The sequence below is a fragment of the Aphelocoma coerulescens genome, chromosome 13, assembly GCF_041296385.1.
Source record: "Aphelocoma coerulescens isolate FSJ_1873_10779 chromosome 13, UR_Acoe_1.0, whole genome shotgun sequence".
NCBI lineage: Eukaryota > Metazoa > Chordata > Aves > Passeriformes > Corvidae > Aphelocoma > Aphelocoma coerulescens.
Window position 1 is genome coordinate 3,945,550 of NC_091027.1, and position 576,716 is coordinate 4,522,265.

The 576,716-nt window shown below is 43.0% G+C and overlaps 8 protein-coding genes and 5 long non-coding RNA genes across 29 annotated transcripts; 9 read left to right on the forward strand and 4 right to left on the reverse strand.

Moving 5' to 3' along the window:
- Window positions 1-419: 419 nt before the first annotated feature.
- LOC138117978 (ovoinhibitor-like) lies at window positions 420-11,253 on the forward strand. Its single transcript, XM_069028681.1, has 16 exons — window positions 420-537; window positions 1,317-1,336; window positions 2,147-2,283; window positions 2,466-2,526; window positions 3,011-3,144; window positions 3,587-3,644; window positions 4,630-4,766; window positions 5,162-5,222; window positions 5,985-6,121; window positions 6,569-6,629; window positions 8,006-8,139; window positions 8,231-8,291; window positions 9,588-9,724; window positions 10,067-10,127; window positions 10,493-10,608; window positions 11,067-11,253. Exons 1-16 carry the CDS (start codon window positions 483-485, stop codon window positions 11,110-11,112), a joined length of 1,416 nt encoding a protein of 471 aa, XP_068884782.1. The 5' UTR covers window positions 420-482; the 3' UTR covers window positions 11,113-11,253.
- Window positions 11,254-18,738: 7,485 nt separating this feature from the next.
- Window positions 18,739-28,665, forward strand: LOC138118137 (ovomucoid-like). 2 transcript variants are annotated; one of them, XM_069028972.1, is made up of 10 exons: window positions 22,176-22,564; window positions 22,739-22,828; window positions 23,276-23,400; window positions 24,386-24,405; window positions 25,195-25,331; window positions 25,841-25,898; window positions 26,161-26,297; window positions 26,840-26,900; window positions 27,896-28,005; window positions 28,495-28,665. In XM_069028972.1, the coding sequence occupies exons 3-10, from the start codon at window positions 23,346-23,348 to the stop codon at window positions 28,538-28,540; spliced, it is 624 nt and encodes a 207-aa protein (XP_068885073.1). In that variant the 5' UTR covers window positions 22,176-22,564; window positions 22,739-22,828; window positions 23,276-23,345; the 3' UTR covers window positions 28,541-28,665. The 2 variants fall into 2 exon arrangements, with proteins under 2 accessions (XP_068885072.1, XP_068885073.1); XM_069028971.1 differs by lacking the exons at window positions 22,176-22,564; window positions 22,739-22,828 and adding an exon at window positions 18,739-18,820.
- A 1,673-nt stretch (window positions 28,666-30,338) lies between these two features.
- On the forward strand, window positions 30,339-32,440 carry LOC138118294 (ovomucoid-like). The gene is made up of 4 exons (XM_069029192.1): window positions 30,339-30,440; window positions 31,259-31,281; window positions 31,705-31,829; window positions 32,263-32,440. Exons 1-4 carry the CDS (start codon window positions 30,386-30,388, stop codon window positions 32,306-32,308), a joined length of 249 nt encoding a protein of 82 aa, XP_068885293.1. The 5' UTR covers window positions 30,339-30,385; the 3' UTR covers window positions 32,309-32,440.
- Window positions 32,441-34,072: 1,632 nt separating this feature from the next.
- On the forward strand, window positions 34,073-42,269 carry LOC138118246 (ovomucoid-like). The gene is made up of 9 exons (XM_069029128.1): window positions 34,073-34,239; window positions 37,940-38,140; window positions 38,630-38,652; window positions 39,178-39,305; window positions 39,561-39,606; window positions 40,501-40,628; window positions 40,762-40,810; window positions 41,416-41,537; window positions 42,021-42,269. The coding sequence occupies exons 1-9, from the start codon at window positions 34,077-34,079 to the stop codon at window positions 42,064-42,066; spliced, it is 906 nt and encodes a 301-aa protein (XP_068885229.1). The 5' UTR covers window positions 34,073-34,076; the 3' UTR covers window positions 42,067-42,269.
- A 348-nt stretch (window positions 42,270-42,617) lies between these two features.
- On the forward strand, window positions 42,618-49,575 carry LOC138118287 (serine protease inhibitor Kazal-type 6-like). Of its 6 annotated transcripts, none has more exons than XM_069029171.1 (6): window positions 42,618-43,020; window positions 45,184-45,467; window positions 47,548-47,579; window positions 48,558-48,670; window positions 49,230-49,335; window positions 49,426-49,575. In XM_069029171.1, exons 2-5 carry the CDS (start codon window positions 45,410-45,412, stop codon window positions 49,333-49,335), a joined length of 309 nt encoding a protein of 102 aa, XP_068885272.1. In that variant the 5' UTR covers window positions 42,618-43,020; window positions 45,184-45,409; the 3' UTR covers window positions 49,426-49,575. The 6 variants fall into 6 exon arrangements, with proteins under 6 accessions (XP_068885272.1, XP_068885271.1, XP_068885275.1 ...); XM_069029170.1 differs by having other exon boundaries at window positions 42,618-42,819; window positions 42,921-43,020; window positions 49,230-49,575; XM_069029172.1 differs by having other exon boundaries at window positions 42,628-42,657; window positions 42,921-43,020; window positions 49,230-49,575.
- A 3,713-nt stretch (window positions 49,576-53,288) lies between these two features.
- On the forward strand, window positions 53,289-56,123 carry LOC138117912 (uncharacterized). Its single transcript, XR_011154914.1, has 3 exons — window positions 53,289-53,372; window positions 54,520-54,584; window positions 55,547-56,123. It is a non-coding gene; the product is annotated as an uncharacterized lncRNA (long non-coding RNA).
- A 6,542-nt stretch (window positions 56,124-62,665) lies between these two features.
- On the reverse strand, window positions 62,666-75,618 carry UBLCP1 (ubiquitin like domain containing CTD phosphatase 1). Of its 5 annotated transcripts, none has more exons than XM_069028568.1 (12): window positions 75,512-75,608; window positions 74,675-74,757; window positions 73,016-73,209; window positions 72,070-72,161; window positions 71,573-71,658; window positions 71,369-71,484; window positions 70,200-70,298; window positions 69,196-69,233; window positions 67,010-67,108; window positions 66,443-66,559; window positions 64,961-65,088; window positions 62,666-63,686 (listed from the first exon to the last, which is right to left on the reverse strand). In XM_069028568.1, exons 3-12 carry the CDS (start codon window positions 73,167-73,169, stop codon window positions 63,659-63,661), a joined length of 957 nt encoding a protein of 318 aa, XP_068884669.1. In that variant the 5' UTR covers window positions 73,170-73,209; window positions 74,675-74,757; window positions 75,512-75,608; the 3' UTR covers window positions 62,666-63,658. The 5 variants fall into 5 exon arrangements, with proteins under 5 accessions (XP_068884669.1, XP_068884666.1, XP_068884671.1 ...); XM_069028565.1 differs by having other exon boundaries at window positions 74,675-74,842; XM_069028570.1 differs by lacking the exon at window positions 74,675-74,757 and having other exon boundaries at window positions 75,571-75,618.
- Window positions 75,619-82,775: 7,157 nt separating this feature from the next.
- On the forward strand, window positions 82,776-129,416 carry RNF145 (ring finger protein 145). Of its 3 annotated transcripts, none has more exons than XM_069028825.1 (11): window positions 82,776-83,014; window positions 92,152-92,365; window positions 101,028-101,136; window positions 110,189-110,280; window positions 115,131-115,366; window positions 118,376-118,551; window positions 122,105-122,245; window positions 123,320-123,502; window positions 125,120-125,267; window positions 125,938-126,294; window positions 127,797-129,416. In XM_069028825.1, the coding sequence occupies exons 2-11, from the start codon at window positions 92,182-92,184 to the stop codon at window positions 128,223-128,225; spliced, it is 2,055 nt and encodes a 684-aa protein (XP_068884926.1). In that variant the 5' UTR covers window positions 82,776-83,014; window positions 92,152-92,181; the 3' UTR covers window positions 128,226-129,416. The 3 variants fall into 3 exon arrangements, with proteins under 3 accessions (XP_068884926.1, XP_068884927.1, XP_068884928.1); XM_069028826.1 differs by lacking the exon at window positions 82,776-83,014 and adding an exon at window positions 83,278-83,295; XM_069028827.1 differs by lacking the exon at window positions 82,776-83,014 and adding an exon at window positions 83,700-83,717.
- A 6,617-nt stretch (window positions 129,417-136,033) lies between these two features.
- LOC138118286 (uncharacterized) lies at window positions 136,034-139,672 on the forward strand. Its single transcript, XR_011155080.1, has 3 exons — window positions 136,034-136,231; window positions 137,888-137,994; window positions 138,813-139,672. It is a non-coding gene; the product is annotated as an uncharacterized lncRNA (long non-coding RNA).
- Window positions 139,673-145,035: 5,363 nt separating this feature from the next.
- On the forward strand, window positions 145,036-413,106 carry EBF1 (EBF transcription factor 1). 5 transcript variants are annotated; one of them, XM_069028724.1, is made up of 17 exons: window positions 145,036-145,932; window positions 147,280-147,436; window positions 147,753-147,816; window positions 148,045-148,100; window positions 157,120-157,193; window positions 163,990-164,058; window positions 316,213-316,294; window positions 324,119-324,236; window positions 346,353-346,486; window positions 354,166-354,292; window positions 384,899-384,987; window positions 403,507-403,572; window positions 404,153-404,330; window positions 405,782-405,961; window positions 408,108-408,302; window positions 408,667-408,735; window positions 409,431-412,085. In XM_069028724.1, exons 1-16 carry the CDS (start codon window positions 145,799-145,801, stop codon window positions 408,732-408,734), a joined length of 1,791 nt encoding a protein of 596 aa, XP_068884825.1. In that variant the 5' UTR covers window positions 145,036-145,798; the 3' UTR covers window position 408,735; window positions 409,431-412,085. The 5 variants fall into 5 exon arrangements, with proteins under 5 accessions (XP_068884825.1, XP_068884826.1, XP_068884827.1 ...); XM_069028725.1 differs by lacking the exons at window positions 408,667-408,735; window positions 409,431-412,085 and adding an exon at window positions 412,805-413,106 and having other exon boundaries at window positions 324,119-324,260; XM_069028726.1 differs by lacking the exons at window positions 408,667-408,735; window positions 409,431-412,085 and adding an exon at window positions 412,805-413,106 and having other exon boundaries at window positions 324,119-324,260; window positions 346,356-346,486.
- Window positions 413,107-421,925: 8,819 nt separating this feature from the next.
- On the reverse strand, window positions 421,926-510,794 carry LOC138118158 (uncharacterized). The gene is made up of 4 exons (XR_011155014.1): window positions 510,668-510,794; window positions 509,623-509,726; window positions 423,807-423,866; window positions 421,926-422,489 (listed from the first exon to the last, which is right to left on the reverse strand). It is a non-coding gene; the product is annotated as an uncharacterized lncRNA (long non-coding RNA).
- A 2,080-nt stretch (window positions 510,795-512,874) lies between these two features.
- LOC138118269 (uncharacterized) lies at window positions 512,875-517,085 on the reverse strand. Its single transcript, XR_011155071.1, has 3 exons — window positions 516,797-517,085; window positions 515,404-515,505; window positions 512,875-513,047 (listed from the first exon to the last, which is right to left on the reverse strand). It is a non-coding gene; the product is annotated as an uncharacterized lncRNA (long non-coding RNA).
- Window positions 517,086-535,670: 18,585 nt separating this feature from the next.
- On the reverse strand, window positions 535,671-539,638 carry LOC138118135 (uncharacterized). Its single transcript, XR_011155007.1, has 4 exons — window positions 539,595-539,638; window positions 537,272-537,364; window positions 536,720-537,113; window positions 535,671-535,749 (listed from the first exon to the last, which is right to left on the reverse strand). It is a non-coding gene; the product is annotated as an uncharacterized lncRNA (long non-coding RNA).
- Window positions 539,639-576,716: the final 37,078 nt, after the last annotated feature.

The following is a 576,716-nucleotide window of genomic DNA, read 5'->3' on the forward strand; positions in this document are numbered from 1 at the left end:
GCTCAAACTGGGCTGAAATACAGCACTGAGGAGTACAAAATCACGCTCTGAGGTTAAATAATGGGGGATTTGGATATCAGTTGACAGCTCAGTCGAAAATTATAGGTGAGGAGAAAGTCCTAATTGCACTTTGGTAGGCACAGGGGAGATGTGAGCCTACAATGTGCTGCAGCCATGCGAGGGGCAGCCCAGGGCTGGGCAGAGTGTGCGGGAGGAGAGGGGTCCTGGCACAGTCCCCACTCACCTCGAGCCACCTGAAATCCCCTTCCTGGCACACACACTTGTATCAATCATTAGCCAGACATCCAGAGCCGGGTAAACACGTTTTTGGCTTTGAATGGTGATGACAGGCTGGGAGCATTACCTAATGAGGTGGGACCACTTGATAGCGTGGTGCGCTATATATTCCTGCTCCTCCCTGCAATCTTCCTCTCCCGCACAGAGAGCAGGCAGGCTGCATTGGAGGGGTGTTCCTGGCTGCCATGAAGGTGACAGGAGGTTTTGTGAAGGCAGCTCTTGCCCTTTGCTGCTGCTTGGGTGAGTATTTCCTGGGGTACTGCAAAGATCGATCTGGCTGAATCAGAGTTGAGTTTTCATTTCGGTAAAAGCCTTTGGGTCTTGCAACATGGAGGAGAATCTTGTTCCATGAAGAAATAGCCTTCCTGAGAGAGCACAGCAAAGAAATTAGGTTTCAAGATTGAGGTTTCAGCAAACATCATGCAACTGCTACCTTCTTGGTTTGTAGGAGCAGTTCTAGGGTAGGGTAGGGGCTGGCACATGGTAATCCTGTGTACAAAGGCAAAGCAAAACTGTAAGAAATGGCATCATTACCCATGGGAGCAAGATAAATGCAAACTTTAACCTCTACGATTGCACTGGGAGTTTACTGTGCTCTCCTGGTAGCTGAGAATGATGTACTTGGAGATGGACAGTGCTGGTGGCGATAATTATCTTGAACATGCATGTCCAAACTTTTGAAAGTCAAATATAAAAGTCTCTTAGAAGAGGTTAAAATCCAAGACTATGGAATTGAAAGTATCTGTATCGCTTACCTGTAACATTTTAGAGGTGGATAGACATATATGCTCTCACATGTTTTATCTCCCCTCAGAAATGCAATAAAACTTTATTTAGTAACTTTTAGTACATCCTATGGCCATTTACTGGAATAATGTAAAACTCCATATTTTCCAAAACAAAATGAATTGATGTTGACTAATTACCGAATTTAACTCATTCCATGAAAATATTTACGTATGTGTTCTCTGCATGTCAGTAATTAATTTTTTTTTCCTGTCACAATTGTTTTCTTTCAGGTACTGCCTTTGGAGTTCAGGTGAGCTAAAGATCTATTTATTATGTTCTATTCAGGCTTCTGGCAAGGGAGAAACAGCATGTAGCTACTTGAGAACCACATGGGTTAAATCTAGTGAAATCTTTGCTGTTAAAATAATATTTGCCAGTGCATGGTTGAATGATGTCACCAATTTCACAAGAAAAGTAAAAGATCCCCATTTTTTGCAATATTTTTGGTTCATTAAATGAAATGAAAAAGCAAGAAGTAATTGTACACTCTTATTATATTAACTCTTAGACATAATTTAGTTACTCCCAGCCAAAGGCAGCAGTTTGCCTCCTCTTGAGGAAAACTGTCTTAGGACGACACGCTCAAAAGCATCAAACACTGTGACTCTGATAATTGCTTCCATACAGCAAGACCCAGAGAACTGTGTTCCTTGCATAAATTTCTACACCTATATCACAGAGAGAAAACCAGCAGGGCCTGAGCCGTGGATTTGTCTGCAGGTTCCTCCCACGCAGCTCCGAGCCTCCCGTAACTCACCAGAGTGCAGCACGATCTGCAAGGATCCGCTGCGGAGCCGAGGGGCTCCCAATTACTGCCGCCTTCATTAGGCACTGTCTCACCCACAGCCATCCTGCCTCCCTGGACCCCGGCAGGAGTGCATAATCAGAAACTTCTGTAGGGAAGATTCCCTCCTCCTGACTGCCTGAGCAGATTCCCAATAATGCCTCTAATTTGTCTCCCAGCAGGAGCTGCAGGCACGGAGGTGGTGGGAGGATGCTGGGGGGGGTTTCATTCAGTGAGGGAGCCAAAATCTGGGCTGATTCTGGGCTGCCTTCACAGCTTGATTGCAGCCAGTACTCCAGTGGCATTACCAAGGATGGGAGGTCTTGGGTAGCTTGCCCAAGGAACTTGCAACCTGTCTGTGGCACCGATGGCAACACGTACAGCAACGACTGTGGGATCTGCCTCCACAACGTGTGAGTATTGCTGGGAACCCCGCAGAGGCCTCAGGGCATGGGGTGCCAGGCAGGGGTGGCAGCTTTGTTCCCCAAGGATGGCCTGGGCAGAGGAGCATGTGCCTTTGCAGCTGGGTGCCAGCACCACCAGCCTTGAGGTGATGCTGTTCCATGATCCCTGACTGAGGTCTGCTTTCTTCCAGGGAGCACAGCGCCAGCGTGGAGAAGGAACACGATGGAGAATGTGACCCGAAACCTGTTGTGGTAAGACAAAGTCTGCAATGGGGACAGTTCAAACACTGTGCAGAAAGAGGACAGAATGTGCACAGCTGGTCTGCACAGCCCAAAAGCAAATAAAATCTGATGATAACCAAAGCTAGGAGGATTTTTATGGGTTATCTCATGCCATGTCTGTTATTTTCTACCTCAGACTTCTAGCCTCTCTAATTTGGAATAAAACACAAATAATACATTGGCTGAAGGTTGGATCTCACCACCTGGATAGCTCCAGCAGGGTTCTATGAAGGACCTCACAAAACCCAAATCACAGTCCTTCTTAATATACCATTTTTTTCCATTGGGAGAGAATTCCTACATAATTTCTGATTTCTACTTTTGATAGTGAAATTAATTTGATGCTGGATTTGTCCCCAAAGTCTGAGGGACTATGTAACAGTGTTATAACTTTATATCAAAAATGTGGTTTTTTTTTTTTTTTTTTTTTTCTCTATTCCTGCTATTTTTACAGGTTGATTGCAGTAATTACCAAAGAACTGTAACAGACGATCACGTCGTAGTAGCCTGCCCAAGGATATTTAAACCAGTCTGTGGCTCAGATAGCTTCACTTATAACAACGACTGTGGGATCTGTGCCTACAATGCGTAAGTCTTGTGCATGGAATGTCCTTCTGGACAGTCAGCAAGTTGAGGCTCCCAGAAGTGCTTCTGTAAAATACCAGTTTTAAGGCGGGTGTCCCTGTAGGTCTCCTTGCTGCTGGCTGCTTGTGGTTCTTCAGCCAACTTGAGTTCTCTTCCCCATTTTTTTGTCTGTGCTCGTGAAGGGAATCACAAAAAGAACCAGAGCAGAACCTGGAACAGATCAAAGTATTGCTTGTAACACCTAATTACTCCTGTCACTTAATTCCCACGGGAGATGGGAATAGTGTGCCTTAGCAGCTGCCATCTGCAGGGCACATTCAGAGAATTCAAGCAGTTGTAATGTCCCACAGGGAGGGTGGGACCCTGCTTTGCTGTCCCAGTACCTGCAGTGTCACGGGGGAAGTTATTCTCAATGCTCCCTAACCAAAGCTTTTGTTTCTTTCAGAGAACATGACACCAATGTTACCAAAATACATGAGGGGCCCTGCAAGGAATCTGTCGCTGTAAGTGCAATAGAAGTCAAAAATCCACCTCTTAGGGCTGCTAATAAAATCCTGAGGACCTCGCAGACTCCTCTAGGAAGCTGCAAGAGGTCCATAGGACAAGGTGTATGAGGGTCCCAGTCCATTATTTGCTTTTCTGCATGGTGGGGGTGGATTTGGCCTCCTCCCTGCTCCAGAGAGAAGGTCACCCCATGCTTACCACACCAAACTGAGGAAAAAGGAAGGAGATGGATATGGGATGAGAAGCTGACTTGTGTCCCCAGGAGAAGGTGGAGGGGCACAAGATTTCTCTTGCCGACATGCTGTGCAGGTCGGCAGTTTTCCCTCTGGGGACCACAAACGTTTCCACCCTCAGCAGCAGGGATTCAAAACTCCCATGCTGGTTGTGTTCACAGATGTAGTGAGACTCGTAAGAGCACTAACCATAAATATTTATAGAGCATAGTTTATTGTATCTTTGTCTGAGGCCAACAGTCTGATGCCTCAGAAGGAGAAGCTTCTGTATTTCAGCACTAAAATTCTGGATGCAGGAAGTCCTTTCTCCACCTGATAGGTAACAATTCTTTCCTATCCTTTCAAATCCTGTGATGAACTACAGGGAATCTGAAGTAAGAAGTAATCACAGAGCTGGTAAAGTTTGGAGAAAACCAACACAAACCAATATTATTCAGATTTACAGCTTTTGAAAAATGTTTCTTACCAAATTCAAGATTTTTTTTTTTTTTAATGAGACTAGGCCCAAAATTTTGTGCATGTTTTTCTGACTGAAGGTTCCCTTCTCCTAAATAGTTCTTTTCCTCGACTCCTGGAGAAGTAGGAAAATATTCAGTAATTTCATTTCTGATTGGAAATTTAGCTTCAGTGTATCAGGCCTTTGTCCTGTTGCAAAAACATTGGAGGCTGAGGCACAGAACAAAAATGCTTTGAATCAACTCTTCTTGCATAGCAAGGGCTCCACCAGAGCTATTTGTCCTTATTTTGCCAGGTTGACTGCACCAGGTACCGAACACAAACCACTAAAGATGGCAAAACATTGGTAGCCTGTCCAAGGGACCTGAATCCAGTTTGTGGCACAGATGGCAACACATACGACAACGAGTGCGCGATCTGTGCCCACAACGTGTGAGTGCCATACCCAGAGAGCTCCTTCTGAGTGCCCAGCCATGCTGGGCACTCCTGAGAACTGTCCTGCTGCATTTCTGCTCCTGCCTGTTTCTTCAAGTCTCTTAGAAATGGGATGGTTTTGGATTTACCTTGAGTTTCTTTCTGGTGCCTTCTGTGTGCTCATGAAGAGTCATAAGGCACCTCCTTGGATGAGTCTGTGGGCTGGGCAGAGGGAGGAGCAATTCAGAATATTGCTTTAAATTGCATGTTATGAGAAGATGGGATGAGCTTTTTAATGAGTAAAGTAGCCAATCTGAACACTTTTTATAGAGTCTGAAGCCATGGTTTGCTTCATTTTGCACATGACTGTGACCAAGAGGTTAAGCATTTATTTTATTGTTTCCCTCTTCCAGGGAACAAAGGACCCATGTTGGCAAAAGGCACAGTGGACAGTGCAGACAGAAGACTGCCGAGGTAAGCGTTCAACATAAGGCTTACTCCTCGTAGCTGCATCTACTGAAGGGTTCCCTGAGGTGACATCTACTCTGAAAGTGAGCTGGCCTCAAGCCTGGCTTTCTCCACATGTCTTTAAGTCCTGTCAGCTCCTTGTGCTGAGGATGCCTACAAATCCCACCTCTCCCGAGGCTGGTGTCCTCTGGGCCCTCCCTGCCCAAGAGCCCTGGCAAATGGGTTGGATGAGAGCTATGCACAGAGCTCTCATGATGCATTCACACCTACGGCAGTCTTTGGGGTGGGGACATATTCTGAAATGTGGAGCACACCTGAAATTTTGATCAGAGTGTGTCAGCTGAGAAGTCCCAGAGCTGCTGTGTAGGACATGCTAACACACAAATGTGGAAGTTGTTCAGTTTGGGCTTTGATCTTCCTTTGATGATGCCCTTCAAATGCAAAGTCCAAGTCCTTTCACTGCACAATTAAAAAGGGGCTATGTTTTAAATTTTTCTTCTTTTCTGACATATCTTGTAGTTGGGATTGACCAAGGTGCTTAATCCAGGGATTTGGCGCCTCACACACTGTGTAGTGCTGTGCAGCTCCCCCTGTATGTGAGAGGGTTCAGGCAGAGCTGACTCAGCCTGGTTTTGCAAGAGCTGAGTCCTAGCACTGGTATTGTCTCAGCATCCCAGCATTAGAGACATGGCAGGAGGTTATGATGGAATTTTTTTTTTGTTGGAGAACAAGATCTTCCTCGGGTTTGACGCTGCTGCTTTTTTGTAGCTCGATTGCAGTAAATTCCCGGCCAGAAAGGTGAAGGGTGGCAAAGACCTGGTCCGCTGCCCCAGGATCCTGCTCCCAGTGTGTGGCACAGATGGGTTCACTTATGACAACGACTGCAGCATCTGTGCCCACAACGTGTAAGTATTGTACACAGGACTCTCTTCTGGAGTGGCAAGCCAGGGGTAATGCTCCAGATGGCTTTTCTTTTGGTACTAACAAATCTGTGTTCCTCTTTCAACCTCCTGAAGCCCTTGTCACCTGGATTTTGTTCCCTGATGCTCTTTTTGCTCCTTGGGGGAGCTGTGGGAGAGCCAGTTCTCAGTCTGAGCACTCTGTGAGAGCTGTGATATTTGGGCAGGGGAAAGAGTGGATGGAGCTGTTATATAGCACACAGTGGGGAGACCTGATGGGTCTGTTACCACTTAGAATTCCATTTTCTAATGATGGGGAGGAGCTGGTTCATCAGGCAATCAGGTGCCTCCTTTATCATATATATTGGCTGTGGGTTTGGTTTGCTTTCTGTTGCATCTGGGAGTGCCAGGGCTCAGGTGGTGAACATGCTAACCCCAACCTCTCCCTTTCAGACAACATGGGACTGATGTTAAGAAAAGCCATGATGGAAGATGCAAGGCAGAAAGTACTCCTGTAAGTGTTCTTTTTGCTCTAAAATAAGCACCATCTACTTTCTCTGCAACCTCCAGGAAGACTCTGGCTGAGCTCAGTGCACCCAGGCATGGGGGAGAGTGATGCACAGGGCTCGTGCCGATGCTTTGCTTCTCCTCAGCTGCTCACAGCTGCCAATGTGCTGTACAGGAGGGCAAGAGAGGATGGGGACAGGCTGGGCCTTGAGAAACAAAATGTCCCAGTACTGCCAATCTCTGAAGAGAAATCATCAGAGGCAGCCCAAGAACCATGCAGCCCATTTTAGCACAGTAGGAGAGGAGGCAGAAGGCTGTGTCAGATATCTGTGTATTTATTCAGTGCTAAGATTTCCATTGCACTGGACAGGCAGGTTAAAAAAGTCCTTGTACTCTGGTCAGCCAGGACAAATCTGCTCTCAGGTACGTGTACAGAAATAGCTTTATTATCCTCTACAGTAACAATATGTGCTGATAATATCTCAACACATTTATTCTGCTTATGCAGAGCAGCTCTGAAGCACCAAAAATAATTTCATGCATCCTGAGGGACTGCAATATATTTTTTGTAGAAAAGGCACGTTGTTAAAATGTGGTCTTTGCTTTAATTTGTTCTTGGACCACGTGGGAAATATGGATAATAAGAGACACTGCACTGGGGAGACCGCAAAATGACAGTGAAGTGTCAGTGATGCTTGGCTAATGTAGACTGATTTCCAATAGGTGTTTGTCTATTGATCCTCAAATATTTAAACTATTAGATTCTATATATTGTAAATATTTTTGCAACAGAAGCTGGTGAAACAGTTCTTGCTGCTCTTGGAAATGCTGAAACAAAGTCTCGGATATAGTAAACTATCTCAAGCTGCACCTAATGTCAAACACTTTCAATCAGATTCCTCAGGCTGAGTTAGGGGATGTTTAGTTTAGACATTAGGAAAAAAATCTTCTGTGAAAGTCTTGTCAGTAGTTGGAATAGTCTGACCAGAGAATTGGCGGAATCAGTATTCCTTGGAAGTGCTCAAAAGGCACGTGGATGTGGCCCTTGGGGACATGGTTTGGTGGCGAACACGGTGGTTCTGGGTTAACGGTTGGACTCGATGATTTTAGAGGTCTTTTCCAATCTTTATGATTTTATGAATGCCTGATTTAAAACTTGTATATGTTCTACTCTAGGAAAATAATATTTTTTGCCAGTTGTTCCTTTCTTCCCTCTGCTAGCAGAAAATACCAAACTACAATTACATAATTAATTTCTAATGCAAGTCTAAACTTTAAAAACCCTCTGATTTTCCCCTGCCAAAGGCCTTTAAAATCTAGAGGATCAGAGTGGGCAGCCTGTAGATGGGACACTGACCCAGCATTGCTGTTTTGTCTCCCCAGGTTGACTGCAGCACGTACCTGAGCGGTACCAAAGCCGGCGAGGCCATCGGAGCCTGTCCCTTCATCCTGCGCGAGATCTGCGGGACAGACGGTGTCACCTACAGCAACGACTGTGCCCTGTGTGCCCATAACATGTGAGCCCTGCAGGTCACCCCCCCCCCCCCCCCCCCCGAGAGCCCCCCAGAGTTATTTGTTGAGCATTTTTAACTCTGCTTTCTCTTCCAGGGAATACGGAACCCAGGTTGCCAAGAAGCACGATGGAAGGTGCATAGAAGAAGCTCCCCAAGTAAGTGAAACCTGAAGGAAAAGAAGAGTTTGAGGAGGTGCCAACTGCACAACCTGAGCAAATGCTGGGTGGTTTGGGTGGTGCAGCCTCCACGGGGGTCACGCTTGTGCTGCCCTTCCTTCTGTGGGTGAATGCCACCCTCCCATCAGCAGGAACATTGTGCACTTCCTGCATGCAATCAGGAAAAGAAAGAGGAGAGGACAGGTGAGGATTGAGTTACGAGACAGGCAGAATAAAAGGTTTAAGGCTTTGCACAGAGAATCCTTTTCCCACAGCACTCTGCAGGAACTTAGCAGAATGTTTTGGCAATATGGGCAGGGGATGCAGAGGGCCCAGGGAACCCTGTGCCTTCTCAATGCCTGTGTTTTACAAGAGGATGTTCTGCAAAGATTAGAAAGTTGCCTGTGTTTTGAATGCTGATACCTAAGGTATCAGGGGATTCAAACCCACCTCTGGTTTTGGTTTTGTGGTTTTTTTTTTTTTTGTAAATGCAATGTAATCTAATATATACCAACATGAATCTTGTAAAAATACCAGATTAACTATATTTGGCCAGCTCTAAACCATTTTCTCTCGCTGGGGAATAGAAGAACAAAGCCACCTCATTAGCATGTGTTTGAAAGAGTCAACATCCCGAGTCAGATATTTCATTTCTATACAAACAAACTATGAAATGTCATTCCTTTGTTTCCTGAGTACGCTCTGTGCTCAGGCTGGGTGAGATACATAAATCAGGAAAGAAGAGTTCACACTGGAGAAACTGGGAGTGCTAAAACACAAGGCCAGCTCCTCAGCTGACGTAAATCAGCTTCCACTGCTGTCAGTCCTGCTGGCAGGTTTCAGCACTCGGAACCGTCCCATTGCAACAAAAGACCTGTCAGCACATCTCCCCTCCATTCTTGTGGGCCATGAAAAACACCTTGGTCACAGTCAGCCCCCTTGGAGGGAGTGCATAAATTGTGCCATTTTGATTTACAGATTATTTCTGAGCTGCCTTTTGTAATATCCTGGTGGGTTCAGTAAGGTATAGGGGCAGCGTGATAAATGCAGAGCTCAATGAGTAATGTCTACCTTCCAGCCTTGATTCAGTCTTCTCCAGGGAAGGCTGTGAAAGGAAATTGCTAGTTTTCCATGAAGAACGACTTAATATATAACCGTAATTTGTCATCTGGCAGATCCTTTTAGGGTCTGGTGTAGGCAGATTTAGGCAGTGGCATAAGCAGGGGGGTTGTGTTGGGGCTCCCTTGCACAGAGTAGAGCCTATGGCACAGCTTTTGCTGTCCTTGATTTCCCCAGCTGAACTGCAGCCAGTACCCCAGGTCCACGCTGAAGGATGGCAGCGAGCTGATGGCCTGCACCATGATCTACGACCCCGTGTGCGGCACCGACGGTGTCACCTACGCCAGCGAGTGCACCCTGTGTGCCCACAACATGTAAGTGCTCGTCTTCCTCCCTGGGGGATTCAGAGTTTGGCTCTGTGGGAGCCAAGTAATCTGCAAGGGCTCTCTCTGAAACCTTGCACTGAAGGGGTTTTGTCTGTCTGCCCCCGTTTTCCTGCTCGCCTTGGTTGGTGTTTGACACGGGCGTTCAACCCCACAGAGGAGATGCATCAACTGGGCACAGTGTCTGGTCTGTAAGGGCATGTTTGTGTCAGTGCTGGGCAGGTGGTGCTGAGCTGGGTGATCTGGAAATCTCTGTGACTCCGTGGGAGGGAGGTCTGTTCTGAGGCTGCAACAGGGAAGGTTGTGGTTAATAACAATCTCTCCTCCCTCCAGGGAGCATCGGACCAACCTTGGCAAGAGAAAGAATGGACTCTGTGAAGAGGATATTACAAGAGTGAGTGGGAAGGGATGGGAATAAAGAGTGAAGTTCAGTGTCTGTTACGCACATGGGGGGACTGTCTTCTGCTCTGGGCTACAAACTGGGGAATGGTGGTGTTCACACCTGAGGAGATCCCTTGGGAATTTCACACTGCTCATAAAACAGCCAACATGCCTCCCACTGCTCTGTAATAACACAGGAAAAGACAGTGGCAGTGAGCAGGAACAGTACAAGATCACATCTGCCATCAGGAGGACACTTGGGGTTGGTTATGATGATGTTACAGCCAGTTTCATTTCTCAGTGGTGTATCTTTCCTTGTGCTGGGGGGTCACAGTTTGCTCTCTGCCTGAGAGATTCGTATCTATTTCCTGTGTGCAGGCCCTTTGCAAGGATTTCAAAGAAGTCTCTCCTATCTGCACCATGGAATATATGCCCCACTGTGGCTCTGATGGCAAAACCTACAGCAACAGATGTGCTTTCTGCAACGCCTACCTGTACGTATAGGAGTGAAACTTTTCCTTTCCTGAACAATTCCTGTGCCTGCTGTGAATGCAGGGCTCTCTCATAATTCCTTTTTGTCTAACTGCTTGTGGCACATACTGGACATTTCTAGATTTTTTGCATTGTAAGGGAAAATGAGAAGTGCCCATTTCTGTGATCTGTACTTGGCCTCCTGTTTGTGAACTTTAGAAGTACTTTATTGATTTTTACCAGCACTCAATCTGTTCCACAAGCTCACAAGGGCGTGTGGAAATTACTTCACTGAACCAACTGGATTGTAGCAAATGAATGAAAACATTCATCTTTCCTTAAATGAGGGTAATGAAAGGGGGTATTTGGGTTTTTGAGACTGTTCTTTATCTCCAGTCAACCCTAAGCCAACGCTTGGGCCAGTGAAATGAGGAAAGGGGCGTCAGCCACGTCTAATTCTCCTCTCTCCTTTTCTCACCAGGGAAAGCAGGACTACTCTCAACATCATGAGCTTGACTGAATGCTAAGTCTGTTCTGGACTCCACCCCAGGAAGACAAACACCCTTCCATGTGACTTCCCATGGGCTGACCTTCCTTGTAACATCCCTTCAGTCTGCCTTGTTTCCTTAGCTCCTGAAACACTTGTTCAATAAACTGACTTGGCAACATTTCTCTGTCCCAATGCCACATCTCTTCCCTTTTGCCCCATCTCCTCCCTGTCATGGTACTTCAAGTGGTGGATGTCTGTTTTTCTATTGATGTTCTCCACTACCCCATAATGCGGATAAAATTTTCCTGCCATGTGTCACTGCCATCCCTGCACTGATGAGGGCCTGGGCTCCCCTTGGAGCTCTCAGCTCCTTTCCTTAGCCCTCAGTCTTCTTATCAGTGTTAATCTTATCAAAGCATGATATCTCTGTATGACCTGATCACAGACTCCCTCTTTACAGTCAGTGCAAGGAGACATTTACCTCCAGAGCATGGCCCACCTCCTCCACAGGGAAATGCCAAGGATGTAGGTGGTGATTTCCTCCCAAGGAGAGCACTTTTTTGTTTGGGTTAGAAAGGGAAATTGGCTGTCTGGGCAAGACATTCCCACTGCCTGTGGCAGAGACAGCAGCTGCTGCCAGGAAAGGGGATCCCAGCCTGCCTTCACTGAATTTGTCCCCAATGTCAAGTACTGTTTTATGGTGTAATCTACAGGAGGGGAATCTTGAGCTCCATTCAGCCATTCAGGGTCACAGACAGCAGAAGTGTCCACTCATGAAATATCTTAATTTATTAATGCAACAGAATATCTCAGGACTGGTGAGCAGCGATCACCCCTGAGGTGGGAGCAGCCCTGGTGCATCACTGAGCTGCTTTCTAAAGTCATTCAGGAAGGAAAAAGATGCAGGGGTTCACTTGTGACCAGTTTTAACCAAATATATAACAAGCCATAGGAAAACAATTCTGCCTGAGAGTTATTTTGCCTACTTTTTTGAGGCCAAAGAATCAGGACCTGGTGATATAATTATTGTCATTTTGGTGGTCTGTATGGATGGCAGGGAGGCAGGGGGACCTCGGGGCTGCCCTTCATGTGTCGGCTGTACCTCTGCCACTACCTCCACACGAGGTCACCAAAGCTATTGCAAGTCTAGTATTTCAGGGATTCTTCTGGACTACAGTTAGTGCCTCCCTGATTCAATGTCCCATTGTAGTTCACCAGAGAATAACACAATTATTTGGATCAGTTTGGAAAGTCACTCTTTGAATTGTCAGGCTAGAAGAATAGGCTGAAGGCAAATGTTCCTGACTTGGAGATATTGGGGGTATTGTACCAGGGAATGAGGCCATAGTACCTCTGTGCCATTAGGGTCCATTTTCAAGATGATTTGTAACTAACAATGGCTTATTGTGCTTTTCTTGGGTCTGTGTCCTAAAGTAAACGTCCTTTTGGTTTATATAACCTTTTTGCCACTTTCTGCTCAGGTGTTTTTGCAGAACATGCTGTTTTACTCTTGTTTAAGTGTTAACTTGGTTATCCTCAGGGATAAGACCTGAATAATTTTTTTTTCTTGTGGACTTTGGCAGCCTTTCACTTGGGCTGTGCTCTGACTGCTGGCTTTTGCAAGCCTTTGCAGTAAAGCTGTCAAGAGCCAACTCAATGGCATTATCTTGGCACAGCCAAAGCCTCCTGTGTGGAGCTCATTGTCTGATGACACCAAAGGCAAACAAGAATTCAAGGAAGCACGAAGCTGAGATTAAGTCAGAGCCATCCAGGGAAGCAGCCAAAGGGGTTAGAGGACAGAGGTTTCCATGCAGCACTCACCAGTAGGTTTCATGCAGAAGTACATAATGGAATAAATCACTAAAACTGGGCCAGGAAATGGGAAAATCCTGACATTGGAGTTTAAATATCCCCCAGGCTCAGAGGGTGTTTTATGAAGCAATATAACTATAAAAATAGGGCAGTCTTCTCAGGGACAGTGTGGTTTTCTGTCTCTTGGAGTTGTTTTTCAGCTGTTCCGTGGTACTCACTGAGTGTGTGTTACTTAGATGATTTCTTTCTGCTTTGTGTTGGAAATGGCCTCAAGTTGCATCAAGGGAGTTTTAGATCAGATATTAGGAAAAATTTATTCATGGAAAGGGTTGTCAAGCACTGGAGGAGGCTGCTCATGGAAGTGGTTGAGTCACTGACCCTAGAGGGATTTAAAAGATGTGTAGATGTGGTGCTTCAGGACATGGTTCAGTGGTGGCCTTGGCAGTGGTAATGTTTGGACTTGATCTTAAAGGTCTTCTCCAAACGAAACCATTCTGTGATGGGGAGGCAATGATCAGGCAAAGACAAGCAGATTCAAGAGGGAAGATTGAATTTTCGTGGCTTAGGAGAGAGGTAGAACAATACCAGGTTTCAAGTGCCACTAAGAGGCTTGAAAGGTGGTTCCAAGGCACAGTGGACTGAGCTGGGTGACTGCTTGGGCATAAATAGAGGAATGGCTGGAGACATGGATGGATAGAGGTTTCTGTGGTGGGAAACAGTGAGAGATCACAGAATAGTTAAAGCTGGAAGGGACCACTGAAGGTCATCTAGTCCAACCTCCCCAATCACCTTATGAGGTCAGTGCTTGCCAAACTGCAAATATCCTCAGTAGCCATCTCTGCATAGGCGACAGATGCTTTGGTGCTGCTCAGCCTGCTGCTCCATTCCTGCTCAGGTGCGTGATGCTGCAGAGCCCTGGGGCTTTCTTACTCACCTTGAGCTGCCTGAGCAGCTACAAAATCATCAAGTTTGCCTCAAAAACCATTCTGCAGTCATGCTATGAAAGCTTGGTTCTTAACCTGGAAAGAGGCACTGGAAGGATCAGATGCAAGCACGGGCTTAGTCCTGCTTCAATGGACTCTTATTTCTGCACTCTTGCCATGAACAGAAGAGGCCTTATATCCTCAGTCAAGGATGCAGCCAAGGGAGAAATGACTTTGCAGTGCCTGCTGTGGCTGCAACACGAGGCATCTCAAATGTAGTGCTGAAATGCAGCTGGTGCCACTCCAGATGCTGCCTCACAGCTCAGCCCTCGGCTCCGAGGAGCGGGGCCGGAGCTGCCAAGGCTGGACCGACTTTGATGTGTTTCACACTGATGACGATCCAGCCTCAGGATCTGTGACCTGTAAATGTACCAGAACATATCACAGAGGCAGTGTTTTAAAAATATAAATGTCCTCTCTCTTTCCTTGTTTGTCTGACTTATCTTTATAGCGTTATCAATGTTTTCTGAGTCTACAGTCATTTTTCTTGCAACACAAAGAGGGGGAAGAATGAGGCGAATCATTTAAATTTTGATTGAGAAGTGGAATGTAGAAAACAATACTTACTCTTTTCATATTGAGCTGGGAATTTTTTTTTTTCACCTTTTATCAGCACTCACCCATCTGCAACACGAAAAAAAAACCCCCACAACTTTTCCTTGAGCGTGGCTCTACCTAAACTTCATTCAAACACTATCAAAAAAATCAGTGCCTTTCAAAATTATGCCTGCTGATAATTCTCCTTGGTTTTGCTATTTTTTCATGTACTGGATTTGTTAGTGAGGCATGTGGATGGGCTCAGACACTCTGTCACTCTCTTGAAGGATGCTGGAGAGTGACAAGGCTCATCCCACTGATTTTTAAATATTCATTTCAGAAGAATATTTAAATGATTTTAAAAGCATTTTTATAACCATATGTTCCTCAAAAAAAAAAATCCAGAAATAATTATTCAAACTTATTGTATCAGTTGCACCATCCTATTTAACTGACAGTCGGCAAAGAAAATAGTTTGGGAACTTAAAAAATTTCCTTGGGCCTCTGTGTTTAAAGAAATATATAGCCCTGGTATGCACCCATTTGATCCATCAATATGTTCACACTCCGACATGTTCATTCTCTTGCTGTAATTTAATGTTTGATACAGTTTTATTTGATTCTTTGCCATGCCCTGGGCTCTGGTTGCGTGCTCTCCGCGGATCAACGAGTAGAGAGGCAAAAAGCAGAGAGCAGCAGTGGAAGGAGCCTGTCTCCAGCTGGCAGACATCCACACAGCCCAGGAGGGGTTTCCAGATTTTCACCAGCTGAGGTGAGGCCCCATGATTTTAAACATAACGTGAAACTGCAAAGAATGAGTGTTCATACAGTGTGCTGCTTCCTGCCTATTTTTCATGCGTAGAAGTAAAACATTAATTTTGTTCAAGCCCCCTGAAGGATGAGGAATGTTTGGATGTAGTGCTTTGAGCTCTTTCTCCCTGTTCCCCTTAAAGCTGGGCTGCAGCCCGTGCCCCAGGGCCATTGCTGAGGATGGCCAGTCAGGGCCCCCTGACCAAGTGCTGGAGCAGATCTGTGGCACAGATGGTTCCACTTACACCAGTGAATGTGGGATCTGTGCCTATAAAGTGTCATTCCGATGGAAAGAACATGCTTTCTGAGTGACAGTTCCCTAGCCCCTGGCCTCTCCCTGTGCTTTTCCAATTTATCCTCCTTTTCTCCCTCTCCACTTGCTATTTGTGCTTGCGGGTAAATCATGAAGATTTAGCAGAGAAAAGAAAATAGCTGAAGAAAGTATCTGGAGTGGAAATTCAAATGATGCAGCACATTCAGATGGCAGAGGTTTGTTGACTGATAGGTTTATAATAGTCAGAGACAGTAAAACCACTTCATTGTTGGTGGTTAACTCAGATGAACTCTCCTTCACTTGCATCAGTTGGGATTTTTATGTACATTTCCAGCACTTGTGCCCCTTTGGGAAAATGGTCACACTGAGTCCCTAATGGCAAACTTTCCCTTGCTCAGAGAACATGGGGCACTCAGGGCCTTGGGAACAGCAGCCACCCCAGTGACTAAGAAGGAAGGCAAATGAAGAAGCATCCTGAACTCCCATTGCTGTCTGTGGCAGCATCCCAAACAGTGTCAGCCGGATGCTGAGCAGGCAGTGCACGATTGGACGTAAGTGATGCATATACCTTCTGTTGATATTTTATTTGGCAGGGATTTAACACAGGCTTTCTAATATTGCTGTTCTCCACAGGCTGCATTCCAAAGTAGGAAGAGAAGGATGGCAAAATGATGCAAAATATGAGACAAGTAGCAGAAATATTTCTTTGCTATGGAAGCATTCACAAACAACCTCCCCTGACAGCAGCAGGAAAGTGCAGAATAACCCATTTCAAGACCAGAAGAGGCGGCAGGAGGCACACAAAACCTTTTCAGAGATCAGTGCATTCAGCTCTTCTGAGATAAGAATGTTTTGTCAGGTTGCAAATGGGACAGTGCCCAAACCAGGGGACGTAGGGGTCCTGTGATCATGTATAATATAGCAGTTGTCATGCATGTGTAACATAATAAATAAATAACTGGGTTACTTTGCTACTGCAATAGTTCAAAGATGGTAGAATTCCTGCTGCCTACCTCACTTTTACTGTAAAACGGTAAAATCCTGTAATTTGGCATCATGTTCCTTTCTGTCAGCACCAACTGTGCTTCACCCATGCCCAGATGCAAAGAATCAGCCAGTGGTCTCATTAAAGCTCAGCTCTGCAGAATAAATGAAATTGTTGCCCTTTCTTTTGATGTTAATAATGAAGATGTGTTCAGTGGTTATGATGCTAATAATCCCTCAGCTATAGAAATTCTTCCCATCCAGTCCATCCTCTCTCAGCCAAGTGTTCAAGCTATAGCACCATGATATATCCTGCCTCTCCCCCTCTCCTCCCTGCTGTTCCCACCAGGAAGAGCAGGGAATTCTCATTCTTAGCCTATTGCACCTCTCTCTTGTTGCTGTTTTATTTACAAAATCATTCTTAAAAACCCAACCCTCATTCATCCCATATCCCAGGGGTTCCTGGTTTTATTCCCATACAGGAAAGCACACACCTTCACTTGCCTTTTCCAAACATTGCTCTTCGTGTGCATTTTTGCTGGTTTGTTCGTTGATAAGGTGAGACCTGGGAGCATGTTCTGTTTGGTGCTCTGCTTGCTTCTGCTCTGCATCACCTTATCTTGTGGTGTCACATGGAAAAAAAGGTTTGCATGGGGATGTGATACCCCGATCTTCCTTGGGGCAGGGTGATGCCTGCAGGTTATGGTGGCACTCCTGGTTGCTTCCTCCAATATGGGATTTGTGCAGGGGCACATACTTCTGACATGTTTATCTAACTTAAACCCCCCTTTACAGCAATTCCTCTGCTACATGTCACTATCTGTGTATAAACTTCTTCACCCCTGGTTCCCCCAAGTTGGCAGAGCCTCAGCTTGCATGAAGCAAATCCCAGATCCAGACCCAGAGGGCTGTGGAGTTACAGACTTATGGATGATTGCAGAGCTGGTGCTGGTCCAAAAGCCCTGAGTCCAAGGCTTTGGCCATTTACCCAAGGAAATTTTTCCTTGGTTACCTACTGCTCCATGTAGAGCTCAGAAAAGTCCACTCCTTCTGGGCTCTGATCAAGACCATGAAAGGAAACTAACTAATTTGCAGCCAGACCAGCCCGAATCCCCAAATTGTGTGTTACTTACCAAGAGGAAGGAGATGTAAACATTGAAGGTTAATTACCCTCTTGTCAAGAACACTTTGTGATCTATAGACATATCTGTCAATCTTACAAAACAGAACCGAGGGGAGTGAGCACTGGAGGCATGTCCCGATGATAAATTAATGAGACTTGGCAGCTCACTGTGAAGAGATGATCCCTGTGCTTCATGTGAGACGATAACCTGGCTCCCCAGCCAGCCTGGCCACAGATTTTGTGCTGCAGTCGCAGCCGGGATGGTTTTGCCTCTGTACACAAACTCTGCAATGCAGCTGTCCAAGGATCAAACGATCTTCCTTGAGGCCTTCACTTTCCTCTGTGCTGCTCAACATGCAGCAAGTGCTCATCCCAGCTACACCAGATCACTTTTCCCAGCCCTGCCTGTCAGTCAGTTAAAATATCTTACTTCTGCCTCTCAGCCTCTCTCGGCAGTGCCACTCCTTGGTGGGTCATGGAGCTGCCTGAAATCCGAGGGACACAGCCACAGTCCCCCTGCTGTGTGCTATTCTGGTGATGTGAGTGCTGCTACATAGTTTGAGAATGTGTTCAGCTATTCCCCTGGTTTATATAACCTCAAAGCAATTTGCTTTCATAGCTGAACATGCTTATTCGTTCTATTTTAACTGTGCGTTGAACTATAAATAATGCCTCATTGCAGATAAAAATCTATTGAATTTTATCTTTTTTCTTTCTACCTTTGGAAGATTTCTCCTGAGCTCAGCTCCTGAAGGAGACTTTCCCAGCCCTAGCAGTGAAGTTGTCTGACTTTGTCCTGCCAGGCAGCCATGAATGGTGTCAATCCTGGGTCAGCTGCCACTTCCCGGCAGCCACCTCCTTGTCGTTCCTGCCTGGGCTGTGGCAAAGATGAGACGAGTGCTCAGTGATGCAGAGCTGAGATCACTGAAGTGTTAGGGAAACTGATTAAACCAATGATTTCCTGTTCCTCTGATCAGCTGCAGGTTAATACCCCTGTGTTACCTCCAGCTCACCTTCCCTGCAGTACGTTCACTTCAAAGAGCAATAACCGGGGTCAGTGTCCAGCCAAATTGTGTTGTTTGCTGCCTCCTTTTTCTGATGTTCATTGTAGCATTTTCCTGCTTTCTCATGAGTAACTCCTGCCTTCTGCAATGGAGCCCAGACCTGCTGTCCTTATCATCCAGAAACTTCTCAGAGCTGGAGCACAGCACGAGCCGGGGAGGTGAGGAATGGAGGGGTGTCCTCAGAGCTGCTGCTGCTGCTGAGACCCACGTCTGGTCCAGGCTGCAGCACAGCTGGGAAGTGGATGATGTTTTGGCAGCTGATTTTCTGTGGTGCAGATAACTTTTCTGGAGATTCGAATGCTGATGCTCCTCTAGGGAAGGGTTGTGGTGGCAAAGTGCTGGGCTCCTGCAGAAGTGAGGAGACTTTAATATCATTGAGAGCTAATAATGTCCTACAACTTGGATGGTTTAGCATGTGGGTTTGTTTTAACAATAACTACAATCCACTCTTTCTGTTGTGCATAGTACTGGTCATCCCTTGTAAAAACATTCTGGGAGCTCTTTGTAAAGCTTACCTGTGACCCTTTAGTATAAAGGCTGTAAGAAAATTCTGAGAAGACTCTCCTGGGCCATAGAGAAATATTGTGGTCTTTTTATTAGTAACAACTACTTATAGGAGAGAGAATTATATAAGTACAAGTAAAATAACTCAGGTTGTAAGAGCTCTCCAGAGGTCTCTGGCTCAAATCTTGCTCAAAGGAAGGCCAAAGTGAAAGGCAAGTCAGAGTGCCCACGGCCTTTCTTTCTCAGCTGGGTTTTCAATAGCACTGAGGAAGGACATGCATGACCTCTCTGCTTTCTGTGCTTGATCATCATCATGGCAAGGAACAATTCCTCACATTCGTACAGAATTTAATCCTTTTGCCCTACAACTTAGAGAAGCCTCTGGCTCCCCCTTATCTCTAACCCCATCAGGAGCTGCAGATAGCAGTGTGATCCCAGCAGCCATCTATTCTCCAGGGTGAAGAAGCCCAGCTCCTCTAGGTTTCCTGGAATGCCCTGTGGCCCTGTCCCTGGGCAGCCTGCCTGCCTCTGCTGGACTCGCTCCCGTGTGTCAACATTTGCCCTTGTAGTGGGGCCAACACATTTAATTCATTGCATAAGTAATGTGAAACCATGTTAGCCTTCACCTGCAGGGTACAAAGTTCTGCACACGGTCTTATTAGTTCAGGAAAGCACTGGCATTACCTGGATCAAGTTCTATTCAATAAGTTCATAAACACATGGATACATTTTGATACTGAGATGTTTTAATCATATCAGTGGCTTTGTTTGCTTTATTGCTCAGTTCAAATGAGGCCTTCGGGCACCGGGTAAGAGGCAGAGCTTCCATTTGTGCTGCATTGGTTTCTCCAGGCATGTGGCTCAGTGCAAATAATTATTGGCCACACTGTGGCCAAAAGAAAGCCAGAGATGAAAACGGCAGCCTGAATTGTGTCTAGCAGGCACTTTGGAGTGATTAGAGGCATTTCATGAAAGAGCTAAAACTAATCGTTATTTCCCACTTTAACAGCAGTTATTTGTTAATTAAATAATGTGACAAACCCCAGGAGTGTTTAGAAAAGTGTATTAAATGATTTGCCATTCATTTATCAATGTGTTATTTATGCTGAGAAGTAGCATATCTGCTAAGAAAATTTTCCAGCCTCAGTTTTGATTCTTCCAGAGAATATGGAATCGATACTGAGAAAAACCAGTAATGGGAAATGTAAAACAAGAAATTACACAAGTAAGTGAGAGAGGATGTTGTATAATGGCCAAATCCTGCCCTGGTGCCAGCACACAGACCTTATGGTGCTCAGGACTGTAACAGGCAGCACCCTGAGATGTGGCACTGCCTTTGCTTATGTGCAATTACAAAATCATAGAATTTTTGGAGTTGGAAGAGACCTTAAAAATCATTTTGGTCCAACTCCTCTGCCACAGGCAGAGACATCTTCCCCTATGGCTCCAGGCACTGTCCAGCTGGGCCTTGGACACTTCCAGGGATGGAGCAGCCACAGCTTCTCCGGGAAACTTGTGCCAGGACCTCACACTAAAAAATTTCTCCTTAATGTTTAATCTAAACCTACCCTCCTTCTGCTTTAAGCCTTTCCATCCCCCCTTGTCCTATCATTCCATGCTCTTGTCCAAAGTCCATCTCCAGCTCTGTTGTAGGATCTCTGCCCTGCTGCTGCACACAGAGGATTTTCCTTTAGCCAAATGGCTGTTAGCCATATGCTGCATCCGAGTTTGCAGATTAAAAGACCATAATGAAGTGGATTACAGCAGATCAGTGGCAGGATTGCAGACCAAATCCTCTTTCTAACTGTTCTTCCAGAAGTAGTTAAGGACTGAGCAACCTGTCCCACAGCATGATCTTAGCCAGCTGTGGGATTTTTCCATGCTGTTATCAGAGGCAGGATAATCTGGAGCTGTAACGCTGGGTGGGGAGGCTGTGGATGCTGAATGGCTGGAGGCTGTGCAAGTGTCTGAAACCTGGGGATTTCTGGGTGTCACTTTTGTGGCTTGCCTGGGGGGTACCTGAGTGGCTCAGGTGTTCCCCAGTCACCATTTAATTGTTGCAGAATTGAGTCTCCCTGAAGTGTCTGTAGGTGAGAGAGAGAAGGAATGGATCTGCTGGACATCAGACAGGCATTGTGGTGGTCAGAGAAAATCTGGGCTGCTGGGGGCCAGTGCCAGACCCAGTGCTGAACCCAGCAGTTGAAGTGGAAAATTTTTCTCTGGTGTAACGCATGCCAGACTTTGGTGGGAAGGTGCTTTCCACTCATCAGAAGAGGTTGGTCCTGCCCAAAGAACAGCACTGTCTGGGGCAGGGAGCAGCATGTGGGCACCAGGCAGGAGGAAACCTGTCAAAAGATGCCAGGATGGGGCTGGGAAGGCTGGTGAGGATGGTCTGGAGAGGTCTTGGCTGGAGGAGGCAGTGGCAAAGTTCATATTTAACCCAGAAAGGTGCAGCCCCCTCCAACTCTGCAGAGCCTGCACAGGCAAAAGCAGCAACTGTGACATGTGGGGAGCAGCTTCAGTAACACCTGCACATGCTCAGGGAAAAGTGTCTGGCTTCCAGAAATGCTGTTCAGAAGACACATCAGGACAATATATCCTGAAGATGTGCCAGATCTGTCTGAAATATTCATGCATGCTCCCTGTAATTTATAGAAACAATCACAGCAGCATAATTATTTCGATGCTTTTCCCTGTGAAGAATCTCATCTCTTGTAGGTAAAAATGTGACCTGCATAACCACACAGCCATGCTGTGGCCTTCTGGAGGTGCCAGGAGAAGCGAGTCCATGCACTATGCAATATATCCATTCAAGGATCAAAATATACCCTTTAGACTACCGTGGTGGATCAGACAACAACACATTTGCTCGGGGTGAATTTTGATGATTTCAGGTGAATTTCGATGATTTCTGATGAATTTCATTTGTCTAATGGGTGGTGCCTTTTTTGTTAAAGGCAGCACCTGTAAAGCAGCACCTTTTGCTCTGCAGCTCCCACAGTTCTGAAGTCTTCCCTAAGGAGAATGCTTAGCTCCCACGACCCCCAAAAATCCCCCAAGTATTCTTGCCCTTTTGAACCTGTGAAAGGGACGAGAAACAGGTTTCAGGCAGAACCCACTCCTGCAAAATTACAGCTACTAAAAGAGTAGAGGAGCAGACCTGCTCCTAGGCAGGAGCAATTTAGGGATGGCACAAAGGCTGGTGGTGTGAGACAGAGAAATGGGGACAGATTCTATATTTTGCGTATCATTTTCTAAAATATCTGCGAGAGGAAAGGACCTACTGTACTTTCAGGCATAGCTGGTGCAATGTAAATAGGTTCCCAAACCTTCAGTGTCTTTTGTTCTTCAGACGGCTTGGCGGAACACTCTGAATCCGTGTGTTTAACTGGGACTGGGTCTGTAAATAAGTGCTCCCTGTTGCTAAGGTTCAAGTGACATTTTTAGTGGCATTTGACAGATTTTTAACCTGCTTTCAAGTCTTATACTGAGCCCTTCTATACCCAGGCAGTGAAACTGTCAGGAAGCCTTGGCTTTAATCAAACTGGTGCTAAATACTTTTGGATTCACAGGTTAGACACAGTCTTGCCAGACTTTCCTGACAAAGCTTAACTGGTGCTGCTGGTGGCAAAGCCACACCTGACCTGTGTTTGTACCAGGAGGTGATTATCTGGGAATTTGGGGAGAAAACCCACCCAAAACCAGAAAGGAAAGCAGAGACTCAGCCTGGTCTGCAGACAGGATGGTTCTGCATCGTGCCTAAGCTGCTCCATTATGGGGAATGTTGCTCTGCAACAGACAAATGAAGAATCAGCTGTTTACACCCATCAGTATTTTGTGCTCCTTACATTTCCACTAGAATCCCAAAGAGGTTTCTTTTGTCCAAAAGGCTGTTTGTTTGCTTTTGACCACTCAGAACTTGTGATACTTGTCTTGATCTATTAGCCAGGTGTCCAGCCAAAATCAATTGCCTAGCAGACGCAGACCATTACCTGAAAAGTCAAGACCTCCATAAATATTATCGGCCTCATTGTGCTGGTGACAGATTCTGCAGGTTGTTTTATGTTACAGTTGAACAGTTTAGACATTGCATTTGTATATATTTGCAGCCAGCCCTGCAGGGACCATCTCGTGAGCAGTGTGGGAGCAGGCAGCCTGCAGACTCCAGACACCTCCACCATGACCACAGCAGGGCTTTTGGTGCTCCTCTCCTCCGCTCTTTGCTGCATCCCAGGTGAGTGACTCTCCAGGTGCCCACAGAGGCTCCGTCTCTGAGTCCTGGCTGTCTTTAAAAGGATAAGACAGAGGCTTCAAAGAGAGAAAATCTCCTTCAGAGGGCTCTGCTGCCTCGGTTGGCATTGTGCAGGTTGCAGGAGTGTATTCCAGGACAGTCCTCAATGGCTTCGCTGCTGTAGCTGATTGTTTGTCATAAATATAAGTGACAGCAAGTGGAGTTCTGTGCTGGCAACTCGTGCTGTTACACTTTGTACGCTGATGTTCTAACACCATTACACTGCTTAGACTTGTACCATTACAGCAAATGGATGAACACTTGAAATAAGGCCATAAGAAGGGGGTCAGACCTCCTGTTAACTAGTAAGGAAAATATTGTAAGTGCACAAGCAAATTCTTTGCAAGACCCTGGCAAATTTCCTGCAATGCTCTTTCTACTAATGGAACAGCAAGAGATGAAAACAAGCCAGAGTCTGATGTTCTCACCACATATTCGCAACTGATGAAATTACAAAGCCAAAGACATTTTTTTCACACTCGGCTTCTTTAAAATGCATATTTCTGACAACAGATGCTGTATGTATTTGCTTATCCTGTAGGCGACTATTTGCATTTGTCTCTGTTGATTCAGGTGTATTTTCAGATTTGTAACAGCAGTGCTTTAGGGTCAAAACGGATATGTAAGGAGATAAGGAAGAAAAAGCTCTTTTGTTTTCAATTAATAAGCCTACCTATCTCAGAAAATAAAAATAACAGAGCTATTCAAAAAGGTGTTTCATCACAGCCAGCAATAAGCAATGCTGATATACTTATCAACACAGAGAAAAAAAAACCCCTTACACAGTTTATTTAGTTCAAAAAACAATCACTGGAAATCATTCATCTTGGTCCTGCGCACAGGAATTTTACATCCATATTTCTAGCTTTAATTGAGGTCTTGTTATATTGGCTTTGGCTCATACTTTCTGCTCTCTTTTCTTTTCCAGATACTGCCTTTGGGATTGAGGTGAGTGGAAGATTTCTTTCTGTCACTTTTCTCAAGTATGTGGCCTGGTAAAGACATAACCAAAGGAATAGGAAAAACCTCCAGCCTGTAGATGCTCAGCTGTTTTTCACCTAAGTGTGACACTCATGTAATTGTAATCAGATTCTACAGTGTAAACCACTAAATTATACTGCTCTTGGCTCTACATCTATGCTGTATGTTAATAATGTTTTAGCAGTAGCGATACAAAGTTTTTGGATTAATTAATTTTTTGGCAACTTTAATTGGTCTAAGCTTTAAGCTGGAAATATATAACTGGTTCTAAACTATAGCAATAGGCTGTGGTATCAGAGCCTACCTAAGGGCAACTGACTGAAAGACTAAAATACCATGAGCTGCTCCAGCTTCCACACACTGGGTGGTTAGTCTTGGTCCTCTGAAAAAAACATGATCAGTGTATCAAAAATGAAAAAGTAAAACCAGAAGTGCACTGGAGGGGCCACAAGAATAGAAGAACTAGGGACCAATGGAGAGTCTTTATAAAATGATGCCAAGAGAGCACGAGAGAGCCCCACTGAATTACCCCGTCTGAGGGGCTGTGTGGTTAAGGCTCTCCCCACCTCCTCCTCCTCCTCTTCTGCTGTGTGTGGACATCTCTGGAGGAAGGATTCACCAGTTACCAGATGGACCCACAGCAGAAGCCTGTGCTGTGGCAGTGAGAACTGGTTGTACCTGGCCAGTGTCCCACACAAAATGAGAGTTGTGAGCATAACAGGTCTTCTCACGCTGTTGGTGTGATTCCTGTGGCAGGTGGACTGCAGTTCATATCCCAACATCACAAATGAGGAGGGCAAAGAGGTGCTGGTCTGCAGCGAGGCCGTCAGCCCCATCTGTGGTTCTGATGGAGTCACCTACAGCAACGAGTGCCTGCTCTGTGCCTACAACGTGTAAGTGCTGCATGGGGACTGCATGGGGACCTCGGGCAGCACAGCTCAGAGCTCCTGGCAGCACCACTGCTCCCAATCAGTGATCTGTCACATGTCACCTGTGTCAATTCCTTCAAAATGAGCTTGGGTATCACAGCACAGCATTCAGGCAGTGCTTTAGACACAGTGTCTTTCTTTTGCTTGTGTAATTTATTCAGCTTTTCTTTCAAGGATCAGCCTCCTTTCTGCTTAAGGATCAGCCAGGTGATGGCTCTGAGAGCACATCTCATCACAGCAAAAGGATGGAGATGCTCTGCTCAGAGCTGCGCAAAATGGTTCTAAAGCTTACCAGGGTTTTACATCCCTCCAGCCACTCAGCTGGTTGGAGAGGGTGGCACTACCTTCTCAAATATATGTATAAAAAAGCTTGACTGAGAAAGAGCCAGTTTTCCCTTGTATTGATTCTAGCACCATTTGATGTAGCAAAGTATCTTTGCTGAACTTCGTAACATTTGTCTTTGCCTCTGCAGAGAATATGGAACCAATGTCAGCAAAGACCACGATGGAGAATGCAAGGAAGCTGCCCCTGTAAGTTAAACCAAGGGCAAAACAAGGGGTGTGTCCTGCTTCTGAGTGGCCAAAGGTGCTTATTGAAATAATTCAAACCCTAAACAAGAGTACAGATGAGCTGTACAGGTCATCTCCAAGTGAGCTGTCATCACAGTTACTCACAGAAAAGCTTTTTTCCTGCTGTGGTGGTGTCCTGCGTGGCCAGGCAGACACACTCACCAGATCTACTCGTGTGCTGTAAGCAAGGCCTTCACCAGTGCTTTGTTTGTTCCTTCACCAGGTGGACTGCAGCAGGTACCCCAACACAACCAGTGAGGATGGCAAAGTGGTGCTGCTCTGCAACAAAGACCTCAGCCCCGTCTGTGGGACCGACTGGGTCACCTACGACAACGAGTGCCGGCTCTGTGCCCGGAACATGTGAGTACTGAGCACCAGGGGTGGGGTCAGTGCTCCTGGAACTGCTCTTTTGAGTAGCAGGACTTCTACCAAGGCCTTGTCTGTGAGGTGCTTGGACTTTGACCCTCCACTTTTCCTCCTGACTAAACCTTGTTTTCCTCTGTGATTAGAAGGAAAGCCGTGCCTTTGATCTAGACAGAGAAGTAGAGGGCTGGGTGGGGATCTCACACAGGATGCTTCTCTCAGCTGAGTTAAAAGGGTCTGTGTGGCAGATGCTGCCATGCAGAGGACAACAGCTAACCTAAGGGACACTGACATTGTCACACAGCTTGTCTCCTCATCCACCCTGACCCTGTCCCTCACATCTTGCTATAAACCAGCACTCTGGCAGGCAGTGACACCACCTGAGCTGGTGCCTGGAGCCATGTGGATACAACCTAAGCTGAATGTCTCCTGTATCCCATACAGGGATGCTGAGGGATGCTCAGCATTCCTGGGTGATGGGGTTCCAGCAGAACAGGTTGCTCGTAGAGCTCCCTAATGCAGGTCTCTTCCCTTCCCAGAGAGGCTGGAAGCAGTGTTGGCAAGAAGACTGATGGTGAATGTAAGAAGGAAATTGTTACAGTAAGTGAATTGGGTGATCAGGGGCTGGGTTTTGGTCCTGCTGCTGTCAGGGGAAGCACTGCCAGTGTCTGCAGCAGCCCCCAGACCAGCAGCATCCTGCAGAAGTGAAACAGCTGCTGAGCTGCAGCACAGGGCGGATTTTGCTTTCTCTACACGTAATAAATGTTACTCATGTGAATGCCAGGAAAGGAGCAGGTGCCTGCTCAGGAAAGGCTCAGTAAAAGAGTAGCAGAAATAATCTACCAGGGCACAAGTATGAATAAGAGCAGAGAATGGCTTTTGGGGTAAGGCCAATGGTCCATCAAGCCCGTGACAACTTGGTGCAGAGCCTGCTGTTGGCAGGGGCTGTGAGCATTGTGTAGGAGAGGGTGAGAGTAGAGAATGTAGAGAAGAGTGATTTCTACTCTTCCAGCCTCCAGCTGTTTTCAGGTGGAGTACCTCAGCTAGGTGTGATTTCTGTGTAGTCAGTAAGCCTTGAAATTGCTCAGCCTCTTCTGGCACCCAGACACATTTTTTGCCCTACAATGCTCCTCCGCAAGCACAGCACCAATGCTCCAGAAAACAGAATCTAACTCTTGCAGTATCTAGCTACACACTGATCTTCCAGTTTTAAGACTCCAGGAGGGATACTGGACCCTTATAGAGGATCAGCACTACATTTCTCCAGACACCAGTGTTTTCCCATTTAATTTCCTGGCCAGCTTGGGAACACAGAGCACGGCACCTTCACCGAGTGAACTGCTGCTGCTTGGAAATGCTGTGACTGGGTTATGATATACATCTCTTCAAACAGGAAATTATGATCTATTTTAATATTATTAAATTCTCCTGGCATAGGAGAAACTGGCACCTCAGTTTATATCAGATGTGCAAGGAAGTTAATTACTTTCAGTAAGATTGGTATCATTAGCACTGCAGCTCTAGCTCAGGGTTCAAGCCCTTGTGCTACTGACTCCTTCCCATCAGACTCTTTTATTTTTGTTTACTCTTTGCAGGTTGACTGCAGTGACTACCCCAAACCTGTCTGCACACTTGACTACATGCCTCTCTGTGGCTCTGACAACACAACATACAGCAATAAGTGTAACTTCTGCAACGCAGTTGTGTATGTACAAACTTGGGTGACATTTGTGTTATCATTTGCCTCCTGTGGGCACAAGTTTGCACAGTTGCTGCTTTTTTGTTTGCTGGACACTGTTGTTTAGGGATTTGTGTTTTAGGAGGGAATGCCAGCCACTGTGCCAAGCATTCATTTATATTTTTAATTAGATCTTAAAAAGATCTATGGCTGCTTTGTTAGTGTGAATGGTTCAAAGATCATTTAACCTTAATGGAGTTTTTCTTGCATGTTGCAAAGGAAATGACTTTTGAAAGTCCGCTATAGTTTCGCCACAGATATTTTCAGTCTTAAGAATGGGTTAAATTGTTTCATTCATCTCTTAATAATCAAAGAGAAAATGGCATTATGAGTCTGCAAGTTCCTTGGCTCTGGGGCAGGATCCCATCTGACACCATCTCTAGGAGCCATCAAAAAGACAGATGATAGCAGGCAGAACTCTGAGTTTAATTCATTCTTTCCTCTCCTTGCTTTCAGGGACAGCAATGGGACTATCACTTTAAGACGTTTTGGAAAATGCTGAGTATCAGTGCCGAGAGAATTCACCACAGTGTCCCCACTGGCAAATCCCAGCTAAAGATCTCACCTCAGTTCATCTCACCCTCTGGGGAACTCAGCTCACTCCTGATTTTCTTTCTCAATAAACTAAATCAGCAACATTTCCCTGTCTTCTTTCATGTGTTGTCTCATGAAACATTTTCTTGTGATTTGTTGAATGATGATGCCAGGCAGAATAGGTTACGTGCCCAAAGCTCTGGGATAGAACAAGAACAACGTCTTGCTCCCCTCCCTCTCAAAAGGCAGAAAAATTAAATACAGATGCTCAAACCCCAGAGCTGTGTGTCTTTGCACATAAATGACAGTGGCCCTGCACTAGTGCTCAGACCCTTCAGACATTTGACATGGTAGAGGCCAGAACTGGTGACACAGGAGGGTCTCTCCTAAGGTATTCCTGGTGCATTTTCCTTGTCAGCAAGACCTGGTCACACCTTGGTGTCGGTGCCCAGAGCTGATGCCTGGCTCTGTCCTCACCTGAAGTGTTGCTCTCTCAAGGGCACTCAGCTGGCAAACCCCATATTTCTCAAACATGTGCATTGTCCCTGTCTATTTGTCTAAGTCCTCCAACTGACTTATTACCAGATTTTTCTCATCTTGGAGTCGTCCTTTAACACCCTTCAAGTGTTTTAAGATAAATGCCTTCCTAGGTGTGGTGCCTACTCCTGCCTACTTGTGTTCTCTCAGTCTTCAGTTACACAATGCTCTTTGCCAGCCCAAGGAGTATTTCAGCAGTGTTTCAAAATCCAAGGACAAAGCATCCTTCTGTTTCTTGAGAGTGTGACCTGTCATTGGCGTATTGTACATGAAATTTATTTTGCTTTTGTCTTCTGTTTGAGTATTGAATTGGTTTTTTTTTTCATCTACACAAGAGAAGCATAAATAAATTGGGCTTATCCCTTCTAAAATGTAATATCTCCCACATGCATTTCTTCTGGGAATCAAAGGGAGAGGGGTGCTCATTCTCCTTGATGGAGGTTGTCCCAAAAAGCAATGCTTTGGTGGTAAAACAAAGAATTGATGTAGAGATGGGCAGATGGATGAAGCAGTGATTTCCAGATTGGGTTCAACTTTTCTAGGATCCACACTAGGGTCTCAAATCATTCTGTCATCATCATACTAAAAGTCTATTACTGCAAAGCTAATGGCTTTTAGGGGAAATAAAAATTGTAAATTTTCTTTGCATAATCCCATAAAAGATTCTCCATCCCTTGTCATTTCCAAGGACTCTTTTCAGTGTCTGGGATGCCCTCTTGCTTGCCTTCCTGGTTCATCGCTTTCCTGCTTTCACTACAACTTAGTGATATTTTACTTGGGTGAAGCACAAAAATAAAAGGAGGGCCTTTCTGCTACGGAAGCATTTCATTCAAAGTTTTTCTCGTGAAAAAGCACTGCACAAAAATAGGCACTGATAGGTGCACACAGAGAAAACCTGACAGCAGTTTGTGCAGTCGCTCTTTTGCCTGCAGGAATTTTCTGTGGTCCTTCAGAAGGAAACTGTCACATATTTCACTTAAAATAACGACGCAGAGGGTGTATCTAACACATCTAAACTTCTTGTGACTCCCGTTGATGAAGAAACATCCTTCTTGGCTTACAGCACAGCTTACCTCTATTGAGATTGCCACGGAGACAAAAGGCTGGAAATGTTGCTGCAGGATAAGGGTGGATAAGGCAAATATGAACATGCACAAACACACCCTCCCTGCGGAGCGGGCGTACATATAAATGTGGTTGTCACCTGAGGACAGAGTACAGGTTGTGTTTCCTGAGCAAAAGGCAAGCTCTGCTGCTCACAGCTGCTCCAGCCGCCATGAAGACCACGGGGGTGTTGCTGCTGCTCTCTCTGGCCCTTTTCTGCATCTCAGGTGAGTGACTCCACTGCCTCCTGCTCTGCCTCGGAGTAAGCGCTGGCTGTCTTCAGAACCACAAAAAAACATCCTCAGACTGGAAAGAGCTTCATTCTGCAAGGACTTATTTACTCCTAGAAAGATAGTGTTGAAAAGACTTGACATCAGAGACTATCACTTATGGGGTAATATTTTAGCAACAGAACTGAGTGGGTAAGAGCAACTGTGGGAACAGCTCTACTCTCAGCTCTAGTTTATGCATAATGAAAGAAGTGACATGTACGTGGTGTAACCCGGAGACAACCACTATTTAACCTCTGAAATGTTGCAGAAACACAAATAATTTTACTGAATGAAAACGAACATTTCTTGTAGTCATCCCGAACCGAGGTGCAGTTTGAGAGCCTGAACTGCTGTAGAAGCTTTATAAATTCACCTCTCACTAAATACTTTTTGTATTTAAGAATAATAGTGGCAATGCATGTAAGATGCTGCCTCTGTGTACTTGTCAGCTTTATGTCCCTGTTTACCTCAATAATCCAGTTCGCTTTGAGTACACGTCCTGCTCCATCTTTTGAACCATGGAAAAGGCTTTTCTCTTCTTCGTTTTGCACACCTTTTTCCATTTTGACTGAAACCCTCATTAAAAAAAAATGCCACAGAATCAGCACACAGTATGGAACAACATTTTTCCTGAAATTCCTTTTGTCTAAGAATAATTTGCTAACACACAGGGAGTCGGAAGTTATGTATTCAGGGCTTGCATTCACAGATTTTAACAGAATCCATGAATTGCATTTGTAACGTATTTCCTTTTTTCTTCTTCTTTTTTTTAGTTCCAGCTGCTGATGCGCTGCAGGTAAGGGAGAGATTTTTCTATTCTCCCTCCTTTCTTTCCTTAAAGCAGTTTCTGTATAAATCTTTACTAATCACATTGTGATCGAGCCTTTCGAAATCCTGAGACACCCAGCTGCCTGAGCAATATTTGCCGCAGATATTATCGGGTGAAATTGCCATTTTCATCTGGTGATACTTTCAACAAGTAGGGCAGTATTCAGTTCATGTCCAAGTTGTTGTCAAAGTTCCTGCAGCATCATTTACAGTGGTTACACAGGCTCTGCTTGGCTGGAGGCAATGCTCCACTGCATCCTGCCCTGTCCCTGGGCTTTTCCTCAGCATCTGCTTGTGGACAGTAAGGGGGGAGATCAAGGGGGGTGTGGGACCTCCTAATGTCACCTTTCTCACCCAGCTTTGGTTGAGAGCTCTTTTTTTTTGAGTACAGGCTGCATCCATCTACTGCAGGAACCAGAAGACATTCAACAATATGTGTACCATGGAGTATGTCCCACACTGTGGGTCTGATGGTGTCACTTACCCCAACAAATGCATGTTCTGCAATGCATTCCTGTACGTATCGAATAAATCTCTTCACCTACTACATGGTGAATTAACTTAGCTTAAACTGGCTAATCAGTCTTGGAGACTGGTTGGAGAAGTAAAGTTCTTGTATTTTGTTTAATTGTTCTCTCACTGGGGAGGGTAATTTTTTTTATTGGGGGAGTTTTTTGGGAACTTTTTTCTTTCAGATATAATGAGAGAACATAGCATTCTCCATTTCCCTCTTAAGTGATTTGAAGAAGAGCTTTCTCCCAGCAAACAAAGTCTGTTTCCTACAGACTATTTGGTCTTTAAAATTAAGAATTTTTCTTGTCTTCGTATGTCAATAATAAAAGGAAATATGTGGAATAGAGTTTAGAAGTCCCTCCCTGGTGTAGAGGGACAGACCAACAGTAAAAGCCCAGATGTTCTATCTCTGACATACTGATTTCTTTCTCCGCAGGAGAAGCCGTGGAGGTCTTAGCTTGAGGTCCATTAGTGCATGTTAAGTTCTCGGCAGGATTCAGCTGAGAAAGAAGATCCCTCCCTGGCAATGCTCTCCGTGGCAGATGACTTCCTAAACCCTTGGCCTGACCCTTAAAAACTTGTCAATCCTGAAACCTCTGCTTAATAAAAAAAAGTCCCAGCATTTATGTCTTGCTTTAGTCTCATTCTGGTTTTACCTAATATGTTGGATGATTATATCACTGCAACAATCCTGGGGTGTGGGAATTAATGGGCAAATTGCAGGGAGAGGGAGAACAGTGCTCTGATCTACAAAAATATCAACCCCAGCCACAAAGGCAATGGGCAGCTTTTGTGGGCATCTGTCTTCATCCAGCTTTCCAAAAGGGAACCAGGGCTGGAGGTGCATCCAGGTGCCCCTGTCCATGTACTGCTCTGAGGGTATCTCAGACAGGCACTCTCTGCCTGGGTGAGAGAAACTGCCTCCCTCCCCAGCTGCTGCTGTCAAACACCTGCAGCCTCACCCAGAGTTACTCTTTGTAGCACAAAGAGACCCAGGACAAACCTCGACATTCCCATAATTAGAGACAGTCCCAAGATTGTTGTAATTGGGGTGTTCTAGGCGCTGTTCTGCTGCACAGAAGGGGTCTTGCTGGCACCATGAGCTGCTCATCCCTGTTTCAGTCTCCAGGGTTATCCCCAATTTCTTACACCTACAAGAGAATATGTGAAGAAGGTCACATTCCAAGCTGCCTCTGCTTCGCAAGCAGCGTTGAAAACCAACCTCTAGATCAGAGAAGGACTTTTGCAATCTGCTTTGCTCCCCAAAGAAATGACACATGATGTTTTCTCTGGGCAGGCAGATCCCTGTCTGCCCACGTTGGTTCATTGCTGAGGGACATTGCAGAAAACCAGTGGGCAGCCAGTGCTAACAGAGCTGATGTCCAGGTCATGCTTGCAATCACTGCCACAGCCTGTCTGGGCACCTCACCCATCACTTAGCTGCTGGTTGAAGGTAATTACGTCAACTGTCGCTTGTAGAGGATCCTTTGAGATTCTCCGGCCTCTGGAAATCTCGGCTGATGAAAGGAAGGGCTCAGAGTCATAGTGTTAATTTATAATTCATTAACAGCGAGGCGCTGCCAGTGCCGCGTGCTGTGGAGGCAGCAGTCTCACAGTCAAATAGTTAATGATCTTAAGTGACAATGTGTCACTTCCCAGAGACTGGAGAGAGCAGCTCTCTAAAAGGAGACAATTTATTTCCAAAAGACATGACTCTCTGCAACCATTTAGTGCCAAGTCCCTTCCTGGGGCTGGAACGTCCCTCCTGTGAGAGGGAGGTCTGTGTGCAGGAAGGCTTTTTGGTATCAGATGTGATTTCTGAGGACCAGGATAAATTGAGGCTCTGCAAGTCGGTGCTGGGGGTGTGGGACACATTCAGGCTCCTTCTTCTCCCCCTCTGCTGAGTGTGGGAGTCGGGATAAGTGAATGCCAGATCCAGCAGTTATTTTTTTTTTCCTGGGCATCAGTAGAGAGGATGAGGACGGCCCTCAGGAACCACGATGCCTTGGAGACAGGCAGAGCTCCCAGCTGTGCTGGAGATCCCTGTGATCCTCAGGGAGCCTCTTCCAGGGGCATGTCTGCTAAACAGGAAAATCCTGCAGGCAATTAGGGGGAAACTGTGAGTAGAAATGATAAATCCTCTGTGATGCAGAGTGAGCAGGATTGCTCAGGAGTGACCAAGGGCAGAGCAGGACCCCAGCGGAACCCCTGGTCTCCCACCCCAGCAGCTCATCCTGGATGCTCCTTAGGATGGAGAGGAGGAGAGTTCTCCTTTATGAGCACCTTGTTGGAAATAATTTTTTTTATTGCTTCTCAATAGAATCCTGCCACAACAGCACAAATCCTCTCACCATTACTAATCTAACTCTCCCTCCAGGAAATTCAAGGCAGGAAACGTTGTCTGCATGCCAAGGTATTTTATGGTACAATTCTTTAAGCAGTACCTCGGCACTTTATGTCATTATCTGATGTTTTGGATTTAGGAAATGCCATTCAATTACCCCACAACCTGATTACCACATTGCATACACTTATTTTGTTCTGCTTTATTTTATATCATTCCTTCTATTTTTGTGCATTGTTCTACTTGTTGCTGGCCAAAATATACCTCAGGCCAGTCTAGACCTTTCTGTTAATGCAGTTTCTCTCTCTGGCTTCGTTCAGCATAAACGGTTTGTTACTGCAGTCTTTCTTGATGTGGAGAAAAATAAAATTATATCTGAAAAGTGAATTAATTGCAGGTGTTTTGGGGGGCTGGCTATGTCACAGCTACTGCAGTGAGGCAGAGCTGAGATTCAGTGAGGGATTGGGATCCTCAGCCTTATGCTGTTAGCATGCAGCTCCCAGACAGTCAAATTATTCCAGACACCCTTGCCCGCGATATCATCTATGCTTAAAAGACTGGAGCTATGCAGGCAGCAATCAGATAGCTGAACTACAAGGAGAAATAATAGGAGAGTGGGGCTTAGAGCAGGGGCTTTGCCGGCTGTAAATTGAATTTCTGTTCTCATAGAAGATCCAGCTCTGCCCCCGTGTGCAGAGGTCTGGGAACAGCAGCTTGGCTGGAAGCTCCTGCAGTTGTTCCACATCCCCAGAGGACCGCAGAGAAACGCGGTTTGCGTCGGTTCCTCCTCCAGCACGGAACCCCTTTGTTCTCCATCACCCTGTGACAGCAGCAGACCTGAGCAAGGACAGTGACACCGCTGCTGGCATGACAACACGTCTTGCATGCGCACATCCACCTTCTTATTTAATAATAATATGATAATAAAAGAGCATCGTTGCTCTTTGTAGCCAGATGAAGCCTGTGGCAAGTTTTAAACCAATGCAGGGAGCATCAATGAAGAATTTTTTAGGTTGTGGTAGGCTGTGGACTTACTTGAGATGGGGAGTCTCAAGAGCAGAGGAAAAGCTTCCCAGGAAATTATCACTTCTATGGGAAGAAATACTGCTGGATTAGAAACTGTCTAGAATTTCCAGAGTTATTGGAAATTTACCTTAATACAAGAGGAGCCATCATATGACAACCAACATTTATCCCATTCATGTGGCCACAACCTTCCTGAATGTTTGCCCTCTAAGCACCTGAAATAGAAGGAAGCATTTTATTTAGGAGTTTTATTTAATCTTTTGTATGGATCTCATATCTGTAGAAACATTTAAATAATCCCAAAGTCAATTTACTGAGCCCTCCATCATGACACTCCTGAATCTCAGAATCACGGGATAGTTTGGGTTGGAAGTGATCTGTGGAGATCACCCAGTCCAACCCCCGTGCCAAGGCAGGGACACCGGGAGCAGGTGACACAGGGACATGGCCAGGTGGGTTTGGAATGACTCCAGACAGGGAGACTCCATGACCTCCCTGGGCAGCTGTTCCAGTTCTCTGCAACTCTCAGTGGAAAGAAGTTTCTCCTCACGTTGAGGTGGAACTTGTGTTTTAGTTTATGGCCACTGCTCCTTGTGCTGTCACTGGGCACCACTGAGAAGAGTCTGGCACCATCACACTCATCACAGAGGGGTTTGGGCAGGTGGGTTCACTTTGCCCTTCCCGTTCACAACAGGTGTATGACATTTCCCAAGGCTCACTGTCGTGGGAACTGTTGTTTTTCACTGCTCCTAATGCCTGTTTTCAGTCCATCTGCTTCCCTGTGATTACTCCTGTCCCATTCCCTCTGTTTCCTATTAATGGGGCTCCTTGTGCAATCCCCTGTCACACCTGTCCCAGCAGCTCTCGTGCCCTGCCCTGGATACTGCTCTTTGTCTCCCATCCCTTCTCCCAGACCCTGCAGTGAGGGTCCTTCTCTGTATCTCTTTTTCTCCCTGCTGCCCCATGAAGTGGCAGGGGCTGCTGGGGGAGAAGAGCTGCTTTTGGAGCAGTTCTGGATGGCCACCAAGACCCTCAGGGGCAGCATGTGGGGCAGAGGGGATCTCCCAGTGGATCTACCTAATGACAGGGCAGGTGTTGGCCCAACATGAGAGCGATGCCGCTCCCTGGCAGACACCTGCCAGCCACAACAGCTCCTGGAGGCTTCAGCCTGGCAGGAAACGCAACAGGAGAAGCAGCACGGTTTCTGCTAATGGGGATCTCAGATCTGGAGGTGGGTTTGGAGGAGTTTGGGTCGCAGGGCTGAAGAGGAGACAGACTCTGCTCCTGGAGCCCCCCCAGCCACACAGCTGGCCAGCACCACCTCCACCAGTGGCTGGTGCGAGTTCTGAGGAAACTTTGTTTTCAGACTTTGGCATTCCTGCCCCTGGAGATTAATCAATATTAATGTTTCCATGACTACAGCTTCCTTTCCAAATATGCTCACAATCAGTTCAAGGAATCTGAAAGTCAACTCACTCAGGATGCTAAGAATGTGACAGAAACAACTTTCAAAGGAACCCTTCAACTTGTGATATTTGTGAAAGAGATCCAAATAGCATTATTCATTTATTTTTCAGGAAAATGATTTCATTGATACAAACAGGCCAAATCCCACAAGCTCCATTCTGTGACTACAGTTCCCTTACACTTTCAGCTACATTTTTGTGATTTATCTGCTCGTGCCAAGTGTTGAACATCTCCCAGGATAATAAGAAAACCAATTCTGATTTTCTATTTAAAACTCAGGCTGCCTTTAAGCCCCATGTATGAATCAAGCTTCTTCTGAAGCACAAACAAGTTCCATCCGTCACTTCCTTCCGTGACTACCTTAAATAAAAAATTTATTATTTTATGCAATATCCCTTATTTGTTTTTCCGTACACCTGCGATAGAGTTGAGCCACTTAGCAGAGCCTAGCACATTATTTATCACTTATCTTCCCTAAAACACGACTTTCAGCTGACACTCTAAATTTAATGCCATATAATTGAGGGAGAAGGGGGAAGCCTAACAGCTCCCCTTCTGTTTGCAGTTACTGGAATTTTTTCTGGAATGCCTTTGGTATTAACAAGCCCATTTCACCTGCACAGAATACCAGTTGCTTGCCACTTATAGGAAACATTATCCCAGTACAGATTTAAGGCTACTTATTCTCCTAAGTTCTTAATCAGACTCCTGCTCATTGCCAACAGATGAATAACTCTTGCTCCTACACAGAAATGTCTTATAAACTTCTGGGTTTTTTTGTAATGCTTTTCTCCTGAGATGACTTTCTGTTGGTGAGAAATCCAGTGTACCAGGAAATTAAAAGGAAGAGTGTGGAGAGATTCACTGAGGCTTCAGCATCTTTAAAGTACACTGATGCCTGCCAGACCCCATATCTGATGTCAGTAAAAGCTTAGATTGTCCCATGCTGCTGTCCCCCAACTCTGCTGTACCATGAAATTCTCCTGGAGCCCAGTTTCTGTCTAGCCCAGTTCCTCTCTAGATATGGTGAGCACAAGTCAAACACTTCCAACAAACGGGCTCTTTTTTCCCTTCCCCAACTTCCATATGCCATTTCACAACATCCACTATTGAGACAGTGCTCCTGTTTGGAAAGTACAAATCACTCATTGTACAGCAAGGCGCCTTTGTTAACAAGCTGGGTGTAGCTCACATTTTTGTTTAATTCTTCTGGGCATCTCTCTAACAAACAAGTACTCTTTGGAGCTCAACTCAGTAATCGATACAATTTTATTAGTTTACAGAGCAAATAATTACCTCCTGGTGATGACTTCACAAGGTCGAGGAGATGCATATATATACTGGGGAGGGAGAAGGCTGAGAACCATCCACCCTCCGGCAACCGACCCACACGGAGCAGCCGCTACCACCACCGCCGACATGAAGATGGCCAACTGTGCTGCCCTTCTGGGGCTGGTCCTTCTCGGCTGCCTTTCTGGTAAGGCATTTTTGGGCATTTTTGTTACATTCTATGCTGGTCTAGACCTCCTGGTCCTTTGCCTGCCTCTGGGCATCCTGAAGGAGAGTGCAGCCTGCTGGGGATGTGATGGTTTAGGAATACGCGGGCTCTCTTTTCAGTGAGCTTCACCCGTGTGCAGATAAACACATGGGATCTGTGCTTTAAGTTTTTGAGCCTTAGTGGGGATTATAGTGCTAAAAAAGGATAAAATTTTGGGTCCTATTCCTTGCTTAGTGAGTCAAAATTTCTGGTTTCACAAATAAGTGGTTTTTTTTAATCTTGGTTTATCACTTCACATTTACTTGGAGTACATGAAACATTTGGGAGGATAATCGCTTCTCAGTAATGAGAAGGTGTATTTGGTCACTCTGTAGGGAAATTTATGATTCCAAAGGAATTTCAGTGAAGGACATCACACAATTTTATATTTTTATAATTATAATTGTATAATTTCTGTTTTTATTGTAGATCTTGCTGTTGCTCAAAGACGGGTGAGTAGTAGATCTTCTTTGTCATTTAGTCTTGATTTCTAAGTCTAGATGAATAATTCATACTCATGTTCCAAGGAAGGCTTGAGGGGGGAAAAAAAAAGGTTGAATAACAAAGAAGTGCCCCTAAGTGCACCTCTTTTCCCCAACATAAGAAAATACCTTTGTCAGAGAGAGATAATTTAGCATGGTGATGATTAAAAAGACAGGATTAATAATGTAGAGTGCGAGTCAGCACGGCACAGAGTGCCAGCAGAAAATCTATATGACTTTTGAATATCTGCCTAAATATCTTCCCTGTCATGATTCCCCAAGGAATGATCATTTTTGCCTGTAATTCTTGCCAAAAGTACTTTAAGCCTTAACAGCAGAGAGGTGCTTTCGTATGCTGTAAGAAACACATGTTTTTTCTCCACCATGGAAGAGCCATAGAGATTCCTCAGAGCAGCCTCCCAGTGCAGCAAAAACATGATTAGGGCAAGAACACCCTTCTCTCTGTTTGGAGACATTCCGAGTCCTCTTTCCCAGGCCTCCTGTGGCACATACCTGCTGTCTGGAAAAACCACGAGCATCGCCTGTCCCCGCAACTACGACCCGGTCTGTGGCACCAATGGCCGCACCTACCCCAACGAGTGCTCCCTCTGCAAGGACTTCCTGTGAGTAGAAGGTCCCCTGATCACCACAGTGCCAGTTCAAGCAGCAGGCAGAAGCCCTTGGGGTTGTGACTAATCATGGGGCGGACTAGATTTTTCTTAAGTTTCTGTCTTCCCTAATGCGCGGGATTTTCCGTGTCAAAGCTCCAGAATCTGATTAATTACTGGGGTTTTACGGGTGGAGAGACTTAATGATTGAGATGACTACCTGGTATGAAAAGATTAATCCTTGCTTTCCTTCTCCCTCTCTCCCTCTAGCCGCAACCGTGCTCTTGACAAGAAACACGATGGAAGATGCGTTAGGGTACGGTCAGAGATCGGTTCCTTCTGCTGGTCTGAGCAGTGGTGGGGGATAGCCAGACACAAACCTTGCCTAGGATTCGCTCTGTACTGAACCCACATAATTGCTAACTCTCAGAAGTGGAGTGAAAATGAAGAACTTCAGATTTGCAGGAATTTAATTTGCATTTTGTTTGAACTGCTAAAATCAGCGAGTTTTAAAATGCAAAATATCTTCTGTATAACACCAGGCTTTAGAATGGAAACTTTTGATTTCAAGAGTGTTTCGTTCAGTGTTATGAAAACACTTCTCTTTAGATTTAGACTTAGAGGCTTGTTGTAGCTAAGAAATTCCCAGAAGAAGTTTGGATTTCAACAAAATATAATTTTGTAACAGAAAACAGTGATTCTATCAGAATGCTCATCATAAAGTTAAGTTAAAGTTAGTATCAATATATGGAGCTACCATGAAGTGGCAAATAATGTCTATTTTTAGTTTAGAGTAAAGAAACACTCAGGCTGTGTGATTTTACATAATACAACGACTTCCATTTCAATACACTCAGAGTAATTGCAGGAGCAGCGAGCCGAGTGTGAACTCCATTTTTGAAAGGAGCTGGCACCTCACAGCAGAAGTTGCTGCTGCATAAGGTGTTTTAGGCAAAGATCCTTCATGGTGGCGTTCAGGGGGAAAATCCCCAAGATGACAGTGATGAAGCCCACCTCAGGAGAGATGTTGATGCTGTACCCACAGGCAGGATTTATCTGTTCTCCCCCAAACCCACCACGCTGTGGCTGGAAGCCCCTTTCATCTTGCAGCTCTGGGAAGAGGGGGAGATGTCTCTAGCACCACACTCCATTACATAGGGCTGATGCAAAGGGGAGCAGAGATTCAAAGGCTGCTCTGTGGCTGTTTCAGGTCGACTGTACCGGTTTCGTGAAGCCTGGCCGTGGTTACAATATCCCCTGCACCACGGAGTACTCCCCCATCTGCGGCACCAACGGCATCACCTACAGGAACAAGTGCCGCTTCTGTAATGCTGTGGCGTAAGTGAAGGGCCTGGGTCAGGGGAGGCTTTCTGGATCAGTATTGCTCTTTTTGGTATTTGGAGCATAACGGGGCAGTTTGGCTCACGAAACAGCTGCACTCTGCTCATTCATTCTCATTTTCCCCCCAAAGGAGCGGCCTGGAAGTGGACCTGCAGAACTACGGACAGTGCTACACGCAGGTAAAGCCAGAGATCTGCACTCTTAACTGCTGTTACATTTTGCAACACAAATTCATGACTAAATAATAGAAATGCCTGTGCTGTCCTGGTGCATTTGGCCTGGAAATAGGACTTGAGGAAAATAGTTATGCCAGGGTCAACGGGTATGGAACCAAATCCATGGCTCATGTATCTGGTCCCCTCTCTGACCTGGGAACAGCAGGCAGAGGGTGCTGAGACCTTCATTTGCTGTGAAGCTGAATGAGCAATGGATGCAGCATCATTGATGCAGGAGCACTATTAGCAGCAGTGATTCCCTGGGTGGGAGAACTTAGTGCACTGGGGCTTGTGACCACCCCCTTTCTGTCCACTTGCCTTTGCTTGCATGGCAATTTCACTACTTATAATAAAATGTATCAGATTTTTTTTGCCTCTGCCATCTCCCTACTTCAGGCTGTTCCAGGCAAGCACATTCTCTGAGTCTGCAGAATTGCTGGAACAACAGCGCCCTGCTCCTGAAAAGTGTTTTTGTGCTTTGCTGTATCACAAATATTAACCAAACATAAAGCACTTACATAGGAAACTACAGGGAAGAAAAGCTTTAAACCCTGTTTTTGCTCCGTTAGCAAACGATTGACTGCAACCAGCAGAAGGGCAGCAACCTCATCTGCACCTCCGAGTACAACCCCATCTGCGGCTCCGACGGCAGAACTTACGGAAACAAGTGCCAGTTCTGCAACGCTGTCTCGTAAGTACAGAGCTCACTGTGTGGCCATGAGACCAGAGGAGCTGGAGCTCACATGCAGCTGTGGCAGCTGGTGTGGAAGCCCCAGAGCTCCTGTTAGCTCCCATCCCTACCCCATGCTCCTCTCCCAAAGCTCACTCCTCTGCCACCCCCCAGGCGCTGCAGATCTTAAGCCTGAGTGAGTCTTCTCCTCCTCCCCTTGCAATTAAAAGCAGATCCCCGCTTGCAGGCTCATAGCATTGCTGACTGCCTCCCTGTCAGGGTGATTGAAAGTGTGACCGTAGGAGGTGTCCAAAATTATGGGGTTTGTCCCAAATCTCTTCAATGTATGAAAGCGTGTAACTCGGGGAATCTGAAAAGAGGTGGAACATTAAGTGGAGTACTTTATGGCTTGGAGAGCACAAGGGCATTTGGCTTATTTGGGTGAAGTTAGGCTATAAAAATGAGATCCATGTCTCTAATTTTGGTCTCCCTCTCTCTCTTCAGACGCAGCGCTGGAGCTCTTTTCTTCAGGAGCCTGGGTGAATGCTAAGGGCTGGAGCTGGACCCTTCAACATGACATTTCCCTCACAAATTCTTCAATCAAACATGCTCTTCCTTGCTCCCTCAACTGTTATGCATCAGTCTCTGCTTTGATTGATCAATAAATTAAATGCAGCCACAATCTTTGTCATGGAATGGTTTTTCATTTTGGTTTTGTTTTCCGGGCAGGGGTAATGGTTTTCAGGCTTTTGGGTACTTATCTGTCAGGCAGGAGAAGTGGTGAAATAAACCACAATGAAGAGAAAAACACCAGCCCAAGCCCTCACGAGAGAATGTCATTCTGTAGCAAACCATCAGAAAATGCTATAAAATAGTGCAACTTTCCAAATTTTGAAGTCTTGCAGAGTGTAAATGGATTTGTCTTTGTCACAGCACTGGAACTTGGAGGAACTGAACCTTTTAGGGGCCTTGGTCTTGGGGGATGGTCCTGGGGAAGTGTGAAAGGTGGCTCTGATAATCTCTACCTGGTCACACCTGGGCAAGGGGAAGGTCTGGTGGTGCGTTATAAAAAGGAGGCTTATGGCAAAGGGAGGAGGTATCTCATAGGGAAGAAAATTAGGAACTGCTGCTTCCTTGAAGGGTGTGTCCATCGAGACTGTGCCCATCAGCAGAAAATTGCAGCAAGCTCTGCAAGGCTGTAATGAGCCTAATGAGAACCTGAGGAGAAATTAGACTGGGCTCAGGCTTTCAGCTTCTTGGAGAAGAGATCTGAAAAGCTGTACTGGGGGTATTTGAGGCAGAAGTAAGGCAGAAGACCCTTCAGGAAAAGGCCTTGGGTTTTCTAACTCCAGGAAAGAAGGGCCAGAAGATATTCTGGCAGCTCAAACATGCTTCCTATCTTAGGAAAAAAGGTGTGAAGATAACATCTTTGTGGGAGCCTGAAGCGTGCACTGCAGGAGCAATGACATATATGACTGCTCATGATGATGTGCCATCTTTTTGGGTGAGTCAAGGAGTTAATATGCAAACAGCACAAGCAAAAAAAGTCCTAAGTGCCATGGCTCACACACTCCCTTCCTCATCCTTTCTCCACCTCCCATTCTCTTGTTATGTAAAAGAACACCTGCTGCTAAGGCTGATATTTAGGACAAAATCTGTGACTTTCAAGACATTTCTTTTGGTCTTGTTTCCTGAAGTAGATAATTTCTTGACCAAGGATTTTGTAGGTGCTTTCCACCAGAAGATAAGAGGCTTGTCTTTCCCCAGCACAGAGAGAGGTGCTTTGTCATAGGAAGAGGGATGAAAATCCTTATTTTCAAGGTTTTTTTTTTGGTGCTAGTACAGGTAATATAAATCACATCATACCTTTGTGCCTGCTCCTAAGAAAAGACAAATTGGAGTGTCATGAGAGTCCTCACTAGTTACCTGCTTGTGTGACTGAAAAAATAGTTATGGAACAGTAAAAGTAGCCAGTGAATGTGTTTGGCTATAATTTCTTGTTGGACAAGAGTTTTATAGAGTGGCCACAAACTAGTGGAGTTCTGGCCATAGCAGAAAATTGTCTTTGATGGCAAGGTCTTCTGGTGAGCCTCCTCTGCAGTGGTAGTTCATGCCTGAGGAGCTCAGAAGGCTTTGGAAAAGCCCAAAGAAGAGCTGCTCACCTGCAGCAAAATGGGGGGCAAATGGTGAATATGTGGCTGTGTCCCAGCTGCCTCATAAGTCTCTAGCAAGGACTCTTAGAAGATGGAAAGGCTTGAAGCATTTAAGTCTAAAGATGCCCCAGCACAGGTTAAGACTCTGCCCAGCCTGGGCAGGCTGCACAACAAGGTCCAGGTGCCCTTCTTCTATCGGGGGGATGGAATTCTCCCACCTTTGCCACCAAGTCGACTGTTCAGGCGTCATAAAGAAGTGCAAATGGACAATAACAATGATCACCTGGTTGGTAATTTAGCCTTGCCCTCTGCTCAGCCCATAAGGGGTTGCTCCCTGCCGGGTGTTTGCTGAGGCTGGAGCCAGCCAGTTGAGCTGCAGGAACCAAAACATCGGGGCAGATAAGGGACTGAGGCATCGAGGCTGTGGTCGTGAGCGGTGACGTCTGCAACCAGAAAAGGCAAACAGGGAGTGCTGCGAGTGGCAGAACTGAGCGTGGCTGGGAACAGCGCTGTGGCTGACGGGTTTGATAACTAAATTACATGAGAGGCTGCGTCGTGAGATCACCCTTAATAGACAGCCCAGGATTCGCCTGTCAGTCACGGTTTCTCTGCCACTGTGTGGATTTTAAGATGTCTGGCAAGCTGCAAACTGAAATGCTTCCCCAGATGTAGAGCACCCGTAGCATTGCTCTTCTGCAGGAGCTCTCTCCCTTGTTGGCTGGGGATGCTGGTAGAATCTTTTCTCAGTTGCTAGAAAAATGTATAAAAATGTGATCGTTATTTTAATTTTTTTTTTTTTCACTCCTGTGTAAAATTTGGCTGGAACTAGTTGTGTATTCCAAATTCACTGGGAGAACTAAAACCGAGATATATCTACACACATTCCTCTCCTAAGCCTTGTCTCCTTCGGAAAACATACTAAAATTCAAGCTTATTCTTGTCTGGAGAGGTGTTTGGCGAATGGTGCAGCTGAACACAAATCCTTGCACAGCCTCAGCTGGAAATAGAGCTTGGATCTGCCAATTTCCCATCAAATTCCCTTCACTGCCACTTGCGGCGGGAGCAGAGCCCTAACATATGTTTGTGAATGTGGAGAACTGGGAAAACATTGACAGCTAGAGTTTAAATAGTTCAGGGAGGAGACTCAGCAGTCCTATCTGGGACTGTGCACACAGCGGGGAGAGCATGTCACAGCCCAGCGCTTCTCCACCCCAACTCCACAAATTTAGAACCATCCTCAAAAATAGCCAGGGAACAACGTATAATTGGTTTCACAGACAACACATTCTCATGCTGGGATTTATTTCGTAACGTCTAGTGAGTGTCATCACGCTGCACTCAGAGCCTCGGTGCTGGCATTCAGAGAGGACCCAGAGAATGAAAATTACCAGCTTCCCTGATGAATCACTGCTTTGAAAATTCAGCCTTGTGAGAATCCTGTGACTATTTAAAAAAAAAAAAAAATTAATTATATTACAAGCATGTCTATCACTCATATAATTATCCCTTTCTAGGTTTGATGTGGACAGGGCAGCATTCCTTAAAGCACCATAAACCGGCCAAGACCAATAATGGCTTTAGAAATCAAGTGGAGAAGTTCTCACAATTAAGGTGGGGAATGAGGACAGCTACGGCCAGGCACATAAATACACAGAAGGGCAGCTCTGTGTGCACTCTGTGGGCTCTGGGACTGAGACAACACCTCCTGCTCCGACCTTGGACTAAAGAGCTCCTTGCAGCATGAGGGCTACGGGTGCCTTAGTGCTTCTCAGCCTGCTGCTGCTCTCTTTCTTCTTGGGTAAGTGATCTTTTCCCTAGCCTAGAAAAGAAAAACAAACACCAAAACCTCTCCTGACAACAGATTTTGGAGAGTCTTGATCACCGGCTGACAGGCTTGAAGATAAAGCTGAGCAGGTAGAAAATATCTGCAGGACTTGCTCACTCATGTGACATATTTCCGCTCCTCGTGTGCCTCTGCAGTGGATAAAGCAGTGGAGGTGTCACTGGGAGACAGAGTGAGCAAATTTTGAGCATTTCTTCAGCAAATATACAAAAGCAGAGTGTAATTACGAATTTTTGGTACAAATGTTCACTGGAGAGTTGTGCTGAACCAGTTAGAGAAGAAACTCGCTCACCTCCGGGTCATCTGCTCTTGTTTTGATCCTAAGCATCTTGGTATTTGGTGTTTTCCTTGGAGATGTGGAGACATAATTAGATGAAAGTTTCAGCTTTCGTTGATGTTGCAGAGAAAAGCTTGAAAATTAAATTCAAATGTCCTCAAGGAGTCAGAACAAAGAGGGCAAATTAAAAGGATCCAGCAACTATTTATCTGGAGATTTACACATCTCTGTGATGAAGTGGGGAAGCTGAGTGATGATTTTTGAACCTATAAACCATGTCAGTGTTATCACTTGCTTGAGTCCAGCTGACCCAGCTCTGCAAGGTCTGTGGCGACAATTATTGAAGAATATGTGGAACAAGAATTATTTATACTTGTTTTTCTGTGAATAATTTGAATAAAGAAGTCACTTGAGAAAATGGCAAGCTGTGCACGGAGAAGAGGTGAATTGCTTTGTACACATTATTCATTATGAAATATTCATCTGTCTCTAATTGAGTCTTAATTGGGACTGGGTTCCATCAGAAGGCTGATGCTTCCTTCCAAGGCCGGGCAGAATAGCAGCAAACTCTGTGATCTCCTTCAAAATAAACAGTTGTCAAGAGGCGTCATCACAAATTCTCTGTAGCTGCATGTAATATTTATAAAAAATATTTAATGAGCTGTTTTGTAAATAATATGCAGATAGCCATACCAGTACCTTCATCATCAAGGCAGCCTAGCCAAACCTGAGGACAGGGTAAATGTGCCAGCACCAGGAAAACACACCAAAGGACAACAGAAATAGCAAAAGAAGTAGGAAGGGTTGATGGATGAGGATTGAGCTGACTGAGGGTTGGGTGGGATTTCCACTGGGGAGGGATGAGGGTAGGACAAGGTCCTTCCACCCCCTGCCCAGAGCCACCTGAGCAGAACCACGGCTGGCAGTGACCCTGCTGACCAGCAGGTGCAGCCTCACGAGTGCTGCGTGTTTGTCCCACGCTGCTGTGACCCAGATTCTGCAAATCTGCATTCAACCCACCCTGGAGTGCCAGGCTCCCCCTTAGAGACGTGGCAGGGTCGCCCCATTTCACAGCTCTGACTCAACCTACACGCCTGCCTGCTGGCTTTGCCGGGAAGAAACACAAAGAGCACGGACTGGTTAGCTCCAAGCCCAGAGCCTGTGGCTACAGAGGGGATTTTTGTGCTGGTTCTGACTGGCGCTGTCTGTTCTGCTCTCTATCACCCCATGACGTCTCTTTGTATCTCACCCGGGCTGAGCCTGTCCTGGGTGGGTCTCTGGGCTGTGCTGAGCATGGCTGTGAACCCAAGCATGGGATTTCCTTCTCTGTGTTCCACTCCTGTCAGCAGCACCAGCCACTTCCATTGTTCAGAGGTGCAGGAGCCTAAAAGCCTTAAAAGCCAATATAGGTTTAAAATCTCTGGGAGCACGGTTCCACATCTGATATGGCAGCTTTCTTCCCCGGGAGTGGCTGCCTTCCAGGAGATTGGGTTATGTGTCTGAGGTGTAGTTAGCAGCTGAATGAATGATTACATGGTATTTTAGTAGCATTTTTCAAAATAGGAAAATACTGAAAAGCAATTCAGATAAAGTATTTCCTGCCCCCTCTTCCCCTGCGAGGGGTGACGGAGTAGGAAAAATTTGGAGTGTGTTTCAGTGTGGTTTGCATAAAGGGTTTGTGAATTTAGCTCGGACTTTATCAGAAAGTAATGCTGACGTGTAAAATCTGTCTGGTTTTTATTTCGTTTTTTGTTTTAGTTCCAGATGTAGCAGGTCAAGAGATCGAAGAGGTTAGTGCTGCTGTTTCTGCTTGCTGAATCTGCATTTAATAGAATCACGGAACCATTACTGTTGGAAAAGACCTCCAAGATCATCAAGTCCAACCTTTGACTGATCACCACCTTGTCAACTAAACCATAGCACTGAGTGCCACATCCAGTCATGGCACTTCACTTTGGAGGAATGTTTTTATAACCAAAATCTTGGTGCTGGGTAAAGAGTTTTTAATGTCTGCTGGGAGCAGACAAGGATGGGTCCTTCCAAGGATTCCCAGTGCTGGGGAGTTCACTGCTACCTGGGGGTTGTTATGTGTGGCCATGTTAACAGGTAGAGCAGGGAAACAGATTTTTGGTTAAGCAAATGCTTCCCGTGGTTAGGTCTGGGGTGCTTGCACAGGGGGTGTTTATGTACTGCACCACTTTTGACTTGGCTTCACTTGTCCAATCTTCTCATAAAGCAAATGGGTTATTGAGTGTTCTATTCCCCCAAATTTAGTTCATCACTGGGACTTGTAGAGCGACAAAATACCTGTACACTTCCTGGGCATCATTTTTCATTCTCCAGGGAATTCCCCTATGGTTTTCCCCTCCTTCCTCTGGGAAAGCTGGAGCTCAGCAAGCACCACGCTGAGTGCAGGGTTTCGCAACACGCTTGAAGTCATGCAGCAGGGAGGTAGCTCAGCTCCAAGTGCCTGACAGAGCATCAGTGCTGACTCTTCTCGTGCATGCCCAGGCTAATCCACTCCTGTTGTTGGGAGATCAGGACTTCTCCCAGGTGACTACAATTTCCCTCCTCAAACACGGGGCCAAAATTCCCCTGAAACGCTGCTTCTGCTCATTTTTGAGAGGGCTTTTTCTGTCAGAAAATAGGCAGTGTCAGCACCTGTTGGAAGAAGCATTACATTAATGACCTTGTGTCCAATCTGGAAAGCGAAACAAAGAATATGGGGATCCTGAAAAGTTGTTTTTTTTTTATTATTCCTCGTGCAGATTTGTAGAGAGTTCGTAAACAGAAGCGTGTACTGCACGAGGGAGTCCAACCCTCACTGCGGCACGGATGGCGTCACGTACGGGAACAAGTGTGCTTTCTGCAAGGCAGTGCTGTAAGTGACACAGGGGATTGAAATAGCGAGGTTTGCCTTCATTTTCATGGATCTAATGATGTTCTTCATGGAGGGGAGGCCCTGTATCCAGGGCTGTTTGGGCCAGCCTCTGAACTGTGCCAAGTGGAATGTTCCCTCCTTGGGGCAGAGCTGTGTGACTAGGAGTTAATTTTAATTTGTTTCTGGGCGTTGCAGGCTGCTGGTTGCCATGCTGAGAGGCAGCACAGGGCCTGGGAGGCAAGTGCATCCTGTCTGTACCTTCCTCACACACTAAATTGATGCACAATTCCCACTGTATGCCACAGGCTGCAGCTCTCACTGCCCACACTCCTGGGTACTGAGAAGTGCCTGGAGGAATGTGGGAGCTGAGCCATGCCAAGTTATTCCTGAAAAGTCTGAATGAGCTTTGTGGAACAAGACACAAGATCTCAGAGGAAGAACAGGATGTCTCTCCTTTCGCTGAGCTCTGTCACCTTTTAAAGGAGATGCAATAGGAGCCATCCCTGATGGGTGGAATGAGCTTGCAAAACGTTTTTGCCTTAGCAATCCTTACATTTAGTGTGCAGCCAAGGCTGCCTTATCCTAGGGAGAATCAGAGAAGAATGAGGAGAAGAGAAAATGGCTGGAGGTTCCATGTGAGGTACCAGGGACGTACACCGGCATGAGTAAGGCCTGTTGGGATGGATGGGCTCTGTCCCACACTGCTGTGTCTGTCATTTGCTGCTTGGTCTAAGTCTGTCTCCCTCCTCTTACAGGAGAAGTGGAGGGAAAATAAGATTGAAGCACCTGGGGAAATGCTGAGTCCTCCCTGTGACCGAGCAGCAGGAGCTGAGCCGCCGTCGGCAGCGGCCACGGACACGGGAACAGCCCGTCCTCCCTCTGCTGTCTCTGCTCAATAAAATAAAACTCAGCACGATTCCTTGGCTGGATTCTTTTTTCTGTAATACCCAGAAAAACGCTTTGATCCAGCCGTGCTGGAGTCTGATGCATGGCTTTGCTCTCCTGTGCTGTTGCATCACCCTCCTCCTGGGAAGAAAGGTGATTCCCACGGCTCCTGTGGGCTGTGTCCTCCCGTCCCTACCAGTCACAGCTCCTCTGCCCCATCCTGCCTGGCAAACTGGCACATGCTGGGCAGCCAAAAACTGCTCCTGCTCGTGGGCTCCTGCCCAACTCTGCCCATCCCAGGGGGTGGGTGACAGCGGGAGCCTCGGTTCCCTTCCCAGCCTCCATAGCCGTGTTCCTTCTCTCTCAGGGGTTATTGTGGGAGGGTGACGGGAGAGCTGATGAACAGCGTGACTGCAGATGCCTCATCTCCTTTGGAAAGCAGAGACAAGCAAGCTGAGGGTAGGGAATATTGCTCCATTTAAGCCTGCACCCAGAAGATGGCACGCAGGTGGAGGCTGGTTTTAGGCAGAAGCTGCAAGGCTCTTCTTCCCAAATCAGTCTTTTTCCTTCTTCTCTCTAAGAGAACGCTTTGTCTTGAAAACTGCGAACTCACCAGCGCTGGTTTCCTGCTGCCAAGTGGCTTCTCATGCTAATAAAATTATATTTAGAAGAGTGCCAGATTGTATAAATTGTCAATAATTTAAAAAAAATTCCCGGGAGCAGAAGAGCTGTGGGTTTACTCTCCCCTTCTCTAGGATAAATTCTCTCTGAATCATACACAGACCTCGATTTCCCAGGCACACGTTTGCATTTATTTACAATTTTTAATACACATAGGCTTTATTCCTTTCTTCACTTTTCACACTGCTGCCCTCTCTCTTCTTCACTCTGGCTGACAAATCCATCTTTGTGCAAACACAAGAAAAGTAATGTTACAGTCTCTCCACTTTCACAGTGCAAAACTGTCACAAGGAAATACTTGTGGCATCCTCTTGTTAAAACATTGGCGGTAGAGCAATGGGACAGCAGCTCCTTCATGTTAAACACTTAACTTTAAAAGGGAGCTTTAGATTTTATCACGAGCCTCAGGGGTCAACATCTTTTGCAAGCACCTAAGTGCTGAGCACCTAAACCTCTGGACCTTGTTTGGACAGAGTTTGAGTGTTTGCCTCTCCTGCCACAATCCCTGCTTTGAACTCAGCTGGGGCACAATGCCTAAAAAGAGAGGCCTCAGCACACCTAATACCATCTTCTCCTCTGGTAATCCACATAACCCAATTCTGGCAAATCCTTTGTCATTTGGTAACTTCCCAGGCAGGCAGCCAGTGGTTGAGCTGCACAGGCAAAGCTTTGTGTTGGAGCTGGTTTGGAGCTTCTCTCGGACCAGCTGCCTTTGATCCTGACGTTTTTCCCATCCCAGCCTACAGGATTCTTGCAAAATCTGCCACCTCTTATTCGAAGCAGGCCAAGCCTCTCTGTGGCCCTTGGTTGGTTTTAAATTCAGGTGTTATGTTACTAAACTCTACAGCAGGGCTCCCAGAGCACGGGTGGGATTGAAGGGAGCAAGATGCACAAGTGGTCATGAAGAACACCTTGGGACAGTGCCTTTCCTCATCAATCCTCCAGCTTGGAGCAGGATGACCTCCACGACTTCTCCTACCTTAGTTGTCCTGTGATAATCCTGTTACATTGTGTGGCTCTGGACCAGAACCATGTTCAGAGGACAGGAGCAAAAGGATGCCATTTTTAAGATGGAAAACAACATTTTAATGAGAAAAGGGCAATGGGGCATCTTTAAGCCTGAGATGGCCCTCAGTGACTCCAAAATTCTCACAGCATATTGCCATGTCTAATCCTTTTTAATCTGGAGGCTGAGATAACAAGGACAGATCACAAGAGAACAGAACTTGCAGAAGTTCACTGTTTAATAACCATCCTGTATTTTGCTTTTCAGAGAAAATAGCAAATAAAACCACTCCATACCTCACAGACCTGACTACTATCTCCTCCACCTGTGCCAGGGAAGTGGAGAGTGGGAGTAATATGCTTTGAGGAAATTATTTCCCTCACTTGGGGAAACTTCCCAAAATGTTGTCCCCAGGAGAGGCCAAGAGAGGCAGCACTCCAGCAAAAGCCACTTTTGTGATCCGTCCTTCCAGCTGAGCAGGCACATGGCTCCAGCTAACTGGGATGAAAGGGATGCTTTGCTGGTGCCAGGTCTGTTCACTCTTGGTTTTGGAATGCTGGATTCACCTTCCCAGTGGGGCTGATGGATCCCTGGGACAGGGCAGCAGTGGCCACAGGCTGTCCGGCCTGAGCTCCCATCTGTGTCTGGCTGCCTCTCCAGAAACACACACCAAAACAGAAATCAAACCTTCAACCACTGTTTTTGCTTTATTTTCTTCCTAAACCTTTTAAGTTGTGTTGGGTTTGGGTTGTTTTGCTGAGTTTTTGGTTTTTTTTTGACAACTTTGAAAGGTGAGTGAGTCATGATACATCTGAGATCTCAGATAACAGGAGCATCTTCACAGCTCTTTCTCTCCCTGGGGAGGAAGGGGCAGAGGCTGGGGTGGGAGCTGCCCCTTGCAGTGGAATGAGGGCCAAGTGCTCCCCACATCTCACTCAGTCCCACACCAGTTAAAAAACAATGTGGATTAAATCTGTGCATGGTCTGACTGCAAGGAAGCAATTGCTCACAGCTGAGCACCCGCCTGTGACCAAGCCATGCCCATGGCAAGGGAAGGATGTTATTTCCCTCTCACAGCTTCACTCTGTGGGTGATGCAGCTGATCCTTTACTGTGTCCAGGCTCTTGGCCCATTTAACTTGTGGGCTCAACTGCTTCCTCCTCCTCCCCCAGCACAGGCACGTGTCACTGTTGAAACTCACTTGAATCCTTTGCCCTACTTTTTTCCCTTGACATTTGCAGCATTTGACAGGGCTTTTCAAGCTGCCATGGGATGATCCAAGGGTGGTGGTGCTGACTGCAGGGTTCCCACAACCCTGCTGGGGAGGAAGCTCCGGACTTGGTTATCATTCCGGTTCACCCTCTTTTCCCCAAGGGAAGCAGGCTGGATCAGCTTGGAAGGGACTTTGGTCCAACCTCTTGCTCATGGCAGGGTTAGTGTTGAGATCTTATCAGCTTGCTCAGGGCTTTACCCAATTTAGCACTGAAAGCCCACAAAGGTGGATGTGCAACCTCCTTGGGCTATCTGTCCCAGGGTTTGGCTGTCACTCTGGTAAAGAAATTTTCCCTTGTATCCAATTTCAATGTCTTTTCTTTCAACTGTCTCATCTCTAAACCGTGTACCACCATGAGGAGTTTGAATCCATCTGCTTAGGAGCTGCTTTTTAACTGGTCATTGCTCTTATGTCCCCCTGAAATCTTCTTCTCACCAGGCTCTGCCTCCTCTCACTTAGCAAATGCTCCAGCCCCCAACTCTCTTGGTGGTTTATCACTTCAGTTTTCCAATGCCTTTCTTATTTTGGGGCAGGGCCCAAAATTTAAGTGGAGGGGATTCTGAGCCATGGGGACAGGGAGAAGGATTGTTCAGGGAGCAGGGGGCAGAGCTGTAGGAGTGTTTCAGGGCACTGAAAAGATGTAGATGGTGACATTTGCAGGGAGCAGCAGGAGGATGTCAGAGTGTATTGGGTCCCTGATGGATTAGAGAACAGCTGAGCCTGCCCTGGGGTGAAAGGGCTCCCAGATGTTGGGAATCAGCCAACAGTTCCCTCCATCCCTATCACAGCTGAAGGGCTTAAATAGGAGCCCAGGGGAAAGATGTGTCAATTTTCATGGACTACAGAGCAAAGACAAGGTGAGGAGTTTGCTTAGTGGTGTGAGTGTTGGTGTTTGTTTTTTTGGGAGTTGGTGGGGGTTTTGTTGGTTTATTGCTTGCTTTTGTGGGTGGGTTGTTTGTTTTTTTCCCCTGAAATAAACAGTGTAGTTTAGGAGCTTCTCACAGGAGCAGCTGCAGTAATTGTGCCTGGTGTATGTGTCTTATAAGAAACTCTAAAAATGATGGGAAAGGCTTAGAAAATGTGGAAGACAAGGATTGCCCCAATACAGAAAGGAAGATGGGGGAGGAATAAGATTTACCCCTACAGAAATGCAGGTGTCACAGGAAGAGCTGCTTGTTTCAAATCTCCAAATGAGGTGGTGCTTCAAGGCACCTCTTTGCCTTTGTCACTCACGGGGCAATGAGGGACAAGGACTTCAAGAAGGTCAGCTCCTCAGGATTCTGGAGACAGCAGGGCTTTGACACAGCTTCTATCAGGAGCTGAAGGATAAGGTCAAAACCGAGCTTCTGCCAGGCCACAGGGATGCCCTTCCCCTTTTGAAGCAAAAATTGCTCAGTTAATTGAGAGTGAACAGAAATGTTGTAGTCGTGGCAGGGGCTGGCCTTCCCAAGGAATGAGGTGCCTTTCTTTGGCAGGGTGATTTTGGGGAGTCACCTGTGATAAAGTCATTACTGCCCGGGAGCTGATGTAAAGGCATCCTCCGTTTCTAGACATGCCCTAAATCCTAATGCACAGCTACACCAGGCCAGCGGGGGCTCCGATTTTGTCTGATTGTGGCGATGACCCATTAGAAAGGAGGCAGGAGAGGGTGCAGAAGGGCACCTGCGCCCTTGCCCTGTCCCCGCCGGGCCGTCCCTGCCCGGAGGATGCGCCGTTCCCGGGCACTGGGCTCCCTCTGGTGACCGGGACCGGGCTCTGGTCCTGCTGGATTGGCTCGTTTTGGAGAGGAGCCCTAAAGCCGTCTCTTTGTGCCACCCTTTGGGAGAAAGTCAGCCCTGCGAAAATGAGCAAAATGCAATTTTAGTGTTCCTAGGGCTCTTCTCGGGCAGGATCCATCACCTGCCATCAAAAAGCTCAGGCACAGGGCGCAGCCTCCTTCATATAACGGGTAAAAGGTGATGACTTTCTTGGCTTGAGAGAGCTCAGTCCCTTCTCTTCCCACAGGGCATTGCTCATCTCTCCTGCAGACCCTGGAGGAAGAAGTATGGGGCCAGAGAAATGCAGCTGGGGTGAGTTGGCTTTGTATCTCTGTGATTTGGGGAATGCTTTTTGGTTACTCTGCCAGGTGCAAATACTGAGATTTAACATCAGTGCTGGGACTCAGAGCATGACGCATTTGCTGCACTTGTCACTGAACTCATCTGAGGCTTGGACTCTGCCTCTGTGAAAGATTCCCCCCCCGAGAAAGGAGACACAGCCAGCGGCTGCTCCCGTATCCGAAAGCTGCAGGACGGCGCAGCCGCAGCATCCATGCAACCCCTGCACCCCAACAGGGTCTCAGAGGACCTTCTGCTACGGAGGGTGTGCTGCTGTTTGTGCTGTGCCTCGCCGGCATTTCCAGGTCCTGCACAATCCCTTGGAATGGTCCTGGCCTTGGCGTGGGCAGGGTGCAGTACTGCCGATGGACACTGGATGCTGCCACAGACCGGGAGCTTTTATCGCCTCTCTTCAGTGTAGTTCTGGCACCAGGCTGTGATCCGTGAAATGTTGGGTTGGTTGTTTTTGGTGTTTTTTTTTTTTTTTTTTTTTTTTTTTTTTTTTTTTTTTTTTTTTTGTTTTTTGTTTTTTGTTTTTTTTTCTCGTAAAGCCGCAGCTCCTGGGCTGCGGTCATTAGGTGAGACCTAAAATTCTACCTCCCGAAATAGATGTATATATTTGTATATGCGTTTATGTAGTTTAAGCCGTTCTAATATGAGGTCAAATCATGATTCAAGAAGAAGGCTGAGAAAACTTGGGGACAGAAAAGCAAACTTGTTTGAAAAATCCGCATAATGTTGTATGGTAGGGGGCAAACAATTCCAGTGGACTAAACCCCAGGCCCTGTTTTGTTTGCATCTCTGATTAGTCCTGGGACAAGTCCCGCAAATGTTGCTCTGGTAGCTCCAGGAGTCTGGCAGATGTCGGATATTGAGACAGCTGTATGATCCTCCTTGCCAAGCTCTGATCACATCCCTTACTCCTGCTTTCACAGGGCTCTTCTCCTCCAGCTACTCCAGTTGTGCCAAGGTGTGCTGGTCAAACACTCAGCTTTGCCCAGTCAAACCTCACCTCCCCTGGAAAGCAGCTCCATGCTGTGGAGACAGGAGGAGGACAAGGTGTAATTAGAGCTGAGCCTTAACCCCTGCCCTTAGCAAATGGATCGGCCTTGGCTGATGGTGCTTTGTTCATGAAAATGAAGTGAAAAGCACCTGAGCTTCCCTGCTGTGCCATGGCTTTGTTGCTGCGTGGATGCTGGCAAGGTGATGGAAATATGAGAACCACACTTTCCCTGTAGGGATTAATGTTTTGAATGAGAGAATGTTCGGGGTTGGGGACTGGTACGGGATCAACGGGAGGGTGTCTGGGGTAAAGGAGCAGCCTCATGGTAGAGCTGTGCCAGCAAGCAGGAAAACTGGGCTCTTGGGGCAGTGGGAGGTTCTTTCTGCCCTCGTGGGCAGTGCTGGCCCCAAAGGGGTTTCTTGAATTTTCTGTGTCATGGGTAGGCCAAGCTGAGTGCACTCAGCACTGAGCCTGGGAATCAAAACGAGCAAAAACTTTCCCTAAGATCAGCCTGAGTGGTTCTGTGGCCGTGGCTTTTCTCCAGCAATAGAAGGTCTCTGACACGAGGTGTGGGGATGAAAGCAGAGAGAGGGTGGCTGTGGGGGGAATGGGGTGTCCAGGGTACTCTGCTTTGGGACACAGTGTGGGTATGGAGCTCTCAGCCCAGGGGCTGGGGGGATGCAGGAGGGCAGCACCTGCAGATTCCCTGCCAGCCTTGCCCTGTTGATGTTGAGGCACACCTGTGCTGTCTTGAGAAAATCCTGTTGTACCTGTGTTCCATTGTGATTTAGGAACAGGGAAGCAGCACTGATCCAGGGATTAGGAATGGTTTCGGTGAGCACACCTGCTGCTGGGTCCTTGTAGGGCTGGGGAGTGTTTGACACTGGCTGCAGGACACCCTGCCCGTGCTGTCCCTGCCAAGTGAGATCAGGTCACTCCGTGCTGTCTCCTGCCCCTGTAAAGCTGCTGCAATCCAGCCATCGCCTCCTAATTGGCTCTGGCAGGAGCTTTAGCTGAAAAGCTCCTGTCTGGTTGCCTTCCAGACCTTAGAACAGTGCTTGTCCCATGCCTGTCCCAAGGCTTCTGCTCACCTTTCTGGAAAGGCAATGCAGGTGGGGGTTTAAAATTCATCTGATTCTTGTGAAAGATGGACCAGTGCTGGAAACTGTGCCCTTGAGTCTCCATTTGCCCTGCTTACTGCCTGAATAGTCTGACAGCTTAGTAATGCTGCTGCTCTCTGGCTTGATTCAAGTTTCTTTGGAGAAAATACTGTGACTTCCTTTCCTTCCCCAGTTTCTGGAATTGTGCCCTGTATTTGACTGAGTCAGGCACAGTGGAGCTGTAATTACCTGTGGTGCCTACATTTCCATTAAGGGATTTTATATGTTAATCTCACAAGATTTAGTGCCCATTTTGGGGTTTTCATCTTGCCGGCTGCCCATAACCTCTTAGTGTGAAGTGCTGGGTTAACTGCAGGGCCAGCAGAGATGCAGGCAGGCATTTCTCCCTAATTCACCCTTATCCCTGATCCCAGCACCCAGCTGAGGCTCCTGGACCTGCAGGGAGCTGCGGGGCTCTTGGCACGTGCACTTCAACACCCCTTTCCAAGCATCAGAGGGTGATGAATAGCTCTGCATCAGTGATCCAAGTTTAAACAGACACCGATTTTGTAGCATCTCTCAGTTTAAAACCAGACAAACTGTCATAAACTTGGTCAGGGATTGCTGGGCTGAGTGAAGGAAAAGCCATGAACTCATTTGTCAGTGACAACAGTGTCATCTCAGCTCCATAAAACTGAATGTTATATGATTGACTAGTTGCAGAACTAAATCTACCTAAATTGACTCAGCTGTGGTCTATCTAAAGTAATCGTTTTATCAATGGGTTGTTTGATTTTTAATTTTTTTTTTTAGTGAACCAACCAAACCAATCGTATTAAGGAAAAAAAATCACTGCTGCTTACTTAAATTCTTAAAATTTAGGACTACTTGAAAGTGGAAATGCACATACAAAACACAATATTTTGATTCTGTTTAAAGAAGTCAGAAATTTCAATTATTTGCCTGCTTTCTTCTAGCTGCAGCTATTCACTAAATCCAAACCAAAGTAGCTTAACAGCTTCTGAATGTGTTTATCTCAACTAATTTACTATTTGTGGGAGTGGGGATATTGCCTAGGTGTAATTACAAACCCTCTGTATCTGAAGCTCAGAATTTCCTTCAAGTGTTAGACACCAATTATTTTGATTTTAATTTAGTACCATTTGTTATAGGAAAAGATTTTGCGACATACCTGTTCTGTCTGGTCACATCTGTAAGGGATTAATCAGATTTTAAAAAATCCCACATCACTTTATCAATTTCATCTCTGAGGCAGTTTAATACACTTAAATTTTCCTAAAATGTGCTCATTTTGGTCCTGATTCAAGAAATATCCATCATTAGGACAGCAGAGGGACCCAAAAGTGCATCAGTTGCAGTTTAAGTGTCTGCTTGAAATTCTGCTCATGTTCCCCCACTAAACTGAGGCAGCTCTCACTGCTCACAAATGTCACACACACCCCTGTATGTCATGAAATGTGAACTGAATGTAGAAAATTGGATAAACAATCGTAAGTTTTGCAAAATACAAATCTAGAGCCACCTGATCTTGCCCCAGGAACCAGAGTGTCTTAGGAAGTTTTACTAGAATTTGTTAAATTTACAATATTCTTACTGTGCCACCATTTGTTTTTTCCAGTATGACCCAAACTTGGGGGGAAAACATCTGAGGGATAAAGTTGGGTGTTCACCAGTGGAGGTCTTGGCTTGTAGCTCATCAATCATGTACAAAGCTCCTCCAGCCCCTGAGTCATTCCCATGCCACAGCACAGTGCCTGCCATGGAGCAGAAACAGAGATTGAAAGATACAACACAGCCACACCAAGAAAGTTTTAAGAAGTCAGGGAAAAAAAATCATAGAGCATTGAAAAAACAAAGCTGGGAAGGAGGTTTTTACCCACAGTAAAACTTTGAGAACATGCTCAGAAGCAGAACTCTTGAACGAGCTCAGCTTTGACACCCATTTTTTTATTCATCTGTGGATGTTTGAAACAATTTAAACAAGTTTATTGACCAGCCTGTGAACCCTCACTCATGCCCAGCTGTCTGGCCCTGGGGTCTGTGCTCCAGAAGGGGCATGACAGATCCAACTCAGAATCCAGGGGTTGATCTTGCAGCAAGTAGAACAGGCTGGAGATGAAAAGCCCAATCGTATCTGAAGGCTGAGAAGTTTGACTCAGGAATTTATAGTGAACTATGACTTCTTTGATGCCCTGGTCCTGAGTTTGACTTGCTTTGCTCTCAAGAGCAGCACAAATGGTGAAGAACAAGGCTCCCACTGTTGAATACCAAATGCTTTAACACCACAGATATTTTGTACTAAAAATCTGATGCAATCTCAGTGTTTCAAAACACCAAGGTCAAAGTCTTGTGGGGTGTTGCAGGGGGAGGAGGGGACATCACTCAGCAGCAGTGACTGTGCAGGCTCTGCTCCAGGTCACCCAGTCCCCTTCCACGCAGGAGCTGCAGCCAAACCTGGCCCCTGCTGTGATAAATGATAAAAGCTGCTCTTTTCTGATATATAAACACCTTGACAAATGGTGGGGTGTGAGCAGAGTGGGTGTGCAATTCCAACGAGGCAGTTTTAAGAAGAAAATAAAAAACAACAAAAACTTTCAAGGGGTGCTAATGATGCACTTTTTGCTGTGCCCAGCACCCTGGCCATAGTGCTCTGAGCATTATGCAATCTGAGAACAAGCTCCCTTTGACTTGTACCCATTCTTAACAGAAAATGAATTGGTGGGAAAACTATTTGCTAGGAGAGACATAGAAATTAATGGCATGGCATTGTATGTGACTGTGTGTGGCAAGGACACAGGCCAAGCTCGGCACGGACTCCTGAGAGCTAAATGAGCAACCAAGTGCTCAAAGCAGCATCAAAGGATCTCCAGAAATGAGCAAACTTCCTAAATAAGCATAAATAATGAAGCTCGGGGCTGTATGAGAAAGCTCATCAGTATATAAATAGTTCATTTTGAAGTTCTCTGTTATAAAACACCATCAGAAAAGGGCTGATGTGTGAATAGAGGTTGAGGCCTTGTGTGATTATCAGTGATCTAAAGGAAAATGGGGGATGATGGAGATGGGCTGGGAGATACAGGTCTAAAGTGGTGTGGTGCAGCAGATAAAGCCAGGAGAGTCAAACTTGGCACTGTGAGCCCTCAGAGCCATTTTTCACTATTTTTAGGAAAACCCATCCAGAGCTGTTCACCTCCCATCACGAGGCTGTTCTTGTTGAATCTTTGAGGCTGCTTGTATCTAAATCACATCCTCGCTCGTGCAGAGCCCATTCAAAGCACAGATGTCAGCACCAGTCCCTGGTAACAAGATATTGCCAATATTGCTCACACAAGAAACTTGTAACGTCTGCAAGATGTCCCTTGTCTTCTCCAGGATAGAGCAGTATTTTTATCTTCTAGTCCTGTGATTCTCTTTGTCAACATTTTCTTTTCACTGAAATTTTTCTCTGTCAATCCCCCAGCCAAAGCACCTCATCAGGCACCCTCCATTGGGTGCAGCAATTGCTAATATCCACTAGGACCTGCCACAGCTGCTGCAGTGACAACAGTGAAATGTCCAAGGATTCTGCCTCTTCACCCAGCATTTCTTGTTTTAAGCAGCTTTAATGAATCGGGAACATGTGTACTTCTCTTTACCCTCTGAAATACAGGTTTTTGCCTTTGTCTTATTGGGAGCAAGTATTCAGCACTTCCCACATCAGTCTTAAATACATCCTGAACAGACAGAGTGGAAAATTGTCTTAAACCCTTTGGCATCCACTTGCTGTCAGTTGAATGTCAAGTCAGGAATAAAAATTGGCAACTAGCTGTAGATTTCACAGTCATGCAGCAGGATTTGTGGAGCTGAATTTGCAGTTCAGTTCCTGGCTTCAGCTGTCACTCCATGTACCTCCAGTGATGAGCATTCATGCCACAGCGAGCCATTGGAGTTGTCAGATATCCAGGGCTTACTGAAATAACTTCATTTGGAAATGGACTGTCTCTTCTGGTCTGAATAATCAGACAGAACAACATACAAAATGTTTGACGTGTACTGGGAGCCTGGGACAGTCTCTGACACATGAAAATATTTGGAATATCTCAGACTCCATTTAATGCTTCTCCAGAGTTTTGTGGAACGGTAAATTATGAGCTCTGTAATTAAGCTGTACACTCCCTCTCTTTAATTAGGCTTTAATACCATCTCTTTTAATAGAAATAATGAAAGCCATTGATCAAATACTTCTTAGGCACCTCAATATAATCTAAAAGGAAAGTAAATGTTAGCAGGGAACAAACCTTAAAGCTTCATGTCCATAGTTTTTCTCCAGGCTTAACTATATTTTGGAAATACAAGTAGGTCAAAACTGCCTTCCCTACTGAAGAGGAGAAATGAAAATCAGCACAGGTGTTTTTCTCTGCATTTATGAGCAATAAATAGGTTGTTTTGGGGCTAAGCAGAAACTACCCATTTATCCTTGCAGTTACTCTGGTAGTTTGGCACAGCCACATTGTAGGTATAGCCCAGAGCAGTCCTGTAGTACAGTGAGGAGCTGCTCCGTGTGACCCACTCCCATCTTCCTGAGCACCTCCATTTCTTCTATTACAGGTTATTAGACCTTCCCATTCCCTTTAGAATCCTATTCCCTTTAGCTCCTGCCTGTGGGCTTTTCCATGAAGATGCTGAACTCTTTTCTGAACCTGCTGATGCCACTTGCCTCCACAACAAACCATGGCAACAGAATCCAGATTTCTTCCTGCTGCTTTTACCATTTTTAACCCACTCTCCTATCAGTAACCCCTGATTCTTGTGCTGTGTCATCTGAACATCAGGCTGGTGCTTGCCTTATCCACAGCTTCATGACTTTAAAAATCTCAGCCATGTCTCAGCCAAATAAATCCCAGCAGCATTTTTAGAAGATAACCAAATCAAACTGCAAGACTAGTCTTCAAATAGAAAATATGGTAAGGGAAATGATATTAGTCATGAAAGACATAACAACTTGTCAGCAACAGCTCTGTGTTACCATCACATTGAGATTGCACTCAAATGTTCCAGCTCAGCTTATAAAATACTTGAGAGTGCACATCTCCTTCAGATCAGTGAGTACTCTCAAATTCTGAGACACACAAAATCCCTGTGTCACTGAAATAAAATCAAGATTGATTTTTTAAAATGTTCCTTGTATAAAGCAAAAGAATTGCTCATTCACTGTAACCTTCTGTTTGTAGGCCAACTTTGAACAACAAAATACAGGCAGATGTTTAAATTCATTCCCTTGGTTTGGTTTTCTCTCTGCCCAGCACAAACTCCACAGCTGATTTAACTGCAATGCCTTGACTTTGTTCCACTGTCCAAAGTCAAAGGAATTCCAGTGCACCATACACCAGCCCTACATTCCATGATTGCTGCTGCAGCTTTTCCAGGAAAGGATCACTGCTCTAAGCTCAGGGATTGTCCCTGTGCTGTCTGTACAGGGGTTAGGCAGCTCCTCGATCAGAAATCAGCTCTAGGAGACAAAACTGCAGATCTTCACACTCCATACTTACCTAAACCACCACTTTTGTACATCAGTTTTCTGATTTGCTCATTTCAAAGGAAGCTGGGGCTGGCACTAAAGCACACAGAGCCCTGGACAAGGACCTGGATATTTTCTGACAGGTCACTGAGCCAGAGCCTCACGTGCTTGTCCCAGCAGCTCATTTGTGCCTGCTGTCCTGACAGCCTGACATGTGCTGTCAAGGCTCCTTTCCTGGCCAGTCTGGTGCTGCACCACTTCCCTAATCCACAGAGACACATAACCAGACTCTGACATGAGCCACAGTCAACTCCTGATGCTAACCCGGTGTCTCTGGAATCCAAACAAATCCTCCAAAAACCCCTTAAATTAATATTATCAATGGTTCCTCTGTTATGCAAGCTAAATATTGAAGGCAGCACAGGACACAAAGTATGAAAAAAGTATTTATTATTTACACAACTGCTATAGTTCCTTAAGAACAATATATACCATTTTTTATTTGAAAGGGTCAGCCTTCTTTCAAATCCATGAACTGCATAATGCACGAGTGTTGGAAATGCCAAACAGCAGTCACATCACACTTCTATAGTGCAGGCATAAGCAGCGCAAGTAAATGATATTTTAAGAACAGTATGGCTGAATATTGTATTTAAACACAGTGTTTGCACTTTGACAAGATTTAGCTAGAAGAGAACAAGGGTTTTGTTCATGCTTTGTTAGGAATGTGACTTTCCCATCTGAGGTTAAACCCTTTATCTGACATATGGGGATTTTTCAGGCAGGCTGCTTTTCACTGACCAAGTAACAGTGGGTTTCTCTCCCTCCAACTTCAATCTCTTGTTTTCCAGTAAACACTGCTTTATAGTACAAGTTCACACACTGGGGTAAACTGGCCACAGAGGTGGTACTTTCCCATCTTACTGTCTTGCACAGAGAAACACTGACATACTAATACATACCAAACTTAGACAACTTGTAATTTATAGACTTAAATAGTGGAATAGGAGAGGGAGACTGTTTCTAAAGATGGAGGGAATAGAGGACTTACACAACTCATACACTGCCAAGGTTGGCTTTTTAATCAACTTTTTTGGTCTAAATATTTTTTTTTTCTAGTCTCAGAATGGTTTTGGTCTTTGATGGTTATGGTTGTACTTCAGCAGCAAAGGAGAGGGAAGTATTTTGAGAAGTAACACCAGAACTGAATGCAAGAAAAAGCAACTGACTTGTTTCTCCCACTTTGAGCTTATTGCTGTGATCTTTTAAAAAACCCACAACCAACCAACTGGAAGACCAAGTTTAGCAGTCGTTCTGGCATTGGGTCCAGTGTCCAGCACTATTATACTCTAGCACAAAAGCAAGGAAAAGTCCAATGATCTTAGTGATGTTCCCTTCAATTCAGTGCCACACAGTTTTATTAGTGTTATTGTCCTTGCTTCTTTGAAAGATACCTGAAAGAAACAAAAGTACAGTTTTTCACCAAGTAAGAGGTGGGCACAAATATACCTGGGAGCTTAAGACCAAAGTGTGACTCTGCTTTCTTTTCTCACCAACAATCCTCCTACTGATAACCAACAATTGGAAATGCAATCAATACCACTTATGATTTTTATTTGATTTCACCATCTTTCAATTCCACGATAGGTTATCTTGTGATAATTCAAAGTCATGTTTTAGTTAGACTCTATCAGGCTTTTTAAACAAAAGGCAGGAAGGAAATGGAAACCTGTCTCATTCTAAGAGGATGGAAAATTACATCAGCTGGAAAAGTGGCTTTTATATCCTTTAAGATAAAAAGGTCCATTAGTAATGGCACTCCTTCAAATAAATTCAGGGCTTTAATGAACTGATCCAGCATAACCTGAAAAGAACAGCCCTGCAGCAGCTTCTCTGGAGAATGTGAGTGACTCTGAACTGCTTGTATTCTGATCTCAGCTCTCTCAGCAACAGAGCTGGAGCAATCTGGCTACGTGGTGTGACAGTGAAGGCTTTGCAAATACTCTAGGAGAAAGAATCCAACCAATTTCACTGATGGTGTGAAATATCCAGTGAATCTCACTGCTTTTAAGGTTTAACATTTCACTTTCTGTTCTAATAAGAAAAATGAAATTGTATCAAGCCTGTAAGGCTTCTTTTTTAAGCACCAAAGGAGTGGCTTTCCCACAGCTTTTCTTCACATGCATCAAAGCTTCAGGCTGTTGCATAAAACCATTAAGAAGGATTTTGCTTGAGCAGTTGGAAAATTCTTGTTCATAAGACAGTAACTTGCAGCTGATGAATCCTGCAATACCACCCAACCTGGATGGTGCCTGAGAACCACACTAACACCAGCCTGAAGGAACTACCAGAAAAGCTGCTTCGTAACAAAGGAGTTGGGATGTGAAGCCACAGCCTAACTTTGCAGGGGTGGAAAGAGAGAGATTTCCAGGGACCAGGTCCCTTCAAAATTCTTTTCCTTTTAGGAGGCACAATTACATAATGTGCAATGCTGAATATTGGAGAAGCATGAAAACACAGACACGTTCTGCCAAAATCTTATCATTTTAGGGAAGCTGCCCCAACACTACAACCCTATTAAAATTCTCCTCAAACTAGAGGACCTTTATAACTGTAAGTGATGCCAGAGTTAATCAGTTCCATTGTTTCTGGTGTTTGTAGAGACAACCTTAAACAAAATACAGGAGTCAGGGATAGAAAGAAGCAAGAATTTTGACTTTGTTCTTACCTTTCCCAATGTTTGTGATTCAGCTCCAAAAAGTCATCTAACTTTGCTATTTCTTTGAGGTATTGGGTGAGCTTTAGAAGCTCCTTGTCTTTATCCCGATTTAAATGTGCTTTCATAAAAGGCCTTATCTATACAAAATAAATAAACTGGGTATAACCATTTGCTCACAGAAAGAAAAAATGCTTTAGATTCTCTATCATTTACCACCTGACTGAAATATATTTTCAGTACTATGACAAGTTATAACTTTTCACAGGTAAGAGGAAGAAAAGCCTTTCCCAGCAGTGGTCAGATCCAATCTGTCCTGTTCATGCAAACTGGACTGAGAGGTTTTTGCCTTGCACCAAGTTTCTTTTCTCTTGTACTTCAGACAGAAGTTCTTCTTCCCCTCCCCTATCAGACAGACTGATAAAATGATCTGGAATGGACTGCCACATTTTCTAATATGGTTTCAGAGAGATTTTTGCAGGAGGGGTTTTCAGCTCAGCATTCTGAGTTGTGTGGCATTGTTGGAACCAGATGCTTTCTTTCAACAAAAAGCCCTTGACTGCAACCAGAGCTGTTGTGAAAAGAGATGTTAGAAGCAAAGCTTATCTGACAACTGCTTTAAGCTTGGAATACATTATACCTGGGCCTTGTTTTAGTGATTCAATGCTCTTGTCTTGCAGTTGTTAACAACACTTTGACAAACACCTTTCCAATCTGAGCTAGAGGGACCTCTCTGGATAATCCCCTCCCAGTAAGATCTTTGCTATTCCTGATTCTCCCTCCAATTAAGATCATCTAGTTAGATCAATTGCTATCCTCTTCACACCATGGATACTTTCAAAGAGATACCATCTTGGATTTCTGCATTTGAAAACATATTTTTCTTTTTTAGAGAGATTTGTGTAAGTTCTTTTAGTACCACACAGCTCTACCATCATATATATGTAGAAATTTATGTTGCATTCTTCTTACCCAGAACCAGCAGTAATTTTTTAACAGAGCACATGATGGTTGACAGTTGTATAAAATGAAATATTTGCTGGTGTGCATTCAAAATGGCTCAAGTGACTAATTACTTCTCACAACAGAATATTTGTGATTATCCTGTCATACTATCATGAAGTACAGCCACTTGTTATTTGACTTATTTTTGAATATGACCACTCTGGAGATTGAACATCACATATTTCAATGGTGCCTGTCAGCAATGCCCAGCTTGATTACAGCTTGCAGGTATAACTTAAGCAGAAATAACAAATTCATTGATTTTGGTAATCTCTTAAATGCTCACTTAATAGTGACACAAGGTTTATTTAATACAACTATTAAGGAAATACTAAGCCAGACAAATGGCACTGTAAATTAAAAAATGTAATAAAATATGCATCTTTGCTAGTTAAGAATAGTCTTTCTTTATGCTACAGCAAAGAAGTAGGAGAAAGTACTACTTGAAGTATCAAGAAAAAGTAGTGATAAATGAAAATTCCAGTTTACCTTGAGTCCATTCTGTGGGTTCATCAGGAAGTTTCGGCCAATATCATCAAACATAATAGTATTTTTTTTGCTGTAATACTCTGAAAACTTTCCCCAGATAACACCAAGAGGCTTCACCTGCAAATACAACACAATACAAGGTATCTGAGGTAAATCAGATCATATGCAGAAGATGAAAATATCATCTATAGGAACCTAAGTCCGAACTTGAATGGACACTTATATTCTTTTGCTTTACCATTAGCAGGTAGTTTGGCTTTAACAAAGGAAGAGATGTGAAATAATGTAACAGAAATACCCCCCACACTAAGGAAAACCTTTCTGTTGGTACCAAGTTTTCTTGCAACTGTTACCTACAGTTTGAATTGAAAGCTGTGACATCTAAATAAACCACTCAAAACACTAATAGAGACTTTCAGTAGGAAAAAAAAAAATCTCTGGTTCCAAGATTCTTGCAGTTTTCTTGCATGAAAACTCCAGAACAACTTCTTTTGTTGAATATTTTAAAGTTGTGTGATAAAATGCCAGCTGAATGTAGAAAAAGATAGGAGAAAACCAGGTACTTACATCTATTAGTCCTCTCCGAGGAGTGTGCACTGTTATCATGGCAGCACTGTCCAGCATGAAAGTTATCTTGTAGTTTGCATTGGTACTCACCCCAAGCTCCTGCATCACAAAGATTTATTATTACAGCTTCTAATAATGACAGTTTTACTGCTGAACAACTGGAGCCACCATTACAGTACATTGTTTGTCACGAGATGAGCTGTGGAGGTTTACCAGAGACACGCTAAAAATAGATACCTGGGGAAATTTAGATTTGTTACACAATGAGGATCATAAAAGTGCACCCAGGGATTTATTTTTAGTGTTTAGTATCAGGAACTTAACAGCTGATGCCAGCAGAAAATCAAAACAACTTTGCAGAGAAGGCAAAATACAGAGGGGTTTTGCTCATACCTTTGTGCACAACAAGTTCTACACACTCAACCTTACAGCAATTGTGTACTGGCTGCTTTTTGTTCCTCACAGTGATGTGCACAAATCACAGCCCAACCCAAGATGGAACATCCAGGAACAGCTCACTGTCACTGTTCCCTCCTGCACATGCCCAAGACAGCAAACATTAGAGTCAATTTGGACCTTTAAGATTTGGTAACTCCTGAAATACTCTAGGGAAAACAACCTTTTTAGAAATAAAAACTTTGTCTAGATAAGAGAGCATCATTTCCATTTCAAATCCTTTCCAAAGCTGAAAAGTACCAGTAAAATCTGCTGACATGGTACAACACAGATACTGCTGACAATTCCTGGTGTGTGAAACAGCAGCAATATGCAAAGCTACGTAACAGGGAGAAAATACTTGCAGCAGCTCTCTTGCAACTATCCAGCCATATTTAACTGATTTGCTTTTATATAAAAAAGGGGATCTTGCAAATGAAATGCTCTACCTACCTGGGTCAGTATCCTGTTACACTGACAGAACCAGCTGTTCTAGATTGTTTGAATCCCAGGCATAAAGAGGGTGGTAAACGAGAGATTAAATTTGTTTGTCTGATACTCCCTTTTTTTTAATCCTGTTCCTGCTTTGTAGTTTAAAACAGAAACTTTAATGCCAACTACAGCTGGAATCACTGCTCCCTGACCAAAAGTGAAACTCTTGGAGGGAAGCACCCCTGGTGCCATCAGTTTAAGGAGAAACAGAAAGTGGCATCTAGTGGCAGGAATCTCAATGGATCAGGATCCAGGAGGAGGGCTGGAAAAGTAACCTAGAAATGCAGAAAGGTGACCAGCACAGGGGAAAGAGCCCATTTTGAACAATGGTTTTCCACAAGATTGAGTCCTAACACTTACTCTGACAACATAATATAAACATGGGACACTGCCACAAGAATGCAATGTTTGCAAGGCTCAACGCTCGACTTTACTTCCACTAACTTCATTTCATAGTTCTGATTAAAGGCTCTCATTTCTGAGAGGTATTTTTGTTTAGAAAAAGTTGTAGCAATTAATTATTTTGAGGAAGAGAACACTGGAAAAATGTGCTTTGCTCTGTGAAAACCTGAAAAAACTGTGCATAATAAAAGCTTAAATTTGGAAAGGTTTTTCCTGGAATGGAAATAATCTTTGATTTATGAACATAAAGAACCCCCAAGCCACCAACCAAACACACAGCAATTCTTAGTAAGCTCATTAGATTTACAGCTAAGCCTGACTGTAAATATGTTTACCACGAGGTCAGCTGTTCAAAACTGGCTTCCTGCCTGATTCCAGTAGGGAAGAAACCAGAAAGTGAAAGAGCTCTTGTGGGATGTTTAATAAGGCAGAGGAAGCAACAGAATCCCCTAGCTGCAAGAAGTAAAGATAAATATGAAAAGAGTTTCCTCTTGATAACCTACTCTGTCTGTTCCTTTAAAAAAAATCACATTTAAAGAGTAAAGCTCTATAATTAGAGGGTAAGATGAAAGCAACTGTGCAGGGCTGCGTGATGAATCCAAGTTCCAGCAGGTACTGACTTGTGTTTAGTTCTGCTAAATTTAGCACCTACTGCTGATAGTTTGTGTGGAATTCTAAAATTAGATTTAATCTTTTTTTGTGATAATTTAAAGTGACTATGGAAATTGAAACAACTCAGGTTATGATTCATACAACCTCCTCAGTTTCTAACCTGCTCTACTATGCTGAGCATGAGCCCAACTGCACGAAGAGTCACCCAGACCAGAAACAAATTACATGTTTTCAGAGCAACTTACTTTCATTTTGGCTTCAATCCACTTCATATTAGTAGCAGCTGAAACAAAAGGGAGAAAACAGAAAGAATACTTTATCAAAATAAGTCATTGGCAGGCAAAAAAAAAAAAAAAAAGAAATAACCCAAGAACTTGTTCACTTAATATGTAAAATTTTTACACAAAATTTAATTTCAGAAAGATCCACCCTTGTTGCAGCTTTTAGGGCCACTGCCTTAAGGAAAGTCTTCCTTCATGGAAGACTATTTTTGTTTGGAAAAGCTTACTTTTCAAATGAACAACTAGATGAAGCCCTGCAAATAGTTAAACCATTTTCTAGATCAGCTGTTACTGAAGTACAGCCTGCAGGACCATAAGAGTGGGATACACCTGGCTTGAGGAACCACACTGCCTGTGCAGGATTTCCTCCTGGAAGCAATGACAGGAATACATAAAATCTGGAAAGGATGAAGTGGCAACATTGTCTACTGATCTAAGAATATGCAGACACATTGGCTACAAAAATGACATTTGGTAATACAATTTTAATAGGGTTTGAACCCTGCACTGGCTAAAGTCTGTTCTCCAGCTGTTGGACAGGAATTGAACTATAAGGCAAAGGACCAACTACCCCTGCAGACAGGAGAGTTTGGTTCATTTGGCAGTTCACTATGCATTGTCTGGACTGACATTATTTGTAAAAATCACTATGAAACATTGTTCTAATGTTGATTATACAGCTCTGTTCCTTCAAGCACTTCTTTGTACAAAGTAACAGTAAAGTGATGCTGAGCTTCATCCTGTGACTAGACACATTCTTGTGAGCAGTATGTGGTGCTTTTTCACATAAGAATCAGTATTTTTCCAAAATATCTCTTAATAATTGTCTGAATTACAGCCAAACAGTTCTGTATTGTTTTAGATCTTGTGATTCACACTAAAAAAGCAATATAAAAACCTCCCACCAGGAGTCTCTGTTCTGGATGACAATTTACAATAAACTCTTAGGTACTGAGTACAATACTTACACCAAATTACAATATCATAGTCCTCATATGCAGAAGTCAGGAATTCATGGAGGTATGGCCTCATCAGCTCTACCCCAGTTTCAGCACATGACCTGTGGTCTTTAAAAGAATATGAGAGAAGCAATTCAGTATTAAAGTATTAGCTATTAAAGTCCAGTCTGATTTTCCTTTCTATCCAAAGACCCAAGGAGTTTAATGAGGGAGGAGGCATTTTAGGATAATGAATGAATTGATATCAAGCTCCTGTTCTCATTTTAAAGGGGGAAAGACAAAGCAGAGGGAATATTTATCTGTTGGTCTTTACATGTACTTGAGGGGTTAGCAATAATTAAATCAGAGATCTCTGGGTATCAGTATCTTTGAAGAGTCAAGACAAATAGGTCATCTGTGCACTTAGCTAATTTGTAATTGGTCAGATATGAAACAGATTCCTTCAAACCCAGTCCAGTTAACTGTGTGAACACATACTAAGATCATTTCAGGGATGCACACATTCCCTGTTCCAATTCCAAAACTGCTGCCAAAATCTGCCAGCAGAAGACCTCTCCATAAAAATTTTAAACTCAGAAATAGGCTGAACTTTGGTGTCAGATTGGAAACAAATCTCATTGAAAAGGAAAGCTAAGGGAAAGGTGTAAGGGAAGCTATTATTTACTGCTGACAGTCACGCTGTCATGACACACCTACAAGCCAGAAAGGTAAGTCAGAAGGAAAATCCTGGCTTTCAGAAAAAAACAGCTTGACAGAATTTTCAAGTAAAACATGTTTTTGTGAATGTTTAGTAATGATATGTAACTAAAATTTGAAGCTGTTCTCCCACGCCTCCCAAAAGTAGAGTCAATCAGGTATAGAACTGGATCATTATTTTACAGTATCTTGCCCTGCCACTGTGATGGCCAAGATACAAGCTGTCAAGGGAAAGACTATCAGGACAGAAGACTAAATTGCTGATTTTTTATGTCTTTTTGCAGCAATTAAACAGTTGCTGCACTAAAATCAACAACACGCAATATTTTAAAATGCTTTTTAAAATGTGAGCTGAAGACAAAAAATCATATAAAGCAGAAGTTATGTTGTACAACACAGCAAAGCAAAAATCAAGAAACCTGATCTGGCAAATAAATTGAGCTCTTACACAAACAAAAACCATAAGTTGAATAAAAACTCACCAAATAATGTGTAATCAACATCTAGCACCAGCAGCTTTTTCCCTTCTCTAGGAGGATTCAGAATCTCCACTTTGTATTCTTTAACTCTACGGGAAATTTTTAGTAGGTTTTCTTCCCTGATGTAAAAATGCAAAAAGTTTAAGTTAATTAAAATGTACACTCTGCAGTCAATAACAAACTGTTTTAATGACTTGAACTCCTAACCTATTTTCTACTTCCACAACTTCCTCTTCAATATCAAAGTCATTGACCACATCATCATTATCTGGAGGTGGCCCAAGGACATCTTCCTAGAAGAATAAAAATAATGAAAGATAATAAGGATCACAGAAGGAAAATAACAATGGATATCAAGTTTCTGTTACTGCACATTACAGGGCAGGAATACTATTTAACCAAAATTACTTCACTTTACTAGTGGAAAGAATTACTAAAGTATACTGATGATTGTTCAGATTTGAGAAGTCAGTATCACAATAATAGGTTTGTACTTCAAGTGCAGAACAAGACAGGAATTTCATGAATACATTGCTCTCAGTTCTGCAGGAAAGCTTACTCTACATAGAAAAATAAATGCAAACAGAAATCTATTGTACTATCATTTTCCAAATGATGAGTGGAATATTCAAAATTCAAAATCACAATTAGAAGACACGAAGTATTTTTTCCTGTTTAAGCTAACAAACAAGAAAATTATTTACCAAACTCTCCTCACGAGTGCCCATCATCATAATCTTAGTATTTGGTTTCAACTTGAGGGCTCCAAGCTTAACATCATCATCTGCAGGTTTGCCTATAATGAAAGCAATTTTATTTTTATTGGGCTAGAGAGATTTTAGAAAAATGTCAATACATTCCATACTTAATTGAAATAAGCTCCTTGTAAAACACCAGACACCCCAAGCTGTGTTATCACCATCTTCCATATACAGTGTCTCGGTTTTGGCTGGGATTGAGTTAATTTTATTCCTAGTAGCTGGTGCAGTGCTGTGGTTTGGATTTAGTACGAGAATAACGTTGGTGGCACACCAATGGTTTAGCTGGTGCCAAGCAGTGCTTACTCTAAATCAAGGACTTCTCAGTTTCCTGTGCTCTGACGGTGAGCAGGTGCACAAGGAGCTGGGGGAGCTGGGCAAAGGGATGTTCCATGCCACAGAACCTCATGGCCAGTGTGGAAACGGGGGGGAATTGGCTGGGAAACACCGACTGCTGCTCAGGGACTGGATGGGCATCGGTGAGTGGGTGGTGAGCAACTGCATTGTGGCACTGGTTTCTCCTGGGTTTTATGTCTCTCTCTCCTCTTTTCATTATTATTATTATTAGTAGTAGTAGTAGTATTATATTGTATTTTATTATCTTTCAACCACTGAACTCTTCTTATCTCAACCCATGAGGTTTACTTTTTTCCCCCCAGTTCTCCTCCCCACCAGGACTGGGCAGTGTAAACCACTAAAAAATGACCAGGTAGATATATTAATAATAAACAATATCCAGTGATGTATGAAGTGTCTGTATTCACATTCACTCCAGAGCTAGAACTGGGAGGTGGATGCCCTGTTAGTGCACACACCCTGCCTAGGATTAGGGGGTATTTGCCCTTAAATATCTCAGGCACATCCCCAGCAAACAGCAAGTAAGGACAGTTACCCTTCATTTTAAGCCCAAGCAGTTTTTGACGCTCTGGTAACACTCCAGTAAGGCCTTTCAGAGACTGTTTCAGGTCCAACACTGTGTCTTCTTCTGACAGCGAGGTTATTGTGTACTCCTGTCCACCCCATTTTATTATGAGAGAGAGAGACATCCTTGAAGCATATGTTCAGTATGGCTGGATGAAAAATATGCTGCAGGAGGCAAACACAAAGATCATGTAAGGACAAAAGAGGAGAACTGCTCTTTTCAGAAGACAAACCGCAACATCTACTTAAAGCATTCTTGATTTTTTATTATATTGGACATCAAAGAGCTGTTTGTTTCCCCTGAGCAGATGAGAAATGTGTTGAGAAGGTGCTGAAACAAAGGGAGAAAGAACAGTGTTAAAACTGGGGCTCTGAGTTCCACTTTGATGTTTTTAGCAATGTCACATTCACATCTGCTGTGTGTTCTGGGCAGGTACAGCCTGTGCACTGCACACTCGAGCAGAGCACTGCAGCACCACAAAAGCCATTGCAAAGCTCAGAAATGTCCTCTGCAATACTTATGCAACCAAACCAGCCATGGGTGCCTTTACAGATGTAATAACAAAACAGCAAATATGAAATCCCTAACATATAGAAGGCCGTAAAAATAGTTCTGAGCCCAGGAGTCCATTTTTGGCAGTGGATTTCTCAAATCCCTTCCACTGTGCAATACCTGCAGTAATACATACCCCCAGCCACATCTCACTGTAGCAATATCAAAGCAGGAATTTGAAAACAAAGCCAAAACACACACCCACGCAATGAAATTACACCCTAAGAAATGCACTTTCATTGCATTGCTGACAAAATAACCATAATTATACTATCTTTAATTTACACAGCATCATTTATACAAATTGTATTTAACAGTTTAGTCCTACATTGAACACAGCAGAAAACCAAGATTTTTAGCTTAATGCAAAAGGAAAAACATGGTTTTTGTCTGCTAGGGCTTGGAAACAGAATCAAGGAAATAGGTATGACAAGGCTGCTACAGACTGTCAGGAGATGCAGAGAAGGCCTCTGCACCACTGATGGTGAAACTGTCCTCAAAAGACTGACATTCAAAGAGAGAGCAGATCTGTGAAAAGTCTAGGGTTATCAACCTTCAAGGAATGCAGGTCTGGCAATTTTAAAAAATCTCAGAAGGCAAAACTCTGATTCTTCTTCCTTTCTACCTTTGTGTTCTCATAGGTTACCCACACTCAGACAAAATACTTTCTCTTTTACACGGTAAAGGCTCTTGGGAACAAACCTGTAATTGCTCAGGCAATAGCCACTAAGCTCAGAGCAGATGAGAATTAGTCTAGATACAACCTCCTTGCTGAGGACACTACAAGCCTCACCCTCCACACTATTGCCTAGGAGCCCTGAAAACAAACTGAAAACTGGTATTACTGGGAAACAATTTTTTTTCCCCCCAAATATTGTCAAATCAGTTAGGGACCTTGTATGACATGGTGAAAAAGACTCATGAAAAAGGGGTCTTAGAAGCACTAAGAAATTCTGCTGAGGCTAAGGCTGCATGGTGTGGAGCACTATTGATACATAGTGTCGTTATCATAAATTATTCCTGTCCATAATTCTTCAGAGTAAGTTAGAAAGAAGAGTTTATTGCCTGTTTCCTTACCTGTACTATACACCTCAAATCGTTCTGCAAGGACATGCACACAGCAAGAACTGTAAGAAAACTTCTCCAGTCTCTGTCCAGTGCTAAATGGAAAAGATCATCCCTCCAAAGCTGAGCATTGGACCAACCCTCAGTCCTTAGAGATCTACAGCCCTGTCATGACAAATGCTATTGGAAACAAGACACTTTTATTCCATGCGAAAACGCTGCAGGGTCCGAATCAAGAAAAATGGGAAAATGGTTTAGGAGCAGAAAAAGACACAGGGATTTCCAAGGGTTCTACCATCGAGGCCGGGTGCTGTGCAGAACTGAAGCTCATACAGCTTCCTTTGGTTAATTACATCTTCAGAGCCTTTACAAGACCCTTGGGCCACCAAGACCCAACGGGTTGGAAGGCCACGAGTCAGAGAAAGCATTCAAGTTGTGCTGTTAAAATGCAGCATTACATCATTTTCCTTGGACGATTCAGAAGAGAAGCACCCACACCTCTAAGTTCCACTAAGCAACATAAACATAAACCCCCCCTTAAAACGCCCGAAGTGCCCGATGAGCGCACGGGGCCGCACTTTCCACAGCACCGTAACAGGTGTGGGACGGGGTTTGGGGCCGGCAGCCGCTCGGTGTCAGCACGGCGGTGTGGGACGGGGGTTCTCCCCCGCCGAGGCTGCCCCGGCAGCGGCACGGCCCGACCGGGAGCGCCCGCTCGGTGCTGCGGCGGCCGCGGGGCTGCGGAGCCGCTCCCGCCCGCCCCGCGGGGACACCGGCCCGGCCGCGACACCCGCCCGCCCCCGGCGCCCAGCCCGGCCCGGCCTCCCCCCCGGCCCCCGGCGCACCCACCGGGCTGTGCGGGGCCGCCGATCCGCCCCCCGCCCTGGCAGCGCGGAGCGGGCGCTCACCCCGGCAGCGGGACCGGCTCCGTCCCGGCTCCGCCGCGCAGGAAACGGAACTGGCGCGCGGCGGAAGCGGGAGGCGCCCGGATGTGCGCGGGGCCGGGCCCCGAGGGAACCGGCGGCTCCGAGCGGGGCCCGGGCAGCGCGGAGCCAGGGCGGGGGCATGCTGCGGGCCGTGCCCCGGGAGGGCGGAACGGGAGCTCCGCGGGGCTGCTCCCGGCGGGGTCACGCAGGAAACCGGGAGGGAACTCCACGGCACCGCGGAGCTCGCGGCCCCTCAGCGCCGGCCTGAGGCCGAGCTGCGCCGCGGCCCCGGGGAGGCCGGAAAGGCGATTTGCACGGGCAGGTGCTGCCATGAGTGTCTCGTTTCCGCTGTCAGCTGTGAAAGGAGGTTGTTCTGTACCCAAGGGTCCCGCCTGAGGCCCCGCCTGCAGAGCTGCTTCCAGCCCTGGGGTTCCAGCACAGGAAGGACGTGGAACTGCTGGAGTGAGTCCAGAGGAGGCACCAAGATGATCAGAGGGATGGAGCAGCTCTGCTGTGAGGAAAGGCGGGGAGAATTGGGATTGTTCAGCCTGGAGAAGGGAAGGTGTCAGGGTCACCTAATTGCAGCCTTCAGTACCTGAAGGGAGACCACAAGAGGGCTGGAGAGACACTCTGTTCATTGGCCTAGAGTGACAGGACAAGGGGGATTGCCTTCAAGCTGAAAGAGAGTAGGTTTAGATGGGATATTAGGAAGAAATTTCCCTGTGAGGGTGGTGAGGTCCTGGAACAGGTTTCCCAGAGAAGCTGTGGCTGCCCCGTCCCTGGAAGTGTTCAAGGCCAGGTTGAATGGAACTCTGAGCAGCCTGGTCCAGGGGAAGGTGTCTTCCCACATCTGGGGGTTTGGAAGGAAATTACCCTTAACGGGACTTACAACCCAGACCATTCTGTGATTCTATGACTCAAAACTCTCTTTGCTCCTAAAGCTGACTCTTTCCAGGCACATTGTTGTGTCTGTTGACACTTCTCGACTGCTGTTGTCATTCTTGGGAACTGCCTTCAGCTGCAGTGGTTCTGTGCTTGGGCAACAGATGTAGAAGGAAAAAATAGACTTTGCCACAAAATGGCCTTATTTACTCAGTGGTTCTGCTTTGCAGAAATAGTTTAAAGGGAAGAACATTATTCTGTGATAAAGTGTGGTTTCTTACATGAAATCACGTGGAGGTGACAGAGACTATGGTTGTGCTTGGTATCAGTAGAGATGGTATTAAATTTGAGGAAGGAAGTGAAGGTTTCAGTCCTCCATTACCTTAAGTCTTGCAGTGTTGAGAGGTTAGGTAATTTTTCCCTGTTTAATTTGGTAATAAGTAGGGAAGGGAACAAAAGAGCAGAGAGCAGAGGTAAACAACTATGCACCGAGTAAAAGTGTCTTCAGAATGGCTGCTGGATCTTGCAGGAGACATTCCAACTCTAAGGGAATCTCAGTGGAGAAGGGCAGTATAAGCAAAAACTGTAGAAGCCTGATCTCTTTCCTGCAAGGATATTAAGTTAATGTATTTCCTGCCTGGATATGTACTTTCAGTTTGTTCTGTATTCAAGTTTTAGTGTAAAAACACCACTTGGGTTTCTAGAAGAGTGGTACAAATGGGAAACCAGTGTAACGACTGTTCTTGTCAAGTTTAGTTTCTGACTGCACCTAAATCCACGTAAAACCAGTCACTCTGCTTGTACTCCAGTCACCAAGGGTTTGCTTTTTGCTTGAATGACACACAGTTGTCCTCTGCACAGAGGCAGCATGTGACACTAGTGCTGGAAAGCTTCCAAAGCTGCAACTGGTAATTAAAGTCACGTCCTGTCATGAAAATATGCACCCTCCAGACCTGCTTAAAATTCAGGCAACAAAAATGACATCTAGTGTGGTCACCTCTGTAGCTGCAATTTTGTTAAAAGTACTTTTTGTTCTTTTCTGGTTGGCCTATAAAAAGCTCTCTTGAAAAGGAGGCCAGTAGGGTTTTGGGTTTTGTTGGTTTTATTTCTGTTTGAGGAGTAATATGAAAAAGTATAAGTTTGCATATAATTTCTGGCCTGATGCTGGTGTTTTGGTATCCTTGAAAGATGCTCTGACAACATTCATGTGGTGCAGATAAATACATCATTTTACTTAGCTGTGAAACACATGGTGGTGCTCAATCCTAATGTTACTAAATGCAAAGTGGCAAACGAATTTGGCTAAAACCATATAATTACAATTCAAAGTCCAAACAGCACAGTCTTTGTACTGAGGAAAGTGTTTCGTGGTGGGACTCTGGGTTTGCACTGTGGTAAATTAGCAGGGCAAGGAGGAAGGAAGAGCAGTGGGGAAATTTGAAAGCAAATGCACATTCCCTTTCACCTTGATATGCACTGCTACATCCTGGGATGCTCCAGGGTGAAATAAAGGAAGTGGCTGCATGTCAGATTGATGCCTGCTGGCTCCCTTCCCGTGCCTCATGTTCACATCACGCATTTCTGAGCCTTTTGTGCAATATGCTCCTGTGCATAAGCACTGAAACCCAGGAGCTCATCTCCTACGTTGCTGTTCATGCTGCATATAAGAGAGCAAAATTCCCTCTAGCAGCTCTGGGAGATGCTGGGTAAGAGTCCTTTGAAATCATCATTTAAAGTCGAAAACCCTGTGGAAAGCTCAAAAGGTTGCTTTGAGAATTAAGAGATTAGATGACATCTCTGTGATAGAAGGAGTTGGAAAGCAAAAGGCAATGATACTGCAGGGCTGAGAGATGCTAAATATTTGTTTATTCAGTGACTTTAATGGGGGAGAGTCAGTGCAGATGTCAATGTGTTGCAGACTATGAAGGGGCCAACAGCACAGATTTCAAGGTCTTAAATGTTTGTTTTGGGTTTTTTTGTTTTCAAATTGCTTTTTGATTCAGAAAACTCACTTGATAATGCACCAGCCTTTCTACCCCACTTCTAAACTGAATCCACATTCGGAAAAAATCCAGAACAGAGCCCATATTCTCCACTAAAAATAGAAGAATCCTTAAAATACATTTTTGTACCAGTGTATTTTACTATTAGTCTGTTTGATGCTTTTTCCTTTCCCCTCACGCCTCTTTTTACAATTTCCTACAATACTTTATTGCTTTTTCCCAGCCCCTTTTTCTCTGTTTTACAATTTGTTCTAAGCAGGTAGTAGAAGCAGTGATGTCTGAGGATGTCAAACTCTGCAGGTCCGATACCATCCAAGTATTTGCAGCCTGATACAGCCCTGTGTTCAGCCTCTTGCCCTGCTCATCACCAGTGACTGCAGCAGAGCAGCCAGCGGGGTGTGCTGGACACTGCCATCCCTGTGCCCCAGAAATGCAGCATTTGAGTGCTCCCTGTGATTCTGAGTCACTGTGACTCCGGGCACAACTCCGAGCGCCGCATTCCCAGAGTTCAGTAATCCTTTAGGAGCTGCCAGCTTGGCTGGAGACATGGAAATGTCTCCTGGTTGAAGCTCATTTTCAGGTTATCACTAATACAGTCTCTGTCTCAGCTGCTTTATCAGTAAAGGGGAGGTTAGAATATTATTTGTGTAGTTTCCTTACAGGAGTTTTTTCAGGATTATTTAGTGAATGTTGGCACTGCAAGATGCTATAAATACCAGAGGCTTGTTCCTGTGTACCATATGATCTTCCACCTCCTGAATGCAACTGTTAATTCTTCTGTCACTATTCAGCCCAATGATTTTTATTTTATTTACTTCGATTCTTTGTATTCTAGATTATGCCCCACTGGCAAGGGATCTTGGGAAAGAACTGTGATGCTTTTGTTCACTGAACAAAACCTGATTCATCCCTTTCCTTACATCACCACGCAGCTCTCCAGCTTCCCAACACAGAGATTGCTCTGGCTTTCCTTTAGGTACGTTGAAAATCACAGCAGCTGTTAAGAGAGCACATAATACTCTCCAGCATTATGAGAGGGGAAAGATATATGTAATCATATGAGAGATTTAATTATCAGTGGTACTACAGGAGTGGTTTTCTGAAGAGAGTGAAAACAAATAGGAAATTGAGAAACCGTCTGAATTCTAGAAAGAGCTCTGAAAAGCAGCAAGAATGAGAGGAAAAATGAGGAGATGATGAGAAGCTAAGTGATGGGGAGAAATTTAGGAAATAGGGTCACAGATAGTGAAAACCAGGAATTTTTGAGATGGGACTATGGAGTGAGAGTAGTTAAATCGGAGATAAATGCACTTAGTGTTGCCACTGCCCAGTAATGCTCCCAATTTCTGTTTCTGGGTATGGGTTTCTGCAGGAATTTAACTAAAGTTTATTTGTTCCTTTGTTTAGTGAATGAGATAAAATTGCAAGAAGGGAACACAAAGGCTTTTGGGGGCTGGCTGCCACTAGTATTAAACACATGAGGTACCAAATTAGGTTTCACAGGCAATCTTGATTTTTGCATTATTTAACTTTTGTCTGACTTGATGCAATATACCCTACTCATTAAGATATTCCTTTGCTTTTACATATGTATGTATGTATGTATGAATATTTTTTGAAACTGTCGTTTATAAAAAGCTTCAAATAAAACTGCCCATGTTATTGTCCACCTTATGCATGCAGTGTCCTTCCACGTCAGCATATTTTGCTGCTCTTTGAGTGTTCTTATGAGGGATTTTCTTTGTAAGCAGTTTGGGGTGCTGGCATGTGTCCATCTGCATGGACAAATCAAGCTTCCACATTATCTGAACTCTGAGAAGGTCTTTTCAAAGTTTTAATGAGATGTCACCATAGCAGTGCCCTTCAGTCCTCAGTTGCTGATCACTGAAATTCTGGAATCCAAAGGCTTTTGTTGATAATGAGAGATGAATAATCACTGAGTTCAGAATTCTCAGCCACGCAGTGTCAGATGCAGGAGAGGCTTTCAAGATTCTGGAGAAATGAAGCGGAAAGTTGAGGTGCTATTAAAAAGCCGTGCCTGACAAGACAGTGGTAATGCCACATACCTGATCTGCTCATTAGAAAACCTTTTCTTTTGTGAAGTAACACATTTTCAGAGTTAAATGCTGAGAGAGGATAGAATGAAATAAATGTGGGGTTCAGTTCCTACTGTTTGCTTGCAAACTGAAGCGAGAACTTTACAATACTTTCACAATATAATTACTTCTAAAATAATAATGGATATTTCCATTCCAGCTCTTACAAATACATGTTGCTCTCTACAGCTGTGAATACGTATTTGTCTCTCACTGCTGCTTGCTGTCTTTTCTCTCCCAAGCAGCACTGCAGAGGTAGGACTTAGAGATCACCCCAACCTCAGTCAGCACTGAACCAATCCCACAAAGAAAAGGAAAGAAGTGACTCATGATATTTTTTTCCCATGTATGGCATGAGTAGACAAGCAGCCCCTAGAAATGGAGCTGAAATTCTTACGCCTGATATGACAGCTGGTTTATATTCCCTGTGATAAGAAGTGGGGTACTGGCAAGTGTGGAACAGGGATGCAGTTGTGAGTGGGCTGAGCCAGAAAAATGGGGTGGCTGGAGACTGGTGAAGCTGTTTTCCCATATTCTCTGCAGTTTGGAGCAGTGTTTACCCCAGGTACAACAAAAGGATTAGGTGATAGTGGCATGATTAATAAACAGATACGTAACACAAGAGCTGCAAACACTTGCGATGCAGGGACTTGTTAAATGACAAAAAGAGGAAAGCAACTGCTAAGAGGAGACACTGAGCAGGTCAGAGAAGCTCTGTGCAGAAGGGGCTCTGTGAACCTCCTCAGCCTGACCAGAGCATGGAGTGCTTATGAGTAATAATCACATGGGGATGTCCTTTGCTTGGCTGGGCCTGCAGGTTTGTTCTTTCTAGAGAGAAGAGTTACTGAACATAGGAATCCTTGCATGAACTGATGGCTTCAAACTAAATATTCTTCAATTAAAAAGTCTGTTATTTTTATTTAAATTGTATTAAAATCTGAAGCTTATGAAAAATGGTGCTGGGCCGCTCCATGGTACCTGAAAAAGTTTGAGAGACTCCTGTCAGTTGTGCCATTCGATCTCCTTCCTGCTGCATTCTGGAGTGACTGGAGTTGAGAAGACTGGCCCAGTGTGAACACCAAATGCACCACCTGAGGATGAACATGTTCAAACTACCTTTTTTCTTCTGGTGTTTTGAACACCTTCAGGTACTCAAAGTAATTTTGCAAAGCACAATGCAGACAGATGCCGAAACCCCTTATTTTAGTATCTCTGCTTCACAGAGTTAAAGACTCTATGTTGAGGTATTGTTAATACCTATGTCTGTGAATGCTCCAGTTCTCATTAGAGATGGAAGGAAAAACGCAATTATTAAGTTGGCCAGCTCAACCCCTGTGAACTACAGGATTTTCCAGTTCAGTGTATTCCCTCATTCCTCACCGCAGCAAAGGTTTTTTTTCATGTTCCAGACAATGTGGCTTTGTACTTTTTTTAAAATACTACGGTAAAAAACATTGCTTCCTTTGTGTCATAATTTTTCCGTAGCACTTAGGAATGTGTTCTAGGGCTTGGCCATGCAACCCTTAAGAGGATGAGTAAATATTGGTGAGACTTTTCATGCAAGGGCTGTGAGCTAAAAAGTGTGAAACTATACTGTGCTGGGCTGTGCTGTGAGGGAGCAGCCCCTAGGTCAGGTCTCCAGCTGAAAAATGACAATGCAGTAATACAGAATATCTGGTGATGGTCTGGTTGAACTCACAACGAAGGTGACTGGAAGTTCTGCAGTACAACACTGGAAAAAACAGCGTCAGCCTTAGTATTCGAAAGTAATACAGCACTTCGTGTTCCACAAGGCCAGGAAGGAGTATTATTAAAATAGCAGGGCTGCCTTTTAAACATCTGCTCAGACACTACCTCAAATTTTGCTGACCGACTTTTCTGAGTCATCTTCCCGACCCGCAGCTGCCCTGGCAAGTCCGCACGTCCCGAGAGGACCCAAACCCCCGCGCTGCCATCGGAATTTAAACCTCAACCTCTGCCTTTTCGGGGCTGTGGGCGGGCGAAAGGGTCCCGGCGTTACGGACAGAGCCCGCTCCCGCCGGGGAGCGCTCTCCAGCCCAATTCCCGGCGCTTTCCACCCAAAACGCTGCCCCACCGCCTCCACCCCCGCCCCGAACCTGCCCGGGGGGGGGGCGGAGGAGCCGCTCCGCGGGCGGGGCGGTGCCGCGGGCGGGGCGCGCGCATGCGCGGAGCGGGGCGGCGCGCGCGCGCAGGCAGCGGGGCCATGGCCGCCCGTCCGCGGGGCCGCGGGGTGTCGGCGGCGCCCTGAGGCGGCGCGGCGCGGCCATGGTGCCTCGAGGAGCCGCTCTGCCGCCGGGCATCGAACCGCCGCCGCCGTCGGTGTGAGAAGCGCGGAGCCTCCGCCGCGCCACCGGGCAGCGAGAGGAGGAGAAGAAGGAGGAGGAGGAGGAGGAGGAGGCGGCGGCGGCGACCCCGCGGGTTCAGGTGATTCCCGCACGCGCCACCTGAGGCACACGCGCGCGTCCCCGCGGCGCCCCCCGCCCGCCGCTCCCGCGCCCCTCCGCGCCCCCGCCGCTCCAGCGCGTATCCGCGCCGGTGCCGGGGCTCCCCGGCCTTCCCTGCGCGCAGCCCCCGCGCCGCTCCTCCCCGCCCTCCGCCCCCCTTCCCCTCCCCGCTCCCCTCCTCCGCCGGCGCCGGGAGCCGCCGGGGTTACTGGAGTTCAGCGGGGCTGGGCAGGATGCGCGGGGCGGTCCGCGGCGCCGGCGGTGAGCGCGGGAGTTGCGCTGGGCAGGGAATAAGTGTCCTGTTGGGGAGTGGGGTAGCGGGGGGTCGCGGTGCGCACGGCCGGCGCCTGCCCGTGCTGGCCCCGGGGGTGAGCTGCGGGTTGCTGCAGCCCTGACAGAGCCGCTCTCTTGGCCGGGGGGCTGCGGGGCTGCCCGTCCTGCCCGGGGTCGGGCTGTGCCCTCCGGTGCCCGCAGCCGGCTGTGCATCCCCCGGCCCGGTGCCGTCACGGCTGAGACACGGAGCGGAGCCGGGCACCTCTCCTGGAGACGGGCCCTGGAGCATATGGTCATGCTTATGTAAGGAGCAGCCTGCCCGTGGCGTGGAGAACAGGGCTCTTGCCATCTTCCCTACTTATGTCATGTCAGTCGGTTTTATGAGACCTTCTGTAGCCTTTTAAAATAAGGTTTGTGATGAGAATTTTCATTTTTCTTCTGTGCTCGGGAGTAGTTCTGTGTACCAAGTACACTTGTGACAGATGGAGCTCTTAGAGGGATTCTTACCTTCTGGTTGTGCTGCCTTTTTGGGGGGGGGGTGTGTGTGTGGGACCTGGTGCATAATTAATGTGATTGGGGGAATAAAGTGAAAAAAACGTGAATTTTTTTTGTGTGCAATGCACGCAAGTATCAGCAAATGAAGGAGAATATTAGAAACTATGGGCAAAATATACCAAAGAAAAACGAGATTTGTGTAATATGTTTGCCTCATAAATATTAGCCATTTGTGATCTCATTCAGAATACTTTTTTTTTTTTAAATCTGTAGGTGTTGCGGTATTCATTTCTTATGCAGTTTTTAATACAAGAGTTTCTGTTAACTTGTGTTTCAGTCTTGGATACTTTTATATATATTTCGGTTAGGGTTTGTAATGTGTCCGTAGAGATAAAACTTGGGAGGAGAGGAAGGAAATAATTACTAATTACTTTTTGATCAATCTTGTAGGTTAATGAAGATAGATTTAAATATGGAAAAAATTGTTTTGTTTAGGTGGGCGCTCTAAGCTATTTCACCCGTGACTTTGGTTTATCTGTAACCTTGGCTTTTTTTTTTGCCGGTTATCTTAAATAGGAAGGGGAAATGTGCATGAGAAACTGTATCTTTTTTGTTTCTAGTTATCTTTAATAACTCTGGTAATCCGCTCTGGTTTTCGAGTCATAGTATCACTAAAGGATTTAATTAATAGCTAAACTCATTAGCATTAGGAAATGGTTGTCTTTGCGACCACCATTACATGGAACGATAATCAAAAATCTTGCAGGGTAATATAAAACTACTGCTCATCAAAAACAAGGATCCACTTTCTTTAAATCAGTCTTGAGGGGCTACTGATGTTAGAGCCACTGGATTCTGACGGAGACATGAACTGAGCATACTGGGGAATTCCTTCCTTTGGGAGAGGATGGGAAGAGATCGGTATCTCCGTCCGGTCCGGCAGCTGGAGCCCTTGGTGCAGATGCAGAAAGGCGCATCATGCCAGGGAGCTCTGAGCGAATGGGTGTGTCCTGGCATGCTCCGAGCCTGCTTGGTGTTCGGTGTTGCACTCGCACAAACCTTCTCCGAGCTGCTTGCTAAACTTGGGTCGGTTTCCTCCTCTTCAAACAGTGCAGATGGTTCCTCTTCCCCTCTTCTGGAACCCATGTGGTGATTTACTCTTCTGAATCCGTTTTTAGCTCCAAATACACCTGGCAGTGTTTGATGTGGTTAGAGTGGACAGTTCACCATCATTTTGCTTTTTAAGTGTATATTCAAGTCCAGTCCTCGGTGTGATTCAGGCATTAGTGCCCATTTCCCTGCCCTCATTTCAGAGAGGCCCTGCTGCTCTGTAATTAGTCTCGTATTTGGGAGGAACACTCAGAAGTGGGTACTTCATCTTGAGGAGTTTTTCTGGAAGAATTCTTTGGTTGCATATCTTGCGTTTGAGCATGTTTTAAAGGGAACTTTTTTGGGTATTTCCACCATGCGTTTGATATTTCTGTCAGGCAAGTCTGGTGCTGCAGGAAGCCGAGCTGCCTATTTCACAGGCCTGGAGCTTTATTTACACGATTCAGAAAACAGATAAGGCAGCAGCAGCGATGGAAACTTTATCAGTGCTGACCTAGAGAAATCTTGAAAGTCTTATTTTCTATTTTAACTTCTTACCAGTCTGGTAACTAGTTATTGGCATTGCCGGTTCTAAACATAGGCTGTGTCTGAAATGGCTAAAAACTGTCTGAGCAACTGTGAAGGATGAGATACATTTCATTCCGTCGTGTGGCTTCATCCTGGTAACACATTTTGGTCGCAGGGGTTTTTTTTGTGAGGTTGATGGGGCATGGCAGCTTTGCCTGTGTGCCTGGTGTTCCTGTGATCCTGCTCTCTGGGGTGGGATGTCACTGCATCATCTCAGGCTCTCATTAATGCTCGGTGTGCAGGTCCTCTGGGTATTCTCTCCTCTGCAGAGGCGCTTTGGGATTGCTGCCCAGATTTTCTCAGAATGTGCTGATACAAATGTGCTTAGGCAGGCTTGTAGGTGTGGGCTTGCAAACACGGCTGTGATGGCAAAAAAAAAGTGCTGAATAACTGGTTAATAAACCAAACCTGTCGAGAAACAGGGGAGCCAGAAAGGACCTCGGAGCAGTTTAGTTTGTTGAGTCAGTCTAGATTTTCTTCTGAAGATTTTAATTAAAGATATTATTAATTATATTTTAATTTTAATGAATTAGCTTACTGTCTTTCAGCTGCAATCTCAAAACCAAGCAGCCCTTCTTAGTGTGACTGGATTAGAACCGATTGTGTGCAGGCAGAGCATGGATCCCATAGGAATCCACAGAAGGAAGCATTTTGCTGCATACCTGGTGGATTTGTTAACCTTTGTTAACATGTGTTAGTCCCTGAGTTCAGTTCCTTTGTCTTACCTGTTCATTATGAAAAATAAAAGCCACAGGATGTTTTACAGGCTGCCTATAAATAATATAATGCACTTGCTATATAATTGAGAGTGGGCTGAAACTGTTCATAGTGTATAAATGTACTAGAGGAACAAATCTTTAAAGAAAACTTAATCTTCACAGCTCTGTGATACGTATCTTCATTTCTTGGATTGGTTTTCTTTCCCCTCATATAAAACTTGCTAGAATTAATGAAAGTTGGAAACGTAGGTTTGTTTTTTTTTTGTTCTCTGCAACTAATCTTCCATCATTGCTTTTGTCCATTTTAAATATGCCTTTAATGTGAATTCATGTTCACTGAAGTCCCTGTGAACAGAGAAGAGTTTGACCTAATTTATTTTGCAGTAACATTTGCTTTTGCAAAATACGTGCTGTATTTGTTTGGAATGGTTAACCTTAGCTGTGCCACAGTTCACAACTGAATGAGTCTTGGATGAGTAGGAATGTAGGAATTACTCTGTTTTCTAGGCAGAAATACCGGTTCTCCAGGCACACCACTGCAGCAGCTGTATAGCAGTCCATACTGTTAGACCAGATGGGAAAAAGGGAAAAAAAATAAGGAGAAAAAAGATGTTGTTTGTTCTTGTTAACTGCTTACACAGCAAGATCGAGCTGTCTGTTTGCTGACTGACTCTCTGAACCTTTAAATTGAAGGCTAAATACTCTCTAGTTATCATTTGAAATTTCTGAACTGCTCCAGTGATCTAGAAGCACTGAGCATTACTGGGAGCAGTGACTGGCTGCCAGTGATGGTGTTGCTGTGCACGTCTGCAGTGTTCCAGGGCTTTATTCCTGCTCTTGGTATCTCGCTGGATCTGGCCTTCTCAGCAGAAATCTTTGATTGCTGTCCTTGTTAGCCAGTTTAAATTGTATGGGAGCAAGACAGTCTTTTCCTTTCCTTGTCACTGTCTGCCAGGGAAAGAGCCCTTTTGATGGATTGGTGACTCACGTACTCTGAGTTCTGGGTTTGTTTTTGTTTTTTTTTCCTACAGAAATCACACAGGGAGATTCTTTTCTCAGTGCATATTTGATAAACCTTTTCGTCCTGTTCCTTCCCTTTGCTTCTCTTTGTTCTCTCCCTCCCAAACTGATGATATAAAGATCTGAGTCTTTGAAGAATGGGATTCTTCTGTAATTAAAATTCTTTTTGCTCCCCAAATCAGGACAAGTATAAAAAAGGGAGTGAGTTGGTATAACCCAGCTGATGGGTCTAATTTTAGTTGTTGAACTGTGACACTGAACTTTTCTATAGCTACACATAGGAGTTGTATATTTTGTATTTTGTTTGGGTTTATGTTTTAAATTTTTTTTCCTCCTCTAAGTCTGTCTAGCAGAGTTTCCCTCGCAGAAAAACAAAAGGTTTTCCTGGTGATATTTTTAGTTTCAGAATGTATTACTGAAAAATAATTTAATGTAGAAACTAAACTGCAGGCCAGAATGTGCTTGTTAACAGATGTATCCAGAGTAACTAGAATTTCATAGATGTGAGGAGCAGAAGTTGAAACTGTCTCTTTTGGATTTTAGTCAATCTTGCCAAGTATTTTAGGTTGTGATGCTGTAGCAGAATGAGCATCTTGTTCACAGATGTGAGACTGAATGATGCAGGATCAAGTCTGGTTCTAAGGTTCTGATCTTGCCTGGAATTACTTTCTATAGTGAATTTTGGTGGCAGTAATCTTGGAATAATTTATATTTGCAAATACTCCAGTTTATTTCTGTAAGTATTAAGTAATTTTATTATTAATGCTTCCCTAAATGTACAAACTCTTCTCTGTTAGTGTAATTTTGTACCTGTTTGGATAAATGGATGTAGATTTTTGTGGCCTCTTGTACTGCTTCACCAGGGCATATTTGCTGCCTGTGATGTGATAGAGTTATATTTATGTTGGTGCAGAAGCAACAGTTACACAGGTTTAAGTGGCAGAATTCACAGCTTCAGCTGAAATGGCAAAATTTTATGTTGTGGCAAAACTTCAGAAAGAAAATTCTGTGAAAGGGAAAATGTGTGTTATCTGAGAGAGGTTATGTGCTAAGCGATCACACTCAAGATGGTCTGTTCTGCTGATGGAATGAGCTGGGACAAGCTTGAAGGAGTCTTTTTGTCTCTCTTTTTTTTTTTTTTAATTGATTTTTGCCAACACTGCTGTCGTCTTTAGGGCTAACCAAGAATACGCTTTTGACAAAATGGGTGTGCCAGGTGAAGGAGGGGTTTTTGAGATATAATTGTTATGGATTGTTCATTTTTGTTTTATGTTCCATGAACAATCAGTTATAATGGGAATTTTTTAAAAGGTTGTTTTGGCCAAATAGCACAGCTTAAGATGTGAAATCTGAAGTTCTTGGTCTTGGCTTTTGCTGGGATTGAGTTAATTTTATTCCTAGTAGCTGGTGCAGTGCTGTGGTTTGGATTTAGTACGAGAATAACATTGGTGGCACACCAATGGTTTAGCTGGTGCCAAGCAGTGCTTACTCTAAATCAAGGACTTTTCAGTTTCCTGTGCTCTGACGGTGAGCAGGTGCACAAGGAGCTGGGGGAGCTGGGCAAAGGGATGTTCCATGCCACAGAACCTCATGGCCAGTGTGGAAACGGGGGGGAATTGGCTGGGAAACACCGACTGCTGCTCAGGGACTGGATGGGCATCAGTGAGTGGGTGGTGAGCAACTGCATTGTGGCACTGGTTTCTCCTGGGTTTTAGTCCTCTCTTTGCCTGTTTTTTTTTTCTTGTTGTTATCTGCCTTTCACCACTGTTATTATCATTATCAGTAGTCTGTCCTATTTTATTTATTAAAGTGCTCTTATTTCAACCAAAGGTTTTTACCTTTTTTTCAGTTTTCTTCTCCATGCTACTGGGAGGGGTGATGGTGAGCGAGTGGCTGTGTGATATTAACTCCCAGCTGGGGTTAAACCATGACAATCTTCCTGAGACTGTTCCTTTTCTTACTCTAATTTGGAACACTGAGATGTTTGAAATCATGGGAAAAAAATTTTGAAACGCAAACAAATGGCTCCCCAGTCCGTTTTTTGGCTTTGTACAACAAATGACCTATTTTTTTTTTTTTTTTTTCTAATGCCTGAGCATGCAGCAACTCTTGTCATCATCATTTATCTAAACGTTTTAATGTTGTGGTTGTTTTTTTGTTTGTTTTTACACCAATCAAAATAATGTATTGTGAGAGCTCTTTACAATATAATGAGCTTAGAGCAGTGGACTTTGCCTGCCTCTATTTCGTTCTGTCAGAACTTGGCAGCCATTACAACTGAGGCTTTATTTAACACATCCGCATTTCTAGTGGAGTTAATTTTAAAGGGTTTCTTATTAGTATTGGGTGTTTTTGTCAGTCAGGGACAGAAGATGCTGTGGAGTTGCTGTGGCTGCTCCTCACAGGACTTCTGTTGCGACACGATGTGGTTTTCAAAGTTAGTTTTGCTTTTGTTTTAGCAGCATTTGAAATTTAATTGTTCTCTTAGATAATCTAAATGCTGCACTTTTTAGTTTGCTGTGTCTCAAGTATGTGTGCGTGAGTTTGGGAGGTAGAATTTTTCAGCTTAATTTGGATGTGCTGACTCTCAAGTTTCAGTATTAAGAGAAGTTGTCCGTGGAATTCTGTTTTTGGAGTAATTAAGGAAAGCGAAAGTTCAAGTGAAAGTTACCTTCTTGTCATACATGTTTGGCTGTTGTTGATGACTGAAAAAGGTTTGACAGTTTTGAGAATGTAATTTGGTATCAGGCACTTGTTGTCACTTTGCATGGCTATTTTTATGACAGAATGAAAACCTGTCAGTCCCTGCTCATCCCTATCCCCACATCCTGATCTACTTGGAGAAGGAACGTAGTGAAAAACCAGGAGGCAGCCTAACTTCAGAGTTCTAATTAAATTTATGAACTTGACAAACCCATAGATTTTTGAAAATTCTGGGACATTTAAAATATTTTGAAATGAATTGTTTAAGCTGCTATTTTTTGTAACTCTGAATACAATCCGTGCAACTCCTGACTTCTGTTTGTACAATACCATCCCTTTAAACTCCGTCTTTTTTTCACACAAAATGTTGAATGCTCTGATTCTGTAGTAGCTGCTTGGGTGGTAGTTTTGGTTGTTCATTCTAAATATTTGTAGTCTTCTGGCCGACCTTTTAATTTGGTTTGGGCAGCTCTGTGAAATGCTGGTGTTGTGTGGGGTGCCCGATGTGGTTGGAAGGTGCTTCCTGTGTGAGGGGAAGGATGTGCTCCCCTTGGGGTTTGTAGAGCAGTTGCAAGAGCTCTGTAAAAAATGCCAGCATATACAAAACTTGAACAATCAGACTGTGGGCTAGACAATGGCAAGCAACAGCCTTGCAACCTGTGGTTTATTGAGCCACATCTCAGTTTTGATGTGTCCTGACTTCTTGAGCTGAATTAATTTTATGTCGTCATGCCTTGAGAAGTGTGAGCGTGGCTGAAGGTGTGACATGAAGAGTTTGCAGTGTCATCTAGGCCATGGCAACACAAATAAAACCTCACACAAGGCTTTTGTGCAGGTGAGAGGTCTTGGGTTTTTTTGGTTATTTGGGTTGGTTTTTTTTTCTTAATATATATTTGCATGGTTTCACTTCATGCTGGACTTCTGTGTTGGCTTGAGGTATAAAACTTGCACAGCTGCAAAAACTTCTATAACTTACACAAGGACAATATGAATAAAGTCCTGTAAAACTTTATAAAATAAAGTTTTTATTTTAAGATTTAAATAAATTTTAAAATTTTAAAATAAAGTGCAGTTCAAGTGCAGGTTTTTCCATTTTTTTGCTTAGGGTGCAGTTCTTTTCAATTGTCCCCCTAATAATTGGGATTGGGAGCCTTTTCTTAAATCTGACCTCATTGGGGGGCTGATTGTGCTGCAGGTGATTTTACTTTGAGTGGCTTCTTGTGGATAAAAACTTGCTGGATCATCCCCATCTTCAAGTGCAGTTCTCTAATGCAGCCTACAGTGAATCACGTTCAAGGGATGGGCAGGTGGTGAATGGTAAAACCAGCACATTTTATTTAGGAACAACTGTCAGTCTTAGCTGACAGGATGTCAAACTGATCCTTTTGCTCTTTAAAATGGTTCTGTTGATGACTTTTGAGATGCTGTTGTGGACCAGCTGTTTTTTAAAAAAAAGGCTCTTCATTGTTATGCATCATCCATCTTATCTGATGGCAAACTCCAAAATTGAATTACCTTCTAGTATTCAGGAGTGAGGATATGGTCTTTTGTTTGAATGATTCCTTGTGAATTACATGGAAATGAGTAGAATGGTTGTATTATTGGTCCTAATCTTCAAAACACACAGCCCTCAAATTCCATAAATAGATAAATTTGTAGGGGTTAATGAAGGCTGTAAATGATTTTTTTAAAGCTTAGGTATTTGAAAATTATTTATTGCAATTTGCATTGAGGAAGTGAATCCCAAATATTTAAAGAACTGTCTTAATTGGTGATTATTTAATTTGAGAGGTGTAGAAATAGTGCTAAGCTAAATGGATGTAGTGTCTGAATTTTGTTGGTGTTTGGTTTCTAAAGCTTACAGAGTATTTGCATTCTAATGCAGATCATGTAAATGTTTGTGTAGTACCTACTACACTGGGGTCTTTCGGCTGAGATCTTGGATGCTAAATGAGTGTAAATAAGAACGGTGCACACCCTTGGACCATTTTCATGTCATTAACCTGCCCTCCCCCCATTTTACAGTGTCACCATGGAAAAACTGCTAGCAAATTGACCTTTATATAGCCAAAATAGAAGCTGTCCTGTCTGGATTTGAGTTTAACTCAGTTGATTCATTCAGTCGTTTGTGGCCACACAGGAAGCCCCATTCATATGATCACAAAGCCTAATGGCTGTTTGTACAGTGGGATTGATCTGATTACTCTTCTCTCTCTTGTGCTATTTACAGTCTGCTGCCAATTCACAGAAAGGGAAGAGAATGGCTGCAAAGGAGAAGTTGGAGGCAGTATTAAACGTGGCCCTAAGGGTCCCCAGCATCATGCTGTTGGATGTCTTGTACAGATGGGATGTCAGCTCATTCTTCCAGCAGATCCAAAGAAGTAGCCTGCACAACAACCCTCTCTTCCAGTACAAGTACTTGGCCCTTAATATGCATTATGTGGGTAAGTATGGATCTCTTCAAGAGAAAACACTACTCGACTAAATGCCCTTTGGCTTGCTAAAAGAATTTTAGGAATTTGGTAATGGCATGTTAATATAATGATTACAAAGAATAACACAATAATGCATTCATTACAGCTCTGCCTAAGGGACAGTTTATGTTAACAGCGAAGAAATCCTACCCAGGGTTTTTACTGATTGTTGTTATTCAGCCTTTACAAGTAAACCTGGTGTTTGGAAACACAATTGATGTCCTGAAGGAGGAACACAGTGACTTTGGCCCGTGTCTGACTGATGATGAAGCAGCTGTGAAATGTGGTGCAGACAAGAAGTATAGAAACTTAACATTAAACAAGAGACTAGGGAAAAGGTGGCTGGGTTTGGACTAACCATAGCACCAGAAGTTTAGTTTTCATTGCTGCACAGATTTGGCCCTTCAGTTTACACCCTTATGAACCATCTCTGTGCTGTGAGTGGATTCGAGCAAGTAACCAGTCCTTGTGTTGCAGATAAATGGACAAAATTACTAACTCAGCTCAGGCAGCTGAGGTGTGAACCTTGGCCTGCAAGTCTAGCTCTGGAATGCTAGATGTCTGTTTTTAGGAGATGAAAGGCTTGGTGTTCTGGGACCTGCTCTCCAGGTGAGAATGTGATTCATCTGCACATGGGGTAAATTAGGGATTGGATTCGGGCTGTTGAGGTTGATCTCTTGCAAGCATCTGCCTGAGCACTGCCTAGCTTGGAGAGAAAGGGCTAGCATCTAATTTTCCCACTCTGTAGCATTTCTTCCTTGTAGATGCTTTTGGAAGATAAAGATGCACTGCAGTCAGCTAAAGGAAACACACTTTACTTAAGTAGTTAGAAAACTGTGGGCTTTTGATGGAGCATGTCCTGACTTTAATCCTGACTGCATAAATGTTGGCATAAGGCTTCCCTTTTTTAAATGTATCACATGTCTGTTGTCTGGAAATCATTTACTGCACTAAAAATGCATGCAGCTTTCTTTGTTACAGCTCCACAATACTTGTGCTGGGATGACAATGTACTTGCAGTACAAAACATTGGTGTCACAGTTCCCCTTTCCTTTGTCTGTGGGAGAGGACATGTTTGCTGCTGGTGAATGTGACTCAGGACGGTGGTGGCCAGTACCTGCAGCTGGCCTTCTCATGCATTTGTGTGCACACACAAAGCTTTTAGGAATAACTTGATCAGATCAGGTTCTAATGCAGAGCTAACAGTTGTGGAGTCTGTTTTCGAGATGGCAGTGGGTAATTTCCAGATGTGGCAAAGCCCCTCTTTATAGGCATTTGATGATCTTGTCCCTGCTGAAGTGTGTTGGGATACACCAATAAAAAGTGCTACGGAGAGGGTGGGTATTGTTACCAAAGAATTTCCCACCTGGATGCTATTTTGGTACTAAACCAGTGGAATCTGACTTTGTGCTCCTTGTACAAGGGGTGCTTTTGTGCTGGTGCACAATCACTCAGCAGTTCTTTTACTTCTTGCTTTTATGACATTGACTGTATGCCCTTTTATTTCTCCAACTCGTAGTTGCTGAGCAAGAAGAGCTTCTAAATTGTCAAACAAGTTGGTCGTTTTAAAAGATTTTCAGGCAATTTTTAGTGAGAAAACATTGCTAGTACTTTGCAAATAAAGTTGCTGTGTTTCATTTCCTTGGTTGTTGAGGGTTTTTTAAGTTGTGTCAGGGTAAAGCTGGGCTAAATCAATTTACATGCCTCCATGACATTTTATATAGATTTAGTTGCATCACTTTACAGTATAACATTAATTAAGATGATGTATAAAAATATATAAATTGGATTTGTAAGGAAAACAAAATCCTTTTCCACCAGTCTGGGGAATTAAGCTTCTTTGAAGACATATAGGGGGAAATTAACTGCCAGCATATAATTTAACAATTCACTGGGGATGTGTTTCAACATACTAATCTGCTTTATTTAGGAAAAAAATCCTCTGTCATATTTGCAGTTAGGAAACACTATCAGCAAATTCAGTGGCAGCTTTGCAATATCAATCAATCACTGAATTTCTTCTACAAGACAGTATCTTGTGGTGCTATATATAGTGCTATATAAGTGCTTCCAGCAGCTGAGGAAATTGGGTGCATCTATCTTGGGCAGATGCTCAAGGAACAATTTGATTAGAGAGCCCTAAAAATTAATAAACTCTAGCAGTCTTTATATTGTGAACTGTTTCCTGGAACTAAAGAGACAGTGTTGGAAATTTGCTCAGAACTGGGAGTTACCAGGAGTGTCTTTTCTGTTTAAATGTACAAGTGAAATGATGTGTGTTCCAGTGTGACTCCCATTCCAGTTAGCAGTACTGAGAGTGTAATAAAAGCTTCTGAAATGCAATTTGTTCTTTGAAACAACTTTTCCTTTTCGTATCTTTCCATGAAACAGCCCTTATCTGCTTGAGCAAAGGAAAATATTCAATCCTGATAACCACTCAACCACAAGTTCACCTGCATGAAATTTAACTAAATATGCACAGAGCAATGCAAACAGCAGAGATAAATTTCTGGTTAGAATTGGTGAAACCTCTGTGTAGGGTAGATTAGCACTTACTGCCAGACTTCTCTGTTTTCTTCTGCACTGTAGAGGAGCTCTGAGAAAGCAGACGCTTCTTTTTGTGTTCTTTTGATGAAGAAGGTGGAAAACAGTTGAAACCACATAATTTCCTCCTGTGAAGAAGGGCAAAACAATGCTGTTTGTGCTAACTGGTAAATACTCTGAGCTGGATGGAAAGAGTCATGAGCTTAGTCTATAATCAGAGTCAGGCTTGGAATTTAAGTCACTGTCATGGATGAGGCACAGAATTGCACTAAACACAGGGTTTTCTTACTCAGAAGTAAAAATAGAGCAGTTTTCTATCTTAAACTATATTCTTTGTCATTACAAAAGATAGAAATTTTCAGGGGGGGAAAAGTATTTAAATATTTGGAATAGGTGAAAGGTGTGTCATCTTTCACAACCCTGTTTGTAATGACAGTTTCTTGAACTGTGTGGTTAATATTTTAATCTCTTGGTCACATCAGTTCCTAGGTGTGAGCTGCTTGTTACGAATGCTGCTTTTATGAGGGGGGCTTGAGGGAGGAGAAACCTGCTGGACTTCCTGCCCTTGTGTGCTGATTGCATGCTTTGGTCTGCCCACATTTCTTTAAGCTCTTGTGCTTTACGTAGAAGATCTTTTATTTAGATTTCTTTTTTTTGTGTTGCCTTTTAAGAGGAAGGATACTGTACTCTGGTACAAACACAGTAAGAAATGCCAAGTGAAGCTTCAGTGTGAGAAGAAACGAGTTGGTTCGTTACAGAAACAAATTTCCTAAAATTTTGAGAAAAAGATGCATGATTTAAATGTGTAAATACAGTTAATGCATATAAAAATGAGGTCCTGCTTAGATTCAGCATCTCTGGCTCTGCAGCCCCATGTCTTCTGTCTCTCTCCTGAGAGCAGCACTTAGATAAATGGGTAGTAGAACTATTTTCTGAGTGTTACTATTTAATTTTAAACTGTAGCTATTTTTAATCAAGTGCAATTTGATGACATGGACTTGGTCTGTATTCCTTAAAATAATTATTTGTAACGTCTTCTCATTCTCTTTTTGGATAAAATGCAGTGTATGCTGCAGTTGGTAGGACACAGGAGGAGGTAGAGTGAGTGCCATGCTCAAAATCCAGCACACCCTTTTTTCATTTTCTGACACAAGACTACTGCTCCCTTCATGTTGTAGGCTTTTACTAAGCAGCTTTCTCAGCATATGGATACTTTCAGGTAACTTTTCTGTATAAAGCTGGTATCTGTTTTTGGAAACCCACATCACCACTTTTTTTTTTAAATAAAAGGAACCACTAGCTGCCTTTTTGAAAGGAGGTGCTTAAAATTTTTAATTCTGAGTACTACTCTCTTGACAGAATGGCAGCTTGTCTTGATGATTTAGAAAGAGCCTCTGAATCATATGGCAGAACTAGAATCAAAAGTCCATTTTATTTGTTCAGATAATACTGCAAATCTCCGTAAAGAACTCAGTTTCTTGGATTATTTATACTTAGAGTGCCCAATCTGTTATGCATTTAAAAATTCAAGAAACAGCTGTTGATGGCAGTACCCCAGTAATGAATAAATTGTTTTGTTGGCATTATTTTCACAGAGATGTGCAGATGTTGATAACAGGATTTCTGGTCTCTGTTCACAGTTGTCTTGTGCAATGACTAAATAAATACCACTTTCCTTATATGAAAGTATGTTTAGATGTGTGCTTTCTCAGTTTTGAACTAATTTTCCAGCATTTTCTGGAGGGCAGGTATATAAAAGTATATTTTTTAAAAACTATCCACTCTTGAGATAGATGATTTAGACTGACAATTTATGAAATCTCTAAGAAAATTGCAGTGTGACCAGTCTGGTGATTGCTTACCCTGAGAATTAGACACACTGAAAATAAAGGTGCCAGTTGTTTCTGTAATACTTCTGCCATCTCAAATGCAGGCTTTCAGAAGTGTGTCCTGTTTTATTGATACTTGCATGTTGTGGCCAGATATTTGTCTGAATAAACTGAAATGAGGACAGTCAAGGATTTGGCTGGAATGACTAACTCGGAGTGCACTGATCCCTCTTTGAGGCAGGAGAGTTGGGTGTTGGGATGGAGTCTGTGGCTCATGACTTGCTGCTTCCCAGCAAGTTGCTTTGCAAGTCATGGACCCTTTACCCTTACAGGATATGGGAAAATGGAAAAGTAGGGCTCCCTAAGTTAATTTCCTGGTAGAAGCCAAGCAATTGTGCTCTTACTTTCTGGCACTCCAAGAGTTGGTGTGGCCTTATTAAGAAATGTTACGAACTCTTTGATGTGCGGAGTTCTCAGTTTTAGAGTAAACATGCAGGAAACTGTGAGTAATAATATGAAATGGACACAAGGGATCTGTAATCATGCAAATGAGCACTAAAGTGCTCCATAAAGAGGACGAGTTGTGACTTTGATCGTGTTCCAGAAGCCTCCATTGTGTGCAGTCAATAAACCTCAGACACCTGAGTCGGCAAAGAGGTAATTCTGGTGTGAGAAGCTGGGAACACCTTGGTGGTGCACAAATGGAGAGATTGCTGAAAGGCAGTCTGTGAGCTGCTGCTCTCTGAACAATGAGCATTGCACAGCCAGAGGTTTTCATCAAGCTGAATCAACAGGTTGTAAATGAGGTCATGAACTGGTTAATATGTGTGTTCTTGTCTAGCAGCGTTCAACTTTGCTTTTCTGCTCAGTATGATTTTCACAGTTTCTTTTCTCCAGTGGGGCCTAAATCTGCACCATCTTGCCTGAGAGGCAGTAGAAGTTCTCTGTTTCCTTGTGCTCCTGAATAGGAGCTGAGTGGGGGATTAGTGTATTTTTAAGGTTGGCAGAATGAGTCTTCTGTAATGCTCCTTACAGCTGGGAGCATAAAGGTGCAAGTCTCTTTCTTGGTGTTGCAGCACTAGGGCACAGTGACTGTATTCAGGCAAGATTATTCTGTCTTTTCTTTATCTTTTTTGTTTGTTTATTTGTTTTTAACATACGTTAGAGCCATTCCTTTACTGGGCCAGGAATTGGCCTTTCCTGAGCCTGCTGCTTGCTTTATACAGAAATGCACGTGGTGAGTCAAAAGGGACAATGCACCAAGTCCCAAGAGCAAAAATAGCATGGCCTAAATCGAGGGAGGGGAGTGCTCACTGCTGACACAGAGCTCAGAAACTCCATTTGGATGGAAGTGAGTGTTAGTTATTGTTAACCCCTGCTCAAAGGTTACCCAGTAAGATGACTTTCTCAAACTGTAAGTTCTTGTGTGTGGGGACTCTCCAAAGGGATGTATGTTCTCAGCATCATGTTTTCTTCTGGCAGAGGAGGTGCAAATGAAAACAGAATGTAATGATTTAGATGAGAAAGCTGCTGTGAGAAATTTCATTTCCTGGTCTTTTTTTATTTTTTTTTTTGAAGTGGAATCTTATTTATACCATACACTAATGACATCATTTGTCTGCATGAGAACAAAGGGAATAGAATATTACTGCAAATATGTCTTAATTTGAGCTTATCTTCCTTTTTTTCTGCAATCAGATGGGTTGGTAAAGAATTTTTTGGCTTTTTTTTTTTTTTAATTTGGCAGAGGCTTTGTTGATAAAAATGAGGTTGGTACCACTTTGGGAATAGGGCCTCTGCAGCAAAAATGCAAATATTGCAGTATGAAGTGTGTTGAAATCTCCCTCTTACCAAGTCACAAGAGGAAATTGTAAATAAGAGTGAATGGGAACTACTTTAAATGTCTGTTGCTCTCCCCCTCTTCAAAGTATAACAATTAAACCAAATGGCTACTTCAAAGTGAACATTTACATTCCAGCCCAAACTCCTGAGCAGTGGAGTGTTCATTGCTGAAGCTTCTGCAGTAACCTTGGCTGTCTTGTGCTGCTTCCCTGCAGTTCTGAGCATCTGTGCAGTGTGAAGGCCTGCTGGCTGGTAAGAAGGCACAGTGACAGTACTTTCTAAATCTTTTAATTTAGCCTTTTATTTTTTTTCCACTCCTTCATTGTATCCTGAAGGATCCTAAGTATTTTGATTGAAGTTGTGATCCTGTAGAGAAGAAGAATGAATTTCAGTGATATCTAAAATCCTTCCATCATCTTTTTTAGAGGGTAGTTACTGGCCTCTAAAATATGTTACTTTTACAGAAATGATCCTACCATTGCTCAGGTACATCATCACGTGGCCAAGGAGCAGACTTTCTTGTGATAAAGATGACAGAGCTTAAATACAGATGCAGTGAACAGGTATTCTAAGACTATTTATAGGGTAATAGAGGAATAAAAGACTGCATAATAAACTCCATTTAGTTCTCTACCTGAAGGTGAGTCACAGGCTAGTGAGAAGGAAAGGTTTGGAAAGATTTGACTCACGTGCTGGAATGATAAATGGTTGTGGGTTGTTCCTCAGGGAGAATTGTCCCTCATGAAGGAATCCAGGGAAAGGGGTGAAGGCAGCAGAGATGAGATGTAAGAATGTCTGCAGAGGGTTTGAGAGCTCGAGCTGGCTCATGAGGCTGTGGTGTGGTGCAAGGTAATTAAATGTCTTCATAGAGACTGCTGAGGAGTTCCTGCCCTTGTCATTTGTGTGTTTGGTAGAAGGAAGGTGGTGAACAGAGAAGAGGAATTCCATAAAATACAGGTGTTTGTGAAGAAAACTGATGGTGTAGAACATCTGATGTGCTGTGCAAGTCATTCTGTGTAAAACAGTTGCTAGAAGGAAACTGATGGAGTGCTGTATTTCAGACCCCTTTAAAAAAGCTCACAATAAAAATGATTCTGTTCTCCAGGCTGAACAGCCCCAACTCCCCCAGCCTGTCCTCCCAGGGGAGGTGCTCCAGCCCTCTGGTCAAAGTGATACTGTCCAGAATTACTGACTTGTCTGACACTTGATTTCTAGTAAAAGAAACTATTGGTTATTTTTAGCCTTTTAAAAAGCACATCCTGAGACAAATGTGCAACTTGTCACATCTGCTTCATAAAGATAATTGAAACATTATCTTTAATGCTAAATACATAAATGATATACTGGTATTTTAAAAAGGTAAGCAAATAGGCTTTGTCTGTCTGTCATTGATCCTATCATCTGTCTTATCTGCATTGATCTCTCTCTGCTTGGCATCCTGTGGGTCTGGTGCCTTTTCTAGGAGGATATTGCAAGATACCTTTTTGAAGACCAAACTCTTGGTAGAATTTTACAGAGGTGGCTTATTGAACATGGCAGATATTAAGCAGCCATTAAATACTTCTACACAAATACTGACTCTGAAATAGTATCTTTTTCAAATATTGGAACATGCTGTGTTCCCGAGCTGTTCTATAGTACCTGGTTGTGCCACTGCTTATGAGTGCTTAATCTAGAGTTGCATTATTAAATATATTTAAAAAGCTCAAAATATAAATTAACTCAGCTAAAAAGACTGTGCCTCATGTTGCTGAATAGATGTATGAAACTTTAAATGTGACATGACTGGTGTGGCTGTTAGGGTCAGGATAAGTTCTTCTGTAGCGTTTTGTTCTTAGCTTCAGGGGAGTTGTTGGCTGTTGCTGGGTTGTTTTCCTAAATGGATTTCAGTGCCAGGCACTTGAGCTGACCTTCAGAGAGAGCACAAGTGCACTGCAGTGATGGAGAGAGAGCCTGGAAATAAATATTAGTAAGGGCACCGTGTGCTGGGTTTTTGACCCGCAGCCTGTCTGGAAAGGAGTATGGACATGTACAGCCCAATTATGAGGTGGACTTCAAAGTACTGCTTTATTTGGGTATCTGAGTGAGATCCTTATGAAAATAAGGATCAGTGTTCTGCTTGTTGGAGAGGCTGCTGAGCAGCCAGGCCCTGGTCTTGAGTAAAGCTGGATCTGCATTGGGTCATTTTCAACAGCCTCACTAAATGCTTATGAGACATGCAGGAACTGCTGGGATAAATATCTGCAAATCCTAGGCTGTGTCAGGTCCTGTCCTTGATTTATGCAACCCTGATAGCTGGAGTGTGCTTTAATATGGAGTACAGCCTATGTGTCCCCATCTTAAATTCTTAACATGCCAAGTGTTACTTTAATTTGGTGTTAGATAGTATTTTTTTAAATATCAACTTTTTGTTACAGGTTACATCTTAAGTGTTGTGCTCCTAACTTTACCAAGGCAACACCTGGTTCAGCTTTACCTGTACTTTTTGACTGCACTGCTGCTTTATGCTGGGCACCAAATTTCCAGGTAAGAATAAATGGATTAATTTTGTCAGCTTGGTTTGGAAATTTGAAAAATAACTGTTATTTTGTTAATATCTTCTGTAAGTGGTTTTGTGAATGCCTTTTTTTTATGTCAGACACCTAAATATATCTTGCTGTTCTTTGTCTTTGGAAAAGTTTACAGAATTAAATATGCAGTCAAGTAGTTCTTTTAAGTCATTGAAAACAGAGCAAGAATTTTGAGCTACTTGTCTGGGGAGTGTAATGTCCCCTAATCTAAGGAGAGAAAGCACTTACCACAAGACTAAATGTGGCCTCTGATGCAGTGGCTCAGCTAAAATGCTTTCAGCACTGGGGTGTTTTACACAGCATACAGGATGTTACTTTTAGTTTCCTGGCACCTCGGGTGAGAGAGCAAATAGGGATCTGGATCCAGGAAAAGCAAAGTAGTAGTGGAATTTATTCTTAATATGTATTACACAAATTTAAATGTACAATGGAAGCAGGTGTTTTGGATCTAAAATGCAGAGCGAGAGGCTGGAGAACTGAGTCAAACAAGACAAAATCAACCATCTTTGTTTGGTCCCCGCTACATCTGTTGAAAGCCATTGTAAACTTTCATACTGACACGATGTTTAATTGGAACCAAAGACACTGCCATCACATTAAAGGCTTTGTACAGGAAGTTTTGAAAACATGGATTTAAGCCTGACTTATTTTGGTGCCTGCTGATGGGAAACATTTAAAAATGTGCTTTCAATTGATTTAATGGAAGTGATAGTTTTGTTATTTCTGCATCAAAATTGTTGTTCCAGAGCATTTGCTGGAATGTCTTTCTTGATATGTTGTAGTTCAGGGGAGTGTTAATGAAGGTTTTGTGATGACTTGACATGTCGCTGTTGTGGCTGTCAGAGCTGCAGTTAGTGATTTCCTGAAAAGGATGAGTGTACAAGAGAGGAGTTATAGCCTCTTCTTGCCTCAGTAGGAAGGAAAAAAGTGTTTATTTGTCATTCCTCAGGGGAGTCCTCAGTTGTTATAGATGGAGTTTGTGGGTGTTTCTTACAGGATTAAAGGCTTATTTATTAGAAAAGGCATCCTAAACATTATTTAAGAACTTGTGTTTAAATAATAAAGCTGGTAACAAATGCCCATCAGACACAAGGCTTTGGTCCAGAACATTTACAGCTGGAGGTGGTTATGCCACTCCAGGTCTTTAAATTTTTTAAAAGAAAGGGAGATGTTACGAATTTAGTTGAATACGTTGAGGTATAGCACTGTGATTGCTTTGAATACCTTGTTTGTGTTTCTATGTAATAGGAATTCTGACTTCTGGTCTTTGTGAGGTTTGAGACTTTATAGGCTTCATTGTAACATGTTCAGTACCTATTGCTTGGACTGTTAGGTGTGTTCCTAACTAAGCTTTCTCTCTTTGGTGCTCCTGGAGTGAGTTAATAAAGACTTTAATTAAGTCTTGCATCAACTAGCACAAAAAATATATTAATTAAAAGATGTCATGGATTCAAATAGTCCAGCAATGTTCCCAAGGTATTTTGCAAGGCAAATGTAGCTGCTGACACTTCTGAGTGAGCTTACCCATTCCCTAGACATAAGGCTGATTTGGTTTGGAAGGAAGCACAGTGCAAGGGGCTCTCAGCTGAAGCCTTTATACAATCAGGGAATCATATGTGAATTAGCCTTACAAAAGAATTTTTGAATCCCTTTAGTTTTCATATTGAAAACAGTAAAGTGTGACAGACATATCTGTTGGCAGAGCTGTTCCTCTTATTGCCAAAGCTATCCAGTTCCAACTGATGTTTCTATTTAGCAGCCTGATCATAACAAGACATACAGTAGTCACATGTGCAAACTGTTTTTCAGTGTTTTTTGTTAGTAATTCTGCTTAGAGCTGAAAACTTCCAGGGACTTGGTTGCATGCACTACCAGTTGGGATGCTATTTAAGACTGATGAAAAGGTCTTATATTGAGGCCAGTTTGGTTAGTGCAAATTATAGAACAAGACCAGAATCATCTGGCACTTGTGACTCTGCAGTGTCCTGGAAATTCTGAGCTGTTGAAAGACTTCAGCTTTCAGTGCTTTTTTTCCACCCCAGAAATAGCTTGTAGTTCATCTTCGAGTCTGGGAATAAGATCATCTGAATTTTATAGTTAAGCTCTGACTTCAGACTTGCAGGTTTATATGACCTTGACAAGTCACTTAATTTCTTAAATTTCTTAAATGTTTGTTTCCTTGCCTACAGAACTGAGAGTTACCTTAATGTGAAGAGATGGTTTAGGTAACATTTGTGAGTACTTGGAGCACCCCAGAAGATGCTACATTTGTATGTAGCATGCTAACCTGGCAATTTGGGTGGAAATAACATACCATCTGTTTATGGAAAAAAGAGAAGTCAGCTTTAAAAACCCACAATCCAATTTAATGAAATTTCTTTGCCTTAGGTTTCCTGCAGCAGTCTCCAATTTCAGGAAAAATTAGTTTAATAAGTGAATGGCACAGCAATAGGAACAGCTTGAGCTGGGTGCCTCCAGCCAGGGACCCAAAGCACACAAATCCCTGGTGTTTGTACCCTTAGAGTCAATGCATCTGTCCCTCATCCACTCTTCATGTGCTTTGCACATGCCCCTTGGTCCATTGGTGGGTTTTGGTCTGGGAGCTTCTTGTTCCCTCTTGGATTCTTTCTCTGTCTCCAGGTGGGTGTTGGCAGCTTTTATCTGGCTGGGTTGCAGCTTCTGCTGAGTTGTGGCCTCCTTATCTTCCAGTTCACCCTGGTCTCAGGGCCCTCCTTCATGTAACGGAGCAGAAGTTCAAGACATGTTTGACTTTTCTAGGTGGGAGCTTGGAGCTGGTGAGAGTTTGGAGCTCGTGGCCTAAAACTCCAGCAGCTTTAGCTACTTTTGCTAAGCAAAGCCACTCAGATGGAAGTGTACAGTTAAAAGGATGCAGCTAACTAAACTTCATTTACTACAGTCCTGCTTTTTTTATTAAGCATCCCTGCTAGGATGTCAGAAGGAACTCGTGAAGTCTTTCAGTAAGAAGGAAGGAACTCACGAAGTCTTTAAATACAACTCTTAGTCTCACAGTGTTATTACAAGCAACAGGCACAATGTAAACAGAGCAAACAAGGTTACCACTGGATGGATATCTGAATATAGATTCCTGTTGCTCTTGGTGACCACCCAAAGAGAGTTTTCCACCATCAGTGTTGTGCCTCCCTCTTCACTCTTTCCGTGACATGACACATCTCTTCTGCACTGAATGGTGACTAGAATTTTTTGTCCATTGTTTTGGACATGTTCCAGCAGTTGATATGGGTCATCAGGTTTTAGTAGCTTCTTCACCAGTGCAGGATTCATTCTGATGGGGATAGGTAGTAAATTTTAGCTTAAGTATAATTGGACTGTAACCATTGATTGGATGTAATAGGAGCTGAATAATTAAAATTGCATCCCACAGTGCTTCCACAGTTAGAAGTAATGGAGTGATTATTTGTCCCTACAGTGATGTTATTTACAAACAAAAGATTACAAAGAGTTCTTACACAAACACATCCCTTTCCAACATAGGCAAGTACAGTTTCAGGGGTACCTTTGGAATGTATTTCAAGTGACAGGCGTTTTGTTCAGTGTCAAAACAAATGTATTGAGCTTTGATGGTTTTACTTTCACAAATAAATCTCTGTTGTTCTCCTACAACATGCCCATCAACATTCTGCCATTTGATACTGTTTTTTTGGGCCCATACTGAGCTCTAGTGGATAGAGAGCAGTTGCATCACGAGTCAATTCTAACACAGGGATTGGGTCTGTGGTGTATTCTGATGTGGTGCATATTGTTCAGACAAAAGCTGTGGCCTTATTAGTCTGGGGTTATATGGGAAATTGGCTGGTTACCACCACAGCTGGAATTCCTTCTCAAAATCAATCGCATTAGCCCATTTTTTTTTTTTTTTAAATTTCAATGTGTAAGATACAGCCTTCCCCTTCTCTTATGATTGTGGCTGCCATAGATTTATCTACAGTCATGCTTGAAATCAGCTAAAAAGCCAGTGCTGATTTCAGAAATCTGTGGGATCAACTCCTCCCTTACCGGTAGAGGGGTGGTAACTAAGCTCATTGTGCTGGGCAGTAAGACAGTGGTTGGTATTGAGTTAATTTTTTTCACAGGTCACATTAACATAGATTCTGTTTATTTGAAATCCAGATGTCCAACCGCACACAGCAGCTGGAATTGAATGTTAAACAAGAGTAGCACTGGGGCCATCAACTTTGGTCTTGCTGGTTCTCTTTATTAAAGCTGGATCATGAGCTGTATCCAATACACAACAAAAAATGTGAGCTCTTTCTTTGGGTTTTACAGAGGTTTGGTCACCCAGCCCCTAACAACCTATGTGAATTAGCTCCTCTTTAGTCTTGTTAACTTCATACCACACTGAATTGTTCATCGATTTTGTACTTAGCCATGCAGCTGTGGTCATCTGGGTTAACAGCACCAAGAGTGGTGAGTGAGCTGTCCCACTTCATCTCTTCAGAGTATCAGTTCTTCATAGTGCCATCATTCATTAGCTGGCTGGTTACTCACCCCTCGTTTGACATGAGACTGGTGTATCCAATTTTCTTTTCCTAAAACAGTAATGCATTTGTCCAGGGCTTTTATCCTCTAAGCAGTGTCATAAATAAGTGAGTCTTAATTGATTGAAAGTTCCATGTAGTGGCCAAATTTCCTGGGGCCCCCACCAGCTGTCCTAGTAATATATGGCCATTGCTCCTGGCACAAGGCCACTGTGTGCTTTTTAGATAATTGAGCTGTACCATAAATCTATTCCCAATTTTGCAATACCTTGGCCAAGGGCATCCCCTTTTCTACGCCGAGTTTCTGTTTTACCAGAAAGAATAAAGAAAAAGCAGCAAAAAAGTCTGTCAGGGAGACCCTCCTGTGGAGTCATGAGGTTCAGAGGTTCAGAGAGCAGTGTAGGTGCAGCTGGATCCAATCTTAGCCTCAGATTTGGCCAACAGTTTGTATCCAAAGGATTATATTTCCCATTGCTATGAGGGACTCAAACCCCATTTTTATGTGTGGAACTTGAATCCCCTTTCTGTGTGCACATTACGCTGATCAGGCTGTGCAGCCCTAAGTGGGCTGCAGTAGGGGAGGGACTCGAATACACCCTGCTACTGAGAGGGACTCAAACCCACTGCAGGACTTCCTCCAAATCTGCTTGGGGAATTTTAACACTCACCCTTCAATGCCTCCTGCTCCAGAGGTACCTGGTGAACTCACCCGATGCCAACACTTGGATATTTGGAGATGACAAGTTGTGAAAGTGGTCTGAGATCCTGTCTGGTTTCCTGCAGCAGTTTCCAATTCCAAGAAAAATTAGTTTAATAATGGAGTGGCACAGCAATAGGAGCAGCTTGAGCTGGTTGCCTCCAGCCAGGGATCCAGAACACACAAATCCCTGGTGTTTGTACCCTTAGAGTCAATGCACCATTCTTCACACACCCCTTGGTCCAGTGGTGGGTAATCCAGGGTCTTCTTGTTCCCTGTTGGATTCTTTCTCTGTCTCCAGGTGGGTGATGGCTGCTTTTATCTGGGTTGCAGCTTCTGCTGTGGGCCAGAGTTCACACTGGTCTCAGGGCCCCCCTTCATGTAACGGAGCAGAAGTTCAAGATAAGTTCAGCTTTCCTAGGTGGGAGCTTGCAGCTTGTGGCTGAAGACTCCAGCAGCTTCAGCTACTCATGCTAAGGAAAACTACTCAGACAAAAGAATGCAGAATTAAAAGAATTCAGTGAACTAAATTAATTTACCACAGTCCTGCTGCTCCTGAAAGGAAGGTGGACGCTGGTTTTGTTTTACATGTAGTAGCACAAATGTTTTGCTTAAAAGGATCGCATTTCTTTTACCCATTTCCAGCAAAAAGCAACTTGGGAAAACAAGTGGTGCAGTTATGCAGAATAGAAGTGATGCAATTAAACACACTCTTAATGCTAAAACTGGAGTCTACATCATTACCTTATTGCATGTTTTGCAGTTTTATTATGATTGTATCCCAAGTGTGTTGAGCCTCGCAGAGCTTAAAATGAGAAGGCAGGGAGCAGGAGACTGAATTACTTCTTATGGATGAACTTAAAATACACTTAATTTTAAGGTTGTCTGTAGACATTAGAAACCTAGGAGAGTGTGTTTGATGTTGACAGTGGAGATTAATCAGCCAAACTAAATGTCAGCAATATGAGTCAGTCAGGTCAGATAACCACTGTGCCTTATGTGAGTCAATTAGGAAGCGTATTTTTAGTAATGGAAGACGTTTTTGTATTTCAGTAACAAAAAAATGATCACATGTGACACTCGGTATCCCTTTACCTTTGTAGGGCAATTTAGTCATGGCTGTCCATGGGTACCTGTTAACAGGCCAGCAGTTGGATTAAATGAGGCTGGGAATGCATCTGCAGGATGAGCAGCAGGCAGTCTGATCTAAGCTTTTTTCCTTAAATCCTAATTTTCCAAAGTAATGTAGTTTCAGTCATTTCATTAACTAGTAAATAATGATTCTGGCATTCTTGTTTTCTTACATTGCTGCAGTAAAGTGAACAATCCTCAAGTGTAAAAGCTGCAGATTAATACAGCTTTAATTGATCAAAATTGAGTGCAGGCACTTGCTTTTTTCAGCATCTTGTATGGCACTGCAGCTGTTCGAGGCATCTTCTGATTGGTGTCTGTGCCAAAAGATCCTTGTGTTTGTACTGGTAATAAGAGAATCATTGCTTTCACTTTCCTCATTCAGACATCATATACAAATACTGTTTAAAAAATTTAGGAGATCTTAAAACATTGCTTCTCCAAGCTGGTGGGCCTAAAACTCAATTATAATTGAGAGTTACTTAGAGAATTCAGCCAAGTGCAGACCTCTGTGCAGATGACTGAATCAGACAACAGCAAGAAATGTAGCTCAGAGAAATTTGGGTCATCTCCAAGCACGTTTTGGTGTTGAAGAAGCAACTGTAAGTGCAGCTTTGTTCGTGTTTCTTGGCTAAATTGTGTAAGGTCATCTTGCTGTACTTGGTATCCTGGATGATTTTGTAACCTGTTTCCTAACAAATATAGAAGAAATTTGATGTCTTCACTGCTTTCCTTCCAGCAGCTTAGGGATAGCCAGTGTTTTCACCCAAAATGAGATGGAGCATGATTTTGCTAAGACAAAAAGCCATCTTCAGCATTTTGCAAGTGCTGTTACTTTTTTTTTCCCTTTCGTAACTGACGGATTATCCTGTTTTTGTTGTTGATGCTTTCAGAAAGTGCTTTCTGCTGGTCCATATGATGTAAATAAAAAAAAAACCAAAAAAACCCTTTGCCTCAAGGATTACAACCTTACAGATTTTGGAAGGTGGAAAAAAGCGCTTGTGCTTAGCTATATCTGGAGAATAAGGGGAAGATTTCTGTCTAGAATCGTTGTTTTAGGTACCTTTTCAGTCCTAATGTGTTTTTAATTTTAAGTTGCAGTCTAAAGAACCCATTTCAACATACCTCACATACACTAAGACACTTGAAAAGCTGCTCTGAGTAGGCAGCGTTGTCGGCTCTGAAGAACAGGCTTTGAGGTGTTTGTTTTAGTACTTTCAGATTTATGTCTTGAATTCCAGAGATTTTTTTGCAAGTGAAAATGGGAGTATCTTTGCTTGGGGTAGCAAGCTAATCTAGGAGCAGGGTATATTTCCACATTTCTGGGAAGAAGTGAATGGTCCCAGTAGCACTAAGTTGCATCTATTTCTACACTGAAATAAAAAGAGCAATTCTTGTATTGGCTGTGGTTTCTGGTCCTGTTTGCTATGCTTTGTCTGCATCTGTTCCCAGCAAGTTTGGTTGCCTCACTGATAAAAATAAACACGGAATAACTGAATTGCCCCTTTGAGCAAACAGACTCTGTGAGCTCCATGCAGTGTCAGATCAAGTGTGTGTGTCTGGCGTTCCTGGGATGTGATGCAGGTAGATGTGAATGGCTGGACAGGATCAGCCAGAAACAAGCACAGGGTTTTTGTGCTGCTGATGCCAGAGCTGGTGGTGTCCTAACGAGGGTGAAGCTGCAGCCGCCCTGGAGTGGAGCAGGAAGGGTCACAGGGCATGGCAGAAACGCGGGTCTGGGATCTGCATGTGGAAGGTCAGGAGTACTGCCTGCTGGCTGATGGCAGGGGATTAAGGAGCCGCTGCAGAATTCCTGCTGTGCTGTTCCAGGATCAGCTTCTGAAAGTGTGAAATACCTGCTCTTAGTGTGAGCTTCATATTTGAGTTCTGTTGATGTGTTAACCTACTCGAGGGCAGAGCCAATGGATGACCCTCCACAGCAGAAAACTTCATAGGGTCTGCAGGTTCTCACCTTTCACTTTGGTTGCCAGAGCCCACCCTCCCAGCCCACCTTTTCTGAGGGGAATTACAGATCTCCAGGCTCTCTTACTGTGTCTGTCAATAGTGTTTTATCAGTTTGTGGGTATCTGGTAGGACAGAACTAAACTTTTAAATTGTGTTGGACAGAAGGCTGATGTAGCAACTCTTTTCCTGACTAGTCCATGACTATTGCTTTTCCTTCATACCTATTTTTTTAATTGAATGCAAAGAACTTCTTAAGTGCAAAATACTGTAAGCATTAAATTGGAAGATCTCTGTCAAGCTCTCAAGTTTTTTTTTTTTCACATGTTGCTGGTAGGAAAAGAAATTATTGTTAGGAAGAAAAACACTTAATAAGGATACTTAAAAATGGAATGGTGCTTAAGAGGCTTTGTCAATAAGCAGTTTGAGGCCACGCTCTGAAGAACAGCTCAGATGTCCCAAAGGATTTTTACAGCTCTGCCAGTGAGTCTAATTACAGATAATTCTGCTCTTGCTTAAGTCATGCCTCAGTTGGAGCCTTCCATCAGTGCTGCTGCTGGAACAGTAGTGCTAATATTGCTTTTTGCAATTTTAGTTAATTGGCTGTGGCATACACTGAAGTTACATATATGTGGAATGAATAAATTGCTTCTTGTCTGAATCAGATGGATCATAATAGTTTGTGGGTTTGTGTTTTTTAGGGATTATGTGAGGAGTGAATTGGAATCAGGCTATGAAGGACCAATGTACTTGGAGCCTCTCTCTATGAACCGTTTCATGACTGCTTTAGTAGGTAAGTGCTTTAAATAATTGAGAGGAGAGATTCTAATTCTCTTCATTGAAACCTGTGCATGTTTTACCTCTTGGTTTCAAATCTCTTTTATTACTTTAATTTGTTGTGATTCTTATTAATATGCAAGAGGCATGGGAGGATAGCTGCATCCTGCCTGGCTTTTTCTGTGCCACTGATTTACCAATACTCCATACTTGCAGCTCTGAAATATTTTCCAGGTCTGTTTGTTATGCTCTGCCTTTGTTATTCTCAGATTTGCAGTCTGATTCAGAACAACTGGAGTGTCTATAATAACCTTTATGTGGAAAGTACTGTAGAAATTTCAATAGTAACATGCATTTGTAGTGTTTTTGTCAGTTCAGGTGTTGCACACATTAATTCTTTATTGGCTTTATAGCTGAACACTGTAATTCTCTTACAAAATCTGGTGAAATACATTGGTGGGTGTATGCATGGGACTACAGGCTACTATTTTTTTACAGAGCCCTGAGGATATTTTAATTAAAGAGTTAAGGAATAACAAGTCAAACACATTTAAGTTGTTTGATTAATAGCAGAGATGACTTCCCTACCTAAAAATCCCAAATAAATCACGAAGAATTGGACTTCCCAGAGTGTTTCCTTACCCTTTGAACTCTGACTGGAAGAGAATAAATTCAGTGTTAAGGTTGCTACACCAAACCATATGTTCTCCTGAGAGGATACTGGAATACACCCACCCACCCCATGTGTATTTTAAAATGAAGCCCGAGACAAGCTTGGAAGAAAAATCTTCCTTAATTCCTTTCACTAAGATCTATGGTTTTCATCAGATTATTGACAGATTTAGTCAGCCATGTACTGTTGGCAAAACTCAGCTGTTTTCTGCTTGCTTGCAGCTGCTACTGGCAGATAAAAATGGGTTTACTAGTTTACAGTATGTTAGGTCTGACAGCATTTACACATCTCCTGTTTGCTTGCATCCTTACTTTCAAATGTGGCATTTGTCTTTGATTTTAATATTTTTAATAGAAGTAACATTGGTAATTTTCAAGGAAATATTATTTAGGTATCACTTCTTCTCTCTTCTGGATGTCTAGATATATTTTTCTGTCTTGTCAAATCACACCAAATTCCAACTAAACCTTTTGGCGTGTTTTTTATGAGAAAATGTTTGTAATTAGTCCTGTGAATCACTCCCAGGTGCAATGCAGGGTTCCATGGTAAAGCAGAATCCCTCAGAGAGCTTCACAAAGCAGCAGGCAGGCCTGGGCAGGAAGGGATCAGGAGGCATTGTGTCATTCAGTAACACTTAAAAACTAAACTGAGAGTCAAACCCAGCATGCTGCATCCAGGTTTTGATAGGGATTAAAAACAAGTGAGAAAAAGATAATGGTTTTATCCAGTACAGTTTTGGATTGTAGCAGGTATCATACTAAAGTGTCCCCTTCTTGTAATTATGTTTCAGAAATAGGTGCTTGTGACTGTACTAGCAAATATGTATGTGTTAACATACTTAATATCCCCATTCTTCATTTTCCTTATTCTCTTAAAGCCAACTTGAAAGTGTAATTTTGGTCTTGATGACAAGCAGTCATCTTTGGGGAAGACTTGTGAAAGTGGTCTGTGAGGCTTGACAGTGTTTTGTATAAATATGAAATGTTTTCTCAGATTTATTGTATACAAGGGTGTTTAGTCCGTAGAGTCTCAGGAATGCACAGCACTGAGTGGTGTCATCTTCACAGCAAAATGAATGTACAGGTGCTTTGCTCCATCTTTTTCTCACACATTCTGACAGGGTGTTGTGCTGCAGCACTGCTGACAAAGGCACCAAAGCAGGTGCATAAGGGAATGGAATAATGGTGCTACTGGTACAGCTCCGGTCCCTAAAGTTCTGCTCAGAATTAATGGAATGATGTACAGAATCAGTTGGTTCACAAATGTAACCTTTCTTAATGCTTTTGTTCATGAATACTTTCTGAATGGGATCTCACAGTTTCTTCCCCTGCATCTAACTCAGTCTGATGACTGTTGTCTGGGGATAATAATATGTTCCTAAGTGCTGGATGGAAGAAATAAATGTCTTTAGAGATGGCCCCTTGGATGAGTGAGCCACTTCGGGAGCATGTCAGCTGTGAATTTTTCAAAGCTGCTGTGTGGTTTTTCAAGTGATGCTACCATGAAGACTTGCTTATTCTTATGGCACAGTAATGGGGTTCTGTATTAACTTGAGGATACCTTGTTTTTGAGTAACAGTCACTGATGTAGTAGCCAGGGAGTTTGTTAACATCAACTTTCTAAAATTGTGAATGAAATAAAGATGCTTTGCTACTCCAAGTGGCTTGTACAGTGGCTGTGCCATGTCAGCTTTCTTGTTGAACATTTCCCATTAGCTTATGAGCTGAGAGGCTCTGGCTATCTGTCAGCAATGTATTTGTGGAGGTTTGGGGAAGGGAAAAGAATGGGCAGGAAGTTCACACAATGGATTTCTTCCTTATTGCCTCATTCCCTAGCAGAGGAACCTGGTTGGAGTGTTCCAGGGGTGTTTCAGCTGTTGCTTTCTTTAGCTGTGTCTGTCAGGCCACAGCATTTCAGTTTACAGGGTGCAAACATTCACCTGATTTGATAGTCTTAGCAGATAGCTAGAGTGTTAAAATCTATGATTTGATACGAGCTGCAGGCTACTTTCTCTGGCTATCCTGCTGTGTGATGTTGATGACTGCCGCTGTACAGCCCCACCTGAGATAAAGTGTGATTTACTGCGGAGAGAGATTGGCTGTCCTGAACTAAGGTGCTGCTACCCCAGTTTAGAATGGGAAGCACCATCACTCAAAGCTCCATTGTAGATATTCATGTTTCCTGCAGGGGTTGAGAAATGACAAGGTGCACACTTCAGGGAGGAGATTGGAGCCTCCAGAGAAAGTGCTCCATGTGTATTTCCTTTGATGGTGTGTACAATTCTTCCTGTGACAAGTAACTTTTGATCACTGTTTAAATTAAAAGGGTGGGAGGGCCAGAGTTGAGCGGGGATGAGCAGCATACTCCACATGTGGCTGTTGGAGGAAAACAGGTTCTGCTGTTCACTGAGATTGAACTCAGAGGCTCTAATTTGTGACCAGAGAGCTCCAGAGTCATCCCAGAGAGCACTGGATTGTTTAATGTGATGCTGTTGCAGTACTTGATTTCAGTCGACGACACTCTTATTAAATGCTGAAGAACACGTTGGATGCTGGTGTTTGTGTCCCTTTGTGTGTGAAGCTGAGTTGCCTTAGTTACCATGAGTTGCAGAAATCCTCGCAAGCTGCCTGCCAGGCTCCTGAATATGACAGCACAGCAGTGTGCTGGTGGTGTCTTAAATAGGGTTGTAGCAACTTGCGTGTGGGCAGAGAACAACAAAGCAGAGGGAGAATGCTTCAGAGCTGGAGTCTGCTGAACGTCGAAAGAGATGAGTAGAGTAACTTTCTCTGAGGCTCAGAAGACCCAGTATGCTGATAGTGTCTTGCTGAGAGCAAGGGTGCTTGTTCTGCAGAGACATCTGCTAATTCAGAAATACATCTATCAGATTGACAGTAGGAATTTAACTTGAAAGGGGACAGCGTGAAGGAGGGAGAACTTTGTATGCTTAAGTAGTAGAGATTAGAGATCGCTTTCAGCTCAGTTGCAGTTATTTTGAAAGCAGAAGTCCTTCCCTAGGTAGGGAAGCTTGGCAGAATGAAAGCAAAATCCTGGTACTGCTGTTTCTCCTCTTGCAGCTTCCCTCCCCAGCCCATCCAGAAGGGCTTACAAGGTCAGTGAGCTGATGTGAGCACATAGAGTTTGTGCTGACCTAGAGATGTTCCTGGCCTTGCTCTGGTTCCTCTGTTCTCCTAAGGCCAGATCCTGGTTTCGGGGAGAGTTACAAAGTGCAAGCATTGTGGAGGTGGTTCCGAAACAGGGCATTAGCACTTGAATTTAATACCACGTATTGTGGTGGTCAGATATAAATTAACACAGATGATGAACAAGGGTCTGTTTTCAAATAATATGCCATGAATTCCTTCCTTACTGCAAAATGATGACTGAGGATTGTTCTTACTCAGGCAATGTGCATTTTGCCCCATTCAGTTTCCTCTGGGATCAGGGGTTCAACTTCAGTGTCTCTGATGGGAGCAGTTACACTGGAGTGGTCTTAGTGCTTTAGAAATACCACCCTCCAAATCTGTGGGTGTGTGTGGGAGACCTGCTCATGCTTGTGTCCCTACCAGCTATTAAAGAGAATTTAGTTGTTAATTATCTGTCACTTGCAAGCTTCAGTGATCATTCTGAGCAACTGCCTCAGGGCGTTATGAAATTATTGAAGTCTCAGCTGCTGACCTGGCTGTTCTCCTGTTGCTGTTCTTGGCCAGTAATTCCTCTTGACAGTGTAAATATTGTTGCTTTAAAGGCCTTTTGAGACCTCTGATTGCTTTTTTGTGTAGGTCAGGATGAAATAGTGTAGCTGGGCTTCAGAAAAGCTGCTGTGTGTACAGATACTGATGGGATTTCAGCTGAGCTGGGGGTGGTGAGGAAAAAGAGGGCTGGCTTGTTGGGTTATCCTCTGTATGATTTATTCCTGGGGCTTTATTAATCTGATTCTGCATGTGTTTTGGGTTTACAGCTCACTAATCTGAGAAGTGAAAGCATTCACTTTGCTCACTGTGGAAAGGGTAACTTTAGTGACCCAGCAAAAGACACGGAGAGGAGCCTGGTTTCGTAACAGAGATGTCCTAGTTAGAACCGTCATAATATGCTGGATGTTGATAACGGTGTTCTGGAGAGATAACGTATTAAAATACGCTTTTTCCTGAAGGGGATAATCAGCTTGATTCTGAACTGCTGTGTCGCGTTTCCAGGGCAGCTGGTGGTGTGCACGCTCTGCTCCTGCGTCATGAAGACCAAGCAGATCTGGCTGTTCTCCGCGCACCTGCTCCCTCTGCTGGCACGGCTCTGCCTCGTCCCGCTCGAGACCATCGTCATCATCAACAAATTCGCCATGATTTTCACCGGCTTGGAAGTTCTCTACTTCCTGGCGTCCAATCTGCTGGTGCCCTATAACTTGGCGAAATCTGCGTACAGAGAGCTTGTCCAGGTAAGACGGTGAACGTAACAATTCTCTTTTCTGAGCCTTTTGTGCAGGAAAGAAGTAAAAAACCACTTTAGCTGTCTTCTGTGCACCTGTGTTTGTGTGTTAACTCATCCTTTCTTAGCCAACCAAATGAGCTCCTATCCATAGCATCTTCTTTGTGTAATTTATGATAGCTTTGGATGGGTGAGCAGTTAAGACATGAGACTGAATTATGCTGCTGGCCAGCTGAGCATGTCCACTTTGCTTGGACTTTGCTTACTCCTTCCCAAGTCCAGGCTAAAAGACAAGATTGTATCAGAATGGAATTTATTTGCAGCCTTATTGAGTGAGGAAGGTAATCCTTGTGCATTCATTGTAGTAGTTGTTTCATTTCAAGAAATGCCTTCTGTATGAAAGTGTTTGTAAATTACAGAAATGTTAAATTGGGAGTGATACTGAAGCTGATTTTGACTCTAATAATCACTGACTTAGTGATTTGTAACTTGCACAGTAGTTTGAAAAGTCTGTGGTATTTTCTTTAGAGAACAACATTACTGAGACCTCAAACAAGAAGACTGATCTGACGTGTCCTTTTTCTTAATGCTTTGACATCTGATCTATGCTTAATTGAAAAGATACTTTCTCAGTGGTACAGAAACATCACATCTCCTGTTTTTTTATATAAAATATATATGTACAAGCATCCTTCTATATTTCAATATAAAAAGATTGATTCTTGCTTGGCCCTCTGTTTTAGCTCTTGCCACTGGCTGGATTTTTTTTCAAACCAAGCCACTGGGGTTTTTTTGCTTTCTGCTCTTCAGTCCAGAAGCAGTCTGAAAACTAACTTGTTAAGCTCTTTCAAAACCTTCTTTAAAGCTCTTGTTTGCTGTCATATCTGTCATAGACAAACAAAAACTTGGCAGCAGGAGGTGTCTCCTGTGCCAAGGTCTCAGCCTGTCATGTTGATAATTGGTGTCTGGTTATTTATTTTGTATGTAGTTGGTCTTTAGAGCAGGATTATCCTTCTGTGTTTGTACAGCACCTAGCATGGTCTGACCCCATCCATGGAATCATGGATTTGTTTAGGTTGGAAAAGAACTCTGAGATCATCAAGTCCAACCACTAAAACATGACCCCTTAGTGCCACATCTATGTATCTTTTAAATCCCTCCAAGGATGGTGACTCCACCACTGCCCTGGGCAGCCTCTTCCAATGCCAGACCACCCTCTCAGTGAAGAAATTTTTCCTAATATCCAATCAAAACCTCCCCTGGCTTGTAGATTTGCCAATTAAAAACTAATTTGGGAGCTAACTGGCAAAGCTTCAATATCCTGTTTTCCAGTGAGAATAGAAATGTCATGCTTACTGTGCATGAGTGGTAACATTTGGGGTAAAGCAGTTGCATGTCAGTACAGCTCAAAAGCTTTGCAAAAGGTTGGAAGTAGCACTTCCATGTTCCATGTGCATGAAGGGATGCACAGTTTGGCCCTCTGAAGTCAAATTCAGATTAGATGTGGATTGGAGACCCGTATCTATTTTATATTAGACACGTTTAAAAAACTTCAACATCTTACAAATGTTTTAATTGCAAATACATTGTCTCATGGTGTGTTCATGTAAGTGGTTGCAACTCTGCTACAAATCAAGCCTAGATGTGTATTCCAGAGGAGGATATTGCCTTTCCAGCTGGAATATTTTCCTGCTTCTGTTTCCATTGCTATAATTCTGAGCAGTTGTTGGTTTTCATTGTTGTCCTAGTGTTTGTGAGTGTACTGCTGTTTCAGGCTGGATTTGACTGTGGGTTTGATATCAGTGTCAAAACCTAGTGAATACTGGGATGTTAAACACCAGGAGTGTTTCCTGAGAGCCCTAACAGGTGGACCAGGGCAGCTTTTCATGTCTGTGTGTATGTTAGACTGTGCCCAATGGTGTAATTTAAAAGCAGGCCCAGAACCTTGGCTGCCTGTTTGCAGCAGAAGATGCCAGAAATGCCTCATGGTTATGAATCTCTACATTATGAGCGTACCATGACCCTTTCCTGATGTGGTGGAGCACTCTGCCAGGAGCTGCTCAGGATTGCCTGCTTTGGTCCCAGGCCAGGGGAGTCTCCTGAGGGCAGGTGCACCTCCTTGACAAGTCTGTGAGCAAAGCAGGAGCTTGGCACTGTGTCTCTGCCAGCAGCATATTGCTTGTCCATCAGCCCCAGTACTGCATCAGGTCCTGTGAGTGTCATATCCCTCATGCTTGTCAGCTTTTTTAGCATTTGCTAAAATTTCCTTGCCATGATGGCTTCTGTATCATTGTGGGAAGCAGGTGATGAGGAATTAGTAGTTATGAGTGGTTTCCTTTTGACCTAAGTCCAGCTATATGAAGTTCCAGCTTCTTGGAAATGATTAACTTAGTCTTTGCAATACAAAAGAAGTACTTCGAGCTTCAGAGTTTTCTGATATAAGTCTTAAGCATGAATTTCAAAATGCTTGGTGGATTAGGTATGTGATCCTTTTGAGGTACTTAAGCATAAAATGTGTGAGGTATTAAGTTTTTCCTTAGAAACAGGTCAGCAAAGTAGATTTACTACTTTTTTTTTTTAACGGTGACTCATTTCAGTGTTCTAATGTGTGCAGTGGCTCGGCAGTAGCTACAGAGAAAACAACATAAGTGTGACTTAAACTGGGTGAAGAGGGTCTGAGGGGGTTGGCATGACCTAGAGCCACATGTCCTCACCCCTCTGGCTGTGAGTGGGCTGCAGGGAGCAGCTCCAAGCCAGGTGTTTGTAGGAAGGGACATTGAGCTGGTCTGAGAGTTTGCTGCTGGAGTCGGGCACTACTCCCTGCTGCCAGACAGACACTGCTGAACCTGAGCTCTGCCTTTGTCAAAGTAGTTTGATGCACATCCTCTCTTCCTTTGGGATGGCTGATGTCATGTGGATTATCCTTGGCTTCCTTGTGACTGTTTTGGTGACTTTCCTTTTGTTATCAAACCCCAGGTGATGTGACTCAATAACAAATTGCCTTTTTGTGTCTTCCCAGGTGGTGGAGGTGTACGGGCTCCTGGCACTGGGAATGTCTCTGTGGAACCAGCTGGTGGTCCCAGTGCTCTTCATGGTGTTTTGGCTTGTCTTATTTGCTCTTCAGATCTATTCCTATTTCAGTACACGGGACCAGCCTGCCTCCAGAGAGAGGCTTCTCTTCCTCTTCTTGACCAGGTAATTCAGGAGCCTGCAGATAGTTGGTTTTCTGTTGGAATTGTCTTCTGAAATTAATATCTGTGCACTTTTAGATATCAGATGTGTATATTGGCTTTATTGCACTTGGATACCCAACAAATACTTGTCCTTATTGCAGGGACCATGCATATAAACCCTGTTAAGCTTGTCCTACAAAGGCATGGGTCCCATTGAGAGCAGACAACATTAACAGAACTGTGGGAGAGTTCACAAAGAAAGCAAGATATTCCTCTGAGGAAGGAGTAGCCATAATTAGAGCTTTGGTCCAGAAGTTGTTTTCAGGATAAATATCGGGTTTGTCTGAGATGTTTCAGCTGAAGTTCAGTCCAACTGATATCTTATTCATGATTATGTTGCTTTCTGAGCCTTGGATGTCTTGCTTCATCAGTTTGGTGTGGGACACGTTCTTGAGTTTACCCAAGAAGCCAAAGCACCCAACTCCCAAAGCAACTTTTTAACCCAAGTGGTTAATGTGGTAGAGGTGTAAAGACCAGAAAGATACCAGATTTGTAAAAGCTTTCTAAAACATATAAAGTTTTATAGACCATAAAGTTTTGTAAGATAAAGGATAGAGGTCCGTGTTAGTGCTGTTACTGAAAGGCAGCATTTGAGGGATTCTCCTGGCTGGAACGTAGGTGCCTTTTTCAGCTGTTTGTACATAAAAGGGGAGCAGGAATGCTGGGCAGAGAGGAGCTAGGGGTGCTGCAGCAGCTGGGTTAGGCAGATTAGGTACAGTACCATAGTGGGATGGGGAAAAGAGGGGTAATGGTTGTCTAAACACAGCCAGCTAGCACACGACAGAGTCCTTAGGGATCATTAGTTCAGCTGTTTGATTAGTAACTTATTCATCACTACAGTTTTCCAATCAGACTTTCCAGTTGCTGGGCTTCTTCTTGCTTTGCTGTGTGTATCTGTCTATGGTGCCACCGTGTAAGCTGTCAAAATTAATTATCATTAAGGAGCAATGAAAAGGATTTTTACTGCATATAGTATTAAAATTGCTTATGGTGTCACCCTGCATTATGCAGAAGGACTGACTATGTTACCTGCTTGTTAACTAAACCAGTGGGGTCTGAAATTTTTCTTCCTGTTCATTTCTTTTGCAATTTTAGTTTTGTTACAGTAGAGTACTGCACTTAGAAGAGGTGGGAGAAGCAGCCCTTTTCCATGAAGTTGAGTTTATTCCTACACCAAATTGCTATACTTCTCCTATTTGTGGCAAAACAGGGACAAAGCAGTGATTCATCTTAGAAACACAAACTCTAATGGTACCACTAACAGCCTCTGACCCCTAGGAGAGAGCTGAAGTACCTTGTCAGGTCAGGTAATAACATAGTGCTTGCTGTTCAACAAAGTGGAAGAAAAGATGTGCTCTTCCATGAAAGTGAGTGAATTCTGCATCTGTGCCCTTCAAGTGAACGATTGCTTAAAACAGTGAGGCTGGAGTTCAGGTGGGGGCAATTGGGGTGTACACAACAGCTGTGTCTGACTTCCATGAGAAGGTTGGAGTGGCTGTGCTGGGTCAGACCAAATCCTGATGGAGCCTGGGATCCAGTTCCCAGCAGTGGCTGCAGATGGGTTCCTGGAACGACACCCACCCATTATATGACAAACAGGATGCTTCCTAGGACTCATCCAATCCCGTAGCCAACTTCTTCTGTCAGGCTGCATTAGCTGGATGTAGCTAATAAGTATTTCAGTAACCCTCAAAAAACTCTTCCATCAGTTTGTGCTTTCTGCCCTCGAACTCAAGTACACTTCTTCCATTTGGAAGATCCTGAGGCAAGGAGTTTTCACAGCTCAGCCTCTTTATAATGAAAAATCCATTTTGATTGCTTGAATCAATATAGTTTCATTCAGTGCCCCTCAGGGAGGGGAGACAGGGAAAGCAAGTTTTCTTTAAAACTGAGAGTAGCCTAAGTCTGTTCTTCCCAGACTGGGAAGCTCTCGTTTGATATTTGCTGTTTAAAACTATTCTGTGCCTTTCGTTGTTCTTGTTGTTCCTCTCAAAATCTTTTCCATGGGTTTGTAACTGCTGTGATTTTTGAGAAGCCATGAAGAGTTCAGCTCTTTGGGAGAATTTATAAACTTGTGCTTGACATATAAACATCATAAAGCTCCCCAGGCATCTCTTGAGCTCATGAGCTCCTCTGGGACTCCTGCACAGTAGATCAAGTTTAAGAAGAGTCCTAACATTACTCTGACAAAAAAGCAGAAAAACCAGGATTCTTGATTTCTGATAATTTATTTTGAAGAAAAACTTGAGAGTTCCTCAAATATCATACATAAATAACTGCTTTAAGTACTGTGTTTCTCACTATGTTGATTACCAGGAACATCTAAAAGTATTTTCAGTCCCCCCCTGGCTTGGTAAACAGGCAGAATTTGAAGGCTTACCAGAAGTACTGTAAATAGTATGTGTAAACACATCAACATTTTCTGCTGTAAATTGCTTTCAAAGGATATTTCAGGTTTAAGTAGTCACTAAAAGAGCCAAAATAAATGTCTCTTGGATGAGCATTGTTTATTTTTGAAGCATGTGCTTCCTCAAAACTTTTGTCAGAGCACTGGACTGCTTCACTCATCACTCAGTTAATTAGCAGGACATGGTTTTGACCATGGCAATTTCTCTCTCAAAACTACTGTCCTGAGGAACAAATGAAGATTTTTTTTTTTTTAAGTGAATGTGTCAGTATATTATGTTGGGTTATGCATATGAGTATTTCCAGATGTGTAGCACCTGGCTGACAGCTGGTTCTTTACCTGGCATAGACAGTGCTGTGTTTCAGAACCTGAAGCACATTCTGGGGCTTGGGCTTCTCCAAATATCACAGTGCTAGGGCCAGTAGAAGAGCAGCCTGAACGAGGGTGATGCAGCTGTCAAATGAAGTCTGGGGTCTCAATCTCTGGGACTTCACTGCTCTAGCAAGAGAGGAAGAAACCTGCTGAAGGGGATCCTTTGCTGTCTTATTCTGCTGCTTCAGGCTCAGCCATTCCAAAGACAGGTGATGCCCCCCTGACCCTGATGGAGATGCTGACAAAAAGCCCCAGTCTCCCAACAGGATTTACTAGTCTGATGTTGGTGTGCATTATTATGGATAGCAGGGGAACATGCCTTAGTGAATCCATCTCCTTTAACTGGATGTTTGAGGTGCTGGGTGAAATTCCAGCGGGTGACTTCAGTGCGTGGAGGCTCTGGGCTCGCCTGTGGCTCCGAGCCCCAGCGGCAGCAGGACAGTGCCACCGCGTGGCCCAGCGCCGAGGGGACTGCAGGGATGTCACAGCACAGCCCTGGCTCCAAGGGGGAGCTCCGTGAACTTTCCTCTTGGAAAAAAGTAATAAAATCCATCTCATCTTTTTTCTTTTACTGGAGGATTTAATGGCGGTGTGGAACTTTAATATTTTCATTAAACCAGTCCAACTTTGCTTTAAAACCAACTTGCACAGTTAACAGCACAAGCGGAGAGCCCATCACATTGCTTTTAACTGATCAACCTTTTCTCTGTGTTTCTTTTCCTCTCTCTCTTGCCAGTATTGCCGAATGCTGTAGCACTCCTTACTCACTGCTGGGATTGGTCTTCACAGTCTCTTTTGTTGCTTTGGGAGTTCTGACTCTCTGCAAGTTTTACTTGCAGGGTTACCGAGCGTTCATGAACGATCCTGCTATGAACAGGTAGGTGCCTCGTTGTGCCTAGGGTCTGAAAAGAAACAGATAAAAAGGGGATTTATATGAAAATATAGGGGTGGCATTGCAGTTTTTTGACTCTTGACCTTTTGACAGGCTTTTTGTATGCCAGTCTGTGTGTGTATTGAGAAGATTTGAGGTGAAAATACTTGTCACAGACTCCTTGGTAGATGGTTCATTTCTGCACAGATTCAGGGCTGTTACTTGGGATTTACAATTGCTTTTATTTTTGTGAGTCGCTGAAAAATTTTCACATGCTTTCATAATATAAACACTTCATATTTTCATTTCCTCATCTCCCTTATAATCATGTATGAAACATTACTAATCTGTGAGGTTTAAAACATAGCATTTTTGGATGGATTTGGAAGTATGGATTGCTTGTAAATTGTTATGGGAAGTAGCCATAATGCCTTTTCTCAGGCTTGTCCCAACTTGTCTGACATGGAATTGGGATCCTGACACTGCCTTTCCTGTGACTCCAGCCCATAACTCTATAGAGAGTTGAGACCATTTGCAAAAGAATGTTTTACATTTTGGATTCCAAGATGTGGAGGCAAAAAGGGAATACGTTGGGGCTGCCTAAGAGTAGTCTATGTAAAAACATCTTTTGGTGAAGTGCGTACTGCATCAAATAATTGTGCTCTGAATGGTGATCCTCAGTGGGACTAAAGTCACTCTGAGGTTCCAAGACAGAAAGAAGTGGACAGCTGTATGTGGTGTAGGTACAGGGGGAATAAACTGAAAAATGGCAAAATTGGTGATTTGCCTAAACTGGGTCCTTAAAATGCTTTGTGCTGGGTGGTGTGTGAGCTGGATGTAGCCCAAGTGCTGCTTGTCAGGAGCAAAATCTGCTGGTTCCTAAGCCCAGCACTTCAGCATTTCTGAAAGCATCCCTCCCTGGTTAAAGCCTTACAGAGACAACAGTGAAACCTAAAACCAGTGACGTGTGAAAGGTTGTGACAGAAGCAGACAGCTTATTTCCTGGTGTTTCTAGATGTACTTTTGAACCATCATTGACACAGAGATGTGATTGTTTTTTTTGACTGTGTTGATCTGCAGGGGGATGACTGAAGGAGTCACGCTCCTGATCCTGGCTGTGCAGACAGGTTTGATTGAGCTCCAAGTTGTGCATCGGGCATTCCTGCTCAGTATTATTCTTTTCATTGTGGTGGCATCCATCCTTCAGTCCATGCTGGAAATTGCTGATCCCATTGTCTTGGCATTGGGAGCCTCAAGGGACAAGTAAGAGACTGGTTTCCTAAACTAAAAGTTACTCAATGTTCTTTTAGGAGGTGAAAAACTAGTAATTGATGGCTTTTAGTGGCTTGTAAAGTTGCCTTGTTTTTTTTCTGTATGCAGATTTCTTTTCTAGTCTAAGTTCTCTAGTTTTGTGGTTCCAGTTAAGCAAATCCAGGACTGTGCTGTCCCCACCCACACTCCATTGTGTGGATTTGCAGAATGTTTTTTCTTAACCTCCTCTGCAGCTGGGTGAGTTTCCCTCTAAAGCACAGCTACTGAGGGTGGGAAGTTTCTAGGAGTGACCTTGTGTTAGATATTGTGAAACCTATTTTTTTTGGTGAGGCTGTGATCCCAAAATGATGTGGTTTACTGGCACAAAATAAGAGGTGAAAGGTTTGCCTTAGTGTCCCACAATCCTATTGTGTGGGATTGTTCAGTTTCATTTGTGTTTTGAAGAGCTGTATTGGTGGTATGTGGTGTTCTTGTCTTAATCTGTTTTTATCTTTGTCAATTGTGTTTGTCTTTTCTCTTTCTGTAACCTGTGAGTGAAGAAATGAACAGTGAAGGTTTGTTTATGTGTAGAGTTTGTTTAGCTTAGAGGCTACTTGTAGCCAGTGTGTTCTGCCTGCAGCAAGTTAACTTCCAAGATGGAAACAAAGGGAAAAGGAGTAGAGCCAAGATAGGAGCATCTGCCCAGCTTAAACAAGCACACTGTGGTGACAGTGAATTTTAACTTTCTGCCAAATCTCCCAGGCACTTCCAAATCAGCGAGGAACAGGGTAAATTCCATTTCAGCTCTCCCTTCCTCTCTCACCCACAGACACAGAACTGCAGACCTCAGAGTCATTCTGATGTTTCTTCAGCCTGTACTGAATTAATCAGTTTGTGCTGCTGTCCTGTGCCCCCAAATACTTTGACTTTTTCTGTACCTCATTTCCAGTGCTAAGTGAGGTTAAAATACAACCTGAGGAGCAAGTAGAGGTAGTATAGTAAATTACTGGAGATATTCTGAAAGCCTTCACAAATGGGTGGCTGTAAAAAGATTGATGGTGTGTTTAGGTTGGGGAGGAGATTAGGAAGAAGTAGATGATAGGAGCAGAGTAGGGACTGGCAGAGATAAATGTTCAAGTCCTGCTACATTTCTTCTTTTGTGATCTCTGAATTGGGGAATATTCTTGTAAAGGCAACAGGGTTAAATCTGGTGATGAAAGGAAGTAGCTTTGCCCCACATAATACTAGCTGAAGATGAAGAAGAGTTGCAAGAATTATTTAATTTGGAGACCTCTCTTTGGTTAGAAAAGTGTCCAAACAGTTACACATTTAATAATTTATTTTAGTGGACTTCTGTCTGTAACATTCAGTATCTCAAGTACTTATTTTGCCCATAATTTTTGTCTTTCTGTTGGAAACAGCAAATGTGAGATGAGAGGGAACTTTCCACAGTTGTAGGCATGCGTGCAAGCTGGGAATGAGACTATGCCCAAGTAAAATAGAAACTCCTTTCAACAAGCTAAAGCCTTGAGCAAACATCTAATGTGCCTACATCCAGCAGTCATTCTATTCTTATTCTGACACTCAAATCTGACTTGAAAAATAAAAACCTATTGTGTTGTTTTGCAGGAGTCTGTGGAAGCACTTCCGAGCAGTCAGCCTCTGTCTGTTCTTACTCGTGTTCCCTGCGTACATGGCCTACATGATTTGTCAGTTTTTCCACATGGATTTCTGGCTGTTGATCATTATCTCCAGCAGTATTCTAACCTCTCTTCAGGTAAGGACATCAGCCCTGTGAAGCCCTGCATTAACTGTGATTCTGTTACTCTGAGGGGGAAAATACATGATGAGAAAAGAACAGGGATGAGAGAAGGGCAGAATTACAAGGGGTGATAAAAAATCTCTTTCTTTGTCCTGTATCTGAGGCTGAAGAGCTCCTGGGTGGGCTGAGAACAGAGGTGAGTGGAAGTCTATTTCAAATTATAAAGCCAAAGGCTTTTGAGGGTGTAACTATCATAGTAAAAAGGTTTTTTCCCAGAGTACTCATTTATGTGCCATTACTTAGCTATAACCCATTGAAAGCAATTTGATGTTCAAAACACAGTAGTGTAAGTAGAGGAAATGTTTTATAGTGTAAGTATTTGTTATTACTTGGGCTTTTTATTATTAAATTTCTTAAATTGCCCCTTATTATGCTCAGCACTCGTTTAATCAACTCAGCTCCGGAAGGTGCAGAAAGGGAAGTACTTGGGAACAAGCTTAAATGCTTTGCAAGAAAGAGCAATTTTTATTTGTCTTGAAGTTCGGCAACAATTTTACTACTTTGGGGCTTGCCCTCTGTCCAGTTTGGGAGCGTTGTGTGGGCAGAGCTCGATGGCCAGCATTGGGTGACTCAAGCTCCGGTTCAGAACTGGAAGCTGAGCTCATGGTCTTGCACTGTGTTACAGGTGCTTGGGACACTCTTCATTTACGTTCTGTTCATGGTGGAGGAGTTCAGAAAAGAGCCAGTGGAAAACATGGATGATGTGATCTATTACGTGAACGGCACGTACCGGCTGCTGGAGTTCCTGGTGGCTCTGTGCGTGGTGGCCTACGGCGTCTCAGAAACCATCTTTGGAGAGTGGACTGTCATGGGCTCCGTCATCATCTTCATCCACTCCTACTACAACGTGTGGCTGCGGGCCCAGCTGGGCTGGAAGAGTTTCCTCCTTCGCAGAGATGCTGTGAATAAGATAAAATCTCTGCCCGTGGCCACGAAGGAGCAGCTGGAGCAGCACAATGACATCTGTGCCATCTGCTACCAGGTAGGAATGGGAGTGTTGAAGGATTGGTTGAAGTACCCCCACACTAAGTTCAGTCTTCAGCTAATAAAATAAGTGATTTGAATTATGTGTAATGAATAATACCGTGCTCAGTGAGCTACTGGAATTACCCAGTTTTCTGCTTTGTGCAAACTGGTTTGGAGTGCTGTCACCCAGACAGTTCTTAGGAATGAAGGGCTTGGATGTGCTTAAACTGCCTTTTTTTTTTTTTTTTTTTTTCTCCAGTTACACAGCAAACTCTGTCCTTAAGCTGCTTGGACACCTCTCGTGTTTGGGTTGAGCTGGTCTCAGTAGTAGCAGCAAATGTGCCCTTTCTTCATTACTGGAGGATTTTGTTAGTGAAAGACAACATGTTCTCTGTAGCTGATTCGTTGTTACTCTGTAGAAGCAGCTCAGTCTCTACAGACACTGCTACTTCATGTGCAGTGTCATTTTTGTAGCAGAAACCTAATTATCAAAAGGTTAAGGGTCTTGCTAACATAAGCCAGCAGATGTAAGGACCTTAGACATTAATGCTGAAAATAATATCTTTGTCACACTTCTAGCTCCAAAGTCTCTTACTCTTGAATAGAAATTGTAGTTATGTGTGACAGTGAAAGAATCACTCTAAGATTAGTAGTGTGCAGTTAAGAGTGGGATTGGATTGACTCCAAACTTGATACAAATTCTTTAAAGAGTAAAACTGCCAGATTGAATGACAGTGTTCAAAACACCAGACTAGTATTATGTGGCAGAGTTCATGGTGTCACTTCATTTCTGGTGGTGTTCCATGTTGTATCTGTCATTATGCTGTTTTGACTTGCACAGCTGTTTCTTGAGCCAACCAGTCCTGTGATTCTCATCCTGCAAAAGGTCATGTTTAATAATATCTTACAGACAAAGGGGTTTTGCCTCATTTTTAATGCCTGTAATAAAGAAAGCAACACCTGGCCTGTATTTGAATTGTGTGTGGATTAGAGAATCATTAAGGTTGGAAAAGACCTCCAAGATTGAGTCCAACCAGTGACTGATCCCCATGGCACTGAGTGCCACATCCAGGCCTTCCTTGGACACCTCCAGGGATGGTGACTCCACCACCTCCCTTCCAGTGCCTGACAACGTTTTCTGTGAAGAAATTGTTACTGATACCCAAGACAAACCTCCCTGCCACAGCTTGAGGCCATTTCCTCTTGTCCTGTCGCTTATTCCTTGGGAGAAGAGACTCAGCTGCCCCCGGCTGCCCCCTTCTGTTCAGGGAGTTGTGGAGAGCCAGAAGGTCCCCCCTGAACCTCCTTTTCTCCAGGCTGAGCCCCTTTCCCATCCCCCTCAGCTGCTCCTCATATGAAACATTGTGGATGTGAAGGAAGGAACATTCTTTTCCTTGCCTGTGGACTGCTTCTGTCTCTTCCATGCCTGGTGAACCCATTAGATGTGTGAGGTGAGAAGAGAGGAATGGGGTTACAAATAATAATACCTTTCCTTTTCTTTGTGTGTGTGTCTTTCAGGATATGAAAACTGCTGTAATCACACCATGTAGCCATTTTTTTCATGCGGGTTGTCTTAAGAAATGGCTGTACGTGCAAGAAACCTGCCCTCTGTGTCACTGCCAACTGAAGAGCCCTTCACAGCTCCCAGGACTGGGACCTGAGCCAGTGCAGCAGCCAAATCCTAGTGCAGAGCAAAACACCAGGCCTGGAGATGCAGCTGAGCCTGGTGCTGAATGTGACCACAGGCCAAGTGTGAAGGCCAGCCCGAGCAGGGGCCACGATGGACACGACAGCCCCGAGGCCTCTGCCCAGCCGGGGGGGTCTCACAGCATGGACAGTGACACGAGCCCCTGTGAGGCCAGCCAGGGAGCAGCCTGTGCTGCAGAACTCATTGCAGCCCCAGAGGGGTGCCCTGCTCGGGATCTGAGGGTTTGTGTCCAGCTCTGAGGCTACAGAGGATGACGCGGGAACAAACACATTTCAGAGATCCACGTTCGACTCAGAAGAAAACCAATCCTTCCACAGCTGTGAAAGAAGTGTAGCTATTAATGCTGGTCAAAATGTAATCTCCCATGCTGATTTTTATGGGCTGCTTGGTAGTGGTAACTCCAGTGAGATGTAGTAGAAATGACTCCAGAAGCTCTCTGAACTGTGGGCATAGGAAGGATGTCTGGGAATAAATAGCAGTGAAAGAGTGTTTTCAAGATGTAGGTGAGGGGTGAGAGGAGCGAGAGGTCTGTGAGAGGTTGTGGCCAGAGGGACAGGAGGCTGGCTTGGTTTTGGTCAGGGAGAGGAGTTGCATAGAGCCATGTCCCGGGGTCCTGAGGGGCGTTAGGGGCCGCGAGCTGCCGCTCTCTGACGGATGGGCAGCTTTGGTTGCTGACATTTTTTATTGGCACGTAAGCAAAAATCAAAGATGTAACAGCAGTGATTGTACCAGGAGATGGAAGCACTCTTAATACGTCGTGTGTATGCTTTGGGTGTTCTTGGGGCAGTTGCATTTGAATTCATGTAATCTATAGTGACTCTTGACTTTTATGACGGAGTCGTCAATATTTTGATGTATATGAAACTTTTGCTAATAACGGGCACAGTGTGGGCTGCATGAAGTAAACTAAAGCTCTCATGAACACTTTGACCTCTGCGGGAGGAAAGTGGGATGAGTTTTAGGGCACGGATAGAGGCCTTGCAGGACTGTGCTGTGTAATGTTTAACCCTTGCAGCTGAATTAAAACAGTATTAAACTCTGGCGATATTTGCACTTTGGGAATGAGTACATTATTGTGTATGATCAGACTCCGCAAATGCCACTTTGAAAAGCTGTTAATAGGTTTGCACCTTTTTTTCTTTGACAAGGACATGTCCATACTTAAATTTTTACATTCATCATGGCTTCAAGTAGAACAAGGGACTGGGGTGGGGAAATAGGTGGGAGTAGGGGGCAGGCAATTTTTTTATGTGAATTTTGATATGAAGAGAAATTAGTCACTTATTTATACGATAGGCTTGACTCAAGTGTTTTTCAAAGTCGGTATTCCTAATGTGAAATGTGATACTATTTTATTTTTAGTAGTAAATTTGGATGTAGACTGACAGACATAGCTGAATGTCTTAATAAATTACATTTGAAGATTTTTACACCTGGTTATGTGATTCTTGCACTGAAATTCCATGAGTTAAGTACGTGTTAAGAGGCTCTTTCATAGTAATAGCCCTCTGTTCCCCCTGGAGATGAGTGAAACTCCCTGTGCCTGTGTTCTCCCCCATTTCCATTTCAGTGCTGTGTGTCCCACTGGCACCTCCTGCCCTCCCCTGTTCTTGCCACCAGATCTTGGCCTATGCAGAGCACAAAGGCACATTTGCTCCTGGAGGCTGTGCCTGCTGCTACTGAGCCCCAAACAAACCCCAAATCTCTTTCCTTCCCCCCAACAGGATGGGAACATCAGTTGCACCATCCATTGATTCTGTATCTCAATTTTGTTTTCTTGTCTATTAATCAGAAATTTGGATTTATCACGCGCTTTCACTGATCATCTGAAAACTTTTATTAACAGCTTGGTGTGTTTGGGGAGGGGGAAAAGAAGTTGAGAATATTTTTTTTGAACTCTTCTCTCCTGTCAATCCATGTTCTGGGTCTTGCTCTTGCATGCCTGCATTTCTGTGGAATTGAATCTTGCTCAAAAGGATGTTTTGTCCGTGCCCAAGCTTTCAATCTACATAATTTAGGCTGTTTCCATTCTTGCCACACTTAAAACGTCTGTGGGTGAGGATTTTCTGGGCAGGACTGTTACAGAATGCTCCTTAGTATGGTGGGAAAAAGGCTCTCCCTCAATTCACAGAATGTTTGTTTGCAGGATACTCTCCTAAGCTCTGCTTGCTGTCCCTGGATGTGGAAAAATAATCCCATAAATTTATGAAACGAGTGATGGGAAACTTGGGATGGGATCCCCTCACTTTCCATGGTAGGGAGCAAGTGTTACCCCAAGTGACTGGGAACAGCCAGGCTTGGTCAGCCTTGGGGAGGGAGGCTGGAGGGCTCTGTTGGCCACATAGGTATCTCAGGTGGCCCCAGGGAAGGGAGGGAGAAGAACTCCCCTGTGGGATCACCTGAGGGCAGTCGGGCGGGAAGGAATCACAGGGACCACTCCTATCCCACACTGTCACATCATTTCCATAAATGCAGGCAGTGGTGTGGAAAAAGTAACAAACCCCAAGGTTTGCTTTCACTGCTGATGCCAAGGAGCTGTGTCTCAGCCTGGCTGATCTCTTGGCCGTGGACCTTTTCATTTATAACCTGAATTATTCATAGCTAATTGGTGCTGCCAAAGCTGTAGGAAAGGACTGTGGATTTACAGCAACGTGGGTGAGTGCACCTGGAGACTGCTCGGTGGAAATCAACAGGCCAGCAGCAGGTTCAACAAACAACTGCCTGCCAGGATGACAGGATGGAAACGTGGATGTGGCACTGGAAGGGAGCCTGACAGACCAGGAAGGTATGTGATTTTTTAGGAAAAAATGATGCTGTGGTATTCCCACTGGAGTGACCCAAAAGTGGCTGTTCTGTGCTGGAGAAGGTGCTCCAAGACATGGAGGCTCAGGGAGTCCTGCAGCCTGCAAAGAGGGGCTGAGAACAGCTCTGATGCACTTCCTGCTGAAAAAATGATACTTCAAAGAGGGAAAGGAGAGGAAGAGGAGCAGAGAGAGGCTTGCAGAGTTCACAGGAACAGGGCTTGAAAGATGGAAGTTACCTGCATGAGGTGCCAACACCTTTATAAAGAGTTGTAAGGGCAAAGTGAGGTGGAGCATGGCCAGTGCCGCAGGGTGGATGAGGCACAGCAAACTGGTTGGTAAAATCTGGACTAGAAAACTTGAGGGATGTGGTGAGTGTGTTCATTTTTGCTTCACTTTTGGGTTTTGGCCACTCAGAAATGCTGGCAGGATACCATTTTCTGAAAACAAGGGACAGCTAGCTCTAGGAGGAACTTAAAAATGCGCCTGCAAGAATGGGGGTGGGCGGGAAATAAATACTGATAAGCCAAGGAGGCCGTATCTTGCGGGTCAGGAAGTTGAGGGATGAAGTGAGAACTGCCAAAACCGAAGCCAGCTTGGATCTTGCAGAAGAAATAAACTTGAACAGGAGAAAAAGGGAAGGCTGCTCTGGAGGAGCAGGGAGGTTAGGAATGAAACGACCTGTCTGTCTCAGTGCTCTGCAGAGCATCTGGGTGAACACTCCTGACCTCTGTGCTCTGTCTGGTGCAGAACTCCCTCTTGGGCACTGCTTTGAGTTGATTTTCTTTTTCTTTGTAGCTGTACATGAGTAAATGGGGAAAAAAATGCTTTTGGAGTGTTTATAATCAGGGTGTAACTGTAGGCTGAGGCTTGACATCGTTTTCATGTGGACTCATGATGGTGGTGTGATTGATGAACATTTGGACTCGAAAAGATGCTTCCAGCTAGGTGATATAATGGGAACAGTTGGGAATTTTATGGCTGGTTGGTTTTTTGTTGGAAATAGGAGCGCTGATCACATGGTGTGGTGGTGTGTGTCTAGTCAGTCCTATCAGGTGTCCCAGCTCTGGGCTCAGGGAAATAAATGGATTTACACAAGGTGGGATGACTCCATGAGGAGAGAAACAAGTCTGTGGTGAGGGGTTTGATTTGAAAGCCTCGCCTTGAGCTGCACTGCTCTCAGCTCCTTTGGTTTTTGGCAGTTTTGCAGCAGAGGAATCTATTTCCTTCCTTGTTCCTAGTGAAACACTTCATTTTATGCCAAGGCTGAGAGTTCTTGAGAAACGCAAGGTTTTCCAGCATGGGAAAATCTCTTAATTTGGAGTCCCCTATTTCCTGATTAAATTAAATTTTTGAGTTGCCTCAATCGTTTTCCAATATAGACAAAAATAATTGGGCTTAAACTGTCTGAATGTTTGAGAACAAACTTTTGCATTTTTCCTAACTGGCAAGGACAGGCAAGGAGCTTGAATTCAGTTGGTTCAAAATACAAGAATAATGGTATCAGTGTGTAGCCCTCTCCCTGTTTTTGGGGAGAACTGTCTGTTTGAAGAACTTTATGTTGTTGGGAAGCATTCAGAATGAAATGAACCAGTTTGGGGTGGGTATGATATCCCTGGAAGTTTTTTGGGTCAGGGCAGGAGGCCTCCCTGGTTTGGAGCCAGCAGGATGATGCAGAGTGCTGGGTTGGGAGGTCTCAAGAAGGAACAATCCATGGCCCTCTGCAGGTTTGTGCTGCTCCCAGGAGGGCTCTGGAGGTGACCAGGGATTGGTGCTGGCTTTCTTCCTCCGGCATGTTAAATTTGTATGAAGAGACCTTTAATTTTTCAGCTTTTCAGTCTCTGCAGTGCCTGGAGCTGTTGTGTGTGGATTGCTCATTCTGAGTCTTGCCTGTGATGTCGCCCCCAAAAATATTTGTGGGAAAGATTGACAAATACATTTCCCCACTAATCTCTTTGGCTTTGCTGGCATGAAGTTGTCAGTAAATGTAATTTAAAAGTAATTTTTCTTAGTGCTACAATGCTGAGTGAGGCAGGATTGCTGATCCCCATTTTTGGGATATGCATGTGCAGCCACATTAAAGATCCCAGTTCACAGCCCCACACACCAAAGATACCAGTTTTCTTGCTGGCCATGCCTATTTCTTTTAATTATGGCTATTTTACCTGCTGGATCCTGCTAGAGACCCAGGCTAGAGGTGTGGTGGCTTCTCTCCTTGGTGCAGTTCAGCCGTGCCTGGGAACGCTGAGTGTTGGTGTGGAGAGCCTGGCCAGGGAAATTCCATCCCTTTCATAAAGGAAGTTATGACCCAGTTGATAAACCACACAGCAAACACATTCTGTGGCTCTAAGGTATTGGTTATTCTCTTGAAAACGAGCACTTTTAGAGAAAAAGTTTGCCTGCTAGACTTGGTGAGCTCTCTACAACTCCCTCAGAAGCCCACAGGTCACTTTCCAGAGGATTCTGTCTTCTTTTCCCTGGCAGAGAAGACCAGGATGAAGATGACAGAGTAAGGAGGAAAAGGGAGGTTGGGAAGGGGAGAAGCAGGGGCTGGGTGCTGGCAGCTCATTAAACAGAACATCACGACACACACAAAGCTAGAGGTGACCATCCTGATTTAAGAGAGAAGTCATAGTAGAAAAAAATTTAAATACATAGCCAATCCAAATTTAAAAAAAAATAAAGGAGAAAGAGATTTCTTTGTGTTACAAGTAATTAGACACAAATTTCCCCAGTAGCTGCCATTTCCTGGAGGCTTACAATCCACATCCTTAAATAAATCTGGTAGCTGAAACACTCTCAGCCAATAGCACAGCCAAAGACCAGACGAGCTGCAGAATTTTGCAGCAACAGATGTGAAAAGCCCAAGACTGCGATGTGGATAAATTACTTCATTCCTAGGAATTCTAAAATGTAAAACTGACTTAATTGGATCAAAATAATCAATTGAATAGGTATCTGGTATTTATAAATGAAATGATATACAGTTTCTTAATTGACCATAGTCTGAGTTTTCTTTAAATTGATTGTTCACTTCTAGCTTGGGGAAAAAATGCCAGCTGGAATGCAGAGGGATTAAGTTTTATTTATTTTCCTTGCTAAGAGCCACATTGTGCAATTTAAAAGGAAATGTCCTTGAAAGATGGGTTCCTTTGTAAACTGTTTCAGCCCTTGTTTGTTTTCAGATGGAAATTAATTTCTCAAAGGCCCTCCGTGTTAGAAAGTGCGTGTTGATAAGTAAAGAAAAGAGAAAAATTGTAACCTGCTAAAATACATCTTGTTTTTGAGATAAAAATCTTTGCATGGATGTGGTCGAGTTTGGGGTACAGCTGATCTGGTCAAAGGCTGGTAATGATCTCCACTGGCACAGGTGGAGGGAAACAATCCGTGGGGGAGAACCTCAAACACATTGGTGGAGTATTGCTAGACTTCTTCACTGCGCTTCAATGTGCGTCAATACTGATTTCAAGTGAGCTGTCAGCTCCTCGCTGAGCTCGGTGGGTGCAGTTGGGGTGTCTGGGCTGTGCCTGTCCCTCTGTCCAGCTGTCACATGTGCCAGGGAGGTTTCACTGGCGCTGTCAGAAACATTTGCACCAAAAAATGGGCCTCTTCTCCCCAGCCTTGTTCTCAACAGAAAGCAGCAGTCTAATCCTCCTGGGGTTTTATCAGCTGGGTCTGTCTGTGCACGGGTGGGTCTGGAGCTGTCTGTCCCCTCTGGTTTTGGACACAAATGTGCTCTGTGTCCATCTGTGCTTTGGGGGAGTGGGTAGTGCTGCCTGGGGTGGGTTCTTGCTCCTCTGATGTTGTTCTCTCCCAGTCTGAGACCAAACTTTTCTCTGGGCATCACTTCTGAGGATCCAACTCCCAAACACCTGTCCTAAAGATGTTTGCACCAACATCTGGATGAAGTCACACCCCCCGCAGCAGAACTCCCTCTTTCCTGGGAGCCCGGGGTCGCTTTCCAGAGGGCTGGATCTTCTCTGCGGTGAAAGAGACGAGCAGGAGGAAGAGGCTGGAGCCGGGAGGAGGAGATGGGTGGGAGCCGGTGCCGGCGGCTGCCACGGCGGGGCAGTGCGGGACCGGCCCCGGGAGCTCCGGCAGCGGTTCGGCCGATTCGAACAGCGCCGGGAGCTGTACAGGGTAAAGAACAGTATATTTATTATTATTATTATTATTATTATTATTATTATTACTATTACTATTATTACTATTATTACTATTATTATTATTGCTACTACTATGGCTACGGCTGCTACTATTACTATTTTTACTATTATTGTTATTCTTCACCACCAAAATCGTGAGCAGAGCTGCTCCAGCGCATTCTGTGTTCCTGATGTGCTGCCGAGTTTGCTGGAAGATTGGGATTTATATTCACAGGGAGTCAGAAATCTGCTTTGACACTGGTACTTTTCTTTCAGCTTGAAAGGCATTTTTTCCTCCCCTTTCCTAAAATCCAGCAGAGCTGACTCTGCTCTCGGTGACAAAGCTCTAAGGGGCCACAAAGGCAATTCCTTCCTTTGGAGATTCCCACAGATAACAATGACAGAAATAATTTCATTTGGGTCAGGATTTCTGCTCAGGATAACCCAGGGGCATTCTGAGAATTGCTTGGATTCTCGTGAAATCCCACTGGATGCCAGTCAGCACTGTCCAGCCTCAATTATGGGGTCAGATATTTTTCCCTCTTCCCTTTGCAGAGGATTTTAAAACTGGGGATGTGCAAACCCAGGCCAGTGTCACATACTCTGATGGGAGGCTGCTCTGCAGCTCCTTGAATACAGTATCTTTTGCCTTCTTGCATAAATATTTTAATTGCTAATTTGCTGGTCTCATTTAACACAGATTTGGCATTTTTCATTTGAATTTATACTTGTTAAAATTGACAATTTGCTTGGCTACCTATGTTAATAATTTAAAGGGAAAGCTCATTATTAAATTATTATGGGTAATTATTTTGTAACTGGTGTGGAAATTGTCATTTCCGCAGCCTTAAAAAATCCTGGAAGGAGCACATATGGATCAACACGGATCAAATCCCAGGAAGCGTAAAGACGAACAGGAATAGAGTCTTATGTAGAAATGTGATGTAGATGGGGGAAAATACTAAAATTAAGGAATTATTTTCTCTACTTGCAGCTACAAAGGTTTGGAGGCTGCTGATTTCGGTGTGTCGGTGCTGAGCTTTACTGGGCAGAAAAACACTCCTGCTCTGACCCTGCAAACGCTGCTGAGGAGCCTTTTTTTTTTTTTTTTCCTCTGACTTCCCATCCCCGGAGGAGTTTGTGCTGCAGCCTCTGCTCCTGTGTTTTTGCAGCTCCTGCACACCCTCCCCTGGCCCCAGCGGCCTCCTCCATCACTTACACTTGGCAGAGTGTGTTGTGCTTCGTCGTGACAGTCATCAGAGGTGTAATTCCCGTAAAAAGGATGTTTTGAGGTGCCAGGTGTGTTCCTGATGTAAATGACGCCGTCGTGCCCCCTCCAGCATTCCCCAGTTTCTCAGAATCCGGCCGGTGGTCCCTGCAGCTGGAATTAGCCCGTAGCAGAACTGCGGAGAACAATGAGGCAGAGCGGAATCCCCTCCCCGCTCCCACCAGATGGCCCTCACGCTTTTTCCTTTTCCCTCCAAACCGCTGGGAAACGCTCTGCGAGCACAAGGGATGCGAGGCTTTCCCGTGGCTTTATCCCGGGATCGGGCAGCCTGAGCTCCGGGATGGTGCCGGGGCAGACACCCCCCGATTTCTCAGTCCCCCTCTTTTCCTGCAGCTCCGGGCTGAAGGAGAAGCACTGAGAGACTTCAGGAGGGTGCAGAGCAGGTTCTGCAAAGTGGTGCTGAGCTGGACCTTGCACATGTGTGCTACAGACACGTCCCAAATGTGCACCTGGGCTCTGTTTGAGGCGGGCTGGGCTCTGCAGGGCACCGGCTGTGCCTTGCTCAGACGTCAGCCTTTGCCTCTCAGCAGTTGCCAAATTCTGCCAGCGATGCTTTTACACTTTTTGAGAGCGAGGGACAGCTTGGGAAAGTACTGAATCAAGCAGTAATTTCTTTTTCTGTTGATCTTGGGGGAAAAAAAGACATTTAAAAAAGACATTTACTACCCATTACCTTGATATTTGAGTTTCAACTTTATGATGGTGTTATAATATTGAGAAATTGAAATAGGACTTCTCAGCTTGCAAAATTGTGAATTCATGAGTTTTGGCACTAGTATTAGCCAGCTCTTGATCTTGGATTTCCCGATGTTTGCATCTCCCCCCTCATGCCAGGATCATTGTCCCTCTGAGAACAATCCCGGATCTGGCTCTCCCATCCCGAGCTGTTGTGGGAGTATTTCAGTGCATTAAGCAGTAGATTTGTTTATGCACAGAAAGGTGCTGCCCAGCCCTCACTGCTCTAAGCTTTTCCATCTGCATGGCCCCATCCTGACCTTGATCTACTGTAGGGCTGTGGAGGGGCTTGTTCACGCTCCAGCCTCGCTGGCTTTTTTATCGAGATTAGCTTTAAGGGGCCCAGGCTGTTGAAGGGTTTTCCTACTGATAAATGGATTGAGACCCATATTTTAATCTCACGTCATCAAACATTCATCAGATACTGCTGGTCATTACCGACAGAGCCAGGTTTGAACTCGTGACCTCGCAGTAAAAGGTCCCATTAGCAATTTCCTTAAACTGTCAAGTCATTGCGTGACACAAATGAAATGCGACGGGATTGTTTTTCTTCCACAGGTAAAGGCAGTGGGCTTCTGCCTAATTTTTATTTACTAATGAGTGTGTCACCAAAACACTCTGGTAGAGTCTTTGTGCTCTCATATAAGAAATCTGAAGAGATATGAAGAGGGGGTACAGTGCCCTGTCCCACAGCCCATGCAACTGTCAGCTGTCCCATGAACTGGAGAGCTCCAGTGGCAAATCCCATCCTCAGTGCCAGGCACAGCACTCACCCCCTGTGCCAGGACAGATCCAGGCTGTGCCTGTGCTGCTCTCTGTAAGCAATAAAGGCAGAGACTGACAGGCATTTAGGAAAGCTTCTTTGGCTCACATCACACTGCACTGTTCTTTTACCAGCAATTTTTGTATCCAAGTTCTTCCTCTCTTTGCAGAATCATTTGAAGAAATAACGTGTGAGGGGGGGAAAAAATTACCTCTGGCAGTCGTGTTATAATGGCTCTGGTGCTGACAGCCCTTTGGGAACAGTGGCAGCAGCAGGGTAAGTATATATGACATCTTTGTAGTGATAAAGAAACAAATAAATGTTCCCATTAACACTCCATCAGGTCAACAGCTATTCCAGACCAACACGGTGTTAGAGGAACCGGCTTGATTCATATCAGCTAAGACACACTCCTCTTGCAGCATATCTTCTGGAAGGCACATAAACCAGAGGTCCTGCTCTGGCCAGGTGGAGTCATTAAAGAATCAGTGAACTTTTTACAAGTTGCTTGAAATACCCTGGCTGGAATCCAGCTCCAGTGCTGCTGCTGTGTCTGTTTAACAGTTCCTTCATCGCGCCATGACAATGACTCTGTTTCAGTGCTGCAGGAAGTGATTTCTCCATACATCGTTTGTAACACATTTTGGGAGGCTTCTGAATGCTCCCTAAGCCCTGCAGTGAGATCAGTGCGATGTGAGCCTCGCCGTAAGAGCCTGCTCGGGAAGCGGGAGCAGCATTTGTGGGTCATCCATAATGGATGCGTGTGCATGTGGAACAAACACACGTGCATGCAGATTCCTGCTCAGACAGGCTGCCCCTTTCCTGGGCAAAGTCAGCAGGAGCTGAGCTTCACTAAGGCTACGATGTCTCACTCCCCACACGAGTGTTAGTTAGTGAACAGCAGCTTCCAAAAAATTTCCATGTGTAAGAATGTTTATATGTGCTTTGCCTCTGCTAAAATGGAGATCTTAAAACAGGTACACACTTTCTAACTAACACAAAATAAAGCCCGAGTTCCCAATGAGTTTCCTTCCTTCCCATGTAACCAGTACTGCCCAGCTGTCCCTTTACCAGAACTTTTCTTTTTCACACAGGTTGGATGCATGACGAAAAACCAGGTGGATGTCTTTGATCTGCCTCGAGCGACACAGATCCTGGACAAAGATGGAAACAAAGAAATCCCCTGATCTGGATCAACAAATCTGGGACTTGAAGTTCAAGTTGCCCAAAGCTCTGGAAAGTCAATATAAACGTGGGTGTCTCTCTGTATCTTAAACTCCATTGCAACCACAGCACTCTTATGCTGTGTTCTGGTAAAATCTCACTGCCCTGCCTGTGGCTCCAGGCAAAATTCTGAGGCAGATGATGAACTTAGTTCTGCTTCTGCTGAAGTCATAGGGACTTTCTGATGTTAACAAGAATGCCAGAGGAAACAGGTTTCAAAATGGTCAGCACAAAAAGAGCAGCCAAATCCTGAACAATCCAGTCCTAGACATGGAACTCTTCACACTTGCAACTCATGAAGTACTGAATATCCAATTCCCCAACTGGGAGATTGCCTGGGATTTTGGAGGGCACCCTTCAAAAGAGCTTGTGCACCTTTAAGTCGAAATCCCAAGATGCAAAGTCCTCAGAGTTTATGAAAGTGTTTAAAAGGAGATATAGATTCCAGAGCCACTTAAATACTTCTGATAACATTCAGTGTTGATTCAGCAAAGCGTGTGACAACTTTAGTAGGTATTTAAATCCATTCCATGTAATATGCTTAAACTCATCCTCTCAGAGGGAGGGAGTGCCTGCCTCTGGATTTCTCCCTTCACTCTTCAATGGGAGACAAGTACTTACCTCTCCCTGAAGCCAATAGCAGCTGATTAGATGTTTAATGCTTTGCTGAACTCACAATGTAAAAATCATAGCAGGGTTTTGTGTGATAAAATAACTGTAATCCAGCCAGTGGCTGCCAGCACAAACAAATAAATACAGCCTAGACTTAAATGGATGACAAGCATGTGTGAGTACTGCAGGGAACCAAAATCTTGCTCAGGGCCCCATCCAGCCTGGCCTTGAACCCTCCCAGGGATTCGGCATCCACAACTTCTCTGCACCCTCCGTGCTCAGAATCGCATTTGCTGTCAGACCTGGGAAGGGGAACGGGGCTCTCCCGGTGCCGGGATGCCCGGGATGGGGGTTGTGGGAGCCGCTTTTCTCCCCCGGGGATGTTTTCCTCGGGATTCTCCCCTCGGGATGTCCCCCTCGGGACCGCTCCCACGGACCGCCGTTGTCCCGGGATGTTCCACCAGCCCCCGGGATCAACTCCCCGGGATCTCCCCACCTCGGCATAGTCGGTCCCCACCGGCATCTCGCCTCCCCCCCGCCCCGGGGATCGCCCTCCCGGGGTCCCCTTTTCCCCGAGACCGACGCCCCCCGGGATCGCCTCCCCATGGGATCCTTCTCCCCCGGGATCGTCTCTCTCCCGTGATGTTCTCCCCGCCGGATCTCGACCCCCGGGATCACCTCCCATCGGCACAGTCGCGCCCCCGGGATAGCCACCCCAGGGACCGCCTCCCCGGGACCGCCTCCCCGGAACCCCTCCCGGGACCCCTCCCCGGGACCCTCCCCGCGTTCCCGTTCCCGGCCGTTCCCGTTCCCGGCCGTTCCCGTTCCCGGCCGTTCCCGGCCGTTCCCGTTCCCGGCCGTTCCCGGCCTTTCCCGTTCCCGTTCCCGTTCCCGTTCCCGGCCGTTCCCGTTCCCGCTCCCGGCCGTTCCCGTTCCCGGCCGTTCCCGCGGGGGCGGTTCCCGGCGCGGCCGCCAGGTGGCGCTGTGGGCACGCGGCGCGGCCGCCCCGGCACCGCCCCCCTCCCCCCCCCGCCCCCCGGTCTCGGTTCTGCCGCGGGGGCACCGGGGGGGACCCGCCCCCAGCCCCCCCCAGCCCCCGGCAGCGCAGATGGGGCTCCCTCCCTGTCCCCCTCCGTGCAGCCCCGTGGGGGGATGGCCCCGAGGTATTTTCACAGCTCTGCTCGCCCCCCACCCCCGGCGAGTTGCCGTAGGGGGCTCTTGTCTTGGGTAGTAATGGGGGGGCTGAGCGTGGGGGGCCGCATCGTCCCGTCCTCCCTCTGAGGAGTTCGCTCGGCTGGACTCTCGCTACTGCCTGACATCCCCCCGCCCCCCAGGCACCCCGAGGGGGGTTCCCGCTTTCCCCCGGCCCTTGAAGCAAATGCTCTGTTCAGGACTTGCTGGTTCCTACCCGCAGGACTGAATCCCGACCTGCGGGGGAGCCCCGACACCCCATCCTAGCCAGGGGCAACCCAGGAGTCCCCCAAGAGAGGCAGGAGGAGGAAAGCTCCTGGATGAAACCTTTCCATCTGGGTCGCCTGCTACTGCTTCTTCATGGTAGCAGGGGGGAAAGTGGGGTGCTGTCACCATCGCGCTGTGGACAGGTCCTCTGCTCGTCCCAGAGGCATCCAAGCTCTATCCTCCTGAACACGACAGTCAGAGTATTTTATCCCAATTCCCAGTTTTCTGAGCCTTTTTCTCCTCTCCCCTCCAGGAGCTAGGCAGGTAGGATGAACAAAACACCCCAGGCAGCTGAACAGTGTCATCACCTGCCAAGACAGACATTGGATTTATCTGTGGATGGAAAGTCTTTGGATCGGCACAAGAGCCTGTAAGGAGAATACTTATGAAAAGCATTTTAATTGGGGAGGACATGAGCGAACTGCTCCCAAACCCTCGGAAAAGTGCAGGTATGTGCTCAGCACCTGAGTGCTCTGCTTTCAGTCCCACCTTGAGAGGAGAGGCTGCTTTTCCCTTTCCCCCCAATTGTCACGGGTCCGTTGTTCCTCCGCCTTCTCCAGAGAAGGGCAGGAAGGAGCGTGGTCCCTTTGGGGGGGCCTCACTCAGCTGCAAAGGTCAGGGACGAGGGAGCAGAAGGCTTTTCTCTCAGAAATTCCCACTTCCAACTACTTCTTCCTTCCCTTGGGGTCTGGGCAGAGGGAAGCGAGGCCTGACTGTCCCCGCTGTGCTGGGAGCTCCAGGGCAAGAGAGGAGGGACTGGAGGCAGGAGGAGGGCGTTGTCCTGGATAAACTCCAGGTCAGAGGCGAGAGGGGCCTTGGGCCCACTTGGAAACGGTGTCAAGGCAGAGAAGGGGCCTTTCTCTATGTAGGAGAGACTCCTGTGCTCTGGGACCTCTGTCTCCTGCCTCACAGGGTTTATGTTTGTCCTCTGGAGTGAGGCCACCTTCCATGGCCCCCTTGTTCAAAGGCCTCAAAACCACTTGTTCCCCAGGAACCCTGTTTTTTCCTTCATAGGATGAGCAAGCCAGGGCCAGCCTTTTCCTCCCCTGCTTCCATCCCTGCTATCTGTCATGACCAGGGACACTGTGACCATGTCCCGGTCCTGTCTGTGAGCTGCCTGCGCTGCACAGTCTCAGCTCCTGGCTTTGTGTTGCTGGGCAAAATCCACAGCTCAACCCTGCGGCTCTCGCTCACTTTGGGAGCTTCCTCACCCCTGGGACCAAATCACAGCCTGCAAGTCTCTGTGTGTGTTTTATTCTGTCTTGAACATAGAGAGCATTTAACTTGGGCTTGCAGGGAAACCTCACTGCAGCGCGTCCCAGTTTGCTTCTGCAGCAGAGGAGTGAAGTGCCGAGTCCCAGCACTGAGGGTTCCCCCGTGGCAGGCTGCAGTGTCCTCCAGCTCCGTTTGCCATGCTGAGGAAAGGATGGACACAGCTTTCCGCAGGAATATGCTCCAGCCTCATAACGGGCCTGGCAGTGATCCGTGTGCTGCTGCAGTTGGAGTGGGCTGGTGCCGGTCCGGAGAGCAGACCCAGGGAGGGGGCAGAGAGTGAGTGCTGAAAGTGACTGGGAGTTCTGTAAAATCAAAGCCTCAAAGCCCCAGTACTCCAGGGTTGGCCTCTGTGGGGTGGATGGAGCACAGAACTCTCCTTGCCTGCTGCCAGCTCTTTTTCTTTTTTCCTTTTTTTTTGCAAAGTCCTGACTTTCTCACCCCCTCCCTGTTTCCCTTCTGCTTTTCTTTCATACTCCTCCTGTGGGGGTCGAGCCAGTGTTTAACTCTTTCATCCTTATGGCAATTTTTCAGTGGCTTTGAGACTGTCCCTAAGCCCCAGGTGGGGCATCTCCCCCAGCCTTCAGGCAGAGCCTCCCGGAGCTCCCTGTGTGATGAGCACAGAGGCACAAGTCTTGTGTAAGGAGGAAAACAGTGGAGAACTTGTCGCTGTTACTGTCACGGCTGGCTGTCCCCTGCCCGGTGGAGGTGCCCTCAGACTGCTGCTGGGATGCTGTTCTCTTCAGCATCCTGGAAAAGGCATGGAAACGGTCCCCTGATCCCCTGAACAGATTTGAAGGGCGAAATCTGCCAACTGCTCAGTATATTGATTCAAATACATTATTCCTCCCTGGGCAGATCCCTGCCCTGGGAAAGGAGCAATCAGTGCAGGTGCAAATAGCTTTTAATTGCAGAATGTATCTCACCATGGAGGCATTTAGGCTGGATATGATACAACTGATGCAGCAGCAGCCGGAGGAAGCCCAATAAGCTGGAGCTCTGCAGGAGCCAAACTGCTCCTATGCCGTACCTATGGTGTAAATATTCATGTGTGGCTGTGTGTCCGTGTTCTTCCACATCTCCCTGAGATACGACACAGTAGCACCGTGTCAAGATTCAAATGGCATCTTTAGGGAATGTGGAAACTTGCTGTCTGTGACAGTTCCTATGTGAGGACGCAGAATGCTGGGGATGTGGATGTTTTGTGTGTGGACTCGCCTAAAGCCAAGGATCGGGTGCAGTTTCTCAGTGCCAGCGAGGCTCTGGCAGTGGGCTCTGTGCCTGCTTTGGACTCAGAGCTCTCTTCCCGAGGCCTAGCTGTGGGTTTGGGAGGCTGTACCACACAAAGTGATGTACACGTGGCTGCGAGAGGGTCCTCTATAATTGTCGGACTGCCATGGGGTGTCTCTGGAGCTGTACAGTGGTGCTGATAGACTGGACTGGCTGCTCTCCGGGCCCTTAGCTGGGTTCCTGGTTGGGGGATGCAGCCCGGTGGGCTCTGCTGCCCTTCGCGGGGCTCTGCATCCCTGGAAGGAGCGGACAGCAGCCGCCTGCACCTCCATCTCGCGGGGCAGCATCTCCCGCACCTCTGATCGGGGAGCGGGGGCATAGAGGGACACGGCAGCAATTCAGAGATAGCCCAGACACTTCAGAGGTTACCCTTCCCAAAACCTCCGCGGTCTGACATCGCCCGGCTTGCCGGGATGTGCAGGGTTTTGTTTCATTATATGTGCAAAAAATGGGCAAACCTGCGTTTGGGGAAGCATAACCCAGGCCGCCGGCACAGAGAGCTCCTTCCGCGGCAAGAGCCCGTGCGAGAGACGAGATGGGAGCGGCTCGGCCACGGAGCGACTTGGGCAGGGGAAGGATGGAGTGTGATGCGGGGACAGCGGCGGGTCGGGGAGCCCGCGGAGAGATGCGGGACTGCGCCCGCTCCGCCGCCGCGCAACCGGCCCGACTCTTCCCTAGCGAGGACAGGAATTGGTTTTATTATTATTATTATTTTTATTACTTTCCCTGGGAAAACAAAAATCGGACTTCTTAGGAAAAGAAAAAAATAACTTTCACCGCGAACTGTCCTGTTCGGAAATCGCGTGCTTGTGCCGCCAAGCAGCGCACGCTGCTGGGGAGCGGGGCAGGAGCCGGGGCGAGCGGCGGGGGCTTGCGGCGGGGGAGTTGCCCCACACGCGTTTCCAGCGGGGGACAGTCCCGGGGCTCGGGTACCGGGCACGGCCGGCGGGCGCGGGGCATCCCCGGCTTTGGGCGGTCGGGGTGGGCAGCCTGGCGCTGGCAGAGGATCCCCGGGGCAGCGGGGAGGGCTCGGCCACCCCCGCACTTGGCGGTGCCCGCTGCGGGCTGTGCGGGAGCACGGCGCCCTCCTGGCGAGGGCCGGCCGCGGGCGCCGGGGGGGTCGGTGCGGGGAGCGGGGAAGCCCCTCCGGGGCCGGTGCCCGTGTGCCCCGCGGTGCTCCCGGGCAGCACCGCCGAACAAAGGCGCGGCCGCGCTGCGCCGGGCCCGCCCCGGGCGCTCCGGGGCAACTTTCCCCCGGGCCGGCCGCGCCGGGGGGCGGGGATATGCTAACGAGGGGGCGTGGCCCCGCCCCCCTCGGCGGCGTCTCGCGGGCGCCCATTGGCGGAGGCGGCGCAGGGGCGGGGCGATGACGCGATGCAAATGAGGGGGCGTGTCCTTGGCGGCCCCGCCCCCCGCCCGCCGGGGCTGCGGGGCTCGTGTTCGGCGGCGGGGACAGTCAAAGTGGCTCCCATAGGGAGAGACGGCGAGTCCGCCCGGCGCTGCGGGAGAGGGAGGGGGCACGGGGAGCCCCAGGGTCTCCCTCCGGCCGTCCGTCCGCGCCGCCGCCGCGGGTGCGCCCCTCTCGCTCCCTTCCCGGCGTGCGCCCGGCTCCGGCAACTCGCTTCCTGCGCGGCTGGAGGAGGGAGGAGAGAGGAGAGCAGCGGAGAGCGCTTCGGCTGGGAGAGGAGAGAAGAAAGAGGGAGAAAAGAAAGAAAGAAAAGAGAGAGGGGAGAAGGGGGGGGGGACTTGCCTCTCTTGTCACTGGAAAATGACACTTGATGTAGCAGAGCCTGCCGCAGCTCCCGTTCGTCCTATTGTTTCTTAAACTGCCATCTGAGATTTTTTTTTTTTTTTTTTTTTTGCCTGCTGCCATCCGAGGGGTGTCTTCATACAAAAGGGACTTCAAGTACTCCTCCGGCTTGCGAGCGCTGCAACCAGCCCCCAGCACCCCGCCAGCCTCTCCAAGCACCCAAACAAACTGCACACGCAGCAAACAGCAGCAACAAAACCGGGCTCTGATTGCCTCTGGATTTTTTTTTTTTTTTTAATGTGTGCGCCTGTGTTTGCTTTCTCCGACTTGCTTTGATTCCAGCGATCAGCTGCAGAGAGAGAAAAAAAGAGAGAAAGAAAGAAAAAACCCCACATATAACAGTCCGCCTGGCGATTTTATCACTTTTTAAAATTTTGAATAAAGAAGGAAGATTTGCGCTGTTGTTTCTGATTCATGTTTGGGATTCAGGAAAGCATCCAGCGGAGTGGGAGCAGCATGAAGGAAGAGCCCCTCGGCGCGGGGATGAACGCGGTGCGGACGTGGATGCAGGGAGCCGGCGTCCTGGACGCCAGCACGGCCGCTCAGAGGTAGGCAGGCTCCGCGCCCGCTCCGCGCCCGCGCCCCGCTCCGCGCCCCGGGGCGCTCCCCGCCCGCAGCGCTGCTCCCCGCCGGCAGCGCCTTTCCCCCCGCGCCAACAAAAACCCGGCTCTGGAGCTCTGCTACCAGCAGTGAGTTCCGCGTAGATGTCGCCAGTTAAATATTTATCCCTATTGTCCCGTAGGAATGACTTTTTATTAAATAATGATAACAACAATAAAGGAAGTGGCGAGTTTCGCTAGGTACGGATAGGTAGGTTTCATCTCTCTGGCTCCTTGTGTTCGCTCGGAGGAAGGAGTTTTCAAAACTATGTCTGCTGTTGATTTAGTCTTAAGATCTTCAAATGACACTTTCCTCCTCCGAAAAGCAGCGGGTTGTGCACGGATGTATCCAAAATATATTTATCTACCGCGCTTTCCTATTCTCGTCAGAATCAGCAGCTCCCCTCCTTCTCCTCCGATAAGTAGGGAGTTTGCAAAGCGTGCTCTAGGAGAAATTTTATTTGAAGTCCCTTTGTAAAACCATTGCCACTTATTTTAGATTTTTAAAAAGAAATCCCTCCAAATATAAGATGGATTTGGCGAAGCTTCGCCCAGCCTCGTTTCTCTCTTATTTCTCCTTTTTCCCATCCTCTTCCCCGCGAAAAAAAAAACAACCCAAACACGAACCAAACCCTGATGCTGGATTCGCAGCTTGAGCCCTGGAGCCGGCATCATTCGGCATCAGTTTAATGTTGACATCTCCCGGTATCTCCCACCTCGCCCCGCACCCCTCCCTTTGGAGCCCTCTAAGGAAGGGAAAGTTTCTGCAGGGACAACCCTGAAATATTTGAAGTTGTCTCCTGGGCTCGGTGTTTACCCACCGCTCCGGCGCGGGAGGAAAGGCTCGCAGGACTGAGGCTGCAAGATAAGGCACATGGGCGCTGGGGTGACAGCTCCGAGCCGAGTTTGAGAAGTGGCAGGACCGATGCTGCTCCGCGGGGCAACGCGCCGGCGGCACTGAGTGCGGCTTCCCCGCCATGCAGGGCCGGCTGCGAGCGGGCACGGCCCCCGGGGAGGGCTGGTGGGTACCGGGGCCGGGCTGGGGGGGGCTGCTGGGGAGGCTTCGGGCTCGCCTCAGGATGGGATGGGGTCGGGGCTCTGCGGGGTTCGGAGCTTGAGTCTTTCTTCGCGCCCGGAGGGAAAAGCCCCGGGGCTACTCGGAGGAGGGAGGGATGCTCTGCCCCGGGGGGGCCCAGCCGCATCCCGGCGGGGGAAGGCACGGGCCCGGGAGGCGGCTGGAGGGACTTGAGGCCGCGTCGTCGGAGCTGCCGCTAACCCGCGTGTCTCTGGTCCCAGCGGAGTGGGTCTGGCCCGGGCTCACTTCGAGAAGCAGCCGCCTTCCAACCTGAGGAAGTCCAACTTTTTCCACTTCGTCCTGGCTCTGTACGACCGGCAGGGGCAGCCCGTGGAGATCGAGCGCACCGCCTTCGTGGGCTTCGTGGAGAAGGAGAAGGTGAGTACCCTGGCGCCCCATGGGGACTCGGCCGCCTCTCCGGGGCCCTCCCCGCTCCGCTCCCCCGGGGCCGCGACACCGATTCGTCCCGGGAGCCACGGCAGCCTCCCGGGCGCCTCAGTCTTCCCCTGTCCCGGAGGGCAGACAGGGAGGGGGTGTCCCCTGTTCCCTCGCTATGTCCAGGGCTGAGGGACGGGAAGAAGGCTGAGAGTTGCCCCATCCAACCCCGGGGACACCCGGCGTGCGAGTGATGGAGAAGCTTTATTGATACAGTTTTCCTTTTCCCTCCGGCCTCCCGTGTCCTCTTTGACTTCAGGAAGCCAACAGCGAAAAGACCAACAACGGGATCCACTACCGCTTGCAGCTGCTCTACAGCAATGGTAAGGGCCGGGAGCCCCCGGTGTCGGCCCCGTCGCCCCCCGCCGCCTCCGCGGCTGCAGAGCCCAGCTGCGCCCGGGCAGCGGCCGCCCCGGTTCCCCTCCGCTCCCTGCGCTCGGTACCGGGGCGCTGCCGGGACACGGGCGGCCCCGGCAGGCCCGAGCCCTCGGGCGAGTCCCGGCGCGCTGCCGCCGGCCGGCCCCGCTCCTCACTCCTCTGCCTTGTTTCAGGGATCAGGACGGAGCAGGATTTCTACGTCCGACTCATCGACTCCATGACCAAGCAGGTGGGTGCTGCGGGGCGGCCGCCGAGCAGGGGGGTGGCAGCCGTCGGGGCGGCCCCGGGAGGCGAAACCCGCCCCCGCGGCGGAGCCGCTCTGCCCGGCGGGGAAGGGACGGGGCCACCGCCTCCCGCGGGCACGGCCGCGCTCCCGCTGCCGGCACCGACCGCGCTGCGGGGCGGCGAGGGGGGTCCCCGCGGGACCCTGCCTGCTGCCGGGCTGCGGGAGAAAAATACAGGCGACTCTCCAGCCCTCCCGTTCAGGGCTGCGGATGGTTTTGCCGCTTAATTAATAAGAATTAACCTCCGGCCTCCGGCAGCCCCCGAGCGCCGCCAGCACAAGGCGCTGCCCCGGCGCGGGGCTCTGTCGGTCCGTCCGCTCCTGGCGCTGCCGCCGGCTCCGCTGGCCAAAGGAGGAGCGCTTGTATCGCGACACGTTTGCATGTCGGAATAGCCCCCAGAATCGCGGCGCGGGCAGCGGCGAGCTCGGTGTTGGACTCGGGGAGGGCAGCAGGGCTTGTCAGTGGATTAATCCTCATTTTAAGCCTGTTCTTTAGCCTCCCAAAGAGTAATAACGTGCGTGCCTACCTGTAAAAAATACTTTTCTGGTTAAAACCAGTATTTTTGTAAAGGGTCTATCTGAGCAAATCGGTTTTCTCTCCCTTTTTTTTTTCTCTCTCCTTTTTTTAATTGTTACTCTGGCCTTTCTTCTGCTCCTGTCAGAATATTTTTCTCTTAGAATATGTTTCTTTTAAATAGTTAGGAACGCTTTTGAGCCTTTTCATCCTTAAAATATGTTTCTTCCCCTCCTAATCTGTTTTACTTGTTAAATAATATTCTTAAATTTTATTTAAGAAAAACATTAAGGGTTTTTTTTTTTTTTTTGTACCGCTAGGAAACGTCAGTCCCTGTATGTTGTCTGCAGGGACAAAACTCTTGGCTTGTATTTGGGTTTCTTTTCTACAGCAAAACATAAAGCTCTAAGGGCTGAGTTTGTTTTACAAAACTCTCTTTGATGGTCCTAAAACATCTTTTCCTGCTATTGAAGACTGTCTTTCAACAGAAAAAAAAAAAAAAAAAAAAAGGAAAAAGAAAAAAAGGAACTTGGGTGAATTTTACTAGACAATCCACGGTGCATCTGAGCTCTGTTATACTGTACACTTCCAAACAGAGCCCATTCCCTGTAGGAATTAAAACAGCAGCTACATACACTTCTTCATAAAAAATCCTGGAAAGTGTTTGCTGTCATTCCCTGGTTTTCAGGCACAAATTGGTTCGTTTGTGTTAAAAGTAACAAAATCTTCCTGATATATGAACTCTTTTTAGTCCTTTTGGAGCTTGCGTATTTCAGTGTAGATCGTGTGAGAGAGTCTATCAATAAATATTATCTTTAAATAGCTTTCCTATCGTTACGGAAATGCAGAAGCCTCTGCTCATAATCCTGTTGAAAGCAGCGCCCTGAACTCGTGGAGAGCAGTGGATTCAAAATAATTTTCTTAACAAAGGCATCTTGCATATGAAGAGTTCATCCTAAGGCACTGTTTGACCTCTTGGTCTCTCATTATTATCAAGTCATCAGAGGGTCTTTGGAGAGAAAGGGGAAAAAAACCCCGAGATACAGTTTATTTGTAAAACCTACCATGTAGCTTTAAAGCACGTTCACAATGAAGAAGGAGGAGAAAAAAAAAATCTGTCTGATTTCAGGAAGTCTTAGAAAAACAAAGTTAGTGCAAATTACAGATTTTGGGAAAAGTGCAGTGGGGTTGAGAAGCGAGGATTTAAGAACAAAAGCTCTCTGAGCTTAGGTTAGAAAACGGGGAGCGAAAGGCTGTTTTAGATGCAAACATGTTTGTTTACATATTAATTTCATGTCTGTAGTTTCTTTAGGCATAACTATAATTGCTTATGAAAAATAGGGCATTGTCATGTCAAAACTGTGGCATATGCTGCTCTGAATTTTTTTGGGGGCCAGATGCTAAATTCTCCTTCTCCTTTTTTAATTCTTTCTTTTCAAAAGTGAAATTATTTCAGAGTTGGGATCGCGTTGGTTACTGAATGCTTATTAGGAAGTGAAGTACAACACATGACAGAAGCTCACCCAAATGTTGAATATATCATTTATATTTTATGACAGTGAATTATATAGAAGATTCTCAAGTAACTTTCAAATCATCAAACTGTAATTAAATATTGCAAAGACTGTCTGAAAATTCTTTAATTTTTAATGAAAGTTAAATATATATTGTCAGTCTACTTGAAGGTGTAGTATTTTAATGCATGACGCTCAGAACAAATTGGATAATGAAATGATTACTTTTAAATGAAACTGTTGCAGAAGCGTACACGTTTCAGCTGGCAAGTATCTGCTCAGTCCTCACACACGCACATTCACACACTCGATAATTGTGAATTCCCAGACTGAAATTACAGCTACTCTGAGGTTTCTGGGGGCAAATTAAAAATCCCACAGAAGCAAAGCTTGAATGAGTTAGGTTCCCCAGATCATACAGGAAAGTATCTGCGGCTTTTTTTTTTTTAGCATATTTTTTTATTATTATTATTTTTTAACGTGGACACATCAGATGTAAATATATTCTCTTTGTCTCACAGTTACAAATTGCAAGGTTTTGTACAGTGGCAGATTATTAAGTTAGGTAAGATAAAATAAAAGCCCTTCTGCAAATCAGACCTGGATTTCTTTACATAGGATTGCTGCTCAGAGATTTAATGGGAATGTCCCATTAGCAGCCTGTGTTATACCAGTAGGTAGGCAGGGCTTGGCTGTGCTGGGGGCTGTGTATGTACTAAAGAGGAATTGTGAGTGTTCCTGCTCTGCCTAAGTCAGGGATTTGTTTGTGTGGCTGTGCCCAGCTAAGAAACTCACAGCAAGAGCCCTGTCCTGGGTGGAACAGAGGGATCTCCGTGTCCTGGTGCGTGCGTGTTTCTCTGTCAGCTGAGGAGCAGGATGGGAAGTGGGGCTGGAGAGTGGCTCTACTGAAGCAGCCAAGAGTTGTGTTGTGAGCTGCATCCCAGGGCAGAGCTGCTCTGTGGGACGAGCTGTGCACGCACTGCCCCAAACCGGAGCTTGGGCTGCACATGCACTCCTTGGGAACCTGGGCTGGGGGACTTCCAAACGGGAAGCCCAGCCAGGATTGGTCTCAGAGTGCATCATTTTGAGTTGTGTTTGGGGTATCACACTTGGCCTTTGGTGTGGCCCCGCAGAAGCGCTGGGGGAAATGGGAGTTACGTGGCTTTCGGGGGTCTCGCTAAGTTTCCGAAATGTGTTCCCATCACTTAAAAATTGTAAATGCTACTCACAAATCATTCCCGTGGCAGGGAAGTTCTTTCCAGTTCGGGTAACAACATTCGGTGTCAATACTGGCTTAATTAAATTTTCTTTTATGTTGTATTGGCACCTCATTTATGTCAGGATCACATTCCTAATGTGCTCAAAACCCTGTAGAACCCCAAACTTTTTAGCTGTTGCTTTCCGTAAAGCAGCAGCTCCTCCCGCAGAAGATCTGCTTCTAACAATGATGCATTTTGAAATTGCCTGCAAAATGTGAAATATGTCCGCTCTAATAAAACTGGAGTTTTTAAATCCAAGTCAAAGGATTTTAATATGTTTATGGAGAAGGGATGCCTTCTATTTCTTTGGCTGTATTTTCATAAAGCTGAGATATTTCACTATTAGGAAAGATGGAGGAAATAAATCTGAAATACTTGTTCCCCACCCATTTTTCCTTCAGCCGTTCTCATCCATAAGATATAACGGATGCTAATAAGGCTCAGGCATCTTAAAAATCATAAGTTTTACTCGATGGCTATTGTCTATTGCTGAGAGCACTCATGAGTCAAAAATCCTTCCTTCAGACTTAAACCCTGTTTATATTTTACTTTTTTTTTTCAGAGCTATAACTCTGGATGCAAATGGTTTTTCTGTTGACTTGTCTGTCATTCTCTGATGTCTGCAGATATTTGATCAGCTCTATTCTGTGCATGGCATGGCCCTTCTCTGGCAGCTACGCGCATGGGAAAAAAAAATGTTATCAATAAGTTCAGAGGAGCCTCAGCAGACTCGGAGAAATTTCACACAAACATAAAACAAAACCTAACCCCTGTGACGGGGAAAGTTTACACTGTGCCAGATTTTAGCAGCTTTCTTGTGCCTTTGGTGAGATGTCAGAAGCGCAGGTGATTTTAATTTTCTTGTACAGAGAGGAATGGAGAAGTTTGGAATTTGCATGCATGATCAGGACCTGTGTTTGGGAAAATGTAAACTCATCACAGTGGAAAATGTGTTGTTTGGAGTCTGAGGGTGAAAACAAAGCTGAGGATTTTGGAGAGACTGCCTGAGCCAGATGGCCTGGTGCATTCCCAGTCTGGCAGCCCAACTGCTCCCTCCTGTATAATATACAGCCATTTGTTCTGGGATATTTACGCTAGAGCTGTTTCCATGTGAATGTTTGAAAACCATTAAAAATGAACATATTAGGAGAGATAAATTTATTTAATTTGTGTGAATACATCGATAAGCAGGCTGTGAATCAAAGGCAGAGGGAGACTGGATAAAATAATTAGATGCTCCTGAATTGTGCGTTGAGAGGCAGAGCAAGAACTCCCTGTCCTCGCCCCGGGACCAGCTCCGCGCTGCTTGTCCGGGATAAACCTCCCTGGGATGAGTCGAGGTTTTGCCTGGGGAAGGGGTAAAACCTCGGGTAACTGAGGGTTAAGGATTCAAAGCCAAATAAATATAATTCACAGTATTTTCTCTGTAGATATGTAGTGGATACAAGCCTAATCTTCTCTGGGTGAAATTCTGGCCCATCTGAAGTCAATTGCAAAGCGCCTATTGAATTCGGTGAGGCCAGGATTTTATTTTCTCCCTGTGTGTACGGCTGTAAACGTCATTCCAAATCATTTCAGTTCTGTTTTGGAAAAGACCCTAATTTTAATGAGTTTTCCCTTCTCTTTTATTTCTGTAAGGGAGATACTTTGTTTTTCGAGGCAGATGGAATCTGAAAGCAAGTGGATTTAGATGCACGTTGGTGATTTCTCTCCTTCTCTTACTCTTTTAAAATCAAGGCCATGACATAACTGAGTAATATAATGACCATGATCTCATTCCTTCAAGATTGTTTTTCGTCCAGTTCTGAAAGCCGGATTGCTTGACTGGCAAACTGACACCACGATTCTGCCCTCACTAGTACCAGCATAAATCTGGATTTATTCAGGAATGGTTAAGGACAAAATCTGTCTCTGTATTTTTCCAGCTTGTTTGTCAACTCTTTTATTGCTTTATTCTACCACATCTATTGGGAAAAAGTAGATTAAATGAGAGCTGTAGCCTTGACTTTTATATTACCCCCCCTTTCTTTCTGTTTTTTATTTTTTTTTATGTTTTTCATAATGAAGTCCATCGCTGAAAAGTTTGGGCGAATTTTTGGATGTACTTGACTGCGACGTGCTCAATGTAGTAAATTTTATTTGCTGTTAACCAGTGAATTGAATTAGATTTAACTTTTTATGCAGCTTCATTTAAATAGAAGTGAGAAAGTCTTATATTTTTGACACTAATTTTTCGGGGCCTGATTTTGAAGTCCGTTTGTGCATGAGTGATTGTTACTCACTGGGACTTCTTGTAGGAAGGTTACTTGAGTGAGTAACAGCTGGCAAAATGGAAGGTGAATTTTGTGGGGAAATGTTTAGGTTGTTTGGGAGAAGAAATGCTATTTTCGAGTGCTTATGAAACATCACCGAGTTAAATCAACATGAAGTAAACAAAAAGAAAAAAACCCAAAGTCTATAATTTTGCATTTCCTTTGCCGGTGTTTTGTTGTGCAACTCTGATGTGTATCTGCAGGCTTATTTTTAGCTCTGCTGTGGTCTAAGTTTATGCACTGTAACTTTCACTTTGTCTCTCATTAATGTGATCCCTACTTGACAAAATCACGACGACGTTAGTGCGACAGGGAGCCCCGACGCAATCATCCTCTTTCAAAAACTGAACTTAAAAACCCCGTAATTTATTTTAAAAAATCAAGATATTTTTGTTAAAAAGAGTAGCTTTTCAAATCCGAGATTTAAACATTTTCACAACAGTAACACAGTAGTTCCTTCCTGTAAAAATACTTCTGGCAGCTCTAACGATCTGAAACTTTAGCAGTTCCTGTTTCCTTTTTGAAACTAATTGTAGAATTAATGCTTCAGAGCGGTGTGGTTTGCGAGGCGGTCGAGTATCTGTAGGGCTCTCGGGCAGCCATTCATGGGGGCAAACAGTTGGCGCTTCCCACCAGTAAATTGGGACACAGGAGTGGGGAGACGGGGATGAGCTGCTCAGAAATGAAGCCAGTGCATCCTCCTGCTTCCCAGAATTTCCTAGAAATTCCTGCAGGAATAGGGGACGTGAGAGGAGCTGCGTTTAACACGGAGAAAACAAGATGCGCACGGGTGCAACTTCGATAATTGAATGCAAATAAAGTGAGAAGCAGATCTTTAACATGGAGGGAGGCAGAAGAATGTCATGCACGCAAAGAAGGGATCACTGATGCTAAACACAACAGACAAGGTGATTATGTACCACAGTGTTGACTCTGCCCGTTCATTATTGCTATTTAGTTGAGTTATTTAAGCAGGTACCTGGAGGTTAAGTAAGCACAGCAGCAGGAAGGGGAGAGGAGGAGATAGGGCAGGCGGAAAAAGGAAAGTAAATTTTGTGTTCTGGTTTGTCATTTCTAGCACTTCCTTGGCTCCACTGGCGACAAGCCAACCCATCCTGGGTAAATTTATTTTAATATTTGAAAGTGTAAGAAGAACGAGCTGAGACCAGCAGCCTTCTCTCATCTCCTGTTATGCTGTGATTGTCTGGAGGTGTCAGGGGGCTGGAGGTGCTTGTCCCCACTAAAGGCCTCAGGGGTAGATCTGTTCTTTCCCCTCCTGCTCTGCGTTCTCAGAGGGAGATTATTTTTTAACTGTTGATGAAGTCCAAGAGGTGCCATGAGCTTCCTCCTTGCCTGGCCTGTCCCACTGCTAGGTGGACCCTGCTAATCTGATCTGGGGTTTTCTGGAGTCTTTGCAATGTCCCCACTGGCTGACCCCACCAGGTGTCAGCCAGTTACTTCAGTTTTCTGCCTTTGCCTGGAAGAAGCTTCTCCCCATCTTCCCTTTTAATGCTGGGAATGGGGCTCTTCTGAATTTGTCCCACCTCTTGCTGTAACATGTGTAATTCCATTTTCCAACACTTCTTGCAAACCATCTGTACCTCTCTTGGGCACTGATGTGGAAGTAGCTCAAGGTGGGGGTCCCAGCTGGGATCAGGGGGTTGCTGGTATCTGTACTGGGGGGACTTTCCCTGCATCCCCTTTATCCCAGTGCTGGGTTCACAGCTGTTGTGCCTCACTGATGGAAATGAGGGGCAGAAGTCAGGTGAGACTCTGGGCCCATTAGTGGCAATTAGTTGCAGCCTCTGTTTTATCAGCTATAAAACTCCAGCTCAGGGGCTCTCAGGTTTTAGGGGAAGGCACATAGCAAAAGTGAAGTTAAAAAGTTAAAACTAGTAAAGGTAACACAGGCCCATTCCCAAAATTATTTATGGGATTATTAGGTAATTTTATAATACATAATATTATTATTATTATTGTATGTTGCCATTTAAACTGTGTAAGAGTCAGCTCATGCTTCTTCAGCATTGTGTGTCTTGAGGTTTGTGCTCCTTCTGTGCACCTCTTATCCTTGGTGGGTTACATTTGTAAGGACTGGAAAAGCAGTTCATTTTGTATTAAGGTAACTTATTTTTCTGTCAGTATTTTCCATGCTTCCATTTCAAATTGATCTCATTCCTTAAGATGTGTTACATCCATAGAGCACACTTCTTAAATTTCAGTCTCTATTTTATCGTTAGCTTTAGGGAGACCCATCTCAGATGTCATTTTACCTGCTGAGTTTTTTTTCCCCCCAATTTCTTCTTTTAAAGCCTGTGTTTTAGAGGCTAAAAAGGTCACACTGAGCTCAAGGGTAGCACTGTTGCTTAGATGCAGGGGTGGTCATCCCTTCAAGGCTGGGGCTCTGATCCCAGCTCTGGAGTGGCACCTGAAAAGGTTTAGAAACCTTTAGTGGCAGCAAAAGATGCTGTTGCAAAGGAAACTTCCCTCTTGTTCTGCTGCTGGGGGGCTGGTGCCTGGGAGCAGGGGTGGCTGGAAAACATGACTCTGTTGGGCTGAGATGGAAACCCTGTCCTGCAGGGGCTGTGAGCACTAACCCAGTTCGTGTGTAACGCCGATCCCTCGCTGCTGGTGCTGCTGGTGGGAGCAAATGTAGACTCCTCTTGAAATGTGAACGCACTGCCTTTCCACAGTTTTAGCTTAAAGGATTCTCCCTGTGCTGTCTCAGAGTCAAATTTCTCAAGTCGGTTGATCCTCTGTTTGTTTTGGTCTCCTCTGCTCTGGTAGGGCCCTCTCCTCACTTATTTATATCCCTGTAATCCGGAGGTGCTCTCTGGAAAACGCTGGATCAGGAGGTTCAAGGGAAGAATCAGGCCCAGGCGCTTTCTCAGGAGCTACCAGGAAAATGCCTGGGCTGTGCAGCTTTTGTAATTAAAAATGCATGAGCTCTCTCTTTTCTTTTTTTTTTTAATGAATAGGACCCAAAGTATACCAAGCCTTGCTGTTTTTTTTTCTTTCTTTCTTTCTTTCTTTCTTTCTTTCTTTCTTTTTTTCCCCCCCTTCCTTTTAATGCTATTAGGTTTATATTTTATTCTGAATTGAAAAGAAAATTGTGGTTGTCTTGACTACTAAAAAAACCCATCCTACACACCGCTGGAGAGATGTGCAACAGAGAGGAGGGAATTTAGCTGTACTCAGCTTGTGTTGTTTTTCAGCTGCAGGTCTTGGAGCAGGTTTGGTGGAGATGCCAGGTCTCTTTAGTCTGAGCTGTGGCTTGCAACTCGCTAGGCCTTTGCTTACCATGATGTGTTTTGATTTTCTCCAAACTCAACTTTATGCACAACTAAAAACGTGTTTTATTTCTAGGCGATAGTATATGAAGGCCAAGACAAGAACCCAGAAATGTGCCGAGTTCTGCTCACGCATGAAATAATGTGCAGGTAAGAAATACCCCTCTTCCAGTTAATTAGTGATGGGAAGATGAATCTGTCTCCCAAAATCTAGGTTGAACCTACAGCTATATTCGGACTTAAATTTATCTTTCTTGCATTAAACAATCCCAAAATAACACAGTTTGGTGTGTGTGTAATTAGCAGCAAGGTCTCAGTCGTCACACTAGTTTTCAATTATTTATAAAGAGTTATTCTTAACAGAACGCTGCTGGTTTTCATTTAGACACTGTAGCCCACAAAAGGTCTCCTCACCGAAATTAACAGTCTATTATAGTCTTGTAGCAACAAACGTTTCTGCCCCCAATTCCCAACAAAAATTCCTCAGCAAAATGACAAAATAGTATTTTGGTTTTTTTCCTGGGTGTGCATTAAGGAGTGAGGTCAGGAGGTTCTTTTGTCCTGGTTGCTGCTCACGTGGGGTCCCCACTTGGCCGGAGCGGAGCAGCTGATGCTCCTCCGTGCAAAAGATGTCGTCTTCTGGATTTTCTTTAAACTTCCCCATGCAGATTGGGCTCTGCCCTGTGCTCTCTTGCCCCGCCTGGGATTGGTGACTTTAAGTCAGTCAAATATCTTCTCCCCCAAACTTCTGCAGCTGCTTCCTTCTCTGTTCTGGCTGGTTGAAATAGGTGAAGCCTCTTCTACTTCCTTTTTGCCACAGACCCCTTCGCCACCTCAGAGAGCTTGACCTCTCAGTCTCATTAGCGTTAGTGGGTGTTTTTTGCATGTCTGAAAAAATCATTTGTTACATGTTATTCGATGGCAGAAAATAATTCCCTGGTGGAAGACAAGGCGTTCTTGCATAAGCTTATTGTTACAATCAGTTGTTTTAAGACTGTAAAAATGCCATTGCATGCGTTGTAACTTTTACAAAACACATTTAGTAAAAAGGAGTAACTTGAGGGTAAAAACTAGTACCCACTTCTAAAAGAATAAACTTGGATGAGGTTTTCCTGGCAGGGGACAGTATTTGACAAAATACTCAGATGGAAACTTCTCTGTTGGTTAATTTTTTTTTTAATTTTTTTTTTTTTTAAAATTCTTGGGGTGTGCATCTTGTCCTCCACTGACAGCTCCTCCTGATAAAACTCTGCTGGGGGGTAGCACCCTGTGATGAAGGCAGAGAAGGAGTCACTCTCCTTGCTCTGCCAGCTTGGGTGAAACCCTGCACACCCCCCCTCAAATTCTTCCTTGCAGCAGGATTTTGGGGGATTTTAGTTTTCATGTCATGTTTTTCTAGGCTGCTTCCTTCAGTGGGTTTGGCTTCTTCCAGGAAACCAAAGACAACCCATTGCAGCTCCAGAACAATCAGCAGCTCAGTGTCTCCAAGAGGTGCCTGAGCCTCTGCTGCCATTGGGAGCCTCGTTGCTTTGCTGAGGACTCCAGGCCACTTCTGCCTTTCCAAATGGAATCCCAGTCATGCTGACAACTTGTAATTGCCCTAAAATTCATTGGCCCAATTAGCACGACTTTCACACTGGATACCTAACTAGGAACAATTCATGGAAATATTAAAGGAGGCCCCTGACCTGATAAGACTCAAGTGCCTTTTACTTTTCTCCTGTAACAGACCAGTAAAACAGTGGGACTGGGCACATGAGCAAAATTAAGCACATGTTCAAGTGCCTGCAGTGTCAGGGTCTGAATCTGCCATTAGTCCTGGGTGATGTGTCCTGGTCCTTAACCAGCAAGGTTTGGTGGTAGGAATAACTCACTGAGCCAGAATCAACTACTTTAATGAAATAATTTTCTTACAGGTAGCTCAGAAACCTAAAGTGTAGGAAGCAAATTAAAACTTTATATAGTGGGCTGAGTTTTAACCAGAACACCAAATGCCCGCATCACAGATTTACAGCCGTTCAGTATACTTTGACTGAGACAAAATTATTTCTGTTCTGGGAATGTGGAAAGATGTGCAGTTGTTCCCTTTATTAAAGCACTTTGCACTTTCTTTGTTCCTAAAATTCACTGGCTCGGGAGCTTTATTCTTCTCCTCCGATTTATTTACTGCTAGTCCTTGCTTTGTGTTTCATGGCCGTAAGGTGGAGGGGTAGAAGAAACCCAAACTGACTGTAGTAGGCAAATGTTGTGTTCCTGACAGGGTGGGGGAGACATATTCAAATTTCTTACAGCTCATATTAGATATTCCCCATTTCCTTTGCTGCCCATACGTGTGTAAGAGGGTGCTGTTTGTTTACCAGGCCGCTTGACCCTATTGCACAAATCTGTCATCTATTGTGCTGCTAACACGCTTTTAAATTGCAAATCTGATGCTCTTTAGGGGTCTAGAAGGGGGAAAAATTCTCTCTCCACACCATTCTGTTTCTCTTGATTTCTTGCTTGTTGTAAGTGGAAGTTGGGATGTGCTGAATTTGCACCAGGGGTGCAAATGCAGCCTCAATTATAAGCATAAAATTAGAGTCTGTTCCCCATTAATCAGCCCAGCTAATTGCTATGCACTACCATTAGCCATATGGTGTGAAAGACAGCTTGCTCTCCCTAAGATGAAATTTCTTCATTTCAGACATGAAATAGTGAGGGCTCTGTATTTTAAAATAGCTTGTTTTAGATATTTAATTTCTAAACAACTTTCAGCAGTGCTTTCTATCAAGGCTAACTGCACAATAAAACTTTGCATTTATGTGACAAAGCTGGGTATTTATAGTGTACTACAGCTACAGCACGGAGGAGACAAAGAATTCAAATGTATAAGAGAGTCCTGGCTGTGGTAGGAGAGCGAAGCTGAGATTTGCTTCAGGTAGCTGTTTATTTCAAAGGATTTCATTGTGTTTTGTCAGATATAAAAATCTACACTGTTGGTGAAAATGTTAATAGCTGGGGAGAATTCACAACCTCAGTGGAATTTATTAGTATTGTAGGCAGCATGGGGAGGGACATCTATAGTTAATATTGCTTCAACAATTTCCATTATGAAACCTTCAGTGGCTTACAGCTTTGCCAAACTTAAACTGTTCTGGCTGAAATATCCTTTGCAGGGTGTCGGCCTCAGGCTGACTTTCTTTGGAAAGTTTCAGCTAAAATGGTTCAGTGATTTCTGAGAATGAGGTTGGAGTAAAAGATGGGGTTTGTCTGTGTAAAATAAGATCTTACAGCTGTTTTGGTGAGGGGGTCCTGCACCTCCACGCTCCAGGGTGAGGAGCCACTTTGGGGCAGAGGTTGTCCTGATGGCATCACTGCTGGAAGGGATCCCACCTCGCTGGGACCTTGTGCAAAATCTCCCACCCGGCCTCTCTGGCGACTTGTTCGGGCCTGGCAGCCGATGGTCGGAAAGTCGCCTCGGCACTGGCCACGGGCCCCTAATTCCTCATTGTTCATTGTCCCCGGGATACACAAAGCAGGGCTCCTGCACAGGGCATGCTCTGGCCACCGTGCCGGGAGGGGGGATAGCAAGGGAGGGTTTGGGGTGCCAGACATTGGGGTGAGGAGGTCTCGTCCTGTGGGCCCAGGCAGTGAGAGTAGAGATGCTCCAGCACATGGAAGGGAAGAGGAGGAGGATGATGGGGAGCAAGAAGGCAGGAGGTCCCCAGAGGGTTGTGGTGAGGAGAAAGGCAGCAGTAAAAGCTGGGGGTGGTGGTGGCCTGGGGAGGAGCAGGATAGGGACAGTGAGGGGCTCAGGAATGAGCCATGAGGATGACAACAGCAGTGGGGTGCTCAGAGATGGGGTGCAGGTGCTGGAAATGATGGGAGGCTGCATGCTATCAAGGACTACTTGTTTTGAAAACAAGCAAGGCCCCTCAAAAGATCAATTTTTGTAGGCTTTTCCTGTGGGCCAACATGGTGTTGTGTCTGAGATGTGGCTCCTGGCCCCACCTGGGGAGAGGTGTCGTGGAAGAACAGCAAAGACAAGTCCTTGTCCTCCTGGCTGCAAGGAACTGGCATTCCCTGCTCTTGCACAGAGCCTTGCTGGGAGCTGGAGGGTTTCTGAGTGGTTTGGAGAAGCTCCTGGGAATTTAAAAATTCTTTCAGGGAAAGGAGAAAGGGTGCTGAATATTTAGGAACTTATTTCCAAGTGCTAAGTAGGCACTAAAAGCCAAAGCTTTTGAGGGAAATTGAATTAAAAGCACTTTTAACCAGGTCTGAAACTCAAGATCTGCATGATGTTTTAATTCGCCTCGCAGAAAGACTGGAGTGAAGAGGCCTCCAATTCTGCTGTTGGGGGGGGGGGGGGGGGGGAGAACACTAAAGGCAGACTAAAATTTAAAATATAATTCTCCAGATCATGAAGGAACATTCAGGGCCTCCTTTCATGCCAGAGAGCCGCCAGATGGTGGGATGTGCCAGCCATGCAGCCCCTCCACATCACCCTCAGATGGTGGTCAAGAGTGAGGTGTCCTACTGTCACTTGGAACTATTGGGGTGTGCTTTTGGGAAGGTCAAAATTAAGGGGTCACCTGAGGAGCAGTGAAGGGTTTGCCCTGCTCTTGACATCCCGCTCATGGCAGGAGGTGAGACCGAGGTGTCCCTGTCCCCAGGCCCCCGTGGCTGCCTCCCCCTCTGGGTTAATGCCCCGGGAAGGTGCCAGCCTCTGAGCCTGGTGGTGTGTGGATGGTGGTATCTGCCCATCTCGTGCTGGGAGCCTGGGAACCTTTGCTTGCCTGAGTAAGTGTGGCAATTTCTGTCCCTCCAGTCTGCTGGGAGAATGTCAGGACTAGCCCTGATTCGCTTCAGTCACAAGAACTGCATTGTCTTAACTTGTGCCAACTCTGTTTCTAATTACATTTTAATCATTTAAAAATGATTAGCAGTTTTTATTGCCTTGTTTGTGGGTAAATTTTCTCACCCCACACATTCTAGCTGCACTCCAATGACAAGTCCTTTTATAGGCAAAAAAGCCCCCAAATGTCCCCATGACTATTTACCTACAGCATATTTTATTCCTTCCTAAATTTTAATACTTTCAGGGTGCCAAGGCTCTGGCATTTTCTGGTGGATCAATTGTGGCATTGTGCTGTAAAATTAAGCAGTTTTTTTTGGCAATCCCAAACAATGTAGCTTCCACCGAAATGAAGATACTGCACATGTGTTAACTGTGAAAAGTTTCAGCCCTGAATAGTTGCCTTGAAGCTTTTTGCGGTGAAAAGAATTATGTATTTTCCTCTCTTTGAAAACAAAATTATTATTTTTTTTTTAAGCCATGTTTAAACAGGCTGTTTTTGTAAAAGGCCCCTTTTTTGTTATCTTTAGTGTGGTTAGTTGCTTTATTGCTAATCTTGGTGGGTAACTGTATATTATTCATTCTATTGTTCAGCAACACAAGAGAACCTTTGTCACACTCCCAACAGGGCTATTTATATAGCGTGGCACTTCTGAGGGCTTCTTCCTGCCCTGATGTTCTTCCACCTTCTGGGGAAAGGAAAATAGTTCATCTGAGAGGGAGGGTGAGCAGTGGTCCCTCCCGATAGCTGCTGAAATCCAGGCGAGATGCAGGTCCCTGGGATGCCACTGGGAACAAACTTAGTGGTTTCCAAAGATTTGGTTGGTTGTGGTTGAGGTTGACCAGAAAGTTTATGGAACAGGGACGTGTGCTCAGGTCTGGCCAGGGAGAGCAGTCGGGGTGGTCCTCACTGCCTGACAGTTGGTGCCCTCATGGGATGGCGTCCCTGCAGTCCTGAAGCTGCCCAGGCTTTGTCCAGAAGATCCTTGGGGACCAAGAAGGACTTGGGAAAGTCAGGAGCTTATTTATTTATTTATTCCTTGAAGCCTTGACTTCAGTGGGGGATTTTCTGTTAAGGGACATCAACAAACAGAAGCTTTCCTTGTGAGATGGGGGTTTCCTCCCTGGGATGAGTGGGTGGGTGAAATCTAAAGGCTTTACTGACCTTTGTGGCTGTGATTTGGTCTCTTGTGTTTAGATGGGCTGGTGGGAAGAGCAGCATAGCTCCCTGCCACAGCTCCAGAGGCACCAGGAGGGATTCCCACCTTGAGCAAGAACATGTACCTTGCCTATGAACTCACCTGCAATATATTTATGCCTCCTTACGGAAAACAACCCCTGACAAGGAATCATCAAAAACCAACAATTTGACTTCTCTTAGGAAACAATGAGCCACCTTAGTTCAAAAAGAATCCCAGCCTTGAGGTCATCCATGGAGCAGTGCTTTGGGAGACGGAGCTTATGTTTCACATGCCTGCTTTGTATCTGACCTGATGCAGGGCACCAGCCTCCAGAGCAGAGCTCTCTGTGGCATTAGTGATCATTAACATGCTCGGAAAACTTGGGGAAACAGGCGCGCTCGAGCATAAAAAGCTGCTGCTGGTGCTTGCATTTTAGCTCCCCCATTAACACCAGTGTTTCTTACAGGGAGAATAATTGCGCCTTCGGAGTTTGGGGGAAGGTTTGCCAGTAGCTGGGAATTGTGTGGAAGCAGGAATATCTTGTGGATGTGTAACACAAGCGTTAAGCAAATGTAAAAACCAGGCTCAGCAGGGAAAAATCTGCCTTATTTTGTGTGCCAGCGTCTGTGGGACAACTGTTAAACCCCGCGGAAAAGAGGCTACAAATAGGCAGCTCTCCCTGTTTCGGGCGATCCTTGAATTATTATTTGTGAAAGGGGCAAAACCCCTTCTCTTTTTATATTTTCTGTTGCTAACCAGCTGTGCAAGAAGTTAAACATTGTAATTAACCCATATGTGACCCAGTACATTTGACTGATTTGCAGGCAGGGCCGGCAGGGTAACTCGAGCCGGCAATTTGAACCCACCATGTTCGTAATGATGATTTTACAGTGTAATGGTCGCACTAAATCCTTTCGCTTTTGCTCTGTAGCCGCTGTTGTGACAAGAAAAGCTGTGGCAACAGAAATGAGACTCCATCAGATCCAGTGATAATTGACAGGTAAGGACTGCTATTGTTTCCTTCCATTTTTTTTTCCTTCCTCCCTCTCCTCATTATAATGAAACACCTGGCCTGTGTTGCTAATGGGGAAGAATTAGGAGGATATACGGATGAAATTTTGTTTTTTTGATACAGAATTAGTTGTGCTTTGCAGTTGTGATTGCCTTGGAAGGGCCGTATGTGGGATAACGTAGGGATACTGGAGCGCCCTGCTCTGTGGAGGGCTCCAGCTCTTGTAACTGATTCATGTGCATAAAGAGGAGATTTTTCTTTCTGACTTTCTGTGACTCAATTCACATGCCAGGGAAGCTTCAGGAATAAAATAATAATAGTTTGTGATTTATGAAATGTGGTTGGGTGCTTATAAATATTTAACTTTTATTTGAAAAATGTTTGAATCATTATCACTTAGCTACTGTAGTTCTGTTGGACGCAATCCATCTACATTTTAAGGCTTTTATTTATGCATAAAAACAGTTAAGAAAATAGATCTGCAATGTAAGGTTTTTTCCCTCCTCTTATTTTCTCTGGTTGGAATACAATTTTGACTGTATTGTCAGTTGATTCATTAATTTTTGCCTGTCTTAATTATTGTGTTTTTAAACAGATCCATATTGTTAATCTGACATCACTGAGTAAATCATTGTAGTACAATACATCTATTCCAGTTGCTCTGAGCCATGTGTAGTTTCTGTTGCTTGCAAATGATGCAAAATGGTAGCCAAAGAGCCATTTTTACATTTTAATTGTCCCAACGTGTTGTCCAAAGCCATGTGGGATAGCCAGGGTATTGTGCAGCATTACTCTAGTGGAGTTAAATGGCCATGAAGCACCAAAAGTGTCTGTGAGGGCTGGGGAGAGCAACACCCTGCACTGACCTGTGAACAGAGGGGCCCCAAAGGGAGCTACCCAAACACACAGGGGTGAGGGCACAGAGCATGTGTGTGTCCTTGCATTGCTGTCTGAGTTATGTTTGCTGTATGAAGTTTGAAGTATTTTCCATGCCAGAGCATCCATTTTATGAAAGGAGGTGAGGAGGGTTTGAGATGTTGGGGGCCCCACACGGAGAGCAGTCCAGAGCCTTGTGCTCATCCCAGCTCCCAGTTCTTGGATGGGTTGGGTAGGAAAGTGCATCTATTGGATGCTTATAGCATATGTTTTGATTAGCTGTAGTAAGTAATCCTGAGAATGTTTAAATCTCAGAAGATATCCCTTCCTATTTTTAACTAGGCATATTTTCATCTTTGAGCATCAGGTAGCACCAGAGAAAGTGTGTGTGTGTGGGGGGAAAACCCCACAGTGAAACCTGTATGGAGCTGTGTTTTATAAGCATGCTGCAGAGCTGAACACTATAAACATGGTGTTAGAGTGGCATTTTGAGCGACATGAAAGCTACAAAATTCACATGAATTTTTCATTGTACTGGAAAGTGAGATGTTAGGATGCTAATGGAAGGTTTACAGAAATATTTTGTTTAACTATCTAGTATGCAAAACTGCCAGTTGCAAATCATTTTAAATTTTGAAAGCCAGAGATGCTGTCTGTTACATGCTTCCTGCAAAATGAGGAAAATAGGTACAGGAAAAAACCAGCTTTAGGTTCCTAGCAGTGATCCATTCCTCAGTCTATACATGAATTGATGCAATAGTTACCAATTTTGAAGTTTCTTCTTAAAATGCAAGCTAAACACAACTCAAAGCTGATAATGCAAACCCTGCCTTGCCACCTGCACTGAATCACACTTGGCTTGTGAATGGGTTAAGCTTTTAAGTTCTTCGCTTGGTTTTAAATTGTGACTTTGATACAGAAGGTTGATATGACTGTGGTTTGAATAACACTTGATTTTGACCTGTTCCTGTGGGTTGCAATGGCATAAGAAATTTGACTCAGCAGTGCTGTAATTAGCCCTCCCCCTGTTTTTGAAACAGGATTGTGTTACCTGGATTGCATTAGTGTGGCTTCTATTGTTGCCGCTTCGCATCTGTCCCAGTAGGGTACTTAAAACCTTTTCTTGGCCGGGGCTAGTTCAAACAATTTAGGCCAAGCAAGTATGTGCTTTATACAGTTAGTGGCTTTAGTGATGTTTCTAGTGACATTTATCCTATTCGTTTTTCTTGTCCCCTTTGGTTTGGAAAGGATGAAGTGATTTATACGGAGCCTTTTTACCTTAAAATGAGTCCTTTATAATCGTTCTATGATTAAAATGCCTGCACAAGTCAGGCCATGTGTTTGGTTGTGCTCCATTGTCACTTCTCCATGCACACAGTTTTTAACTATTATGTCAATTGATATGCAAAGCCATATTTAGTTATTTTTATTTGCATTGAGCTTAGAGAATTCATTTACCATTTGGGCTAAAGCACTCCCGCATGCCTGGTGCTCTGATCAAGTCTTTGCCTATGGATTTAATCTGACTCTTGCATCAAATCCTGTGAATCCACAGACTCTGACCTAACATAGAGTTTAACACAGAATCTATCCATGGGATTTTTGACATATGTACTTACATGGAAATGCTATCCTCCTCTGACAAGTCAGAATACTATTTTGGATTGATTAATTCTCTTTGATGAGGCTGGAGAGACTCAGGATAGAGAGGGCTCTGGCTTTGTGGTGGTTAGGTGAACTTGGAGAAGAGGCTGTTGGACAACTTCAAAGTTACATGTGTTGTATTCTTCTTCAAACCCTGGATAGATGTGAAATCAAATTGTATATTTCTCTTTAATGAAAATGTGGGTTTAAGAAAGAAAGTTCATAGCTGTGTTTGAAATAGGATATGACTTTGTTTATAAAATTGTTTTATACTTTGTTCTGTTATAGTATCAGCAGATACAGCAGTGCACGGGACCTAAAGAAATTTAGACTTATATAAAATAGTGATTTAAATTTTCTCTGGAGAACAAAATAAATCGATTATGATTACAGAGCAGTTATCCCAAGGAAGTTTCTTGGAAACCTCTGTGTGTCTGTATCATCTTCTTAGCATAGCCTGTATATTTTATCACTAATCCAGTTACATGTGTTGAGATGAAGATCTGATGAACAGGAACTCATTTTAAAAAGGGTATTATTGTCACAATACAAATGCACAATTCCTCCTATGAGTGCAGTGGCAGGGCTGTATTGTAATCACACTTAAAGAAAACACAGAGCACTTCCTGTTATTAAATTAAATTCTAGATTGATTTAACTTTCAAATTGTAACTCGTATTTGAATTTAAAAGGTTCACAATAAAATTCCTGTGAAGAAGTTGAATAAATTGTAGTTTTATTACCACTCTGGATATCCTGGTGTCCTAACCTTTTTCCTTACAGTTATCTTAGTTCAATAAATAAAACCTCATTAGACTATTCCCATTTCAACGAGTTTATTAAATTTTACAGGAGTAATTAGCATAAGCTGTGCTAATTTTTCTGGAAGACTAATGAGAGAGCTTCCTAATTAGGTTTGCTTTGTAAGAATCAGAAAAGATGATAATGACAAAAGTCACATAGGGGAGAAAGTGGGGCTTTATGTTATTCCTTGGTTCAGGAAAAAGGCTCCTCTCTTGGCACTCTGTTCCAAACTTTTAAACCCAATTTACCATTGTCAGGACTGATATTTAATGGTGTTACCAGTGCCTGCTGGGGCTTCTTTACCTTTTATGGCTGCATCCAGTAAATAGGAATCCTACTGACTGATAAAATAGGAATAACCGCTGCAATCCCAAATATAGTGGCAGAAAATATATATACCATATATATCCTATATATCCTGCTTGAGATGTTGTATGGAAAAAGGGCTGAAAACAGGCAGTTGCTGGCTCATCCCAAATTTTGCTTCTTCCCACAGGACTTGAGCAGGCTGATGGCAGTGACCTGGAATTGGCTTTGCTAATATTTACCAGTATAGGCAGGGCCTGTAGTGAGAATCTGGCCACTGTCTATAGTGGATTAATAATCTTTAGGTGAGGTAGAAGCCAAGGGGCTTTGTGCTGGAGCTCCCCTGGGAGGGACTGTGTGTCCTGTGGGGGTGGGACACCATGGGGATGGCCAGGGTTTCTTCTGGCCCTGCTCTGGTAATACACTGAAGGTCTTCATGTGGCATTTTGGGTGCAATTTGGGAGCAATGAGGAGGTTTGTGCCTTTCCAGTGCCATCACAGCTCTTGTCCATGGAGCAGAGGTGGGGACTCTTGGATTGGAGGTTGTAATATTTCCTATGCCATATTAGATGACACCAAAGTACATTTTAATGCATGACCTCCTACCAGTGTCTGAAAGGCCTCTGTGCTTCCAATATGTGCAGGATACTTGTCTGGGCTCTCTGTAACCTGTGCCCAGCACACCCAGCCAACTCACCTACAGATGGGTTTGAAATCTTTCAGCCTGTAACCTGAAAAGTTTTATGTTTGTGGGTAGGATTTCACTGTGCAATGACATGAAAAGTCATTACCTCTGTTTTACCACTTCACAAGTCATCATGTAGTGGATTGTGTTTTACAGGCCTGATCATCTTTTCATCCTAAATACAGGCAGGTGGAAAAGTGACTGGGAGGACTGCATCACACTCCCTGCATCCTCCCCACAAACACACTGCTTAGGTAGATGTGGCAAATAATGTGTTTTGCAGTAGCTTTCCATGTCTGGAGGGAGGGGGATGGAGATGCAGGCAGAACCTGCCCTCTAGGAGAGGTTCTGGCGAGGGAACGAGGTGGGTTTTGCTTGGGAGGGAACTGCTGATGGATGCTTTGCTGCAGGGGGTGGGGTCAGTGCTGCAGCTGATCCCCACCAACCTACAGGGATGTGGGCTCGTCATAGCACTGGTGTCACAGCGAAGTGGCAGGAGATGCCAGGTGCTCTGGCAGTGGCCTCTTGGCAGGAGTGCCAATTCCTGCCCTGTTCTGGTCATATCCTTGTCCTGCTGGTCATATCGGTACCAGAACCTGGCTGTGTGGAGTCAGGGAAAGCTCTGTCTGCTGGTGTCCTGCTTGCCCCAGGGATGGGGCTGTGGGACCCTGGGGGTCCCATCACTGCTGGGTCCTTGGGTGGGTTTTCCACACAGAAGGAGCAGGAGGGCAGGCATGGAGCACTCTGATAGACATCCAGACCTAGGTGCAAAATGTCCCTGGGCCTGAATATTTGGCTGGAATTTTGTGTTGGAAAGTGCCCCTGTCATTGCTGTGCCCCTTCCAGAGCCAGATGGGAGTTATTGATCCATCAGGGAGGGAGTCAGAGGAGCAGAAGCTGGGTGACAGAGCTACCCCCAGCACTGCACAGAGATGTCTCCCAGGCTGTCTTTTAATGCTGTGCTGCCTAAACCCCCTGGGCCTCTAAGCAGGGTGTTCAGAGACAGAAATTGGCCTTGAGCACTTCATGTGAGCTCTGGGAGCCTGTGAACCCACACATTTCTGAGAGGGGAGGGACCCAAACATACATCCTCCAGGATTTGGTTGTGATTGATGCAGCTGAGAAGCATTACCCAGAACATTTCCCACATGACTTAGGCAACCAAAGGCATTTTGAGCTGTTGTGAGATAAATGGGAGACTCTGATCAGTAGATGCTTCTCACACTGAGATTCAGGCTCGAATGCTTGTCCCTCTACGGGTGCTCCTCATGCATGTGGTGTCAGTCTTCTTTCTGGTGATGAAATCACTGGAGCTGGGGGTAACTTTGCTAGGATTCTTGCAAAAATCTCTTGGTCTCAGCCTGTTGGGGTTGGCACATATTACTGCTGCTTATAAATTCCTTTATTTTGCTCTTGGGGCTGAATGAACTCGGTCAGGGTCAAACCAGCTTCTGCTTATTGTTTGTTTGATTTCTCTTCTCTCTGCCTCCAAGTATAAGAATTTTTGTATGCTCTTACAAGTATTATGCAAAACCTTAATTTGGTCTGAGCTTCACTCAGAAGGTTTGTGAGTTTCTCAGCAAACCTGCCCTGAGTTTTCAGTTTGTTATTAAATCCCAAACCAGGCAAGTCTTATGTGGTTTTGGGTTTCACTGCAAACATTTTACACTGCTCTAATAGTTACTTGCTTCTCTCAGTGATGCCTTTTGAATCCACAGCAAGTGTTTGGGGCTTTTGTTAAGTGTGATCTTATGCTTGATTATTACTATTTAATATCACTGATGATGTAGCAGAGGCTTCTATTGCAAAGCAGGCTCATTGTGCTGGATGCTCTGTGATTTCTAAGTAGGGAGATGATCCCATTTCTGAAGAGAAATGGTGCTCCTGATGCAGAGTAAAAATTGAGATTTTTCTATTGAGACTGAAAAGCTTGTGTTGAAAGTCCTGGGGATGAGGGGAACTGAAGACAAGATTACTGCTTTTGGCATTTGACTGTTAGTGCTCATCCATAGCCATGGGCTTGGCCAGTTGTGACTTGAGTGCACACACGGGATGTGCTGGACCTGCAGCTCCGAGGCCCCAAGGTCAGCATGTCTGTGCCAGGAAGTCCCTTGGGCTCTTCCTGAAAATCTCAGTCCTGCTCAGCAAGGGTTAACAGCTTTAAGAGACTTCACTGGTTTGTTTTAGTCCTCAAAGTCCATCCTGAAGACCCTGTGGATTTTCTTGTGCAAAGGAATCTGAGACCTCATGGATTACTCTGCTGCGCTGTTCCAGTGGCAGGATTTGGGTATTTGAGGTTGGAGGTGCTTTAAAAAGTTTGGTGCAGTGACCTCCTGCAGCACCAGGAAAGCTCTGAGTGCTCTGGTCCCAGTAGGAGCCCAGGGCTTGGCAGGGTGATCCATCCCTTTGTTTTTTGTCACAAAACTTCAAATGTGCTCTTCATACCTATTGATTTCTTAATATGAACTCCTACTTCAAAGCATGTCCTGCAGCAGGGAGGATGTGCTGGGCACAGTGGGCTCCCTGGCTCCACGCAGCTCAGTGCCAGCTCTTTTCTCTCAAGAGTGGGGATTTTTTTGGGAAAAAAAACCTCATATGTCTATATATATGTATATATACACAGAGTTTCTGGAGTGGATAAATTTCCTCTTCCATCTTAACACCTGATTTATTTCCATATTTGCTGTCGCAGTGGGAATGCATACATGAATAAGAGCAATGGGGAAATGTATTTGCAAAGATCATCCTCAGTTTTAATGCAGATTAGCTGAAATTCTTCTGAACGTGAAAAATGTATCTCAGCTCTATCTCAGCATTTACTGGATAAAAACACAACCCAAGCTTTATTCTGTGGGAGCTGAGGTGTGTGAGTAGTTTTCTTCATGTGAGTTTTCATAAATGTTTGCATGGTACAGCCACCAAAATGTATTCTTATAAGTAATTGGCCACACTTATTAAAATAACTATGTTAAATTCACAGGCACTTCTGCCTGCTGGAAGTATTTAATTTTAATATAACGTCTAACTAATAAAGTTAAAAGAGAGTAAGAATGACTTGTAGGTTACTGTGCAAATCAGGACTAAGTTTCTAGAAATGCTTTTAACACCATCCTTGAAAGGCAGCACGTCTCTGTAGTAGCAGTGGGAAATGCTGGTATGAATTTTCCTCTTTCTCTGTAACATCGTGATGTTTTTTTCTGTAACAGTTCTGGAAAAGTACAGAAAAGCCATACAAAGTTCCCAGTGTGTCACATTAGCAACTTTGCATAGGTAGTTTGTGATCAGAATATATTACTGTATCAACTGCATGTTTACTTCTTTTGCTAAGGACAGTATTTTAGAGTTTTGTTTTTTTTTTTTTCTTTTTAAAGTGGAATGAATAATTTTCTACCCACTTTTTGAAAATGGTGTCTGGAAATAGGAAATGTGAATTCAAATTTTTGGTTGTTGTTAAAATGTGAATTATATGAAATTAGTTATTAAAAGGCTTTATATCAAGTCACTGAAATTATATACTGGACTGTAGTAAGGTGACCCAGATATAGAGCCTTTCAGAGCAATCATTGAAATGCTATGAACAGTGCTGTTTTGTCTTTGGTTTCTTGCTGCCTCTAAAGGTGTAGGCAGATGAAGATAACTTGAAAAAGAGCTATTTCTCCAATTACAAGCTTTTGTCCAAGAGCAAAGAAAGATTTTTAGACTAACAGCATTCACTATAACAAAATTAAATTCCCTTCATCTGACAAGAAGTGGAGTCTGGCAATAGTTTGGGATTTTTTGTTGGGGCTGGAGCAGCAGCTGCCCTCTGTGCCCCCTGGTTTTCCCAGAGAGGGGGTGACCCGAAGTGGGGAGAGAGGGGTGGGAGAGCAATGGGTGCTGTCCCCTTCCTTTGGGGACATAATTTCCCCTTCCCAGGGCTCCGGGGAGGGCCGAGGGAGCAGCATCCCACTGCCACCCTCCCTTCCCCGCCCCCGCCGCGCCAGGAGGCCCGGCCAAATCTTTTTGGGGTTGTAACAACACGTCCAATCTGGCATTCCACAACTACGGCATCTCGCTAACGGGCTGAGGCACCAGAGTTCAGTAATGTAATATAAAAAGTAATGGTGTTAGCTAACACATCCTTAATAAGATATTGTCTGCTGCTCTGCCATATGCTACCGAGCAGGCTTTCCCTCTGTGGGGCTTTTGAGTTCTCTCAATAAGATTATTTCAAATACTCTAATCCTGAATCATTGACATGAATACAAAAGCCTAGTGACATCTAATAGATGCCTCTTAGCTTTGCTTTTCCTCTTGTTCCTTTCCTTTTTCTTCCCTTTTTACCTGACAAAAAGCTTACAGACACTTGGGCTCTGTCTCTCACTACCAGCATGTGGGTCCCCTCATGAAATATAAAGGAGGAAAAAGGGCTGACATAGGGCTGATAAGCCACAGAGCAAAGGACCATAGAATTAAAAGTAAATGCCAGTAAATCCTACCCTGTACACTCAGTTGTTCTTTTATTGTTTTCTTTAATTCTTCCAGTGCCATGCTGGGCTAGAAAGAGATGAAAAATGGGGCTACCAAAAAAAAAAAAGAAGGTGATGCTACAATGCCAGGGTCATGCAGGCTTGCTTGATTCTTGGGTTTTCCTGGTGCTCCTCTCACCTTGACTTTCTAATCAGAGTTGCAAACATTCAGCTAAACACATAATTCAATTAGCTGAATGTTTAGGTCATTTTTTTTCAAAGATTAATTAAAAAAAAAAGAAGACACCCTCGAGTGACATGATTGTGACCCTGGAACCGATTAATTTTATATAACTGAATGTTAGAAAGACTTAATATTCCAATGTGAGTGTCTAGCAATCAAAAAATGATCTCCCTCTTAGTGTTGTCTCCATGACTGTCAGAGGCAGAAAATCATTTTCTGTTCATCTCCTTTTGGACTTTGACAAACTCTCCGTCCGTTGATTCCAAAATCTGCCTTTGGAAAAAGTTACTGGTGCAGGATACAGCCGGTGTCTACAATGGGTTAAAAATAAGCTATTTAAAACACAATACTTTTCCTTCATTTTTATCCATGGTTCTGCAGGGAGACTCTCAGGCTCTCCTGACCAGCATACCCATCAACTTCCACCCAGCTGAGTCAGGTGTCCTCTGTAAACTCCCTCAATATAATCCTTCAGTTGGATTTTTTGGCATCTGCATCACTACATAACCATTGGCTGACTTCCCAGATGTTAAGTCACTTTGATAAGTGGATGTTAAAAACCACTTTACCTAGTTCAAATTTTTTAGAAAGATGACACAAGGAGAGGAGAAATGTGTTCTATATTCATTATAAAGTTCTTCTCTCTGAAAGAAGAATAAAATTAGCCACACTCAGAGCTATTAAGATCTGATGGTCGCTTCTCCTCCCAGCTGCTCCAGGTGCCTCTGCATCTCCAGCACAGTCCTGTAGGAGCTGGGATTTGCCTGCAGAGAGGAGCCCACCCCCTGGAATATCTTTCTGGGGATTTTACAGGCAAGAGAAGGAAAGGACCTGCAGCTCAGATCAGGATTTACCCCTTTTTAAAGAAAAATGAGGAAATTCGGCTGCGTTACAAAGGAGTGCCCTGGAGTTTTCGGTGATCTGGGGCAGAATTTGTTTCTTATGCTGGGGTTTATGTATTAAAAGCAGATCTGTAAAGCTTTTTTTCTTATCTCTGAGTCTTCCAGTTGGTACCATGGCCTGGTGTTACTGGGCCCTGTTGGACTCTGAGGCTGCTGAGTGAGGGATGCACAGTGGAAGAGTCTCTGCCCTATGGAGCTCTTTAGGCAAGACAATCCCTAGGCTTTTTTTTTTTAAAGCACAGTGAGCTCCATAATAGCTCTGGCATTCTGAAAAATGGAATAAACTGTACCGGGGTGTAGGAGGAAAACTTCTCTCTGAACCCCATTATGTGTACATAAATTGTCATCTGTCATGTACCACGTGGCAGGAGAGAGGAACTTTCCTTTTTTTTTTCCTGAAGGATTGCCCTACTGTGACAATGGTAACTCAATTTGTCAGAAATTACAAGAACATTAATACATCATGCCCTAATGTTTCATTAGTACATTAATACTTTTGAAGTCATCGGAATTTCCCTAATAAATGTCTTCAAAGTTGGCTGGCCATTCATAAATTTGAGTTTTCAGCATTATAATTGTAATTGAGATACCTATTTTCCCTGATTAATCCTTGGAGTTTGTGTGTAACAATCAGCCTTGCTGACAACCGCACTTGAAAGAATAACACACTTAGTTAATATTTGTGTGATTGCAGAGTGGCATGATTTGGAGGGGAAAAGAAAAAATAGGGAGACTATTCTTGGGGAAACAAAAGAGAATTTTGGGAATGCTTTTTGCCATGGTAACCCAGTTATTGCTCATTAATCTGTCACCTATGAAACGAGTTCCAGACTCCGACACTCCACAGCGCGGTAGCATCCCGGGGGTCGCGGTACCTGCGGCCGCCCCCGGCTCCGCCAGCGCTGGGCGGCTTCTCCCCACCACCAAATCCCATCATGTGCCTGGATGGGCTTCAAAGAGAGGGACTCCCTCCCTGCCTGGGCCACCTGGGCTGCCTGGCCCTGCCACCCCAATAGTAGCTCCCCGGGGAGATGGGGAGCCGGCCCGTGGGCGCCGCTGCACTGGCTTTAGGGGCTGCCTGTATCTCCAGAAGGAAGGAAGTTTTTTTCCTTCATTTCCAAGATAAGGTGTCATTCATGAGAGCAGCGTGCTGAACTAATCAGGTTAATTGAGAGGCCCTGAATAGCTCTCATTGAGCGGATCCCTCCTTCCTGCTCAAGGCAGATAGTGCAGACGGAGAGATTACAAGTGCTTTAAACTCCTTCTCTCCATCTCTGAATTTCACACCCATTTCAGGATGACGAGGGTCAGAGCAGATGTGTGACACGGGGGTTGTACAATTTAGCTTTGCTGGGAGCAAGCTTTAATTTTTGTTGTTTGGGTTTTGGTGTGGTTTTTTTTCCCTTTTAATCATCATCATTGTGGTTATTTTTCAGTGAGGCCAGTGCTTCCCATCTCTCCTGATGCCAGGGACACCCTGCTGATTTACACCAGCTGGAGCGGTGTAAATTACTCCACTGTTTTGGAAAGATGCAGAGGACATTTGGAAAGATGTAGAAGACTAATGCAGTCGTGTGATTGGCTCTAGATTGACCTGCTCCTGAGTGTTGTTAATATTAAAATTATTTCAGACCTAACTCATGGCAGGGCTGCAGGAAACATTAATTTTAAAAAGATGTTTTCAGTGTTTGAAGCAGATAGCAGCGGGGTTTATTGCTTTTATGGTATCATTTCCCTTTAAACCCTTCTAATCGAAGTGGCTGTACGTAATTTTATTCAAGTTTACCAGAATGTGAAAGCATTTCCCTCTGGATACTCTTGCCAAATTAGGAACAGCCAGGCTCCAAACCTCACTCTAATCTTCCTACTTGCCACAGTCTATTACATTTTCTTTGCAAATATTGTAACTGTTAGGGTGAAGAAGAGAGAATTTCCAGGAAAATAAATTCCCCAAAAGTAGCGTGGGTCCCCCCACTTCTCCAAGCTTAGTTTAATTTAAACACGAGCTAAAACATGAGCATCGTTGTCCTTGTTGGCCCCCTCCTCTCCCCTCCCCGTCCCCCCCAGCTTCTTTTCCTTGGAAGTTTCAGGAATGACTTTAATTATCTCTACAATCAAATTCTCACTGCTGTCCCTGTGAAAGCGTGTAGTCATGGATTGCTGGGATTATTTTCTTTAGCACTTGGGGATAGAGAAACTGGTTGTTTGGAAATGAGAACCAGCTGGGTTCTCAGAGCCGGCGCTTGGAGGGAGCCACTTTGCACAGAAACCCCGGTGCTGAGCAGAGCCTGAGCTCAGCCCCCAAACTGCCCCTGCTGCCTGGGCCACGAGGGATTATGACATATCAGGGCTGGGGTGGGTTTTTTTGTTTGTTTATCTCATGAATATGCATCTCCAGGGTGGCTGCTGCGTGGCTGCTGCCAGGGCTGGCCTGAACTCTTCCCCAAAGTTTCTGGAGGCAGAGGCGCACCCTTGCAATCCCATTCCTAGCTTCACCTGCCTAAAACAGAGAAAATAAAATTAATTAATAGAAGTCAAGCCAAATAACTACATCAGACACAAGTTCTGCTGATGTCAGGCAAGTGGGTTAAGGGAGATTAGTGCAACAAAGGGAAGAGGAGAGATAACTTCTGCTATCTTAACATCTTTTGTTGCCCTGGAAGACAAGTTGCAGGGGTGATGTTCTTCCTTTCTTCCAGCTTGGAGAAATTAGTTATTTGTCATACCTTATTAATCTGTTTTAGTGCCAAATTCAATTTAAAATTAGGACCATACTTGTAGACAGAAATTATATGAGCTATGCTTTTAGCTGAATATTTTGTCATAGGGAAAGGCACAGAAATCTTCTTCATTTAGTTATAAGGATGTAAATTTGGAGATATTCCATTGGCTTTAAGGCAGCTGCTTCATATTTCTGTCTCTTTAAGAGGGAAGTATTCATTCTTTGGAATACAAGGATTTGTTTCTAGGGTTTATTTACATTTTAAGATGTCAATATAAAATACATGTAAATGTATATTTTCCACTTACAAGGTTCTCTCACACTCCCGCACACTTGTGTTTTTCTACACACAGTTGTTACGGTGGTTTCCAGTTTAAATTGTGACTTCTCAATGTTTGAAATGCAATAGTGATTAAATTGGTAGCTCAGATAAAAAGAAAAGAAATCTTTCTGCTTCTTTTAAAAAAGTTTATTGCAAAGAACATGACTGATCACTGAGCTTTGAACAGCTGCTTATAAATGATTTGATTTCTTTAGTTCATAGAATACAATGACTTTGACTCTATTAATGTCCCTTTTAACACAACTAAATTATTTTTTGAAAGATGAAACCATTTGGCTCTGAACGTATTTAGATCATACCATGACCTAAAATCTCTCATACATGTTATATACATTTTCACACATGGATTTATATTTTTGGTGGGTTTGGTGGTTTTTTTTCTTTTTTTTTTTTTTTTTTTTTTTTTTTAATCTGGATTTTCTGTTTGTTTTCTTTTAAATTTAATTTTATTTTTTCCCCCCAACTAATAACTGCTGCATTTCCAGTCACTCAAATTTGGACAGAATTTTACTTCCTGTTTCAAAGGTCATGGAAAGCTGACCTCAACAGCAGTGTTGAGGCTGCTGAATTATTCATATCATTGACTTTGTGTCAGCTTCCACATTTGTGCAGAGGGATGTTTTATTCATTTATCTCATTTAGGGACCTGCTCTGCACCTGTTTCTACCATTAAGTACCCTGTAATTTGCATTTGATGCTAATTTAGTTTCATATCAGCCTGGTCCCCTCTTGTTAATTTAATTTTCTAAGACCCTTTTCATTACAGTAGAAATGTTTCCCTCTTTAAAGCAAACATCTATACAAGTAATTGTATAAACTGCCTTTTAAATAATATCTTTTAGAAGATTCCATCGTTTAATTCCTTAATTCCTATAATTAGCCATGGTTTGATTAATGTTTCAAAGGGTTAAATTAAAATGCAGAATTACTCAAATGCATACTTGAATAATTTTCCCTCTGCTGATAACAGTTTCTGCATTGCTGCTTTTATTCTCCTCGTGATTCTGAATATTACATGTACTAACAAGCACTAATTTTCCTTATGTAGTGATTTTCCTATGCTGAGCAATAGCAGGTTTTAATGTACAATTGTTGGAAACTCCACACTGCCAGTGGGATACTTAATTTTTTTTTTTCCTTGTGATCGATTATAAACAGTTGAGGAGAAATGCTGTGGCTGAGCTGCTCTGGGTTCCTTTCCAGACTGTAAGAAACTTAGAGATCCTTTATTTTGCCAACAAGCATCGCTGCTGTGTTCTCACAAACAGCTTGATTAGCGCTGATCGCTGCAGAGAATCATTTGGAAATGTTTACAACCATCATGCATTTGTTTGTGGAGGTGAAAATTTGCATCTGCTGTGATCCTACAGGGCAAAAATGCTCCGGGGTTGTCACCCCCAGGCACACTGATGCGTGTTCAGTGCAGGAATATGGCACTGGGGTAAATAAATGACCAGAGGGGCTGTAGTGGGAAATCAAGTCCCTTCTCTCCCCTGCGGGTTTATTTAGAACAAGGCTGGATAATTGCAGTGGGGTGGGCGCTGTGCCGGGGGAAGGACACCCCCTCCCCTCCATCTCCAGCCAGGGGAAAGTGGAGATGTTGATTCAGAGCTTCCAGAGGTACAAACCCCCCATTCCTTGGTGGCTGTCGGGGAGGGGACAGGGAGAGCAGCAGAAACAGGGGCTGGGAGCGCTGGGCAGCTGGGCTTCATTACCCAGCAAAACAGCCCAGGCTGATTCCTCCCTCTGTTTACGGTGGGGAGGGGGAATCGGGGCATCAATCCCACGGGATTGTCTCCCCAAATTCTTCCATGCCCTCCTGAAAACAGGAGAGATTTGGTGTTTGGCTCTGTGTTGATGCTCCAGCCCGTTGCTGCAGTGCCGTGTGTGGCAGGAAAGATGCAAGTCCTGCATAGGGCATCAGCTTTGCATCAGCTTTTGTTTTGCCCCAGCAGAAGGTGAAACTCCTCCTCTTCCTCCAATTCCCCCTGAAGTCACGACGAGTTTGGGAAGAGGTGCCTGTGGGTTTGGGATGAAATGAGGCTGCTCTGCCTCTGGAGTCCTGCTCTCCGGTAGTGCCCAGGGCTGCTCCAGGGGCTGAGTTTGGCTGTGATGATCCCAAAAGTGTGTCTTATGTTGTACAACATGCCACTTAGGTAGATGAGCCTGAGACTTGGGCTCTGGAGCTGCTAATAGCACAAGGATTTAATATTTAAAAACTGAGTTGAAACAAAACCTCTGGTTTTGTGTTTTTTTTTTTGCTCTTTCTGGTTGCAAGGATGCCTCACAGGCTCTGTTTGTGCTAGCAGAGCCCCCAGACCTGGTGTCAGGGGTCCAAAGTTTGTGTCAGGGGTGCCTCCCTGAGCATTCCCAGTTACAGGAGTACCAGGGCTGAGGGGTGGTTGGACCCTGCAAGCTTCACCTTTCCCATCAGCCCACAAATTCAGATATTCATAATAGCTCCCCCTTTATTTTGTCATATACTCACAATAGTGGCCTCAGAGCTGGGCATTTCCTGAGTATTAATGACCAGCTGGGGTTAATGGCCCTTGCTTGTGCCTTGAGCCATCAGCTCCTCCCGACTGGTCATTAATTCCCAGGAAAAGCCCTCTGTGGAGGTCATTATTGCCTAATTATCTCCATACACTTTAATGCCAGTTTTGACAATGTACAGTCTCATACTTTGAGTTATAGGTACTTTATAATTCATTAAATAGCTTATCATTAAAACTGCAGATGATCTTGATTATTATTTATTAATGTTTTCCCTTTGATTTTTTTTTTTTTTCTAAATCTGATGCTCCCGTTTCTGGAGGGAGGAAGGAAGGGACAAAGGTAGATGGGGTATGGCTCCAATGTCAAAAACTGTCACACAGCAGCTCTCCCTGTCTGGAGGGGTCTTCCCTGGCTTTGAGAAGTCCCAAAGGCATCTGCCAGTGGGTCCCAGACCTCGGTTCAGAGCTCACCTTGCTCAGCCCTTGGCAGAGACTTGAGGAGCAGTGGGATGGCCACCTCTGCTGGAGCTCCATGTGCTGGCCCTGGAAGCGTTGGCAGGATCTGGCCCACAGTTTTGGCAGTCCTTGACTCATTTTTCTCTTCACCCTGGTCCAGATTCAGTCAGGGTTTGCTTTGGGAGCCCTTTCTCACCTCAGTGAGGCTCATAGGGTGAGCTCTGTTGGGGTTCAGGGTTTGGCCCTTTCCCCAGCAGCATCAGGTGCACGATGTGTTTGAGCGCAGTGAAGCGGGGTGGGAAATGACCGGGACAGGTTCAAGCCAAGCAAGGGGACTTTAATTTCTGCTTTTTAATAAGACTGTGCATCTCCTCCTCCTGGAAGCAGCTTCTCTTCTTGTCACTCAGGTGTGCTGTGCGTGGCGTGACAGAGCTGCAGGTGCAGAGGCTCCGTGCTCTGCCTGTGTGTGCTGGGAAAGTGCCATACTCAGCCCAGCTCGGGCTCCTCGCTGGAATCACAGCCTGTGGAAATGGCCAGAGGAGCACTGACACTGATTCCAGGGGAATTTACTGTCTTATTTGCCCCAAATGCCCCAATCCTGCAACCTTGTCTAGTTCTTTATTTTCCACTTTTTCTCCCCTGGCTTTACAAGTGAAATATCTGGATAACAGAAAGATAAACCTTTGTGTCTGTGGTTTCTCTGAGGTTTTGCTGTACAGGAGCCCTGATCAGCAGCAAGGGGGGCTGTGACCCTGCTTGGGGGAGACCTTCTGGACCAGCTTGGGGGCCACGATGCTTCCCTGTGCTCAGGGCAGATTGCAGTGGCAGCAGATCTATTAGCCAGAAAACCTGTGAGGGTGTTTGCTCCCTGTACTCAGCCATTACTTGTGTTTTAGTTGGTCTTGCCTGACAGCATCAAGTTGTTTCAACAACAATAATAATAATAATAATAATAATTCAGTTTTGGAGCTGTTTTCTCCATTACCTGCATCTCTGTTGGTTTTGTGTTTGCTGGAGGAAAAGTTGTGTGTGGATGTGAAAATACCGGCCCCATTGAGCCATGCCATCGCCTTTGGAGGAGGCCAAATTTCACCCACTGTATTTACTTTTCTACCTCTGAGCTGTGTTTGTTTACAAAACCTTCTTCTGAACTGCTGTAAACCTCCCAGCCGAGCTGCCTTCTCGTCCCAGTTTGCTCTGGCCTTCTCCAGAAACCAGTCCGTTTTGATTAAAATCATAATGTCATTTGAAAGCAGGGAAGCAAACCAACCCAAAGCCTTGTGCAAAGTTTAAAAGTAGCAAGTTGCTGCCGAGAGGGAAAAAGAAAAAAAAACAAAACCCAACCAAACCCCTTAAAATTCAGACTCAACGAGTCTCCTGTTAGTGCTGTCAGGGAAGTCCAAGGGCTTGAGGCTGATGAAGAGTTACATGCTAAAAAAAAAAAAAAGAAAAAAAAAAAAAAGAAAAGAGGGCAAAAGGGAGCAGTGTTATTTACTTATTTATTTAAGAGCCTAAAAGATTTATGGTAAAGCTAATTTAGGAGCGCGCTCGGCTCTGCATCCCGGCTGTGCGAGAGCGGCGGAGCGCGGGCAGGGGAGGGTCTGGGGCCGGCTCCCCCCGGCCGCTCTCAGAGCTGCCTTTGTCGGGGCCGTGAATCGGGGCTCACACCGGGGGCTCGGCGCTCCGGGCCGGGCCCGTGGCCGGGACCCCCGGGCGGGACAGCGGCGGCTCCGCGGTGCCGCCCGGGAGCGCTCGGGACGGGCCGGGGGGCGCTGCGAGGTCTCCCCTTCCTGCCGCCTCCGCTTTCTTTCTCTCTCCTTGTTCTTGCTCCTTCTCTTCACCCCGCCTTCCTTATCGTCCCCCTCTTTTTTTCTCTCTCTCTTTTCGCTTTTCTTTTTCACTTATATTTCGCTTTTCTTCTTCTATTTTCTTTCTCTCTTGTCTCTTCTATTTTCTTGTCTCTCCCCTTTTTTAGTCTCTCTTCTATATTCTCTCCACTCTCCTGTTTTCTCCCTCGTCTTCCCATTCTCTTACTCTTTTTCTTCTTATCTCACCCTTCCCCTCTTCTCATTCACCCTTTCCCTTTTTCCTTTCCCTTTTTCCTTCCCCTCTTCCCTATTCCCCTTTCCTTTCTCCTTCTTCCCTTCTCTTCTTCTCCTTGCCTTTTCCATTATTTTTCCTTCTCTTCCACTTTTTCCTTTCACTTATTTCCTTTTTTATTATTTTTCTTTCACTTTCTTCTCTCTCTCACTTTTCTCTCTCTCTCTCTTCTTTCTCCCTCTCTAATTGCTCCCTTGCTAAAAGCCAAAGGCAGAATTACAAATGCAGCCTTGGCATTGTGGTTTGCAGGATTCTTCAGGGATGTTTTCTTCTGCACAGTATGTTCTGTATCTTCTTTTTGAATCATCTCTGTGAAAGAGAAAATATTCCTTCTCTGTTCTGAGCACAGAAGCATGGTAGAATTATGAAGTGTAAGGAACGTTCTTCCCTTTCTCAGCATCCATATAATTACTGTCAAGCCAAACCAAAAAGCCTCAGGCTTAGAGATCACTAGAGTAAAGTTACATTTCGCAAGACAAAAACTGAACTCAGTGCTCAAAACAAAAAAAAAAATTGGTGACCAATTCTGTGTCAAAGACTAAAAGCAGGCATGACATTTTGCTGGGATAAAGCAGAGGCACTCAGGTTTGTTACCATATGGAATATAAATTAGTTTTATTTATATTTATTTGTTCCCTCCTGCCTTGCAAGGAGCAAAATGAGCTATTAAAAGTCTTGATATGTTTATTTTTCAAAAAGAACTAATAGCACGAATGAAGAAAACATTGGAGGGGGGAATAGATGTGCTGCACAGTGACGACGTTGCCTTTTTTAAAGTTCTAATTCCGGGCTGGGAGCACGGGAGCTGTGTTGGATGGGAAATGTATTCACGCAATGAAAGGCTGCATTTGAATGCAGCTTTTTTTTGTTTACATTTTCAGCAAAACCAAGATGACACAGCTGGGCATGTTCAAAGCGAAATAAAAATAGGAGCGAATAAATAAATAGTAGTAAAGAATAGTAGTAAATAAAAATGAAACCGAGCGAGCGCCGTGCCGAGGCTTGCGGAAGGCGCCCTCTGATTGCCTCGGTGGTGCTGGGCTGGGATGGTGCTGCCAGCCTGGGATGGTGCTGCCAGCCTGGGATGATGCTGCCAGCTGATGCCCAGGGAAGGAGGTTGGGTGGTGCAGGGAAGAAGAGGCTGGTGGGGCTGGGGCAGAGCTGGGCTCCTCTGGAATAAGTTTTTCCTGTGCTCCCATGGCTTAGCCCTGCCCGGGCAGCCTCATGCCGTGAGCTGAGTATTCTCTTGCGTGTTTTGGGGTGCAATGTTGTGTTGAGAAAGGGAAATTTTTGCTGCCCGTCCCAATGCCACGTAGAACCTTCCTGCCTGCAGGCAGAGGAAGAGGAGGGGGTGGGAAAAGCAGGAAGGCTGCTGGGGGGCTGGGAGCTGTAAGAGAAGAGGCTTGGGAGACCTGGAAGTGGCAGGCAGACAGAGATAGATAGCAATTAGGATCTAGAAGCAGGCTGGGAGATAAGGAGTCACCGAAGATTTACTGTATGTATATGGACAGAAAGAAAGAGCGAGTACATTGGGAGCAGGGAGGGAGGTGTGCACGCACAGTAAATCTCTGGTGATGCCATATCTCTGGCAGCTCCTGCATCCTAATTGCTCTCTCCTTGGCTGCTTTCTGGCCTCCAGCCACTTTCTCTCCATTTCCCTTCCTACCTCCAGCGCCACCTCCGTGAGGCAGCGTTCAGCCTCCGTAGGGCTGGGAAGGGCGCTGCTGCCCTGGCACGGCTGGAGAGGTTTTCCTGAGCCTGCTGGGATTTGTGCTCTGCTTTCCAGGGCCTCCAGTGAACCCTGGGAAGCAGAGAGGAGCTGTAAATGCTGTGGGTTTGCTCCTTGTTTCTGGACTTTGGGGCACAGCTGGGTGACCTGCACAGCTCAGCTGCCCTTGGGCGCTTTCCCTGCCCACAGTAGGAGCCCTTTGTGCCAGCTGCCCAGGAGCCAGGGAATTGGGTTTTCAACAGGGGAATTCAAGATGTGTTTGTGAATGTCACCATGGGCATCAAGGGCAGCCCGGAGCTCCAGCCTGTGCTGCCAGGACAGCAATGATCTCTGCAGTCTCAAGAGAGTTTGGGCACTGCCACCACTCTTAAATTTAATTTTAGGATCCTGTTCTTCACCCAGGAAGAACCTGGAAATGTCTGAATTTTTGGGAAGGTCTTTCCTCACCTTGTCAACATTCGTACACACATATGTAGTTTCCCATGTGATTTTTCTTGGGTCAAATTCTATTTGCTTCAGGAACAGGAGTAGCCCCAAGGACCTTCTCATGAGTTGGATTTATCCTGAGGTCAGAAAGATGGTGGGATCTGCAGTATTGCACTGAACCTTGCATCCCTTTAACTTTTGAGGATTTTTTTCTCTGGCAGATAGGAATAAATGCCTCTTTGAAGCACAGTATCATATTCTGTCATGCATGTTAGAGATCACCTCCTGATTTGTTCAAACTCATACCAGTAATGCTTAATTAGGAGAGTTTTATAACAAGTAAATATTTTCTTAAATGCATAATTGATTGTGGAGGGAAGGAAGAACTGCAGGAATGGAAATCATACATCATTTCATTATTAATGGCAATGTCTAAATAAAATGCAGACCTTGTCATATTTAATGGATGGCTGAGTCCATTCTGCTTTAAAACGCAAACTGCCTTTTTTTTTTTTAAAGGTGCCTGCATAATTTCAGCCAGTTTAGGTGGAATTTAAGATTTTCATAACGTGTTTGAGGGATTTAAAGTTTGTATGACCTAAACGAAGTTGTCTCAGAGCAAACCAATAAGGAAATGATCTTGGCATAGGTTTGAAAGTTAATGTTCTCTTAAATTTTTTCCCCCCCGAATAAATTAATTTAGGGATTTTCTTACAAACTGCATAACACCTAATGAAGGTTTTATATTTTTATTGTATATAAAAGTGAAACTGGTGGAGCTCTGCAGATTTACACTCACTGCAGCTGTGGTGATTAGTGTTACCAAAAGGCAAATTCTGATTCTTGCCCATTTAATAGCTGTGAGAGCGGAGGAGTGCTGTGAGTGTTGCCGGGTGATGCTGAGGTCTGAACAGGATTTGTGCAGCACAAGTCAGCCTGCCCTGGCCCTGGAGAGCCTGGGACCAGACAAAAGATACAAGGGAGATTTGGTGTCTGAGCACATCATGGATTTAAGCATTAGAGAGGCGAGCAGGGGATGGGTTATGAAATGAAGACCAGATCTGCTGTTGCCAAGTCCCTCAGCTTCTGGCTTCAGTGGGACAGGGGGCCCTTGGGGCTGTTTTGTGTTTGCCTCCACATGAACAAGCCTGGAGGGGCTTTGTTTGTGTGACAGTCTGGATTGCAGAGCAAAGCTGGTTCACTGGACAATGGACTGAGGTGGGATGGGTGCAGGTCTCTGTGTCCTGGGTGTGTGGAGAAAGGTTTCCAGAGGTGGCTGCAGATTGGGGGCACTTTTTGTGCCTTAAGGACCTGATCCATCAGGGCAGCACTGGGAGCTGCCTTCAGCAGAGCTTCCAGACTTTGCCTCTATGCCTTACAAAGCTGGAGAAATTTGTCATATTATCTGCTGTGTGAGTGCCAGGAACAGCCACATGTTCCCATGACAGGTACAGGTGCCAGACACGGCACAGGCCAATTTTCTTCTGGCAGGATCACTCAGATTGTATCATGGCAGAGCCAGGACAGGAATGGATCCCTGTCTGGGAAGTGCCAGTGATGCAGACTGTCCCTGCTGGGAACCTGTGCCTGTGGTTACCCAGCACCCAGTCTGGGGTCCTGACAGCGATGGTGGGATGGCTGGAAGAGGAGAGAGGGTGACTACAGGTGAAATGCAATGGTGAGAGGGAGAATGACTGAACTTGAAGCATCTTGGCAGCCCTGGGCACAGGCTACAGCTGGTGCTTGCAAAAGGATGTCGGGGATTTTGTTCCCCGGCATTCGGCAGAGCTGTTGTGTCTTCCTTGCCCAGCACAGACCACAGAGGCCTTTAGATCTGAGCTGTGGAGAACTCCTGCTCTTCTCATCTCTAAATCTTTAAAATATTGCAAATAGTTCATTTGTTTTAAAGCTTTAAACTCAAGCCTTTGATGTTGCTTTTAGGAAGTTAAATAATAAAGCACAGTGTTCTCCGAACGAGGGCTTTTGTCAGAAAACCTTGCTTTACAATGAAAAGAAGGAAAACGTAAATAAATGATACTCAAATATTTATAAAGGCATTCAGCAGATCAAAATGTTTCATTCTGCCTTTATATTGTTACTTCGTGTCTCCCCATCTGAGACTATTTTTTGTTTAAACCACGCAGTGCAGAATGCATTTTGCTTCTTATATCATTAATTTGCAGCGTTTTACTGAGTCCTTTCTCACAGGGACATCAGCAGGGCATTCGAGGCATAGGTATGTAAATATAGGAAGGTTATTGCTGTGGCTGCCAGTTCTGTGCCTCCCTGCCATGGGTGAGCTCCAAGCAGGAGAAACGAGGCTGCTCCCATGATAACATTAATTGTTCCCAGGCTGACTGAGTCCTGTCTTTGTGCATTTCTATTTCAGCAGTGTGCATGTGAGAGAAGCCTCTCCCCCTAACATGTATGAGGTGCCACTGCCTCCTCCTGCCCAGGGAATATGGGGTTCTCTGCTCCTGTCAGGCACAAATCCCCGTCTCCAGCACCTCTTAACCCAATGACAGGAATGCATCCTGAGCCCATTGCTGTGGGCAAGGGGATTGCTGGCCTCCTGCCTGCTTTTCCCCACCCCATCCCTCTGGATTGATGGTGTAAGTAGGGCAAACTGCTCTTTATCCAAGGAAGGGGGTCTCTAGAGGCAGAGATTTCAGGAGCACTTTAGAAGTCACGTTTGGTTTGCTGTTTTTTTCCCCCAAATAAATAGTTGGCATCACTTCTGCCAGCATCTGAGCTCCTTCAGGTCCTTGTCTCTCCACATTGCCCATGAGCTGTGCTGCCATCAGTGAGGTCTGGTCATGGTGTCATTGCCCCGAGGAGAATCCTTTCATTCTGTCAGGAGGATCTTGGCCAGGTCCTTGAAACTCTGTTACGGTCTCAATATGTGCTGCTAAACAGGAGAGGGAGAGGTTTTGGCACCTTGAGCCTGCACTGGGTTTTCTATGTTCAAAGTGTCCTTTGGAAAAACACAGCCAAGTAGTAAACCCAATGAATTTTAACAGAAAATCCAGAGTCATTGTTCATTTCCAATTTGCCTGGCTGGGAGCAGCGTCCTGTGATTGTCTCTGGGGACCTGGAAGAGGTTTTCAGATGTGGTTCTGAATCCATAGCATTCATTGCTTTTTGTGGCACATCTGACCTCTCTCAGTTTTTTTTTTCCTTCTTTAAATATAAATAAGGTTTATTTATTTGTTTAAGTATTAGCCAAGTTCTGTATTGTAGGTTAGTAAAAAACCCCACAATCAGTCCTTGCTATTGAGCAACGTTAATGCCTCTAAGACCTAAGCCTGAGTGAGTTGTAGCTTTTGTTCCTGGAAACTCAAGGATTCCTGGGATTCTCACTGGACAATGAGATTATCTATTTTTCTGTGGCTTTGAATTTAACATATTAATTTTCTGCTGCTTGTTGTTTAATCATCCACAGTTGAAATGCAAACACAGAAGAAATCCTGTTGTTAAAGAGAATTTGAAATGGATTAGAGAACTCTTGGCAAACTATGAAACCCGTTAAAGTTGTGTTACATCTGTACTTTGGTATTTTGATTTTCACTGTGGATGAAGAGAAAACGTAAATTGTCCCAACACATTTGGCAGTTGGAGAAACTGTTCTGAACCTTCCTATTCATCACTGGCAGGGAATGCTGTCCTGAATTTCCAGAGCAGCATCAAGGTTCTTGGATTTGGGGTACCCAGTTTTGAGTTTTGTCAGGCTGCGATCCGAGGGTCGTGCAGAGTGTCCTCAGCAGTGCCTGTGATAAGAGATGTGGTCAGAGGGACTTTACATGGAAAGCATTGTCTGAGAACATTTCTTTTGCAAAAATATGTGTAAAACTGATGCCTTGTGCTGTTGTGTGGCTGTTGTGGAATTTGCAGTGGCCCTGGGCAGGGAGGGGAAAGCTTGGCAGGACACAGGTCTCTGTTCCTGGCCAGCAGCCTCCAGGATAGAGGCCACCCAAGGGAGGATGGAGAGGGTGGGAAGGAGAAAAGGGCTCCCACTGTGGAGTGATGGCAAAGCAGCTTGTCCTGCTGACTCCAAAGGGGGTGACACTGTGCTGTCCCTATGGGATATGCCCAGTCCGACGCTCTCAGGAGGACTTTGCCCTGTGGCATCGCCTGTGGAGGGGAGGACTGGCAGTTGCTGTTTCCTAAGGAATTCCCTTGTTTCATCCCTGGCCTCAAGCTGCTGCTTTTAGCAGCTGGTCCTGTAAGGGCACCCGCCCTGCCTGGCAGCCTGGGGGCTGCCCTGTGGGTCTGCACACGAGGGGGATCTCGGTGTGTCCATCTGTCCATCTATGCAGTGCTGTGGGGCTCTGCAATGCAGGGATTTAACCTGTTGGCTTTGCAGTCACGAGACTTGTAAAGCCCCAGAACCCATGTGAGCATGACAGGGACTTGCCTGGTGCCTTCTCATGGAGCCAGTGGGTGGGCAAACATCCATCTTTCCTGGGAGCATCAATCCATCCTGGGAGCCTCTGTCCACCTCCCGAGTGTCCTGGGTCAGCGCTGTGGCTCTGTGTCCTCTCACATTACAGGGCCCTCTCTGTGGCTTTCTTGGCCTGTTACAATACAAATAAATAATCATAACAAAAGCCCATGTGCCTCCTTGGGAAAATAACAGTTTTCACATGCAGATACTCAGGAAGTTAAAATTGGCAGCTCTGACTAGTCCTGCTGATTTGTCCACACATTTATTCTGATATGATGCTTAAATGGAATCAGCTTTTGGCTCTGGCACTCGCAAAATGCAGCTTTCCTACCCCCAGTCTCAGCACAAGAGGAGCGGGGATGGGAAATAAGGTCTGTTTCTAAATGAGTGGGAGAAAAATCAGGTATGTGACTCCTCTAATTCAGACAAGACTGTCTCTCATTGTTTGCCAGTTCAACTACAGCTTCAGTACATGGGAAAAATTTCTCTTCCAATTACACAGCAGTTTTGTGGTGGCTGAGTGCTATAAATGGGACTGCTTTGCAGCCAAAGATATCTCATTCATAAATCCCACTGTTCCACTCTATAATTTTTCTCTTTTGGATAGATCAGTATTCTGTGGTCATATCAACCACAATCATGCAAGCAAAAATGAGTAGTTAAATATTGTGACAGTCCTATAAGTCTTCTTAAGGCGCTGTGCATAACACAGTTATTCAAAAGTGTCACTTGGTGCATGGAAGGGAATTGACCCTTTGCTAATATTTCCAGTAAAAGCTCTTGATTAAAAAAAAAAAAAACCAACCCTGCTGAAGATAATCTGGGCTGGTTGGACAATTTATAAATTTTACTCTAAGTGCCAATATTTTGACACCCATGTATACAGACAGAGCCATACAGAGATACACACAGATCCATTTGGGCTATAAAAATGCAGATGTGGTATACACTCACTCCTATGTTATCCTTTGTACTGGGTTTGCGTGGTGAGATGGGGTTGGTAGCAGGGGGGTTACAGGGGTGGCTCCTGTGAGGAGCTGCCAGAAGCTTCCCCTGTGTCTGACAGAGCCAAGGCCAGAGGCTCCAAGATGGACCCCACTGCTGGCCAAAGCTGAGCCCAGCAGAGATGGTGGTGGCACCTCTGGGATAAGAGAGGAAGGTGAAAAAAACCCTGTGCAATTGCAGCCTGGAGAGAGGAGTGAGAATGTGAGAGAAGGACAGCCCTGCAGATGCCCAGGGTGGTGGAGAAGGAGGGGGAGGACATGGTGCAGGTGCTAGAGCAGAGACTCCCCTGCAGCCTGTGGAGGTCCCTGGTGGAGCAGGGGGATGCCCAAGGAGGCTGTGACTCTGTGGGAATCCCACACTGGAGCAAGTTCCTGGCAGGACCTGTGGACCCGTGGAGAGAGGAGCCCAAGCTGGAGAATGTTTGCTGGCAGGACCTGTGACCCCACACGGGACACACTGGAGCAGCCTGTTCTGGAGGACTGCACCCCATGGGAAGGGATCCACACTGGAGCAGTTTGCAGAGAACTCCACAGGAGCAGCCCATGGAAAGGACTCACAACCAGGGAAGTTCCTGGAGGACTGTTTCCCGTGGGAGGGACCCCACACTGGAGCAGGGGAGTGTGAGGGGTCCTCCCCCGAGGAGGAAGGAGCAGCAGAGAGGATGTGATGAAGGGACTGCAGCCCCCATTCCCTGTCCTCCTGTGTTGCTGGAGGTAGAGAAAATTGGGAGCAAATCTGCGCCTAGGAAAAAGTGAGGAAGGTGTTTTAAGGGGTTCCAAGATTTGGTTTTATTTCTAACTACCCTACTCTTTTTTGATTGGCAATAAATTAAGCTGATTTCCCCAAGCTGAGTCTGTTTTGCCTGTGACAGTAATTGCTGAGGGATCTCCCCCTGTCCTTATCTTGACCCATGAGCCTTTCATTATATTTTCTCCCCAAATCTGGCTGAGGAGAGGAGGGATAGAGCAGCTTTGGTGGGCACCCAGGCTCAACCCACCACATCCTTATAGGCTCACTTACTTTCTACAGATTATGTTTATGAATTTAACATGACTCTCCCTATCTATTTGCTTTCCCTGGGAACACCTCTACTCAGAAAGCTAAAAAATGAAATACACATCTAAGGAAATGTTCCCATAAAAGAAATAACTCCCCGATACCAGCGCTCTGCGCTCCCACACCCATTAGCATTCAGAGCAGCAGCTACTTCACAGAGAGCCTGTAGAAGAGACCCAGGACTTCCAGCACTCCCACAGACCCTGTGTCACCCGCTCAGCTGGTGTAAATTGGGCACTTCAGGGGGAATGGTGGAGCTGAGCTGATTTGCATGAGCAGAGACTGGGACTGGCACCAAAATCTGGGGTGATTGAGCAAAGGCTCGCCCTCACGAGTGCACACGTGCTGGTGCACATCTTCACACGTGTCCTTATGTGCTGGAAGAATGAGGTACACGGATGCAATTGAATACCTATACATGACTTTTTTTTTCCTAAGCCTCCTGCTGATCAAAAATGCGCAGAATGGTACTTTTGTTTGCACAACACCCATAATGGATTTTTCTCCTCCCACTGGTATCTTCTTCTTTCCCCTTTTTTTTAAATAAACTTAAGCAGAGCTGTCTGTCTAAAGTACATATTCACACCAAGAGGTCTAGTTATCCCATAATAAGCACGTGTGACTCCCATTAGTGTCAATGAGAACTTCACATGCATATCAAAGGGGAGAATAGATTCATATGCTGTGAGCAGGAGCTGAAATTCAGATTTATAGTTCATGTTGTGTTTAATGGATAAATTCTTTGGCAGAGAGCTAAAAACTGTGAGGTGTTTATAACATTCCAGGTTCCCTTCCTTTTTAGTTAAAAGGAATAGCAGAACAAAAAATGTAACTACAGTTCTGCTGTATTAAAAACGTACATATTTACAGCGAGGACTTTTTTTCCCTTGCTCTTCTGATTTTTCTGTAATGGCTTTCCTGTTTTTAAAAACTCACAGATAGTGACCTCCAGGGTCTCCGAGGGCTGGACGCACTTGTGTGGCCAGAGACCAAACTAAAATGAAAGATTAAAGCAATTCTGAAAGATTTCCTGATAGGCCTCTGCCAGCGCTATTTCAGAAAAAAAGTCCCCTGTCATCTGGCCCTCAGCCATTTCCTGGCCACCTCCGTGGGTGTGGAGTGGGGAGGCATTTCAGAGCTGCTCTTGGAGTTTTTGTGGAAATCTTTATTAAATATTTAACCCCTCTACTTTTTTTTTTCCCCTGCCCCTAATTCAGCTGCACTGCAAGGAGAGCAGTTTTTCTAAAGGCATCCAGATGCTCTGGTGCCTGATAAGGTGGCTTTTGGGTAGGATGAGCCTTTATAGCACAGATGTGTTTCATCGGCGGTGTGGGGCATCCTTTGTGTGTGTGGGGTGACAGAGGGATGGGCCAATTATGCAGAAATTTTGGCTGGAGGAGGGATGCAAGCTTGGAGCAGGATTGCAGCCTGTGAGATGTGTCAGGACAGAGGGATGTGGGACCCTCAGCTGCCTCAAACCCACCCTGACGTTCCCGCTGCTCCGATAATGCCGAGTCTCATCCCTCCGTCAGCCACCTTTGGGCTGGATGACTCAATCCTGGCATTTCCCTGCACAACGAGCTGTGTTTCTCCCTTTCTTCCCACTCTGAAGGAATCACAGCGCTGGGGACATGGGAGTTCCACTGGTTTTGTGGTTATGGGCAGTGGTATCCCAGCTTTTCTCACCTTGGCAGCGTGTCCCAGCAGTGTGGTGGGCAGTGACCCTGCAGGGGGACAAGGAGTCCCCAGGGTCCTGCCGTGTTCCCACCCCTGGAAAGTCTGTGCTTTGGAATCCATGCTGTTGTGTTTGAGGTAGCTGCCCATGGAGACAGAGATTTTTAGGGTTTTTTGGCAAATAGCTGGATAAACAGCCACTTTCCTGATGTTTGAATTGTTGCAAAGAAGTGGCCACTAAGGAATGGCAGGATGGTCACTGCTGGCCACCAGCTGGGCAAGCAAAGGATTCATCTTTAAATAACTCCTGTTTCAGCCTCTTTCCCACTCGGAAATAATGCTCTTCTGCATTCCAGCATTACCCAGGATTAGGCATTAAGAAACACAAACAGAGTTAAACCTTTGGAAAAGGGTTCCTAAGGTGAATTTTGGGGCAGGGGTAAGAGGTAAGCAGAGACCAAGGGCTGCCCAGCCCCAGGCTGTGCTGCAGTTTGCCCCTTGGGCCAAGGAGATGCTCATCTAGGTCTCAGGGCAGAGGGGCAGTTTCAGCCTGCAGTGTGCTGATAAAGCCAGTTCACTGCCTCCATGGAGGAAACATACATTTTCTCCACTATTTTAATTAGGTTTTAAGTGGAATCAGCGGCATAAAGTTGTTTTAAAAAATTGCATAACAGAAACCACAGCTGATCTTTAAAAACTCCTTTTCGGAGGGAAATGGTGATTATAAATAAGAAGGCAGTTTTATAGCTCAATTACTTTAGTAACTTGATTTAACAGCTTGTTTTTTAAATCTACACCAAACCTAAGATAAAGGATTGATAATGTAATATGTAGAATACATTCAGCATAAAAACTGCAAGTCCTACATCATACCATTGGAAGAGAAACATAAATGCATGCCGAAGCCTACAGTGGTTTTATTTTAACTAGTATAATATAACAACATGACATGCTGTGAAAAATAAATAACTTTTGGAAATGCATTTTCCAGGAATGAAAGTAATATTGAAAAATGACTGAAGTAATCACTTTTGTATGGATTCTGAGAGCCAAAGAGACAAAAAGAATAATTCAGAACTCAATGCAGTGTTATACGAAAGCATAAAAGGGTTTTATAAAATACCCTGCTCGAGCCTGTGCTGTGCATCTGCTTACGGTCAGATGTGGTGAACTTTGAGTGGTCCCTTTTTCTGTGAATAGTCTTATTAAAAGTGATGTATCCTGCTATGCATGCAGGCTTTATTCAGCCTTGAAGTGACAGAATATGACCTGTAGACAGAGCACACGAGCTTCTGGACTCCTGCTAAATGCCATTTTTGCTTTGATTATCATTGTTTGGTGTGGAACAGATCAGCTACAGTGGAAATCTAATCTGGTTCCCATTAGCCTCAATGGAAACAGCATCATGTCTTCACTTTTTCTGGGGGGATTGGTTTCTTCCTGAGAAATCTCTCCTTATGTTATTTGCATGTGACTTCCTATTATATTTTTTAGCATGTATTTGTAACCAGATGGGATGCAATGCTTGCAAGTCTTTGAGAATTTACCTGCTGTTTAATCCTTTTTGGTATTGGAACAGTAATGGAATCGGATTTAGGAATTCTGGGGCCTGAATCTTCTCTCAACTCTGCCCCTGTAAATTTGGAATAAATTTCCTAGAATCAGGGGAATTGGTTACATGTGATATAGAGAGTATTCAAAGGGGTGCAACTGCTGCTTACTCCTCTGGATGGTGTTGAAAAAGTAAAGAGATTTGTACTTTGGGTAGGATACCTCCTGTGGGGCCCTCCATGGGATTGAAGTACTCACGTCTCCAGTTAAAGGCACAGAAAATCGTGTTTTTATCCCTTGTGCTTGCAGCTGGAATAAATATCTGCTCTTGCAGCAGCTTTTCTGTGTCCTGCCTGTGTTTTGGAAAAGGAGGTGGTGCATCATTTTCAAACCCTGTTGATGATGTGTATAAAGGGGATGTGAGTTGAGGTATTAAGAAATGCTTGTTGGGCAAGGAAGATGCTTTCCCTTGGATGGCTTAGATTTCCCCTTGGAATCTGGGCAGGTGGTGACAGAGAGCTGACACCTTGGTGGCCACGGCTGCCTGAGAGCTCCTGATCCACAGCACCACCAAAAGGATCTGTGCTGAACCCTTTGTGTGGTGCCAAGGAAGAGCCCACAGGCATTATATCTAAAATTATCTTCTTCATTACCTTGAATCTTTGCATACTCCCACTGGGATCAGGCAGGGCTTTGTCAGGCACAGCACACAGGAGAGGTGCCTATAGAGTTAAATGTCCAGAAAAAAGTGCTTTATGTGGCTTTATATTAGTTTTAATTTCCTGGTGGAAAATGCTGTTAATCTCTAGTGTTCTCCCTTGCACTGTGTAAAACAGGATATTATACCTATAGCAATATTAACTCACTTTTATTGAGGAGCTCTTATTTTTGGTGCAAAACAGTGACTTGAGCATTGTATAAAGTTGGTAGCCGTGTGCCAGGGCAGGTATGAATAGGAGTGATTCAGTGTCTGGGGTACACTTAGGACATTCTTTGCATCTTGTTAATTATGTTAGTTTTGGGATGGACTTGAAAACTCTGTGCTGTGGAAAAAATTGGTGTTTTGAAGCTAGAACAAAGGGGTCTGTTAGGTTTGCTTTCCTTGGGCCTACAGAGGGGTATTTAGACGAAAGAACCCTGTCAATTTTCTCCCACCATGTTATTGTGTGTGTAAAACTGTGTTCAGGCAAGAGGGGGTTAATTCAATAAAATAAATATAAAATACTCTCCAGGCTGTTGGACAGAGCTGGAAGGGGTCAGAGGTTGCTGAGCTGCTTCACTAGCACACTAATCGATTTGCTGTCAAGGTAGTGGTGCTGGGGTTTCAAGTAAGAGAAGAATTGAGTGCCGCTCGGGCCCAATTTCCATAATTGCTCACTGCCTTTAGTGTACAACCTTTTATGAAACACAAAAAATATATCACTGAATTGTATTGATTAGCCATTGGTCTGAATAATTCACTTAGTATTTATTACCTGACCCTCAGAGGTTAAATAAATCCACTATCTAACTTTGGCTTGTGAGAAATATTACTTATTCATTGAAATGTGGACTGATTATTACACAATGGGAGTATATCTTTGTTGTTCTGTTTATCCCCTCCTGGAAAACTTAGTCCCTGCTGCATCTTAATTGCAACGAGTTAAAACAAATGTTTATGGATAGTGAAGAGCATTTTCCAAAATAAACACCAATGAATCTGTACTAGCAGAGATTTGGTTTTTTTGGTGAAAGTTTTTTTTTATTTTTCCCCTCACCCTGTTGTTCGGGTCACATTTCAGGGTCAAAATTCAAAATTCTCCAAAGTGAACTTTTATGTGTGATGGTGAAATATATTCATATGGAAAGTTTTCACTGCAAGCATCAAGTCTGCACAGCAGCTTTATTGCTTGTGATGGGATCTAAGTCCATTTTTATAGCACTATTTTTGGATAGCTCCTGAAGGCCATAAATCTTCCTATCATATTAAACACCCTCTGATAATTAAATTCTCAAAGAAAACAGAAACCTTTCCTAACAAGGAAAGATAAAATTTAAACCAGTCAACCATGGACAGCTCACTGTCATTACAATAAAAATGATTTCACATCACCTTCAAATGTTTTGGACATAATCTGCAGGGCACTTTATGGCTTTGTCAAACATTAAGGTAATAATCAATTATTTATCAGAGGATGGTATTTACATATCGCTTTTAGCATAGCTAAACAGTCCTCCTTTTGTTGATGAGCTGATATACCTCAAACACAATAGCACAGCTCTTAAATTTAACTATATACTCATTTACCATAAGATCTAGTCATCTAGATAAAATTGTTCAGTAGCTTGAAGTATTCCCTCCAAAAAAGATTTCCTAACTTTGTGTAAAGTCTTTCCTCAGTTTCCGGCCTGCATCCTCCAGCATCCCAAAGTATTGTTTTTGAAGTTTGATGGAATTTGTGTTAGGTCAAGAGGAGGAAACTATGTGAAGCTTCCCCCCCCCCCCCCCCCCCCCCTTTTTTTTTTTTTAAATGAAATGTAAAGGAAAAACCTAATGTGGTCTCGGTGCTACCTTGTGTTTGTTGATAGCTGTGTGTGTCTGTATCCAGGATCTGGGCTTACAGTTAGTGGGAGCTCAAAACCCGTGTTGGTGGTGTTATAATACTGAACCTCTTTTCCTGTATCACATAATGGAAGGAAAAGTCTGTCAGAAAATAATGGGGATATAATATGTACAAGATCCTCTAACATTTACCCAGGTGGCCAACTTCCTGAGCCCTGAGCACGGCGTGACAGCCAGAGGAGTTCAGTGCTCCAGACTCCTCACTCAGGGATCTGACAGCGCGTCCTGAACCGTGCCTGGGGTCTGCAGTGCTGGGAAAGGGGCAGTGCCATGGGATGTGGGGGCACCCAGGCACGGATTCCCACCTGGAGTGAGGCATGGACGCTGGGGAGAGATAATTTTGCATCCATGTGGACCTTCAGTTTATAACCTTCTTGCTAAAGTGCTGCGTGCAATGAACTGCCAGGAAGTCAATTTGTCTGCCTGGCGGGCAGGGGTGCCTCGAGCTCGGTCTCAGGGAGTGCAGAACCAGGATTTTAGTGGGCTGGCTGTCCATGAGGGCTCAGCAGCAACCACCAAGTCCTGTTGGGCTGTTCAGTTCAGCGAAACTTCAGTAATGCTTGCTCAGGAACACTTTGCAGGAGCTCAGCATGTGGGTGAAGTTGGGAGAGGGATGGAGCAGCTGGAAGTGCTGATGGGGCTTTCAAAGTGGCTGCTAGAGGTGGGAATATCCTGACAGACATTCATCCCTATCTTTAGGTGCCTAAATGCCTGCACAAGTCTGGCCTTTGGCTAAGCTTGAGGCATACAAATTCTGCTGGGTATGTTTAAGTGACTGCTTTACACCCAGTTTGTATTAAAGGGGTTTATTCCTCAAAGGGATGCCTTAATGCGTTTTTCCTCTGTTAAGTGATGTCATTTTGATATTGCCCTTAGTGACAGAAGGGCTATGAAATTCATCTTTCTGTCTCTGATAAGAAAAGACAAATTGACTTCTTGTGCTACCATTCCTTTTTTCAGGTAAAAACATTGTAGCTGGGATGCACAAATGAATAGGAAAACAACTTGAAAAAGTTTGTGATGGCATCTCTGGGTAATTCTGCTGTGGGTGTTGAAAGAAATATGCTGGCTGAACAGTCACATTGGGAAAGCTACTTATACAAATAACATTTTAAAGCAAGCTAATGTCATAATAATGTCCATAATAGCAGGCAAACAATCTATTAGTAAGAGGATCCTAAACCAGCAGCCCTGTCCTCTGAAGAAAAGAGGTTTACATTTCAACTGAAGCCCCCAGTTTTGTTCACTCTAGGAACTCTCTGACCCTCGTGCTCATCACTGTTTCCAAAGTGGTGATGTCCTGGTCCCGGCTGAGGGCTCTGTGCTCTGCAGTCACCCATCCTCATCTAAGCTGGGTGTAAAACTCTACGAAGATGTATAATGTTTTGTCAGTTTATATTAAAACTGGTGCTTCTTTTTGATTTTGCTGTCTTTCTCTGGAGAGGAACGAACAAGAAAAGTAAAAATAGAACAGAAAAGCCTCCTGGCAGTCGAGGATGAACAAGGCTGGTCCCTGCTCCCAGTTACATTTTAGGAAGGGGTGCAGGGAATCTGAATTTCTTCCAGTGCTGCTCCACCCTAGCAAAACCAACCAAACATCCAAAAAAACCCATCCCCAACTGTCTCCCCTCTCCCTGAGAGCTGCTCCTGCGGAGGGAGGGAGGGAGGCTGTCCTTCCAGCGGAGCTGAGTGGGGCAGGGGGTGGCAGGGCTGAGAGGGGCACTCCTGCCTTCCCACAGGGAGATCCTTTCCACTTCCCACCTCCCAGGAGGTCCTTGATGGGATGAGGTGAGGGAGGGGAGGCACCACACACACCAGGTGAGCAGATCCCGAAGCTGCTCTGCCCCGACGGGGTCGTGCATCCCTCGGTGGTTTCACGGGTGATTCCTTTGGCCCGTGTCAGTCACAGTGCTGCCCACCCCAGTGAGGTGCCAGAGGCAGACATGGCCATTCACAGCCTTAATCCAAGGAAAAGGGAGGGGAATCCATCTCCTTCCCTGTCTCTCCTCCCTCTCGTACGCTTTAATGCGTCCTGAAATGTACATTCTCTTTTCCTTTCAGGTTGCACTGGACATAACATCTGAAAAGCTCTGTCAAAACAACTGATATGGGGGGAGAAAGTAATTGTCTTGATATGGGATGGTTATCTAGACCTTAAGCAGCAGCACAGAGAGGGTTATTTTGTTTGCAATTTAACTAGAAGTGCCCAAGATTTCCCAACTGTTCTATTTTTGCAAATGTAAAAGTTTCATAAAAGGGTCAGATTTAGGCCCTTGTGTGGGAAACAACTGATACTGCCAGCAACAGGGCAAGATCACTGCTGTGTTGTGGTTTAAATGTCTTATTGCATTCCAGGCATTGCTGAACTGTATATAGAATGGATGACTTTAAATCTCTAGGACTTTGTGTGAATTAGTAACCTTTTGATTTTGTTTTAACATTTATATATTATTTTTAACTCTAGATGTTTGTGACTTCTACCCTCCCCCCAGTAAATAGTCAGCTTATAACACAGGAAATTATCGGGGCGGTTACAAACAGCTCTAAGGAGCAGAGTCCACTTTTCTTTCTCTTTTTGGATTCCTATCTTTTTAACAGTCTCATCTGGATGGTTTTGGCTCCAAACTAGAAGCAAATGGAAAGCAGGGAATTGCCATCAGTACAGAAAATATATGGATTTCATGTGCAGTAATGATGTATCTCAGCAGAGTTAGTAAAACTAGAGATGTCACATTCACAGCTGGTTAACATTTTACACTTGAAGTCCTCATAACATTTGTATATGTTTCAACACTTCTTCTTTTTTTCAACTTGGGACCATCTGTATTTCTCATATGTGACACTGACTGGGAAGCACAAACTTTCACAGAACCAGCAAATGACTAGTTAGCTCTACCAGATGTCTGCCTCTTCCCACTTTATCACTTGAGATGCTATTAAATTGAAATTGGGTGGGGGAAACAGTGGACTTCTGAACTAAAACACGTTCCCCAAAGAAGTTTTAAGTGAAGAATTTGGCTCCCAGGGTCTTTGTTGCATTTAGAATAACAAAATTAAGGATGATGGATTTGTAAAGAAGGAAGACTTTTTAAATTTTAAAATAGATAATCATAGACTAATCTAAGCAGGTATTACATCTGCAAAAAAGGCTGTTAAAATCTCTTCTCCTAAATTTCAATTTTTCCTCCATGTATTCCTTTGCCCAGCTGTATAGATCTCATTGTGCTTTACTTTTCAATTTAGCAAAAGTTTCTAAAGATTTCTAATGCTTGCAAAGGATAAATGCATGGAAAATGCACCTTTTTTCCTGCTGTGTAGGTCTGATTAGGAAAAAACTGTAACAGTAGTAACAGCAGTAAGTGGTGTTCTCATTGCATCTCTTCTGAGCAGTCCTGCCCTGATGATTTGTTTTCCCTCCCTCAGCTGCTGTTGAGCTCGGCAGCACTTCAGGTGTTTTGCAGGACTGTTTTTACCACAGCCTTTTGCATTTGAGCAACTCACAATGGATTTTATTGCAGAGTCAAACTCCACAGGCTGGGGGAAGGCTCCAGCAGACCCGGTCATGAGGATAAACAACAGCTTGGTTCTGTACAGTGCAGTGTGATGAGTGTCCCCTGAAGTCAGAGACCTACATTAATTACATTTAATCAAGCCATACTGAACAACTGAGCTAGACACCTCAACCTTATCACGCTATGGCTTTAATGTCCTACTTACACTCAGAGCTGAGGTTCAGGGGATGGATGTGACCATGGCATTCTGGCCCTTTGCTGGGAAAATCAAAGATCCCTTGAAATGGAAGGTCTGTGGGTATGCCATTAAAAAGTGATACATAATGCTTGAAAAGAATATCACAAAGTTGTTTCAAATCACATTACTGGGAGCTTTCATTAAAGGGGAAACTTACTCCTATTCTAAGGTGTACATTGTCAGTAACTAAAGTTAGCAGGAATCTGATTCCATTTTTTACATTCAGACAGACCTGTAGAGACATATTAAGTAGAAAATCCAGAGAAAAGGAGAACCACCTATAGGAAATCTTGCAGGGTTCAGACAAGGGCAGTTTCATGTGACCTCGTAGATTGGATATAAAAAGGCTGCTATTAGTTCCATGTCAGTTCTTATAGCAAATGTTACAGAGTAATGGAGGGTGTTAAGCTGTCAAGTACTAGCAAGGGTTAATAAGGTTAAAGAAGAAGTAAAAACAGGCCAACAATAAAAAGGAAAAAACCCCACGGATAAATATGCCCTAATAAATAAAGGATGGCATATCAAGGGGGAAACTAAAGTCATAACTTGGGAGCAAAGCAGTTGGAGAAATTGGAAGCAGGATAATACAATGTGGTTTCTTTTGTGCTGGTGCTATGGCTAACTCCAGGCAGTGCAGGATGCTGCAGGGCAGGAGTGAATCCCCTATTTCCCACAGATATTTGGAAAAAAAAAAATGTAGCTGAGTCCGCTAAATGTTCTAAATATAAAAAATGGAGGGATGCAAATGAGTGAATAAATGCATACATAGAGTAAGTAATTAAATAAGAGAATCCCAGGAACAGGAGCAAAGCACCTGAAGTTAAATATGATCCATGTTTTGACATTGTCCTCTGAGATGATTTGAGCTTTGGTGCTTTCTTGTAGCTGAATTCCAAAGTAATTCACATCTCTGAAAGATAGGAAAAGATAGAACTTGAAGCTCTTATGACATGTTATTATTTCTAGGAGTGCTGGCATTTCTCTTAATTTTAGCCTGCTAGGACATTATTAAGGAAGGAATTTTAAAACTTTTTTTCTTCCTTAGGAGTATTTTACCTGCTTTATATATCAGGCCTGAGCTTTGCAGCTCCTTACATGCACACTGTCCTTTATCTTCAGGCACAGTTTCTGTGAGCTCAGTTATTCCAAGGTGATCAGTATTGCCTTGTCTAAAGTTAAGGCTGAAGCAGCATTTGCAGGTGAGAGCTACTGGACTGCAAAAAATGCTTAGCTGTGATCTCAGTGGGCATTTTGATTTTATTAAAATTGCTGGCAGATCTCACGAGCTGCTCTTGGGGTGATCCAGCTTTTTATTGCAAATGCAGTCAGCAAGTTGTGCCTTCAATTGGTGAGGTTCACGGATTTGGCTTTTTTGTTTATAACCAAAAAGGAGCTTGAGAGCAGATTATTTTGCCTTTCTAAGTATTGTACCTCAACATTTTTAGTTGCGGCTCCACCTGTCTTGTGAGGGAAAAATATTAATCCAAAGGACTACTCTGTGAATTGTTGCCAAATAATTTTTGTTTATAGCCAAGTGCTAATCAAGCTAAACTTTGCACATTTGTCTTTGCTTTTGCCTTTCCCCATTCTCTTTGCTCATCAGTGTGCCTGCAAAAGTACACAAATAATTTCTGAAACCCCTCTGCCAGTCCTCTTGCTGTCACTTGCAGACCATCAGCAGGTAGACATCAGGTTGAGAAACACGAGGAGAAGATGTAATGAGTCCTGACATGGCTTTTAGGCTGCTGGGTTTGCCAGCAGCAGGCAATGCTGGATCTCATCTGCTGTTTGCTGGGACCACGAGGCTGCAGAGAGCCCAGGTTGTCCCCACCCATGGCCATCTCCCTGCCAGGGGTGGGAGTCTTGCAGAATGATGGGTGTTTTTGCTGCTGTAGGAAAATATTGTCCCCATCCCAAAATACTTCGTACAACTATCCCCTTCCTTTTGCCCAGGGAGATTGGTTCAGTGGGAGGGAGAGGAAAGAATAAGGAAAAGATTGTGTTTATTTCCTCCACGAAGCAGCCTGAGGATCTGCCTCATTCCAAGACATCTGATTAATTGCTCAGCTGAAGGAGCGCTGGAAAACGTTTACATCATTTATCAGTTTGGAGGAGGGAAGTGAAAACAAAAAATACGTTTGTTTTTATCTGCTCCCCTTCTCTCCCTCTTCCATCTGTCCTCTCATCCTCTGTTCCTCCCCTCCTCAGAGCAGGAAGGGAAGGACAGCAGAGCAGGGAGCTGTGGTGGAAGGCAGCCCTCAGCACACTGGCTTCCCAAACCCAATTACAGGACTCATTGTTAATTTTCACCAGAAAATTGGAACATTTCAGCAAAATGGAAAATTTTCTGTTAAGATTGTTCTTTTCTATCCAAAACATTCTCTTCCAGAAAGCTATTTAGACGAATAAAATTCTAGTTATTTCAGTCCTGGAAAACATAGCTGGAGGTTGAGGTCGGAGCTCCAAGCTGGCCGGTGCCTCCTGGACCTCTTACAGAAGTTGCACATCTCTCTGGGAGCTGCTCTATAGGGTACTTGGAGAGGAGCAACATGTTTGTTTTTAATGATGCTGCTAGTTTTCACTATAAATTTGAGCAAAGTGGGCGGTATTGGAACCAGCTGCTGGAATTTTTTTTTTTTGTTTGTTTGGTTTCATGTGAAAAATGGAAACGTACTGCAATAAATTAAACAATATACATATTTTTACATCGTGCTGTCTCTGAGCATTGAGCTGCTAGGAAATTACAGAAGCTGAGGGCAGCATTAGGCCCTGTATTCATTTCACATGCACTGAAGTAAAGCGACAAATGTTTCAGAGTAACTGGATTTCCTTTTAAAGTGACACTTTATTTGTGCTTGAAAAATGTAATGAGCCTTCACTAGGAGATTTTTTTTCTGCCTGTGTTCCTTCTTTAATGACCTGTGCTTACAAAATAAGCTAAGTAAAAATAATAATAAAAAAAGAAGCAAAGAGAAAAAAAACCCAAATCCATTTGGTCAACTTTTCATTAACTGGAGAGCAGCAATGCTTTTAGATGGGGCAATAAAACGCAGAGCCTTGTAGCTTCCCACTAATTCTTTAGCCCATCCTTAATTAGTGTTTTACAGCTAATCCTCATCATATATCCTGAAAAGTTTCCCTTGAGCTGGTTCCCCAGGAGTTTCATTGCACGTGGAGTCCTCGGGAGTGGCGGTGGGAACGGCCGCGGCGTGGAGCCCGAGCTGCTGCTCCTAATTGTTGCTCACTGAAGCACTCCCCAGCTCGTTACCCCCGGGCCTGACTCCCCTCCATATGCCTGGTGTCAAATTTGGGAAAGCAGCTGGTCACTCAGGGCTCATCCTGCATGCTGGGAGCCGGGGAGCGGCGCCGGTCGCTGGAGCATCTTTTGCTGCCGGTTCTGCCGCCTTTAATTGAGCAGCGTGACAACCCCAGCCAGAGCTATCAAAGTAGAGCCTTTGAGGGGGTTAGGAAGTTTTTGGGGAAAAAAACTTTGTTGTAAGTGTAATATGCAGATCAGAACCTTTCAGCATTGCTGTATCTGCCTTGTGCTGTACCCAACGGAGACAAAGCTGAGGAAAAGGCCCTTTTAAAAGTCAGTGATACTCTGGTGAGCGCCCTCAGGATGGGTTGGCTTGGAATTTAACTAAAGACACTAATTTTAATGCCCTCAGTGTATAAAATACAAGTATTTTACAACTAGCAGCAGTAACAGGAATGGCCTAGACCTTTCCCAGTATCTGTAATTGAAAAGCACTGTAAGGTCATTTAAAATTTCAGTGCAGTATGGAAGTGTTATAGGAATCACACATGTGGCGTTAGGAATTAATGCCCCAACTGTGAGCAGCTGCTATGCAGGGTGTTTTTGTCAACACTGCAGTACTTCAAGAATATCTCAATTGTTTGTGACAATTTAGGCCTAATGTTGTGGATTTTTTTCATAAAATATTAGTAATAGTTGGCAGAGGGGCTGGGAATTAGCATTCGATTAAAGCCATCTTGGACATAAATGCTACTTGGTGGCCCCTCACTTTGCCTTTCAGCACAAGTTTATTTTGCATTCAAATAACCAGTGTGGAAGTGATGGGCTTCTAGGTTTCAAATGATTTTCAGTAATTAAACAAAGAAAGATGACTTGCTGCAGTGCACCCTGTCCCAGCTTTGTGAGGACATTTGCCACCTTTCTACCTCTCTCAGGCCAGCAGGTACCAGCTGAGCAAGGCCATGGGGGCACAGTAGATCTTGACGCCTTTCAGGCATCGTGGTTGGCTCTGGTGCAGAAATCAATCTGCTGGGAGATCCTTGTGCTGCAGATGGAAATGAGAGTCTCAATTTCAATTTACTAAGCAAGAAAGTTGCACGGGAGGGCATTGGTTAGGAAGGGAAAATCAGAATTCCTCAGCATGGCCTTTGAGCCAGGAGATGCTGTGTGCTGAGCCAGGAATAGCTCTGGCACCAGCCAGGGGGGGCTGCCAGAAACTTTGCTGTCTGTCTGTCTACAACATGCAGCAGGTCAGAATTAGAAGAGTGAATTGGAAGGAGGGAGAAAGAGGACAAGTTCAGGGGTTGTTTCTCATTGTTTTCTGTTCATTGGCAGTTGGTTGGGTTATTTTTTCTGTGCCACTGGATCCCGTTCTAATTATTATTATAATTTTTTTGTATGGCACACCAAATATTTTTTCTAAGCCTGTGACAAAAGAGTCAGCATGAAGTAGGACCAGAGTTCTGCCAGACGTGGTAAATGATACTCAGTGATCAGAACTGAACAGCAAAGCAGAATCTGTATCAGAGGGAATACCCACAAAACAAGGGAGGAATACACACATTAATGAGCCCGATATAAAACATTTTTAAGGCGTTTGTATAGTTGCTATAGAAACACCTTGGCCTTCACTCTTACTAATTAGTTGGATTTTGCACATTTTATATTTGAAAATGCAAATTGGATTTCATAAATTATTACTTATTTTTCATTTATATTTACAGTACTGTTATCCAGATACATGCAGGAAGTCTGAGATATTAATTAGTTATATAACACAAATAAACGTGACATTTATGGTCACAGGACATCTCTTGTTTTAAATATTCGTCTGGTAAATGCTTGGAGGAATTGTGCAAAGATTAATGCTTTTGTAGGTAAATATAAATGAATGGGGCCTAATGAGTTTTTAATAAAGTGCATTTTTTGAGCAGTAGAACTATAAAGATTTTGGTCAAAGGAATGCAAGCTTGTCACTTAGTGGTTATGCAGGGCTAAGAATATTGCTTGGATTTTTCTTGTCTTCACCCCTGACAGAGGTATGAGTGCAATGAGGTCCCACAGATGAGGTGGAGCATGAAATGATGCTGTAAAGCCACGTATGTCGTCCTGTCTGCTTTACTTTCTCAAGTCTTGTTTGAAGTGTTGTGCCAATCAATGCACCTTTCCCATGTTGTGTGCAGTTGTCCAGGAAATACTCCAAATTCTTCCAGCATGCACACAGTGCCCTTCTCTCAACTTTTCCTGTAGTAAATACCCTGTTTGAGTTAGGTGGTGAGGGCTAAGCTGAGGAACAGGCTGCAAAGATCAGGCTGTGTCTCTGCAAGTGTGTACAGATCTCCCTGTGGATATGTGTTTGGAGGCACTGAAAATTGAATTCTTCTTGTCCTTATTTGATCTGTGGTTTTAATAACCAAGCAAAAGCCTTTTTGTGTTGCTGGTCCAGTGGATTTTCTATTGCACTTCACTAATTTTACTGCAGTGTCTTAGCGATAAGCAAAAACATCCTGTTTTCCTTCATCTGTAATTCAGTGTTAATATGTATTTTTCCATGTGCAGGATGCTAAATAGTTTTAGGAAGGCACTTGAATAAAAATCTGAAAAATGTGGCCTGTTCATATGTTATCTTGTTAATCAGTGACTTCTGTAGGTGCATGTGTTCTGGCCAGCACTCACCACAGTTTATATCGGTTTATTAGCTGAGAATAGGAAGAGCTTGTTCGAATCCAGCCCCTTTAAACCATATAAATAAAATACTAAACAGATTTACTTTATGTGTTGCAATGAAAGGAACAAAAGTTTGGAAAAGGCTTCTTTTCTCCTTTGGAAATGGAAAGTGAAGTGAGCAGGGAACACTTGCACACCAAGTCCAGAGTGGGAATGCTGTGGCCAGCAGCTATCGGAGCGCCACAGACAATGCTAATGGAACAGCTCCCAGGTCGGAAAACATTTTTGTTGGCTATTTGATACTCGAAATGCCAGCAGACAGCCAATCTGAAAAGGGAAAAAATTACATTCCTGATATGTTACATTGTGTTAAATTGGATTCTGTTGTCATGCCATGTACTGCTGTGTCATTTCATGTATTGACTTTTAGCCGGCTGGAACAGTGTCGTTCTTGGAGATTGCAACCTGACAAAATCCAACCTGTGTTATTGAACGAGCAGCCGCTATTTCTCTTCTGGGGTTCTGGAAAGCAGAGGAGGAATTCTCTCCTAAGCATTTACAGAGTGAGGCCTATGAATATGGAGCACATTTTTATGGTGATTACTGTCTTTCCTGCCAAACCAAAGACCTGTGCCTGTGCAAGTGAGGTGGGCAGAAAGCTGCTCACACAGAGGACCAGATCTTGCAAAGTTAAATGATATGGAGGAGAGGGGACTGGGTTTCTGCTGAGTGTTCCACAGGGCTGAACAAAACTGGGTGTGAGCTGTGAAAATTTTTGCCCCATATTCTTCTCGCAGCAGCTTTTGCTGCCACTCACCATTCGTCTGGTAGGGAGGATAGTACCTGAATAGATCATGTGCACCCCAAAGTGTGGTGTTGATCACTCTGATGGGTGGCTGAGCATCTGCTGAGGCAGCTGGCTCAGCTTCCTGAGGCTTGAGGAGTGGGCTAAAATGGAGAGAATAATTTGATCCCTTGTAGTGAGCTCCCAATTAAGTGTCACTGCCTAGGAATAACAATAAGGCCATCAGAAATGCTTAGGTAGACCATGACACATTTTAACTCCTCAATGCCAGCAAAAAATAGAAATAAATTTATTTATTTATATAAATAAAGGTTCAGTAACTTCTGTATAACTGAGGTAGGAGAAAATATTTGCAGAAGTGGGACTCAGCCCTCTGTGAGCAACGTGCGTGAAATGTGGTAATGCTGAATGTAAACACAAAAAGAGTTAAAACATGAAATTTAAGGCACAGTTCAGTGAAAAGTCAAGGAGGACAGTGTGCACCCGTCCTAAGCTCGACACATGGGCCACTTTGCCAGGACGTTGCTGCACTGGTAATTATCTCTGGAGCAGACAAGCTGTTCCCTGTAGCAGGGCTGGTATTTCGGCTCCAAACTGGGAGAAGGGGCAAATGGACAGTTCTTATTTTGTTGTTTTCTTTTTATGGACATCACCTCTTCTGCTCTCCAAGTCCTAAAAATGTTTTTGGTTTTTTTGGGATGGATTAAGCAAACATTGTTGGTTTGTTTTTTTTTTTTTTTTTTCTGTTTCTCCCCCAATACTTATTTGTAGAAGGAGGGCAGGAGACAAAATGAAGTAAAATGCAGAAGTTTTGCTTTCCAATTTCTTTGCCAAAATGGAGGTAATGAAATCAGTAATCCTCTTGGGATTTCTCTCTGTCCCTCACTCAAATTTTTTGGTATTTGTGACATTTGCTCCTCATATGAGGAAATGCTCCTAAAAAGTCCCGCTCTGCAAATGTCAATAAACAAAGCAATAAAAGAAGGCGGGATTGGTAACAAAAAGTCATTGTTTTTTGGTATGTGGTGAACAACAGCAGCACGAACCTCTCAAAATAGACTCCATCCTCCAGGACGAGGCCCCCATCCCGCTCCTGCAGAGGATAAATGAAACACCGAGCCATTTGCTGGTCCCCAACCCCACCAAAGCAAACAAGCCCTTGAATTCAGGGCTGTCATCAGCACCGGGAAGGCCCTTGCAGGATCACAAAACAAATCGAGCAGTGGAGGGTTTCCGGGCAGGCAGCTAACAAAAATATACTATCAGAGGATGCAGTCCACTGAGCTCTGCGTCCGACCCAGCAGTGGGCTGCAAACCTGGGCTTCCGCTGCTCCGCTTCACCCCACATCTGGAGGGGCTGGACCATCGGCCTCGGACCGTTTTAGAAATCAGATACTCGGGGTATCAGGAAGTTGATTCGACTTCCACTTCCTTAGCAAAACACGCATTAATATTTAAGGTTTTCTTTTATAAAGCCGTGTTCTGTCTCGAGCACAGGGTGAAAATTATGCGCTGGGAAAATTTGCTGGGATGGAGCTGGAGCGTTCAGTGAGCCCGGGCCGTTTTCTGAAAAGCTTGGGCTAATTGAATCCTGCTGGTTTGTTAGTGCTTTTTGACAGCTTTATATAAGTACTAAATAATATTTACAAAAAAATGGAAAAATATGTCCTCACAGGCATACGCACACCTACAAAAAGGAGGAAAAAAATCTATAAAACATTTCCACACTCAGTTAGAAAAGAAATCATGTTTATTATACTCAGTTCTGCACTGTGTTCAGCATCTTTCTTCAATTAGATGGCCAGATGACACAGATCTTCCTGCTACTTTCAGTAAGCACAAGCTTTACTATTAAGGTTGGACTTTTTGCTTTTCCTTTCTTGAAAGACAATTTCCCTTTAAAAAAAAAAAACCCATATTTTATTGTAACAGATTAATAGGGTGCCACAAAACTGATAACGCAATCTTGAATGCTGTGTGGAATTCCACTTCTAATCCAAAAGTCTCATTTTTCATACATTAAAAAATGGTTTTTGCTTATGAAAGTCCCTTTTTTCCCCCCCTTTTAAATGTTGCTGGGATAAAAAAACCAAACAGAAAAATATTTCTTTAAGGGCTTTACTGATTCTGTGTGAATGATCTATTTTTTGGAATAAACAGCCTGTATATGTTAATGTTGGTTATCTGAAGTTTCATGGTCAACAGATGTTCAGTGAAATAATATGCAAAGGTTTAAATTCAGACGCTGAATGTTCTTTCATGGAAAGTTTACCTTGTGGATCCAGATATCTTGTCTTTTTAGAAAACACTAAATCCCTTTTCCCCCTTTTTAATCAGAAATTAATGTAAATGTGCCCAATATACTCCTGTACACCAATATTTAAAACAACAAGCACAACTTTTGACAGCTCTTTACCCATGTGCTCCCATCTGCGGGTAAAACACAACACTCAAACCTCTGTCTCTCCCCAAAAATTGGACTTAGGCAAATAGCTGAGACTTAAACTCAACAAACTCGGTCTCTGCAGGGCTGATGGTAAAAGAGCATTCCAGAGCCTGGAGTCATGTATCAGCCATGGCCTGCTTCCCATCCCGGCTTGCTCGGAGCTGGGAACAATTAACAAGAGGGCCACAGCTGATCCCGAATGATGGGCTGACAGATTGGGAGTGAAAGTGATCTCCAAGGTGCTTAGCCTCAAACCAGCCTTAGGGATCTCTGGCAGAGATTTGCAGGGATGCGGGGGGGAGGGACCGGGGCTGTGGCACCAGCTGCCGGGGCTGGGCTCGGGAGGCTCCGGATTCTGGGAGTGGTGCAGGAGTGCCAGCCCTGGGGTCACATCCCGAGCGAGAGGGACCGAGGATTTTGTTTGTGGCAGCCATGGCTCTTTTCTTCCAGGTGGTCTCAAATTAATCTTGGAAAAAGGGATTTTGATGGTATTTAGGGCATTTAATTAATAAGCTGCCAGAGAGGGAAAACAGATTTGAAAGTTGGCATAGCTTTCTTGCAATACAAGCTGGATTACTGTCCTCCTTTAGCTCATGTTTAGCCACTCTAATTGTTGCCTGCTCCTCTTGGTGTGAGGAATCTGGATCACAAAAGCTTTGCTTTCAGCATCCATCTGTCTGCCCATCCTCGGAGACAGGGACCTTCTCCGCGTTTCGCTTTATCAGCCTTGGCTTATCTGAATCTGGCGTGTGCTGCAGCGGGAGGGGCTGGGACAGGCTCAGACAAGGTGTGTGGGTGGCTCAACACCAGCAGAGCTCCCCAGCACAGCAGCCACTGCAGATCCCTCCTGGAGCATCTCTGTGCAAGGACTGCAAATAGTCACTGTACCAGCTCCCAGTCCCTCAGCTGAGGCCCATCAGCCACAAACAAGGGGCAGTTGGCAGTGCTTAAAATTTATAATTTTTTCCCATGGGAAGCAGCTGACATGCAAACCTACCTACAGAGCCTGGGCTTGCTGCTGCTGCTGCTCTACCTGGATGCTGAACTGGGCTTTTAATTGGTTTCCCCAGCCTGTTTTCCAAGTGTAATAACTGGGTTTGGGTCCTGAGCAGGTGTGTGTTGTTATTGTTAGGGACATCGCTGTGATTTTCCGAGGAGGCTGAAGGGGTGAGGTGCCCAGGTCCTTTGAAGTGTCAGCCTCAGCCCATTGTGCTCCCAAGCTGTAAATCAGTAACTGATAAAATAGTGTCTGTGTGTGTGTGTGACCCCTCGTGTGTGTCCCTGTGAGCAGGCTGAATCTTTAATGCAAGGGAGAGGAAGGGGCTTTCTGCAGGTGAATATAAAAGAAATGTTGAGGTTCTTTGGAGGTGGCATCCTGGAGATAGTTATATGGGAAAAGCCAGACACAGCCTAGGGGTGCATCTTTATTTTATTTATTTGTTCATTTGGCCTGGAGCTGGACTCATTGTATGATTGCAGCTGCTGTAAAACTTATGTAGGGGCTGCTACTGCAAAGTAGGACTGAGTGCCTTTTTGTGAATTCTCAGGGCGTTCAGAGAACAATTTAATAAATAGACTGAGAAAGCCATCACTTCTTAGGTTTCTAAAATAATATCTTTCCCTATCATTTTTCTCTTAACTGTTTTCTATTAAAATTTTTTGAGAGTGAAGTTAGGGGCATTGAATAATTTCAATTTTAAAAGATGGGAGGCATTTTAATAGATAAAGTGATGGTTCTGGAGTGGTTTGTGCATTATAGAATTTGCTTTTTCTTTAAATCTGATGCTTATGCCCTCACTGTGAAATGTTTAAATGAGTGAATCTTTGCTGGGAGAGGACAAGAGATGAGACAGGAGATGGACTTGTCACTCTGGAGATGTCAGCTAATTCCTGCTCTAGTTTTTCTGCTAGGCTTCAGGTGACTGCCCCTTGGTTTTCCTGAGAAAAACTCAGCATTTTGGATGCCAAGTTCTTCTGAAAAGGGGAAGAACTGAAAGTATTGAGAATTGCTGAAGGCTTGAGGTAGCTGTCATGCCTGAGCACTTGGAAACCTGTCCTTGCATTTGTCCCTCCATCCAGGGTGATCTCCTGGAGCGAGACAACTCCAGCTGCTTTCCAAAGAAGTTGGGTCTCATGGCCAGGTCTCCATCTCTGTCCTTCAGCCCCTTGCACAGGTGCACAGGCAGTGACTTGTGCCTCAGCCAGTTTTATCCTCACAAACCAGGACTGCTGTGGTTAAAAGTTTAAACCAGCATGAAATACTTGGTTCCCAGCTGTGTTCAGATTGCAGAAATGTTACATCCTTACTTAATGAAGTAAACTTTTTTTTGTTGCTAAAACTGGGATTTTCTTTTTTTCCCCACTGAAGTGTATTTTCCTCTTTAAGGTATGAATGTTTCCTTTTATGCTCCTTCTGCCTTTTTTTTTTTTCCTCTAGGTACTCCCTTGGGTACTCATGCAATGGCTATTTGGTCATTCAGGGGGAAAAATACATTTAACAAATGCTTTTCTGACCCATATCTTGCTTTGAGATGGGCAGAAGATGAATAGCCCTAACGCATTCTGCTCTCTTCCTTGGACAAAGCTACCCAAATTTCACAGACAGAATGTATGTTTTCCATGAGGCAAAGTTGCAAACTGCATTTTCATCCAGACTATTGATGTTATTTTTGAGGTGTTGTAACTATGGGCATGGAACAGTGCAATCTGTTCTTAACAGAATGCAAAATGCCCCTTTAAATTATAAATACTCAGCATGAAAAGTTCTGTCACATTTCTTAAGAGCCTGCTGACGAATAGGTTTGTGCTGGGAAATGGCTTCCTAAGCATGTTTGGTCGTGTGTGTGTCTTTCTGTCTGAAAATGGGGATATTTTATTTCAGAAAGATTCCCAAGAGATCTGTGTGTGTCTCGTGCAACAAACCCCTGCTCATTGTTGATTTGTGGGATGATGAGTCCAGCACCACTCTATGGCATTGATGGGATCATATTTAGTGGCCTCTTTGCTTGGGTTTTATATTTACGTGGAAACTGTATCAGCCCCCATCACTTCAGAGCCTTTTACACTCCAAAACTAAAATACACTTGATAAAAACAATATCGATCCCATGCCATGTGCAGAGGTTTCTCCGTGGCACTGGAGTCTGAAGAGCTGTAGCTTTGCAGAGATACACAAAGTCTGTCAGAAATCTGCATTCACCGCTCCTTTTTCCCAGGTATTAAAAAGTAAGGAAGAGCCCAACTTGGATAATTTTTTTTCATCATTAATTTTCAATGAGAATGTGATTATGCTTTAATTGATGAGCTCTCCTGTGAAATCTCATGGCATAGATAATAAAGCTAACAGGTATTGTCCTGACCTGGGGAAAGAAAAGACTTTCCCTCTGTATAACCACAGTGCTAATGATCCTTAATAGAGAACATCATTTCATCTTTTTCTTTTCATTTTTTAGTTCTGCTCCATCACTCACTGAGGACCACAATGTCAGCAAATGTGTACAGCTTCATATATTTTTCAAGATATGCTTGCTACCTGTGTGATAGGCCTCATTTTATGCCCCATATTAGGCTCTCTTCTAATTTGGGGCTGATTTTTTCCCTGGCTCTGGATTATCTTGGAGCAGGAACTTCTGTGATGCTGGGATTTGGTGATTATTGTTCTTGACATTTTTCTCCGTGGAAAAAGAAGAAAACTTCCTTGTGACTGCATTTTGCTGTTCCAGGTATATGCACCACACAGCATCTTTACTATCTACTGATACCCTTTCTGAGGTTAATCTATTGTAAAATTAGATTGTAAAAATGGACACAGTTTCCACATTTATATTCCAGCACTGAAGGACTCGTGGAATAATTCAAACACTGCACAATTCCTTTTGCAGAAATCACTGCAAAATTCATTTGTAAGTGTAAACCATGGAAATTAGCATGGATTCTTCCTCAGTTCAATTCATCTTTCAGAGGTTGTTACCCTTCCCAATCTGATTGCCTTAAGAACACAGATTGTCTTCTCTTGATGGTGAAACTGCTTTAATCCCCTTTCCAAAGGTCAACTAATCTCCAGTCTTAAGTGCAATAGATGCAAATACAGTTCTCTTGCCATGTTCCTTCTAATTTAATTCTCTCCTAAGCTTTCATGTATAAACCTAGTAATGGATCAAGTTTGGAAGGGGTCAAAAGGTTTCTGTTCCAGTAAAATTTAAATTGACATCGCATACTGATAATGGTTTGCTCTACTTTGCTATAAACACCAGCTACTACTCTACTGGGATATCATTTTGTGCAAGAAGACAGTGGTCCAAACAGCAGCAGAATGTATTCTTTGTTTGGTTGCAGAAGTTGATGACTGCAACCTGTGATACAAGAGAACCAAAAATGCATATTTTTAAATTCACAGTTGTTGCGCAGCATCTTTGACCAACTTGTTTAATTCCATCACCCCTAATTGCATTTATAATGAAAAAAAATGATGCAGGTTGCACAGAAATATAAAATTAGCAATTAATTACCTGCCCATTGCTGAGACATAAATAAAGACAAAAACAATTGATTATTTTTTAATTACTACAAAAAAAGGCTCAGTATTAACAAAATGTACATAGCTGCTTTTCTTTTTTGGTCTTTGGTGTAGAACCCCCCCATTTCTAAAAGCCAGTGAATGAACACAGTCCAGCATCTGACTGACTGCAGACAGAGGAATGGCAAGTGAATTCTGCAATATTGACAGGGCTGTTTTCATGGGTGGAACAAGCCCGTGACGTCTCACGGAGCTGGATCACTCTTTGTTGTTAGATTGGAGAAAGGGCTGCTGTGTTATCAGCGAGGGACACTTACAGGATTTGATTGATAAATTTACTGCTCTTGTGGATTACCTCGTCCTTTTGTGCAGGACTGGCAGAGTGTCAGGACTGGGTCTTGACAGACACCAGAACATGTGTCCCTCCTAATTTACAGTGAGGACCAGGGAGCCAGGAGGTCGTCAGACACCAGCCCACCCTGACATGGAGTGGAAGGCCTGGATTTTGTTGGATGGCACTTTTTCCTCCTCCAAGACAGCCTTTCCTATAACTGCTCTCCATGATCTCATGATGCACTGAAAGTGCTCCGTGATCATTAACGGAGCACGCGGAGGGGCACAGCAATAAAAGATGGGGTTATTGATCAGCTTGTCTTTTAAAACAAATGGTTGTACAGAGCTTATAGCTTCATGCAAGGAACTTAAAATAATTTTTGTTCTAACCGTGTAAGAGTTTCTGGGCTGCCTTTTTCCTGCAGGGAAGCATGGAAGGTGTATTGGTGTTGCAGCTATACCAGTCCCTGGTTGTGCTGGTGGGCTGCCCACACTCTCTAGAAAACCCTAATTGAGTATTTTTGAAACAAAACACTGCAGGGTATTGGATTCTAGCCCAGTGATAATTTGGGTGTGCGTTTTTCACTACAGCAGGTACGGGCAGAAGATAAACAAGGCATTACATACTTGAAGGGTATTTTAATTTTCAGGGTACCCCAGGACAGAGGCAGTGGTGGGAGGGAAACTGCTGGGAGGCTCTGGTTGCCCTGCTCTGCTCTCCCAGGTGGGCTCCCACTACTGGAGCAGGGAGCTTGCTGGAGCAAGGACTGCACAGTTCTGCTCTTTGTTCCCTGGCTGCCTGAGGTAAATGCCTGGGGAACTCCAGTGAGCATCTTTCGTTAGGTTTGCAAAAAGGGAAAGAAAAAAAAAGGGGGAGAAGAGAAAGAGAGGAGCAATCCAAATGTGCCCTTCCAGCCTGAAATAGCTCGCCACAGGTTTGAAATCAATTTCCCACAATGGTAAGAATTAAAAAGCCACAGAAGCCGACCTGTACATTTGTGCTGTATGAGGATTGCTGATACACAGCAGAGCTGTCATTTTAGGAGGAAATCATCCATCATGTGCCTGCTAGTCCCCAATAATCACCTTCTATTACAGTCAGATTGAATCTTCAATCAGTGGCATAATGCCAGTTTTTCCACAGTTCTCAGTTTCCTGTTCTTTACAGAGGTATTCAAAATAATTTGCCGTTCAACTCTACAAATGTAGCACTTGTGGAGAATCTTATTACTGTTAGCATGTTGCTTCTAAAGCAAATCCGTGCCGAAGCATAATTTGCTGAATTAATCATTGGTCACCCATTGAATTCCTCTCCCCGATTTTTCCCCCACACCCAGTTAGGATTTTGTAATCGTTGTTGTTGTTGTTGCTGTTGTGTTTTGTCCACACTGATGCAATGTACAATTTGAAAAAGATGTTGAGCAATGACCCTTTTGCTGACGATAAAAGCAATGACCTGGTTAGGAAGACTCCATCAAGCAGAAAGCCAAGGGTGCCTGCACAAGGAGAACTCACAGGGGTAAAATGACCAGTGAAAGTGGAAAATGTTAAAGAGTTTAGGATGAGTTTTATGGCATCTCCCTCTCTTTTAATTGTTGGTGGAATGCAGCAAAGACAAGGAGGTTGTGCAAGCCTCAAAGATTGCTGAGCAGACATCATTAGAAGTGTTTTGGGCTCAACAGAACTTACCCATCTTTTAAATACTTTAATGTATGTGAATGTTCACATCTCTTTCCCCCCTTCTCCCCAGTGTGAATTAAGATGCAGCTTTGTACTAAATTGAATCTCTGCCTATCTTTTGCCGTGTTTGTGATTGCCTCTGCTTTTCACATGTCATTTTAGTCTTCACCAAATAGATTTCTTTTAGCTTTTTGTGCAAAATTGAAGTACTGTATTAAAGCAGAAGCCTTTAGGGCATACCGTTGTTTTTTTTCCTTTTGGAAAATAAATAATAGTAAAATTTAATTACTGTACCTACTACTTAAGTAAAGTTTTGGTTCCTCAATCCAAAGTCCAATTTCCTACTTTGTGGTTAAAGCTCCGGTATGTTTTGTGGGCAGTGTACTGTTACATGCCTGAATTCAGCAAAGGAAAATAGGAAATAATTCACTCTGGCTTGAAAAGGGTGGGGATTTCTTTGTTTCTTTTTATATTTATTCAGGAAAAGCTGACAATCGTCCCACATTAATGAACAACACCATCAATCAAAGTGCTGACAATGAGCGGAAAAGCGAGGTAGATGTCAGACTGACGGCATATTGCTTTTTTCAGCGAGGCCAGGGCTGTTTATAGCACTTTTCACTGGCAAAACTCTGGCTGCAGCTCGACAGGAATAGAAAGCAGAATCAGAAATTGTGTGGAGAAAGTGGCTCCTGTGCTTTGTAATTTGAAATTAGCATTGAAATCCAGTCACTACCAAGTTATTTTCATGGGTTTGCTTTACAAGGTGGCAGAGTTTTTCCTAGGGAAGAGATGGTGAACCTTGCTGCAGTAGACAAGAGACAGCTCAGCCAAGGGCTGCAGCACCTTGTGAGTAGAGCAGAGAAAAAACATAACATGGATTATAATCCAGCCTCTCCCTGGAGTCCCCTGCTCTGTGAAAGCAGCAAACCCTCCCTGTGGGTACCTTTCTTTTCTTTCTGGGCCATTTGCTTGCAGCAAGAAGAAGCTGCCAGGTTCCCTGTCCTGTTGACCAGTCATGTGCTCAGCAGGGCTGCTGGTACCAGTTTTCTGGCATACTTGGCTGTGTGAGAAGGTTGATGAACCCCCCAGCTGCTGGAGGATGGAGGGCTGTGAATGCCCAAAGCTGCGTGGCTACACGTCACAGGACCTGGACCTCAGTGGAAATAAAAGTTCTGACATAGCAGAAAAAGGGTATTTTGTCCAACCTGTCAACTCTTCTTCATCCTCACTTGCTCTTTCCGGAAGACATGGATTCCATCCATCATGTCTTAAAATACCCACCTAAATGCTTATTTGAGGACTCTCCCTCTTTTATTCAGGATCTGTCGTTTAAAACACGTGTATCCATTCCCCCTCTCCTCCCTTCCCAGCTGAACCAAGGCCAACTTTTGTCGAAACCCTTGGCCTGACACAGCACCCTGTAACTCCTCTGTGCTGTCAGGACCGTGTTATTCCCCACAGCAGCAACAGCAGCAGTGCAGTGCAGTGAATCGTTTCTTTAAAGCCTTCTCAGGAACAAATGTGTTGTTGGAAACCACTTGAGTCATTGCCCCAGTGCACGACCTCGGGCAAGTCATTTCCCCTCCCTGAGCCACCACTGCAGCCCTCGCCCCCCATTTGTCTGGTCGCTATAAACTGTAAGATCATCAGGGCAGGGCTCTGACTCTCACAGAGATGCACACAAGTATGAAAGCAAAATAAAGCCAGGGACTTCTGGCTCAAAAAATGGGGGAGGGAATGGTGAACACAAACCCCAGGAATGTTTTGGTCATTTTTGCTTTGAGAATTTAATAAGAAAACAGTTTTTCCTATTTCTCTGATGATGTGTGGGAAAACTTTTATTAAACTTTTTTCATATTTGAAACATCTGAGTGTTTTGAGTTTCCCTTAATTGTCTCTTTCCCACCCTCACTCAGCACAGAGAAAGAGGAGGAAAATGGGGAAAAATGATTAAACTGAAAAATAATGTTGGAGGGCGTTAGAACTTAAATGTTTCCTTTTAATGCTTTGGAACTTTCCAAAGACGAGGAAGTCATGAAAGGTTGGAGCAGCAATTAAAAACAAATTATAAAAAAAAAAAAAAAGAAAGAATCCTATACAAGGGATTTCATAGTAGGCTCTGAAGCTTCAGGAGCTTTAAATAGGAGATTTTTACAGCTGTTTCCCTTCCTCTGCTTTTTCAGTGGAAGGGCATAACAGAACCTCGTGGTAGGAGGTGCCTTCCGTGACCAGAGACAATCCCAGCAGGATTGGCATGGGCCAGATGGGAGGGTTTTAGCCCCACCTCTTTCTGTAACTAAATGCTGTGGGTCTCAGGTGTGCACTCTGATCTCCTCTGCCACGGGAGGGGATCATGTTGGGTTGTCTTTAGGACTATGGAACACAGCAGATTTGTGTCTAAACAGAAAGGGCGGATCCTGTGTCAGGAAGAGCTTCCCAACACAGGTTCCTGTCAGTCAGCCTTGAAAAACAGCCTGGCACAACCCTGTCTGGGTCCTGAGGGGGCTGGGTTAATCCCCCTCCTCTGCTACAGTGTCCTGGGCACATCCCTGCATGGTCCCTGCCACCCCCAGGAATGTGGTGGTGCCACAGCTCTCCAGGGTGGGGTTCAAGGCTGGGACATTTGGGGTGGTTGGGTGCTCAGGCAGTGCAGGAACAGAGAGCTGGGAAGGTGGAAATCACATGAACCACCTCAGACAGAGGGGAGCAACACAAAGAGCAGGATGTCCATTAAACTTGTGGCTTAATCTTGTCCCTTTACTCCTATTTTTATTGCTATAAATAGGAATCCTTAGGCAGACTTCATACCCTGTCCTCCTGGGGACAATCCCCATCAGAGTCTCTCATTTCTTGTAGCAGCCTTCAGTGGTCCACGGGAGAGAGTCTGAAGCAGGGAGTGGTGTTTGTGAAGGTTATGGTGTGCAGGGTGCTCCGTGGGAGACACAGAGCACCAGCTCTGGCCTTTTCTGGGTGTCCCTGGAATGCATTTCCCACCACACAGCCTCTTCTGGCTGCTCGTGACCTCCCAGCAGCAGCACGCATGATTCAGCCCAGTGCAAATCTGTGTGGTATTTGCCTTTCCTGAGACACATAACTTTCTTTTTAATGCTGTCCAGAGGCATCTGCCTCTGTGCAGCCCTGCAGATCACCTTCAGGAGCCTTGCTCCTTCCCTTTCCCGAGACTCTGTGCTGCTTGAGCAGGGCCAGCTGCAGGTACCAGTTTATAAACGTGTGGAAGAGGTGATACTCCAGGAGGATGGATGTACAAACAAGATGTCTTGTGCAAGGAAAAGCTCATAGTGGGGTAGAAGTGGGTGGAAACACTGTCTCTGTGGAGCTGAGGGAAACAGCCGCCCTCACATCTCCTTCATCATCTGAAACAAATGAAAACCGGGCTGATAAAATTCGTGATGCTGTTCCCAGCTGTTTCATTGTAAGGAATGTTTCCTTACGTGGAAAGTAACTCAAAACTAGAGATGTAATTGCTGCAAAATGTAACAGTATCCAGCAAAAATTACAGCTACTCGATGAAATATATATTTTCTCGGCATCAGCATAAAAGAAAGAACATTCTCATCCAGAAATGGTATGTAAATAAATAAACTCTAATTGGTTTGACAATGCCCCCTTTCCTGGCAGTGCCAAGAAAACTAGCATTGTAATTACACAGTTCTGGGCAGACATGTGGTTTCCATTAAGAAAGACTTGTGATTGACTGAGTTCATGAGGCATGTCAGGAAAAACACATCAATGTCTTTATAACATGAAAAAATAGATCCAAATTTACTTCCAACTCCATGAGAAATGTGCATTTGTAGATACTCTTGAACACAGTATGATGAATGGAAAAAAGGCAAGTCACTATCAGGAAAATTTGCTGAATTCATTCTAAAACATAACCTTAGGCAACTAAATGCACTTATTTCTTTTTGTAAGGAGAGTTTCTTGCGCTTTTGGCGGGCATTTCAAATGTTCCTAACTTTTTTTCCCCAGTTGTTTCTGTTCAGCAGTGTAGTAATCGAAAATGTTTCCAATGAAAATGAAAACGATATTCAAAGTCTCCCACATTTTGTTTTACCTACATCACGCAAGAGTACTTAGAGCTAGGACTCAAGCTTTAAGACTAAAAAACCTGCATGCAGGATTTTTTTTTTCCTTCTGTGAAAAAGGAAAACTGTCTAGTTAGGTAAGGGAAAATTTTATCTAAAAGGATTTTAAACTAAAATTCTAATGACTCATTTTAATCACTTAAAGTGACTAAAATGTTGGATAGTTTATTTTCTGCCTTAGCATAAATACTTTTAAAATGACAAACATTTTAGGATGCTGCCAAATACTGTCATCTCTTGGCAACCTTAACATTTTATGTTAGATGTATTTTTCTTGACAACAAAACAATTCTGTCTGTTCCTCCTCTTCCCCCTCCTGAAAGACAGCAGTGGCAAATACAGGGTGTTTTTAAAATGGATTATATCTGTTATGATTTCTTCTATATATAAATACAGATTTAAAATCCACTGAGTAAAGAAAAAAACCCAACATTTGCGGTCACTGACTGTGCCCTTTTACAATTGTGTTAAATAATAACATTTCTTTCTTGACCCCTCCCAACATAAATTGAAAGAAAAATCTTAATTCTGTGACAAGAAACATTACTTTTATGGCTGGGTCACAGCACAGTGAATGTATCTGTCCTGCTGTGACTCACTGCTCTGCCACAGGCTCCTGGCATGGACATGGGCAAGTCATTTAAATTGTTTTGTGTCTCCACCTCATTGTTGTGAGGTTAAAATCCACTAATCACTGCGAAGTGCTTGCTTGGCTCAGCAGGGAGGGTCAGACAAGTACCTAGAAATATATGCCAAATCTGGCAAGGGATTTGGATTGTGCAGTGTGGCTACAAAGCGGTTTAATACTTTTTAAACTTTAAAAAAAATATTTAATGCATTTTAAAATCCTGCTGAAGTCGCAGCAAAGACTATTCTGTTGAGGTAACACTACACAATGGTAACAAGTAAAAAAATGGTTTAAATTGTTAAAATGGTACAGGAAGAGGAGCTGGGCCATATACACACAAGTTTCTTAAATTATTAGAAAGACTGAGATCAAGCTTTAGAACATTTAGAAACTTCATGGGGCAAAATTACTTGTAGGAAACCAAGTGCAAATCTTTTGGCTTGGGAGGAAGAGCACCCTCTCACATACAAACACCTTTGGAGCTTGGTCAGAGTGGCAATGGGCTTCTTTAGCTTATTTCTCACTTCCCAGAGATAATTTGGAAGTGTGTTTAGATCATTCTCAGCCCCAAAAGCCCATAGACTGGACAAAAGGCCTTCTCAGATGCCTTTTGGCCAACTAGTCCATGCTATTAAATTTGCTCACAGCAGAGAACCCTATCTTGCACAATTAGCTTTTTCTATGCATGTTAAGGAACAACAGGAACAACAATCTTAATTTTTAAGTAGGTCCTCAACAACAAACTTCCCAGAAAGAGAAATTATAGACTTTTCTCAAATGATCACACCCCCTAAAAATCTGTGTTCACTTTTTGGCTGTTCCTTTTGTATGCGTGTATCAATAACTGCTAATGTAAATAAGCTTTTAGGTAGCGTGCTTGGGAAATAACATTTTTCAGGGGATGTATGCAAATTTTGGAGATCCACAGTTGGATTTCTGGTAATGGTAGTGAATTTTTAAATCATGGCACTCTGCACAGAATACCTAAATGCATCTATATTGTATCACATCAACCTAAGAGGCATTGAAGGAGCATCTCTCTACTCACTTTATTCCTTGGAATAGGCTCTAGAGTGTTATGAAGTGTGTGGTCAACGTGAAAGTAGCTTGGAAAAATCCCCATCCTCACGCTGCCAGCTGAGCTCTCTCAAAGGGGAAGAACAGCACATGGGGGCCCAGAGGAGATGGGGAGGCTTTGAGCCCTCCCCGATTGCAGCACCAGTTCTCTTCATCAGAATGTGATGAGCAGTTTCTGGAACCATTGCATGTTTTATTAAAAATGCTTTTTATAGAAAGAATATCTTGCTCATAGTTTCTCCTGGTGCAGTTTCATTATGCTGTGCTTTCCTGCTCTGTGTAGTGCTGGTATTACTGATCGGCCCTATTAGCACGGTTTCCAAAGAACAATCGTGTCTCTGTAAAACCTTGGTGCAGCAGTTAAAAATAAACCTCCCAGACTGATTACAAAATCAGTACCATGCTGATGGCAAGAGAAATGCTCCCTTTGCTAGCTGCCTGTTTATGTTTTGCTGTGAGTTTGGTGCCTTGGTTTTCGAGTCAGAAGGATGTCAGGACATTGGACTCTGCTGAGGCAGCCTGCAGTCGGGATGGGTAGTCCAGAAAGCCTAAAGCTACTTGTTTTCTCCTTAAAAAAATCTCAGGTTAACATAATGATTCTGGGTGAAGGGGCTGGTTTAATCATCCAATTTTCTAGGTTCAAGGTAAACCCTTGGCACTGAGATTTGGTGTCTGGGACTGATGACAAGCAGAGCTGAGCACCGTGTTCCAGCAAGCATCCAGTGCACAAATTATTCCACTGAAGTCAAGGGAGGGTAAGATAGGCAATGAGAGTTTTTGCTGAAACTCCATGAAGGTGGCCTGCTTAGTGCTCTTGTCATTGATTGTTACACGCTCAGGAGACTTTATGATACAATGGAGAGGTTTTTGGTGAATATAAAATTTGTTCAGGTTTGCTTGTGGAGTGCCAGGAAAGATTTAGGTGAAATCTGTCATATTGGTGTCTGTTGGGAGTGCTGGAGGTGATACAAGGTCCCACCGGTTAACCAGGGGGTCAATGGTGCTGTAGCACAATATATAAGAATATTAGGGAATCTTCTACCCATAATCAAGCAGAGCTGTGGGTGTGACTGTGCTTGGGAAAAGTGTATTGGATTGGATATCTAGCTTGGATACCTAGCTTTGAGCATTTGCTCTGTGTTCAGGAAGTTTGTGACATGTTGGTGGCAATGGCACAGCCAGAGCCTTTTCCGTCTTCTTGCCCTGTCTGTGACCGAAGCCACGCCTCGTGGACAGAGGCAGAGGAAAGGGGGATTGCCAGCATGAAATCTGTGCACAAAATGGGGGATAACTCCTAATTACCGGCAAGAATCCATCAATCCTTGTTCTTACTCTAAGTTTCACAGGGCTTTGGGGGGACTTGGCCACCTTGGAGCCACTGCTGTGAGAAGCAGTGCATCCCTTCGGAGTTCCTTCACATAAAAATGTGTGGAGCAGTGTTGAGCTGATCCAGGATTTCCCCCCTGAGGAGCTGTGGGGGGTGGTTTTGATGCCAGACAGCTGTGTGGCTGCTGATCCAGCTGCACTGCATTTAGGGAGAGGAAATTCAGGAGTCACTACCACGGGGGCAGGCTTTTAGTAGCATCAGATGTTTGGGGCTGAGCTTCTCCCAGCCCTGCTTTACCAGGCAGCTACACCTCCTCTATCCATCTGTTCCCAGCTCCAGAGGTGATGGATAACATGCTGAACACCCTCTTTGTGAGTAACCTAATGCCAGAGTCACAAAAATATGAGGATCTTTCTGCTCTGTAGGAACCTGCTTTTCCATTGCTTTGAAAGGAAAGTTAAGCATCTAAACTGAAGTTTAGGGATCTAAATGTGCTCGTGGATCTTGGATTGAAGCGAGTCACTTAGGCAGGTTTGAATATGATATCTGTAATATATCACTTTGCTCCTTGTTTAAATATTTATGGAGAAGGCTTGGGGCGAGGCAAAGGGGGGGTGATAAGGCTGGGTGTAAAGGGAGAGAGGACATCAGGCTCTCTCTGATGTCACTGCAGATGAGTCATTTCTCCACATTAAGGCTAATCTTACAGGGGCTTATGAGCTTTACCAAGTTAAAAAGAACACTTTGAAAATATTTTTAAAGCCTTTAAAGTGCCTGGGCATGTTCAGGAGAAAGCTTTTGTTTTTTTGGTTACTATTTGGCAGAGAACTGGACACTGCAGGTTTTCATTTGTTGGTTGTACCTCCAGAAACCAAAATTCTCTTATGAGAATATTTGATATCTGGTCATATGAGGAGGATTCAGGGAGTTTAAGCTGCAGCAAAACCCTATTTTGGGGCAGATAAGAACCCCCTAGGTTTAAAGGAGAAAAACTCCATATTTGCATGATCTGAGATTCTCTGTACACGATTCCTTTGGATCATCCAACAAGGTTCACCTTGGTGGGAGTCTCAGTTCTCCCACCTATGTCCTGGATGGCAGGTGCTGCTCCATGTTGCAGAAACCTGGTCATGACATGTGCCTTCAAAGGGCACTGAAGATGGGTAATCTTCACACTTGCTGCTTAATTACGTCAGCTTCATCCTGTTACTCCCCATCCGTGCAGTTGGAATCTCTCACTGATACTGGAATCAGATACTTGCTGGGATGGCCTTGGAGCAGCTGAGGTTATAGTGCAAGATAGTCTTAATAGGAATATGCAGTCAATTACACTCTCAGGAAGGCCAATAAATGATTGTACCTTTTCAGAAAGCACATTTGTATACACAAAAACTCCTCGTGTTTCCTTTTGGTTCCTTTTCTTTTCACTCTTTTAAAAAAATCTTTCAATTTCCAGGAAACATAACCAAGTGGGAGACAAAGCTTTTTCAGTGAAAATGCCAAATAGAGTGCTTGTTTCATTTAAATTCCTGCCTTGAAAAGCAATAATCTCACATTTAGAAAAAATTACAGTGGAGGATGGAGAGTAATGAAAATGCAGAGCTGAGGTCTATTTGTCCCATCTGAGGTAAAGCAGGGTTATGGAAAACCTTCTAATGAGGTGAATATGTTCTAATGCACATTTGATTTTTTTTTTTTAATACTCAAGCTAGTTCTGCAGACTGCTTTAAAATGTTGAATTAAGATGTGATTGTTCTCTGCCTGTTGGACTTTCCCTTCCAGCTCCAGAATGCCTTAACCTGCCCCTTCTATTGTACTCTGAGTGACATTTTAAAGTGCCAATGTCATGCCATAGCCCATCCCAAAATACATACATATTTTTGGCATGCTCAGGTGGACCTAAAAGCGAGGTAACAAATGTGCTTGTGTAGGTTGTGTGCAGGCTGTGAGGTTACAGAATAGAAATAATGCAGTATTTAATATGGAAATAGTGATGCATTTGCAGGTAGTACTTGACTTTGTTATTTTCTGAGGGGATCTGGGGGCATTGTGATACCTCTAACACATGTATATTCTAACAGTAATGCTTGCTGCAGTGATAATCTCCTGTACCAAAACAAATAACACATATTGGAATATGGAATTCAAAATTTTTATGATTGTTAGGCAAAGTGATTTTTAAATTAGTTTTTAATGAGTTCTAATATTTTAATACAACACAGATTTTCACGTTAGAGGTGCTTTATAGATTTGCTTTTTTTTTGTTTGTTTTAGACAATGGGATACAATATTACTTGGTGGGATAACATTTAATTAAAATATACTAATTTATGTATTTGTTTATTAGTCTTATCCCTAAAGCAGCAAAAAAATCTGCGCAATTTTTATGAAAAATGTAAATGAGGACTTTGGCATCACTAATAAAGTGGAATTAGCATACATTTAAAAAGTGGCTTGTTTCACTTTAATAACATTTATAGCAATCATTTTAAAAGTGCAGCTTTGACTGGGAGCACAGTGAGCTTGTCCTGAGGCAGTGGAGGGGGCTTCTCTTTCCCTGGGCCAGATTTGAGGCTGTGTTTTCTCATCCTGTTCAGTCTGGTGGGACACTCCTGATGTGCCCCTTGGTTTGCCACACCCTGGTGTTTGGGGTGTGGTGCTGCTTCGGGTGTTGGTGGCTGGGGGGATGTGCCAGTGGGAGTCTGGCTCCTTCAGGATGAAGGCGTCTCCAACGTTGGCTTTGGCTGAGGCAGGATCAGACTGCTCTGGGAATAACCTTTCATTTTTCTAATTTCCTTTTTAGCTTTATTAGGTTTTACCTGATGAGGTCTTGTCAAAAAAGAAAAGTTTCCTCTTATTACTTTCAGCACATGAAAAGTTGCAAGGCAAAAGCCCCGTTGGTCCCGAGACGGACAAAATTTCCATTGAAGTTTGTAGGAGTTTTGTCTGAGAAATGGCTGTTCAGATCAGGCCTCAGGTTTTTATCCTGTGATCTAATGCATCATTGCAAGACGAGCAGGGTTGGTGGCAATCTGCTAATGAGACTGGTTGTGTTTGAGTTTCTTTGTTGTTTTAATCCCAAGTAAGACTTCGGTAAGATCCTGTAACATTCTGTGGGCTCTCTCTGTAGTGTTGAGGGCCTGTGGTCAGCTAGGTCAGCTCTAGTAAGCCACAGTCGTGGTCATCAGTGAGGCTGGACACAGAGAGAGGGGCCAGCTGGGCTGGCAGTGAGGAAGTCTTGGTGTTTTGGGCTTGTTTGGGAGTATTTGTATGCCTTTATTAGAAAGAAAAAAGCAGCGTCCCCTCCCTCTCCTCTCTGTTTCTCATCTCTCTTAGTTTGCTTATAATAATAATAAAAAAACTGAATACAGGAAGGTAAATAGCTCCAGAAAGGTTTTGAGAGGGCAATGCCAAGCATTAATTTCTATGGCTAAAATACGAACAGGCTGAAAGCTGGCACTGTGGTGGGGCAGTCTCATGGAGGGTGGCACAGGGATATGGGGAATGGGAGCACCTTCCATCTCCCTGTGTCCCCAGCACCAAGACCCTTCCTCAGTGCCCAGCGTGAGGGCTCCTTGGCCCCCTGCCCCTTTGTGTGAAACATAAAGGATTGTCTTCAATTCTCCTTTGTTTAAACCTCCCAAGGGGTTGAGATGCCCCTGAGGATTCCATCTCCCCGATCCCACACCTTCTTCCCTGTGGAAAATACCTCCAAATGCAGCCCAGCCCCTTCCCCTCCATCGTCCCCTCCTCCTTCCCACTGTTACTTATTTGGGTTCACACTTCAAGTCCTTTGCAGGCAGCCTGTGTGGGGCTGTTTGTTAACAACCTGTCAAAGAACATACGGGTTTGGGGAAAAATACGGAGTTTTTCACACAGGCTGCTCGGGCCAGTGAGGCGGCAGGAGCTGGGGGCCAGCTCTGCTCTGGGAGGCTGGCAGGACCTTTGAGGCCAGAGAAGGAAGGCTAAGGGCATCAGGAGACTCTGGAGCCACCAGGAAGGGATGGCAGAGGCCACTGAGGGATGGCAGAATCCCTGGAACACGCTTGGGAATGTGGGCATGTGCCTTTGTGCAAAGTTTTCCCTTCCCTTCTTGGGTGCAGAGAAAGGGGGGCTGGTTTGCTGCCCATCCAAAGGAAATTTGCAGGAAACAACGGTGGTTGTTGTTATTGTTGTTTTCTCTTTCTCCCTCTCAATTTTTTTTTTTTTTTTTTTTTTTGGTCAATTATCCACGTCACTGAAATGTTTTAATGAGGAAATCCTGACTGCGGGAAGGTCAGGAGATGAAAAGCAGAGCTGATTTTAAAAATAACGCCCAGTTTTACTGTGCGGCCAACTCCCAATGCGTTTTTGAGATGAAAGGGAAAGAAAAGCTTCACAGTATTTAAGCAATAAAAGTACTACAAGGAAAAGCTCTTTCATAGTCTTTGGCTGGCATGGTGGGGTGGTACGAGGTATGAGGGGAAAAACAACTTCTTCAAAGCAGTGCAGGATGTAGAAAGTCCCTCACACAGGATCTATACTCATTGAATAGGTGTCTATATGTGTGACTTCATATCACATATAGGTATGAGCAGATGTAGGGCCTGATTCTTCAGGCATTTTATGCAAATGAGAAACTTTTCTCATGAACAGTTGAGACGAACATAAATTGGACTGATTAAGCACATGGTTAAATCTGAGCAGGATTTAGTTCACGTACTTATTCCAATATTCCTATATTCCATCAGTGTAAAAACAAATTACCCTAATGTGACATTAATATCTATTTGCTACCATCTGGGATCTTTTAAAATGGTATTTAATTTCTTAATATTCTGAGTCTTTTTTCCTTAAAAATTTCATGTATCATTAAAAAAAAAGTCTAGTCTAAGTCACAAATGCATCCTTTTTCTCATGTATATTTGATACCAGGCTCCAGTCTAATCTGATAAAGTGCACTTTGCCTGTGGTGTCTTACAATAAGCTGGCTGCATTAGTGCCGGGAAAAATCAATACCGATTTATAATTTACCATCGCAAAAACCTATCACTTTTTATGACCCTCCATCCTGGCTCATTAATATTACATTAAAACACACACACCCCCCCCGCTGCAACAGGGCGAAATTGTAAGCTTGTCAGGTTTGTAGTCATAAAGAAAGCTTTAATTGGTCTTAATTTGGGAATTCAGCATTAGGTTTTGTTTATTTGTGCGATGAATGTTTTTTAAAAATCTTCCTTACTTTTGGTGGATTTCTAAAATGCAGCCTGGTAATGCACTGATTTCTCAGCCAACATCTCCTTACAGTTTTCTTTTTCTTTTTTCTTTTTTTTTCTGCTTGAAGATATGGTTTTCAAATAAAGCCTGTCTCTAAAATTTCAGCCAGGTTAGATAAATCACTCAGAGGCCTTCCTGGTTTGGGATTTGCATTCTCGATGGAGGTGATAAAGTACGCTGGGGCCTATCCATGGTTAACAGTTATGATTCTAATTGTGGTTTGATTTTTGTTTGCTTTTCATCAGGGTTCTGCAAGACTGTTTTGGGGCAAAATATGTAAATGGAATCACTCTATGCTATATTGCTTATTTGTCTCTAGTAAAATGCCTTTGTTTCCTGAGCTGGCAAGAGCAAAGGGATCAGTTGGATGTTGTTGGCCCAATCCTGAAGGATACAAATGTCTCACTGCAGTTTACAGAGCACCAGCATCTCCAGCTGATTTCAGTGGGCCTAATAATTTCCTTTCTTCACTGAGCACAGAAGATGACAAGAACTATGAAGTGTAGAACCAATTGTGAATTCAGTTTCTTTCTTACATATTTTAAAAAACTAAGTTAAAAAATCAAAACAAACCAAAACAATACTTCACCCCCTGCAATGAAAATTAAAACAGTTTCATACTCATATGTTTTTAGACTCTAGAAGTCCTTATATCTAAATTCTTTCCAGATAATGTCAAAAATAATGATGTCAGTGTTTATATTGGCAACGGAAAGGTGCTCTTTATTTATTTCATACTATTCCCAGAGAGTTTCCAGGGATTTTATTATTTTTTTTTTCTCTAGTTAATATTGTGGAGATTCTACCCTAACAAGACTCATGTGCTTTCTTCCTGCATGAAAGGTTAAGGAATAAATAGGTAAATGGTGTGTTAACACAGAAGTTTAAAAAAAAAAAAAAAAAAAATTAAATAAATAAAAACCCCGGGAAATTCAGTGTGTTCTCAAGTGTGCAGTGGATCCACACCATGCAGCAAGTACATGTCGTGATTGGGTTTTTAAGAGACGTTCGCCTCCCCACTGACTGACAGGGCCTATTGATTTTTTAGGTTTCTGCCGTCATCAGTTTTCAGCCTCACAGCGGCCATATGTCGAGGTCAGGGCGCACGGGGGCTCGGGCAGGCAGCCCTCGCCACAGCCAAAAGTGAAGGGCCGCTGAAAGAAAATCAATCATGTCATAAGTGGGAAGCATCAAAAATTTTCCCCCTGTATGGCCAGGGCCCATCAGGCTGTCTCCACTCCCAGTGAAGGTTAGGCATCTGTCAAGCCAGGCTAGGTGAAAAGTATTAGAAATGCCAGTTAACCCGTGGTACGGCTGAGCGGAGCCGCGCCGCCTTTGTGTGCCCGGGGAACATGACAAGGTTAGCGCTTGCACTTAATTTTTGAGACAGGGGAGCTCCGTCTGCTCCCCGGGTTGATCTGCAGGATGTGCTGGAGTGGTCCAAGTTTTGGTGAGCGATGGTGATGATGCCTTTTCCTGGTCTTAAAATCAAGAGTCACACACGGTTAGAAGGGGAAAAGGGATTTTACCTTGGTGTTTATTTTAAGGATCCTTAGGTGCACACGTCCAGGTCATGTGCATTGAGATGCACCCCACTGAGTGAGTCCCCAAAGATCAGGTATAACATTATAGGTGTTACTAATTAGCAGATCTATCAAAGATTCCCCAATGAGAGGCTCAAGTGAGCCCCCCGTCCCCAAGGAACCTTCCCCTGGATGGTTCTATCTTGGTTTACAGAATGTGTACTGGAGAGGACCTTGGGGTCTGGGGCACACTATCCTCTACCTGTGAAGCTTCTAAAATGTTGAGTCTCTCAGCTTGACAAACAAGTCCAAGAATGGAGGCAAAAAGCACTAGGAATATAGAAGTTGTAAAAAGGTATAACAGGGGTATAAAAGAAAAGGCAAAAATCTTCATGGCATCAGTGAAAGGTGCTGTGTGCTCAGATGGGTCTAAAACTCACCTGCTCACGTGGATGTGGTGCTTCCTTTGGGAAGTCAGCACAGGCTGTTCATAAGTTCCCCAAATGTGGAACCCAAAATGTGGTTCTGAAATGAAGCAGCGCCACAGGAATGTGGCTTTTTGAGTAGAATGCATAAGTTCTCAATGGTTTGGGTAGTTTGGGTTGTTTTCCCCATCGATGATGAAATTATTTGCTCCTGCCCTGTGCAGATCTGGATGTTGTTTGACTCTTGTTTCAGAATATCTTCACTGGATTGACAGCAAATATTTCCATTGTTCCACTAATTGGGGAAAATCTATTTCATGCACTCTGTGAAAGTATACTGCTGTGCTGTATGATTTTAATCTTTCTCCTCCTGTTCCATTTAAAATCCATACAATTAGATTGTGCAATTATGCTAAATAATCGATCTTCTGTATCTTGTTTGCCACTTATATGATGCCTCTTGCGGAGAGGAAAACATATCTGAGTATGTCCACTAAATTTGAAATACTGATTTGGTAATACACTGGGATATTTAAGGTTATGTTGGCCATCTTTCAAGCTTTCTGATTGCTGATCATGTGCCCTGACGAATATTGCAGTAGGCTATGGATAATAGAGTGTGTGTGGATTTATTGTTAAGCAATTAGGCAAGAAGAGAAAACAAATTTATCAGTACAAGAATGGGGGCTTAGCCTCTTTAATTTTTTTTTTCCCTTAATTCTAGATAAAGAACAGTGCTACTGTCAGTGACGGCAAATTTGCTCATTTACTTTTGAAAAAAGCCCCTAAACATGTATTTTTCCATACTTGAAGCTGATTTGTATCACATCTCCATGTGTAGGTCTCGTTGACTTAGCTGAATAGAAATACCTGTTCCTTGAGTGATGCTGCCCTTTAAAGCTCCTGAGGGGGCTCTTCCTGGGAGGTTTATCAGAGCAGTAGAGCAGGAGCAGAAGTCACTCCAAAGCTTGTCCTGTGTGCAGCAGATGATCCCAAGGAGATGCTGGGATGGGATCTGGTATTTAGACTCCAAGCTGGGCTGCAGCTCACTGCTTGAACGTTGCCTTTCGCTGCCTGACCTGAGCTGTATACTTCCTAATAAATATTTTAGCTCTCTACACTCCAGTGATTACGCTCTCCATTGAATACAGATAAAAAGACAAAATGTTTCTTTAATCAGTACTGTGATGTGAGACCGTTAAGGTAATAGTGCTTGAAACTATTAGAATCTTGAAGATATTGACTGGCTTGCTTTTGGCATTGCAATTATAATTGTATTTTTGGGCTGTGTTATATGGTTTTATAGCAGTTATTCTAACACAGAAGGCTTTCCTCCCCTGTCTGAACTGTAGGGAGATACATAGTGGGAGGAATTTTGCAGTCCAGAGCTGCAGGTGCAGCTAGCAGATGACCTAATTGGGACTGATATAATTTGGTTTGAGTGTGCAAGGAAATCCAGGTCATCCCTCTGGAATCCACGGTGAATAAGCGTAGACAGATTTGAGGGGAAAAAACTGTTTGAAGCGTTCCTCAAAGTGTATTTTAAGCTCTTGAAGTGTTATGGGGAAGACTGGTGACAAAAGTTATCCATTGTGAGTTTAAGGCAGATTGGCTGCAAGTGGCCAAAGAAGTCTCCTCTCCCCAGACGTGTATCCCCCATTCCCTGAGGAGTGAGGGCCTCCAGGTGTAGAGCTCTCCCAGCTTCACCCACTAACACCAGTTATCCTGACCTGTAGATGTAGGGAATTGCAGTCCAAAGAGAACACAGGTGATGCAGTCTGGGCTTCTGCTTGGCACCCACTGGGGAAAATCACCCCTTTGTTGCTACATCCTGTAACAGACCACCAGAGCCTCTCTGGGGATGACAGGCTGGACTCCTCCTGTGAGCACATTTTCACTGACTCCAGCAGGGTCATTTCTACCAGTGTTAGACTTCCTTCTCACCTGTGGCAATGCACGAACATCAAAAGAGGATCAGACACAGAAATTCTTAATACAGTGAGTTATGGATATCTAACTCAGAAGGTATCATACATTGCATTAAAAAAGTTAAAGAACTGTCTTGTCTTTCTCTCTAAATCTCTTTTAGACATAGATGAAAATGATTTAAATGTGTTGTCTTGAGCATTTTTTTGGTTAAACTAGTGTCCTTTGCAGTATCAGCAGACACTGTGATTTGATGATGTATTTACATGACTCAGGACAAACCCTGTTTGCTGGCTTTTAGTTGGTACTTCTTTTCAATTAGTAAGGAAAAATAAGCAAGGATGACAGCTAACATTTTAGAATTGACCTAGAGTTGGTTCAGAGGCTGAGCCTCTGCTCTAGTCACAGACAATTGTGGGCACTTTCCACCTGCAGCTCAAGAATTACCTCGGTGTGGCTGAGCAGCAGAGTTTTGCATGGTGCAGGCCAGCACCTCCTGGGAGTTTTGATTTCTGACTTTTCTAACAGAGCAAAGCTGGTTTTGCCACTGAAAGGCTGCATTGAATGAGGCCTGTTTCAAGTAGAGTCTGATACACCTGTACCTAAATAGTTGGCTCATGGTCCCAGAGTATCATTCCAGGTACAGTATTTTCTTTTCAAGTGAGAATTAAAGTGCTGGGATAACAAAAATCAAAAGTAATGCCTCAGAGTCATCTGGTAGCACTGACTGTGGCTCCTGGAAATGGTAATGTGTGTGTATGTGCTGGTGTGTTTGTGCACACGTGTAGAACTTGCTTTTTGCTGCAGGTGGTTTTGTGCAGGCACAGCTGGTTGTTCACTGAGGGTCTTTATCCCCTTCCTAGTTCTCTCCTGAGAGTTTGCCTTGGAAGATGGGCTGGTTCATGTCTCTGGCACTGCACGCTGAGGCACCATGGAAGTGTTGTTATAATTGTTCTTCATCACCTGGAGGCTGTTTCTGAAGTGTGAGGACCAGACCCTTCCTGCTGACATGGATGGGCTGCCTTGGCTCTCCATCCACCTGGTGTGGCTCTGAGGTGGCTTCTGATGGTTTTGCTTGGGCACAGGTGGGATGCTGGCCATGCTGCTTCACTCTGGCTGTTCCCATTTCTCCTCTCACATCTGCAGTCAGGACCAGTGTATGGGCTGGGTTTGCCTGATGGGCTCTCAGGAGCAGACTCTGTAAACAGCCCGTGCTGTTGAACCCCAGGATGCTGCTGTAGAAGCATTTCCAGTATTTACCTGGGGTTGCTGTCAGCTCTGCAGCTCCTGCTCACCCAGATCAATGTTTCCTTTCTTTCACTTTATTTCCATCAGAGCTGGCACGTTGTAACACTGCAGTCTGTGGGAGCAGTGCTTTCCCTTGAGCTGAGAAATACTTTCTCCCCCCGATCCCCTGGAAATTCTAGACATCCCCCTCTCTGCATCTGCTACCATGACTGTGGCTCTTCTGTGCCTCAGCATCTCAGTTGTGTGGGCAGTGCTCCTTCCCCTTGTCTCCCTCTTCCATTTCCTTTCCTCCTTCCACCTCTACTGCCTTTTTTTTCCCCCCTCTTTCTCATTCTTGTCTGAAAAACATTGCTGCTGTATGTGCATGTTCCAGACTTCATTTCAGCCCTATTAAAACAATAAATCCTGATAGTTCCATAGAAGCTGTTCAAGATCTCTTGGGCCAAGAAAAAAAAATCCTTTTTAACAAAAAAAGTCCCTGAATACAGATTTATAAAGTACATTTCACAACCATTATGGTCTTCTGGGTAAATAATTTTCATTTAAAAAAAAATCTTTATAACACATATTTTAGAAGTGTTTTAAATATGATTTTTCTTATAGTAGACCATGATGGGTTCTGAAGAGCCATTATGGTTTATCAAGGAAATCATATGCTTCTTAAAAAAACTGTCTTTTAAATACTTGTTCTTGAATTGTTGCAACTGTGATGCATTTCTAGCTTAGGGGATTTTCTTTTTTCCTGGGCTATTTCCCCCCCTAATATAAAAGAAATGAACATTTTCATATGCCTGTCTCTTTTTAAAACAGAATATGGTAGTCTGGCTTAAATGATACACAGATTGGACGCTCCACCTTTAGTGTGCAATGTGATTTTCTAAAACCATCCACTCTTTTTTTGAAACAGCCCTGTCACATTCCATGACATTAGCTACCTTGCAAGGGCTTGGTACAGCAGGTGATGCCATAGGCAACATCTCCTGATTAGTTTTGGCATTCACTGAGTGGAATAGGCTGAGTAGGGACTTCTCTGCATTGACAAATTATTCCCTCATAAGATAGGGTGTGGAGAGCCCCCATAACTTTTTCCAGAGTTTGGATGTTTGCCTGGGGGGCTCTTCCAGCAGTTCCTTGGCGTATGCAGACCATGTTATTCTTGTACTCTGAAATCCAGGAAGATTCAGGGAATGACTGGAGGGTGCCTCTTCTCCAGCAGCCTGTTGTGAAGATCAAAGCAGGAATGGATATGTGTTCTGACTAAACCAGAAAATGTGGTTTGAATGCAGATTCTAGGTGTTGGTTTCATTAGAGTCAGTGTGTCAGGGGAGGAGGGACTGAGATGAGCTGAGGGGAAATGCTCCCAGGCAGTGGGGAGAGGACAAAAGTCCTTCCAAGGACTGTGTGAGATGTCCTCAATTATGCAGAGACCTTCAGGGAAGCCACTTCCCTCCCAGTCCTCCCCATTCCCCTGTGTGAGCACTGTGGTTTAGACAGGGTTTTCTGGAGAGTCAGACCTGGATCTCTGTATGACCATTTTCTTTCCTCCATCAGCTGGCTGAGATTAGGAGGTAACCCAGTGTCTCACCAGCCCTCTTGAATCTGTGTCACATCTTCATTATCCATTTTAGTGAGTAAACAAAGGGAAAGGATCAAAGGAACTGTCAGTTTGGAACAAGTCCTTGCAGAGCTGGAGAGAAGGGGTGGTAATGCTTCCAAATTTTGATGGAATGAAGTGGAATTTGCAAAGAACTTGGAGAAAGTGAAAATATTTGTACTATGGTCACACTTGGGAGCCCAGATGAGCACTGAGGTCCTGGTGTGGCAGATGCTTTCCAAGCAGAGAGCAGATGCTGCAGGTGTCCTGGCACTGGTGACTGCTGCATCTTCCCTGGTGCCATAACGAGGACTGCAAAGTATAAGATTAAAACACGAAAAAATACAGAGAAACCCCATAATCCATACAAGAATAACTCATGGGAAAACCACATTACCTTAGTTTACAAGCAACTGTCTGTGAAATGAGATGATTGCCCATTATGTAATAGATCTGTGCAATAAAGCTAAGGTATGTGCATTTGCAGTTAATAAATGGACTTACTGCAGACTGAGATGTTGATGGTATAATTGATAACTGGGTTAAGGGAGAGCTGTTCTGAGAAGAGAACTAGGATTTTTTACTACTTTTCTTCAAAGATGTTGGATATTTGTAAAACTACAGAATATTATTCTTTCCAAATGCAGGTGTTAGCAGGGCTGAAAAGAACTGATGGGTGATTAACTAAGGACGCAGGCACCAAAATACTAGAACAGACTACAAAGGTTTAATTAAAAATTAAATACAGTTTTTCAATCAGTGTAGAAGAAATCACAAAACAACAGAAAAAACATCTGACATAGTGTAAGAGCAGCATGTGTGCAAGTTACTTGAACTGACTGCTGTCAGCTTCAAAAGGACCTGTTTACAGCCATTTAGGAAACAGGAGGAGGAGGATGATGCAGGCTCTGAGATTTTTTTGGAATTGGAAAGGAGTTTTCAAAATGAAATCCTGTAAAGCTGTAGATATATCAACCAGTGCAAGGCTGGAATTGTCAGTTCATTTTGGAAAGCTAAACTGAACTGTTGTGCAGCACAGTGAGTAACTTTGAAATAATCAATTGCTGAGGTGGATTTCCAGGTAAATTAACATCAGATGAATGAATGAATGGCTTATTTATTTCAGTAGGTTCCTTTGACAGATTTGGTCAGCAGAGCAGAGCTCAAGCTTTGACTTTCATATTGGTCAGCTGAAAATTCAGTCTATGTTGCCAGGTGCTTAATTTGGAGACAACGGCTTTGGTGGTGCCATCTGAGGATTCTTTGTGGATCCTGGTAGAGCTGTGGAGCTGCAGAGAAGCTGCAGTAATGTGTGAGCCAGTGTTTCTGTGGGCACACAGGAAATTGAAAAGAAGGCACAGTGTGGTAAGGAACACTCAAAGGGGACTCTCGTGGTAGGTGGGCATGGGCAGAGAAAGCATCTGGCAAACTTCCTACAGCAACAGCCACAGCATTTGCTCTGTGGCCCAGCACCCTGACCTCATCTTGGCATCAACCCAATGCCAACCAGAGTGAGCAGGAGGCTGTTGAGTCTGGCTTTAGACTCACAAACAAAGCCTGGTAGCATTTTCCAGGCAGTGGAGGGGAAGGAGCTGGATATGCCAGCAGATTTCCTCTGCAGAAGGGTCAATTTGACTGTGTTCCCCACTGAACCTCATGAAACCAGTTATGCTGAGCGGGGTTTGTTTCAGCCCATGCCAGCTCCGTTCCCTGGAGCTATGGGAGTCATTTTAACTGGTATCAGGGGGTGTGAAGGATGGGGAATGGCATCTCTGTGATGCCATCTGTGATCAGTAGCAGGAGCACTTCTCATGGTTTGTTCTTGGACCTCAAAATGCCTTCCACCGGGAATGGGCAACCTGGATTTCACTGGCTGCATTCTCCCTTCCCATGGGACCCTTCTGAGGGAGGCAGCAGTCCAACCACGAAGCTTTTTATGTACCTGACAGAGTTTCCATCGCGCCAACCCATCTGAGAAATGCTCGTGGAAGTCACTTCCTAAAACACCGCTGGCGTCATCGGCAGTGACCGCGGCAGCTGAAATGCAGAGCAGCCACACTCCAAAGGGCTTTTTATAAGCTACTCCTGCCTCTGCAGACTAACCTATCACAATAAAATGTAAGGCAGGTAATTAATAATTGTGCCAGTGACCTTGAAAATTAATATTGTTTGTTATTCCTGTAAACAAACTGAGTTTCCTTTCCTTATTATATTTTGTATGGTAATTTGGCATAAACACTCCTTTTCACATAATTTCCCCAGTTGACTTTTGTCTCCTTGGTAATTTCCGGCTTTAATAAAGAAAACCTAATTAAGAAGGAGCTGTTGATTGGTTTGCTAGTGTAATTAACACAGGTGATGCTAATGAGTTTCAATGAAACCAATAGTTTATAGGGAAAAATAAAGAGTTGTGCTGCATATGGTGTGAGTGATATCTGCACTTTGGGAAGATATTATTGTGGTTTTCAAGCCTCATGTGAGTGGTTTGTGAACATGGGCGGGGGAGATAAAATGTTTTATAAGATTCATTAGTGGCATTAGACCAAGTTGAATAAGCTTCATGGCTTGGGTATATTAAAAATCAGGTTTTTTTCGGACCCCATTAATAGCATGGAAGGTTTTATCTTCCTGTGGGAAGGAAGAAATGTTAACTTTCTCTGTTTTGTCTGTGGTAAAGCTGCAGTACAAGTGCTGCAGTGTGTGTTGGGTCCTGGCTTGGGGGGGCTGAACAGGTCACCAGCCTCCTGAGAGTTGGGGGGTCCAAGGGGAACCTCACTGCCCCTCTTATCTCCCTACACAAAATAGAAAAGGCTGGGGACAAGGCTGTGCAAGGAGCCTTTTTCTGATTTCCTTGTTGTCACCTCAGGCAGTTTCTCTCAAATACTTTTTTTTTCCTCCTGACAACGAGGGCAGGATTTTGCCCCACGTATTTAAGTCAATGCAGAATGTGATATCTGTTAGCGTGGGTAAGTAGGATATTCTGAATTTCTGCAAAAGATACAAATGCTGCAATATCATGCTGCTGCTGTTTCTGTGTGGCAGTTTCTTCAGGAGAAGATGTTTACTTATGTAGTAACATTGACAACATTTTGTAGTTGGGCAATGTTTCCAAGAGGCATTTGTTGATCCCTAATTTACATAGCTTTTTGTTCTGCAAGGTGAAATAGAGTTATGTTTTATATTCCAAAGGTATACTCTTTTGTTCATTCCTGCCCTGCCTTTACATCTCCCTTTTATTTGGCTTGCCTTTTTTTCCCCCCTCTTTTTCTTTTCATTTTCCTCTCATTTTTCACCATGATGTAGTTAATTCTTTTTTTCAGCTCATGCTACACTTTGTCTTGTCTATTGCTATGTGACAGAAAAGCCAGAGACATTCCATGTCTGGCAGTACACCTCCAGGGACATCTTTTGAACTCTCATAATTTGTATTTATTGCCACCCACTTTGTAAGTTCACAGTTTAATTTGCCAGCAGTGGCAGTGTTAGGCCGACACAGTAAAACAAGATAACGTTAAAATGTCAGAACGAGAGGGGGCATGAATGATGCATTACTCACTGCTAGAACTTGCACTTGTCATGCCTTTCCACCAAAGTGATGTTAACTACCTTTTGAGAGCCTTATCTGACTGGTATTACTCAGAAATAGGATCATTAGTTCACTGCTCTGATTAGAAGGTTGCTATGGTTGATTAACTCTTCTGGAACTGGGATCACGGTGGGAACATAACATGAATCACACTGGATTATGCATCTAGAACTAATTTTATAATTATTTTTTGCATTTTTATAGTTGTTTACATATGTATTTCCTTAATTCACTAGTGGGCTGACAGGAGTGAGAGCAGAGGGGAAAAAATGGAGCACATTTTAATGGAAGCATTCAAGGTAGATTTCAGTTGAGCTGTTTCTCCTTCAGCACAGTGTGCTAACGGTGACCTATTATGCAAATTGGAATAAAATCAGGAAAAACTGCAATTTGATGTGGTTTCTAGAGTTGCACAGATAGTGTTAGTTAAAGCCTCAGCAAAGAGTGATAGCCACAATCAGATCCTCGTGTCAGATGCAGAGAATGCATTTGCTGCAGAAAAGCCAGCCAGGGTGAGCATAGGGAAATATCTGTAAGAGGAATGAATACCTGTAAGAGGAATGTCACAAGGACCATCTGAGGGTTGAGGCTGCTCTTCCTAAGTGCTTCTGAAGTGCTGCCTTGTGAATGATTCCCCAGATTTGCAAAACGAGCAGAAATTAATGCACCGAAGGAAAAAAAATTAAATAATAATAAAAACATTTGCCACAGCAATATTCTCATAACCAATGTAGGGGTTTATTTCTGAATGTTCTTTTTGTTCCTTCACTGTAGGGATTCCTTGGCCATTATGACTCCTGATACCATAATAGACAACAAACATTACTGTTATGCTAAAAAAAGAATATCCTTGTGATGTGGACATTAGCAAAGGTACATTAGTAAGAATAATGTCTCCTAGCCCAGCAAGTACCTGGTTACAAGGCAGCTCTTTATAATTTCAGTGCTTCCTTCTGTATGTAAAGAGTTCTCTGCATCAGCCTATCTCGAGCAGGCAATTTCAGATGGAGTTCAGGCAATACACCTGAACACCTGACTGAAATACCAAATCCTCTGCTGGCTTTATGCAAAATGGCTCTTATCCAGTCGTCCCTGTAGTCAGGGAGAGCTGGATCAGATCCTAAGAGAGGAAGGGCCAAGAAGGATACAATTTAATTGAGTGAGTAGCATGACTGATTCCTACAGTTACACATCTGAGTAAATCAAGGAGGCTTTGGACAGCAATTAGCTGAAAAATGTGATTTGAAAAATACAATCACGCTGTTGACAGTGACTTTGGAGGGTAGATTTTGGCTGCTGAGGAAGTGATTTTGCTTTCATGATAAGAAATAAAGATTCCTTTGTAGCAGAAACATGTTTCAATGAAGTTCAGACATCTTGAGGCAGAATTTAGTTGCCTTCTGCTGTAGACTGTGTGTGGGCACATTAGGGGTAAGTCCAAATTTTATATCCCTTACTCAGTTCATCCTTAGACAGTGATGAAAGAATTACTCAGACTTTGGTCGTGACTTCATGGGGACTGTTTACCAGAGGACAGTGCTCAGAAATGGATCATGCTTGGCAGTTAACTTTTTCACAGAGAAGAATCCACCACTATCCTTTTCTTGCTGGGTTTAAAATACAGCCTTGGTCTGAAATGGGAGTTGCTGGTTCTTTTTTGGCTGCATCAAAATCAGTCACAGTGTAAATCAATGTTGTGTGTCTGCAAAGGAGCTGCTGTTCTGCAGGGTTTGTCTTACTAACACAAGCGCAGGAGATGGAAAAGCAGATGAAACTTCTACCTATTGCCAAGTAGAAAGCCACAATTAAGGGGTGGTGCAGCCCATATTTTTAAGTGTTGTACTTAGAGTAGGGATGGAGGATGGCCCTGGCTCATAATTCTGGCACTACTAGTTTGAAGGTATTATTAGGAGCCTTTTCACTCAATTTGAGCAGGAGTATCTACACCAGCTTTATTTGCATGCAATTGAGCCCATATAATGCAGTTTGAAAGTATTTTTTGTCTTTATTCTTTTTTTCCTATAAATAAATACAATAGGTTCTATTTGGCTTTAAAAATATCCAGTCTGCCTTTTGGAAATGGTGAAGTTGGCATGATCTGAAAGGACCTCTATTATTATTAAAATTAAATGAATTTCTGAATGACAGTCTCACATTTCAGATGTGTTTTAAATAAGTGTTGAGAAAAGGCTGTAAGGGCAGAGCTGATCTGTTAGGCTGACAAGGCAGACCTGAAACTTTTTCTCATCATGACAGAAGGTTTTTCAGGGACCAGAAGCTCTCTCTCTACCCTTGCAAAACAATTACTGCACCTGAATTACCACACTGCTCTGCAGCCCCTCTCTACCAGCTGCCTCTTGCTGCACTTTCTGCATCCCCCAAGAATTCTCATGTCTTGAGTCATCGCAAAATGAAAGAGAACAAAAAAGAAAGTATCGCCAGTTTTTGCCTACCTTTTTTTGCTGTGAGCCAAGGCTTTTGCAGCACCATTAGGATGTAGATTATCATATTTAAAACCTGTGATGACACCATTGTACCCATCTGAATGATTAATCTGCTCATTAAAAGAGTGCCGATGGGCTAGTCTAATTGGAACATGGATCTTCTTAAAGGACGTTGCAGGGTCGGGAATAGGAAATATTACTCATAACATAAAGTAGGGATTAATTATGCTACTAAATACTACTGTGTGAAATTTACATATGGGTCTGGTCATTGGTGAGGGGTTAGGAAAAGTGTAAGCATCCCATTTTTATAGCCTTAAAAATGTAGGTGGTGCGTTCGTGGCAAATCTTAACCCCTTGTTATTTCAGAGGCAAGATGTGCTTGGATGCCATGGGAGGGGCAGGAACACAGCTTCAGATCAATTAATCACCACGGCTTGAACTGAAATCTTTTCCAATGTGCAAGTTGCAGCAGCACCTGATGCAGTTGCAGTTAGATGGTTTCTAACTGTGGCTTCCTGTGAAATGCAGCCCTTCACCTGCTCTCTCAGAAGGCAGTGAGCACAGTGGTCTCCACATGGAGCCACTCTGGAACTGCGTGGGCCATGTGAGTGCTCTGGTTCCAGTCTCAGCTTGGAAGTGGGACTAATCATTTAATTACAGGAAACAGGCATTGTTGCTCTGGTCTGTGATGGCAAATTTTGCCTGTTTTTGAGTAGTTCTTGGCAACAGGTAGAATTGCTTGGGTGGCTTTTCCTGAGTGTTTCTGTCTCCCCATGGCTGCTGTTGGGAAGCTGCTTTAGCTGGACTGGAAAAGGCAACTGTGGAGTTTTGCTATTCCTGAACTATCCTAGGCCAGTGTATCACCCTGTTCATGGTCAACAGTCTCTCACAGCAGTGGCAGCTTTCATGCTCTTTCTGAATTAGCAGATGTCTTTATCCTAGAGTTGCACTGCCAAGGTGATTTTAATACTGGTCTGGGCAGAGATTTAGGAATCAATGGAGTTTGGATAGGCTGCAAATCGGGAAAAGAAAATGAGTATCGTGGATGAAACCTCTGTTCTTTCAAGTCTACATGAGATATTTTAATGGATTATGTCCCCTCTAAAGTCATGATGTGCTGTTTTCTTGAGCTTTTACAGGAGAGATGAAACCAATTCTCCAAAGAAGTCTGTATTTAAGCTGGGAATCTTTTCTACATCCCATATCTCCTAAATCCCTGGGCAGTTCCCTACCCACTAGGTTTTCCTCTCTGGATATTAATCAACACTGCAGCCAGTCCTTTGGAAATTTTTTCCAAGTTGTTATTTCTTAAATCTCATAGGATCATTCTCCCTCTAATATGTGAATATATGATAAGGACTTCATATGCATCTGAAAAAAGGGAGGCAAACCAAAATGGTTTGTTTCCTTAGTGAAAAGGCCCTTGAATTGAAGTTAAGGAACTAATTCCTCTGAATTTAGATCTGAGCCACATCATAACATCCTAAACATTGACAGAATTTTTGTATTTCCCATTAGTGAAAGCATGATAGAATTTTTTTTGCCCTTGCCAATTTTAACCATGATACTCAGTGTTCTGCAAGAGTTAAAGATCTAGAAAACTTTTGCTTAGAGGGGAAATTTCAATGCAATTCAAAGGGTCTACTCAGTGTGTTGGGTAGGAGATCTGGATGTACATAGTTATAAGCACCTCTGTGTAATTCATCACCTCTGTATCTGGCACTGAATAAACATCCAATATACATAAAACAATATTCTCAAGGATGAAACTCAGGATGACTTTCCCAGTTTTATGGCTGGAGGAAATGAAGCATGGCAGGCCAGGGCTCAAATCCCTTGTACGAGGTTACAGATGAGCCTGTGGCAAAGCTATGGAAAGTGACTCTGGCTATCAAGCATCTGTGCATATTTGGTGAGCTGCCTTCCCTCTCTAGAGCCACATGAGCATTTAAGTGTTTTGTTGGATAGGGGCCTAGATGCTTTTAGGGTTTGTTTTGAAAGCTGTTGTTTATTTTAAAGCACTTTCCCCAGCTAATTTACAGGTCTCTTCTTGAGGTCTGCTATGGCAACTCCTACCTTATGGAAAGGGCTTCTGTATATTATGAGATGCTGGAGGACCTTTGGGATCTACTTTCTGATAAAAGCTCTTGAGGATGGAGCAGAGGAATGGGCCACTTGTCAATCAGCACAGGCAGCCTATCCCCTAAAATGCTCCTTGCCCATACCCAGATCCTCCAGGGGCTGGTTCTGCCCAAAGATACGGATCCTGGAGCAGGGATCCAGCCAGCTCACCAGATGGCCAGGAGTCACTGAGCATGTTTGTGGTGCAGAGTCTCCAAAGTCTCTGGCAGCCTGCCAGTGGATATACATATATATATATAGCAATTTACTTAGGGGATGGAGACCGGGGAATACCAAACTGCTTATTGGCCATCAGAGTGGGAGCTGTTAAAAAGTATTGGATCCATAATTGCATTTGGCCTCCCCAGTGACTAAGGCTGAAATCTCTGTGGAAGCTGTTTTCAGTTTTTAATTTTTTTTTCTTCAATAGAAGAGCCATTAGAAAAAAAATATGATAGTTTTTCTTTAAAAATAGAGTCTGCTGGGATGTTGTAAGTGATCGTTGGCAGAGCAATCCTTGTATGCCAGGATTCTTCTGTAAGTAATGAGATCACTTGGATCAGCATGAGCAAATGGGATAATCCACTTCTGTAGCAAGTGAAAGCTCTGATACAAAGCATGAGTGAGCTTGTGAAGCATGTCACTGTATGTTTAGCCTCTGTGCCTATAACAACCTTGTACTTGCTTCCTAATAGTTGTAAAGAATACAGTAATGCTAAAAGCAAGTGTGGCTGACACATTTGTCAGTGTTTCAGTGAACCCTGATGCTATATGTCATTGATTTGTGGCTACGGACAAAGAAACTTTTTTCTTCTTTTCCCATGTCTGCCTGCCTTCCTTTCTGATTTTCTATGTTATTATATTTTTTTTATTTGAATAATGACTGTGTGAGATAGAGGCTGCATTTATTGATGGGCTATGTTGTTGACAATGTTGTTTACTTATTTGGAATGACGCCGCCCCTCAAGCTGCTACAAGCTTATCAAATCACTTTAACTAACTCCCATGTTACCATCAACATTGGTCCAAATCTGTCACAACTGGCAACCTTCAGAGTTTGTTTGAAAAGATGGTTAACAGTGTTGAGTGTTGTCAGAGTTGCAAGGCATGAGCAAATAAGATCATTGCTCAGGGTGTATTGTTAGATGGATCACATAGGGCACGGATTAAATTCTTGGAATGTTTTACTATCAATTATACTACTCCCATGTACTTTTGGGTTTTCAGGAAAATGGGTTTCACAACTTTCTGAATGGAAAGATGTGTATGTGGATAACAGAAATAACTCACACATTTTCGAGTATAAATGAAGATCTCCAGTTTTTCAGCACTGTGAAGACAAAAGTCTCAGTGCAGAAAAGGGATAAAGCTAGGGATAAAATAAGTTAGGCTAGGGTTAAATAAAAAATAGTGTATCCTTGTCAAGAACCCAATTTAAAGCAAAAAGTTTAACCCCCATACTGCACTGAACCGAGACAAAATAGCTTCCATGGCCTTTGTGTGACGTGGAAGGTGAACATAGAGCATCTTCTGTGATATTGCCCTCTTTGGCTTACAAAGTGTATTAAGTTACGTGAATGGGGAAAGTTTTGAAACAGGCCTTAGAGTTTGACATAATATCTCTCAGTTGGAACCGGTGCTTATTACAGTGAATACCTTTTTTTTTTTTCTTCTTTTTTTTTTTTTTTTTTTTTTCATGTCCATAAAAGCGATTGGGTGACTGTTAGCAAAGCCGTGATATTGGCAGTCTGTGCCTTGACCTGGGATCTGATACTCTTCCCAGGGGTTCTAGCTTAGGAATGCTTACAGCAGCAATGCTGCTAATCACAAACGAGGAGGCAAAACACCACTGCCTTTTGTCTCGATGTTAATCAAAAAGTAGTCTGGAGGGCTGCGTGGACTGCCTTGTCCCAGAATGGTGGGGAAGTCATCTGTCGTGGCATTAAAAATGTTGGCAACATGAAGGTGATCTGAACTCTGTGTGATGTTGCCATCATCCCGTAGCTGATCTCTGAATTTAAAGGTGTGGCAAAGCAATCGGCGCCACAAATTAGAGTCATCCGATTTGCATAGATTAACGAGGGAAGGTCGTAGCCTGGTGACAGGTCAGGGGTGCCCCCAGGGATTTGAAGAAAAACTTTGATTCTTCCTTTTTTTCCTTTCCATGAAGTAATCGTGCTGTTCTATTGTAAAAGGAGCTCTGTTACTTATAAAGGAAAGCTTGTCATTTAAATTCATCCAAGTTAGGACACCACTGAGCACTGTCAGATGTCAATCACAATACAGCAGGGAAATGTTTTTCAACAGATTTTTACCTTCATTTTTCCATAACACAGAGCAGTGGCATAAAGGGGGTCTCTGAATGTACTTCTTAAGGTTAGATTTTATTTCTTTTCATCTGCAAAGGACTGTTTTTGAAGGTATGTAGTAAAGAACCATGGTCATTTCTGTGACAGGGAGGGAGGAGAGTGAGGTGAATGTTGTTTATAATATCTTTTCCATTTGGGAGATGTTAGTGGAAGGTTTTTTGTGTGTGCTGAAGCTGACATTCTTTCTCACTGGAACTGTTGATTGTGTCTCCTCGGCAGAAGTTGCTTTGAAATATTTTGGCTGGAGACTTGGGATCTGTTCTTTTCACCAAACCTCTTTCACCTCTGTGCTGCTGTCCTACATTTTTGTCCAAGCCTTGTGGAGATTGAATGTTCGCCCTACCTGACATCTGCTCAGGAATGAGCTTTTGTACTCTGGCCAGTTCTGGCAGAAGCATCCATTTGATGCCCTTGTCATCAGTTCCATAGAGAAGCTGGGGCCTGCGTGACTTTTAGCACTGAGCTCCAGTTCCCTGTCAAGCCTAACTGGTGGTGCATGGGTCTGATGGATTTGTGAGCAGAGGACTTAAGAGATGGGAACAGAGTGATTGCTTCTTTTTGCACTCTTCACTTTTGCATACTCTCAGTAAGTTTATTTCGATCTGGCTTTTCTGCATATCTGTAATCACACAAAATCACAACAATACTTACCGAGGGAAATTTCTCTTTGGGCTGCCACATGCTCTAAAAATTGTTATCATGGTTTGCTAAGCCTGCTGTTCCTTAAGATCCTGGTTTGTCTGATGGCCACTGTGTAGATCAGGGCTTTTTCTCTTGGAAGTGACATAAGACCACGCTGGCATCTGCCCCCAGGAATGAGAGAGGAGGACTGTGTCCATACGGCTCCCAGTCATGTTAAGCAAAGAACAGATGCTGGACTTGTGAGCAGCTTGGTGGCTGAAGACCAACTCCAGGGGAGCTCCTGGCAGCTCCTGGGGCCGGCGGTGCCAGTGGGCGTCACTGCTGTCAGTCAATGGCACTTTCTGCAGCGCTCCACCATTCACTGGTGGCACTTTCTGCTCCAGGAGTCCCTAAGAGAAACCCTTTCCTGGTAAGGAGTAAATCGAGATACACTTAGATGTAACCTGTTGTTTAAAATATTATCACAAGCATATATGGATTTTTTAAAAATTAGCCCTTTTTTTTTTTTTTTTTTTAACCCAGCTGATTCCTCCTGGATCCTGCCTGAGTCTTTTTTTTTCTTTTTTTTGGCCTTGAGTAAATCTATGTGATTATTTAGGTATGGGAGGATTTTAGGCTTGCAAGGCTTGGAATCAACCATGCATTGATCTAAACATTTACTGAGTTAGCAGGCAGTTGGACACAGAATACCCTGAGAAAATGATGTTTAATCATGTGGAAAATTTTGCCATTTGCATCAGCACAATGATACATAGATAAGTGTGCTTTCAGTTCCTCAAACAAGCTCAATGCTGTAACTAAATGCTTTATGAAGTTGAACATCATATTGTACACAACTTCACTCTAAAGCCATTACAAAAAAACCACTGTGAAAATCCCCTATTATGCAAAAAGGTGCATGCAGTATTTCCTGAGTAAAATGAGATACAGTAAGAGGTATAACTTTATGGCTATTTTTTAATTTTTTTCTCCATTAGCTTTTTGTTTACAGAAATTAGGTGAAGTACCCAAGCATAAATCTGCTTGGAAATGAAACAGCACTTGGAATCAATATATGTAAACAGGGATCTTAAGTTTAAACAGGTGAGTGGTCTCCTATGCTCATGAGGTATGTCTTAATTATTGTGTGCCCAACATTACAATTCAAGCCCTGTTATCCAGACCAGTGCAATTCAAGCTCTTTTGCAACTTTTTGTGGTGGGCTGATAGCTTTTAATGTATTTTATTTCAGGGACCAATTTCTAAAAGAAAAGTTTATGAAAAATGAAGAATCACATTTGTATGCCATAATGGTAGCTTGGGAAGACTGGGAAGAGATTTGTTTTTCCAGAGTATCTTTGCAGGGACAAATTCTGCTCCATGGAGAAAACCTGCTTTGGCACTGTCAAAGAAAAGTGCTGTCTCTATTAAAATAATAGTGTTGAATCAGTGTTAGGAAGAGTAGCATTGAGTCATAAAAACTAATTATCACTGTTCAAAACATTCTCAAATACACTTAAGTGGAGGTTTGTTGCATAAACATACAATTAAAGAAGGAATTTGTGATGGATGCAGGGATCTGTGGCGCACAGACTCCGTGTTTACTGGTGCAGTTAACAGATGGGTAGGCCAACTGATTCACAGATGTGCAGCTTATAAATATAAACTAACGTCTTACTACTGATGTATATCTGCAAGTGGCAACAAATTACTTTCTCTTTAGCTCTTGGCTGTATAGTGGGGTAGATTTTAATAATAAAGCAACCGTCATTAGAGCCGGTGACGAATGATCAACAAAAATACACTGCACTTGCTCAGACTTGGGGTTCGCTGCTGCAAAGTGCTAGCAGGATTAGTTTTTAATATTTTTTTGGTTTTTGTTTGATTTTTTTTTTTTCAGGAAATGTACAAATCTTGTGTTCTGAAGCACATCTCAGATATTTTAACTTGTGCATTCTGAGTGGCCCTAATAAGGACTACATCAGTTTTTGTCTTTGGGTTCCTTTGAGGGGATGAGAGCAGAGGAACAGGAAAGGAAAGTGGAATCTTTTTGTGTTCCAAAATAAAATCTTTCTTTTAGTTAATAATTCCCAAGTCATCTCCAAACCAATGCACTGATGAAAATACAGAGTTAAGGAAAGGGAGGAGTTGCATTCCATTGTTATATTTGCTCTTTAAATAATTTAGTTGCAAAAAAATCTGAAGGCTGTTTTAGCAGTAATTAATTATTCATTAATGACATGCTAATTGCACGGTACCTTTGAATATTTAACAAAATGCAAAAACAAGCACTGTCGTAGTGTTTTTAATGTAGGAAGAGAATTTTTTACTATATTACCTCTTTTGTGGAAAAAAAATAGACCTCTTTTTCGATGGACTAGGGAAAGTCATAGTAGTGGCCTACTTTCTATTCACTATCTTCAGTCACTCTTTGTACAGTGGAATATAATGTCCTTATCTAGACTTAACAATTGACAGGGTGGCAATCCCTTGACTTTTGTCCAAATGATTTCTCAACAAAAATGGGTTAATTATCGCTCTCCGTAGCTTTTTGAATAACAAAAGGCCACGGTTCCTTTTCTTCTTTTCTTTCCTATTTACTGTATGGAAGCCTTTGAAATGCGATAGTTTAATCGGTGACACCTTCTAACCGGGGGATTTCTGAGTGCTGGAGCTCTCTGCAATGAGCTCATATTGCTGTGTGTGAACATTACCATGATTAGGAGATATGACCTTTATTATGCCAAAGCCACCCTGGACTTTAAGGATGAAAATAAAACCTCTCCAAACCACTCCATGCACTGAAGTAGGTTTGGATTGTTTCACCTCATAAAAGCCTAGCAGTGTGCTAACAATGCCCTTTTAATACACAGACTCACTGAGCTACACTCTCTTGACCAGCTTGTTAAAAATATTAATTGTTAGCTACAACTTGCAACAGTTCTCTGCCGAGTGTGTTTAAGTGAGCCAGATTAGGACTTTTCAAGTCTTTCTCTCAGTTTGAGAACTAGTTTAGAGATTCTTGTGATTATGCAATAGGCTTTAATAACCTGGCTGGATATTTCCCTTCAAGTGTTTTGTTTTGTTGTGGGTTCAAGGGTGTAAAATGTAAGGCAAGTAATCAACAGAATTTAGAGACACTGTCCTTGATATTGCTCTACTCTCTAATTCCTCAGCGGGAAGATAAGTGACACAGCCACTACTCTAATTTGCATCCTATAGCCTAGATTTTGTTCTCCTTTCTAATTAGTTGGTAACTCCCATTAACGTTAATAGTACTTACAAATATGCATCAGTGAGAGAATAGATCCCAGTAAATCTGAGCATTATTAGGGCAATACAAAATTAGCATGTAGTATACTTCAAGCTCATGCTTAATTTTATAGCTTGGCTGGCTATAAAGGAGTAGAAATGCATTCAGTGACAAGATGAGGGAAAAGCAGGAGTACTTAAGTAGAAGAAATAGGAATGTTCATGCATCCCACATGTGATTGTCTTCCCCAGTACTCCTTCAATTGAAGTAATGTAATTGTTTCAGAACTGGCTCAGGTCTCTCTCCCTCTTTGTTCTGCTGCTTAGAGCAGAATTCTTCTGGCATTCTTCTGTAGCAAAACTTGTAACTGCAGACGGGCTGGCCTTATGTAAATCTGACTCTGAACTTGCTTTTTGTACTCCTGTTATGGAGAAGTAGAGGCTGGGCGGACTCTTCTCAGATGTTCTTTTGCATTTGTGAGATTGAATCCAATGGCAGAGAAGTAATATAATTACTTGGGTATTCTTCATTTAGTCTTCTGGGTGAAGCCTTTGCCCTGTGCATGCCTGAAAGCATATGGATTAAAAAGTCAGGAGATTTATGGCAAAGAGATGGGGCGGAAAGTTTGGTTGTATTTGGGAATTTTGACAGGTACCATGGGTACCACCTGCAGCATCTGCTCTCCAGTTGGGGTGACGTGATTCTATGAAACATTAACCCGAGATCCAAACCTTGCAAGATGTCTTTGCACAACTCCTGCTGCCTGGTGTGAAGGACTGGCCCCTTATTTCAGTGCACAATAGAGGCATCAAACCCCAAAACACTTCTCGTAACATAGAAGTAAGACACAGAGATTTAATTTGAAAATAACTGAAAATTTACCTACCTGTGAAGCTCTTAATGCAAAAGCATCAGAGGAAGGGCTATTATCTTATCTGGGATCTGCTTGCTGCAAGGCATGAACCATTCATGGAGTAACAAAGTACAATCAGGTCTCTGGGTTCTCCACCTGGGATGGAATATAGACCCGCTCAAAGGGACACGTGTTTTGGGGAGTAGTTTCCTGTTCTTTATTTTTTAATTAGAGATACCTAGTTTTGGCTGCAGAAAACCAGCTCCTGTGTCACATTTCTTCACCCTGTGGTTAGTGGTCAGAATGTTAACATAGTGCATATAAAACATGTTGGAAATTTATGCAGATGAATTAGGGTCATGGTAGAGAGAGCATGGATGCATTATCCCAGACAAAGTATTCCCAGTCTGCCCTGTTGTTATTATTTATTATTTGACATCACCAAAGATACAATTTTTATGCTGTTTGGGCACTTCACAATGCAGATAAAAGATACGATCACTGCTTGAGATGGAGGAGAACAAATTAATTTCAGACATGACAAAGTGAGGAGAAGGGTGCATGAGGGGGAGAAGAATAAGTGTTAGAGGAACTCTGAAGCCTGTGCATGGCATGAAGGAAGAGTGAGGTTTTTAACATGGAATCTTTGTACAGGGCAGAACTGGGGTTAGTGTGGAGGGCAGCAGTGTCCTTTAGGGCCAGTGAAGGATGGTTCTCGTTGCTGATACGCCGTGGCAGGAGCAGAGGGGTGGACTAATGGCACATACTGGTCAGTGCTACTGCTGTGATGCATCACAAAGACTCCCACAGCCAAACCCAGGCCTGTGGGGAGTGCAATTCCCTCAGTCCCTGTGCTCCCCCCGATGCTGGGTCAGGCCTTGTGCTCAAGGAGTGTCATTGTCACAGAGTTATTTTGGACGCAAATGGGGGTGGTGCCCTTCTTTGCCAGGAACGAGCCCCACATGGGGGTGAATTGCCCTCGTGTTGCTGTGTCAGCCCTGCTCTGCTGCTCCCACCCACTTCTGGTTTCTGAATGAATTACTCCCATGTGTAATTTACAATGATGTGCTGCTTTGGAGCTGATCTGGTCACCCAACAGAACGTTTCTACCACCAGCTCAAAGGTTTAAGGCCAAGGAGTGTTTTGGTTGCACAGGGGCAAAGAAAAAGAGAACTTGGTCAACTTTACCTTGTAAGGACAATTGTTGCAAATGTGACTTTTATACCAAATGGCAATTAAATGCCAGGTTTGGCTTCCTGACTGCAATTAGTGTTTGGATTATAAATTCATATTTGAGGGACTCTTTGGCATTAAATATACTAAATTAAGTGAGGGGAAGGAGTAGAAAATGAGGGGGGAAAAGGTCCTGTTGAAACATAGTCAGACATGACATTTCCTTATGTCGATAACCATCAAGGACTTTGCTTCTCCATCCATAAAGACAAGAATGCCACCTGTCAATCAAAGGGAGAGTCACAACAAAAGATCAAGAAAGAATGAAACAAAAAAAGTCTTCTTCCTTTGGAAAAGCACTGGCTGGTTTTTTTTTTCCCTTCTGATAATATTTATAGTGTGAACACAAGGTATATATAGGTGGTAGTTTATATTACAATGCTTCATTTCCTTTTAAAATTGTGTTCACCCAGAAGGAGAAATTATACAAATAAGGTATTTCAAGCTACTAAAGCATGACCTGTAATTGTAAGAACTATTTTAAAATGCTACGTTCTTACTTTTGGTGCCCTCTGTCAGATCACCTTTTGTCTGTCTTGAATGTTCAGTTTAAAATAAAATCTACTTTTTTTAAAAGCACAAAGAAGGTGTTTGGTTGTAGTGTTACAGATCCTTATTTATAAGAAACTGTTTCTATTCCTTATAGTTCAGAAAAAAATTGGGAATTGTTATTTAATATCAGAAGAGTCTTCTGCAAGCTTTCCCTGTTTGTAAAACCACCTTATTATGGACTGTTTGCACAGTGCTTTTGGAGTCTGAGGTGTGGAGATTAGTAACACAGCTGCATAAGGAGATAATCAATAGAACCTATTAATGTATTTTTTCTTTGCCTTACATATAGTAAGGTTATTATTATGAGTGGAAATTGGGGAGCATGGTTTTAAGTGCAACAGAGATCTTAAAGTTAGAAAAAATGAATAGGAATAAAACATGTATACTGAATGCATAATAACATGTGCTTCCTATTTGAAAACTTTTCCTGTGTATTTTGAATTTTGTGTGTTACCATCCTTTAATAATCAGATGAAATCCTATATTCCTGGCCTATGGACTGGCTTTTCCAACATGGAAACCAAACACAAGAGAGGGATGAACAGCATCTTGTCTACGAAGCTTCAGCTTTGCATGTCAGCCCAGTGCTGATAATGGCAAAATAATGTCCAACGATGTAACTTTTACAGTTCAGTAAAAATTTCCTGGTAGTTTGTGAATACATGCAAATGGCATCCTGTCTTTTGCAAGCTGAGATCACGTGGCAGGAAGCTGAGAGAAAATAAATCGTGAAAGTGAAGAACAGGTAATCAAGACATGAAGCAATTAAATGGGAGCCAGCCATGCACTTGTGTGGCCTGGGACTGGATCGTGACGTTGTCTGGATGGGAGGGTCTGGGCAGCCAAAAAGACTCACCAGCCATGCCTGGTACCACAGTCTTTTGAAAGCTGTGTGTTTTTGAACCTATCTCTGATACTGTAGGCTTCTGGGACAGGGATCATAAGAGTTTCTACAGGAATTGGGGAATTGTTGGTTCCAGAGGTCCTTGGGAAGCTGAACCCAGCTGTAAGGGTTCAGTAGTGCTGACTGAAAACCAAGAATTCCAGTCTGCAAAAAATGTGAAGCTTTCCCATTTAACTTTCTAGTCTTTGCAGTATCTAAGATCAAGGATTTGAGTCCAGGTTTTAAATATTTTGCACTAGAGTCCTCGATCCAGTAGGTCTCTTAGAGTCTTCTTTTTTGCTTCAAAGTTCCACTTTCTGTTGAAGGTGCACAAACATTCTGTAGAAATATTTATAAGAAGGGACACCACAGAGAAATTTTCATTTGTCAGTGTAAAACGTGCTGCTGAAAACCTATCACTGATCACTTGAGACTCTGTCCCTGACCTGCATTTTGAGTATCTGGAGCGTGTTGAATGAGTGCTGGCAGTCACCTGACTTCAGCAGGACTGTGGCTCAACTGTGAGGCAATTCTGTGCCCTGCCTGGGTCTCTGTGTCCATAGCACAGATATTTTCTATGTGTATGTCAGAATAAAACCTCAACACTCAATTTCCTATGGGCAAGGGGAGGGGTGGCAGCAGAATGCTTCTACAGGTCTTTAATCTTGAGGACTGGGGGACAAGGAGTGTAGGCTACATCTTCCCACAGCTGGGATGTGGGCAGTGTCCATCCTGAGAGCAAGGCTGCAGGATGTGTCAGCTCTGCAGTGCTGCACAACCACTGAACTGCAGTCAGAGATGATAAGGGTAAACATATTGCAGTGTTTCTCTGAGAACTTGTCTGTGCAGCTCCACCATTGCCTAAGAGTTCATGTATTGATTCCACCAATCTCATGAAACTGCTGCTTTATGGTTGTGTTTTGTTTTTTTAATTGTAAAAGAAGCCTAAAAATTCAATTATTATCACCAGAAAATAAATGCATGCCTATGAGTCGGTGGCTTATCTGGTATTTTATCTTTTTTTCTCTTGAATGTCACTGAGAATTTTTGTCACTTTTCTCTTATCTCCCTCTAATTTGGCAATATTTCTTGTCTAATCTTGCTGTCTGGAAAACACAGTGCTGTAGATGCATCCCCACCAGTGCCATTTGATCATCACAAGCCACCTTTGTACATCTGGCTCCAACTCACTGATCATTTTGCAGCCATGTCACATGTTTAATTTGCTGTCCACTGGCTGTACAGTGATCTTATGGCATCTCAGAAGTTTTCTGGAAGTCATCACATTGACAGTCATTCCGGGTAGGGACGTCTGGGTGCACACATGCATCAACTGCCCTTCAGAAATGTCATTATACCTCACATCTGGGATGTATTTACTGGCTGCTATCAAGTGCTGCCACAGAAAGCCTCTAGTTACTTCTATCCTGATGTGTGATTCTCTTTGTGGTATTTGCTTTTCCCCGTCCACCTCAGTGTTGTCATTTGGAATTGTTGCTAATGCAAATCAGGTACTTTTCAGGAGGGTACGGGGATAGATTGGTACAGAATGAGTGCTGAGAGTTCATACTGAGCCTTTTCCCATGGTTGTCATAATCTCTTGTGTTACAGCACATGATGTAAGGTTGCATTTGAGATTGCTACTGGTCAAATATAAGCTAAGGAAATAACAGAACCAGAATTGGTGGTCTTTGTCTGATTTTTGCCACAGAGGTGGATCCACTCGCATGAGCACAGTGATATGCTGGAAGTCAGCTACAAATGACTAAACTCCTGCCTTTGAAAATGTGGTTTGGACACCCCAGTGACGCTGCTTCTAGTGGTGCTTTCCTTCCTGTAGTGACTAAACAGAGCGTCATTTTTCTCAGAGAATCTGAATGTGCCTGTAATCACATGGGAAAAAAAACCCCATAGGGCATTTTCTTGGTCCATGTCTTGTGTTTGCATTCAGGCTGAAATCCTGTCTCCTCAATGACCCACAGTTACTCTGTGTGTGGGCGAGGAGCCTAACCATGGTGAAGGCACCTCTATGCTGCACAGCAATGCTTTCCTCCTTTCTCAGTAGAGCAGAGGCAGGGCTGCAGGGAACTTAGCCCTTCAGAGACAGTGAAACTCTCTTGAGTGTTTGTGGATGTCAACCGTACCTTTGCCTCCACCAGGTTTTGTGCCATGTGAGAGGGATCCCTTCTCAGGACTTCACCTGAGAAGTAAATTACTTTAATACAATAAAAAAATTTACGTAATGGAGCTTTAAAAACACTTTAGTGACCTGGAGATGTCCTTGAGACATATCTGTGAAGAACATTGTTCTCATTGCTTCTATCAGCAGCATCCTGAAGTGAAGCAGCTGAGCACCCGTTACGGGGAAGGGCATTGTTTGGACTGAGCAGGCACCAAAGGGTTTGCCTGAAGTATTTAATCTTGTCCTCTGTTCAGGAATCCGGGTCTTTCCCCTTTGCAAAGGTTCTCTACCTTGAAGGCTGGGCTCATCAACAATGTTTATGGCAGGGAGGCCATGTGTGTTTGTGGAGGTGGAGGAAAGTTGCTGAGAGCCATAAGGCTGCTGATGGTCACTACAGAGATTCTTTCTCAAACTCCTGGTTTGCCAGAATAACTTCTTTTACAAAGTTTCTTTGGGCCTCAGTTTCTTATCAGTAAAAAGGGAAGAGTAGCTCTGCTTTACTCCTTCCAATCTATTAAAATTGTCTGGGCTTGTGTGAAAATTTTTAACATTGCAGGAAGAGGAGGTGAGTACATCCTTCAGCTTTCCAGAATAATATGTCAGAACTCAGATATAAAGGTATGTGCTCCCCTGAGAATCCTTCAGTCTGTAGAGGACAGATAAAGATGGGATGTCCTCTCCCACTTGGAAGACTGACGCCAGAACCAGCTGCTTAAATGAGTGTAGGACAGCACAGCTCCAAGCTTCAGTCACTGAAAGGAGACATCATTTTGTGAAGCTGGTAGAAACCTTCTGGAGATGCAAACTGTTAGCTTCTACACACAGCTCCTCCCCAGCCCTTTGTACTAGTTGGAATGAAGTTTTATGTCAATTTTTGTATTTCTAGAGAAGCTAGGCTTTTGGATGAGAAGGTGCCTGTGATTTCAGACAAAATATAGATCCTCAAGTAGCTAATCTGCAGAAAGAAACTAATGCCTCCTTTAAAAAGCTACAATTTAGGCAACCCAACCTATTGACCTTCTAACTTTGGACTGCCAAGACTGCTTGCTCAGTACATCTGTTTTTCTATGGTTTTGCCTGTAATTATGTTGTCCTCTGCAGTTACGATAGTGGTTTATCCTGCTTTGGAAATGTTATGTTTTGAGGTTAACTTTCCCAGGGGGTATGTTTCTTTCTTTCTTTTTTTCCTTTTCTTCTTTTTGTCAAAGCAAACAAAGCACAAAATCCCACTCTGGATACAGGAGTCAGGAAGAAACCTATTAGAAAGAGTTAAAGCACCTTGTGCTGCGGGGACGCGTCTGTCAATGGGAAGTACTGTATAATGGGGTTACTTGAAAATGGCAAATAGTCCTGCATCTTATTGAATGAAAAAGGACAAATGTCACAGAGCTTGATGGAAAAATAAAGATAAGGTTAGGGGTCATGTGACCCAGACGTGTCCCCTGCTGTCCACATGAAGGGCGGCTCTCCCTGCATCTTGCTGCAATTCCTGCTTTTTGCTCAGTGTGGACAAAATGATGATTTATGGCTCCTGCCGGGTGGATGGGTGGGTGAGTTTGCAGGCAATTTCTAATTCCCTGCTCCTGACTGTAAAGCGAAAATTCTTTTCATGTCTTATCCAGCCATCACAGCTTGTTTGTGGTGCCACTGTAACTATTATTTGTAAAAAAATCACTTTGGGAGCAGTTTATTTCTCATTAAAGGTCCAGCTCTGCCCCATTGAAATGGATAGGAGTTTTGCCATTGACTTCAAGGAGGAAGGATGAGACTCTTTTATCTCCAGTACATTCTGATGTGTCCCTGCAGCGTTAGCAACTGCAAGGGGTGACAACTGGGAGAAGTGAGTGGCTTTGCACTGTAAAACACAATTCATATTCCCAGGGTGAAGCACCTCCTTGCAATATCATGTCAGGGAATGCTGTGTTCTTTGGGTTCTCTGGAGGCTGGACTGACAAATCCAAATGGCCCTGACCACTTTTGTCATGGACCAAAGGACAAGGTGAATTTGGTGGCTTTACATTGTTTAAGTTGGAGAGCATTCTCCCTCCAGCCAGATGGAAAGTCATGCAGGATTGGGCCAGGTGTTTAAAATGGGATCTGACTAAGACCAAAGCTTTGAAAGGCAGCTCTAAATTTGAACTGTAAGTAAAGATTTCCAGTATTAAGTCCGCATATGCCATGTTGTATTTCACTTAGCAGTTGAGCAGTGTCCAAATGCTATTTATTGGAAACACTGGACTTTTGCCACTGAAAAATATTTGTGGTGCTTTGGCATTCTGAATAACTTGTAGTTTTTTTGGTTTTGCCTCATCTGACTTTTAAAAAAAATTACTGGAAAGAAATGGAGTTTTTAAAAATTAATTTGATGTAAACAAATTATTGCCTCTATTCTTCAGGGAAGGAAAGGAAGACTTTTCCCATAGAGCTTATTTATCTAGTTTTTTAGTTTCATGTTATTCTAAATAAGGAAAACTTCAGAATCTCAGAACTGTAGTAGTTTAAAAAAATACAATAAAAATGTGAGCTATATTTTTACACTCCTTAGTGTTCACATGTACCTAGTTCCTTATTTTTTTTAGCATACAAGGGCAGAAAAGCAACATTTTGACGTTCTTAATCATATGAGTGAAATTTTGGGGTTGAAGTGGGTTGCCAGGAAGTACTGTGGGCTGTATGTTAAGCTGTATGTTCTGAGTTAAGCTCAATGTCTGCGTCTTTAACCTACTGCAAGGTGTCAGGAGAGCTGAACCCCATTTAAATCTGATTATTGCTCCCTTAATATGTTCAGATTTCTACTTCAGAGTCAGCTTCTGTTTTGAACATAGTTCTGTAAATGGAATGTAATATTAGTATTACTTTTTTTAATTCTAGAATGCATTTGTCAAGGAATCAAACAATATGAGGATTGATCAGATCAGGTGATACATTGATAGAAACACTGTCTCTCCAACAAGGCCTATCTTGTCCCAGACATTTAGGATCCTTTGTGAATTTTTAGCCCCTGCTCATGCCAAATCTATAGACATGAAGATATCTCTTCATTAGCTCTGCTTACAGGATCTCTCTAGGTTTTGTGTGTTTGTAGGAGCCACATCTTACAAAACATCTCTATGGTTTTTTCCTGTGCAAATGTGGGGCCAAGCAAAGGTTATTTCTATATGGCCAAATCCCCAGTGAGGAACAGAGCAGCAGAGACTCATAAATGCTCATAACTGCTCCTGATTCAGATTTGAAGAGTGTGTTTTCCGTCTAGTTCAGGTGGTCTAAGAGATGACAACCTCTCCTTAAAAAACATGTCTTACCTTACTATATTTTCAGCCTATCATGATTTCTTTGATTTTTAAAATCTTGGTATTCTTCATATCACTACTCTACAGCTCCTTTGCAAACTGGAAATGATTCATTCAAACTGTTTGATTAGGACTAGCAAAATAGGCTACAGCCAAGAGAATTTCGAGATGCACTTGTGAATGGGTTGGCAGCTCTAAAAGCAGGGCTCCAATCATCACACCCAAGCAGGTTACTCACAGCTATTGCTAAACAAAAAGCCCCTTACAACTACAGCACATGCTACATTTCCTTTTCAAGGGATAGTTTTAGATGCAAATTCATTTACAGAGGTAGATGAGATGAAATGTGCAACAGACACACCTAACTCGCATTTTGTATCTCTAACATTCAAAAGTACAATGCTTATGGTAATGAATTTTATCTATTACAAGGGAAAACAATCACCTTTGATGACATTATAGAATAAACACATTTAACAGCATGCTGAATTGCTGAAGTATCATTTTCAACGACCTCATTAGTGTCACTTAATTAAAACTTCCTGCTCTTGACTTTGATGCTGGTGCAGGCAAAAACACAGAGGGAATTGAACAAACAACAAAAAAGGGAGGGGTATCTTCTAGTGATAAATAGCAGTAGTTGCTAATGAAACCAAATTATGTACCTTTTTCCTGCAACTCCGATAAAATAATATGAAACACACAGCAACTTTGCATCAAACAAATTAATCAGCCGTCAGCAGATTCGCCTGATAATAATCTCCTGCCCTTATTGATAATTTAAGGAAAAAAAGTTGGTTTTTTTCTGTACACAATCATTAGGTTGGTGATAATTAAAGCTTCAGCTTCAGAAATGCCATAATAACCGTTAATTAGCAGGATGCTATTTTCAACATAATTTGCTAATTAGGGAGGGAGCTTATATAGTGTACGTTCCTAATTATGAAAGGGTCTTGTGCTGTAGACTCATGTGACTGGAGTATAAATGACACCATTATGGGGGTCCTGGCAAATTTTAATTATTATTTTACAGTATATTTTACTCAGAAATATTTAGCCAATGCAGAAATATTAAGCATGCAGAATAACTGCTTTCCCTCCAAATCCTATTCCCTGCACTGGCACATTTTGCCTATCAAATGTAAGATGCCAAATATTTTGTTGGATAAACTCCACTAATTTCAATAAAATTAAGCTGGCAGCAAATTTAGCTCAATATATTTCTTTCATGTGGTTAGAGGACAGAGGCCAAATATTGCACTGATTGCTGTGTTCTGATGTTCTAATTTCAGGGCAGAAATTGGGTACCTGCTGTTTCTGTTTCTGTCTCAAACTCAGTTTTTAGTACATGACAACAACAACACCCACCCTTTCTATCACCATTTAACTAAGGTGCTTCAGGGCCAGGCAAGTCTTTTTATTTTATTGAAAAGAAACAAAATACAATATATTTTATGAACTAGAATTTGGTTGAATACATTATTTAAAGAGACAGAACTGCTAGTATATGAAAAAGAGTGCTAAGGTACCAGGCATATATAGCCTTAAAACTAAACCTATGTTTAGTTTTGGGACTCAGGCTCATAAATGTTTCAGATCTGTTTGTGTTTTAATCTGTACCTACAGTTCTAATTTTATATATACATATTTTCCATATCTGTATACATACATATATACATAAACCATATATACGTGCGTTTCTACTATAAGTACATATATAATTTTTTAATTTATTGTTACACCAGTAGAAAAGCAAAATGCCACTGTCACCCACTGATACATATTCTTACTTCCTAAATTGTAATAGTTGATTCCTTTGAACTGTTTTACCTTGTTTCGAATAAAACTATATTTCTCTTTCCCTTTAAAAGAAATGAAAACTTAATTCAATAATAAATGAGCTCCAGCTCGGCATAAGAGTCACTTAACTTAAATCTTTTTGTAGAGGTTCCCACTTAAGCAGCTTGAAAGACAGTAAATCACGTTGGGGAACGGACATCCCAGCTTCATTGCCACGCTGTGGAGCGCTGAATTAATGGCCACCTCTTTAGAATGTATGGATGTGCCTCCCAGCTGCTGGGCCTGACAGTGTTATAGCTCAATTAATGTGATTTTGATGTAATTGCAGATAGGGAACATAGCGCCTAAAAATTATATTTTGCCATAAGAATTATATTTTATCATCCAGATGTGGGGATGAATATGTTAAGTAATGGGGTTTCTTTCTATTTTTTTATTTTCTGGTAACTTATTTAACAGAGAATTATGTGGTTTATTTGCTGCTAGTGGCAACTGCTTGAAGGTCTTGATAGGAAGCAAAACATTGTTCTGGTCTGCTGTGGCAAGTGCCACTGATTTTGTGTGAGGTGTTGTGCTCCTGAGATGCTGTAGGAATGTCTCCTTGCCTTAGAACAAGCAGGTAGATGTGGAGGGTGGTTTTGTTCCACATGCAAGGATTAATTACTGGGATTCTGCAGCATTCACTTATTGACCACAACTAGTCTTTGCTTCTCTTTGAATCACTAAAAAGGAAGACAGGGAAGTACTTGAGATTATTTCTTAAAGCATTCATGGCAAAGAAATGGAGGAGGAAGATGCAGAAAGGGTTACTGTGATGAGGTTATGTGGGACAAAGCTTTTTAGACTGCGAGCCCTGTGGGGCAGAGGTTATCTTTGCTGTGCCCAGACAGGAAGGTTACAGGAAGTCACAGGGATAAGTGATAGTTGATTCCTGGATCTCTCTATTGCTCTGGAGGTAGAGAAAAGGTAAAGTGAATTTGTAATCACAGAAATCTGGTTTGGTTTTGTTTGGTTTTTTTTTTTTTTTTTTTTTTTTTTTTAGCATTCATTCATTAAAAAAACATTTACTTATTAAAATAAACAATAAACCAACACATAAACACATTCATTTGCATTAACGAGATAGAGCACGCAGAATAAACACAGGAATGGGTAAAAGCTAGACTGACTGACAGGCATTATAACAGATTTACAAAAGTAAATGATAATATAATTCAGGCTTTAGCCTTCAGGTGAGTTCTGAGCTGATCAGTAATGCTCCTGCTGCTTGGTTATGAAGGCTGCTTTAGATGCACGTCACCTTCTCTGACCTCAGTAAGATAACTATAAAGATCTCCTTATCCTTTTATTACAAAGTGAAATAACACGGACTCAGACAGGTATGAAAACTAATGGCAGCTGACCTCTTGGGTGTTTCCTCCTTTTCCATAGTTCCTCTGCTATTCGGTTTACTTGCTGCAATTTCCGAAGGTGTCATTAGTGTTGTACTTGAGGGCAGCCCCGGTACTTTGCGTCTCAGACACTGTTCACACATCAGCGTGTGGGGATTTGCAGAGCACCTACAATTTGTTGTCAGTAACTGTTGTGACTGTAAATCCCCGGGCTCTGATCAGCCACTCTGATGCCTCAGCTCCTATAGGCGCCAGGACTTTGATTTCTTGTGATGTCTACAGCAAACACCTTGAAAGGGCTGGCTTCTCATCCACCTCAGCAAAGACAAATCCCCTGATGTACCCTTGAAACATGATTTTCAAGGTACTTAACCACCTAGTGCTTTCAGAAGGTTTCATTTTAGATAGGTTCTCTGTTTAATACAAGTAGAGACTTAGAGTGTGTCTGATATTGCACCAAGCTTTCATGGGAGATGGACCAAGCCTTCATTTTTCTGTTTCTTGGTGTGCTGTGTTCACATGCTGTAGTGGGGTTTAAAAAATGTATTTTTGAGGAAAAAAAATGGCTTTTTGGGGAGGAACAAAAAAGCACATAAAAGGAATGTGATTGTGAAACCTTAGAAGTTGGCGAGGAGTCAAACGGTAAATCCCAAAGCCTCGTTTCGTATGTGCACTCTTAAGCTGACTGGATTGCAACCCGCCTAGGTCCTTTTACTTTCTAATTTGCCCACTGTAAATTAACATGGAGAAAACCTGCCCGCTCACATCCCAACCCCTGGGCAACTTTTAATGGATGGTGCCCGGTTTTCAATACATTTATTAAGAGATTAACAATAACGTGGCAATATTTTACTTCATTAACGCTGCCACCTCATGTTAGCAGCCTTGGGCCTCGTACCGCCAGGTACCCCGAGGTCCCATGGCTGAACGTGTGGGAGAAAGCCTGTGAGGGAGTTGGTGCCCGCCCATCTTTGTGGTGTTTCCCCACGGGGCGTAACAAAAATTAGATTTTTGGAGGGGAAAGATAAAAATTAGGGGGTTTCGGGTGACAAAAAAAATGAGGTTTTTTGGGGAAGGTCCGGTGTGGGCGCAGTGCGCGGCGGCGGCCGCCAGGTGGCAGCGCCGCGCGGGCCGGCGCCGCGCGTGCCCCATTGGCCGCGGCGCCATGTTGTAGCGGCCCCTCAGAGCTGCCGGCCCGCTCCTGCCTGGGTTTGTGCCCCTTTCCCCCCTGCCCTATGCAGTTTAATCCCCTGGAAGCGAGCAAAAACATCCAGCAGAGACCACAGCCCAAGGCAGGGCCGAGGGAAGCTGCCTGGCACAGGGCGCAGGCAGGGCTGGCAGCCAACGCACCCCGGCGTGCCATCACCTGTTGTGGATGGATGCGCTCAAAAGTCAATTCATAAAATTCCTCACTTGGGCGAGCACAGATGATGCAGAGGGGAGGTATCAGGTGTAAACCACAACAGTGGTGTGCTGCTGGCATTGAGTTTCAGAACCTGGCTGGGTTGTTTAGAAAAAAATAAAAGCTTGCACAACTGCTGTGAAATGTGTCGGGTTGTCCTTGGCTGGGCTGTCCTGGCAAGTGGGGATAAGTAACCAAGGTAGAATGTACCTGCCAAGGTGCTGTTGTCACCTGAGCATCCTCAGCTGGCCCGATCCATGGCTTTTTTGGTTATAATTTTGTTGGCTGAACACGTGGAGTTGCCATGTTGGAGCCACAAGTTGGATCCAGCAGGAGCTCTTTCTTTGGGGCTTTTCCTCGCTGTTGCACTCTGCAAGCAGCAGCAGAGAGATTTCATGTTGTGTTAACGCTGTGAGTAAAGAAATTGATCCCAGTAGAGTTTTGTAGTGTGAGCCATGGCCATAAATCAAATCAGGGCTCACAACTTCAGATGTGATACTCCAACAGACCATGTTGTCGTTTTCCCTTCCCATTTTTTAAGCGTAAAAAAAGGTGGTGCGAGAAGATTTGAGATTTCACTTAGTTTAGCTTGGTTTAGCCCAGAGAGGAAAGCAGTGCGTGAGGACTAAACTCTATTATTTAAGGACTTGTGCAGTCATTTCTGTGACAACAACAACAACAACAAAATGATTGTTTACTTTCCATTCCTCCTACCACAGACTTTAAAAAATTCTGAGTTTGCTCAAATCTGGTTGGATTTTCTTCAGCCAGTTCTTAGGAGTGAGAAAAAAGGCATGACATGTTTTAACCTAAGGCTGTTTTGAGACAGTTGTAACTCACAGAAAATACAGTCTCGCATGAACTCTGCTTAAACCTAGATTACACATGGTGCTTCCAGTTACACTGTGGGCTCTGCCAGATGAAATATTTAAACCGACAAAAGCCAGAAAATGGCCATTTCAAAAGTTTTCATTTCCGAGCTATTAGCAATTTGCATAGGATGACAGGAAAAAAAATGATACCTATCATGAAAACAAAACTAGGTCGTCTCCAGAGACTTTGACACATTTAATGATTTACTCAGCTGGAGGTTTTCTCTTTTTCTCCACCACTTTCCATAGGCACATGCCACCCAACTTCACATTTCTCAACCTTCTGCTCTGACTGGTTGTTGTACCTAGTGTAATATTGATGCCTTAGGTTTCAGGCATCACTATATGTATGCAAATCATTTTAGAACTTTAGTAATTTTCATAGTTCCTTCAATTCCTTTCTGTTTCAAGAGCAATATTTTAGCCTGAGCCTTTTGTTAAGGGACGTTGGAGTGCGTATTTGTTGTTGTGTGATAATATTTGTCATTATTATACCTCTTGTGTGGGATATATTTAGAAGGCCAAACTAGGGGCTCTGTATCTGTTTCCATAATAACTGAAGAGGTGATCCATTTTCTGTAAAAGTGGTTCGAAGTGTTTTTTTGACAGGGAACTGGATGAAAACTTGTTTTTTGGGGGAATTCCAGCAAAGAGTTGATTGTGACCTCTGATGCTCTGTAGTGTCAAGGACAGATGGGAAGATGGTATGAATCAATATATGTCAACTGCACAGATGGTACAGTCATGCCGTGTCCATATCCTGATCTCCTATCCCTTTGAAACAGAAATTAATAATCCCTTCATTATAGGCAATAGCTGCCAACCAGCTGAAAGATCAGACTGTGACTTGGGGTGAAATTCTCTGCAAGGTTTCTGTGCAGCAAGGAAGCTTGACTGAATGTTGATTTTTAAAAAGTGGCCTTGGGTTTGGTATTGACCTGTCTTTGGGCACAGAGGGACCCTAAATGTAGCAGGGGTGTGAGGGCAGGCAGCTGTGAGGAATGTGGGGAACAGCACCAGCCACGGAGCACCAGTGCAGGGGGAGATTTGGGGCATGGAAGCACGTGGGGAAAAACATTAAAGAAACCCCCCTTCTGTCCCCAGAGGGATGCTCAGGCCTGAGGAGAGTTGCTGTGCCCTGTGCAGGTGTACAAGATGATAATGACACTTCACTTTTGGAAATAAAATCTGGGAAACTTGGGACATTTGTCTGATAACCTCTTCTCTGAAAGATAGTAGTGCTATTGCAATTTTATTGTGCTTTTCTAAAAGGCCCTGCTTTTGTAGACATGGGGTCACTAGAGAATTGCAGTTAATTACTGCTTATGCCTGTCTGTTTTTAAAGCTTGTAATCCCCACAGCTATGGAGAAAACCAACCAGCTAACAACAACAGAAAAAAAAAAAAATCAGAACTACTCTTTAGACCCAGACAAGCAGGAGTCAACTAAGCCCTAAATTTCTGAAGTTTCCACTTGTCTTCTGACTTGAGTACAGTCCAGCAATAGTGTTGGTTGGGGATGTACTGGATGACAGTGTCTGGGATGCAGAACCCAAATGAATGAGCTGAGGTGGCTCCTTGCACACTTGGAGAATTCCTGACGTGTAACTTTTCTATGTTGCACTGTCCAGAGAGTATTAGTTTGTTCTTGTCTTTGCTTTTAGTAGGAAACAAGGCCTGATATTAAAGGCCACAGTTTGAAGGAGAATATGTAATATAATCAGCTACTGCAACCCACCAAAACGAGTATTGGCACGCCTGCACAGGCTTCACTGGTAATGATGAATTCAGTATTCACCACATGGACTAATTAATGCACTAGAACATCTCCCAGTGCAATTTGCAAGTCACAGATTGCATTAGGTGATACAAATGACTCATTTGTGAACCTGAAGGATGACCTTTGGCAGGACTAACTTCTGACCTCAGAAATATTAAAGAAAGGTTATTTCACCTTGCCATTGTCTCCAAATGCCAAAATAGCCCAATTAAAAACCTTGACATGGAACCATAGGAGCAGATGCGAGTCCTAAAGGGCATTAATTATTTTCAGTGTCAGCTGGTTGTATAACTGAGGCCAAATGAGAGTTTGGAAAGCTATTAAGCCCCTGTCTTACATGGATTGGGTCTAAGGTTTGAATTGAAAATAGTGTGTGGTTTGCATTTGGGTAAGAAACACTGAGTAGAAGGGCAGGTTGTCCCAGTGAGAGGTGTGAGCTACCCTCCTATACATTGGATGATCTTTAAAAATGTACCCTTACAGTAATAAGAATCCATCCCAGCTTCAATATTTATGAAATAATCATTAGTCACCATGCTGCGAGGTCGAAATCCTGTGCATATGTTCAGCATTGTTTCCTTGTGTGCTGTTCTCACCCTCCCTCCCTGGCCACTGATCTTGTTGTGTGTGCGCTTTTTTTCCAAATGCGGTGACAGATGAAGATATTGCACCAAAACTAAGTTCCCATATGGCTAATTTCTACATTTGTTTTAACAACACACAGATTTAAAACAAATGAAAACACAAAGACTTGAGTAATCTTGGCGTTCTTTCCAGTGCTCTGTAATTTCTTCCTCCAGGTGGGCTTTTATTGACACATACTGAAATGCCTTGATGTGTCTTAAAAAAGAAACTAGTCAGACCATAATTCACTCAAAGATTTTCATTTGTTTGAGGCAAAGCCTTGTGTAACAGTCACCCTCTTCCAACCTTCCCTTCCTAACCTCAACCACTTAAAAATAATTCATTTTCTTAGCTCAGAAAATTGAAAAAAAATTATATATTTAAGGAGCATGAATAATAAGCTTGTTATTTACATCCATATCCAGAAGGGTTTATTCCACTAAAATCTGCATTGGAGTTATTTTTTAATTTATTTTCTATTTCCTCTTGCCATGGTTGCTTCAGCATTAGTCACCAAGAAGAGCAAATGATAATGGTTCTTGGATGCCATGATAATAGGAGTAAGATAAGAATAGATAGGTTTTATTCAATTGAATGGTTACTGATATCACCCAAGGGAAGGACTTCCAAATTTCGGTTATTTTCCCAACAGATATTTTTTCTCACCTGCTGGGGATTGCCCTTTGCCTTCATAATTCTGAAGCTCTGCCAGGGGAGTATAATATTTATGTTTCCCATTCACTTGACAGAGAATTAAATGGAGGCATTTTTCTGTCCAACATCTTGGTGTGTCCTTCAGCTGCCTCTCCAGTGTTGTTGCTTGTTGTTTAGTGGATGGTTCATTCTTACCCCACTACAGAACCGGAACTGTGTTACTTGAAACTCTTCTGTGTTGTGTGAATGAATGAAATAAGAGATTTCACCAGAACTTTTAGCTGTGCTTTAACTGAAGTGCTTCCTCAGTAAGATAGGTCATTATCACTCCTATGAAATCCTAAAGAATTCACTGTCATGATATGTAGAAACAGATACCACGAATTCAGAACAGGAGATTTTCCCAATTGGTTTTTTTTGGCTATATTTATTTATCCTGGTTGAACCTTTGCATGTCCAGATGGATGTTGCGAGGTGATCTCGTGCTTTTAGAATAGTAGATTTCTGGGATAAAGGAAAGTAGAGTCTCATGGTCTATTCACAGGGCTTCTTAACTTTGCTGTTTGCACTGTAGAATTAATCTTTCTGTAGTCATGTGATGAGTTAGAGGCATCTTACTGCCACACTTACCCTGTTCCTAAATTGGGGTAATAACACTTCTAAAATGGTTGCTGGATTCTTAAAGGACATCTCTTAAGAAAATTGACTCAAACGTTTGTGGAAGTTGAAAGATAGTGAGAAGGGGCATGACAGAATTGCACATAATTTCCACATTCTATTAATGAGCGAAATCAGGACATAGACATAACCTTTCTTATGTTTGTGCGTGACTGATAATGTAGTGTTTTCTTAAGCAGGTCCTCTGTTGTTTTACTGCTTGCAGAAGATGCTTTTTCATAGCCATGGTGAAAGGAGCAAGAAAAAAACACAGTAGTTGAAAAGGGCAGTGAAGGAAAAAGCAGAGATACAAAAAAAAAGGTATAGCTTTGTTAAAATAAGAGTTTGTTCCATGAGCAGTGAAACTAATGAAACGAAACCCTGTTTTTCCACAGATTTGTATTGTTTCCTGTGCTCCTTTATCACAATAACTCCATTCATCATGTCTGCTTGTCACCATAATGTTCTTTGATCACTGACATAACCTTTACAGCCCTCACTCCAATATTCTCAATACTTTCCTATGAACCTGAGTTCCGCTGCAAACATCCAGTGCTGTCCTGCCTTCCTTTAGAACTGTCCCTTAACTGTGATCCTTGGATCCTGTGCTCCCTTCCACTTGGCCTGCACAAGGATGCATTTGCTGCTTGCCTGGCTGAGTTGTACCTGTCTTCCCTTTTGTGGCTGAACTTCTTTTTTCTCTCAAGGGATTTTCATGAAAATATCAAAACTTTACTTTTTGTGAGACTTACATAGAGAATTGACAAAGGGTTAAAACTATTAGGGGGAGAGACTCATGAGCAGACAATGTGGTCTCGCAGATTCTGGTTTCCTTAGGAAATGAGACTAAAAAAAAAAGGCCTGATTGCCTCAGGGGAAGAAGACCGGAAACTGCCCCACTGGCCAATTATGGCATTGTTTTCTTGTAATGTGGTTTATTTGCCATACTGATGAGCACTGTACGAAGATTTGAGCTCAGAAGTGTTTGGGTGTCTCTGATGCTGCTGCTCAGTGTTGCAGTAACTACATTTTCTTGTGGAAACAAGCTAAAATGGCTACATAGGAATATAGGGCAGGTTTAGTGAAGTGAACTAATTTCTGGCTTTGCAAATTCTAATAATGTCTACCTATAGCAACACACCTGTGGTTTGGAGCATTTCAGTTCCAAAAAGCGTTTTCCAGATGCTTGCACTTTTGACAAATGTTGCCTCCTGTGTTGAAATGTTCTGCTAATTAGGCAAGATGTGAACATTATCAGAATGTGTGATTTAAAAATGAGATATTGTGTCTGTGAATGCTTTCATCCTACTCAAAGTTGTGGCCTTCCTGTAGGTAGTGCTGGTGGTTTGGTGCTCAGAGTGTCTGAACCTGAAATTCAGCAGAGATTTGGTCCCTGGGTTGCAGAAGTGTCTTTCAGTGATTAGTTGAAAATCTGGTTTGAGTTCTCAGTGTTCTAATGGTTTAAAAACCTTGCTCATACACCCTGGCTTTTGTTATATAATAGCATGCTTTTCCAAACGATCTCCCAGCATCCCCTGGCTCTGTGCCTGTGCTCAGCCAAAGGGGAGGCTCGTTCAGCAGGCGATTTTACCATTTTCAACTTGTTGTTTGCAAAATTTAAAAGGCCAGACTGCATTGGATTCCATTTATACTGTGTGGGTGTATCCAGGATGTACTTTATCAGGATGTTTGGAAACAGATCTCACTCTGAAGTTGCATTCAGAATTGTTCTGATGGTTGTGTGATGGCGATGTGGAATAATTGCATGCACTAAATGCCATGTGCAAAGTATAAAATATGACATCGTTTCATAAGAGAGGTGAATGATGTGTATGGAGTCAAGCATTGTTTTAGAGGAATGTCTTTATAAGAAGACAGACTGAGTGGCAAAGAAAAAAATACCCTTCTAATTTCACCATATTCCATTTTGTGGCAGGATACCATATCCAATGGAACTTTTCATTCAAAAACTAAACTGATTTGGGAAACTTAATACCCTCAGACATTGCCATGGATTTGATATTTTTACTAAGGTTCACGTATATTACTCACATTTGGGCTCATTAGGTAGATTATCAGAATTGCAGCCTGTGTGTGCTGATGGCTGTACTGATTTAAAATGCCATTACTGGCAACTTTTGCATTGGATTACATCCTCCCTGACCCCCGAAGTTAATGGAATTACAGAGGGAGTGGTGTATTAGCCCAGAGGTTTGGCCTACAGTCATCTTTCCCATTTGTGGCAGAATGGCATTGTCAGGGAACACGTGGGTTGAGGGAAATGGTGAGCTCAGAGTTGGGGCTTTTCTTGGGTGTATAGTGGCTGGTTTTCAAAATTGCTTTTCTTATATGACTGAAACTGATACATTAACATTCTCCTGTTTTCAATTAGCAAAAGCTCATTTTGAAAAAATATTGCTGGCCAGTTGCATGGTAGATGATAGGAAGAAAAAAGCATGGAAAACCAGGTGTAATGAGTGCCAGTTTTTAACCAATGGAAATACAACCTAAAATAGTGGCTGTGGTACGTTATATAAACTGTGTTCCACCTGGCTTGCATTGTCCCTTTCTTACATTTATGGTGTGAACATTTTTTCCCTCTCTGGAAGCAGCTGGGAAGTGTAAATTTCAGGTTTAAGTAGGTGTGTGTTGTTGCCTGTGGATCTTTTCTTTTTTTTTTTTCCTATGAGAGTGCATAAGGGTACGACTGCATTTTGGAGAAGGCTATCATGACCAAACCAGTCCTTACCACCCCACTGCACTGTCCCTTTAAATAAAGCATGCAGAGTTCACTTTCTGAAGTTCATTAGCTTGTGTTATCAATAATTTAGGATAATATTCCAGTGGTGCCTAAGTGCCTGGACCACCTTATTTTCCCTGTCAGCTTTCTCATACCCTAGCAGTCCAGTGAACTTGATAAGTGTCCCATCATCCTGTTAATCAAATTACTTATGAACCAAAATTGACAGTTTTCATTAATTATAAAGGATTATTCTAATTGCAATTCAAATTTATTCATTTAGAACAGACGGCATTCAGTAATATTTCAGGAAATTTGCATATTAAATGGAGAGGGTCGTCCATTAAGTATGGTAATGTATGCATATTTCCTTATTTTTAACTTCTGGGCCATATGCACTGCTGCTACTTCAGCAGGTGAAAAACCAGAACGTGCTTAATTTGTTCAACAAACACAGGGGCCATCGCACATCTTTTGGCACTAACCACCATTGTCCTTCTTCCTTTTTATTCCTCCCTCTCTCCCTCCCAAAATAACTTGTATCCTTTGAAGAAACTTCTCATAAGCCTGTTTTTAGATAAATATGTCATTTTTAAAATTTATATTTTTTAAATGGTAGGCACAGCTGGTTGGGGTTGATTGAAATGTTTTGCCATCGAAGCTGTGTTCATTAATTTCTTCAAGATGCTGAAGCAGGCATTAAGGATGCCTGCTGGAGTCCTTCCCAGTGTCATGTGGAACAGCGAGGGGGCTAATCGTCAGCCTTGTAACATCAACTGGTTACCCCCCTCGTGCGAGATGAACCTTTCCCCTCCAGTGAAAAATGAACCTGTCTCAGACAAAAGCACAAACTATGCATGCAATGAGACAATGTCATTATTCAAACCTATATAAGGCTCTGCTCCCACATCATTAAGAATCATATCTTCATGATATTAATAAGCACCTACCTTAAATCTGTTGCTAAAGTTACACACAGGTATATTTCTATCTGTCCCTTTATTGATGGTGTTCTAGATTGGGGATGGGAAGGCTGGGGCACAGGATACTCACATGATTGACTTTCAAACTGGTAAACTGCTTCTGCACCTAATGTGAAAACTGTGTTGTCATGCATCACATGATCCAGCTAGCAGTGGGTTAGTTAACATACCCAGAAATTATTGCCATCTTGCCTTAATGGTTTTAGTAAAACATCTGTCAACTCATTCATCTTAAAAAAAAAACAAACAACCCAAACAAAAAAACTTTTCTTGGAAAATTACGTTACTCATTTAAGGTTTTCTAAAGCAGGTTTCTTTAATTTTCTAGAGTGAAATGAAACTCTTTGCTGTTTCTATTTGCAAATATTTTATTTTTGTTGGATTCATTTGCTCCCGGCTGTTTATGTATCATGTTAAATAATTTTTTAAACTGTCATAGTGATTGAAAGTTGCTCAGAATAGCAGTGTGCAAATTACAATTGTGTTTTTTGAGCAGGAAGTGAAATTCAAATGAAAGGAATGTGTACTGCAAATGTTAATTATCTTGTGTTGCCCTTCTAAGTGGAGTCAGGAAAAGCACCACGTAGCAGTGCTTCTTGAGCACTTCTAGAACAAAGTTTAAAGCACATGCTTAAATACTTTGCTGCACTGGGATCACGGACAGGAAATGAAAATAGTATTGAGAAACTATTAACTTTGATTTTCTACATGAACTCTAAAACTCACAAGGGGGTGTATTGTCTAAAGAGTTCTTTATTAGTGGTGAGGTATTTGACAGAGGTATTTTCAGGGGTAAGGGGGGTTCTGGATGAAAAGAGACATGGAAAAAAATCCTGCAACTTATTTGAGAGCTTTCAAGCTATTAGTGCAGTGTATGAACTTGACTTCTTGATTCTGGAGAATTTTGGCCATTCTTGAGTGTTGGCCAGTTGCCTTTTGTGAGACTTAGGTTTCTTTAAACAAATCTCAGATTTTGTTGCCACCTCTTCTTGCCCTGAATTTTCTATAGCACAGGGAGGAAACATCTTCAGCTTTGAGATGAGAGTTTCTGGAAGAGGGAGTGCTCTGAAACAAAGTGTCTTGAACTCAGGGGTAGAGGTTATTCTTTATAACGTGTACACGGGCCAGTGCTTCACCATATGGGAAATCTATATGGCCCGTTCATTTTTCCTGATTTTTATGTGGCTGTTGTGCACTCCTTGGTAGAGGCCACACCTTCCCTAAGTTCAGCTTACTCGTGTGTGGCAAGTTCAGCATGGAAGGGGCACAGTTTGTACACAGGGCAGCTTCATTGCAGGAACAGCAATTGCAATGTGTTGGTCCTGGTGAACTTAGACCTGGGCATGAGCTGTTTGTCTGTCCCAGAGCCTCTGATTGCAACATTGACAGTCTTGGCCTTACCCACAGTTCTCCAAGCCAAATGCTCCTTCTGATCACTTCATGTCAGGCCTGATTTGCCTTTTCTAAATGCACAAAGGACATGGCATCAGCACTGTGCAACTCTCATCTCTGCTTGAGTTTTGTGCTTGCTGGGTCTTTCTTGGGTTAAGTGCAATTTCCTGGCTGTATAGGTGCATGTAAAAATACCCAGGGAAAAAAAAAAGTCTTTAGACTGGCATGACAAATTCCTATTGACAGAAAAAACTTAAAAATGTAGTAGACTTCTTCGAAGTTCTCAATTTATTTAATCTAAAAATTATTGAAAAACCCTATCCCTGATTATCATTTGTGAAACTTCAACTGAATTGTCATCATTGTTGACGGTTGACTGTTTGCAAATAACAGATCCATTAAAAATATTCCCTTCCTTTCTGTTTGTATTCTGATTTCACTCTTTGATATTTGCTAATGTATTCACAATTATTAGAACTTAATTTAATTGAAAGTCTGCAGGCCTGGGAAGCACACAATTCTAACATTTGTCCTCTGGCTGGCAGTCTTTTCTCTGCGTGTACAAGACATTTGTAAATTGTCTCTGGTCTTTACACTTTCCAGCCCAGAGGTGGATTTCCATATTCACTCAGGAAAAATAAAAAAATTGTATCTGAAGTGTGCAGTAACCTCGAGGCACTGTGGACCTCTTGTGTTATTTACATGCATTCTTCTCTTCATCCCCTGATTCTCTTCATGTATATGCTCTTTTTTGTTTGCATGGCATGTATATAAACCTTGTGCAAGTAGCAGAGGTAGGTATCCTGCTACAAGTATAGCAAGAAGCATGGAATAAGTCAGGAAAATTTGGCGTTCGTGCTGTTTCGTTTTCTCAGAGAGTAAACATCTTGTGTGCCGCAAACATCTGTGTTTAGAGGTCAAACTTTTCATAATTTTTTTAAAGTTACATGATTTTTTTTTTTTTAAGTCAAAATATGTAAAATTTGATTGTAATGAAAAGGATTTTTCCAGTTAGCTGTATTTAGGCAACCACAATCTGCCCCTCAGAACTTCCAGGATTCACAGGCTATGCCAGAAGCTGGTTTAGACTTTTCATTAAAAGAGCAGATGTTTACTGAAAGAAATATGTAAACCTTTGCTGATGTATACCTCTTCCAGAAGCCAGGTTTTTGGCCTTGCAACCAAGATTACATCTTATTCTGTACACCTCATAGAGACCAGAAACACTCTTGATACTCCCCTTTTGGTGCAGTAGACTTCTGCATTATGTATGTCCCCGTGTGCATCTCGTGAGCAGAGCCTTCAGGGGAAGAGGGGCTGTGTCCATGCCTAGTGGTGCATATAAGTTGTGGTATTAGCAGAGTGTCAGGTGAGGTGCAAATTATGATAGGGCTCACAACTGCTCTGGCATGTTGGAATTTTAGAAGAGCTCAGTAAGGTACAAAAACAACACATGAAGCTGGTGAAAATCTGTTTGAGACTCATTTTTTTCATAAGAATTAAGAGTTTCTCTGATTAGTGTCTGAAAAAAAAACCGTTGTGTGTGCTCAGCTTTTGGTTTTCTATACATTATAAAAGGGGCATTAAATGAACAGGTCTTGAGAAAACAAATTTGGATTCTCAGATGAGGGACAGGACCTTGCTCACACTCATACACCTGTGCACATGACATGTGAGAAGACCCACAACCATTTGTTCTAAGAAATATTTAAAGATATGGGAAAATTACCAGGTATTTCTGAGATTAGTCAGAAAGTACATATTAATACATTTTTTATTATGAAAAGGAAATCATACTTAAAATATATGGTTTTGAAAAAATCATATCTGCCTCGGTGATTAAACATATATATCTTTACTCCTCTGATTTTATCAAGGTAGTTGAAGCTCACATGACTTTTGAGACTGGTGTTAGGAAGCAGAGACAGCAAGTTTTTCCTTTTCCTTTTGCCTTTCTTCCTATTTTCGTCCTGCCCCTTCTTCTTCTCTTCCTCTTCTCTTTTCGTTTCTCTTCTCTTTCATTTTCTTTTGGGGTTAATTACTGTCAAATAGGTTGTGTGCAAAACACACATCTGAGCAAAATATGTGTGTGGGTAATATTTTGAATCTTTAATCTTTTACACTTATGACATAGTAAATTCTGTGTTCCTAATTCAGACCTCGAATGTGTATAGTCTTACATATTACTGACATCAATGTGTATGAAACTGAAAAAAAGGTTACAGAAATCACATACATGTGTATGTGCTTCCTTCAAATATTCTGCCAAACCAAAGCTCTGATTGTGGGATTTGTGAGGAAAATCCTTGCTTACCTGTGTGGCAATCTGATTATTTTCTGAAGCTTAGGCTGTTTGTGCCTATTTTTAGCATGAAGCATCACGACTGATTTTATGAGTCAGTAAAATTAGCCAACCCTTTTTAAAATCTCGGGTTAGGGCTTTGTGTTGTTTTGTGGGCACACAGACATTTGTTGATGAAATGATTTTGCTGCTTCTGTCAGTGTCGAAGATTTTGGTGAAGGAGACTCATGTGGTGTGAGGTTGCTGGATGGGGTCTCTGGAGAGTCCTGTGCTCAGGCATAGATTTCTGAGGCATTTTTGAAGAAGCCGTTTTGCATCTCTCAGTTCTGACTCCTAATGCCCTACATGTGGGCTGTGTCTCTCTCCATCCTCCACCCTGACTATCTCTGTTAAGTCCTTTTAGACAAGAATTGTCTGTGTTTTTGCGTGACACTGAGATTTTATTGTTGCTTATAGTGACTGTAGGTTCTCCAGTATCACCTTTAGCAGGATCAGCCCCACCTGAGGCACAACTCCTTGGCTGTTGCCTTGGTGCAACAGAGCAGGTGACACATTAGAGGGCACAACTTTTTGGGTACGTTTAAATGTTCAGTGTCATGTATGACAAGAAGCATCATGTTTCACTCTGTCGTTTGGTTTGCTGCTACTGATGAGTTTTCTTTCCTAATGTGGCATAATATTAATGTTTCTGCCTGACAACTTCCAAGCCTGGGGGTCAGAGCTCATGTTTCAGCACACGAGACACCCAGCTATAAATCTTTTTAAATAATACAGAAGGCAAGATGGGGTCACTGCAGAAAAAGCCAGCCAGTCTGAACGAAGTGGCATTGATGCATGGAAGAAAGTGTGTGGATTTGGTTGGCATTGCATAGGCACCGTTTGGAAGCTTTTCTTACGGAAAAAAGGTTTTTCTGCTGAAACATTTCTAGTCTTAATTCTAGTCTGTTACAAAGTTTATTAAGTCAGCTTGGCTGTGCCTTTGTTATTTTTTTGTGTGTGTCCAGAATACTGCAAGAATGGTATAGGCTATGCATGCACGTATAATGGGCACTGTATGTAATTGCTGTGAGCTGATAGAAAGTAATTGATTACTGGCAGCTGAAAATAAATTCATGAAGTAACTGCATGTTGTGTTTTTAATAGGAAAATCTAAAGGGAAAAATCTGCATCCATTGTATTAGTAAATATGGCAGAAGCTAATCCCGTACAGTGTCTGAAGATGCAAAACTGTCACAGATTGGATCTTCTGTTTGTGCAGCAGTTTCAGGATTTGCACCATGGAATGACATTAGATCTGTGTTTTTCTCACTCCTCACTACTTGTATTTATGCTGCTTCTTATCTTTGCAAGATGGATGTAATACATACCTGTCCTAAATATCATCTGAGCAGCACATGGCAGGTTTTGCTACTTTAGATATTTGCTTATAGGATCTACACAAGATTGTGTGGACCAAGCAAGGAATAAAACCACCAATGCACTTTTAAATTTTTGTTTTTCGGACAGTGGCTTTATGATTGTATATTCTCTAAGTTAAATGGAAATTATTGATTCCTCTTGTAGTTGTAATAACAATAAAAATAACTATCTTTTCATGGCATTATTGCCATTATTCACGGCATATTCCATGTGGAACACGAGGAAAAAACAGAACCTCGTTCTTTAAGAGAAGTCACTGCATTGGGTGCTGAGGATGTCATGGAGGTTCTGGCTTTTGTCCTCTCTTAAGGAAAGCTGTAGTACTTAGAATTAATGAGTGAGTTGTGGGGGTTTTCCAGACAAATGTCAGTTAAAACTTACAGGATAAAACTGCCTGTTCTGCTCCTATATGCACACACAACATTGAATTTAATGCCCCTTCTTTGTGTGTGCTTTTCTCTTTTGTAATTTTCTGCAAGTGACTGGGTGCAGAAGTCAATCTTTTAGGTTTAGCTGACAATGCTCCATAGAAAACACCCTGCAGTACCCGTTGTTTTGTTGTCTAGATGACCATCAGCCAACCTGTGCCTTTTCCTGATGGGTGCAACAAACACCAGGTAACTGCCACCTGTAAAAAGTCTTTAATGAAGAGAAATGCATTGACAGAAGGAAACAGCTTATGAGGCAGCATGGTGGTAAGAACATAGTGGCTTACAGGACTATGTCCTTTTTATAAAAGGGGAACTAGGATGGAGCACAAAGATAAATCTATTTAGACTGATAGCTTTAGTTAATTGTTACTGTAATCAGTTTTGGGTAGTGGGTAAGGAGAGGTGCTACTCTGTCATCTTCAAATGTGGCTAAGGAAAGCGTGACATCCTAATTTTGGAACAAATCAAGCAAGGAAAGAGAGCTGTCAAGCTGAAATACAGGAGAGGAGAATAGTAGACATCACTTGGTAATTCTTGCTCTATTGGTCGGGGATCTGAAAGCAGGATCACCCAGGCAGCTACAAAAAGTAGGTGCTGTGGATAAAAGGGAATCCAAACTATATCTTTGTTCAGAAACTCTAAAGCACTTAGATTTATTTTAATGTATTTTTTCCATCATTTCTTGCCTCTCCTCTTTATTTTTCATGGGAGGTGACTGCTTCATCAGGGGCAGGCCCTCAGGTTAGTTGTTAGTAGTTTGGGTCTTGACCCTGTGATCTTCTCCTGTGTGGAATGCTGTATGTCCCAGCAGCATTCCAGAAAAAAAAGCAGAGGGGGAATTCCATGTTGGTACATGGATGCATTTTGGATAACAAGGGGATGCAGAGCTCTGGCCTTTGCTTTGGATTTTTGGTCCCTTTCTAGTTAATCTCTCGCTTAGAATATAAATTACAGTAGTTCTGCATGTAAAATAAATATGTGCATAATCCTTCGCATGGAAAACAACCCTTCAAACCTAGGTATTTATTATAATGATGAGCTCTTGGTCTAACATATTTCTGAAGATGAAATGTAAAACTTTCATAAAAGCAGCTCTTTTCCCCCTTACCCCATTTGTTCAAATTAATTAACATTATGACAATGCTTTTTTCTGCCTACGCACTTAATAACCTCTGGAGAATAGATTAGTCTAATATTATTTGCTTACAAAGATCAGTTTTGATAGGATTTTAAGTGCAAACACTCCTGCTTGTAATCAACAATTCCTGCTACTCCGAATTTTTGCATCTTCAAGTAAAACATCTATTACACAGGCCACCTGTGGTGATAAGTGAATCTTGTCTGTGAAATTATTTTAAACTCTCAATTCACTAAAAATGTGTATTTATTCTCTGCATTTGTAAGCTGCACACATCATTCCTCCCTTCCCCATACTTGGTTGCTCTGTAATATCAAATTACTCTTAAACCACTTGTGTATAAAATGTCTGCTTTAGAAAAAGAGGTTCATAATTGGAAGTTGCCTTTTTGTATTTCCTCTTCATCTCTTTTTTTTTTTCCCCCCGTTCCTGTACAGCACTTTTATGTATTTCATAGTGCAAGTGGTGGTAAACACCAGGCAGGTGTAGAGCTCCTAGGATACATTGTAGGTGGGATAGTGAAGATCTCAGAGCTTGGTCTGAAATGAAGCATGAAAGAGTTTTGGTGGGGGGAGGTGGTGTTTAGAGATAATGGCCACTGAAAAGTAAGACACCATAATCTTCAGTGACATGGCAAATCTGGATGCCATGGGTATTGAACTGCATTTCTGCCTGGGTGGGAGCGGGCGTTTGGCAGGAGGTGCAGTCAGTGGTGCTCCTGTGTGCTGCTCTTTTGGGGAGTGGGGGTGTGACAAATCATCCTTCTGAAATGTGCAGGCTCTGTGCTCAGCCCGTGCCCTGCCCCTCTGGAGCCAGATCTTGTTGGCTGGGCTGGCAAGACAAAGCCTTTGCAGCAAGAGGTGTTGCCTGAGCTAAGAATTTTGGTTGGGACAACCTGAGCATTGTGGGAATGTAGAAGAGAGGTTAGCAGGGAGTTTCTATGTGGTTATCTCTGAGGACTTGCCTCCCTGCTATCCCCAACTGCTGGAAAGGCTTGATCCAAACATCCCCTCTGGTCTTGCTGTTCTGTCAGTGTTCATGTGCTGGTGGTGGGTGCTGAAAGATGACAATTGCTGTGTGCAGGCAGCCCTCCAGAAGGCCAATGTCTGTGTGGCAGTGGCCTGGCCTATTCCAGTACCAAGTGAAAAAAATGGGTTTATAGCTGTTTAATAAAGCAGGAGACAAATGTTGCCCCTGTGCAGAGAGGCTGAATTACGTACTTCATGAACCAAATTAGTATCACAATGCTCTGCTTTGTTCAAGAGGTGATATGCATTTACGGGCCCATTTTTCAGCAAGATAAATATGACATACGCCAAGTCTTCCCTGAAGTAAATAGTGTAAATAATAAAAGACTCTGCCAAGGAAAGCTGAGAAATGACTTAATCCTCACCCATTTATACTGTAATGCCAAAATGCCACTGACCAAATTGTAGAACAAACTGCCCATTTAATCAGCTCTCTCTAATGTTACAGAGCACGTTGTCTTCCTTTCTAACGATTCTCAGTATTCTTTCGTTTGGTTATTAAGCCTTTGAATTTAAGCATTTCTCCACACTGAACTATTTCATACCAATGGAGTACTGCTTTATTTCTAGGTGTTTTTGACTATTAGCTTTCTTTGGGGGGTTAAAAATGTGAATTATTTTACCCTTTAATTTATTAAAGGAGGTGTTTTAACTTAGATACTATTTTTCCTTATTTTTATTTCTGCTTTGTTAAATCCTTTTCTTCTTTCTCTGGCACCCAGGGCCTGCCAGCCTGGACAGAAATGATTAAAAGACTGTGTAAACATGTAGGATGGGATTTTCAAAAGTGTTCAATATTGCCCTAGCTGGGGAGCATTGCCATTGAACAGTTGTGTGAATGCTGAGTGCTTTTGAAAATCCCACTCTTAAAGTATCAGTGTTTTAACAGAGAACCTCCTTTGACACGGTTGCTCATCACAGGGCACACTCTGCATGTGTGACATCTTCAGTTACTGACAGTCAAGCCTATAACAATGAGACGTGGTCTTTGTTGGAACCCCACTGTGGTTTGCTTTTAAAATAGTCTAATAAGGGGATTGGAAAGCTGAATGTGGGGAACTTTAGATGGCAATTTGGGATTTAATCGGGAGAAGGGTGATTGCCTTTGGTTTCCAGACACTAACTTTTGTGGCTTGAGTTAAGCTTTAGAGGTTGGGGAAAGACAGCCAAGAGAAGGCAGCCAGCTCTTTTTAGGATTGGAGCATGAGCTCTGACCAGAATAGGAATAATTTGCTTCCCAGGAAGAGTTGTAATTTAAACTATGTCCAGAAAAATCAGAAATACCTCAGAAAACTGTTTGCTCATATGCAGTGGAAATGCTATTATTGATACGAATTTACCTGACTGGGGAATTGGATTTGTAATCATATCAAAGTGTTAATATAACCCATACCTCTAAAACTAATCCATTATTTTCTTGAAAACATCTCAACATGCACTTACAGAGCTCTGGAGAGGCCCAGTGCCAGCTGACAAAGACAGCTCAGTTCATGGGGGTGATTTAATCACAATAGAATGGCCCCAATCTCGGTGTGTGCCAGTGAGGACCACACACAGGAGCAAGAAAAAGATGTGCTTGCTCCTAATGTCTTGTGGTGTCAATGAACAGAAGTGATGGGGAGGTTAGGGGTGGTACAAAGCTGTATAAGAACAGAAATGGGCTTAGTCATGGATCAGATCAAGAAGAAAACAAACCAGTCCTTCAGTACCCATAAGTGTAAAAAAAAAAACCCCAAACCTGAGTTTGGGGATGGGTTGTCTTAAATGGGTTCTGTTTCTGGCCTTTGGGGAGGGAGGAAAGGCCATTTGCAATATCAACGTGTGCTGAACTGAGGGCTCAATGCTGCTCTGAGGCGAATGGTGCTCTCAGCTCAGCGTCTGATTGCTGAGAGCCTCTCCTGTGAAGAGTGGTTTATTTATTTAATTCTTTTTCCTAAATTGAATTTTTTTTCCTGCAGACTGAAGTAAATGGAAATAAGAACTTATGATATACCAGCAGAACAAGCAGTCTTAATAGATGCTTATGGTATGGAAATTTCCCTCTGAATCCTCTTATCTTCTGTTTGTAAACAGGGATGAACATGGTTCTGTGCAAACATTCACAGTAGGTGCCCTCTGACAACTTCACAATTTTCCTAACTGATGAATAAATCCCTGTTCCACCTGGTATAATTCAAGAATGTAAATTTTGCTTGTTATTGTAGATAACAAGCTTGTGCTGGGGAAAACGTGATTAAGTGCAGTCCTTTCCCTGGAAAGCTTTTACCTTAGTTCCACATTCCTACATTGGGATCCTTATACTGATGCAGAAGAATTCCAGTTTGAATGCAGTATCACAGTGCTGGATCAGGGCCCAGGACCTGCAAGGCAAGGCCAGGTGTGGGAAAAAAAAAAAGGAAAAAGAAAAAAAGGGGAATTCTCTTGTTGCCTCAGTTTTGTGTTCACACCTTTCCTTAAAAATTTGGTCTGCAGTCTGGGGGATCCAGGAACAGTGGAGCAACATCCTATTCCCCCTCTCCTACTTCAGAAGCCCTGCTTTGTGTCACAATAATACGGATGAGGGATGCTTCATACTGTAAGGTGTCTGGAAAAAGGGCAAAGTGCTTGTGTTTAATTTGTACCTTCAGTGTTCTGTCTAACAACACTATAACAATCAGTGCTGGTAGTTGCAATTGGATTTTCATCAGTGAGGAAACATCTGTAGCACTGAGGGTGATGGGTTCTGTGCTGTCTCTGGGTTGAGAAGTAGGAGAAATTCTGTAAATGCTACCCAGGTGCGGGTGCTTTTACCTGCAGGGCAGGCATTAGGACCTCATGGTAAACAACAAATTTCCAGTGCATTTTGTATTGGTAGTATTGGCATGAAATATTTGTTGGATGTGGAGTACTCATTTGTGTTAAAATAGTTCTGTGATGCAGAGTGTCTGCTTGTGTTCCTGTGAGCAAACCCTGCCCAGTGCAGGGACAACCAAATCCATGGATTTGACCTGAGATCTCTGCAGAGGGGTAATTGTGGGGAGAGCTGTTCTAAACCAGAAAGCTGAGGTGCAGAATGTGCACTTTGCCTACAGGAGCTTTGTCCTGTGAATACAGAAATTACCATGATTTTAGTGGCCTTGGATTTGCCTGAATTTCAGTGGAATTGGCTAGAACCCAGGGTATACATAGATTTTTCTGAGATCTTTCCTCAACAAACAGAGCCCTTTCATTTGATATAATGAACAAAACCCATTTTTTTGCACACACAGATGTACAGACAAGCTCATTTATATGCAGATTTTTAGGAATACAGCCTAAGAAAACTTTTCTGCATCATCTTTCCTCTTTCTTTCTCACTGTACCTCTTAGGGAATTTGTAGGACTGTTTCATTCCACCACAAACCCCAATAAATTAAACAAGCCCCCCTGAAAAGACAGAGACAACATAAAACATCTGTACATTATTTTTCTGGAAATCCAAATGTGATCATCAACATAAAATGTTAATAAGTTTCATAGCCATATTTTGGTCATTTTCCTAATTCTACATCCAGATATCCTTGAGACTATTCATAATTAACATCTTTTCTTGGTTTTTGTTCTGGTTTGTTTTTTTTTTTTGTAGTGACTAGTGACACATGCCTCCAATCACAGGAGATGTGTTAGCAGAACTCTGAAGGACACACAATGTCTGTAACATTTCTCAGATAATATTGTCATATCCTTGGAGCAGCAGGCCCATTTTGAAACAGTAATTTGGTCCCTAAAGAGCTCTTTAGCCTCTGCCTTGCCTGCCCACCCTGGCCAAGCTGTCGAAGAGAGCAGCCCAAGATAGATGGTCTGGATTTGTGTAGAGTAATTTAAAGCATCCTGCTTTTTTTTTTTTTCTGCTTCGTTTTCTTTCCTCATGGAGAACTTACTTGGGAATATACTTTATCTGCAGTATTGCTTGCTTATACAGGCATACACAGCTCCTTCATTTTTTTGTTTTGTCTTACTCTTACTAAAACCTTTATTAGAATGCAGATGAACCCTGACCTCAGCCAAGGATTAAGTGAACAGATTCTTTAAGTAATAAATCTAAAGGCATATTACAAGCAAGAAAAACGGATTTCCCTTGTGTTTTTGGATTTATAAGTGCCAGAGGCTAAACAACTTACAAGGGCTCTAAGATTGCTCCTTTTTTCTAACCTGGGACATGTTCTAATATTGTGACATAGCAAAGAATTAAGCTGGCTTACTAAGTAGAAAACATGTAGAGTAATTGAAAATGCATCATACAGACAGGAATGCTCAATGCAACAATGTCCTGTTACAAAGATTACACTGATTTATAGGGGATGTCTTAACTCCTAATCCCAGGGACACAAGATCACATCGACCATGTATTCTTTCATAAGCAGGAAAATAAAAAAGGTGGTTAATAATATATATGCTAGAGATGGAAAATGAGGGAGAGGGGGCTGGGGCAGCGTTGACTTTCACATTAGAAGAATTTAGCAGTGCCAATATTTTCATGAGGTTTTTGTGTTTGTCTCGTTGGGGAAGTGCAGCTATTTTGTGTTTTGTAGCTGAGAGAAGTAACCAAATGGAGCAAGAATGAATTAGGGCTAAATATTGTTTGGTATAAGCTGTTCTGAAGAGCTCAGAGAGGAAATGGCTGGGGGTGGGGGAGGGAGGAAAGGTCACATGGACTGTGGATGTAAAGCAGGGTGTGGAAACAGCTGGAGCCGAATCACCCTGTCTTGAAATTAAAAGAGAAGATGGTGAAAACAGTTATTTTCTTTTGACCGTCCAGAGGGGAAGACTTGAGGGAGAACAATGGTGCTGCTTTGCAGAGCTAACGTCACCCATGGTGACCTCACCCCACACAAGTTCAAGGACCTCTTCTTCCCCATTAACCATGTGCAAAATAATCACACGTACTCTTTCCTGATCTGTTCATTTTCTCCCGGCTGTTGGTTCGTGCTCTGATCAGTCTTTTGTCTTCTCGTTCGGTAACACCTCTCTGAAGGTCTGCTGGGCACTGGAAGAGCTGTTTCTCCTTGGAGTCATCCTCTTTCCTTCCTGCTTCTAATTCTCCGCTGTAGTTTGGGTTGCTTCGTCAAGTTCGTGTTGTCAGCTGATTCAGCTTTGCCAGGAGAACACAAATCTGTTAATTTCAGTCTTACCTTCTCCTCTAGGCTGAAATTTTCTACCTGTTGTGTCCCTTGTGACTGGGTTTCCCAGGTTGCTGAATATCCTCCTTTCACGTTTTCCTCAGTCACTGGTTCAAGTAATAAGGGTTTGGTTCTCAAATTGGTAGGGACAACTCTTATATCACTAAGTGAGCAGAAGGGGGTGTAAAGCTTTTTGGTGGAGTTTGCCAGGGTTTGAAACAAAAGTTTGTGGAATTTTGTCCTATTTAGCTCAACAGTTAACTCAATCCCTAAAGATGGCAGCATGACTGGCAGCGTTGTTTATGTTTTGCTGCTTGTCGTTGGAAAAGAAGCTTCAGATTTCAACTCACACAACTTCAAGCCATCTCCTCTGCTTTCCTACTTGTGACCAGCTTTGCTGCATCTTCTCCTGGTACAAATACTTTCTTCCTGTGCCAAAACCCCTGGCCTGTGGGGAATGGAAAATTTATGGACAACATGAAATCCATGGAACTTCAGTGGCAAAGCAATTGACAGAAAACCTTTTGTGTTACAAGTATTAAAACCCTTGCTGTGTTTTCAGTTTTATCTGAGATTTTTGGGGGTGTTTTCTTTGGTGGTGCACAGATTCCCCTGCCACCTTCTGACTTTTTTACATCACACTAACGCTTGGTGTGAGAGAAAATTAGAGAGATTAATTTCTGAGCATTGACATTATGCAAAGAATTTATTTTGAAGTGCAGGATACTTGGATAGTTGTGTTATCTGACTAGAGAGGCCAGAATGCTACACTGAACATTTATAAATTTGGGGAAAAATTACAATATTTGAAGATGCATAATAGGGAGACATTTGAGTAACAGGAATTCTTAACACTTTAGTTTAATGCCTGCAAAAATGTATGGCCCATTCAGGGAGGGTCCTGTGGGTTTTGTCCCCATCTTGTGGCTGTCCAGGTGTGGCATTTATAAATCCTTTGAGTCAAGGTGTGCAAGGTCTGCTGTCAGCCAAAGAGGAATTATTTGTGCATGCTCCTGTTTAATCGATACACTAAGCATAAAAAAGGCAATAGAAATAAACATGAGAATTAAAAGTCTAGTAAGGAAACCTGAAGGCTGTGAAGTGGCAGCTAAGACTGCAGAATGAACTCGGGGGAAGTTTTGAAATTTCATAAGCACGACTGGTAAAGGAACTTTCTGTATAGAAAATCCCCCAAAGCCCCCACAGTCAGAAATATTTCACATCCAAAAGAAGGCACTTTTAAGGAGGAAGCAGGATCCTCTGATAGATGACAAGGAATTTCTTGACAGAAGACCAAGAGTTTGCTATAAAGTATTCAAAGGTTTCTTTGCCCCTTGCAGTTGACAAAAGAAAATCCTGGAGAGATGCCATTGACTGATAGTTTCTACTGTACATATAGTAACAAAAATAGGAAGGACTTTTGCGAGTTGTGGAAAGAGTAGGTGAGGCTTTGGACAAGTTAAATGGTGTCCCTGAAGTCTGAAAGGTAGAAAATGCTGTGAAGTTGCTCGTTTATCAGAGTCCAGGAAAAGGAGCTCCAGGTGACTGCACCCTGCAAGCTCTGAAATCTGCAGCAGGGAAATGCTCACAATGGTCTTCATGGGGAAAAAATGAAAACTGAGTTGGAGTTTGGAGAGAGGGACACCTTAGGGGACAGCTATGAATCTCACTGCAAGGCTCTGGAGCAGACCAAAGACCTGTAGCTCAGAGCCAGTACCTGGATGCTGTTCCCTGTTTGCTTCAGGTGAGATGGTATCAGTTCAAAAAGCACAAGCAAATAAAGGAGCACCACTTACTGTATTACAGGAGGGAAATGGAAAGTAACCAAGATGTGTAAATCCCTTTCCCAATAAACTCTGGACTCCAGGGACTATGAAACTTCATTTTGCAAAAACTCGTCTTCTGTGGACCTACCCTTCACTCAACATTTTCTCTTAATTGGTGATTTTATAATGCCCATAATGAGATTTCGGAAATACTATATTTGGTTGGGTTTGTTGTTTTACTTGGCTTTTTAAAATTTCTAGCAGTTAGAATCAGTTTTGAGCGAAGGGAGCACATTTTAAGAAAACATTTTATTCTTCTGATTCTTAGAAAATGAAATCTTACAGAAACAAATCCAAAATAAATAATACGGAGTTGTGTGAACAAAACATTTACCAATGCGATTCCTCCAGCTTCTGCCTTTTCACTTCCAAGCATCTTAGTTAGAAGAACACAAACAAGTGAAGGAAATTGGTATATTTGGGGGTTGGGGATGGGCTAAGAGGTGGGAAGAGGAACAGTCAGGATTGTGGAATGATATATGAGAAGAGATTGAAGAGACCAGAAATCTTTAGGATGAAAGGTGAGTGAAAGAAGATAAGGTCGAGACAATGAAATTATCAAAAGGAATATGGAATGAATATTCACAATTCCCAATACAAGAAGTAAAAATATCCCTGTTAAATGGTCAGATAGCAGGTTTAACACAAACAAAGGAAGTACTTTTTCACACAATGCATAATTAAATTGTGGAACCCATTGCAACAGGATGTTGTGGAGGTCAGAACTGTAAATGAGTTCAAAGAGAGACATGTTCAAGGAGGATAGAGCTGACAAAGCCTGTTAAATATGAGGGCTCAGATACAATCTCTGGATTTGGAGAGCCATGAAACTTTCATTGCTGGAAGCTGGGAGAGTACAGGCAGATACACTTTCCATGTTCCTATTTTCTCCTTTCACACAGCTTGTACTGGCCACTGCTGAGACTTGGCTCAGTGTCTGCCTGTATGGAAGACATTACAGGTCTACTTTGGAAGACACTCCATTTGCCTTTGGAATGAGTTTGTTCCAGATCTGAAATCTTTTTTGTCTCCTTGGGACTGTGTTTCTGTCAAGTTGGGAGTGTGACAACCCAAGGTGCTCCAACACTACTTCCCTCCAGAATAATGAGATTGAATAAGAAATGAGAAGATTTTAAAATACAGCAGTACTGGTTTCTCTGTATTTGGAGTCTTGTATTGTGAGTAAAGGGTTCACTTTGTAGTTTATGAATTTTCCTATATGAAAACCAGAAATCAACTTCCACTAAAAACTAGCATGATAAAATCCTCGTAAAAATCAGAGGTAAAGGAGCTGTTATTGTGAGAATTTCAGTAATGCAAGTCAGGATTAGAGTAATACTTTGTATGGGTGTTGGAGACAAATGGGGAGCCAGGGCAGGCTCAAATTACTCTTCCTAAGTCAGCTCATGAAAACTGTTCAGTATCAGTGAACTGTTCCTATGAGGAGATGGGTCCCAAAATGCACAGTGTGCCAGCTGGGATTGAATGGTGGTACACAAACAGATACATGGATAGGCATGTTGTTATTACTTGATTGTGAAGTGGCTTTAGCAAAAGTCAGGATCCTAAATAACAATTTCTATACAGAGTAGAATCCAATCCCTGTTCTCAGACATCCTCACTGTATATAAGTAGCCAAAGACGGGCAACAGCAGGGAAGGGAGAACAAGGAGGCACAACAGGATAAAGTGATTAGCCCAAACTCACACAAAAGATCAGTGGCAAAGCCAAAAAACAAGCCCAGGGTTTCTGGGGCAGAGCTGATGGGATCATATGCTGCACAAATCCATTACAGGGAGATGTAGTAGCTTTGTGGTCTGAGCTGTAAGTTCAATGTTCATCCACTCCAAAAATATAATGTATGGAGAGTTGAGTGTATTTTAAGGGTTGTTCCTTTATCCTCACAGCAACTGGAAAGGATGGCAGCCTGCCCTGAAATAGTAACTATCAATATATGATGCCTTTTGCAGCTTTCCTTCCTGATCAAATAAATAATTTGTAAGGTTTTGATGACAAAAGGATGTATCCTCTGCTCAGCTATCACCTGCCAGCACTACTCTGTGCAATCTGATTTAGAGATTTAAGCATAGAAATCGTCCTTTCTGCTGTTTCCCCTGGAAACAGGGAGTGCAGTGGAGAGGTTAATCATTTGGGTTTGCAATTCAGAGTCGTCAAAATCCAAAATAATTCCCTGTCTTCTGAGTTTTAAAAGATGCTGCTAGACTCCAAACTTTCAAAGGCAGTGGTGTTGCTTGCTCCCTGATACTGTTTAAAAATAAGTAATTTAGACAATGGTATATACCCAGAAGGGTTTACATTAGAGTGAAGCTCCCTTTGCTTTGCTGTGGTACAGTCGTACATGGGAGAGAGCAGAAATAACCCAGAGCTTCCCCTTGGGTTTGTGGAATATTCTGTATAGCAATAGCTGTGCCAGCTTCCCAGTATAGGGAATATATCCCAGTAAAAGTGAAGGAGATTGAGCTGGGAACTGAGGCATGAGCTCTGGAGGAGAGGAGCCCTGGCCAGCCCAGTGCCCCTGTACTGGGGGCTGCTGTCAACCCTTTGTTTGTGGGGTGGGTAGGTACAGCACAGTCCCTGTTTTCAGGGACATGGGAAACCTGGGCCATGCAGTAGCACTCTGTGCCCACCCCACTCTCTGCAGTGACCTCATCACAAAGGGTCTGCTGCCTACCAGGGTGAAGTGAGAAGAGGAGAAGAAAAGGGAGCAAGGGAGGGAGATTGGAAGCTGGGGAGGAAACTGTGAAGTGGTGAGTGGCAGAGGAGAAAATTCACTGGTTTCACAGAGTTAATGGATCACGGGGTGCTGGAGTATCTTCTTCCCATGTGAGCTCCAGCTGAAGCTCCCACTACACGGGGTAGTTTGCATGTTCTTCATTGAGAATAATCACCTCCACCTTGTGCACCATGCAGAGTGTGTCCTTGGAGCCTAAGGCTAGGAAATATTCTGTATCTCTCCACTTTTCTACCAGCCTATTGCAACATCTGCTGTACGTGATGTGCAAGGGCATGAACTGGCAGTATCCAGGCATGAGGATAAGTCACAGCTTTAGTTCAACTTCTCTGTGCCTTGGCTGTGTGGGATTAAGTAAAACCAATCACGAAGTACTGGTGCTGCATGCTACATTTCCTGCTTGAAAAAGCTCTTGAAAAAATCTTTAAAACAATGATAAAACCAGAGGGTTAAGAGGGGGGGAAAAAAAAAAAAAAGCCTTTCTCTGATGTCTTGGCCATTGGGGTCAAAACCTAGTAGGCTGAACTGGAGACATTATAATTTCCATTATTAGGCATCTGAGGCAACCATGACTATAAGCACGTTTTCCTGGGCTTTCAGTAGTGTTCAAATATATTTTAATGTTTCCTGCAGGAAAATAGGGGTAATTGCTGTCACTATACTCTGGGGGCTAACATTCTCAAAAGATATAACTAGTCACTGCAGAGGGGTTGTACCTGAAATGAATTTGACCCATAATATATTGCAAAAATACTGTATGCATCTTGGGATCTCAGCACTCTGCATGCTTTGGGGGTGGGTCAATTAAAAGGCTATAATTTAGGATCTTCATGAAAGTCTTTGGGAATAGGGAAGCCTGAATTCCGTAATGAAAATCCATAAGGTTATTTTCACTGCATTGGTGCATTTGTGTCTCTAGTCTGTGTAGAGATAAAAACACATTATCTGATTTGTGTGAAAGGTCTAAAAGTTACATAAAAATATGCACATAAGCAGTGTGTGCACAGACATGTACACGGAGGGAGACCATCCATGTGCATACGTGCATGCACCCCCTGCCCCCCACACCTCTGTGTTAATGAGCTTTTCCTCTGGAGAGGACAAGTCGAAGGGAGCCAGTCCTTCCAGCCAAAAAAATCAATTGCTTCTTCATGAATTATTGAGATGTTTGCCATCAGTTTCTTTACAAAAAAAAAAAAAATCCAGTCATTGTTCGATGTTTCCTCCCCCAGCACACCCTTTGCTTTTACTTGTGATACCATGATATGAAGGTACAAATTCTCAGATATTAAAAGTTTTCATTCTTTTAATGACATAAATATTGCAGTATTTGGGTATCTTTTTCTTCTCTATAGTTCTAGCTGTATTTGTGCACATAGACAGTTCTCACATATAGTATCTGCCATCCTCCTCCCAGCACTTGGCTAAGGAAGGGACCCTGCAATTAAAAAAAAAAAAAAGAATCATATCAGAAATACTAATATTTCCTCTCTGCCAAGTGCAGTATTGATGTACTGAAGCTCAGACACTGAATCAGGGCTCTTATGTGGGACTGAGACACCACTAAACGAAGACTTTTGCCTCCTGTGTAAGTAGAGAGATTAATGGTGTTAAGTGAAAGCCAAGCCTGCTGAAATGTTACCTTCCTTATGGTGCTTTGAATTTCCCTTATTTTTGATAAATGAACCAATCTGGCAATAAAATCCTTGCACAGTAGGTTAATAATGTCATAGCTGTACTGCAAAATAGTAATGTTTGTTCTGTCTCTTTGCAAACAATAATCCTTTGAAGCCTGATGAATCTATTTTCACCAACTTGTCTGATCACCGGTACACAGAGCTTCCCCTTTGAAAATACAGCTTAGAAGATATTTAAAACCCAGGAGACAATAGGCTAAGGAAGAGGGACAGTGGTTTAAAAGGCAGAAATTGGGTGAACTCCTCTTTTGCGCTTTACTTTCTTCTCCATGTCTCCTTTAATAGTTTTGTAAGCATTTTAAGAAAGATTTCCTTGCTGCTTCTTCTAGCCACATACTGCTGCCCCATGTGTTTGCTGCAACATTCAGTTATCACTTACAAAAGTAGCTTTTCCCCTCAGTCACTTGTGAGAAGAACTGGAAAGGCAGGGGCTGAGTGTAATCAGAAACTTTGCTTGCTAAATCAGGTCTGAGATTGAGCTGTCTTTGGAGGGCAGCTTTCTCATGGTGACACTGGTTCTGTTCTTGTGCTCTGTGAGGAGCTTTTATTTATATTTATGTGGAGTTTATCATATTTATGTATCAACCAGAATATCTGGGCACAGCGAACTAATTGCCGCAGGAGTTTTTGTTGCAGCTTTACAAGACACTTCAAATGTGGACACATCTGAATATACTGGCTTTGTATACTTGCTCATAGGGGGGGTTTAGGAGGTGAAAAGAAACTGCAGAGGCTGCGAGAACAAGCAAGTTAATCAAGTAAAATGGGAAGTGAGCTGTGCAGGCAGCAGCAAATCGTCTGCCCAGAGAGCACTTGTCACTGTTCATATTCAGCGAGGAGCTCTTGGCACTTCTCTCAGCTAACAGAGGTGTCACAGCAGTCTTCAAAATTCCTGTCACCTGACCTTGCAGAGGTCTAACCATCCTCATTGCACTGAAACACAGACCTGTGTTGCACAGTGGCCACACACCCACTTCCCATTTAAACTCTGATAGCAGGGAGGAGATGGTAGGAAAGAAACAGGGCAGTCGTGCAGCAGGGCAGTAGGGTCCTTTCTTAAACATCCTCCTAGGCCTGTGTATCTGCTGCTGACAGACTTTTCCTCCATCCTCTCTGCTATCTCCTGAAAGATCAGCATCCCAAGGACTTGCACGAGTAAAGGAGGTGGTCACCACACAAGGAGTAAAAACTGCACCCTGCATTTTATGTGATCAACCACTTTGTTCTGTGCTGAATTTGGCCGCTCACTGCCCATCTCAGCAGACCACAGAACTCTAAAGGGTCTGTTTCACCAACAGAAAGACCAACTTGATTGAAGCGAGTAATTCAGTTGTCTCCAGTGCTCATAAGTGCATCAGGATGTGAGCAGCAGTGGATTTGGTGCTGTAAGGAGCATAATGGACTGGCAGCTACTGGGAAAGGAAAGGAATCCTGAAAACCAAAGTCTCCCATCAAATGGTTAGCAAAGAGCCAATTGTTCTATTTACAAGAGCTCTCCTGCCTGGAGGAGAGGCAAAAAAAAAAAAAAAAAAAAAGTATCAAGACAAGCATTTCCTCCCTGTAATGATAAGGAGCTGTTGCCTGCAGCATTCAGACTACACGGTTTCACAGATGTTTTAAAAAAACCCCAGCCAACAGTCTCGCTCTACCTTAACTAGAGCAGCAGCACAATTGTCTGTCAGTCTTTGTACAAAGCAGAGTGGAAATATTGCCCTCCTGTTTCTTTAAGTCCCAGGGACTTAGTAAAATTAACACTAAATGTTTTAAAAGAAACCCTATCAAAAATCACTGATGATTTCAAGTTATTATTGAGCATGGGTGTCTGAGTAGCTTGGGGCAGTGCACATAAACTTGACAAACAGGGTACTTTAGTGCTGCCTGCCCAGATCCACATAATAGGGCAATGAAGCTTTTATTCATTCAAAGAAAGGTTGAGTTTGATTGGCAGGTCAGCCTGCCTGAACACCACAGTCTCTTTTCCCTAACACTTCAGTGCTATCAATTACAGTTTTGAATGTGAATTGTTTCTAATGTAAAATAATGCCAAACTCTGCCTCTAACCTCAGGCCAGAAAGCTCTCCTGTGGTTTTTTTTTTTTATTCATATTCACTGACTGCCTGAGGAATCTATTTCTGCTTTGTATTTCTTCAGTCTCTCACCAAAGTGCTGCTGTCAGAAGCCAGATTCATGCACAGCACATTATTTTCATTGTATTAATGATATCATTGGTGAGCAAAATTAAATAGAGTGATTTGTCCCCCCTTCCCCCTTTGGTGCCACAGTAGTAATGTTTGTTTTTTTAAACATGCAGGATCAGAGACCTAATTCATAATAAAGTTATAATCCGTTACAAGCAAGCATGACTCTGAAATTGCTTGATTTTTATCTGGCAGTTGACTTAGATCTGTTTGCAAAACTTGCCGGGTTGAAGCAAATGCAGATCTTATTTAAATCAGGTGATTTGCTTCAGCTGCCATCTGTTGGCCGGTTCATTATTATGATTCTGTGGTTACAGTAGTTACCTGTCTTCATTTATTTCAGTAGAACAGAAATTACATTTAGTAAATAGTGGGGTGTTATGCAATGTCTCTTTACCCCAGGGAACTGGGTTTATGTGTACACATGTGTAACTTTAACACAAAATCTCCTTTCTGTGCCGGATGACCATTTATGCTGCAAGATGCATTTCCTGTTCTTTGTGACAGACCTCAAAAATGAGTTCCTCTTCTAACTTATAAAAATGCCACGTGTGTCACGTTATGGAAGGTTAGAAAGGCCTTACAGGATGGTGTTTTTAATGGGCTCCCAGAGTGGGATATGTGGTTTAGGACCCTCTGATCAATGGAGTCTCTTGTAGGGACTTGTTTTGTAGAATTGGATGCTATTATTCTTTTTTTCTGCTCCTTCATATGATTCATGTTCCCTTACTGAGGACTCAACTGTGTCTGTTTATCCAGTTTAACAAAAGCTTCTGTTCCAACTGAATTTCCATTTCACTGCTGTTTACCTGATTTTCACCAGGATTTTCCCTCTCTCGTGTTCGTGGCTTGTCTCCCTCTCCATTATGGAGCCCATGTAGCACTGTGTGCACTCTGCCTCCAGTGACATCACTTCAGGCTTTCTCCCATCACATCCATTATTATCTTGATGGGGATATACAGGAAAGACCTACCTTTGCTCTTTCATCTCTCTTGAGACAGCCACTCTGCAGAGTAACCTAGAAACAAGCCATCCCTTTTGGATGTAATTGCTTAAAAAAATACCAGTTTCAGGATGAAGCAGTGCTTGAGATAACAGTTTTTTTTAATCAAATATATCCTTACATGGTTTTAGCATGTATTTAATTTTATGATGTGATATTTTACTCACAGTTTGTGGTGGAAAAGGATCTCTTACTTTAGAAAAATAAGGGGATAAAAATGTTATATGATACTTTGTATGACATAGCTGGAGACCCCTCGTGCTTCTGGAGGTGTTTTGATTTCCTTGTGGGCTCTCTCCTGCTATCTGAGATTTCTCCATTAGCTCCAAGGATAGGGGGAGGCTGAGAATTTGAAACAGGAAAACCTGAAGTCTGGGGTTTTTTTCCTGTTATCAAGTTTCACGTGCCCATGGTATATATCACAGTGTCCAGCAGAATGTCTGAGGAAATTAGAGATTTCTCACCATATTGTGTATTTCTGTTATGCCTTACATTAGGTGGTTTCAGGTTTTTCATAGTGTGTTGTTTTATTTTGATTTCAGATGAGAATAAATGTCAAAATTTCAGACTTCTAATTCAGACAAAAATTCCAAATTTTGACCAGTTTGACATTCAGCAAAACTCAGAATAGGCCTGTTAGCCTATTCTTGGTTGATTGGCAGTTTTTATAGCCACTTTGCCTTTTGGGCAGTGGAGGTAAAGTGGCACATGGTCTGATTTCTGTGTTACACCAATTTCAGAGTAGAGTAACTCCACATTTTGCATAGGCAGTTCCTGATTTACAAGCTCAGTCTAACAGACCACTTTCACAGCAAACACACTATGTATTTTTGGTGCAAATAAATGTGTGCTCCTCAGTAACTGCTTTGTGAGGCTTAGACCTTTGGAGTCTGAGTGCAGAGTGTGTGGAAAGGAAGCTATGAGAGATGCCACCTACTCCAACTCATCCTCCACTTTGCAAACAAACATGGCACAAACACATTGTAAATAAAGATGACTTCAGACACAGCTCTTTTCATGGGTGAATGAGTTACACTGGGCGTTTTACTGGCAAGCAAAATGTTCCCTGGATTCCACGTTTGAATACTTGATCTGTTAGCATTGCTGGAGTCTTTCGTTCCTGTGTATTGATTTAAAGCCTCTACTGCAAACAAGCCCTCAGCTCGCTGGAAGGCAGCGTCTGGGGGAGATGCTGCTGCCCTGCAGCAGAGCCTGGGTTTGCTGCAGTCGGGGTTGTGTTCTCCATGGCTCCAGGACAGTGTTTGTGGGGCATCTCACTCAGCCAGCAGTCCCCAGAAACCATCACTTCTGGCAATTTGGCAGTGCCTGTGCTCTCGGGGCTGTAGCAACGCATTGGCATTACCCAGCCTGATGAGGAGGATCATGTTCACCTTCACTGGAGTATGAAGTGGTTAAGGCTGTAATTCAAGAAAGCAATTGAGCATTTAATGTAAATCCATCATTGTTCTGCACATGCTGAAGCATGTGTTAAACTTTGACTTTAATGAGACTTGACCCAGTGTTTGAAGGCCTATATGTACTTAAGATCAGCTGATATCATGAAGACTGTTTAGCTGGACTTCATGCACAATATGGATGTTGTGGTTTAATATCAGATGAAACAAATCCTAATAAGAAAGCTTTTTGGCAGATCAGTCTTTTGACTTTTTTTTCATGAAGTCTGTTGCAATTCATAATGCATCCTTTTTTCCTTTTCTTTTTGAAAGAACACATGAAGAGCTGAATAATGTAGCTTATAATTTTATGAGGCACAAAAATTTTTGAACAGTCAGCAGAATCCTTCCTCAGTTGTTTGGAAGCTTAAGGGGTTTAGAAAGTTCTTCCTTAGAGATAAATAAGCTGTCAATTCATGATGAAGAAAATCAAACTTGTGCTGTTGATTTTGGCTGTGGTATTTGCAAAAGTATGAGAGAAATTTTTGCAGTTGTAGAGCACGCCATGTGTTAGCATTTAGCTTTCCAATGCCACATTGTGCTTCTGATAGCATTTCTAAAAGGTAAACAGAAATGTCAAAATAATGAAAATAAAAGATTAACCATTCCGATTTTTGAGAGTTAGAAATCAAATCTGTGTTGCAAATTAATAGAAAGCCAGATCAAGTTTCAAAAGCTGCCTATTGCACCATGGCCTGGCTTTTTCTTTCCTCCCTTTTTCTGAAGGCCTTTTTCAGACTTCACCAGATTTAGATTGTGAAATGTCTAAACAGAGGTTCTAAACAGAAACCTAGGAGGTATAGAAAGTATTCCAAGAGCAAATTAGTTTACTTAGTTCATGACTTTAATACACCCTTGCAATTATCAGAGTATTTCCTTTGGACTGTGGTCTCAAGGTATGTGTTTCTGTTCATGATATTTTTTTTTTATTTGCTGCCTTTAAATGAGAAAAACCAAACTCCACAGTTCTGCCTTGCTGGGTCCATATTTACCAGGAATTTGATCATGTTTGAGTCACAGTCTAACTCACAATTCAGCATCTCCAAAGGCATGGGAAGGTGAGAGAAAAAAGGCTGTGTTAGGATCTGGTTGCAAACAAAGCAGAATTAGGATGCAGAACCCGCTTGCCAAACCTCTCCTTGATACACCACTTTCTCATGGGATGTGAGAGGGATGTGTTGTTTTCCATGTGTTGTCTTCTCCTGAAGAAAATACAGCTTTTTGGCTGAGTAAAGTATTAAACTCATGGTGATAAACATTGCTGAAGGCACCAATCCCTTTGGAGCTGCATCTTCTCCTACAGATATCCTAAATCATTCCATCTCCTGGATGCTTTGTCTCTCTGCCATCTCCCCACTTCCATCAACTAAATTCACGTTCTTCTCACTGCAAAACCTTCTAGAAACAGCTTCAGTTCTACCTGAATCTTCCCAAGCTGCCAGCATGGTCATCTCTTCCCTCCCTGGAAAACAACTACAACCCACCTCGGAGCTGCCAAACTGGCACCCACAATTGCAGTGTCTTGACCCAGCATGACACAACCCCTCTCCCTCAGATACTGATCCTGCCCACAAACCCCCCACAATGGCAGCTTGACCCTGGCTGACACAATTGCCCCTTGTGTTTGCCAAACCCACAAAATTATAGGGGTCGTGCAGGAAAAGGCCATGAGGTGGGTGAGTTCGTGCTCTCTGTGCTGTCTGTGACACTGTGACCCCATTCATGGGCACATCCTTGCAGGAGGACCCGGCAGCCTGTCTGCAAGGCATCGCTTTAAATTGTAGCCTTAAAAGAGCCTTTTTTAGATGCAAATGAAAGACCCAATAAGAGCTTAAAAAATAAAAAAAAAAGCACAAGAATGTATTAAGATTACTAAGAAACATCTGATGCTGCCTCCTTAGTCCTATAGTTTTTCTGCATTCAGTCTTAATCTTTATTTCTCATGCATGCACGTAGACTGCTGTGCACCCAAAACCAGTCTCATCATTTATATTTGCACATGAGAAATCTTCAAGCTATCAAAGATGTGTTTATATTTGGCACAGAAGAGCTATCTGATGGTCACTCAGGTTCCAGCCCAGTTTCTTTTAATAGCTGGTGGTGTTTTAACTTTGTATTCCAGTTCTACCAGTGGGAGAATGGGAGAAATTATACATCCTCATTTCAAGGAGGTGATCTGTGGACTAATCAGACAGTGTTTATAACACATATGTTCTAAAATGTAAATTCATATAAATAAAAGTATGTATATTTATGTATACTATATTTATATATAGTATAAATATACCTAGAGCACGTATGTGTGCACATCCATGTGTCTATGTACATGATAGACACATAAAAGATTATTTCATTATTTTTTTGCTGGTGTGTTATTAATTTACTCATGTGCCACTGAGTGCCCTGGCTTCGGAGCAGAGTTTGGGGGTCTCTGCTCCCAGATGTGTTTCTCTGCAGGCCCCCTGGCTGTGTGCTGGGGCAGGATGCAGCAGTGCCCAGCTCCTTACAGGGAGGTTTTCTTTGGGCTTGCTAATACAGGGAAATTTACTGGCATAATTATACCCGTATAATTATGCTGGAGTAGTTATACTGCTGTAACTCCCCTGTGAATGCTCTTGTGCTGCAATAATAGTGCCCATATGGGGAGTTGCACCAGTATTCCTCTACTGGAAAATATCTCCATGTTGGCAAGTCCTTCTTTAGGGGCAGATTTTGCAGACCAAGGTGCTGCACAGCCCCTGCAGGCCCTCGTTTTGTACCTCGTGGTTGGCTTTTGGCAGCCACGTTTTTGTGCATAGGAAAAAGTTGTTTAGAATTCCTACCAGAATCTTTGAAAGGAAACAAACATTCTCTTTCACCAGTATAACATTTTTTTTCTTCTACAGTCCCTTTATTTATTTTTTTAATATCTCTTAATATCTAAAAATACTGATGTAACTTCTGACTTTTGGGTTCAGGAATTTTCTTTTTAGAGGTACTGAGGATCAGATATAAGCCATGTCTGGAAGCAATACTTGGCCAACAGCTGAGTGTGTGTGTATGTGTGTGTGTTCATCTATCCATGATTCATTCTGAGGGCTGTTTTAGCCTTCATAAAATATTCATGCTGGTTGTGCATGGTTCTATAATTGCCATCTCAGGCCTTGAATTATTTATAGGTTGTACTGTTCACATAGTCTCATTTACTGATAGAACAGATAACACTATACAAGAAGATCCCAAACACTCTAATGCCTGTTACTTTGCATTAAGTACTGGAATTATATTACTGTAGGTGTAAAATGCTGGCCTTTTTCTCCTCTCGCTTTAATATATCATTTTTGTATTTATAATATGCTAATTGTTGAGATGCTGTTAAGCCTTATAATTCCTGCCGAGTTTTGCAGAAATCAAGATGTGGTTGAAATGATTTAGCTCTTGATCCCAAAATGATTGTTCTAAATCCACCCCCCTCCCTTCCCCTGGTGTTAACACTCAGGGTAATTTATTGAAGTGATGTATGAGTACACATGCATACCTGAGCTCCTTTGTTTTACACTATTGATCAGTTTGTGTATCTTAACTGCTACAAACATTCAGAAGTCCAGCTAATGCAGGCATTCACCAAGTGTATTTTCAAGTTCATTGTACTCAATTAAGTGCTGACTATGAATTCATCATGAAAAGTGATCTTATTTCCATCAAATTTCCTATTCATCTCTTCTGTGATTAATTCTGTCAGCTTTTCTGACCTACTTCTGACTTTATTTTTTTACTGATTATGTGGAATTGCATCAGTTTAGCTTGGACATGCAATGCACTTGGAGTTCTCCTTGCCTGCTCAGTTTTTGGCTATTTTTCTTTCTGAACCAGGTGCTAATTCTGTGTGGAAAATGCAGCTGAGATAGGTTTTATTTTAATTTTTTTTTAATAGTTCTGCTTTTCTATTTGAAATAAATAATTCTTGGAGTAGAAACTCATTTACTAGCAGAGCCATGCACTGGAATATTTCCCTTCTTTTACCAAAAACTCTTGCATGTTTTTGTGAAGTCACTTATTTTCCTCCCCTCTGAAAGGAGAATATTGGCATTTCCTTAACTGGCTTGATGACTGTAGGGACTAAGTACATAAAGAGGATAAACTGTGTCCTTGCTAGAGTAAGGAAGTGCAGTAGGAACACTTAGGAAGGGAAGGCTGCTGAGGTCTGTGGTGGCACTGGGGTTGCCCAGGATCACACAGAGCACACCCAGCCAGTGTCTCTCGGGAGCTGCTGCTGGGTGGGAAGGAGAGCTGGTTAAAGTCCTTCATTTCAGTGCAGCTCATCCTGTTGCTCACCCAGGGATATGAGGAAGGATGTTCTTCCAGCTGAGTTTCTGTTTCCCTCAGGAAGCCAGTTCTCAATCTCCAGCACCAACCTCTGCTCCAGCTGACAGGCTGGGGATGCTCCTGTCCTCCTGGGCCACCGCTGTGTTCCCAGCAGGGATCAAAGGAGATCCCTGCCCTGGAATTCAGGCTTGATTCTGCCTCCAGTGCCAGAGGACTGAGTCTGGTATTGCTGGTGCTTTACTCCCTCGTCTTTCCAGAGGTCTGAGGGGTCCCTGATGTTTTGGGAGGGAGGAGCCAGACAGGTGTGGTGCAAGAAGGAAGAGGTGGTTGGTGGCTTAGCAGTGATTCAGGTGCAGCATCAGCTGCTCAGGGGAAGTCTGGGGGCTGCAGGTGGCAGAAGAGGTGAAGATGGAACGTTTACCTCTGTCAAAGCAAAGTGTGGCTGAAGGCAGCTCTAGAATGAAGCCAAAAAAAAAAAAAAAAAATAGAGCAAAAAGAAATGTTTCAGCAAAACAAACCATTTTGGTGAACAATAAATTCTTGAGAAAATATGTCTCTGCCTGAGCCCTTATTTTTCTTTATAATAAATCATTATAAAATAAACCTTGCGACATTCACCGTTCTGTACAATGGGCTGAATTGAAAAGAGCTGTGTTCTTTTCTGTATGATTTTGTGAGCCCTGAGGGTCCCTCAGAGAAGGAAACAACGTTATTGTCATGCAGATTTCTCTCCTTTTCTTCAAAATTTCAGAGTTTCCATGAATCCCTTGCAACAAGGTAGTTCTACTTCTTCCCATGTTTTTAAAGCTTTCTCCAGCAGTGCCTGTGTGGTGGCTTTTTTGCAATCTCCACCTTTCTTGTGGAGTTTTAGAAGTTTTTAGAGCTAAGTGTGGCTGCTGTGGCATGCAGACAGTACCAAGCTTTCATGTTGGCACTCAGCTTACTTTTTGCTTGTTTTGCCCATTTAGACCTTAATGTGTACGTAAGGAAAAAAAACCAAACAAACCAAATTATCAAGATCATTCTTATCTGTCACGTGTTCTGTGGTAGTACCTGAAACCTCTGGTAGGTCGGATTTCTATACAAATCATATCATGCTGCCCCACAAAATTTTTGTCTGGAAGGACTAAAGATGATAAATGAATGACAGGGAGGAGAATGGGTTTAAAAAAACCCAGGTGCTGGGGGTGCTGTACAGATGACATTATTTGATTGTGGTGATGCTGTTTATTTGAGCTGCACTGCTCTAATAATTTTGTTTTGGTCAGGAATAGTGGTCTCAACTTCTGCTTGCATAGGTGTTGTCACAGAGTTACGTGAAGGGAGGGTTTGCACCGTATAATTTCTGGTTTAGGTGCTAGAAATACAGTATTGCTTTTAGAGAAAATAACACACGTTTTATTAGTCAATTACTAAATAAATTTTCTGTAGTGGAACTGTTAAAATGTGTGGTCCTGGGTTTTCAGAGTCTTTGTGACCTTTAGCATTTTGCAAATGATGGGCTGTGGGGACACCCAAGGCGTCACTGAGCCTTAACTGGTGAACTGGCCTTTGCTGTCATGGCTGACCTCAGACTGTACACCCAAATAGTTTCCTTCAACAAGAAGTAGTGTGTAGAGTTCAGGAGCAGCGATGCTTAAGCCTTTCTACAGAATTTTACCATCTCTATTGCTCTAAAGGTATGAAGTGCCAAAAAAATCCCACACACGACCTAGAAAAACAAATCGATAAGTGTGGTTCTTTCACTGATACAGCCTATACAGGATAATTTTCGTAGAGACATTTAAGTCTATGAAATCCTACATCTTTTCCCCTTTATATATCAGAAGTCTTTAAAAATATCTGAGATTTTTTTTTATGCCAACAGTACATGTGAGAATCCTAGATGTGTGTGACACCTTTTAGAAAGTGTCTTTGTCTTTATCTATCCGTACAGCACCTGTGTGCTAGAGAAGTGTCATGATCCCTATTTTAAAGATGGGAAAAGAAGACAGAGAGATTTAAAGGTAGATTTTTAAAGGTGTTTTGACTTCTAAAGATGCAGTAAAATGTACAGTAGGACTTTTAAGAGGGCTTAATTGCATCTTTAGCAGCCTGAAAGTGACTTGGCGGCTTCTAACGTATACCAAGCGCAGAAAGGAATGTAGGTCTTCTGTGTCCTGCCCTGGTACTGTAACCATTGGGTGGCCTTTCCAGGGTGGATTGATTTTGGAAAATAAGTGTGACTTTCTGCTGCACTGCTCTTCAGTATTGCTGCTTCAGTAGGACATGGAAGCATTGAGTCATGACTGAGATTAAGCAAAGAGCTTTCACTTACAAATTTTCTCAAGATGATGTTTTGTCACACTAGAGGTTTTTCTCTAAGAATTTTTTTTTGTGCTGGCAGACCTTCAGACATGATCCTTTCCCACAAATCTTCCTTTTTTACACACTGTCATTTCCCAACAGAGGCAAAAAAAGCATCTAGAGAATTCAGTCAGATCTGTCTCTCCCAAGCTGGCTGTGGGCTCATCACCAATGCATTACTGTGTATATTCCAGGATGTCTTGTTTCATAAGGAATATGTTGCTGTAATGGGATATAACACTGGAAAAGAGACCATAAAGGCAAAACTGGCATTACCATCAGGAAAGCTTTGTTATGAAACCAAAACAGGGGTCCTGGTTTGTGCTTTGGTAAGAGTTAGCTTTCCAAGGGGTGAGGAGCTCAACTCTCAGAGGTCCTTTCCTTATCGGTCTTCTTCCTCTGCTGCTAACAAACCTGTTGAGCTTAAAAGTTGGTTCCAGTGACAGCTTCCCTCCTGGCCACAGTGTGCATTTGCAACATGCAGTTTTATTACTGCACATAGTACTTAATGCAGTTGTATGTAGATCCAGATGTCTTTCATCAATCCTGAACCTGCCACAGCTGTAACCAAAGTAACCAAAAAGATGTTGATACTTTCCCTGTTGCTTTCCAATGCTTACAGTTTTTTTGGCAAAATTGGAAGAAGGGTTTTAAAAAGTACATGTATATCACGTGTACATTTTTCATGTACTCTGTTACTTTAAGTTATGCTTTATTCATATTGTTTAAAAAAAATCAGTTTTGCTCAAGAAGTAGTAAAGAAAGTATTGGTGCCGTGCCAGTTGTCTGCAGTTTAGCATCACATTCTGCAATACAGCTCTGTGGTGTTTCATTTCTGTTCCAAGCTGTGGTTGGCTGTGGAAGCACTAAGAATGGAGATATTGCAGGTGTTCAGACTAACTGTAAATCAAACCCAAGATTTGGCCCCACCTATATGTTGTGTTGTTATAAACAATAGTATCTATAAACTTGGCTTAAAGTGGCGTGAGTGAAATTGTAACGTGATACACACAGGAGATGTGTTTTTGATAAGCTTGCTGAAGAGTTGTTTATACATCCCTGTAACACTGTGTGGTAACTCGTGTTCATCTCTGTATGTGTCTGACTACTTACAATGTGCGCTGATAAAATTCAATGACTGGACTGAAGAATATTTAATACATTAAAATGCATGAAATATACCTGTAACAGGTACCTAATTCTGTATGTTCTATGCTATTCCCACACCCACTGTGGGTGTGCACACACGTGCCCATGTGTAGCCGTGGTCCCCAGGGTGCAGTTTATAGTTTGGAGAGAAATCATCCTCCATCATTCGTCACTGCTGAGCTGCAGCAGAGCAGGCCAGCACATCATTTGTTAACAGCGACAAAGCCGTGCTCATAAACGCCGACATGTTACATTAATTTATAGGCACTGAGTGACTTATTAAATGTGACGTGTGAAATATAACAGGGCCCGGTATGGATGATTAGGTTTTGGGCTTTGAATTGTTGACAAGGCAGGGGTAATGAATTGCGGGACACAAGCTAGTGTGTTTCCCCCTCATTAGTCAGTATTAGCTGCATTAATAGTAATAATTGGATATATTCATCATTTAAAATGTTTTAATAAATGTTTGGACAGCACCTGATCTAGGCTGTCAAATATTAGACTGGGAGGTTTGTGATGGGAAAAAAATTATGCCGTTCCTTCTGCAGCGATTTATACAGCCTAAGGGGTGCCATTTGCCAACGTCCTCTAAGAGGTAATGGGTGGCAGAGAGTTTGGGAACAGACAGTGCAACAAGAGAGAAACCAGCCTCTCTTGCATTTCAGGAAGACATTTTCAGTTTATTCTAAAGACTTCTTGGTCCCAAGCTCGGGTCTCCAAGATGAGGTCTGAACTGGTTATTTCTGGTCAGATGCCAACCTCAGATCAGAACTTCACAAAAGGTGTGCGTGTTCCCATCTGAATTTGTTTCACTCTTTCACGACTGCAGACTGAATGTTGCTCGGGGCTCAGGAACTTTCCAATTTGGGGTTTTGGCTTGGAGTTGTCATTACCTTGAGCTATTAACATATTTAAAATTCCAGAAAATTTTCTGCCTGGACACCTTGAAAGCATAATTCTCTGTGGGATGAAGGCAGGGCATTAATGTGGGTGTTCTGCCAGCTCTGCTTCCATTCTTGGTTTCTGTATCTCAAATGCGTTACTGTCTACAATTTGATACAAAAATTCATCTGATAAAAGAAAAAGAATACCCTTTTTTTCTTAATTATTTTGTGATCTTTAGAAGTGGAATTTTAAAAATAAACTAAAACTCTTACCAAGGAATACAGGCTGTATCTGTCTCTTGCTTTAAAAGTGACATGTAGGTGAACATTAGAACATGCCATCTAAATGACTGGATGGAGGTCAAGAAGACCATGTCCAGTTGCAAAAAATAATTAAAAAAAAAAAAAAAAAAAAAAAATCTCAATTTAAAACTTGTGAGATATCACTTTTCTGTAACCCGTTATGTAATGAAACCCATTTTTTAAAAGCAACCTTCAGGATATACAAAGGCAACAGCACATGGAGTTATTGGCACTGCATCACTAGACTGACAATTTTTTATTTTCAAAGAAGAGTCCTCTAAGGAAAAGCCTCACTAGTGTGGGAAGCAGCGTTTGGTGGCTCAGTGGGAGGTTTGCTTCCCTTTCAGATGCTGCTGAAGAGGTGTCACACTGGGGAGTGCCACGTTGCTGGAGGTGCTGCCTTTCAGGAGAGACACAAAGTCAGGTGTCTGACCACCTGTAGTCATAACAAGTCCCAAGATGCTTTCTGTAAGGATGAAAGTGCTCTCCTCAGTGTCCTTGCTAGTTCCAGGTAGCTGCTTCTACTGAGCGTTGGGAATCTTTAAGATGAAGGGATCTTCATGCTCTCTTAAACACAGTGAGCCAAACCTGCCTCTTTATATCCATGAACTTTGTGTGAAAAGTTGGTGGCGGCCTCAGAAGGTGCCAAGGGTAGAGCTGGCTGTTGTCAGGCAGTGCTGCAGCTCCAGGGTGGCAGAAAGGTTTCACTGCAGGGGCAGGAGCAGTGCTGCAATTGCTTGTTGCAGTTGTTCTGCACAGTGAAAGAAGCCTTTGCAAGTAGAAACTTGGTCATTCCGTTGTAATCAGAATGATCCCTACTTCCCAACTTGGAGTAATATTATTTCATTGAATAGACTCAAAGTCACATGCAATTTATATGTGATAGTGTACATTTAACTGTAGTTTGAATTAAGCCCTGAGCATTATATTGTCAGGGTTTTCTGTTGGTGGTTGTTGTTGACAAGTTGATGTAAGGGTATTTTAGCATGTTGTCTAACACATGTCTGCTGATAAGTTTGTCATTGGCACTGCACAGAATTCCTTCAAACTGGCTCTTAATTTTTATTTGGAGATATGTGGAGATGTAAAACTTAGAATCATAGAACCATTAAAGTCGGAAAAGACATCTGAGATCATCAAGTCCAACCTTTGACTGAACACCACCATGTCAGCTGAACCACTCAATGCCACATCCAGTCATTCCTTGGACACCTCCAAGGATGGGACCTCCACCACATCCCTGGGCAGCTCTTTCCAAATCTTTGCCACCCTTGCAGTGAAGAAATTCTTCCTGATGTCCAGCACAATTGCTCTCAAAGAAGTACGATAGAACATAAAATAGAGTTAAAAAGTTGTTAAGAGTTGTTCAGCTGCAAGTACTTCCTAGTCCATTGAATTGTAACTTCCATTGGTGAGATGTAGATGAGCAACAACTTTTACCTTTCTGCCCTGGCTGCTTGGCAAGGTTTCTTAACTGTGCACTGGGAAGCTTCTCTCCATCCCTGGTGCTGTCCTCTGCAGTGACACAGAAAAGTCATAATTCTGAAGTACTTGTATAGTACTTTGTAGACCCTTATGCTCTGTGTTTTGTGGGTGTAAATCCTACTGGTCACAGGTATCACCTCTGCTTTCACAAAGAGGGGCATCTGGGTGACACAGCCAGACATGCAGAAATACAGGGGAGATCCCAAGTCTTGTGTGTGTTTTCACACCCATGGAAGTTGTCTGTAGCTGTTCCCTGCTCCCCTCTGTCAGGTATTTAATGCTATGCCTGTGCCCTTACAATGCTTTTGATCTGTTGAGCTCTCTCAAAAGCTGTTTTTGTAGTTCCAACCAAAAAATTACACAGTGCCATGAGCATCATTTATTTTATAAATGCTGACTCATGTCTTTGCCTTGCTCCAGTTCTAAGTTGTCACCAGCGTCCTGATCTGAATTCCACTTCAGTTTTGGGGTTTTGTCTTTCAGCTTGGGTACCCTTACTGGGTGGTGGGCTTCAAGGGCAGGAGAAAATATTCTTGTTAGCTGGATCACCTTTCCCAACTGGTGCAAGAGATAACTTTGCAGCTACAGCCTACAATGCCTTTCCCACATCTCTCTGACACAGAAGAGGAGAAGAGGACATCAGCAAACGTTTCTTTCCTACATATTCAAGGCTCATTGCTTTAAGAAAAGATCTGAAGCACTTAATCCAAAACTTGTAACATAAGCAGATATGATTGGATTCTACATGTCTCCTGCAGAGGTTAATTAAGCTCTTTCAATGTCATGTTAAAGGTAGCAGACATATGCAATATTTATTGATGACATCTCCAGCATTACATATAGGGTGATCCTCTTCGCCAGCACATCAGAAACTCTTTTGCCCTTCCTCTTTCAGTCTTTCCCCTCTTGTGGTAAATCCCAATGAATTTTACAGTGTCTGGGTTGCTTGCCCACACACACACAAATCTGCAGTGTTTTATACTTAGAGTCAGTTCACGATCCCCTTCAAGTACCCCTGGCATATCTTCTCTTGTTGAACCACTGCACGCACAGCTCAAAGTGCCTCCGCCTTTCCACAGAACAGCCTCTTGCTTCCTTCCAGCTCCCAAAATAGCCACTGCACTCCGGATCCTGTGCTCACTGCCAGAGCTCCCTGCTGCAAAGGAAACGAGGGCTTTATTCTCTTAAATCTCATCAAACAATGGGAACCCCTGGATGGAATGTCCAGCTTGTGGGCAGGAGCTGAAGGCAGCACTTGACTTTTTTCCACAACATTTTTGCATTTGATCTTGTCTTGTGTAAATACAAATGTACATTTGCATATATTTTTTTTTTTCTGGACAGCTAATTCTAGACTCACCCCTGCTAGTTTATTGAAAAGATTCTTTTTAGTAGTTGTTTTTTTTTTCTTTATTTAAAAGAACCATAAAAGTGTAAAATCACATCTCCCAGCAGCATCTCTGTCCGATTGTCCTTTGTCAGTGACTGACTGGGTTCTCAGATCAGTTTAGTTTTTAATTTATTAAAAGTTAGCTTTTAATAACTTAAAATTATTAAGTTATTGTGATTTTTTTTCCTCCCCCACTTAAGGTCCTTCACTGCTGCTACTTTACTTGAAGCAAACGTTTAATTTGTTATTTGAAGCGTAAGTTGTCTTAGGAGGGGATGCAATCAATCCCTCTCCATATTACACTTCCCAAATACTTCTCTGTAGTTACTGAGGTGGGTTGGGTGAGGTAAGTTCCACCCTGGACTGTGTGAACAGGAGATTTACAGGCATGTTTTTAAGTTGGCCATTGCTGTTGCAGTTCTCTGGAGGATTTAGTGATGCAGAAGCTGAGGCTGGGGTGTCATCCCAGCAGTAAATCCCACAGTCTTGCAATGTAGATCTTGCTGGCAGTGATCTCGAGGTACTGGAGCAGCTGCAGCCAGGAGCCCCTGAGTTTGCCCAGAGTCAGCATCTCATGGGCACACAGCACTGTGAGAAGTTTGTCTTGCATTTCTCTGGAAACTCCTTGGATGGTGTTATTTTTAATGTTTTTGAGACATGAATTTACTCAATAATCACTTTCTTCATCTCTTATGTTCTTCTGACTCTTTATTGTTATATACCATGGGTTAATGTAAATAAGAGATCTAAAAGCATCTTGGTTGTTTCTCTCTTCAGGCCACCAATCCTACACATAAATCTGGTCAAAAATAATTTCCATGTCAGTCTCAGACCACCTGCCCTTTCTTTTTTTTTTTTTTTTTAACATAAAGCATCTTCCACTTTAAAAAAGTCTTGAGAGCAAAGTGAAGCAGATTCTGAACCAGGTCTCAGGAGGTTTCACCATTGTAAGATCATGTCTACACCTGGTGTAAATGTTCGAGGATGCATCTGTTCAGATGGGGTTTGAGTAGAACTTCATCTTCTGCTTGTGCAGAAATTTTTCTCAGCACTTTAGAGGCTCAGACGTGTCCTTTAAATGGTCTCAGCCTCGGGGTTTTGCAGATTTGGGTGATGGCACTGGTGTGTCAATGTTATTTAAAGGTATTCTTGGGGTCAGTTATTTGAGGATTCATTAATTATTGTGTGTGCAGGCAGGTTGCACACAGTTTTACATGCAGGTGATTTACATGCTCCTGGTCCAGGGAAAGGAGGGAAATGTGACTTTCCCACACATGAAATATTTACCATGTGAATCTTTATAACTTTCTCAGTAAGCTGGTGAAAGAAATATGTCATCAGCACCCCCAGCTCGAGGTGACATGTTTTAGGGCCCTCTGTTTGGTGTGAGGAAAGCAGCTTCAGAGGGCTGGATTAGCCCTGCTCTCCAACATCCCCCGACTTTGATACCACTGCTGCTTTTTGGTGCCCATGCTAAAGTTACAGGAGTTTACCTTGAGGAAGCAGGGAACCAAATGCTGGTATCATATTGCAATAACAGCACTGCTGTTATCTGTCAGCACTTACACTGAACAGAGGCTCTTTTAGCTAAAGTATGACTCTGGCAGGGCTGCTAATTCACTGGCATTGTGTGAACTATGACAGACCACAGGGCTGGTTTGTAGTTTTTTCCAGTGACTGAAGTCTAATGTCTTCAGTAAAAATTAAAAATAGTTAACCCACTTTTATGGCCTAATATTTGAGGGGTGAAACAGGAGTGAATTGGGGAAAGACTGAAGGGAAAAGTGGTTAAACTGAACCAAATTAATTGAATTTTATTATTACTATTTTGCTATTTATAATGGTTGTCATCAACCAAAAATACCCTATGTATCCCGTGTACACAGATGGTATAAACTCCTTCCAACTTTTTTTTTGTTTGTGATAGAAAGGCAGCTGGAGTTCACATGTAATAAAAATTTTAGATACTGGAGCTGGGCACAAGTCAGGAGATATAGGAAAATTCAGATTTTCACTACTTTAAGGAAAAAAAAAATATTAAAAAGTCAGACCTGGGGGCAAAATTAAATTACAGAAAACTGAGCATTCAAACCTGCCTCTGGACTATTCTTAATTCTGTTCTGTGATGTTGTTTTTCAGTGGTGTTATCTTCTTCTTTTCTTATTAAAAGTCTGGGAAAAGAAACCAAAACAGTCTCTCTGGGATTTTAACTCACTCATGGGAGAAAATGCCAAACGCACTTTCCCAAACTACTCTAAATTTCTGTGATGCATTATAACTCAGTATCAGGGAGCTAGAGAAGTCCAGAAGATGCAAGATGAAAAATTGATATGCTGTGCTTCGCTGTGCAGAACACACAGACCTGAGGAAAAGTGACTGGGAACACTTGCTGAAGCGAGCAATGAGTAATTTAAGGCTGGTTTGGGCAGTCCTGCCTTCTGATTTGGTGATTATGTGGGTGCCTCCTCAGCTATTTGCTGCTCTGAGCTGAATATTTACTGTGTTGATAACAGCAAACCCTGGCGGTGCTGGAGCTCCGGCAGCCACAGCAAGTTCACAAAAATAACTTTATTATTACTATTATTATTATTATTCTGGTTCTCTTATTATGGCACTGCCTGAAGAATTTCAGTCAACAGGCTCTGACTGCTAGAGGTTTATTCTCTGCATCACTTTGCTTTTCTTGGACCTTTCCTGCAGTTCAGGAGGAAGATATATATTTTCTAATAAAGTAAATAATTTTTCATGCTTTTAATTTTGGTGTTTGTTTGTTTTGTAAACCAGTGAATTGCTTAGCATCCCATAAATGCAAAATGCATGTCTGATTTGGCTTCCATTTTCAATCAGTAAGAACATTGAATCCAGAGAGAACAGATTTGGGATTTTTTTTCTTTTCTTAGGATGTTTGACAACTCAAGAGGTTATGTTTAGAAGAGAGTTAGATGGCTGTATCTGGTGCTTAATTTCTATTCTGCAGAATAAATTTCCTGTTGTAAAAGTGCCACAAAAGGTAGCTACTGCTGTTTATTGACTAAAGAGCTGAGTAAAATCCAGCTGTGAACATGTGGGTAATAGGAGGTTTTCCCCATGCCTATATTTGATTTCCATGCTCAGCCTCATGTTGGTAAATATCAGTGTAAGTCTCAATTATTCTTTTGTGAATAAGGTACCTGACGTGATCAGGGAGTTGTATGTGAAAAAGCCTGCAGGGAAAAAAAAACCCAACCAAAAAACAATCTTCAAGTAAAGTTTTAAAATGCTGGAAAATTAAAGAAATTGCTGTTCAGAATAAAAAAAAGCTTTATTTTAGCCTAAGTTTTTAAAAGTTTGGAATTCCATTTTAAAATACGAGTTTTGATAGTCAACTTGAAAAGGGAAAACAATTCACTTTGTCCTTCTGAAGTTTCTACAGGGCCATTTCATAAATCATGGAATCACAGAATCATAGAAAGTTTTGGGTTGGAAGGGATCTTAAAGCTCAACTTATTCCACCCCCTGCTAAGGACAGGGACACCTTTCACTAGCCCAGGTTGCTCCAAGCTTTGTTCACCTTGGCCTTGGACACTTCCAGGGATGGGGCAGCCACAGCTTCTCTGGCCACCCTGTGCCAGGGCCTCACCACCCTCACAGGGAACAATTTTTTCTAGTATCTAATCTAAACCTACTTTCTCTACCTTTTGATTATTTACTTTTCCAAATGAAATTGCATTCTCTCTATATTTTTATTTTAGTGGCAAATTACTAAGTAGATCTTGTTACCAGGAGTTGCAGGAGAAGTTAGAGATAGAGAAAGAGAGAAGTGTGTGAAAAGTGCCAAAAAAACCCCTGCAGAAGCAAACAAAGCAGTGGCAGGGAGTGCAATGACATCTGGACTCACCCTTGTACTGGCTTTGGTACCTCTTGATATGCCAAGTTTTCACCAGAGCTAAAATACCCATCAGAGGTTGTTTGAGACAACTGTTTTTGTAGCATCACCGGGCTGACAGCAGAGCTGGGCCTGCGACGTGCTCAAGTATGTGAGTAGTACCTTTGTCTCCATCAGTACTGCTTGTGTATTTAAATTTATGCACATATTTAGTACTCTGCTGAATTGGTGTGCCGTACAGAATGGGCATGCAATCCTTTTATCTGATAGAAAGTTGCTAATTATTGCCCTGGCCCTTGTGTTTCGGTTTTACTAATTTTACAAACCCACATATACTTACTGCTGTGTTTCATCCAGGAGTCTGAAGTTGCCCTTTTTCTATCAAATGTGTTTATACCACAGAAAAGGTGTGTTTTGTCAGGTTTTTTTGCCCTAGCCAGGTCTGAGCAGTATAACCAGCACTCACTCTCTGGATAGCCACTGGTCTGGCTGACCTTGGCACCATGACAGCTGTCATATTTTCACATGGAGGAACTGTTCTTGAACAACTTCTCCAATGTATCAGGAACAAACAAGCTTTTCTTCAGCATCAGGAATGCAGCAGGTCTTCTTTCCAACTATTTTTTTCTCCTTCCACAGACATATTTATTGTGGCAATGGCAAGAAAATCCTACTGCTAAGCCTTCGTGTTTGAGTTCCTTTAAATTTCCTTCAGGGGAGTGACAGAAGAGCCAACGTAGATAATTTCAGAGCTTGCTTTCTTTAATTTAACTCTTCAGCTATTTTTAATAAACATGAGTATTAATTTGTAGTGGCAAGAAAAGCAGGGAGGCAAAATCCTCTTACATCTTCATTACTCGGATTTCCATTTCTGCCATGTGTTTAATTTAAATCCCTGTGGTAGTGGCAAAGAGCAGGATGCTGCTGGGGAGGGTGTTGCACAAACCCAAAGGATTTGGTGTGCGATGGACATTAAGGCCAGAAGGAGTAGCAGGGAGCATTTTAAACAAGTGAAGTGACCTCCAGGTGGTTGTGTGCTCACCAAATCCATCAGGGGAACAAGGGGAATTAGAGGATGGAAGGGGCAGGAGTGAGGACAGAGCTGGTTTCAGGTGTTGGAAGGAACAGTAGGAACCAGGCCTGGAGTAGAGTTTCTCCCTAGCAGAGGGCAGAGGATAATGGTGAGAGCACAGTGCTACTGGCACCACCATCTTTTTGGAATTGCAGCAGTTTTGTTAAAAAAAAACCAACCCAACAACATCTCCAAAAAGGAATTTCTATTGAATTGTGAGAAAAGAAGAGAACATTCCCAGAAGGGCCAATAACATATTTTTTTAGGGCTTTTGCCTGGCAGACAGAAATTCATGTTAGTTTGGGGCCTGATTCAGCCCAGGGGTTTGTATTTAAGCAGAGGGTGTATTTCTACACTGGACCTTGCAGTTACTCAGGGATTTATAGTAGTACATTACAGTTTTTGCAGTCTGCCCTGAGCTGCATCTTAGGACACCTAAATATAATCTAAAATTAACTGGTTTTCCCTAAAACTTCCCTTCCTTATGTTCCAACCATGTGTCTGTGGGATGACGGGTGATGCATGGAATTCTCTGGTTTAATACCAATGCGAGTCAGTAAATCCAAGTGCTTTGTAAAAAGTTTGTGTTTCTGGACCAGAGCTGACTGGCACGGAGCAGGATTGTGTTTCTGTGCTCCACATGCACAAATGCTCTTCACACCAGGGATGGAAGTAGCCAGCAAGGGAGTCAGAAACTATGTTTTGGTTGATTCATGCAAAAAAAAAACCCCCAAACCCTTCAATGGTAGCAATAAGTATAATTGATGACCGAGTCCTGTGTGGCAGAAGAGTGGGTGTTCAGCAGTCACATAAGTTTGGAGAGAGAGTTGAAGATTTTATTGATTTTATTGATTTTATTTATCCTGTGTTTTACACATTTTTTTTCATCTTGGAAATGAATTTCAGACCCCAGTAGTGAGTATTAATGCTATATATCCTCTGTGGCTAGCATTAATGGTACCCAGTCCTGCCAAATGCGAGGAGAGTTAGAACTGAAAAAACCAAACCACTGTGAAGAAGTTCGATGGGAACAAATGGGGATGGAGGTTTATGCTTACAAAGAGCTCAGCTCTATTGGCACTTTTCCTGGACCAGTCCTGTCAATCCAAATCTGAAATATTTGCAGAGTGAAGTGTTGCTAATGAGGAACGCTGGCAGGACCAGGCTTGTGATGATGAAGGCACCTGAACAAGCAGTTTAAAGCAGGAACCAAGAGCCTGGGCTGAGCCCCATGAATCCAACTGCTCTGCTCTACCCTTGTTTTAATCTGTTCTCATCCTCCTTCCTGCCAAGGTGGGGGTTCCATCAGCTGGGGTGTGTGGTGCCAGCCCAGGAGCTGCTCAGCTCTTGTCTGGATGAGTGTGGGAAGCTTCATGTGGCCAGGGGGACTCCAGCCCTGGTGTGTTCCAAAACAAAGTGCAGCTCTATAGTTTGTTTTGTCTTTCAGTGGAATTAAAATACGGCGCTTGGCAGAATGTGTTCTGTAAACTGGTGACTTTTTTTGCTAAAAATGCAGTGAGGGAACTTGGCTGTGTAAGCTTTGCGTTCCTCTGAAAATGCTGTTATTTTTGCAAGTTAATTTTTTTCTGGAGTTGGTTTAATTCAAAGGAAGTTTTGTTTGCTTGCTTGCTTGCCTGAGGTGTTTTGGTAGGTTTAAACAGATGAGCTTCATTTCTTCTGCAGTTTATTTTGGTGAAACTTCTGTAGCCTTTGGGGGTTATAGCACAGTGTAAATGGAGTTAGACTGCAAAACTTTGGGTTAGGGTTTTGCAGACCCCAAAAGCCAACTCTTGTATTTCAGTGGTTGTTCAAGCCTTTGAGTTGACATGAGCTCAGGCTTTGTAAGGCGAGGGAAGGCTCAGTGCTTCTCCAGAGAACTTCACCAAGAGCTTTCCATCTTTTTGGGAGGCTCTTGAATCAGCCCACCACCCTCACTGCCCATTGCTCATGTGCTATGCAAAGCCAAAATGGGAATTTTTGGCTGTCTTTAACTATTCCACATCCCAGCTCCCCTCAGGGCCGGGGTGTTGCTCTGGGGCTGTGGCAGACCAGGTGGGCAACTGCTGGACTCGGCCCTTGGCGAAGCCGCCAAAATCCCGCAGTAGGCCCCGGGCAGCTTCTCCCCAAAGAGTGAGTGGCTCTGAGAGGTTTTGCCACATAAGGGCTTGTTTGAGGCTGTAGGCACCAGCTGACAGGGATGTCTTTGCCTCCCAACAGATGGCCAGGCTTTTTATTTCAGCGAGCAATCTCGTCTGGAGGGGTGGTCTCCGAATCCTGCCAGCGATTCACGAGACAGGGCCAGCTTAGGGCAAGAGGGATCTGATGTCTGTGCCCTTCATAGCTCATGAGCTAAATGACGAGCTGTTGACAGGAAAGCCATCATCTGAAGTGTAAGATCCTGAACTCTCCCCACTTTTCGTTTTTCTTTGGCGGAATTAATGCCCTATTTGCTTGTCTCTCAAAATCCATTCTGGCACGAGTACAAACCCTTGCCTGGTGGCAAGCAGTTGTCTGGATCCGAGATGCCAAGATTTGTGCTGACAGCTCCTTCTACACAATCTGAGTCAGGCTGTCACAGCTGGCCATTAGCGGCTTAAAAAGACACGCACGTACAACAAATAGCAGCACCTTTCCATTATTGAATATCAGAACCTGCCTGATTGAGAAATGCAATGACTTGCACTGCTCTTTACTTTAAACTGTCTCCAAACCTCTGTTCTTGTGCAGTGGCTGTTTATTTTATGTTGATAGCTTGCTCTTATTTAGGAGCTCAGGTCTAGAAGAGACTTCTTGGGCAAGGAGATCTAGTCCTGGATAATCCCAAGCATCACATTTGATAATCCTCCTCATTACACTGCATTTCTTTAATGAAAACAGTCCCTCATAGTTTCAATTTGTTGTTGCAGCCATTTGCCTTGTATGATTTTCTTGATGTGGAGGAACAAGCAGCAAAACTTGCCCTGTTGAGGGGCAGCGCCACAACTAGAGCAGGGCAAAGAATGCCGCTCATCAAAAAGGGATTTTCTGAAGCTGTTTACCCTGCAGTGTTGCCTTTCCTGGTGACAGTCTGTGCAAATTCTGCTGACCTAGTGTTCAGTTTGGGTGCTAAAAGAGGGCTACTTGCAAAAGTTACCATTCAGATTTAAAGTAAAACAGGATCAGACTGTTCCCCACCCCACTCCTGTGTATGGGAACAGGGCAGAGGAACTGCTTAGTCACAGATGGCTATTGCATATGTAATGCTGCCCTGTCTGGTTACACTGGGCTTTAAACTTGCTGTAGGATTAAACTTTGCACGGCTGAGCTTTAGTAGACCTTAGTCTGTAGTTTATTTTGGACAAAAGGCTGATAAACTTTGGCTTTCAGGGAGGAAGCCTGGAATCTGAGACCCACTATTATTCACTGACTTGTCTTTATGAGTTTACAGTCCACTGATGCATAACACTGAAGGAAATATTTTCAGTGAAATGTTTGCTTTTTTCTTTGGCTTTGTAAAAGGCAATGTCTTTTCTTAGAGATATATGTCAGGGTCATATAGCTACTTCAGTGACCTGTGCATGGTCAGGAAATAGGCTGCATCAAAAATATTTCATTTTTCCATGAAGTCATTCTTTTGACCAAGACTTCCCCCCTTCTTCTTTCAGGGATCTGGGCTCCACTAACCACTGTTTGAGCATTAATTTTATACACAAACTGGATTTATTCCTGTGAGGGAGATTTCAACTCTGTGGAACATTTTGAGTATTTTTGTATTAAATCAAAACTCGTGGGTGACAGAGAACTTGTAAAAAAAAAAAACCAACCCATTTATGCACAAGGGAATTTTCACATCTGGCATTCTTCTGTCCCTTTTTTGCTGTGCTGAAAGATGTGTCTCTTCCTCATTGCTCTGGATGGCGCAGCAAGCCTGGCGTGACAGAGGGACTGATCCTGCAAACTTTAATGGCTCTGACACAACAGATCTATGAAATCAGTGTTTAAAGTTTCAGGGTGTGCTTGCCTGTTTTGCTAGATTGGGCCTATGCAAGCTCCACTCTCTCTTTGGATGGGGAGGGGGGTGATTTGTCTGAGTTGGGAATACTGATGTAGATAAGTCTATGTTGGACCAAATGTGTAGATGTCGTATTTATACATACTACACCCTATTTATAAGACATTAATGTCTGTTTCTCTTTCTCCACAGGTTCTTCTTGAAATTTTTCCTCAAATGTAACCAAAATTGCCTAAAAAATGCAGGAAACCCTCGAGACATGCGTCGATTCCAGGTCAGTCGGACACGCTTCCTCCTTTAAAAATCAGCAGCTGTTAGGGACAGAAGTACTTTGACCCAAACTAACCTAGTAATTCACTGGGAGATGCTAAAAACATAAGGTCACAAAATATTGCCTGAGGACTTCTTGTCACAGCAGAATTGGCAGGAAGTAGTTGGGTTTTCTTGCTCTGGAAGAGAGCACTCTTGAAGATAATGTCATCTCCACCGGAAGGAAAAGCATGAAAAGGAAAAATCAGAATGAGCTCACTGTTGTTTTCAGTTATGGGGCTGCCCTGCTCTGAGATACTCCTCTCTGCGTGGGGAACTATTCCTTTTCATGCAGACACAGAGTGAGCACCTTGTTTATTGGCTGGGGCACAGGAAGGTGTAAGAGGAGTTAATAAAATCAGACTCGTGGCTACAGTTGTTACTCCTGAGCAGTGGTAAAGACTCATAAATGTGCATTGATGAGGTGAAGATACCACTGGGTGTATTTGTCTTGGGATGTTTTGGGCTGGTATTTCCCCACTGTTGTAGCTTGTGGCACTGAGGCTTGGGAGCTGAAATATCAACACAGCTTCAGATGGCCAAGGACATTGTTTTTATGCTCCACCTATGTCATGACTCGTTTTGGGATGAAGAACATCACTGTCCCTTGGGAAGGTGGTCTGTACATGCACTTCCCCAGTGCTGGCAGCAGAGTGAATTGGTGGCAATGCTGAGAAGTAGTTGCTCCAACCCTTTTATTGAAGACATGGTCCTTTGACTGTGGCAATAATGCTTTACCTGAGTATGTGCTGAATGAAAATATGGGGTAGAAAGTCAAAGGACCTTCTCTTTTGGTGGGAGGAGTGAATATAGCCCAGGGAGGAGACATGGAGAATCTGTCAGTGGGGCTTTGCCTCAGGGTTCTGAGGAAGAAACAAGAGATTTGTCCCATAGACCACATGAGTCTCTGGAGAAAGACAACTCCAAAATATATCTGCTTTCTGTAGTTACTCGTGATCTTGTTTGCTTCTTTTCCAGCATTGTTGCACTTCAATAAAAGTGTTGAATGTTATCTAAGTAACAGTATTATTTATGTGTAGAACATCTTTGGTTGAACTGCTTAATTGCAGCAATGCTGGAAGGCAGAAGGGTGCTATTTGCCTCTGAGCAGAGAAGTGCAGAAGTGAGATGTGGCCACAGGGATTAAGTTAATCAGTGTAAAAGCTAGCATTAGCAAGGCAGAGCCCTTGGCTTCTCACCCCACACTTCTCCCTCTGTCACGTTTCTCCTGTGATTGGAGAGGGCATTATCACGGAAAGAGAAGGTGGGAAAAGGACTCTCACCAGCACGGGGATTTAGTCTGAGCAGTCACCCCTGGGGCCTGTCAGAGCTTGCTTCACAACATGTTCACTCTGCTGGGGCTGTGCTCGCCCAGGCTCAAGGCTGATTTTCATATGGAAATGCCTGTGCGTGTTCCCTCAGAACAGCAATCAGGAGCTGTGTCGGTGGGGAGGTAGGACATAGGAAAGGTTGTTGATCTCTTGACTTGTAAAGACATTCTGTCATACAAACCCAGCTTCACAGCAGTTGAGCTTTCCATGTGTAAACAGAGACTGCTTAATTACACAGGTCATGTCAATTAGCGTGACCTCAGCATTTTCAAGAAATTAATCACTTTCAGCCGAGCGAACCACTCCTACTCTCATACAGGGTGGCATTGAAGCTCGCAGCGTTCTCTTCAGTGCCCAGGCTTATTGTTTTACAATAGCTGCTTTTGTTTCTTCCCTTCTCTTTTTTTAAATTTTGAACTTGTTGGTCTTTTAGCAATAGACTTCTTAAAATAAAACAGCTGGGCTCTACAGAGTCCAAGCTTCATTTATCATTTCTTAGGGTGAAAAGGACCAAGTGTACATGTAGTATCTCAATGATATGGTGCTCCTGGGTGTTTGAGGCAGTGTTGTGTAGGAACCAAGTGAAATCTATGCCCCTGTGTTTGCTATCAGCTGCCTTTGAATTGTTGCCAGTGACTTAAAAGGTCTCCAGTGGTGATGTCAAAGTTCTGGTAAAAAACCATAAGAATAAGCTATTTCCAGATACTTTTAAATGGTACCATACTCAGTTTACACACACACAGAGGGAGACATTCCCTTCCTTCATTCCCCTACTTGTGCTGGACTTTGAAGCTGCCAAAAGATATATCCAACTTTTGGTCTGTCATTCATCAGTCCCTAAAAGTTGCTGGAAGTTTTTAGAACGCAGATTGTGGTTTTGGTGGGAGAATCAGTGAAGGGTCAAGGACATGAGTCTTGCACTATCTAAGGACCAGCCCTGTGGAAAATCTCCTTTCTTAGTAGATTTTAGAGTTGGTCTGGGTTTTTTTCCTACAACAGGGAATTTTCTGATTATTATCTGTTACAAGAGCTCTTAAGAAAGTACAGGGAGGAGGCAGCGTGTGCATTGATTCCGGCGACCTGTGTGTGAAACTTCATTCAGGCTCACAATCAAAAATTCATTAAGAAGTTTTATCCTGAACTTTGCTTGCTAATGTAGGAGTGTGATAAGTCTGATATAAAAGCTGTTGTGGGCCTGGAAGGAAATAAATTTCTCTGCATGTCTGAGATGTCCAGGCATGTGACAACTGGAGCAGAGTGGAGTGCCAGCAGAGTGTGGGTGCTGGAGCAGTGCTGGCCCTGCCTGTGTTGGTTGTGTCTCTATTAGCACAAGGGGACAGTCAGGGAGGAGAAGTCAAGTACTACACAGCACTTCAGCTGTGCTTCACACTCCTTGCTTGTCCTTGAGAAAATCATTTCATCTCAATGTTTCATCAGCCCAATTGCACAAAGCATTAGTGCTGTTGTGTATTATCACCTTTGCCCAGCGTTGCCTTTTTACTCCAGAAACCCCACAGAGCAGATGCTCAGTCTGGTTTTGAATTCTTCATCACAGTAAGTCATCATTCTTGATGGGATGGGCTTTAGTGCCCCAATTAGTGGTAATAATAATAATAATACCACTCTGAGTAGATCGTGTCATGAGTGAACTCTCCCCTGATTTGATCTTTCAGAACTAAAAACTCATTCATACAACCTAAACAGTTTTGCATGTTATTGTAATTAATGAAACCCAGGTGCCCTAGCTATCTTGTTGTTCTTGTTTTAGCACAATTGCTTGTAAACTGACACATGTCAAGTTTTAATTTAGAGGAAACTTTTCAGGCTGTGTCACTGAATAAAACCCCAAACATTCACTTATTATGAAAACCTTGGAAGTCACTTAGAGATTGCCATGCTGTTTGATTCTGTTACCACAGCCTCTCCTGCAGCAGAGGCTGCTCATTTGCCTCCATGGGATGCTGCCACTCATGTTTGAATTGAAGCCACTTGTGTCTTATTGCAAATTTGCATAAGAGACAGAGATGATGCTTCATGAATCCCAGATAATGGAATTTGGACATGCAAGGCTCCATCCCCAGAGAAGGGAAAGGCAAAAAAAAAAAAAAAAAAGACTGAAAAATAGCAGTGAGAGCTGTGGCCCAATTCAACAAGGTAATTAAGTGCCCGGCCTGTCCTTGAGCACGTGAGAAAAATTACTGAATGTATTGTACTTATGTGCTCTTAGTTAGGCACCTTTTGAAGTGTCTTGTTAAATGGAGAGCGATTTTTAGTTACTAGAATAAAGAAGTCAACACATTGTAGGAAGAGGTCACCAAGTGGTGATGAAAATAAAGATGTGCTCGAGCCATTTATAGCTTTCAGGAGAGTGGCAAGCACTGGAGTTACATATTTAACACTTAGGACACACTTCAAACCTGGAAATCATCCTACCCAGATTTTCTCTGCCTTTGCCACTGGGTGTTGGGGACATTGCAAAAATATCAGATCTCTCACCATACACTGGAGAAAATTGAAAGCACAAGGAGCATGGTATGTCTTAATCAGTGAGCAAAGCTTAATGGGCTGTGGTTAAAAATGAGGAGTTGTGCAATGCTTAATTTTGATATATTAGGTGAGGTACTATACCAAATAAACAGGCCGAGTGCTAAACGTGCATAAATAGCTTGATCTCCAGGCTCCTGGTCTCTGAATATTAAAAAAAAAAAAAAAAAAAAAAATCTAAGCTCCAAAGTATTCACAAACTGAACTATTTAATGGCAGGCAGAATAATCCACAGAGCTGGGATACGTTACTGCGTTCGATAGTGCCAACTTCATTGAAGAAAGTTGTAAACCCATGTGTTTCTTTCATTCTTTCATACCTCTGTCTCCCCTGGTGTTGATACAGGATTTAAATTCAAAATCTATGAAGGGCTGAAGCTAAAGCTCAAAATCATTTTCCGTGTTTGCCTGTCTCAAATTAAAACTGTGTTTTGTTGACAAAATTTGGAAAGGTTTGAGATTTGGCAGACCTGGTTGTCCCTGTGCTTACATTAATGTGTCACCACCTCATTAATCATTTATTAAACTGCAGTGTGCCTTTCCCTCTTGCTACAGTCTGTGTTTTAGGATGCCTTGGTGCCCATTCCACATATACTCTGGCTCTCCCCTCCCCCTAATTTTATGATTTCTCCACAAATTAGTTTTAGCATGTGCTTTAACTTGAACATATCCCAGTTGTTTCAAAATCAAAATGAGGAGAGTGTAGTATTTTTTTAGATTAAAAAATATGAGTAGAACTTGTAAGTATGTAAGTGCTCTGCAGCAATCCAAGTAGGTAACCGTGGCACACAATATTCGAGCTGCATTTTTTCACTGTTAATAATTAGAGACATTAATATTTCCTTAGTGCAGTGTGTGTTCAGTGTTCCTCTATTAATGAGAATTTTCATTTAAAGAATTGAGCAGTAAGAGCGTGTTGCTTCTTACAGGTGCACTATGAATAATCATTTTTTTTTCAAACAGACACATAAGAGGGGTTTTTTTTCTGCGTTTCCTGAGACTGGAAGCAGTTTCTCTTGGGGATTCCATTTATAGTTTCTGCTGCTAACGACACCAAAGAACCACACCACTGAGGTCTCTTCACAGTAAATCAAACTGTTCAGGAGGGAGGTAGGAAGACATTGTTAAGTAATTCAAAATACTATTGCATCAACAGTTTTGAAAACATGAGGAGGGGAAAATTAAATGTCATTTAACTCACATAAAACCTCACCAGGATTTTTCCTCAAGTTCTTACCTAGAAAGTTGCATGTATAGCAACAGCTATGTAGATACAGGATTTTCACAGGTTTGAGAACTACCTTACTGTTACTACTCTTGACTCATTATTGTTCTATTTTTGAACATTTCTACAAATGTTCAAAAGTTTTGGTTTCAGCGTAGAATTGATCAGCTTCAGCAGGAAATCTGTGTGTACCTATAGGGTTTTGGAATTGGGGAAAATATTTTATCTTGTAGCCATTGTTATTAATTGTAATTTTTTAAATTTTCATATGCATCTAATCAGACCCTTAGAAGAAGATAAGGAGCTGGCATAAATTGTGGAGCTGTGACAGGCAATGCCAAGGGTTTGGCTCAAAATCCCACTTGCAAAGAATTTACAATGGTTGCAAGTGCACAAATAAGATTGCAAACCCCAAGCCACTTACTATAAGATCATATTTTATTGAAAATATCATAAACTTATTCTATCCCTCAGGAATTCAATGGATAAATTGCTTTTGAAATCCCTTTTGGAATTTTATATATAGGGCTTGGGTTTATTCTCTCCTTAGTTTGATTTCAGAAGACCTTATCTGTAGTATTTGGTGCTTTCTTTTTCCCAAATTTCCATCTGTAGGAGCTCTTGAATAATTTATTCTGTATTTTAATATCTTTCACTTAAAACATGCACAAAAATCTATTGCTTGGAATGCCATTCTGAGGGATGGGGTTAGGATCTTTTAGGTGTAAACTTTTCTCTTTTGTATTCCTCTTTTTCAAGACAAAGACTTCAGGATTGGCTCTAGGCAGTTTAGTGTCTTTGCTTACTTTTTGAGTATTTAATTGGGGGCCAGAAATAGAAAATTTTTCCTTTCACTTTTTTTTTTTTTCCCCAGCTCCAATTCAAGTGATGAAATTGAATAGTTGTAAGCGATCCTTTAAGTGTCCCCATTTGACCAACTTTGAGAGGCAGCAGCTTCCTGAGAGAGTTGAAGCAATGTTTGCCAATCCTTGTAAAGCATTTCACCTCTTCAGAGGCTAAAGCCTCTCAAAACCAAGAACAATTAAAGCGAGAGCCTTTCAGAGCGACTGGGGAATTCAGCAAAATAAATCAGAAATCCTCTGCCTTGGCTCTGGAGGCTTGCCTCATTATAAGAGCAGATCTATTAGCCCCCTTGCCATTGTCTTTCATTTCTCAAGTGAGGTGATTCTAATTAAATTAATCTGCATGTCAATCTATCGGTGATCAATCAAAAGGGCTGAGGTCCCCCTTTGCGGCACTGTGCTTGCGGCTGACAGGGGCTGATAATGGAGGAAGAAATAAACTGTCGAGCAAAGTTAATTAGTCAACATAATAGGTGGATTAAACAGGAGCTGCTGATTGCTGTTTCACATGTCGAAGCATGAGGTGGGAGCTGAAACTGCAATTAACAGACAATTATTATATTTGGTTGTAAGAGGTCGCATGAATAAACATATCTCTGTGGGTTTCAGTCTTTAATCCCTTTCCCTGTTTAATGTAAGGAGAAGTGTAGGTCATTTCTTCTTATTGTTTTAGTCAAAGTTCTTGGAGGCGACGCGTGCTCCTGGCAAACCAGCAGCCAGCTGAAGGCCAAATCTTTGGCTGGGTAAAACCCTGGGAATGCCATTCTTTTGTTGGGAAAAGGCTGTGGGAGGGGTGGCTGAAAGAAAGCCAGGGAGGCTGTGAGACTGCTTGGTCTGAATGGGGTAGGAGGGGATGTGGTGTGATGAGCTCACAGCTCTGCAAAGGACTTGTTTCTCTGTGATATTCTGTGGCTTATGTGCCCTGTGCCTGGACAGGGATTTCCTTTAGGGGCCTCAGGGTTGAGGAGTCCCTCTGGACACCTCGGAGCAGCTGGGTCTTCTGCTCTGGACCCATCATTTACCTGTTTGTCCCTGCTGGGCTGGCTCCTCTCCCATCCTTGGCAGCTCTGGGGAGCAGAAGTGTCGGATCCTGCCTCCAGCGCAGTCCTGCTGTGTCTCCCTCACTTTGCCTCAAACCAAATCCCAGGTGTTGACATTGAGATAAGTTGAGAAATACAAATAATTCTAACGCTGGATGAATAGGGTTGTGTTCTCCAGATCAAGACCCCACTGTCAAGCGTGTGTGTGTACACAAACATGCCTATACGTACTCCTTAAGATAGAGCTCGGAAGAAATTTGGGCAAGTCCAACAACCTGCAGTGAATGTGCTGAGGGGAGAGCAGCAAAGAAGGGTGGGGGCGAGACAGGCAACAACTCTCGTTGCAACTTCACAAAATACACTTTTGTTTTCTTTTATTCTGAATCGATTCTCATTTGCAATGTCAACATCTCTATCTACTTCAGCGTGGAAACTGAAGGATAATTTAGGGTAAAACACAGCTGCCCTTGTATATAGGGGAAAAAATACTTAATAAAGATCCTCTTGTTAAAATGATGGTTAACAGTGTGCCGTCTGCCACACAGCTACAAACTCTGCAATTTGACTTAAAACTACATCAAAAGCTTTCGATGCCAAAGACCCACTCATCAATAGCGTCTCTTGTTGGATTTGTACAGCATAAGCACCAGTTATTATGCGAAATAGCTTCGCAATTTTCTACAGCTCCCAGCTGTTATTTATTTAACTGAGTTTATTACACTCCTCACTTCTTAAAAAACGCATGGGTATATCCAAATTTTCCTCCATTTTGCTCTTGTACTTGCAGGTCGTGGTGTCTACGACAGTCAACGTTGATGGCCATGTGTTGGCAGTGTCGGACAATATGTTTGTGCACAACAATTCCAAGCATGGGCGGAGAGCTCGAAGACTCGATCCCTCGGAAGGTACGCCTTCTTATCTGGAACATGGTAGGCAAATCATTTTCATTGGTTGGCATTGCTACTTTAAATGTGGATTTATTTGGTTTGTGTCTCTGGCTGCTGGTTTCAAAATTGTCCTGGAAGCGTTTATACCTCTGGGGCCAGGTATTTGAAAGGGACTGACCTCCAGACCAAAGGGGAGAATTTTCAAGTAGGCCGGCTGTAAATGTAGTGAAATGACAAACAAGTAAGCAAACGTGGGTGCAGAGGTTGTCCTGTGGCTCAGTGAAGTGTGGTGATTTCTTTTTTTTTCATGTTGGTTGCATCTATTAAGCACGCAAAATTGAAGTCCGATCTTTTTTCCAGACTGCCCTGATTTTTGACTGTGCATCTAAAGGATGTTGCATATTTTCTGACATGCTCAGCACCCAAATTTTGGATTGCATTTCTTCTATCTATAGGGTGTGGAGCTCTCTAGGAGATTCATCCGTTCCTTTGAATTGCCCTAAATGAAAGCAGAGCCCTTTTGGAAATCCATCTGCTTACTCAAGCCATGGATGAATGTTCTTTTCTGGCTCCAGCTGTGCCAGCTGAGGACGTTGCTTTTCCCACAGCTGTTTGTCTCCCCTCCCTGCTCCAGGCTATTCTTCACCATGGACATGCCAGCTAGGATGGTTGTGTGCTTGCTCTCTGGTCTCCTCTAGGCCAATGAAGTTCATTTGAATTAAACCATTTAAAAAATCACTCTTTGCCAATCCAGCTTGTTGCTGAAATGATTGAAGGAGAAATGGTGCAAGGCAATTTGGCTTTTCTGAAAGGACAGTAAACTCCAGCAAGGGTGGGATGGGGGCACGTGGCTGGAAGCAGCCTGGGGACAGTAATCTCTTCTGTAAGGTCAGCTGGTCCTGGAAGGGAACATCTGCTGGTGACTGTAGGTGCTTAAAATGGGAGTTGTTGAGTGCAAATGTACTTTGAAAAATCTGGATTTGATTAATGTTTTGTTTTGCTCTTTGTCCTCAAAGTTGATGACTACTGCTGAAAAACAAAACAAAAACAGAGGGCATTTCACTCCCCTCTCCCTGTTCCAGCTTGGTAGAATAGCTCTTTGTCTTCAAAGCTGTTTGTAATCCTAAATTCAATAGGTGCTTGCTCCCTCTAAGAGATGTGTACCCTCAGCTCCCATTGAAGTAGCTGAGTGTAGAAGGCACCAGTCCTTTATGCTGGTTTGTTTCACAAATATTTGCCAAGGATCTGATGAATAATTAAATAGATTTTTCCAAAGAGTTTGAAGAAACCAGATAAAATTTTCTCTGGGAAAGCAAATGCCACTCAGAAAAATGTTAACTAGATATGTTAAAAGAAATTATTAATGCTGAGAAGTGGGAAAATGTGTGGGTTTCTACTGCTCGGTGAATTCCTGTGGAAATACTTTTCTATTCTGTTTATGCTTTCAGGCATCAGTCCTGCAAGCACTTATGCATATATTTAAGATTATGCTCACATATGGTCCTGTTGGGATCAATGAGGCTTCTTGTGTCAGAGAAGCTGAGGGTATTGATAAGTGTTTGCAGAATCGGGTCTGTAGTTCACACTTACTAACCTAAAATTCTTAGCTCAGCAGCGTTTCTCATTATATAAACATAACTTACATCTGTATTTATTTAGCTCTAACTTTTTATGTAGGCTATGAGCCATTTTCAGCCATAATTCATGTTATAGAATTTTTTTTTTTCATCCTGCCAACAACCTAATTTAATAAACAAACCACTGTCATAATTTTTACTGAAATTTATAAGGAATGTATGAACTCTGTCTTTATTAATTAGAAGAAGGCATTACAAAAGGAAACTTCTTTCTGTTCAGCTTTGTAATCTTTCCATTAAGTCTAGTCTTAAAAAAACACTCCCGTTATTTTTCTTATATTCCTACTAAAGTAGTTGCCATATTTTCTTTTTTTTTTCTTTTTTTTCCTCACTGCAGTCTTCTCAGTGCATGTTTTTGGTCGAGGCAGTACTTAATTTCTCTTACATAAATGCCCTCATTCTCATGCCATGGTGGTGTCTCATTTTACCACAGCTGTCATTCCCGATCCTATAACCTGAGGGATTCTGTTGGCAAAAAGCAACAAAAAAAAAAGATAACTCTGCTTATGTAGCTGCACACACCTGAGTTACTGTGCTGATATTAAAAGTCAACATCTGCAAAATATCTCCATGTGTACATTTTGTGGGAAAGGTGATTTTTCTAATCTACTTTCTCAGGCACCTCTCAAGCAAGCTCATAAAGCAACTGCTAGTAAATTCTTACTTTTGAATAGCAACCTTCACACTACAAAATTGTTCTCTTCCCAAAGGCTTGGTGGAGCCTTTCTTTTTAACCTAAATCCTTCAGGCCTGCTCTCCAGGAATTCTCTGCACATGTGAGTCCAACAAACAAGAAAAAAAAATTAAAAATCCAGTAACCGTTGTGATGTTATTAGGTATCTAAAACACTTAAATAAATAAATAAAAAGAAAGGAAAAGGCTTAATGCTACTGAATTTTGGATAAGACCCATTGGAACAGATGACAGTTTCCTCCACGGAAATTAATTTTTGCTTTCAGTTCGAGTCACAAAATGTATTATTTTTCTTCAGTTTTTGGAATTTTTATTTTGGATAAAATCAGAGGCAGTTTGTTTGCCTCTCCTTTTCCCAGCTTTTCTGCCTCCCTCAGGGGAAGGACAGATTGACCTGACCAGTATCCATAAGCAAGGAGATGGGAAGTGAACATAGTCATGGTTTGTCTCTGGTTCATTGCTCTGGTGAGCAACTGCTCATCATAGGGTTTTAAAATCTTGGATCTAATTATAACATACTCTTGACCAAATGTATTCCTGTGGACTTTTCCAGATGTTTAACTTCTGAACACAAATATCTGATGGCAATAGAGATGAATGCCTGACTGTGAGGGCTGGGGAAAGGGGAAACAGGATGTAGCAAGGTGTGCTGGTTGTTGAGTTTACTTAGACAATATCCAGCTTATTTTTCCTTACAAGCTTGTGTTTTCTTCTCTGAAACATGGAGTTGCAGTTTATGTGACACCTAAAAGACACTTTGGGTGCCAAAAAGCTGGAAAGAAAGCTGCGCCTCCTGAGCCACTCAGGAGCCTGGTGTCTCCACATTTGGGTTTCACCATCTCATTAGCAGGTAGCCTGGATTATTTTTGAGACATCCAACACACCTCTATTTTTATCTTGCTTGTCAGACTTTTCACTCAGTAAAGTGAAAGTTCCTTTTTGTAACTCCTTTCTCTGAGTATAACCAGGACCCCAGATCATGGTTTCATATCCACACGCTGCCCCCTCGATACCAGTGGGTTAAGCAGCTCATCTTTCAAATAAATATATCTATCTTTTAAAAGTAATAGCTGGCAGAGGCCAATTATTATTCCATCCATCTCTGTGTGGTATAAATAGGGTAAGCCACAGTAATCTGTGGTTTTCAATAATTATCACTTTTTCATTCACAAATAGTTGGATCCTCACTGGTTTTATATTTATGGTAAACCAGAAAGCCGGCGTGGTTGACCTTTCCAAATTATATATATATAGCAAGATGTATAGTCGAGAGCCAACAGGCCCCAGTCAGTAGGATATATTTCAGCTTGTAGTTCATCCCAGGGTGTCAATTTTAAAAGCAAAATCTTTCCAATGAAATTTAAGTGATGAACTTATAGAAGGGGAGAGTTCTGGCAGGACTTGTAACAACTCTTTTCGAGTTTACCAGCAATAAATCCGCTGCTGCAAAGTTTCCAGTTAAAACTCTCATATCATTGCAAAGTAAAAAAATCTTTTTTCTCCCCAAATCTTTTGAATGTCTTTACAAGAATGTAAAGCCAATTGCAGCATCAGTTTCTCTATTATTTTTCCTCACTGGCAGAATGCAATGCCCTCGAAAAATGATAGTCCCTGAGACCCTGTCAGTTTGCATGCTCTAACACTTTATTATCTAATGATCTAATATGCAACAAGGCAAAGAGGGGGTGCTTATCACCCTGACAGGATGCCTAAGAGAAGTGACTAAATTACTTTATGTACCATTAGCACTAGCTGCCACGGTGAACTCACTGCGAGCATTTATGCAAATATTCCTGAATACATTCAAGTGGCCTTGTCAGGAAGACGACTGACAAGCAGCTTAAATGCTTGGGGTTTTTAAAGGCACAGTTTTATTTCTTTTTCCTTTTCCTTCCTCCTCCATAGGAGAGCACTGAAGAATTAGGTGACGGCGACGTTTGCTGACGATTTGGTTCTGAGTCAGCTCAACAGCAGCAGCAGATGAAAGATGCAGGGTAGAAATAGACACAAATGATAAGGAGTGATGTCAGGGTTTGCAGGTGGAAGTGGAGATAACCATGATTCCAAAGCAATGCCCTGCTGTTATTTTAAGATGAAATATACATAAATCTGTGTGTGTATATACCTAAAATAGGTCATTATGTAGCAAAACCATTACCAGTGGTTGCCTTAAACTGGAGAGGATAGTGGATGGCTGGATTATTTGATCACTCTATTGTGGTACCTGAGACAGTCAAGCTTTTACAATGTTGTTTTAGCTCATGACAGCAATGAGTGACTCCAGCCTTTTGTCTGCAGGTGCAAAACTTCCCACAGGTAATAAAAAGTAGTAGTGGCTGTGCTTCAGCTGGGCATGACAGGTAGATCCTCTTGTCAGCAGTGGGGCATGTAAAGAGCTTTTCTTGCCAATCCTGACCATCCCGGGCCATCTGAGAGCTCTCGGTGACTGCACAATCACAGATTTTCCACTGAGTCCTCAGATTTGAAAGCAAAAATGATTTCTAGGCTGTGCCTTAATGAATTAGGTATTTTCTGTTTAGATTATTAAAAATGGAAAAATTTCCCCCCACCTTGTAAACTGTTTGGAGAGCATAATATATAAAATAAAGCTTTGAGACTGACTGCCCTTAGGTCTCATTTCTAGTCTGGCTGTAACAGAATTGTTGAGCACAGACATTGAATACTGTGAATTTAGTTGCATGTGGTGGGTGATTCCTGAAAGAGACTCAGAAATCTGACCTAGTGACCTCCTTCTTGTGCCCTAAGTGGCTTTGGCATAACTTTAACCACTAGATTTTGGGCAGTGTGTAGAGTTGTGAAGGGGATGCCCCTATCAGCACCATTTTAACCATTTTAACACTGAATTCCTTGGTGGTGCCTATCTCTGTGTTGGCTGATGAAATTATTACTCCAAGACAGAATATTGACTGAAGCAAAAATTTTAGCAAGTTGAGACAGGTTAATCTTCAAAACTTTGTACATTTTTATATAGTTGGTATAGGTTCAGGTTATTCATCAAAGTTAGGGACTACTGCATTAAAACACTAGCTGGGTTTAAACAAAGAAACATTAAAGTTTGACTTGTTTCATCCATGGGTGGAAGCACCTGTTATAGTTTAGTGCTGAGCTTAATAATGTTTTTGTGATTATATGAAAAATATAAACACACACGCTTTTTCTGCATCATATCACTCCATATAGAGAAATGCAGTGGGCTTGATTTATTATTTAGAAGGGAAATATTGAAAAAAAATATTGGGATTCTACCACTCTACTTGAGGGGATCTTGTATGTTATTCTGAGTTATGTCTGCTTTCTAATTTATTTTCTATGAAGGAAGAATACCTTGGGTTGTTGGACATCTCTATGCATACACAGGGGAAAAAAATGTGACTTTCAGAACATTGCACAACATGGATAGTAATAACAGTAAGTGAGCCTTGATATACTGAAGGATTGCAAAACTTCAAGCTGGAAATAATTTTCTTTATTTTTGCCAAGTTGTCTTTTTCATATCGGTTCCTTCATAAATGCAGTGACTCATAAATTCAGGCAATTTTTAACATAATGGCTTGTTATGTGTTCTTGGAGCTTGACCTCACGGAGTGTGTAATATTAACCTTTTCGCTACCCTGTGGACTTATTCTGTTCCACAAAATGAGGGAATGGTTGGGCTTGGAAGGGACCTCTGGAGATCATCCAGTCCAACCCCCTGCTAGAGCAGGTTCACCTGGAGCAGGTCACACATGATCCCATCCAGTCAGGTTTTGAATATCTCCAGAGACTCCACAACCTCTCTGGGCAGCCTGGTCCAGTGCTCTGCCACCCTCAAAACAAAATTTTTTCTCATAATCAGAGGGAATTTCTAAAACAAGTGAGAACACCAGGACTGGTTTAGTTCAGAATGTGAACTCGGGTGGAGTTAGAGCATCTGTCCCTCTGAAGAGCAAAACATGGCCAGGAGAGTTAAGATGCTTTACTTGAGAGAATTGGTAGATAAAGACTCATGATGATCCCAACAAGATTTAAACTCTGGGAAGCACTGAAGTAAGTTTCCAGTACTCTGGCAGGTTCTCTGTGGGTTGCAAATGTTGAGTAAGGATGTGCTATTTTCCCAAAAAATGGATGCCAGGCCAGGGAGAGGCTAAGGTTTGAGTAATTCCTCACATGGGAATTGCTGGGTGAGGTTCTCTGATGGGTGCTATGCAGGATTGTCAGGCTGGGTGATCAAAATGGTCTTTTCAGGAGTGAAATCTTGGGATCTGTCACATCAGCAAAACATGGCAGAGCTAGGATTTGCACAGCTCCAATTTAGGTAACCAAAACTGAGTTAACTAAATTGTGGTGCACTTAATTTTGCTGATGTCTTTCTTTTTTAATCTTCACCAGAGCAGAGTCGCTGTTTGCAGGCCCAGGTCCCTTATTCCTCCTTGGATATTACTGAGAGTTGCACAAGAGCTGGGTGGGTGGGTAGGTGGAGCTGCCCTTCTCACAGCCAGTCACGCCAAACGAAAAGCAGAAAATCTTTTGTTTCTGTTTGTCTGGGTCATAAATCATCCATTATGGAGAGGTACTCAAAAGCTTGGAATATCTGCCTGCAGCAATTCTGATCTTTCAAAATTTATTTTTAGTCTGAGGCTAAATGAAAACAAGATTTAAATGACAAAGATGGGTTTTTAATGGTTGGTTTAGGCGAGGAGATTCCAGAATTCCAGTTCTGCCATTAGAACGTAGCTATTGCATGAAGTTGGACGTTGGAGTTTTTTGGTGGTGTTTTTTTTTTTTTGTTGTTGTTTTTTGGTTTTTTTTTTGTTTTTAAACATTATTTTGTAACCTATTTGTGCTAACACTTCTGCAGGAGACTTAGGAGATACCATTTGAGGTATTCTAGTCATTAATGAAGGGATTGCTGTTGCATAATATCCATGGAAATACTTCTGGAAAAGTCAAGTTTGGGTACCCCAATTACCACATTTAGAAAGGATTCCTGGTTCACAGTTGCTTATCAGGGATTTAGGGTCATGTTTAATTGAGAAAGGAAAACTGGGAATGGGAAACACCTCTGTTTAAAAAAGATAAGATGTATCAGTTTCTACCCATGAGCAGCTGCTCTTTATGTTTTTCAAATAAATAAATAACATAAAATACCCCCAAACAGCCATTCCCCCAGAATATCTAAGTGACATCAAGCTCTGATGTGTTGTTACCCTCTATTGTTATGAGGATGTAATGAATTCATGGAAAAATAGTACCTGGATGAAGATAGAGAGCATTTTGTGAATTTCCCTGAGGAACTTTCAGAGTTGTGCTCCCAAAATTGCAAAAAGGAAGAAAACAAGGAGAAAACTGCAATTGAATTTTGATACAGATTTGCACATAAAAAAACTGTTTTGTTACAGCAGACCCATAAGGGAGGAAAGTTCAGATGGAAATTCTCCAACCACCATAAGAATGGACTCTTATTTGGAGAGTTTGACCAGCCATTTGCTGGAGGTCTGAGGTTTCTCTCCAGACCTCAGAGGAGCTGAAATAGTCATGCAAGTAAAAAAAGCTTAGCTCCCCTGTTTGACAGAAACTTCACAGGTACCAGGAGAACATTCAGCAGCACTCAAATAGGAAATGAATATTCATGACTAATGAGTATTCATTACATTTCAATTTGCTTTGCTGGCCACCATGTCACAAATACAATGGCATCATAGGGGAGAAGAATGACTTTAGGATTGTAGAAATATTTGAGAGATACTGCACTATGGCAGTGAAGTTTTGCCATGTTGGCATTGATTTTCCAACCTTCCAAAACGGGCACAGAGGAAATGACAACACATTGTGTTATTGTAGTATGTTTAATATTATTTCTGAACAAATTCCTCTAACTTAGCTTCTTTATTATAGGATAGCTTTTTTGGTGTTATGTTGGGAAAATATTTTTTTTCACTCTGTTTCCCTGCTGGTTTGGGCAGAGTATGAAGGAAAATAATTTTGTGAATTGGGGTTTGGAAGTTGAAGGCCAAGAATTAGTGTTTTTTTTTTTGAATTCATCTGGATGTTACAAAATGTCATGATTATCAAAGAATGGTGTTCACAGCTGTTTGCAGGTATTTGGACACTTCCAAATGTTTCATGTTGAGCACCCCAGTATTGAAATATCCCAAAGAAATCAGTAGTTATGAAAGGTCTTTGCTCCCATGAAACTTATGTCCAAAGCTGTGAATCATCTCAGTGATAACAGTCTCAGGATTAAAATTTTGTTTAGGTGAAAATTTTCCACAAAACTGTTATTTGGAATATTCAGTTTAGAAAACTTCACAAATAATGAACTCATCTTGTCACTGAACTGAGAGAGGATTGGTGTGAGCATTCAAGTCTCTGCCAAGTGTTTCCTCAGAAAAATGAGTATTTGACAAAGCTCCTCCACATCCAAGGAAATGAGTTAATAGCATAAACCAGGATACTGATGCCGAAAATGGAGCCCACCAGGGTGGGATGTTTGGGGTGGTTATTCTAATCTGGTTTGCTATTTGAAAGCTACTAATGTTTAGTAGTAAAGAATAAAAATAAGCTACTAATAATTAATAGTGGAATGAAGAAAGGCTTTGTGTTTGGCCCAAATCCAGAGTACAAGATTTTTGGGAGTGTATGGCATTGCAAAAAGTGTGCTTTCATTAAAGCCAGTAATACAGCTTCATAAAGTGGTTTTTAAAATCTTAACCCAAACTGTTTGCTGAGCATAACCAGAAAGCTTTGTGTGTCACAATTAGTCCTTTCTGCTTTCCACCTTCATTCCATGAATTTATAGTTCTCTTTGTGACAAAACAAATCCTTAGCGTGAAAATGACTGTAATATAAGCAGTGCTGGTTTATGACCTCACTGAGCAAAGCGAAAGGGCTTCGGAAGTTTATTAAAAAGATCAAGAATAAAGTTTTATGAAAACCTTGTCTGAAATTCAGCAGTTTAAACTTAATTCTCAAAAGTAATTCAAACATTTAGATGTGCAAGACACGACGGCCACAGTGAAACGTTTAACAAGATACTGCCCTTCATGATGTGAATGTTTAGGATTTTCTGAACTTCTGATCCATTTTTTGGGAGGCAAGAAGGTAGGTATCCCAAAGCAATCTATTTGGAGATTCTTGGACCTAAAGCCAAACTCTCAAAGCACCAAGGTGCCTAAAGCTGCAGGTAGGTGTTTAGTGGGATTCTTAAAACTCTGGCGACAGAATTTCTATGCCTGCCTGCCAGGTGCTTTGAAAAATCCATTAGTTGCTTACTGCAACCTCTGGATTGGTGGATGCTCCCAAAAATCTGGTCCCAAGTACTGCAGGAACCTGTGTGCTGTTTGGTGTACTACTGTTGAAGTGCCTGTTAGCACTGGGAGTGTAAAGCAGTTCAGAATTAATTATGTTTGGTTAATACCATATCATTATGGTTTTGTAGCAGCTTTCTCAGAGGTTCTGTATCTATCCCATGAAAAAGCAAAGTGCTTTTCCCACAGAGGTCCCTTCTGTGTTGTGAAATGGCACCAGAGTGCTGGATCTCTCCCCTGCTGCTGGTGGCTGAACAGACAGCTCATGTTGCTGTTTCCTGAAAAGCCGGCTTGCATATGGAATTCATAGGTTTGGTGTTACCTGATCCATGCCCAGAGGGAAGGCTAGCACTCGGAGCAAATTCTGCCTGACCACAGCACTGCTCGTCTTTCCAGCTGCGGCATTATGCAGTTCATGGGTTGGGTTTGAAGTCACAGCACTTTCCTGCAGGATGTTCAGGTGAGAGCATCCCTCAACTCCCTGGGATCTTTGAGGAGAACAAGAGGGGAGGAAAGAAATACTTCTGACCATGTTTGGCTCTCTGAGACACTGGAAGGTAAAGCTACTGTGATTAGGGGCCCTTTGGGGAAAATTACTCTTTTCCTGGGATTGCGACCCTGAAGGTGATGGTGAGTGCTGCCTCCTCCTTCAGCCCTGAGCCTGAGCAGAGGTGCCTGCACAAAAGCCCAGAGTCAGGTCCCTGCTCAGTATCAGCTGCCAAATATTTTTTATGAGGTTGCTTCTGGCTGCTCCCTACCTATGATATCGTCTTGCTGAGATCCCTTGGTACTTTCCTGAGCCAGCACGGAACTCCCTGGGTCTCCAGGCTTCCAGAGGTGTCTTCCCATTTCTGCTTATTGTACAGCAGAAAGAGGACCCTAATTTAGGCAGACTTACTCACCCAGCCAGAGCTGGAGTCTGACATTTGACAGGCTGCAATGCCTGAGGTAGGTGGTCTGAATGCGGCCCTAAATAAATAAATAAAAACCTAGCATGACTTTATCAGAGACATTGAAAGAACAACTTCTCTAAGCATTTGTAGGCTCGAGTCCAAAGTATTCACTCAGATTTTCAGCGTGCTGGTTTTATGTGGTGTCATTGCTGGACAGATACTATGAACTATAAATATAATTTTATGCTTATGTTTTTGCAAGTAAAGCCTAAATGGCTGTGAGGGGGTGCCTGACCCTGCACTCAGAGCAGCACAAAGAACAGAGGAAGGAACAGTCTGAAAGACACAACACAGCAGAGACAAGGGGGTCTCAGTCTGTGCAATGCAGTCGTGGCTGCTGCTTGAAATGCAGTGCAGGTTATGTCGCCTCCACCACTGTCCCACTGCCATCACAAACAGGGGCTGAGGATTATATTGCATTGCTGAATCTGCTAACAATAATAAAATTATTATTATTATTATTGATTATATAATAATAATATAACAATAATAATTAATTTGCATATCCACCCTTTCCATCCCAGCTCTTCATTAGTCTGCAGTGTATTTCTGGCCGGGACAGAAATTTAGTTAAACCTTCTTATCACTGGGATGCTTTTCCTGCAGGAGAGCCAGATTCCCTACCTTTCCCCTTGGCCCAGGGCCTGGAAACCCGAGGCCGTGCATCAGACCTTGGTCCCTCTGTTGGCAGCTCTACATAACCTGTCACAGAGACAGCCCGAGCACAATTTTTGCACGTGATGAATATGGATCTTTGCTGCATCTGGCAGGCTGCAACAATGAGTGCAGGAGACTGTCATTAATAGATAATAAAAGCAGAAAGAAACATTAATGGGAGTAAGCTTTTCTTTACTGGGAGTGATTACTTTTTTGTTCTTGGGCTGTGTCTAGATCAAGCTGCAAAGAGCAGCTACCAGTGCTGTGTGCACGCATGTGTTTTGTTGCTGGCTGTTTTATAATCTGAAATATTTAACCATGACATCTTCAAAGTGCGACTGTGTCATACATCCTCATACACTAATAGATTTCAAAGATGAAGAGCCTTGCTGCTTTATGTTTAGTCATGCCTTCATCTATAAATTTATGGCAGTATTATGGTTTAATGAATTGAACAAGTCCCAGAACAACAACAAAAATGCTCTTTTGTTTGAATTTAGATATAGCGCACTTTGTTCTTCAAACGAGTAATAAAACCAGTATGTTTCTTTAGTGGTTAACTTGGGGGTAACTTCATCTCACATTACTAATCAAGCACTCAGGGAGCTGTGTGTGCACATGTATGTGTGTGTGGGGGGGGTACAGGGGCGCTTTCAGTCGTGGTGTTGAACATAGGCTGAGCATTCATATTCCGATAGCGATAGGCAAACCTCCCAGAGCAGATGGAGCAGAGTTCAGCACAAAGGTTTAATCCTATCAGGATGATTCCTGTATGGCCATCTGGATAATCCGGTGCACAAATTCAGTGCCTGTTAAAAGTACAACGTAGGCCAAGATTAGCGTCACAGATTTTCCACCAGACTTGTTCATATTTGACTTTATGATTCTCAGACTCCAGAAAATTGCATTAGAGAGCCTGTGATTTGTGAGAGAAATCAGATGAGGAATAAGAACTCTTAGGGTACTTGAATTTCCCTTGAAGAAACTGGATTACAGGCACTCCCTGTCCCTGGCAGAACTGCTTTGTGTTTCTGCATGGGTTGTTCTTGTTTCTGAAAGATGATTACTGCGAGCTCTCTGTTGTGGGCAGACTTTCTCAATTCTGCTGAGCAAAGAGACCCCAGCTAAAAATTAGTATTACTTGGATCTTGTTTTTATCAGGAAAATAAATTCGTTGTTTGTTGTAGTATCCATCTCAGGTGGATTTCTGATTGTTGCGCTGTGTAATGTAGTGGGGAGGGGTTAATTTGAGGGATGTGGGGGTTCTGTTTTTTCCTTTGTGATAGTGAAAGATGTAATAAAAATGTAGTTGATACTAGTATTTAGTTTGGCAGTGAGAATTTAGACATAGATTGAACTCTGTGTTTCATCTAGAATAGTTTCTGTATATCGCTGACTAAACCTTGTGGTGTGGTGTGGCCATAATGTACCAGTGGATGCTGGAGCATCAAGGCTCAGCCCTGTTGTGCTCTGGATGCTCTTACACCTTACAGGATTTTATCTGGTCCTGTGTTCTGAATCTAGGGAGATTTACTAAGAGGGATTTACTGTTACGTTAAGTTACTGATGGAAAATGAAAGTGAGAAAACAGGACCAGGGTTGGTGGTAAAACAAACCAGGAATTTGGAAATTGCACCCACCTGCCCTTCTGTTAGGTTGGGTTCAGCAAAGCAGTAAAGCAGAGGGTTAACATTTAGCAAATATAGAATTCTTTGTTGGATCATGAAGGACCAGTCAGTTAAATTAAGTATATTTTGGAGTATGCAAGCTGTGCAGCAATGTTTGTTTTGACAAACTTTTAGGGCTGATTTATATCACACATTTTGGGCTTCCATTCACAAGGTTGTCTCCATCCTCACCCAGAAATTGCATCAGTACAACTATTTTTAAACTTGAGTGCACTTAACCAGATGCAGTCTCCTTTCTGGACATGCCTATTGTTTCTGAAATAGTCATAGTGACTTAGCTGAGCTCCATAACTTCATCAGGGAAGTTGACAGTGGAAAGCCATTGAAATTGAAATGGGACAGGCAGATAGGATTTTTTTTTCACTGTTTTATTAACAAAACTTTTAGAGCCCATACTCAGATACAACAATCCCATCCTTGTGTCACACCTCAGTCCCCTACATGGTGTTTATTGCCTTTGGCTATCACACACTGTTCCTGCACCTTTGCAAGTGACACCATGGGGTGGAGGAGGGAGTAAAGGAATAGAGGTGCAATAATTTGGGCTAAAGCATTGGTGAATGGTAAAGCATTTATCTCGCTTGGAGGTCAAATCTGTGCATCCCTGGGGTAGCAGAGCAGTCACTGCTTTGGTGGTGAGGTCTGAGCAAACGTATCCCCAGTTGTGGAGCTGGAGCTGCTGCCAATATTTGAAAGGCCCTGTGCAATATTCTTGGATGTCTGGTTTTCCTCCTGATCCAGTGTGTGCATCCCTGTGCACCTGAGCTGCTCAAGAGCACAGGGAGTGCTGAAGCTGAGGGGCTGCACTGGTTTAGGCAGGGAGCAATGTTTGACCAAAGCCACCCACAGCAGTTTCTTCATGCTGACTTAAAATGAAAGCCCTGCAATTCTGCGGTAAAAAATAAAGAATGTAAAAATTGTAGCTTAAAGCCAGTGTAAAATTTCCTAGGAATGAAAAAAATCAGAGCAGCACATCAAAAAAAAAATCACAGTAAAGTTGTTAGGCTTCTTGAAATATGTATATTTAGAGAGAGTGCAGATATATATTTCAAGAATAATAATACATGTATTGTTTATATATATATTAATGTTTAGGCTGAACTTAATTTAACATTATTTTAAGTGGGTTTGCAACATTGCATTTTTCCTGGGGAATTTATTATTTGCCTAACAAACATGACAGACCTCTCTTTGGAGGTCAAGTTTTACTGACTTGCAGGGAGATATTAGGGACTCTGACTGTTTTATTAATTTTTGGAAAGCAGGAGGTAGGTCCTAAAGTAAAACAAAAAAATAACCCAAATAGGCAAAGAAACTCCCAGAACTTCCTCTGTGATGTGAAAGGGTTTATGAGAATGAATGAAAATACATTTCTTGCAATCATACAGAGATAACTAAATTATTATTTTATGGAAATGTTGTAAGTAAAATAAGGAGCAGATTTTTTTTGTAACAGGTCTCTCATTATTCTTGATTGCCTCCTTTTTCCATGCAGTCATTTTTCAGGCACCGATCAACAGCTGAGAGCTTTGGAAATCATTAAGGAAAGAGAAACAGAGAGGACTCCATGAAATGTAACTTTGCTAGCTGAGGCATCAGGATAAAAGAGAAACACTGGTTTAAGTATTGATTGTAGGTGGAGTATTATCCCAGGTAATTTACATTTTCATTTCCCATTAATGGGAACCGAGCATCCAAAATGTTCGGCAGAAAATCAACGCCAAGACCTTTGATTTCACTACTGGAAAACAGAAATAAAGGCAACCTTCCTTTCCTTCCCTTCCCTTCCCCCAACCTGGAGGGATTGCACGGTGCGTGTATTTTTGGTTCAGTGATTTCACCCAGTGCAGATGTCATGAAGGACCGGGAGGAGGTTGCCATTTTTGGCAGGGTGCTGTAATCTTTAAGGCTTGCATATGCTAACCCCCAAATATCGAGGTGCCGTGAAGGAGAGGGCTGGGGAAGGGGGAGCAGGGCATCACATCCTCGTGCCTGTGTTGCACAAAGCTGCATGAGTTATCTGCTCGAGAGGGAAACCTCTGCTACCCTGTTTCCTGCACAGCAGCTGCTCATTGTCCACAGAGAATGGGAGACAGAGCCGGCTTGATACGCAAAAGGAAAGCAGGAAGATCATCACTTCACCAAGATAAGCAGCAAACACATTGTTTAGCTCAAGAGTGAAGATTTAATGCTCCAGTAAAATATCTAAAAGCTCTGCCACATTCTCTTTCCCTGAAGTGTCCATGACTAACCCTTTGGGCTGGTCCTGAGGACTTTTCCTCATCCAGGCTGGTTTCATAAACTTCAGCTGCTTTCAGCTGCTTGTGCTGGATGCAGCTCCTGCAATGGCCCACAGCCATTCCCTGGGCAGACAGAATTTTTGGGGTTCACCCTCTCAGCATGCTCAGAGCAGTGAGCAGATTGACAATTCCTGCTTCTCGGGAATGAGGGTATCATTTAGGGGAAAACAAAACCATCCAAAACCCAAACAATCTCCCCCTCAATGAAACGGGCCAGCTCAACTTCTCAAAAAATATTTGGCTCATTCTTTCAAATTGGAAAAAAATCCCGGAATTATTACTGAGTCCTGAGGCCAAGGTGTTGGCATTGCTGTGTTGGCTGTGCTGCTGCTGGTCCTCGTGTGAGGCTGGATGAGCCCTGCCCTGCACAGGGGGTTCCACACGTGACCCAAGGCTGTTTTGAAATGGGAAGCCCCAGTTCTGTATCCACTGCCCAGATCCTGGGAGCTTTTCACAGGACACTGCCCAACTACCTTAAAAAAATCGAGTTACTTATCCTGCAGCTTCTTCAGCAGGGTTTTTAATCACTTATTTGAGTGGTTTGTTGAATCACAACTTCAATAAGTCATGGTTTTGAGTGCTTAAAACTGATTTGTGTTGGTATTCTGAAAAATCAGTAGTTTAGCGAAAGCATTTAACGGGTTGCAGGATCAGACCCATAAACTGTGGGGTTAATCTGTGGCTCATTTATTTATTTAGCCCAGAATTAGGTTTTACCCAGGGAAAAAAAAGGGGAAAATTAAATTAAATTCCAGATATTTTCAGTACTTCCTCTAAGATGAGACATAAATTCCCTGTTCCTCTTAATTCCCAGTTTTAACTGCCTTTATGCAAGTGTCCTTGCGTGTCACAATACTCTTAGAGAAAGAAAAATAAAAACGTGCCCTATCATTTAAACTCCTGTTGTGATGCAGCAACTATTGTCAAGATCCTCATCTGTGGAATAATAGAGGATGAAACCACACTTCATGATAAAAACTGCAGGCGAGGTCATTCTTACAGTCACCAGCACAAACTGGATATTAATCATAGAGCAAATACATTTCAGAAGCTAAATAAGAGCAGTCCCAGAGCCCTGCTGATAGCTGTGCATCCCACTAATTCACCTCAGTGAACATTTACCTCTAAGCTCAATTAACCCTTATTCCAAGGCCACCCATAAACTTTGTGGTAAATATGCTTTTTTTCCCTCTGGCCTCTGTTTTCTATCAGTGGAACAGATCATTTCTGTTGGAGGATAAAAAGCTATCTCTGTTTAGAAATGCAGGTCCCTAATTAAGAGTATGAAATGTCCAGTGTGTGGTTGTGAGGGGCTGGAGTTGGTAGATTATTGATTCTGTAAATTCAGATGCTCCTGAGGGCATCTGTTATTGCTTCTGTCATCAGGTGTTGTTTGAGGCAGGTAGAAATGCTCAGGAGGCAGGTGGGTGGTGGTGTGGGGGAGAGGAATTTCCTACTGCAATTGCCTGCACACTAAGTTAGTTGTTAGACGTGTACAAGAAGTTAAGAGGAGACATTAATGCTGTTGTTTAGTTATTATTATTATTGTTATTAGTATTATTAGTACTGTTATTATTCTCCCTGCCAAGCATTGTTCAGAGGCAAATTGGAAATGTGGTAATTAGGCCCTGACTGGTAGTGTAGTACTTGTGTCCTGAGCCAAAGTTCAACGCCCTGAAATGAAATTTAAACCAATTAATCTGTTAGATTTTTATCGCTTGTCCGTGTTTTCTCAGCAATTCCCTCAGCACGTGGCCTTTGATCAACTCTCATACAAAAGCTAAAATGTGTGCCTGCTGCTAGCAAGATGGGGCTGACATTAACATGGCACTCATAAAACAATCAGAGCAGTGAAGCCCTCAAACAGACAGGGCAGAGTAATATTTAATAAAAGCGCACACATAATCTTCAGAATTAGCATTTTGTGCCTTGCAGTACCTTTGGGAGAAGAGCTTTTATTTGTGGAGTGATCATTATTATAACAAAGAAGAGCTACCTAATAATTTCCACTTTAACTCTGCAATATGCCATGAGCATTTCTGAACCATTATGCTAAACTGTGGCGGGGTAATCATTTTATTGTCACAGTTTGAGGGAAGAAAAATCCCCTGTATATCAGTAGCTGTGAGGTGTGGGAACACAGGAACACACCGACACATGCAGCACACAACAAAAAACTTTTCCTATTTTGCTCCCCATCTGCTGGAGTTGGTACCTGCCATCCTTTGTATGGGAGGTGATAAGATTTTAATAATGTGTACTCTGAGAAAAAGATGAAGATTTCCTAAGAGCGTTGTTTCCCTTGGAGTCATTAAGGCTTTGCTCATAAATCCTTAACATTTATCAACAGAGACCTTAGCTTTGAAGTCAGTGGCAGAATTCCTGTTGGCCTCCATAAGTTTGGGATTGCAGTGCCTGCCTCTGACATCTCTAGCTGTGAGCTTGGACTGCAGGGGCAGCACGATGGGACTTGTCAGAGGTGGGCACTGATTTGCCCTGATAACATGCAAAGAAGGAGAGCAGCTCATTAAGGCTCATAACCATTAGGTTGTTTGAGCCAGTGGAGGATGTGGCCACATCACCTTCAGTGAGGAGCTGCAAGGTCCTGCTGCAGCTGGAGGGGGATGTTTGGTTTTTCCTCAGCCCAACCGTTCTGAAAAAACACAATGAGTGTGACATGCTCACACCAAAGAGTGTGAAAATCCTGTCTGACAGCTGGCTACCAAACTCTTTAGGTTCTTGCTGTAGTTGGCTTCCAGTTGTTCATTCAACAACAACAACAGAAAAGTTCGTATATGTAGGAATGAGCAATTATTCTTTCTTTTGTTATAATTCTTCCCTGGACTTAAAGTCTGTTCATGTTATCAATCAGGGACACTTCACTGCCCTGATGAGGACTGGTCTAAAGTCCTTCACTGTATTTTGTTATCAGAGAAGCTTCAGACTTTGACTAAAAACTCTTCTTCTACAGAAAAAGCTGAATTTTAAGTAACTTTTTTTTTCTATTTGTTTTAAAAACACCATTTCAGAAATGATGCTTTGGGGTTACAGAAGGGCATGAGAAGTGATAATATTTTGAAACAAAACATCTTGTTTTTCTTGGAGGTATTGAAAAGTGCTATAATTCCAGATAGAGATTCTGGAAATCTGCATTCTGAAAAAAACCCAAAAAACAATTCTATATTTTGGTTTGTCTTCTGACCAAAACAAAATGTAGAAAAATCAAGGCCTCCTGTGAAAAGATTATTCTGCCTAGCTCTGTTTTCCTAGGGTTGCACAGAAGTAAACACCTTCCAGACAGTGCTTTGAAAGTTGCCAAGTGATTAAGAGCAGAAGTATGAAGAGCTGAGGGCCTGAGCTGGCCAGACATTTGTACCAGGGGCATAAATAGAGCTGAGGTCATTGCCTTGCCCCCCTCCCAGTGTTACCTGTGGTGATGCTGCAAACGGGACCCAATTCCATCCTCCTTGGTGCTCCAAGCAACGGGCCTGGGAAGGGCAAAGGTTTAGACAGACCAATGTCCTGAATGACACTGGTTGTTGCAAATATGTCATAGTATAAACATGTTTTGTGCCCTCAAAAACAGGTAGCAGTCTGGATGCCTCCCTCAGCACGTCTTCCTTGGGATGCAGCCCTTCAGGGCCACTTCCCTGGCTGGGCAGCACCTCCTGCAGCCCTTCCAATCTTTATGGGCACTTGCACTTTAAAACAGGAGAAGCTGTGTGGGGAAAGCTGGGGAGTCCCTCTGGTTTTTGTGACATGGGAAAAGAATGCCCTGAAGTCTTTTGGGAATGCACAGTGCTCTCACTCCATCTCAGGCTGTGCCTGCAAAGGGCACCATCCTGCCCTGCTTATTAAACCACCAAGTCCTGACTTTTTATCCTCGGAGGAGATGTCCTGGGCTGTTGCCAGCAGTTTTGATGAGGCACTGATTCAGCACAATTTCTAAATATTTAAATAAAATGACACATGCTCACAGTGACTTTGCAGGTGAGAGTGTCCCAGTGAAGAACTCACAGCCCCAGTTCAGCACAGAGCCCTGAGTGTCTGCCTCAGTCCCCCTGGCTGCCATGGATGGGACTTGGCACATGTTTGGTGTGAAGTAAATGCATGTATAAAATATCGGACTCAAATACATGTGGCAGCACAGGGCAGCACCTTGAACCCCTGAGTGCAACGTAGGGGCCACAGAGAACATCACAACATAAATAGCAAGAACTTTTCTGTGGGGTCCTGTAACTGCTCAACAGTATCTTGCATTCATTGTAAAGATTACTTGGATCTATAATTTTCAATTGTAGAATCATTTATGTTGGAAAAAACCTCAAAGATCGAGTCCAACTGTAAACCCAGCACTGCCAAGCCCACCACTAAACCATGTCCCCAAGTGCCACATCTACATGGCTTTTAAATCCCTCCGGGGATGGTGACTCAACCACTTCCCTGGGCAGCCTCTTCCAGTGCTTGACAACCCTTTCAGCAAAGCCTGCATATGTTTTCTGTTAATGGCTTATGGTCTCAAATAGTTTTTATTCACTGGTATTTAGGAAAAAAATGTTGCTTGTAGTCTTAAGAAAAGTAGCTCGTTCTCTGACACATGGGAAACTGATTATCTCTGGGTTTTATTGTGGGGGGTTTGTGTCCCCAATCAATTGGGAATACTGGAAAGAGTGTAATTTGGAAGTGATTTTAATTTTTATTTATGAAAAAGTTTGATTCTGTGAAAGAGCTAGATGGAATTTTGAAAAGCTGCTTTCACTGTAAATCTGTTGCTGTGAGCTTGGCTGAAGGGAAAGCATTTGCTTTTGGACATCACAGTGGTTTTTATGCACAGTTTTATGCAAGTAACTTGAATCCAAATTAAACATATTGAAGTTACTTCTGTGTGCGCGCTACGTTTTCGTGACGGTAATGTCAGGATGTTTCTTTTGTTAGCTCATGTAAAAGTTAATGGCTGTGCTCTGCCAAGTTTGGAGTAGGGTAATGATTTTTTTCTGCCTGTTTGTGTTTTTCCCTGGAGCTGGCATCCCCAGCAGCTTAAGTAGTGGAAAAGTTTGTGCCTGACAACCTTTTGTAGGTATGGCTGGGGTCTGTTTGCTCCCCATCCGTGCCTGCCACCAGCGGTGGTGTGAGTCTGGGGCAATGCTCATAGAAACACTGCTGAGGGTGGCTCAACTGCTCCCTTTCCAGCTCCCTCCTGCTTCCCAGCTCCCCACCTGCCCACCCTGCCCAGGGGCTGGGGGGAAGGAGCTTCCCAGCAGCCACACTGACTCCTGCAATTAGCTCCAACCAACCAGAACTTCACTAAGGAGTCATAAAGATGCATGGGGTCTCTTTAGCACTTTATGTCTGGAGCATTTTGAATTAGGCTTCTGTGAATGAATTAATTTTCTGTCTTTACAATTAGCAGAATTTAGGACAGGGGCTGTGCCTCATTAAGTAACTCATGACACTGCCACATTGAGTGGCAAGGGTGTTCTCCTGGATGGTGCTAACACATGGGTGGCTTTAATATCCCTGTCTTCCTAGTAAATCCTTACCTGAGGAAGTGCCTGAGTGCTCTTCCTTGAGTACATCATCAAATACTCAAAGTTACAAACCAAATTAACAGCTTAATCAGCCTTTCCATCAAGTAGCAGTTCACAGCCAAATGCCAGCAACCCTGAAAGGGGGCAGTGGCAGCCCTTCCTGAGTTTGCAGTGCAGCCTCTTCCCTCTGGGTTCATATCTACAGGAAAGAATTGTTCTCTTCCACTCTGAGGTTGGCTGGTGGAGTTATGCTGCTCCTTGAACCTGTTTTTCATGAGTAATGAAATTGTTGAGGTTCCTTCTTTATTAAAATGTTCTCTAATGTTGTCTAATGCCATATTCTCACCTGATGCTGTATCAGCAAGGAAAAGTTGGTGGCATTTTGGGTGAAGTTGCTTCTTTCCGTCAACCGATGTGACCACCCTGAGCCTCCACAGCAGAGAGTTACCCAGGGCTTTTTGCCTAATTCAGGTTATTTTTACAGTAATGTTATTTCTGTTGCTTCAGCACAGTTAAATTCTGATGTGCTGCAGAGAAGGAGAATCAATATGTGAATGTTTATACTGCCCCAGCCCACCAATATTTGAGCTGCTTCTGCTTACATAGTCTTAAACCAGAAGCTCTTGGTCCAAGATTTGAGCAGCACTTGAGTTTTCAACATCCCCTCAGAGGCTCTGAGTAGATACAATGCCAAAAAAGTGGCTGTGAGACTCCATGGATATGGCAAAACGTGTTGCACACGTATCTTGTTTTTCCTGTAGATGCAATACAGCTGGAATGACTGGATGGCAGCTGTGGGTTTTGCTCGTGGGGTGTTGGTTTTTTTTCGCAGTAGCCAAAGCATTAATCAGAGCAGGATGGTTCAATACTGAACAACCTGGGTCTGATTGCAGAATAGTTAAAGAAATGCTGAGGGTTACACCCTTTTTTATTTTGCCAATATTGTCCATAATATTTATGAGAGTTTCCTTGGTGAGTTTGGGTTTTGATGGATAATAAAGCAAGCTTACTGGAGATTGTTTTATTAACTCAGGTCTTGCACATTTCATATACAATAAAAAAAGGGATGTGTCCTGGTTTCCAATTGGTCTCTGCCCATCATGCTGTGATTTGTTTTGTTCATGTAGGATTAAAAAAAATTTTTTTTTTCAATGCAGATAATAAAACCAAACAGAAATTAATTGAGGAAAAAAATGCTTCCAAATATAGAGTTTGAGGTCGTGCATATGTACTAGAAAGAGCATGATTGCTGAAATCTTTGTGTTAGTAAGGGGGGATATGAAAGCTTTTATTTTATTTTTCTCATGTCTTCTATCATTAAAATCCAGTTCTAACAGCAGAATACTTCTCTTTTTCATGTGTGTTGAAAAGCAGCTACACCATGTATCAAAGCCATCAGTCCAAGTGAAGGATGGACTACAGGAGGTGCCACTGTCATCATCATAGGAGACAATTTCTTTGATGGGTTACAGGTCATATTCGGCACCATGCTGGTTTGGAGTGAGGTAGGTGTTGTCTGAACGCTAATGTCTAATAGCTTTGTCTCCTTGTAGCCAGCCTGTCCTTTCTCTGTGCCACATGCTAAATCAGCAACAAATGTTGAGACACGAATCCTTGCCTCACTCAGTTTTATGAAAATAATTAGTCAAATTTACCTGTGGCAGGAATCCATTATAGCCAGGGGAATTTGCATGTCCTCTTGCTGGCTCAGAATTTAGCTCAGTGGGTTTTATTCCAAGGAAAGGGGAGGATAAATGCCTGTGTGAATAATTCTGCATTTAGCGCTACAATAGCTAAGGGCCCACAGGAAACAAACGTTTAGGTGATCCCACTTTCCAGGGAAACTGGCTGCTGGTAGCTGCAGCTCAATGAGGTGGAGATTGCAGAAATTCAGCACCTCTGAATAACATATCCCTAAAGTCTGGATACTTAGCATAAGTATCATTTTCATAGCAGCAACCAAATGCACTGTGTTGTATCCACAGTGGACTCCTCATACCTAGCAGGCGCCCCTGTAGTTTCACAGGAACCCTTTCCTTATCCATTTTTCTGCTGTTGTTATTCCTCCCAACTCCTTAAAACCTGTCTTTTCCCAGCACATAATTAACCATGGAGCCTGATATTCCCCAAAAACCTGTGGAAAGTTAAAACCCAGGCAGCATCACCCCCATGGCCATGGCCAGGGTTGTAGAAGCCATGGCAGAGTTCCCCACTGGCACAGGGAGGCAGCTCCAGGGAAAGGAACATTATGAACTTAGGGTTTTCCAAAAACATTTTGGAGGTTTAATAAGAAATTGTCATTTTCAATATTTTAATACTGAAAAAAGCCCCAGCCCCCCTGAAATATCTGTGCAACGCTTCCCAATGGTGAGAGGATCTCCCGATGCTTTACCTTATATCCTGTAAATATTAAATAAACACTGTAGCCTAATTTATATCCACCACATTCCCCCTACTGATTCCACTGCACATATGGCAGCATTTTTTCCGTGTGAAGAGTATTCTCTAATGTCCTTCACTGTTCTCTCTCTCTCTCTCTCATCCTTCCACTTGAGGACAAGTGTGGATGAAAGGGCATTCCAGAAAAGGAGAGATAGTAAATGAGCCCTATTCTGAAGCCCTTATGTGATCATGAAAGTGCCCCCTGGGCCCAGTGTAAGCATTTTGTGTGTTAGTATTGAAGCCATTATGGCTGCAGACGTTTTACAGGGAAAGGTGAAGGGGCTGGGAGGAAAGTGCTCCGATTTTGGTGCCGCAGAATTGGATCTTTCATTATAAATCTTGATTCTATTTATTAGTGGAAGCCATTAATTGTCAATTTCTAATGTCAGGAGACTGAGTGCTGGTCAAAACATTGTTGCTGATGGTTGCAAGGCCTTGTCATGAAATTAATAATGTTAGAGGGGGTCCAGACCGAAGCCAGTCTGCTGCTGCTGGGAATTCTGCAATGGGCTGCAAGCTGGTGTTGAGGAAAACTCTTTCACTGTCTCTCCCTTACAGAATTGCTTCTTATTTCATAACCTATGAGAGCAGTCAAAAATCATATAGGAGAAAAGAACATTCTTTCTAAAAGAAGGAGACAAACATGGTAAACAAGTGCAGAAATGCATGAGCTGTCTGAGTGATCCCTAAATAATAGTGATCTATAAATAATTCAAATTACGCATACGAGCCACCTATGAAGTACAAAATACGTTCTTTCATTTGCCTTCCCATTTCTAAAAATGTCTAGAGCATTTTCAGTACCCAAGAAGAATATTTTTGTTTTACTTTAATAGAGTATAAAATTGAACTGTCAATCCTCTGAATTTGAGTCCATTTCAAAACTGGAGCAGGCTCATCCTGAGTTGCCAGTAAGGCCCAGTTATGAGCAAACTTGGCAGAGTTATTTTGTCATTGAATTCTGGACGAATTTTAAAGTTCATCCTGTTGTTTCATGGATCCAAAGAAAACCTCATTTTAACTGGGCTGCAGAAAATCCCAAACAAAACCAGATAGGCAGAGACTAAAGAAAAAGAGTGAGTCTTGCAGAGCATTTTCATGTGGATTTTTCTAGCTTCAGTTTCAGCTATAATTGCAGGTGGTTTGGGGGATGAAGTCTAATATTGAAATTAAGCATCATTTTGCTACAGACTTTGCATGGGACCTTGGGCAAATCGTATAATCTACTTAAAGTTCAATTCCCTTTCTCTAAAACAGTAATAAGATTAGTCACCTTCTTTGGAGAGGTGCTGTGAAGATAATTATTGTAAAGGTCCTATATTACTCAGACTTTATTATAGCAAAATCCACGTAAATACCTGAGCTGCATGGATATTTAAATTATAAATCCTACCCCAGTTCAGAAGTAAAGTTAAAAGAAAAAAAAAAAAAAAGTTCCTTTTAAGAGTGAATTTGTTGTTGTCAAAAAGCATGTTATAAATAATTTGAAATGTAAATAATATATTTTTAATTTATTTTACATGTATTCAAGTTTTGTAATTGAAATATTTATATGCTTGAAATGGAGTTGACTGTGTTAAAAAAAGGAGGTTTAAAATGGTTTCTGAAACACGTATTTATTATTTAAACATATATTTTAGCTGTAAACACTCTAACATAATTGCAACCTTTCTCAGCCAGGGAGAACTAAATAAAAACTTAATTTGTCACATTAATTTTGTGCAGAAATGCAGATACCCTAAGCCAGTAGGTTCAATTAATCCTTACCTCCCATATTACTTTATAAAAATGACTTTAAAAGCCCTTGGTATTTTTAGAATAAAGCAGAATGGGCCGTCTAATGCCTTTTTTTTTCCAAGGGGCTTTCGTAACCGACAAACAAACAGCGCTGCTCTATCGGGTGCACATGCTGGATGTGCTCAGACAACTCCCAGCAAACATTCTGTGTGCCAGACAGGCTCTGCTGGCAGTGCACACACACACACACACACACACACACAGCTGGAATTTGGGGGGTTTCACCCAGGTTCTGTGTCCCTGCGTGGTCGCAGATATTCCAAATCAGCGCTGCTGAGAAGAAGCCGTGGTTGTTTCTCTCTCCTGTTGGGGTGCTGAGACTCTGAGGGTCGACTTTCAGGGCAAATACATGATTGTGAAGACAAAATTAGTTTCTTATAAATATTCCACCATATTTGCTTAAAATGAACTATTTCTTCAAACACTTTCCTGCCAAGAACATTCCTGCAGCTGTACAGAGTCAGCTGGAAACAACTTCTTTTTCTTTTATATTAAGAAAAGATGAAGCACTGAAACATCTTTTTCTTTTTCTTTTTTTTTTTTTTTTGTTTTTTTTTTTTTTTTTTTTTTTTTTACCTTTTTACAGCACAAAAACAGAGGGTGATTTTTTGGTTTGGTGGTTTGTTGTTTTTTTGCTTTTTTTTTTTCTGCTGCTGAATCAAATTCTGTGACACAGTTTTTTATTTTGCTTTTTATGTTTGTTATTGATTTTGGAAGTCTCTGTTTTTGAATGCTTATTTTGGAGCTCTGACTCATTTTTAAAAAATGAGTAGGCACCCTCTTTTTGCAAACCAAGGCTTATTAAACAGCATCTGGATGCCCAGAATTGAGGCATACAAAGTTATTGGTCGTTTTTTAAAATATAGGTACCTTAAGGGTTCTGTTCTCACTGAAAGCTGTCATTACCTTCAGTTGGTGGGATTTTTCTTCATTCCTGTTCTAATGGTCCTCTTCACACAGAGTCCAAGTCAAATTTATGACTGATTGTCACCATTTCCCTAACCACAAACCAGAGCTCAAGCATGCAAAAATAAACTAGTGACTCAGATTAATGACATCTCCTTATAAAATGTCACTTTTAAAAAAAGAAAGTAACCTGGCACTCTGAAGAGTGTGAAATGATGCTGTATCACACAAGAATGCCTAGAATATATTAGCAAACCACAGAAAGAGGCTTGTTGTACACACTCAGCCCAAATGTGTTTTGGATTTTGAAGGCCAGGCACCGCCCACTATTCTGAAGATCCCTAATTCAGGTTTTAGTGCAACCCACTGCATGTCCCAGCTGACATGTAAGAATTTACATCCAACAGCAAATGCAGTTGCTAAGTATCAGGCCAATTCACTTGAAAACCCCTTGGGAGAAAGGTCCAGTTACTAATTTTATGTCCTGCTCCATTTCTCAATTTGCTAAATGCTGGAATGGAGGAGGAAGATTGATCTGAGATTTTGGCTGGTGGGTTCACATCCAAATCACAGGTTAATGTCTTGCTCAAGATTTACATTTAAAAAATTTATTCAGAAGGGCACATAACCCCTATTTAGGAATTCTTGGCTCCTGGCATGTATGGTTGTTTTGATGTCTGTCATCTACCAAGAGTTCCCAGCTGAGGTGAGGACACACTGGCCCTGCTGGGTCACACAGGGAGCTCATCTACCTCAGTGTCTTGTGTTTGTCACTGGGCAAGGACAGATGCCTAAAAACAACAGGATCATCATGTCATGATGCTTCCCCAAAACACTTTACCAGTCTCCAGATACTCAGGGCTCAGAGGCATCCAGAAGTGGTGTCCTTACTTTTAATATCCCTGGATGGTATTAGCTGACCTGTTCCAGCTGCTTTGTGTGTGAAGATGAGGCAGATTGTGCCTTCAGGAAGGTACAGGCTATGTCAGTGTGAAGGAAAAATCTTCGAGGGAAAGGTGGAGTGGGTTCCCAACATTAGGCCCCAGGTTGACAGTGTAGACAGGAAAGCATCCCACAATCCTGGAGTTATGGAAGGCAGGGGCAGATCTGCTTTTGCTGTGAGTGGGCTTGGAATGCCCAGACAAGTGCAGCACCAGTTGGGTCATTTGGATTGCAAACCAGTCTGGAGAATTTGGAGAGCTGGTCCCAGTCCATAGTGCAGATCCTGGCAGCGCTGTGGAACCAGAATTTGAGACCAAAGTGGGAGGTTTTGTTGTGCAAAGGAACATTGCTTGTCCCTTAAAGCCAATCTTCTGATATGACAGCAATGTAGGGAACTCCTGGTGTGTAACCAAGCTGGCCAGGAGACCTCAAGGCTGACCCTGAACAAAGGCCCCCCTGGCTCAGCACTGAATCCCTGCCAGTGGTCAATGACAGATGTGATGGAGAAAAAGCAAAAGGAAAAGGCCCATGGATTCTCCTGGTATACCTCCCAAGCTTTAGTTGTAGGGAAGAGAGGAATAAAATACATCCTGAGCGTCCTAAACCATAGGACTTCAGACATAATGTTCACCCTTTGGGAATGTGTGGGCGACATTATTGTATATTTGTGGTTTTAAACACAGTTAAACTTATTTACTTCAGAGCACAAAGGAAAACCAAACTGTTTGTGGAGAATAAACCAGGAAACTTGCTTAACTCTCCCCAGCTCTCTGTAACAATGGACCATAAATAGGTCAGACATTTCTTGGGAAACAGGGAAGATGAGTATTGGAAAATGCCACAAATTATGTTTAAAGAACATTAAAGTGGTGACAGACCAGTAAAGGCTGGGAAATTCAAAGATCCAACCAGAAGCTGCCTGTACAGAATAGGGGTGAGGGATGCAAGGCTCATGCTGATGTAGTAAGATGAGCGTGTTAACCTTTACTACTAAAATCCTTGGCTGTTTTTACAAATATTTTCTCCCAAAAATGTCATAAATTTTTTCTCATCTTGCCATTTCACCCAGTTAACCAGAACCACTCGAGGATGGGATTTATCTCAGTTATGTTTGGCTGCCTACAGTTGAGCAAGTAGTCTAAACTTGTCGTGTTTGGTTCAGTGGGGAAGGGTCAAAGCTTCCAGAGAGGGGCTCATCCCAATGTGAGAGGTGTCTGAAGCACTAGAAACCAACTGCTGCTTGGCACTGCCTTCTGCCTCTGCTGCCTTTTGAGGGTGTGCAGAGAATTGGCCTGGACTTTTAGGCTTTGGTCAGCTCAATTGTAAGACAATTCGTTTTAAGTAAAAGCATTCCTTGGAAGTTTGGGGTTCGGTTTTGGGTTTTGTTTTACTCCTGTTAATTTTTTTTTCCAATTGATAGAGTGAGCAATTTAGAACAAAGGGCAGGTTTCTTTTAAAAGTAAGTTTCTAAACCACATGATTCCAAAGCAGAGCCTGAAAACATACTTTTGGAGCTCCCAAACAAGAAGACATCAACCCCTACATGATAATTTCTAAAATGACATGTGGCTTCTGACTTCTGTGGATCTGAATAGCTTTTGGAGCAGTTGATGCTGGTAGTTTTGGTTTTAACGTTCAACTTGATTTAATATTAATTTTCGTATTTTAAATATGGAGAGCTCCCTACTGTGTATGCCATTTCCCTCTGTAGCACAGATGGCTCTCAGACAGATACTACTCTCCTTCTGTGCTCTTTTTTTAGTCCTGTGCCCTAAACAAAGAACTGGATAAAAGTCTGGGTTTTTTTGCTAGGACCTTACTACAATGCTGAAACATTTGGTTCCTAGTAAAAATAAGAATAAAATAAGCTTTTTATTATATAAAAAAATCTGTTGAAATTTATTCCTCAATCCAGGACATGATTTCACCAAGAGCATAGAGCAGTTGTCTGCATGGGGTGCTCACGCTTTGCTCACTGTCAAGCCAGGTTATGGTCTTGGTTTTATTTGCCTCTCTAGAGGTGTGTTAATGTGCCACAGCCAGAGAAGGATTATCCATGTGCCAGAGCAGTATCTTGGTTGTTGGACACAATCATGTCACCTTTTCTATGGACTTCTTTTTACTGTTTTTTTCTGAGGGAGCGCGAGTGAGAAGAGGACGTTTTGGTGATGGGGAGGACAATGCTGTGGTTTCTGAGAGCAGCAGAGATTTGAGATAATCTGCTATGAAATAGTGAACTCCTAGATGGCTCTGCTAATAATTTCAGGGACAACATTTTAAATTCAGTCTGGAATCCTGAAAGAGCAAAAATGGTCTAGAGCCGGGAAAGTGCAGCACTGACCCACCCCAACCTTTGTCCCGAGAAGATCAGAATCCCCAGCCAAAATAAAAAGAAAGTTAAGTTTTCTCTATTTATTTCTGTGTAAATCTGCACCTGAAGAAGCCCTCTCAGACATGTGTCAGTCATTGCAGTGAAAGCAGACTGGAAGTGATGGTTAGATGGTTTTATTTGCTACATCTTTTTTTGAGTGCTCTCATAATTTTCAAGGAAAGATCCAGCATCCTTTAGAAGCCAAGCTTTGCATTTCCACAGGAATCAGTTAGACCTCCACAAAATGAAAAGAAAATTAAAGCAGCAGCACATGGTGCTTTTCCAATGTACAGATATCAGGTGGGGACTGGAGTATTTAAAACCCTGGGCTTGTGCTGTGCAGTGTTCACACGTGTAACCACGTGTCATTTATGAATCTGTTGTGTTGGACACTGTCATGACCCCAGAATTCATCCAAGCAAACGTGGGAGTCCTGCTGCTGTAAGCTGGAGTTATTGCCTTAAACCAGGGCTGATGCTTGCACAAGGAAGCGAGTGCCTGCCATGTATGAAAACAGGAATAATGTTGTTACGAGAATGCTTGTAAATATTGTAGTCACTGGCTTTTGTGTGGGTTACATCAAGATTGTATTCAAACACTGACAGGTTAATTACATGTTTCAAAGCTTGTTTACTGTGATCTGAGAGGAAAGTGTTATTAAAGAAGTGTTCAGCATCTAACAGTGCTTTTTTTCTCTTTCTTCTCCCTTCCCAATGTTTTCTCTAGCTGATTACTCCGCATGCCATCCGTGTACAGACGCCTCCCCGACATATCCCAGGGGTTGTAGAAGTTACATTGTCTTACAAGTCTAAGCAGTTTTGCAAGGGAACGCCTGGAAGATTCATTTACACAGGTATGGATGCTTTAGATGTAAGGAGGAGAAATAGGGCAGGCAATACATCACACTTCTTAAGGCTTCTGCTTTCGTCATTAAAAGCTGTGCTGTATCTTATTGTTTTGGCTGAGGATGTCACTGAAGGCACCAGTTTGAGGTTGGAGTCAGAACTGGGTAACTGTAGGGATGAATCTGAAAACACCAGTGTGGGATTTTTGTTTGGCTGGTTGTCCTCGCAATGGGACATCTCTTTAGCCAGGAGGGGGGAGGAAGGAGGGTAACAGATACTGCAGTACTTAAAAAACAGAGGAAGAGTGCAAGCATGAGGAGCCAGACACACAAAGCTGCCCCGAGAAGGATCCTGCTAAACATCTCCATCTCAGTTGTCCAGTGAATCTTGCAAGAGTTCAAAGCAGCAGCCTGTTTGCCAGCCCATCTCACCATAACTCACTTGTCTCTGACTTCCAGGGAGCTCAAGTAGCTCTCAGCCCAGCCAGTGCTGCAGACACAGCGACTTGCAGGTGCTTTGGGGTGGTCTCCCACACTGGAGGCCACTAAGTAGAGTGATTTGGCCTCAAGAATTACTAACAAAAAAACCACACTGGGACTTTGCAGGTGCTGTCAGTGTCAAACCATACTCAGTAGTTGTAAGAATGGCCTGGGAAATAAATCAAGTAGCAGCCTAACTTTTTAGAAGGGATGTGTGTCATTGATTCCTCAGAATGTGTGTGTACTGCAGGAATTAACAGCTTTGCCCTGGTTTTGATGTGCTTTTAATGCACTTGCTGTTCACATCTACAGCCAGGACTATGCTGGAACTGTTTGCCTGAACTGTGGTTCAGCACAACCCAGTGCAATTCATTTCCTCATCCTTGATTGCCCCTGGAACTTTAAGATAGATCATAAATACTTGTGACTGAGGGATTCTGAATTCCACTGGGCACATACATTGCTCCAGCTCTCAATGTACACCCAGGGACTTGAGGCAGAGGAGAGAATTCTGTGCTCCAGCTGGGCAGGAAAGCTCTTATTTGAATTTTGTTAACACTAAGGAAGTTGAACAAAGGTGCCTTATAAAGCTTTCTTGTCTTTTTCAAATACCCTCTCTCCCAGTTGGGATTATGCACTGGGTTTCTTTACACTGGCTCTTACAATGTTCACATGTTGCCCTGCTGGCACTTGTGGAGGCTTTGTGTGTTTATTTGTGAGTGTTATGATTTCAGCAACGTGTGGGAAGTCCATATACTGGACGATAACTCACAATATCAGAAAAGTTATTTAAAGTTTGAATGTGCTGGAACAAAAGGAAAAGCAAAGGTCAGATTGATGGCTAGTGCAAATTGATGGTGTGAACCATCACTGGAGTGGGTTGCCCAGAGCTTTGGACTGTTTGAGATGAATCCTTTCCCTCCTCTCTTTCTTGCAGGAAGTTGTGCTGTCCTGCTTGTTGTCACCTCACTGGGGTGGCTGCCCCTGGGGCTGGTGAAATGGCAGGTGTGCATGTGGAAGGAAGAAAAAAGGGGGAAACTTGCTCTCCTTAACTTTGCAAAGAAATTTTTGATGACTTCTTTAAATGTAAAAATGGCTTGAACCCATTTTGGGGTTGCTTTTCAGATCATCATTAATTAGCTTTTCCAGTAAAAAGGAGGGCAGCAATTTAGCAATTTAGCTGCCCAGAAGCAGATGGCTGAATGTGGAAATAAAGTGTCCCAGTAGGGCGAGTGTTTTCATGTATGCATTTTCAGGTTGGTGTTTAAAACACAGTATTTTTCATTCAATAAATGGAAGTTATGAAGTACTAAATCATAATGATAAAAAATTATAAAATCAGAGGTGAGCCAGTCCATGGACAATTCTCTCACTTCTGCAGTTACTTACAGAGTTACAATAGATACAGAAAAGCTGTTGTGACTGAAATCCTACCTCACACAATTTGCATTTTCCTTTTAGAGCCAGCCTGAACTTAAATGTAGCTTTTTAAAAAGGACTAAATGAAACTAAAATAAAAACAGTTAATGCATCCTGACCTTCAGAAGTGCCTTCCAGCCCTTTAAACAAAATGCAGGTTCAGTACACGCCTGCCGATTAGTTTTAGTTAATTGAAAATTATAGGATTGACCCAAGAGGAAAATTTTGTTTGCACTCCAATCACTTTTACAAATTAAGGAAAATTACCACAATTTTGTTTAGCTAAGGTTTCACACTGAGTTCACGAAATTAGCTCAGCCATCCCAACAAAGTCAGCACTTTGTTAGTGAGCACTAGAAAAAAACTAATAGTCTATGGTGTGTACAAACGAAGCATAGAAAAAGCTATGATGCTTTAGAGAACTAGGCCAAGTGGTTTTAATTAGGATTATTGGTTCATTGTAAGTTTTGAAGAACAATCAAACTAGCAGATTAGCTGTTTCTTTTAAAGCTAGAATTTCTTGCCATTCATTTTTCCCATGAGAACTTGTTTTAACTCCCACATAGCACTATTTTTTTTTCCTTTTTTTTTTTCTTCTTTTTTTTTTTTTTTTTAACAAGGCCTGCAGGAAATGGACCAATTGGAAGTTGGGATACAGTAACATTCCCCAGCATCACTCCAGCCGATGGGAGTTTTTCACAATGTTCTTCAGTGAACTCAGTGTTCTGGAACATATTACAAAACCACAGAGGCCAAATGTTTTCTCAGAGGAGTTTGGCCTCTGTTTTTGGCCGAAAACATTTCAGCATCACTTGCTGCTTATTTACCCTGCTATTAAGAACAAGAAAAGGGGAGAGCAGAAAAAGGAGGGGGGAAAAAGCAAAAGAGACTGTCAGAGAGAGAGAGAACAAGACCTGGGGTTTGTGGGCGGTGCAGGAGTTGATCAAGCGTAGTTTCCTTTCTGGTGAGAATGTCCCTGCTCGTTAATGGTCCCATTTTGTGGTCAGGTCTCATTTAGAAGAAATTATTTTTAATCAGTGTTCAACAAAATATCCCCTCAAGCCACCTGGTTGTAAACTGTTTTTTTCTTACTGTTAAGTAGTTAAGTTCTCAGAAGAAAATACCCAGTGACCCATTAATTTTAGCCTTTTTTTCCTGTTTAACTGCAAATAACTTAGTAACATGATCTCTAAGTAGTCCATGTGCCATCTAGAAATCAAGGTCACATATATACAGAGAAATCCTGGCTTTTGTGAGTATTTCTGAAAGAAATAAACCAGTGTCAACCCCGTGCTTACAAGAAAACATCAGTTTTTTATTTTCCATCTGCAGAGCGAGCCATTAGCATGCACTTAGAGAGCAATTATTTCTTCGATTTTAAGCTTTGACATTCCTGAGAGAATATTATTAGAAATACAGAAGTCTGAACACACTTTGAACGTGTGTTCATTTTGGAATAATATTAAATGTCCATATTGCACATAGAAGTACCCAAACTTGCTGTGGCACTCTTCATCTCTAAGTTTCTTCTGGCATTGGAGAGCATTGGCTGAATTAAGCTTTGTGTCACAACTTGGGAGTCAGGTATGTGTCACTGGCTTTATTTTAGGACTGGAGAAACTGAGATAAAGGCAGAGATTGGAGATACAAATCCATAGGTAGTTTGGCAAGGTGTCTCAGGGCACCTTGATATATATATGGTTGAATTAAATAGGAGAGTTGTCACAAATTTGTGATATGCAGACAGGCCTTTGAGATTTTCTTTGGGTTTGTTTTAATTTTAAAAAAATGGATGTACCATGGACAACATGAATTTCACAGATGACTTTTGCAGTGGTACTAAACTGCAAGATTTGAGTGGGGCTGCACGACTGTAAGTGAGATGAGAATTTATCTCACTGCATATTGGAAAGGACATCTGGAGGGTCCATAAAAATGCATTATGCTATGTCTTCTACCACCTGCTCAGTTTAAGATTTTGTGCTTTTGTTCCCAAAGCAGAGCAAAAGACTTCATAGGGGCCAGAAGTACAGAGCTGTGTCACTGAGGTTGTGTGCAACACAGGTTAATTCAAATTCTTGGCTGAGCAGTACCCCAAACACGGCTCCTCCTTTTGGAAGTAGGTTACTTGGTTGGATACAGGTTGGAATTTAGGGACCATTTTAATTTGTGTTAGGCTTGCAGGGAGGCTGTGGGCTGAGCCCTTTGTGTGCTCACAGGGCACCAAGAGGAACAGGCAAGTCCCCCGTGGGCCATTTGGGGTTTGTTACGAGCTGTGGGGTGGGATGTGTCTCCAGAAGTGCTGCTAATGGGAATGGCTGGCTGGAGGGTGAGTGTGGGCACACAGGGCTTGTTGTGCACTGGGAATAACCCAGACTGAGCCCTGATCCTCCAGGATAACTGTGACAAAGGCTGAGTAGGACAGAGTGGACACTGCCTGGGCTGACCAGCCTTTGTGTTATGCCATTGGGCCATCGTGTGTGGAGAGATGTGGAAATCCTGGTGCTGTGAAGGTCAGGATATTCACAGAACTTCTGGGAAACTGCATCTGTCTGAAATGTCACAGGGCTTCTCAGGGAACTTTTCACTCCCCTATTTGCTACAAAGAAGAAATAGCCTCATGTGGAAAAATCTTCTGAAAAACATTTGAGTCTGTGTACAAACAGGAAGGGCCTTGCAGATCACAGATGATTTGGGTAACATTTCCAAAAGTCTCTGTTTTAGGTGACTTCATTTTCAGATTTTTAATTTTAGGTAGTTTTATTTACAGAAGCACAGGAGTAGTTGTCTTCTGAGCATCATTTTCTTTTCATTTTTTTAAGTCAAATACCTTCAAGAGTAAGAGACTGAAAACTACCTGTCACCATCTAAAACTTCAGTCCATGGTCCTGGAAACAGAGGTTGGAGTCATGTACAGAGATCTGGTTAGAACTGGAACCACTTAAAAACTGATCTTGAGCCCCTTAAGTTTCCAACCTGGTAAACTTCAGCGATTTCCTTTAGTAGGAAATTTTTCTCTTTTCAAGAAAGCACCAATAACTATGCAAAGTTCAAAAGATACATAATCAATGAAACAATCAGTTTTCAGAATGGAGAGTTCTGGAGTTTGTAGACTAAAGAAAACAATTTAAAAAAGAAAAAAAAGGAAGGAAAAAGAAGTGGTGATAGGAGATTGGCTGTCAGAGGTTCCTGTAGCCTCAGTGGAGCCTTTCTTGATCCCTGTAGACTGGAGTTTGACCCTTACACCATCTAACCTTGGCCATAGCTGTGTGGCTGTTAGTTCCTGAGAAATGTTAAAACATAGTGGCAGTTATTCTCAAAATCAGTAATCCACAACCTCATTAGTTTTACAATGCCTCATTCATGTGTGTTTATTATTAAATCATGAGCAGTTCAATGACTGATTAGTATAAATCAGGAGAGAAGGCCCCCATCAACAGAACAATAAAAATAAAAGAAAAAATCCAGCATCTCTGATGCTGTCTCAGGTTTTATCCTGATGTGTTTATAAAATTCTTCACCCTCAAAGATATGAGGATCATTAAGCTGAAATGAAATACAGAGCACATCACTTCTCCAGAAGAGTGACCACCTATGAGATCTGATAGCTAGCAAATGAATGCTGTTCGTTTTTAACAGCAGTTTTTATCTGCCTTTCACTAGTAAATATTAATAGCAGTGGCAGAATAAAAAGTATCAAATGTCTTGAAGTTAAATAGTCACAAGGTGCTGCAGAACAGAACAAAATCCTTCAAAACAAAGAAGGATAAAGTTTAAAACAAGAGCTGTTCATTCTTAAAAGCAGAAGAGCCTTGTGCTGCAGGTTTCCCTGTGCTTTGGATGCTCCATAGAAAACCTGTTCTTGATCTCAGAGAGAGTCAGTGGAGGAGAGATAGCAAATCCTTACTCTAGAGTGCAGTCAAGTAAGGATGAATGAAATCAAGCCTTTTTAAATGTAAACTTTTACTGGGGAATTTAATTAATGTCTCTGGAAACATGCAAAAAAAAAATCCTTAGAACAACTGTTTTAAAAATATCCTAATGCAGATTTCACTGGGTTCCCCCTTTATCTCACTGTGCCAAGTGTTCCTTCCCTGGTGGACCTTGCCATGGGGACTGCAGAGGCGTTTGCCACAGTCACTGAAGAACTCATGGCCCTACTGCTGTGTCCAGGAAACTGCAGGGAAAACAAGGGTGGGATTGGTGCAGGCTCTCCCTCCAAGCCCCCCCATCAGTGGTGTGATCTGAGTGTTAGCTGCCCTTGACGAGAAAAGTTGCTCTCAGGAAATCTCTGTTTGAGTTTAAGCTTGAACCTGGCCCTTTGTGTGTTCCAGTCAGTCACCTGCCCTTCCTGGAAACTTTTAGGGGAAAAACAAAAGGCTGCAATTGTTTTGGAACAAGATTTTCTAGATGAAATAAGTTCAGTTTTCATCATTTTGGTGGTGGTTTGGGGGGTTAATGTTGTTACCAAAATATTTGTTTTGAAGCTTGTAAGGACATGCCCAGTGGAGTGAAATATGGATGGTTATCAGGGTGGAATATTAAGAATATTAGGGTGGTTGGTTTGGTTTGCAGAAAGTCAGGGAAGGAAGCTGAGAGGAATCCTAATTGATTGCAGGGAGGAGATGGTGGAGGTAAACTGGAAAATCCCTACTCTATGCTAATAGGAACACAGAACCCTCATATGTTTGGTATTTCTTAAATGCTGGTAGCACCATAGCACACTGCAAAAAAACAATTACTAAAAGTGTGCAGGGTACCTGTTGGACAGCTTCAAAATGAAAGCAATTACAGCAACCATCAGAATAAAGCTGGCTGGGAAGGAAACATATTATTTTGCATATTTTATGTATACACTTTCCAAGAAATATGACCTTTATTTTCTAGTTAGAGGGAAGTGCAATCAGACTCTACACAGCAAAGGGTAGCTGGATCATTAAAAAGAATATTTTCTCTGATATTAGAAGTCTAAATGGGCACTAGTCCTTATTCACAACCTTGGCTGTTTCTGTCTGCCCTGAGTTAATAAGTGATAAGGCCAAAAGAGAAATAAATCACTGACGTCCCTGTCCAAAGAAAACATATTGACTACAGCCAAGCAAATAACAGCCCATAACCAATGGTCCCATTCATCATTCATGTAATAGGGATATAAAGTATTTTCTACCTATGAAACCATGGAGTAGGAGAAAGCCTGATAAGCCCCCAATCTAAACTATGAGATTTGATTATTAAAGGACATGAACTGTTTGTCACATACCTTTAATCTTTAAGATGTGTTGCCATTTCTGAACTATAAATTTGTGGTAAAGGATTAGAAAGCTATTAACAATAAAGGTATAAAATAGACTTTATAAGGACTCCTGCAATTGTCATGCAACCCTGTAGACCCTTGGAACCTTAACCTATTGAATATGATATAACGTTGTTATCTGACCTTCAGAGCCAATAAACCATTTTTTTGCTTTTCAAGTTCCAGACTTCATGATAAATTAACCCTCTGGATTCACAAAATAAGCCTTGTAAATTCTTTTCTTTATCCCCACCCCAGTACCTTTAAATTTTCATACCCTTGCTTCAAAACTCTTATTCCAGACTGAAATTGTTAATCTTTTTTTATTCTCCTTTTAGCTCATGTCACTTGATGAGATATTATTCCCTCTTTAAAAAAAAAAAAAATGGCCAATAAAACAGGGAGCTGAGCTGAATTTCTAAAAAGTCTGCATTGTACTTTTGTTTCTACAGGGGGCTTCACTGCCTTGTTTCTTAATGTGTGTGTGTCCAGGTTAGACAAACACCACAGAAATGGGCAGTTTAGAGTGGCAGCAGAGGCTGTACTGATCACTTTAATGCATTTTGATGCTGTGCCCTAAGAAGAGGGACAAGGCACTGTCTCTTTGCTGGTCCAGAAAGCAGAATCCCCGACTACTTGTTGCCACTGACATGTTTAATAGACTGGGAATTCTGGCTTCCCTGTGGGGATGTATGTACTTAACTCATCCTTCCTTCTCTTCTTGTGGGGTGCAGCATGCTTTGGTTTCTGCTGGAAGGGTGAGCAGGATTTGCTGTGGTTGAAGAGTGGCCAAGCCGTGGCCAGGCTCTCAGAGGTGCCCCTGGCACGCTGGCTCTGGAGAGGGAGTCAGAACCTGAATTTAGTGCACAGCTCCTGAGGCACATTCTCACACAGCACAGCCTGCCAAATATTCTCCTTAAGATGTGCTTAATTCTTTGAGGTGCTCGTTAGTGAGGGCTCATTTTGCTGAGGCATTTTGTTTCACAAGTGCCCAGCTCTGGGATGTGCAGCATCGTTCCCCAGAGGCAGGACTTGGGCAGCCTCGTTCCTTGTGCTTGTACCAGCATCCCTACACAGCCAGTAGTGCTTATGTAGCCTGGTTAGAGCTTCTGACAGCAGTGACTACAGAGAAGATGTGTCTCAATATTGCCCATGTCTACAGATTCAGGCTTTTTTTTGTTAATATATAGATAAAAGGAAAATCTTGTACTTGTAGCCTTTCATCTCAGTGGATGCAAGAGCAATTTATTGCATGGAGTGTGAAGTTCTTTGTACTTTTCTGCTATCTGGCAAGAACTCACACAGACTCTTCTGCTTAGTTATGAAGATATCAAGTGCATAAGTGATGTGGTCTGCCCTGGTGACTGGATAGAGATGCTGGAAACAGTTTAATCACAGTTTGACAAAGGTCAATCCTGGCAGCTTCTCAGGCTAGCCCAAAACTCTGCAGAGTTGCCTCCTGGCACAGGTTACAGCATCCATCCTTACTTTATTTAAAGTTATTTTGAGTACTTTTGTATGAAACTTTGCAGTGCAGACATGCCCTGTAGGCTGCAGAGCTGCTGTGTTGGTGACACCACAGGAGCCATCTCGGAAAGGAGTTGTAACCATGGTGTTTTAAATGATGTGAGACATGTGGCAGTGGGCCACATTTATTTCATGATAATGGCTGGCTAATGTCTTCGAGAAAGCAGAATTTCCTTGAAGATTCAATCTGCACAAAAGTTTCAGCAATCTCAACAAGCTTCCCCAGGACCTCCTGGCAGGTCACTGTCATCACCCAGCTGCTGCTGTTGCTAAGGGAAAACATTGTGGTGCTAATACTGCTGCTTTTTGTTTTTTAATTAAAAAAAAAATCTCAAGCTTGATTGTCTAAGGTCTGTATATAACTGTATAACCTTCACTGAAAGGAGTTTTGCCATTGGATCTTGCCCCTAGTCTGTCATAAGCAGTTAATTAAGAAGTATAAAACCATCATGAGTTAATCCTGCCAAGCCAAGCATATGCAGATGTTTTATTCCACAAGGTAGGACAGAAGTTGTTTGATATATTAGAACACCAGCATGTTAGCATGATGTAAATTAGGCTGTGCTTTTGCACCTATTCTGCATGAACTTCTTCCATTCCACACCAAACTTAAACTGCAAAGGACCAGGGAGTTCATGGCAGTTTATACCTTGAGGAGATAGGTGTGAGCCATCCAGGCAGTATCACAATAAAGAGCCTGGATTTGGACAGTTGCCCTTGAAGAGCTGCAGTTTGGCACTGTTTGCCCGAAGGTATTTGCATGGCCATACCCATTGTTATTTCATCTCTCAGTGTCTTCTTTAACTTCTGTCCTCTCCCTTCCTTCCCAAAAATGATTTTTCTTCTTTTTCCTGTTGCCATAAATTGTGGTTAACCTCTTTGCTTGAAGAGTTGTGGACTCAAACTGCTGTTGGATAGCACCAGGTGTCAGCACTGGTGGTTAAAAAGAGGAAAACCCACACCCAGCAGACAGAGAGTTAATAAAAACCATCCAAATCACACACAAACACAAACCTAAAACAACCCAACCAAAAAAAACACAGAGAGAAACACCACACAAGCAACTAAATATGGTATTTTTTTAAGACCCCGTGGGACAGAAAATGCACATGGCATTTAAAATGTTGTAACAGCCATCCAGTAAAAACACATGTTTGTTAAAACAGAAACTGGTGCCAAACTCCCCATTTGAAATCTGAAAATTACAGGGCAAAACTGGGATACTTATCAATAATTGTGAAATTTGATGTTCCTTTTTAGTACTGCAGCATCTTCAGGGTGGATTTTATCCCTTTTCAACATGATGAGGCCCTCTTATACCTTATAAAAATGTACTGAACCCTTTGGAGCTCTGGGCTGATACCCCCTGGACTGTCTTAGATATCATTTTAGATGTGGGGGAATCATCAGGAAACTTCTCTCTGTCCTCTGTCTGCACATGGGCTCTGAACAAGTGCTCCAATAAGCACATGTTTGGCTGAAGCTGGATGAGGAACATTTTACCCTCAGTGCCCCACGTGCCAGGTGCTGTATAGGAAAGTTACTATTACCCCAAATGCTGCAAACCCTGATAGTTTCTGAAATACATCTACTTATTGTCGCCTTTTTCTTTTGTTCTGCTTTTTTTCTCCTAACTTATACCCAATTCCCAGCTTTCAGTGGGATACTTTCCATAGAAGACTACAGCTCATCAAATAAAAATATGTAGTTTGTATGCTCAGGCAGTCCCAGCAGCGAGCTTATACTTGTAAAAATGAAAAGCAACATTTTGCTGCCAGAAGTAACCATGAGTTCATGCTGAAAGGCCACTTCTACTAGGGAAATATTTTTTCCAAATGTAGATTTCTGATTATTTTCACCACTCCAGAAAGAATTCTCCCTAAAGTTCACATGCATGTTGTGCCCAGCTACTAGAAATAGTCATTACACTGCTGTTCCAAAAAAACAGGTCTTCAACTGGCCATCATACTGGAAAACAATAGTATATTTTTCTACAGGTTTTTAATTTTGAAGTACTTTTTGTTCCCTTAAATCTTGCATTGAACTGTGCCTGTCAGTTGTTCAAAAGGATGAGACTGAGGCATGCCTCACCTATTTGCCTGCGATTGGATTTTCCCTGGGTGTTTCTGTCAGCTTGGGGGCTGTTATTGATAGAGGAGCTCTCTGGGCAGTGCACAGGTCTGGCTGGCCAGAGATAGGAACAAGAGCCTGCACCAGGTATCTTTTGTTCTAGAATGAAGGATTTAGTTCAAATTTCCCAAAGACAAGGCCACTCTGCACATCCTTTCTTCACCAAAACTGTTCATCCTTGCATCGCTTGCAAGTTCTGTTAAAAAGACAAATGAACCTCCTTTAAATTGGGGCCTAAGGGAAAGGATGGAAATGACCCCCCTCCCCTCTCCAATTTCCCCCATTAGACTTTTTTTCACAGATGTTCATGCTGATTAGAGCTGGGAAATAAGGGTATTTCTGTGGACCATGAATATTCATTTGTTTTTTGGCAATGAATTTCCTTCAGTTTCCCTGTAGTGTTTTGCTCCCCGTGAATGTTTGAACAAGTGAGTGTGGTGAAACAATCCCTCCTGAGAAAAACCTCAGGAGTGTGCTGTGGAAAGTGAATTTTCCATGGTGTATATGTCTTTGCTTGGACAAAAGGAAGTAAAACTCAGTGTTGGTAAGAAATAGAACTCAAAATCAGCAAAGACACAGGTGAGGTGATGCCCTTGCTGAACAAATGCTATAAATGGAGAATTTAAATAAAAAATTTTGTAACAATCCACTCTGCAATTATCTATCTACAAGGATAAGGTTGATCAGAAAAACTATTTGATGAATATTTTAATTTAACAGAATAATTGGAGAAAAATATCTCTTTGGAGAGTTACTGCCTGGGAATAGTTTGTTGTGAATTATTTGCCCCACTGTAGTCCTGATGCCCAGATCCAAAGAAACTGCTGGACTTGCTCCTTGAGGGCTCTGTGATGCCTAATTAGACCAAGTGGATATCAGCAGAAAACTACAAATTATAGCAGAAAATCCCAGGGATTTTTTTATTTTTGCTTTTAAAATTTTTAAAGTGTTATAAAACATTGAATGGAGGTTACTGTACCTCCTACTGCTCGATCTTGTAATCGTGCAGTAAATGTGAGGATAGACATTGCAGCTGAAGCATAGGGAAGAGCCAGGGTCCTGCACTGCAGTCCATGAGCAGCCAGGCCAGGCAGACTGCATGCAGGAATTTGGCAGAATTCCTCCAGCTTCGGTGGGAATCTGCATTTTCCTTTCAAATTGTACCATTTCGGTCCTTGGGATCACCCCAAATTGTCATTATTTTCAGTGTAGCAACTTAATACTTACCCAGCGTGTTCTGTGGAATAATGTACACAATTTTACAATAACTATGTAATTAACTCACTTTGCTACTCCCCTCTCCAGGGAAACTCATGCTTCTATTAATGCTATTAGGAAGGTCCTATGCACAGAACAAAGAAAGTGGTGCAGCAGATGAGTTAACATGATTTGATTTGCAGATGCTTTAAACACTTAGCAGGAGACAGCTACGGAAGCTAATTAAATCACTCTAAGGTGCACAGGATTATCTGCTTTGTAAGAAACAATTTCAGTGAATTATGGTCGCCCTTTAGCTGAGGGGAAGTAAAAAGCATATTTGTTTGGAATTAAATTTCCCACGCAAAGTGCCCATCAGGCCTCTCCTTCCCTGTGTTTCTAAAATAGTCTTCTTTGCAGCCAGTATTTTCTAGGAACCTGGATTTTCATTTTGTAAGCGTGGTGCTGCTTCCAACTTTCTTACGTAAAAATTTTCCTACTTAGCTATTGATTAGGATCTGCCTTTAAGCAGTGTCTGGAGTAAAAAATTGTGTTGGTACATTCACTACCTCTCAGATACTGCATCTTATTTAGTGTACCGGAATTCCCAGTTTAAAGTAATCACAAAATTTATGGAGAAACGGATAAAAAAGGTTGTAAAATATCGATTTGGGGAAAATAATAACACAACTCATCTATAATAAGAAGAAAAATGAAGCAATAATTCAGGTGTATTGAACGGGTTGCTGCTGGAAGTATTGATCCGGTGCTTTAGTGTGCAACATCGCACCTAACACTGCAATGAAAGAACAGCCCTGCATTCCCCTGCTCATTATTTCCCAGACACTATTGCCTTGTTACACAGGTCCCACAGAGCCTGGAGTGCCAGCAGGGAAAGAGAGGAACCCCCCAAATAACCACAAACCTACAATATCTTGATGTCCAGCAGCCCCCTGGAACAACACACAGACATTGTGCTCCCGTGCTCCTCTTCAGGCGACCCTGGAGTTTGGCTTTGCTTGTTTTGCTCTTTGCTGTGTCTCATATTGCCCATGGGCTGTATAAATGGTTCCTCTGTGCTGCCTCTTGATAGCACATAATCAGCAATGGTGTCATTGAGGAAGCATGCTTCCCTTAAATATTGACTTTCAGGATCCTTGTATAAAAATTCCCAGTCTTGTTGCAGCGTTTCCTTACTGTGGCAATAAGCAAAAGTTGAAAATAGGACAGCAAAGGTCAGTGGAATTTTAAAATAAGCGCCCCGACATTTCCACAGCATTAAACTCCATCATGCAACATTGCATTTCTGTTTATCTGCTGACATCTGCAAAGGTACCACACTTGATTGTTTGGCATAAATAATTTAGCAGTGAGAGTTTTATAATGAGCACACGTAAGATTTACCTATGTGAAAACAAAGAAATAATTAAGGAGAAATTGTGTGAGGTAAAAAAACAGTGCCCTCCTGTAAGAGCATTTTAGCTCATGTGAAGGCAAAGGTGCATCCTGCTCTGTGAGGAAGCTGCGCTGAATGTGCTGCAAACTTACTGCATCCCATGATCTTTATCTAGAAATAGGAGCCAGACCAGATGAGCAAGTTCTGAATTTCAGCCAACATTGATCCGGAGGATTTGCTCTGGATCCTCAGTGTTGTTGGGCTCCCAAGGGTTGTCCTTTTTTTCCCCCCCTTTAATCCATATAGAGAGGGGGTCAGAGTGAGGCAGACACTTCTGCTCAAGGAATGGGGGGAAGGGAGGAAAAATGAAAGGAAGAAAATAATCTGTGGCTGATGCAGAGGCCGAAGGAAATTGCTTTGTGTGAACTGCAGGGCCCTGCTGTAAGAGTTGACCCGTCGATAGAGAAGCAGCAGGGGTTGCAGTGGCCGTGGTGTCTCTCCAGAGTTCTCCCTCCATCCCTGTGTGCTTTCCCTGCCCAAGGAGGGCTGAGGGATGTGCTGTGGCCGCAGCCCTGGCAGCTTTCAGATCCTTTCATTTGCATGCTCGCAGGTCTACGCTGGCTCAGGAAGCAGAAAACGTGCAATTGTTTTTGTAACCTAAATAACATTTCTAGTTTAGAAGCCCCAGGGGAAAAATCCTTGTCAGGCTGGCAGGCTGAGCTGGCATGATGATAAATGACTGAGGTGTGTGTTCTGACTCTGTGGGGACACGTGGGGTGAAGAAAACCCTCTTCTCTTGCACTCTTTGTATCTCCAGTCAGGAAGGGACTATTGCAATCTGCAACTATTCCATGCTGTTGTCTCTGGAAAGAGGTAGGACCAGGCCTTTCCCTTCACTGGAAGAATTATATTCTTGTGAGTTAAGTTGTTGGGGCTGTGCCTTAAAGCATCTTTTTAAGGCACTGGCAATGCTTGTGAGGTTTTTCTGCCTTTGGCAATTCCAGCCATAGGACAAGACAGAAAATGTGTGTTAGATCTAACACAGGAAACAACCATGGCATGGGGTGTCAGCAGAGCAGTTGAGCTGTTTCATCAGTTCACATGTGTGTTTTTAGAAAACAGTTTGAGGTTTACGGTTATTGGCCAATGAAAGTTTTCTTGCAGAAAAAAAATTCCTAGGGATTTGTAATAAAGTCTAAAGCTGCATGAAATTCATCACTGATATTTTCTCAAATTTCTGCAGTAATTCCCTGATAACTTTTGTCCCTTTAGATTTCAAAATTTGATAATTTGAATTTTTATGGAAGATGGGTTTTTTCCCCCCTGAAGTGCTACTTACAGTGCCAGAATTTTTTTTCTTAGGGAAATTGATTTTTTCACATACGCTCTCATAATGAAAATTCTTTTTGCACTAAAATTCATTAAATATGTGTCTCTTTTGTTTATTTCCTACCTTTTTTCCATAAGGTTTGCATAGTTTTAAATATTTTAAAGAAAACTGATAAAGGCTACATATTTACATACTGTATTTTTTGTTTAAAAAGGTATAAATCAATTGATATCCTTTAAGATTCAAGAGCATCATTACATAGAAGCACCCAAACAACTTGGAAGTCAAGGAAACTCTTTTGGTTACTCAAGTGCTCGGTTAAGTTAGGAATCTAATTGTCAACCACTGCACATTTTCACAGGGCTATTCTAAGATTCACAATACCTTCAGTCCTTACATTAAGTCTTGACTGCCTGACTAGTGGATTTTCCATCTTGTGTTTTAATTCCAGCACCCCATTTCACAGCTGTGCTGGCCAATAGGTTTGGTTGGACTTGGGTCACCTCCCTGTTCATCCTGAGCTAAGCCCACTCCCTTCTCTGCTGGCAGCACTGGCAGGATCCCCTCTTCACCTCTGCTTGGTGCTGCCCTTACCTACTCCAGAGCATCTTCCCTCTCAAAAACCTCTCTTGGACCATTGCTGCTGAAGGAAATCTGAGTCACCTTTAACATGATTTAAGGTCCTAATATGTGTAATGTAGTTGTAGGTGTGGGCACTGTGGGTAAAGCCACACATGGATTTGAGCCCCGTGTACCTCTTGGGCAAAATCAATATTATCTCTGTCTTCTCTTGGCTTTCATTTCTGCTCTTGTTTTGTTAGATCTGTGGAAGTATTTATCCAGGCCTTTGTAACATGGTCTGAGCAGGGCTGCTTTGCACAGCACTTGGGCAGTTGCTGGTGCCTTCTGAGGGAGCAGGATTTTATGTACACACTGTTTGCTTGTTAGAGGCTGTCCTGGAACACGTGTCTGCAGCCTGAGTTCTTCTAAGCTCCAGTCTGGTAAAACAGAGGGGAGAAAGGCTAGAGCAGGTATTATCTTGTGAAATTGCTCAGAGCTTATTTAGATAAAGAATCACTCATTGCTTTTCTTAGTACATTGTACAGCTGCTTTTTTTTTTTTCTTCAGTCATCTTTTTTGCATTTTGTAGTTTGTTATTCGGATGATGCTGAAAGACAAAGAAACAAGCTCCTCTCCCTAATTCACTCCAAAGAACGTACCATCTCTTTCTATTTCTTGTTAAAACCCAATTGTGTGCAATTTGTAGGAAATTGAAACCACATTTTTCACTTAACTTTCCAAAATTAAAATTTATGAGGAAAAAGAAGCAATAAAGCAGTTACAATCTGGTCATCTATTATTATCTCTGTGGTTGGAGTAGTTCCACATTTGAAGAAAGTGACACCAAAAGTTTATCAAGCCTGTATGTATCAGTAATTTCACTTCTCTTATTATTTCAAACCACAAGAACTGCTGAAGTTAGTATTATGCACTTGGAAATTATTTTGGTGAAAAAAGACTTGGGTGATCTATGAAAACAAAGCTTTTTTTCTAACTGAGAAACACAAAGCAATATTCATCTTCCTTGCTCATTCATTTTAGAATATCGAGGTTAAAATAAATGTAACAAATTGTGCTCCTTAAGCTGATTTAACAGAACTTGTTGTGAAAAAGCTTAATTTTTCTCTAGATCTATTTCTATGTATGTGTTTCCCATTATTCTTCTGCTTTTGCTTTTGCATTTCCCCTCTGCTCTGAGAACAATGGGAATGACAGTCCAACGCCAGGAATCCCGACTGCTCCAGCTCTAGAATGTTAGTGGCACTTGCTTTAGTTTTCTCATTTTGCCTTTTTTGTCTCTGAATTAAAATCAAGCCAAATGATGGATGCCCATTACAATCAATTGTTTCAGACAAGCCACCAAAAGTATTGTAGGATTCATTTACATTTAATCAAATTACACTTTATTTGCAATTCAGGGAAATGAGAACTCTGCAGTAAATCAAATATTTCCTCTCCAAGGGCCCCATTCAGCAGAAAATATCCACAATCTTCCAAGCTGGTGCCTCAATGTATGTAGCAAATCTTCCAGCGGGAGGAGAGCTTGTGCCAACAAACCATCTATTGCAGTCTCTTTTCAATGTTTTTAGGGTTGTGGACACCTAAATATTTTCCAGTGCAAATGCAGACGTTTGAACAATGAATTATGCAGTGGCTTTAAACCAGCTGACAACAGATTTCACCTCTCTCAGTTCCGTTTCATGGTCCACCAAGAAACAGTTGCAGGACTTCTGGGGTCCTGGAGTTTTGTACACCACAGGTTGGAAAATATTGCTTTTCCTCTGTGCAACCTGTTATGAAATGGGAAGTTAATGACAGTCACTAAATGTCATTTTGGGAGGGTGAATCTTACATGTCTCCAAAAGCTTTCATGATGACTGGGAATAAATTAAGAATACAAATACATTTAAAAAAAAACTTCAAATAGAATAAATTCTACTTGAAGGCAATAGAACAGGGATGGGCAGATACTAATTTTTACTCATTAGTGCCTTTTGAAGTGGAAAAGCTTTATGTGCTTGGAATGGGAGGTTATCATTGACTCACATCTCCTTTCCTCTGCAGTTTACTACTGAAAATTGTGCCCAACAGGCGACTCTTTTACCCTTACCCAGCACAGCACAGAGAAGGAAATTTTGAATTGTGTCCCTTGTGATTATTTACAGATTTAGTTCACTAAAACTTGGCTGATTGCAGCACCTCAATATCTCCTGATGCTTTCAGACAGTTCAAACTGCAGGTCCAAACACTGGTGAGCAGCATCTTTTCTTCCAGTGGCAGAAAACCCTGTTTTGAGTCTCAGGCTTCCTTTGTAATTTTGACCCTGTTACTTAAAGTCAGAATTTTAATTGCATTTAGAGTCCTGAAAGTTCATTTAGGTGCCTGCTGGGATTTTTAAATAGGCATAGGTACCTAAATTTTACGGTTTTGTGGCTGTTTGGTCCCCAGCTCTGAAACTGAGAAATAATTCAGGACTGCTATAAATTACAGGGAATGTATAATGCCAAATAATGTGGAAAGAGCTCTTATACTGAGGCAAAAACCACTGCATAGGTTCACAACAAAAAGGGTGACTTCATTCTTGCTGCTGGAAATACATCTTTTTTGCTGGGGAAATGTCCTGAAACTTAAGGTCTCCACAGCCATAATCTGATTAAAGTACAGAATTAAAAAAATTCTGACCAGATCATGTAATGTGTTCTTTAATCCAGTGAGATTTGAAAGCCTAAGAAATAATAAATAATGATTTGCATGCTTAGTTGTTGAATGTGATAAAAGTCAACCCTGAGTACTTTTTCAAGAGTGCTTGAAACCAAATTCTGCCATCTGACACTTATGCCAGAGTTCAGTGGGTCAGTTTAGCTCGTGGTGAATGATGCCTGTAGAATAATATGGGATTTCACAGTATAAGAAGCTTTAAAGCAGAGTTGGATTAGCCCCACCTCTCCCTTTCCAATTATTTAATTTCAGAATATTTGAATGTTAAGAAAAAGGGTTTTTTTCTAGTTTTGTTTGAGGTACCCAGGAGATGGTGTATTTAGTTTCATTTTATTTGTGTTTCAGTACTTCATATTTTACTTTATACTAGTGATAAACTACTGAAATAGTAGTTTTTGAAGGGCACTCTGTTGTGCTGCTGGTGTGGGGGGAATTGCAGAAGGAAAGGGAACAAAAGGAAGTGACAGGTAGAGCAGGCGAATCCCATGGGAATTTTTTTGCTTTTCTTTTGCTCATTCACTTTTGTTTTGTGCAACAAGCAAAGTTTGGAAGAAAAAGGTGACATTGCATTTCCCTTTGCTATTTTGAGAAAGCCTCAACCAGTTTGCATGTCCTAGACTTAAATATCATTGCTGTGTCTCCTCCAGCTTTGGCTTTGGTGAGCTAGGATCCATCTGCTCCAGCAAGATGCACAGAACCTTGTCAGTGTCCATTTGTTACTCAATCAGCTGCAATTGAGATTTATTTCAACAACTGCTTTTACCACTGAATGTGTATCATGCTCAGGTAGGGAGGAGACCACACAGAACGTAGAAATCAAAGCCAAGAGAGTGAGAAAACCCCACTGGTGGGATTCTTCTCACACCTCTAAGGTGTGGTCAGCCCCCTGGCCGTGCCCAGGCTCTGCAGGGATGGACACAGCTGCCCATGGACGTACATGGGCTGTCCAGCATCAACACAGGGCTTGCAGTGCAAAACCAGGGCGATTTTCTCTGAAGCCCAAGATATTGGACATTTTTGCAGTCCCATCCCTTTCCCTGTGTGCACCTCCGTGAGGGAAGGTGTGCTGACAGAGAGGATGGGCTTGGCATGCACAGGGGCCATGTTGTAGGGGGGAAAATCTTCCCTGGAGCTGGGATACACTGCCCAGGAGAGCAGGAATCGGAGATGCCCCGGGGCAGTTGTGATGGAGCTGGTTTGGAGCAGGAGCATCAGTGCATCCTCTGTGCACACTAATGAACTGTGGCAGCCAGGTGCTTAATCCCTCACACACCCAGGGCCTCCGTGGCTTTGTCTGTTTAAGCTCACTCTTGCATAGTGCTGATGGACCCAGAAGTGTATTTATATCATTGCTTACTGCCAGAAAAGCTGCAAATCAGTTCCTGATAAATATGCCACTTCCAGCGAGATTAATGCTAAATTCCTCCTTTTAGAGCAGCAATTTGCAAATTGCTAAATTAGATTTTAGCATTCGAATACTCTTTTTTCATGTCACACTTGCAGCATCTTTGTTTTTATCACCTGATGATACTGTTTGTGTCGGTATTGAACTTTGAGGCATATTAATACAATACACATAGATTTTGGTGGCAATTTTTTATGACAACAGTTCTTATGAAATCTACTAGAAAAAAAAGATGTGTGCAGAATAATGTAATCCATTACAGTGGAGTTTGCTTTTGTTTTGAATTGGATGGAAAGCAGGTATTTGTTTTATACAAGAGAAAATGGCAATACTATGCCACTCGGAAGGTATTTTATTGATAACTTCAGAGCTGAGATCTGAATTTTCCTATAGGCTGCCAATAATATCTAGAAAATTAGGAAATAAGTGATTTTAAATGATTTTAAAAATGATTTTAAACCTATGTGATGGTATCTGGTTATCCATCATAACTTTACATCTTTCACTCTATTTACTGATCATTTCAAAATCTTTAATCTGTTTATTCCACCTCTGTGTTAATTAGGGAAATTTTAATATTTCCAATTTAGGAAAAAAATAATCCAATAACACTTAAAATATTTTTTTAATCGTGTTAAAAGGAAGGTGGTTAATTCTGGTGAGCCCTGCTGGAGTGCAGAAAGGTTTCAGCCACCCCAGAACAGTGTTAGTTGGGCACAGGGATGTGGTTACTGCTCTGGGGTGCCATCAGCCAGCTCAGATGTTTTGATGCGTATCCCAAACTTCAGTGACCACCGAACCGAAGTTCATTCCTGCTGTAAATGAAATATTGGGAGTGTTTCATAACAGGACAGTGGGTTTCAGGCTGGTTCCTCACTTCCTTAACTTCACAGCTTCTTTTTGGGATATCAGCTTTGTAGGCAAATGGATATAACCTTGGATAATTTAATTTCCACACTCACTTTCACTGGTTTACCGAGTGCATTCTAGATGGTAAATTGTGAGGGTGGAAGAGAGGCAAGATGAGAAGGGAGGGATATAAGCAATTATTTTTGCTTCCTTTTCCCTTCTGCCTGTGAGGCTCTGGATTCCAGACCAGTGATCTCTCTTGTTTGAGGATACTTCGCTCGTGTTTGGGGACAGAGCTGTGGGATTTGTTGATCCCTCTGTAACTGACCAGCAAGGGGATCTAATGCCAATAATTTAGCAAAACCAGCTCAGCCCCAGAGCTCTCATTTTGTCAGGAGCACCAGCCCCTGACAGTGTTTGCTCATCACCTCCAGCACATCCCCTCCTTTGCTGAGCCTCAGGCAGGGAGGGACCCGGCAGAGCTGTCCATGGGGCACTAATGGTTTGAGGGTGTGAAGATGGTTAACTGAGCTGTGCATTCAATTAAGATGAGTTTCTCAGTTAACAGGCACCCTGGGAAGAAATGAGTTACTTTCATTTCTGGGATTATGAGCACTTAATGGAGAAGACATTTCAGAATTCTGCCTGTGCTGCATGAGATAACCCTAAAATGCAGCACGGATTTTCAGCTTACTCCTCTAGCAAAAAAAAAAAAAAAAGGCAACAAAACCTTGCCAGGTGAGAAGGAGAAATTGATGCTTGTGTGAGTTCTCTTCGAGTCAGGCTCACGGAGCTAAATGTAAAGTGGCATTGCATGCAAAGTTGGATTTTACTTTATGCTTTTCTTAAGGACTATCCCTTTGCTTGTGACTTGCCTATTTAAAATTATAATTCAAAAATGTAACTTAAATAATATTTATGATATTCTTTCTGTAAGACTTACAATGTGAGCGGAATATCTGAAAGATGGATGGTTCTGACTAGAGCTGGAGGCTTGGCCATCTGATGTGTATATGCAGAAGACTAGCTAAACTTCAGCCAGTGTCAGTGTAGTTTCAGAAAATTTGCCAGAATGGTTCTGCTTTTAACTGGTTCAGGATCTTGGACAAAGTAAATTTAGGATGAGTTTGTGCTGAACCTAAATGAGTAATAAGCACATTCAGGAGAAGAAAGGAAAACATAAATATTTCACACCAGTTTTGCACTGACATGGCTGAGAAATGGGGAGGAGGTTTGTGGGGATGATGCTTTGGTTTTGGGACTTCCCTTTGTATTGCAGCTTCCATGAAGAATAGGTGGTATCTTTTCTTGGGTACAATCAGTACAGTAAGAAATAACTTGGAAATTTTATTTGTCCCTTCTGATAGGAAAAAGAGAGGATATTTTGCTTCCAGTCCTGTATTGGTCAGGATCCTTGCAGTCACTTCAGAGGGAGGAGGGAAATGAATAAGAATTATCCTTCTGAGCCTACTTTACCTTGGTCTTTGGTAGATGCTTCATGCCATATTACTCCTTGCTTGTTTACTGACCTCCTCAGCAACTCACCTTGGTTAATGAATTAGTTTCGGTTAAATTACTTTCACATTTGGATAATTTTATTTTTACCAGCACCCAGTACTCCATTTGATTAAATTAAATCAAATCAAGCATGTAGTCAATCACCTTTCTGCCAAGAAAAGAGACAAAAGAATAAGAAAAGTCATTGCTGTGGTTTTCCATAATTTATAAGTTACCTAGGAAAGGAATTGAGTGGGTGTTAGTTTGGTCCTGGGGTAGGGCTGGTTGGTGCATGTAAGGCAAAAGCAATGCTGCATCTTTAAACAAGCTTAGGTTTCTTTAACTACTGAGCCTAACTCTGAGATCTCCCCTGCTGTGAGCCATAAGTTGCTTGTAGGCTTGTTCTAGAGAGTAATAAGTATTGTTGTTTAGCAATTGTGTTGTTGAAATTCAGCTCCACTATGTCTGACAGTATTTATCTAAAATACTTTCCCTGGTGCGTGCTCAAGTTCCAGTAAACCGTGTCTTATTGTGCGACCTTTTCATTTTCCAGTGAAAAGGGATCAGCTCGTCAGATAAAAGCTACAAGCTGAAGTACAGGAAAAATGCGTGCTCAGAAAATCCGAGCATGATTGAAAACAAGATGTGTTAAATCAATGCAGTTTATCGCCTGCCTATTCCTGGCAATTGCTGTTCTAAGCTCATTCTGAGCACACACTAGATGATAAAAGTATAGTGTCACAGTGCTCACTGGGGTGTGAGGGCAGGAAACATGTTTATCAGACAGGCTGGTATGATTTTTTTTTTTTTTTTACCCTTGATAACAGTTATTGTCAAAATTTTTGCAAAAAAAACCCCCAAAGCCTGAACAATTATGGAAGCAGGTAGATACATCTGCTGCTGAAATCAGAGACTATTGAAAGCTCTCAAATTATACATTTTAATTTAAATGTTACAAACTAGAAAACAACAAACTCAGTTGTTTTAATTTTAAACAATTTGCTGCATCATCCAGGTTATAGCCAAAATGGTCCTTTTTCTTTTGGGTGAAGCCTCACTGCAATTTCATGTAGACAAGTCAAAGCTAATATTTAGAAATAAAGGTCTTTGGAAACTATTATTTTCCCAAGGGATTTAAAATTAGTTATGGAGAGGGATTAAAGACCTAAATTAAACCTCACAGCAGGTCAGCCCTTTCCAAGATCACCACACCTATAATATTCATTACAGCTAGGCATAATTCATCTCGTTTTTATGATTCAGCTCTACTTGTATTTCCCTGTGAATCTCATTTTCAGAGATTTTGGATGTGAGCACTGGTGTTTTTCCAATTTTCTCTCTTGAAGATTCTTTTTTGCTCTGACCATAGTGCACTTGCATGTCAGAAGTCTGCAATTCTGAGAAACAGCCAAATTTAGGCTAAGATGCTTCTGATAGGAATTCACACAGGACACTGAGTTTTTCATTTATGCATCCCCTGGTGATAATTATTTTTTTTAATAATCTGAAGAGATGATGAGAAATAACAAGGTTAACAGTGTGAGAGGCATTATTCAAAAGGAAGTATTTCTGCATACCAACAAGTTTCAGCAGTGGTTTTCAATACTGTCTACCTCAAAGGAGTTTGTGAAGGGTGAAAAAAGGAAAAAACTTCCTGTATGTTATCCAAAATTATCCCTATGACAATTTTAAAGGCGTCTGCACCTACATTGTGGAATTTGTGAAGTGCATGCAAAGGGAAAAAATGTTGAAAATGTGCAGAATACAGAATGAAAGGAAAGGTTACATGAGGTGACAGTTTAGCATCTCCCACACTCTGTATGGTACATCTCTGCATCTGTTCCTGAGCCAACAGTTTAAAAATAAATGCAGTGTCTTTATTTTTAAAATGTTTTAAAGTAGGTCTAAATATAGATCTTATAACTAACCTTATGCAGCCATTATTTTAAATCTTGGCTTGGATGCATTTCTGTGCTTGTGTTTATGTGTGCACATATATATATTTATTTATTTGAATGAAGGGACAACCCATTGAGAACCGGCCATTTTCAGTAAATTTTTTGCTGCATGCTCACATGCACTGCCAGAATGTGTCTGAAAAACTGAAAAATATTCAGATATAAATGCTGCTCTTCCCCTTTTTATAATGACTGCCAAAGATGCATCAATTAACCTGGACGGCCAGACGAAGTAACCAACATGCATTAATTTCCCTCTGGCCCTCTGTATGCACATCCCCAGTGAATTCTACCAGCCTGTTGTGAAATTGGGATGTTTAAATTCCAGTGCCTGAAACTGGACTCTGTTTCAGACTCCCTTAAGGCCAAATCTTCCCCATTAGACAAGAGGTCAGCGCAGTCAGAGGAAGAAGAAACTGTGAAGCTCACAAATTGTTTGACTTTTTTTTTTCCCCCAAGCCAGGTTGCTAAGAGTGAACTTTCAGAGTTGATGTGTTTGGAGAAAGCAACACATGATTCCTGCTAGACAGATCTCATAATTGCATTCTGTAACTTCCATAAAAAACTGGGGCCCAACACATGCATTCCTTGCATCTTCAGCACCTCCATCTCTGGCTGCAGAGAGTGAGCTGGGTTGGAAGGGAATTGCTCCTCTGATTCTAAGTTGCAGGAAAAAAAATTGTTTTCAGGAAGAAAATATCACGCTGTCTATCATGTTTGTAATAACACTGATGAACACAGTGGAGCTGCCTCAAACACTGGCCTATTGCATCTTTAGTTCAAGTAAAGAGCAGTCACTAGGGAAACTCGGGAGATCTCTATCTTCAGTTTATCACTTGACTCACCTCTGCATTTTCCTCGCTGCTTGGCGCGTGCACATGGTGTCTGTTGGGGCATTACACGGCAATAAAATGTAGGAATTACATTTTGGAGATCTCTATTTCTAATTTTCAAAAAATGACATAATGCCACGGTTTGATTTTAGAAGTGGAAACTCAGTGCACAGGAGCATGTTTAAGTACCAAGACCAGAAAACCAAGGAAATTCTGGGTTAGCACTGCAAGGGCCTTTCTAGCCCAGACCTTTCTGTGCAGGCTCTCGCTGTCCCACCCATTGCTTGTGGGAATAAACACTCCAGGGAAAGTCAGTGGAAAGAAAACTTTAAAAAAAGCAAGACAAATTCACAACAACAACAACCAATAACTCAAATGCTTGCATGTTTTCATTTAAGGAGCTTTAATTAGCAAAGGAAAAGTCTTTGCAGGGAGATTTGCAGAACATTTTTGCAGAACATTTTTCTCATTTGATGATGGGGTTTTGAAGGTTTTTTTTTTCTCTGTAGAGCAGGCAGAGAGAGGCCACTGTGCATAAGAGTTGTTGGGTTTGGTGTCAGTGTTGCTTTATAACACCATTCACTAGCACTGCTGTGCTGCAGGGCCTTGGTGAGGCATTTTAGTACGTGGAGTTTGACATTATTATGGTCTGTCCTGTCCTACTCCCATCTTCTGCAGTCAATGTTTTCTTTTGTTAGGGTCAGGGGCTTGCAGCAGAAGTCTTTTGTGGCTGTGAGATGTTGAAAAACAAACCTTTGTGTGTCTTGGCCACAGAGTCACCTTCTATTTATATTCTGATGAAGTTTCTCTAATTGGACAGGAAAAAAAACCCCAAAACAACTGTTTTGAAGACCCCAAAGCCCCACCTCTTTGACACTGCAGTTCAGGACCTGTCACAAGCTGTCTAATTTTGTTGTAGAGCCAAATTTACAAAATGAATTTGTGAAGAGACAGAGGAAGAGTCTAAAAAATCTTCTTCCATTCCATTATTGCAGCGACTCCCTGGATCACCACAGGAGCAAACACTGTGGGATATTTAATTCCCATGTACAGCCTTTCCCTGAGTGTTTCATTTAAAACAATCAAGACCAGATTTCTCATCTGAGATAGGGACGGTCAGACCTGTGGACCTGAGGCAAATTTTTTTGTAGCCTTCAGCCTTTTATTTTTGGTTATTTGAGCCCTCAGAGTCCCTTCCCTCTCCTTGCAGCCTTTTCCACTGGAGAAGCATATGGGAAGTTCATAGGTCTAAGTGCTTCTTTCTCATTGGTTTTGGGTCAAACAGAATGAAAAAGAAACAAGGACTGAAAAATAAAAGGAGTAAATGAAACCATGAATGCATGGGAAACAAATTAACTGGATATGTTTTACATTCTGAAATATTTCCATAATGCTTCTATGTAGTGTGTGTTTATTTTTCTTTGAATAATAATGTTAAAATGTGTCTAATTCAATTACTCTGCATTTGCTGAATGAGTTTTCCTTGGTGAAGGGCTCTCCTACACTACCCCAAGCTACGAATTCCATATGATATTTGAACAGGTCCTTTTAATTGCTGATATTAAGTGTCGATCATTCTGCTGCAAGTTGGCAGCATGGCCAGAGAAACAAATTTCTCTCTCAGATACATCAGACAGTCATTCAATTAACAACCAAAGCTTTATTGACACAGTAGGAATTCATTATATGAAATATTAAAAAAAGTCCTCCACTGACTAGTTAAAAAAAAAAAAATATATATATATATAATTTTAAAGATGGTGGATTATCTGCATGTGGTTATTAAAATTATTTGTGCAGAATTTGAAATTATGGTTATGATGGAAACATTTTTTTCTCAAAGGCATAAGCAGCATTTTTGTTGAAAAATAAGCTGGACTTTGAAAAGATGAATATAATGTACACATCCCTATTTCCATAGACATTGTGCATTTTCTTGATTAAAAACCTTAGATTTTATGAGTTAGGGCTTTAGACTTGCTGCATAAAGAGCTTCATGGCTTATTCTGTTGGAGTCTAATTTGAAAGAAAGTTCTTCCTCAAGGGTTTAAGAAGTAATTCATAAAATGGTAAGAATAATAAATATTGTGCCTCAACTCAGACACTAGGATAGATAGACAGATTTTGTACACCTGGGTGTAATTTTAGTTAATTCACACAAGAGACAGGCTGAAAGTTTATTGTTTGGAAGGAGAAAAATGGTTTAAATCTTGTATTTGCAAAAATGATTATATTAGCTTAAATGAAAATGCTACTCTATTAATGGCTTCAATAAGCTTTGCATTTGGAAAAGTATTTTAATAAAAAGTTACCTGAAGTTTACTGCAACTCAAAATATGTAAGTGAGGGAAAAGTACTTACCTTGATTTATATGTCTTTTGGAGGTGTAATTATTGGCTTTTTACTCACCTATGTAAAACAATGTACTTTTGTAAATGGATTTCTGGCCACTTTACTCCTTTTTTTTTCTTTCCACATAAAAAATAAGCACTGTCAATCAAAGAATTTTAAGGTTTATTTCCTCTTTAGAAATGATTGATAGCCTTTTAGATTTACAAGTTGACAAGTTAAAGGGTTCTATTGGTATAATTATGTACTAAATTCACAGTCTTTCAATTTAAATGTCCTTTTAAAACCACAAGATTATCATACCTGTATTTTGAAAAGTGGGCCAGTCAGTTTGGGTTGGTATACAAATTGCTTCCATTAGCCTTGGGACCTATTTGAATTTCGTACAGTTTTTTAAAGTTAGCAGTACTTTCAATAGTACTTTTAAAATATAAGGTAATGGGAATGCATTTTAAGTACCGTGTGTGTTAGCTTGTTTTTAATGTATGGATGTCAAGAACACAAATAGAGAGTTTGTGTTTCTAATTGATTCTTTTTTTCCAATCATGGAAAGAAACCTGTTATTTGAATTAGAGGACTGGGAGATGCCTTATTGTGGATAGACTTCAACGGCAGAGACCAATCACACGTTCTGGGGCAGAGGAAAGCCTTGCAGGGAGATGGTGTCTGACCTTGTATCAGCTCTTCTGCAGTGCTTGGAGATGTGAATATCCCCTTTTCTTTGGAGTTTTTCCACCTCCTGACACACAACTGGTCTGGCTTTAATGCTGAAGGTGGGGTTAAATATGTGAACAGATCTCTTTCACTGAGAGATAATTAATTACATTGGGGGTGTAAATGAACAAGGGCTGGAGGGCTGATAATGTCCAATCTGTGGTCAAGATGCCCAGGCACCTAAAGATCTCTTTTTTTTTTTTTAAATTTTATCTAAGATTGAAAAAGGTTGAAGGGTTGTAGACTAATGAGTGGTATATGATAACAGCAGTTTAGGACCCAATCCTACAGATTGCTGTGTGCATCCTCTCCCCGCCAGTAAAGTAAAGCTGAAGCTCTTTGAGGCAGAAAGTTTTCACTATCTCTCACAGTATGCTTGATGCCTTGTGAGATTGGACCATAAAATTAACATTTTTTTTGGCCATTTAGTTCAGAAAATACTCAGAGGAAATACTCTGTGGATTTCAAATGTGTTGAACGTGTAGGAAGATATGAGAAAATGACTGCTAACTCTGGGGGGATTTCAGAACTGGCCTCCATTTATAATACTGCAGAATTTAGTAACTACTTTCCCAAAGGATCTAAAGGGAAAATGGCCATAAACTAGACTGAATTAGAGGAGAAACACATTTGACAGAACCACACTAAAATCTTTGAACATATTTGCAAAAGAAATGTAAATTTGAACTGTAGGGTTTTTTTTTAATCTTCTCAGAGAACAGCTATTTTTCATAATAAATATAAATAGAAGTAAATTAATTTATCTGAAGAAGGTTTAAACTAAGCAGCCTTGTAAGTAAACTCAGGGGTAGTGAAACCAGGGGGTTCTAAACCAAGGTACTGTGATATTTTCTGCAAAACTACACAACAGAGAGGTCAGCATGGGCCAGGGTGGGAAAGGAAATGTGGGAAAGAAAAGGCCCCACCATCCCAAAATCAAAAAGGGCTCAAGAAGGGGAAAAGCCTTATTCTCACTCCTTCCATATAATGACCTGAATATAAATAAATGTCACATTCAGATATTCCTGATGAAAGGAAATGCCTGGAAAAACCCCAAAGAAACAAGGAGAGTAGAGGGATGTCATGACCTCCAGGGTATATAAAAAGCTCCAAAAGTAAAATCCTGATGGATTTCTAGTCTGGTTACCATAATACTGTAAGACTGATTTCAGGATGTGCTCAGAGGATTCCTTTCTGATATTAGAGGGATGTTGAGGTCCTGATGGATCCTGTGCCTCTCCATCCAGTCCCCATCAGCCACACACGTGTGTTTCACCATGTTGGGTAGGTCTGGATCCCCCCCCACCACCTTCCTCTACCTCAGTCTGCATCAGCATTGCTGGATTTGCTTATGGAGATGGGATGTGCCAGGAGGAGATAAAAATCTGACCCTTTGGTTGCCAGCTGGACAATCTGCTGTAGAAATTGGTTTTGAAAATAACAATTATTTAAAGGGATTGTTTTGTGGGCTTGTTATGGAATGCCAATTAATTGCAAACAAGCCAGGGATTAGATACTGGTTTCATGAAAACGTGAAGATCTTTAACATTAGCAGTATGGAATTATGTTCTTTTCCCTTAAAACATGGAAATACAGACAGGTTATGGCATGTTAAGGCTGGGAGATGGAGTTTGATGCTAAATCTATTTGCAATATTCAAATATCATCATTCTAGCCACATAATAAAGTTCATTGTAAGACCCTGATAAAGATGTATGATATATTTGTAAATTACTAAGCAAATTTTGTGCAAGAAATATATTTTTTTGATTTAATGAGCTAAGACAAGAAAAACTTTAAAGTGACTCAAAAATGAAAAAAAATATGTTTTTTCTTCCACAAAAGAAAAAAAAAAAGGCTGAAAATATAAAAATACACATTGGAATTGATTTTTTTCCCCCCATTTAACTCAAAAAATTCGAACAAATTGCTGTGGAATATTTCCACGTCTCTATTGGCATGGGAGAGTCAAGATGGGCTGTTGTTTAGAAATGCTCGAGAATACTTGACTGTTCCAGTTCACCAAAGCACTTAGGAAATTCTAAGCACATGTTGAAGTCTCACTAACATCTGAGTTTTAAAGTGATCATATGACTGGAAATATAGCTAGAAGGTCATTCAGCGCAGTCCCCTGTAATTATAGGCAATCATATAAAAAACATAATATGCTCAAATTTGCTTTGCTGAAAGCAAATGGGTGTAAGTATGTGCTTACAGATAAGCATGTGCTTAAAGGCTTGACACAATCAGAGCTTCCATTAATGCAGAGAGACCAGCATTTTCATGAAGATTAAAGTGTTCCACTTTCACCATTTCTCACCTCCATTTTATCGGACAAGGACTAGGGAAAGATGAACTAAAAACACTGATGTATTTTTTTTTTTTTTTTTAATTATTAAGTCTCCTGGATCAGTTTAGTGCTGATTGGAGCCTAAGCTGCTGAAGTCAGTGTTGATGAGTAAAAAATAAAACCTTTGCCAAGACAAATGCCTGTATTTCAGAACAAAATTATTTGTGAACATTGCACATGGAGCAAATTAAATGTATAATGAAATTTGGAACAAGAAAGACACTGGAATAGTTACTACTTTGGTTTTCCAATTACCTTCCTCATAGTATAAAAAACCCAACCTGAAACATGGGGTGTGAAGTATTTATCAAATTGGTTTCTCTGTGGCTTTCAGAGATAATAATTGCTTCCACTTTGGAAGATGAATGCAACATCCCCAAATCCTCCAGCAGCTTTGCTGGAGGAGCTGAAGTGGGAAGGCTTGGACTGAAGCCAAAGGACCAATCTCAAGCAGTGTTTGAACCAGGATTTCAGGCAGTGCTGAGTCCAGCCAAAGGGGATTTTGCCGTGGTCCTGCCGGGGTCTCGCGGTGCCTCTCCCGTTGTCCTTTCCCCCTGAGCCCCTTGCTGTGCCTTTGTCACATCACGCTGTTGTTTGTTGTTGTTTCAGCTCTGAACGAACCCACCATTGACTATGGTTTCCAAAGGTTACAGAAGGTTATCCCCCGGCACCCTGGTGACCCCGAACGCTTGCCAAAGGTCAGCACAAAGTTTATTGTTTTATTAAATATGGTAAAGATGGTTACTGCATGTTTTTGTCTGAAAGTGCAAGGCTCTGTAAATGTGATGGTCCTGGTTTGGTACCCAACCCAGATAAGCTGAAACAGACCCATGACCAAGGAAGCCCAACCAGCAACTCCCACTGGAGCCTTAGGAGAATTCTGCTATCCTCTCAGTCACAGCCAATTCAAGCAGCTCTTGCCTTTCTTAAATGTGAATCATTCTCTGTGTTCTAAAATACTTAACAATGAACATCTTTTTTGGTTACCATTTTGGGACCTGAGCAGTGTTTTCATAGAATAATGATGCTTTTTGGTTTTGGTATCAGTAGCACTTGCCAGCATAATTTTGAGAACTTCACCATTGATAAAATCAAGTTAATTGGATGTGAGTCCATTGCTGCTGCATCATGTATTGGTTTAGGATAATAATGATTATATACTGTTTTATTTCAGGATTGCTGATATAATTACAGCATTGTGTACTGAAGTGATGTTTGTTCCCATGAAAATTAGTGAGGTTTTTTGCTGATTTCTGACAAGTAAAAGCTGGGGGAAAGACAGCATTGTTCAGACAGGCTTCTTGTACTGGGAAAACACTGGGATTGCACTCAGATCTGTTCTTTCTACCTTGCAAGAAGTTGCAGTGACTTTTGTGATATGCTGGAGAAAGAGATGGGGGATTTAAGTGTTGCTCATGTCCACAGGAACTCTGAGCAATAGTGGTGGGCTGGAGTCACTGTCTGTGGCCAGCTGCCAGCACGTGTTTTATCTGCTGTTACTGAGGGAGCTGGGGAGTCAGAACACTTCCTGTGGAAAAGAAAACGTGAATTTGCAATCCTGAGACACAGACAAATGAATTGTTCAGTTAATGTACATCCAGTATTGCCTTTATGACTGGGCAATACTTGTGCCCTTTCTTCTGTAGCTTCCTGAGCTGTCCAAAGGCTTTCATCAGAGATTGTTGTAGGCTTCGATTAGTTACATTTCTAAAGTGTTTGAAAGGTGAGAAGATTTCCTAAACACTGGAACTTGATTTGTTTAATTCCCTGAAAGAAATAAAATTCAGTGTGTGATTTTTTTGCAGGTTTGTTCAGTCCTTTACCTTGCCTAGGAAGGCTGCAGGCTGTGGTTTTGGGGTCACTGATGTGTTGTCCTTCCCTCTTACCATCAGAGAAACATGCTGTCCTGGAGAGTTACACTTACCATTGGCTCTGTTCACCCTTTGCAAGCTGTCCTTTTCCCTAACATTTGGACAGACTTGCAGCAGGACACAGCTTTCATGGCTTGTCAAGTTTCACTCCAGAGGTGCAACCCTTTCCAAAGGAAGAGAGCATCCTTCTGTAGGGACATTTTATTTTTTTTTATCTCTATCCTCCCTCTGCTGCCAAATGTGCTTCTGGAGAAAAACAGTTTCTTAGAAAAGAAGAAGCCAACCTTCACTATGCACCAGGTATTTGGAAGGCCCAAAAAAATGCTGCACAAAACTTCCCTAAACCCAACATTCCAGCTGACTAGGAGATGGCCATGGATTTTATTTAAAGCAGGAAATTCAAGTAAAATAAGACTGGGAAATTCCAAATTGGGTCATGGGGCCAGGGATTGTGGTGCATCACCAACTTGCATAGGAACTGGGCTCCTTTTTGACACCTGAGGCACCGAGGGGGTCCCCAGCAGTGCCCCTTTGTGCTGGTGTGGGAAAGTGGGAATGCAGCCTCCAGGCTGAGCACCCTCCACTTTCCCATTTTGACTGAGACTGGTACCACATATTCCTGCTGCATGTCATGGGACATAAAAGCAGGCAGAAGAAAGCTTCTCCTAGCTCCATATCCTAAATCCAAAATTTAGCAGGTATTTATGGATAAGGTATGAGACTGAGAGTTAGCACTGAGTCATCTGTCCCCTCTTATACCCTCTTGGCTTCATGTGTTTCTTTGGAGTACCTTTTGAACTAGTTTTTCAGACCTTTAAATCAAGGGAAATTGTGGTTATGTATGCAGAGGTAAGATGTGATGGCATAAAAAGTTACTTCTTAAGGGTTGGACAAACTCAGTGAAGAAACTGGTGACACTGTGCAAGCTTAGAGGGAAACAGGATGAAGAGAGGACCTTTTTTTTCTGTCTTTGGGTAATTCCTTCTGTGCAAGCTTGAAGGTTGGACCTCAAGTTCAAGTCTCATTAATATGCCACGCACAGAGGCTGAATGCAGCAGGGGTTGGCACATGTCGACTTCTGTATTTGAGGCAGTGATGGTTCAATTCCCAGCATTGCTTGCTGGCTCCAGGATCATCATCAAGGACGCTGTGAGCCTCTGTGCTGGTGAGCACTGCACAGTGCTCTTCCCCATGTCATTAAACCAGGAAGGGCTTTGGCACTTTTCCACTACAGACAATTCTCAGTGGCTACTTAGAGGAGTGTTGGAAGCCATATGGCTCCCACAGTGGAACCACGGGCAGAAAGGGCAAATGTTTGAGAGAAACAGCAGAGAGGAGAGCAGTGCTCAGAGCTTTCAAAATCCTTCCCTCCATTTTCCCCGTTGTCCTCACAGGGCATCATCACTTTCTATTAATGAAAAAGCTTGTGCCTTTGTATTAAATAAATAGAGCAGATCATATTTCTCTAATTGCTGCTAGGGTTCATGGCCATTATTCCATTGAAATATTACTGGTGAATTAGAGATCTTTCCAGAGGTAGAAATGGTTATAATTTTTGTGTTCATAAGGGCATGCTGCCCTTCCCATGGACCATCAAGAGCATTCTGCTCTGTGACTTATCCCTGCAGTCAAGGAGAATTGTTGAGGCCATCAAGTGAGTGTTAGCACATGCTCTTCCCTCCAGGGTGGAGGAGTTAGCAGCATTTCTAAAACCACTGAGGCTGTTTGAGAAGCTTGATCTCCACAAGTTTAGAACCAGTACTTTCAGAAGCGCTCAAAATTTATGCTCAGGATGAATTTTTTTAAGTGTTCAACTATCTGCTGGAAGAAGGCAAAGAAAGAAGCCAGATTTTAAAAAATAATTTCTCCTTCTCAGTGCTTCGTTAGCCAAATTCCAGTAGAGAATTCCCTCCCACAGCGAGGAGAATGGGAGCACCTGGGAACTAGGGTCTTTGGACTGAGAGATTGACAGCTGATGTGCTTAAAGTAGAAAGGCAATATATAGTTTCTGGAGAAAAGAGTGGGAGCTAATGTTGGCAGCTGAACTATGAAGCCAGCTTGAACCACAATCCTGCTCCTTCCTTGTGCAGAGCAGGTCAAGGAAGGCAGCCAGTGGAGGGAGATGTGCATGTCTGTACAGACACCCCCACACCCACAAGCACCAGGAGCAGTGACAAGATGTGGTGGGATTAGCACCCAAAGCTTGTGGTGAGATCAAGTACCAGGAGTGTGCTGGGCAGTGTAGCCTGTCCTTTCTAATACAGACAGGAGGCAGATCAGAGGAAACAAGAGATCTCTGGGGAGAAGTGAAAATGTGATGCTAAGGTTGAGATAATGGTGTCATTGTCCTGCAGGAGCAGTCTGTAGAGAGCCTGTGTGGAGCTGGGAACAGCCCTGCACATGTGTGTGCCCCATTTCCATCTCGTGTGTTTGCACACAAGCACACAAATGCACTCGTGTTGTTGGTTCCTGTGCACATAAACTGCAGTGGAGATCACTGAAGAGTTCAGATCACAACAAGGTTCATTCATGTAACTACCCTGCAATCCTTAAAATAAATCCCTGGCAGACACGTTGCAATTCTGCAATTTTGTTAAAACTCCACAGCTAGAGCTGTAAAACAGCTTCAACTGTGAGCTAGATTTGAAACATATCCATCCTAAATGATTTAATAACAACAATTCCTTTTTATATGCAATTTCCTAGATTTTATTTGCCATTTTCACCACTCCTACAACTCATCACTTGTATTTAGATTAAGCAGAAGATTGTTCACTCTGTATTTGAGAAGCGAGTCATTGCATCAACCCCCTCTGTGATCTGATGTCCTCTCCCTCCCAGTCTGTTCCTTCAGGGCTCTCTAGGAGACCCCTTATCCCTCCTGAAAGGGACCTTTACTTCTGGTTTCTCTTCATGTAGATGAAAGTGAAGCTTCTCTCTCTAGTGCACAGGGGCCTCCCTGCTGTGCTGAGAGCACAGGTAACCAGAATCCTCCTTCCCTTCAGCTCCTTTTCTCTGGTCAGTCATTAAACCCCCCCAAGACATAGCCCACCTCCTCATTTAGGCCACTAATAGAAGACATGTGGTTATTAGGAATCAGAGGCTGGCAAAAGCAGTTGTCTTTTTCTGTATGGAATCCCACAGATCTGCCCTTTATTCATTGTGACATGGGTAGTGTTTATATTGCAAATAAAGGTTGTCTCTAAACGTGGGTGGTTGGCCCAGGCTTGCTAGCAGAGGTTAAAATAGCAATGAAGACAATGCAGCTCAGGTTTGCTGCTTCAGACAGACCCAATGGAAATTCCAGAAAGGATTGCCATGTGCTAACTCAACATATACTGTATTTTAACCTAAGTTAGTAATTTTCAGCTAAGAAAGCACCATTTCTTTTTTCCCCCACCCAGTGTAAAAAGAGAGTCAGAAAACTTTTATACTAAGTGTGGGCAGGAAAGGGGAGCAGGTAAAGAGGAGCTATTGGAGTTCAGCTGTACAGCATGGAGGTCATGGGATGTGCTTGGAGGTTTCTATGTTCTACTGTAAAATTTACAGACATGTGAGACCAGAGTTAAGGTTGGTATTGAACCCTCAACAGTTGGGGTTTTTGAAGTTTCCTAACAATTTGAGCCCTTAGTTGGTTGAGGAGCTCGTTTAGGTTGCTGAGGTCTGATATTTTGTTTATCCTATGGAAAATATTCAGCGAGAGAGCATCAAAACTTTTGAGATGGCAAGGTACCTGTGAAAGTATCACCTTTATGGGGTGGTGGATGTCAGAGGGGTGTCTGAGAATATGCAGAGAGTCTGAAAGGAGAGAGCAAAGGGACAGACTGCTCGCTGAAGGGCAGAGCCAGCACACAGGGCTGGCAAGGAGCCCTTTCCTTTCTGAAGGTCAGCAGTATGCACACACATTTCAGTGAGCTTTCTTTATAACTGGGTCAGCATTTACTCAGCAAATGATTAGAGCAGATGGTGTAATTTAGAATCTATGACAAAACTTTTAATAGATCAGGGCTAACATGATGACAACGAGCTCTGTGCCATTCTCCACTCCCACTTTCTGCTTTGCCTTGGGGTAAAAATCATGCCTGGGATTGGATCTTCTAGTCTGCACATTCCATCTGAGCGACTCAAACCACTTGTTTGAACATCCTGTAGGAGGGATGCACACATTTCTCTGTTCCTGTGTCCTCATCCTGGTTGGTTTTAAATACAACAATTAACTGAGGATGGCAGGAAGACACCAAACAGGTAAACACAGTCCCTTTGAGGAGCAGGTTTTGAAGGAAAAAGCCACAGTTTGAAGAAAGTAACAAGAGCTGCATTTGTGTATTTTGCTCCATGGAGCTGAAAATATCTAGTAAATTGATCCCGTGGGAGTAATAAATACACATTACTTTATCTTGTACTTCATGTCCTATACCCCTGAGCCTTGATAGAACAACACCACTTAATAGACTTAAAAAAAGAGTAATTACAGTCATTGGTTGTGTGATATTTCAGCCCTTCCAGCCCTGCCTGACCTTCTAATTTAGCTCACCGTGTCTAACTAATGCATTTATATTCATCTTTTATGAAGCATGTGTAGTACAAAATTGACTTTGCAGCCTTTAGCAAGCTGTCTTACCAGGTTTAGGATCTGGTTAGTACAGCATACTGTATAGCATGTACATTTACAGCAGAATTTTGCATGCATATGGTTCTGATAATCTATTATTTTTTATCCTTTTGGAAATAAAATAAAAAATATTTTTTTCAATTTCATCCTCCCCTCCCCTTTTTTAAAGCTTTTATTCATTGAGGCATTATTTACAGCTAAACATGCGGGCAGAAAGATGCAAGCATTTTTAAAATGATTACCACTAATGTTTCTACTTGTCAGAAGTGCTTAAATTTTCCTGCACTTTGTCTAAAAACTTAGCACTTTTACCTTTTAAGAATTACAAATTTCTAAGATCTTACCAAGCTGATTTACAAACACGGCTGACAGTTTATGATGAATGATGTTGCAAAATGTGCAATATGTTTCTCTGTCATTTCTATGCATGTATATATTAGGAGGAAGATTAAGAAGAGAGAGAACCCCCCTCTGAAAGAAACCCTTGAGTTAGAGAGCACACACACAAATCTCTCTCCTGTGTTTCCTCATAACTTCCTGCTCACTTCACTCATCCAGTGGAGCACAATTGTTCTCTGTGCATTTTCTCCCACCATATGGTATCCTCATTACCATACACTAAGGGTCCATATGGGGAACTTGTGAAGTGAACTGTATTCATTTTAGCTGCCAGATGAGCAGCCTTTTGCTTTGCAAGCTTAGCTTAAGTCATCTGCTGTCTTTATGTTGTTATGGCAACACAGCACCAATAAAAAATTCTAATCTACTGTAAGTGTCTGGGATCACAGTATTTTAAATGCTCCCCGTAACTGTCCTCCGAGTGAGGAGCTTGTTCTCTCCGTGGGACAAAGGGTTATTGTCAACTCCAGCAGGTGGCAGTAAAGAAATTGTTTCTTTTTTTCTTTAACCTTTCATAAAAATATCTATTTTTCCATTTCCCCCATATCCACTCACCACAGAAAGTCATAGAATTGCACAACACAGTCAGTCCTTTACATACCAAGGATTTCTGATGCTCAGGTAGGAATTGCAGGTGATACTCTTAGGTTACAGCTCAAATATTAAAGAGACCAAAGAATGAAACTGTGGAGGCAGCTCATGCACTTTATTAACAGAGATCCAGGCTCAAGTACCACTTCACCAGGACTCTGATGCCTCCATAGCCACACAGCTATATTCAGTTTTGGAGCTGTTTTCTAGCTTCTAGCTACATTTCCAAACTGAATCAAACACAAAGCTAATTAAGAATATCTTATATTAATGGAAATAGGCAGCAGCATCCTTAAATATAAATCATTTTCACCTCTGCAGGCCACATGATACGTTGCATCTCTGTCTCTCTGTCTGCATCGAAAGTGAACGTTTGTAGTCTCAGTTCATCAGTTCACATTAGCCTCATGCTGAATATTTAAACACAGAACAATTTGAACACACCATGAAGAGAGACAGTGACTGCACTTTCACTTGGAACAGCAAGAGCTCATCTAATAATAATTTAGTAAATCAGCCATTTAGTGGCTCAGTTGTATACTGTATTGTGCCAAGTAATATTCAGTTCAACTGTATGCTGGTGAAATGGAAATTCAGACTCCAGTCATGTGGCACTTTTTTTGTGCAATGGAGAGATGAAGTGGAAAACCACCCTCCCAACACACTGTTTGAATGTAGTGATTTATCAAAAATAGAGCAAAGTGACAATATAAGCAGGATTTGGTTGTATGGGGTACAATCTATTCTAGTTAGGCTTTTATTATTGTGGTTTATCCTGTGCAGATTATTTGATAATTCAGGATTTTCACTTACCTCTTCAGTTTGTTTCATATATGGGCAGAGAGCAGATCTATGTAGTTACAGCCTAGTTACAGTCCTTTAAGGCCCAGTCCTCTGGGAACCTGGGTGAGCCCTTTGTAGCCTTATTTTGAGCCCTGGCTCTCAGGGAACACAGGAACAATGGGGAAACACAGCTGCTACCATGGGTGTTACTTCATAGCATGAAAGCAATATCAGATTGATTCCTTTTCCCTTCTTAAGGCTATCAGGGTTTGCAGGGAGTGGTTATATCTTAGACTAACTGATATAAAACAGGCTTTTGGGTGCCCATCCTTGCTTCCTGTGTGCTGACTGCACCTTTTCTCGCCTGTATCGGTGTCTCTAATAAAAGATATTACCTCACCCTACAAAACTTGCCTTGGTTGTAACCATAGACCACTGTAACTTCAGCCAAGCAGCTACACTTCAAGGCTGTCTCTGATGAAGATGGGGGAGCGAGTGTGTTTTCCTAGAAAGTGTGTTGTGAAGTTTAATTTGCTCCCATTAAAGTGGTGCTTTGAGATCTCTGAATGCGGGGCATTGCTGAAGTGTGAAGTAATGTCTATAATCTCACCTAGAGTTTCCATTTCTGGCCTAGTTTTAGGTGTTATGTGGTGATGTAAAATGTGATTGCCGTGTATTTCTCACAACACAGCCCAATTGAGTAGCAGAAAAAGCATCCTCCAAACCATCATGATGCCATTTAGCAGAGAGTGCTGGAAGCAATAGGATGCCTCTTGTCGTAATTCTTCTAAGAAATACAGAGCCTCACAATCTATACCCAGCTGCTGACACTAGAAAACTCAAGCATTTTGGTAAAATGAATCAAGCAGTAATGTTTCTTTTATGAGATCCCCTCCCAGGAAGAGAAGGTTTGGCACCATTTGGAGATCAGGCTCAGTGATCTGTCATAGCAAAGGCAGCTGTCCTGGAGTGTGTCCCAGGTCACCCGATCGAACTGGTGGCTCTCACAACTGTATTATTGCTTATGGAACAGTAATTGAGGCACCATGGTTAAAAATTACCTGGTCTAATAGGCAGTGAACAATTTGCACTCAATACAATTATAAGCCAAATCATTCATTTCATAACACTTGGACTAATTTATTTGTTGACCTTTTAATATCCATAGCTCTTCAGTAGTATTAACTGCAACTCGGACAAAATCTCTTGTTCATTTTACATTCATTGATTTTTTTTTTTCCATTGAGGCAATAACAGTTGTTTGAGTACAACCTTTTCTTTCTGCTGTAAAAGTCAATCATGTAACTTATGGTGATATAACTCAACTGGACTGGAATGTCCTCTAAGTACAATAGCACAATCTCAACCTACTTGTACAGACACGGAAATGCGTTTTGGATTTATTTTAAAGAACATTTTGGAATACATTTGTGACTACAGATAACAAATGATACGTTTGCTGAGAGGAGAATGAAAACAAGACACTGAAGCATTTTTTGAAGCAGAACCACATATATTTAACACATTTTTTGTTGATATATTATGGGCAGCCCAAGATACAGAAATTGTGAAGTTCATTGGTTTTGTTCTTTAGGATGACCTCAGTGTCTCCACTGATAATGCTGGATTCATAATTTCATCTGGACATGGCATCTTGAAGTCCAAACATTTGACAGAATAGAGATGCCTAATTTTCACAAATGTGAGCTTCAGACAAATAAAATGTGTTTAAAAGTATTTTTAATAAACATAATTATAAACATATCATAATTATAAACATATCATAATCATAAACATATCATAAATATATCATAATTTGATAATCTGGATTTTCTTTCATTATTCAGCTGTAAACTAGTGTGAGAGCTAAGAGGTTTTGTTGATCAAAAAAGCTACTGAAATACTGATATATTTTGAAAAGTCTGTATTTTGAAGCAATCCTATAAAATATATTGGTGTAGTGACAATGGCAATACTTTTCCCTCAACGGTGAAAAAGGAGCTCTAGATTGTATAAAATGCTGTGCCTGCTTTTACTTTGTGGAGTTGTACACAGAAATATAGTGTTACCTCTGTGAAATGTTGGATGAATTTCTTAAATTCATGGTTTTTCAACATTTATTCTTCCTTTGGATAATTTCAGCTGAATTATAGGACTGTAAATTAAAAATAACAATATGAAAAATAAAATATCTTTTATTTCTGATTAGAAAGTTGAAACTTTTTAAGAATATCTGTTAGGAGCTACTTTGTTAAAGTTGTCTTTCTGAGCCAAAGCCTCTTTGTCCAGTAAAATACTGTGAGTCTTTTGAACACATAGTTATAAAATGTGGTTGTTACACATTTGGTATTTTATGCTTCCCTAGAAATTAGCACTTGTATCTGCACCTAATCTATGGTCTGTCTTTTCATTTCAATTGGGTCTGAAGTGGTCGTTGGCTGTAATGAGAATGCCCCTTTCAAGAGACTTCTTTTAATTATGCCAATGATAAAATGTAAGTGAAAGTAGTCATTTGTAGGGGTTATGACTGAGCAGTGTTTTAGCTGTAATACTAAAACCCACCAACATTATTCCAGTCTCTATTTCAACATTTTTATGCATCTGCTCTCCACAGAACGGAGTGGAATATTATTGTAGGTCAGAATTTCAATGTGTCTTATTTTTCAGTTTCCTCCTGCTATTAAAAGTAACCTGAACACTCGATTTCTAACTGCTCCTGCTTCCCACCTGAAGCATCCAATCCAGAAAAGTGACAGTTTCACAGATCTTAAGGATAGGCTGGGTTTTTCTGTTTGGTTTGGTTTAGTTTGTTGGGGGCTTTTTTTCTCCTTCATTAAAAGCAAGCCTGGGTGGGTCTTTTATTTAATGTCATTGAACACTTGTTTGCTTTTTTTTTAATAGAAAAGAGCTAATTTGGCATATTTAGATTTTGAAATAGGTAAATGCATAAGACAAACTGTGAAAATAAAATGGACAAAGCACATATCTACAATTTACACTTTAATTGCTACACAACTCCTCTGATTTACCTCAGCAGGATTTTTGCCATGCATCACCAAGCATATTCCTCTATAGATTTAAATGTAGCCAAGTGAATTTTGCCAGCCAATACAGTCTAGTTTGACCTAATGTGAGATCAATTTAAAAGTGTTAGGACTTGACCTGTGTTTGGAAAGTCTTTGTGTATACAAATCATAGAAAATAGATATCAGCCTGTCCATTTGCCAAGGAAAGCTCTTCACTCTTACAAATACATAATTTGATATCTGCATTGTGCCATGCACAAAATCACAAACCACAGGTAATCTTTTTTTAGTCACCAATATTCCAGGGAATTTTTCTAATGGACACAATAATATGATCCATAGAATAAAGCCTCTAAAACAGCCCGTGCAGTATCTTGGAATGACAGTGTCAGAATTTAGTGCCTCTGTTCATTTTTCCAAATTCTTTGAAAGTTTACCTAAGGCAGACCTTCAAATCATTCAAAACATTCTTCTTCTTCCATAAGAGAATGTTGACAATTTCCAAAAAAATATGGTTTTAAAATAGAAAATTTTGAGCAATAACTCTTCCTTTTCCCCTCATTGTTTCTCTTTTTTCCCAAGAAATAGGAATGTTAATACTAGCAAGAGCAACTATCAGAAAATCTTACATATGCAAAACCAAAAAAAAGCCCCCAAACCTAAATCTTCATAATCTCAATAATGAACCTCTGCTTTAAAGTACTGTAGATGCTCATACAAATGGTATGCAGTAAATTTTCAAAAATAAATGCCTGAAGTTCCTATCCAAGATTGCCATGGGGTTGAAGGTATTGGAGGCACATAAGGAAAATTTAGAGGGAACTTTTGAGGTCAGGTAGAAGAAAAGAGTCTAATGTTGTCATTTGCTTGCTCATATGGATAAATTGGGAATAATCTTTTTGTAGCCTGATAGATGGGAATAGTGTGAGTCACTGTAACCCGGTGGGATGGAGGGATTTCCATAAAGGAAGTTGGTGAAGGATTTTTTGTTAGTCATTAAATTATGTGGACTTACCCATTTGTGCTCTACTTTATATCTAATTAGATTGTCTTCTGGTGATTCACTGGATATGACAAACGGACCATTGCATGAAAGATGGGATGGCATGAAAGAAGTGTGTGCAGAACTGGTCCTTACACACTACAGATCTTTCAGGTTTTTGTACAGCATGGAAAATGTGTTTCCTCTCCTGATCTCGCTTATTCAGACCAAGGGGATCTGTCATTAGACCCTCACAGTGTGAACCTGCAGGACAATCTGTGGGAAATGCTGTAGGAGAGGCCAGAGAATTGCCACAGTGTTGGTTCCTGAAGGGTCTGGTTTGTGAGTCCCAAACACGACTGATGCCCGCCAGCTCTCAGCTGATGTGCTGTAGGCTGTGAGCAGATATAAAGGTACAATGCTGTAATCACTACCAGCCCTGCACTGGGTGCATGAAAAGTAGATTGGCCTCATGAGGTAAAATTTGACAGCTCTGAAGGGCTCCTGCACGTGGCTGTAAATGCCTTTTTCTGGTAAACTGTGAGGGGTTGGGGGCAACACATGCTATAAACATACTTAAAAGAAGCAAAGTTCTACAGCTATCAGAGGGACTTGGGTGGGAGTCATGACATCACTGTTGTCCCTAAAGTCCCCAAAGGAGATGATTTGGGGCCTGGCAGAGTGATTTTAGTCCTGCATATCTGCTCTCACATGCCCACTCTTCCTTCACTTAGAGACCCAACATTAGCAGAGAAGTCCAGAGCTTTTAGCAACAGAACCCTCCAAATTACTTTCCAGGTGCCTCAGTTCATGATAATATGGTGGGAGCATCCAGACTCTCAAACTACAGTTTATTCAAAGAGTTATTCCAAACCAATAATATTAATGGTGGTTTATTCCATGCCACCCTGTATCTAGATGAAGTACACATCTGTGTTAGCTACTAATTCTGTTGTTATTATGTGCCCATCATTTGTGGAAATGGAGACCACCAGCATGAGTGGTGTGGATTAAAAAAGGAGGTGGATATTTTTTTTTTAGTGTTTAACTACACCATATTTCCAGGAAGTTAATGGGTGTAAGATGGGAGACTTGCAAGGACAGACTTTCAGGTGATCATCATAATTTTGTTCCTTCTTTTGTCAGCAGTATTTGCAAAGACTGTTTGACAGGGTGTGTTTTCCCTAAATGCATTTATCACCTTTGTGGTTAAGAGGAGTTTTAATCATTGATTCTCAATGTTTATGGCTAAATGCCTGCTCCCATTTGCACTTCAGCATTTGTTCTTTCTGCTCCCTCATAGAGGCTTCCTATATTTTATTTATAAGGTTGGCTCATTGTGGAGCAGGTGGTAAGGTTATGCATGACTGTTTTTAGTGCTGAAAATTTAGGCTGTGATTTTCAGTTTGAGTGGAGGCTGATGAGACTACAGTGCCTTGGAAAGACCGAGGTTCTAGCTCGCAATGCAGACTTGTTTTCTGGAAGTTGCCATTGAAATTCAGTGCAGGAATTCAGTGCACTTCCACCCTGTAGGCAGTGGTAAGCTGAAGCTTTTTTTTTTTGCCCCTCAAGTGAGATATATTGTCTTTCTCTCCCATTTTGCCTTCTTGTGTTTGTGGTATCTATATGGTATTCATTCCTTTGGTATGATTCAATCATAATATATGGAAACAATTCAGTTGTTTGTTTGCTGGAAAAGTTTTCAACTTTGTGTGAGTACAGATATCTTTTTAGAGAAATGGCCTTGTTATTTTATGCTTCCCATTAGGCTGGCATGGCTCCCTCAGTTTTACAGTAAATGGAGGATCTTTACATTTTGAATGGTGTTTATGAGTCTTTATAAAGCTGTAATTGCTGAAAATGATATAATAATGCAGTGCTCAGTGTTGATGTGGAGAGATGGGATGTTCTGGACAGGCTGAAGCTCTTGTGTACCAAGCTCAATGTCTGGCATTTTAGATCTTTGGCATCCTTCTAAATGTCTCTCTTGGTTTTGCCTTTATATTTGAAAGAGGCGTTCACAATTTTATCTTTTAAATTATAATGCATATGCAAATTTCAAGTATAAGTTTAAAACTTCTAACCCATGTCCTTAACTATCACATTTATAATTTCACCAATTGAAAACCAAAGGGAAAGTTTGAGCACAAATTACTGTGGTTTTGACTAGAAATTTCAGAATGTGACCTTTCCAAGGTGAAGAAGTGAAGGGGAGTCTGAGGCTGAGCATTTTGAGTCTGCAGAGGAGTCTTTTTGTTGCAAGTAGCCATGAGAGTAGGAAGTTAGAAGGCAGAGGCAGGAGGTCAGACATAAGAGTCAAGGAAGTATGAATGACATCATCATCCCTAAGTACCCTCTCAGAAGATGAATGAGCTCTCTCTTGTATTACAATGCTAAAGAGCATTAGAAGGTGATATGATATCCAGACAACACATAAGATAAATGCCTCAGATGATGCTGGAACAGCTTTCCCCCCACGCCCTCCACGAGTTCATAAATCCTTTGGTGGTCTCAATAATACAGTATGTGGCTGATGAGTGTTATATATTGTGGTCAGCTTCTACTTGACAAAATTCATTTCGATTTAACGAGTACCTTGAACATTATCTAATTTAGTTACTTTATCTGAACAACTCAGTGTAACTCTATATACCCTTTATCTCACCAGACTCACAGCCCTTTTGGGACACAGAGTGGATTTTTTTTTCATGAGTTTCTGAATAAAAAGTAAGCAGATGTTGCAAGAAGAAATAGCCCATCTCTTTTAAAGCTAACATAGAATGTGTTTGTCATGATAAATCTTGACACAAAGTGTTTTCATCATGACAAAACTTGAAATGCAAGTTTCATGTTCTTAATGAAATCCTTCTGAAGGGAATGCAGGCCTCCAACAAAGCACACAAAGGTGCTGTAGTGTTCAAGGTACACTCAGAATTGGATTTGGTTTGAATTTCAGTCTTTGTGCTTCAAAAGCGTAGTTATTCCAGTATGATTTGTAATATCTTTTCTACAGTAATTTTGGGATATGCAAAGTTGCAGTAGATTTTACTACTCACCCCCTCTTTTGTGTATGTAGACACTCCTTATTATCTTCAGAGGGAAAATTTGATCAAAATATTTAATTGTGCGCCTGTTTCAAAAATTACTAAAACTAAAAATCCCTCAGTAGAAAATCAGCTTCAGTTTGGAGTAAAAATGGACTCTGGAGTTTTGGTGTGTAGCTTCATGGAGTGCAGAGTTCTGATGTATCATATTTAAGGACTAAAGTAATCTTTCTTTTTCTCAATATTTGCTCAATTGTTAGTTTTAGAGAAATAATATTATTCCCGTTTGAAACGAACTGCAAAAAAAGACGACCCTCACTTAGGTCTAGCTAAATGCTGCAAAGTCCTTTATTCTAAACCAAAAGCTGTCAGACTTTTAGCTTTAACAGAAAAGTGGATCTTCTTTGACAAATGCCCCCATAAATTAGATATTAGCTTTAGTCAAACTCTGTCTCTCTCAGGAAATATTTCCACTTGCATATTCAATTGGAAGGACCTTACACGATGCCCACTTACTGCTATGAAAATCTAGGCTTCGGAGACGAAGGCAAAGAAAAATTTTTGTGAACAAAAGAATATCTGGAGTAACAGACCTTGAGTTTATGCAGAGATTTCTTTTTATGGAATGTGAGTTTCACTCACTTTTTGCTCTGTCTGCTGCTCTGTCCACCTCTCTATCTGTTTATCTGTTACCATCACAGTGGTAACGTGCAGTATCAATTGGATTTTAAAAGACATAGATCTCTTATACTAGCTGTCCTTTTTTATAATACCTTTTACAAATTTAATCAATGCATTTTAATATACAATATAGTTTAAGTGCAATATACGATAAATATTCAAGCTTCATCTTAAACATGCTCTAGCCTTTAAATTGTTAAAACTGCAGTGCCCTTTCAATCTACTTACATAATGTCATAAAATATACATTTCAAGGTAAATGAAGTCAGCTACTTCAATTTAGTCCCTCAAACTGGTAGTAAATGAGAGGTTAACACTATGGTGCCAAACCCATTATTGAGTAAATTTAGCACCTTGGACAGCTCTGTAAAATCTTTATTGCTTTCCTGACCTGCTCGTCATGTTCTGTCTATGTGTTCAGTGGCTCTCAGCTCTGATTGAAAGGCAATATATTAGATCCCGAACACAAACATGCTCGGGGGCTGCTTCACTGTGAGCGTAATGACATGGAGGTGAGAACAATTTTCTGGTCACCGCAATCCAAGCACCTTGCAAGGTCTGCTGCTCTAACTTATAGAGGACTTCGGGGGCTCCTTTGTATGTGGAGCAGCTTCTGTTGTAATTTAGGCAGAGCTGCAAAGGGTTTAAGATGCATTCAGAAAACAAGAAGTTAATGTCTTGAGCCTGTCTTTAGCAGCATTTTGTCGTGTATTTTTAAAGCTGGTTTGTGTCTATAAGAAGTACCATCAGCTCTGGAATAGAAGATACCACTATTTGACACAGGAGGGTTTTTCTGTGTACCAGCTACTTTGTATGATCTGAAAACATCATAAACAATAAATGCTTTTATTGTGTGAAAATATTGTTAGAGAAAATATGAAACTCAAATGTACAGACTCTGAAAATGTTGAAAAAATAATAACCATTGACTAGCTAAGGAAATTGAATGCTACTTGTCAAGAATGTTTCAATAAAGCATCATGACAATTAGTTTTATTTACATGCAATATGATATGGCGTCAAAGAACTTCCAGTGTTTAAGAACTGAAATATATATGATATTAGGTAGAGCAGCTGTAAGATTCTATGTAATTACCTCATTTTTTAACATGGTTTTCAATCTCTTTTTAGATGCACTTTAAGGTTTTTAGCTCAGCATTATATAAATAACTATGATTAGTCAGGTAGAGCAGAAATGACTATTTAAAGTTTCTTTTTTTTAGTAATTTGGCATAATGACAGCTTAGGTTAACAATATACCAAAGCAGTTTGTGGGCTCTGTATCACATTCTAATTTTCCATCAGTGAAATATATACTGCAAACAATTTCTACTGAAGTGTAATAAATCCTAGTTTGCAAAGTCAAACACCTGTGCAGTAATTTTCCATCTAAAATCAAGGATTGAAAAAGAGAACATTTTTTCAGTAATGTCTCTGTTCTTCTCTAGTTTGTATCTTCAGTATGAGGTAAAAAGGGCACCTCAGTGTTGTGAGGAATAAGGATTGTTTGTACCCGGATGCTGTTTGTGTCTGTCTGTCTGTGATTATACTGCTCACTGCTGTGGTCAAAAAGCAAAAAAAAAACCCACCCCAAACCAACAATCGCAGCAGAAAACCAACCCCAATCTTGAAAATCAAGCAAACAAACAAACCAAACAAAACCCACCAACAGAAAGAGGCTGTAGCAACTTAACTCCTCAGAATCTGCTTCAAATGTAGTGATTTAAAAATCCATCAATTATGTATTACATCTCACTTCATATGTGGAAAATAATTTAAATGTGTGTTCTGAGACAGGGGTGTGTACAGCAGAAGGCAAGCCTAAATGTTTACTGGGAGAAGAAAAATCCTCCATCTCATTTTTGAATTTAGGACATTATATATGTCATAAGTAGTTACTGCAGTATGACAACTATTTTATCTTATATTATAGAGGATTTAAAATTGAAAAAAATGCTAATATGCATCTAAAAGCTTGTCATTTGAAGAGTTGTTCAAGGATTTTTGAAGAGGTTATGGTGACAGCAAAATGAATGCAATTATATCTCTATTTTCTGATCAGAGTCTACAGTATATGAAAATTGAGCATTACTGTTTCTTTTTGGTATAAAATATGGCTATTGTGTAAAATATTTTAAGTTTAAAAGTTTAACTTTGTAGAAAACTGTAAAATCCTTAGAACTGGTACTATTTTTGTAAGCTACCTGCAGAAATATGCCATGGTGAATAGCATCATGTTAGAATATTAGAGCAGTACTTAGGAACTACAAAAATACATTGTTTTACTCAAAGGATGCTCTTGGCCGGTTTTGATCGGGCATTTGGGATTCTGCTTTGAAAGATGCCTTGAAATAATAAGGAAAAAAAATTCTTCTGGGTTAATATTGCAATGCATTTTTATATTTTCTATCAGGATTATCATCAGGACACTGTAAAATGTAAGAGCACAGGAAATGCTATTGTTACTTGAATGCCAGTATAAAATACCCTGAGAAATATTAAATGAAAAGGAACAAATAAGAAAATGGAGGGGGAAAAAAATGCCCAAAATGGAGAACTGAATCTCAGACTATTTTAAAGTCTGCTGTCCATGCAGGGAATTTTTCCAGGAAACACTGCATGGTCCTGGGCCCTCCTCTCACACACTGCATGTGTTTTTCTCTTGGGCATCATTTCATGTACATGGATCCTGCTCTGACCCCTTGTACCAGGACACAAACTGAAGAAGTCAAAGGGTTACATTGCCAGTAGCACAGGACTGATTGGGTATCTTCTGAATGTGGCCTGCTGGGTAAGGTCACAATTCCTGCAGCACGCAATTAAGAATAAAATAAACACATTGAAGGGATTCATAACATGCTCTGAATGACATTGATTGCAGTAATCTAGTAAATGACCTCGGGATTGTATTCTGCAATAAACCCATGAGTGGTTTATAGTGCAGATGGTAGAGACAATTGAGTGATGTATTTTATTTTGCAGCACCAATGATTCTCACCTTTTGACTTGATTAAGCGTGTGTGTGAATAGGATGAACCCATGATTTAACACCATTCAGTGGTTGCTGAGAGTTGTTACAATTAAGGTTTACCTGGTGGGAGTAAAAGAAGGAAAAAACACTACAAAACACAGTGCACCTAATAGAAGAGAATAAAAGATTCTAATATCTGTTTTCCCCACAAGGAGTTTATTGAACTCAGAAGAATGCTTCTGTTTTTATATTGACAGGAAGTAATACTTAAGAGGGCTGCTGATTTAGTAGAAGCACTCTATGGTATGCCACATAATAACCAGGTAAATGCATTCTACTTCAGCAATTCTATAACATGGCTATTTCTTACATGTATAGCTAGACCAGGGGCTAAAGGGATGGAATACTACAATGGGAGACACGAATAAATGTAGAGGGCGATGCCATATCTGGGGTGGGGTTTAGTTTGCTTGTTTTCTTTTTTAAAGGGTGTGAATTCAGCGTTTGTAAAAGCACCATGGAGGCATTTACCCCCTTTCACCAGATCCTATATGATATGGGCAATGTTGTGCATTATGACTTGCCACCAGTGATTTTTCCATCTTCCCCTAAAGAGAGCTCTAAGGTGGAGCAAGTCCAGGCTCCAGCCCCATCCTTCCAGTTGGTCTTTTTATACAAAGTGTGGCCGCTGGGACTGAGACTTCCAACTCTCTTAGCACAGATGTCAGGATTTATCAGGAAGGCAGCAGCTCCTATCAGCGTTAGCTCTCTGTCAGCCAGCTGGTTCAGAAAGAAAACCTTTAGCCTTTGGACAGGGAACAGTTTCATTTGAGGCTGTAAGAAGAGGTTTGTCAGAGTCTCATTGGTAACTTCTATTTTTTTTTTTCCCTACTTATCCTGTAGGAGATAATCCTGAAAAGAGCTGCAGACATCGCCGAAGCGCTCTACAGCGTCCCCCGCAACCACAACCAGCTCCCCGCCCTCGCCAACACCTCCGTCCACGCGGGAATGATGGGAGTGAATTCCTTCAGTGGCCAGCTCGCTGTCAATGTCTCTGAAGCCTCCCAAGCCACCAACCAGGGTCAGGAGAAGACTCATCTTCCTCTCTCTATGGATCTTTTCTGATAGAAGTCAGGGGGGCGTGCAGGGCAGTGGCAGAGGGATGGCTCAGGGCTGGGAGCAGGGCTGGGCAGCCCATCCCACACCCTTGGATGACACAGGATGGGGCTGCCCTAACTCAGGAAAAGCACTTCTGCATGTCTCTGAATAGCTTTTCATTCTGCCCAGAGTAACACTTGTATTTGTGTCTAAATCCCACTAATTTCAGCATGTACTTAATGTTAAGTACTTGCATATATATTTTCCTGAGCATGGATGATCTCTCAGTCTGGGCCTTGTGTAGCATTTCTTTATAACACAAAATTATCCCTTGAATGTTCATCTATTTCATTTGGGTTTGTTTTGCAAGAGATGGAGTATTGGAACTGTGTTTTTTTCAGAGTTTGAGACTTTCATAAATTTTACAACAAGCAAAGAATAGAAATGTTTACAAAGACATTTTTGGAGCTCGTCTAATTTTTAAAATAAAGTGTTTTTCCCTTTGTATAAAATCAGCATTGGTTTAATTCCCACAGTTAAAAATAAAAAATAGGTGAAGAACATTTTTGTAAAAGCCCTTTGCATTTTGCCCTCTCCTTTGCTCAGCTCTATGCATTCTCCAACTTAAAAATACACTTTAATGAGAAAGTGTTAGGATGAGGCTGTTTCTAGAATAATAAAAACTTTTTGCATTACACTAAAAAAATACAAAATTACATTCAGATTGAATTATTTTATGCTGTGTGTTAGGAAGAAAAATTGGCAATTTTTCTTCTAGGAGTGAAAATGTATTTTTGTATTTCTGTGCTTCTAGAAACAAATCTTTCTTTATGAATATTTGGATATGAGTTTCCTAAAATGCCATTTCAGAATTAGGTAGAGATTCAAATTTTAACTTGCTGTCAAATTTGATGCTCATTTCCCACCAACATAATGATCAGACCAAGGCAGAAGGACAAAGGATTTCCCACAAGCTGGAGAAACACTACATTTCCTGAAGTGTGCAGTGAGCATCTGAGATGTGTTAAATGACAGCGACATCAGAAAAGAGTTAACAACAATCACGTGCTTTTAACATACCTTGAGTGGGTCTGGACTCCTCACTCTGAAAATGTAGGTCATGTTTACTTCATTTCCTACAAGCAGCGCTTTCAGAGTGAGCGTTCATCTAACACCCAGCGGTGATCTTTGCTCCAGGGCATCCATGGGTTGCCTGGGGAGCTCTGGAGGCTCCAGCCTCCCTCCTCCACCTTTGTGCTCCCTCCAGCAGCGACCTGGGCAGGGAGGCGTCCCAATTTGGGTACCTGGTGGTCCTGGGGGGTCAATCCCATCCCTGCCTGTGCTCCCTGACTGGACTGAGCTCCCCCTTGGTTTGTGTAGGAAACTGTTGTGGGGCTAATTCCAGTTTCTGACTGTGTTCCCTCCCCACACAAGGTTTCACTCGCAACTCCAGCAGTGTGTCACCTCATGGCTACGTGCCAAGCACCACCCCGCAGCAGACAAACTACAACTCTGTCACAACAAGCATGAATGGCTATGGGAATGCTGGAATGTCAAATTTAGGCGGTTCTCCAACCTTCCTGAATGGATCTGCTGCCAATTCTCCCTATGCCAGTGAGTATTTTACGTATTTTCTGTATTTTGCACATTTTTATTAGAAGGAGGCAGTAGATTTTCTCTGATGCTCAATATTTATTTTCTATTTTGAGCACTTGAAATAGAATTTGGTCTTTTCTCTACTCTCCAAGGCACGGACCTTTGATGCACTTTGAAGACCTTAGTGTTGCCAGAAATTCTCTTCTCTGTTTTAGTATCATTATTAATTTTTTTTTAATATTTAGAAGTCTTATTAAGAGCTTACAAAGAATAATGTCTTTTATGATTTAGTCTGATAGTTTCATAACTTCCCTTATACTCTGTAAATAAGAAACACTGTCCTCAACTTCTGAGCAAATAACATGTTCATAACCTTTATAAAGATTATGAATTACTAGTGGGCCTAAGCTTGATTGTTTATATTCCACTTGCTTTTTAAGTAGTATTACTCTGACTTCACTGAGTCAGTAGAATGTGACCCACGCTCTTAGATTCTGTGTTTTAGTGTCAGTGCAGTGAATGCCACAGAAATGTAAGTCATACAAATCATACATTCCATGGCGTGAAGAGCTGCTGGTCTACAGTCCCAGTCATGGAAATATTTATGTGCAGGACTAACTTTCTGCATTTTGATATTAAAGGTTTAGTAAGCTGTTTAAATATAAATACGTTTCTATTGGTAAAGGCCTATGAACCTATTCTGCAGCTGCTCGCTCAGCTCAGTAATCCCTGGTCACATGAGAAAATTAAATGAGCAGGACCTACCCAATTCCTCTGACATTGCTCATGAGGCATAAAGGATTCCACTGACATCTGTAGAAAGCTGACAGCAGAATCAGGATGGAAGGTCTGGACATATAAATAGATTTATAGGCTGGGACTGTAGCATGGACAGGGCAAACCAACTGCTGAAGGTACCAAGGTTTACACAGCAAATCTGAAGTTAATGGTGTAACAGCAGTAATGAATTATTTTGAATTGAATCAGAATCAAAAAGGGGATAGGAACTCTGAATAAAATACTTAACTCCAAGGCTTCTTATCTGCTGCAAATTTAGAACAAATTATTTACCCACACAACCAGTACTTATAACCTGGGAATTGCTAACTGATGATTATTTTTGTACTCTAATAATAATGTAACATGTAATGTTACAAAGTACCTTACTTATTAAGTTGGATTTACTGTCACAGAATCTGCACACTCTGAATTCATAATATAACATGATTGATGAGACATCTCCTCTTGGAAGCAGATGCCAGTAATTCATTTAAAATACTGTAGCAGTGTATTATTTCATATTTATGAACGAAGTCCTCTTTAGAATAGCACTTCACTTCCTAGCCCTGGTTCTGTATTCTATTTATATTTTGGGAGGTTTTCTTGATAGATCTGTCATTCTGCTAATGTCTAATCCATTGAATCAGAAAATGCTTCAATCATGACCTGAAAATTAAAAGGTGGCATTCTTAATTAAATCAATAAACTAATTGCTGTATAGTAGCAATTCAATTTAGGTGCTTTGATTGCTCTCCCTTAGCAAGTACTTCCAGACACAGAGTGACTTCAGACTAAGATTGTATCTGTCAGACTGTGAAACTTTGAACGTTTAATTTCCATTAATTGATTTCCTCAGTGTTAACAAATATGATATCAGATTCTCAAATAAGAACTTAAATAGGGTGATTTTTATCTACATAAATGCAAATAAAATAATAATTCAAAGCCCAGATGATCAGAATTTTACTCTGTAATACATAATTATTCACAGCCCACTTGTATGTCTAAGCAGTTTCTAAACAGGACAAAGAATGGAAGTATGGGATGTCACTTTTGGTCCTTTTTTTTTATTGTTGGATAAGAGGGGAAACTGGCAGTGCTTTCTGAATATTATAGTTAGCTTTACCATCATGAAAAGAAATTTGCTTAAAAGCTTGATGGTAAATACATGAACCAAAGATATTTGTTGTACTATATAATAAAATAATGGTTTAAGGATATCTGTGTTTAAAGACTGAACTTCCCATGTAGCACGTTTGCATTTTGAACACTCAGTTCAGCCCTAAAAAACCGGAGAGCATCCAAGAATAATTCTCTTGCTCCTGAAGCCTGTTATTATTGAGTACTAAGGAATGCCTTTTTGGGGGGTCTTTCTTCTCTCTAGTTGTGCCATCAAGTCCAACAATGGCCTCCTCCACTAGCCTCCCCTCCAACTGTAGCAGCTCCTCTGGGATTTTCTCCTTCTCACCAGCCAACATGGTCTCAGCGGTGAAACAGAAGAGTGCGTTTGCGCCTGTCGTGAGACCCCAAACCTCCCCCCCTCCCACCTGCACCAGCACCAATGGCAATAGCCTGCAAGGTAGGTGGAACCAAGGCTGCACGGGAGGTGGCTGCTCCCACCTGTGAGCTCACGGTGCCTCATGAGGCTCGAAGTGACACCGAGTTGTCCCAGGGGAGCGAAGGCAGTGGGGGATCCCCGGCGGGCTCTGTCCTAAAGTTTCCTCCTGTAAATAGTAACTGGACTCCATCCCCAGCCCACCTTGTACCCTGCAGGTGTTTGGCAACCACCCTATCTCTAACTCAACTAATACTGCTGAATTGAGAGGCTGTGTCTGTTAAAGCACAGACCTACTGTTTTGATAAACACAAGTAATATTTCAGCTTACTAATACCGTCCTTTTTCTTTCTTTCCTCTCTTATTCCCTGTTGTCGTCCTTTATCAGACCAGTCTTTTGTGGACTCTAGCAAGTACTCCACTGCAGGGTCTCTCCAGGGGCTGGCCTTCTCCTGAAGTACGTCACTCAATCTTCCCTTCCTTTTTGTCCTTTGTCATAGTACGCTTGTGCAGAAATCCTACTGAGAGCAAATAGACCGTTACAGAGCTTGGCACAAACCTTCCCTTTCATAAATAGGAGATGCATTACAAACTAACAGCAGTGTTTTCCACTTTAACTCACACCAGGGCAAACATTAGTTTCCACTGATTAATGTAATCCGGTGCCAATTAATTCCAGAAATGGCACAGGGCCTTTTGGAAAGCCTATTGAACTGCTGGTATCAAGGTGCTGCTGCTTTTCTGCATCCCTTCCCCTCTCATTGCAAGCATTAGGATCTAAATCTGTTTGAAGGGGTGATGCAGGTGAGGCAGTGACAGACAAAAGCTTGTCAGACTGAGGGTGCTGCAAAGCCCAGCACTGCCCATCTCATTGTTTGGCTCAGTCTGTTTTACAACACTGTGCCTAAACCTCCCCATGTGTTTCCCTCACTGCACATCAGTGTGCTGAGAGAGGTATTTTCATGCTCACTTAGATCCAGGGGTTTCCTTAAGCTGATGCAGCCAGCTGCCTCCAGCTGCCAGAGGTGAGAAAGATCTCGTGGTGTGCATTGTGCTTCCCCCAGACCTGAGATTTGTTTCCTTTCCACAAGCCTGTGCAAATTACCCAAAGAGCATCGAGTGGGGAATAAAATCCATCCTTTTTTAAGCCAGGTTCAGAAGATGTGCAGAGCAGGATGGTTGCACAACTCCACGTCACTCCTCAATCTCTGGAAAGAGGAACACTGGGCTTGAAGACAAAATACTGATAGCACCATTAACAGCCAAAAAAATCTATATGCAAGCAGAATGGAAGGAATTCATTCATAAAAGCTTGGCTCTATTGTGCCTGAAGGAAAGCATTGTCCTCAGTGCATGTTACACTGGTGAACTGGGAGGAGGAATCCTTCAAGGTGCACGCACACACACACAGAGAAACTGTGCAGAAGCTGTAAATTTACTAGGAACTAATAAGCAGAACTTGGGAACCTTCAGTTAGGGCTTCATTATAAATACAAACTGTGTCAGGAGTAAGACAAAACAAAATTTTCAGGTGAACTGCAGCATTTAGGAGGTTCATTTTTGAACATTTAAAAGAATTGGCAGTCCTGACATGCTTCAAGTTTTAAAAGCAACAGCTAAAAATATTTCCCATCAGAAAGAAAAAAAAAAAAAAAGCTTTTGAACACGTTAATGTTTTTTTCCTCTCTTCACCTTGTCCCATCTTCTTGTTGTGGATGGAGAGAAAAAATGAGTAACAGGAGAAAGCTTTTTCAGGCACTCTTCCTCCTTTCACAAGACACAGAATTCTCAGGTTCCATGCACTTATGAAAAGCAATTATGGAATGAGCAGAGAGCACCGGACACAACTGGAGCTGATTGCCTCCTCATTATGTCACATCCACATCTGTAATGCCCACAAACCACACAGATCTGAGCGTTTCCCCTAATTTTTATTTAGCAATTCAGTTTTCATAATAAGAATGAGACACCAAGAGATGGTTCATTTCTAGGTCATCACTGAACTTGTGGGTGAGTTAAAGACACACAGCTTTTGGTCCTTCTGACACCACCTGAGGCTTGTAATAATCACTCAGAGATGCACTGCCTGTTGTGCCTTAATGCTTAAATAAACAACCATGTATAAGGAGGCTGTCTTATCTCTCTTGGGCTTCTGGATACATCAGAAAGCAATCAAGCTTTCCTTATGTAGCTTAGATATCAGCAGAACTCACTAAAACAGCAGCCAGGCTTATCTGTTGTTCTCTTTGCCATGCAATTTTGTAAAACCCCAAATACATTATTTTTGTAATTTGCTTGCAGCAAATACAAATTAGTATATGATAGAAGAAATAAAGGCCATTGGTGGGAGCTTTTCTATTCTCTGCCCTCCCTTTTTGGAGGTGGTGTGATCTCATACCTACACTGTTTCCCACTGATATCTCTGTTTTCAGGATCAATAACAGGCTACAGCTGAGAGAATTTGCATGACTAGATGTAGCACTTATGGAATAAAAGTGGAGTGATATAAATGAAGGCTTGGAAAGAATGGAAATATCAAAGCTTTTAGGCAGAAAAGATATCATTTGCCTTGTAATTTAATTCAGAATTTCAGAGCTCTTCAAAAACAATAATGCTTTGAAAAAATGACCTAAGATCTGCCTCTGTGCCATTTGTTTCCCACAGCAAAAGGTGCATGGCTGATCTGTAACCACAGGGAAATGTCTAAATCATGAAGGGAGGAATTGCAATTATCTCACCTTTTTTGGGCTCCTACCCAGGGTAGACAGCTGTCCTGTCCCAAGGGACACAATTCTTGACCACTTATCGGTGAAATTGATTTGCTTCTGATGAATCTTTCGGATTGAGAATTTTTTGTTGGAATAGTATCTTTACATTTTCTGAAGAAGGGATGCTTTTTCTAAAGCAAAGCAACACCTTGTCCTAAAGTGTCCTCTATGCTTCTCGTTTAAGTGTCTTCCTGTAGGACTTAAAGCAACTTAACTCACTTTTCTATCCCTTTTATCCTCACTCTCAGCTCCTTGAAGAACCCTTATGTGGGGGGACACATTCAGTACAGTGATTCCACATGACAAATTCCAGTAATTGAAATGCTGTTGCAGTGTGCCACCTCTGAGGGTGGCCTGCTGCAAACATGTTGGATGTGTTTTGCATTCTCTCCTTCTCCTCTCATTTTATTTCATTTAATCAGTGCAGTTTACTCGAGCTGTTCTCCCCTTGCTGATTAGAGTTGTAATTCTTGCACATATGGTGGTGTTTGTGGAGAAAACATTTCCCTCCTCTCCCCCTCCAACCCCAAATCTGTGAGTCTTTTACTTTGGCTCTGTTCTTATCAAATAATTGCAGCTGTAATTAAAGCACAATGAATCAGCACCAGTCACGGGGTTGAGTCCTTCCTTAAGAAATTACATGTCCAGATGTCTGGAATGGCAGGCAGCTCCAGCATTTAAATCATGTGCCTGGAAAGTGCCACCGACCTGAAGGCGAATCTGTTTTCTACCTCTTGGCAAATAACTGTACAACTGGCACTTTAGAGACACATTCTTTTTACAGTTTCCATCATAAACTTCCATGACTACCCCTGTAATGATGTGCTTGCTCACAGTGTGTCACCTGGACACTTGGGATGTCTGATCTGTGTCCCCTGTAAATAGAGAGAGATCGAGCTGGAGGTCACCTTATGTGCAAAACCGTAGCTGTTGACTTTTAATAAATGTCTCCCTGCTAGGAGAGGTGGTGGTTTCAAAGAAAGTGAGGTAGGAAGCTTAATAAAGAAATGCTGATGATTCAACTCAGCCAGCAAAAGAGAAAACATCCTAAATTAATATTCACCTACGACTCACTTGATGGAGTTGGTGGTGCCTGCTACAAGTGGAATAAGAAAGATGCTGGTCTGCTAAGCCACGAGTTAAACACATATTTCAATTTGAAAGTTGGATTTGAGAGTTCAAGTCCTTTTCTGAGCACCTGGAAATGCAAACATGAGTCCCAGGGATGAACACTGAGCTTTGGGAGGACTGGCACAGGGGAGTGACCCATGCCAGAGTGCTGCTGCAAGGGACAGCCCTCCAGGGCCACGCCAGTGGTGGCCTGTGGGACTCCAGCTGTTTTCCCAGATGTGGTGCCAGTACCTGCTTTGCTTTCAAAAGAGGAACAGAATGTGTGGCAACGGCTGGGTCGAGTCAAAGCCTCCTGAGCATTTTGGGAATTTGAAACTAAAGGCAGAAAAATACGTTGGGGCCTGATACTGATACTAAGGAAGGACAATTTTTCTACAGAAAACCAGTAAATTCAGCAGTCACTTGCAATTTGAATCACTTTTCAGTCAGAAGGAAACTTGCCATTTTTATTGTGTACATAGCTGTCTCTTATGAGTGATACTATATATGAATTTAACTCAAAGTACATCTGACTACATTGCTAGTAAATGTTTAAAGCTCTGAGGATTTTAAAAGTTGCTTGATAATGCAGAAAATTAACTTTTTCCCTCCTTCTCTCTCTCTCTCCCCTCCCTTTCCTTCCAACAGCTATATCTGGCATGATTGTTCCCCCCATGTGAAAGAATTGCCTTGAAGAATTTTATTAATGAAGAGGTTGAATTCTGCTTCAGAGAGAATCTGATACAAGTCCCAGAGTGGAACTTTTTACTCAGGCCTTTTTAAAAATAAAAAAGAAATAAAGAAGGATCTTACAATAACTGCAGATTTTTAAACAAAACAAAAATCACCATCCTTGCAAATACTGAAATTAACAATCCACAATTGCAAGGTGTTGATTCAAGTTGTCCATCCCAAATACCTGGGAGATATATTTATTGTATGTTGATAAAAAATCCACTTTTTTTGGGGGGGGGGGGGGCGGGGGGGGGCTTGCTTTTATTTCCTTCTGGTTTTTTTGTGTTTTTTTAAGGCTTGATTTAACTCAACACCATTTGTCTTTTATAAATCATACAATTACACAAGGGACACTAGAGATGGAACTCCACATTTTTAATTTATGAATTTTTTTTCTTTTTCAAGCTGTGTAAAGGAAAATGAAGTGGTGTCATTTACATACAAGTCTGTATGGGACAGAATAGAAGTGCCAGTTAGTTTTTCGTAGAAGAATTATGGCCATTTAATTAAGGGTCGGCTCATATATGTTGCTTATCCAGTGGTGACTTGCTGATATGATGCATTTTTAATGTTCTAATTAAATAGATATCACTCCCTAGAAAGCTGATATTTTTGGATTATGAGGGTGGGGTGAGGGGTGGGATCAGTAACCTCTGCCTTTAATACCAGGCTGAAAAATTGTGTAAATAATACAGCAGGAAAAATTCATCAGAGAACACCAAGTTGGAAGGGGAATTAAGGTCCAACCTTTCTTGGCAAAAAGCTGGTGGAAGGGCAGGTAAGGATGGAAATATCAAACATGACTCCTCTGGAAGTGCAAACCCAGTGCCTGTGATGCAACGCCAGACTTGCAGAAGAGGAGAGCACGGCGCTCTCTCTTTGGGTGACATCTCAGACCCCTCCAAACGAGCAGCCTTGCCCAAGCCCAGCCTCAGCTCAGCTGTGCCCTTTGGCACGGGGGGCACAGCCTCAGGCTGGGTTTGCAGCCTCCCCACCCCGAGGCTCTCCTGGCCGAGGCTCCCACTGGCATCGTTCCTGTATCAGTCGACCCTCCCAGTTCGTACCACGCTCTATCCAGGACAGGGAACTGCTTTTCAGTAGTGAACCATGAGTTTGGGGGTGGGGGTGGGGCTCTTAGGAAGGTTTCAAATCCAAACCATAGCTTCTGTTTTACGAAAAAATTTTGCTATCATTATCTGGGAAGTGTTCTTACAAATTATTAGTCAAAGAGGCAGCAAAGCTCCGAAGATGCATTACCTGATATTTTTTCTTTGCTGTTGTGTTTTGTATGTAGTTATAAATACTGTAGATTTTTTGTGATTTTTTGCCAAAGTTGTTGTTCTATTTATACATTTTAATGTCTTAAGACAGTTTTTCAATATCACAAAAAAAAAAAAAAAAAGAATTTTACTGCATATTTTGCAAAAAGAGCTCACTACCTTTAGCTTGCACATACTTGCAAATTAATTAAAGAAAAAAAAGCTTTTTGTTTCTGTTTTTTGTTTGTTTGTTTTACGGGGGATTTTGTAAAATATCCATATAAATAATGTATTTATCTTTGGAATTTGTACATTGCTTTTTGTCCCCTACAAGTTTATTTTATTGTGTATGTTTGCTATGTGAAAAGTGCTGATTTGTTTGGTCATTCACCGTTGTATTAGCTGTTTAAATGTGATTTTAATACATTTCATTTATAGGGTTGTTTTTTTTAGTATTGTTTAAAACCATGCTTCCATTTTTTTTTTAATTTCCACCCAAAAGCCATTGTCTATTTTTGTATTATTTGTAAGTTAAGAAGTTTTTTCCAATATATGGCAAAAAGTAGCATATTATTCTTGTAGCATTTAGTTATGTAGATTTTAAAAAAAAATGTATCCTTTGCTTTTGAGGCTTAACAAAAACTAATGCTGTTTTACTCTATTAATATGCATGGGATTTCTCCTCTTTGGAGTGACGCATTTTTGTGCATTAAATATGGGGAGAAACTTCATAGAACTCAATGAAAATACTTTCTTTCTTAAGTCTGCTTGTATATTTCTCTGTCTTTCACATAAATATAAACCAGCAGATTGGATGCCTTAACAATGCAAATCATAATCATTTCACTTGTACATTGTACTGTGCACCAGAACTGTCAATCATCACTAACATTCTAAGAAAAAAAAAAAAAGGAATTGAAAAGCACAAAAGAACTGTTTTGTTACCTTAAAACAATATAACTTTTTTCTAGTCGAGCAAGAAATCATTTACAACGATGCTGCAACTGTGCATGCTTCCTGTATGAATTTTGCAATGGTTTTCACTAGAATGTCACAGTGTGATCTTTGGGGGGAAGGGAAAGAAAAACAGGATTTTTTTTTTTTCATGGTGAGAAAATAAAAGAAGAGAAAACTGGAAAAAATGTGAGAGACATCAGTTTATTGCTTCTCTGTATTCCAAGCGATTATTCTAATTCACATAATGAGCAACAGCACGACAATGTAATCAAATTTAAAGCCATATTTTGTCCAGTGACACCGTCGATTTCTCTTGTAGAGCTCCACTCAGTCCTAGTGATTCTGACACCACTTTAGCCACATTTGTAGTCTCTATTCCAGTGTCCAAAGAGCCTTTGACAATGTGCATAATTCCGTTTTGTTGCAGCTATTTATCATGGTCTGATGAATGGGAATTTATCAAAAATCTCCCCCGCACCACCCTTTGTCTTTTACAAAGTAAAAGATGCAGCTGTTTACAGAATATGGCTTTAAGTGGAAACATTCAGATTTCAGTTTTAACAAGGTGAAGCTTCACAATGACTGGATTGCATAAAGTAATGCCTATTTCCTCACAGTTGTACTAGGATGCAGCTAAAATGAAGTCATCTCTGAAACTACTAACCTTTCACCTTCTTATCTAAATCTTTTTGAATAGACACACACACTGTACAGTTCTATTGTTAGAGAAACTAACTACTGTAGAGATTGTTATAATTTTTTTGCAGAAATTCAAGCTGTAAAAACTTTTCAACTTTCACAATATTTAATTAAAGTTACTTCCTGTCTGTGAATACAGCTCCTAGTTGTGTGTTTATTTTTCTGCTTCTGCTAGTCTGTAGATGAGAAAAAAATAAAATATAGAAGCCAGAAGCTCCTGAAATTAAGGAGAGACTGAAATTCATGGAATTACACAGTGAAACGTGGCGAATGCTGGTGCACTGAAACACCTTTTCCTCTGTCTCTAATGGATTTCAAAGGATCCTCACTCAGAATGCTGAAGTTTATCCTGTTAATCTTATTATTTCCATTGTTTTAGTCTATTGTTTGCCTGAAGGGCCAACCTATTTATTCTAGTGGATTTCAGGGGCATATTTGTCTTTAGGTGCTCAGCTGCAAGAGCTGTCTCTCTCAAAACACAGTGATCATGGAGCACCAGGCACATCCTACCCTGTACCAGACATCCAGGGAGACAGGAATTTTCATCTCAGTATTATTTAAGTCAGTGGCAGCACATCCAGGTGTCCAGTGGCCTGTTCAAGGCCAGCTCCAAGAACTGCATCTACCTGTGCTGAGCTCCTTGCCCGTGAAGGAGGCTCCCATAAAGGGTTTCCATTCTTCTACCCTTCCTAAATGACAAATCCATCAGTTGCTAAATGGTTCTAGGCATTCTGTTTCACTCTGTACCCCTCTGGCAGGAGAGGACCAGGAGGAATTTTACCTCTGGCCTATGGAGGGCTGACACACTGGCACTTAATTTCTCTGTCATACAAAAGATCTTTAAGCATCAGACCTAATTCAAGGCTGCAAGGAAGGAATAGGGATGCTGGGTGTTTTAGTTTAAATTAAAATTTACTTTAAAAAAATGAAGTTACTAAAACATAAGCAGCTGGAAGGGGCTTCTTGCAATGTTAATTGTTGGGTATCTTAAATGTTAACAGATCCTCTCCAGTAGTTGTTAGAGAAAGGAGAGATGTTGGCAAAGTCAGACCCTGAATGTGTTTATTCTGTCAGCACAAGAGATCTGGTTTTTCTGCCTGAGATAATTCTCCTGGTTCTCTTTCAAATGGTGTGAATATTGGCAGCTCCCACTGCAGCCGAGGGCTCTGTGAGTGCTCAGCTCACTACAAAGATGTTGGGTCAGTGTATCTAAAAAGCAGGCTGAGGGATTAAATTCAGAATGTAGTATAACCTGTAACAGGTGCAGCAGAGCAAGAGCTCTGCTTCAGCCTTTTGGATCCAGTGACAATGGATTTGTTTGAAATTTAAATTCAGCCACATTTAAGAAGAAGGGGGGGTTTAGGATGGCAGGAGGCTGCTGAGCTCAGACGTTGAAGAGTCTGCTGGCCAGCCCCAGTGGTGTTCTGACAGGCCAACCTGAGCTCACCTGGGTGTCAGTGCTGTAACAGAGGGCAAACAGCTTTTCTGATGCCAGAAGAAAACCCTCTAAAGCCCAAAGCATGAGGACCAGGTGCAGGGAGCACATCCAGGTGTGGCTGAGTGAGACACGTGGCCCACGATGGGTCCTGTGCCCAGAGGGAGGGGAGTGTCGTTTGTCATCACCCAGGGAAACGTGGCTTAAGGTGTATAACGATGTGACTTATTCCTGCCCCCTAACCTAGTGGATTCTGTCATTTTTTAGCCACTGTACTAGTCATTTTGACTGAATGGTCTGTCCCTGGCAGTGGGATTGGTTGTAATTTTGTGTGGGCATGTCTCTAATATTTTATTAGTGTAAAGAAACCTCGACAAGATGAGGTGCCTTCACTGTTAGTTTCTGTGCCTTGTCTGTGTGTCTGCTTATTCCCTTCAGAGTCTCTCCAGGCTCTTGCCACAGCTGTGCTGTGTAATCATTTATGTAACTCTGCTTAGCACCACAGCCCCTGTATCTTCTGTCATTGCATGGGGCAGCTGAAGACACATTTGATGTTATTCACTTGATTTCCTGAGCTCCTTCCTGTTTACTGCCCCTTGCTCCCCAGTCCTCTTGCAAATATTCACATTGTGCTGCTGTGCTACAGACGGGTTGGAGCCTCCCACAGAGTCCCTGGCCCCCAGCTCAGCTCCAGACTCCTTCAATTCCACAGGACAGAAGTTTTGGGAAGTGCTTTAGCAAAAACCACATTCCCCATCCACAGAAACATTACAGAAGCATCACTTGCTACTCGCTTCTCCCTTCACAAACACAATTATCATTGTACTAATAAAAATATGCACGCACTAAGAGTGAACATTTCGAGTCCACTAGATCCAATAAGGTCACATCTCAGAGATGCTGAGCAGCAGCCTCACACTGAGTTCCCTGAGACTCTTGGTCAGCTGGTCACTGCCTCCTTGTCCACCCACCCATTGTAGTCACTCCTTCCTGTCATGTGCCACCTCCTGCCTGCCCCCAGCACCATTGTCTCAATGGCACAATGACTGATTTGGGCCCCATTTGACATCTCTGTTTCCTCCCCTTCCCAGCAGGTGCTGGCTCTGGCATCCCTTTTCCCCAGCATCTAATGCTGATATTTCAGTAGTGGAGATCAGCTCAATACTTTAGATAAATAAATAATAGTTCCAACTCCACAGCCCTCTTCACTCTTCCTCCCCTTGCTGCCCTTGAGGATAGAGCTAGACCCGAGCTTCTGGCACTGCTCCAACATGATTGGCAGGCCATGAGAAAAAGCACACATCTTGGGAAACTTTAATAAAGTAATTCCAGGACACAAATGTCAATGACTACCCAGATCACAACAGCAGGGACTGCAGTTCTAGGTGGCTTTTTTTTGTGTGGGCCCACAACAGGAATAGCAAATACGGTGACCCAACACATATTTTCCCCCTTATTTTCAAGGAAAATCCCAAACTTCATCACTAATGTGGATGCACATTTGAAGAACTCAATGGAAAAAAAACTACTTGGATGATCACTTAACCCTTTCCTGAAACATCTAATAAACTCTCTTCAATATGTGACCATCCAACAAAACCCTGTTTTGTATAAGTGAATGAAATTTTTCCCTTTTTTTCATTAAATAATATGAATCCCTAATTTTCCCACATTTATCCATGTCAAAATGTATCTTGTACAGTAAACCCTTACAAAAGTTTCAGCAGGTTTGCAAGGGAGTCTCACCATGCTGTGGTGATTCACTGCGGCCTGGCAGCTCTTGGCCAAGTGCGTGAAAAAGGGAAGGACTGATGATGTTGTAGCTCTGTGCAAGCTCTCAAGGGGCTCAGTTATCTGGTTGAGAATAACTCAGGATAAATTCACCACTGAGGAGGCCTCTGTGGCTCCCTGTAGGGGGGCAGCAGCTCAGACCAGACCTCGGCACAGGAGGCACAAAAGTGCAGCCGTGTTTGTGCCCCTGTGCGTGTTCAGGTAGGAAACTCTGAGAGCAGTGGGAAGCCAGGCCCGAGGTTCCCCTGGTCATAAAAATGGACTTTTCTTCAGGGTCTAGAGGAAAACAGAGCACAAACATTTCATTTCCGCTGCCTGCCAGACCCACACTGCGTCCCCAAGCTTTGCAGGGTCCTGCCCATGGCCCACTGCTTCCCTGCCCACCACCCCTGCCAGGGAGAGCTCTGCCTTCTGCCTTTTTCCATGGAACTTTGCTCACATTGCTCACCAAGCCTGCCCCAGGCACTGCCTCGCTCCCCCACCTTGCCACCATTAACTTTGCCTTCAACCTCTGCTGCATCATTGCCTTCTCCTGAGGGTTCCCTATTTATATAGAGGGGAAAATGCTGTTGCTGGGACTGGAAATATTTTGTTACCTTTTTCTGCTTAAGTGCGAGGCATTTTTATCTGTGATCTCTGGAGACTTATGCTACAGTGGGACTGATTTTATCCACTTACTCAATGCACTTTAGTTCAATAATGATTACAGAACTTCTACATAATATATTAGGTATAGCTGATTTCCCAGGGTTTGTAGCCCTCCATCTCCCCAAGCATTTAAAAAGGAATCTCTTTGTGATAGGGATGTTATGAATGATACACTACTCGACAGTCATGATGTAAAAGTAATCGCAGCAGTGGGCCAGGAAGGCAGAGGCAGGCACTCGGCTGGAAAATGCCAGAGCTTGTGGATAATGCAAGCCAGGAGTGATGACTTGCTTTGTTCACTTTATCACTGCTCCTTAGTGCATCAGCAGCACTAAGTGCTGGTTCAGGCAACCCAAGCCAGATTCCCAAACTCTCTCTCTATCACCTTAACACAGTCTGAGTGTTTTGGCAATTCACTGGCTCCACCGCAGCTCTGGGTTGACCTGGTCTCTTTCACTCACCCTCTTTTTGTTTTTAACTACAAGTGGAGCTTTACAGCTTGCTCAGCTGTGGGTTTAGCAGCCACATCTGGACCTGTCTCAGCCAGCACTCATGCCAGCCCTGAGGTGCCTGAGGGATTGCAGGAAGCTTGTACATTTGTTTCCTTCGGCAGCAGAAGTGTTTGTGGTCACAGCCTCCTGCACACCTGAGGTTACACCGTGTGCCCTGACATGAGAGACCTGGTCCTCAGCTCTCCTCAGCCTGAGAGGCTTTCCATGCATATTTCCCCCACCACAGAGATTGCAAGGCTTCTCCATCTTCTATCTGTGTGTTCTCCACTTGCCCTCCCTGGTCTGGCTGCTCAGCACCCTGATGGCAGAGGGCATCCAGCTCCTCTCTATAAAGCTCAATCCTGGCTCTTTCAAAGCCTATTCATTTATCCCAGACCATTTTCCACACTGGATCCACCACCTTGAACCACCTTGCTCATCTCACTGTCATCAACCTCCCCACTCAGTGGTGATGGTGCTCTTTTTTTCTTTTATTTTATTTTTAAATAAAAGCCCTGTTTTAATCCATTTTCTGATAATATCTTCATTTCAGTAACACTTTTTTGGAACCAAGTTCCACAGGTTCATTGCTGTGGTTTCTCATTGTGCAGTGGGGCTGCTGCAGACCTGAGGGGATGGGGACAGGGATGGCTGGGAATGCTCCTTGCCCCTCACCCAGAGGAGCAGCCCAGGGCAGCTCCCATCACTGCCACAGCCCCTGACTGACGTCAGGACACGGCACCAGGAAAGTTGCTACCAGCTCACAGCTGTTTCAACAGTTTTAATCACAGGGCGAGCTGCAAGATAAATAAATAAATAAAGCCTATGAAGTGACAAAACAAATGGCCTGGTATCGGAGACAGATTTGAAGCTTCTGGCTGCCTTCACAGGAGAGCAGCCTGTGAGCTCTCACCATCCCCCCTCCCCCAAATAATTAATTTATCACTTAGCAGTGCTGTGGCTCTGCAGAAGGCACTCGGAGATGGCGTTTGAAGGTGAACTCCAGCCCTCTGGAGGGGCCCGTGGGGCTGGGGAAAGAGGCAGCCAAGTGCTGGAGCCTACAGGTGATCGCAGGGGGATTTATATCAACCTGCTCGAGCTACCATGAGCCAGCACGAGCTATTTTGTTCTGCCATCACAAATCACTGTTATGCCCTTTCTGCCTTAAACACTATGGATCAGCTATAACAACACTTGATATTTATTTTATTTCAACTATCACTCTGATTTGTCAGGTGTATTTTTTATGCACAGCAGGTGTACCCTAATGGGGTTAGGGAATAAACAGCCAATTGATGGGCTTACACACCCATTAGCTAATGGATTACTAAGCAAAAGGGACTGTGTTTAACCCCACTGCACTTAGCCCACTGCTAGGAGGAATGTTAAAGACTATAAGCTAACACTCAAATGTCTCTTTGTGGACCCAGGGGAAGAGAGCTCAAACTTTAATGCATCGCTTTTGATAGGCAGGTGAATGAATGTGGCTATCATTATGCAATCACACAGCTGTGGAACTATTTATCAGCCACACAACGTGCCCCGTGAACCCTGTGTGCTCCTGTCCCACTGCACTGCCAGCCTGTCCCTGTGCTGCACAGGGAGGGTTAAGCAGGATGAATTCTCCCCAGACAGGTGCTTCCCACATCCCACTTGCACGGCACGTGCAGAAAACACAGAGCTGCCACTGGGACCCCAGAACCACCCAGCACTACACACCTTGTTCTGAGCTTTTTTTGTGCAAAGGCCTTGTGTCAACACCAGCTTTAATCAGTTATTTCAAGATAGATGTGCCTCGTTAGCATCAGAACAATGCAATTACTTCCCCTCCTCCCCTCTCTCCAAATCCTGGGGCTTTATTGGCCTATTAATGGTTTGATTTGTTGTTGGTAGAAACAAGAAGGATTCCAACTCATTGATCATATTATCCTACAGATATCCAGCAGAATAAATAAATGGGATAATAAACCCCAAACCATCCGCTCAAAGGTTACATTTTCTCAATCCCTCAGTGTTCTGCATCATAGTTTATGTTCCCTTTCAACCACAAATACACCGTTCAGTGCAGTATATGACAGTTAAAAAAGGTCTGTAATGTTAAAGGTTATATTTGCAATCTTTTGCCATCTTTCTCACATGGAAACAAGTCACGCTGATCCCGCTGTCCACAAATGCAATAAGGAACAACCCTCTGACACAGGTGGTATAATCAAAAGCCAATTCAAAAGGAGCCTTCTGTAAATATCAACTGGATCCAGGCATATGCATGCTTGGCTTGAAGCACCAGAAGAGTCCTGCTGACTTCAATGGGGTGGCTCCTGCGTTTGAAGAGAAATAGGTGCATGTGTGACGGAGAGGTGAAGGTCGAGGAATAAAAAACCAAGAGAGAATAGAGTTTTGTGTCGCTTTTCTCTAAGCAGTGACACAAAACCTCACAGCCAGGGGGAAGCTAAGGTCCTTTCACACTCCTTTGCGGCTGCCTGTTCCTGGGGTGCTTTCAGGTGTCCCTTGCATTTAGCTCTGGAGCTTGTGGGGGTTGTGGGGCTGCCCATATGGTGTCCTGGGGGATGTGGGGTGCCTGTGGCAGAGAGAGGGGATGTGGCACTGGTTGTGCCACTGGTCTCTCTGGGCTTTGCCTTGTTGCCAGTTCCTTCCTGGACAAGGAAAGTGCTTCAGGCACCTGGCAGACCAGCAGCTGGACTCTTCATCTGGGTTAAAAATACTGCTGCAGAAACTGCCGCTGGTACAGAGGCAAAGACAGGAGACACTGGGACTTCAACGTGATCAAAATGACAACGCAGGTCCCTCCCTATTCTAGGGAGTAGTGGTCAAGCAGAAATCTGCTGATGCCCACTGGAAGGTGAACTGCTCTGTTACCAACTCCAAATGAAGCTCCACAAGTATGGAGAGGTTCAGGTGAGGTATGGATACAACTTTAGCTCTAGGTTGTAGACTCTGCCTTGGAGACAATTAATTTATGTTGGAACTCATCAGCATCAGTCTAAAAGGCTGCAGCAGCACAGCAACAAGCTTGTTAATTACTAAGCAATTATTTTACTCAACTTTTAGACCAAGGGGATACCCAAAATATCCACATCTGCTTCATTTTGAGTTCTTATTGTTCCTTCTATGCTGTAGCTGAGGTTATTTTGCAGCAGCTGTCAGTCATAGCAGTAACAACTTCCACAGCAGCAGCAGCTTCCATTTGGCAATCTCACTGCACAGAAAGTGCTGTGATGGAGTGGAAAGGGTTTCTTTCTTAATATCATCTTCCCCTAGGATAGACTATTTTGCCCTCTCCAGCAGAACACGCTTGGATCACACTGCAGAGCTTCTGACTGCTGCTTTTAAAAAGGTATATCTGTTTGTTTCTATCAACACATTTCAGCTCCTCTGGCATGCTGTCTCTGCAGCTCTAATAGAGACACTTCACATGTAATAGGGTCACACGGTGATCCTCACGTTCAATTCCATTCTATCACCATGTTAAATTGAAACAATGTGTGTGCATCAGATTTCTGCAGTGCAGGGAAGCTGCAGCATCTACAAGTTTTGTGGTATGATGAAACTAATGATTTGAATTTTATTTTCTTGGTACCACAGTCAGCTGGTAAACTCTTGAAAATGCGCCTTACCTCATTTTCTCTCTGTCTCTTTACCTCTCAAGAGCTTTCACCAACAGATCTACTTTCATGCTGAAAAAAAAGTAATTCTATCAGTAATTTATGGAAATTAGAAAACTGATTAGCATAAAGCTTCTACTTGTGATAGTGGGGTTACAAAAGTGGGTTGATAGGTAAAAATGATCTCCTTAGTGATAATTAACTTTGATCTCTTAAATAACTGTTAACTTTCATAAAGAAGGAGAGTACAAATGACATTTGCATCATGGCAACTGTAAAAAGGCAGAACATAACTTTCATTGGAGATTACATGATAAGCTCTGTTCTCACAGAAAATATACTCGTTTCAAAGCAAAATGATGTGAATTGTCAAGGACTGTTGGGTTTGTTCTTGTATCCTGTGCTACCCTGAGTGCACTGAGACATTGCATATGCTTGTGTGAGCAGCTCTGTCCAGCCATGTAAATGATATGTATTTATCTACAAGGAAATGACAATGCATGCTCTGCTTAGCACTTCTACGAGACCATTCATCCAAGGACTCCCAAGTCCTTTATAAACATTAATTCATTCTGACTACTATGTGACTGTGAAGAAAGTAAATATTAGTCTTATTGTGATATTATTGGGAAATGGAGAGACACAGCAGCTAAGAGACTCACTCAAGGTCAGTAGATTATAGCTCCAGTGCTGAGCCTCTGGGTGTGTGTGCAGGGATGGCCTCCAGGCACAGCACTGGGTGTCAGAGCTGCGCTCCCTGAACTTTGCTCCAGCGCTGTTTTGAAAGTTCTCCCATCAATATTTGTTTATGAACCATTTCACGGTGCCTTTTTGGGGCAGGACAGTCTTACCACCTCTGTTTTACCAAAGAGAAACTGAGGCAAAGTAGGAAAAAAAAAAATCTGAAGTACTGACTAGACATGAATATCCAGGTTGAGAAATCAAGGGCCCAGCAGTTCTAACCAGAAGACTTCCCCAACCTGCAGTTCCAAGCTTGAGCCAAAAGATAAGCAGTTGTATTGAGTTTTATGAACTTTATTAGAAACAAAGTCTTCAAAACTGAGGCATAAAATCCCACTTGAATTTAACATGCAAGCAAAGGAGACTTTTTGAAGCCCAGTGTACCAGTAGTTTTAAGTCCTCTCAAAATGGACCTCGACAAGATTTACATGTTACTGGGGTTAAGATAAAGTAAGTGCAAACCAGAAGCTATGAAGGGAGTATCAAGAAATGCAAAATTAAAATAATATCTTAAAATATAAATCCTTAGAGCTGTGCGGCCTCTGAATTTTTCTGTTCATGGAAATCATCTTAGAACCTTTCTTGCACCCTTAAAGCTCCTGGCACACTGACTTGTTGCAAAGAAACCGCGGAAACATCTCAATATCTTTCTTCACTGGCTCCTCCAGACACCTAGTATGCCGGCCACTCTCTGAATCATTTTATTCTGTCATCTCTCTGCCTTTGATATGCATGAAGTTAAAGGGAAATGGCAGTCTCCTAATTTCTATTTCCACCCAATGTCATGGGAGAAAGGAAGGGAAAAAAAGTCACTTTTTTTAATGCAGCTTTTAAAATAGAAAAGCAAAAAAAAATTTTTTACAGCACTTAATAGGCCTCCCTTGCAATTTAAAAACTGATTTTCAGAAGCTCATATATTCAAATCTCCAAAGTCTATTTGAAGGCACATCTGAAGGTGCACCCTGCAACCTGTGTGTAGCAAACTCTTTTGAATCTTGTCCTTGAAACAAAAATTAGTGCCCCATGGGAGCTCAGCAGTGTAGACAACCACTAACTGCAGAATGACTGAAAGCAGAGCTGAGAGTCCTTGCAGCTGGGAGGGAGAAGGGGATGAGAGAGCGAGGCAAGATGAGAAAAGCCTTCAGGAGCCATTTGGGAGACACTCACTGGGAAGAAGAAAGAAAGACATGCACTAAAAACAACAGAAACACAGGTGGAAATGGCCTACTGGGAAATCAGGCTGTCAACAAACAAAAGCCGAAGGCCAGAAAGCAGTTTCAGTAGCAGCCCCTGCTAACAGGGCTTCAGTGTTCAGTAAATAAATTAGCAGCAGGTTTGACTGTTTGGAAATTAGTAGTGACATGATGAAAGCAGCAAATGACTTGCTTTTATCTGGAGTGGAAGCACTAAACTTCCAAAGAAATCCTTGCCTGTATTAGGAGAAGCAGAGATGCTTATATCAGCTTAGACTTGAACAACAATAATATCAGAAAAGTTCCATTTCATTTACCAAAGGCTCAGAACTTCGTTTGTAGCTGATGAAACCTGTGTCCCTCTTGGCTGCTTCTGACAGCATCTCTCCTTTGAAGAGTTTATCATTTAGGAGGTAAAATAACACAGGTTAGGTAGATAGACAGACAGACAGATACCTGAATGTTTAAAAAAGAAGATGTAGAGTTGGGACATTGCATCAACTCTTCAATTATTGCAAACTGGAAAAACTCCTTTGGGAGAAACTCCAGTGATTTACTTCTGTGAGAATCTGATTCTGTTTAATTAAATGGGAGCTAAATGAGGGGCTGAATAGTAAACACTTCAGCACGTGCTTAAACATTCAGCAAGTGCCAAAGTCCTATTGATTCCATTGAGATATAATTTGCTTAAGCACTCCTCCCCTGTAAGGGCTCTGACTGAACCAGGCCTCGGTTACTGGAGCTGAATGTTTATCATGTCAGAGGCATTAAGAAGAGGCTCTTTTCCCACATCCTCATCGCTTAGGAAGATAGTTGGATAAGGAGTATTTGCTCCAAAGTGAGCAAATATTTACGTAAGCTGTGCTGAGTGCGCTTGATAAGGTGAGAGGTGCAGGAGGAAGTTGGCACTCGCAGTGCACAGCAGGGATGTTCTGGGTAGTCCTTTGATCTGGTGGGTCCATTCCACCGCCCCAATGTGTGTGGGTCCACAAAAACTTGAAATAGGAACTTTGTCCCTAGCACTGACAAACCTGGTGTGTCCCACTGCCTTTGACAAAGGGAAACAGGCACTGATGTGTCTGTAGTCCACCAGTTTGGGAGCTGGACTGGTACGTGGTAGTGCCATGAAATGCTTCTTGGAGGCAATAAGACAGGGGGCAATGGACACAAATTGGAACAATAGAACAAATATCAAATACAAGTAGGGCTGGGGGGTTTTACCATGAAAATGGGCAGGCTGCCCAAAGAGCTTGTGTACCCACACCACTGGAGGTGCTCAAGACTTGACTGGACACAGCCCTGAACAATCTGATCTAACAGAACTTGTTTTGAGCCAGGGCTTGGACCAGATGACCTTCCATCTTAAATTATCTCATGATTCTATAGAAACAAAACCTGACAAAAATGGCCAAGATTATGTTGAACCACGTAGCAGCTGGCACAGCTTTGTGAAAGGAAACTCAGGCCCAATTATACTGAGAAATTAATTAATTAAGGCAGACATAACATAGTTGGATTTTTAGTAAATTGTTAGTTTTTTTCTACCCACAAACTCAATAGGAAAGCTGGAGTTGCATAGCCTGCATAATAACACAATAAGGTAGACAAAAATCTATCCAACAGCTAGGAGCCAATGACTTATCATCAATGGCTTTATGTCAAAAGAGAGAGAAGTATCAATTGGTCTCCCACAGGGATTGATACCAGAGCCAGTATTAATCAATATACTCATTAACAGCCCAGAGAAGAATGTAAATTCAACAGCCACTGGACCTGGAGAAGATTCAAAGGAATGGTGGGGATGTGGCAAAGGAGGTAGATGGCACAGAAGAAATAGGATTGTAGTCAAATGATGTGTAGATTTCTTCAGATGAAGGAGCAACATTTCATACTTGTTCATTCAGGGAAGAATTTTACAGAATATCAATATAAAATATGGTGGGAATAGTGCCTAAACCCATCCCTTCTCAAGGATCCCAGGTTAACCAACTGCTTATTTCTCACACCAAAGGATGAGGCAAGGTATGAGTTCTGATCCATTAAAAGACCTGCAAGACCGTGTGTTAAATTACCACTTAATAATTTGCTTGGTGTCAGGTGTGAAATATGTAGCCAAATGTCACAAGATATTTTGATTAAAAGAGATTAGGAGTAACTAAAATTCTGTGATAGACTGGATTCAATCCTAACCTACGTGCTTCACACTGACTTTGATTAAAGAGATTGAAATATTTAAGTGTGTGGCAGATGAAAACTGCACCAATGATGATAATGGAATAAGATTTGACTTCTTGTGGTCTTGTATGGAACGTGATACTTGTAATGCTTCTTCTTCCTCGTCTACTCAAACCCTCCTAATTTCCTGTATCTTCTCAATGCTTAGTCCTGGGGTTTTGATGTGTGCATGTCTCTCTATATGCATGTATATATAAATTTGCTCAAAGATCATGTTGGTGGAGGTGTGAGCGAGCTGACCCAGTTGATGGATATTAAACCCAAACGAATTGCCATATTCATCTAAAATGTCTCCTGGATCACACAGGTCAGAGCATTTCCCTTCACAGGTATCTCAGTTTTTGGTTTTTAGAGAATACAGTAAGAATTTATTCCATATTTCAAGCCCTCATTTGTTGGAGAATGCATGGTCTCCCTTGCCCAAATGTTGATAGTTGGTTTATATATTCTCAATCTGAATTGGCTGTTGTAGCTGGCTTGTATCAGAATTTTTTTCCCCTCACATAGCTACCCAGTGTTACCATTTAACTCCATAATGCATGATAACTATCATTTTTATAAAATATGCTTATAAACCAGGAACTTCTATTACTCTCCTTTAAACCCATGAAAACTCCCATGGACGTTAGTGCAAGCAGGACCTGATATTTATTCATCGAAAGCTGGAACCGTGTGATGGAAAATAAGAAATCTTTTAAGCCACAGTTCTTAAGGGTATGTTGTGTGGTGTTTACTGTTCAACACATCAGAGCCTCATGGCCATATTAGTTGTATGAATGGGATAAGATTACTTGGGCAATTTCCCTCTACATTAGAAACAAATCACAGCTAAACCTCTGCTGGCTCCATACATTTTAAATTCCCATTTTCTCTCACTAGAACAGAAAAATAAATACATAGATAGCTGACCAAACTTAGGAAGTGTTCAAAGCAATCAAGTGCAAATTCTCTCCTGTTAAAATGTGAACGAAACAGAAAACCTTTGACTGAGAGGTAACTTCAGAGATAAGTAGTTAGATAGATGCTATAGACAACAAGACACAAACAAATTAAATCTATTCCACTGAAACAGTGATATAATTTCCCTCCAGAGACTAAGACTGACAAAATAAACAAAGAAATAACATGTTTCTTAAGTTGTGAAATGTGACAGTCAATGGCAGATAGCAAAACAAAACTAAACAGTGCTACAAGTTCTTAGCACAAACATGCTGTTCAGAGACAATGCAGCTCTACTTTTTTTGGCATGAATCTCCTAATAATCATAGTTTTTCACACTTCTCTCCTCTGAGGTTTTTCATCCTCTTTCCAGTATGGTTTTCCAGTTTAAGAAACACACTATGTTTATTTTGAGGGACAGACTGATGGTGGAAATTTGCACATCTGGGAAAGGCAGAGCTGTTGGTCTGGGGATATAATGACACCTCTGAAGGCCCAACAAAGTGTGCAGGGGCATGCTTCACTTTGGCTTTGATGGTAGACAAGACCTTGCTAAATGTTGAGCACAGTCTGCAGAGCTTTGAAGGCCCATTGGTGCCTTCATTTGAGGGCACATCTGAAGGACATCATTGTTCAATTTTAAGTGTTATAGATCTGGGGTCAAAGAAGGGAGGCTTGGTCCACCAGCAGTTTGGTCTTCAGGAAATTCTGCCAACTGGATTTTCAGGCTTTTCACAATGGCAGAAACCTTTGTAAGGTTTCAGGGCAGTTCTGAGACTCCAGAGTCAGGAATTGTGCCACTTCACAAGTCCAAAAGAAGTATCCTCAAAAAGAGAGAGTAAGAGAAACCTCAGGCACTACTGAGATGGCCATACTATAAAAGCAAGCTCTAAAGATAGAAGCAGAGGCATGAACTTGCTGAAGTGCAGTACGACGCTAATTTTCATGTTACTCATAGCAATCATTTTTCCATGAACGATCTGTGTATGTCACAAATATCTCATTTATTCCTCATCCTTCTTATGCACATAATAATCCTTTCACTTTATTTTAGTTGATAGTTTGCCTTTAAAATGTCAGGTCTTTTCCCCTCTAAGTTGCAAATTGCTTTTGTACCTAAAAGTTTGTTATGGAAAAGATCTTAGCTCAGAGCCACATGAGGGAAAATGGATCCTTTCACCCCAGCTGATAGTCAGAAGCCAGTCTAGGTCTCCAACTTCCATCTCTTAGTTACTGAAGATGGGATTAATCTCCAGGAGTCTAACTTTAAATATCTGATTTAAACAGCTCCCTTCCTCTTTGCAAGAGCAGTTCCAATGGGCACCTCACCTGGCAAGTGGTCCCCAACACTTTTATTTCAGCCTAAATGAGTTGCCAAGATCCCCCAGGAGGATCCTGTCACACAAGAATAACTCCTGACTCATAGTACTGGACCATGTGTCCTCTCACTACTACTTGAAGAAGAATCTGGTCTCTGAATGCCCAAAACCACAAAGTTGCCCGTTATTCTAAAGAAGGTATTTTGGACATAAAAAGAAACATAGAACATAAAATTTTGAAGCAATGTAGAAACCACCAGGCTGGTGGAAGGGAGGTGAGTGAAGCCAGCAGGTTCATTGCATTTTGTGGGTGAGTGGTGGCCCAAGATACGTTTGAAGAGCCAAAGATGGGCTGTGGAGCAGTGTGAAAAATGTTGTGAGTTTTCAATCAAAAGTTTTATGATAAAGCTGCATGGTGATCTCTGAATAATTAAGAGGTTTGAAAGTGATGGAGTTTTCTCCAAATTTTTGGGGCTGTGGCAGTGCCAGTCAGGTGAGCTATCAAAGAACATTCTGTTTTCATGGTCCTCCAGAGAGCGGCTCCTGCCCACAAGAGTGTAAAACACAACATGAAACACAACAGCCACTCAGAAAATCCCATTCTGCACTCATTTTTCAATGTGCTGAGTCCAGGTGGCTTCCACGAACTTTGGTGGGGCAATTTGAGTTGACGGCATCCTGGGATCCCCTGCCTTTCCGGGCTGTTCCTTCTGCCACTAAAGAGCACCCACTGTACATTTAAACCAGACTCTGAGCGTGTGCTGCAGCCTATTTCTGTGTTAAGTAGTAATTCTGAACTACATAACTCCACATTTCTCTCCAGCCCTCATCTGATAACAATAACAAGCTCTGTATCTTAGACACTTGCACATTTCTGTTGGCACTATTGGAAATACTAACGCGAGCTTGAATCTCTTCTGTGTTCTCAAAGACCAACAAACACCATTCATTCCTTACAGATTAGTTTCAACCTAACAAGTGTTTCGTTGAGCCCCAAAGAATATTTCCTTTATTTAGATAATGCTGATTGCTCACTTACGAGCAGCAACTCATTCAGTAAAAAACAGACTGTTATAGCTCAGTATTTTTTAAAAGAATGAGGGGAAAAAACCTCAAACAGCAACTTGAGGGTTGTATTTAGTGCTCAAAAGACAGCACGTCATTATGATAAGCGGATCTATTGCTGTGAATAATGGAGAAGGGTTAGTCACACAATGGTACAGATACACTTAGAATAAATATTTAAAGGCATGTTTTGCAAAGCTGGAGCATGTTCTAACCCCCCCATCTAAGGACTCAGTGCCATCACAGCACAGGGTGTGTATTGCATCAGTATGCCAGGAGCAGCCATGCAGAAGGGTTTTTGCAGAATACATGAGATTTATGCAATAAGATGGGGAGAATTATTCCCTGATTGAAGCAGGCAAGGGGCTGTTCTGTATTGCCACAATCCCACCACTTCCTGAAAGGACATGTCCTCCCCTCTCCACGCCTCCAGCCTGCCCACACGCTCACCTTTCGGGTCAGGTATGCAAAGCTCATGCCGAGAGCGTGGCATGAAGCCAGGCTGTGGTGTGCCAGGGGCAGGCATGTTTCCCTCTGGGGAGAAATGCTCAGCCAAGTTGGAGGGGAAGATTCGGTGAGAGGAGAAAAAGAGGCATTTGCTGCACTTTCTCTGCTCCAGCAACTCCTGTGCCAGATGTATTGGTCATGGGCCAGTCAGCTGCACTGAGCTGATGGGGCCGAGCAGCCAGAGAGGAGCTGCTGGGAGAGTGGGGCTGCCAGCACTGCAAAGATGAAGAATGTTATGGGCTCCAAAGGCCCGTTAGCCCCCAGTAAATCTGTCTGGCATTTACCCCTTCCTTCTGCATCTTGAGTTTCCTCTTGCTGGAGGCTTGGGTACTCAGCTACAATAACAGCATGATGGGCTCCTAGAAAATACAAACGTTTTCGACAGAAGCCTTATTACAATGGCACTTAACGATCCATAAGATTTAGTAAACACACAAACTCATTTTGTATGAAAAAATGGAACTGAAAATTGGACTCAAACGGAAACATCAAAGGGAAATTTATTTATGAGTGAGGAAAGCAGAGGTGCAAAGGAGAGGACCTGGACTAGCATAAAACTGGGAACAGAGAGTGATCACAAAGCAAAAGAAAGAGAATTAAAAGAATAATTGAGAAAAACAGAACTTAAAAAAGAACAGTGAGAGAGCCTATCCTATTTTCTGCAAGGTCTAGTCTTTTAAAGGGTGGCATTACTATTGCTAGCACAAGGAATAGGTTTCCTCTGAGATAGAAAAACATTTGGATATTTTTTTCCCTTTTTATTAATCATCAGTGGTGTGGGGAGGGGGAAACCCCCTGAGAATTCAATGACAGGGAAAAAAAATGGTTTGTGAAGTCAGACTCAGTTTGCGTACCTAAAAAGCAATATGATTGATTTGCAAAAACCTCTAGCTTCACAAAGTTCTTCCATCTCTAATGAGAACTAACAGCATTTTTGTCCTGCTTCCCTGCAAAATATTGTTCTAGTGCTGAATCCATCAACAAAAATGGCTAAGCATTAGCTTTCTTAATGGCCTCTGGTTTCACTTGCCAGCAGCTGCAGATGGAGCAGGGTAAGCAGGGCTGGGGCTGCATTGTGCTGCTCTGCTGCAGATCTCAGCTGCAATTTGCTGGTTTAGAAGCAAACCCAAATTGTGGCTTTTTAGTACCTTCTGAACACAACTCTCCTTTAAAATGTGTTTCTAGCTCTGGGAAGGCACAAGAGCCTAATGCTGGCAAGAAGGTAATTCATGTAAATTGTTACATGAGCGAATTTTGTGGTGAAGTAGAATAAACAAAAGAAGGAAAAAGTAAAGGAGGAGGCTATGGTAAGGGGCTTCATAATGACAGCAGAAGTTGTGAATTTTTTTTGTTCCTTTTTATCTCTCTTTGTCCTTTGAGTGTGTGATTACAAAAGACCCTCACCTCTACCTGCCTGCAAGAAAATACAACCTTCTCCCTCTCTCCCTGGCTGCCAGAGCACCTACACATGAGGTATCTCAATCATGAGGTATCTCAACACAAAAGTCTCAGTGAGGAACCTAAACAGGCTGCAATGTCTGCATTTGTTATGATCTGTGCTGCACCTTCTTGGTCATCAGCCTCCTTGTCTGCACATCCTCTCACCATCTCTTTGAAGGGAAGTGGGATTCAGCTCTACTCAGCTCCCAACCAAGCTTCCAGGTGAATTTATTATTTCCATAACTTTTAACCCCAGAAGAAGCAGCTAGAAGTAGTTTGGAAAAAGAACCTTGGTTTTGCAAGGTTTTTCTGCTCTACTTTGAAATCTCCTGAGACTAAGACTCTTTAGATCAAGCTTGAAGAAGAAGCAAAGGCCCAGAGACTGATCTGAATTTAGGTGAACTTCTGGGACATTGTGAAATCTGCATGTTCAGTCACAGCCCCAATAATTTTCCATTTAACTGGGCTAAATAAACTTGACTTCCCCTCACTATCCACTGGACTCCTTTTATTTCCCCCAAAACTACATCTTTTGAAAGGGAATTCTGAGCAGCTGAGACAAATGGGATGAATTTAATCTGAGAGCGAGGAACAGTAATTCTAATATCTGCTAGTAAACATAGAGATTTCTAAATATCCCTCAAGAGCTAATATCTAAACATCCTTCTTTCACCTTTATCAAGATTTCAGAACAAGAAATAGTAGTAACTTCAGTAACAGAATTTGTTACCTGCTTATTATGAGAGAAAAGTGTTTTAGTAAAGAAACTTTTCACGCACTCAACAACTTCTGGATTATGGAACAAAATAGGGGGGAGAGGAATATATTTGAAATGTCAATTGTGGATGGTTCACTGTAGTGCCAGCCCTTTTAGAAGGTACTCATGTTTCACAGTCTGCATTACTCTGCTCAGATATTTTTGCACTCCTTGAAGAACCTCCCACTGATGCAGTCACAAAAAGCCACCTTTCAGCAGCAAAGGACCCTAGAAAGCAACGAGCTTGTAAGAAATGAAAGTGGATTTATGCAACAGACATGAGACATACAGCAATTGGCACAGTGTCTGTGTTACACAAATAAAAGACAATGGTCAATACAAGATAATAGTTCCCAACCATTACAGAACTGAACTTCATGCCAACATATTGCATTCATGGGGAGCCTAAACTGAACAACACCTCTAAGAAAGTTTTGTTGTGCCAGAGAGGATTTAGGAATTTGCAGCACGTTGGCATGGCTGTCACTGGGATATGATGGAAAGGATTTGGCATCACCCATGGGGGTGGGCACTGTGTGCTCTCCAAATGGATGCTGCTCGAGTGAACCTCACACCTGTGACACCAATAGCACCACTGTGCCTTTGACACGAGCTTTTGAACTCCTCTAACACCAAACAATTAATCAAGGAGAAGAATACATACACATTTCCACATTTCTGCGACTAAAATATGCAGATATGTTTGTAGCTTGTCATACTAAGTCAAAAGTGAAGTATGTTTTCAACGCTCAGCAGAACAACATCATTAACCAAAAGCTGTACAGAAGTTTGAAAATGCATATAAAAGAGTTGACAATTGTTGAAAAAAGCAATTCAAAGCAAAAATCCAGGAAACAATTTATTGGTAATCAAAGAGAGCATTATTATAGTATCACTGACATCTCCTGCACTAAACTTGTTTCTCTAGCAGTTATGACACACCAAACTTAATATACTAATATTACTTTCATTATTAGATGACTACATTGAAGTCTTGACAACATAGTGTGGGATGCACCTCAACAACAAAATATTGCATTTTGGTATCTTACACATCATGTAAAATGTGCAGATCATTTGAATGTCATATCTGTTGGCTTTTATTTTTTCAAGTTAAATCCCTGAAGAATTTTTAAGATTTTGTGATGAACATACTTTTGTACCTGTTGTCTGTGTAAATCCACATTGGTAAAAATAGTATCTGTTCTAGAGAAAGAACTCTACATGCCCACAAAGTTTTAGAACAGATAGGAATAGGAGGTAAAACTTGTTCATTCGTTATTTGAAGTGTTCCTTCTCAGCCCCCAATTGTTAAATATCGAACTGAAGGAGTTCCTGAAACATTGGTAAGAAGATGAAAATCATTCCCTAATTTACAGTGAATTGTGCTAAAATCCACGTTGATAGACAGTTTGCTGTAGACCTTCATAGTTGCTGAAATGTATGCCTAGTGGTTGGTACCTATCAAAAGGAAAATTAGAATAAATGAATATTTAAATATTTAAATTTTCTATGATATGTTTGAAGTGCATTTTCAAAGCATTACCATCAGATTTGAGAAACCAGGGCTCAATTGGTTACAAACTCCATGCTGAAGAGTTTCACAGGCTCCCTGCTCCCCACCTTCCACTCGTTAGCAATCGGAGCAGCTTTTCTGTGCCACAGAGTGACTGTAACCAAATCCAGCCTGCACTGGCCTTTCTCCCTGGGCTTCTGAGCATCCCCTTTGGCTGACCTTTGGCAGCCACGGTGGAGAGGAGACAAAGGGAAGCAGTCCTGGGCTGTACAGAAGACAGGGGACATTAAATAAGCTTCATTGTTTTCTCCAGAGGGCTGAACATCAGAGACATGTGCACAAGTCAATGCTTTCTTTAATAAAGATATATTTTTTTGTAGAGTCAACTAAATTTACTGACAAGTGTGTATGTCTCATATTGTTTGTGTGTGTTCTCCATATCCACTCATACATAGGAGTTGGTGTCTCAGTTTAGAGGGAATGGTACATTGAATTAAAAGGCCCTCTGCAACCACACGGGAGCGGCTCTGTTCTGTGAAACAAAACTAAACAAGGTGTGCTCATGATCTGGCATCCTGAGCATGGCAGAATCTAAACAAGCACCTATGTTTAACTGCTTCTTAATAGCATGATAAATTAGATTAGCTGCCACAAAGTCCCCTTAGGCTCCATGAAAAAAAAGAAGGAAAGGAAAGGAAAGGAAAGGAAAGGAAAGGAAAGGAAAGGAAAGGAAAGGAAAGGAAAGGAAAGGAAAGGAAAGGAAAGGAAAGGAAAGGAAAGGAAAGGAAAGGAAAGGAAAGGAAAGGAAAGGAAAGGAAAGGAAAGGAAAGGAAAGGAAAGGAAAGGAAAGGAAAGGAAAGGAAAGGAAAGGAAAGGAAAGGAAAGGAAAGGAAAGGAAAGGAAAGGAAAGGAAAGGAAAGGAAAGGAAAAAGAAGTAGTCATCAGCAAAGGGAAGAAATCCAATTTTGCACTGAATACTTTCCACTGCTTATCTTACAAAATTATTATTATTTACCTTCTTAGTTACTTGTATTCATCAGGGTGATGTGTGCAGATTGCGAGAATGCCAAACATTCTCCAAAAACTGATGAGTAAGCAAAAAAAGAGCTGCTCTTTAAACCCTTCACAGTTTGTAGCCACATTTACATAACATTAAATAAGTCAACAGAGGCATCATTAGCTCCCATTAAAATATGAGCGAAGAAATTTAAACGAACAGGAGAAGCTAATTGGTAAGTAATGTTGTGTATCAAAAATTATGACTATAAGATTCCAAAGTTAATGAGAAGCCCTACAATTGTGTTTACTAAATGTTTAAAAATTAAATTAAAGGTGAACATGGAGAGCCAGAAAAGTTTTCTTGCTGCTGTTTGGGCTGAGTGAGAACTGTGAAGGTTGATGGTGCTCCTTCCCATAGTCTGAGAATCTCTGGAGTTACCAGCTCATCACTTGACCCCTGTCCATCAGGTAGATGAGGCCTCTTGTTGACCAAAACCACAATTTTCCAATGAAACAGCCACTGTGGTGCCATACAAAAAGATCAGGGACAAGCATACTCTGGGTCTGCTCCTGCAGGCGTAGAAAGGCGATTAAGCCACCCATCCCTCTTGTCTCACTTGCCCCTTGAGCCTGCCCAGGTGTTTCAGGGGAGGTCACAAAAGTGCCCGTTCACTGTGCAGTCAGAAGGGAACCTATTTCTGCTGCCAGAGCTGGGGCTGACCCTCCCTGCACCAGCTCTGCCATCGTCACATCCACTTGGCCAACAGGAGCAAAATCCTTTTCTGCTGCTCCTGGTCATGTCCATGGAACAGTCAGGACTCTTCTACCCTTTTCTGAGCTGCAGACCAGCATCAGCTCACATGTGCTGACCACAGTTGCCTTTCACCAGTCTTTAGCCCATGAACCTCCATCATTTACCGGCTACAAGTTGAAAACCACACCTGAGTTTTCTTTTATCTCTATCCCTACTAAAATCGTCTTCAATTGCTGCATTTCAGCTGTGCTCTGCTCCCTTCCAAAAGATAGAAGCCACTATCAGAGTGCAGATACAATCCTGCAGTGCCATTAATGAGCATAATTACAGTGCCACATTACACTGTCCCTCTTGCTAATTGGTCATTCATTTGCCATTGCCCATGAAATCACAGGTGTTATTGCCTCCCGATGCTTATCTGAGTTTGCCACGTAGCACCAATTCCCTTCTGCTTCATTTCTCAGTCCAGTGGGATCAGTGTGTGTTTAAAAGGGGAGGACAGGACTATCTCATGTTCTATCTCGTATGCCCAGATGTGTGGAAATGGGTTTCAGTAACACCACGCAATTAGATTGGTATCATATTCTCAAGCACACAGAGCTGATACAAATGCACCCATTGATCCTCTCCTGCAGGGAAGTTATGGAGATGCTGGCTGAATGAGTCTAGAAATAATAGGGGATTTAAAATCCAACAGTAATTACAATAGTAATTGTGTTGTTTTAAGTGGATGTGCTTGCATATTCGGCAGTAAGGGAAGTTTTGAGGGAAATAAGAACCTCATCATGTTGGAATGCAACTAATTGTTCAAGTATATTAATGCAACCTTATAAAACTTGTGAGACAAAGCTGACATTCACCCACTCTGGACAGCAGCTTGCTACAAACTGGCTTTAACCAACTGCTACGACTTCAATGAGCACGTGAACAAGTTAAACCCCTGAACTGATGTGACAGAATTTTTGGTTCACTGAAAGGCAGAAAAGTCTTGCAGAAATCTCACGTTAGTTCATAGATTTACAGTGACAGAGTTTTCTCTGCCATCTTGAAATCTCTCGTGATTTATTGCCCTTTCCACCAGTTTACATTCATCCAATCAAGGAACAAAAACAAAACAGGGGCATCAGTAAAAAAGCAGGTACCAAGCATTATGTATGCATCAAGGATGTGTACAAGAAAAATTGTTCACAAGCACTATGTCATCCTGAATCAGGAAAGTGCTTCAGTAAGAGATTAACTCAAAGCATGTGCTCGTTTACCACAGTGGGGACTCAAGTACATGCTCAAATTCAGCACTTTTTTATGTGTTCCTCAAGTAGGGATAATTTCCTGATATAGGAAATACATGCTGATTTTTCTCCCTTAGGATAATTGAAAAACATTCATGTAAATTCCAGTTTGTTTCAGATACAGGAAAAAAAGCAAACTGAAGCTCAGCTAACTTTCCTCGCTCTAGTTCACCAGAAAACCTGCCCTGGTCAATGGCCAAAAAAAGTTTTTCCTTCATATTCTATTATGAACAGCCTAATGTAATTTCCATCTTGGTTCTGGCAGAAGTAGGGTAAGAACGGGGCTGGACCAGAGTCCTCCAGATGTCCCTTCCAACCTCAGTGATTCCCTGATTTTGCTCTGTGTTGGAGACCCTACACACGATGACTCCTTAAGTCACAACTGAACTCATTTTAGAAAATCATGGTAAGGAGTAAGATGATAAATACATTAACACATAAATAAATATGACTTTGTTTGGATGAGAACTGGATATGGGACAGCATAACAAAGAGGAGGGAAAGTAACTTTTACATTGCCCAGCTGCTCTTAAAATAATATACAGAAACTCTGTGAAACATTTCATGGTTTATTAAATGAAATTTTGTTTGCAACTGGTGAGCTAGGAAAATAAACCTCCATGTTTGTTTTCATTTTACTTTTCCTTGGTTTGTCCAGATCTTCACAGCCTTGTGTGCCAGCATTGTCCTCTGGGGCTCATTAAACAGTCCAGTGTTTGCTACTCTGATTGTCCAGGGAAATCAGCAACAGATTGCCATTAACCCCATGAGGGTGAGAGCTAGAAATTCTTGATGTGTTCCCAGCTGTGGGCAATAAGATCCATTGAAGCCATTGGAGCCCAAGGGTTAATTTTATCTCTCCTATAGCTGCTGTCAGACCTCCAGTAAAACAGTGTGTGACCACTATGGGGGACTGACCACTTAATACAGCAGTACCTGCCAAAATTGGCTTAAGACTGAGCGAGATCAAGGGGCAGGAAAATACTGTTTTATCTAAAGCATGTTGTATTACTGGTGTTTACTTTCAATTCTCTCCTGGGTTAAATGCTTTTTCTTAGTAAGATGGTCTTGCTTCTTATAGACTCAGCTCCACAAGAGAAAGTGAGTCGTCTGAAGATGATGTCTTTCTATTTGTTCACATTAAGTTATGAATTGTTGCAGATGGCGTTAGCACAGACTGTGTCAAGGATATTTTTTGACCTAAAGATGTGCTTGCACTTCATTATTGCTGCTGTTGATTCAAGTTTATAAGAAAAGCAACAAAAAAATTGGTTCTCTACCCAAAGCACACAGAACTATGGTGTCAGCAACTGCCACAGTCCTGGCACTCAGCTGATGGGACTGAGCCATGGGGTTACGTGTTTCTCCCAGGGAGTCGTAGCTTCCGTGTCCAGCATTGACTAGCAAGGTGTTGGCAGCAGAGGAAGTCACACAGCAGTGAAGCAGAGCACAGGATATTTCTGCTTTACCCAGCCTGAATGGACAGGGGGGCAGCACTGGCAGCTGTGCCCACAGCTGGCTCCATGGTCAATGGGCAGCTTCACCCAAGCTCATCATCCCTCGGGAGGGCTGGCTCAAGAGCACTGCCTGCCCTCGCCAGCCACTGTCCTGGGTCGAGGTGTCCTCCTGCCCCAGCTGGCACATCTTGGCTCTCCTGGGAGGCCCTTGGCTGTGCAGGAACAGAGAAGGCTGTGGGAAGGGGTGCTTTGGGTGAAAACGTCTGGGATGTTGCCATCAGCATCCAGCTTTGCTCCGTACAGTGCCATGCAAAATCACTGGTGACAACACTGAGCCCCCAGGAGCCAGGGGCTGATTTTACATATCAGACTTCTCTGGAGTTTTTCAAAACCCTTATTTTGGGACAGTCACTGCCATAGACTTCCATCCTCATGGACTCTTGGGTTCACACTGAGACAAGGCCTGGGCAAACAACCCTCTGACAGCACAAATCAGGGGCAGAGCTGGGCTGGGCCAGCTGTGCCTGTGCCAACTCAGTGGGCAGCTCTGCTTTTTTGTTCAACTGCCCTTTCCTTTCCCCACATCTTCTCTGTTAACACTTGCCAGACTCTCAGGCTCTGTGAAATCACAGTCCTTTCCAGGCCTGGTCATTCTTTGAGACCTGTACCTGGGAAGTGCTACAGAAATGTAAAGCATCCCTATGGATGACCTTATCACTGGGAAAGGAATCTTAAATCCGATCTATTTGTGTGACTCCCGGAGAGCCACTGCTGCATTATTCATGACAGTCTCCTCTTCTTCAGAAGGCTAATATTACTTCCCTCCTCCCCTCCGCCCCCATACAGCATTCATAATATGAATTTTATATTCTGAACTAAACCACACAGTCCTTTGTAGTGGTCAGTAATAGGATTCCTACCCATACTTAGCAGAGTCCACATCAGAGAGAGCACAATCAGCCACCCCAGGAGAAGAGTTCCCAAGATCTCCTCTTACAAGGCATTGTAAAAGTTATAAATAGATTACTCTCTCTCCCTTTGTACCTTCTGGCCCTTTTCCTACACCAAGGGAACATATTTGTCACTAGGACACACAATACGCACTTAGATGTTTGACATCCCTGCCCTCCTCAGATGGGCCATACGGAATTTTTCGACAAGATAGAAAATGTGAGATGTTTGGGATGTGGTTACAAGTTTGAGAGCGGTTAAAAGAATGTTAAGAAGAATTAGCCATGGCAGCTTACTTGGTAGTTTGTTATGGCTCCCATTTTCTAATACATCATATTCTTTTATTCCCCTAATTACTTTTTTTGTGTGAAAGACAATTCCCAGGGAACGAGCACTTCATTTCTTTGAACCACTGCCAACAATATGCACCACAATTGCTGAAAGCAAAAGAGAGGATCTGGCATATCTATTAGAGCTTTGCAAAGACATACTTTTTTTTCACTCTTTTTAACCTTGGCTTTCCCTTAATACCAGCATTGAATAAATGAATTACATTTCCTATTTTCCTTCCTTTCCTCACAACTTCTATTTCTGTTTTCAGATTGCTGTTTCTCCTTTTTATTTTTTTCTAAAAGTCAAGTCTTGATGGGTAATTATTACATCTCATGCATCTTCTGTCCCAGTCTTCTGTTGAAAAATATCAAGAAGAAAGAAGAAAGAAAGAAGAAAACAAGTCTAAATTAACAACCTACTTTGTAGAAAGTGATTTTAAAGGCATTAGTACAGCACTGCTTCCACCTCACTCCACATCTGCAGTGTCCTTCTATACATCCTTTTAGCACAAGCTGAATTAGCTCACCTTGAGATGAATGAAAGCCTTTATTCAAAGGGAAACAACACCCAAATCCTCACTGAGCTCTAACATTTCTCTTCCAACTCCGTACCTATAGCAGCGATACGAGCCAGCATGCCCACTTTCAAAACACAGGAGTTTTGGACATTTATCTCTGGCTCCTCATTAACAAGACAGACACTTCCATCCATCAGCAGGAATGGATAATGAGTGCTAATGAAGTACTTTAAAAAGAAACAGCTTCCAGAAGGGAGGCTGAACATCTTGGTTTGAGTTTTCTGCCCATTTTTACCTGCTTGGAACTTAGATGTCCCCAGGTGTTCTTGGTAGAAAATGGACAGCATCTGCAGGCATCAGGGATTCCCCAATTCCCTGTGAATATATCTGGGATTCTGGATATTGAAGTGGATGATGCATGACCTTGATCCAATCTGTTAAGTACTATCTGTTCCTTGAGCACAACCAGAAAAGATGATCCTAATTATTTCCTAGAATTAGAGAGTTTCCAGGAGTTATTTTACTGAAAATAAGGGAAGTGAACTGCCTGTTGATCACATATGACTAACTAATCATTTAGCTAATACTCATTTTTCCAGGCAGACAAGCTGCAGTCCCACAAGAATTTTGCTTGTGGAAGTCCCACTGGGCGGAAAGGAATCAAGTGAAAAACATTCAAATAAAGGGCTGTGCTCCATCAGGAGGAAACTATTCCAGCTGAAATCTTACCCAGGAACTTGAGGGGGTAGCCGTGTGGGAACTCTCATCACAATCTCCAACCAGCAGCTACTGGGGAAAATGGGAGCTACTGTTTACTCAGAATGAGGGAGATCTTTGTGCCCGCAGTCACGTACTGAAAAAACTCCTGAGCTGTTAGTTGATCTCACAGCATCCTGATGCTCAAGGAGATGGGGGAAGGGGAGGGAGCTGGGCAGCTTTTTGTTCAGTATTGGTTCAACACAGTGGTAAGTGAAAAAGTCATCATATCATATGTATTTCTGGTATTTCAGAGATCTAATTTATGTATTTTGAATAAACAACCTGGAGATGGACTTGTTCCTATATTTACCTCATGCCTAACTTTGCCATCTACCTTTGCTCACTCTGCCTGCCTGAAGTAGATCAGTAAGAATATTTATCCATAAACTATTTTCCCTGCAACTAAATACACTTGGATAGATATCAATAGTTGTGTTTTACAACATTCAAAACAGAAACTATCACGATTTCTGTATTTCTTTCTTCTCCTCTTTCTCATAGCCTCAACAAGAGACAAGTACTGAAAGTTTGGCACTCAATTTGCAATGCAAATTAACTAACATGCTAATTACTTGATTTGTGCACACAAACACTATTTGTACAGTCACATTCTATTGTTTGAGCACTAAATGATGAGCACACCGATTCAGTAGCTGGATGGAGACTTCCTGGAAAATGAAGTCCTTAAATTCAATTGCTGTTGGCACAAACAGCAAAACAAAGCAACACAAACAACAATCTCTATGACTCTGGTGAGTATAAAGTGATACAAATCACTGCTCCTAGTCATGTTTTAGCAGAAATTCAACAGAATGCCCTGCTCCCTGTTCCTTGATGCTGGGAACCAGATCCAACATAACCCTCAAAATAGCCCATCATTCTTTGCAGATTTGTGCCTTTGCTATTTTTGGATCTTGGGGCTATTTTGAAAAAGTCAGAACTGCTGGCACCAATTCAGCCACTCTTTCAACAAATGTTTTCTTCACCACCACAACATATACGCTGTGCATCTCTCTCACAGCAAACCCAAGTCCCAGGGAGGTGTGTCAAAACACTGGAGAAATCCCAGACTCTGCAGTGAGGTCCCTGCCAATCTCATCCAGGGGGATCCTGAGCAGCCCAGTGGCTGCAGCAAATTCTGCCAGCTGGACAGAATCTCTCCTTGGTCTTCTGCCAGCTGAGGCATGGCAGAAACTGGTTGCTCTCCCCTTGACACTTTTAATTTCAGGTTCAGAGGCAGCAATATCCCAGTTGGGTGGGGAATGGTGTCCTCATAACCCATCCCTGCTCCCAGGTGAGGTCTCAGCAATTCTTCATCGGGCTGAGTCTGCTCCTCTTGGGCTGGGTGAGCAGTGTAAAAAGCCCTGGGACCACATCTATAGACAGGCTTTTAATTTTAATTACTGAGAGAAGAGGTCTAATAGGGACCCATCCTCGTGCTGTAGAAAAGTGGTTTGGAAGTATTGGGGGCTCACAAAATTTAAAAGCAGGAAGGCAAAAGAAGATAAGAATTTTCTCAGCAGAGAGAAAAAGATATCACCTTAGTCTGCTTGAGTTAGTACTTTATTTCAGGATTGAGTTGTATGTCTTTAATTCAAGTAGTGAAGTATTTTACTCATCTTTTTTTATATGGATGAATTAAATTATTTTTGGCGAAAGATGTAAAATATGTTGGATGGCTTTGCACTAACATATGTTACTGCAATAATTCAGGCATTATAAAAAATGTTGTTAATACTATGGTATTGTCCTACTTACTACCAATTTAGTAAATTGTTCCAGAAATAGATTGGTTTTTTTTTGGGGAAAGTCTTTAAATAAGATGCCAAAAATGTGCATCTTTCATGGGATATAGTCTTCAAGAAAATATATACCCATCTGAAATAGCCCAAGGACATTCTAAGTCCATTGTTTGCCCATGTAAAATGTTTTCTTTTTATTAGCATGGGTTTTCCCTTATCCCTCTTCATAAAAGAGAGAGAGAGAAAAGGGGGAAAAAATGATACAGGGCTCATTTCAAAATCCATGAAAGTTGGATACTCCCAAAATTCCAACAAGATTACAGAGAAATCTCATCTGGTAAATATTACGTTCTGTTTTTGTCTTTGCTTAAGCTTTTACACAACTTGACAGCTTGTGGTATTGTGCCACATTTCAAAGTTAACGTTTACAAACATCTGGCTTGGGTTCAACATTCCTCTCCATATGGACCACAATGTCTCCAGCCTACACTGTTAGCCTGTGCAGAGTGAGGTAGAAAACCAGAGTTTTCCTAGAAAATCATGGAAACTTCAACAAGCAAGCCCACTTTCATGATTCATTGAGAACAGCCTTGATTTTAATGCATCTTCATTTCAAAAAACAGCTTTTGAAGCCTTTTGTGGACATTAAAATTGGGTGGGAATTATTTTTTTTTATCCGTGAAGATAGTCACTGTTTTAGAAAAATAGTTGTATCCTGAGCTGAGATGAAAGTCCAATATGACAATTGCTGTGAGTGGGAGACACAGCACAGGCCAAGTGAAACATTTTCTCTCAAATACTTTAAAAATGTTTAATTTAATTATGACTATTTTTGTAGGCATTGAGTGGCTTTTTTTCCCAAAAAAGTTAGAAAAAAAAAATAATTTGGAAAATATTAAAAGGAAGCATTTGGATAAATCTGGAACATTTCAAAAACTATCTAGTGATGAAAACTTTGCTAAGCTAACCCTCTTTCCAACAAGAAAACAGCCGTTTCAGTAAATCCACATTCCTGACAACGCAGCTGTAACAATTTCACCAAAGGTTTTTGAATGTGGGTGTAATATGAAAGCACACTAATGGAAATATGTTTATTTCCCATAAACTTGGTGTCTCTTAAGCTTTGGATCAATAGATGAATTTTCCTTACTGGGTCACTGAAACAGCTATAATTCAATACATACCCAAGGCCATTTGTGTGGTTCTAGAATTTGAGTGTCTCACTATCTTTGCCATGATCTGAGGAGTGTAAGGGCTGTTTTCTCCTTTTTGTCAAGAGTAACTGAGGCACACAAATATGTATTTTCTTTGGGTCATACAGGAAGCTTCTGTCCCAGCAGAAAATACCAGCTGGATTTCCAGATACCTGAACCAGAGCCACTGGTGTAGAAAGGAGCATGCCCAGTTTGCTCTCATCCATGTGAGCTCACTAATGAAAGGTCTAGCTTGGTATTTGGCTTTTTTTTTTCTTTTTTTTGAAATGAAGCTCTCCAAAATTTCTAATTTGAAAATCTGTGGAAGGGCTGAGGACGTTCAAAAATTTTCTAGGTGAGCTGACAGGTAGCCAAGAGCCTGGCAAAACAATTTAGTCTCCACTAAATTATGATACATCCTATTTTAATTGCATTTTTTTCAGTATAGTCTCTCTTCTCCAAGGGATGGTGCCAGATTATCAGCTGTGGAGTGAAGATCTCCAAAGGTTTGACCTCCATCCTGACTTATAAGCAGCAATAGGTGCTGGATGAAAGGCACACATGTGGAGGAGATTGTTAAGTGGCCAGTAAACAAGATTTGGGTTTCAGATTCTCTGGCTTGGGAAATCTCTAGGCTGCAGACTGCTGGAAAAGATCACTGTATACACACCCTGTTTCTTGAATTACACATTTCTTTAAAGGATGGAGCTGGGATTAACAGGGAACTGAGACCTGAAATTCCAGGTTTTATTCTCATGCCTTTTACAAGTGCACTGTATGATCATTACAAAATTCCTTAACCTCTCAGAGCCTGTTTGCCATCTTCTAGAATGGGATATTTTGACTTTAAACTTCAGAGGATTAACCTTTGTAAAATAATTTTACAGGCTTTGATAAAATTTGACATTAAAAAAAAAAAGGCAAAAATAAAAAAAAAAATGCTTCCTTGCAAATTCAGCAGCGTGCCTGTGCTGTCTGGGCACACAGATAGGGTTTGGGACAAGAGTTATATGTACTGTGGAAATAGTCATTCTTTATTCATTTTAAAAGGTCAACACAGCTTGCCAGCATATCACTGCTGCAGCTGTTGCAGAGCTTGTTATGGCATTAGGCTGACTCGGAATGATTTCCTTCCAAAGCGTTCTGGCACCGAGCACAGCCCGGCTGCACCCGGAGCGAGGAAACCATTCCTGGTGCTGCCGATGGCAACAGAGCCAGGGATCTGTTGGATTGGGAGCTGGAGATGGAGGGGGTGAGGAGGAGGAGGAGGAGGAGGAGGAGGAGGAGGAGGAGGAGGAGGAGGAGGAGGAGGAGGAGGAAGGAGCCCCTGCCAGGGGTGACCTGGCAGCACGAGTTCCACCCCAAACCCCACACACGATGGGCTGCGACGCCTGCTGCTGATTCGGGTGTGTGCGAGCGCTGCCCGCGGGAAATCTTCTGAGGCCTTCTGAGCTAACAACCCTGATTTCTGATGGGAATGATCACAACAACTTCCATGCTGTGCAGCCCTTGGCACAGGGCAAATGTGGGGCTTGGGGCTGCTGATAGACAGGGAGCTGTTCTTTCTTTCTGCCTTTTATTTCTTTTTTTTTATTTTGATCTATGGGTGGAACCCCCATAATTGTCAGAGGGAATTTCATACACCCTCTGATGACAGATTGAATGCTTGCAAGAATGTATCATTAGAACAAAAACACGCACAAAAAATTTGGTCTTCTAACATTTCAAATAAGACTAAAGAGGAACCTCCCTAGAAGGTCTTTCTGAGCCATTGTTTTAGTGACATTACTCTGTCTCAATCTCTCGAGAGTGAGGAAAGAATATCTTCTCCAAAGGAGATTCTGCAGGCAAAACAACCCATGAGCTGTCCCAGAGAGACCTTCCTGAATGGTCTATTGTTCGAGCTCTCCCCATATGCAGATCTCCTGTCTGGAAAAGCATCTGCAGCTTCAGACAGCACCTCTGTGCATCACGTCTGCTCTCTCATTTCTGGCTTCTTCCATGGGGTGTGCAAAATCTACTGTAGTCCAGACCCTGTCTCCAAATCTGAGATTTTAAGTGAAGAAGGCACCATTGAGATTATCCAAACTGTTATCCAGGTTCATGTCCTGCATTGCACATCCCACAGTTTGCAGCCAGTGATCCAGGCATCTCAACCAGGAAACAAGGGCTGCAGTGACAGTATGTCTTGGAAAGCCTCAATGGGCAAGACGAACCCAACACAACATAAATTCAGCTCTCTAGAAGTCAACTCTCTGGTCTAGATTACTCCTTAAGTTTCCTGCAGCAGTCTGTGGAGAAAAGCAGGTGCTTCTTCAATGATTTCAGTGCATCTCAGATTGGCTGTGCTGACTCTGGTGGTCGGTCTCACCATTAACCTTTTTGGGATACTGGATGACTACTTTAGCATGAAAGCAATTTTTTAAATGGCTGAAACAAGACCAGAGTCTCCCACATCTCGTGGGAGCAGGTTTTAGTGGTTGGTCACCCTTGCTGGCAATATTTCGTATACGATATCCACAACAAAATTCCCTTCACTGGGGTTTATATCATATATTTTGTGAAAAAATTAGGTTATCTCTGGTGTCAGAAGAAAGGAGTTACATGACTGCTGTTTAAAACTCCAGTAAGTGCAAAGGATCCAGGGTTTAAGCCCAGATTAGCTGGCCCTGTAGCTTCACTTGGATCTTCATGTTTGCTATACAAACGCTTCCCTTTTTGCTCCTTTATTATCTTGACACGAGATATATAATTGATACACAAGAGCAAACTCCAGCAGCCTCCCCACTGCAATGAGTGACACGAAGCAGGATCTCAGCAGACATTCCACAGACCCACAGGCAGAGGGAATTGGAAGCAAATCTTTCTACAACAACCTTAATTACACATAAGAGCCAGATAAACAATGCATAGCACACCTATTTACGTGTATTGCAGCTAACCATTAGGAGGCTGGCTGTGACAAACTGTGTCTTCACATAGATCATTTGTAATGAAAATTTCCTTTCAGCCATGAAGACCTCTGAGGTCATGCAAATGTTCCTAAATAGCTAGATAGGGTTACATGTGCTTGTGTGGATGTGCACATGGGGGATGTGTTTCAGAGGAGAGGGGACCAGTAATTCATGGCCACTCTCTGAGTGCCATATTTACTTCAGATTTAAGAGAGGAGCACTACATGTGTAAGTGCCTGTTCATAGAATTCCCTTAACTGGGAAGCCTTTAATGCAAGTATTGTATGTCTTGTATTTAATGCAATGACACCAGGAGATCCTCTCAAATTCTCTCAGTAGAGAACTGGTTTTATTTTTACTGTGATGATCTATACAACTGATGTGCACAGTATTAAGCCTTTCTGATGGGAGGCCTGGTGCCTCTATCACCATCAGAGCCCATCAGCCAGGCTGGGATGAGTGGCACAGACTCACTCAGTGCCAGTGAAAGCTGGGAGGGAATGGTTGATAAATTCACAGCAGCTGAGAAGAAACCTGTTTTGATAGGAGAGGAGCAAGTCCCAGACCCTTAAAGCATGGCCAGGGCTGCTGGAAGACAAGCAAAGGAGGCTGCACTCAGCCACGAAGGTGCTGTCCTGCCATGGACAAGCTCCACTCTTTGCCCTCACATGTCTGTAGCCAGCTGCTTGCTCCACTCTGCAGGGCACTGCCATTTACCAGAAGACTTCTCTGTTTGCCATGAGTGTCACGTGCCTGAGGGATGGACTGTTTGCACTAAATACCAAGAGGCCACCCTTCATAAAAATGAACAAACACTTTCTAATCTACAGAGGGGGAGATTCACAGGAGATTCCACCGAGCAATTTGCGAAGAGTGAGACACGCTCAAGGTAGATTCTTTGTAATGAGGAGCAGTTTTCAGAGAAAATGTAAAGAACCATGCCTGCAATGCAATTGCAGGTATCTATTTATTCCTGGAGTGTGGGGGCGCAAAGCAGGTGTAATATCTTAGGATTGCATTGGAACTAAAGGTCTGGGTTTGCCACGATTCCTCCCACACATGGCACCTCACTCTGCTGGTGTCGACTTGGAAAGCAGTCTGCCTCAGCCAGAGCTGGGGAGCCAGACTCCTCAGTGAGGCTAAAAACAAGTGTCTCAGCCTGATTGCTTCCTGAATGGCACAGGCTGCTCTTAAAAATCTTCTTTGCTTAAAGCGTCATGCAGCCCCCAATCGTGTCTGTGCTCGTGTTTCAGCCTGGTGCAGCAGGGAGGCCTCAAAGTGAATCCTTTGCTCATCACCACCTACCCTGCACTGCTTTCAGTCACTGAGGCGTTCCTCCACACCGGTGAGATCTGATTTGGAGATGCCCCAGTCCAGGGGAATGCCAAATGTCCCTCAGCTTCTTGTGGAACATCAAGTCAGGATCAGTGCCTGGTCCTTCAGATCCCTTCACAGCAGATGTGATGTGATGACACCTTATCCAGCCAAATCTAACCCAGAGTGAAACCCCTGACTCTCAAATACTGGACATGGAGGGGTGTCACCAACAGCTGTTTTGACTATTCATCCCTCTAATTGTACATAATTAATTATTACTATAGAAAGAATCTATGCATGCCCTGACACTGGTATAGGGAAAGACTGGTCACTCCCTTTCCCCTTGAGTCCCACTCTGAATGACTTTTAAATGTTCTCATAATATCTTGTTTTAATTTTTGAGATTGGCTGTAGAAAATCATCCAGAGCCCTGATTTTGGGTTACATCCTTTGCCAGCTTTGTGCCACCAAACCTGCCAATTGTCCCCATCAAAAGTAAGTCAGTTCCACTCACTGTGGCCAGTCAGTAGCTTAGTCTCGTGCTTAACAAAAAAACGGTGGGGGAAGTGGACCCAAAACACAGCAACATCCAGTCTCCAACACTCCCTTTCCATTTGTCCTCTCTAAGCAGGAAAGTGTGAAGGACACACAGTTGGAGATGCTCATTTTGATGCCCAAGGTCAGCCTTAGCATGGAGATGACTCTTTTCTCACCCTCTGGTGCATTATTTTAAAATCTAGCAAACACCCAGAAGTAGAAGGCGAAGGCAAGACCTATTCTGCAGGAGTCCAGAGCTGGCATCTCCCAGCACCTAAGTGCCAGCTGCCAGATAATTTTGTTTTTATTAGGTTGACAGCTACACATGGGTGGGTGCCAACTTTTGTTCATTATATTTCATATTTTATAGCTTTGGTTTAGGTTTGGAAAGCTGTCGGCATTTGGAACGACAGCAGCCCCTGCCCCTGAGGGACAGTCAAGGCTTTTTTTTCCCCTTCCCTTTTTAACTTCTCTCTCTTCTGTGACAGCTGCACTTTCTACTGGTGCTCGTTGGCTGCGCTCCCCTCTGCCTCCCCAGGGCTCTGCTCCTCTCTCACAGCCCCGTGTTTAAGTCACATCACGAGCAATGTTTAGCTTCGCCGCAAGAACTCCACGGCAAACAAGCCCAACTCCAACAGATTGGAAGAGCAGCATTCTGATAACCCCTCTGTGCATGACATTGCAGCCCCACCGAGCTGTCCTTCCGAGCACCCTGGTAGCTGACCCGTGCAGCAGATAGGGATCAGCCCACGGAGCTTGTTCTGCTCCACAATGGGGCAGCTTCAAAGGAAATAGATGAGTTTCAGCCACTTGGCCAACTGTGTCATTCAAAGCTGCGGTGGGGACGCCTCACAAAGGGTCAGTCTCTGCCAGCCCCTGCCAGCACTGATAGGCTGCAGAGGATTTGTAAAGGAATAAAGGGTCCTCACGTTACCTGGGGATTTCTTTCAGCCGGGGAACCCTTTAGTGGTGATTGATTTTGCCATTTGACTGTGTAAACCTGCCCAGTGGAGCTCGGGACCGTGACTGTTTCTAAGTGTTGGACATCAATTGGGAAAGAAAGATTAGCTTGCAGATTTTGTTTGCATTTCTGGTTTTTAACTGACAATTGCTTATTTTTGACTAAAAACCATTTTTAAACTAATGTGGACTTCACCCTTTATAAGGACTTTCCAAAGATAAACTTTATTCTTTACCAACAATCTGTTTGGGAATATTTTGCTCTAAATTTCTTATGTGAGAATCAAACTTTTAACAGATGTATTAGAGAAAAATCTATGACTAATGGTACTATTTAAAAAAAAAAAAATTCAGCATAAGTACTGTCTCGTGATCCTGCATTTAGAAATTGGATGACCCTTCATATCACAGTCTGTGAAACTTTATTTATTCTTCAAATATGTTTCATGACTACCTGACTAAAAGGAGGAGGGGAAAAAAATCATTTTAAAAGTGGCAGAGAATAAATAATGAAACCTTTTCCAACCCAGCTCCATTTAGATTCCCCATTTACTGCCAAGGAATGCTGTCCTAGAGAATGCACTGAAGAAATCTGCAGCTGTCAGGCCAGTTTCTCCAATCCAGCATGTTCCATGTTCTTTCAAACTAAAACATTTTTGTGACTGTCAGTGAGGGGACTGCAGATTTCGACAGAGAAATCAACATCATCCATGGGCTGTGACCCTTATTTGTTGGTCAGATATGCAGAATCACATTACCGTGGTTTGTGAACTAGAAATCTGACAAGAGCAATTTGACTCTTGTATTTACATTTCTAGTAGTTTCATCTTGTCATTTGTGGTTTTCTTCAAATTAGAAAACAATTAAATGAAGACTCTGGCAAAGAAGTGGAGCCAGATGTAACAGTTTCTCTTTACTCTTTGTTAATAGCAGCAGCAGCAATGTAATTTAATTCTGTCAGCTCTTCAGCTGCTCAGCAGCTGAGGAGATATGTGAAGGAAGAAAAGGATCATTCTCTTAAGATGCTGGATCAGCATCCAGTACTTTATCTGCCAAAAGAGAAGAGGGAAGCCCTTGAACCACGATTCTGCAGGAAATCTGGGAGCATCACCCAAACCACTCCAACTGATACTCTTTGGAGAGGGGAGAGTTATGAGCTTAAATTACATTATCCCGAAAGTGAGCAAATAAGGCTCATTTTATTAAATAAATAAAATATGTACACCAGAAAAATTTATGGCAAAAAAGGGAACTCCTTTACATTGCTGAAATGTTCATTCACAGGCAGCACTGTCATTACTAAGTCAGTTACAGTCCTTGAGAAAAGATATTTATTTTCACATGTGCCTCAGATATCTGATTTTTGCATGCCAGGCACACAAAACGGTAATGGATCATTTTCTACCTGCTGTAGCAGAAACTTTGTCCCTCACCTGTACAGAACTGCCTGACCACAAATCTGAAATCAGGAGACAAAGCTTTCCTTGGGACAGAGTTCCCAGTGCAAGGGAGTGACACCAGGACAGTACTGAGAAACCTTCCCAGCCTGCAACCAGTTCCCTTTTTCCCTCATGGCTGGGGACAAGTGACACAGACAGAAAAACACTTGGGTTCCTGACCCTCAGTTTCTGTGAGAACTCTGTGTGTTTCCTATCATCTGAAAACCAGGAATAACAGCATTACCCAGAAAAGTGATGACATCAAATGTTGACGGGCTGTATTTAATAATACACCAATGATAGAGTGAAATATCTTTATCACTACACAAATATGCAAATTTGTAATTCTTCCTGGTATTCTGCAAGATATAACAATAGGTTATTGCAGCATTTGAGGGAGGGGAGGGAGTTGCCTAATATCAGAGATTTAAAACCTGCAAACCCGACTGAGAATTAATCTGAAAGGAAACTGGGTTAAAACATTCTCATCACTACTCTTCCATTCCACAGGCTCCTGCCCCATGAGGGCACTGCTGATTCTACATTTGTCACACTTGGGTGTCATCCCTGGGGTGGGGATGGGTGTGAAATTTAGGGGCTGGAGGAGACGAAAAAGTAATAACTTAGAACAATAGGAAAAAAAGTTCAAATATTACGTAAACAAATCAATTAACAAATCTCCACAGGACAAGTCTGAGATGCCTGTATGCAGTGGGATGTTCTATTTTCTGTAACTATCAATGACCATGGAAGGCTTACAGAAGACAGAGCAATTCTTTACAGGACTTGCCTTTTATTCTCACTGTACAAAGAGGCAACACCATTTATTCATCTCATGAGAACAGAAACCAGGTGCCTATTTCCTGGAAGAAGTAGGGTTGCAGGGTCTGACACTGCATTCTAGCACTGCCAAGGTCCCCAGCCTTATGAAGCTGCTTTCTGCAAGGTCTGTAGTGTCATCCTTCCCCCAGCCACAGGCTGGATGCAGCTGCCTCTGGGAATGGCTGGCAGTATTTTAAAAATGGGCAAAAAGAATGAATTTTTAATACAGTTTGGCACTTGAGCTCCAGAAGCGAAGATCAAAGGGCAATCTAAACACTACCCTCAGGTATACAGGCACTCCTTCCATTGAAGTCACCAAAGAATTTGGTCCAGATCATGTTGCTTATCCTTAGACTAATTAATTTTTACTGACTAATCAGTACACCACATTGCAGGTTTGAACTAAATGCTCCAGTTTCATTTGGTGTGTGTTTTTTTGGAAGAGAATTTGCTTGAAATAGTCATATCCTAAATGGTACTCATTAGCAACATGAATAAAAAGACCAAAAACCTTGCAGCACTCATGTTAACCTTAAACTACAAACTCTTCTGTCTCTGGGATTCCCTTTCCTCTCCACAGAAGCGCTGAACTCCCTTTAGTCTCACACACCAGTGCCAGCTGCCTAGAAACCTTTTTAATTAATGTATATTTTTGTGCTGGAGGAAAAAACATGGGTTGTGATGATCACCCTCTTAAAGAGGATTATAATCCCAGCAGCAAAACAAGCTGCTTGTCTAGATCAGGATCAATGAAAATGCTGTACATGGAGACTGAGTCTGGGGCCTCAAAGCTGCAACCTGGGCTGCAGAATTTGTGGTGATGCTGTAATGCAACAGCACCAGAAGCTGTAAAGTCATGGTTTAAAGACTCTGCTCTGATCTCCTGTTGTTCCTGTTTTGGTCAGATGTCATCAAAGTAGAAAGAATATGCTCCTACATCTCTGATGGCTGGTCCTGGTAGGTTTTTCTGAACGTCTGCAACTGCATTTGTTTATCCCTGGGACTCCTGCCAAGCTGGAACCAGTAGCCAGGTAAGCTCACTGGTGCCCTGTTTTCACCAACACTTTGCTGCACTTATTTGTCCAAATGGAAAGTGTTTCTCAGAAACTAATCCAGGCATAAAAACAAACACGACCCCTTCATCAGCCCCCTTTTCGGACAGCTATAACAGACTTTATAGGAAACATATGATTGCTTTCCAAATTAAACTTGCAAGAATACAACTGCTGAGCTGTTGTGGGTGTCATTCCCCGATATTTTGTGCAAAACAGTTCTGGCATCAGACAGAGGTAAGCATTTTCCACTGTCCTCTTCAGATCCAAGAGCACAATCCAGGTAATGTGTACTTGAGATGATCTTATTATCCACATCAGGAAAGTGCCTACAAAACTTTCATGGAATTGCTTAAAATCAAGCATCAGAAAAAGGAATACAACATCTACTATGGTTTGGATTAGAGTCTCTTCACCTACATCCTATGTTGGGTTTTATAGTTCCTTGTGTACACACAATAAAATAAAATTCAGGTGGCAGCTCTGGTTTACTTTTTGTCTGGACAGCTGCAAGGCAATACATACAAGTGACTTCAGGAAAACTTTGCTTATAAAATAAAACAAATTATCCATGTGTTTTTCTGTCTTTGCATTCAAAACCCCAGTAGATTTTATCCATTAATGGATGAGAAATTAGAAGAAAGCCCTACAATTTAACCTGAAGCATGTGCTTGGAAATACTTGGAAACTCAGCACTTACAATTCACAGCAATAATGCACAGAGGAATATTTCTTCTTAAAACCAAGACCCCAGTTAAGTGTTTTCAAGAACAACATCATTGTCTCCATGAAGATAACCGAGTCCTCATTATTTACAGTCCCTGAAATATTCAAGATTGCTGGTGTGGGGGCGAGCAGGAGAAGGTTGTTATTTGCTTGTGATTTTATTTTCAAGAAGGGAAAGCACTTTTTCTAAAAAGAGATTATGAAGGACACTTTCCAGTAGGTTTGGGTTTTTTACTACCTTTTTTTTTCTTTTTTTAGCATTACTTTTTTTAAAAAGTGCCTTTGGAATGCAGCTACAAACTTTTTTTACTTCAGAGATTTGCCACTTCTTTATTTCCACAGAAAAGTATTGTAGGGTTGCTCATATGGGCAAGGTTTTGTTTCAATTAGCAGTAAATTTCCAGGAATCCTGGACAAAAAAGTCTGTTTTGCTTAAGCTAGGGAAGCAATTCCTGTTACTTTCCACTGCAGTGATTTCTGCTTTGGACCTGCAATTTGTTATATCATAGTGGGAGAAAATTGCAGAGCTCAACCTTCCTGCAGCTCTGCCAAACTTCACCATGTTACTGAGAACCTGGCAAACATTTCCTTTTCCCTTTCAGCATCCCTCTCCTTTTCCCACTCACCAACCACCCTTTAAACACTGCTTGTGAGGGATGCTTGACCCTAGAACTGAAGGCTTTTCCAGCTGACCTGGACTTTAAGGAAACCAAGTAATACAAATGAAAAAAAAAAACATAACCCTTCGGTTTTCACAACCTAACTCAAAGAATATGAAACCCTTGCAAGACAAAAGGTATGAGAAGGTCTCTGCAGCCAGTGGTTCCCACTGATAATTCCCTATTATCTTACCAGCTGGGAGACAGTCCCCATGCCACGTCTTCCCCTTTCCATCACTGTTGCATAATACAGCTTCATTTCATTTCTGAAAGAACTTTGTTTACCAAGAGGAAAAGCAAAAAGAATATGTTTTGTCACCTCTATGCTAAACCTATTGTCTCCTTCCTAAAAGCAATCATCTTTAGATATTAAAATGGCACGATCTGGGTATTGCATAGCATTTCTTCTAATCTGCCTGCATTGCCAATTCAGTTCACAGATTGAATTCATTCTCCTTTGAAAAGCTTACATTGTTGAGTCAGAACTTTCCTAAGAAATAGCATTTGCTCACATCAGCCTCACTGATGTGAGGCAAGGACAAAGTCAAGAACAGAGGAGGGACTGTGCTTTGTAAGGGAGACCAGGGAATCAGAGGCTGCAGCTCGTTAGGGCGTATTTTGGAACAATTCAGGTTAAAAAGCAGAGATATACTAAAGTTGGGGTTTTTTTCCTTTCCAGTCATGAAATAAAAGCAGCAAGAAGGGTGCAGAGCATAAGCCACACTTAAACACGGGGATGGATAATGCATTCCACCAGAAAAGGGGAACAAATATGTCAGAAATTTTCCCTTGTCCTAATCTCTTTGCTGCTGGTCCATATTCAGCTTTTCAGACTACCTCTGAAAGGTGCAACTGCTAAACTCCCATCCCTAAATGCAAGAATTTGGGGAGTTTTGAGGCTTTCATACAACCCAAACCTTGTGAGTCAGTACAAAACATCATCCCACTCGACAGGCAAGGAAAGCATCCCTTGAACTGGCTCCTCAGCTCAATTCCTGTCAATGTTGCAGACACTGAGAGCACGAGACATCGGTATGTGTGTGTCCATATCCAGCCAGCTGAGCTTTCTGTGTTGCACAGAATCACTGAGCCCCCTGACCAAACCCTATCTTCTTTGTTGGGTTCTTTATTTTGTGTGCACAGAGTAAACCAACACAACATCATGCACAATATCTCCTTTTAAATCTCCCCTGAGACAGGTGACCCCTTCCCCTGGCTTTATTTCTGCCTGCAGTTTGGCAAACAGAATTTCCCCTGTGCTACAGTTCCAGCTCCACATTAGAGCCTTGCTGGGGAAGCACAGTGCAAGGGCAATGGCACTGGAGTGCTTGAAGGGAGCAATTCAGAGACATCATTCTCTATCAGTGCAGGCCACTAATACCAGCGTAAAAGCTGTCATGGATCACCCACCTAACCCTAGAGAAGGTGTTTACAAAGACACATTTTTAATTTTGCACACCGTAGCGTCACGCAGGGCTCACAAAGCAGCAGAGCTGCACCTCTAATTCTTATGTGTATTCCCAGACAAATGATGCAGCTTTCTTTATGACATCAATTTATTTTTCACTTTGCAATTACGTAAAAACAGCAATAACACGGGAAGAGAGATGATGTGACGGGTCCTAGTGCTGAATTATTCATTGCCCTTCATCTGCTGACTTCACATCAGACAGCTCCCAATGCACCTCGCATAAATCACAGTGGATCTTTTTTTGCCACAGCCACTCTAAGATCCTCTCGTGTGCTTTTTCACCTAAACACTGCAGCATAATGGTCTTCTTTGAAGGAGGGGACGTGCATACATTGATTGGGAAGGAGGTCTGTGTCCTGCAGTCATTGATGTTTGGTGAGGAAGAAGAGTAATGTAATGCACTGGGAAAGATCAGATACATGGGCTTTATATAGAAAAGAAGTTATTTTATATACTTATAATATAAATCTAATGGTATGGTGAGGATTATAAGCACATAATTTTGTACACCTAATGTTCAATATCTGATAAGATGTATTACCTCCCAGAGCTCAGACAGCAATACTATAACACATTTGGGGAGAATAGAGGAATTAATTACATAGTCTCTATTTTCTATTTGTTTATTTATTTATTTATTTCCTCTACCCTAGCACTTGATGGGATGAACTTCAATTGCACTTTGGGGCAAAGTGATCAGAGTTTGCTGCATCATAGAACACCTGCAATAAAAATTGTAAACTGCAAAGGAGTGTGTTAACCTTAATGAACATTCAAAAGGAATTTGGTGCATGCCACGCACTAGGCTGGTCTCCACACCAGTGAAGGGTTAATCCATGTGCTTCATTCCTACTTTCCAGGCCCTTGGGCTGGGTAATCACTGCTGACTATGAACTCTTGAGGGATTTGGATTTTTACTACCCTGCCCTCACAGGGTCTATTGCAGTGGGAACCCTTCTCACATTCTCCATAAAAGCTATCCCCTGCACTATGGTGAGCAGCAAAACCAACATTCTCAAGAAATTTCCATCTTTCACTAGCCAATCCCCTCATCAACATATTCTTTAAAGGATGGCTTGACAAGCTGTTATTTTATCTTGCTGCAAACAAGCACAGATTAACATCCTCCTTCCTCCCCGTTTTCCCTCAAGCTACTTCTGAGACCTTCCCAGATCACAAGGATTTCAGGAACAAGCCCGAATGACTGTGTCAGAACAAACTGTGCTGCCTCAGCTGGGCTGTGGCAACCATCACTGTGTGAGCTCTTAGGGCAGCTCAAGGTGTTAGGGCTGCCCTAAGAGCCCGGTGTGGAAGGCGTTGAGCTGAGCTGACACCCCGGCAGTCACAGCAGCTCAGCTGACACGCAACAATACATTAAGTCAGTTTAATGTCTCCAAGGCTTAGGTTCCTCTTTTAATTCATGTACTACCTTATGTCGTAGCCTAGAGAAGTGCCTACAGCAAAGATCAGCTTTCAACCACATGGGCAGTTCTGTTCTCTACGCTGCACCACAGCTTTTCTGTCCGCCTGCTCCAGTGGTTCTCCTTGTTGACAGAACATTTGCCTCTCTGAAGCTTTGTAGTGGAATTTATTTCCTTTTATCAGTATTTGTTTGTAATGTGGCAACTCTGCTCTGTCAGCCCTAAAGAAGAACAGACTAAAAAGAGGGTCCCTGCATGGAAGAACTTAGTAATGCTCTTGCTTATTTTAATTTGTCTGGCTGTGCCAGGAGCAGGAGGATGTAGAAACAACAGGATATCAAAAAACAAGGGGAAAAGCAGTGAATCCTCAATAGGAGCTTTGCTGTCACAGACTAACTAATTTTCAGGACAGCTGGGGACAAGCATAGAAAACAAGGCCTGTTTTACCATATATTTGGTATATATTATGATTTAATAGCTCATATATGACCAGAAAAAGTGATATCTCATAAATATATATGAAAAATATACACAACATCAAATCAACTGTCAATATTAGCCCATCTTTTCTCTTGATTTTTTTTTTTGAATAGCAGAAACTGAGATTCAGAGCAAAGAAGGGACCTGGGGAGAAGGAGGATATAGCAAACCTAGAACAAGGTTCCAGGTCTCTCAAGTCCTAGCCCAAGGCATAAACTAAGTGGGAATATTCATGTACATAAGCATTTGCAGAATCGGGGCCTGCAACTGCAATCCAACTTGGATGTAATCCAGCTTGGATGTAATTTAATTTACTCATGAGATCTCAGTTAAAAAATGCTGGTTTCATGAAAATATAGCATTACTATTGATTTTTTTTTAAGCTGTAAATTGGGCAAATACAGACGTAAATGCAAACCACAAAATACTTGAACAGATGCACAAAGGACAACCAGTCACCAGACTAAAATCATTGGAAAGTTGCTTCCCCCACCCCTTTCTTTCTTTTTCTGTATTTTATTAACATTTAGAAAAGAAGAAAATATGTATTTCTGACCTCTTTGTTAAAAATATCACAAGATTCATTAAAGGAAATATTTGGAAACCTCAAAACGCTTCTCCATTTCAGTGAATACCTGAAATTTAATGCCTCTGATTAAGCAGAAAAGGGATGAACTGTTATGTGAAGCTGACAACAACAATTGTGAGCTGAAGAATGGCAAGTTCATTGCAAGTAGCTGGTACTGATTTCATGCAAAGGATTAGAGAGATGCAGAAGGGGGGGAGGCAAGCTGAAGTTTGTTTATAGACAAAGAGTCAGTGGAGGTGGGGTGCAGGGAGCTCCCAGGAATTTCTGGGCTCCTGAAGACAGGGAGAGAGATGGGGTTTCTGCTCTTGCAAGGCAACTTTGTCAGGAAAATGCTTCAAACTTGGCTGTTTACCATCAAACACTAATATCCAAAGTGTAAGCTACTCTCATGGATGGCATGGGGATTTTTTGGCTACTCAGAAGCACTGAGTGCAGAAAGGTCCCCTCCCTCTCATTACAGAATTGCAGCCATAAGGAAATAGAAAGGACTCTTCATTAAAATGGTTCTGTGTAGAATTTCTCTTTCTTGCTCAACCAAACTACAAAAAATACAAAATTATGGTTTCAAAACCAGAAAGCTGTTCCATTTCTTCTAACAACCCAAAATTTCCTCCCAAAAGTATAACTATTGCTTCTGGGAAATTCTGATTAACTGAATAGCTATTTTTTCATTAAAACCAGTTTTAATGCAGAATTATTTAACCATTCCTAAACTGTACACTTTTACAAATCAAATATATATTGCATCTAGGAACCAAAATATTAATTTGGAAACTTGACCTACTTAACCAGGCTTAGAAAATAAGTTGGCTTTGTCCCTTAAAATAATTGTATTGACTTTTTCATTTTAAAATATTAAAACATAGCGTATTTTAGTGCTGTAGATAGTAAAATGGTACAGCTACTATCCGTTTGAATGGATAGCACTGAAAGAATGCCATCTGCTAAAACCAAAATGTTTCCTTGAATGATTGAAAGGTATTGATCAATAAATACATGGATGTTATTGATGCTGCTCTCAGCACGTGCTGAGGGATCCTCTTTGAACTGAGCATGGGTTGATTCTGTAATCAACTTTTATTTTTCAAACTTTCATCTTTGCAAAAAAAACCCAGGAGTGTAAGGATACCTCTAAAACAAAGCAAGGGGGGTGCTGCAGAGCACAGACCCGGGTTACAGCCCTGTCAAGACATCTTCCCTCTGCTTCCCTCTCTGGTGCTCCTTGAGGCACGGCCACCTGTATAATTTAAAAATCACTCCTATTGCCTTAGCCTCTTAATATCAATAAATCTCTTTCTCCCTTCCCTTTACACCCCCTCCCTCTCTTTCCCTGCACTATATTTATGTCTGGGAGGCTGCATTCGAGCACTTGGAGATGATGTTTCCTGTGGAAACCTTTGAATTATTTCAACAATTTCACAGCATGTTGCTTTTCTCTCCTGTTCCTCGCTGCCTTGTTCTGGTGATTGGTACTAACAGTAATAGGAAAAATGGTAAAGAAAACAATGCCAAGACTGGCTCTGCCAGAGGAATCCTAAAGCAGCACAGAGATCTGATTTCAATTACATCTGCTAAGGGAGAGCAATCCTGCAGCAGGGGATGGATCCTCTGCTGGAGTCAGTCCCTTTGGGCCGGGGCTCCTGCCCGCAGCAGGCAGCAGGATGTGCCCACAGACCCCCATTCCCCTTCCAAACCCCTCATTCCAGTCCTGTAAACAGCAACAGATTGTTCGCTGGAGTCCACTTTGCATAAATGCTGCCAACAAACCACGCTGTGTCTAAACTCTCTGAATATTTTTAATGTGGATTCCAGGAGCCAAGCGTGCTCACACACAGATTTTAGAAGAAATACCCAACTGCTCTGTATGAAGATAACTAATTGTGAGCCCCAATCCTTACCCAAAGAAAAAGTTTTTGTGCTGGGGTGTTTGGTTTGGATTTGGCTGTTTTTTTTTTTACTCCTCTGAATGGAGACTATGATTTCCTGCTTTCTTTTAAATTTTTAATATTGCACTTTTTAAAACTTTCAAACTATTGATTCTTTTGCTGTAAATCCAGAGTCCCCTATGAAAGGTAATGAAGTGAGAGGCAGAATTAAGAGTGCCCAGATGTGTTGTAGCTTATAAGAGCAGTTTACAAGGAAAATGCAAAACTGCCAGCAGACCAGCGACAGGTTAGCTGTCTATATAAATATATTGTGCAGGAAACAAATCGCCAAGCCTGGCTTCTGGACTTTGGTCTGGGGCATTAAAGCTCAGCTGCTACTGCCTGTGCTGACAAAATGAGAATATACTATTTTTATGATGGTCCAGAGCAGTTTATGCCAATCTTTAGCAAGGAAACTGTGGTTGCTCCTTAAAGCATAGGAAAGGCTCTTAATCACACAGAGTGGCTGGCTTGGACCTGGCAGGGTAAGGAATCAGACGTGGATGTCCAGCCTGCTGTTAATCCTGTTCTCCATGGGTTTGCAGCCCCTTCTTCTCTCTCCTTACTGCTTTTTTGGGGCACTAGGCCCCTGGACAGATGAATCTGAATCCCTGAAAAAAAATCTGCTGCTAAATGGAATTCTTATTTTCCAAGCTTTCCTGCTAATTTCACAAAGCAACTTCTTGTATAAGTACAATCCTCCATAGGTTGTGTTGGAAGGACCAGGCACTCATTCACACATGTTATTAGGTTGCAAAAGAAAGAGTCTGAAATATATGCAACAGAAATATACACAATCCCAGCTTTCCCTTAAATTAAATTTCCTATCCTATTCCTCATGTGGGTATGGTCATTTTTAATTTAAATTTGTTAGAAATGGACATTAATTTTAAGGCGATTTCATAAATCCCATGCCAATGTTATAAAGCAAGCATGTAAATATGTCAGTTTGCAGAAAGCCAGGCTTTAAAAAAAATATGAAAGAGCATAACACTGCTGACATTCCCATCATACGCTGAAATTTCTGTCCAAAGCTGCTTTCTATCTCAGTGGCAAGGAACCATTTCTGAACAGCACAGATAAACAGATATGCAGAACCTCTGGGGTGTCACTTGGCAGCGTTGGCCGTGCTCTGGCTGCCCCTGCTCCGCAGCTGTCCCACAGGAGGGGGTCCAACCCCCACTCTTCCCGTGGGACGGGGCTGCCCTGCCCACAAGATCACCCACCTCTGAGCCACTGCAGACCACTTCTCCCTCCTTTCAGACTTTACAGCTGCACATCCCTTGCAGCCCCAGGCAGGAAGGCAGGGACAGAGCAAGCGGGGCCGCTGTGTCCGTCTGTCTGCAGGTGTGGGGCTGCCTGGAGCAGCCTCCCCCCCAGAGCTTTGCCCAGCCATGGTTTAAGTCTTTCAGATAACAGTGGGGGGATAAGATAACAGTTCCATGGGGGAACTTGCACACGCTCCTGGAGTGCTCTGTTGCCAGAGGGTGTGCAAGTGATGGGAAATGGGTCTGGACACACCTGGCAGCTCCGTGAGCCTCTGCTGTACAGAGTGAAGGGGTGGGAGAGCTTTGCTACAGGAAGCAGGCATCATGTTCAAGGCACATTGTTCTGCCACTGCAGAAAGAAGCTCTCTGCAGGTTGGTCTGAGGGCATTCAGTGCTTATACCCTCTCTGCACGGGCAGGTCAGGGGGTGGGGAGCCCACTTGCAGCACAGTAACCTCTGTGGGGGTGTGAGTGCCTGAACCTGCTCCAGCCTTCCCCATCCTCTGCTGCCATGGGCAGTGCTTGGAGACAGCAGGGAAAAGAGGCACCACAATACTTCTCCTTTAAAACTTAGGAGAGGCTGAGCTCATCTAGAGAGAGCCTTTCCACTGTCCAGCTTTGGCTCCCTTATTTACAGAGCAACATTTATTCCTATTGCCCTCCTCCCTGTTACTATTTATAATATAGGGAAGCGTTCTTCATACAAAATGTCAGGGAAAAGTTTTCCTGGGCTGCTCAGCCCCTTGCACAAGGGCTGCTTTGTGTCCCTTGCTCAAGGCTTGCCATTTGGGGAAGCTGTAGGTCTGTAAGAAACAACAAAAATTTACAGGAGAATGTGCTTAACATTTTGTTGCAGCCTTTGAAAGCCTTTACGAGAAGCAAAGTATTTGGAGCAGATAACCCAGCCATGCATAGACCCGGCTGGGATTTCTATCAACATATTACTCTAATTTTCTCCTTTCCTATTGATCTGCAGGGTACCACCTCTTCAAACCCCAGACAAATTGATCCTCTGAGTAACATCTGTGCACACTATTAATCTTTTTCACACATTTGATGTTCCACATTACTGGACACAGGACACACACTATGACTCAAATGTTAATCAACTAATACCTGAAAATTAGGCTTGTGTCTACTGTATAAACATTGACAGACTATCCATCACCTGCCTGAGTGAATAAATGAATTTTGCCTTTGTTGCATGCACAGTAGCACTCTGGGGCCTGGAATATTTGCTGGGCTTGGAGGACATCACACAGCGAGGCCAACGTGGAGCCACTGCCGGGCAGCCACCTGTGCAGGATGGGGCACAGACAAGGGAGGGGGACAGCCAACCCCCACCTACCCCAACAGACCAAGCAGCTCCCAATTACAGCAACAGGCTTCCTCAGTGTGTTTTGGAGCAAAAAAAAAGGATGAAAATCCATTGGACAGATGGGCTAAAGCCGCTCCATTCACGTCCCAGGCTACCGTCCAACTCGGGTCCCAGAAAGAAAATGGAAATACTGAAAGCATCATATGAACCATACCTGGTTTTACTGTGAGTTCTGGATATTTGCCTCGGCTGAAAAAGGCCCAGAACTTGCACCACCACTACCAAACCCCATTTCACCTTTTCCTGACATGCACTAGGCACTGTTTGCAATGCAAAACCCTGGACATGGCTCTGGTTTTTTTTTTCTTTTTCTCCCCTCTGTAACCACTGAAACAGATGGTTATTTCTTCCTAGGAGTTGGTAGAGCAATCTGATTGCAGTGTCTGATTGTGATCATTGCTGACTCTGACACCCTCCTGGCAGGCTCCTCTCTTCTGTTACGCCAACTTCCATTTAACAAAAAAGGAAGGGGGAGCAGAGGACAGGCACAGCTGAAAAATGCCAAGTTTGGGTCCCTGCTTGGGCCAGGCTGCAGCAGATCAATGCCCCCACCCTCGGCACATGAAAAGGGTCAGAAAGATTCTGGCTGAGTTTAATAAAAGGCAGTCGAGGCTTTGCTGCAGCATTGTCTCTGGGTAGGACAAAACTGCTTGAATCATCTTTGTTCTGATTTTTTCCTTTTTTAAGTGGCTTTCTTGGAAGAGGAAATTCATCCAGGGAGGGTCTCTTGTGACAAGTTCCTGAAAGCATCTAAAAAATCCAGAAAATTAAATATATGAGGTTATTTGGCAACTAAAAAGTGAAACATTGTATCTACAGAAATTAAGCTATTGGGTTTTGATGGATGCCTGAAAGCTTTGAGAGAAAAATACCAATGAAAAAACAACCTTTGCTAGTAACAAAAATAATTTCCTCCTCACCAGGAGAGATTAATTCTCTTACATTCTGCTCTCAGGCTGGAATTCTTCATGCTTCATCTTTTTCTAATAGTAATTTTTTTACTTTTTCTCTTTTTTTTTTTTTTTTTTTTTTGCAAAGCAGGGCAGAGGCTGCACAATAAATGGGCTGAAAGGCTCCACACTGGGTAAGGGCTGGTGGAAGAGCAGGCTGGGCTCCATAGGTCAATCAACACAGCTGCTAACCAGGTGAAAGAGTTGCATCTCTATTTCAGATCACTCTAATTTCACTAATTTTGGATGGAGCCACTCTGGAGCTGCCAATCTCCCTCCTGACTGCAAGAACCACAACATACCCATGTCTTCAACGCAGGTACCTCAGGTTAAAAAATAAAGGTGAGAGGAATGTTTTTCTATACTTGCTGCCTTCTCACTGACTCTCCCATGCAAGTGCTTCCCTTCCTACACTTTGTCTCCCACTTTGACATGTTCAGTCTTCACTGACGCCTCCAACCAATATGGGAATACAAAGAATGACAAAATAAAAACATCTGAGCAGCAGGTAAAGAATAACAGCAATATTAAAAAGCCTAAAAACTCAACAGTGAAGAAAACAAGACACTTTCACTTATGTATTTATACTGACATCGCCCCCCTACAAAATTGGATATTCCATCTAAAATGGCTCCATGAAGACACTACAGGTGTTACAAATTCAAGCTCTTAGAAGTCCAGAGAATTCACACTCTAGATCAGCTTGAGTTGGACATGAGGGACATCAAGGGAGCATTTAATGGAGGTATTTCCATGCATTTAATTCATGAGAAACCAGAGCTTATGTATTTCACGAAAACCTAATTTTTCCATGAATTATGTCTCAAGATCTGAAACACTGCATCTAAAACAGCTCTGCAGGAGCCTCACCTGGTTATCTGCTACCTCTTCTGTGCTGGGTCAGACCACTCTGCACTTGTGCTTTGGTCAGCCTTCTGGAAGAGGGCGCATGTGGAGTTGAGCCACTCAAAGAGGGCACTGAACTGTTTTTACCCCCCCTAATCCAGGGAATGCTGTCCCATTTTGGTGGTGGTATGGAGGGATAATAGCTACATCATCCATTTTTTTAAAAGAAAACATTTAGCAGATGAAAAAACCTCTGCATGAGTAGACAAAGGTGCTGCACTGAGGTGCAGAGAGGAACCAAGAACCAGCCCTGTGCACAGTGCTTTTTGTTAGCAAGGAATAACCAATTAAACTTGCTCAAAACCAGTTATCAAAATCCTCTCCACCGCACCAAATATCAACAGGATGGGCTTAACTCTCCCCAAGCTTCAGCTGGGGAGTCAAAGGATTCCGCTGAGAAGCCAAGCATATGAAAACTAGGCAATATCAACTTCATGCCTGTATCCCTCACAGCCCCTCATGCGTGCTGATCTGCATCAGGGTTGATTATAAACAAAGTGGGAAAACTTTCTTTAAAATCTCCTTAATTGCCTGCACCTCCCCTCCATGCATCCCAGAGAAGAGTTCCTGGCATCAGCTGACGCGGGAGGCGAACCATGAAAAAACAGGTTTCGCTCAAAGTAATTCCATTAGGGCCTGAAATGACTGGGTGAAACATGAGTAGGGGAAATCATCGAGAAACCCAGCAGCTGGGCTCCATGACATCACTTGCAGGAATCAAAGGGAACGAGCCTCTAAGTTATGCTGAAAAAAACCTGGTTTTGTTTGTCTGCTTACAGAAGTACAGTTTGCTTTCCGAATGACAAAAAAAGAAAAGAAAAAAACCCAAAAAGCTTTGAAAAATTTGGTCCTGATATTTTGCTCTTTTAGGTAAATTGTTTTGCATTTATCAAAGCTGACAAGGAAACAAAATGCCTGAAATCCTTTCTGTTTGCTGTGCATGGAGACGAATTATTGCAGAAGCAATAGTACCACATGCTGCCAATAAAAATACAGTAGTGCACGAGCTAAAAAGTTATGAAAAAGGGGGGGGGTGCAGTGGTTAACATCTATATTATTGCTGCTTTCATTTGTTTGCATGTCTTGACCTTATTGGAGAGCTTATCAGGAACTAGTTCCACACAGACATCATGTTTATTGTCAAGGGATATCAAATAAATGACAAATAACTTCTTTTAGAATACAAAGAGCAGAAAAATAGTACAAGCCAGGATATTTACTGCCTCGTGTTTAACTCACTCGGTTGTGTCTTACCCCAAGATGTGCTTGAACACTTTAGCCATGGCCCAGAAGACAAATCAGAAATCAAGAGAAGATTATGGACTGATAAACCTCCTTCTAGTTCCTTCATGCTCAGTAGCATGGGTATGTCAGGAGATTGTTTCAAGGTAGTGCACTCAACTATTTAACAAAAAATAATTTCCTAAATAAGGCCATTCCTTACCCTGGAGGAGTAAAAAGCCATTTTTGATGGGTTCCTTTTTTCATAAAAAACAGAAAGGAGCTATAAAGTCAGAGAGCTGGGATGGGATTCAAGCAGCTGGAGCCATCACCTTGGCTCCCCCTTCATAATGAAAAAGAGAACAGCATCTCCTGGAACAACCAAACCATCTCCACGTTGTAACCAAAATGCACCTCAGAAAGGTGACATTACCACCTTCAGGAGAGGTGAGCTCCCTCTGGATTATGCATAGTCCAGACAACTGCAGTAGACATTTTTTGGCAAAAACTACAAGAAATTACTGCTGCCTTCAGTGTCTCTGTAACACAGAGGACCTGCACCCGTAGTTGTCCTCGTTCCATGATTTCACTCCAGATGGACTGTCCATCCCCACCTTGCTTTGCCCAGACTCGTGTCCCTGGTTTCTGTTTCCTGGTTTGGTTCCTGCCTCACACTGTGCCACCCTTATTCCAGTTTACTAGAGTACAGCCTCGAACATGTTATCATAAAAAATTGTCCACTGTAAAGATTTCCTCATAAAAAAACCCAGCTCTGTTCACAAATAAATTAAGAATGTGCTTAAACCCCAGTGAAAGCACTGGAACATAAGCATGTGCTGAAAGCCTTTCCTGAACAGGGGCCTATCACCTCCCTCTTCCTAAAACCTATTTCGGTTGAGCTCATATTTCTTGTTGGCAAGAACTTAAAAACAAAATGAAGGAAAAAACCTTTCCCATAAAAGTTGAACTTAATAGACCACTCCAGCATCCTTAATTGCAATATTTTTGTGTATTGATGCAAATAATTATTAATGGACCATTTTAAGGAAAAGATTATTTTTCATATCAAAAATACACCAAAAAATGAGTTAGCACTGTTGTACACCATAATGCTTTACAAAGTTAATCTACCTAGATAGTTGGAATGTGGGAGAATGTTTTGTTTCCAAGTGGAAAATTATTACAATATCCAGGGGGTTGTTGTCTTGCCGACTGCCTTTTAATCAACTCTTTTTTTAATATGGAATGAAGGCCACAAAACATCTGAAAACTGCAAGCAACCTCTTCACTCAAAAAAAAAAGAAAACAAAACCAAAAACCCAAAACCAAAAACCAAGGCAGATTTTATTTTTTTTTAAGTGGGTGAAGGAATCCACTGATGTAATAAATGTATCCATGTATTCCAAGTATAACTTGGAGCCAGTTGAGTTATAAACTCCTTAAGATCAAGGTTCATCATAAAACTGGGCCCTACCTTTGTTTTGGTAATACTAGCGGTTGCCACTAGAATTCCTGAACCCCTTCTTCACACCATCTGGAATGCATACATGAGCAAGTTTATGATGAAAAATATACTGTGCACTAGAGCTGGGCTTTTTTAGGGTAAAAGCAACTACAAAGGCAGTCATGTGCAGGGATTGTACATTTATTTTATTACAAGAGCCAATGTGTTCTTTTCCTTTTGGTCTAACCAGGACGGAGGCAGATCATAGAAGGAAATTTTGCAAATGGATATGGTGGTAGGTGTTCAGGTTTGTTCTGTGCTTTCTGGAAATGAGAAGGACACTCCTAATATCTTTTTCTACTTAACCCTGTCATTGTTTAATTCATTATATAAAATTTCAGTCTGGGTCAGCTGTTATGTCCAAGGTTGGCCTATGGCAGGTTTTATGTCATATGTCACCCTGGTACCTCAGAATTCATCACTTCCATTACAGTAATACTTGAACAACTGGTAGCAAAATTCCCTTTGGTGACTTCCCTGCTGCAGCTGAAAAGTGATAAACTCTGATCACCTTAAAAGTTTGCTCACAAATGCCATAATCCAGCTCCTAATCTGTGTGCATTTCCACACTATGTGTTGTTTTACTCTGGGTAATTTTTTAGGGGGGTCTTTTGTTTTGTTGTGGGGTTTTTAGCAACAATAATGTGAGAACTACCTTTTTTCTTTCACTCTTTCAGATTTTCAGCCTGAGTTTGCTAACTTTTGTTAAGACCAAAATGAACAAAATAAAGTAAAACCTAAATTTAAGATTAGGGCTCCATTTCAGGAAAATCCTTATGTGCTTCACTGAAAGAGAATGTGCCATTTTTAGCCAAGTCAGTGTCCAGACATGATGTGTTGTTCTGCCCCTTGAATGAAGGCAAGGTGAATCAAGCATGTGTTTTATATCAGGTACATGCCTGAGCTCCTTCTTAAACAATGATGCAGTTAAGCCCATGCTGAAGTCTTGGCTTAGGGCTGTTAAAGGCCACTTTTCCCTCCTTCAGCTGAGAAAGATAATCAAGGCACAAATGAGCCTTTCCAGCAGGAACATCCACTTTATCATTTCCTAGACCAGTGCACAAGTATCATCTTTCTGATTTAGTGAAATAGAGGAGGGACACTCTCAGTCTGCAGGGCCAGATCCCACGAAGAAAGGCTCTTGTAACAGCACAAGAATGCTGTGAGCTTCACAAATAAGCACTCACATGATAAGAGCAGCAGACGCTCAGCTGCCTGTGCAGCCTTCCCCTCTCCCCAGCAGAGACATCTCTGTCTCTCTCTCAAGCCTCATTCAAGGCCCTCCCCAACACTAAGGTGCACCAGGGAGGTTAAACAACTGATGCTACAGACAAATGTGTGCTGCACACAGGGAATCCACTGCTTCCTTCGCTCTTCCCTCATTACTGGGTACCACAGACTTCCTTTCTGTCTTACTCAGGGTTCCCTGCTATGAATCTGACACAAACATTTCATAAACATGAATCACATGATATAAATTCTAAAATGAATTCTAAAAATGCCTCGGACACCATCAGGCCAGGCGGGCTCTTGGCATCCCCAAAGCCCCCGGCTCTGAATTCCCTGCAGCTCTCCCATCCCCACCGGTCACTGGCTCCCATTGAAGCCAGCCCAGCTCCTGGCTGCTCCGCACAGGAAATCTTTCCCAACAGCAGTCCTGTTTTCAACAGTAACTGCCAAAGCCGAGCCAAGGCCAAGCACAAAAAGCCCAGTTTACCAGATGAATTCCCACAAAACACAAGTGACGCTATTCAGGATCTCATAAGCGGTAGGTCAGGGAATAAGGTGTTAGGACTCCTAAAGTTTAGCAGGAGGGAGCTGCTTGTCCCCTGGCCATAGGCTGCCTGCAGTACTGCAGGGCTAATTGCCGCACATTCCTCAGCCATGATGTCACTGGATGCTAACTCCTTTGCTCCTGTGGATGGAGGGAACTTGGGGTGTGTCTTTGAGACACCCAAAAATACATGTGCTGACCCTTAAAAAAAAAAAAAAAAAAATCAACAAAAAAATCTTTTACCACATACCTAGCAGAGCCAAACTAAATGAAGCTGAGGTCTCTGTCCAGCATTTGGAAGCCAGTTAAAATAGGAAATCAGTGTTTCTCTAAATACACAGAGTATATTACCTTAGTCATAAAATTGGGGACTTTCAAATCTAATTTGTTCAGCACTAGCGCTGTTGAAGGCTGGGAAGTGTTCCAGAGGAAATCACCTCCACGCAAACAGAGATTAGCAGCTCCCCATTGCAGACATATGGAAATGATTGCCTATAATCTCCGGTAATTGTGGCTGTATTACATTCAAATCCTGTTTTCAATTTTCTTAAACTTCTAGACTGATTGTGTTATTAAATCATGCTGGCTGATGTGTTTAATAAGGACCTATTAAATGTTTATAAAATTAGGGAAATAAATACGGGCTTTTAGTCAGATTGTGTGATGGATCTGGTAACCTATTGTTAAAAGTAGTGCTGGTAAAAATGTGTCTAAAAAAAATAGACTTAAAGGCTCCCTTTAAAATAAGGAACCCAGTATTCAATACAGACTATATCCAAAATGATCTTTGCAGATGTTTGGAGGGAAAAGAGGAGCTAAATTAGAAAGATCTCACTGAGCTGTGGGAAGAAGCCCTCCCTGCACAGGGTGAGGCATCCCAGCTTCAGGCTGTGCCAGGAGGGCACAGAGCCAGCCCACGAGTGGCCATGGTGGGTCAGGGAGGCTTCCTGGGCACCTGGATGGCTCCAGCCCCAGCACTGGAGCTGTTGGAGCAGTGTGGGACCAGCTGAGGCCATGCACTGTTCTGGTCACCTCAGAGTGCCCAGCCCTGCGATGGACGGGCAAGAACCTCCCGTGGCCCCACTCTCCTTCACTACCACAAACAATCCCCTTCAATAAATTAAGAGCTCCAATGGACCATGACAGAAAATTGAGCAAGGAAGAAATTACTTTTTTTAAAATCCAGGGATGTGTGTCTGACACAGAAGAGAAGCTAAAGTATCACTCCATGCCTCCTCCTCCTCCTCCTCCCACCCTTCTGCCCCTTTCCTACACCAGAGACAAAGCCCTTTTCTCACAATTAATCACCATGGATATCTCCTTGCAAGCCCAGTGTTGCTTTTTGGAGGCAATCTTCGGTTTTTAAAAGCTACCTCTGGGCTTTCTTCATTCCCAACTCCCAACTATTTTACAATAGCTCTCACCTGGCTGTGGACATGCACACATCTAACTTGCTTTAACCACTGTACACATGCTAAAGTAATTTTGTGCTCTGTCTTAAGGGCAAACATGAACCTGTTTTCTCCAGCAAATTAATCTTTTATTTTATTCTTTTTAGAGGGAGGGGGGTGTAGAATAAGGGGGATTATAAATTAATTAATTATTGAGTTTTTCAGCATAAAATGCACCGCATCATTATCTTTGCATAAACACACCATCTTTTAAAAAATATAACTAGCCCATAACATCGGCATTACAGAATATGATCAAGTAATGAGGAACTTGCATGGTTCACATTAGAGACTTTGAAAGGTTTGAAGAGAATTGGATATAAGGTTAATATTTGGCAGAGCCTTGTAAATAGCCTGATTGTTATTTTATATTGGCTGAAGTATAAAAATCTGTGTTGCGTGCCAGCAAAAGCCGAGTGGTGTGGCCAGGTAGTTACATGGCTCTGTTGTTTGCCTGCTTCATGTAGGAATGTTCTTATTCTCAGTAGGTTATTTTTTGTGTGTCTGCTTATACTCAGCTAAAATAGAGCAAGGACCCAGCACGGCAATTATTTTTACTAAATTTTGTTGGTCTGCCCTCAGGGGACCTTCTCCCAGTTTAATTGTTGGAGGGATTGTTGCCTTCTGGGATTTTATTTCAAAATGTTCTTGTTAGAATTTGCTTTCTTAACAGAGTAAGGGCTTTTATTTTATAAAATTTAATCCCTTTCTTCAATGCACATAAAAATGCACAAAATGGTGTATCCTGAAATTAATAGAGGTGTTTCTTGTTGCACTGGTTTCTAAATTATTTGTCTAAAGATATGCTTAGAATTGATTATGTTACAGGGGTATAAATCTTCTGCCCCCTCCCCCCATGCAGGAGGTTTGGAAGTGAATTCAAGCAACTGAACTACATTTTATAAGTTAGGACAAACATGGGAGAGATCATTTGTCTCTAGCTGTACATGAAATAGCTTATAATAGTTGCAGCTGAGTACATGAAGTATATGTTGGAACCCCTTTGATATAAAGCCCAGCACAGGCCTACAAAGATATTGCATTTATGCCTCTGACAGGATTCACCCATAAATAATAATAGGAGAAGAAATCCAAATTTATAAGCTGCTATTTCTGGGTTTATTTTTAATGTGACTGAATATTCGTCCCACTTCTCCAGCAGGCACTACATTAAGCAGAGCGTGGGCAATCTGGTTGGAATCAACTGAAAGAAAATAAATTCTGAAATGTCCCCTTGCTCAACCATGACTGGTCAGAGACATGGGACAAGCCTCACATGAGGACAAAATATCCTCCTGCCACATCATACAAAGCAGCTGAGGAGCCACATAACCCATTTTTGCTAGTTTTAGATCAGTTGCAGTATTTGTTTGTTTGGGGCCAAGCTGTCCCTTTTCTCAAACGTATGGTTCTTCCCTCATCACCTTATATTATATTTACAGGCTATGAAACCTTTGTGGGCTAAACCTCAGCTCGTGTGAATTGGCCTCCTCTGCTGAAACCAGCAGAGCAGTGCCAAGGTCTTACTCTCAGCCTCCCTGTGACAGCCTACCTGCTAATTTCTTTTGGAAAAAAGAGTGGATGCGGTCACACTGTGTTCCCCTGCTTCCTCCTTCTCTGCTGCTTTTTGCAGTTAACCCAGCATCTGTAATTAATCTGACAGTCACCGCCTCCTTCATCTTCTCCCCCTCTCCCCTCTGCACCCTTGGGGAGCTTTGGAAGCGAAGCAGAGCAAGCTAAACACACACATGCAGGTAGCTAAGTTCACTCTGGATGTCAAAGCACTGGTTTCCACCCAAAATAAAAACAGTGTGTGGACTGAAACTCTGAAAGGTAAACAAGGCCCTTGAGCCTCTAAAAGTAAACTTATCAATTAGGGCATTAGAAAAGCCTGGATGTCTGTTGTCAGCCCTAATATTAACAGTGTAGCTCACATACTGGGCTCATTAATGAATTAATTGTGAAGCAGGCTTGGAACCACCAGCCCAAATCTTTAAAATCCTCCACCTCAGGATGGAAAGCACAAACATCTGCCCCGTTGGCTCCACGCTTTGCAAGCCCTCACAGCGTTTGCAGCGAGTTTGAGAGGCCTCACATGGCAGTCCACATCACAGAGCCACCACACGTAATGCAACATAATTTTTGCCAATTAGTTGTCTCTCTTCAGGAAAAGCCTGAGGCGGATGCAGCAGACACATCCCTAGAGAGCCTGGTCCGTCTAGGTAGGCTCGAGATCACTGGCGGATCAGTGAGACTCTGTCTCTGTGTGTGTGTGTGTGTGTGTGTATAAAAAGCAGGAATGGGGAGAGCTCACAATACAGCCAGTCTTCAATATTCCCAGCTCTTACACAAGGAAAAAAAACCAGAAATTCTCATTATTATGCAGGATAAACAAAACTCAAATAGCAGCCGTTTAAAAATTTCTTCATATTTGACACCAAAAGTGGAAGAGAACCAATCAGAGGAGGTAAAGTTAAAAAAACAAAAACAACAGAAAAAACCCCTCAATTTTCCCCCACAAAATAGGAAAATACTCAGTTCAGCACTTTCACAAGCTCTTCATTGTTGCTGGTATCAGAGCAAATTCTGAGGTGTGACTTTTTTGTAAGATGGACATGGCAGCCAGGCTGACTGAGAAGGGCAGGAGGCTGGGGACAGCCTGTGGGGCAGCAGCACCCTCAGTGTGGGCACCCTCACCCTCTCACATACCCGGGCACCCAAGGCAAACTGCTCCCCATCCTGTCCCAGTTCGTGTGTCTGTAAGAAAAGGGTGGAACAAATCCCAGGGGAGGGTTAGATCCCAAAAGTGAACATCCACTCGATTCTTTGAACATAAAAACATCACTCAACCATCATTCAATCACAGTCACTTTCTGTTTCTCATACAAAGTTTCTGTTATTTGCCCCAAATTTCAGTTGCTGAAGCTGCACGGGAGACTCTCACCACACAAAACCAGCAAAGTCGATGGCAAGGTATCCTGAAATTATGTGTCAATGACAAAGTTTCCACAACATTTGGCCAACTGGATCATTGTGCTGGGACTGGAAAAGCCTCCTATTGGCTCGGTGCTGCAGTGCTACCCCCTGCCTACCCTTACACGTGGTTCCTATTAGACAAATTAGAGGAGTGGGGAGAAGGAGGGAACAAGTGAAACAAGATAATCCATGGAGATCCCAACCAACAGATACTGGCCTAGCTCCTGTGGAAGCTCCACTGATTTCAAAGAGGAAGAAGTCTGGTAGATGGAGAGAACTGATGCATGACATGCTGATGGATTCGGATGGAGCTCGATGAAGTTGCCATTTGAGGAGGTCCTGGAGGACCACAAGACATCATCAAACAGGGCATCCCTGGGAATAATATGCCTGGTGCCTATGCCTAAGTTAAAACCTGGCAATTGATGCAGAAAGAACAACTAAATAGAAAGAAGAACAACACTCCCCTGGCAGGAGAAGTTGTGAAAGAGGCTTGTTTTCAGACTGGCTGACAACACACGCACAGAGAGAAAAATCTGGGTTTTAAGTCAATGCACTGGGTAGAATCAAGGCTGGGGATGAGATGGGGTATGTGTGTGAGTGTGGGAAGCAGTGGTATTTGGCATGGGTGTCTTAAAAACTTGCTCAGGCTGTTTGGGGATGGTATGCAGCACTTTATTGCTTTGGCTCAGCTGTTCTATTGCACAAGTGACAGCTGAAGGCTCTGAAAGAGAGGGGAAGAATGGAAAAGTGAAAGGTGGGGAAGTTTCAAGTTTTATGTCACAGCAATGTCAGGCTAGGGAAGAGAGAGGCATGATGTAATAGGTGGGGGAGAGAGGGAGAAAAGAGGTTAATGGGGAACAGTAAAATTTCAAATGCAGTATTTTATTACAGTATTGAAACTGATGCTTACCGTTTAACAATAGAGCTGGCATGGAATAGCTTAGTGGTGTGAGCCAGCAGTGCCAGGAGGATTTATGATTTTTTTTTATTAATTTTAATATTGCAGAAGGAAAGCCTCAGTCTTGTTTGGGTTGACAAGCCTCAAGCCTGGTAAATTGGAGTATGCTTGGAAATTCTGGCCACTGGAAATCTGCCTGGGCTCACTGCTCCAGGGGAGGGAGCCAGGGTTGTTGGGTATTTAATGGAGTCTGTTGTTTCCTGTAGAAGCAAAAGAGGAAAAATGACAGAGAAAGCAGAAGCAGAACTACCTGTGGTCAGCCATCGACTCCTGGGGAAGAGACTCCCACTGGAGGTGCCTCTTTGCAAGCAGGGAACCTTCTCCAGGCTGCCCCTAGCCCATCTTCAAATGACAGAGATGCTGCCAGAAAAGCCTTGTGAGCCCAGACAGGGTGGAGCTGGGCTCTTTATGAATCTGGTTTGTGGCCCAGAGCGCTGTACAATAATAAGCAGCTTGTGTGGTCGTGGAAGGTTTTTCTGAGTCTCAGACACAGAGATTGAAGTTGTTTCCTGTGCCGATGGTCAGTGCTGGGTCTGTAATCGTGTCAGTCCCATGTATATCCATAGACCCCAGTGATGCTCCATGCCAGGGTGACTGTGGACAGGACTGCAGGGCAGGAAGGGACACTGAACAGGGAGAGCTGCAGAGGGACTGGAAAAGCCCAAAGAGAGGGAAGAAGGTCAGTGTGTTGGGAACACAGGCTTGAAAACAGGCTCAGAAGGCTCCTGCATGTACAGATTATTGTATGAGGTGAAAGAGATCGGGAAGGCAATCTTGGACCGTACATTTTCATCACCTGTCAGTCATAGTAAAGCCTCCAGGCATCAACCCACTGGCTCAGCCAGTCAATACCCTGCACCCCCAGAAAGACCCCCACAAGAAAGTACTGCCAGCCCCATTCCGCTGCATGCAAGGCAAGGGGGACAACTGTAAACAGGAGATCCTTAAAATTTAAGTAAGCAGAGATTAATTCAGTAAAGCACTTGAGGCATTAAGTTAAATGCCTAGAAAAAATAGTAATTATACACTACTAAATTTGTGATACACAAAAAAAGTATCACTATTTATGTCCTATTACATAGCAGAAGGCACAAAGATGTATGCATTTCTCTTTCAGTGGGAAGATATTTTGCCAACATTTTCATGATCTAGGGGAATCCAAAGGAGGCAAAGCAGAAGGCTGCTCTCTCCTCGCCCTGCTCTTGCAGAGATGACACAATCCTGAGGTTAAAGTCCAGCTGGTTCCCCTGTCCCCAAAGTAACCAGCTCCTGAACACAACAAGACAACAGGGAAACTCTTTAGCTGCCTCAGCTGCATCATGTTTTGATCTGTTTATAAATTAAAAACCAGACAAATAAATGAAAACCTAAGTCCCATGCCATCACAACCATTGTTTCTGGGGGGAGCGAGGGAGGTTTTGGTTCAGTGGGGTGGCAGACAAATGCCCTGAGCTAATGTACTTGGTGAAGAGAAGGCAAATAAAACAGCCAGGAGAGATGAGTGGGACCCGGGCCACGTTCCAGAGGTCCCAGAGAGTTTCCCTGAGCCTCTGGCACAGGGACATCCGTGCACTGTGTGTACAGAGAGGCAGATACAGAGGCAGATAGAGTCTGTAAGGGCTGGCAAGGGATTTGGCTCTGAAAGGCTGTGCCTGCTTGCCATTAACAAAGCATTTCCCAGGTGCTCACTGGAAATTTAAATTCTGTAAGTTTTAAAATTTTATCTTTGCTGAACCAGCTGTCACCTTCCTCACGGATCTGTGCACACTCAGGAAGAGAAAGTGGCTCCTGGTCCCTCACAGGAGATGCTGGAGCCTTTTACCAGTGAGGGGGGAGAGCCTGGAGCTCCTGCTCTGAGCCAGACTCAGCTCCTTGGCCCTCACTCAAGGGGTACCTCCTGCCCTGAGGAAAGAGTGTCCTTGGGATGGCTTTGACTCTAGGGCAGTGCCACCTGAGGGGCACACATGAGACTCTGACCTCTGTGCCGGTCCTGGTGACACAAGCCACATGTCCCCTGACCCCTGCCCATCTCACCCCTGAGTCTGAGTCCCGGGCTCCAGGTGAAGGGGGTGTTTTGCAGCAGCCCCAGAGCCCCAAGACCCCTCCTGTGCCACGGGCAGCGCTGTTCTTTCCCCACTGCCACGGCAGCGAGAGGTGACGTTCTGCAGAGCAGCTTGCCATTCTCCAGTTTCCCTTAGTGACCAAGCTACATCTGTTCAGAAAACTGAATTTATGTCGGCGGCTTGTTGTTCCCAGCCAGAAGATTCAGTCTGATTTGTGTATAGCTCTGCATAAATTCCTCGTTAACCTTTACAACCATCTGGAGCAGGAGTCGCTCCTCGTATCGCAGCGGACTGTGGCAACGGCAGCGAGCGTAACCGAAAGCACCGGGCTTTACGAGGCTGTGCCAGGCACTGCCAGAGCTGCAGGAGGAGGGCAAGGGGAAAAACACCTCTATGGGGTCCCCACCCAGCCCAACCCGAAGGGAAGCACAGCCCCGATCGATACCCAAGGCAGTGCCTTCCCCAGAGGCCAGGGGCTGTTGTTCCTCTCCTGGCACCGCACAAACCCTCTCCCTTCTCTCTCCCCGTTTAGGAACAGGCAGTTGCTTAATGCGAGGCTGCTCAGCCTCCGACAGCAGCCACGCGCTTAATGCTTCAATTTCCACATTTTATTTTATATGTAATTTAAAGCCCATGGTGCCTTAATTGTAAAATAGGCCTTATTAAAATAATAGCTCGAGAAGCAGTGGGGTACCCTGCACGGCGGATTGAAGACTTCTATCTTAACTGCTGTTTACAAAGATTTAAAAGGGAGATACAACCGAAATAGAGCTGTAGAGGTGTTTCCAATGTGAGCTATGGACCAAAGACCACTGCATAATTAAGCCTCTTTCCTTTTCCTTCCCCTCACCCCACCACGTTATCGCTCGCTCTCTTTAGGTATCCAGAGCCACCCTTCGCTGCATTTATGATTGATGATGCAGTGCAGGTACTTCGGTACCAGTAAGCAGCGTGGGGTTTTGATTAATGATGTTGGTGGCACTCCCAGAAGACCAATGGCAAATAATATTGTTATCCAAAACCAACTAACACAACTGGGAAAACAGCAGGGTGCTATGAGTTTGGAGAAGTCCTTCTAGTCTAAAATCACCCTTCTGCTGTCCAAGCCCTCCTTTCTGGAGATAGCCTTGAGAGATGGAATGCATGATCACAAAGCTCAGAGCTGCCTATAAACTCCCTACATCTTGTCCCATGCAAGGGACAGTCTCAGTCCCAGTGTAGGTTAGGGTTCCCTCACGGCTGCTTAGATTTATGTCTTGCTTCAGGTCTCTCAGGTAACGAATGAGAAGGATGTGACCAACCACTTTGTCACACCTGATCTTCCTGGAGGTCAAGAGCAGGTTGGCACAGCATCCTCAGGCAGGGGTGCTTGCTCTGCCCTGGGTACCCCCAACCAGCCCTGCCCTGCCCAACTCTGCAGCTGAAGGAGCAGAGGGACCATAGGGTGACTTGCAACATCACAATCACCAGCACATAAACTGCCCCTTGAGTCTGGCACGATAACTCCATTTTGTCCTCAGCTCTGTGTGTTCCAGACACACTGGGGCTCAGGAAGGGTGTTTTCCCCCACCTCCACTGTCTGTGTTGTACCCGCATCCTCTCGAGTCTGCAAGGCTTGGCAGGGTTTCGTTGCCTGCTCAAAGGGCATGTGCATTCTTCCCATCAGACTTCAGTCAGATGCTTCCCCTCTCCTAGACTGAAGGATGAAACAGGAGGCACAGTGCCCCGGGGTTTGCATGCTGTGGCTTCTGAAGCCTGTCTCGCTGCCAGCAGGAGCAGTCAGTGCTCATGCTGTAGAGCTGGGTGACTGCACTTCTCCTGTGCTCACAGCAGCCCTACTGACAGTTCTCCTAGTGATGAAAAGCCCTTAAAAAACAAACCAAAACCAAACAAAAAACAGCTGCAGCTCTGTGGATGTACTTCAGCAATATCAGCAGATTGATCCTAGGGAGGAGCAGTTGCTGCCTGGGAATAAAGGTCCCCTTGGCTCCAGGACTTTTGGGCATCTTCACCACCATGGACATTCCTAAGCTACCAATGAAGTGCTGGTTGGCTCTCTGGCTGGACCAGGCTGCCCATGATCCATGCCATGTGCACATCCCTGTGCTGTCTCCACTGGAGCCACAGAGGGCAGGGACCCTGCTCATCCCCTGGCCTTCCCCTGGCACAGGACACTGCCTGCAGCACCCTGACATCTGCTGCAAGGGAGCTCAGGCACTCCTAATGCTGGAGCTGCTGGTGGGCAGCATCCCAAAGAGCTTAAACCACACTGGGCTGCTGTTCCTGCTCTGAGCACACCCCAGCACCAGCACAGTCCAGGACCCTGTGCTTCCAAAGCCCTGGAGAAGATGGCAGGGGTTTCCATAGAGCCTCGGTTGTTTACAGGGACCTGCACACTCCAGAAAAAAATAGGAACCGGGCCAGCCCTCAGCCTGCCAAGAAAAGCCCCATCTGGGGCACCAGGCACTGCCAGAAGCTGTCACCAGGCACAGGCAGCTCAATTACAGCTGCTTGCTCTGTGGAATAACAGGGGCTGGGGGATCTTTAGGCATGTGCCAAAGGTCCTGCTGCAGATCTGGGGATGGAGGTGACAGAGAGGCACATCTAACAGCATAACATCCCAATGGCAGAGTGTGATTTTGGGTGCTGGGAGCACACAGGGCTCCACAGCCCCCTCTCTCCACCTGCATGCTGCCCACAAAACCCATTCCCCAAGGCCCACTTCCAGCTTTCCAAAGCCATCAGCAGATTCACACAGCTGCTGTTTAAAAATAAAATAAAAATAATAAAAAACCCACTGGAGAAATAGTTCCTTTTGTTTTTTTTCATCTTTTAACAGTAACATTTCCCCTCCCAGTACTCACACTGGCCAGAGGCCCATGGCTGGATTATTTAGTCTGACTCCTGAAGCAGGAACAGATTTACAATTCAAATTCTCATGAAACAGCAGGGTTAGAAACTTCACCAAACTTTATATTATTGGAAAGAAGAGGTTCCCAGAAATGGTCTGAGCTAACTGCCTTTAAAGCTGTGATATCTTTACTGTATAAAGAAACTCTTTTAGACGTGTTTAAAATGCATTAGTGCTTTTCTTCACCCTCTGTCAACCCTGACAGAGAGCTAAGTCCACACAACTTTTAAGGAGAGACTTTAAGAACAGTCTGAATAATTTTTAAAATATAGGAAAAAAGTAATTTTTTTTAATAAAACATGGGATGCATAGGCAGTATATGCTCAAAACAAAGGGCAAAGCCTCATCCTTTGCAGGGGTTGCAGATCAGACCTGGGTCTGTACTGAAAGTTAATCATGAGATACTTCAGACTCCCACCATTTCCAACCTACAGCAAGAGGAGCTGAAGTTTAACATCCAAAGCCAACAAATGCACACCTACATGTTATTTACTATATTTTTATTTATATAGTTACACAATGATATATAAGCCAGGCAAGGGTCTTGGCAAAAGTTTGAAAAAGTAATTTCTTTCTTAGAATATAACATGATATTTATAGAAAGTTAAACATCTTCCAAATATATTTGACCTTATTAAAAAATCCTATTTTAGTGAATGTTTCAGATTTTATTAATATTTTTATCATCCCTATATCCCAATTCACTAATGAACCCTAATTTAGATTAGGCAATTCTTAAAGGGGAAAACGTGGGAAAATAAAGCAGAAACAGCAAATGACTCCATTCTGAACTCTGCAAACTGAGAGCAGATTCTCATTTTTATCATCTTCCATAAAATGACTGTTTTGGGGTAAAGGAGGAGAAGAATGACTTCTCTTTGACCTTCTCTGGCCAAGTTTTACTGTAGAACAATATAGTGTCACTATAGTGTACCTGGGATCCAAAACAAGTGTGTCTGCCTTGCAATATCTCTGCAGGAATTATCAGTAATACTATATGTTCCAGTTTCAGATGGTTCTAATCAATCTTTTAGTATCTTACATGTCTGCCTATTAAGCTCGAGATGATCACTTGGACTCTGAACTCTCTCTTTCTTTGTAAGATCATCTTGAGTAATATTAAATCATGTTGTTGGAGCCCCGGAATTTCTGTGTTTCATCAACATTTGCCCTCATTTTTCACGTGGCAAAGTTAAGGAAATATCTGGTAACATTTTAATTCCACATTATTCAATGTGGCTTGTATAGGTGTGGTGCAATCAAGTCCTACATAGGAAAGGCTGATTTGAAGTCCTGGCAGAGCGATTAGCTGATTCCCCAAAGATATGGATATAAATTTCTCCTAGGCACATCTGCCCCGTCTGCTTTTAATTTTGAAACACCAGCTTTAATTTAGAAACTGTACTGCAAGCTCTCCCTTTTGTGAAGGAGAATGACATAATTTGCTGAGCAAAAACCCAGAGCCAAGCTTTTTTGTCTTGAGTAATCAATGAGTAGTAACCAACAGGCAAATGTTCCTGCACTAATTCCCTGCCTTCAGAGGTTATTGCGCCGTGTGGATCAGGGCTGAATGGTGGGGCTGGGCTGGGCATCCCCCCTCCTTCCCAGAGCCGCAGAGATCACCTCCTCTCACATTCTTGATCAGCTTCCCTGCAGCAACAGCAGCAGCGGATCACATGGAAAAGTAATATTAGGAAAGTATTTAATGTATTTATAGCTGTCTTTTAATGACATTTACCAGCTGGAAAGGAGGAGGCCTGCCAGCACCGGGTGATCAATCAGCTTTGAGGAACTCCAGCAAGTGCTCCCAAGACCACCAGCAAGCCTTGCTCCAGCCCTGGCTCCATCTTCTCCCTTTGGCTGCAGATCCTTGGGGCAACTCAAGCTGACACTGTGTTTGCCTGGCCCTTATCACAGCAGGACCTTGAATTTTGCCCAGGGCTGAGGCTGCCACAGCGTACAAATAAATAGTGCTAATTCTTAGATCACAGCACAGAAATTTCTGTTTTACATCAACCAGGCAATCTGCAAGCATGGGACCCATTAGGAACACCCCATACAGTAAACTTAGTGTGCCAGTCAGTTGCTCCAGAGGACAAAAGGAGAGACTACTGAAGGCTGTGCTTGGCCACTGTTTGCAGCAGACCTTTGGGTCTCTCCTTACAACAAAATGCCGTCACACAGAAGTTCTGGCTGTTGCAGGAGGAGTTACCTGCGCTTGGGAAATTGCAAAGATCAACCCATATGGAAAAAATCATGATTGAAAGGTCCAAGTAAAGCAATTTTCTGCTTCCCAAAAGATGTGGATATAAATAGAACAGCGCCTGAAAATGAGCAGGCAGAAATGAAATACAAATGCAAACAGAGAACAAGTCTTTTAGAACAAATAAAGGTTTTACTTTGTTTGTCCCCACACAGAGTATCCCAGACCCATCAGCAATGCCAATTCTTTCTCTACCCTGCTGCCCCTGCTCTCATGACAGGTGAATGAGGCTGGACCCAGTCACTTTGTGCAGAAAGGCTGAGCCCATTTTTCTGCCTAGGTTCAGGTTGCCCTGAAGAGTAATAATTGAGCAGAAGTGCAAGTTCCCGTGACCGCGTTATCCCGGGGAAGCCGTGCCCACCGCCGCATCCTGAGCATCCACACACACTCCTGGAGAGAGTCCCAGGGGACACACTCCAGAGCTGCTCTCTGAGCATCATGCCAACCTTTTGTTTTAACATCAAGGGGTCTTCAGCCGTCTTATCTGTTACTCTAATTGCTCTGACAAGCTGTGGATGTACACGTCATTTAATGAGTAAACCTATAAAATAATCATTTGCTGTCTGTGCGCTTGATGCTCAGAATCTGCTGAAATTTCATGTGGGGGGAAAAGCTCCACTAGGCTTGAAGAATGACTTTTTCACTTCCCCCTTTTGCTCTGAAAGGGAATTTTACAGCCACTGTAGGAATCCTTTTCTCTTAGACTTCATTTCTATCCCTCTTCCTCCCAGTACAAATCGTATCTAAAATATTGTGCCTTGTTTGTACTTGTTATGATTTGAAGTTTTGAGCTTAATTTCTTTCTTTTGATAACTGAAATGAAATTCAGATAGGAAATAAAGGTTTGCAAATACTCCCCATTTACAAAAGAGGTAATGACAGTGAGAAGGCAGAAGACTACTTCACTAGCTCTCTGCACTAATATTATCTAACAAAACCACAACAAAACAGAATCAACCCAAAACTCAACCAAAGTCCACTTCCCTCCCTATTCTGGAAATGGATGCACACACCCTTAGAAAGGGTGATTTTCTTTGAAGGAAATGGCAGTGCAGTAGAGCTGTTGCCTTCTCACAAAGCTTTGCCTGTGGACAATTGCCTAATGGATTTTCAGAGTCCTCCATTAGGATTCTTTTGCAGAATATTTGGACAATGCCTGTAGATAAAAGAAGTTAAAGTATCTTTTCCTATATATTGGTATAAAGCCATCAAACAGTAGCTTTAAAATAAGGTTACGAGTTTTGTGCAAAAGGAACTGCAGAAAGAAAAGAAGATTGAGTGGAAAGATTAATGTCTTAATGCAAGTGAGGAGAGCTGGAAGTGTGGGGTATTGTAGCAAATATCATTCCAGATTTAGAATTCAGCACATTACAGAGAAGAAAAGAGGCTCCTGGAGAGAGTGAATGTCAACACAGCTTTTGGGGTCGGGCGTTTTCCTTGTTCTTTAACTCAGACTAATAAACTTTCAGAAGTGCCAACGCGCTTCCACCACTGGCGCTCTGCTTCTGCTGCTCCACCTTCTGTAAGGAAATCTGCAACCAGTGGTTCACAAACAAACCCCATCAGGGCTTAAGGAGTCCGAGAGAAACAGGAGGATTCATTTCTCTGAGCTGCTGAAGCAACTCCAGAGGAAGCTTAAACGATGAATATGTAGAGATGACAATATGGGTAACGGGAGCAGCTACAATGGCATTATGCAAGGACTGTCATTTTCCCTGTGTTTGTACAGTGCCTACAACCAGGGGACCTGACCCAGCTGACTTCCTCTAGAAACTGCTGCAATCCAAATAACAAATAAAAATAATGGGATTAAATCTGAATATGTGATACAAGCCATCCTGCCGCAGGGCAAATACAACCCACCAGCTGCCAGAGGGGAAGGTAGAGAGGAAGACATTTTCCCCATAGGCAGGTCATCCCATGGCTGCTGTCCCTGAGGTTTCTTGGATCCTTCTCTGAAATGTCTTGTCTTGTACTCCTCACTGTGAGAGACAGGTTACTGAACTAGACGGACAAGCAATCTGATCCACCATGGCAATTCCTATGATCCCATAGAGAACCTATGAATAATTCAGATTTTCTGCAAAAAATCCCCCACACTTCATGAAAATTAACTGGTGTCTCCAAGAGAAAAAAACATGTACCGTCTTTATAACTGAGTCATCATCACTATTTATGTGTGTATTGTACAGTTTATGGGTGCCTCCCTGTTAAAACAAGATGTAATTAAAATTACAACTCATCTTTAAGAGATTGGAATGTCACAAAGGGCCCGGTCACAAAAAGCCTTAACCAGAATCTTTGGTGGGTCAGCGGTAAAAGAGAACCCTGACTTTTAGTGAACTTGCATGAAGTGTTAATGATTTCAGTCTCAGTTCACTTGGAGGATGTCCTCATCCCTGCAAAAGACACTCAGGGCTAGGTCCAGGCTGCAGAGGCAGCAGGAAGAATCAAAAAGGGGAGGACTCGGGGCAAACCTCTTCACTTGGGGTCTTTCCCTCTGGGACTTCACTTTGGTCTAAGAAAATCCTTATGAGAGCCTCCCTGAGCCTGATCTAAGGGGTGGCCAGCTCTCAGGTGACCAGTGGCCTGTCCACACTGAGCAATGGAGGCTCCCAGGTGTCTGGTATTCCAGAGCACCGCCTGGCCTACCCTGATAATGGGTTTATTATAAGGCTCCTCATGTCAGAGCTACACTCACAGTCCCCTCTTCCCTTTGCTTCCCCACATATTTATGGAGGGAGGGAGCTGCTCAGTGCCTCTTGACCTCCTCTAGGACCTGGTATGTGATAGTTGCTCACATCAACAAGATCTTATTAAAATATCCAGAAAAAAGAATGGGGGGAGTGTTTTAACTCCAAACAGAGAAATCTCTCTTCTAAGAAGTTAAGTCTTGAAACAATTCAAAAAGTTTGGAGTGTCTACTAGAATGAAACAGTGGCACTGGAGGACTTCTGAAAACGTGTCTCAAGGTCACAATTCTGAGCTAGTTTTGGAGAACTATGTCCAATATGTAATTTCCAGTCTCCAAAGCAAAAAGTGAATATTGTCACAATTTAATGACAGTACTTTGGTAAGGAGCAGGCTAAATACCTCTTGAGAAACAATAAGTGAAGTATAAGAATTAACTGTAGGAAAACACACAGGAAAATATAGAAAGAAAAACATTAAGTGTTTGATGGCCTTGAGGAATGGACACCTGCAAAGAAGGAATCTGGTCCATATAAAAAGACAAAATAAAGACAAATATTTGCCTACAATATGCACATTTCTATGCAGACACAGGATTATTTGCACATACAGACTCTATTTCTTTACTTGCAAGGAGCTGAAATTTGATATAAAGTCAGAATGTCGATGAAGAGAAAAAGAAAAGCTTGTAAAGGCATTTAATGGAAAATGTCTATGTTGGAATAATGTAATTGGTCCCTGCAGATTATTACAGGTTAGGGCAAAATGTTAGATAGTGCCAAAGGAGGAAAAGGAATGAATACCTGGGAATATTCCCCTTTTTCTCAAGTACAGCAGCTTTCAGTCCAAGCAGAAGCAGGGGAGGCTGGTGCAAAGAGTTCCTGCCTCTTCCTGCAAGCAGGGAAGAAACTAAGAGCCAGAAATTTTAAAGGACTACTTAACTTTCCTCCTGCATTCAGAGGAGAGCAGGTGGGGATCTCGTTGCAGATCAGTGGGAATTTCACAGTGGCCCCAGGGGTGTTGCAGGAGCTCATATTATGGCCCTGTATCTTTGAGGGTGTACTGTAAAATAACACTTCACCCTCACTATGGCAGCCACTTCAGAGCATTTCAGTCAGTATTTTACATCACCAAGCTTTACCTCAATGAGGCTGTTGGATATTTATTGCCATTTTCCTTCTTCAAGCCTGAAGAATCTGGCTTTATTTCACTCAAGATAGTGTCATTGACTTCGAGAGACTCAGACTCAAACTGTCTACCTAAAGTTTCCAGATCAACATGCAAGAAGTGAAAAAATACAGGAGGAAGAAATACTTTGTAGACAAAGGCCCACAGGAGGAGGGGACGATGGCTTACACTCAGGGATGACCCCGGTGAGTCTGTGCCTCCCCAGGTGTGCAACACGTCAGTAGCACATATTCAAGACAGATGAAGAGCTTAGGAAGTATAGAAACATGGATTCAGATGTGTCAGCCAGAGTGTGTAAAAACAGCTGCTTAAAAAATAATGTTTGGGGTTTGCCTGTATGCAATGACAGCAAAGGAATTTGATGTCAAAGTAGCCACATGTGTTGCTTTACTCCAAAGCATATTGTGCTCTGATCCTTAATTCTTATGATGCCTTCTTGAACTGCAAACGCATCCATACACATCTCTCCACACTACCCACAATAACACATGGATTTGCTGTGCTAACGACCCTGACATTTGGGCTGCCCTGCACAGAACATCCTGAAAGCCCTCAGGACAAATCCAACAGACAAACTGAAATCCTAGTGTGAAAAATACTTGTGTTATTTTCAATATTGTCCAGTCCTTCCAGCCACACAATACTGATGTGTGGATCTCAAGCAGTGGGAGTGGGTCAAACACAACCCTCAATAACCATCACACCAACATGTGCAATCCAGGGAGTGCAGTTTAGGCAATTTCTGCTGCCTGGACTGCAAGCTCTTTGTGGATGCATCTTCTGCTGGGGCTCGTGAGAGACTGAACATACTGTCAGCAGTTAAATAATATATCCGTATCATCACCATATAAAAAATACAGCCAAAAATCTGTTCACCTGGAGACTTTGCTTTAATTGTCACTTGGATGCTCCTAATCACTTTCTCTCCAGCTGAGAATAAAGCTGAACCTTCCTCAGAGCTCTGTGCCTCTGTTTCCCCTCCCTTTGAGTGTGCACCTTCTTGGACCCCTCACTCAGCAGAGAAGAGCTGGCTCTGATGCTCAGGGCTTCCAAGAGTGGGCCTTTCTCAGGTGGAATCTTGCTAAAACCATTAATAAATCAATTGCTGCTCAAAGTGCAGTTGGGGGACAGCGACTTTTTGGAAGCTGAAGAGGACCTTGGAGGGGTTGCTACAGTGCAGCTACTGAAAAGCAACATGAGCCAACAGAAAATAGGCTGGTGGGCAACTCAGTCCAAGTGCATTCAAAATTGATCCATAGGGATGGAAAGTGGTCTCAAGCAGACTGTTAAATTGCTGGCTAAGGAAAAATAAATAATATACTTTTACTGTAGTTCGTGTAAAGACTGCAAGTTACAGGTGTTCTGATCTTCCTACTTTCACAACTTGGTTCAATATTTAGCATATGCTTGTAGCATTTTTTTTCCTAAGTCAATGGACTAAATCAACTGTTTTCTATGTAACATCACAGGCTGGAATGGAGGAGCTTGCTGCAGTGTTCCACTCTAGACAGCTACTTTTGTCTCTTTCCCTGTTTCTCGCTTAAGAAAACGGTAAAAAGAAAGGAAGAGTGGGAAAAAAGAACTGCACGAAAGAAAAAAAAGTAGATAAATGGAAAAGGAAATCTTAATAAGGTCCTTTTTTTCTCTTTTCCTATTTTTTTGGAGACTGCTGTATTAAATTAAAGTCATACATAGGTTTCAAAGAAAATCGTATGTCGGTGGAATGGTGAGCCCACCTGACAACGCATGCTAACAGAATTGTAAATGTAAAGGGTAATGCTTGTCACTTCCTGACAGCTCTAAATGGCCTTTTAGTTCAGTACGCAGAGCTGTCATAAAAAAACATAAAAATGCATATGCAGACAGCTGAAACTGCAATGCACATCATTATCTGCAAATGGTATAAGTATCCTGAACAAAGGGCCTTCCAGTTTAAGGACAAGCATAAGACATTTTTCTGCCTCTAGCCTTAAAACAAAGTGCTGTCAAGAAAACAAGATTCTCAGTGCCAGAACTGAGGATTTTCTGTCAATCAGCAAGGTGCTACATTTGTACATATTTTTCTGACCCCAAATATGAGAAGAGCATCCTTAACAGATGTGTATTTAACTTCTGGCAGATACATCTGTTTCTTCTGGGTTTTTTATTTTTTATATATTTTTTTCTCCCCCTCAAACACACTACTGAGCAGAACAGTTTTGTTGTGTACTTATTAGTTCCTTCTATCCCGGCTTTTCCTCCTTGTTTGGTCAAATCGTGGTGGTTTCACCATTAATGTGCCAAGATGTTGGAGAACTTTAGGCTAATATTAACCTGGCATGGGAACCTCCCAAAAAAATGTTTCAAATCTGTTCAACGACCACTGTGCCAGTCTGGTGATGGTTTAAAAATTTTAAAAGTTGTAAGTTCATTTCTAGGGCAGTTTTAAAACACTCAGAAAAGTAATGAGTGCTTAGCAAAGCCATTAATGTCCCCAAGGAACACGAAGAATCAACCTGTCCCTGCACCACTCCACCAAGTGTTAGTGAAAATAAGAACCCTGGTGCAGTGAGAGCACAGTGGCTGCTCGCTGACCACTTGACTCTGATCTAGGCAGAACCCCAGCACTCCTGTATTCCCACATGTGCTGACATTTCTGCTCAGCACACCTTTCCAAATAAAGGCTGGGCACTGTAGATTACCTGATATGATTCAAGACTGAGGAAGAAAAGGAACCAATGGTCCATGTTTGAATGCTCTGCTCTGAGGGCAAACTGGCATGGGCAAGAATTCCCACCCCAAGCATTAGAGCTCACCTCATGAATGCATAAAAGGGCAACAAGAGAGCAGCTGAGATTCCTTCCTTTCTTTTCTTCCTGAACCTCTCATCCAAATCTCATCTACACTGGCCCCACTCTCAAGAATCCACTGCACCAACCTATGAGCAACCCATAGTGACAGGACAAGGGGGAATGGCTTCAAAGAGAAAGTGGGTGGGTTTAGATTAGATATTAGGACAAAATTCTTCCCTATGAGCATGGTGAGGCCCTGGCACAGGCTGCCCAGAGAAGCTGTGGCTGCCACATGCCTGGAAGTGTCCAAGGCCAGGCTGGACAGGGCCCTGCACATGGCAGGGGGTGGAACTAGATCATCTTTAAAGTGCCTTCCAAGCCAGGCCGTTCTATGGTTCTGTGATTCTACCACTGAGACCTTCACTGATGGCTAAACCTTAATCATGAAACTGTGTAAACCCCCTTTTTCTGTGGGTCGGTGCCTCCACCAGATTTTCAGCTTTTACTTGCATTGCTTTTCTTGCCCCTCTCCCAGCCCTGGGCTCAGGCAGCACTTTAGGATCTGTGCACACAGCAAATAGAGTCTTCTGGCCCCTAACACAACCTTCAGTCCAGGATCTGGTGTGCACAACACATATTTGATCTCTTTCCTTGGTACCTTGAATTATCCACCAAATGTCTCATTCCAGTGTTATCTGCTTGCAGCATAAACTATGGGAATATGAATCAAAGATATTTGGGGTTTCAGAGCTTCCGAGATCATGGAGGCAAAATATCTCAGTCCACAAGAAAAGTACAGGAATAAATGTCATATGGAAAAATTCCCTATTCATCTCATGGCTTATATTTACAAAGTGCTGTGTTCGAATCCGTAAATTTTCCAGCATGAAATTGCCCTGAACAGTTGCTTAATGGGATCTTAATTTTCCTTTAATTAATCACCTTTAGAATTTCTAGCTGTTTCTCCATTAAAATCCACATTTATCATATGTATAATCTTCATTCCTTTCTTCCAAAATTGCCCAAAGAAACTGTCAAAGGATAAGGCTGCAACCCTAAAAATTCACTTCTTTTGTACCTGCAGTAAGATGATAGGGGAATACACAGTCATCTTGGAAAAACACAGGTTTTGTCTGAGATTTTTAAAAAAGATTTCTGTCTGCCTCTGCCTTCCATGGTGCTGCTTGAGACATCTGAAGACATCTAAATCTGAAGCTTGGTTCCTGTCTCAGTAACTGATTCTAACACAAGCTCAAGAAAAATTACATCTTAATACTCACTCAACAGTCTTGCTTCCAAAGCTGCCTCTACAGATGCCTAAATAACTGAAAACAACTCTGCAGCACATCCTCCCCAGAGTCTCAGCTTGCACATGGGCCTTTAAAAAAAAAAAAAAAAAAAAGCTAAAGCTTTGCAGACTATGTGTAAAAGCCCCATCTGGTGATGCCCGACACAACAGTATGTTTGCACCTCATAACAGTACGCTTAAAAAATACACTGTGCATTATTGACACAAAAACACGGGGATCTGCATCTGCCTGCTAATCAATGCTGCTGGACAGAAGGAAAATGTTTTCAACCCCAATGGAGTCAGCTGATGAACCAGACTGCCTACAGGGGTGGGAGAGGAAGGAGAAATGAACAGCTGAAGTAAGTTTTGGGGTGGAGATTGGCACATTTTTGAGGGAGATGCACAACATGACAGTTTTACACCACCTCAGAACAAGAACATCACTGGTTTCCCTGAATGCCTGGCCTTAGGAAACATGTCCTTTCCTGGTGGATGCCTGACCCAGCCCTTCTCTTTGAGCACAGCTTTTGTACTGCCATGTTTTAACAGAGACACCGTCAACTGCAGCAGTGAGAATCCAGGACTAATACCTGCAGCTGAGCTCCAGCAGCCAAAACACCCCAGTGTTTTATCCACAGTGATATTGAGCTGGATTTGAACACGCATCTTCCAGACAAAAGCTTCTATATCACATTACCATGACCTGTGCCAGCCGGGCCTCCCTCTCAATCTGTTCCCTTTAAATTTACAAGGAAGGAAATAACAAGAAAGAAGGACACTCTTTTATTACATTTTTTCAAATAAAATGTCTGTGCTTTCCCTGGATGGTACCAGCCCGATTTATACAAGGTGAATTTGACCTTCAAGAGGCAGAACATCTGGGAATGACAATTAAAGCCATCTGCACCCAAGGCAAGCAGGTTGCTCGCTATCCACTCCGTTCTGTCGCCTTCAGAACATAGAGGAGGGGGGGTAATCTCAAGACAGTCATCCCTTTTTTATTGACTGTCTCCTGTGCTTTCAGAGATGTGAAAATACACGGAGCCTGACTGCACTCCTTCCCAAGGAGGCTCACCGAGGATGCCATGAAAACTCCAGCAGTGCTCCTGAAGATTTGTGATTTGGGTTCTGTGGGGATGGTATTAGCCAGACCCAGATTTTCCTTCATAATTATTCTCCTACCTCATACATTTCAACAGTGGTGACTTGGCTTGTCTGAAACAGGCTCTCGTGTCTCCTCTGCGTGGCTACATGGCTCATGCATTTTTTTAATGGCCATCTGAGTCTAAGAGGAATCAAAGGAAAGGTCATTGAGCCCTCTGCTCTAGGAGGTGATGATTTAAACTCCAGCTCTATTTAAGAAGACTGAAGATGTTGAAGATATTATGAAAGATTGGTAAAAATCCAAACCACCATTTCCTGTAAGAATTTAGGGCAACTAGACATTCCCTAGAGCTTGTAAATCTTCTAATGTTTGCTGCAATAGAGTAACTTAGAACTCCCTAGAACTCATTTTTGAGAGCTTGCTGTTAAATCAGATACTGTTGAGGACCATCACGTTGATTATCACTGTCCCAGTTCTCACCTGTGCTCTTCTGATCACTGGTACCATCTGATTCTCTGTTTCATACTTTGCTGGTGAGCTCTTTAGGACAGGAGGATTTTGTTACCAAAGCAACATTTTTGTGTCTGGCCCAAGATGCTAAAGCAATTCAGGCAAGAGAAGAAATTAAGGCCCTACCTGTGTCCTGCAGAAGGATCACATCCACTTTTGGTCAGGCAGTATAATGTTAATGACTCATTTGGATAACCAGATATGTTTGTAATTTCAAAAGTAGAGGGAAAATATAGAAACAGAGGATGGGAAAAAACTCAGCTCAGAACTGGATTTTTTTCTGTGGCATTTGGAATGTTATTATTTTCATTTTCTCTTTGTATATTTTTTTTTTTCAGCCCAGTTAAGAGCTCCCTGTGTGCCACCTATCGGTCTGACCCACACTCAGCCCTTCTCCAGACAAAATCTGTGGTGGGAGAGTCGTGCAGGGCCTGAGGTTGGAGGCCAAAATGCATACAGCAAAGCTGTCCAGAAAACAAAGAAAGGGAAAGGAAGTGGATTTTTCTAGGCAGGTTCAAGCCAACTGCAGCCCAAAAGGCCATCACACCCTCTGCCTCAAACTACGGGTGTGGCTCAGATAAACCAGCAACATGAAATTACACCAGCAGAAAGACATGTCAGAAAATATTCTGCACCATGGATGACATATTCAAGTACGATGCCTTTGGAGATTTAACCCTGCTTTCTTTGAGTGAGAAACCAGACACTTGAAGAATTAACCGAGATTATATTGACAGGCCTTGGTTCCACAACAATTCCCTTTGTATGTGCCCCATAAACATCTTTCTTTCCAGTGTCAGTCATACGTTCGTTTTCTACCACAATAATTCTTTGCTAAGACCCCATTCCCATAATAGAAAGAGGGAGAAAAAAAAATGAGTGACACCTCAAACAATATTTGATAGTCTAACAACAATTTCTAACTTCAAAGACTATCTACATAAAAGTTGGAAGACTTTTGCTACAAAAACCAAACCACTGGGAAATCATTTTCCATCTGACATCAATTCCCCAGCCACTAGAATGAAGGCTTTAACTAAAAGTATAACTTTTATTAGAGGTTCTTTAACATTTTAATCCATGCCGTGAGAAGGTATGTACAGACAGGTTATTTTGTGTCAAAATCCAAGAATGGGGTGTAAGAGGGAGAACCCCACAAAACGAAGAGGCATGGACCTTGTGGCCAGTTCAAACCACACTCAGACTGACTTACAGTGGTTTCACAGGTTAGGGAGTATTTGATTAGCCCCAAATCTTTGTGGACAAAGAACCACAAGAAGTGCAACCAAGAGCACTCCTAACCCCCAAAATTATTGTCCTAAAGGATGGATGAATTTTTCAGAGCCGAATCATTACAGCAAATCACTCCTAATTTACTGAACCACTGGAGGAATCAATGGATGCAGGTCTACAAATCATGTATTTGAGACTCAGTGCTGGCAAACGAAGATCTCTAAGGTTTGATGGTGGGGCATTTTCCCTTCCCAGAAACACTGGCTAAACCCCTCAAAGTCTTCTGTAACAGTCCTCTCTTTTTTTTTTTTTTTTAAAGCCCTGCTTTCATTTCTAGCTGAAGAGAAGATTGCATGTCTAAGACATCAAGTTGTGACCTTGCAGTGAATTAAATGGGTGAGCATGTTAAAAGGCTTGTAAATGTATCTGGACCTTTTTTTTCCTCACCATCTGTTTCATACTTGATATCTTGATAGATAGTTCAGCTTATTACCCACCACTAACGTCATCTCTCTGCTGAAGCCTTGTTATTTGAAATATGGGGTCTCTCCTTTGTATAGCAATGACTAAGAACATTGGAACCCACTTAAATTTGTTTTAAATGCATTAAATTGGTAACATCCAGTGTTGCTGCATACCAGTTTCTAAGTTACATAGTAAAAGTTTAAACTATTTAACCAATTTAATGTATGAACCAGGCACACTGTATGGCTGAGAGCAGTCAGGTTTTCCAGTGAAATGTTTGCCTGGTAGTTCACATTGTGCAGAGGTATGCAGATGCTTTTGCCAGGAGAAAGTGAAATAATTGATGCAGCTGAAAATGACCTTGATCTAAAAGTCATTACCTCATTCCCTGAAATATCTAAAAATACAATGACAGAAGCAAGGGCCTGAGTGACTACTGTGACTTTTACTTAGTTCTGAGTACCAGTGTGACATGGGTACATGCCAACAATAAATCATTTTCCTGGAACACACAACAGTAAGAAGTTGGGGTCATGTTTTCAAGCTGGCTTTTTTGCTTTTTCTTTTTGTGTCTGTTGGTTGTGTCTCTGCAGACTTTACATGACGTCCTCCTGTCTGCCTACATCTATTTTATAGATTAATGGTACCTGTAACTGCTCAGCTGAAAGGTAAAATAATGGCAAGGGTGATGAAACCACATGCTCCATGACATAGGAGGGTGACTCACGGGGTCAGGAATGAATTCCTGCGTTTCACCACTGGCACAGCCTCATTTTGCTACCAAAGCAGTGTACAAGATGGACATGTGTGACCACACACACCTGGAGATGCACAGAACTCCTCAAGGTCCATCAGGTTCATCAGCCTTTCCAGGGAAAGGGGGGGATCTCCCCAGGCTGCCCCAGGGCTGATTACACCACGCCACAGCAGGGCTCTGGGCTGCCTTGAGTCGACTGACCCAGAGCCCAGCAGAGGCAAACAAAAGCTTTCTGATTATCAGATTTTTGTCTGGGTTGCCAAGGTCACTTGTATCTGTTGGAGAAGCACTGGAGTGAGGGGCTGGCAGGATCAGACTCCCACCCACGGTTTCCCATAGGAACAGGCCACCTTTTCTAAGGGGACAAGCAATTTCTGCAACCTCTGGTCTTCCCTGACACACCAAGAAAGGTGTCTTGTGCCTTAACAGTGCTACAAAACAAAAGTTTCACACTCAAAGAGTGGGATCATGGTCATGCTTACAAGCCACATTGTCCAAAGGACTTTCTGCACTTTCTCTTTGAACAGGAACACGCACAGAGGAGCTGGAAATACCCTGGCCCAAAGAACAGAGGGAAGGCATTTTAAACACAGTGAACTTAAAAGCTGTGCAACAAACATAACTGCAACCAAACACCACCTGCCTAGAGTTAGGAGATTTGATTCATGCTGAAAAATGTCCCACCAAATGGCATTAATGCAGCCAGCTGTCACAGGCAAACCACCCTGCATCTGAAGATGAGCTTCAGGAGGAGATCATGACTTGGGGGCGACCAAATGTCATGGTGATGACTTTGCCATGGAGAGCAGCTTCTTCAGAAGCAGTGCAACAATGAGAGCTAAAGCCAGGCTGCTGCTTGTGCAGTAAACACAGGTGCTGTGGTCTTAAGGAGTGGAAGCTGGGAAGTTCCAGGGGTTTTGGTGGAATTTCACCACCTGCAAGACAGCCCATGGCTCTGGGAAGCAATGTGCTCTCGGTACATCATGGTTTGGGCTTTTCATCTCTTTTTCATGTCCTTCCTGTCTGGGGTCTGTCAGGACTTAGGCTGAGAAAGAAAATATCTGCAACAGCAGAGATGTAAAGCTTTCAGAGCTCTCATTCATGATCCAGAAATGTGTTTCCCCAAATTCAACAGTTAAATGCACAACAAGGTGTTGCAAACTCTTATTTGTGTTACAAAAGATGGTTAAGTGTTGGCAGGATACCTACAAATCCTGTACATGATATGCAGTCTAACAGGATTTCTCTTAAGCTCTGCCTGGAATAATTTTCATTTAATTTCATGTAAACAGCATCTCTAGCAGTGGCAGCAGGACCTCACCAAAGAACCAGAGAGGTTCTGTTTCTCAAACCAAACACACTCCAGATCTTCCAGCTCAAACTGAGGTCTGAGCACAGATCTGGGTCTACTCACCGAGTTCAGTTTGGAATCAAATTTTCTAATCAATTCTTCATTGTTTAAATCAATGCTGCTGATCTAATGCATCAGAAAACCTATCCCCTTGATGGAGGATTTTTAAAAGCTGTATTTTATGGCTATGTCATCACCAGGCATTTGTGGATTTAAAACATTTGTGAAATAGGATTTTCTGGTAAAATCTTGTGTGGTCCATTAAACATACAATACACAGCAAAGGAAATACTTGATTATGCTTACACACTCTTCTGTGTTTCTCGTAATATTCCAAACGAGCACAGCTTTGCCACATGGTTATCAGTTCCTGAGATGGCTTCTGAAGTTTGCAGTTTTACTGTTCTGCCTCAGAGTTGACAAGTTACCTGTGACTGCATTAGCTTAGAGCCAGACCCTGCAGATATTTTGTATTCTCCTGTGATATTACCATTAAAGCAAATTTCCCAGGAACTCCATTCAAATGCCTTAAGCACACTGCATGGAGGCATGCCTTTGCAGCACTCCCATATGTATACTGTTTCCTTGTATACAAAGCACATGTGGAATCTGTAAGCATAACAAATGGGATCATTAACTGAAAAATTAATTATGCTCACACAAATCGTGTGAATTTGCACTATTAGTTCTACTAGAACTCAGCACAGTGCCTACATAATTGAATACTTCTCTTGAAATCTCAGTGTGGGAATCCAACACTGAGCTGGCAGCACCAAAAGTGTCATTTTTCTAAGGGTATGTATAAAAAATGAGGCTGTCCAGAGCACATGTATGAAGTGAGAGATGCATTCCTGTGCTCTGTGCTGCGTTACAAAGCCCAGCTCCTCAGTGTATGCCATTGTACCAAAACCAAACATTCCACAGGCTGCAACTTGTACAACTCAGTAAAAAAAACACTTTGTAAGAGATGAGATAAAATAATAACATTAACACTCCAAAGATATGCATATCTCTATTTCAGTGACAAAAGGCTCCTGACATTTTCTTCCCAAGCTGACCCAGCCATTGACTCAGGAATTGGCCATTCCTTATGAGAAAAGTAACTTGCATGCATTTGAATCAAAGTTCAGAATTTTTACCTGCCTGGTATGTTGAACAATACAAAGGGACTGTGCCTTGAAGGTTGGGAATGAAAATAAAAACTTAGCTCACCTAATGCAGTTCCATAGGACAGCAATGAATCCCCTCTTTGAAGTGATTAATAAATCCACTCAACAGCCAGTACACCACAAAATTCAAACCTCCAGGAACAAAATGTCCAGAATCTTAGCACAGCATAAGAAAGGAGCAGGAGACAGCTCAGACTACTGGACATATTCTACACAGAACACCAGCATTTACTGCCATTTCCACAAATTCAAATCTACTCAACATTATCCAGGATTAAACGTATATCACACTTTCTTTAGACAACATATTCCACTCAAAGAACCTTAACTGAACATTAACAAACCACCTTTGCTCAACATCCCTCAGAGAGAGACACACAGAAGCACAGAGAGGAAAACATACAGTGATTTACATCAAGAAACAAGTACAAATAATGTAGTTTCTGGAAATTATGGGCGTGAAAGAAGGAAACAAGCTTTCAACTTTCAAAGTACAATTCATTCTAACACAGTCACTGGTAGAAGTCACTGGGATAAGTGGTAAAATAATAATTTCTACATTCTCAAAATAAAAATTTGACTTTTAAACTGGTTGCTTTTTCTTACAGTTTTCCCCTTAGAATGACAAATGTAAGAAAATCTCCTACCCACACCAAAATAATGTTTGGCTGAGCTCTATTTTTGGTGCAAATATTTCTCTGTTGAGACAGCTCACTCATCTCCTCTTAGGAGTCCTGGAAGCATTTTCTGGCTTTGCTACACTTTCACTGTGTCAGTAAATCACATAACATGTACACCACAAATTAACATCTGAAAAATTGGGAAAGTAATTCCTATTTTAAAAAGTTGTTGTGAAGCTCAGTTTAACCACTAATTATTCTGTTTCAAGTTACTGGAATTAAAGATGTTTACAGCTACACATGATCTTTGTAATCAGTAGTAGCTCAAAACTACACACATGAGTAATGATCTCAAGCAGTTGAGTCCAATCTGAGTTAAGTAAAGTGAGTGGAGCAGAGAGCAGATTCCCATGGGAATGAAGATTTTTGCTTTCAGAAGAAAGGAAATCCAAATCCTCATTTGCCCTCACTCCATAACAAACCCCACCCAGGTTCCACCTCTGCCAAAGCACACCCTGCCTGTATCACGCAACCATCCAGTAAAAGATTACACCACAACTCTGACAATACAAACACAGACAGAAGTTTAAAATTATTATTGGAATTACCTGGATTTACTGACACTGATGGGTTTAAATCCCCAGGAGATAGGTTGTATCATTAGCAGAGGGGGTGAGGAAGATAAAACAGAGGCAATTACTCAGTACTTCATAATAACCTGAGCTACAATTCCCTGAAGCACCTGTGTTTGCCTGGCATAACTCATAGGTCAGTGCTTTAGATGGAAGATATGCACATATTTGCTTCTGCTCTCCTTGGAAAATTCTGCATTCCTGGGGATGTATGGAAGGAAGCAGTCACTGGCTACCTCTGAGCATCAGTAGTGCTGATACAGAGAGCCCCCAGGCATGAAGTCAGGGTGTCCATTTCACACCCACAGAGTCTCACCAACAATGGGAAATCCACCCAGAGTCCCTCTGTTACCTCCAAATGAGTTCAGTTTCCCAATGTGAACAAAAAAACAGTCAGGAGAAGTCATTAGACACCTAAAATATGTAACTGACCCCAGAGGCTTGTCTCTCTAGGTTGCCACTATGATTAACAAACAGGGATAAACTTATTTTTCTGTGAGCAATTTAGAGCAGGGATGGTGCTGAGGTGCTCTGAATTGTCTTCTTACAGAGCTCTTCTGCACAGAGATAAGTCCCCTGACAGGTACCATAACCTGGAATCCTCTTCAAGAAAAAGAAAATAATAATAAAAGAAAATAAATTTACTTAATTTTCCTGCTCATGACCCTAGGATATGTGTGGAACAGGGTGGGTTGAGGGGCAGCCTTGTGATGACTGCAGGGTTCTTACCAAGACAAGTCCTCATAATCTTCAAGGAGGAAAAAAAAGGCTTTTTCCCTTTTGTGCCCAGACATGTGCAGGTCCTGGCATCTCTGCAGGCTCACGATAGAAGATCTATCTTATTCATGCTGCAAAAGATCTGGAACCTGACACTTCTCTTGGGCACTCAGTCCTAACTGGCAGGATTTGCCTCTAACACTCTCCTTTCAAGACAAGTGTCAGCAGGTGATGAACTCTGTATTCTTTCACTCCTGCAGCTTCAGAGCCTGGATCTCTGTTTCTGCAGAATTTATGAATGGTAAATGTCAAACCCTTTGTTTTTTTCAGAGCTGTAGCTCCGGTGTCAGAAAAATAAAGGGAAGATGAACAATACTCTTCTTTCCTCCATCATTTATTTTGCAAATTCTTACACAGGCGAAATAGAGCTGTATTTATTTATGTACAGTAAGCACAAAAATAATTTGCAGCAGGGAAGGCTCCAACATGTCATTGTGGCATCCTCCTGGCTTTGTCTGCTGAGCTGGGTACATTGGTGCACCTGACAGCCACATTTGTGATATTGTAACCACACACCTTTCAGGGCTTAATGGTATTAGGTAACTATTGTTATGTTTTACTGTGATTTTAGTAATTTTGTTAATTAGTTCCACCTCATGAGGCAAAGGTCTCATAATAGCACTTTGCAGGATGTTCATTATCTGAGCAGATTGCTTTTGCAGGTCAGGGCATCTCTAGCAAGGGCTCTGTGGTCACTGTATAAGGATTATGGCAATGGAAGGGATGATGAAAATTGGACTCTAAGCCTGCCCTCTCAGTGAACTAAGAGCTCACACTGGTCTAACAAGACCGGACAAAGCTGAGATTTAGAAAAGTCTTGGCTAAAGCAAAGCAAATTATTGAGCATGAACTGTTTAGCCCTTGCGCCCATTTCTGAATCACTCACATCTTGTTCTGCAGACTGACCCTGATAACAACTTAATGCAAACATATTTCAACCAGGGTGACCTGTGAAGTATCTCCTTTCTCAACTCTGCCTTTGATTACCCCTCACACAGTCCCAGTTAAGAACACTCAGCTCCAAACACTCACCTACTGCTCAATTATTTCAATATCTAGGGCGAAAACCAACCTGATCATCACAGGCTTTCAACAGAGCAGAAGAACACCCTTAAAGGCTTGACTGATTCTGGATCACCTCATTACTGAACTTATACTGTACAGGTTTTTTCCTTGCCTAGTGAATTTCTCACACTGTGAAAGACAGCACAGGAGCACCCAGTGTGCCACAGCCACATGCCACATCCCTCTGGGGATCTCCTGTAGACTGGCCAGGGCAAAGGCCAGCCCAAAACCCCAACCCTCTTCTCTCCTCACTCCACAATGGCTTGCCTGCTCCCTCAGCAGCTGTGAAGAAGACACAAAACCACCCCATTTGCATGGAAGAACAAGAAAGGAACAGATATGTGATCAGATTCTTCTGAACCAACACATCTACTGGCACATCTTTTGCTGCCCCAAGAAGCTGCCACATGCCTTAAAAAGAAGTTGCTTACAAAATTACTAAGAGGCTGAAGACCTCATAACTGATCCTAGCCACCATAGTTTGTGCACTTTCCTGGAGACAATCAGACACCACCATCCCTGGACCAGGGCATCATGATGATAGAAACAATATCCCTTTTCCAAGCTCTCCCGAATAGCTCCTCCTAACAGAGAGTGATTCCTCAGGAAGCTCTGTACCTACTACACACATGTTAATACCAGCTTAGGTTTCATTAGGGCTAATGCCATTATAGTGGATTCCAAATGAATTATTAATGATTGGCTCCTTCATTTAATGCCTTTGGCATTTGACATATTTTCCACATTGCCTACAAAATGTCTGTGGTAGGAAAATGCTCATAGGTGTCCTTGGCAGCTGAAGGCTGAAAATGTGACTGTTGTGCTTTATATCTGATGAGGGGAGCTTAATATTTACTTTCAGGAGAGAAAGTCTTTTGCTCCCCACAACTGGTCTGCTTAAAGTCAATACAAAATACTCTGGATGGAGGCTGATACACATATCTGGGTTCTTCAAGGGAGATACATGATGTTACTTCAAAATGAAAGCAAATACCATCTCCATTACTCTACATCACAAGTACTGCCAGAGAAAATGGCTTATGTTCCCTAAAAAAAATCAGAAAAATTCAGAAAATTCAATACTCCTGGAAGCCACTTCCAGGACCTGGACCTCAGGCTGAAATTTCTGTAGCAAGGGACAGGATCCCATAATGCCTCATCTTTCTTCAAACCATGATTAAGTTTTCCAAGGAAGGAAAACCTTGGAGGGACTTGTGCTGTTGAAGTTAGTGGGACCTGAATTTAGCTGGAATCTGAAGCCTCAGCACAGACACCAGAGCAGAGGTAATGAGGAACTTAGCCAGGCTGTCACCATCTCCTCCTGCTCTTAGCGCAGCTCACTGCATTTTTCCACTTGTGGTTCTCACACACTACTGTTGGAGGCTTTTCCCAAGCAAATAAACATTTTCCAGCCTGATACACAATATCATCCAGTTTTCTCTCCCCAAAGAGTTGAGCTTAAAAGAACCAAGCTCAATGTACTTGCCAACTGGAGACTCACAGATTTCTTATATGCCTAAAATAAGACTTTTTTAGACTCTCCACACCTTAAAAAAAAATATATCTTTGTGTCTAACATGAATTAAAACCCTTGTTCCTCTCTCCACGCTCCAGGATGTGTCATCATGTGCTCCCCGGGAGACACAGGCACAATACTGCAAAGGTTGGAGCAGGTCATGCCAAAGGTCCATCCAACATCCTGTCTTTGGAAATGGATAGTAATAGGCATTTGAGAGAAAGCTTGTAAGAAGTGATGCAAGTATGAAATTCTCGATATCTTCTCCATTTCAAGCAATTTGTGGTTTAAGGACTTCCTGAGCCGTAGCCTACATCTGCGTCATCTCCTTTAATAGCCCTTCAGAGGCCTCTGCTTCCATTCACTTGCTTGGTTGCTCCTTGAGCTGCAGATATCAACAACATCCTGTGGCAGCGAGCGCCACAATTTAATTATGCATTGTGCGAAAAAGTAGATTCTGTTTGTTTACAGCCTCTTGCACAATCGTTTCATTTGGCGCTGCTTAGAGTTATGAGAAATGGTTTATAGCCATTCCCAACAATTATTTTTCCATATTACTGCTTATTTTAGATGGGCAATGGATAGACAATACTGGAAAGCACTGAAATTGCAAATTGGAAACAAATGTGCAAAGGTTTGCGAGAAAGATTAAACTCAGAGGGGGGAACTTACTTTGCATATATAGAAATATATAAACAAACTATTAATATTGCCATACACATTTCTTAAAGCTGTATAAATGTGAGAAAATACTAATAACTTTTTTGTTGTTGTTCTAATGTTACCTTGGGCACACACAAAAAAAAGTTGCTCCAGTCTTCAGCACTATTTTCATTGAAACAAATGTCCTTATAATATAAGACATTTATATTGTACAAGTAGCAGTATTGGAAATCATGCTAATTAAAGTGGAGTTTCCTTCCTAACAGTTAAAGCATTCTCAGCTGCTTTTCCAACCAAACACCATACTGAAGTATTCACACTATTCCCTTGCTGTAAGTATCATGGCAATGTTATCTAAATAAAAAGACAACAGTGAAACAGTTTTTAAGAGAGACCCACTGTATGATTACTAGCTGTTGGTGCTTGATGTAAAATATCTGACTTAGAAAAGCACTTTGGCATGTTTTTTGGACAAGCCTTATCAATAGCTGTAATGAGAAATGGCTAACAAAGGACTTTCTGTACAAACAGCAAATGAGATGCTTGCAGACAGAAGGGAATTTATTCTGAAGGGAAAGAATGAAGCCCAGTGTTCTCATTCACTGGCCCTTCACCTAAAGTTGTTTTATTGTTGTTCGTTGTGTCTTAAGTACCATGAAGAACAGCATATGCTGGTTTTTTGTTCCCCATAACCAAGCACCATTGTCATTATCAGATGGCAAAAGTAAACCAGTGCTAAAACCCTGGCATTCATTTTCTGAAATAGTCTCTAGAAAAGCCAATTTGCCACATAAGTCAGAGCAGGAGGCACAGTATTACCAGGACATGTTTAGTTCCCAAAACAGTAACTCCAGTAAATGAATGCACAGGTATAAATAATTTCTTTGCTTAATTGTAACAAATACAAGGATCTGGTTTTCACTTTTTAAAAAGCCTGCATGAGAAGGTTAGAAAAAGAAGTTAAGACTGATGTCAGAGCTGGAGCAGCAATCACTGGGGGTGAGAGCTTCTTTATCTGGAAGTAGTGAGACTGAGCTCAACTCACTGCGGACAGGCTGCTTCTTCCAGGCATGAGGCTCCCCTGGGGCTCCTGTTACCGCCCCTTCCCACATCACAGCCAAGCAGAGGTCCTCCAAACATTCATATCCCATCTCAGGGAAACACAGAAGAAACAAGTAATTGAGTGTTTTGTCTCAAAGTGCATTAACAGCTCTGAGAGATTCCCGTATTGTTCACCTGGCACCAAGGATCTGCTTTATCATAGTGGCATAAAAAGTGTTCCTGCACTGGCCATGAAAGGTACCTGTGCATTCAATATCCAGCACTGAGCTGAGCCTTGCTCCAGCTCTCTCCCCAGTGGCACTGGAAAAGTCTTCCTGTTTTAGTCCAGGGAACCTCATGCAAACCCCACCCTCTCTCAGTTACTAAATAATCTCAGTGGTCTGCACAGAGGCAGTTGCAGGAGGAAATGAACGGTACTGTAACATTATTGAGCTGCTTCTCACTTTCATTTCTGTGGGAAAAAGAAATAAGCAAGAGCCAGCAAAGACCCTGCTAAATCCACCCTCAAAGAGAGATGTGAAACCAATTAGCAGGCTGGCCCAGCACCCGTAAAGTCGCTGTCTACACCTTGAAATGTTATAAAACAAAACAGAACAAAAAAGAAAAAGGAAGAAAAAAAAAATCAAATCAATAAGGAACAGGCCATGCCAAACAATAAGCCTGCAGGTGCTTGCAAGGTGCAAATCCAATATGAATAGTGGCACTTTTAGAAAACCAGCTATGACCGAGATGAAACCGAGCAGAACAGAAATGCAGAAGCAAGTGAGGATACATTTTCAAAATATGTCAGGATTTATTCTGTTCTTAAAAGAACCAGACAGTTAATCCACCCCGTTGGCAGGTGCATGATAGTAGGTGATTCCTCGCAACAACCTCTATAACTATTCTCATTATATTATTCTCCAGATGGGGATAGCAGGGAAGGGAGCAGAGGCAGAGGATGGAGCTGGAGGCACCATTTGCTTTGTTTGCAATGTAACTCACTGTGCAAAAACAAAGGGCCACTCAAACAGGATTTCTTGAGTGGGGATGACACACAGCAGCAGCTCCAGTGTCTCCATGGACACCAGCACTTGCAGTGCATCTTTGGGAATTACAGGTACCTCCTTTTGGGGAGGGGGAAGGTGATGGCAGGCTTTGCTGCATTTGAGAAACGGCTGACTCAAGTAGGAAATGAGGTGGCCTGGCTTAAGGATGGAGGGTGCATTTCTCAAAGAATTTATAATTAGGAGATCAAAGTGGTGTTGTTTTCTTCTAAAGAACACACCCTCCTCTTCCCCCCAAATTCAGTTTCCTGCAGAAGTTTCTAAGGAAAAAATAAAAGGCAGGTTTTATGGATTAAAACATTTCATTTCTGTTTCAATCAGTTCACAATTAGGTCCTGCAGAATGCAAAGAAATTTAAGAGAGAAATTTAAAAGAAACTTTGTTTCAAATTAAGAAAATGTTTTGTGCATGTCAATGAGTCAATTTTAACATTACTGAAATTCCTCCACCCTGTTTTACCCTGAAAACAAACTTGACTCATTTCCAGAAGGTTCAGCAGCACTGAGAGACACATCAACAGCTGGGGCAATATGGTTTCTTCAACATATCTCTGGCCAGCTCTCGTCATCCATAGCAGGAGGAGCTGGTCACATCCTCTGACCTCCTAAAACAGTGTGGCTGCTCGGAGTAATTCTGGGTTTTCCCACACTGTGAATAATTCCTACAAAGCATCACCATCCCAAAGCCTATCGTTACCACCTACCAACATTGGAGGGAGGAGTATAGAATAAGGCTGGTTTGTATTTTCAAATAATGGGAAAAACAGCTATGCTAAATAGAAAAAAGAAAAATTTTAAAAAACCATCTTCCACACTGGCCCTGCAGAACGCACTTTGTGCTGCTTGTTCCCGAGTGCTGGATCCCTGGAAACTGGAAAATTCATCCTTATTTATTTATTTAAATTAAAAATCCTAGCCTTGACCTTAGGTGTGTGTGTTTATTATCAGCTCCAATGCACTTGTCACAGCTTTGGCTGGAAGGGAAGCCAGGGGAGGATTTAAAAATAATAATAATAATAATAATCCAAGAAATTTCTCCATTTCAAATGTCATTGGGTTTTTTTGTTTCTAATTAGAATATGGTTTGCCTTTCAGATTCCAAAGCTTTTGGATTAGTGGTTTTCAGCATGATGTCATTTTCCTGTCTATATGACCACAGCACAGCCTCGCTTCAAGTGTTTGGTAACAACAGAAAAAATGACCGTGGAAACCTCTATGTAATTGTGCAGGATCTGATTTAGTGCCACACCATTACCAGGCAGTTCAGGAGCACAAGGGCAGGACCTCTACAAGGAGTGTGTCTATTCCCTCTTCTCCTTTCCAGAAAGTGAGTCTTGGCCCAAAAACAAAACCCACAAGGCCCTACTCAGCAGCTTACACAGCTACCTGCTTCAACCACCCATTATGTGCGTGTGTAAAGCGAAGTGAGTTTGTCTTTAAAACAAAACAGGCAGAAACAGAACTCATGGACCAGATGGATTCCACTTATAGCTGAATTTCATCCACATGTGAATTGCAACCCTTCAGAGACTTAAAGTGTGGGCAATTTCTGGTTTGCCATCTCCCTTTCCCCCCGAAATGCACTTCTGCTCTTCTTGCAGAGCAAACAAGACCACTGGGGTGTGTGCTATTTGTGTTAGAATTAGCATGGCTAACGTTTTTGGTAGCCTTAACAATAAAAATTAAAATTACTCAAGGCAGTTATTTTTCATATTTTTTAAGGAGAGTTCTCAAGTCTCAGAATCTCACCTAAGAGGGTGAACACCAAACTGGGAGGAGACTGTGCGGTAGTGAAAGTATAACTTGGCTCCAACACCAACACAGCAGCTGGTCAACCCTTTTGTAAACTGCATTTAGACAACATTAATTTGGTTTTTCCAAGGGTTTGAATGTTTTTGTGCATCTCATTATTGATGGATTTTCTGCTTGCGTCAGCAACTCACTTAACTGCAGTGGTTTTGGAGAAGCTTGGGGTTTTTATGGATATATTTCAAATGACCCTGTCAGGTAGCCTTGTGCCTTTGAATCCTCCGCTGCCATATGTGCTCAGTAAAAATCCAGCCTTGGTTGTCTCTGCTGATCCTGAGCAGGTGGCTTTGGAGCATCGAGGTCTTCTCTGGTGTGTTCAGAGCTGCACTTGCACCTGGGGAGGGGCCGAGATGCTGAGCACTGTTTGGGTAGTGACAGCTTATCTCCCTCAGCTCCACTGAGCAGAACTCCACGGGTACCAGGTGAGAAAACTGGCAGGCTGGGCCACCAGAAACATGAAACCACCCTGACCCTGCCCCGCTTCCCAGAAGCCAAGGCACACACGCCCTGCATGTAGGACAGTCCAGCTAGCCTCCAAAGAGCACCCCAAGAAAACATCTTGCTGACCCTCCCTCAATCCATGCCAAATCCATTCATACTGAAATGATAACAGCTGACAGGAATCAGTTTAGTTTGGCTAAAGAGGAGGCATCCTAAGGAAAAAATATGGTTTTGGAGGCCCACCCAAAAATGCAAAGGCTGGACTCTGTCTGAGAGCAGAACTTGGCCTCCTGTCTCCACTCCCACAAAAAATGCTTGTAAATGTTATGCTCTTTGGGCTGTATTTTTTTTTTCTGCCTGCACTAAAATCTGAGTGAATTTAGTGCTTATAAAACCAGGGGACTGATAGCAACTGGCTAGAACCAGATGTTAGGGAGACTGGAGCATATCAAACAAACAGCTCGTGCACATATAAGTATTCAGAAGTATGTAGCTGCATTACTTATTCTCAGTCAGATTATCAAATATATTGATTTCTGAGTATAAAAACATGATGCCCGAACCTCAGGGCTTGGGAAGAAAGGGAAGAGGGGGAACATAGAGATGTCTGTAGGTAGCCACATCTATAGATTTAGAAAGAAGATAAATACTCCCTCTCCTCCATCATTTGCAGCTCTGTCCTTCCCTGCTGACCCACCAGCACTGCACAGCAAGCCCAGCAGGGACAGATGCAATGCTCATTAACATTTCCAACCCAGCAAGGTGCTCAGCCTTTGGAGAATGAGTGTCCCAGGGAGGAGACAAGATGCCCTCCCAGGATATCCAGCCCCACGTTCTCCTGATGTGGAGCCAAATGGGCTCCTTTAGCCACCACCACTCAGGTTGGACACAAATCCAAACACGTTTAGGAAGACTTGTACCAGAAATACGTGTCTAAAGAGCCAGCATTCCTTTCAAGAGGGCATGGAAGGTAACTGGTGCAATCTGCCAGTAAACCCTATGGAAACACAAGCCTGTGGAGCTGGCTCCCTTAAGGGATTCGAGCTGTTAGTTTTAATGGCTTGAACGGGAGGGGCTTTTCGAACAAAAACTGGATCAGTTTTATTGACTTAGAGTGAAATGTTTCCCTTTATAGCTTGAGATTTCTGCTAAAAGATTTAAACAACCTTAAAGGTTCCTCCACTGCTCCCACATCCCCAGCTCTGCTCGATGTATCCCCAGGTGACTTTATTCAAACATCAAGGCCTCCAAAAGCTCCGTTTTGGCCTTTCAGGCTCCCCCTGGTACCACCTCCTTCCTTGCTGCACACAAGTTTCCAGAGCATTTAGCTATCAGCAGGCACTTGTACTCTGCTGGTGTTAATGAAGCTCTTCCTGAGCCTTTTTCCACCATGGCCCCCCTGCCAGCTGGTCTCTGCTGACCATCAACCAGCAGCATAAAAGCCAACACAGCCACAACTCAGTTTCTTCTTTAGATCAAGTTTTCCTTGGATTTCCATTTCACAGACTTTGAGGCCAGAAGGAGCCAACACATCCCTCATTCAAGATTTTACACAGCACAGAGCCTTTACCACCCCATGGTTTATCACCAGCAGTGCCACATCCACCACCCGTGGAGTGTGACAGCAACACTTTAAGCCCCAGCCAGGGCAGAGATCCAGTGGGTGAGATCTCCCTCCTTAGGGGATCCTACCCTGTGAACCACACTGCATGCTGCATCCCTAAGGACATCAACCAACTTCCTCCAGGAGACAATTCCTTCCTAGCTGGATCCAGCAATTACTGCAGTCCATGTGGAATCTCAGCTTCTGCTCCTGCTCTATAGCAGCAGTAACAGACCAGAAGACTCCCTCCCTGAGGGCCATCCCCCCTTCAGGTACACACTTAGGACCATCACAGTTGTCAGCCCATGACAACACATCACAAGGACTTCTGCTACTTGATGCAAGTTCACCCAGGTTCAGTTGGACACACAGAGCACTCACCTTATTTATCTGCTTCCAAATAGTGGAGGGACTGAGATCTTTATGTGCTTTAGTCATCTGTGCAGCATGAACTGGGATCACAGATTGCCATTATGAGGTAGCGCCTGGGAAGAGAGGAGACGGGAAGTTAACAGTAACATTGATGGCTGTGGTGGCGGCTGCAATTTTAATCCAGTGACTCAAGCTTGGCAAACAGAAAAGCTGCAATGTATTAAACTGTGAAGAGTTTACAAGAGCTGAACATCTAAAATATAGCTCTGAGAAATTACTCCTTAAAGCAGGCAAGCAAGAGCATCATGAACAGAACCAGGAGAATATTGTTTTCACAGGAAACACTCCGTGGGTGTGTTATAAGCTCTGTTCTTTGGCCTGTCACCACATAATTTCTGCACTTCTTGTATTTCTCTCTTTTCTCATACTCAAGCACTGTCCTGTGATACAGCAGAAGTGCATTTACAGCTAAAATTACAAAAGTGGTCCATTATGTTTTCTAAGGCAGTAAAAAGGCTGCAGTTTGTCATAGCTGTCTGGAGCCCCAAACACCTACAACTGGCAGAGCTGTGATCCCCTTTCCTCTCCCCTGGCCCAGGCTGAATCTGTGTATGTGTGCATGCAGATTAAAGTTATGCACAAACAGATCTTTTAGCATTATCTCTGAAGAAAAAAAAAGGCAACAAGCCCATAAACAAAAAGAAAAAAAAAATGGTGCATCAGTGAAGCAAGAGGTCAGAGCATTCCTAAGCACTTATTTCAGAACAGCTCTGCTTAGGCTGCTGCTTCTTGGCTTCCCACAGTGGCCACACCAGCTTTCCTATCTCACAGGGCAGGGGGAGTGTGGTGAGTCATCTCAAGGGGGCTCTTTCCAGAGGTGAAAAGCCTCAGCATGTCTAGCAGGAAAGTTGCAAAAAGATGGGAGAGGAGCAGCAGATCCTCAGGGCAGAGCCAAGATGTGAAGTGCAGGAAGACCCAGCCCTGTGTTGTTTCAAGTAAACCTTTTCCCTTGGAGGCCTCCCAAATTCAGCAGATAGACACAGCACCCCCTTACCTCTCGTACAGCTTCCCCAGGGAAGGAGGAATTTTGTGACAACAGGTAGGGATAAGATGCAGGCAGCACTCATGCTACTCCTAAGCTGAACCAAAGCTCCACCACCAAACAAACCACATCCCTTTTGCTCTTCCCAAAACTTTCATAAGCCCAGGCCAGGCCCTACTTCAGTTAATTATGCTAATTGTGTTTTCCCCATGTCGGAAGTGTTGAGGTGTGCACAGCTGTGGAACATCTCTGACAACGGGGAGGTTCATTCAGGGTGTTACTGGGTTGTGTCCATCTCACCAGAAATCACCAAGAAAAAGAGTTTGGATGGAAGTTTGTATGGAGCAAAGGTCCTATGGCTTTTTGGAAGCTCTGTCTGGTTTACACTGGGGTCATAACCCTTCCCTTCAGAAATGGTTGCAGAAGACTCAGGTTATGGTCAGATGAGGCTCCCACAACTCAAATGTCAGAATCCCTCTTTCAAAATCGAATAGAAAAAGGCAGATCCCACGTCACCCACTCAGTGGGGTTGGGTTCAGCTGGCAGGACACGTGCCAGAGAGCAAATGACTTTCTGTAAGGTCCTTTCAACCTCAGGTACAGTCCCACTTCTGCAGGTGAGGCACCTGTGTCAGCCTTAAAAGACAGGCAGGGACTTGCATGGGTGGAGGGAAATTTCAATCTCCTCACTGCAGATGTTGGACTGTGAGAAGGTTTAGTTATAGGCTTGAATATCAGTGTGAATGGTATTAAATCATCCACATCAGTCTAATTAACACCGACACTACAAGGGAAGACAAAGCAGTTTTATGTTATTAACTCAGGGTAAATGGGCTACGTCAGAGCCTGGGTAGGCAAAGTTAAAGGTGGCACTGCTAGTGTGGGCACAAAAGAGTTTTCCCTGATTCTAAGCTGCCTCAGCTGAACCAACCCTGCCAACCAAAACACATTCTTTTCCCCTGTGGAAGAAATGAGGGTCTCATCTAATTAATAACTTGAAATCCCACTTAGTTGCTGGGCATGGTGCAGCTCATCTCACCATAGCTGAGAGGAAGAATAAACAACGAGCAAGCCTGGCAGAGCAGAGGGGGCTCTTCTCTCTGTTAGGCCTGCACGAGCCTCAAGATGGAAGTCTACTCTCATCTGAGGCCTTTGGGTGCTTGTATAGTATAAATATTTACTAATAACACAGAGAGAGTGAGAGCGGGAGAATAGTCATTTTTCTCAGCGGCTTAGGGTTAAGTACAGGGCAATGGCATCTTAAATCCAGATGTTCTCCTTTTGGGATTTGCCCACGAGGCATATTCTCATGAGATTTCCCTGGCGTTTCGATTTGGATAGTAGCAAGCACTTTTAGCCCAATGATATCATGAGGAGATGACTCAAAATACTCAAGGATTTTCTTTGTAAATTCCAGCAGTTTATTTTATGACTAATGCAGGGCAGAAACTTCTGCAGATTTCATCTTCCCATCCTTCTGTGTTTCTATTTTCAGTTGGTTTTAAAGGATTCTGAACCTGGCCTGCTAGCAGAAGATTTATTTAAATTTATATATTATATTTAAATACAAATATTGCGTGCACATGAGGGTGTGTGGGAGCTGTTCTCAAGGTGCTGGTGAAATGACACATCCTGATGGAGGCAGAGACAATGGGGATGCTGGGGGCTGCCCCTTTGGGAGAGTGGGATAAAATAAACACAGGAACGCCCTTCTCACTGCAACTGTAGCAGGGCACAATATTTAACGCCATTTTACCACCTGTGCTTGGAAAGAAGGGCTCAATAGTCACAGTCCCTGCACCTTTGGCCAAAACAGCAGTGGTGCCCAGATCCTTTCTATAAAATGCCATGAATGTGGCAGGGGAGGGTGGAAAAGATGCCCACGACCCACCAGCTGTGAGGGAAGGAGTGAGGAGGGTGTTTAAACACCAAGCAAACACTGGACACCAGAACCAGAGCGAATAAATACGGGAAATTCGTTGGAGGTGAAGCTGGACTGCCTTGGCCAAGGCAGTTGCACAACAGCATCAATTCAAGGCTTGCACAGGGGTGATTTTTCTCTCTGTCCAATTCACCAAGGACTTGCACGCTACTTTGGTGGATTTTCTGCACAATTACAGATTATTGCCATGGTAACAGATGCATCACATGACAACTTTGTTACCTCAGAGACAAGAAACAGCTGCTTAAAGAAACAGGCATCCTCCAGGAATGGGGATATTTATTTTCTTTTTTTTTTTCTGTTGGCTTCATAGTGTTTTAGGAGTTCTAACTGGTTTTCTCATGGATGCAGCTTCCATCGTTTGGATCGTTAAAAGTGTTTCAGTGCATCAACTGAAAGTTATTTTCTCCCATGTCATATTTTTGCCCCTTACTATAAATGCAGCATATGTCTGAAAACAAAAAAAATAGAGTTCCTGTAATTTTGGGAGAAACAAAATGGCTCTTTTCCTCCCTCATAAGCATGTCTCTCTAATACTGCCATTTTGTTTTGATTAAGTTAAAGACCATTGAAACATTGCTAATAATATTATTTGAGAGAAATCCCAGATCCCTTGAAGTTAATTCTACTTTGGTTTGAGGGAGGCCAGAAGTTCTCTCTCAAGCTGTATTCCCATATTCTGCAGAGAGTCAAGGCCCTCTCTGCTGCAGGTACCTCCAGAGCACCAGTGACATGTTAGTGAGTTTAACTGGCCATGGAAACCCAGGAGGTGATATATTCTTCTGTAGTTCAAAAATTACCCTTTTATGAAAAAAAAAGAAAAGTTCAGAGACATCATTTATTGCTACCTCAATTTTTAGGCAATTTTAAATTAAGAGTCCTGTTTTGAAAAGCTTCGCCAAGTAAGCCAGCCGGTTTGGACTTTTAATTCCAGTTGCCAATTTATTCGAATTTTTCATGCATAAGGAATAATGAAACCCTAGATTTTTTCCTGTTCACTTTGGGGAGCCCAATGGGGCTCATTCGCCGACTGCACCAGACATGGATGGCACAAATCATTGTCCCCAGCCCAGGGCTCAGCCCTGGCCCCCCTGGCAGCATCTCCAGCCCCTGTCCTGAGCATTCCAGCCTTCACCATTCCAGCCTTCACCAGAGACCTGCAGCTGCCTCAAAGTCACCCCATTCCCCAGCCCCCGGTGGTGTTAATTAAGGACCTGCCGGAGCTCAGACAGCCAGACCACTTCAGCCCACAGTGAATGTCTGATTAATTAAAGGCTTATAATTAACCTTCATGGCTGGAATTTCCCAAAGACCTTCATGGGCTGAGGTACACAAATCCCATCGACCTCAATGGGAGGCTGGAATCAAATCGCTTTTGTCCCTCGCTGGGGATCCCCCTGCACACCAGCGGAGTGAAACATTTCCCTTTCCCAGATTTGGATGTGTTTCCCCAGCCTTGCAGAGCTGCTCAGAGAGAGCTGAAAAATAAATCCTGTGCAGAACACTCTGCTATGCCCCTCTATGCCACCAGCAGCCCTGCTCACACCACGGGTTTGCACGACCAGAGCTCGGAGCCGACACCAAGCTCTGCATCCAATGGAGCTTCTCCAGATTTATCCCACCACAAAGGAGATCAAGAGTCTCCAAATAGCCCCAGAAGTAAGAACGGAGGAAGAGAGACACATCAGACATTAGAGAAACCCAGATGTTTTTTCTTTAAGCATTTTGTTTTAAATTTTCGTTCAGGAGTCAGATTGTTTTTCCAAAAAAATTTTAACTGGGAAGTCACCTCTGCACAGGACATTTTTGTTAATGAAGACCACTGCCTTAATGTGGTTTTCTTTAGTTAAATATTTCTGGTAAATGAAATTCTGTTGTACAGCTTAAATTAGCACTGTAATTTTGTGCTATAGTTGTTTTTATTTGACCACATGGAGCTCAGTGACTTGTAACCCAGTCCCTCAGCCTATTTTTAAATTTCATGTGGACCTTTTCAGTCATTTGGTAGCTTTTTTTAGAAGCATGAGAATGGAAAGACCAAACAATGTTGCTTTATCATTGAGAGCTTTTGTTTCACAGGATCACAACCGAAATGAGTTTGTGCAGCTCTCAGCCCAGGCTCCGGGGGAGAGGAAATCACAATTTTTAATTAAAAAGACTCCCAGTCTTGTAATCTCTGGTTCATGTTAGCCCTCTATGGAAGATGTTACACACTTATTCTATGATCCAAATCTTGGTCCAAATTTTCCAGGGGACAGCAGACAAAACTGGACAGCCCAGCCCCTGCAAGCTGTTCACATCCTGGTGGACACAGGACTTCAGGCCCTGGCCTCCTTCTTCCCCAGATTTCCCGCTCTCCTCTGCCTCAGCTGGGGTAGTGCTACTGACAGACAAAGAATGAGAAACCACAGGTGAGGCAGGAGTGATGAAAGGCTTCAAGACAGCACAGGGATGCCTCTGACACCTGCACTCCTGATCCCAGAGGCCAAGCTGTATTAACCTGGCTTTGGAAAACTCCACAAGATCTCACCTAGGCGCCACTTTGGGTATTTTCTTGATCATCCCACCCCCCACTTACCTGTTAAGCCCAACAAACACTTTTGTTTCCACTTGGAGACAAAGGAACAGAGGTGTAGTGAAGGGAGAGGGGGATGCTCTCAGTCCTTCAGCAAAGTAAATGTATTAAATCATCTGATAGAAACAACCCAAACATAAACAGGGCATTAGGCAGAATTAACAGACCAGACCTCCAAGCCATCAGAAATTCCTGGCTGAATAACAGATTGATTTCAAAGACTCAAAGATACCTCAAGGCCAGCGTTTCCAAAGAAGATGGAAGCTGATTGGAGCTGAAGCATTCCTCTTGTTCAGTGCATTTGAGTGAGCACTTTAAGTCTCCAAAGATTGAACTATAAAGAGAAATTAGTTTATTAATAATTCACAGGCTGCAAGAAGAAAAAAGTCAAGAGCATATGCTCATGAACAAAGCTGATTTTATTTTCCCTGTTTAGAATTGAGCAACATGTAGAAAAATGGAGGGTATTGAGCTCAGAAATTTAATTCAGGGCCTTTTCTCTTCCTTCCCTTTGACCCAAGCAAGGATATATTCTGACTTCCTCACAAGCACTGAGAGTTCTTCAAATCCCAAATGGTTCATGTGAAACATTAAAAGCACACTATCATCTTCAGCTCTTTAATAGTTTAGGACAACTTCATGGCATAGTTATTATCCAATACCTCTTAATTGCAGCTTGTACATTTCAAGACAACACATTTGTGGACTGGAATAACAGAGGTTTTTAGATTCCCCATCCAGCACCACGGCAAAGCACATCCTTCCTGTAGGTATCTCACTGAGTTTGACACTTCCCTGTCCCACTTTGCCAGGTTATGAAGTCGGTAACATTCAGATGCTTAAAATCAATCATGTTACTCCTCCATATTCTGTGCTTGTCCCTCATAGTTTTGGTGATTGCTTGATTGTAGGACACGAGGTAAACACATGAATTGGAGAATTCAATTATTAAAATTCACTAAAAGAGAGACAATAAGGGGGTTGTGAATTTAAGATAAAATGCTTTCCATTGACCATTGGAGAAATTACAATGAGAACAGGGTGGATGTAATAATTTTTGCCATACTTATTTGAATGTTGGTTCTTCTAAAAGAGAATATTGGTTCTTCCTCTAAAAGTCCTTGTTTCCCTCTACAGGAGAGCTGAATACAAGGTGTTTTATCCCAAAAAGAGCTAAGCAATTAGGCACTACAGCATTTTTTCCCTCTTAATCTCAGAAAAAAGTCTCATACCATGACCCAACCTCAGCAAGGAAAAACCAGATTATGAGTTAGAATTACATTACTAATGTAATGTGTCAGTCCCATTTGTTTCTTGGTTTCCATTCTATTGAATCACAGTATTACTGCTTTTGGAAGGAATCTGATGATAAAGAAAGCCACCTCCCAGCAACGGAGGGGAATGATAAAAGAAGAGGCCAGCCATCATCATCCTAAAGGAAATAACCAACTCTGGAGCCCTGGAGCAGCTGTGATTCCCACGGGACTCTGCTCTGACTCAGAACCCAGGCTGCAGCTGATGCTCATCCCCCCAGATCCCACTCACAGCCAACAAACTGTTGCTCTCTGAATATAATACTTTTAACCATGTGAATTTTTTCCCCCAAAGATAATTATTTATTTCACCTCTGGGTGAACCGGAGTGGAGCGTGTTCCAGAGCAGCACTAGAAGAATGTAAGAAGCTCAGATAAATTCTTTGCGAGGTGATTTGCTTTTTTCCCCTTCTCTCTGTGAGAAGTGTGGGGCTGGGACAGAGATCTCTGTCCTGACAGCAGGTTCCTCACGAGACAGAGTTCACAGTGCACAAAGAGCAAAGCAAAGCAGGTTTAGCAAAGCAAAGCAGGTTTAGCTGCTCTTGGCTGCTCAGCGTTGTTTCCTAATACTCTGCATCGCTCAAGCAAAGGATTAGGCGGTTGTTGCTCTGATAGGTGAACTGCAAGAGATGGAGGTCCAAATTCTAGAGTTACTATTTCATCCTCTCCCAGGCCAATTTCCTCTTGGCTCCAGCTGGAGTCCTTGAAATCACTACTATAGAGTGAGTAATGATTCCAGGAATCAACATTTGGAGATAACACCAAATTGAGTATCTTTGTTAAATTAACTTTCCTCCTAAGGTCATCTCTCTAACACTCGAGCACACAATCTGCTATTTTCAAAATGAGCCAGTCTCTATCTGATTATCATCAGGCCCATACACGAATTCCTGATCATTTTTCCACAAGGCACGTATAATTTGGGGCTGTTAGGCAGTGCTCATCCATACCTCCACCGGGCAGATGTGTTCCCTGGGTGTGGCTGTCCGGGCTCTGGCAGTAATAACCCAGCACGGGCAGGAAAATCAATCCCAACAAGTTTCAGAGGGACCCTTCCAAAGCTCCCCGGCTGCTAATGAGAGGGAGAGATCATATTCATTGCATGAGTGACAGGTGAAAGGGAAGATTAACGTTAGCATACACCTGCTCTTTGGTGCCCCAATTAAGACCTCCTACTGTCAGCAGTAACATAAGATGCAAATCAGCCCATGCCCTTCCCCCTCCTCCAGGAAGGTTGTGGCAGGATTTGGAGCAAAGTACAATGAGAAAAGAAATGCAAAATCTTGAATGCCTTCGTTGCTTTGCAAACCATTCGCTTGCTTCCTGTTTCTGTCCTTATCCTGCCTTTTCCTTGCCCCACTCACCTGGTTCTTCTCATCTAGAGAGGGAAGATGACCTTTCAGCAAGGGATCCCTGCCCTGGGGACAGTCCCAGGAATAGAGTGGAAAACCCATCATCTGAATCGACAGTATTTATCCCTGCTTTAAATTCATTTGAACCAACCTTGCTCAAGCCACTGGCAATAGAGGAGATGGGTGGAAATATCATTGAAGGAGATATGTGGAATGGAAAAGGAGGGGGTTGCTCATCAGCTTATCATGCACGGGGTCTAGGGAATTGCTTTTGAGGCAATATTTTAATGCAGCATTGGCAATCTGTGCTGGAATATTGCAAATCCATGAGTAGCTCTTGTGAGTGCTTTTCCAATATGTCCATACTATCCCATTTTGTCTCCTCCTACTGTCCAATATTAATCAAATATTGCTCATCTGATGGAATTCCAGCTGCCAAGGTATTGTGGACTTCTCAAAGGTAATTGTTCTTTCAACTTCCTTGTAGCTGTGGCATGAGGGGACCAGCCCAGAAAGTGCAAATCAATTCCAATGGGAGAAAAAACATTGGAACAAATTTGCATCCTTCTCTCCTTTAAAAAAAAAAAAAAAAAAGTTACAGGAGGTTTAAAAATTGCTTTTTTAAATAGGGTTAGCATTTATTCAAACTGGCACTAACATTTTGGGTAGGTTTTGGAGGGCAGCCCTCCAGGACCCCTGCCCCTGTTTCTCCTGCCCAGCCCAATGGGCAGAGGTGACCACGCTGTGTGGCAGGCAGACAGCCAGAGCAATTGGCCTTTCCTTCCTCCTCCCAGCTCTGCTGGCTGTTGGAAAACATGCATCAATTTGTTTTTCTCCCTTCAGGCAGAAAATAAAATTGGCAAAAATCTTCCCAGCAGGAAGCCAGGAAGCCTTGTTTAAATTTTCCCAAGGGGAGGGGGCAACTCAGCAAAGTCAGTATTTTCCTGCAGAAAATTTCAATTTGCGTAAAAACAACATTTTATTAGAACAATTTATTGATAGGAAACATCTAGAAATCCCATTCCAGAGCTTTATTGGCAGAGAAATGAACTCCTGCATTTCACAACCTCAGATTCTTTTCTCCTTCAGCAAACTGTCGGCTTTTGACCATTCAATTAAAACCACCTCCAGTCTTTCAGATTCTTGGCCTGTTGCACTTTCTATCTGGGGTGACTTAGCCCAAATCTGACACAATTACACACACTCAAAGTCCTTAAAGCTCTTGAAACACTGATGCATAGGAAGGGAATAGAATTCTTGGGACACTCAAGTTCATTTATCTTGTCTGGTAATCTTTTGACAATACCCATAGACAGGAGCTGAGTGGAAAGCAACAGCTCTATGGCTCAAATGCCTACTGATATTGAAATTAAAGCCGTGAAATCCCTTCTCCCAGTGGTGTTGTGAGAATAAATTCTTCAGTGGCACTAAAAGGCCCTCAGATATTAATGCTGAGTGCTTGCAGGAGTACACATGGAAAGATGGATGGTGTTTGTCCTCAGCCCCCAGAAACCATTAAGTTCCATTGCTCTGCAAACCTCTCTGATACAGCAGCTCTGCTCTTCAGAGCTGTGTGCATCCAGGTGTCCTCTCTGTGTGCACATTCAGTGGGGTTGGAATGGTCACATTTAGGCAGAGTCAAAGCGATGTTTTGGAGAGAATCTACCAGGAAGGGAGGACACCCCACAAACCAGGTTCAGCTGCTTTACCCCAGCATCTTCACTCCAAAGAGTTATGGACTCCTGTGAAGAGGTACAGGTGGAAAGAGGAGAGTGCATGGTGTCTGTCTTGGGATGAGATTAGGATGCACAGGAAATTTGTGACTGGCTTTTATGCAGAGACGTGGAAAAAAAAAATTTGCATTTATGTATTAAAGGATGTTAATTTGCTCAGAGTAATTTCCCATAGATTTTATTGATTGATTTCAGGCTTTGAGGGTTTAACTGCCATGTCAGTTTGCCCACTTTAATTTAGCATGCGGATGACTTATAACAACAAGCTGGTTTTATCACTTGAAACCCTTCCTAATTAATGATAGACAAAAGAGGGACAGAGAAAACACTCTGGGTGAGCATATTCCTCTCCCTTCTCTTTCATCCTGGAAAAGCTCTTAAAACTTGTGAGCCTCAGTAAATTATTTGGAAAACTGTTAAATACACAGGCACAGCAGCAGCAACAACAACAGTGCAAAGCCACCATATCTCACAGAACTGGAATTTTTGCAATAAGGATTATTCCAGATTTGGAACAAGAAGGATAAATATCACTATGAAAGGTCTTCATCGGTGTCTTCAGCCTCATCATTTCCTGTGGCTGTGATTCAGTTATGAAAGTGTACACATGCTAGGGAAGAAGTCAAATTGCTACAGAATGAAAAAAAGAGGGATTAAACCTGGCTGGGATCAAACAGGGATACAACTGTTCTGCCACTGGCTTAGCTCATGGTGCTGGGCAATGCATCGGACACCTCCCTGTTTCATTTGTCCATCTGTAAACTGTTAAAACAATTCTCACCCCAGCATCCAGGAGAAATCAATCATCAGGACTGAGCTGAACCAAATAGCCGTTAAGTCCTTGGACGGAAGACATAATAAGAACACAAATATTTTCACTTGAAGTGTTATACTGCCCTCAGTTAGGCTCTGCTGGTGGTGACGTTGAGCTGAGCACATTCTCCTTGCTTTCAGGACAGGCTGTGCTTTCAAGCTCTTTTCAGAAGATTGTATAGCAACAACACTGAATTTATCCTGAGCCCTTTGAGGGGCTGAAGCCAGTAACCGGCATTGCAAAACCCCAAAGTTTTAATTCAGAGAGACAGCTCTGAGCACTCTGCAAACAGAGCTCCAGCACCTTTATGGGATCTCTCACCTTAGAGCGCTCCTTGCCATGAGCTGCCCTTGTCCTGCCCCTTTATTGCATACAGCAGCACTATTGCCAATTCTAAGCACCTTCCATCCTCTAAAGCAGTCAGGACAATGCTTCACAGCGAACTTTGAGGTCTTGAAAGGAGGAACAGACTTGCATTGTCCCCATGCTTGACCTCTGCTTTTGGTCACACTTTGAACCTTTCCCCTGAAACCTCTTGGACCTGGGTTTTCCTTTGGTTTTCTGAGTGACAGAATCAGCTCTTGTGCAATCCCATAAATCCAGCAGCCAGGGCTTTGATAAAGATCCTGAAGCAGTGCAAAGAGCAAGATCATTCTAAAAACTGGCAACACCACCAAGCTCGCTAGAAAACAAACACAAACCACCAAATTTGTTTAATATGGAGACAGATATGAAACAGAGCCTGTCCAGAGCACCTCTTGAGGGTAGATTTCTTCAGCAGCTCCACCACATCCTTCCAGTGACTGCCCAAAGAGCCATGGTGTGGCAGCCAGCAAACTACAGAGACTGCTTAGCAGATTTTTTTCCACAGATAAAAAAGATTTCTGCAGTTCCAGGAACTCTTTCTCTCTTTTCCTTTTTCTTTTTCTTTCTTTTTCTTTTTCTTTTTCTTTTTCTTTTTCTTTTTCTTTTTCTTTTTCTTTTTCTTTTTCTTTTTCTTTTTCTTTTTCTTTTTCTTTTTCTTTTTCTTTTTCTTTTTCTTTTTTCTTTTCTTTTTCTTTTGTTTTGTTACAAACTTCCACATTATACTGAAATATTCCAGAGTTTATTTTCAATAAATAGTTCAGAGAGACTAGCTTCAGATACAGCTAGAATCTGAGCTGAGAGCTACAGTACTGATGGCACTGCCTCATTTTCCATCAGTGCTGTCAAAGACCTAGAGGCTGAAAAGAGAGAGAAACCAAAATCTTGCCAGAAGATACTCCACTGCCCCTTCTTCTTCTGGCTCCCAGTGCAATGTATTCCCAGATATCAACCTGAAACTCCACATCTGCCTGTACTAAAGGGTGTTTTCCTTTCCTGTGCACCTTCAACTGCACAATTTGCATTAATTCAACCATTGTGTGGCCCAACCACAAAGCACAGACACAATGCACGTGATGCTGTCCAGGGTCTGACCAGGCATTTTTGTCCAGAAATTTCCATCCAAACCCTCAGGTCTGGCCGTTTTTCAGTGGTGGCCTTGGCACAGAGAAGTGACAGCATGTCATTTATCCCTGAGCTCAGTGCCCTCCCCAGCTTTGCACGTGCCAAAGCTGCTCATGGAGCTCCCATTGGCTCTGATGACGCTTTCAATTTAGCAAATGTTTATGTGAGTCTTGGTTGGAAAAGGGTGGAAAAAGAGTCCAGGCACATCACTCTAAATAGATCTGTGGGTAACACTTTAGCTACACATTGAACTTAGATTTAGTAGCATCGTTATTGCATGTAATGTTTATTTTATTAGGTTTATTTTATTAGTGTGCCCACAGCAGAATGTAAGCCTTGTCTTTGTCAACTCTAAAGGCACCCCACAAGAGGCTCTGAGTAGAAAAATATGGTGCAGTTCATTTTTTCCTTTGGAAAAGCCAAGCAGATGCTGATGCGTGGATAGTCACAATAAGTGTGTGTTTTGAATGCACTGTTAAGCTCTGAAACTCAGCTGAGTTAACTTGGTGGGAAGTTGGGTTTAATTTGATCCTGTCTCTGAGTGTTCATAAAATGATGCAATTCAGCTTTAACCAGATGAGTGGTATCATCAAAATACATTATTTAAATCCCACCCCCTCAACCATGTGGCCAAACTGGAAGAAGTGTCACTTAAGTATCTCATTCCAGGCCAGGAAAAGATCAGTCACACTTTAAATTAAGTGTCTCGAGTAAGGATTTAATTTAGACTTAATAAGACAGTGATTGTACATTAAATACCATTGGGTTATTAAAACCATATTCATTGAGGTTTTACAGCTATGTCAGGACAATATGCCATAAATGGAAAAACTGGTAACAAGACACAGTTATTGATTCTGACAACATGTGCTAGATAGGATGCATTCATATGTTCAATAAAAATAAAGATAAACAAGCGTGTTTTCCAGAGTCTCTATGGATGCCCTCACCAAAATGTCAGAGCACTCAGAAACCAGAGCAAAGTTATCCTCAGTGCCTCCCTAAGAATGAGATTTATTTCCCCTATTGTTGGGGAAACTGAGGCATGGAGAGTGCAACAAAGGCATTTCCTTAGGCTTTGCTAAACAGCTTTTGGGAAGGCGGAAATGTTTGAACTCCCCTTACATTTCTGCTGTGCCTTAACCACAGGACAAACCTGGTAAAGAGCAGGGTGGGTCTGAACAAGGAGAATCCAAAGAACAAATTCAATCTAGCCAAGGACACAAATGTCCCCAGATGGGACAGAGGACAGGGCTGGCAGGGCAGTCCTTTACTGAAGAGGGAGTGTGAGGTCTGGGCAGACCCAGAGCACCTTTGTGCTCGGGATGAGTGAAGCTCAGGAGATCCTGGATGCTTTAGAGTTTGTGTGCAGGGAACTGACAACACCTCTGCAAATCCTAGGACCGATATTGCATTTGCATATATTCATTTACACACAAATATGCATATCTGTGACTGTGCATATATAATACATATATGTGTATGAGAGGATTTTAAGGAGGAACTTTCCCACCAGAGGAAGACTTGGAAAAGAGAATGTTTATGCAAAAAAGCATTTCCTTTGCCAACAAGTTTCTGTATTCCCCTTACTGCTATTAGAGACATTTGTGCTTAAATCAGAAGTCCCAGCCCTGCCTCTCCGTCCATGTGAGCCTACACAGATTGCATAATCCTCTGTTTGTAGCATCATCATACGTTGCTATAGAGATAGAGAAACGTCTGTGATGATGATGATGTCAAATTGCTCAGCCAGATAACACCAATATCAAGATAGAGGAGGAGGGGGTCTATAAACAGAAGCAAAGTATCATCTCCAGCAGTCAGTAAAGAGGAAAGGTAATATTATTTATAGACCTTTAAAGGTAAACAGATGTCAGCTCCAAACAAGTGTGACTTGAAAGCTTTCTCTGGTGTGAAAGTCCCCAGCTCTGCTCCCATTTTCAAAGGCTTTGCTTCATCAGCATGACTTCTTCAATTGCTCTTTTATTCAATGGCCTCTATAAATATGGGAGAAGTTATGCTGCTACTGCCATGGGAATGTGGTAACCCTATGAATGCTCTGTCTGTCTCATCTTGTGGCTACGTCTGGAGATGGACTAAGATCCCTTACTCACAAGAAATATATGTTGCTCCTATTCAGGACTTGAGACTGGTTTCAGACTTGGATGCTCTGCTGTTCTAGAGAGCAGCACCCAAAATTCCCATGATAGGGAGCTCACAGGGGTGGCAGGAGGACAAAGGCAAGGGTGTGGTGGGATCCTCACGCCCAAATCCATATGTAGATGTCAGAATTGCAGTTTTCCCTAGAAATGTAAATGTTTCTGGCTCTTGGAGGTGGAGTGCCCTGACTGTCAGGATCCACTTTGTTCTGCAAATGTCAATCTGGGGAAGCAGATCTGATTTCTCACTTATATTGCATCTTGAATTTCTGCCTACATCCAAGCTTTCCTCACAATCCAGACACAGGCTTACTTGACAGCTGTAGGAGGCTGACCTGAAAGACAATTATATTTTACAATTCTTCTAAACAGGAGAAAATGGTGGTTTGGTTCCTTTCCTGCCCAGACTGTTTAATTACCAGGGTATCACGGAATGCCTGCATTGTAATAAAACTCCAGAGTGTATCCAGGTACCAGGGGATTTATTAACTTGCACTCAACACTGGCAATCAGCAGCCGGGGTCAGATGTGCCTGGTGATGATGACATCACCATTTTTGGCAGCTCTCTCCAACAAGTGTGGAGTGAGGTAATGTCCCCAAAATTAAAACTGACAGCAGGATTAATAATGATAGATTCCTTGAGCCTTTTCTTGGTGCTTTAAATCGATGTTCCATTTCTTCTATCAGAGATTGCCAAAAGATCATCATAACACTTCAGCACACCACCAGTAAGGGTGATAGGGACACCAGCAAGTGGCACTGTGTGAGCAGGGTCCTGCAGGATGGTTCGGTCACACGTGGGCACTGACTGACTGTATTTTCTACTCGAGATGGGCAGGTGCCATGGCATCTGACCAGTTGCCATCCTCACAGGCATGCCAACACTCAGATGTGGGTGTACAGCTGGAATTAACTCACAGGGATGTGGCTGTCAGCAGCTGAGGGAGAGTTCAGCCTGAGGAAGGCTCTGTGTCCTGCTCCAGTCCCTTAAGGAATCTCCAGGGGCACACCAAATCACACCAGCTGGCCCACAAACCTTACCCAGCACATCATGGGTATAGTTTAGATTTTCTGGAGCAGTTTGTAGGTGGTTTAGCCTGTCTGGTCCAGCAGGCTTTTGATTATTTGGTTTTGAAGTTTTTCAAGGGAAAGGAAAGGGGAAAGGAAGGGAAACCCAGGCTGTGGCTGACGCCCTGTGATTGAGCTCCCTCTGCCCAAGACCTCAGCAGCCACAAAACAATGTCAGGAGTGTAGAGCACAGGCTTCAGCCACACGGACCCAGTGCAAACAGGGCTGACACCAGGGCACTGGAACCTGCATCTCTTTAAACATCTGAACCCGGCCTTCTTTTTTTGCTCAATCAAACATCAGATGGGAAGGTTTTCCTGAGACATTCCTGAAATCTGTAACAGCAGCTAGTAACCATGCCAGCACCACTAGAACCCAGGGGTACAACAGACTTGGGACTTTCTGTATGAAAGACAGAGAGCATCCAGGGTCCCTCTTTCTGGGACCCTCTTCTCGCACTGCTCCCACTGCCTGAGCATTTTGCCTCCTTAAATTCTACTCAGATTCATCTCTTGACATTTCTCTGTCCTGTGTTCACCTGTCCTGCTCCTTCCCCCCTTTGCATGCAACTGAGACCAACACAACCACAAAACAAAGCCTGAATACAAGAGCAAGCTTCAAAGACAGATTTCTTACACAAGTTTGCCAAACTTGCCAGAAGGAGACTTTAGGTGAGTACCTGGGTTTTTCCTATTAATCATATTCTGTCACAGCAGCAGATGGAGGTGGTTTTGGTATTTGTAGCATCTATTGACAAATTAAATCCTCTGATGGTTGCCAGGCACTAAAATGAAGAAATAGAAAGTACTGGAACTCTTTGGATCTCAAATAGCTTATATTAAATAGTATTTACTAACCCTAATAGTCACCTTGCTCAGATAAAATCAATCTCATCAGTGCATTACTCTGCCTGAACACAAACTACAGACCTGCACACTTTTATGCACTCTAAAATGCTGTAAAAGCATTTTACTGTATTGTCTGTGTGCGTAGGTGGATGGTACAGTGCACAGAGCAGTCCCTGAACACTCTCCTGAAAAAGGCAGACCCTTGAAGGCCCTACAGTCCTTGAGCTGCTCCCATATTCCAGAGCAGAGCCATATATTGCTAAGTCAAAATGAAGCCATGGAAATCTGAAATAATGATGGAAGAAATGAGCAAAGTTTTGGTCATTGTTTAATTCGCTAAGAGAACAACCCCACCTAAGATTCCTTCTGCCAACTCTGACAAAGTGGCCAAAGATAAAGACAAATATGCCTCAGAGATGGAGTACAGCTGTTAAAATAACAGTGAAGAGGGAAAAAAGTGCACAATAATTTAATGAAGTAGCTGTGCCCATTCCATATTTCTCCCCCCAATGCCGTTGGTGACAAAACCAATAGTTTGTCACCAGTTTGAAATTTTCATTCTTTCCTATACAGATGTTGCCCTTAGAAAGTCTTGTAATAACCTCGTAGAACTCCATTTCTCTAATGATGATAAAGTGCTTTAGTTAATTAAACCTCACAACATTTCTGAAAGCGTCATGCACTAAAGAGTGCAGCGGCCTCATTGCAAAACACAGCTCTTCCAAAAATGTGTTTGTGGGTTTTGCACAGCCACTCTCCCACTCTGTATCGGTTGCAAAGGAACCTCAGGGGAAGGTTACGTACAAATTGACAGAGAAAATGCATTGGAACTGTTCTTACTGAAAGGTTTGGTGAGGTTATTTTAAAGCAAAAAATCGCCCTTTTACAAAAAACTAAAATGTTTTGCAAAAATTACCTTGATTTCACATGAGATTTCAGCAGGAAAGTTTGTGAAGTTCAGAGTGGACTAACTTGTCCCTCTCAATGAAAGGGGAGCATGTGCAATCAGTCCAGACCCTGATCCTGAGGCCTGAGTTTCACATTGCAAAAAACTTGGAAAGATTACCTTTCATGTCAGCACAAAAGCATCTCAAAATTGCAAAATGTGGTCACCAGACACAGTTGTAGTTTTACATCTCGTTCTATCATCAGGCAAGCTTAGGTCTGGTTTATATTTCCCTTTCAGGTAGTGCAGTTGATAGTACAAGCAATTACAACAATAATGTCTCCAGTCAGTGCCTACCTCTAAAAACCCCTTTACATGGCTTGGACATGTAACAGGGCATGTGGACCTCTGAATTTACTTTGTTAAGAAATAATAATTGTATTTGCTGCCAGTGCTCTGCCACACTGCCCATCTTTTTCCTCTGAGTAGGAAAATCACAAAGGTTTCACCTGAGCCCCTTTAGCCAAGGTCAGAGCACTGTGGTTTGGGCACTAATGTTCATTGATCTGAGGATTCCAGAGAGGTTTGTAGTGGGACAGGTCAGCCCATGGGTTTGTACTTGGCTCATGCAGGCTCTGATTCAGCAGATTAATTAAAGGACAACGTGGTGTTAGGGCATTTCATTCACTTCCATGCATGCTGAGAATCCAAACTTCAGCCCCTGCATGGAGTTTGACTGCTACACTTAAGAACACAGCAAGCAAGAGCTGATGCAGAGCTACTTACAGGAATATGAGTTTTGGCAGCCAGGATTCATACAACCTACCTAGGAAGGTAACAAAGAATCAAGACCTATCCACACATCGGGTACCAGCTTCGCTCTTATTAATGTTGTGGATCCTGTGGTGGTTTCCTTCACTCCCCAAACCACTAATTTAACGTACAGTACAGTCATTCTATGTGGGGGGAAAGAGAAATTCTTTCTTCCTTCCTGTTGGAAAACTCTTTGGCAGTAACGCTTGGATTGTTTTCTTTGTAAATTATATTCATGCTGTTTTCAAGATGTTTTCCTGACTTTATTGAAATTTGACCAATTTAACGAGTAATGTAGAACTTGTTTCCATGTTAAAAAACTCTCAGAGCTGCTTGGGAATAATTATTAAAACTTCCATGTGTGCAGCAAGGCCAGTCACTTCTGCAAATAGAAGAAAGGAAAAAAAAAAAACCAGTCTGTAACAGAAGGATGTTGCTCTAACAATAGGCAAAGGAGTGCAAAACCCAAGGCCACCAACCTTTGGAGACCAGGAGCTGCACTGGCTCCGTGCCAGGAACATAACACTCACACCTGGCTTTCCTGCCAAGTTCCATTTCAAAAAAAAGTTTTAATCACAGATAAGGGACCAATACAAAGCCCTGAAATCAATGGAGAGGCTCATATGGAGTCTATTGGAACGTGACTCAGGCTCCAAAGACCTGACCTCTGGCACAGCCATCAATGCATGCTCCAAACTCCTGCAGCTTCCCTTGAAATCAGTATTTGGGGGACAAAGGGGCTGTGGTTTGCTGTAAACCCCACCTGATGCAGGTATAAGTGACAGGGACAGAGCAGCTGCTCCAGCCCAGAGAGCCAGGAAGCCTCTGCCTAAACTCTTGTGGCTTTGCTAGGATGGATATTAAACCCCAGTGTGCTCTTGTAGGTCTGATGGACTTGGAGCCACAGTCACACATAGCTCCATGCTCCACAGTATTCCCACACTATTCATCTGCCTTCTCTTTTAATCCCGTCAAGGTCCCAAGTGGAGGGATCCCCTTTTGATCAACAGCTGACAAGATTCACCCCCTAAACTTAGGGGTTTACTACCCAGAGCTACATATTACTTTAATGATGCATTTTAGACAGATATCTCTTGAAGCAGCAGCTCTAAATATTGCTCACAGCAAACCAGCAGCTGCAGCGACCTGAGATACCCAGCCCACTCTGCACAAGCAATGGTAACACCACCAGCATTAAAAACTCTGGCTATCTTTTGGCCATCACAGCCTACTTTAAATTGGTAGCAGTGGTGCAGCTGTCCCACCTTCATGAGCCCCAAAACCCCTCTGAGCTCAGCTCCACCTGGAGCTGTGTGAAGGCAGCGATGCTGGAGAGGTGCCTGAAGCGCAGCTCTGTGTCAGGAGAGTGGGAGACATCCCAGTTGCCATCCAAGCAGAAAGCCAAGGGCAGCCCTTGGTGGTTGTACAGGCTGTGAGGAGAGTGTTGTGCACGTCGTTTACAGAGCTGAAATACAGCAGCTGGCGTTTTTATGACTTTGATAATCTTTGCAGTGAGCGGCGTTGCTGCGCGGCCGAGGCTGTGACAGGTACGAGCAGAGACAGAGCCGGTGCTTGGGGAGCTGCTGCATGCTCAGGCACTTCTGCCAGGCCTTTGGGGACCCTCTCAAACCTGGATGCCAGCTTGCACCGACTTACAGGAGACACAAAAACCTTACAGATTTCTTTAGCGGTAGGATTTGTTCCTTGTTTTCCCTGGTGGCTGGAGACAGGTTCATGGGGACACACACATCCTTTTTCCTCCCCACCTCCTTTAGGCTCTGAGAGCAGCTTTCCAGGCCATGCTCCTCTGCAGCTGCCTTTGAGGTCCTGCTTTCTCCACAGGATTCCCTGTAACACTCCCAGTCACCACTGCAAATACAAGAAAAATACAGCTGAAGGTTTGGGCCACTGGAATAAATGGCCATACATCTAAATCAATGGCTAAAGAAGAGCATTTGTGAATTTATGGGCACTCCCTGCTTTTAGCTACTTCTGTGCTGTTATTTGGCTCAGTGGCTCTAAACAAAGCCCTTGTAACACTCCCATTTCCTCAGCATCAATAATCCATCCCAGCAGGGCTGGCTGTGCCATGCCAAGGGTGTCACGGTGCTGCAAGCCAGCACCAGGTAACAGGACTAGATGGGGCTGTTGCTGCTGAGATGGGATCCAGAGTGGCAGAGGAGAAGCTCTGCTCCCAGGGAAACACCCTGGCTTCATCCTTCCAGAGGCTCGGATGTGTAAAGTGCCTTTTTTTTAAAAAAAAAAAAAACAACACTTCTTTTTTGACACCCAACACCAGAAAATCTACATCTGCCTGGCTGTTACTAATTCAGGATATATTTAAGATGAAATTCATTAAACACCTTTCAGTCAAAAGCATGGGAAGCCTCTACAGCCCTGACTCATGGAGGCAGCTCATCCTGGCAGGATGGGTGTTCAGGGAGATCTGCTCTTTCAGGGAGGTGCAGGATTACTTTTCAGTGCATCATAAAGAGGTGAGGGAGGTGGAGCTGACACAAAAAGGTTAAACTTCCTTTTCCCATTAAACAGAGCCTGGATTTTGCAAGGAGTTCAAAGGGATGGCACACACCCATTCGCTTCCAGAGGAACTTGGCAGTGTCAGTGCCTTTGGAACCTGCCTGCCTTAATGCCAGGCAGATGTTGGCAATGCCTTCGGCTTTCCCACCCAGTTACAGTGCCCACCCCTTAGAGCAGGCAGTAACACATTTTTTCCACACATATGAGGCTCAGGGAGAACATTTAGGAAGCCACTCCACCTTTGCAGTACTCAGCCCGTGGGTTCACTTTAAAGCCTGAGCACAAAAGCAGAAAAAGGACTTATCAAAGACAGCTTAAAAATGAAAAGGTCCTCTGTCAGCAGTAAACCAGCAGCTGAATGTGCAACACACCCTTAGGAACACATCAAGTAGCAAAAAAAAAAGGTAAAGACATTGTCCTCTTAAGATTGAAGCAGCACACCTTAGAGAGTTTTTATTAAAATGCAGCACAGTTTCAGTATAAATGGCATTTATACATAAAAGAAGGTGATTTATTTACCCTCCTCCTCTCCAGAGACACGGGACAATGCATTGGTTGGAGAACTCAGCCTGGTGCTTGCTTGCCCTCCTGGCTGATGGAGCAGAAGGGTATCTGTGTCCAGAGGTTTATTTCCTGTGGCTGAATGGGAATGACATGGAGGGAGCAAAAAAAGGCTTGGTTAAACTAAAGACTTGTGGGAAAATAAAAGCAGTCAGGGATGGAGCAGATCTCAGCAGAACTCAGTCAAAGCCATCACATCTCACTGTCTGCTGAAAACTGTTCTGAATCAGTGAAATATTGGTAAGCTAAATAATTCTTAGATTTGTCACCTCATACCAAAAAAAATTATTCTTTGATTTTATGCTTCACCACAAGTTTCAGCACACAGCTTTCTTTGCAACTGCTCCTTGATCGTGTCACAGCTCTTGGAGTTGCTGTGAAATTCTCTGTCCACTTACAAGTGAGTCTGAAACATGTCACAGCTCTCAAGGGTGAGGTTTATGAATCCATAACTAATATTTTCATCATTCATGCCTTTAATGCAACATAAGCCCTTGAGAAGTTCAGACCAGGATGACAGAAATGAAAAAGTTCACATTAAATTGTTTGGGTAGGAAAAAAATAGAAGCACAAACTTTGTACTTCCCCTAACCTGGAATAGCATAATTGCTTTAAATATTTTTAGATATTAAATTGTTTCTCTTGCAAGTACTTCAGAAGTATTATTCATGTGCATGGCCAGAGATGAAACCTCAGCTTCATTAGGAAGATTTTCAGAATCCCCAAATACTAAAGAAAACACTTTGGAGCAGGTCAAATCACAGTTTTAAAGGAAAAGACAACCACAAAAACAGATTATAAAAAACCCAAATTGATACAGAGCAAGGCAGCCCCCTCCCCACATCTGTGGGTGGGAACAGACACAAAAATGATGGATCCTGGACCCTCAATAACAAGGTTTAATTTAAAACAAAGAAACTGGGAGCTGTTGGGAGCTGCTTGGGAAGGGGCAAGGAGGGTTTTTACCTGAGATTCCCAGCCCAGGAGGGGCTGCAGCAGCTCTGCACAGCCCAGCAGCTCCCAGCCCAGGGAGCCACCCAGCCACGCTGCCCTGGTTAACTGCCCCTGATATTACTCCTGAGTGTTTGGGAGGGTTTCCTCTCCTGTTTGTGAATCTGTCACCTGTGAGAAATTTGCAGTAAAGAGTGCTAAAGGTACATTTTATTTGTTTATTTTTTATATATATATATATATAGACATAATTGACTTTACAAGCTGCATGACAGGTTACTTAAGTTACCTGATATCATTTTGCTACTCCCAAGGCATTTCAAAGGTAGCCATCTCACAAAATCTGACTTCTTACAGGCCTGGGAACTTTTAATCTCTATGAGATTCTGGTAAGCAGAAGGGTTAAATATTCATTGCCAGCAACACTTATGGAAATGCTGTGGAAGTCAGAGCCAGGACCAAAGGCAGATTTCAGAGGAATTCTCTAAAACACCAGCTACAAACATTACAAAGTTCACCAGCACTTGCTGTCAAATCCAAGCTGCTTTTGGGCAAGGCAGAATCCTGCAAATAAACCATTTGCAGCTGTAAAAAGCAGTCCCGCTTGCTCCAGATAGTATTCTTTCCAAAAACCAAAATGATTTACAAACATTATCGCCAAAGTGAATGAAAAGGAGATACAGCGCCTGAGAGAATAATTTTTGCACAATTAGTCCCGTTTGTGCAAATATTTACAGTCAACTTTAATATTACACACACACTCTCACTCAAAGGTGATGAATGTACTCACCATTTATTGTTTTGCACTGCCCTCAGGGTCTGAGACATTAATTGGCATGAGAAAAGTCCTGATATTTATAAGCTTTTGGAAATGCTGATAACCTGATAAACAAAAATGTTAAGGCAACTTCAGGAGCTAATCAAAATGCAGGCAGGTTGGGGAAATGTCAATATTTACAGCAAGCAGCCTCTCATCAGTTAATCACTTTTAACCTTCATAAACTAAGATACTATAGAGGACTTCAGGTTAATGTATGAACCCTCTATTCAATTAAGGCATTACAAAGGCAGTTACAAACAAATAAGGTCTTCATGAAATGAAGTACAACTGAATTTATCAGGGGAGAAACAGGCCAGACAGGGAACAGAGAGCCTCAGCTTCAGTGTTTGAGAGGAAGAAGTGCTCTGTGTAATTCTAAAGAAACAGACTCAGCATTAGGTCCAAATATTTTATTTCACACATAAAGCACAGTACCCATACCCACACTAATAAAGAACAGGCTTGTGCCAACCCTGGTGCATGCTTTTGTTATTGCATTATAGTTCATGAGAATTATAGTGCATAATTAAATAGAAAAAACTTGAACCTGGAATTATAAAACCGTCACCACAAACCAGCAATTCCACTTGATATGTATTAAGTCATTACTTTTTTTTTTTTTTTGTAAGGAAAGAAAAAGAGAATCAAGAAGGAGGAAAAGGGGGGGAATAGAAGGAAAGAGAGAAAGAGAGAAAAAATTCTTTTCCTTGTAAATCATTAAAAATGCATGAAGGTTTAAAGCACGCCAGAAACAGCCTGTGCATTCATTTAGGAGACTGTGCACAAGAAAACTCACTGCATTAAAGCAAAAAGAAAAAAAAAGAAATTTTTCTAAAATAAAGGAAACCAAACAAGCCATGGAGGAGACTGGTGGGGTGGAAATGCTCCAGGCAGGGAGAGGCTCCCTCTTCCATCCCCTTTCCTGACTGAGAACATCAGCAGCCTTGAGTGCTGCTGCATTTGTGATGCTCCAGCAGAGCTTTCTGAGTTTTATCTTCCAGAGGAGCTAATCACAATTACAAACATATGGATTATTATTCTTGCTGTTGAGTTCAGCTTCTGCCATAGAAGAACCTGCTTCTTTTGTATGAATGGCTGATTTGTTGAGCTGCAGATGGGAGCTCTCCTTGGCACGAGGGACGCAGTCCGACACGGGAGCAGGGCCTGGGACCAGCAATCACAGGTGAAACCTCTCTTTGACTCCTCCTACCTCCTGAAGGCACCTCAGCTCGGGGCCTCCTGCTCTGTGAGAAGGAGCACTTGCTGGAAATGGTGTCCCACTCTGAGAACCCTGGGTTTTATATAAGGAGTTTATCGTTATGAAACATCAGCCATCACACACCATTAGGGGATGATTCTCACCCTCCACAAAGCCAAGCTCCTGTGGGACAGGGTATCTGACCTTGATGTGTCATGCTGTAACTAGAGAGAGTCATCAGGAGAGAAATGGCTTTTATTGTGTGGAGCTGGTTTGTTTGTTTTTTTGAAGTATTCTGCGTCATCCTCTTTAAATTTTTAGAGTGAATTTATTGCTCTTGAAATCCATATCTCAGGGGCCTGGGTCTGCTCGGTGCAGAGGAGAGTAGATGGGAAGCAGTGCTGCATGTACTTCCAGTCCTGACTTGCAGTAAATGCTTAGAGATTGTTAAAAAAAATAAAAAGTAACTGGTGATCTCCATCTCCCTTGGCACAGCCACACAAGGAGGTCCCAGCCCTGCTGGTTTTCCTCTGTGCTGTGCACACAGGCAGCCTGAGAGCACCATTTGTCACCTGGGAGGCACCTAACAGCCAATAAAGGATGGTCATCCCTGGCACCCCCAACCCTGCTCACCACTGAATATGTGCAGAGGGAAGGCTCGGTGCAGGATGCTCAGCTCTGTGTGTCCCCGGTTCCAGGCTCACTGCAGGTCTCCAGGAACTCGAGGTGCTGCTCCATCCCAGTCCATGCTTGAGTCACCTGGTCTGTGGGTTCACTTGTACCCTTGGATTAGTGGTAAAACATGAGAAGGAAGAGAAACACCAGAATCCATGGCTTAACTCAGGTTTGCTGTGATCTGTGTCAGGGAGGCAGAATCCCCTGCTCGTGCCTGCTGCAGGGCTCCTGGTGGTCTGTGGGGCACCTCTGGCTGCTGAGCCCACAGGGGTGATCCAGTTTGGGGAGCACCACAGTCTGGGATTTTCCAGGACTGAAATTTCACAGGTCAGACAAAAGGGCAATCTCCTGCTTTTCTGGTCTGAGTGGGAGTTACTGCTGTGCTGTTCTCTGCTCCTGACCAGGCATTGCATAATGCCAGTCCTGTTGCATCCCTCTAATGATGCCATTTTCTCCATAGGCAGGAGGCAGTCAGCTTTTGCCTAATCAGCAATTTTCGAGCTTTTGATTCCCACTCCTCCCCACCCCCTCTTTTTGTCAATATTCATTATAAATGCTTGAAGTCAGGGTTCCTTTTTAGCTGACTGAGCTTTCTCTGCCTCACCCCTTTAGGTGGATGGCTGACAAGTGACCACTTCATGCACAAGGAAACTTTAAATGAATCCCAAAAGAAAGTATTTGTGTAAGAATGAAAGGGCATCCCAGGCTTCTGCTGAGTAATGGATGTGATAATAATTGTAGGGAAAAAGATCCAAACAGTTGGGTGTTGGTTTTTCCTCTTTCTGCAGCCAGGCTCTTGATCAACAGATGTAAAAAGCCTGACAGTTGCTGGAGCAGGAGCTGCACTTTGATTCTGGGGCACACAGGAAGGACGGCTGCCAACCTGGGAATCAAGAAACTGGCTATTGCTCCTTTGAACTATATCAAAAGCTCATCATATTTACTTCTTCTAATTAACAAGTGAATTTATTATGTGTGTAAATGAAGGGCTGGTAGCCAAGGCTGGGAGCAGATAGGAAAGGGGCACTTTGCTGGTGGGAGCTTCAGTAATGCACAGCAGCTCAGCATCACAGCTGCCACCAGTCCCAGCCCCAGCCTCTCCCTGCCACTTGCTCTTGGACCCAGAGGAGCCACTGTTAGCCCAGCCTTGGGCCACTTTTCCCCAGGGACAGCCTCTTGCTCCTGGCAGTCCATCAGTTTTGACATGAGGAACAATAAAACTGCAATCAAACGCCTTCCCCGTGTGTGGAGGCTGGGGATCAGGTTCCCCCTGTATCTCTTACCTTCCTCCTACCACTTTGAAGGCTTTATTCTTGGATTGTATCTGGATATCTCAGGGTGGAATTTCATTCTTCTGAGGCTTTTAAAAGTAGACCAGGTAAAGAATTAGCAAAGGACAGGGAGCACACAGAGCAGCCTGGAGCTCACAGAGCTCTCTGTCACTATTTTATTGGTGCTGCCTGGAAAAGATGATGCTCTCCAAAATGTGGGAATTACGCTGGGAAGCAATGGATGGCATCTGCTTCCTTTCTGCTCCCTGAAGAACGAGAGCAGTTTTCCTTCTTAGCACAATATAGGTATAAATGTACTAGCTGAGATCCAGCCAGCATCTTCTCACTGAGAGAGGCCAAAAAGGGATTTCTTGGGAAAGGGGAAAAACAATATAGGAAGGATATTGAAGTTTTTCCATTTGCTCCATGTGAGCTGAAAGAAAAATATGTGAAAGGGCAGATCAAAGCAGAGCCCATTCCTCAGTTCTGAGGCATATTTGTGCAGAACTGAGTTCTGCTGGTTTACTTGCTAAAGGAAATATCTTAGACACAGAATGAACATATCCAGGAGTTAAATTATCATGTTTTGGTTTGTGATCCAATACAGCTGACCAAGATATCTCCTTGAACAAGTTGGTCAGATTCTGAACAAACTCTAAACTAAGTCAAATTCCCCAATTTGCTGCTGCCTCCTGGCACATACCACCTTCATGCTGCTCAGGGTGGAGGGGACACCCAGGGTGCCAGCACACACTCATGAATCTCATGTAAAATGTCTGGAGAGAAGACATTCCTCTGCACCAGAGCAAAGATGCTGTTTCCAGGATGCTTTTAAAGGAATCAGCAATGCCCTACACTTGGACCATGCTTTCTGAATGAGATGTCCTGGCTGCTTAGCTGAGGAGACTGTCAACATGACTGATCACCCCTCACTGCCTCAGGAAAGGGCTTTTGTTTATATTTCAGGCAGACAGTTTTACTGCATTATATATGATCCTTGCAATTGTTACCACTATCTGCTTCTGCCCTAAATATAGTGCAAATGTTCCTTGCCCTTACCCTGGTGTCACTTCCATCCTTCATGCTCCCACTCCAGGTCTCTTACACCGGTTCCAGAAGTGACAAATCAGTGCAAATGCATCACTGCTCTGCAGAGCTCGGCACTGAGGCAGCAGAGCGTGCCTGGGACACGGCTCTCCATTCACAGCCATGCCGGGGATGCTGTGCCTTGGAGCTGAACAGAAGCTCTGATCCCGTGCAGTTCCTCTGAAAGCTTCCCATAAATATACAAGGCTTATGCTGACAAGCTTGCATTAGATTTATACCCCCAGGACAGAGCAGTCACTTGTTCAGTCATAGAGAATGTCCCCAAGTCCCTCGCAGATTTAGTGGTGGGTAACCTGGTAACAGGGCAGGGCTTTGATCTCGCAGCCTGTCAGATGTCACTGCCTTCCTGGGGATTTTGGGGAGGGGGCAGAGAAAGAAGAGGGAAGGCATTACAGGACTGAGTTGAGAGAGAAGCCCTTGCTTACTTACTTTGTTTGAGAACTCGCTCAGAAGCATCAAGGTGGGCTTTAGGAGTGATTAAGATCACACAGGTTCTGTACTTACTCGCCCTTGATGGTGCTCCTGTGAAACCAGCTCACTCTGCAGGCCAGGAAAACCTGCAACCACCAACTCCAGCTTTAGCTTCAGCTTGTGCATCTGAAAAGGAAATAGGGTAAGTCCACATCCCTGTGGAGTACTAAAGTCAGCAGGAACTTAGGGAACAAACCTTGGTGCATCTCAGTGTGACAGGCTGAGCAGTGCCTGTTCTTCCCTCTCACTGTTGGCTCTGTGCCCCTGGAAGTGCCACGGACAGTAATGTGAATTTAAAAAGAAAATATTCACATCCTATGTGGGTCTGACTCACAAGGCATCCTGAGAGGAAGAGCCATGTGCCACCATGACAGAATTACTTTTAGATCCCAGTGGTGGCTCAGAGGAAAGAAAAAAGGAGATGGTGCAGCAGGTCAGCCTTGCTGCAGCAGAACAGGTCTCCATGCCCATCTCCTGCCCACAGTGGCACTGGGCACATTCAGAACTGGACAGGTTTATATTAAGTCAGTGCCTTCCTCAACACACGAAAACAAGATCCAATCTTTTGACTGAACAGGGAATGAACAAGCTCATGCAATCATCCAGTTGTCTGTATTTGTAGGCATTTGTTCAGCAAATATTCCATAGTGAAATGCAGTAAATTCTGGGACGGAAGACAAAGAACTGTCAGCAGGAAAAAATAGCCGTAGTTCACTGAAGTACTGCTTTATCGACCTGAAATTATAGGTTTCAAGGAAGGCCAGAGCTAGAACTTAGGTAGAGCACAGAGGTTAATGCTGTTCCTTTACTCACTGAATGTGGACAAGAATTTCACTGTGGATTTGCTGTATTTTTAATAAGAACGTGTCCCTAAAAAATTTGGTTCAACAGAAATTATTCACCATATGAGTTTTCCTTTGGACATCTCCTAACCAGGCACTGGCCTGGCTAACTAGGATTGAGTGAAGGATCCACTGAGGTTACAGCCCGAGTAAACTGAAGGTAGACAAGGAAAACACTGACCATGATGAATTCAATGGCAAGGCAGGAAAGTGCAAATGTCGGCAAGTCATTTCCTCTCTGTAATTAAGGTTCCCTGCAGAGCCACAGTAAATGCAGGATGATCCAATACCTTACAGATTTCAAATTTCCGATGGCATTAGTGCACACAAGATGCCCTCAGATCATTTGCAGAAACAGTCCAGGCTAGTCCAGACCTGGAAAGAAACTTCTTTCTTCAGGTGAGCGGGTAGCTGTTAAATACAGAACTCATTAGCCACTCTACTGAATTGCCAATTATTAATTGCTTTGATCTGTGGCTCTTCAGTAACGTCCATCTCCCAGACTTGCTCAGGACCAGCCATTCCTGATGGGCTCTCAGGCAGCAACCTCAGCTCTCTTGCCTCTCTTAGAGATGTTGATCTGACAGTATTTGTTTTACTGAACTTTTTGAGCTACCATTCTGGCAAGATTTTTTCTTTCCTTATTAATCTAAAAACAAAATAAAACAAAAAACCCCTTGACTGAGTGTTAAAAATAGCAAACAGACTTTTAACAAGTGACCCATGATGGCACATCAGTGTCTGTGCTCTGTGAAAGATAAGGAGAATCCTGGCTGCAGCTTAGAAATGCAGGAGTGCTGGTGAGGGAGTGATTTCCAGCTTCTCTGCAGCACCATGAAATACAAGGTCATACTTCCTTAAAGCCAGGGTAACAGGGAAGTATTTCTATGTTTCCCGTTGCTCCAGGGTAGTTAGCTCCACTTTTCCTTCAGTGCCCACCCAGAATATACACAGAGAAGCAACAGCAAATAAAAAACGTGACTGTAAAATTGAGCAGCAGGATTTACCAGCTAATAATACTTTAAACTCTTGAAAATAACTTGATCAAGTCTCAATGAGACTCCTTTGAAATAGCAAACCATCTCTTGCATGAAAATGCATTCACCAGAGTGTAGTTAATAGCCAGCTACGAGAGACCATTTTTACCACTGAAATTGCAGCTAATTCATCATATCTCAAGGGCTGGGGATTTTTTTCACTGCTAACTTTCATTCCATCAATACAATTCTTTGTACAAGACAGCCCTGATAATGCAGAATAGAGCCAAGGCTTGGAGAAATAAAGAGAGAACATGCACTCTGTGAGCCCAGAGCAAGACAGAAAAGCTGAAGAACACCCAGTGCCAAGGAGTATCAACCCCCCGAAAGAAGTGGCTGCAGAGCTCCCCCTGCTTTGGCTGCAGCTCATTAGCTTCCAAACCTCCACAAACTTCTCCCAAAATGCAGGTGAACTCTGGTGTCAAGATCACAGCTATAATTGCAGCTTTTCCCTGAACAGGGGCTGCTCAGACTTACCCAGCAGCAAACAGAAATTAGACAGAGCAGCAAGTCCCACAGACTCCTCGGTCAGCTCACACTGAGGCAAGATCTACAATCCAGAAATAACAGGGCAAACCTGCAGTGGGCTTTATTTGTCACTGTCTCCTTTTTATAAACATTTTCTGCAAGGTAAGTTAAGGGCATGGTACACAAAACAACAGCATAAACAATAATATTACTTCTGAACAATAATATTACTTCTGCTAAAATCAAATCATGGTTGTAAACACAGAATAATATGAGGAAACACCTTTTTAAAAGCACCTAAAGACCAGGAGAAGGAAAAAAAAGAATGCTGTATTCAGTTGCATTAACTTATCTAGTTTTCATACCACATGATTAATAAATTAAAATTATTTTTTCTTATTTAAATTTTAAAATTGCCATCTTCACCACTGGCAAGTGCTGATGGGAAGCAGGGAGAGGTCTGCACCTTTGTGCTGACTGCCTTGAGCATCTCAACACACACAGCTTTGGCTACAAATCTTTGGTCCACTCATTAAAATTTGCTGGCTTGACTCCCTTTTTATTTACACTAATCATACCCACTCCCATATTAACTGGGGAACACAAAACAGGTAAGAACAGTAAAACAGTGAGCCAGGCTGTGACACCACACACTCCAGACTCCAGCTCAGCAAAGGAACTCCAGGCCTGGGTTCTCCGTGCCTGTTTGGTGGGTCCTCAGTACCTGCTGAATCAGATCAGAGATTCAGGGGAGGGGATGCATATTGAAATGCTAACATCTTCAGCAATTCTGGCATCCATTGGGAAAAATCCATGAGATAGGACCGATAAAAAATAAACTAGGGCACGAGAATTATTAATCTCTCTAAAGCTCAGTGAGGGCTCCCTGCCTGGCACTGCAGCCTCCGGGGGATGCATCCCCACTGCTCTGCAGCCACACTCAGCTCCACATATTTATGTGTGTGTGTTTTATCACATGCTAACATGGGACTTGCTCTGATTTGTATATGGGATTAAAAAAAGCGAAGTTTCCATCAAACTTGGGGAAAACCTTAATGGTGATTTAAGGCAGTGAAGTCTGGCTTGCCACCAGACTGTGACAGCACTGTATTTTTTTCTGCCAGGGTTAGGTGCTCTCTGGTGCAGCAGCATTCTTTATCTTTTTTTTAACGAAGAATATATTAATCATTTATGAAGCTGTGGAGTCTTTTCTGGACTCTAAGCACTGTTAAAGACACAGGGTAGGCAGCATGTGGCAGGAGAAGCCAGGGAGAGGGAGCCTGGACATGGCTGGAGCTCTGGGTCTATCTGAGGGCGACGTCACGGCCACGTCTGGCGGGTTTGGAAACACACGTCAGCAGGTTGGCCTCCAGTTTGTGTTCATGAATAAATTTCACTTTGCAAAAGCAACAAAAAAAAAGAAAAAAGAAAAAAAAAAGCCAGCAACACCCCTGGCTGCACAGGGTAAAGCTACTCAGCTTTCAGCCCATGTGCTTAACAATATCACCTAAGGCCATGCCATGAACACACCGTCTAGGGAGCCTTTTTGCTTATACTTTTTCTCTCTCTGCCACATTTCATCATGCTTAATAATAAAATTCAATAATTGTTAGCATGGAGATGAACCACTTTCTCTGGGAATAGCCCTGAAAAAACAGCAAGCAATGTGGTGAGGTGCTACTGCACAAAACCCAAAAGGAATTCCCAGCCCCTAGTGCCCTCCTTTGAGCAATTGATATCCTCAGTGCTTTGCATTTTACCTAGCTGTCAGAAACGTCCCTGTTTGGGAAAAAGGAACCGCAAGGCAGCGGCTCAGCCTCGGAGCATGCCACTGACATATATAATCTAGATTGGCTCTCCCAGGCAGACCTTTGATTGAGGAGGAAGAAGAGCAGCTGGTCAAAGTAATCTGCTCAGAGCAATTTGCATAATTTTCTCCCCCGTTTCCTCCGGCATTGTGAGCGTGTCTGGAGAGGAACACAAGCGGCAGATGCTGCGTCGCTCTGTCACAGGGTACAGCAAAGTGGAGAACGTGGGTCAGAATTCATCTGCTAAATATCCCCAACAGGTTAAACAGTTCTGGAGAGCTTCAGTCACAGATCTCCTTTTCAAAAGCTTTCTCTTTTTTTTTTTTTTTTTTTTGTCTTCTTCTTTTTCCCTTCACTGAGTACAAATGATTCCATTTCTCCAGCAGTTGCATGTTTCCTTTCACACTTGTGTGCTATTCAGAAAGATGCTCTTTGTGTTTCTTTATGGAGCTGGCTTCCAGGACCAAGTATGTCTTTCCCCTGCTTGGATGAAGAACCCATTACAAATGGGTTATTTGAAAATAGAAACCCAGGCTTCTGGATTAAAAATGAATGTGCATTTAATATTAAACACAACATTGTTAATTGTGGCAAGGAAGGTTAAAAACCATCCTCTGGAGTTTCAGTTTTGTTTTGGGTCTGGGACACAGGTGGAAGCTGCAAATCTTGCAGCTGACTCACCCACTTCCAAAATGGGTGCCTAAAATTTGGCATCTGGTTTGTAGTCCTGCTGAGATGAAGGACTGATATTTACCCTGACTTTTAAATACTTTAGGGGACAAGGGAAGTAATACTTTAAGCAATCAAAAAGCTGCTTTTCCCCAAAATTTCTTCCCAGGCTGTTGGAAGCAAATAATACTGGCTCTATTTAAAGTATTTGCAGGAGCCCAACGCAGTGGATACTACAACCCACCTCTGCTAAGTGCCCAGCAGCCACATTGCCTAACCCAGGGGACACTGCCTGCAGGAAAGCCCCTGAACCAGCCCCAGGGGCTCTGCTCTCTTGCTGATTTAAAATAAGCAAAGTCATCAGCAGAGACTGTTAATTTTTCCTTGTGAATGCTCCAAAAATTAAGTCTAAAATTGTCCAGGAAAAAACCTCAAACACATAAGTATTGTTGCTACTCTTCCCTCCTGGGAAGCTTTCCCAAAAAAAGGCAGCTACTCTGACTGAGGATGGGAATCCTCTAACAAAGGTGGGGAGGTGGCAGAACCTTCTTGAAATAGTACTGAAAAAGAGAAATATATCATTGGAAGGTAACCATGAGTTTAGCACTCCTGATTCAGAGCTTCCACGAGGGTGCCTACAGCAGGTTGGCAGCTCCCATGCTGCATCCAAGGCCTCAGGGACACGGAGGAATTTGGTTCATCCACTCTCCAGCACTATCAGATGTCAGCTCCCTCCACAACTGGAGCTCAGACACTGAAGCAATTCCCAACATGTCCCTGTTGGCCATCTGGGAAGCCACTGTCCCAGCAGGGGTAAAATGCCCTGTGTTGTGCAGTCCCACACTGGATAACATCAGGCTGTTATCCATGTTTGATTCCAGAATAGCGGCCAACATCTCTTTTAGACTTTGCAGGAAGCCATGGTCACACGGTGATGAAAGCGAGTGAAAGGAGCCCACTCCAAATGGGCATTGCCACACTCACTGTTCCTCCACCATGTGTCAAAAACTGTTACAATCCTACAAAAAAATGAAAAAATAGTTTGGGTTTTTTATCCCTTCCCTCAACATTATTAACATTTTTTGTGCGATTTCAAAAATATGGTCCTTCCTCTCTCAACTCTCTTTCCCCAATGGATTTGACTCAGGGCTTTTGTAGAGGTTTTCCAGGCCTTTTAAAATAAAAAGCTGGAAACAAATTGAAAAATCCCAGGGATTTCCCACCTCTGCATCTGCCCTTATTTCAGTGACCAAGTCCCTCCCAGGTGTGGATACTCAAGTCCATCCTTGATGCACTTCATTACTCGGATGTTTGGTCGCACTGACTGTTCCGTGCCTGACGTGACACCACCGGTGCCCCACAACGCCAGCCTGAGAAGCTTCTTAAGGGACACTGGAACACATCAGTGAGTGCCCCTCTGACCTCCACGGGCACCTGGCAGCTCCCTGAGGTTTCTGCTCACAAGAGCAGTACAGAGCAAATCTTTTCACCCAGCTATAGACTCTGAAGGAGCTCAGCTGGAAAGAAAGAGCCAAGACCAAGATTTCCACCATATCCCCTCTCCACTACCATGGCAAGTGACAGGAACTTTCTGATAGCAAAAGAAGACTGGAAACCTTGTGTTACTGATTTGGGACAAGAATATCTTCAGCCAAAAGAAAAACATGGAGTCTTTTGATATAGAACGAGAAAGGACAAAAGTTTTCTTTAGACTTTTTTCCTTAGTGCTCCACCAAATCCTGCCTCTCTGAGCTGAGCCTAGCAAAGCCAGCTGCCGAAACATGGCTCCAGCCCTGGCTATCCCTCTTGGAAGGGTGAAGCCAAGCCACCTGGGCTGCAGCCCCACACAGGAGACATGATTAATTTTTGGGCAACGAGTGATTTGTTGGCGTGACAGCCATAAACAACAGACTCCATTAATTAACATGAGATCGGAGTGTCTGTGCTGTTCCTCAGTTTTGCATCCAATAGCACCTACTCTGCCCTTGTTCATCTGGACAATATCCCAGAAATAAAAACTAAAACACTTTGGAAAAAAATAGATTTAGGATAGTAAAAGAGTTATCCTTTAACTCTGTGTTAGCATGTCCTGTGAGGCTTTTCTTTCTTGAAGTAGCTAATTACAAAAACTCGAAGAGTTAATTTAGTCTGTAAAAGCGCCTTTCATTGTTCTGTTAGCACATCTGGTAAAATCACAGTTTTCATTTAGTAATCCAACATATCCTGTACCCTCTCCCTCATCTCCTATTACTATTAGTGTCAGCTTTGTACTAACCCTCCTTTTTCTCTTCTCCTTTTTATCCTTTTTTTTTTTTTTTTTTGGTGTGTGTGTGGAAACTAACTACCTTTCAGTCACTGAAATGCTAATTTCAGAGACTGGCAGTAGGCAGCTAGAAGATAATGTTACATGTTCCCATCCTCCCATGGGGGAAAAACCCGGAGGAATCACAACATCTGAGATGCTTTTGCATTTTGGATAGGAAGACAAAGGGAAAACAGTTCGTGTGTACACACAGACACAAATGCATTTGGAGACTGGGTCTTAGAGATTAAAAACATAATTGATATTGGGTGCATTTGCTCCTTACAGGGCAGGCAAGGGAAAGATCTGAGCTTTAGATTCTCAGAAAGAGGAGAAACACAACTGGCAACTCCCTGCTTGAAATAAATATCTTGATGGGTATATTTCTTCTCAGGAATACACACCAGGAAATGGCAGTATTCCACACAGAAGTACAGAATATTTGTCATATTTTCTTGCCATGTCACTTTTTCTGCACTGTTTCATTGAGGCCTGTTCCTGAAGGAACAATTGCCATATTGTCACCCTGGATGTCCCAGGAGCAATGCAACACAACCAAACAAAGAGGCAGGGGGTGGAAGAAAGACTGAAAAGGTAGAACAACTTTTTCAGCATGAATCACTGGGTCTCAAGTGGATCCTTCTGACGCAGCAGCTTGGTCTGATGAAATCCTGTCCCTGCTTCCTCCTCTCAGTGTGTGTGGGCTCATGCTGTTGCTTCCTCTCTCCACTTTGGGTATTCTGGGGTCTCCCTGCTCAAAAAAGGATAAACAAAACCCCCAAACTGGTAAAATCACTGATGTTGCTTTTGGAAGAACGCAGAAATTTCCTGTCATCTCTACCTGACAAAAAGAGATTGGCCCAGGGCACCTCAAAAAAAAAAATTGTTTTGTTTCAGTTTGGTTTTTAATGCAGCATTGCTGGTTTCATCAGTTCTGATTTGGCCTGGAAGGAGGCAATCCATGCAATTCCCAGTGGCTAGCAAAGACCAGACTTTGGCAAGTGAAAGTACCAAGAAAAGGCAGGTTGCAGCTCAGGCCTTGGGACAGAAGGGCTGAGAAACCAAACCTTGGCTGGAAATCCAAACTCAGACACCATAAGACCTGTCATTAGTAGTGGGAGAGAAGGACATGGTGTTGGATTTAAATCCACAAATTAAACCAAGCACAAACTGGATCCAAAAAGGAGAAGAGCATCCAAAGGCATTGACTACAGCAGAGTCTGGTGGTTAGCTGAAATCTCAGGGCAATGAGTTGCAGCAACATTTCACAGCACACTTGAGTGTGTACCACAGAGAGCTGCTAGCACAAGGAAAAAAAATAAAATTATTTGAGCACTTACTTGGACCCATTAGCAACTAATTCTTGGTGGAGTAGGATAACTGGGCTTAGACAAAGCTGTTCCTTGTCAGTCCAGATTCTTTCCTGCTCTCTAACACCCAGCTCAGCTCCCCCATGGCTGCCTGGTGTGTTATAAAAGCAATCATACCAATTAAGCAATCCTGTCAGTTTTGAACTCATAACACTCGAGTATCCACATCTTGGCATTCACTGACATCATCACAAGCAATTGCATGAACTTCACTTTAAAAGTTACCTCTCTTCAGCTGAGCCCCAGGGATCACTATGTCAAAACTTGAAGTCCATTGTGAATGCTATACTGGGGAGCTTAAATTGTGATCAAACTTCTCATCAGAGAGCCAGTAAAATCCTTGAGAAAATTATCCTGCCTGCTGCCCCACTTCATGCCAGAGGCATTTTTCCCTGGGGTCAGGAGATCAGGCTGACCTAGCACCAAGATACTGTATCTATGCCTTCAAAGCGGTGGTCTGGATGCAGATCACTCAGTATTTTTGTATCAGGCTCTTGGTTAGATCCTACACACATATTTAAGTGAATTACTATGGAGTCCCTTAATTTTCTTTTTATTTTTCCATTCCAGAGAATGCTCATTGTTATTGGGTTTTTGAGCTGAGGCTCAAGGATCACATTTGATTGCATAGGACAAACCATTTTAAGTGGTAAAGCTTAAGGATGGAAAAAATGAAAATTATGTAATTTAATAATGAGCCGCAACAATGGAGCACAATCTTCCTGCGTATTATTGACAATGATCATCTCCGGCTGCCAGCACTGCTGGCTGCGAGGATTCAAGATTTTCCCTGCGCCAACACAGACCTCACTCCCATTTCCAAGCTTTCCAAGTGCAAACAGACCACAGGCTGCTTTGCATTACAGGGAGGCCTGCCCATCAGTTTTCTGTGAAAGGCTTTCGCAGATTTTTACAACCTGGTGTGCGCACACAGGCATGCAGCATCTTCCCTGCAACCTTCTGCTGATCTCCAAGCACATGCACAAAGAAGGGGTTTGGCTGCACAGAGGGCACCTTGAGGCAATCCTTGTATTTCCTGTGGAGGAAGACCTTTGCTCAGCACAGAGAGGGCAAAGCATTCCTGCTGGGCTGAGCATTTCCACGGCCAGCAGAAAGCTCCTCCTCATGGAGTCCCGTTGCCCATCTCAACATCGTGTTCCTCTGGGCAAATCCAGCCCCTGGCCTTTTGTTTCCAGCTCACTCTGTTTCTTGTTCCCTGAATTTCTGCATTTGGAAAAAGCCCAGATCTCAACTGAACTCTCACTCCAGTCTGGCAGCCCCTGCCATGCTCCTTGTCTAGGTGGAGCCATATGTGGGGTGTGTGGTTTCAAGCCCACCATCGGCCAGGTTTCAAGTGCAAACCTCTCAACAGAGTCAAGCTCACAGTTACAACAAGCCTATGACTTTTACCTGACCTGCTGCCAGTATTTTGAGCTCTCTGTTGTTTTGGATGGGAGTTTCTTGTCCAGCAGACTGTTCCCTTGGATTAACAGAGCCCAGTGACGCACTGAGCTGTCACACTTAGCTGGTATTCAATGGGTCAGTCCTTATGAATAATGAACAACATTTTGAAATTAATTAGGGAAGGGCTTCCAAGGTCTATCTAGGATGATAAAGATAAAGCTGCTAGCCATAGTGATATGATGAAGACTTTTACATTGGAAGCAACCTGCCATATTTCTCGTTGCTCATGTGGCAAGGTCAGCTCCTCAATTCCATACAATCATGACAGTCCCAAGAAGAGGACAGGAAGACTACACAAAGTGATAAAGGAAAATCAGTTCTAAAAAAACAAGCTACAGCCCAAACCTGCACCAGAAAATCCAGCAAAACCCAAAAGCCCTCCAACAAAACAAATCTGGAGATCCAAGTAAATTGGATTGCCTAAACTATAGATTCACTTCCTTCTGGTGAAACATCTGCAGAGGCTGCTCATATCCTGGCCCTTCCACCCACTCCCACATTCCAGCACCCAAAAAGTAAAAATGAGGTCTGCTCTTTGGAGGCTGGCTAGCACGAACACTCCAGTGCCAGGTATGTGCAGCTGTGTGCTTGATTGCTAATCCATCTGCAGGGCTCGGCGTGGGCCACTTTTGTTTGAGCCTCAAGTAAGGATGGGAAAATGGGTTGGAATAAATAATATGAAAGCCGTTGGCCTTTTGCCTCTTTTGAAAGCTGAATTGGAAACAAAAGTTCCTTCCAGGTTCTCAAACGCTCGGTTTGTGCCACCCATTTGATTATTATGCTGCTCCATTTTCGGATCCCACGTGGGAGAGCAAGCCCTGAAACACTGCTTTTCTCCCGCTGCCCTCCCAGGCTGGCTGGAAGCAGAGGGAGCTTGTAGGAAACCTGTTTTGTGGAAACATTAACCCAAAGGTTTTGCATCAGAAGAGTTCAGTGAGCACAGGTGAATATTCAGCATTGGAGAATGTGAGGGAACAAAGTGTTAAATCTGGAGCTAAACTCAACACATCTGAAGGATTGGATGCACCAAGAGTGGATAAGCCACTCTTGGCTTGATCAAGAGTTGATTTAACATAATATACAAAAGAAACGCAAAGTTCAGCTAAAAAACCTTGCTCACTTCTCACTGGTTTATATTTCTTGTTTCTTGTCCTGGCTCTGCCTCATCCTCTTCTCTCAGTGGGCCATGGGTGTTACCGAGCAGCATGGTAATACATGGCCCACGTCCTAAACCATGGAGTTTTGTAAACATCAGTGAATAAAATTGTTTAACATCCTGCCTGAACATTGTTTTAAACCTCTGGGTACATGTGAGGGAATGCCAGACCCATAAAACTCAGATGAAGAAAGAAAAAGGCTTCTTTCTGAGTGAATTTTAAGTCACCAATTCTTGACAGATGAACATTTCAAAATCAAGAACTATTTTGCAGAAAGTGATATGGTCAGAGACACCCAAGCAGTGCCTGACAGGGTGAAGCATTTACTTGAACCATGGGAATTCAGGTTTCCAGGTTTCTTGAGCTGGAGAGGGGACTTTGAACCAGGGGTTTTGCCTCCTAAGGCGAGTCCCTAACTGATGGGATACCAATAAGCCATCACGGCTGGCACACTGGGACTGATATTCAAACAGCCATCTCCCATCTCTGCAGTGATGTTTCTCCCACTGTGGGTATCTCACATCCACTTCCTAAATCAGCTGCAGAAGCCCCTCAGACACCAACTCCTCTTCCTTAGAAATCACTCTCCTGCTGCTGCCCCACACCCCAGACCCACATCCTGAGACCTGTCCCCTCGCTGGTTTCCCAATGCAAAGAATGGGATGGTTGCTGGTGGAGAAGAAGCCTGGGAGGTCTGATCCTGGCAGTGCTGAGTGAGTTCGTCTCCCAGTGTCCCCTCACTGCTCACTGCATGTGGCAGCTGGGAATGCTCCCAGGTAAAACACGAGTGGAAGGGGCGCAGCCCTACAACAGCCCTGCACCTTGTCCCCACTCCTGGAGGGAAATGACCTATTCCCAGCCCTCTGCTCAGGCTGCAAAAAGGGCACTTCTCCTCCAGAGAGCGGCTTCCCTGCCTCCCTCCACCTCCAGGATGAAATGGATTCATCACAAGGTGCTTAGCGGGATGAGCCGTCTCCACTCAAATCCCGGGATTTGCAATTTGTGCTGCTCCGGGGCTGTGGGAGGGCGCTGGGCTCACTCTCCCTTTCCATTTGACTCAGCCTTCTCATAGCAGGGATTATCCTCCCCTATCAAAGGGAAAGCTGCGGAGCAGACGCCCGCCTATTCTTCCCGAGCACTGAGCCTGACAGCCGGCTTTTCAGCCCCGCTCCCATTACCAGCTGCCCTACAATGAGCGAGCTAAACTCCACACAAGGCCCACATGGAGCTCCAGAAGGAGCTGGGGGGCTGGAGGGTGCGGGAGAGGAGAAGGGGAAGCCGGGCAGAGTGGCCAAGGGAGAGAAACAACTCATGCAGATGAGGGAGAGTTAATCCTATTTAGCACATGTATATTATCAATGAGTGTGTGTGGTGGGGAAGGGCAGGGGGGGAGCCCCCCACTGCAGGCAGGCGGAGGCAGACAAAAAGGTCATTCATGTGTGGCTCACAGAATTAAGAAGGTACCACAATCTGCTGCTGGTTTGGCTCCAAATGCTTCTTCGTATTCAAATCAAAGCCCCTTCCCCCAACCCAACCTGAAAAACTTCCTCGCTTCCCTGTCCCTGCCTGGATGTGCAATTACCCGGCCCAGTTCTACCCTCCATCCCTTCTGGTGGCAGTGGGGAGACGAGGGGCAGCAGCCGCATCCCAGGCCTCAAATTTTCCATTTACTCTAAGATTTGAGCTTTAGAAGTGTAACATTGGTGTGGCCCCCATCGTGTTCCAAGAGTTGTTCCAGAAATGGCTAAGGACCCACATTTCCTCAATGCTGAGAGGAGCTTCTAAAACTCGGAGCCCTTCAGAAATTTTGAGTCTAGAATTAAAATATCAGCCTGAGAGGTCAGGAATATTTTGGTTTGATCCTGGGCCATCATTAGCTGTGGCTTTGCAGTAAGGCTGAGTTTGGAAAGATCCTCCCTGTCCAAGTTTTATCCCTGGCACCTCACTACAAGTGACTTTCTACATCCTCCCAACTTGGCTGTTCAGCATAACTGTGCCTTCCCCTGCAAAGTTCCTGCTTCCTTGAGCCCATGAAAAGGAATTCAAAACTCAGAGTTCTTTTCAATAACAGTGTGGGGATGAAAGACCAGGGCAGGAGCAAGTCATTTAAAATGCATAAAAAAATCTGAGGCTCGAATCTACAGTCTGCCCCTTTAGAGGAAAAAGCAAAATGTATTTTGGACAAACCACTTGACTGCTTATGAACCACAAGCCCAAATATTACTCCTTAATTTGCATTCAGTGCCAGAGGAGACCTGCACTCCCTCTAATGAGCACTGCCAGCCACCCTTTTCCAGGGAGAACTCCCCAGCCACCCCAAAGGAACCAGCAATTCCTCTGGGGCCCTGGTGCTGGCTAACTCCAGCCTTTGGATGGCTGCTTGTGCTGCGTTGCACAGATCTCACTTCACCCCCCGGTAATCTCCTTGCCTTCTCCACAGGAATCAAGGATAGAGGAGCTTTCTCCTCCCCTACTGTACATGCTCATAAGTTTTAATCCAATTAAACTGTTCTCTCCCCTTGACAGAGTCTCTTTTTTCTTCATTTGCTTTCAATAAAGAAGCATCATTTGCTTGGGAGCATTCCAGGGTTGCAACAACAGGCCCTTTGCTTACATGTGTCGCTTACAAGTGGAAAACTGCAAACGAAGCTCGAGGTTTATTTTAGGAGGAGGGTAGAAATGGCCCTGTTATTTAATTATTTTTTTAAAAATGCTTTTAAGACCTTATTAAGCAAATTAAATTTCAAGAGACATCTCACTCTTATTCTGGGAAGTCCCTTCCTCGTCCCTTTCTTGTCCCAGATTGGTTTGTCAGCACAGGCTGCCCATTGCCTGGCTCCCACAGACCCATCAAGCATCGATTTTGACACTTAACAGAATTAGAAATGCCAGCCATCCAAACCCTGATGGCTTTTCACAGGGAACGAGCACTAACCTCCATTAGGAGGCCTCTTTTTATCACACAGATCCTCTTAAAATTCAATTTGCAATGAAATTCTCCCCCATCTCCCCAAACCCTACCAGCTGCCAGCCCCATTCCACCACCTCCAACACTTATTCCTCAGCCAGATACACCTGTATCCAACCCTTTCTGTAATTTAAAAGAACCCATTACTTATACCACTACCCTCTGCTGGAAGGAAGCCACAGTCAATAGGTGAATCAGGGCTGCACCTTGAACCCCTGAGTTAATAAATGTTCAAAAGAGGGTGAGCTGAAGCCTTTGATAAATATCTCTTGTGCCAACTGAATAAACTTATTGTCACAATGCAGCACCCCTAAATTCCTTGTAAAAATGTGCTTGGAACATGAATATAGTGGTGAAAAACTCAAATATTGTCAGCCTGCAAATCCTCCAGCCCTCAAGCAAAGAACTATCTGTAGAGAAACAAAGTCAGGAAAATCCAACTCAAAGATAAGTGGAACTGCTGTTAATGTGAGGCAGTGCACTACCTGGGTTTGATCCAAAAATTAGTCGAGTTCTTCATTTAACTACAGGGGGTGGTTGGATTAGATCCCACTTGGCTGATGTGCCGGGGGCAGGAACGTGCAATTCTCTATCTTTCTCCTCCTCTTAAATGCTCTCAGACTCTTATGGTATTTTACAAATCATTCAAGGACTTGATGGGTTAGCAGGAAATTTCCTTTGTGCTGCTGTGCCAGAGACAAGGAACAGATCTGGTAGGCAGCTCTTCATTTTACAGTGAGATCCCCATTCAGCTGCATGGAATGTATGCACAGGATTAAAAATTATCCATGATTACAATTTAGAGTGTTATAAACCACTCAGCACCTGGAGCCCTAGCAAGGCGATATTTAAAGATTAATAAAATAAGCATTTGAAAATCCACTTCCCCTTTGGTTATTTGCCAGGATCACAGTCCAGAATATAGCATTTTCCAGGCAAGAAGTGGTAAGATGATTAACAGCTAAAGGAGAGCACTTTTGTGCACTTCCTTCAGCATGTACACTACATACCATGTCATCAGCATGAACAGGGAAAGCCCATCCTGAACCTGTATCTCAATAACCAGAAACTCAGTCTGGGACTGCATCTTAATAAATAATTATTGAAGGAGCAATTGTTGTTCAGATATTTGGCCAATCTGACTCTCTATCAACCTGGGATTAGTTCAATTGAAATCTAAGGAGTTTGATTTGTCCGATGATGATTGGACTTTCACTAAATACATGTTTTCCTCCTGAGGATGGTTTTAAGATTTGATCCCCAAGACTGAGCAAATGCATTTAACTCCACCAACCCATGGAGTCAAAATTAATCTGGTGTTCAAAATCTGGTTCAAAAATCATTAAAATTAGTGTCTGTGTTTCCACTGGCCTCAGCAGGCCATAGATTTCATCCCAGTTCAGATCTTTTCATTCAAGTTTAACACCAAAGTCTACTGAAGTGAATCAAGCAATTCCCCTTGACAGCAGTGATCTCAGAACCATGCTTGTTTATCTCCACTTTATCTTAAAAGAATGAGAAGGAAATTAAAAACAGAGCACCTTAGCAAGGTAAATAGCATTTAAACAATGAAGGTCTCTAACCCCTTAAGCTGTACATATTTGGGTAAGGTTTTTGGAAATTAAACATATTTCTCCCTCTCATAGTGTATTTTTACTCTTCAACAGTCTGTACCACAGTTTGCACTGGAATGGGATTTGCTGTTGAGTGAGCTTTACCCATATAACTTCTCAAAGTGCAGACAATTATTGCAAATGATGCTCCCCATTAACAGTAAATGCTTTCACTGTTGCCAGCTCTATAAATCACTAAATATTACAAAGAGTTACTCCTTTGTTCCTCTCATGAGAGATTAGAAATGGGACTTCTGTGGACACAACTAGTAAAAGTAAAAATGGATTTTTCTCTCTTGTCCTTTTAGTAGCTGTTTATGGAATGGGAAGGGCAGGACACTGCAGCCTCAACAGTTAAATTTTTTTCCATGTAGTTTCCCTTATGATCTATATGAGAGTTCCCATAGAAGAAATTCATTGAGAAGGCAATTCTGAAAAATTAGCACTCCCTGTTACTCTTTTACATTAATCTTCCAAACACTAAGACCAAAAATAAAAAGCTCAGGAGTTCTCTGACTTACAGATTTAGTTTCAAAGTGTTATTTTTACCAGTGGCATGAGAGGAAAAAGTATGCAGGACATAAATAGCAGAGGCTGTAGAGGATGGAGTAGGTCAGGTTGCTCCAGCACGAAGGGTTTATCCAAATGCCAGTTGATTAAATGCCCCAGAGAAAGGGACATCATTCCTTTCCTTCACCCTGTTTCTCTCGATACTTAAAGGGCAGACCTTGTTCTCACTTTCCCCTTGCCAACCCTCATCACCTCCATTGGCTTTCTAGGAGGGACTCGAGATTAATGCTCAGGTAGCAGAGCAGATTTAAGAATTACTTTATTTCATTGGAAAGGTCTTGCTGCTACTTTAAAATATGTCCTTCTCTTTTTGTCTGACATTGCAATTAATCAAGTGTCCCACCCACTCAGAGCCTGTCTTTAGAGTTTCTCTGTCTCTCACTTTCTTTTATAGATGAGGCTTTAGTGCCTGCCAGAATTTATGGAGGGAAGTAACATGGATTCAGCCAGGACCTCAGAAAACAGGTTCTGATATTCTCATGGCACATCTTCTCCTTGCCCCCTATCACAAGATGGACCAGCAGCTGTTCTGTCTCCTTGAGCCTTCATCTGCTCCTGCATTCCTACAGCCACAGAGGGCCTTGTACAGCGCCGGTCCTGGCTCCGCCAAAGAGGAAGGAAACGTATCTAACAGGGCATGTTTGAGGAATCTCAGGGCTCCAATTAGCATAATTAACTTAGAGAGTCTAACAAAGGGCACTGTGCAGCAGCCTGATCCCTCCCAGCAAACCAGCCTCACAGACTCTCCCCAGCCCCCAAATCTGAGGCTTCAAGGACTCGGCTGGTTTTGGGGAGGGGACCAGAACCAGGGGAGAGAGGGAGCAGGAATCTGAGTTTCGCTCACGGTGAAAGTACTTTTCCACGAACAGAAGTAATTTAGCCCTTTGTTTGTAACATTACTGTATTTGGCTAAGAGCTCTGGACTTGGTCTGTCTCTCACTATCCAATAGTCAGCTTCAGTATCCAGAAGCCCAAGTCAAAACCTGGGCGCAGAGTTAATGACTCCCAGCTGCAGAGCTGTGTTCAGGCCCAAGGTCTGGGTCAGATTCATCACGGAACAGTCCTCGACAGGCACGAAGGTATTAGAAGGCACCACAAGGTATTAGAGCAGGGTCATGTGTGTACAAGGTCAACCACAGGGAGAGGGCTGGGGTTTGTTTGTTTTGCATATGTGTTAGCAAAGGGAAATCACTACAGAACAATGTAAATGTTATACCTTCCAACTGTAAATGTTATACCTCTCACTAAAAAAATAGGCCTGGTTATTTGTTTCTTGGCAAAACATGTCTGTTTTTCCTTTGTCAGTAGGTGCAAGTTGATTTCTGGAGCCCAAAACACCTCTTTTTGGCTAAATACCACGTTTCTTTTTTCTTTTAGTAGCACACCCTGGAGGAGCATAACTGAACTGACATAAATTACATGTGGAGGAAGCGGGAATTTAATGAATAGAAGACTCGTAGAATTCACTTGATGTTGGCACATTAACGCACTTTTTCCTGTGCACTGAAAGTAGTTTCTGTCGTTTCCCCACATAAAGTGGGAAGAAAGAAAGAAAAAAAAAAAAAAGAGAAAAAGAAAAAGAAAACTTTTAAGCCTCAGACCTTAGGGTTCTATGAGCAGTTTGATCATTTTGTGAAATGACATTTGAATGAACCAAGACCAGATAAGCAGAGCAGCGCCAAAGTAGGCAGCAGAAATCTTGTGCCCTCTTTGGTGTATGCTTAGTAAATGCTTGTCAACAAATAATTCTGTGATAGCTTTAATTTGAAATAAATGTACAGGTACCAGCAAACCGGTCCTCTCAATCCTCTTTCAAATAACAAACTCAGCCCATAAACTGATATTTTGGAAAGACTGAAGAATACAGCAGCACCAAGAGGGTAATATCAATGCCCTTGGTAATAGCATCCATGTTTGCATTCCCTCTGGTTGTTTAAATACTACACACGGGTGGACTGGGAGTCTTTTTTAAAACAGAACCTGAGTGCATAAATAAATGTGTGCTGACTTGTGCTGATGCTTTTCCAGTGTTATAGGAAACACATTTGTTTATAGGTCTGATTAAGCTTACACGATCCAAGTTCTGCCAGAGTCAGGAGTGCATTGTACACATTATTTGATAAGAGAGAAGGATGAGTTATGTAAACACCTAGCAACATGTGAGGGAGATTTACTCTAATTGTTTATGTGCCTTTGTGGGAAGATTATAATCATGTTGTTTCATTAAACAAAACAGTTGTACAAGTTCTATAAGACAAATTGCCTTTTGCTCTATTCACTCACAAAGGTCATCCTGTTACCACTGATTAGCACCAGACAGCCAGTCATACTTTGGCAAAAGGAGAGTTCATTCATAGCAGGAATGCAGAGTCTTTCTCAGAATAGGTTTCCCAGTGACTGACTTGGCAAAGACACAACGGAGAAAACACTTCTGCCCAATATCAAACATTCACCTTCTGACAGCTCCAGAGGACATCTCTCCTTCACAGCAGTGCTGAGCACCACCGACTCAAGCCTTTGGCTGCATCAGAGAGAGCCACAAGTAAATACACAGAGGTGAAATGCAGGTAAATCCTTTCCAGACACTGCTAACTAATGGAGTAACCAACCTCATTGCTAGCTAATCCCCAAAAGAACTGTTAAAATTTGAGGAAGTACAGCAACAGAGGAAGCTGAAGTTCTACTCTAGGTCTCTCCTAGTGCTGGAGAAGCCTCTTCCGAATTCCTCCTCCTGCACCCCCGTCTCACTTCATTACAGGCAGCCCAAGGAGCAGCCATGGACTCTCTGAATACACACACCCCACTCCCCAGAGCTTGGCAACCATCTCGCTTTGTCTCTTTGATAGGCATGTAGGAAACAAATGAGAAGGAGAAGATGTTTGAAGAGTCCATTAACATTGTTAGCTCGGACACGCTGACAATAAATCGATTCTTTTTGACATGGCTGTCGCAGTAATGAAGGTACATTTCTGGATAACTCTTCTTAATGCAAGATAAGATATGGATGGCCCATGTCTTCCTGACATATGTCCAGCACGTCAAACGGTGGCATAAGAAAAGGTTGTTTTGTTGATGCGCTAATCAGAGAGGAAGTTTAAGATTAATGATGATGCGTGCTTTTGTCTGTCATATTTTTTGAAGGATAGAGGTCGTACACTCCTGGGGATGGCAGAGTTAGTGCCCTACCTCTGGAAAGAAAATGAACACTCAACAAGACCCATATTAAAAGGTCCCTCTTTTCTCTAGAGATTAAAAGTGGCAGTCAAAGGAAAAACATGCCTAAACTTGAATGTCACAGCACATTTCGCCACTGTTGCTGAGGTTCTGGCATTTGAAGGGATCTTTTAAGGCCCTTTTCTTTGATATATAAAAGAAAGTTTTAGCACAGTGAAGAAATGTATATAAGGGCCAAAGTGGCAAAAGGAGAGGAACAAAACAAAAAATAAGCAAGAAGCAGGGAAGGCCATGGATGGAAATAAGATCTTCTTTTCCTACTTCTAGATACACATGGGCCTGTCACTCTTCATTACATTCTTCTCTGGGGTCATGTAGCTGTATGAAAGCTACTTGTAGCTGGGCACAACCCAGGGCTGTCCCAGCTGGGGGGATCCAGAGCACCTCTGAGGTCCCACCGGGGTCCTGGCTGAGGGCAAGGGAAGCACCAGCAGCTGTCCCAGGACCATTGCACACCCTTCTTACCCTGCTGCTGGAAGGATACACAGACCAACAATTAGAGGTGCTGCCTGGCAATGTTATGCCCTAATTTCCCTACATTTAAAGCTGATGTAATACTAATATCCACCATAGCACATGAGGTTTAGCCTATTTTGTTTCTTAGGTGAGGTATTGTTGTGGTTTAACCCCAGAAGGCCACAAAGCACTGTTATGGAGACTTGGAAAGACAAACCCCATCACTCCAAACGTCCCCCTTCTCCTTCTTCCTCAGCTTCTTATGCTGAGAATGGCACCACATGGTCTGAGATATTCCTGGGGTCACCTGGGGTCAGCTGTCCTGGCTGTATCCCCCCAACTCCTTCCTCTGTGTAAGCCCTGCTCAGCAGTCATGAAAACAGCCCTGAATTATCCACACTGCTTCCAGCACAAATCCAAAACAGAGCTCCAGACCAACCACTATGAAGAAAATGAACCCTACCCCAAGCTAAACCAGCCACAGGTATTCAATTAATGTTTGGTGAGACCTGAAATCTATGGAGAAGAGGCCTTATTACCTTGGATCACCTTGAATTCTATTGTTAGGATCAACAACAAAACCCTCGGCAGTAATAAAAACCCCTTAATTTTTTCTGCTTCAGAGTATTGTTTCAGCTATGGAGAGAATTAACATTTAATTACTTTGAGAATAAAGAAACAAACAAGCAATTAACTGCTTTCAATTCACTTAGCAAAGTGATGAAATAATGCAAAACATATTTTGACAGGAGATAGGTAAAAGCCAAAATCTTGAAGATTAATGCTTTTAAATTTTGGGATAAATTCAGGCACAACTCCCAAGGTCTGAATTAGCCACCAGTGTTCTGGTTTTGCATCTAATCTAAAATGGGAAAAGGACCAACTATTCATTAGAGCAGCTACTTTTGTAATGTTTTTGCAAATAAAATCTACAGAAACAAAGTTTGCAAGATTTTAGACTTCAACCCAAAGCCCAGTTCAAAACTTGGCTCCCAAAAAGCATCAGTTTTTCTCTACCAAAGAGCATAAATCCCTTCTGGAGAAGGCTACTGTTTAAAAGGCTACATTTTGAAGCTGTTGACTCTAACACTTATGTTCCTAACTTGATAGCACTGGAACTGATTTAAACAAATAGAAAAAAAAAAACCCTGTTAAAAAATAACAGTTTTTTTCTTTCCAAAACTTTTCACTTTAAAATATTCGGGGTAATTTTTAATCCTTTTTTCCTTTTTTTTCCTTCTTCACTAGGTTCTGTCACTGAGTGTGATGGAAGCACTGATATTTCACCCATTTTTTCCCCTTCATTTTTACTGTCTTTTTTTCCAGTTCTCTTTCTGCTATTTTTCAGTTTGTGTCCAGTTGAATAATTGTGAAAAGGGAAAAAAAAAAAAAAAAGAAAAGATAAACAAAAAACCAACTCTGCAACTTGACGAGGTAAAGATGAGGGAGGTTCAGAGGGACCCATTCCAGAAAGTTCTGTAAGTTATTCCATTCTCTGACTTCCTTGGCTACATGGGGTGTAGGGACACAGAAATTAAAGAAGTGTCTGAAATGTCAGTATTTAAACTATTCATATTTTGAAATTACTGCTTTTATGCCCGAATACCCACTGGATACACAGTTTGAAATATGTTGCCAGCCTCAGGAAAGACAACTTCTGACAATGAAAACCATTCCAAATTCTGGCTAGAACATTTTGGGCTTGATCTTGTTCCTAGGACATCCAGTGGGCACAAGCCCATCTTGCCCTCTCCTAAAACATCACCAATTTCTGTTAACCTGTTCCCTTATTAATGATTTCCAAGTAATAACATTCACACACCTCCAGGGTTAGCACTTGCCATTTGCAATGGTCCTGCAGTTATTCCTTGCACATGGATGTTTCCCATTCAGCTCTAAAACTAGGGATCAATTAAATACCACTACCCCTAATTAAGTAAATAAATAAAGAGCAGTCCAGCAAACATTTGCTGAGGAGTTAAATGTTCTGCTGCTGGTAACAAGCCTCTAAAGCCATTCAGCAAGATGTTTTTCTTACCTCTCAAGTGTAGGGTGGGAGGGAAGGAAGAGAAATTTTGTCTAAGGAAGTTATAAAAGGAGCTGCCTGCAACCAGCCTGCACCACTCTGCATCACTAGGAATAACAGGCAGCTGTGGCTCTTCCTTCCCTCGTGGCTTCCTTCTCTCCAGATCTGGCCCTTTGGGGCTCCTTTCTTACTGCTGACCCAGTGAAGACTCAAAGTTTCCTCTTCTGCTCATGATCCTTAATTTTTTTTAATTTTTAAGTTTGCTTAGTGTTAGTTTCAAAAACGCCGTGGTGAATTCTCAAGCGGTACCAGGCTGAGCAGAGCAGGGCAGCTTCAAAGCACGCCCAGCAACAGGGCTGCCAGGACCAGCTGCAAAGGCAGCTTTTCTTTAGTGGCGACATGAAACACAAATTTAATAGCAAATGGAGGCCTAGGGCCAAATGTGACATCTCTCAAATCTCAGACATTGTTCTCACTACAATCTGGCCTCAAATCATGGAAGCAGGTTAATATTAGCCTGTTCAAACAGATTTTCAGTAAAGATCTCACTCAGAAACATCTGGAAGAAAAGGCCAAATTAAAAACACACTTTTGTTTCTTAGGGATTTTTCCATTTTAACCTAGACCTGAAGCTGCAAGTAGAGGTTCTGATCCAAGTGCTCCAAATTCAGGGCCAGACGAGATGGTTTCCACTCTGCCATTGAAACCCAGTCCCACTCTCTCCCCATCTTCCCAGAGAGGTGGAGTTTCTCCCCAGATCCACTTCTCCATCTGAGCTTGCAGGTGACACTGCTGATCTTTGAGGTGAAGAACTGGGATTCCAAACTGATTTACAAAGCCAGTGCCGAGTAGATGAGCAAAATGAAATCATAGCTGCCTGACCTGCTTATACACTAAAAGGCCTTGGGGGGGGGGGGGGGGGGGGAAATCAATTAATCAATTTGTTTATGGAGGCAGCTTAGCAACAGGGAGCACATGGAACTGATTGGTGGGGTCTGTTAATAAGCAAGTTGAATTGCAGGTAGTTGCATCAACTGATTTCAAATTTTGGGATATTGACTTTTGTTAAGAAGATTCATTTCCACTGACCCTCCTCCCAGAGAAAGAATCACTGTTCCTTTATGTCAAAGTAGCATCATGCTGAGATTTAGAGTTACCACGTTACCACCTCAAGGAGATTTTGGTACACTCAGGGTTTCTAAGCCTAGGCTAAACAGAAAAACTTGTCTGCTACCCCCTCACTTTGTGGGGGCACCTCAGGAGACAGTGCTTGTAAGATGCTAAAGGGTAAATATATTTTAAAATAGTCATATCATTTGCTAAGAGCTTATTTCATGTTATGCTCAAAATCCAAGCAAAACAAAGGAAGAATTCTTTTCCTCTTCTAGATTTTAATTATTGCATAATATATGCAATAAATAAATACATAAATATCAGTACTACCTGATATTTTCTGTAGTTTTAGTTAATATTTTAAGTGATACTTTTAGGGGGACATTTGAAACCTATGATGTATGTGAGCTTGCAGTAGAAATGATAATTGGAATTACAAGTGGTATTGGACATTACAGCCCCCAGCCTCTTGACAGGCAGAGGTTGGCCTCAGGGAAACCTGTGCATCCAAACACCCACACCCTGGGAATTTCTGGCTCTCAGTGTCACCATTCTGCAAAACAACACCTTCATTTCCTGCTCTCTGCCACCCCACACAGGTGCTGGCATCTCACTTCCATTCAGCTTTCCATGGCATGGTCCTCATGGAAACATTACACTCAGAGCTGTCACTTTGGAGAGGGCTGCGGGTAACTCTCACAGGGATACAGGACACAGCAGCATCCTGGGAATGTTCTCCAGTGCCCCAACAGACACAACAGCCCGTGGGCTGCACAGAACCCAGGGTGGGTGCAGGACGTGCAGCCTGCCTCTGGGAAGAGACCCTGTGCAAGGCTCACGTGTCCTGCAAACCACACATTCACCTTCAAACTCAGACTTAAACCAAGTGCTGAGCCTTAACAAAGGTTCTTTTACCTCAGCAAAGTCCCAAAAGAGTCCCAAAGAGAGGGGAGCTGTCGTCCCAACCCAAGCACTGCTGCCAGAGGGCCAGCAGCTTCATTAGGAGGCTCCAACCCATCTGGAACACGAGAGAAGTTCTTGTGTTTCTTTCTCTGCTCCCTCTCAAAACCTGGTGCATGATGCACACATTTCATTTCTTCTTGTGGCTGAACAAGGTTGCCCATGATGATAAATCATCCTGGTGATTTCTTTGGAAAGTTTGCCTCATTTATGCCCATGACCTCGTAGCCTCCTGATACCTTTACTTACATCAGGACTTCTTCCACAGTAGGGCCGTTTATTGTCACTCTCCTGAGACCAAAAGGGCAGAGGGAAAGGAACGACAGGCACTCACATCTGAGGTGTAAAAATATGGGTTTCAAAGAAGTATAAACAAATGAGAATGTGAATGCTGGGAGCACAAGATTGCCCAGCTCTGAGTTTCTGCAGAGGTCCTTTTATTTACTGAACATTTATGTGTATATGAATATTCAGCCCTTCATAGAGCAAAGAGCTGGTTTTGATACTAACAGCAAAAATATTTGCTGTAAATGTCATGACACGCCTTGTCCATAATATGATTTTTTCCAGATGGTTATTTTTTTCAAATTACTGAATGGAAAAATATGTCTTAAGACAAGTACACATAAAAATACTTCTTTTTCCTATTATTGTTTCTTTTTTTTTCTTTCTACATTTGTAAAAGTGCTGCTGCTTGCCATGGGATGATATGCTGTGAGAGCACATACATCCTGACATCTGATTAATCATGAAAAGGGGTGGGTGCATAATTCTTAACTGACAGGGCAGCTGACCAGGAACTGTTTCATTACATGAAATACAAAGGTGTACATTATTTACACTCTCTTCGAAGTGGTTTCTAAGACCAAGACATTTCAGTGATTGAATGGTAGGTTGGCTTTGACTGCAAGAAGCCCATACCTCTTTTGTTAGCTGGGACACAAACCTGCTTCTGGATCCAAAATGATCTCAGCTGGCAGTCCCACCCAATACAGCAGCTGGATGATTCTCTTCATCCTGATCTTGATTTATTAAATTTGGTGTCCGTGAGGCTGTCCCAGATGTGGCACACCTCTCCTGTAAAACAACATCCCACTCTGCAGTGTGTTTGTTTCCCATGGAGCAGTGGAGCCAGTTGAGCTCTGCCCACACAATCTGGAGACTGGAAAGCAGCTTATCCAAGGCAGGATTGTGCTGAGGTGGAGGACAGAGTCCTGCATAGCAATGGAACCAGCTGGGGAAGATTCCTCCTGACAAGCATCATGCCATGCTTTTCACTTCCTAAGGCTTTCAATTATTCACATTCCTGAGAGGCACAGTGCCCTGGCAAGCTGGGGAGTGAAGGCGCAGGATTCTGGTGATGGAGTGCAGTAAGGAGTCCCATGTAGTAGCTGGAAGGTGGAAAGGGAGTAACCAGGCTCTGGGCTATTTAGAAAGAAAGTGAGGGCCAGATCCAGGCCAGGAGGTTTCCCCCCCTGTTCTGCAGACATCCAGCTTCTGCCTTTCTCTGAGAGCCCAACAGCTTTTTGCTTAGCAGCTCCCATCAGCAGGTAGAAGACAAACTACTCATTGCTTCCCTGCCCAGCTCTCTGCCTAGTAGGGCAAGAGATGTGGGCCCCACGAATGGAAAAGCTGCTGCAGGTACAGTCTGGGTTTATGTATTAATTCCATGTGTGATGCTGAGTGACAGCCTTCCCCAGCCAGGAGTGGGGGCGTTGGCTGAAGGGATCAGTTAACACCAACTGGAGATCGACTTTCTAGCTTATGGCCCAAATCTGAATCTTACAGCTCAGTTCTGGCAAGGTGATGAGCAGCTTTGGCTTGGGCAAGAGTTAAGAGCCCTTGGTGTTTTGCAGAAAAAAGCCCTTAATGCATACCAGTTAGTGGAGTATGAGCCCAGCAATTTTTCTTCTTTAAAAAAAAAACACCAAAAAACCAAACCAAAACAAACAAAGAAAAAAAACAACCCCCCCAAAAAAATCAAAAGAAATTTGGAAGGGGATAGAAGGGCAAAGTTCAGAGTGGTTTCAGATTCCCACAATAACAACGAAGCCCAGCTCTTTCCCAAACACTTGCACATTTCCTTAGAAACAGGTGACAGACATCTGCAAGGCTGAGTTCAGTGCTGGAACAGCCCAGCCTCCCTTCCTTGGTTGTGGGTGTTCTGCTCTTACAAGAGTGAGAGAGATTCAGCTTAAATATTTCCAGACAATGCTGCAATTTATTTTAAGTGTAATAGGGGTCATTCTTCACTGAAAGTATATAATAATTTTTCTGTGTGAAAGCTAGAGGACATGTGGGGAAGCAGTAGATAGCAGGACTTACACCCACCCAAGTCACAGTTAAACAGCTTTCTCATGTCTCCACATCCTGGGTATCACACTCAGGCCAGTAATCCCAGCACCAGCCACCAAATAACATGGAATCCTGTCCTTGTGTTATTCCATATTAACTAGGGGAAAGGCTCTCTGGGAGTCAGATGCTTTTCCTGATCCTGAACAAACTGTGGGTCTCATCATCTGTGTTAGGAAAGAAAAGTGTGAAGAACAAAAGGGATGAAAATGACCATCCAGCAGCAATATAAATATAAATACCCTGCCCTGCTGAGGCTCAGATCAAATAACTACCATGAGCAGCTTCCCAGTTTTCTTCTGGGCACCCTAAATGACCCTGCACCCTGGTGGGATAGCACTTGTCATCCTGATTTCCTCCCTCCTAAATAGGCTGATTTGGGATGGCAAGAAGAGCAGGGATAGAGGGATACAAACCACTCATCATCACCATCCAAAGGATGAAAATACAAGACAGGGCAGGCACCAGCTGTCCTCAAGGAAACAGAGGCTTCTTCCACCTGTGAAGAAAAGAGGGAGAATCACCCATTAGTCACTTCATCTTTCTGTTCCTGTGTTTTCCCACTGTAAAACATGACCAATAGTACCTCATTTGCAATGTACAGAGCAAGACACTATAATTAGGAAGGTGATGTTACTGCAGAGAAGAGCTACAGGGCCTTTGGGGTACTCCCTGTCCACCCCAAACTTTAGATTTGAAATTTTGTCTTTAAGTCCTGACCCACTCCAGAGAAAATAAAACCCGTTTCAAATCAAGTGGCTGAAAAGCCAAGACTCAATCACAATACCTGCCTGCCAATGAAAAAGCTTTTCTTTCTATGAATCTGATACACATTCAGTTGTTTCTAGTGCTTTATTCTGGAAATTTGGGAAATTTTTTTCAGTTGGAAAGTGTCATTACTTAGAGAGAAAAATAAAAATACCATAGATGGTTTTAAGCTCAACATCTGTGGAAATCTCATTAGGTAGTTTTAGATGTACTGGCATCTGGAAAAAATCATCCCTCTAAACAGAAAAATATGTCATAAATGTCATAATGGGGTGTTGGAGAAGCACATGAAATTAGTTTGGTGCTTCAACTCAGCATCTCTGGCCGGAATCATTAAAAAGAAAATACTTGTATAAAGCATTAATCAGTTTATGTCAGGGTTTGGCTGCATGGACCAACCTGGAGTCTGAAGAACATTGAATACCTGATTTAAAGATGTAAAACTCTGGAGATCTACAACAGGTTGGAGCCAACCCAAACATTCACAGAAGGTGAGTACAAGTACTGCGAACCCCACAGCCTGGAAGGGCCCTTTCAGCAACAGGCTGGAGCTTTGCTCTCACCAGTGAACTGTTCTAAGTCTCTGAGGGACTTCACTGCTCTGTCCTCACTCAGTGGATGTTTGTATCACTGAAGATCTCAACCCAGCATCACCTTCAGAGAAGCCCTACTTAGGAGCCAGGTGTTGAAGGATCTCAGCCTCCCTTGGGGTGGACAGAGGTGGGAAACACTTGTGAGCTTGGTGGACTGGAACTGTCTTCAGCCCCTCAGGGACCTTCTTTGCTGGGCACCACAGTGTCCTGCCCAGTGCTGCTCTGCACAGAACAAGCAGGGCTGCACAGGACACAAAGTCCTGAGGAGCACACAGAGCTCTGGGTGTCCCTGAGCACAGGGGTAGAGCAAGAGGGTTGTGGACATCTGCACGTATCTCCACCTCCTGGGAGAGCTGCTCATCTCCTGCACTGCTTTTAGGCTGTGTCCCAGTCAAGCAGAGGCACTAATCTGGGGTGGGAATGAGCATGAGGCTTCCTTCAAATGCCACATCCACAGCACCAACCATCCCTGAAGAACCTGGGAGCTCAGCGAGGTCTTCAGTGCCCTCTAAAGGCCCCTCTCCTTGAGCTGACTCACAGACACGCTGAGCAAACGCCCTTGGAACACCCTGAACCCTTCCTCAAGCAACTCTCAGTGCTCCTAGATATGTAGAGCCACAGGTATTTTTGCAGGGATGACTACACCAACCAAAAGCTGTTTGCTGGGGGGAGATGCTTCACTGCTGGCTGCGGCGATGCCTTGGTGCTGATTGCTGCTTTGTTATCGCAGACTATCTCATCAAAATTAATGTGAGTGTTAAACACCAGCCCTCCAGGCCTTCACAAGGTGCACACCAAGAAGGTATAAAGCAACTGGAGACACAATTTCCTTGGGCAGTCTGTGAAACGCAAGCCATGATCAGAACTGGTCATTAAAAATCCTGTGGCAATCTCCGCAACAGAACGTTCGATCCATTGTCCCAAATCTAATCATTACACTCTGCCCTCTGCCCATTTAGCATCCTTCTAGTGTTTCAATTGGGGATGGTATTGCAGTGCATTTCCTGACCTGAATAGTTTAACGGATCATAATTGTCTCATGGTTACTTCATGCTCCCGCAGTCGGTTTGTTGTATCCATCTGTTTTCTTTTCTCTTCCATGCAAACTGTAAGGTCTTTGGGGCCAATGGCTGCCACTGAGCCCTGTGTTAATACAGCACCGAGCACAGGGGGGTCCGATTTTTAGGTTCAGCAGCAGAACAACCCATAATTAATAAATGGTGGCTCGTCTGTTCCAAGCAGAAAAGCAGCGCAGCAATCTGTCAGGGTATAGAGGAGGAGGGTGTGACCTCTCCCATCAGGCCCCTGTCCCTCGGGATTCTCCTGATCATCCTCATTTTCTTTGGAAAAGTTATGGTGCCGATCAGTTTTTTGTGCATTCAGTTTCACTCCAGCCCAGGAACAGATGGTGGCACAAAAGAGGAGTGACTTAAAATCACTTTGTCCTGTTCTCCCCCTCCACCTGCTCCTAATCACAAGCCATCCATACATTTAAATACCAAACAAGAGGAAGGAAAGAGCTTGTGTGCAACAGAAATACCAAACAATGTTTGCATTAGAAAAAAAACAACTTAGACATGCCTTTCAGCCCCTAGCAGCAGTCCCCATGGAAAATAATGTTAAAATAAACAAAAAGCAACAATTCCTCTCTGACTGATGATTTTATAATATGGTTGGTGCCTCTAAATGCATCCAGCCGTCCCTCCCACACTCCTGCTCTCCACTCAGAGCTGTCCCCCTCTTTTAAGGGTGTCTCTTCACCCACTGACATGTGCACATGAATTCTCTTTCTTAATGATCTTTAACCATTATTAAGAACAAAAGAAATCCTAATAATGATATAAGCTTATTAAAGGATGACAAAGATAAATCGTTCATAATGATGCAGAATGGGCAGAAATGTGCAGTGCTGCCACTTCTGCATGTAGAAAGAAGCAGAATGATGTATTTTTATTGAATGAGGATGATGAAGTATCCCCCAGTCTATTAGTAACCAAACAAGATGTTAAACAATATTTATCAGGAAGCTATCTCAAACTGTACACCCAGAAAACTTGAAGCCAGAAGTCCTGTAAGACATGGCCAAGGTGTTCTCTGGCTTTGCAGTGTTATTTTTTAATACAGTTTGAAAACAATTGTCTTTCCAAAGACTGGTGCATGATTGATCTGTGTCTCACCTCAGCTTGGCTCTATCTTGTGTTGCTCTGCCATAGGCTCCAGGGCAGGGATAGAAACTGGCTGGAAGATCCTCATGTCGCTGTTGGAAAAAAATGGTGTCTGTGAGGTTGTCCCTAAACTACAAGAAGGGTTTTTCTGCAGGTACTAAAATCAGTTGTGGACACAGAGGCTACACCTACACTGCAAGGGATGGCTACAACCTCCATGTGTCACATACATTAACTCTGTGCCTGTGCTCCTAAGCCACATTTCTCCTCCGTGCCCTGTCCATGCCCCAGATCCCTCAGGAGAGGCTTCGCACAGGATTGTTGGGATGCCTGAAACAAGAAACTGCCACGCTGTTGCATTTGTGCTATTCGATGGAAAATTGCCTTCATCAGGGACACTTTGATTCCTAAGCTGGGATGTGAGGAGCTGTAAATCAGTGTAGTCCCCTTGCTTCTAGCAGACTTACAGGATTTGTGTCAGTGCTGGAATTTGCCACTTCGTTACAGAGCTCCTTCAGCAACAGCCTACCCTGAACGAGGCCCCATGGTCAGCTAGCAGAGGTAGCAATTTTCCCTTCACCGTGGTAAATAGCAAGCTCACAGACATTATTTTAATCAGCTCTAAGTGCACAGGAAGGCTCTGTGCAGATAGGTGTGTATTAACAAGGAGCACACTCATATCACTCAGCTAAGTATTTTTGGGTGGCCGGTCAAGCATAGCTGCCTTTCAAACTGCCTCGGAAGGAGAAATATTAATAAACTCCCTGCAGCATGCAGATTTGATTGAATTTCTCATGGATCATAGCCCGCCTGCAGCAGGGTGGCATACCTGTCAAGCTAAGACATTGTTCCATAATTGTTCCTGATGCATTGTGTGCTAATTACCATTGCTGAAAATAATCTCCAAAGATTATGGCAGGCATCATAAATAACAAGCCAGCAGTTCGACACTGCATTATGACAAGGCCTCAATCGCTCTTATCTTTTACTGGAGTGGAGCCTATGCATTAGCTTTACTAATGAATCTTTTTCATTTGTACAAGTGATGTTTCCATTTGACAATGACATGAACATAAAGTGGAGGTTAATTTACTCTATTCCGAGAGGTTCATTATTTAACCTGACGTTGAGGACAAAACAATGTAGCCTAATAGATGGCAAATAGAAATTAGTTGTGATGAATTTTGCCATTTAACACTCTCAGCGGCAGCACACACAGAGAGAGGATGAGTTTGCTTCAGCGGCAAAACCGCTTTATTTCCACGGTTCTAAAAAAAAAAAAAAGCCAAAAAAAGATTCTCCCAGAATCCCCCTGCACCTTGTAAAACACGATGGATTTACACAGACATAAAAACTGCTGGTAACTAATGGCCCAACGTTGTCATTGTGTCAATTTTTATCAGATTAGTTGGCATTAACACTGTATCACCGATTGCCTTACAAGCCAAGCTGCTGTGAATTGGATTGGATTCAGGTAGCTATTAGAATTGCCAATTTAAACACTCGGGGCTTATCTCAGCTTTAAGCCATTGACAAAAAGGTTTGGTCACTTCCCCGACGTCTTCTGACATGTGTGCTCAGGGCGAGCGCTCAGCATCCGGTGGCTGGCTGCAGTCATCCCTCTAGGCCTTCAAATGTATCTATTCAACATTAATCTAACATCATCCAATGTGGTTTGAATCAAGCAAATATTTTCCTTGTTTATTGCACACGCTCATTGTGCTGTTTCAAGGAGGTTTATTAATAGTTTGCAATAAATTTGCTAAACAATTTGCAATAAATTATGCAGTCATATTTATAGCAGTGACACATTTTAGAGGACAAAAGTTGACCTTTCCCATGCCTCAAAGAGAGAAGGGGCAGGGTGTATCCATTACAGCCCAGCCTTTCGTAGGCTCATATCCTGGTTCCTTCAGCTCACAGAGAGGATGAAATGTATCTGCTCAAAAGCTCATTTAATTTGTTTACAAACAAAGGGACGTGTTCTGTGGGACACTGTGAACGCTGCTGGGCTGGGTTCCGATGGGCCACAGGAACTGAAACCTGTAGGGCCTCTTCAGAGGAGTTTTCAGAACAAGGAACCCTTTGGATTTGGGGTTTGCTTGTTTTGTTTAGTTTTGGAAGGGTTTTTCTGTTTGGGTTTTGTTGGTTTTTTTCATTCATAGCTTGACAAAAAGCAACATCTTGAGAGGAAACGCTCCAATTTCAACAGTACTGCGTCTTCCAACAACAACAGAAATGTTCCATTAATTACTTCCAAATCTCATCTAATATTTAGTCAGTGAGAGATGTGGTGATGAGTCTGGGGGATTCTCCAGCTCTCCTCTGACCCCATCTCACCTCCTGCTCTCAGCTGTTACCTGGCTCCCCATCACAGACACCTACAGCCCTTCACTGCTGGACCACCAAAGAAAGGGAAGTTACAGGGAGGGACACACACAAGCAGAAAGAGCAGCCTCTCACTGTCACCTCTGGAGGTGGCTCACAGCAAACCTCCCCTCTGCCCTCAGCTCCAGGGTTTACATCCCTTTGTCCTGGGGTCATCTTCCTCCACCTTCCCCATTCAAGCACAGCTGGGAATAGGGAGCAGAAAGAAAAAAATACCCCTCCTTATTTTCCCATATTTTTCCAAACAGCAGGGCAGCTCAGGTTAAGTCTCTCCTGACAGTGCATCACGGGATCCTCAGCGACCACATGTGCTCAGGAAGCAGTTTTCACACAGAAATGAGAAGTGCCTCTCAGAAAGGCAATTTTTCCTGTGAGGAGGGATAATTTCCTGGGGGTGACTCAGAATGTGAAGGCTGCCACCCCAAAAGCAGAGCCTGTCGAGGGTGCCAGTGGGATAATGATCTCATTCTTGGAGAGAGGGAGCACAGTGGTGAGAAAGAAAGAGCATCGTTCTAGGAACAACCTGGGCAGCAGTTTGACTATGCCTCATTTTTACAGCATATTATTACAGCATTACATTCATAGTCAGGGGTCAGCTGCCATTTCCTGGGGTTTATAACTTGCCTGTTTTAATTAACATCAGGCTCAAACTTGGTAGGGAGGCGGGGTCAGCCCAGATGTTAATGTTATTCCAAAAGTGCCTTATATCAGTGGTGTTATTTAAAATGTATTAAACACGGAACATCTAGAGATGTGCCATTTCCAGGGTTGCATTTTAGATAAATAATAAAGGCCAGGTTTTGTTTAGGGAGAAAGCAATTTGGGATAGACCTTGTGCCTCTATGAGCAGCTCATCCCTGAGAGACAGGAAGTCTGTTCTCTGCTATCCACGGGGGCTCCTCTGGACAGGAACAGCCAGGAAGGGGGAACAAGCACCCCAGGTGTCCTGTCCAGACTGGTCTGGGGTCTCAGCAGGGCTGATATTAGCTCAGATGCAGTGGTTTATGAACTCAGCAGCACACTTTCACTCACCAGGAGAAATGGTTTCTTTGTGTTATTGTGCCCAAGGAGCTCTGCCCCACAAAAGCCGAACCCTCATCTGGGTTTTCCACTGTCCCCTACACTCATTACCCTGTGTAGCAAAGAGCTCACGGTTCAGACAGGCAATAATGCTTTAAAGAGCTGCCTTGGATATGCATTCTGCAATTTCCAGGATGGTTTTGCTGGTATTGAGGGTGCAGTAGCACACTAATGCAGCTCCAGCAGTGCTCACTGACACTTGTGCAGTATTTGCTCACAGGCACAGGGCTGTTGGCTGCCTGTGTGCAGCCTGTGGAGGGGATCTCAGTTGAACACACAAAATTCTGTGCTCATGGCATCAACATTTCCAATGGAGGCACCAGGATTTGGCACCTCCTTTTTTAGAAACACCTCTTAGAGTTGATGGTTCAATTGGCTGCTGTCAGAAAGAAAGTGGTTGTCTTCACTATTCTGGTTGTGGGTGACTGTGGGCAGTGTTGAAGTCCCTTCTCTAGAGTTAGAGACTGCAGGGACTCTTCCTTCTCTCCGAATGCCAGAGCTCTTCTGAACATCGACAATTTCCTGTTGATTTAACCCAGATTTCTGGGTTCCCCAAGTCCACGTTGCATTCTAAAGCTTCACCTGAGTCAGGCTGATAATCTCCCTGTTTCTCCATTCACTGGCCTGCAAACTCAAAAGCTCGTGTAGCTTTATGAGCAATTTCAGCCTGCTCACTAAAAATGTTATTCCCAAAATCAGCACCTCTGCTTAACCAGCCCCCACCCCTGGATCACACCTCACTTGCTCATCCAGGAGGATCCATCTTTAAGGCAGGACCTGGTGCTCTCCTCAGGTTACAGACACACACAGTGTGAAGGGGATACAGGACATGCCTGAGATGATGGTGGGAATCTGTGGCAGAGGTGGGAACTGAACACTGGACTGACAATTCCTTGGGCTCTGAACAATTGACCACTCTTCCCCAAGGAATGGGCCCTTCCTAAGGACTGATACCTTCTGATTTTGGCTGTGGAGGGGGTGTGGAGGAAGCAGCTCACAAAACATCCTTGACTTGCATGCTGCTTGTCACAACTAACAAGAAAGAGAATCAGATGTTTAGCCTGTGGGGACTATTCCCAAAGGGCATAGAAATTATAACTAAGAGAAGGAAATCTATTTCCAGTTGGTTTAAAATTATTCTCCAAAGGGTTATCACTCTGTTAGGACAAAAAGTTAGAAATCTGTACATCAAAGAGGACTAAAAAGTGCTTGTTAGTTGCCAGTTACATGATGCTTTGAGCTAAGGACTGAGCTGCCCTGTCCCCAGCCTCCTTCCTTTTCTGCATAAATTAAGAGAGAAGTGTCATATCATCAGTCTTGCTACATTTGAATGCCCAGGACTGAACGTTTAGGGATGTAGCTGGTACAATAGCTTTTTCCTTTGTGGTAAAGCTACCAAAACTGCCCCAGGCAAAAAGTGACATTTCTCCAATGCTAACAGAGAAAAATGCTAACAAGCTAATTTTGCCTGTGTTACTTTAATTTTGATTGGGGACCCACTGGCTGCAGGTAAAATCTCGGTCTGATCGAGCTGAAAGTGTGCTGTTTGCTTTGCCTTCACTCATTAGTGAACAGCAGGAGCAAATGCAGTGGGTAAGTTGATTACAGCTCTTGGCTCCTTTCACAGGCAAGTGGTGAATTCCTGAGGACCACATTCCACCTAGGTGTTATACCCCCTGGTGTCCCACACTGCAGTCACACACCCTGAAATGATGTCCAGAGCATCCCACTTTGGGGCTGAGGGGTGTGATTGTTTTGTTTGGGTTTGGGGGTTTTTTCTAATGCAGAAACTTGATAACTTCACCAACTCTTTCCTGGATGCCTTTTATTGTGTTTACCTTCAGAAACAGCAACATTTGATCATGTGTTGAGAAGCTGTATGTTGCCTTGTAAACTCAAAAATTATTTTCAGGTGTATTCTGCGGGCATTTTTTTTCCCTCAGAAAATTAAGAGGCCTCTGTCGCAAATACCCAGATATAAGGAATTTATGGAATCTTTCTCATTTTGTTTCTTGGAAACACAAAAGTCCTTTCTCTCTGCTCACTTTGATGGGGCTGAACCAGTGATTTTAAAAGGAATTGAGTGTCTGTAGCACAGCACATCAGACAGATGAGGGCACATTTACCAGAGGAGGACAGGGACATCGCTGAGCCTGCTCCCAACACCTGCAGGCATTGCTGAATGCATCGGTGCTAGCAAGATTTGCCTTTTGCCTTTAGCATATTTTCCAAAGAGCCACAGCTCCCTTACAGAGGGAGAGTGTGGAAGGGCAGTGGATGTTTCTGTAAGCCAGAAGAAAAGGTGGAAACAAGGAGCATTGGTAGCATATGTATCATAAAACTGACTGAAAAGGAATGATAGACTGGTATTTGCTGTTCATGGAGGTGAAAAAATTGCAAGTAGAAGGAAGAAATCGAAACACATGGAAACATCTGCTGTAAAGAGGCACTGGAGAAATGGCTTTGTATTAATGTGGGAGGTGCATCAGCCCCCAGTGCAGCACCTCTGCACAGTAATTGACCCCAGAGTCCCTGTGGCCATCCCTTACCTTGGGACCCATGGCATAACTCTGTGCTACACTTGGATGTCAGGAGAAAGATTATCCCTTGGGCAAAAGTTAACTGCCTGCCAGAGCACTGCAAGCAGATGGAGGCTTGGATGGTCCAACACTGGCCCCACCAAGCTGTGGCCTTGTCTTGCCACTAAAATCTGTTTCATCCTTTTCATTCCATCCTATTCCTTCCTCATTTTCACTTTCAGGATCTGAGATGCATCACAAACCTGCACCCCTTAAGAGGAGAGAACTGTGGGTTTTGTGAGCCCAAGAAAGCTTTGACTTTTTTGTTTAATGTCAGGGGTTATTTTCTAGCAGGCAAAATTTATAAGCTGTTCCCAAGATCCGGGGATGCAGATTCAATAAAAGCAGACAAAAGATTTGAGGTTATGTTCTTCGGAGGGGAGCCTCTTTTGTTTGGTTGGTTTGTTTTTACTCAAAGGGCATTTTTAATTTGTTCCTCAGCTGGCTGTTTCCAAGTATATTTGTCTTTGCCCTCTTCCTCTTTCCCTGCCTCTCTGGTTCTGATTTTCACAGCCATTAGTAAGTACATCACCAGTGGGATCTCTTCTCTAGGATTTATGTTTGGAGTTAAAAATTAATTTCACCCCCCAAAAAAAAGGATGAAGGGGAAAAGTGCAAGAAATGGAGAAAAATATAATAAAAATAATAAATGAGAGAGAAATCACAGAGATATTTGGATGCAACTGAAGAGTATCCTCAATTTATTGGGAGAGCCCTGATGCCATAGACTGGCTTTGAGTCACAGTATTCAAACACATGTTGTTCTCAATTTATTAATTGAAATATAGAGAAGATAAAAAAATTAAAACCCATATTAGACTGACCATTAAAACTATATTCCATCATGACACAAAAATTGCATATGAATGAAATTGTTGATGTTTGCCAGAAGCAATGGTTGCTCACACAAACTGCTGGGACATCCTGTAATTGTCTGGTGAAATTCAACTCCAAATTGCCAGAACTCTGTGTAGGCAGGCTGGCATGTGTTAAAATTTTCCTTCTAGCAGATTAGTTTGCATTAGCATTTCCCAGGCACACATGAACATTAGCTTACATGGCTCAAGGAAGTTTAAATAGTCAAAAATTCAGGTAATCCAGCTCAGGTGCTGTATGTGACAAGGGCTGGAGGCTGGATCAGGGGGGCACTGCTCCCCATCACCTCCAGGCTCCTTCTTTTCCCCTCCTTGTAGGTATAGCAGCTGCATCATCTGCCTGATCACGTCCTGGTGAAACCATTCATTAAGTAAAGGCACTTTAGTGTACTTATTTATTCATTATTTAGTGTACTTATTTAGTGTTAATGCAGTAAAGTAGCCTTTACATAGTCAGCTCACTTAGGCAAAACCAGGTCCAAGGAACCCCATACAAAACACTGAATATTGCTTGGGGAAACAGCCAGATCTGGAAGCAGGGGGATGCAGGAGATGGCAACGTGCTCAGCCAGCAAAACTGCAGCCAAAAGCGACTGTGTGATCACAGCTCTCTGCCCTGGGGCAGGAAAGGCTTGTCCTTGCCCAAACTCCTGAATTTCCTTGCCCAAACTCTTGATTTCCATCACTATAAGTGAACGCTGAAAAGCTGTAAACTTTCCATCCAGTCATTCTCAATTTATTGCATCAGGAGGGAATAAACATCATACGTTTTCTACATTAGATCTACCCTGAGCTGAGCAGGATTTATTTTATTTAGACCACACATTGTGTGGTGTATTTATAAAGCAGAATACTCTAAAATAGACTTCTGCTCAGGGAGGTCTCAGCTGAGCCATATTTTGAACACACTTTGGCGAGCTGGTGAACGTCAGTGAAATCTGGAAGCAGCAGAAGAAGCTGGTCAAAAGGATAGAAAATGGGGTAGGGAAGCTGGTGAAGAGTGGGCAGGAGCCTGGAAGTGCTGTTAAACCCTGAGCTCTCCTGCAAATTGTAGGACAGCATCTTCCCAGCATCCCCCTGGCACACCATGAGTCACTGCCGAGGCTCCACATTGAGTTATCGCCATTTAGAGTGGCATTTCCTTTCAGACTGCACAAAGCAAAGGAGCCATATTAGTAAATTTATTGAGTATTTCATTAGATCAATATGGAGTATGATTTAGGAGCCTCTGCCCAGGCTCTTTAAATCTATTTAATCAAACCAATTAATAAAAAAAATCTAGAAAGTTGAAACATATCCTGTAAGGTGCATCGTAAATATACTCCCTTACTTAGGCTTTTGATCTCAGGCAGGTAATTAACGGCTTTGGTTAAGTTCAAGTCATTCCCTCATGGCTGCTCGTGGTCATAAAGCCCTGGAGCTATGCATAGCTCACGGATTTATTATGTTTTTTTCCAGTTGCAAAAGCTTCTCTAGCTCTGTTTCCTTTTTCCCTCCCCTCCTTTAATTCCAGCGATGTAGACCTTGGTGGATCCCCATCCCAGCTACAGCTGCAGTGGTTGTCGTGCTTTGTGCAACAACAGGATGGAAAACAGGGCCCTTTTGTCTTCTTCTAGCTTTTGAGAGGCCATAAACACAACTGAAACCTGGATATTCCAACAGTTTTGGTTAATCCTCCTCAGTGAGGCGTCAGCTTCACTTCAGGAGAGATGAGACAAATCCAGCAGGACAAGGACCTTCTTCTCCCTTCCATATCCAAAAGCAACGAGGTGGGAATATATTTCTCTGTGGAGTAAAGAGGATCTTGATTCTTCAGCTAGAAATCTCTCAGCTGTTTAGACAAGAATGGAGGAAGCTGGAGGGAGACAAAATTTGTGTCTGTCACAGCAGGGACGCATAATAAGCTGAAGAGAGAGGGAGATTGCGAACACATTTCTTCCCAGAGTCTTTAAAGTCAAGATAGCAGCTTTATCTTGCTTTACAATCAAGGAAATCCGGGCTCTGGGGGAGAGAGACAAGGGACAGATGAATGGGTTTCCTCTAAGCACATGTAATATATATCAGGGTCTGAAGAACATTGGTCATAACTCTTGGACAGTGCCCCAGAACAAAATAAATAAGGAGGAGTGCTGGGCTCACCTCAGGGGCTGCTTGGAGCAGGAGAGCTGAGCCTGGACACTGCAGACAGGGAGTTCCTCTCTACCTTCTGCTCACAGGAGGCATCTGGTTTTACCTGAATTGTTATGGGAGGTGGGGGAAAAAAAACCCTAAACAACTGACCCACTTTTTTAACACAACTCCCTAGAAGAACAACATATATTTCCTACTGAGTGTCAGCTTAACTTTCCACAGTTATGTGAACATCACAGGAACTACATTGAGGTACTCCAGGTGATGAATAGGCCTATATAAAATGTCAAAAGTCCTCCTTCTACTGGGGATCAGGTTTGTTTGGTAAAATAGTTTAAGAGAAGTATGGAGCATTGTGGGAGAAGTTTGCATTTTCTCAGTGTGCTTAATTCCAACAAGGACTGGTGTGACAGGAATAAAACTGCTGTGCAGCAGGGAGAGGGAGATGTCCACTGGTTACCCAGCTCTACCAGAAGCTTCAGGATGAGTTA

Coding starts and splice junctions, on each gene's coding strand:
- EBF1 (XM_069028724.1), top strand. CDS start 145,799: ATGTTTGGGATTCAGGAAAGCATCCAGCGGAGTGGGAGCAGCATGAAG. Junction 316,295..324,118: donor GAGACATGCGTCGATTCCAG/GTCAGTCGGACA, acceptor TTGTACTTGCAG/GTCGTGGTGTCTACGACAGT. Junction 403,573..404,152: donor GTATGCCACATAATAACCAG/GTAAATGCATTC, acceptor CTTATCCTGTAG/GAGATAATCCTGAAAAGAGC.
- LOC138118137 (XM_069028971.1), top strand. CDS start 18,750: ATGGAGCCCAGACCTGCTGTCCTTATCATCCAGAAACTTCTCAGAGCT. Junction 23,401..24,385: donor CGCTCTTTGCTGCATCCCAG/GTGAGTGACTCT, acceptor TTTCTTTTCCAG/ATACTGCCTTTGGGATTGAG. Junction 28,006..28,494: donor AACTTCTGCAACGCAGTTGT/GTATGTACAAAC, acceptor CCTTGCTTTCAG/GGACAGCAATGGGACTATCA.
- UBLCP1 (XM_069028570.1), bottom strand. CDS start 73,169: ATGTCTCTCTCTCTCATAATAAAATGGGGTGGACAGGAGTACACAATA. Junction 67,109..69,195: donor GGATTGAAGCCAAAATGAAA/GTAAGTTGCTCT, acceptor TTTGTGATGCAG/GAGCTTGGGGTGAGTACCAA. Junction 66,560..67,009: donor CTCGGAGAGGACTAATAGAT/GTAAGTACCTGG, acceptor TTGTATTTGCAG/GTGAAGCCTCTTGGTGTTAT.
- LOC138118246 (XM_069029128.1), top strand. CDS start 34,077: ATGGAGAGGAGGAGAGTTCTCCTTTATGAGCACCTTGTTGGAAATAAT. Junction 39,607..40,500: donor ACGATGGAAGATGCGTTAGG/GTACGGTCAGAG, acceptor TGGCTGTTTCAG/GTCGACTGTACCGGTTTCGT. Junction 40,629..40,761: donor CGCTTCTGTAATGCTGTGGC/GTAAGTGAAGGG, acceptor TTCCCCCCAAAG/GAGCGGCCTGGAAGTGGACC.
- RNF145 (XM_069028825.1), top strand. CDS start 92,182: ATGGCTGCAAAGGAGAAGTTGGAGGCAGTATTAAACGTGGCCCTAAGG. Junction 101,137..110,188: donor GCTGGGCACCAAATTTCCAG/GTAAGAATAAAT, acceptor TGTGTTTTTTAG/GGATTATGTGAGGAGTGAAT. Junction 123,503..125,119: donor TTGGGAGCCTCAAGGGACAA/GTAAGAGACTGG, acceptor GTTGTTTTGCAG/GAGTCTGTGGAAGCACTTCC.
- LOC138118287 (XM_069029171.1), top strand. CDS start 45,410: ATGAGGGCTACGGGTGCCTTAGTGCTTCTCAGCCTGCTGCTGCTCTCT. Junction 45,468..47,547: donor GCTGCTCTCTTTCTTCTTGG/GTAAGTGATCTT, acceptor TTTTTGTTTTAG/TTCCAGATGTAGCAGGTCAA. Junction 48,671..49,229: donor GCTTTCTGCAAGGCAGTGCT/GTAAGTGACACA, acceptor CCTTACATTTAG/TGTGCAGCCAAGGCTGCCTT.
- LOC138118294 (XM_069029192.1), top strand. CDS start 30,386: ATGAAGACCACGGGGGTGTTGCTGCTGCTCTCTCTGGCCCTTTTCTGC. Junction 30,441..31,258: donor GGCCCTTTTCTGCATCTCAG/GTGAGTGACTCC, acceptor TCTTTTTTTTAG/TTCCAGCTGCTGATGCGCTG. Junction 31,282..31,704: donor CAGCTGCTGATGCGCTGCAG/GTAAGGGAGAGA, acceptor TTTTGAGTACAG/GCTGCATCCATCTACTGCAG.
- LOC138117978 (XM_069028681.1), top strand. CDS start 483: ATGAAGGTGACAGGAGGTTTTGTGAAGGCAGCTCTTGCCCTTTGCTGC. Junction 2,284..2,465: donor GGGATCTGCCTCCACAACGT/GTGAGTATTGCT, acceptor GCTTTCTTCCAG/GGAGCACAGCGCCAGCGTGG. Junction 3,145..3,586: donor GGGATCTGTGCCTACAATGC/GTAAGTCTTGTG, acceptor TGTTTCTTTCAG/AGAACATGACACCAATGTTA.